A 576716-nucleotide genomic window follows, 5' to 3' on the forward strand; every position below is an offset into this window, starting at 1 on the left:
AACTTTTTATACGCGGATTTTGTAAATCATGTTGGCAACATTGTTCGTTGTTCGTAGACCCGTGTATACTAGCCACGAACATTTCTACATAATAAGTATGGAAAGTATTCGCACCGTCTTCTACACTGAACAGACAATAAACATTTCACATTATGTAACCCTTCAGGCTTTCCCGGCGAAATCTTGACATGTGGAATAATCGGGTCTACTGCCGGATCTTTGTGTCGCTCTGGCACAATATTTCGGCCACGTGACTCGTTGCCTTCTTCAGGTGCTACCTGAGACAGTCTCAGGTAGCACCTGAAGAAGGCAACGAGTTACGTGGCCGAAATATTGTGCCAGAGCGACACAAACATCCGGCAGTAGACCCGATTATTCCACATGTCATTTCACATTATGTTTCTGCATAATAAGTATGGAAAGTATTCGCACTGTCTGCTACGCTCAACAGACAGCAAACATTTCGCATTATGTATTCGCATCAAGAACTACGCGATGGCGAGTAAAGAGGAAGAATTAATTATATGTGTGCAGCATTAATAATACTCGACGAAATAAGCATACGATGAAAACGACTTAGTCGACGTCGGTGGACACGAACGTATTACAGAAGATGTGGCGGGAATGACATGCTATGTGAGTTGAATTTGGAAGACAGTTCTAGTTTTCTTAACTTAACTAGGTTGTCGTCGTCCGATTTTGAAATTCTAATTAATATTATAGGGCCAGCTGTTTCAAAGAAAAATACTTATTTCAGAAAAGTAAGTCCCGTGAGGCAAAAATCACTATTAGTCTTCGTTTTTTTGGTAACAGGAGATTGCTGTCAAAGCATTGCATATTTATTCCACATTTCAAAGCCAGGACTAATCGCATAATTCCTGCAGTCCGTGAAGCTTTCGTTGAAGGATTATGTAAACGTAATTCACTTAGGTTAACAGCAATGAAAACAGCTCATTAAAGTTATTTCAAACTATAATTTCCAATAAAGAAAACTTCTTCAGCCTCAGTATTACACACACTTCTAGTGAGTGTGAAAGGGGAGTCTACAGTTGATGATCCCCTTGCCATATCCAAGTTTATTACTGACTGACACCTACTACCTACTATTTGTCCACAATCACTTGATAATTTTGTGGTGATGCCAGAAACGGAGGCCGGCCGGCGTGGCCGTGCGGTTCTAGGCGTTTCAGTCTGGAAGCACGTGACCGCTACGGTCGCAGGTTCGAATCTTGCCTCGGGCATGGATGTGTGTGATGTCCTTAGGTTAGTTAGGTTTAATTAGTTCTAAGTGACTGATGACCTCAGAAGTTAAGTCGCATAGTGCTCAGAGCCATTTGAACCATTTTTGAACCAGAAACGGAGAAAATCAGCGCTATCCTTTGCTCATCATAAGACTAAACCTGATGTGAACACTACACCAAGTATTCTTCCACGTTTGCTGGAACCCCTTGGGATTTCGTTGCACGTGAAGCGGTAGTCAAGTTGTCCCGAATAACGCACACATCGACTGAGCGATAACACGGGACAACAGCTTTACCGGCGCATGTAACTTGGACAGCACAGGCCAGCCAGCTGCGAGTTCACGATATACTTAAATACTGAAGCCACTGAAAGTATTATAGTCAGCCGCCTCGTAATCTTTTCACTCCTTCCAGACCCAAATCCGAGAAATGAATTTCAGTAGTGGAACTGTCATCTGCTACACTAATAGCAAGTAGATCAATAACAGAATCCAAAAAACCATCCAAGTGCCGTATTTTCTCCTCTTCTTTTATGACGAGCCGTTCTGTATCCCGCCTGCGTTCGGCAGAGACTCGTGAGAAAAGCATCATGCACTGGTTCCAGTACATCTGACAGCTTGAACGCCTTGTTATTTCTCGCGACAGATCCCGTAACTTGGCTCCAGATCAGTTGTCTTCTGCTGGGTTCATTTGAAGTCGTACGATAATTTTGGGTGCCATACGTTATTAGAAACAAGCAAGATAATTAGATATGTGGTAATTAGCACATATTTGATGAATTTTACATTTAAAATTTACATTTTAATACCTACTCCGAATTTTTCTTTTGTTTCCTTCACTGCTTGTTCAATATACAGATTAAATAACATCGGGGAGAGACTACAACCCTGTCTCACTCCCTTTCCAACCACTGCTTCCCTTTCATGTCCCCCGACTCTTAGAACTGCCATCTGGTTCCTGTGCAAATTGTAAATAGCCTTTCGCTCCCTGTATTTTACCCCTGCCACCTTCAGAACTTGAAAGAGAGTATTCCAGTCAACATTGTCAAAAGCTTTCTCTAAGTCTACAAATGCTAGAAACGTAGATTTGCCCTTCCTTAAACTAGCTTCTAAGATAAGTCGTAGGGTCAGTATTGCCTCACGTTTTCCAACATTTCTACGGAATCCAAACTGATCTTCCCCGAGGTCGGCTTCTACTAGTTTTTCCATTCGTCTATAAAGAATTCGCGTTATTTGTATGGAGTGTAGCCATGTACGGAAGTGAAACATGGACGATAAATAGTTTGGACAAGAAGAGAATAGAAGCTTTCGAAATGTGGTGCTACAGAAGAATGCTGAAGATTAGATGGGTAGATCACATAACTAATGAGGAAGTATTGAATAGGATTGGGGAGAAGAGAAGTTTGTGGCACAACTTGACCAGAAGAAGGGATCGGTTGGTAGGACATGTTCTGAGGCATCAAGGGATCACCAATTTAGCATTGGAGGGCAGCGTGGAGGGTAAAAATCGTAGAGGGAGACCAAGAGATGAATACACTAAGCAGATTCAGAAGGATGTAGGTTGCGGTAGGTACTGGGAGATGAAGAAGCTTGCACAGGTTAGAGTAGCATGGAGAGCTGCATCAAACCAGTCTCAGGACTGAAGACAACAACAACAACAACATTTAAAAGATTTGGGTATTCCGAACTGAACGAGAAAAAAAAAGAAGGCCGAGGCGAGATTTGGACCATCGATCCATGAATAGTACCGGTATCGAATTATCATTCATACGACGCTACTGATTCAGCTATAAATCCAGTTTTCGAAGGCCATTAACTTAAAAATATATTTACTTAGAAAACTTCAAAGCTGGTTCTTTCAGTAAACCTGTGAAAAACATGAAGAACAACCTGATTCTCGCCACTTTTTAATGGTGTTACACGCGTGTGTTCCACTATGTACAGGAAGCTGCGCGACAGAGCACATCACTACAGGGACTGATACTACACGATTTATGAAAGCTATATAGCTAAAGTATCATTAAGAAAAACGTTGATGGCTGTTAATACATAAGAATACCTTAAAGTTTCAATAACAGTAACATAATAATAAGACACGTAACACATAAGCAGGACCTACTTCCAAGAGCGTAACAATACTAGTGTACGTGTGCGACAGTTGCTGACCAATCATAGCGTTAGTGTTTTTCTTTATTTTGCCCAAAGACCTCGTAAATAATAAATTTTGCCTTCAACAGTGTAACACCATTTAGCTAAGGACAGGTGCAATAACCATGATACAACTCTATCTTCTACACAGCACTTTGGTAAACACAGACACTTTAGAAAATACACTCACTTGTAATCGATTCTATAGGAAAAATGATCACTACGCTGTTTTTAAACATCGTTTGTGAAATTTTCATATCACTCCTTAAAATGAATCTTGCGACACATCGAAGCACCGCACGTTCTTTGTTTATTAGTGGGCTATAATATTTAAAGAGAATAGTGTCCCGAGATGTTTCAGCTCAGAGAGGAATTTTTCTCTGTGTTGATCATGTTTTCGGCTAGCAAAGATAAAATGATTAACGTCTCCCAAATCTGAGTCGTTGCAACCACATGTGTCCGAAGATGAAGACGGAATAAATAAGCAGGAGAGCTTCCGTGATTGAATCTCATTCCTGTAATTGTAGATATCGCTCTTTTGTGTGCGACATATTGTGGAACCAAGGTAATCTTGGTAAGCAGGGTTGTCCATTTATAATCTTTGCTTTAGGGGCAGAAGCTTGCTCTTCCTCTTCCCACTGCGATCTGGTTTCCATTTTTATGTGTTGCAAAAGGCCCGAGTAAGGTAACTAAATATTTAAGAAGGTTACAGAGATTGCAGCTTTCTTGGCCTGCTGGTCCACAGATTCATTGTATGAAATACCTGTATTCTTATGATGAACAGAGTACAGTTAAAGTATGTGCATCTATTTCCAAGCGATGCCAACATTAAGCTGCCCCTAGACACGAAGTATTGCATTACAGTAGCCAAATTTTTATGAGGAATGGTACCAGCAAGTTGCCAACCTTCCCCTCGCGCTCCTCACCATCACCATCACCAGTCATGAGGCAGGGGCAAGGCATGCCTGTCGCCGTTCCAGACAGCAACCGTGTGAATGGTCAACATATCGTGAGCGAACAGTTCATTCATTTCAGCCTCAATGGACGTGTCGTCATTTTTTTTTTTTTTTTTTTTTTTGTGGCAGTTCTCGTGACCTTCTGACGACAAATTTTTCCAAAGTCAGATAACGAATCCTGCTGCGGTATTGTGAAATGAGAGACTTAAATTATTTATTAGCGTCATTGTTACTGTTGCTAAAAAAAAAGCAATTTTACTTGGGAGTCATGTTTCTCTTAAATATTTGTATAACATTCGAACATTCCAGAGGCACTCTTCAGCTTCATAGAGTGCGGCTATTTTGGAAATTTTGCTCCTTGCTCACTCCATTTCGCACAGAAACACAGACGCTATGACAACACGCAACACCGTGGCCAGAGCAAAAACAAACACAAGTGTTGCGTAGCGTCATTTGGTAATAGCCCACGAACAATGTTTCTTTGATCTTGACCAACACAGCCGTTGGAACACTGGTTTTGTGTTGCCAATACGTTGCGAACATCGGTAGCCCAGTACTAACTAGAGACCCAGCTCTCTAGTGATAGCCACGTACAATACTGCAGAATGTTACGAACTCAACGTAAACGCGACTTATGAACTATTTTTATATAAAAGTATTTCACATAAGGTGATTAAATTACATTGCATAAATTAAAAAGTTTTATAAACTTTTTATAGTAGCAACTGCACTTTGGTTTAGGGTGATGTATAATAACGAACAGGATTTGTTTGTTCCTCATAAACTATTAACATCTATTTTGCATGTTAATTACAGTTGACAGTTCCTACATCATGCAAATGGTTTACAGGAAGATAATGAAATAAAATACGTAAGTTAGAAACAAAAGGACAAGGGCTATAATTTATTGTTGAGAATGTCTCTTTCCAGGAACTGTGTGTTTTAATTTGCATTTGTGTGAGAAAACTCATTGTTTATCCCATTAAAGTTAATTTAACCAGCTGTGTCGTATTGCATCGACAATATTGCTAAATTTTAAAACATACTTTCACCCATACTTTGCTTTCAGCAATTTTTTTGTCAATTTAAATTTGCTGAAACTGCGTTGACAATATGCTTCAGTCACTTGAAATGTCTTAAAAATCCGTATATATAATGGGATCTGTTTTCCATTTTTTCTGTTAAATACTCTTCAGCCGGCAGAAATGGGAAATCTTCGTCCAAAGTGCATATTTGCTTGAACACTCGTTCGCCGATTATTGACATTCTATATATACTATTGTATCAAATTAGCAGCAGGCATCGCGCATTCAGGACCACGGTACGGGACTATCGCCACACCTTCACCTGCCCATGTTAGGCAATAAATTCTGCCTGACTCATGTAGTACTATCACCGTCAGAGGGTGGTACGGGACTACAAGCCCCACCGCCACACCTCCAAAGTGAATTGCAGTGACGCAGTCACTGCACAGTGGAAATTTACTGGCTCACCAACACAGTTAGACCGCAATAGACCGGTGATGCTGTATAGTAACATATCACCCCGGACTACAAGTCCATTAAAAAAAAAAAAAAAAAAAAAAATAGCAGCAGGAACTCCACTGTTGAACATATGTGTAAGCGTCAGGAATTTGAATCACTGTTAACAACAGTATTGTCAAATCAGCTTGAGAGCTAACTCGGGCTTCTTTTTGACACCATTTGGATGGAAAACGAGTGATTTAGCTAGCGTCAGGAAGTATGGCTATTTTTACAATCATCTGGCGATTTTCCTGGCTTTCTTTTTCTTGACTATAGGAAAGTAATAAAATCGATGTTGATTAAAGGGATATTATTTGCAGTGCTCTAAGATTTTTAAAAAAAAAAAAAAGCGTTAAAAATCCCATGAAAATGTATTCCCGGTATTAGATTGAATTAAAAACTACCCAAACTGAAACTGATGTGCGTTCCGGGCTCGTCAGAATACACAGACGCAAGAAGAAAAATATAACTACGAAGTATAAACAGCTGAGAGCGTTATTTTTTATACTGGAAACGACTTTGCAGCGTAGTTGACATCAGCAAAGTATCCCAACTTCATAATAATGAAGGAAGGTTTTCTAAGCAAGCCAGACAGAAGTCGTATGAAATTAGGATTATATTAATACCTTCAGCTGCTGACAGGCGTTGATATATATCAACGGGGACAGGTGAAAATGTGTACCCCGACCAAGACTCGAACCCGGGATCTCCTGCTTACGTAGCAGACGCTCTATCCATCTGAGCCACTGAGGGCACAGACATGTCCGAAAGAACAGACACCATATCCATATAAGTATATAGTGCAGGCAACACCATCCATGACCTCCTTCTTCTGTGTGGATACACTCATATTCCCCTAACTCTTACGGGACTTAGTAAGGATGTCTTCCACGAGTAATGAGTGTGTCGGGGTGGGACACTACGAATGTAGTGTGTGGACATACAAGGTGAGAATGTGGGTCTCACGGGAGGCGTGCGCGAGATACTCCCTGCAGTCGCACTATCCTCTGTGCCCTCGGTGGCTCAGATGGAGAGAGTGTCTGCCATGTAAGCTGAAGATCCCGGGTGCGAGTCCTGGTCAGGGCACACATTTTCATCTGTCCCCGTTGATATATATATCAACGCCCGTCAGCAGCTGAAGATATTAATGTAGTCCTCATTTCGTTCTAGACGACTGCAGGTCATTGATGGTGTCTGTCTGAAAGAACAGACACCATATCAGTATAAGTATATAGAAGTCATATGTGTCACAGTTGCAATAACAGTGAGTGTCAGCGATGGAGCTGTGGAGAGGAACAGCGAACTTCTATTTAGTGTAATAGTTTGCTAAGATGTCAATCTCACTACACAGCACATGATTTGGATGATGCAATACTAAATGTAGATTTCAATGATACAAATTAATGTATAAATTAACATTATGCTTTCTGTATTATCAAGGATATGTAATACAAATAATGTCATACTTTCGCTGTTAATTGTTTATATTACTTTAATGTCCAGCAGATTTCAAATTAAGAAAATAAGTATAAAGTAGTCTTGTTTCTATCTACTTTTGAGGAGGGCTGTAGTCAGTTTAGATGTGAAATTTTATGTTTTTTGATATATGAGAATAGCCACTGACTTCATTATTTAGAAACTGTTACACACTATAATTATTGTAAAAATAAAACTGCACAATAATACATAGTCTTTTATTTCAGCTTTTTTCTGGATTAGCTTATTTCGGGTGATTTGGCCAGTTAACAATAGACATTTGTTGAGTTGTAGTTGTTTCTATACGATACTCATTGGAGGAAATGATCACACCAAAAATAATGAGTCTCCGATAAAATTATAAAGCTTTTCCTACTCAACTTTCGTTGAGCCAGAGGTGCAACATTTTATGTATGGTACCATACTTTGTTCACTGTACGAGCAGCGCAATTACTAAATATACCATATGGAAAAAATCATAAATTGTGGAACGAGGATCAGTGGCCAGTAATAATGAGCGTATGGCATTGGTGGCCGGGAGACCCCTCGTGGGGCGGTTCAGCGGCCGTTCCACAAGTTCTTTAACGCCACTACAGCGACTTGCAAGTGAATGAGGATGAAATGATGATGAAAGACACACAACACCCAGTCATCTCGAGGCAGAGAAAATCCCTGACCCCGCCGGGAATCGAACCCGGGACCCCATGTGTGGGAAGCGAGAGCGCTACTGCAAGACCACGAGCCACAGACAGTGGCAAATAGGTGTCCTTCGTAAGATGCTGCTACCTTACAAGATTGTGCCTCCCCGTCTGGCTATTCAGATATCTAGATTTCAGTGTTTGGCCGGATAGAAAACTCACTTTTAAGCCCTTTCTTTCCTTTTCTTCCTCCATTTGAGGCACAGACTGGTGAAAAATCCAAGCTAGCAATCAAAGATTAGTCCAATGAAAGAACATACAAATTTAAATTAAATACAAATGTTAATATCAAAATGTTTCACAAAATAATGATCGTTTAAGAAGCCTTAAATACTCGAACAAGAATACTGAGATAATCTCATAGTGGGTCACTAAACAAGTATTACAGCAAATAGCAAACACCCTTTTAACCATTGTTTTATATTTTACAGCGGGTGGCCAAAAAGTTTCAGTTTAATGGCCACACAGTTCAGAATCAGTACACCAATTAGGCAAAACTGCCAGGAGCATTGACACACTCATCCAACCAATGCACCAGGTGGAGATACCCATATGGTAAAACACTGTGTCCTGCTGCAGGAAGTAGTACACTGCACATCCTCAGCTGACAGGAATTGTTGACCCTTCAGTATCTTTTTCAAGGGAACAAAGGCATGATAATTGAATGTGGAGATATCACTGATACAGGGAGGGTGCTTGAATGTCTCCTACTGGGTTGGTGTAACCTCTGCATTACGACAATTGTGATATGGCAATGTGTGTTATCATGAAGCAGCAACACTCCTTGGCACATCATTCCACAATGGTAGTTTTGATCACACATGCTCCCCACATAGCCTATATTCATTTTACAATGAATGTCAACCAGTGTTTGTCCTTCAGCAGCCGAGAACAGAATAACTGCATGTTGGTCCTATTTCGATGCATTTGGTAATAATGTCACCATAGTCCACATTTACCATATGCACGTCAGAAAGACTTGATTGTCACACTAATCCCTTGCCTATATGTCAGTGCATATATACCCGCATTGGAGCCCTGCCACATTTCATATGCACTGCAGCAACGTCCCCAAACAGAAACTTTTTAATTGGCCCTTAAAGTTGTATACATTCCATTTTGCCTCATGGCAAGGCAACATGTATTTCAAATGAAATAAACTAAAACTCTGGAGCCAACCTACAATATCAGAATGGGGGGGCCTCTTACAAGGTATCTGATAAGATGCATCCCTCCCTGCCGCCCCCCTCCCCTTCCCCTCTCCCCCCCAATCCCTTGTACATGGAGAATGCCTCGGTGAATTTGAGTGGTCTTGTGAGAGAACAGGTTTGATGAACTCAGAGTTACGTACATGGCAGATGGTGACCACTCCCAGTCCTCTGTGACTAAAGCCACTTCATTGACCACTATGAGACATGATGGTGGACTGCTGAGAGTCATGGAGAATAGTGTCAAAGGGCTTAACTGTTCTGTACTTGAAGATCATGCAAACATAATGTTGGGTAATTATTGTCTTCATTGTGGTGGAAACGAAGAAAAACATTTCTGACAAACTGTCAGCCTTCTGCTTCACAAAGGATAAAAGAAACATCCAGGGTCAGAAAAGCCAATCGATATGCTGAATAACACTAGGCTCATGGACCAGACAGAGAGAATCACGCAAGTAAAAAACCTGTTAAATGACAAACCTACAGCTACATGCCAATCTTAATTACCATACATGGGTAGTCAGATTTTGATGCAACATGAATCATGATACCAAATGCTACAAGAATGGAAAGTTAATGTTGTAGCTAAATACAGGAAAATTATGAACAAAGTAAACAGTGTTTAGTGAGACTCCTACCTTTATGTGCATATTTAATGCATCAAAGTTACCAGAATTCACTGCAACATATTTCATACCAATACCAATTCCCAGTGAGACACTTCTTGTGCCAAGATTTTGGGTGCACAGAAATTGGGTGAAAGGAGGAAGCAACATGTGGCAAATGTAGTTGAGCTGCCCATGAAGCAAACACTCAATGCATAGCTGCATCTAGTTATGGGTCTTTTATTGAGTGAATGGTTGTATGTGATTGCTAAATGTGGAGCAGTCACATCACTGGACCACAAGCCCTGCCTTACTAAGTGATCTTAGTTGCTTATCTCCACCAAGAACATCTGTTTCTAAGTTGAAACTTCCTGGCAGATTAAAACTGTGTGCCGGACCAAGACTTGAACTCGGGACCTTTGCCTTCCGCGGGCGAGTGCTCTACCAACTGAGCTACCCAAGCACGACTCACGTCCCGTCCTCACAGCTTTACTTCTGCCAGTTCCTCTTCTCCTGCCGGACCGAGACTTGAACTCAGGACCTTTGCCTTCCGCGGGCAAGTGCTCTACCAACTGAGCTACCCAAGCACGACTCACGCCCCATCCTCACAGCTTTACTTCTGCCAGTTCCTCTTCTCCTGCCGGACTGAGACTTGAACTCGGGACCTCTGCCTTCCGCGGGCAAGTGCTCTACCAACTGAGCTACCCAAGCACGACTCACGCCCCATCCTCACAGCTTTACTTCCGCCAGTACCTCGTCTCCTATGAGGAAGGGGCTGTGAGGATGGGGCGTGAGTCGTGCTTGGGTAGCTCAGTTGGTAGAGCACTTGCCCGCAGAAGGCAAAGGTCCCGAGTTCAAGTCTCGGTCCGGTATACAGTTTTAATCTGCCACAAAGTTTCATATCAGCGCACACTCCGCTGCAGTGTAAGGCCACCCAGCTGCCTTCTTTCAAGACCACATGCAACATACACACATCACAAAAATTTATTGTAGCAGCATATGCATTGTAGCATGCAGGCATTGAAGCTATATTGTCATCCAAAACTGCAGATGACAGTAAACATCCAACAGCCTACACTATTAAATAAAACATAACTGCATTATTCTCTAATATAATAAGGGGCCACACCAAACATTTTTGCAACAAAAGAGTTTCACATATACCTGTGTAATATTAAGTTCACTTAGCCATAGATCACAAGCAGATTACAGCAGTCTTCAAACCTTGTACAGTGTTTAAGAAAGAATAAGACATTTAATGAAATCTCAGGTTACCAGCTGAGCCATGGTGTCATGTGGTCATCATGTTTCTACGAGTTTCCTACTTGTTGTTTTCAGGAGAAACATTGTGACAACATGACAATGCAACTTGCCTGCTGATCTGAGAAGATTTAATCAATGAAATTCACCAAGAAAGTCTGCCCTCCCACTTAGAATAACACAGTGTCTACAGTGCTTAGAATTATTCGAAGTGCTTATAACAAACAAATTCATTATAAGTGAATTACCAAACAAGCAAATGACGTTCCACTGTCTTTCTTACCAATGGTATCTGACGTGGATCTAACATTCTCTAGGTAGTAAATAAGAGCACAAAATATCTTTCAAGCACAGAGTTAGCACAGCTTTAATACAGACGGCAGATCTCGGTTCACATCAACCAGATTCAAAACATTTTGCCAAAAAAATGGCATTACACTTCAGACCTTACTACTTTTGCGCCATCAAAACAATACCAAAGTTGAGGGGCTAGTAAGAACTTCTAAGATTCAAGTGTCAAAAACAGTGCAAGAATCAGAATCAGTTGAAAATTGTTTACCTGCTTTTTTTTTCCCTTGCAGAACCAAGCCAACTGCTCTTGTTGTGAGAGCTTTTTCGCAGATGACAGCACCAAACTTTGTTGCCTTTCAGTCTCTCTAGGACCACTATCAAAAATTAAACTAGCCTTTTGATTTCAGAAATACAGACAACACCGAAGCTGAACTGTACACAGGTAGAATCTCCTTCCTCTCCAAGGGACACCGCCTTGTCAAAATATGTATCATGTGGGTGGAGAGGCTTGCATGTTCACAAAAAGCTGAGGGCTATGCCAGCTTGTAGCACAGCTACTGTCAGGTCTTGCATACTGGACAAGCCTCAGCAGATTATCCAGATGAAGATTATGCCACAATGCCCCATCTCTCCCGTATCCACTCCAATAGTCCTTCCTCAATTCACCACATACCCATTCCAAGCCGTGATGCCACCATCCCAAGGGTTGTGTGGCATATGGGAAGATGTATCATTAATGGAGCCTCAGGTATACTGGGTGACCTCCATGAGTAGTTAGCCTTGCACCACCACATGAGGTTCCATGGTGTTGACTGAATGGATCCCCAATCCTCATGGGACCAAAATGAAGAACACAGAAAACAAAACAAAAACTGAGAGATCTGACGATATCTCAACATCCAAGCATCAGGGCTGGAAGTGATGGATACTGTTTCTGTAGTTGGATTTGCAACAGACCAGTACAAGAAGTGGAAACTGTTACTGAGAAGTTGGTACAGGTCAAGATCAAAGCCTTGTCTGTTGCTCAGAGCAGAAAATTCCTCAAAGAAAAAAAGAAAAGGAAGGTAAAGAGTGACTTCCTAAACCTAACTGTACAGAACTAAAAGGTTTGAACCTAAGACCTCCAAAAGACTGTCTCAGAGTGAAAGAGGCTATCAGACGCCATCTATCCCAAAGACAGGGAACAAGAGAACAAGGGAGGAGTCTAATGCTCTCACTTCTCAGGATAAATGGATCCAGAAAACACCAACGCTGGAAACAGGGAAACAGATCTATAGCACTGCAGTCTCAGTTTTCAAGATGGTGGGTATTCAACAGGGACATCCACTGGCAACATCACTTCACAGCAGATGGAGCTTGTTCAGATGGCTATCTTTGAGAAGACGGGGGGTGGGGGGGGAGGGGAAAACAAGTCCAGGATGCACATTAGGAGGGTCTATCTGGACAAAGGCACTCTTATCTTTGTCTGTGAGAGGATGGGAACAGTAGAGTTGCTTATGGAGATGGTGCCCAAGATATCTTTGTGGGAGGAGGTGAAGCTGCTGGTCAAACAGTGGCTGACCTCTTCAAGACTGCAAAGGTATCAATTCGGGTACCAAAAGTGCTTAAGGATACTCCTCCAAAGATATCTTTGAGAAAATAAGGGTGCAGAACCAGATGGTCTTGGCAGAGGATCAGAGGGTAATCATCCAAAAGGTTGAAATCTTCTATCAGAATAAAACTGTGGGCCAGTCCAAGACTCGAACTCAGTACCTTTACTTTCTTGTGGGCAATTGGTCTACTGACTGAGCTACCAAACATGGTTCATGACCCATTCTCACAGCTTTACTCTGTCAGTACCTCATCTCCTACCTTCCAAACTTCACAGAAGTTCTCCAGCAAAAGGCAAAGGTCCTGAGTTGGAGTCTCAGTCCAGAGCACAATTTTAATCTTCCAGGAAGTTTCATGTCAGTGCACACTACACTGCAGAGGGAAAAGTTCATTCTGGAACCAAAAGGTTGTATTGGATGGCCAAATAGTTGTGGTAGACGTTGGAGAAAAATCCCTGACAGCAATGGAAGAACAGGACTTGAAATTGTACTTAAGGTTCTCACAGGTTGCCATCAGGATAATCAAAGACAGTGAAAGAATGAACAACTGCTCGTTGGTTGTGATGCCAATGCCCACAGCCTGGTGTGGGGAAGCAGCGATACCAACAGCAGACGTGAACACCTACTCAAAATTCTACTATAAAATAATTTGGAAATCTTGAATAGCAGTAGGAGTCTACCTAAGGAATAGAAGAAGTAATTGACAAAACTTTCAAGTCCACTCTAATGGGTAGTTGTGTCAAACAATGGCACAAGGCAATGGAGCCATCCTTAGCTGACCACATGTGTATTAAGTTTCAGGGTGATATTGGTGCTAAACAGATCATTACTTACAGTAATCCTAAGAAAATAGAATGGAAATCATATACGAATGCCCTAAACTCATGCTTATCTGAAATCAGAACTTTGATAAGGAACCCAGGAGATTTTGAGGAAATGGTATAAGCAGTGATATCTGCCATTACGACCTCATGTTTAGTAAATTGCCCAATCAACAAGAAGTGCACGAACAGAAATGTTACTTGGTGGAACAACAATCTGGAAATGGAAAGGAAGCAGGTAAGAAGACTATTCAATGTTGCAAGGAAGAAAGGAGAATGGCAATATATGGGGAGGCCCATATGAAATACAACCTTGCGATCAAGCAAGTGAAGCTGTCTCCCTGGAAGGTATTCTGTGAAGAAGTGGAAGGTACAGCTACTTGTACTAGACTTCATAAAATCCTCACTAGAATAGCAACTAATCAAGAGGTACTTTAAGGAAGGAGTGACAGCGAATGAGATGCTGGATGTGCTCCTCAAGATTCACTTCCCATTGGTGCACTCTGGCATATAACGCAGGCCAGGAGTCAGTCCCTGACATGCACTGGTTTATAGGTAATGAAAGGAAAAACTGGAAATCAGCCAGAGCATGAAGGAAAAAAAAAAAAAAAAAGGGACAGTGGACAGTGCAAATGTGGCAACCATTTAAGACCCCAGGCCCCGGCAGTATCTTCCCAGCTCTGCTGGAACAAGCAGGAGAGAATTTAATTAGATTCTTATGGGGTGTTACGAAAAGGTACGGCCAAACTTTCAGGAAACATTCCTCACACACAAATAAAGAAAAGATGTTATGTGGACCTGTGTCCGGAAACACTTAATTTCCATGTTAGAGCTCATTTTAGTTTCGTCAGTATGTACTGTACTTCCTCGATTCACCGCCAGTTGGCCCAATTGAAGGAAGGTAATGTTGACTTCAGTGCTTGTGTTGACATGCGACTCATTGCTCTACAGTACTAGCATCAAGCACATCAGTACATAGCATCAACAGGTTAGTGTTCATCACAAACCTGGTTTTGCAGTCACTGCAATGTTTACAAATGCAGAGTTGGCAGATACCCATTTGATGTATGGATTAGCACGGGGCAATAGCCATGGCGCGGTACGTTTGTATCGAGACAGATTTCCAGATCGAAGGTGTCCCAACAGGAAGACATTCGAAGCAATTGATTGGCGTCTTAGGGAGCACGGAACATTTCAGCCTATGACTCACGACTGGGGAAGACCTAGAACGACGAGGACACCTGCAATGGACGAGGCAATTCTTCGTGCAGTTGACGATAACCCTAATGTCAGCATCAGAGAAGTTGCTGCTGTACAAGGTAACGTTGACCACGTCACTGTATGGAGAATGCTACGGGAGAACCAGTTGTTTCCGTACCATGTACAGCGTGTGCAGGCACTATCAGCAGCTGATTGGCCTCCACGGGTACACTTCTGCGAATGGTTCATCCAACAATGTGTCAATCCTCATTTCAGTGCAAATGTTCTCTTTATGGATGAGGCTTCATTCCAACATGATCAAATTGTAAATTTTCACAATCAACATGTGTGGGCTGACGAGAATCTGCACTCAATTATGCAATCACGTCGTCAACACAGATTTTCTGTGAACGTTTGGGCAGGCATTGTTGGTGATGTCTTGATTGGGCCCCATGTTCTTCCACCTACACTCAATGGAGCACATGATCATGATTTCATACGGGATACTCGACCTGTGCTGCTAGAACATGTGCCTTTATAAGTACGACACGACATATGGTTCGTGCACGATGGAGCTCCTGCACATTTCAGTCGAAGTGTTCATACGCTTCTCAACAGATTCGGTGACCAATGGATTGGTAGAGGCAGACCAATTCTATGGCCTCCACGCTCTCCTGACCTCAACCCACTTGACTTCCATTTATGGGGGCATTTGAAAGCTCTTGTCTACGCAACCCCGGTACCAAATGTAGAGACTCTTCGTGCTCATATTGTGGATGGCTGTGATACAATACGTCATTCTCCAGGGCTGCATCAGGGATTCCATGCGACGGAGGGTGGATGCATGTATCCTCGCTAACGGAGGACATTTTGAACATTTCCTCTAACAAAGTGTTTGAAGTCACGCTGGTACGTTCTGTTGCTGTGTGTTTCCATTCCATGATTAATGTGATTTGAAGAGAAGTAATAAAATGAGCTCTAACATGGAAAGTAAGCATTTCCGGACACATGTCAACATAACATATTTTCTTTCTTTGTGTGTGAGGAATGTTTCATGAAAGTTTGGCCGTATCTTTTTGTAACACCCTGTAATGTTTAGGGGCAGTTTAGCAGCAGGAATCATTCCCAATGTTTGGAGGACAGTGAGGGTTCTTTTCATTACCAAGCCAGGAAGAACTGATTATACCAAGGCTATGAATATGAGGCTGATCAGTCTGTCCTCCTTTCTTCTACAGACATAATAAAAACTGGTTAATGTGCACATTAGCATGAGGAAGTTAACTGAGGTTCCTCTACATATAAACCAACATGAATATGACCAGGCAAATCATATGAAACAGCACTGTGCCAACTTGTTGGGATGGTGGACAAGGCTTTACACTATCAGCAAACAGCTCTCTGCATTTTCCTGGGTATCAAGGAGGCTTTTAGCAGTACGAGCTTTGAGTCCTTATTTAGAGAGTCAGAAGAACATGGCATTGAGACCACCATATGCAGGTGAATTAAGACCATACTAAGTAGAAGAAAAGTAGAAGCAAGAAAATTAATGAGAAAATGGTAACAAACACTATTAGGAGGTACCCACACGGAAGGGTTTACTCCCCACTACTGTGAACCAAGTGGTGAATAAAGTCATTGAAGAGTTAAATGCTAGATGTTACTTTTGTCAAGAATATGCAGACAATTTAATCATAATAATACTTGGCAAATATGCTAGAACTGTTAGAACAATGGACAACAGCACTGGAGCAGAAAACAGGATCTAAAGGACAATCCCCAAGAAAATAGTTGTACTATTTATAAGGAAGAAAACACACACACACACACACACATGGAATCTCAAGCTCATCAATGAAACTCTACCAATAGAGAGGGTATTGAAGTATCTAGGGATACCTCTGAACGCAAAATTATTATGGACCTCTCCTATAAAGAATATATGATCCAAGGCAAAAAGTCCTCTACTGAGCACTAGAAGGCCTGTAGTAAAAACTGAGGTCTAAATCCCAGGAGTACGTACTGGATATATACCATTGTAATAAGGCCTACAATAATTCTTGGGACTACATTATGGTGGAATAAAATAGAACATAAGATAGTTGCTAATGATTTTGGCAAAGTGCAGAGATTGGCCTGGTTAGCCATAACAGGTGGAATTAGCAGCATACCCACTGCTGGGATAGAGACCATGCTGGACATGCAACCATTACATCTTTGAGTAAGGAGGCAGCAGCAGGAGCATACAGGTTAAAAACTGAAAATAACAGTATTCCTTTAGGATATCCAGAATCTCACACCAATATAGTGAGGGTGATAAATGTAGAGCTTATTGGGAAAATGCCAGATGATCATTCAATAACATCTGGCTGCTTCAACACAGCCTTTCAGTTTAACAACTGGAAGAAGGGAGCAGTGGCAGATTGAACTGCAACACTGTTGAGGACACACAGTTTGGTTTACTGTTGGATCAAAAGCAGATGGAGGTGCTGGGTCAGAGCATATGGGTACAGCTTAGACTACAGAGAGTAGTCTCTCTAGAGAAGCTGGCCACAGAATTCCATGCAGAAATATCTGCTATCAGAATGCATGCAAAGAAGAATTTACGTAGGCTCTACAAGGATTGTAACATCTACTTTTATTTTGACAGCCCAGGAGCTTTGAAATCTCTATCAGCCCCTGCTACAAGATCAAATATCTTTGCAGAATGCTATGAAGCCTTGGAAGACAAGAGGGAAACCTGCTGTGGGTCCCTGGTCACTCAGGAACTAGTGTCAATAAACAGGCTGATAATACTGGTCAGGACGGGTGCAACAACTCTATTAATAGGAGCAGAACCTGTTCTAACCAGTATGTAGCTGGATCAGGAGTTGGTATGTAAAGTATTGAACTACGATACAAATAGAAAGGCATGGCCAGCTAATAATGCCAAAGCCATGTTTCGGGAGAAATTCTGTGATACTGAACCTGACCAGAAAACATATTAAACTCATGGTAGGACCCATGATAGCCAAGGTAACTTTAAGGAACACCTAAATTCAATGGATATACATGAAGAAGTCCCTAAGCGTAGACTATGTGGTAAGGCGAATGAAACTGCTACACATCTAATCTTACAGTGTGAAGCTCTGGAGGCCAAAAGAGACAGAATATTCAGCAAATCGATAAAGCCTGAAGAAACTGAATCTGATAAGAAACTAGTAAATGGTCCCCTAATACATCTTAAGGGTACTGGGTTGATTTTGCTACAATCACAAGGAGTGAAACCACACAATTAATTCAGTTTCAGTGCAGGTAACAGTGGGCTAAGACCACTGTTATTTCAGTCTCCCTGCATTAATCAAATCAGAGTCTCCTTGAGTTGGCTTAACACACACAGCATTCACCAATGAGGGCTGGCTGAACCAGCATCTGAACCATCTGCACCCTCAGTGGTCACCTCCCCCCTCCCCTGTCTGTCAGCAGCAACATACAAGAAAAGGGCACAGCCACATTGCCTACTTTGACTGTCCAGCTGCCTTCTGCTGGAAACTGAAAGGAAAGAAGGAAGCTCAGGGTTTAATATACCACTGATGATGAAGTCATTACAGAGCAAATACAAGCTCTGAGAGGAAAGGTAACTGGCAGTACTCTTTTTAATGGAACTTGTAAAGCACGCATTTCCCTTATGTGAGTTAAGGAAAATCTAAATCTGTATGGCTGAATGGGAATTAAACAATCACCCTCCAAATGCAAGAAGAGGTTCTTGCCACTGTATCACCTTCCTTAGTGTGCAGCAAACTGACCTCCCCTACATGATCCCACTAATGAAGACAACACACTTGCAACTCACTCTCATGTCAACTTTAGGTACAGTGGTTGGCAAAATTCAGTTAATTGCTAGGATACTGAGCAAATGCAGTCAGTCTACAAAGAAGATAGCTTACAAAACATCAATTAACCCACCACAGAATTTTGACCAAGTTTTTGGGACCCATACTACATAATACTAACAAGGGGTATTGGATGTATACACAGAATGGCAGCACGAGTGGTCCCAGGTATGTATGACTCATACAAGAACATTATGAAAATGATGAAAAACTGGAACTGGAAGTTGCATGAGGACAACGAAGTCTGCTTACCAATTTCCAGGCACAGTATTAAGTGAGGAACCTAGGAATATATTATATCCGCTTACATATTGCTCATGTAGGGACCTCAAAGGCAAGATTACAGCATGAATGGAGACATTTACACAGTCTATCTTCCCACACTCCATGCACAAATGGAATAGAAAGAAACCCAAAGATGTAGTACAATCGTAAGTACTCACTGCCATACACTTCACAGCAGTTTGCAGAGTTTGGGTGTAGACTGACCAAAATCTTAGAAAAAGTCATCCATATGTACCTGTCCACAATTGTTATGCAATATAGTTAGGATCTTGGAAGAGTTCCAATATGGAGAAAGCAGTTAACACAGAATATATTTGATTCATCAAATGATTTGCTCACTGCAGGTATTTTCTGTTACTTGTCAGAGGCATTTGACTGTGTGAATCACAATGCCATTTCATGTAAATTAGAATATCACAGCCCAACAGCTCAAGTCACGTCTAACAGAAGACAAAGGGTGTGAATATGAAAGCTCCATAAAATAAATTATCAGTCATCACCAAAGTTTCAGTCACTTGCCAGCAATAACAGCAAGCACAGCTGAATGAGATTTTCACCCTGCAGTGGAGTGTGTGCTGATATGAAACTTCCTGGCAGATTAAAACCATGTGCCGGATCGAGACTTGAACTAGGGACCTTTGCCTTTCATGGGCAAGTGCTCTACTGCAGAGGCCAAAATCCTATGCCATTCTCGCCTTTATCAGGGCTTCTACCATTCTCTAATGGGTATGTCACTGATGATATTAAAATATAATCTACCATGAAGAGATAAATCCCCAGATATATGAAGATGTTCTAAGTGTCAAATCCGACATTTGTCAGGAGAACTAAAAAACATCTCTGTTGGTATGTAACAGATTTGTATCAAAAAACTGAGATACCACAGAATTATGCTGCTTACCACATAAAATAATGAGATGAATTAGAAACTGAACACTTTATTAACCTAATGACATCATATACAAATACTCCAGTGCTTCCTGTGAAATCAAATCTAATACATAGCAGTCAGTATGATTGTTTTATTTATCAGCTAGTATGACTGTTGGGTATAGTAGATTTTTAAACAATCTTCTGAATGTAGAGAAACACCACACTTATTACACTGCCTTGTTGTGCTATCTGTCAGACAGGGGGAAGCAAATTATTATTTGTGGGGACTTCAATGTAGATTCTCTGAAAGAGGGTAATAGGAAAAATGACCTTGAAGTATTACTCGGTTCTTTCAATTTGACACCCGTTATTGATTTTCCTACTCGGGTGGTAAAGGATAGCAGCTCACTGATAGATAACTTCTTTGTAGACCAAGATAAGTTTAACCAGATAAATGCTCAGCCTGTTGAGAATGGTCTTTCTGATCATGGTGCACAGCTGGTTACAATATATGACATAGCTCCATTCAGCAATACTAAACAGTCCTCCAAAGTAGTACGTTCAGTCAACGATTTAACAATTGCAAATTTCAGGGAAAGCCTACAGCAGTTAGACTGGGATGAGGTGTACCGTGAACCTGATGCCAATTTAAAATATAATTTATTTCATGACATTTTTGTAAATGCATTTGAAAACTGCTTCCCCAAGAAAATAGTTAAATATACTCGTAAGAAACCTTGTAACAAACCATGGCTTACTAAGGGTATAAAAATATCTTGTAACCGGAAAAGGGAAATGTATCTGACAGCAAGAAAGAGTAGTGACCCAGAAACTATCAAAAATTATAAAAACTACTGTGTTATATTAAGAAAAGTTATTAAAAAATCCAGGAGTATGTGTATCATGTCTGAAATCAGCAACTCTGATAATAAAATTAAAACAATTTGGAATATTATTAAAAGAGAAACAGGTCAACCAAGAGCAGAGGAAGACAGCATTACCATCAAATTGAATGAAAGCTTTACGAACAAAAAGTCAGAAGTTGAAAATATTTTTAATAATCATTTTCTAAATGTTGTGGATATAGTAGGATCCAGGTGTTCATTAGAAGATGCTAGGCTGTTAATGGAAGAGGCCATACCTATGCAATTTGATACAATTGAAATCTCACCCACTTCTCCCTCTGAAATTAAGAAAATAATAAACTTGCTTAAAAGCAAAAACTCACATGGAATTGATGGCATTTCCAGCAAAATACTAAAAGCTTGTTCTCAACAGATAAGTAAGATTCTCAGCCACCTGTGTAATAGCTCTCTGGAACAGGGCATTTTCCCTGATAGACTGAAATATGCTATTGTTATACCTTTGCATAAAAAGGGGGATAGATCTGATGTCAACAATTACCGCCCAATCTCCCTTCTAACAGCTTTATCCAAAATTTTTGAGAAAGTAATGTATTCAAGAGTAGCTTCACATATCTGTAAAAATGAAGTACTAACAAAATGTCAGTTTGGTTTCCAGAAAGGTTTTTCAACAGAAAATGCCAAATATGCTTTCACCAGTCAAATTTTGAATGATCTGAATAACCGAAAACCACCCATTGGGATTTTTTGTGATCTCTCAAAGGCTTTTGATTGTGTAAATCATGAAATTCTGCTAGACAAGCTCAAGTATTGTGGCATGAGTGGGACAGTGCACAAATGGTTTAATTCGTACCTAACTGGAAGAGTGCAGAAAGTTGAAATAAGTGGTTCTCGTAACATGCAAAGATCAGCACATTCCTCAAACTGGGGAACTATCAAGAATGGGGTTCCACAAGGGTCAGTCTTGGGTCCTTTGTTGTTCTTATTATATATTAATGACTTGCCATTCTATATTCATGAAGAGGCAAAGTTAGTTCTCTTTGCTGATGATACAAGTATAGTAATCACACCTGAGAAACAAGAATTATCTGATGAAATTGTCAATACTGTCTTTCAGAAAATTACTAAGTGGTTCCTTGTAAACGGACTCTCACTGAATTTTGATAAGACACAGTACATACAGTTCCGTACAGTGAATGGTATGACGTCATTAATAAATATAGACCTTAATCAGAAGCATATAGCTAAGGTAGAATATTCCAAATTTTTAGGTATGTCCATTGATGAGAGATTAAATTGGAAGAAACACATTGATGATCTGCTGAAACGTTTGAGTTCAGCTACTTATGCAATAAGGGTCATTGCAAATTTTGGTGATAAACATCTTAGTAAATTAGCTTACTACGCCTATTTTCACTCATTGCTTTCATATGGCATCATATTTTGGGGTAATTCATCACTGAGGAATAAAGTATTTATTGCACAAAAGCGTGTAATCAGAATAATAGCTGGAGTCCACCCAAGATCATCCTGCAGACATTTATTTAAGGATCTAGGGATATTCACAGTAGCTTCTCAGTATATATACTCTCTTATGAAATTTGTTATCAACAACCAAACCCAATTCAAAAGTAATAGCAGTGTGCATAACTACAATACTAGGAGAAAGGACGATCTTCACTATTCAAGATTAAATCTAACTTTGGCACAGAAAGGGGTGAATTATACTGGCACTAAAGTCTTTGGTCACTTACCAAATAGTATCAAAAGTCTGACAGATAACCAACAAGTATTTAAGAAGAAATTAAAAGAATTTCTGAATGACAACTCCTTCTACTCCATAGAGGAATTTTTTGATATAAATTAAGAAAAAAATTATAAAAAAAAAATAATAAAAAATAAAAAAAAAAATAAATAAAAATAAAAAAAACACACAAAAAAATAAAGTTGTTATATTAACTTAAGTATGTTGTTAAATTAACCTAATTATGTCATGTATTGGAAAATTCGACTCGTTCCACATCATTACGAAATATCGTATTCATGATCCATGGAACTAGTATTAATCTAATCTAACCTAATCTAATCTACGCACATCCACTTATGTTCTTTCTCTGTGACTACAGATTGTCATATGATGTGATTGGGTTAAGAACATTGTAAGTGCCATACTAGCAAATTGACTGGTTGTAAGTGTCAGTAAGAAATTCTTGCACAGAAAGGTACAGCAACCAGCCACAAACAAATTGACAGGTTCATATTCAGATGGCAGTTCACATTTAAGATGAACCTGTCAGTTTGAAACCAGTAACAGTGCTATTTGTGCAAAATAAATAGCACTATTAACAATGACTGGTTGCTGTTTTCTTGTTTGCACAAATTATCTTATATTTTGTACAGAGCTACAGCCTCAAAAAAATCTCAGCTTTTGATAATGTAGCAGGAAGAACATTTTTGTTCAAAGAATCATAATACCGAAGCACCACATTTTATTTGTGATAACACAAACAGAGATATATAGCATTAAGTTTTTAACTGGCAGAACTGTAGTCAACAGAAACTACTACTCGCATCTTCTAAATTTTAGAACTCCAAAGGGAACTGCAGCTTGCCCATCTATTAACGTATGGTTGAAAAGCTGTCTCCATCGTGTGACACCTGGATCAAGTCTAGGGACATGCATCACAGTGCTAAGACCACAATAGCACTGAAAACGCATTTTGCAGAAAAAATTGCACTTATGAAGTTTTCGATTATCACTCTTCATGTGTAGCCTAATCCGTGAAAATGACTGGGTCATTCAGATAAACTAAGTAACAATCAGATATAATTCAGTTGCCTCTGCAAGTAAGCACCATGCAAGAAACAACAGTTCTCTAGACATAAAAGATTTAATTTCTAAGAATGAGCTCTCTGCAACTCTAAAACATGATATGGTTTTTTGCATGGGAGAACAGAAACCCTGAGACATATGTTAAACTGTAAAAGAGCTTTGTTCAAGCTTTTGCAAAAACCATGATGAGTTTTTCACAAAGGATATAATGAAAATTCCCCTGCAGTGTGTCAAAGATTTTACAAAAGCTCTTTCATACAAGATCTCAACAGTGTAATATGGGCTAAGATATGAAGTCCAATCTTCTTGTAGTTTCCAGAAATGCATCATGTATTTCCAGTTCACATAAAAGGCATTTACGAAGAAACTTGCTACATTTAGATAGGGAAATTTAAATCTGGTACTGATTATACATTAGATACAAAGTAATGGTCTGTCATTACATGAGCTAATTGTTAAAGAGTGCTGTTAACCCTTTGAGTACCACTGGTTTCTGCCAGAAACCACCATTTTACTGATTTCATTTTAGAGTACCAGTGCCTTCAGCATGAAACCACTGATGCTTTGCAAGTCAGAGAGATCTACTGTATACTGAGGTACTACTTTGAATAAAGTACATTGTAAGAGCACTTACAGCATTCAAAGTACCAGTCAGTGTGAAGACTGTGCTACGTGCATGATTGTAGGAGACTACGCCATGTGTCTTTTCTTTCTTTCTTTTCTGTTTGCTTTTTTTAAAAAAATACTGCTACATTATGAGTAGTTTCGAAATGGAACCACTGGGGCAGTATGTAGTTATGATACAAAATTGATTAAATTTCAGGCCCATTTTTGCTTGTTATTGACTGCAATTCGTTTTAGGTATTATGGGTTCATGGAAGTTTCAAGATGTGGAATTGTGCCCAGAAAAAATATGAATCTACTTTCAAATATACTACTTGAAATGATGTGTGGTTGAAAATGTTATGTCTGATGTACCAGTGGTTCCAAAATGAAACCACCATCTTAAAACAACTGACTGTTTACTTCTTGTCAATTTCTTCTTGCATTTGTTGCTTATTACAACAATAAAGATTAATTTTGTGGAAAATGTTAAGATTATATTCCAACTTGAGCCCACCGCCTTAAAACAGTTGGATGTTTACTTTTGCCAATTTCTTCTTGCATTCATTGCCTACTGTGCTGATAAAGGTTAATTTCGTGGAAATTTTTAAACTTGTATATTTTTTTGGTATTGTTGGGACTCATACGTTAAACTTATCAGTACAGCTCATCTTAAGCTTATACACTGAACCAACTGTTTGTGTTGCTCTCATGTTTTTATATTCAGCTCTTTGTACTGCTTGGCCTCCATACTCTCGCCTTATTTTTGGGAGTTGACCAATCTCTGTGCAGTACTACAATCAAACAAGTCACCAAGTTCAAGCATCTGCCTGCAACAGAACAACAACAGCCGCAACAAGTAATGTAGTCAGTTTCACGGGAAAAAGAGACGGATGACTGTGCAAAATCAGTTATCAAGAAAGAACTCAATTTTGCATCAACACCAACTCAGCTTCAGATTTAATCAGTTGTACAGAACAAGTTATCTGTGCACTCCCCAGCAAAGGTGTGGAAGGAATACAGTGGGCAATGTGCCATGTACTCATGAGTCACTCCACCAAAGACAAATATCACGAAAGCAGAACTACAGAAAGATCCTGAAATAGTCATTATACCTGCAGCCACGGGAAATGCCATTGTACCACTTCTGCTATCAGAATACAATCACAAAATGTATAATTTACTCGATGACCCAGCAGACAGAAAATTAAAAGGAGACCTGACCAAGATGGTAAAAAGGAAGACCGTCAAGACTCAGTGCCAGTCCCTGCCTAAGGGAAGGGAAGTATCAAAAAGCTTTGATCATGTGCTGCTGTTATCACTATTGGCTCTACGGCTTACCAAACTACACAGACAAGACATTCCTCTAAGGTCTGTTGTAAGCACCACAGGCACACTTATGTAACAGCTGGCCAAACATCTGATGGCAGTATTAAGTCCCTATGTCAGTAAATGTCAGCATCAAATCAGAAACTCAGTAAATTTCATTCGGTAGCTGCAATAACAATGCCTTCAAACCAGGAGATTATATTGAACTTTGATGTGGTCTCATTTTTCACCAAGGTGCTGCTTTGCGATTCCCTCAAGCTGACCATGTAGCTTCAGTCCCACAATGCCTAACCTCTTCAAATTTCCTCTTACACATACATTCTTGCCCACAAGGAGTGATTATTATGAACAAACAGAGGACATTGGCACAAGGTGTCTTATTTCATCAGTAGTGGCAAGCTTATTCATGGAAGATTTGGAAGAAAAACTTTTGAAAAATATATGTTGGTGACACACTTGGTGTACAGCTACAGGGGCGTGAAAGGCTTGAGTAGTTCCCCCAAAATCTGAAAACTACACCCCAGCATCAGAGTCATTGTGGGGTTGGAAAAGAAAGGTAGCTCCTCTTTTTTATGTCCTGGCACTACGGGGAAAGTGTCTACAGCAAAGCCACCCACACTGACTTGTGCCAGCTGGCATCATCCCTAGCATTGTGAGGGTGTGCTCCAGATACTGGTCCACAAGGTCCATGCAGTGTATGATCAAGAAAGCCTATCAACAGAGCTCAAGCAGATCCACGAAGAATGGATATGGCAAGACACAAATCTGATGTGCCTTTAGGCAGAAGTTACCAACCCAGCAAACAGAAAATAATAAGGAAAAAAGGACAGAATTTAGCTCAGCATAACACTGAAAGCATTTCACATCATCATCCAAAAATGCAAGCACTATTAGGTTCTGTGAAAAAGACATGAGACTCCATAGCCCAGGTGTCTATCATATTCAATGTAAATGCAGTACTGTGTGAGAAGTCAAAAAAAGGTTTCTCACAAAATATGCGGCTGCACAACACTGCAAGCAACAGGGGATTTCATGAAATAAGAACAAGCAAACATGCTAAGATAAACCTCTTCTTTTAGAGGATTATGTCTTAAAGGAATCTGTTGAGATGTGAGTGGCTGATTGTCTGATAAATAGAGAGAGTGGCTTCAATCTAAGTAAGGTTGGGACACAGACTCAGTACAATGAAATCACGTCAGCCCTGAGTGACTTCTGCACCTGACACAGGTGGCAGAGGCACTGAGGGAGCAGACTTTGCTACCAGCATTTGGCAATTGCAGCCCCCTACCACTCAAAGTTACACTGGCTGGAAGCAGAATATGTGGTAGGAGCTGATAAAGAGTATAAAGGAGGTGCAATGTAGCAAAGATGCTCATTCTACTGTCAAAATAATACTATTTCATCAACAATTGCACTCGGCTGGATACTGAAGAGCAAGACAAATAGTTGATCGTTCAAATCCTTATTCAGAAGTCCTGATTACATTACACATGAATTCACGGAATTGCTTCAGGCACATGTCTAGACGATTTGTTCAGGTCCTAGCTGCATTTTTAGTGACACTTCAGTCAGTGGGACACTAGATTACAATTTTCCATCTTCAGTTATTAGAGAGAAGAGCTCTTATTGTCTTAAGATATTAATAAATTTCTGTTGACTTCTTCTTGGTTTTTTGCTTTACATGTTTAATGCAGACATATTATCACTTTTTAAATCAAATATTTCTTGTATGAGAAACTACATAGCACTTGGATATGTTGTTATGAACCTGCGAAAATATCTACCTGCGGAACTTTTTGTAGCTGTCAATTTAATCCCTCTACCATTAACTATGCCGCTATACGAAACAATACATATACCAGAAAATGAATTCACTGTTTGCAAAGAGAAACAAAGGACAAACAGGGCAAGGGAGACAGTGAATTTTAGGTTATTATATATGTCTTAGCTCTACATGCAAAATACTACCGACTGCCTCTGGGAAAAGATAAACAGAATAACAACAGATCATATAAAAAAATGTTTTTATTTTGAATTTATCCCTCATGACACATAAATGGCATTTTTTATTTTGTTTCTTTCTTTCTTTTTTTTCTCCAAGAGACCATCCATGTGCCAGTCTTAAGGATATGACATTTCTGCAGTCAAGATTCACTGCACAAAATTAATTTGTACATTCTTTGGTGACATGGTACACAATGAACACAGGATTTAAGTATTACAAACATTAGAAACACAATAATTATTTTGCAAATAACGCTCAAAAAATAAAAATAAAAAAATAAATTACATTTCTGAGTGACACACAACCATATACAGTGCTTTTAGTAACATGATAATGAAAAAATATGCAGTTTTCCAATCAAATGAGGGGAACGTCAAATTACAAATACTGAATTTTCCAACTCTCAGTTGTTGTCAGTTTCAGTTTTTAATTTCTTCTCTAGCATAGTTTATTTTAAATATAATCGTCTATGCGCAAGAAGGCAGGGTTTCTTTTGCATTTAAAAGTGAGATTAAGAGGAAATAAACCAAGTGTGCAACAAACACTCACTTGAAATTAAAATAAAACAATTCCTCATTATTATAAACTTCAAGATGGTAAACAAACAAAAATTCTGCAGATATTCACATTAAATTCAAAGAAACTTAGAGAATCTGTTTTTATAGTGCAAGGGAAACAAATTACATGCTTTTCATATCCATGATACAGTTTGATAAATTTTAATGTTTTGACTTCAATGTGTAAATGGAGTAGCATCTCTCTATTGCTAGTGGAAATGTAGTGAATGTACCACCAGCGCCAAAACCTGTATTCTTGCCGAATGATTTAGTTGTTAGCTGGAGGGTTCCAAGATTCAGCTGGACGTGGAAACCAAATAGCGTTTAAAGATGTAAATGGATCAAAACCAAGGCCTCTCTGAAACATAAAATTTTATTATGACTCAAACAGCATGTTTAATAAATGGCTCATTCACACGTACATTTGAATATAGGCAATACATGTGACATCAGAAGCAAGACAGCTCACACTTGATATTTCATGCTGCATAATGCAGATATATTGATTTAGGCAATGTGAAATAGGCATGTGCCCTTTTAGCACTGCCTAAATTGCCCTAGAACTAGAGCTGACCTCTTCCACAGATGAAGCAGTGTGCATGTATTACAAACATGGTCTCATATCAGAACTGCTGAAATTAGACTTATGCCCACTTAACCTCTAACATACTGAGTTCAAAATCATCATGTCCGGTACATCTATAATCACACATTAATGACACTTGTAGCTAAGAGTACTTAAATTTCAATACATTGAGAGCAAGACCTCTACTGTGAAAAAAAAAACTGACACTCTCACTCTCTCATAAATATTATAAATGAAGGGATGCTGTATCTGGTGTCAGAAGAAACAGTACCACAACATGTATTTGGCTTGATGTACTGACAATCCAATCCATTGGCAGTCATATGTATGCAGACGATTTTAATTCATTTGTAAATTATGCATGATGGCATCATAAGTACCGGTGTTTGTAATCTGAAATAGAATGGGCATGAAAAGATACAGCTGCAGATAGGCCATCAGTGCCAACTTTATGCCGAGGATTATTTAATTTTAAGGATAAGTGATCCAATTTAGTGTTATTTCAAAAGTAATTATAGTTAAAAGATATTTATTGAGCTGGAACTGGTCATATTGCACAGTATACTTGCTCCAATCTCAAGTAACTATTATCTGCATTAATGATACGGCACAGAACTACGTATTTTCTAAGAGTGATTAAATGACAACTGGGAAGACAGTGGAGAGCAACCACCCAAGAGAGATTCTTTACAACTCACGGTGCCGCAGTTAGCTGGTTTGGATGAAAAGAAAACAATAATTTACAGTTTAAGTAAGCCAATCTAGACTTAGTAAACAAAATATAATTTATAAAGGAAGAGTATCAGCAAATTAATGCACTTGTAACAGCTCAGCCACAAACGAATATTGATAAATTAAACAATGTCTGGTTGTACATGGATGACCAGTTTGTGTTGTTAAGTGAAAGATGAAATGAAACTTCAAACAAATCAACTGAAACAGAGGTTATATCTGATGTATAACGTCACACGTAGTAACCATCAATGTTTTTAAGTGTGGAAAAACGGTAGGGAGAATTTAGATTTAGGTCTATATACATACTCTGCAAGCCATGATATGGTATAAAAGGTACCTTGTACCACTACTAGTAATTTCCTGTCCTATTCCATTCACAAATGGATCATGGGAAAAATGACTGTCTATATGCCTCCAACCGAGCTCTAAATTCTCTTGTCTTCGTGGTCTCTTACATGAAATGTACATTGGCGGCAGGAAAATTGTTCTGCAGTCAGCTGCATCTGCCTATCCTCTAAATTTTACCATAACACTTGCATGCAGATCAAATCTACTCAAAACAAATTCAGCAGCACACGTCTGAATTTCTTTGATGTCTTCCTTTAATATGACCTGATACGGCAGTACTTCACAAGTACTCTGCTACCTGAGTAAATGCTTCCTTTGTGTAGTGCACTTCTTACCTATCAAGAGGAATCCTACAATTCTCCACCACATAACCCAGGTCCAGAATTCTGCAATCAAGTCCATCCCAGAAATGATGGAGCCTCTGGTTGAGACCCTCTACTCGGCTGTAAACAAAAGGTCTCCCAATCAATTTCTGGGCATGATACTGCAAATTGTGAGATCTGATCGTAACCTACGAGAGAGGCTAACATCCTTCACCATTTCCACCAGTAGCCCGTATGAAATGAGAATGGACGCGGAATCCAAGCAACAGACATCATTGGTGCCAAAATGAGCCACAAGCTGCAGATGACTGCACCCTGAACCCTTGATAGCCACAGGCAGAGCCTTCTCCACATCTCAGATGAGACCCCATGGCAGACATACCGGGCACACATTGAATTTTTTTTCCTGTCAATAGCCACAGGCAGAGCTTCCTCTGCCTCTCAGATGAGGCCACATGGCAGGCATACCGGGCACACATTTAGTTTTTTTCCTGGCTCTTACCCTATCTTCCTAAAGGGTTCCATATCACAGCTAATATTTATTGGAGTTTCCCATAACTAGAAAACCCCTCCCCCCATGTTTCTGCTCAGACCCTGGTGAAGAGGATTTATTGGGGAGGATTGTCTTAGTGAGGCTATCTCAAGAGGAGGATCAGATTTTAGTAAAGTACAGGTAAGATGATTTTAGTTTTATGGGAATTAGGCTATGGTCTGAGCAAGGGTTCTGGAGAAATCCTCCGAAGAAGGCTTCTTTAGCTGACTTTTGAACTCAAACAAACTCAACAAGCCAAATTTTTCATACAAAACCAATTTACATTGGGTTGTGATGCCATTTGAATGCTGCCATAGATCACAGAGTTGCGCCAGAATGCATTATGAACCTTGTACTGCAGAAGATTTGGTGACACTTGCTTTATTTAGTACCCAAGCCTATAACTTATCTTATTTGCAGCTATCTTATTTTCTCTTAAAGTTGTTCTTAGGTTTTGAATTTTTCAGGCCCCTCTATACATCGTAGTGTAGTAATGACTGGGTCTTGATAAAAGTAAAGTATCAGAGAACTGAATTCAGTGGTTCTCTGGTTACAAACTCTGATGATATCTCTAACATTGGGAGATAAAATGATCGGCACTGAAACCTTTACCTGGCCATGGCTAAACACCCATGAAACTATAACATACAAATGATATAAATACTGCCCATGAAAGCCTGAAAGGTATATACAGCCCTAAATAAATGATGGTGAATCATAAAGAGAATAATATGTTAGTTACATAAAGTGGCAATAGTTTCTAGGAAATAACTGGAGTTTTCTCTCCCCCTTCCCCTTTATTCTGGTAATTTGGAACAGTTCCGAAGATGCTGGGGCTTTAACTGTGACTTCGGTTATGACAACAGCCTTTGACAAAGAGAGTTAGATAGAAGCAGCAAAGTATTTTTAAACAAGGTAGCAAGCAGACATAACTGGAAGCATTTATATAAGTACTGGTGAAGAGCTATTATGTGTAACTTAATGAGGTCATTCTTGGACAATAGATGATAACACACAGGGGGAAAAAACTACAAAGAACGAAACTTGTCTAGCTTGAAGGGGAAAACCAGATGGCACTATGGTTGGCTCACTAGATGGTACTGCCATAGGTCAAATGGGTATCAACTATCGTCAAACAAGGAAAATAAAAAATTTCAACATAATTTTTTGATTTTACAAAGCTTAATATAACTAACAATTTTCTTAAATTATTGGGGGAGCTCCACCGAACAAAACGAATTTTTGAGGGGGCTTGGGCCCCCTCAGACCCCATGATGGAGTCGGCGCCTGTGATAACACGTTATCCTCAAAACTATTTACCTGTTAGAAGTGAAACAAGGTAATTTCATACTATATAACTGGTATAAATAAACGAATAAATCTTTCTTTTTACAATGTTTCTGTATTATAAATCAAGAAATATCTTATATAATTTTGTCATGAATATAATAGAGGGAAACATTCCACGTGGGAAAAATATATCTAAAAACAAAGATGATGTGACTTACCAAACGAAAGTGCTGGCAGGTCGATAGACACACAAACAAACACAAACATACACACAAAACTCAAGCATTCCCAACAAACGATTGCTTCAACAGGAAAGAGGGAAGGAGAGGGAAAGACAAAAGGATGTGGGTTTTAAGGGAGAGGGTAAGGAGTCATTCCAATCCCGGGAGCGGAAAGACTTACCTTAGGGGGAAAAAAGTGTATACCTGTCCTTTTTTCCCCCTAAGGTAAGTCTTTCCACTCCTGGAATTGGAATAACTCCTTACCCTCTCCCTTAAAACCCACATCCTTTCGTCTTTCCCTCTCCTTCCCTCTTTCCTGATGAAGCAACCGTTTGTTAGGAAAGTTTGAATTTTGTGTGTATGTTTGTGCGTCTATCGACCTGCCAGCACTTTCGTTTGGTAAGTCACATCATCTTTGTTTTTAGATATATAATTTTGTCATTAATATATGTGTAGCATCTAAGAGAAAAGGTTAGTTTGTGTAGACGTCCCATTAGATATGATCAATGTTATTGAGACTAAAATGCACGAAGAACAAGGCAAGGACATAACACTAGTGAGTGCATCCCAACACGTTAAACCCAAAATACGTTAAAGTTTCGTGTTGTGAACAGTTTTATTTAATAACCTGAATGACATTTAAATCTCTCTGTCTTACCAGACAAGTACTGTTTTACGTTCTTCGCTGCAATGGAAGTGATTATCATCACTGTTAAGTGTTAATGAGTGTATGTTTAATAAACCAATATGTTTGTAATAAACCATTGTATTTGAACAGAGAAAAACTTGTGTTATTCCTAAATAATCTAAAAGTTTCTGGGTGCAGGTATGATACTGTGTAATTTAAAGTGATTGAAGAAATAAAAGTTGTAAGTTTTGTACATAAACAAAAAGTAAATTTTGAGATTAGTGTATTGTGACTTTCGTACGTCAGAGTAACTTTTGGAGTCAGTTAGTGAATTTCGACTCTAGATTCAACAATAGTGATAAGCACTGGTTTACTGAAAGGGCAATCAAACTGGAGTACATGGAAATACAAAGGAAATGTCTGTCTACTTGGTATGCTTGGAGTGTTTGGCATTGTTGAAGGTAGGTTAGTTAAACCTTTACAACCTGCAGAAGGTGCTACTGCTCAAGTAAAAGAGGCATATAAGAACACATTAAATAATTATCTTAAGGCTGACAGCAATGCTTTAATTGTATCAGCCATGTCTATGACAGAGGAAACATTGCAGAAAATAATGTGTCTTAATACATCCTGAGAAGTATGGGTAGAATTGCTTAAATTATTTGACAATATTTCTGAAAATAAAAGTTTATGAACTCTGTTTACAATTCTTTGAATTTGTGAAACATTCTAATAAAAACATAACAACTAATGTATCAAATGTGAAAAATGTATGGAATGATTTGAAGTAAGAAGTGGCCAAAGATGTTGAAAATCATCCAGAATTACCCAATTTATATAATTTTAGGTCCACTACAAGATGAGTATTTTCATTAAAATAAAGCTGAATTCTTATGTCAAAAACTGATAGGACTGTTGATAACTTGACAATTCAACTTTGTGGACATGAGAAAGCTTTGCAGAGTAAAGGAGGAGGTTCCACATCTCAAGAGGCACTTTTAAGTAACTCACCAAAACAACGCTTTAAATACCCTCAGAGGAAAATGAAAATTGTCTATCATTACTGTAAGAAGGCGTATCATGTGATCAAGAAATTTTGTAAGTGGATTGCGCATGTTCGAGCAAAAAAGCCTCAGAAAAGTGATGTGTTGGAAGCTGTTAAAACAACAAATATGAACATGATTCTGTTTGCTGAAACGTCTGTTGTTATGTCATCTGAGTGTGATACTGGTAGCTGGTTTGTAGATAATGGTGCAACACAAGTCATATCACATAGTAACATCAGTGGATGGTTATACTGTTGGGGCTGCTGGCAAGGGGACCACAGATATGGTAGCAGCAGTAAATGGAAAATGGCACAAAATTCCTTTGAGTGATGTGTGATATGTAACAAAAATTAAAAAGAATCTATTTTCTGTCTTAGCGGCACAAGATAAAAATCCAAAAAGTACATTTTTATACAAAACAGAAATTTTCAAATTGGTGAAGTCAAAAAACTAGTTGGCAAATGTGACCATTATGGAGGACTAGTTACCTTAATGATGTGAAGCATTAAACCTCCTACTCCTGCTGAAGTAAATGAAATCGGATGAGAAAACTTACTACAATTGTATAATAAAATAAACATGTTGATCTCCAACATCTTGGGATTGGATTATGACCCCTGTGAAGGCAATATTTACAGTAGAGCACATTGGCTTCCATTTGGCAGCCAGAAGAGAGCTTCTGAACTGGGAGAGTTGACTCATATAGATGTCTCCAGTCCTTTTCAAAACTGTCAAGTCTGGGTGTTGCTACTTTGTTTCAGCCAAAGATGATTTCAGTAAATTTTGAGCTGTTTACTTTATCAAGGAAGAAATCAGAAGTTCCTAATACACTAGGACAATTTATAACTTAAGCAAAGACTGCTGGACATACAATTAAAAAAATCTTACGCAATAATGGAGGAGAGATCAACAATAAGCAGACAAGGGACATTCTACAGGAGGAGGGAATAATCCAACATTCCACTATGCTATACACTCCATAGCAAAATGAAAGAAAAAACCAAATTCTTCTTGAAACAGCCAGGGCTATGATGCATGCTCATGGAAACATTCCTACATCATTTTGGGCTAAAATGATAATTTTTGCAGCATACATCCTGAATTGAACGGGGCCTTCCAGTATTCTAGGGCTGTCTCCATACAAAATATGGTATCAAAAGAAGCCTGGAATGAGCATCTACATATATTACGGTCTAAATGTTATGTTCACATTCCAAAACAATTTAAGGTGAAAATATATCAAAACAGTAAAAGGGCTAATTGACTATAGGCATGATGATGGTTATCAGATTTGGCATGAAGAAAATCACAAGCTAATGAGATCAGGGGAAGTTACTTTTGAAAAGTAAATTATGCAAAATGGAAGTCCAGTAATTCCTGTGGATCTTGATCTCCTTCATCAGAAGTCACAAGACCCATCAGACAAAACTGAGAGCAAAGTGAAATCTAGTTTTCCAAGAGAAAATGAGTTCTACAGTTGCGATAATTTACAGGATGAAACTGAAGAGAAATTAGAACAATCTCAAGATGAAATAATTAGTTTGCAACTGTGTGAACATTTAATGCTGAAATGTCCAAAAAGATTATAAGACTATGTAATGCAGTTAATGACCTATGAGGAACCAAAAATCTCATTATGACGCCATTAATTCGAGTCAACGACATGATTGGAAAGCAGCAATAGATCAAGAAATGGTGCCACATCAAGAAAATGGAACTTGGACTTTGAAAGATTTACCTCCTTGCAAAAGGGCAATTCCACTTAAGCAGTTCTACAAACTGAAGACATATGCTGATGGATTGGATGACAGATTCAAAAGCAAGATTGGTCATCAAAGGTTTTCTCAAAACAGAGGGACTGATTATGAACAAACTTTCAGCCCTAGGGTGAAGATGTTGTCTATACAAACATTACTCAGTGTTGCAGCCCAACAGAATATGAACACTGCAGAAATAGATGTGACTGGTGCTTCCTCTGTGGTGACGTGAAGGAAACAGCCGGAAGATTATAATAATGGTTCTAGAAAAGTATGTTGATTAATAGAAAGCTTATACATCCAGAAACAGGCATAGCTTATACATCCAGAAACAGGCATCCTGTTGTTGGAATGGGAGATCCACTAATTACATCATGGAATTAGGATTTAAGAGAAGTGAAGTTCATACCTCCCATTTTATGAGACATAAAAGTTCTTACATGACTTTTTTCATATGCTGTATTGATGACGGACTGTTGTGGCAACAATGGTAGTGAATTTAAAAAATTTATTGAAGCCCTTGCAAGAGAATTCAAAATAAAATCAAACCTGGCATCTTATTTCTTTGGATCGGAAATTGAGAGAAAAGAAGATGGATCCATTCAAATCAGTAAGATGTGCTACAGCAAGAAGGTTTTGGAGCACTTTGGCATGAGTGATTGTAGAGTTGTTACAACTCCAATTATCAAGGACGATGCCATGGAAGAGAACCTTATCAACACTCAATATCCATGTAGGCGAGCAGTTGGATCCTTGATGTACTTGATGTGTGGGAAAAGACCAGACATAGCATATGCTGTAGGAGTAGTACATAGAAGTCAGGAAACTCTGACAGTGTGTGATGTAATAAAGGTAAAAAGAATCTTTTGCTATTAAATAATGCTTTGGTAAAAGATACATTTGACTATGTGATAAATTAAAAAAGCAGTGAAGACAAAAGCATTCTTGACTGTTATAGTGATGCCAATCATGGAGATGATTTAGAGAATGGATGATACACTTCAGGTGTTCTTTGCTTGTAATCTGGTGCACCTGTCAGCTGGACAAGTAAGCAACAAACTTCAGTTGCAGTCTCTACTGCAGAAGCTGAAGTTACAGCGGCGAGTGAAGCAGCATGAGGAATTGTTTGTATGAAGAGACTTTTAACTGAACTTTGACAACTAAAGGATTTGAAACCTTGCCTACGAGTGGACAGAATAGCAAATTTCACTTTTTTTCAAGAGCAAAAGCAGAAAATCAGCTTGTGGATTTATCAAGAAAATCATTATTTGCTGTTCGACAATGACAGTTGTGCAATAATGTGTGTGTGTGTGTGTGTTCTTCGCTGCAATGGAAATGATTTTTATCGTTGTTAAGTGTTAAAGTATAGATGTTCAATAACCCACTGTTTTTCAACAAATAAACACTTGTTATTCCTAAATAATCAAACAAATTACACCAAATAACTGCCATCTGGATTTGAATTGACACCTCCATAGCTATCATTCAGTTCCCAACAGCCAAATCTTTATTAAATTTTTCTTTACATTCCACAAGGTTCCTAAGTTAGGTGATATTTACTTGTCTGATGCTTGGTGTCATATTCAATTTCAACCACTTGCCTGGTGAGCAGTAGTGTAATGTAAGAAGCCTACAGTTTAGACTTTCTAATGAAAGACAATTCACCACAGTTTATCAATATTAAAGACTGGTAAAATGAGTTTTGCTGAATACAAATTTATTATAGGTTGGACAAAAAAATTGAGGCTGGACAAAAAAACTGAGGCTGTATCCTGTGAGTGTTTGTGATGGAAGCAAGGGACAGTATGCAGCCGCTGGATGAATCAGTCAACATGCTTAGGTAACAGATAATTTGACTATGTGATAAATTACAAGACAGGAATCATCATTTATGCAAATGTTGTTCACGTGGAATAAAAGTTTTTAATTTTATTCTACACTACTGAATTGTTTCAGCATTTGTCAACAAATTCATTCAAAAACTGTCATACACACACACACACACACACACACACACACACACACACACACACAAACTGGCTGCAGCATCATAACATTAAAACAGCAAAGGCCATACATGATTTATTTGTATAGTTTCCACGTGTTTTGCCTGAGTTCTATTGACAACCTAATGCTTGAGGGACCTGCCCCTCCTTTCCAATTTTCCCTAATCATATGTATCTACCAGCAATATGTGGTATTTCATCTCACAAAGGTAGTACTCACCATCCACTCTTGTCTTCCTCTGTAGAATACAATGAATGAATAGATGACTGAATGAGCAAATTTATGAGAGAACAAAGTGGATGAATATTATGCGCAAGTTATCAAGCAACAAATCCCAGATATATTCAATGTGTGATATCTTAAGAAAATTCGTAGATGAGACATGAAGTGATACATCTCATCTGCCTATTAGAATAGATTTCTGAGACAGTGTTGATCGAAGGATATCTCTTCGAGAACTAAAAATTTTTGGTTGTAGCAGCTGTGTGTAATAGTTTTTGGAAGCTGAGATATGGCTGTTGTTGTTGTTGTCTTCAGTCCTGAGACTGGTTTGATGCAGCTCTCCATGCTACTCTATCCTGTGCAAGCTTCTTCATCTCCCAGTACTTACTGCAACCTACATCCTTCTGAATCTGCTTAGTGTATTCATCTCTTGGTCTCCCTCTACAATTTTTACCCACCACGCTGCCCTCCAATGCTAAATTTGTGATCCCTTGAAGCCTCAGAACATGTCCTACCAACCGGTCCCTTCTTCTTGTCAAGTTGTGCCACAAACTCCTCTTCTCCCCAATTCTATTCAATACCTCCTCATTAGTTACGTGATCTACCCATCTAATCTTCAGCATTCTTCTGTAGCACCACATTTCGAAAGCTTCTATTTTCTTCTTGTCTAAATTATTTAACGTCCATGTTTCACTTCCATACATGGCTACACACCATACAAATACTTTCAGAAACGACTTCCCGACACTTAAATCTATACTCGATGTTAACAAATTTCTCTTCATCTGAAACGCTTTCCTTGCCATTGCCAGTCTACATTTTTATATCCTCTCTACTTCGACCATCATCAGTTATTTTGCTCCCCAAATAGCAAAACTCCTTTACTGCTTTAAGTGTCTCATTTCCTAATCTAATTCCCTCAGCATCACCAGACTTAATTCGACTACATTCCATTATCCTCGTTTTGCTTTTGTTGATGTTCATCTTATATCCTCCTTTCAAGACACTGTCCATTCTGTTCAACTGCTCTTCCAAGTCCTTTGCTGTCTCTGACAGAATTACAATGTCATCGGCGAACCTCAAAGTTTTTATTTCTTCTCCATGGATTTTAATACCTACTCCGAATTTTTCTTTTGTTTCCTTTACTGCTTGCTCAATATACAGATTGAATAACATCGGGGACAGGCTACAACCCTGTCTCACTCCCTTCCCAATGCTTCCCCTTCATGCCCCTCGACTCTTATAACTGCCATCTGGTTTCTGTACAAATTGTAAATAGCCTTTCACTCCCTGTATTTTACCCCTGCCACCTTTAGAATTTGAAAGAGAGTATTCCAGTCAACATTGTCAAAAGCTTTCTCTACGTCTACAAATGCTAGAAATGTAGGTTTGCCTTTCCTTAATCTTCCTTCTAAGATAAGTCGTAGTGTCAGTACTGCCTCACGTGTTCCAACATTTCTACGGAATCCAAACTGATCTTCGCCGAGGTCGGCTTCTACCAGTTTTTCCATTCGTCTGTAAAGAATTCGCGTTAGTATTTTGCAGCTGTGACTTATGAAACTGATAGTTCGGTAATTTTCACATCTGTCAACACCTGCTTTCTTTGGGATTGGAATTATTATATTTTTCTTGAAGTCTGAGGGTATTTGGCCTGTCTCATACATCTTGCTCACCAGATGGTAGAGTTTTGTCAGGACTGGCTCTCCCAAGGCCGTCAGTAGTTCCAATGGAATGTTGTCTACTCCCGGGGTCTTGTTTCGACTCAGGTCTTTCAGTGCTCTGTCAAACTCTTCACGCAGTATCATATCTCCCATTTCATCTTCATATACATCCTCTTCCATTTCCACAATATTGTCCTCAAGTACATCGCCCTTGTATAGACCCTCTATATACTCCTCCCACCTTTCTGCTTTCCCTTCTTTGCTTAGAACTGGGTTTCCATCTGAGCTCTTGATATTCATACAAGTGGCTCTCTTTTCTCCAAAGGTCTCTTTAATTTTCCTGTAGGCAGTACTTATCTTACCCCTAGTGAGATAAGCCTCTACATCCTTAATTTGTCCTCTATCCATCCCTGCTTAGCCATTTTGCACTTCCTGTCGATCTCATTTTTGAGACGTTTGTATTCCTTTTTGCCTGCTTCATTTACTGCGTTTTTATATTTTCTCCTTTCATCAATTAAATTCAATATTTCTTCTGTTACCCAAGGATTTCTACTAGCCCTCGTCTGTTTACCTACTTGATCCTCTGCTGCCTTCACTACTTCATCCTTCAGAGCTACCCCTTCTTCTTCTACTGTATTTCTTTCCCCCATTCCTGTCAATTGTTCCCTTATGCTCTCCCTGAAACTCTGCACAACCTCTGGTTTAGTCAGTTTATCCAGGTCCCATCTCCTTAAATTCCCACCTTTTTGCAGTTGCTTCAGTTTTAATCTACAGTTCATAACCAATAGATTGTGGTCAGAGTCCACATCTGCCCCTGGAAATGTCTTAAAATTTAAAACCTGGTTCCTAAATCTCTGTCTTACCATTATATAATCTATCTGATACCTTCTAGTATCTCCAGGATTCTTCCATGTATACAACCTTCTTTTATGATTCTTGAACCAAGTGTTAGCTATGATTAAATTATGTTGTTGTTGTTGTGGTCTTCAGTCCTGAGACTGGTTTGATGCAGCTCTCCATGCTACTCTATCCTGTGCAAGCTTCTTCATCTCCCAGTACCTACTGCAACCTACATCCTTCTGAATCTGCTTAGTGTATTCATCTCTTGGTCTCCCCCTACGATTTTTACCCTCCACGCTGCCCTCCAGTACTAAATTGGTGATCCCTTGATGCCTCAGAACATGTCCTACCAACCGATCCCTTCTTCTGGTCAAGTTGTGCCACAAACTTCCACAAACTTCTCTTCTCCCCAATCCTATTCAATACTTCCTCATTAGTTACGTGATCTACCCATCTAATCTTCAGCATTCTTCTGTAGCACCACATTTCGAGAGCTTCTATTCTCTTCTTGTCCAAACTATTTACTGTCCATGTTTCACTTCCATACATGGCTACACTCCATACAAATACTTTCAGAAATGACTTCCTGACACTTAAATCTATACTCGATGTTAACAAATTTCTCTTCTTCAGAAACGCTTTCCTTGCCATTGCCAGTCTACATTTAATATCCTCTCTACTTCAACCATCATCCGTTATTTTGCTCCCCAAATAGCAAAACTCCTTTACTACGTTAAGTGTCTCATTTTCTAATCTAATTCCCTCAGCATCACCCGACTTAATTCGACTACATTCCATTATCCTCGTTTTGCTTTTGTTGATGTTCATCTTATATCCTCCTTTCAAGACACCATCCATTCCGTTCAACTGCTCTTCCAAGTCCTTTGCTGTCTCTGACAGAATTACAATGTCATCGGCGAACCTCAAAGTTTTTATTTCTTCTCCATGGATTTTAATACCTACTCCAAATTTTTCTTTTGTTTCCTTTACTGCTTGCTCAATATACAGATTGAATAACATCGGGGAGAGGCTACAACCCTGTCTTACTCCCTTCCCAACCACTGTTTCCCTTTCATGTCCCTCGAATCTTATAACTGCCATCTGGTTTCTGTACAAATTGTATATAGCCTTTCGCTCCCTGTATTTTACCCCTGCCACCTTTAGAATTTGAAAGAGAGTATTCCAGTCAACATTGTCAAAAGCTTTCTCTAAGTCTACAAATGCTAGAAACGTAGGTTTGCCTTTCCTTAATCTTTCTTCTAAGATTAGTCGTAAGGTCAGTATTGCCTCACGTGTTCCAGTATTTCTACGGAATCCAAACTGATGTTCCCCGAGGTCGGCTTCTACTAGTTTTTCCATTCGTCTGTAAAGAATTCGTGTTAGTACTTTGCAGCTGTGGCTTATTAAACTGATTGTCCGGTAATTTTCACATCTGTCAACACCTGCTTTCTTTGGGATTGGAATTATTATATTCTTCCTGAAGTCTGAGGGTATTTCGCCTGTTTCATACATCTTGCTCACCAGATGGTAGAGTTTTGTCAGGACTGGCTCTCCCAAGGCCGTCAGTAGTTCCAATGGAATGTTGTCTACTCCGGGGGCCTTGTTTCGACTCAGGTCTTTCAGTGCTCTGTCAAACTCTTCACGCAGTATCGTATCTCCCATTTCATCTTCATCTACATCCTCTTCCATTTCCATAATATTGTCCTCAAGTGCATCGCCCTTGTATAGACCCTCTATATACTCCTTCCACCTTTCTGCTTTCCCTTCTTTGCTTAGAACTGGGTTTCCATCTGAGCTCTTGATGTTCATACAAGTGGTTCTCTTATCTCCAAAGGTCTCTTTAATTTTCCTGTAGGCAGTATCTATCTTACCCCTAGTGAGATAAGCCTCTACATCCTTACATTTGTCCTCTAGCCATTAAGTTATGCTCTGAGCAAAATTCTACCCGATGGCTTCCTCTTTCATTTCTCTCCCCCAATCCATATTCACCCACTATGTTTCCTTCTCTACCTTTTCCTACTCTCGAATTCCAGTCACCCATGACTATTAAATTTTCGTCTCCTTTCACTACCCGAATAATTTCTTTTATCTCATCATACATTTCATCAATTTCTTCATCATCTGCAGAGCTAGTTGGCATATAAACTTGTACTACTGTAGTAGGCGTGGGCTTCGTGTCTATCTTGGCCACAATAATGCGTTCACTATGCTGTTTGTAGTAGCTTACCCGCACTCCTATTTTTTTTTTTTTTCATTATTAAACCTACTCCTGCATTACCCCTATTTGATTTTGTATTTATAACCCTGTATTCACCTGACCAAAAGTCTTGTTCCTCCTGCCACCGAACTTCACTAATTCCCACCATATCTAACTTCAACTTATCCATTTCCCTTTTTAAATTTTCTAACCTACCTGCCCGATTAAGGGATCTGACATTCCACTCTCCGATCCGTAGAACACCAGTTTTCTTTCTCCTGATAACGACGTCCTCTTGAGTAGTCCCTGCCCGGAGATCCAAATGGGGGACTATTTTACCTCCGGAATATTTTACCCAAGAGGATGCCATCATCATTTAACCATACAGTAATGCTTGCATGCCCTCGGGAAAAATTACGGCTGTAGTTTCCCCTTACTTTCAGCCGTTCACAGTACCAGCACAGCAAGGCCGTTTTGGTTAGTGTTGCAAGGCCAGATCAGTCAATCATCCAGACTGTTGCCCCTGCAACTACTGAAAAGGCTGCTGCCCCTCTTCAGGAACCACACGTTTGTCTGGCCTCTCAACAGATACCCCTCCGTTGTGGTTGCACCTACGGTACGGCCATCTGTATCGCTGAGGCACGCAAGCCTCCCCACCAACGGCAAGGTCCATGGTTTGTGGGGGTAGGGAGATATGGCTAATGTTCATTATAACATCATAGAAAACCACAGTGGATACCTATCTGGTACAATGCTGATCAATGTACAGGTAGGAATAATTCTCAAGCTTCAATAATTCAAATGTGCTCACTCTTCACCGCATCTCCGAAATGATATGACATACTGGAAAGGATGCTGACAGTCAGTTGAGCACTAGTAATGTTGATTCATCCCTTGGTTACCATTGTAGTTGAAGAATCGTCTCTAATTTGCTGCCGAGGTTTAACTGCATATGCTATACGTACACACACACACACACACACACACACACACACACACAGGTATGTTCATATGTTAAACAGGCATGAGAGTATGAGAATGTAACAAATCTTACATCAAGATCACCGGAAGATGGTGGCTCATCCTCAATAGCGCCGTCTGTGCTGCCCTGTGCATGTACAGGTGCTACTGGAGGGAGGATGGGTGCTGGAGTAGTCAGTGGTGGAGCAACTGGGCCAGGGCCAGTTGACCATGCTGATGATGACCATACAGAGCCAATACAAAGTGAGTTACTTGGTCCCCACGGTGAATATGACTGATCTGTTTTGTTCTTTGCTGTCACAGAAACATCAGAAAACAGAGAATCATTGTGGCTTTCCAATGGCTGTGGTGGTGTATAAAGTGGCTTCCATAATGCATCCATCATCGGCCAAGAGTCTGCTGCAACAACAAAAAAATACAATAATGAAAGTAGAGTAGTAGTATGTGATATCAGCCAACACAAACATTCACATGTGCCCATCCCCAGCAATATCACCCTTTTAGTGCAGGGGAATGATTAAGTTTTAAAACATATTTCTTGCAAACACAAGCAAAGGGGGACTTACCCATGCCAGCAGCGGTTTCATGGTTTCCTAAAGCTTATTAGTCTATAGAGATGGTAGAAATGTCATCAGATTTGTCAGCCTACTGTGCAGATGTGAACAAATAATAAGTAGAGATTTTATTAACTGTTCAGATGTGCATGTTTTCACACTTGTATCATTGACCACCACATCAATGTGCTAAACTTCTTACTGGCTTCTTCACTATAGTTTTAAATTATGCCAAAAACATGGATGGCTGCTACACTTTACACGCCTTTCTTGCTTAATAATATGGTAGACAAGTTATCACTTTCATTTCCCAGATATTCATCATATCTAATCCTGACTCCAGACACTGGCTTTCACCACAGTTAGCAGCTGATGACGGCAATATACATGATGTGCTAGGTTTTCAGATGGCCTTCCCACAATTTGTGCAACTTACTTAGTCCTTATAAGGCATAACAATGTGTCTGAATATTGGCATCAGAACATTTAAAGAGTACAGTATGTTGGGATACACTTTTAAACAGCTACACTCTGCCATGATGTATCTGTAGGGGAACAATGATTTTGTTGAAGGTGAACACATGAGTGATTGTCTTCTGCAGTTAACCATTACCTTTTTACAATATATTTTATATGTCAGTCACTCTATTACCTGCTTATTCTTCATTTAATTCACCAGTGCTGTAAGTTTGTTGCCGTATTTACCTGATTATAAGATGATTCCCTTTTTAAAGAGGTGCTGTGAGAAAATTTTATTTTTAACATATTCTAACCAATCAAAATTACAAACTGTTTCACTGCTATAAAGGATATGTCTAAAAAAACCTATTCTAAACTTATGCCTTTTATTGATTGTCTATATTTTGACATTACAGGGAGAAATAAACAAAAAGAAATGGTTTGCATTAATTTTTGTCTTCACTTCCTTCTTTGTGTACTATCTAAACCAGTTTTCTGTGTTACTACAATTTTTAATCATCATATTCATCACCACCAATGGTGTCATTATCTGGGATGATTGTTTCCCCTAACCAATGAGAGGTGAGAAATGGGGCAGTGTATTCCTGTATACAAGCAGCAATGAAAATTATAAAGTTGGTTGTCACAATGGTTACGGTGGGACCTCACAGAAATTATTGCAAGTGAAATGAGCAGAAATGAAATTTATAATCTCGGCTGTCTCAAATATTTTACTGTTTCTTCCAAATATGTTGCGATGTCCAACATCGTGGTTACAATGGGACAGGAGAATGTAGCTGTTTATTCTGAATACACAGAGGATTTCGTGTCTGTGCGTAGAACCAGCAGCTGACACACCCCCTTCCATTCCTGTCATATTTCCTGGTGACCATTGGCAACATTGCTGAATGAAACACATTAGTATCTCACTGGTCCCTATCAAGACTTCTACAGCTTTCTGCAGGAATGTATACTACTGTACAGTATTTGTCCAACTTTAAAGTCAATTCAGTTCCTACTACAAACGAGAAGGCAGGTTACAGAAAAAAGATTTAGTTGTGATCTTTTTTTCATCATCTGTATGAAAATAGTTACTTTTTTTTTTTTACTAATGTACGATACTAGCAAAACTGGCAATACTTCGCAACTGGTAAATATTGATGTGAATTTGATATATATCCTTATCTCCTTCTGCCCGTCTCCTCCTCCTCCCCCCTCTCTCTATCTCCCTTCCTCTCCTGCCTCTCTCTGTCCAATCTTTGATTGGGAATTGAAGTTGCTTAAAATTAATGCGAAAATCAGTTCGGATCACTGGTATACAGGGCATGAGAGATCTCTCCTGCTGCTGGATCTGTGAGTGTGAGGATATTGCCTTCAATAGAAGTATTTCGCATAGTTTCAATCAGCAAACAGGTGATATTACAAAGTTATAGACAATTCAAATAGTAAGCCAATAAGCTATACATAAATATTTCTGTTTTCTGTTAAACCAACTGTTAGGAAGAAAACAAACCAGCACAGAGCTAAAGTAGAAACGATATATTTGGGAGAAACAATTTGTGTAATGTTTTAAATACCCTGTTATTGGAGGTAAAACTGACTATGAGAAAGAAAACAAAACCACACATTTTCAGAGCAAACCATGGCACAGCATTTTCTTTCTCGCAGTCAGTTTTAACAGAAAATCTGTACACAATTGTTTACAACAATATTTTGCCTATATCCTTCTGAATATTTATCACAGTACGGTACCGTGTATGACACTTATATAGTAATAAATTAAATATATGAAAAATAGTATGTAGGCCATAGTATGTCTATCTTAATATTTATTAGGGTATCATATAAAAATTTGAAGTAAATTGGTCAAGAGCTTTTCTTTTTGCTAATGAGAGAGAGAGAGAGAGAGAGAGAGAGAGAGAGAGAGAGAGAGAGAGAGAGAGAGTGGGGGGGGGAGAGGGAGAGGGAGGGAGAGAGAGAGAGAGGGGGGGGGGGGAGAGAGAGAGAGAGAGAGAGAGAGAGAGAGAGAGAGACTGAAAAGATATGTATCCCATGTCCACTGAACATTTATTATAAAATTGTATAAAAATTTTAAGTAAGTAAGTACTTTCGAGATTCTTGCTAACAATTTTTCTTTTTTACAGAGTATACAGATATTTGTACACCACATATATTTAAAAACAATGTGTAGCCCATGTCCATCCAATATTTGTGAAAGTATCATGTCCAAATCTGAAGTAAATTGGTCAAGAACTATTCGAGAATTTTAGTAACAACATTAAACCACCATTTGTTTTAACATAGTAGTATAGGTATCTTGGTAAAATCAATGTTACATTTTCATTAATAGAGCTAATTAACAAGTATTATTACTTCTGTGACAACTTTCTTCAATCAATTCAGAAGAATAATTAACAATAATTCATTGTTAAAAAATTCCAAATTCTTCAAAACATATCTTCATGTGACCTCAACCATCAAAGCTTCATCTATAAATGTAAGACTACCCCTATACTAACCTGTTACCCAACATAAAAAAGTTGATCTCAACAGTAGTAATTTAATCGGTCAGAGTAAGACCACCCTGTATATTTCAAATGACAAATATGGGGAAAAAAAACCTTGTCTTATAATCGGGTAAATATGGTACTTCTTCATTAAATTAGAAAGAGGCTGAATGGTTGACCAGTACTTACTTTCAAGAGGCAAAATTCCAAATACCCCCATTTTGTCCCCTCAGAACTCCCATGTTCTTTCCTTAACAAGGAAGAAGAATTGTTTATAGATCTTTTTCTATTATATCCCTGCAAATTACAATGCATTTTCTAAAATTTAAGGTGTTGTGCAGTTCCATCACAACTATATAGTCTATTTGCTGTTTTTCTTTCTGTAGCAGTGTAATTAGGTACGTTGTGGTAATTTCTACAAGTAAAATTCTATTTCGTAGGTGTTTCACGAATTCCAGGTTTCTTGCTGCCCTTGCACCATTCTTTCTAAATAAAAAAGTGCAAGCTTTTTTAATGTACACCTCCTTTCTTTAATATGAAAAACACATTCTGACAATCATTCTGTGCTCTGTCACTACTATCTCACTTTATTTTAACTAGTGTGTACCCAGGAGAGCTGAACTTGTGACTTTTCTTGTTGGATTAAGTGTTAGCCCACTTGAATTGCTGGTAATATTTTTACTTGATATTGTAGGACGTATAACTGTCCCAAAAGCAACTAGGGAAATACATTTCAACTCAGGAAGAATCAGGCATACCTAGGGTGTGGCATGTTCACTACAGGTTTTCCCCTTCCAGTTGTTTTACATTAATAGCCATCAACCACATCAGCACAGGTCATCAGACATTGCCATTTCTCCCTTTTTAAAAACAATAAATCAATAAATACATAAATTTCTATCATCCTCATAATTTAGGCAGTTCAGACAAGACCACCATTCCTGTGACATACAACATTGTATAAGTGTTCTGTTGCTGGAGTTTGCAAAAATAGTGGACTGGAGGCACACACAAATTCTCAACTCAGGATCCCCTGTTTTGCCAAACCCAAACTCTACCATCAATGGCTGAGCGCTCCCTGTGGTGCTTGCCATGTGCAGCCTAAATAATGCTACAGATGCTGCGACCATTGCCACTCCATTCATTTAGCTCTTTGGCACACTGATCACCTTGAGGTTGGGGCTATTCCCTGACCGCCCTCCCCCTTTTCAAAGAGATGCCTGTATGATGCAGTCAATACAAAATCTGCAGTACATGAAACATGCAATGTTTTACCACTCTGAAACTTGCGAAAGGTATGTTAAATAACACGGCAGTCCTGGCAAACTCCACGCTTTGTTACAATGAATTCACCAAATCCAGTGGCATTTGCCATCGTCAGCAAACTTGATGGACTGGTACATCTAAGGCACATATTACAACGTGCTCAAATTCCATGCTGTTTCTTTTCCCACAAATTTTACATGAGCTGATCTTAACTTAAGAGTGGTGGGTAGTTGATGATATGCTTATCATTTTAAATAAGGAAAGCTAATGATGATATGGTAGGTAAAGACTAATCTTAGCTTCATAATTATGTCTAATACAAACATCCCAATGACAATTTCTTCTTCTCTGCACAATATGACTAAATCAGTGGGTTTCTAGCTGATTTAAAATTTTGCATTTATGTCTTATATACTTCAATTACACAATGGTGACATACTTCATTATGATCTGTAATGTAACACTACAGACTGGTTTAGGGTAAGACCTTTCTTTATATTACAAGTTAGTTAACTCTGCCACTGTAACAACCCAGCCTGAAAGGTGAAGATAGCAAATCATATTTCTTTTCAGTTATTTCTAAGCAATCACATTACATAAATTTTTTGTTGTGGCATAAAGGTTACTTCATTTAAAATATTGTCTTGCAACACTTCTATACTAACCACTCATAACAGGTGATTTTGGAGAAGCTTCCTCTGAGATGCCATCCTCAAACACTGCTGCTACAGTATTGTCTTGTTCCCATGAGCTGTCTGTATAAGGCAACCCACCAAGACTGTCATCACTCTGAAAGTATTGAAGACCACACAGTCAGCCTGATTCTGAGTGTCACAATGACAATTCACACAGAAAATTTCTGATTTCATTAGGAAAATTAAAGTAATGGTATCTGCTCAAGAGAAACAAAGTGTTATTAACCAATTATAAAATAAACAACTGAATGAAGCAATTCATTCAGGAAATAGATGAACTGCAGTGTGCCCAGGGCATGTTTAGTCTGCATATAATTTTTCATATTAGCCTATAAATGGTAAAGATTGCAACAGATGGAAGTTTCCACTATGTCTCATTTATATCGATCACATTTGCATTATAATACACTTTGGTTTCATTGTGTACTGTGTTGGCAAAAGAAAAAAAAAATCCTTTGGCTTTCTTACCTGCTGTGCTTGGTCAGTAAAAGAGTCTAAGAATGGGACTGATTTTTCCTGATTAGGGTGCTGTGACACTGCCTGGAATTCCTTATTACCATCCCATGTGCAAGAGCGTGGTTTTGAGCCAACTGGTCCTGAAAAAATTACACAGGGAATAGATCTTCTTAGCCATCCAGTTCAAATTAAAGGAAAAATATAGAACATAATTGGTACATAAAATTTTTTAAAACTAATGCATTCAGTTTTGCTTGAAGCTTCATTTGTTTGTTTTAAAGGGAAAATTAAAAGACAAATTTTACAGAGAATTAGAGAAAAACAGTCCTGTAACTGTTAGTGGTATGTGGTGATTTCTGATTTTGTTAAACTAATGCAATGTAAAGATAACAATGGAATATATTTGTTACCTTTGGTTAAATTCTCATCAATGGGCTGCAATCTACTAGAACCTTCCCTATCAATATACTTTTCCAATCAGTTTAAGCTACAACTGAAATTATTTTTATGATTTTATGTGATTTGTTAAATTTCAAACTCTCGCTCTATACTATAGCAGTATTTTCATGAACTGTCAACCATATAGCGTACAAATTGATATTAAAATTTTTGCTCTGGTACCACCAAAATTTAAAAAGCTACACGAAATCAACAAAAAAACATAAATACCATATGAGTGGGTTATGTTTGGAAGTACCAAGATGGAAACGTTGACAAATAGTTGTAAAATGCTCAGCATTAGACTGATAATGTGGATTAAACATAGTAGTCAAATTTCATTGGGCTTTGTTTAAAATGACAAAGATTTAACATAAGGAGCCTTTACATAAGAAAAAGACCTCTTTTAAGCTCTTGTACTGTTATTTTCTGTTGCTGCAGGTTGTGAAGTTAAAATTTTGAGAACCACATACTTCTTACCCCAGAAATGACTATCTGGCTATCACAAGTATAACTGAATTACCAAGTTTTATATGATGCCATATCACATCTCTCTGTTGATGGCGAGGCTGCTCGAAGGGCGAAGACCAACAGCCATGCTAAAATACGAAATATTGAAATTAAGGTTAGGTGTTGTACCCAGCTGACTATATGATCTGAACAACTGTACTATGAAAGTGAATAAATTTGTTCACCATCTATAATTTATCTTCATGTAACAAAACATTGATTTACGATATGAACTGCTCATGGAAAATTATTTAAAATTTGCTTTGTAGAATGTACAACTGAAGCTTCAATCAAAAACTGAATATGCTTAAATAGTATTATCTGTACTGTTTGTTACATTTCAGCATGAAAACAATGTCTTAAATAAGTTACTTCCTTTCCTACTAATTAAAATAGTTTATTTTGTAGAGAATGTGTGTCTTTTTATTCTTGATGTATGTAACATGTCATTATGACATTCATAGAGAATAAGAAAATTCTGTTACTACATTAGGAATTTTATGTTGTGAGACTTGATGCGTTTTCTTCAATCTGTCAGAGACAACTTTGGACAAAAGAGGATGCAACCAAAAAAAGAACTTTGGAGACATCAAGAATTCATTTCCAACTCCTGCTCATCACCCCATAAAGCAAATAATAAGAAACAAAATGCAGCAGATGCGTGGGCGTCCACATGTAGCTGATGCAAGGGCACCCATATAATGGTTTGTGGAGGGCATTAGACCTGGGGGTATGGAGTACTTTAGTATTTTTAATATTCTGAAAGACAAAAAATGTCTTGTAAGAAGCCATAAAAAAGTTCCTGTCCTGACCCTCCTAAAAAAACCTGCATATTACTGACTTTTAAATCACTTTCTTACCACACTACATGTTTTCCTTTTGCTGAGAGTTGGGGGGGGGGGGGGGGGGGGGGCAGTGGGGACACCCCCTTGCCCCAGGTGTGGGTCCCCTGAACAGAAGTGCTTCGATGTCCAGAATGTGTACAGCACCAAGGAAAGAAACTGACTACATAAGAAACACTATCAGAGGGAACAATGGGACAAAAATGTAATGGCTGGCAGCAACAGATGTAAGTAACCTAGCAAAACATTTGTTAATAAAATGACATCCAAGTGATATATATATAAAATTGATACATGAAAATTAAAAATAAACCAACAGAAGAAACTAAACACAATCACGGAGACAGACCATGCAAGAACAGAAAGATTATATTTTGCATTAATATCTCTTTATATAAAATGATCAAAATTTTAAGAAAGTTAATCAATGTAATAATGCTCATTCCACTTCCTTCTTCGTTATTAGACTCACCTAAACTGGAACCGCTGCCAGAACTGCTGCTTGTGATGCCTCCTGCTTCTGGATTAACTTGAGCCTCACAAACTGGTGGTGAGCCTTTTCTGTCTTCAGGTGATGCTGTGGGTGAACTAACAGCTGCTTCATTCTGCTTCCTCGGTGCTACGATGCTTGAGTACAGAGGACTCTCATTGCGTGCCACAACATCACTAAATGTGGCTTTGCTTTCTCCCCAACAGGCAGCTGGTGCAGGGACAGGTACAGGTGAAGGTACTGGTAAGGGCTGAACTTGTGGCTGCTGTCTCTGCTGGGGCTGTGATTGTGGTTGTGGTTGTGGTTGTGGCTGCGGCTGTGGCTGCGGCTGCGATTGCAGCTGTGGCTGTGGCTGTGTCTGTGGTGGTGATGGTGGCTGTATTGGAGGTGATTTCTGGCTTACATTAGGTTGCGTCACAGCTGCTGGTGGAGACAGAGGACAACATACTGTTGTTGTGCTTGATGATGGCACAGTGTTGGTTGGAGACAGCGTAGTTGGTGACACAACTGTGCATGACAAAAAAGAAAGACACAAATAAAAATTACCGAGTATCACTGACACATCACAATTAAAATAATAAATAATTTTTCACCCTCCCTCCCCACTTAAAGATTTGTCATGAAACACAAATCAATATTCACAAATATCACATGAATAAATTTAAAAAAAGGACAATTGACAGAGAAGCTAACAATGAATAGCTTCCAGAAAGCAAGCTATCTCCATCTTTGGATCTTTCATTATTACACATTAAATAAATAAGGCACCCATAAATCAGTTAAGCCAGTAGAACAGCTGTGTCTTTTCCTTTGCACAGTGCTCTGCTGACTCAGCCACGAAAAAATTACATTTGTCACTTCCAATTCCACATATTTCTCATTAGTGTTCCACTCCATTCTAGTTCAATATGGATTTGTTCAAGCAGAGTCCAAAAGAATCACATGCATGCACACTGCAAAAATAGCATTCGAGCTGTGACACTGATTACTACCGTTTGTTCCAGATTAACATAAGATGTTTGACAAGGATTTCTCAAAACTCATGAACAGTTGGCACTTGTTTGAAATACTCTAAGGTTTCAAACTGCTCCAAACAACAAGTCTCATTCATCCACATGGCTCCCCACTAGTCCCACACTTTCTTTAGCACCATGTCACCTGACATTATAAAGTTGCCATTGACAAGAGAAAGAGAGAGAGAGAGAGAGAGAGAGAGAGAGCAAATTGAGGAATAAATTACTGAAAAAATATCTTAAAACAATAATGTACACAGTCATCATGTTGCCATTCTTTACTGAGAAGGTACACCGGAACTAATTCATTCCACATTACAGTAAGATTTTGCAATTATGTCCCAAGTAACACGCAACGAATGAATAAGCTAACTAACTAGTTAGCTACGTAAAACTAGAATAATTTAAACATCGCTAGTAAAAAAATTGCATGGACAAAATTGACTTTACTTTATGTCACATCAATTTCCCATACATGAGGAGTGACAAGTTGTCATTTATAAGTGCATTTTTGCAGTCACTGAAGGAGAGAATCAAGCCACAATCTGAATGCAGTATACTTTGCATACTACAATGCAAAGAGGAAACAAATATTTCACCCATATTTCACAAATTTGCAACATTATGTTATCTGACTGACTCTAGATATTTTTGCACAACAAGCCTGATTGTTTCGGCTTACATTGCCATTTTCAAGTGCTCATCTAGCTGGAGTATTCAAACATATGGCATCCTGGGGCCAACTGTGAGCTTTCTGTTGTGAAATATTGTTATGTCTCACATGAGAGAGGGTTAAATAAAGTAAGTAAACCCCCTAAAAGTATCACATAAGCATTTTTACACTGTAGTTAATGCAGTTCTTATTGAATAATAACGGTCACACGACTGTTAGCATCCATAATGAAACTGTTCCTTATTAATTGTTCTGCTACTTCTGCACACAAACAATCAATGATGCTCAGTCAAGTGAAGTACTCCTCACAATATACGAGGGCAGTTCAATAAGTAATGCAACACATTTTTTTTCTGAAACAGGGGTTGTTTTATTCAGCATTGAAATACACCAGGTTATTCCCCAATCTTTTAGCTACACAACACTATTTTTCAACGTAATCTCCATTCAATGCTACGGCCTTACGCCACCTTGAAATGAGGGCCTGTATGCCTGCACGGTACCATTCCACTGGTCGATGTCGGAGCCAACGTCGTACTGCATCAATAACTTCTTCATCATCCGCATAGTGCCTCCCACGGATTGCGTCCTTCATTGGGCCAAACATATGGAAATCCGACGGTGCGAGATCAGGGCTGTAGGGTGCATGAGGAAGAACAGTCCACTGAAGTTTTGTGAGCTCCTCTCGGGTGCGAAGACTTGTGTGAGGTCTTGCGTTGTCATGAAGAAGGAGAAGTTCGTTCAGATTTTTGTGCCTACGAACACACTGAAGTTGTTTCTTCAATTTCTGAAGAGTAGCACAATACACTTCAGAGTTGATCGTTTGACCATGGGGAAGGACATCGAACAGAATAACCCCTTCAGCGTCCCAGAAGACTGTAACCATGACTTTACCGGCTGAGGGTATGGCTTTAAACTTTTTCTTGGTAGGGGAGTGGATGTGGCGCCACTCCATTGATTGCCGTTTTGTTTCAGGTTCGAAGTGATGAACCAATGTTTCATCGCCTGTAACAATCTTTGACAAGAAATTGTCACCCTCAGCCACATGACGAGCAAGCAATTCCGCACAGATGGTTCTCCTTTGCTCTTTATGGTGTTCGGTTAGACAACGAGGGACCCAGCGGGAACAAACCTTTGAATATCCCAACTGGTGAACAATTGTGACAGCACTACCAACAGAGATGTCAAGTTGAGCACTGAGTTGTTTGATGGTGATCCGTCGATCATCTCGAACGAGTGTGTTCGCACGCTCCGTCATTGCAGGAGTCACAGCTGTGCACGGCCGGCCCGCACGCAGGAGATCAGACAGTCTTGCTTGACCTTGCGGCGATGATGACACACGCTTTGCCCAACGACTCACCGTGCTTTTGTCCACTGCCAGATCACCGTAGACATTCTGCAAGCGCCTATGAATATCTGAGATGCCCTGGTTTTCCGCCAAAAGAAACTCGATCACTGCCCATTGTTTGCAACGCACATCCGTTACAGACGCCATTTTAACAGCTCCGTACAGCGCTGCCACCTGTCGGAAGTCAATGAAACTATACGAGACGAAGCGGGAATATTTGAAAATATTCCACAAGAAATTTCTGGTTTTTTCAACCAAAATTGGCCGAGAAAAAAAATGTGTTGCATTACTTATTGAACTGCCCTCGTACAACATAGACTGAGCCTTCATGCACCACAAAAATACCAAACTGTTTCAAGCCATGCATGCACAGATGAACCAGTTTACAAACTGTCAGTGCTGCTTGAACAAACCCCATGTTAACTGCTTGTTCCAGAAATGCAAAAAGGTGTTATGTTTCATTGTGTGTTTTTAATAAAATGTATCCATCAAGTTAGAGTGCCTGCATGTCTGCCTCCTTCAAACACACACAACACTCCGAGCGTCTTTTGTTTTCATTATCACTAGTGAACATTTATGTGAATTTAAGCTAGCTCAAAATTCAGTTCTGGCTAATATGATTCTATCAAGTGTGCAACCCCATACTCTATGGACTTTTCTGGGATAGGTCAATAGCTGTCAGTCTTGTCCTTTATGGTATGGTCTGTTATGTAATGCACCATAACCAGAAGTACTTTACTATTTACCAAAGGTTACTAGGATATTAAATCGTGTACTTTTAACCTCATGAGGGGTAAATGTTGAAGTTCCAACACTTCTCATTTCTTATGTATATTTTTTCTTCTTCCTGAATGTAAATACCTTGGGAGTAAAGGAGATCCTTACCAAACAGCAGAAACGTTGAGCCGTCAACAGGCACACACAAATGAGATAGAAAACTTGCTAGTTTTCACAATCCCCCCCCATGCACACACACACACACACACACACACACACACACACACACACACACACACCTATCCTCCTACACTATGCCGGCTGAACACCCAATGTCGGGACTGCATTTCGGCATGTGGGCTAGGGTGGGTTGGGGGATTGTGTCAGGTGGGAGGCTGGAAGAGGGGTCCTGCAAGCTGCTTGGAGGGAGGCAGCAGGTTTGCTGTCTAGGAGTGTGAGAGGTACGGGTGGCAGGTGCTTGGGCTAGGTATGTGATACATGGGTACTGGTGTCGATGTGGTACAGACACGATGAAGGTGCCACGGATTAGGGACAGGTGAGAGGACAGAACAAGGGAAACTGTTGGGTTGGGATGTGGGGGCACTAAATGAACAAAGGTTGAAGCCCTGCACTAGCCTCACACCTTGTACCCCTCCTTTCTCCTGTCATCCCCTTCCAACACACATTAACTTTGTCATGCACCGCATGCCTATGGCACCTGGTTCCAAGCACCTGCCTGTGCACCTGCCAACCCTCCTTCCTGCATCCCTAGCCAGCAAATCTGCTGCCTCAATCCACAGCACTTACACCCCCCACCCCCCAAGCTCCTGTTTCTCTATTTTGTGTCTGCCTATCAATGCCCCAAGGCTTCTGTTATTTGTTGGCAGGTCTTCTTTACTCCTGAAGTATTTACATTCTGCCAGAACTCGCCTACCATATTTTTCTCCGTTAACAAATAATTCTTATAAAAGACAATTAAATTTCAATTCAAACAAATGTAGGGTTACAATAATTTATGAATACATATGTAAGCTGTAAAAAAAACTGCAACAAACTACATGCATTTAAATAGACACAAGTCACAAAAATGTTGAGCATTTCTTGTATGGTAAAAAGCAAATGTTTATCTACATATTACAAATTCAGCTAACTTGCAAAACATGCAAACCTATCAAACTGTTACCAAAGTTTATTACCTACACCTATTCCTACACTCTGTGAGCCATTACGCAATGTATGTCACACCGTATGTAGTGTACCAAAGTTATCTTCCCATCCCCTTATTCCATTTGTGGATAAGGGTACTAATAATATTTATGGACAGTATGCAGCAGAAAACATTGTCAGAACCAGTCCACGTAAGCTCAAATTTACCTCATTTTAGGCTCATGACCATTATGTCAGATGTACAGCATGTGTTGTACATGTATTACGTCTGGTTTTTTTTTTTCCCCATATATGGGAAGAGTTGGAGTAAAGGATGTCAACCTGCCAGTAGATCCTGCTCAGTGGCCTCTGGTCCTGCAGACTGTGTAGACCACACCTAAAGTGGAAGGGTGTTTATTGGTTGCTCAAAAAAGTAGCTTAAGGAAATCATGTGAATGCCAAGGAAGTTGTCACATTTTTCACTGACAAAGTTTATTGTAATTGTAAAACTGACTGTGGGGGATCGAATTATGATTCATGGCATTTTTAAGTAACTAAACTACGTCACCTAACATCAACCTCTCTCTATAAAAATATGCCAAAGTGCAGAAACATATGAGCTTTGATGGCCAGTTAAGTGCCAGTCTGAAAGCAAAGGAATTAAAATTTAAGGAAATCCTTTGTGCACTCAATTGCTGCTGATGATTTATAATTGCAGAAAGTGCGCTGAAGTTTTGCCAAATGTTTTAATCAAACAGAAGGAAAATCATTTGACAATTTGTGTTACAGTGTAGGGATTGTTTTGAATAATCAAAATATTTTGGATAGTGTGATAATTAGTGATGATGAGACTGATAGAGGAAATAGAGAAGATCCAAAGAAAACTGCATATTTCATTACAGATTCTTTTAGTAAACACAACAGTGTCACAGAAATGATCAACCAACTCCAGTGGCAGACACTGCAAGAGAGGCATTCTGTATAATGGGGTGGTTTATTGTTAAAGTTCGGAGACCGTAGGTTCCTAGAAGAGTCAACAAATATATTGCTTCCTCCTGTGAGTATCTCGCGAAAAGACCACGAAGATGAAATCAGAGAGATCTGAGCCCACAGAGAGGCTTCCCGGAAATCATTCTTCTCATGTGACTTATTTGCGACTGAAACAGGATTGGGATTGGGGGGAGGGAGTGACAGTGATACACAAAGTGCCCTCCACCAAATACCACAAGGTGGATTGCACAGTAAAGAGTAGATGTAAAAGTTTATACTTCCACATAAAATCCAGAACCAAAAAGCAGAGTGGATCATTTGATGCATAAGGTGTGGTCCACGAGGAGTTGTATAACTGGACAAACAATAAACAGTTATTTTCACGGAAAGGTTCAAATTCAGGATTAGTATATACAGACAATATACAGACAATTCCATAATGGTGAGGTAAACTCTTAACCGAACACAAAGTGGAGATGTCACTGTAATAAGTAATACTAAAACAAAAAAAATACTTAAAAAGAATAAGTGCAATAAATCTGAGCAAAAATGTATCAAGGGCAACAAAAATAATTCTAAAACTTTTCTCAAGCCTTGATCTTGTGGAGCAAACTAGTTGCTCCATTCAAACACCTTTACGGTGAGCTGGGTAGAGAAGCGAAAGTGTAATAGCCACTTTGTATTTTCAGTATTATCACTTAAAACACAGGGCAAACCTTCACTCAAATTATGATTTGTCCTCTGATTAGTAAACTGGTATGTTATTCTTCCAAAAGTTGGATATAAATGTTTGTACATCACAGGCACTGTACAACTGGGGTCCCTCTCACTGCAGAAGGAAACTGTGTGTAAAAAGGTGGTGCTGTATCTAGAGACAAATTAACATGATTTCATTTCATCTCAGTGCCAGGCAACGGATGTTACTAATGACAACTTCTCCCCTCTCATTTTATCCATGCACTTCTCATCTTTACTTTAGGACTGACAGCGGCAATGAAAGTGTTAGGGTCTACAGCTGCATCAAATCCCCAAAGTTGCCAAATCTTTACCCCATACAACAGTTCCTGCTTGCATCCAGCTTGGTGCCTTGTGTTACTGCTGAATCCTGTGACTTTTTGTGTGTTCGTTTATACAGTTGTATAGTTATTCTTTTATTCATTGTTTCTGTTATTCATTATGTGGTACTGAATGATGTCAGTTGAAAGTTCGTCAAAAGTTATAAATGGAAAAGTTTAACGACACTCTCTTGTCAAGGAAATTTCCATACGAATGCAGTCAAGATAAATGGTGTGTGCGTTATGTGCCTGCTTTGAGAATGAAAAACGTAATGAAGGCCTGCTGCTCTCCATTACCAAAGGGATCAACAGAACTGCTGAAGCTTTGAATATAAACTGATTTGATGATTGGGAAGGAAATGTTCGACAAAGAAAAGGAACCTGAAGAACCATCAAAACTTAACACCCCTGCAGAAAAACATTGTCTGGATAAACGAATTACCAATATCAATTCATTTGCAGAGGATGCAATTTGTTGTCATGTTTGTAATTATTATTGCAGGAAGGAAAATCCAGCACTCAAGAAGTTATTGGTCACACTTAAAGAAGCAGGACTTTTTGTAGGCACCTGCATCTTGTCCACAGTTAGCACCCTTGGCTTTCACTATGGACTTTTCTGTGACTGTGACCTGTTGATGGAGAGGGAGGATGTATCTGCATGGCAATTCCAATCTTTTAAGGGACATATGTAGCACAAACATTGACAAAGTGATGTGACTTGATGAAATGTGAGTCAATTCTGGTCACGTTGTCAAGCAGGGCTGGACAGACGACACAGCAACAAACAGTCTCCTGCTTTCTGAATCAAAGAAAGCAGGAAATTATCATGAAGACATAAACCATGTTACATTTGCAAAGTGGTTCAAAGATTCACTAGAACCAAATCTTGGAAAACTGTCAACAATTGTTCTAGACAATGCTCCTTACCATTCAGTTGTTGTTTAAAGGCACCTACCATGACAAACTGAAAGGAGGAAATGATCGATTTGTTTCACATCATAACATTGATGCAAGTGATGACCTCAAAAAGATGGAAATTAAGGAAAAAATATTTCTCCATAAGATATTGTTCCCCCTATATGAAATCGACGAACTGTCAAAAGAACATGGACATACGGTTGTTAGGCTACAACCACTGTCACTTCAATAAAATAGAGTTAATATGGGCCCAAGTTAAAGGTTATGTTGCCAGGAATAATAATAAATTTACCCTATCTGCAGTTGAAGCATCCACAAAAGAAGCTGTCATGAATGTCACCATTGAAGACTGGAAGGAAATGTCAAAATTACGCAGAGCATCATGAAAAGAGCGTGGCAGAATGAAAATCTTTTGGAAAATTCAATGAGAGGAAATGTAAATTTTGTTAAATGACAACAATGACATTGCCAGTGGCAGAGACACCTCAAGAATCCATCATAGCGACTAGAGAGACATCAGTGGAGTTTTTCCATTATCCCCTTAGAAATGGAGCATAAGCAGCTCCAGCTACATGTTTGGTGTGTGCAGTTTACATCTATAAGTACTTACACAAGAAAATTACATCAAGTAAGTTTAGAAATTTTAATAAAAAGGCCTTAATCAACTAAGTCCAAAGGAAGCTCATATCAGGAATTCAGCAAATATTACAATATTACAATATCACTGCTGTAATAAAGAGGCCCTGTTATTTTTTATGCACTTGTTCTTTCTAAACAATAGAGACCGGCCTATTTAACATACATTTTCCAACCATGATAAACACACTTAATGTTACTTTTTGCTGTGTTAGAATTATGCAGGTGCACCAGAAAAACTAATAACAGTTTCATTACAAACCCATATCAATCTGTTTATTGTGTTAAAACTGTATGGGCACCCGATTAGTAACTGACACGTAAGCGGATCATTGTGCATCATATTTAATTCTAATTAGCCTATCTCACATTAGAGATCTTCGGCAGAGTTCTGGGTCCAAATATACAAAAATATGATGAATTCTTAACATTTCATTAGCATAATTTATTCACCTAACTTCTTTACGGTACGTAGCCGTCTGCCTTTTCCTACAGTGTTGGTATTCCTATCTGGAGCTGCCTCATAAAGTTGAAGTAGATGTGTCCTGTCGGCTCCTCAAGACCTACAAGTGATGCATTTCAGGATGTTTAAAGTCTTGAGGCATCATAATTTTAATTATGTAAGGTGTGGCAGCCACGTGAGCCTCTCATCAAAAGTGAGGTCCAGATATTTCACTTGTTTTCCTACAAGTGAGCATAGTAAACCCCAGTTTTAAAGAAGGCAAATGAAAAAGAGAGAGCAGGAGTGATTACAATCAACAAAAACAGTTTTCTCCTAAATGAATTTAAACCTGTGGTGTTAGAGCATTTCTCCAACCGCTTGCTTGATCGTCAAATGCAATTGCTGTTGCAAGGCTGGGGAACACACAAAAGATGGAGAAGACATCCACAAACAAGGAAGACAGTATAGAATGCTGGACTGTGGACAAAATACTGCTGATTGCAATGGTGAATGCCATGACACTAACAACATTCCCTTGAAGGGCACCATTCTCATGCTTAAAGGTCATTCCATGTCAGTTCAACCAGGGGCTCCAGCTCATAGTCTCAGATATGACTGAAATTCAGTACACTAATTCTACCATGTGTGAAACACTCGTGTACAAAGTATTAGTTTCCCCTGCCAATTAGTTCCAGAATTATGACTTGTGAAAGAAGGTGGCGTGACCCAGAAATTACAACCCACGTCTAGCAGTCTATCTTCAGATTCAACTTCAGGTCTTAATAACTTTGGAACTATTCTGCACAGTCCAGTGAATTTTTTACAACCCAGTAACATCCATTTAAAGAACACACTCCATGAATCGAAACACCAACAACATATTTCTGAAGAAAATAAAAATTCCAAAATGTGATTAAAGAAATGTAATACGTTAAAAGGTACTTATTGTAGGTGCCCTCTATGCCAAATATAATTCTCTCAAAAAGGGTATAAATTTTTTTGTGGTAAGCTTAATGTGGCCTAAACACACACAGAACTCATCATGCCCACATCAGTCACAAAAACTGAGTTACATGGACACAAAAATTTGGAAAATTACCTGAAAAACATGGATTTTCCAAGTGTGGTAGCACAAAAGGGACAAGTGGTATCCAAGCCAAATTTCACACACTGCATAAGTAGACCATAATGATATATATCTCAAAATTTCAGCATGTTATTGCAAGACATTTGTGTACAATGGAAGTCGACAGATGCATTTGGTGATGTGGCCATTGTTTCACTACACAATTTTGTAAAAACATGTCATAAATTGTTCTGCCTCTTCTTATCCCCTCCCACAACTGTTTAATCACTAAGCAACAACATATAGACAGATTAACACAACCTATCATTAATGTTTACTGCACCTTAACTGTTAAAAACCAATCGATTGTGCTTCGAACAGAAGTTCTCCCACACTTTAGCTACTGTACTCTGTACATTGAGTGGCAAATTGTACTGTCTTCCTGACACTGTGGTAGGAACTGGAACTGTCAATCCAACACCTGTCTGCCAAACGTGGCCAATGAAATGATCTTGCTGGTCCTGCTGGTGCCATGAAGTTCACAAATACACCACCTTCTGCTTCACAGCACTCTGCAACACATCCTAAGTACCATTTGTCATCAAAAACAGCACTAACATAGCAACCTGGTTGTCAGAGTCCCCTGGAGAGAAGTGATGTTGGCTCCTTGTGCCTGCAACTGTTTTAACGTGTTCTAGTCTGCTTTTTAGTAAATCTTCAACTGATTTCACCTCATATTTTGAACCATAGAATGATTGTATGCCAGAGGTATTTTTCTGTACCCAGGTAAATAATCAAAGAGGTGTTAGAATGTGACCTTCTGTAGGGTGCTACAGGCTACCTCGTGATGCCATGCGCTTAACGGTAGCACCAATACCATCACATACATTTTTACCATGACTTGTTGCGAAAAAATTCCATTCTGCGTGAATCTGAAAATCATTGTAATGCATGCATAAAGTTTTGAGATTTTTACAGTTTTTGTACTGACTAACTGCCCCATCACTAAAGTATTTCGCAAAATGTATGCGAGGCAGCTTGTTTCTCACATATGCCATGACAGTGCGAATGTGGGCATGAACTGCAATGGCATCATGAATTAAACAGTCACTAAAAGCGCATAGGTTCATGACAGACGCATTACCTGACTCACCTCTGTAGTAAATTGCAAAGGGCTGGAGAGTTGAAACTTCCTGGCAGATTAAAACTGTGTGCCCAACTGAGACTCGAACTCGGGACCTTTGGAAGGTAGGAGACAAAATACTGGCAGAAGTAAAGCTGTGAGGACCGGGCGTGAGTCGTGGTTCGATAGCTCAGATGGTAGAGCACTTGCCCGCGAAAGGCAAAAGTCCCGAGTTCGAGTCTCGGTCAGGCACACAGTTTTAATCTGCCAGGAAGTTTCATATCAGCGCACACTCCACTGCTGAGTGAAAATCTCATTCTGGCTGGAGAGTTGCTTGACTGTTGTCCCAATGATATCCTTGGATGGCATCTTGAACTATAAATGCATAATTTTCAGAAAAGTCTAGTTTTACTATAATTTCATCTTGTTTCAAATTATCCTTACAAAACTGGAGATAAGCCGATTGTGTTGTTGCTGTGAAGCTGTGCGTGGTCAATTTGTCCATTTTTTGACAACACATTTTAACAAAATCTTCCACTGTACTTTGCTTTGTTTCAAGACTTGTGTGATCCATATGTGTCCATTGTTTATAAAAAAAACAAGTTCATTGTCATCCATAAGGAGTTCACCATACAATTTGTTATTCATGTGTTCTGCAAGATTTGCCTTACCAGGACACTTTTCACACCTGTGTATCATGCACTGGTAGGAACTGATGTCACACACTAGCAGCTTCATTGCACCTTTTTAATCCAGACCAGAATCGTTTATAGCAGCAAACATCAGCTTAGCATTTTGATGGGTCTCACATACGCAAACATTGTGTGTGCCCCTCGCACTTACAGGCACAACCCATTTTGGCCAAAGATTGAAAAAAAATGTTAAACCTACTTTGGTATTGGGATACTTTTCCTTGAATTCTACATATGGTTCTGATATGTTGCATAGCAACAGTATTTTTTGCATCTGTACATGTACATTTCCCGTTTTCACCGTTACATAGTCTTTTTTTCCAGGCACTATTTGGCTATAGTTATTATTTTCATAAAACTCCGACACTAGCACCTTTATTTCTGAACTCAATTACTTACCCTGAGCCTGCTGAAGTTGTGGAAGCACTCCTTGGGTTGCTTTGCTTTTATTTTCCTAGCTTGCTTTAACATATATGTAGAAACACTGAATTCCTTTGCAGTGTAATCAATAGACCAGCTGGAAGGTGAAAGGGTAAGAATAGCTACTTTTTTCTGGCGTGTGGATATGGCATATTTTTCTTTCAAATCATGCACAATTTTGTCCAAATCAGAGCATTTCTGGCATGATTTCTGTTCCTTTGGAGCAGATAGTTCTTCCTCTTCCATCATTAGCGTGTCAGCTATTTTGTGTTTTAATTCCATTTGAGCTTCTTGTAGTTTTCTTCTACCATAGCTGGGCCTGTCTCTTTTTCCCAACTTTGTGTGTTTTCATGGAAGACAAACCAAGAGCAGTCACTGAAGTATTTAATTGCTCATCCACTGAGGTTGTAGGTGGCTGATACGCTTCGTCACTGTCATGTAAATTATCAGAATATTCTTCATTTTTAGCAGTGTAACACACCTGCAACATAACTTATGTCCTGGTTTCATGTTAAGTCCCATGCACTGACACTTTCAATATTCATGTTATATCAATTTCTATGAGGCTACACCTCACTGTCTTCTTATGAATCCAAAATGGATCAAAACAACTTCTTTGTAGGAAAGAATACTTATCCAGAAACACTTTCATATGATGATAACAAACACTAAAGTTTCCTGGAACTGTACTTCTTGTGCCCACAGGGTGTATCCCGGATTTCCATAGCAACAAATCTCAGTCCGATTCATCCAGATAATACAGTACAAGGCGAAGGCCACATTTTGTTCCATATGTTGATTTATGACATTCAGATGCTTGTGCTCTACCAATACTGCAACTTGTTTGAACAAAAGCACCACTAGCACACTCTTCTGCCTCCAAACTGACTTTCCACAACAGTACTGACCAGTCTGAACTAGAATCTTAAAAACGTAAGTAACCTGTAATTGTTGTTTGTTTCATTTGTCGTTCCTGCCTAACAATGACTCATTCTGTCCCTGAAAACTACCACTGTTTAACTTTCTGTTGACTAATGGTTCCCAACAATTGCTGCAGCTTTATCTGAAACAAGCCGTCTGCATCATCACTATTACTTGCTAAATCGTGTTAAAAGAAACGTAATCAAATACATCTCTGTCAACTTTTATTGTACGCAAATGCCTTGCAATAACAAGTTGAAATTTTGCCACATATTATATTATGGTCTATTTATGCAGTGTTTGAAATGTGGCTTGGATATCACTTGTCTCATTTGTGTTACCACACTTAGAAAATCCATGTTTTTCATGTAATTTTTCAAATTTTTGTGTCCATGTAACTCAGTTTTTGTGACTGATATGGGCAAGATGAGTTCTGTGTGTGTTTAGGCCACATTAAGCTTACTACAAAAATAATTTATACAATTTTTGAGTGAATTGTATTTGGCATAGGGGGCACCTACAATATGTAACTTTTAATGTATTACAGTTTTTAAATCACATTTTGGAATTTTTTATTTTCCCTCAGAAATATGTTGTTGGTTTTTTGATTCATAAAGTGTGTTCTCTAAGTGGATGTTACTGGGTTGTAAAAATTTCACTGGACTGTGCAGAATAGTTCCAAAGTTATTAAGACCTGAAGTTGGGTCTGAAGATAGATTGCCAGATGCAGGTTGCAATTTCCGAGTCACGCCACCTTCTTTCACAAGCAAAAATTCTGGAACTAATTGGCAGGGGAACTTAAAATTTTGTACATGAGTGTTCCACACTTGGTAGCATTGGTGTGCTAAATTTCAGCCAAATCTGAGACTGTCAGCTGGAACATTTTCTCAAATTGGTTGAATTGTCATGGAATGACCCTTAAAATGGTCAGGCAGGACATTCCCAACCTTGTACCAAAAATACCTGTCTGAGAGGAAGAACCATGTGGAAGTGAGTAGATGTCCACAAAACCCTCACCAATAGAGCTGCAACAAAATATTGTGCTACCAGACAGTATTGTAGGTGTCTTTCACATCAAAAAAGACACCAAAGACGTGTTGCTTATGGAGGGAAGCTTGTAGAACAGCTGCTTCAAGCAGGGTCAGGTTATCGAGTGTGAAACGATACCTCCTGTACCCACACGGGGAGCCACTTACTAGGGACCTGGTTTAGAGAAGCCATAGGTTGTGACCAGACACTGCATCACAAGCTACTATAACCGCAGAGAGTAAATGATTGAATTCCTCAAAGTTGATGGAACAGAAATCAAAACCATTTCTCTCCTGTCTCTGCTAATAATGGCAGAGAACTGTATTCTGGCTAGAATCAGCCATGGTGGTCATGTAAGATTCAGCCATTGTATGAGAAGTGTCTCTCAGCAATGTTAGGAGACATCCCTACTACCATAAAGCTGCTATTGGTAGTCGTTTGTTCCACACTGAGACCCTCCCAATGGCTTGCCATACTTTACTTGGGAGTGTAGACCTACTGATAGAGTTCAGGAACTGTGATTCTTGAGTTCAGGAACTCTTGCTAAGGTCTCTGCTTACTCTCTCCAATTATTCTCCTCGCCTTTGGTCTCGCCATTTGAAAGATCGGAAGGTTCTCATCAGTAGGGCTACGATTGAAACTTTGCATAGCTGCCCTCCTGTCCCTTATTGCAGCATGACCCTCATCACTCCTCCAAGGAGCAGGCTACCTCCTACTGTTCCATTTTACTCTAGGATGGTTACACCAGCAGTGTGGTGACTGTAGCTGTAATGTGGTCCACCAAGTTCTGGATGTCTTCACACTGACCAAAAACAGAAATTGGCTTCTTCTGGCAGATGGCTCCAGATAAAGTAGTGGTTGATACCACGAAGTTTGTCATCCACTCCCCATTGAGCAGTGTCTGGAAGGGCAGGCAAGCAGAAGGAGAGGTCTATGGCCATAGATGACGCAGTATCAGTGCTAAAATGTGTAGCTTGACCCATGTTCATCCATATGATGTCTGTAGTTCATGTCAGATTCTCAAGTGTATTACCTCTGGAGCAAGTGGTGTTACATCACCATATAATACTGTGCACACTAAAAATACCCTAAAAGGAGAAAGGGCTAGTTCATCAAGATGATCTGTGAGGGGTCTCACTGTAAACATGCTCATTGGGTGGCAGGTACACACAGCACACTGTGACAGTAACGTGGGCCACAATCTGAACAGCAGTATTCCTCTGGAGTATAGGAGCGATTTTAGTAGCACAGTTTTGATTTACTCCTATCCTAATACCAGGTTGTGAGGCACTTGCAGAGCAAGGGGAAGTGGAAGGGCTGCCTAGGTCCAGTGGTGAGGCATCTAACTCCATGATGTCCTCCTCACCAGTCGTATGTGCCAGAATGACATCTGATGGCACCCGGAATGGCTTTTGACCCAAATGTCGTGACCCTTTCCCAGCTCCCTTTCCCTTCAAGGATGACGAAGAAAGGGGATGTTGAGAGGGCACTCTGCTTTTGTGGCGCCTTCTCTCAATGCTCTTTGTGAAAATGTTCCTAGCCTCTACGGCTGTCTGGATTGCTGTCTTTACTCATTTTGCTTTGGCATTTTCAGGTGCGAGTACAGGTGCTGATGGTAGATAAGGGTGTGCTGGACATTGTATACATTGAAGTGTTCACCTTGGAAACAGATTTCTGCACCAAGGAAGCAAAGAAGTGGCAAAGACAGGGGACTTTGCCACCTTATATTCTTTTTTGGCTTATGAATAGGGGATCCAATGGGTCACTTTTATCTCCTGAATTTTGTGTTCCTCAGCAAAAACAGGGCAGTCTCAGCTCCAGATTGTCTGGCTCCTGGAGCAGTTTATGCATATTGTTGGAATCGGGCAGTCAGTCCCAGATTCATGGGCTGTCTGTCCACACTTCCCACAGGTCATTTCACCTCCGCAACTCAGGCTGTATGGCCAAACCCCTGGCATTTGAAGCACCACATACGGTTAGCTACAAATGCCTAACACTATGTTGCAGGAATCCGGCCATGAAGTTTTCAGGCAACATGTTCAGGTCACAATGAAGGTGTTGGTCTTCTTAATCTCTCCGTAACTCCTTCAAGTCCTTTGCTTCACATCTAATATCCCCTGTGAGTCTATTCTTGTTTGAGTTCTCAGATGTCTATCATGGCACATGGCCAGTCGCTTACTTGAGTTGAAGAAGTTAAGAAACTCAACAATTATGGCATATTCACCAAATTTCTCTGACTTCCTAAGAAGTTCCATCTGTTTTGCCCTGTAAGCCTCAACCAATAAGGAACTATTACATATATGTTTAATGGACTTAAGGCACCAGCAAACCCTTCTAATCCTTTATGAATACAGAAGGGGGACACTTCCTCCTCTCCCTCCTCTTAATCATTACCAAACCATTCTGCTTTACAGCTGCTAGAGAACCATTACTAAATATAATTTGATTATCAGGAGGACTAGCCTCCCTTATTCATTTGGATGTGGGAGTGAGTACTTCCAGACGGTACACTTATCTCATTGGGAGTGGACGTACTCATTGTACTCACTATGGTGTTCCCAAGAGCAGCCAGGGACATGCAGGTCCACCCAGACAGAGCCTCACTTGCCTGTGTAAGCCTTATACAACTGAGATGTGGCAAGTTCCTCAGAGGTTGCCAGCTAATGACTGTTCTTCCTGTACCACACTTTCCACAACCTGGCTCTCTTTAAAACACCAAAGTTCTATGGCAAGTATCTGGTATTTGTAGCAGCATTGGATTAGGAATGAATGATTTCACCTTAAGAAGAATGTATCCTGCCATTATGTGATCTGGCGGTACTGTCCTACTGAATGTAAGGGTAAATGTTCCTATTTTATTAGCTCACCATTTAGCATCTTCATTTTTTGTTGAACATTCCCCTTCCTATGCCCATTCCCTTCAGTATTATGGAAAGGTGTCAGCATGTACAACTATTTTTCAGTAAAATATTAAGCTATGAGTTTTGGTCTTTGGAGTCTTGTTGTTTTAATGTGAAGTGATGGTAAAATAGTCAATATTAAACTGAGTGAAAACCCAAATCTGAAATAGATGTGTATCATCTTTTACCCTGTATGACAACAGGCTTCATACCCTGGAGGTATATTTGCCGGTCACATCTGCATATGGAATGAAATTACGTAAATAAAAGTACTAATAATCAACATAACCAACCGAACAAAGTAGAAAGTAAAACAAAGTACTTACAAAACTGGTACTTCATGTGCCATGACTTCCAAGGTGCAAGTGCACATAAAAATATGTCACTCCTCAATAAAACTATGGATGAAACGGCAGACGAGAATCCAATCTGAACTGTATATGATCAGTAAAACATCTCATAAACTCTGTCAAAAGACAAGCCCAGACAGCACATGACAATCCTCGTCTGATAGGATGAAATGTTCATCAAATTCCACAGGGAAAACACTGAATTAAAAGACACACAATCCTTGGAAGTATTTTAGTATGATGATGACTCCCAAGGTCTGTGTCTCTTTTAATTCTTTGTTTCCTTAGTGGATTCTGATGATAGTTTAATCCTATCAGATGAGGATTGTAATGCTGTCCAGGCTCACCTTTTGACAGAGTTTTGGAGATGTTTTCCTGATCATGCATGGTTCAGATCAGATGCCCATCTGCTGTTTCATCCATTGTTTTACCAAGAAGCGACCTGTTTTTATGCACACTTGCAACTTGGAGCCGGCCGGAGTGGCCGTGTGGTTCTGGGCGCTACAGTCTGGAACCGAGCGACCGCTATGGTCGTAGGTTCAAATCCTGCCTCGGGCATGGATGTGTGTGATGTCCTTAGGTTAGTTAGGTTTAATTAGTTCTAAGTTCTAGGCAGCTGATGACCTCAGAAGTTAAGTCGCATAGTGCTCAGAGCCATTTGCAACTTGGAAGTCATGGTACATGAAGTATTGGTTTTGTGAGTCTACTTTGTTCAGTGGATTATGCTGGCTATAAGTGCTTTAACTTATGTAATCTCATTCCCTGTGCAGATATGACCAGGGTATGAAACTGGTCATCATACAGGAAAAAACACAATAAACAGCTATTGCAGATTTGGACTTCCATTCAATTTGATATAGACTATTTTACTATCTCTGATTTTAGATTGTTTGACTGTCCTTCACATTATGTACAAGTTCTTTAGCTGTGATTGTCTGACATATAAGGTTATTTGTAGTCTTTTTATTTGCTAATGGGTGGTTTCAAAGTATCACCAATCCTCTTTAGATAATAGATGGGTGTAGAAGCAATATTTCCTGTTCACTACAAAAAAACACATGTTTTTTCTGTTACTGTTACATGCACATTACTTTAAAGCAGGTTTCTCAGAAGACAGTTTACTCTAACCCCCTTCATCCTTCTTTGACTGCGTGTTGTTACCTACCAGTAGTACATCCACCTTGGAAGATGAAAAAGAAAACTTTTTTATTCCATTGTCACCTCAATGCAAGTAAAGAAATGAAAGCCTATACATAAAGAGCCCCATTTTGCCTGCACAACCCAACACAATTTATTTCTCTCTCTCTGTTTTTTTTCCATTATCACAATATTAGAGAACTGACAGCACTGATTAGTCCACAGCTCAATAAACATGAGGATGCCAAACTCTCACCCAGTCAAGACAAATGGAATTTCCCAAAAGCATGCTATTTAGGATGCTCCAGGAGGTAAGTGCGGCTTTACCGAAATATCATGGATGTGATGTACTTCACACTCCATGGCACTTGGAATTTTGTGAGATAAGCTCTTCATTGTGCACAATATGTGACTTGTTGCCTCTCCCATTAGAATTTGGAAAACATTTATATGACAAATATGTGCTGGTTAAACAAACATAAGATGAACTGCACAACTCTTCTCTGAAGCTTCTCCAGTCCTTCCATTTACCCAAACTGATAAATGAACATTAACAAGAGTTTTTCCACAGGATTCATCCAGTAAACATCATTCTGACATTTATTTTTCCCATGGCTAAATTAAGTTAGTCATTTCCCACTTAATGGCACTGAACGGATTTTCCTTGATATTTGTGGTTAGTAAGATTACAATACTGTACAGAAACCACAAAATGTCAAAGTTGGGAACTGTTTTAATACAAAACACAGTGAACTGCTTTATCAACACAAATATAAGTGCACTTCTGTCTGATTTTTAAAGTATTACATTCAATGGGAAACAGAGTAAACGATCATAAGGTTGTGCGAGTGACAGTGTCCCCTCATCTTTCTTTGCAAATGAGCCTGTGCTGGTCTCTTCTATATTTGTTTTTGTTAGGGGCAGATTAGTCATCATTTTTAAAATTAAGTGTTGAAACCAAATGTTTCATTAATCTGTATATCATAATCCACTACAGATATCTGACATCTTTCTTATGTGAGGGACTGTAATTACCAAAGGGCCCTCACAAGTTGAGGTTCATTTCACTAATTGAACACCAACTGTGATAAAATATTATTTCAGATCATCTTCTCTATTAACGTGCATTATGTTATACTTAATAATGAAAGGGCCACCTGCAAGTATTTGCACCACATATTACCCATCAACAAGTTTCTCTTCAATTACTAACAATTTCTAATTATGTCCTCTCCCAGTAGGCAACTGCATTATCTGTAAATAACTTTAAGAGTGCCTTTAGTAGCAACTGGAGCTAACTTTCCTTTTAGTGTTAGCTCTCAGTTATCAGTGACATGCTGAGTTATATTTGGTAAAAAGTCTTCCATTCAATCACATATCTGTTTGGATATTCCATAAGCATTTATTCTGTTTAGCATGAAATGGTGTAGAATTATACTGAAGGCTGTTCAGAGGTCTAGAAAGAACAGATCAATCTGGGCTCCACATGCCTGTGAAATCTGTATTGTTTAATACAAGGAAATAATTCAGTACCAAAAAGTCCTCAAAAGTGAGCTGCAAATATGTTCCACAATTATAAAGTAACTTACATTCTATGTTGATCTCTAGTTTTATTGCCAACAGTTCTTATCATGCATCACACTGTTGCAACATTGCTTACCTATTAACTTTTGACAGCTATGACACCATTATCAGAGACTGAATTTTAAAATGGTTTGGTAATACAACACATCATTAAATTAAACAATCTAATAGTCAGGCTCTAATAATAATAATAGCATTCTTATAAAATTCTAATATAATATTGTTGTTTTACCATGTGTGAAACATACCTTTTGAATGTGCAGTTTTCTCAGCAGCTGCTCGTCTCTTAAGAACGTTTTTCTCCTTTCGTTCACGGTTAGAGGTTTTAGACGATTTTGGTTTGTATATTGTCTCCAGACTTGTGAGCTTTGAAAGGTCTTCATTTATACTTTTCTGTGGAAGCTCATTCACAGTTTTTGAAATTACTTTGAAGTTATTTTTCCATCGAGACGTAAGATCTTTCTTCTTATGATTCTCTCGTTCATAATCATCATCGTCACAGTCTCCTTCATAATTATCTTTATAATAACTTGCTTTACTTTTCTCTTTTTTAGGTGAAGTCTTTTGAGGTTTTTCAGAAAGTATGGAGCTACTCCTCTCCTGCAAAATGAAAGTTGGCATAGGACGTAACATCTCTTAACATAAAATATCCACTCAAAAACATCAAATTTACATTTATTATACATATTTAGACAACTGAAAATCCAGAATGGAATAACGACAATATTATGAAAAGGCTGGATTGCTAAGGACCATATAGAGGAGTCATGAGTTGTAGTTACACACACAAAAAAATTGCTCAACATGTGAGCTTTTGGCCAAAAGGTCTTCCTTTAAAACAGGGGAAAAATAAAATAAAAACTACCCACACACGCATTCATGCAAGTACTACTCATGTGAACACTGTCTTAGCCACTGAGGCCATACTGTGAGCAACTGTGCATAATGGGAGAAGCAATCTGGGTGGTAGGTAAAGAGGAGCCTCCTTCTTACCCCCACCACCCAGATTGCTTCTCCCATCACGCACAGTTGCTCACAGTATGGCCTCAGTGGCTAAGACAGTGGTCATGTGTGTGTGTGTCTCGTGCTTACATGAATGTGAGTGTGTTTCTTTGTCTGCTTTAGAAGAAGGCCTTTTGGCTGAAAATTCACATTTATCAGTCTTTATGAGTAATTTATTATTTACAAATTACATATTGTATCAGTTAAAAAGAAAGAAAATTAAATGGAATGCAATAATTTACGAGTAACTGCTACAGAGGATTCTGAAAATAGTAGTCAAGAGTGGGTCGTTGTTGTTCCTAGGAATAATGTCTTATTGAAGTACTGCTCAGACTGGCTCTTTAGTGTGGTATACAGTTGAGAGCTCCAGCTATTGAGCTTTTTTAGGTAACAGCTCACTTAACCACTTCAAATACGTACTCGGTTAATAAATTGAAAATAGAATGAGATTTTCACTCTGCAGCGGAGTGTGCGCTGATATGAAACTTCCTGGCAGATTAAAACTGTGTGCCCGACCAAGACTCGAACTCGGGACCTTTGCCTTTCGCGAGCAAGTGCTCTACCATCTGAGGTACCGAAGCACAACTCACGCCCGGTCCTCACAGCTCTACTTCTGCCAGTATCTTGTCTCCTACCTTCCAAACTTTACAGAAGCTCTCCTGGTAGAGCACTTGCCTGTGAAAGGCAAAGGTCCCGAGTTCGAGTCTCGGTCGGACACACAGTTTTAATCTGCCAGGAAGTTTCAAATTGAAAATAACTTCACAATACAGAAACAAGGTCAGTGAAGTTATTTTGCCCACTCACTTAAGAGTCCTGGGCAGCAATGCTGGGGAGGTACAGTCTGTCTGTAAACTGAAAAGTGAGCAGCACTTGTGGAGGGGGAAGTTGCCTTTCCTAGAACAACACTACAGCTGCTGTACAGGGTCACTAAGAATCAATTTCCCACTCTGGCACAGTAGAACAGTGTGCAGAGATTTACATAGATTGTGTCCATAGTACTATCAGTAACTCATATCTGTATTCCATGTAGTGTTAACACACTATTGGAAAATCAACATCCACCAGGCATGTCTGCACACTGCGTCGGCAGTGATTTGCGAGGCACCCTTCGGGAGGGTTGGTGTAGTTTTGTGAAACACACTGTAGTTGCTTCTTGTGACGTTATGGTGCACACAGAGTGGGGAATCACCTGCATGCACTTCGGATCACAGACCTATGATGGACGGAAGTGCACGACCACAATCTGGTGACCTACCTTTCCCCTCATACTTGTGCCCTGTTACACCTCCAGCACACAGTCTATCTCTTAATACTGCTCTACTCCACCTAGATATGGAACACATTTTTATTATCTGTTCTTAACCCAATTTATTTAATAATAACCATTAATTTCAAACCATTAAAACACTGGTTTTAATAATCTGTGATTTTTCCATTCCCTACAATGCAACAATACAGAAAAACTGATTATGACCTTTCTGTAGGAAATTCAATGTAGTTTAGTTTTGTACAGGGATGCATTTCTGCTAGGAGCTGTGATTTTCGAGTTATTCACAAAAAACATAAAAAAAGTGCTCTTTAAACGTCCCCACCCATACACCCCGTTGGTCAGAATTTCAGAGTACATTGTTCAATGCACTCCCTCCTACCACTGTACAAAAATTGCAACTACACAAATTTATCCCCTAATTTCCCTTTGTTGACTGGACTAAAATGTGTGATCAGCCACATGAGTATTATCTGCATCTTGCATTAACATGAGTTCCATCACTTTTATCTGGTTCTTGAAGGTTTAGATTTCCAACATCATGCAGAATTTTGTGGGTTCGCTCTGTAACATCAGAAGGATAGTATGACATTTTCAAAACGTGTGCTCTTTTCTACTGAAGCAACATTTACTAGTGCCAGTAAAGTAATTGACATAACATGCACTAGAGGACGGCACAAATTCCCCACTGACTCCAAATACAGCAACAACAGCTGTGGACTATAAATGTATGGTGCGTCCTAATACAATATTTCATTGTGCATTTCAGGGGTGTTATATGGAAATACGTATTCATGATTTTTATAGACACTGTAAACATTATTCTAAATGAGATACCACTACACAGTGTATGTGGTTCAATCACGATTGCTCTAAACCTCTATCTTATCATGTTACAACACCACACCGAATGAAAAATTCCCTGGGCAGTGAAAAGCACTGAACGCCACAGTAAAATGGTCAATCTGTTCCCTCAATTGAATTCCTATTGGTTTCTTTCTGAGGGGAACACTATTGAAGATGTTTTACACCATCAAGACCCAACAAAGCCTGAAAATATGTACCAACAAATCACCACAGCATGCACCACTATCTCATCTTTCATCTATCTTTCAGAGGCCGAATGTGTGTGCAGTGAAGCTGACGGGAAAAAGTTTGAGCACATGCTCATGTGAAGCATAAAACTATGCACCTCCTAATGGGGGTGGTTTGTCGTTGCTTTCCTCCGTCCGTAATGGGGATGAATGATGATGATGAAGATGACAACACCACCCCCAGTCATCTCGGGGCAGGTGAAAATACCTGACCTCACCGGGAATCGAAGCCGGGACCCCGTGCTCGGCAAGCGAGAACGCTACTGCGAGACCACAAGTGGTGGACAGTATCTGGATAGTCAACATCAAATATTCAGCTCTGAGGACAAAGATGTGACGCAAAAATGGATAAAAATCACATACATTACACAATATACACCACACCACTATCTGCAGACCCACTGTGGTTCAGTACCCATGCTAGAAAGTTTCTACAAAAGCAAAGACAGCTTCATCACAGCCTGAAGTGGAGACACAAGTTAACTGAGAAACCAGAACTGAACAAGCCAAAATGAGTGTAAGAAGAGAGATGTAATAAGTGTTTAATGAATTTAAAAGTAAAATTTTGCCAACTCATCTGCCTAAAACACCTAAGTAATATTGGTCATATATAGTTAGCATAAGGATCAAAGATCAAAACTGAGCATTTAGTTGCTCAGTATGCATACTGGCAGCAAAGAAGTACAAACACTGAATTCAGTCTTACAAAATTGTTTCAACATAGAGGACTATAATATAGTCAATTTCTTCAATCCTTATATAAATATCAAATTGCCAGATAATGGGGTTATGGAACAGAACAGCAATTACAATTGCTGAAAAGATGAAAGGCATGCCAAGTATGCAGTTCCAGAGGGTACTGTTGAATTAATGTGTATGTTTGTTTTGCAAATAAAACCGCCTTTTCCTGCTGCCACTTAATTTATTTATCCCAGATGCGTTTTGCCTTTTTCTTGTTCTAAGGCATCATCAATGGGATCTATAATGATACAGTTTTGTTATTTTTAGATTATTAAACAGTTCATATCATAATTTTTTATGTAAAAAAGTAATTACTTACAATTTGCTGATCTGCATTTCCTCTCATCTTGTCTGGAGGTCGCACTACCACTGACATATAAGCACAAACTTGCGTTCTGACCTTCTTCATACTGTTCACCATGTTCCTCCTCCTTTTTTGTGGTGTACTTTTGTTCTTTTGCCACTCAATGTAACTATTTTGTCGGACACTGCTTTTAACAATGTAAATATTGCAACTCCATAATGTGTTTCCTTCTCTTTGGCGTGTTTACCTACTTGTTGCCAACCTAATGAAGTATATATGTTCAAGACTAACTTCTATTTACGATGTTTATACCGTGTGTGTGTGTGTGTGTGTGTGTGGTGAGAGAGAGAGAGAGAGAGAGAGAGAGAGAGAGAGAGAGAGAGAGAGAGAGGAGAGAGAGAGAGAGCTGAAGAAGGTCTTTTTTTTGGGGGGGGGGGGGGGGGTGAATTGTATGGTGCTGAATATGAATGTACAAGTTGTTAGCGAGTAGTTGAAAGCTTTGGTGGCAGCTGATTTGACTTTTCATTTCAGTATTCTCTGGAGGGGTTCATGGATAAGTGAGTGTAAAGATGTTGGATGGTATTATTATTATATTGGATGGTATTATTATATTAATCCTCTTTGGGAGCATTATTCTATTATCTTATCTATTAGCGTAAATAATGAATTGCTTGGCATGTGTACTTGACCATTCAAAAGGGTTTTCCTTTCTGCTTTGGTTTTCTGTATGTGGTAATTTTCTTGCAGTTGTTAGGAGATGTTTTTAATTTGTTGATTCTAATTATTTTCATGTCATCTTCTCTAGTGGTTGGTTTGTGGTCTTGCTCTCTTTGGTGTTTTGCAAAAGTGGAGTGGTTTGTCCCATATTTCCAGGCTCTCATGTGTTCTTTGTATCTGACATCAAATGTTCTACCTGTTTGTCCTATGTATCTGCCTTCACAAGTGTTACACTGTAGTTGATATATACCTGCTTTCTGACATATGTCTCTGTTTTTTGTCAGTTTTGGGGTGTATTTTTGTATAGAATTGTCTGTTGTGTATGCTATGTTTATTCCCTGGCTTTTGAACATGTTGGTGATTTTAGGGGTGAGTTTGTGCTTGTATGTCATTGTGTACCATCTTGTGTTTTCTTTCATCTTTTTCTCATTATCCTGTGTAGTTGTTATGGGACTGCATGTTTGTTTTAGGTTCTGTTGTGTTATTGTCTGTGGTTTGGTGCTTTCTGCTTTTATTTTACTTTTAATTTTTTTGTTTAGCTTTGTTACTATGTTGTTATTGCAACCATTACTTTATGCTATCTGCATTATTATGTTCACTTCTGTTTAGTAGCATTCTTTGAAGAGTGGCACTGTGTTGAGTCTATGGAGCATGTGTCGTAGTGCTGCTTGCTTTCATGACTGTGGGTGGTTCGAGGATTGGGGAATGATAATGTCTGTTGCTATGGGTTTACAGTAAATTTCAAACATATGCTTATTGTTTTATTTTTTGATTGTTATTGTTTTATTTTTTGATAGTTATATCCAGAAAGTTAATTTGGTTGTTCTGTTCTCTTTCAATGGCGAATTTTATATTTTTATTTATTTTGTTGATGTCAGTAAGTAGTTTTTCAATTTTTGTTTGTGGTTTATCTATTAAGCAAAGGATGTCATTCATATACCTGAACAAATATAATATGTTGTATTCTTTTCGTACTTTTTTTTGTGAAAATGATCTGTTCAATGTGGTTTAAAAAAATATTTGCTAAGGTTCCTGAATCTGGGAACCCCACTGGTAATCCATCTTCTTGTAAATAAAATTCATTATTGAATTGGAAGTAATGTTGTTCTTTTATGTGCTTTATTAATGTGTGTATTTCCTTAATCTGTTCACCTATGAGTTGACTATAAGTTTTCAGGTTCTTATCTATGATTTCTACTATTTCCAGTACTGATATGTTGGAATACATGATTTCTATATCAAATGAGAGGAGTGTTGCTGTGTCTGCAATTTTTATATATTTTATTTTTTGTATTAGCTGTGTAGTGTCTTTAATGGTTCTTTTTTCTTGTACTTCGAAATTTTCAGACAGTAATTTTAACACAATTATATTTTCACTCTGCAACAGAGTGTGTGCTGATATGAAACTTCCTGACTGATTAAAACTGTGTGCCAAACCGAGACTCAAACTCGGGACCTTTGCCTTTCGCAGGCAAGTGCTCTATGAGTGAGCTACCCAAGCACGACTCACGACCTGTCCTCACAGCTTCAATTCTGCCAGAACCTCATTTGGAAGGTAGGAGACGAGGTACTGGCAGAATAGAAGCTGTGGACGGGTCGTGTGTTGTGCTTGGGTAGCTCAGTGGTAGAGCAATTGCCCAGGAAAGGCAAAGGTCCCGAGCTCGAGTCTCGGTCCGGAGCACAGTTTTAATCTGACAGTGATTTTAATGTTGATCCTGCAAGCTTGTAAGTGGGGGATTTTCTGAAATCCAGTATTGGTCCCACAGGAAGATTCCGTTTGTGGATTTTTGGTTGTCTTTGGAGGACAGGTGCAGTGGGATTGATCTGTGTCAACTGTCTTTTCTCTGTGTTCTCCAGTACGATGTCAATATTTTTCAGAGTGTTTTTTACTTTTGTCTGGAATCTGTTTGTTGGGTCTGATTTTAATTTGGTAATGTTATTTTGTAAGATGAATTCTTGTGTATTTTGAATGTATTTTTCTTTGTCTATCGGTACTACTGTGTTCCCCTTGTCTGCTTTTGAAATGATAACATTTTCATTTTGAAGTTTTATTCTAAGTTTTCTGAGTGTTGCAGATTCTGAGTTTTTGTTGTTTTTGTGTTGTGTTTTTATACTGGTTATTATATTCTGTTTTTCTTTTTTTTTTTTTATTACTAGTTCTCTAGTTAGTCCAATGTTGATCCTGCGGTTTTCATGCTTATCTTCCCTTGTCAAAACACTTTCTGTGTCTATATTTAGATTTTCTAAGTAATCTTCATCTATTTTTCAATTGACATTGTAACTTAATCCTTTCTCCAACAGCTGTCTTTCTTTACTGTTTAACTGTGTGTCAGTAAGATTCACTAATCTTAGCTAGTATTTGTGTTTGTGTTTCTCTTGGCTGTGTGTAAAGGTATTGTGTCGTGACTGGAGTTTTTTGTGTTGATTGATCTTTCTTCTGTGAACTGTTTCCATTCTTTGTATAGCATTTTTTGTGTGCTTTTCAACCTTGTTGACCAACAACGTCGAAAAGCACACACTAATGGTGCACATATTGAAGTGTTTAAATATGCAAAGAAAAACATTTGGAATTACCATACTTGTACAAACATAATGACAATAAGTATCTCAATTATTTCTCAAGTAATTAAATTTTATATTATTATATGCTTAACTCAGATAACCTGTATTGCGATTTTTTGAAGGACTGCCTTCAATGAAATCAACAGAGATTCCATAAACAGAGATTTCACGGAACAGATAATACTCTGTTAGTCCGTGAAATCCAGAGTGCTGAAGACAGAGGAGCCTATGTTTATGCCATGTTCCTTGACTTAGAGAAGGCATCTGATAAAGTTCCATGTAGATGTTTAGTGAGCAAAATCTGAGTCTGCCAAGTATCAGAAAATACTGGATTCAGGACTTCCTAGTAGATAGAACTCAACATGTCACTCTTAACAAAACCGTATGAACAGTTGTAAATGTAATTTTCAGAGTATGCCAAAGAAGTGTGATAAAACCATCACTGTTTACAATATATACACAAATGATACAGTGGATAGCATTGGAACCTTCATGAGGCTGTTTGCAGATTATGAGGTTGTTGATATGAAGACCAGAAGACTGTAATGAATTGCAGGAAGACCTGGAAAGGATAAATAACTGGTGCACAGACTGGCAATTAACCCTATACATCAATAAATATATTGTGCACAAATAGATAAATACATCCATTATTCTTTGATTATACTGTTGGCTATACATTTCTGGAATAAATAACAACTGTAAGATACTTGGAACTAACTGTCCAGAGTGATCTAAAGTGGAATGACCAAATGAAACTAACTGTTGGAAAAGAAGATGTCAAGTTGAGATTTACTGGAAGAATCTTAAGGAAATATAATTCATCTGAGAAATATGGAACCTATGAAACACTCGTGTGGCCAATTGTTGAGTATTGTTCATCATTCTAGAGTCCTTACCAAGTTGCATTTATAGAAAAGAGAGAGAGAAAATTCAACAAAAAGCAGCACATTTTATCATGGGATCATTTAGTAAGCATAAAATAATTTTAGACAGATCAGTAAATTCCTGCGGCAGACTACAAGAGAGGCATCATGTATAGTGGAGACATTTACTATTGAAATTCTGAGAACTTGTGACTGATGAAGAGTTAGGCAACATATTATTTCCTCCATATATGTCTCACACAATGAGCACAATAAGAAAATCAGAGTAATCAGAGCTCACACATAAGTTGTTTGACAGTCATTCATCCCATGCATCATTTGGAAATGGGCCACAGAAGGATGAGAAATAACAGTGGCACCAGATGTACCCTCCACTTGCAAAGTATAGATGCCTTACTGATGACAGGAGATAAAATAAAAATGGAGCAAATGAAGCAGGTATGGACATCTAAAAATTAAATTAACAGAAAGTACAAAGAGGCAAAGCAGGAATGACTAGAGGAAACACTGTGCTCTCCTGACTGTAGGCAAGTATGATTGTTGTGGGACTGGGTGACAGAGAAGTGTAAACTACAGAAAACAGGGAGAAGTTAACAGAAATGGCTGCTTCACAACCTCTGCCATTTGGAAATTCCCTCAACTGCCCCTTCCTTCAGTCCCTGATTGCTTGTCTGAATGATGTCAATGAGGGATCTCCTTTAAACATATCCTTCTTTTCCAAACATTGTCTCTTTAAATCTATTAGTTCATTTTGCCCACTGCTCTCCTGTTTCCATCTGTTTACATATTCCTGCAGTCTTCCTGCTACTTTTTCCCTCCACTGTAGCTGACCAATGGGAACCTTTCCCATCTCCATCCCATCCCATCCCATTCCTATCTCTCTCTCTCTCTCTCTCTCTCTGTCCCACACACACACATACACACACACACACACACACACACACACATAGACCACATACACTCCTCCCCAGGCCATGCATGTGAACTGAATGGTTTGTGTGTGTGTGGGGGGGCGGATGCAAGTGCACCCCTCATTGGTCCATAATTTCATGATGAATATTCAAAGGCCTAACAAAATATTTTTGCCTGCAGTTGAAATTTCATTAGCTTACTCAAATATGAAAGTTGTCCAATGGAATGTCCAAACAGTTTTATTTGATAAAAAGTTTATGAAACTTTAATGTTGTATACAAGCTTCATTCTTCTGCTGGAGAGAAACTGGACCATGGTCTTACTAACCCTTTCCACTCTTATAATGCAGACACAGGGTATCTCCATGCCCTTCTATTTAAATCACCACCACCTGTGCAATGAACACACCACAGAGAATTGCACTAGACTCTTTGTGGAAACACTGAGGCCACTGATCAACTATTATGCTAATTAGGCTATACATTACAACAAAGTGTTCTTTTACTCAAATTCATTTACATAACGCATAAGACTACAAAACTCTTCATGGTAGACTGATTCCACCATCATTTCACTCCAACAGTATACAAATGAATCACTGTCAACATCAAAATCGCTGACATTAGCATCAAAGTTCCTCTCATTTTCACTTAGACATTCCTCTACGAGCTGTAGAATCTCTTCGTTACAAAGGACTGTGCATGAAAAACTTGCCATTTTCCACCTGCTAATTTGAACGTAATGATTACATCCTCTCTCTCAATACAACTGCTACAATTCAACACCGGGTTAACATGAGTTTCCTTAGATGGCAGTGCAATGCAGCACTGATGCCTAGTACAGTCATATTCAAGAGTGGAGAATCAGAGATACAAAAAATTGTGTCAAATAAGGGCTCGACATCAGAGTGGAGAACACAATATGCAATGTTGAGTGCCACTCGGCACTGGAGTGAAACGGGTTAATAAAGTATTCTACCAGTTGCCATATGTCTTATGGGAAAACAATGGAAAGTTCAAAACTCATTTACAAGGCACAGATTTGAACTCTGTTTCTGTGTAAAAGTTTATTTGACCAGGGTAATAGCTTTCATGCACCATTGTTATACAATGCTCCTTTCTGCAACAACAGCCACATTTTAATCTAATTTTTAATTCTTTTGTCAGTGTGGAACCATTATCCTGCAACAAACTTAATATGAATGAGTAGAAGCTGCAGGATACAAGCTCCTGACTGTGTATACAATACTGTAGTCTTGCATCCCAGAAATATGTAAGAACTCTTTGGTGCTTTAACATTTCCATTTGTTTGTGTCATATGACTCACTAAATCTACTGCAATATTTGGGCATTTGCAGCAGCACTGATTGCAGTGCCCAGTACCTAATCCCAATTTGAAGCTGTGATGCTCTTGAGCAAAACTGTCACTCCATCTGTATGATGAACTCAAGAATGAAGCATGTCAGTTTCTCTTTCCATTTATACATTAAAATTTTTGGGGACCCTGTGCATTCACAGCTTTCCACATCAGAGAAAGCCAACTGTTCCCGTGCAAATTATGTTCATTGAGTCTATTTCCAGCACATTCCTATTGCAACTTTTTAACATTATGTCAAGTTTAATGTACCCATACAGTAACAAAACGACCTTCCAATATTGACTGATCTCACTTTTAGCCCATAACTAACATTTCATTACATAATTGGTATAGTCATGGTACATACAGTTATTTATTACATGAGGAAAGATATTTCCAACTGTGTGTTCAAGTAAGTAAAATGGTACAGTCAAAGAGTCTTAAACTACTGGAAGGAACTCATGTAGACAATAAAAGGTTTGTGTTACAAGGGAGTATTTTCCATTTAAACTTGACTACACAATACAGCCTGTTGCCATCTGAACTGTCAAGAATGTGAAAGATTTATTCCTCTCTAAATGTTCTTTGCTCATGAATGAAATCCTAAATAACAGAACTACGTCACACTGATTAAGGAAGGAAATCTTATTGATGCTTTATACAATGTCATTGTTTTATATGGTAGTTTATAACTATGCTATATATATATATCAGCTCGTAAAATGTATAATCTATTACTCACCTTCTCAGTTTCCTCATTGTTTGAGCTCTCTGTTGTGGTGGACGATGTTTCCTCTTCATAGCACTTTACTGGTTCTACAGGGATCTTGCTGCCCTTTTTCAACAATCGAGTAGATTTTTTATTCTCCTTTACAACTTCAAGAGTTCTCTTTGTCTTCTGAATCATTTCTGGCTCCTGTATAGTGCTGTTATTAGGAACTTTAGGTTCTGCAAGATTTAATCGTGATTTTCCACTTTGAGTGGGAGGAGTATTTTGTCTAATATACATATTACTCCAACCTTTCTTCACTGAAACACTTTCTTGCACTGTTTCAGATAATGATGATGCTTCACTGTTATTACTGTTTTTCTTAGACAGTTTTTTCCTGTGTCTAACAGAAAGAAGTGGTGTGGATGAGGTAGAATATCCTGCATCTACATCATCATACTTTATGACTGTCGGGTGGTCTTTAGGAAGCCCATCGGTTGAATTCTGCTTTCCTTCAAATGTATTCCACATATATGATTTTGAACTACTACTGTTGTGAGACTGTTGTGGACTGTGTAGGTCTGTATTTTGTTTCTCATGAGACGGCACCAATGGTGGATTATTAGCATTCCATTCAGTATCTAATTTACTATGTGATTTCTCAGTACATTTTTGTGCACTAGTGCTAGCCATATCAACTGGGCTTGAAGTAGGTATCCTTGCATCCAATGAACTTTTATGAGCTTTTTCTTGTTTTATGTTAACAACAGTACACTTTAGTATACGATCCGATTCTAAGTATGCTGCTGTCAGTACACAGAGCAAAAGAAATACCATGAAACTGACTGCAGTATAATAAACTAATGGTTCCCATGTTGGCCTTCCAAGAACACTTGAGCAAGTAGCAAGAAAGTATGGAGGTATTGTTGCTATAAGTGAATAATTGACTGAAATGCCAAGACTTGTGTCTATGCCTAGTATTCTATGCACTCGCGCAAGTGTGAAGTCTGGTGTAAAGGCTATATCAATTTTGCGTGTTCCATTGGGCTGCAGATGGAAGGCAGCACAATTTAGAATTCGAAATCCGTATCCTTCACATGGAAGCCCATTAATTCTAAAGCCACTGATGTATATGGGAAGTTCACCAGTATTTCTTGCCGTGAATGATCTTTTTACAGTTAAATTTGGTGCTGGAAATCTGCGGTTCTTTTCTCCTGAAATAAGAAACCCATCCAAAATGCATAATATGTTAGGAATATAAATATGTTCAATATGTTAAACACTAGTCTATCAAAATGAATTTAATATATCTGTACATAATCAAAAACTTCCTTGTACTACATATCACTGCCAGTTGCACTCACTTTCACAATCTCTGAGATGTTTTTTTGACAGTTCAAACATAAGGGGCTCATCTGAACCTGGTTTCCTATTACCAAATTTGAACTGTGCTTGTGTCGCTCTACCAGATATCCGAAGCACCTCTAAAATTGTCAGATTATTCCTGCAAAGAAACATTTGTAGGAAAGTTAAGGTTACCTCTCTCACATTATTGTTTATCTGATTTTATACACATGTGACTACATTAAAAATTTTAGTTAAAACTCACAACTACAGAATTTAAGAGAACACATTAGTATATGTATATTAATATTACATTAACAAAATAGTGTTTTCACATAATAAAACAATGGAAAATCCATGACTGAATAATAGCAAACTGAAAACAATAGCTTGCTACTCTCCGTAAAGAGAAGCTATTGAGTTGTAGACAGGCACAACAAAAAACTGCTATACATTTGAGCTTTTGGTTAAAAGGCTTTCTTTTAAAGTAGGACACACACACACACACACACACACACACACGTCCACCATCTCTTGCCACTGAGGCTGGGCTGTGTGCAGCCAACTGCACTAATGGGAGATGCAGTCTGTGGGTGGTGTGGATACGGAAGAGAGTGCATCGGGGAAGGGAAGGGATAGCAGGCTAGGGCTGGAGAGGGGTGTAGTTCTCCTTGTGGGAGCATGCAGGGACACAGTGGGGACAGGACTGGGTTGTAGATGCAATCAGCAGGTCTGAGAGGGGGTGGGGGAGTGAAAAAGGAGAGAAATAGGAGAGGGGAAAAAGACTAGTGGATGTATTGGTGGAACAGAAAACTGTGCAGTGCTACGACAGAGACTAGCAAAGGTTGAGGATGGGTAGGGGGAAGGGCAGGGATTATGTGAACATAGGTATATGCAGGGAGAGTTCCCACCTGCACAATTCAATATTTGCTAGTCCCTGTTCTTCAGTCACCTATGGCCTTCCCTTCTCCCACTCCGGCACTATACAGCCTTTATTCCACTGATGCACCCACTAGCTTTTTCTCCCTCCTCTACTTCTCTCCTTTTTCACTAACCCCCCCCCCCCCCTCAACCTCTTCAAACCTCCTGAATACACCAAGCACCTCTACCTTGCCCCCACCATGTCCCTGCATGCTTCCACAAACAGCACTACACTTTCCCCTGCGCCCAACCTGCCATCCCAGCCTCCTCATTACCCCCACCACCCATGGATCACTTCTCCCATCAGGTACAGCTACCGTATGCAGTCCAGTGTCAGCAGCCAGAGAGTGGTCGCACTACTCGCATGTTTGTTCTTGTGTGTGTGTGTGTGTGTGTGTGTGTGTGTGTGTGTGTGTGTGTGTGTGTGTGTTTTTTTTCTACTTTAGGAGGTAGCCTTTTGGCTAAAAGCTCAAATGTGTAGCAGCCTTCCTGCTGGGTCTGCCTGCGACTGAGTGTCGTCATCTTTCACATAATAAGTTAATCAACAGCAGAAGCTTCCATTGCAAGTATTACGATATTACTAATATATACATAGCTTCAAGTACTCAGTCAAGCAAGCAGTATGGAAAGCTTTGCCTAAATAGTGTTGTATTTGTTCAAAGTACTATGGCTGATAACAGAAAGTGTAGATTCCCTTCAACAACAGTTGCAAGTTTTACACCTTTTAACAGTAAAAGATGTGAGAAACAGGAATACTTCCAACGCAACTAAAGTAGCAGACAACAAAGGGAAGCATCTGATAAACAAAACTTGAAAGTGTACTATCACCACCACCACCACCACCACCGCCGCCACCACCACCACCACCACCACCACCGTCACCACCACCACCACCACCATCTAGCTCATGTAACTAACATCTTAAAAAAGTACAAAATGGTCTAGGAAGGAAATGCCAACTAAAGTTGCGATCTCTGAATTTTTTAAGATAGTCTTGAGTGCCACCAACCAAAATGAAATTCAGGCCATTCTTGAAACATTCTAAAATCTTTGATACAATAAACTACAATCCACAGTACAGAAATGTATTGCTAATGTGCCTAATGGCCTAAAACTAATTAAATTGTTCTATTTTCAGCACACAGTGAGCAGTAAAAAATGTCATCAAAATAAAGAATGCTTCTTAGCAAATGAGCCTTGTCATTTGTTGTAATTTTTAAGACTGATTTGTTCCACACATAATGACATATTGACGTAAGGCCCCCTACTATCATATTCACAGTTGGCCGAGAGTATGTGTGTGTTTCATGAATGACTGTTTCAGTTCATGATGGAAAGGCCTTCGTTTGTTCTGGGTTGCCTACAAAAACTAAACAGCCATTGTGCAAAAAGAGTTTTGTGACAGTCAGAGATCGATCAGTCTGTCAAGCCTGGGGTACCCAATACCTACTCCATGCACCATCTAGGAAACTGGTCCAGTAAAATTACCTGTCAAAGGGTTGACACCTGGAGGAGATATAGAGAGATTTGGGGGAGTGGGGAGTGAGGGGGGGGGGGGGAGGTACGAGATGGACAGTCGGAAATGGAGGGGGGGGGGGAGGAGGAGATGGCCAAACAAGGCAGAAAGAGGAGGAAAAATGTAAAATGACAGGGGGAGGAGATGAACAGGGAGAGGAGGGGAGAAGGACATTAGGATGTGTATACCATTCCAAAACAGATTTAGCAATTGCGAAGCATTGCCAGATTTGCTAGTATAATGGAAACAAAATATTATTATTGTCTCACAATGTGCGTCTCAAAAAAATAAATTAAAAATACTCACATAATAATTCAATTGTATATTAAATTAAATCAATCTAACAGAATGGGAGATGGATACAAACTAAAATCCTGGAATATAATAGAAAAATTACCAAACCTCACAGGAGACATTTAAAAAATAAGATTACACATCCACAGACTTATCCACAACCTTTTAACATTCATGAAGCAACTGAAAACTATACCACAGATTAAATATGTCAAAAAAGATCTAAAAAGAGCCCACACGAACTCCTCAGAAGTTTTGGCTAGTTGGAGAGCAAAACTGCAAAGAAAAAAGGAATACAGAAGACTGAAGAAAGAAACAGAATACACAGTGAAAATATGAGAGCTGAAGGAAACTATCAAAAATTGAGTCATAAAGATTTGTGTGATTAAGTGACATCCAATTAACATATAACAAATTCTGGCATGAGTATAATAATAATAATAATAATAATAATTTATAAAATTACCGCTCTTAACACAATCCTCAAATTCAGAATTAGCAATGTGATGGTAGTTTCTATGGTCAAATAACTAGTGTTAAGCAGTCTCACATGGCCTTTTAAGTAGCAACCTCCTGCTTAATGTTCTTTTGACAAAACCACACATTTACTCTCCACTCCTCCTACTCATGATAATAACACAGTAAATCATCAGTTGTTCTGAGAATTACATGTGAAGCTGTCTATCTTTACCAATTCTGCTAGCCTCTGGAGAGAACTGAAGTAGTCACAGATTCCAGATCATAAACAGCATTAATGCCAATGTGGACAATGATTTGCAGCTGATGACATACAAAGCTCTCAATCAGTCACAGGGTGCCCCTTTTCTTTTGGAGAACACGTACCCTTGGGAGGTGCACTGCTCATAAACTGGATACTTCCCTGCCCCCCCCCCCCCCCCTCCCAAATGCAATTTCCGAAAGAAGAGTCATCAAGCATCTAATACAATTAATAACTTCTCCTTTCCACTCTGTGAATGCCTCAATATTAACTAAGGAGAGGCCATTGTTCCAGCAGTGAACCTGTAGTGACACGCAGCATATCACAGCGACATCAGGTGGGCATCTGATTCGTTTGACAACCTGTCAACATGGTTCATGCCATGGCCACCAGGAGTGCTATGATCGGTTTCTCCTTGCTACAGTGCCAAGTTCTGTCATTATTAATATCTGTATTTTAATTTCACTTGGTTACCAAACAAACACGATGGTATGTGCTTGTATGTTAATTAGTTAGGCAACAGCTTCTCTCTGAGTTGTTCTACTGTTCTACATATGAATGTACTTGAAAGTTATGAATAAAACAGTGTCACATGATACTGTATTATGTTTCACATCTGTCCTCGTCATATTAGAAATCAGTGGACCTACTGATTTCATATGTCAAGCAACGGACTGTGACAGTGGTGACCCTGACGTGATACAGCAAGAGGAAATAAAGTCAGCAATACAGAAGTATCATGCCGAAATTTCAAGAAACAGAAAAATGTGAGATGGAAGGTGCACCAGCTTATCCAGATTTGCAGTGTGGCTACTTCCGTTTTTGTCACACAATCCAGTGTTACAGTTTTCACAGGCAGAGGAAAGTTTTCTGGCACTGGAGTGACTACGGACTCTGCCAAATTCACACTGATGCTCAGCCAATTAGATCATCATTAAGCAGCAGAGGTGCAAGACATAATAACCTCACCTCCAGATAGAGAAGCATATACAAAGCTCAAGGCCAAGTTAATTTGTAGCTTTGCAAGAAGAACGAATGTGACAGGTACTGACACAGGAAGACACTGGAGACAGAAAACCATCCCAGTACCTCTGCCATTTATGAAGCAAAGTCGGAGTGTGAATGGTGCCAGATATATTGTTACACATATTATGGAGAAGTCTCCTTGCAGCACAGCTAAAGACATTATAGCTTCCCAAACAGATATGTTGCTTGACATCATAGTGGACCTGGCAGACAGGATTCAGGACACAATTGTCCTGACCTGCACTTCACTTGAAACAGCAGGCCACAGTACATAAATAGGGGTGTGTGCACACTGTAATATTTCTGGATTTGCAACCATCATATTCATGTATAAGAAGCTCTTCATAGAGCAGTTGAGAAAGCAGCACTTGCAAGATGACGTAATAATGATGACAGATGGTTTGTTAGGTACTGGTATTGTGAGAAAGGCCACCTAATTTGTGGTCCTTCTCTGCAATTGGTTGCTGTATTCAGAAGTTGCACGCCAAAATGACAATCTTCTACTGTTAATATTAGACAAACTAAACAGTAAAATTTACTTGCATTTCATATTTAAAGCATCTCTCAATAGCGTGCTATCATTCCATTATTCCACAAGTATTAATAACCAGCAGAATAATAAACAACTGCTAAATGAAAAGGCAGGCAAAGCGCTTTGGTGATCTTCGGATAGCGCCTAACTGGGACAACGGGCAAAGCGGTTCAGCTGTAAGATCACAGCTGGTTGGGAAGTGACAGAGGACAGACATGTTGTCTACTGCAGTCGGTGTTAGTGAAGACTTTATTAGCAAGGTATGGTTATTTCAAAGTATAGTTGAGGACAGTGTGATACTAATTACGGAAATATGCAGTTCATTAATTTGTTGAAGAACAGAAATCATTTGTGACTCTAAAGTGGAATGTAATTGTGCAGTTTTTCATGTTCTGCCAATAAAAAGCGAGTGGGATTCTGTATAAACAAACTGATTGGAAATTTAATTATTTTTAAAATAACAGTTTCTCACTAAGAGTTTCTTACAGCCTCAAGATAAGGGATTCACGACTTATGTGCTGTTTTCTAAGCAGGAGACAACAACTACAGAAGACTGCCGATTGGTGAACATTTACTGGAACTTATTCATTCCACTCATGGCAGTGAAAGCAAACAGGCACCTGGCATGTACTGCAATCTTAGTACAAATGAGATCAGTGACATGTCATCTATGGTAACACAGAGGAGTTATGAAAGAGAGAAACATTTTTGAGGGAAGGGGTTTTTAATACGTACATATACATCTCCCCCTCTCTCTCTTTTTCAACTTGCTGTTAAGATTAGAAAAGCCTCACAAACAACGTTGACACACTAAGTAAACAGATCAGTGAACTACTCTCTGAATGGGGATGTTTCTGTAAATGATCAAGAAGCCATTCCTCCATGAACTTCTCAGCAGCAGATGACACAATCCAACTACACAATTGCTGGTATCACTAAAAGTTCGAAGACCAAGTGCAGAAGTGCACTTCGCCGTGTTCTTTACTGAATCGAAATGACTGTGTGAAGTAGGCATACCCGATTGTCAGTCACTGTATCTGTGCCTCTTCATAACATACTGCAACATGGGATAAAAAATTTTTAGTGGACAATGATTTTGATCTATGTATTTTGCCCTGAACCCTGTTACACAAGTATCGGCCATGGAGCTGGTTACATATTTCTGCAGGAAACAGTTCACCCATCACAACTTATGGAATGCGACACATTCACAACATATTGAACGGAACACATGGAATTACTTTCTTTGACTAACAACTCATCCACCTTAACTTAGGGAACACAATGCATGGGACTATGACATGAGCTCTGTGGAATTTTACTGTGGCAGATGTAACAGAACCAGTTGTCGGGGCCGACATTTTAGCACACTATTGCCTACTGCCAGACAGGGTCAATGCACACCTCGACAGCATCACTTGCCTTTCTGCCGACAGGTTTCAACACAGCACAGTGGTACACAACAACAACCTGATCTGGTCAACAGGCAGCAGATAACGTTGAGCTATTGGGGTTGCTCCCAGATATCGTGTGTCCTCCAGGCACCACAAAATAGGTACATCACAGCACCATACATTATATTAATACTATTGCAGGCCTACCAATTTCACGTAGACCTAGACGACTTGCTACAGGCTGCTATGCTGTTGCAAAGGCCAAATTTAACTCCATGTTCAAAAAAGGCAGCATCCATCCATCCAGCAGCCCATGATAATCGCCTATACGTTTGGTCCCGAAGAAGAGTGGTGCCTCTATCTATGCGGGGATTTTTGTGCCCTTAACGCTAGGACAAAACCAAATCATTATCTGTACCATCTGCACTACAGGGCACAACAGTGTTTAGGATGTTAGATTGTGCAAAATCCTGTGCTCAAATTACTGTAGCTGAGAAAGATATACCGAAAATGGTTATCATCAATCCATTTGGCCTCTTTGAAAGCTAATTCACAACATTTGAATTCAGAACTGCTGCCCAGACATGGTACGTTGCTGCAAGGGTTGTTGTTTTGCTTTGCACATCTTGATGATGTCCTCGCTTTTTTCGGTAACAGCGGAGGAATATGAACAGCATTTACTTGAGGTTTTTTGATGCCTAGACAAATACAGTGTCATGTTAAACACTGCAAAGTTTGTTTTGGGTAGACAAAGATCAGCTTTGTCGGCCACTTAATATCACCAGAAAAAGCTGAAGCCACATCAAGTATGCCACGACCAGAGACAACTCAAGAACTGAGAAATGTTTAGCAATTCTCAATTTTTATTGGTCCCATCTACCTCATTCAGCAGTACTTCAGGTGCCTCTTATCAAGGCCTCATCTGGTCCTAAAGTAAATGGAAGAACATCAATACAGTAGACAGACACAATGAATGCCACTTTTAAATCAGCTAAACAAACATAGCAAAAACAGCACTTCTTGCTCATCTGGCATCAGAAGCACCTCTTGCACTTGTAGTGGACAACAGCCACACTGCAATCAGCACTGCAATACAACAATATACAAACAATGCCTGGCAGCCTCTCATGTTCTACTCTCATAAACTCTCCAACACAACAAAAATGGAGCACATATGACTGTGAATTATTCGCAGTTCACAAGTCCATAAATATTTTCTTAGACAGCTGCAGCCAAGGGAATTTGCAATTTATACAGGCCACAAACCCCTCATCTACACCTTTTTGCAAGATAATGACAAGTGTTCACCACTACAAGACGATAAATTGGAGTTCATTGCACAATCAGCACTGACGTGCAACATATATCACGAATTGATGACATAGTGGTGGACTGCCTTTCCCATATGAACAGTATCATGGAGGCAGTTGACTTCACGCAGCTAACCAAGACACACGAATCTGACCAGTTACAGCGATTTTTAACAGACACTGCATCTGGTCTTCCTTTCAACTCAGTCTTACCAACTTTCTGGGTGCAAATGACAACTACACTGTTAGTTTTCAAATGGTAGAACTCATCTGTTCATACCTTCCCTGTTCCATAAATGTGCTTTTGAAAGCTTATGCAACTTATGTCACCCCAGTGTCAGAGCAACAATTAAACTAATAACTAGCCATTTCATAAGGCTCAGAACACAAAAGATTGTTGAACCTCGGCTTGTGTGCGCTCACAATACAGTGAAGCAAGATTTCTCACCATATCCATGCCCCAGTGCGAGATGTTCAAGACTCAACAGCACAATTTGCACATGTTCATTAGCCCCCTTTAGACAGACAACAAAATCTTTCTACAGTGACTGGTCATTTTACTGGATGGCTAGAGGTCATCCCAGTGGACAACATTTCACCGAAGATGCTGACTACTGCCTCTATGTCACAATAGGTATCAAGCTTTGGTTGCCCAGCTGAGCAAATTTTGCAGAGTGTTTGAATGCTAGCACTGGTCCTTAAAATCACACTAATGTGGCTTGAGTCAAAATGGACATCAGTGTTACCATTAATCTTACTCGGCCTACATAACATTTGCAAGTCTGACCTGGACTCTTTCCTGGCTGAGTCAGAATGTGGAAAAGTTCTACAGCTACCTGGTGAATTCATTGACCCACGTGCTTTCATGATGGATGAATGAATCACATTTCATTACTCACTTAAGAGAATGATTATCACAAATCCGGCCATGTCAAGCATCGCATCGTGGAACTGCACAAAACTTTTTGCATCACAAGTTGCAATCTTGTATGCATGTAATATTGCACAGAGATGGGGTGAAACCTGCACTGACACCTCTGTATATTGGTCTGCATCATATCCTTCACAGAAGCGAAAGAACATTAGACATTCTCATCAATGGCCACGCATAACACTGTCTCAATTGATAGAATGAGCCAGCTTTCATTTTGCAAGAAACATCACAACCAAATTTCCAACACAACGAGTTGCAGCATATGCCTAAAATTCAACAACCTCCATTGGAATCATTGTCGGCTCAACCACCACTCCACATGTATTCCGGTTGGCATGAACACTTTCTCGTGTGATTTCTGGGTGATGCTTCTGGCACAAATTGAGGACGATGCTCCAATTTCCCCACGGAGACTGGTGTGAAGACATGCAGCAAACCACAGTGACATCAGGTGGATAGCTGATTTGCTCTATGAGCTGTGAACAGGGTTCACACACTGGCTGCCAGGAGCACTGTGACTGGTTTCTCCTTGCAGAGTTCTGTGACTACTAATGTCTGTGGGTTTTTTTTTTGCACACTTGGTTACCAAACAAACTTTCCAGTATGTGCTTGTATGTTAATTAGTTATGCAACAGCTTCTCTCTGAATTGTTCTACAGATGAAAATGCAAGTTTGTTCTAAATAAAACACTGTCTGAAGACACTGCATTATGTTTCACATGTATCTTCAGTGTATTAGAACTCACCATACCGATTAAGTCAAGAAACAGACTGAGACAAAACCATCACTGGTAGTTACTATCAAATGTCAATTCCTTAGAACTATTGCTTCCTCACATATAATTTGTCTCGCAAAACAGCTCTGAACTGGGTACAATCTGCCAACCTACCTGCTAGATGATCATTAAGGATTAGTGGTCATACACAGCCAATCACCAATTTCCAACACAGTTACCAACTGTTTGCAGTCAATAATTCGTCTACCAAGTCTCCAGAATGATCATGATCCCTAGTTACTTCTACAAGCTCTATTTTAAGATAGCTTTCTAAAATGAGAAGCAAGCAAGCAACCTTGCACATTGAATCAAACAAACTGCTAGAAATAAATCACAAAATGGTAATAATATGAAGTTCAACTGAGACACTACTCTTGATGTCTGGTTTGTATAAAGCATTCAAGATTTGCAACAAGCAATATTAACACTAGAAAACCACCTCACAGTAAATAACAAAACTGAATAACACAGAGGTCCAGCTACCCAGGCAGGAGGAGAATCCAGCAGTGGACATGCATCAGTTTATGTTAGTGCACTTTTTTAGTTTTATTCAGTGATGTCACTCACAAACTCCTGTCCCCCAGAGCTTCTGTCATGAAGTGAATATTATCTGTATTTTTATCTGATTGTCTAGTATTTATTTACAATTAAAGCTTTATTTCCAGCAGTAGCTACCAACTGAGTTGAGTTTCTAAATAAAGTAACTGCTCATGCATATGATTTTAGTAGTGCAATTTATTGCTTTTTTAAGAGCCTGTGAATCTTATGGTCTTAGGTCACTGTGGGAACTCTGCAGAGTAGATTTTGGTGTTGGTTTATTCTTCTCTTGTATATTTCTCGTATATAGTTATATTCTTCTCTCAGTAGCAACTGGGTTCATCTGCTGCAGGGGTCTATTTGTTCTTTCTCAATTAGTCCTGATTTCTTTATTTATATTTTGAGATTGTATACATAGCATGATATGGATAGGGACTGTGATAGTTGTGTGCAGACATGAGGAGAGCTCACCACTGAGCATAAATAGATGAAAGCTGCATTGGCGATGGGCAACAGACTTCAGGCTTCCATTCAGAGCTGCAGTGATGTTGGGGCACCAGTGGTAAGGTATGTGACATCTTTGGTGTCATTGGAAACCGCTGTTAACCCTGTTGTTGCTGTGTCTCCTGATATGCAACAAATGACCAGTCTGCCTATATTCAAGAGTGTGTGGCAGACAGTGGTGGGTTCATGTTCTGTGGGCAGAATATGAAAGTGGAAATAGGCCACATAGCTGGCTCCTTAGGCCCTAGCAACAGGTACAAGATTCTACCCACTTCTGAGCCAACATGGGATGCTTCTCCTGTTGGTACAGAAGCCAATGTTCCTGCTAAGTCTGGACAAGTGCGAAATGCGGGTATGCCAGTCACTGAGAGCTCCAATGCTAAGCAAGTTATGGAACTCCTCTGGGAACTAGTAGGCAGATTGGGAAAGGATACAAGGTTACACTTGATATGTTTGCCGGGTGGATGGCAGCTTCATCTGTGACTTGGGGGAGACTGGTGGTGGGGCTACCAAGCACACTGGGTGTAACCTTCTGCAAATAGTGGCACATGTCAGCAGGAATGATGCCTGTTGGATGGGTTCTGATTTTTTTAAGGGCGCTCAACTACTGAGGTCATTAGCGCCCAGTCACAATTGTTAGAGAACATAGAATCTAGTAAAACTCAGGGGGGGGGGGGGGGGGGGGGCACCAGAAAGTTCTTACGAAGAGGCAGATAAAATAAGTGAAAGAGTTAGATGTCTTTGGACAATCCAGTCAAAGTAATGAAACGAAGAACACGAGCAGCTGCTCGAGCGTCATCTGCGAAAATATCCTGTAAAGTAGATGGCAGAGACAGGACAACACGAAATTGACTAAAACGGGGACACTACAATAAAACATGGCGCACTGTTAATGCATGACCACAAGGGCACTGTGGGGCTGGGTCACCGGAGAGCAGGTAGCGGTGGCTAAACCGGCAATGCCCAATCCGCAACCTGGTCAGAAGGACCTCCTCTCGCCGAGATGGTTGGGAGGAGGTTGTCCAAGCAGTTGGGAACAGTTTGACTGCCCGGAGCTTGTTTCCTTGAAGTGAGGACCAAGTATCCCACCACAAAGACACAAGCCCCTTACAAACAACCCCACTAACGTCAGATGACGGGACACAATGGGAGGCTGGCCGAGGCAGGAGGACTGCAGCCTTGGCTGCAGCATCAGCAGCCTCATTCCCAGGTACTCCTACATGGCCGGGAACCCACAGAAAGCTGACAGGAGAGCCACCCTCAGTGAAAGAATGGAGGGACTGCTGGATCCGTTGCACCAAAGGATGGACCGGATATGGAGCTCCAAGGGTCTGAAGAGCACTAAGTGAATACGATGAATGGCGGTGGCGGCGGGCATACTGAACGGCCTAATGGAGAGCAAAAAGCTCGGCCGTAAAGCTGGAACATTGGTCGAGGAGCTGGTATTTAAAGGTGCTGGACAAAGAACATGGGCTTGGAGGTGGCGAACGTCCCCCCATCGGTCTGAGAACAGACTAAATAGCGGGGGAAGTACTTCGCCCCAAGCCGGCGGGCCTGTCCTTCCTCCCAGGGAGTGGCCAAGGGGGAAAGGGCAGGAGAACCAGAACCAGAGACAGTACCTTTCTTTTTAAAAGACTCGGCCGCAGAGTGACCTGATACATGTTGACGTTTCATGTACGAAACGTCCGCCCCGATACCACCCACTCCGACCAGGGCCTCTCCCCACGGGCGCCACCCAGCCTCAGCAAGGGCCACCTGGCAGGATGACCGTTGCCGGGAGTCCCGATGCCCCAAGGAGACAGGCAACTACTCCTTGGCTGACGTGGGGAGGGTGCAGCTCAGGTATCGGCAGTATGATCCCTGTGTTGTCAGGGGGCTACAACCTAGAGGGTACATGACGATCCCACCACAACGGGCTGGCTACCGTGCTGGATTTCGGGTGCCATGGAAAGTCCATCATGATCGTAGGTGCCGATGGGAACGCACTATGGGCGTAACTTGTGCAACCCATCAGGCGTTTAGGCCCAATTTGAGGAATAATGGGAGTGGTTACAACGCCGTTACAATGCTGAGTGCCAAGGTCTTAGTGCACTGAGGACCAATGATACACCACGTAAGGCGTCCTTCCCCAAAAGGCTCGTACTTCTGTAGAATTTTGAAAAAAGGAGGTCAAACCCCAAGGGGGACCATCACATGGAAGACCGAAATGGTTGAAACTCCTTTTAGTCGCCTCATACGACAGGCAGGAATACCTCGGGCCTATTCTTACCCCCGAACCCGCAGAGGGGGGGGGGGGGGAGGGGGGGGGGGGGTTCTGAGGCCACTATTGGTTACTTTCAGCAAATGGCTGATACCGTGAAGGCAGCTAGCACCACAAATGGCGTGCAAGCTAAGCTCACTATTTGTAGCATTGTTTCCAGAATCAATCGCAGTCCTCTGGTTTGGAGCAGAGTGAAAGATCTAACCAGAGGCTCAGACAGTTTGGCAACAGTATTGGGCATGAATTTCTCATTCTTTGCTACCAGATGGAGAATTGTAAGGTTTCCCTAATAGGCCAGGCTTGTACTACACACAGGAAGCAGCTACCAGGGTAGCAGATTACTTATGGCATGCACACGGGTTTTTTAATGTTAGAGGATTATCCCGTTGGGATCAGAGATGAACTGCCCACTGGAATCGAAGATAAATCAGCTGCATTACTATTAGAGAATGCTTGTCCTTATGGAACAGAAATAGAAAGGTTAAAATGATATTAGTAAACTGCAACAGCATCCATTAGGTCCCAGAATTAGAGTCACTTGTTAAAGGCAATAATGCCACTATAGTGTTAGGAATAGCAAGTTCGTAGAAACTGGAAATAAATAGCAATGTAATTCTAAATTCAGAATGGACTATTTATTGTAAGTATAAGTTAGAAACAAGAAGTAAATACCAATGAAATCTTAAATTCTGAATGGAATATTTATTGTAAGGATAGGTTAGACAGCGAAAGTGGTGGTATATTTATAGCAGTAAAGCATTTGATACTTGGTTACAGTATTATGGATTCCAAATGGGAATTAATCTGGGTGAAATGTGGCATTAAAGGTGGGTACAAAATGGTAATCGGGTGCTTTTAAAGAATGCCTGTGTCGGGAGCTGTAGTGGTAGAATGATTCAGAGAGAAATTGCAGAATTTTGTGAAAAAGTTTCCTGAGCTTGCTATTATAATAGGGGGTGACTTGAACTTGCCTGGTACAGATTTATAAGGTGCCAGAGACACAGAGATTTATAACTGGTGCCAGAGACAGGTATTCATGTTACATTATTCTGAATGTATTGTCCACAAATTACTTTGACCAGACAGCTAGCCACCCTTGTGAAGGTAATATCTTAGACCCCCTTGCAACAAAGAGACCCGAACTTTTCAAATCAGTTAATATAAAAGAAGGTATTAGTGATCATAAGGCAGTGATAGCATCCATGACTGCAGGTATTAAAAAGAATGTTTAAAAAGGCAAGAGATATTTTTGTTTAGCAAGAGAGTCAGAATAGAAAGTGGTGAGTATCTGAGTAGTCAACATCAAATATTCAGTGCTGAAGACGAAAATGGGGAGCACAAATGGAAAAAATTCAAAAGCATCATTCAATGTACTTTAGATGAGAATGTTCCAGGCAAGGTCTTTAGGGGTGGAAAGATCCACCATGGTTTATTAGCACTATTAGAAAGTTGCTCCGTAGACAAAGAGAATTTCATTACAGATTTAAGAGAAGTCAAAACCTATCTGACAAACAATAGCTGAACAAAATGAAAATAAGTGTAAGGAGAGCAATGAGAGAAGCATTCAATGACTTTAAAAGTAAAATTTTGCAACTGATCTGACAAAAAAACCATAACAGGTTTTGGCCTTATATAAAATCAGTGAACAGTTTGAAAACATCTATTCAGCCACTCAGTCTATTCAGTGACATTACTTGCATCGAAATGGAAGACGAAAGAGAGAAAGCCAATACAATGAATTCAGTCTTCCAAAATTACTTCACCCTGGAAAATCACAATATAGTCCCTCCTTTCAATCTTTTTATGAATGTCAAAATGCAGATATTGAGATAAGTGATTGTATAATAGAAAAGCAACTACAACTGCTCAGTAGTGGAAAGATGCCAGGATCATATGAGATCCTGTAAGATTGTACATCTACATCTATACTCCGCGAGCCACCTTACGGTGTGTGGCGGAGGGTACTTATTGTACCACTATCTGATCCCCCCTTCCCTGTTCCATTCACGAATTGTGCGTGGGAAGAACGACTGCTTGTAAGTCTCCGTATTTGCTCTAATTTCTCGGATCTTTTCGTTGTGATCATTACGCGAGATATATGTGGGCGGTAGTAATATGTTGCCCATCTCTTCCCGGAATGTGCTCTCTCGTAATTTCGATAATAAATCTCTCCGTATTGCGTAACGCCTTTCTTGAAGTGTCCGCCACTGGAGCTTGTTCAGCATCTCCGTAACGCTCTCGCGCTGACTAAATGTCCCCATGACGAATCGCGCTGCTTTTCGCTGGATCATGTCTATCTCTTCTATTAATCCAACCTGGTAAGGGTCCCATACTGATGAGCAATACTCAAGAATCGGACGAACAAGCGTTTTGTAAGCTACTTCTTTCGTCGATGAGTCACATTTTCTTAGAATTCTTCCTATGAATCTCAACCTGGCGCCTGCTTTTCCCACTATTTGTTTTATGTGATCATTCCACTTCAGATCGCTCCGGATAGTAACTCCTAAGTATTTTACGGTCGTTACCGCTTCCAATGATTTACCACCTATGGCATAATCGTACTGGAATGGATTTCTGCCCCTATGTATGCGCATTATATTACATTTATCTACGTTTAGGGAAAGCTGCCAGCTGTCGCACCATGCATTAATCCTCTGCAGGTCTTCCTGGAGTACGTACGAGTCTTCTGATGTTGCTACTTTCTTGTAGACAACCGTGTCATCTGCAAATAGCCTCACGGAGCTACCGATGTTGTCAACTAAGTCATTTATGTATATTGTAAACAATAAAGGTCCTATCACGCTTCCTTGCGGTACTCCCGAAATTACCTCTACATCTGCAGATTTTGAACCGTTAAGAATGACATGTTGTGTTCTTTCTTCTAGGAAATCCTGAATCCAATCACAAACCTGGTCCGATATTCCGTAAGCTCGTATTTTTTTCATTAAACGTAAGTGCGGAACCGTATCAAATGCCTTCCTGAAGTCCAGGAATACGGCATCAATCTGCTCGCCAGTGTCTACGGCACTGTGAATTTCTTGGGCAAATAGGGCGAGCTGAGTTTCACATGATCTCTGTTTGCGGAATCCATGTTGGTTATGATGAAGGAGATTTGTATTATCTAAGAACGTCATAATACGAGAACACAAAACATGTTCCATTATTCTACAACAGATTGACGTAAGCGAAATAGGCCTATAATTATTCGCATCTGATTTATGACCCTTCTTGAAAATGGGAACGACCTGCGCTTTCTTCCAGTCGCTAGGTACTTTACGTTCTTCCAGCGATCTACGATAAATTGCTGATAGAAAGGGGGCAAGTTCTTTAGCATAATCACTGTAGAATCTTAAGGGTATCTCGTCTGGTCCGGATGCTTTTCCGCTACTAAGTGATAGCAGTTGTTTTTCAATTCCGATATCGTTTATTTCAATATTTTCCATTTTGGCGTCCGTGCGACGGCTGTACAGAGATTGTGTGAAAAAATTTGCTCCCCTTCTAACAGAAGTTTATCATAGGTCACAGGAGCAATGAAAGGTATCTACAGACTGGAAAAAAGTGCAGGTCATTCCAGTTTTCAAGGAAGGTTTGTAGGACAGATGCACATAATTACAGGCTTGTATCACTGGTGTCAGTCTGTTGTAGAGCAACGGAACATGTTTTGTTCTCATGAATTGCAGCAATTTTGGAGAGAAAAAATCTCCACAAAAATCAATGTGGGCTCCGTAAACGGAGAACTTGTGAAACTCTGCTCACCCTGTTCCAACAAGAGATCCACAGTGCTGTAGACATAGGCACTCCGGTTAATTCCATGTCCCTTCACTTCAGGAAGGCATTTGACATTGTCCCATACTTGCATGTAGTGAAACAAATAAAGAGTACCGAATATCAGACCAAATTTGCAAGTGGATTCAAGGTATCTTTGCAGCTTGAATTTGACACATCACTCTTAAACAGAACAAAATCGACATATGTAATGGTAACTTCAGGATTAACTCAAGGAAGTGTGATAGGGCTGTTACTTCTTACAGTATACATAAATGAGTTAATTGGAAATGTCAAAAGCTCCATAAGGCTGTTCGTGTGTGATATAGCTGTCTATAAGAAGCTAGCAATGCCAGAAGACAATTTGCAAAAGGACCTGCTGAGGATTGATGAACAGTGCAGGGACTGAAAGTTGACCCTGAATGTAAACAAATATTGTGCACACATAGGAAAAGAAATCCACTACTACATGACAGCAGCGTTGATGAAAGATTGCCGGAAACAGTACCCACCACAAAAACCTAGGAGTAACCATCCAGAATGACCTTAATGACCACAAAAAACAAATGTTAGGAAAACCAGTTGCCAGACTGAGATTCACAGGACGGATCTTAAGGAAATGTAACTCGTTCAAGAAAGAAGTGGCTTACGAAACACTTGTTCGAACAATTTTTGAATATTACTGATCACTCTAGGATGCTTATCAAATCCAACCCAACAAAGGATGGTGTGCTTCATCATGGGATCGTTTAGTCGGCACAAGAGCATTATAGAGATACTCAACACACTCCAGTGGCAGTCATTACAATAGAGGAGTTACACATCACAGAAACTGAATTTCGAGAGATTAAGTTCTAGGAAGAGTCTGAAACATATTATTTCCTCCCACATTTGTCCTGCAAAGTGACCACAATGAGAAAATTTGAGGAGTTAGAGCTAATACAGAGGCTTGCCAACAATCATTCTCCCTAGGCATCATTCACGAATGTAACTGTGACTGGGGGATCAGTTAGTGGTACCAGAAGTATCCTCCACAAAACACTCATTACTGTTACCCAGCAGTGTTAATGAAAATTAAACAGGACACAATACTTAACAATGGTACCTAAGAGAATTTTAAATAAATAAAAATTCTGATGAAAGATAACCAACTGACATAGTGGCAGTTGATAAATCTTCCCACATACAAACAAGTGTTCTCTCCCTCAGCTAATTAGCGTAGATTGTGGTGAAGAAGAATCTGAATGGTGCTCAGAGCACTGCAACTAAAACTAGATATTCCCTCTACTATTTTAGCATTACAAACCACTAACAATCAGTTCAATCAGTACTGAACCTTTTTCCACATTCTTTTGTACAAAGTTAGAGTTGTTTGAAATAAAAAGATCCTGATTGCTCAATTACAACAAATTCATGAAATAATCCACAATAATGGCTTAAATATCCTCTCTACAGAAGTAAAAACAAGAACAAGGTGGAAGAACAGAGCTAACACTTCACACTATTAACATAAGCAGAGCTTTCATTGCAAAGATTGTACGTACCATGGACAAATTTGGTGAAAACGCAATAGTCCTCCCACAAGCAAAATTAAAGTTTAGGAAGACTTGAGGTTCTGGAGACCTGGAATATACAGCATTGGATGTGCAAGTGGCCACTACTACACTGACCACAAAAAGCAAGCACTACATAGAGCAACACACTAGACAGTCCCTTCAGTCACATAAATAAGTTTGTGATGGGTTAGCAGAGCATCATCAGATGAGATGTTTGAGTTGAAATAAACTGATGTGATGTGTCATGCCAATGCATTCCAGCACACTAGGATCGAAAATCCGTAGAAACAGGAGTAGCCAATATTGTACTTAATGAGAAAAATTCAACCACCTGTGTTCCACAGAGGACACTAATGCAACACATAACTCATCTGTGATTCCCAAGTGACAGAGGATCCAATGTCTACTGACCACCACACCTAAGACTCTATGACTCCTACTCCTTTCAGTCATATGGCCAACACCAGTCTGCCCCACTATCTTACGAGACTTACATTTTTCAGAATGTTTAGAATGATTGCTAGCCTCTCAGAAATATAGAGGGGCAATTCAGTATCTATTAACTGCTGTCATAATATAACGACCAGAAAATTTGTGATTATATTTAGAAGCAGAACCATGATGTTACTTGTATAACACAAGACTGGCAAAAACCAACTACATATTACATATATAGTTCCTTGTAAGGTAACATTTATTACTGTTGCAGGTGTGCTAGTAAGGAGAAGAAATGCGGACTCATCAAGCAGCAAATCAGAAAATTTTATCACCTGAATTTATTTAAGAATAGAAAGGTATATCACAGTAAATTAAGCAACAATTTCCAGAAAATAAAGATTATACAGACACAGGGCAAAGGGGGTAAATATTTAACAAAGGTATTTATAGAAACAGCAAATGACATCACACATTTGAAGGAAGTAAAAGAAAAGAAAATCTAATGAAACACAGCAACTATCTAAGGCAATCAAGAAAACAATAATAGCAACATTATATAATTGATACATATGCTAACTTAAACAAAATTATTTAGAAATATCATCAAAAGGGTGTTAAAAGGTATAAAAACATTAACAGTGCTGTGTCAACTCCTGTCCCTCTAGATTTCACAACACGTGGTAATGAAAATGCCAACTAGCTGCCTGCAGAATCATGCTGCCAGGGCTGGATGGATTACCTCACGCCGGGATCTAAGGCCTGATGACCAACTATGCTGTGTCCTTGGTCTACCTGAGAGAAAATAACGCAGTGTCGTAACGAACCTGGGCCAGGTGACTATACATACTCCTTATTCAGACCTAACAGTCCCTTATGTTGTCTGTGCCTGATACTGACACTGAGATGTGCTCCACACCATCTGATGGCCCAATGTCAGTCACCCAGTGACATCTACATCCAGCTGCTACCTGCACTAACTTCTGGTCTCTGGGCAGTTCCTAGACTTGATACTGCTGGGGTTAGAACTAGCACCATCCAGCTGGGGTCCCCTGGAGATGCCTCTGAGCATCTCCAGCAGGAATTGGTTTAGAGCCTATACACCAGCACACCTCATTCCTGACCAACTACCATGCTGCCACCTGTCTGGTGTACACGTTCTCTGCTGCCACAGACTCGCATCTGTAGGTGCTGATGTTGCAGCCTTCAATGGGATGTCGAGTTCAGGGCCCTGTCCCATCTTGCCTTTATATTGCTGCCCAGCATTGCAGGTCATGTCCACCAGAGCCTGTCACTGCTGGCCCACACATCTGGTGTCCAGCAGCCCGTGCCACATTATAATCTTTTGCAGCTCCACTGGGATTGGTTACAGCACAAGGCTGCCACACCATTGTGCCTTGCCAAGGAGCTGCACTGCTCTTGTCATAGCACCCCAATACACCCCATCCTCTGACCCCTTGGCTGAGGACCACAGGGTTTCTGCCTGACGACGTCTTAAGAGTTATCACCAATGGTCATTGTACAAGTGTCTCAATGAATAAATATTTTTATTGCTATGGAAATATCTTTGTTTTCGTATTGGCTGAGGAACTTATAGCACCCACTCTCTGTCCTGCACGGCGTTATGAACTGACCATCCTGGCATTACATAGTGATCACCACTGCGACGCTATTACAATGATGTCGGAAGTAGCCACCGACATCGAGCAACACTGTGGGTTAGTATGCAGCACTGTTATTGCAGCGCTGTATGGTGAGTGACTACAAACTGTTTTGGCTGTTTTCCACTTGATGGTTAAAAATGCTGGTATACATCCAGTTTGATGTGCACAGTGTAATTTGCTAGGTCACAGTGTCCTTTGCATTCAGTTCTCGCCAGTGATCTATTTTAAATGCAAAAGGTGCACACGGCTCATGCTTAGGCATCAGGATTAAATACTGTTGGTGAAGTTGTAACTATGATGTGAATGAGAAGTCCTTTCCTGTGTTATTTTTCCTAATTTATTTTTTCCTATTGCTAGACACACAGCCTTTACAATGAGTCAACCAGGGGAGCAAGGGGTCAGTACAGAGGTGGTTCAGTCTTTGCTAGAACCTATGGTTCAAATAAGGGCATACAGAGGTAGATGCATTAAATGATAAAAGAGCCTTGTCCAGTTTGTAAGCACCCATCCTAAATACTAAAGCCACTAACAAACTTTCTCTCTTTTTGGTTAAAGAAAGAAAGTGTGTTAGCATTAGTGGGCAGCCTTTTGACAGCCACAATGCTGGATTGTTGATAAACGAGGATTCTTGATAAAAGATACATTTGTTATGTATGGCTAAGGTATGTTTAATACGAGATGCGAAAAGGTATGTAATGTACCATGAAGAGTTAAGAAATGCTTAGATGTTTGAATTATTGAGGAAAGGCTTATCGCAGTGATACAGGAGATAAAAAAACTTTAGATATTATTGAAACAGTTAAATAGTTTGTCGCAACAACAGGGCAAACTGATTGAATGTCTCATGGATGGAGCAAGGAAACTCAATAGGTATAATTTGATGGAGAATGGTGGCACAAATAAGGTCCTCCTACAAGGAGGAGAGCAAAGGGTCTTACAAGCATTTTTGCAGTGGTTGCCACTGGATGTGTCAAGCAAAGTGCGGGCAGAATTTCCACGAGATTTAGCTGGAGCCATAGTAATGGCAACAGCTTTAGAAGAGACAGACACAGTAACCCTGTCTGTGATTAAAAGGGTATTTTTTCCGCAGACATCAAGAGTTACCATTGCAGGTGATCAGGCCACTTGCGATGAGACTGTCATCAGTTGCAGTGCAGAAAATGTGGAAAAGCACACATCAGAAACAGAACTGCAGGCAGAACAGGGTGCAGTATAGGAATGTATGCAATGGAAATAACACATCATTAAATAGCAATGGTGGCACCAGGGCCTCTGAGTGGCACTCTCAGTAAATTTTAACACAACTGAAACATATGCATGTACAGAATTTTGCTTAACTGGGTTAGTGGGTGGAAGGAAACACAAGTTTTTAGTGAACACAAGAATGCTAATGTCTTTGGCAAGTTTATACCTTATGGGAAAGAGGCAGTTTTACCCACCACAGTAAAAGTTATGTGGACTGTGTGGTAATGACAGGCATTCACCAAGATTGATGATATATAGTGGTATTATGGTATGTTGGTACAGGTGTAAGAAGAGGCAAAGGATACCAGAAACCTACTCAGTTGACCAACCAGAAACGGGAAGTGGTATATAATACCACAGTGTTGCGAGAGTTAACAGTGAATTGGACTAGCTACATAAGAATGACAATAAGTTTGATGAAATTGTGATCTAAGCCTAGTGCAGTCCTGGTAAACCTACTGGAGACTCAACTGGCCACAGATAGGCTGTCGAGCACTCTTGCTGATAGCATAAGGGACGCTTACACAGAGTAGCTGAGATACAGGACAGCTAACACCTACCTGCTGAAATCAAGTCAACTCCTGGCCAGTCTACAGCAGGCACAAGAAGAACTGCCAGCTAGGCTAGAATCTGCTGCGCCTCCAGAAGGAGAAGCCTTATCACTATACCACCGTCTCGCATCAGTGGAGGTCAACACTGACTATGCCCACCCCCAGTTCACAGAGCCGTACCATGTTAATAGGTTGCGGTATGTCTTTCAAATGCCATCTTTGCCTCTAGCGGATGACATACCATTTTGACGCAAGTGTGTGGCAGTGTGAGGCGCGAGGCAGACAGTGGCAGGAGGCAGAGCAGGAAGGGCTCTTCAGGCACGGCATGTTGAGATTTGGGCTACATGATTTCTCTATGGCGCTACTGGACTTCAATATTCTGATTGGGGTCGCGTGTCTGAAAATAAATTGTCATTCTGCCAGCTCTGGAGGACATGAGGCAGCCGAAGTTATTCCTACTGTGGAAGTCCATGGTTGCAGCACCTTGGTTAAGAGGGAAGTATGCTGTCTTAAGAGCTATGGTGAGGTATATTACTTCTATTGAGTGAATTTGGGAACAGTGTGAGGTTTGCAAAATATTATTTTCTAGCATCTATCTCATTGTGTCGCCATCTGCTTATGAGCCTTAACCACCTTTAAGGCTACTAGAACTATACAAAGCAAACAATTGAAAATCCAGGATTGAATGTAACAATATTATGAAAAGGGAAGTTGCCACTCACCATATAGCGCAGACACTGAGTCGCAGGTAGGCACAACAAAAAGACTGTCACAAATGAAGCTTATGGCCACTAAGGCCTTTTTTAAAATAATAATAATAATAATAATAATAATAATAATAATAATAATAATAATAAAAACCACCACACATACACACACACACACACAAACACATCTCACACACGACTGCAGCCTCAGGCAACTGAACCCACACGGCGAGCAGCAGCATCAGTGCTTGATGGAAGTGGCAACTAGGTGGGCATAAGGAGAAGGCTGGGGTGGGGAGGGGGAGGGATAGTAGAGTAGGGGTGGTGGACAGTGAAGTGCTGCTGGGGTGAGTGGAGCAACGAGGTGGAGCAATGGTAGGGCAGCTATGGGCAGTCAAGAGGTTAGATGGGTGGCAGAGGAGAGGTATGGAGAGGGGGGGGGGGGTGTAGAGGAAAAGGAGAGAAGTAAAAAGACTTGGGGTGTGATGGTGGAATGAGGACTGTGTAGTGCTGGAATGGGAACAGGGAAGGAGCTGGATGGGTGACGACAATGACTAACAAAGGTTGAATCCAAGAGGGTTATGGGAACATAGGATGTATTGCAGGGAAAGTTCCCACCTGCGTAATTCAGAAAAGCTTGTGTTGGTGGGGAGGATCCATATGGCACAGGCTGTGAAGCAGTCACTGAAATGAAGAATGTCACGTTTGGCAGTGTGCTCAGCATCAGGGTGGTCCACTTGTTACTTGACCACAGTTTGTCAGTGGCCATTCATGCGGAAAGACAGCTTGTTGGCTGTCATGCTCACATAGAAAGCAGCACAGTGGTTGCAGTTTAGCTTGTAGATTACATGACTGGTTTCACAGTTAGCCCTGCTTTTTATGGGTTAGTTGATGTTTGTGACAGTACTGGAGAAGGTGGTGGCGGGAGGATGTATGGGACAGGTCTTGCATCTAGGTCTATTACAGGGATATGAGCCATGAGGTAAGGGGTTGGGAGCAGGGGTTGTGTAGGGTTGGACGAATATATTGTGTAGGTGCATTGGATGGCGGAATATCACTGTGGGAGGGGTGGGAAGGATGGTGACCAGGACATTTCTCATTTCAGGGCAAAACGAGAGGTAGTTGAAACCTTGGTGGAGAACTCTGAAAATACTGCCTCAATCTTCCTGCTTGCTTAAGCCACAGTCAAGGGTATGCTGAGTGTGAGTTCAAGAGGTCTGCACATGTCTTTACCAACTGCTTATTACACCAGTGCAAATTTGTGATTTTCTGTAATTAAGACATACTGTGTTTTTATCTTGTTGCATATGATAGCTTTGTGATCTTTGGTTTAAGTTTCCAGCCTTGCCTCTCAATCCTTCTTAAAAAACCTTAATCCTACTCCCAACATCACCACTGCTGAAGCCCAGGCTATCCGTGATCTGGAGGCTGACCGGTCCATCGTCATTCTTCCGGTGGACAAGGGTTCCACAACCGTGGTACTTGATCGTCGGGAGTATGTGGCTGAGGGACTGCGTCAGCTTTCAGACAACATCACATACAAAGTTTGCCAAGGTAATCCCATTCCTGATGTCCAGGCAGAGCTTCAAGGAATCCTCAGAACCTTAGGCCCCCTACAAAACCTTTCACCTGACTCCATCAACCTCCTGACCCCACCGACACCCCGCACCCCTACCTTCTACCTTCTTCCTAAAATTCACAAACCCAATCATCCCGGCCGCCCCATTGTAGCTGGTTACCAAGCCCCCACAGAACGTATCTCTGCCTACGTAGATCAACACCTTCAACCCATTACATGCAGTCTCCCATCCTTCATCAAAGACACCAACCACTTTCTCGAACGCCTGGAATCCTTACCCAATCCGTTACCCCCAGAAACCATCCTTGTAACCATTGATGCCACTTCCTTATACACAAATATCCCGCACGTCCAGGGCCTCACTGCGATGGAGCACTTCCTTTCACGCCGATCACCTGCCACCCTACCTAAAACCTCTTTCCTTATTACCTTAGCCAGCTTCATCCTGACCCACAACTTCTTCACTTTTGAAGACCAGACATACCAACAATTAAAGGGAACAGCCATGGGTACCAGGATGGCCCCCTCGTACGCCAACCTATTCATGGGTCGCCTAGAGGAAGCCTTCTTGGTTACCCAGGCCTGCCAACCCAAAGTTTGGTACAGATTTATTGATGACATCTTCATGATCTGGACTCACAGTGAAGAAGAACTCCAGAATTTCCTCTCCAACCTCAACTCCTTTGGTTCCATCAGATTCACCTGGTCCTACTCCAAATCCCATGCCACTTTCCTTGATGTTGACCTTCACCTGTCCAATGGCCAGCTTCACACGTCCGTCCACATCAAACCCACCAACAAGCAACAGTACCTCCATTACGACAGCTGCCACCCATTCCACATCAAACGGTCCCTTCCCTGCAGCCTAGGTCTTCGCGGCAAACGAATCTGCTCCAGTCCGGAATCCCTGAAGCATTACACCAACAACCTGACAACAGCTTTCGCATCCCGCAACTACCCTCCCGACCTGGTACAGAAGCAAATAACCAGAGCCACTTCCTCATCCTCTCAAACCCAGAACCTCCCACAGAAGAACCACAAAAGTGCCCCACTTGTGACAGGATACTTTCCGGGACTGGATCAGATTCTGAATGTGGCTCTCCAGCAGGGATACGACTTCCTCAAATCCTGCCCTGAAATGAGATCCATCCTTCATGAAATCCTCCCCACTCCACCAAGAGTGTCTTTCCGCCGTCCACCTAACCTTCGTAACCTCTTAGTACATCCCTATGAAATCCCCAAACCACCTTCCCTACCCTCTGGCTCCTACCCTTGTAACCACCCCCGGTGTAAAACCTGTCCCATGCACCCTCCCACCACCACCTACTCCAGTCCTGTAAACCGGAAGGTGTACACAATCAAAGGCAGAGCCACGTGTAAAAGCACCCACGTGATCTACCAACTGACCTGCCTACACTGTGATGCATTCTATGTGGGAATGACCAGCAACAAACTGTCCATTCGCATGAATGGACACAGGCAGACAGTGTTTGTTGGTAATGAGGATCACCCTGTGGCTAAACATGCCTTGGTGCACGACCAGCACATCTTGGCGCAGTGTTACACCATCCGGGTTATCTGGATACTTCCTACTAACACCAACCTATCCGAACTCCGGAGATGGGAACTTGCTCTTCAATATATCCTCTCTTCCCGTTATCCACCAGGCCTCAATCTCCGCTAATTTCAAGTTGCCGCCACTCATACCTCACATGTCATTCAACAACATCTTTGCCTCTGCACTTCTGCCTCGACTGACATCTCTGCCCAAACTCTTTGTCTTTAAATATGTCTGCTTGTGTCTGTATATGTGTGGATGGATATGTGTGTGTGTGCGCGAGTGTATACCCGTCCTTTTTTCCCCATAAGGTAAGTCTTTCCGCTCCCGGGACTGGAATGACTCCTTACCCTCTCCCTTAAAACCCACATCCTTTCGTCTTTCCCTCTCCTTCCCTCTTTCCTGATGAGGCAACAGTTTGTTGCGAAAGCTTGAATTTTGTGTGTATGTTTGTGTTCGTTTGTGTGTCTGTCGACCTGCCAGCACTTTCATTTGGTAAGTCACATCATCTTTGTTTTTAGGTATATTTTTCCTTCATGGATTGTTTCCTTCTATTATAACCATATCATTAATTTGAACCCAACAATTACATTTGTTATTGTCGCCTTTGCATTTCGAAATCTTTCCTGTCGTCTTATTTCTCTTTTTTCTCTTTATTTTCTCTTTCTGTTTTTACCAGTAGTTTCACTTTGTATTCACCTTCCCCTTTTACTGTAATCTACTATACAATTTTATCCCGCCTATATATGCTCAACAATACGTAACCCACTTCCCAACCATAACCAAATAATTTTATTTTCCGCTTTCAACACTACCGCTGCTATAAAATCCACCCTTTCTAGTTCAATAACAGCTGCTTTCACGTATTTAACAACCATTTCGGCTAGTTCTAATAACTTTAACTTTATTTCCACTTCCGTTTTTCGCACATCACTGATCATTTTAGCCGCTCCCCACAGGTTTTAACGTCATTATTTCTACAATTGTTAGCCCCATTTTCGTAATCTTTCACCACAACACCACTCCTTTAATACGTTTTTTCGAAATTTTCTCAAAATTTTCCCAAATTTCTCCGTCCTTTAACGTGATTTAGCGGCAACACAACCACACCTTTTTGCACATCGCTGTCTACCAACCCAAGTTCACCACAGGATCAACTTAACCAACACTTTTTCGCCTTTTTTCATACCAGATCTCCAACTGCTTTCTAGTTCACCTTCATCTCTCCCCATATATTTCTATCTTTCTTTTTCATTTCAACCTCATGTTAAACTTTCCACCTTCTAATACCATGTCACCCTCACAACACCCCCACAACGAAACCATTAAGTTTTATTTACATTCCCTCCGCAAACATGCCTTCACCCTAGCCAGATTACGCTCACATATTTTATTTTCTCAGGCTTGTCTGACATTTGGCATAACCCCCAAAGGCCTCACACTTAAAGTTCCCATCTCTGGCTGCAACCCTTCTTTCCATCAGTCCCTATACCAGTTCCAAACTGAACAATCCATTGCCCTCACCCACCTAATCCTTCACCTACACATCAACTCAGCCAATGAACACACCCGTCAACTCCTATCCTTAATAAAAGTCCTCAATCTTTCCTCTCCCACATCCACACCGGCTATTCAGAGCATCCTCCTACAGGCCAACCGCCAATTAGAACAGCATGCCACCCTTCACCTCAAAAAACTATCCAATCTCCTGGTTTCCCACCTCCGGAAAGGCAACTCACTCACCCTTCACAACCTTTCCAGCAAACCTCAACCACCTCTCATTGCACACAAACCCAGTCTCTCCCATCTACTCAATCTCCCACTTCCAGCTCCACTCCCTCCAAAACCTCAAAATTCCGATCAACACAATCTGGCACCACAACACCTTAATTCATTAGTTAACCTTTCCTCCAAACCTCTCTCCCAATCCGAAACCTCTGTCCTATCCAAAGGCCTCACATTCAGCCCCACTCCCAGATTCAACCAAACAGCCCTCGTCAAAGATTTACTATCCTACACTCGTACTCTCTGCTGGAAGTATCACTTTGCCACGAAGAAAAATGATCCTAATCCTACCCCTAATGATCCAACTCCCCAAGACACTATCCAAATTGAACCCTGCCTGGAACAGTTCCGTCCCCCGTCACAGCGGGACCCACCTTCTCTTCCTCAAAATCACCCTCTCCAAACCTTCCAGGAATTTCTGACTTCCAGCCTTGCCTCTCAATCCTTCTTAAAAAACCTTAATCCTACTCCCAACATCACCACTGCTGAAACCCAGGCTATCCGTGATCTGAAGGCTGACCGGTCCATCGTCATTCTTCCGGCGGACAAGGGTTCCACAACCGTGGTACTTGATCGTCGGGAGTATGTGGCTGAGGGACTGCGTCAGCTTTCAGACAACACCACATACAAAGTTTGCCAAGGTAATCCCATTCCTGATGTCCAGGCAGAGCTTCAAGGAATCCTCAGAACCTTAGGCCCCCTACAAAACCTTTCACCTGACTCCATCAACCTCCTGACCCCACCGACACCCCGCACCCCTACCTTCTACCTTCTTCCTAAAATTCACAAACCCAATCATCCCGGCCGCCCCATTGTAGCTGGTTACCAAGCCCCCACAGAACGTATCTCTGCCTACGTAGATCAACACCTTCAACCCATTACATGCAGTCTCCCATCCTTCATCAAAGACACCAACCACTTTCTCGAACGCCTGGAATCCTTACCCAATCCGTTACCCCCAGAAACCATCCTTGTAACCATTGATGCCACTTCCTTATACACAAATATCCCGCACGTCCAGGGCCTCGCTGCGATGGAGCACTTCCTTTCACGCCGATCACCTGCCACCCTACCTAAAACCTCTTTCCTTATTACCTTAGCCAGCTTCATCCTGACCCACAACTTCTTCACTTTTGAAGACCAGACATACCAACAATTAAAGGGAACAGCCATGGGTACCAGGATGGCCCCCTCGTACGCCAACCTATTCATGGGTCGCCTAGAGGAAGCCTTCTTGGTTACCCAGGCCTGCCAACCCAAAGTTTGGTACAGATTTATTGATGACATCTTCATGATCTGGACTCACAGTGAAGAAGAACTCCAGAATTTCCTCTCCAACCTCAACTCCTTTGGTTCCATCAGATTCACCTGGTCCTACTCCAAATCCCATGCCACTTTCCTTGATGTTGACCTTCACCTGTCCAATGGCCAGCTTCACACATCCGTCCACATCAAACCCACCAACAAGCAACAGTACCTCCATTACGACAGCTGCCACCCATTCCACATCAAACGGTCCCTTCCCTACAGCCTAGGTCTTCGTGGCAAACGAATCTGCTCCAGTCCGGAATCCCTGAAGCATTACACCAACAACCTGACAACAGCTTTCGCATCCCGCAACTACCCTCCCGACCTGGTACAGAAGCAAATAACCAGAGCCACTTCCTCATCCTCTCAAACCCAGAACCTCCCACAGAAGAACCACAAAAGTGCCCCACTTGTGACAGGATACTTTCCGGGACTGGATCAGATTCTGAATGTGGCTCTCCAGCAGGGATACGACTTCCTCAAATCCTGCCCTGAAATGAGATCCATCCTTCATGAAATCCTCCCCACTCCACCAAGAGTGTCTTTCCGCCGTCCACCTAACCTTCGTAACCTCTTAGTACATCCCCATGAAATCCCCAAACCACCTTCCCTACCCTCTGGCTCCTACCCTTGTAACCGCCCCCTGTGTAAAACCTGTCCCATGCACCCTCCCACCACCACCTACTCCAGTCCTGTAACCCGGAAGGTGTACACAATCAAAGGCAGAGCCACGTGTGAAAGCACCCACGTGATCTACCAACTGACCTGCCTACACTGTGATGCATTCTATGTGGGAATGACCAGCAACAAACTGTCCATTTGCATGAATGGACACAGGCAGACAGTGTTTGTTGGTAATGAGGATCACCCTGTGGCTAAACATGCCTTGGTGCACGACCAGCACATCTTGGCGCAGTGTTACACCGTCCGGGTTATCTGGATACTTCCTACTAACACCAACCTATCCGAACTCCGGAGATGGGAACTTGCTCTTCAATATATCATCTCTTCCCGTTATCCACCAGGCCTCAATCTCCGCTAATTTCAAGTTGCCGCCACTCATACCTCACATGTCATTCAACAACATCTTTGCCTCTGCACTTCTGCCTCGACTGACATCTCTGCCCAAACTCTTTGTCTTTAAATATGTCTGCTTGTGTCTGTATATGTGTGGATGGATATGTGTGTGTGCGCGCGTGTGTATACCCGTCCTTTTTTCCCCATAAGGTAAGTCTTTCCGCTCCCGGGACTGGAATGACTCCTTACCCTCTCCCTTAAAACCCACATCCTTTCGTCTTTCCCTCTCCTTCCCTCTTTCCTGATGAGGCAACAGTTTGTTGCGAAAGCTTGAATTTTGTGTGTATGTTTGTGTTCGTTTGTGTGTCTGTCGACCTGCCAGCACTTTCATTTGGTAAGTCGCATCATCTTTGTTTTTTATATTTATATATATATATATATATATATATATATATATATATAAAGAAAGATGATGAGACTTACCAAACAAAAGCACTGGCAGGTCGATAGACACACAAACAAACACAAACATACGCACAAAATCTAGCTTTCGCAACCAACGGTTGCCTCGTCAGGAAAGAGGGAAGGAGAAGGAAAGACAAAAGGATATGGGTTTTAAGGGAGAGGGTAAGGAGTCATTCCAATCCCGGGAGCGGAAAGACTTACCTTAGGGGGAAAAAAGGGACAGGTATACACTCGCACACACACACATATCCATCCATACATACAAGACACAAGCAGACATTTGTAAAGGCAAAGACAAATGTCTGCTTGTGTCTTGTATGTATGGATGGATATGTGTGTGTGTGCGAGTGTATACCTGTCCCTTTTTTCCCCCTAAGGTAAGTCTTTCCGCTCCCGGGATTGGAATGACTCCTTACCCTCTCCCTTAAAACCCATATCCTTTTGTCTTTCCTTCTCCTTCCCTCTTTCCTGACGAGGCAACCGTTGGTTGCGAAAGCTAGATTTTGTGCGTATGTTTGTGTTTGTTTGTGTGTCTATCGACCTGCCAGCGCTTTTGTTTGGTAAGTCTCATCATCTTTCTTTTTAAATATATTTTTCCCACGTGGAATGTTTCCCTCTATTATATATATATATATATATATATATATATATATATTTAAAAAGAAAGATGATGAGACTTACCCAACAAAAGCGCTGGCAGGTCGATAGACACACAAATAAACACAAGCATACACACAAAACTCTGGTTTTGCAACCAACGGTTGCCTCATCTTTCCTGATGAGGCAACCGTTGGTTGCGAAAGCTAGAGTTTTGTGTGTATGCTTGTGTTTATTTGTGTGTCTATCGACCTGCCAGCGCTTTTGTTGGGTAAGTCTCATCATCTTTCTTTTTAAATATATTTTTCCCACGTGGAATGTTTCCCTCTATTATATTCATATATATATATATATATATATATATATATATATATAATATTTTAACTGAATTGTGGTTGTTAGGTAAGTCTTCTAATCTTCTTGTTGAGATTTTGGAGTGTGTTCGGTAATAAGACCCTGATTGTTTTTTTTGCAAATTAATATTGGAGGGCTTTGTTCCCGCCCCTTTATTGATATGTGCAATTGTGGTTACACTTGTAGCCATATTGTGTTGAGTTCCATGACTGAGGGGTTATAGATCATTTATGATTTGATTATTTCTTGCCAGGTAATACTAGCCAATTTTCTTGCGAGGTAATACTAGCAGTTACTAGTGCTGTGCGCAGAATTGTCTTGATTATCCGGGGGGTGTCCATATCTGATTTAGCCGAATAACTGCTTGGGTGCAGCTGGTTGGATTCTGATATTGCGGGTTGCACTGCCTCTTGACCTACAGCACTTGCATGGCCAAAATTGCTTGTCGCAACATTGCACTTGTCTTGTTTTTGTTTTTTGTTTTTTTTTAATTAATTATGTATTTTTTGAAACATGTGAGAGTACTTTTAGGGAACTGAATGTAAATTTTAAGGTCATTGTTCCCGTAAGTTTTAATTCATTTGGTCAGTAGTGTTGTGGAACATTCTGGGATACCAGGCAATTGTATTTCAGTAAACAGGCTGTCAGAAAATATGACAAGATGAGTTGCCAAATTGTTTCTGACACAAATTCTTATTGTTGTAGCTGTCGTTCTGAAGCATACATACTGTACTAAATTTTTGCTTTGTTCTTCTGTCACATAAGCATGTACTAAATTTTTTTCTGTTTGCTAATGATTACATTGTATCTCATTATAAGAATTAATATTTAATTATAAGTGATTAATTCTCAAGGAATTACAACGAATTTCTTTGCCTCTGTGATAGTTAAGTGGAAAGCTCATTTGATGTCTATGAACACATATCTTTTCATAATCATATAACTTATTTTGGGTTTCCTATGTTTTTAATAGTACAATGTGGGTCAGTGTGACAGGGTATTAAAGTCTTCTTTAAATGCAAAGTAAACACTGCAACACATGTTCAGGGACATGAACATTTATGAAACTTCCTGACAGACTAAAACCGTGTGCCAGACCAAGACTTGAACTCCGGACCTTTGCCTTTCACGGGCAAATGCTGGTAGAGCACTTGCCCACGAAAGGCAAAGGTCCCAAGTTCGAGTCTTGGTCCGGCACACAGTTTTAATCTGTTAGGAAATTTCATATCAGTGCACACTCCACTGTAGAGTGAATATCTCATTCTGGAAACATCCCCTCAGCTGTGGCTAAGCCATGTCTCCGCAATATCCTTTCTTCCTGGAGTGCTAGTTCTGCAAGGTTCACAGAAGAGCTTCTGTGAAGTATGGAAGGTAGGAGATGAGGTACTGGCACAACTGAAGCTGTGAGGGCGGGTCGTGAGTCGTGCTTGGGTAGCTGTGAGTCGTGCTTGGGTAGCTGAGATGGTAGAGCACTTTCCTGCAAAAGGCAGAGTTCAAGTCTCAGTCCGGCACACAGTTTTAATCTGTCAGGAAGTTTCACATCAGCGCACACTCTGCTGCAGAGTGAAAATCTCATTCTACAAACATGTATGAAATTTGATCACCTTTGAGACTTGCTCTTATTATTCTGAATGTGTTTTCAATTAATTGCTGAAAGCTTACATGTAAAATTTTCTTAATTGGTTTTATTGATCTTTTAAGAATACTGTCATTGAATAAATGTTTTGGTCATGAATGAAGCTTAGCCCATACTAGGGCTTAGTCGCCCCCCTCCTAGACAACAACATGCAGCAGTATGTACCACTCACATCAATGGGGGGTCAACATGGCCCACGCCTGCCTTCGCATGCTAGTAGCTTACCAACACAGATACCAATAAATGTACCAGTAGTGGATACCAACACCAATTATGAATGTCATTTAGTTCACCCATATCCTATAACATGGTGCATTTGGGAAAGTTTTTGCAAGTTAAGACAAGGGGAGGTTTGTCAGTTATCCATATGGAAAGAACCGTGCATTAATGTCAACATATGATTTGCAGTGGTGTCGGACAAAGCATATTACCATATGCCCAACCAGTGTGATCCAATCTGACACAGGGACATGTGACATGAAGTTATTTCTACAAGAGATAGTTGTGGAGGGACGCCCATGGGACATCCAAACCACACAACCTAATTTTCAAAGGTTACAACACCACTGAGTCTACTCTGTATATGATACACTTATAGTTACCACAAATTGTTACGAGCAAGGACAGTCAAAGCAAATACATTTAGAGCTGTGAGATAACACTCTGATATTTAACAGTATGGAATGCAATATCTCGGGGTTACCTTTTCAGTTTCCTGAAACAATAACAGTGACTAAAGCCCCGAATCTAAAATACCCACAATTGTATCTACCTGCGAAACCTTTCAAAGTACTATCCATTGGGAACATCATCTCCCTGAACAATGCTTAGAATCTCAGATTACTCAGCTCTCTGGACAAGCTTACAACTGCACAGAAGGGGTGGATTAGCACAAAATAGATGTTTCAACACATTCAGCAGTACTGCATTAGAAACCATCACCAAGTCATGGTGGTGATAATCTTGTCTTTAGGTACTACTGTAATACTGGTCCTTGCTTGTACAGCCTTTGTGTATCTGAAGTGGATAACTGCCTGCCATCCACAACTCCCAGCTCACCACCTACTGACTGAGTAGGTCACCCATAGAATTTAAGTAGACATGAGTACACAAGTCTCTGTGCACGGTAAGCTGATTTGGAATAAGAAGTTTACGTACCTAAGTTTACAATGCGAATTTATGTAATGCAGATGGTTTTATCAGAGACTGTTTGAAATAGTTTTATTTTCTGTGTAAAAATAAAAAAAAAAGTAAGCAGTTTTCAGTAATTTTTGGTTCCCGGTGATGAACATTATTTGGCAAAGCTTAATTTGCAAAGATAAAGTGCATTAGACTGCATTTTGCAAAATAAAAAGTGATGAACCTGCGACATATCGGTACACTTGATGTTCCGGTGTCACGGCAACTGTATGGACTGTATAAAATACATGTCATATAATGTGACATAGTACTTAGCTGTGGGACCTAACAAAGAAATGCATATGTTTGTCTGCTAGCTAGGTTCAAAAATTCATACATTGTGGACACATTTAATGTGGCAGTTTTAGGGAGCAGGTGTTTTGAACTGTGGTTGTGTGAAATACCAGTAGAGGTCAGGCCTGAACTTCCTCATTTTATGACACTGCCAATTTCAGCAGGTAACTGCACAGCAACTGTTACCAAATGCTTTGTGTTGTGTGTTGGTCATTGTTTTCTTTTCTTATTTTGAAATGAGTGAAGACACAAATTCCAGTCTGTTATGAAGTTCGATTACGGCCTTCACAATACCAGAATTGAACAGCGATCCCTGACACCATATGTCAGTTCTGCTTTCACAGAACTGTAGAACATGGGTGTAGGCTGCTGCTCTGCAATGGGGAGGTAGGTCTTGTTTCCTGCACCACTTCTCTCTCCTCTTGTGGTCATAAAGCTAGTTCGTTTATGGTAGCAGCCAACTGCCTGTTTATAGTGTCTGCACTCTGCACTATAGCAACCGAAAAACAAAACCTTTAAAAACATGTATCACCTGGCTGAAATTCTTTCCCTAACTTGCAAATAAGAGTTACTTTCAGTCCTTTGTATACTAAATGCCTTGTTAGTTCTATCGAAAGTGCTGGTACATGTTGATTGCACAGTTATTTTTGCCCGCAAGTGGTTGAAATTAATATTCAACAGATTTTGTAATTATCAAACTGGGTGGGAAAAATAATAAAGTCAAGAAACATCTTAAATCAGAGAAGCACTCTGTTCACCAGAGGGAAAATGCTGCTGCTTGTCAACAGACACAATCATTTGTTGAAAGAAATAGAGTCGAAACAATGAAACAAGCAAAGCTATTTTGGAAAATAACTTTAGAAGTTTTTGCAAAAGCAAAAATTCCAGTCAAAAAGCTCCCCAAATCACCAAAACATTATTTCAAAGCATTATGGAATTATCTTCAGGCACATAGTGTGTCAATATTTTAAAAATTTACACACACACACACACACAATTTCACCAATAATAGATTCAAATTTCACAAAATACATATGAATTTTGAAAAAAATAATTACTGTATTTTTAGGTCACTAGCAACAGCTGTTGAGAAACAAGGTGTTGGAGCAAATTATTTTCGTATGAAGAAGATTATACACTGCTCTGCAAAACTTAAGGATGACATATATATAGTAACATAACATATTAACTAATCAGTGGAAACGAATGAAAGTGCAGGAGCATGTTGCCAGAGATTTCCCAGTGGTACACAGAAAGACACACACCACATGGTGTGAGGTCAATGTGACTGTAGCACCATATGGGACTTATCCCACTACATGAGGCTGCTGAAGGAATGGGAAAAAGACATTATGCATCAATCAACCAGCAGTTATGATGCATTTGTGGTAGTGGTCTTCATTACAAAATGGCTCAGAGACAACATAGATGACTTCACACGGTGCAAATTATTGGTAAACTGGAAAAAGGATGAGCTGCAATGAGTGTAGCCCACGAACCCAAGAGTTTGGTGTTGCTCAAAACACTGTTCCATGTGCATGAGGAGCATTACAAACCACAGGCACTGCTACCCAGAGGAGAGGAGGTGGTTGAAGATGATCAACTACAGCAGTAGATGACCATTACATTGTGCAATAGGCAAGAAAGGACCTATGTTAAACAGCAGGAATAATTGAAGCAACATTTAACAGGACTGCAAGACACACACACACACACTCCACAGTGGCACGGTGACTACTTGGGAATGGTCTCTTTGCCTGATGACCTGTACATTGTGTTCCGTTTACATTGGTACGTCAGCGGCACTGCTCGTGATAGTGGCAAAAGCATAGAGAATGGACCCAGATGAGAGGAGATTCAGTTTGAGTAGTGACTTTGCATGTATCCTTATATGGCGAGAGATAGGAACACACAATGTACAAAGGAACACTGTCAAACATGAGCGGTTTGGTGGGCCAAGTGTTATGGTGTGAGGAGGCATAATGTTGCATGGACATATTGACCTTCAAATCTTTGAATGCATTACACTCACCTGTCAATGTTATTGTGACACTGTACTCCTTAACAATGTGCATCTTCCCATGGGGGCATTCAGCCCTCATTCCATGTTTTCGTACGACAGTGGGCGATTGCACTGAACAGTGTGTGTAGGAGCTCTTGGAACACAAGGCTATTCAGCGAACAGACTGGCCTGCCTGTCCCCTCCCAGACATAAATCCCATTGAGCACGTGTGGGCTGTATTGGAGAGACATTCAAATGCACCAACGACCATCTAGCAGTTGTCAATCACGCTGGTGGATGAGTGGAATGCCTTGTCGCAATAACTCCTTATCAACATTACGGCCAGCACGAGAATACATCACAGACCATGCAGTGCTGTCTACGACAATCATATTCTCTATTAAGAACCATGTCCTGCCTTTTGAAATGTCCAGAGGACCATCACAAATCATGGTGACTTCAATGTAATTATAGTCTCTGAATAAAAGTGTCATATCTGTTCATCTCATTGGTATACCTTTCAGTTACATTATGTACTGTGGTGTAGCAGTTCTTTGTATGTATGGTCCAAGTTTCATTGGAACTATGGCACTTCACAGTGACAGATCATGCAAAAGTTATTTTCTTCTCCTTCGGTTTCCATTAGGCTTCATAAGAATAGCAGAAACTAAAAGGGGAGTCAGACAAGGAGATTCCATTTCGCCAAAACTATCCTTGGCAGATATAAATGAATTTTTCATGCTCTTAAACTGCAAAAACAAAGAATTCTTTATTAATAAAAAATATCTAAACCATCTATATTTTACTAGTGACATGGAAGATTCTACAAAATTAGAAAATTCCAAAATGACACCTAATGGAAGATAGTATACATCATCAGATAAAATGCAGAGCCTGATTATGCAAATAAGTGAGAGGCCACAATGATGATCTATGGAGCATGCAAATAAATAACTGAAAGGCTTTAATGTGTGGAGAATTTGGACAAAACCTTTACATAGCACCGTATGTAAAATGGCTGCTGCTATATATGATGACGACAATGATGATGATGATCATAACCATGTATACAATGACAATGTGCTCTCTTCACAAAATAATAATAGACGTACAAAATTTCTGATTGATGACCATTCTATCTAATTTGAAAGTAAATAAATTCTCTCTCTCTCTCTCTCTCTCTCTCTCTCTCTCTCTCTCTATCTATCTGTCTATCTATCTATCTACCTTCCTCTCTCTGTCTCTAATGATTGCATTTGAGTGCAACATGTGCACTGGCAAACAAAGGGTATCTCCTTGTCAGCTGTTAAAAAATTTAAAAATAATATCTATTTCATTATTGCACTCATGATGTCTTGATTTTCTTATACAAGAAACAACATACACTTGAAATGTTCTGTTTCCAATAAAATTATAGTACCCATCATGGAGAGACTGTTTAACTTCCTACACACCATGTACTCCTCTTTGCCCAAACAACAGACACTATGGGGTTAAAAGTTTACAAGAAACTTAAACAGATGAATAAATTCAACATGAAGCATGGCTCACTGAATAGTTTACTTTTTTTCTTTTCTGGCAGAAACATTTTATTATCCAGTTGAATAATTCATAGATACCAATTTCACTCTTTGAAAAGGGGAATTTTTGAGACTGAAAACTGTAGTGAGTGTTTATAGATGTATCACAGGGTAATGTATATAAAATACTCTTATAAAAATGTTTCATTGTAAATGCTGATGTGTCTGATTTATAACAAACCAAACAATTTGAAAATTGGACATAATCCAGTAAAAAAAATCACATCTCCCTTAGAAACCACCATTAAGCTTTGTAATCTTGATGATCTAATGTTCATCCTGTCATAAATGGTCCATTCTTTTCGCAAATTTATCTCATTTAACTTTGCGGCCAGATGTCGTCCCTGTCGTCACAGTCATTAATTAAACTAAGGAACCAAAGTAGTGTGTGGCATCTGTCTGTGAATACTGTAAACTTTATCCTGTGTGTTATAATATTTTAAGTGTATGTGTTTCATGTTTTCTGTTGTAGAGATTGAAGACCAGCCCTGCATTTGCCTAAACAAGTGTGTAAAATTGACTAAAAACAATAACACTCAGGCTGACTGGTGCACCAAACCAACACTCATTACTTCACAGTTTAATGAGTTGACTCGATACTGCTGTCAGGAATTTGAAGATTATATGTTTACCATCAGCTGTACAAACTTGTTATTTATTTTCTACCAGTTTCAGTCACAGTGACCATCTAACGTAAAGCTTGTTTTCTTCGCATGAAGACAGTTGCTGTGACCAAAACCAGTAGAAAATGAATAATACATTTGTATAGCTGATGGCAAACAAGCAGGTCTTCAAACTCTTTAAACACACCATCTGGATATGGCCTTTACCCAGGTTTAGATCACCTCCCTGTGTTGTTGCTAGCATGGTATATGTTAAGCGATGCAAGCACGTTAGCATTAGGTTTTACAATGAGTACATTAATGTGGACTATCATATATTACACATACCTTACAAACAGAACAGCAGAATTTATGGCACTTTTTGTAGGAGCAAATCCAATTTTTGTACTAATTCTTTCTCCCGGCTGTAATAAAAATGGAAGACTATCTGGATGCACGTTAATACCAAACAATTTTTCTATATGTGCTATGTTCTCAGCATTATTTTCTAAAACAAATTGCTTCAAAGTTCTCTCTCCACTCTCTGCAGTGCGAGGATAAAACCTGAAACAAAGATCGACAAAGAAAATATCGCATCACAAATAACTGTGTGTAAAACGTTTACATGATAAAGATTGGTTGCAAATTCTTTATTTCCTTGTTCTTTTGATTTATTCCATAGTGCCCTACAACACATTAGTTCAGGTAAGCAATGCATTTTCAACATCTGAAATGATAATACAGTATAGCCGAATGTCTTCACATAAATAAACAAGCTTTAAGAAATCAAATTCCATTTATAGACAACATAAACCTGCATAAATGAAAAGCTTATTGTCAGTCTTCTGAAATGAAACAGGTATTCTACTCTTTTTTTCCTCCTTTCTTTTAAAATTTAAGTTCAGGCCTCTGTATTTTCTTATAACTGTTATTAGTTGATGAATAATACTTCTGTTTGTGTGGTTTAAAACAGATAAAAAGGTTTTGTGACAAAAACAAGAACCAATGAAGTGTTCAGGTGATGTGTTGCCTGAAAAAAATTGTTCTCCAAATGTCGGGCCTTTGTGTCCCGGAGACGGTGATAGTGTGTATGTGACTTTTTCTTGTATCAATGTGTGTGCGTTTTCTACTTCTGAAAAATGATTTTGTCCAAAAGCTGAAATATTTCCAACTAATTTTTCACTGTGCCTATCTGCGACTCAATGCCTCCTCTATGTTGTTAGCAGCAATCTATCCTTTCCATGTTCTTCATAATAGACATATCCAACTTTGCAACACAGTGTGGAGACATGAAGCACCCCTAGATACAATGAGCAATAAACTTTAACTGGGTCCACTTAGTCATATAGGCTATTCACATTCGCATCACATGTGTGGACTTTGTTCTAAAAGTTGTGCTCAGTTTAATTAAAATACAGATACAAAGGTCACTTGAAAGGTTGTAACAGTTATCAGTAAGGACAGGAAAAGTCTGTAAAAACAATAACACAAAGGTGATTTTTACAAGATATCAGGAAATTTGTAATTTTTCCCTTTAGAAATGTTATAAATCTGATTATGGCAGTTTACTAATACACAAAAGAAATTACAGATCATGGCTGTGTGTGGGCATTTTTGGACCAGCACAAATTTTCAACTATCCCCACTGATTTCAATCACACCCACTCAGCCAGGGTCTGTAATTTCTTTGTGTCTCAATTCACAATGGCTGCTGGATCAAAAACGAAGGCCAATGATCTCTTTAGTGCAGATGCACTATAGATCTTCTTCTGTATTAGAAAACATACATATATACATTCACACAAACGCAATTCACACACACACGTGTGTGTAGATAAATAAAAATGTGATTTTATAACAACAATGGCAATTCCTGAAAGGAACAATACGTAAAATAAGGGAAAGGCAATCATTCACCTACAGTAGACTGACCTCTGTGGAGCACAGAAACACATTTTGTAACAGAAAATAAAATTCACACTAGCTTATAGGCTCTTGCTCTTGGAAGATGTGATGCTGTAAGTGATATATGAAAAGAAATGGATGGATGGATTGATGGTGTTAAAGAGATCAAACTACAAGGTCATCGGTCCCTTAATCCTTTGCCTGTCAAGCTGGGAATAGTCCCAGGCAGTCCAATGAGATAGGAACCACACAGACATGGGTGTGGGGGGGGGGGGGGGGGGGGGGGTGTAGATTCTCTACAAGAAGCACGAAGGGAAGACTGTTATATGGTGTGGAGTCCTTCATGGTTCGTAGTTTATTTGGAGAAACCAGGGCACACCAATCCGCATTCCAAGCATGCAACAATTGTCAGCTTAGAGTCAATGAAAGGTCTGGTTCCAATATTCCCATCTCCAAAGTCGGTACCCTGGTAGCCAACTTGGCCAGTCGGTCAGCATGTTCATTCCCAGGGGTCCATACAAAGACCAGTAAGTTCATTCCCAGGGGTCCATACAAAGACAACTAACCTTCCAGTGTGATGGAGGTCATACAGGAGACCGTTGATAGTCACAACCAATAGGTGTCAAGGGTAGCACTAGTTGACAGTTTGAAGACTACTTGAAGATTACTCAAGGAATCACCGCTTATTAAGAACGACTTGCTAGTGCAAGAATGTACGTAGTGGAGGGCTCGAGCAGTGGCCACCAATTCTGCAGTGAATACACTGCATCCATCTGGCAAGGAGCATAGCTCCCTGCATCTTGCAGGTGTGTAGGCAAAACTGGTTCATTCATTGATCAGAGAGCCATCTGTGTATACCACATTGGTGTCCAGAAATACGTAAAGGACATTGAGAAACAGGCACCGAAAAATCATACGTCTACTTAGTCTTTCGGCCTAAAGAAGTAGTCAAAGCAGATCCGAGGATGGGGTAAACACACTGGCAGTGCATGCAATTTCTCCCTGACAAGAGTTGACAGTGGGGAAAGATGGAGAGTTCAGAGTACAGAGACTGTATGCGAACTGCAGTTGTGACTCTAGACTTCCCTCCTCTGGATCGCCCTACCAGGAAAAATGTCATGCTAGTTTGGACACTCAGGGGAGCAGTGAATGTGTATTGCATAACTGAAGAGCAGTTTCGATGCCTGATCTGCAGGGGAGAGACACCAGTGTCCGCGAGTAGACTGTTCAAAGGACTGATCCAAAAGGCAATTAGATAATTGGATCCCACAATGCTGTATCAGATCCAGCATCTACAATGCTGAAAGCATTGCTGAGCCATATGCCAGGCTCTCATAATCAAGACATGACAGGATTAGTGTACAGTAGTCTGCACCTTGCTGGTGTTACCGAGACAGCAAATAATATTAAGATGTAACCAGCATGTTCGCTTTAGTTGGCAAAGATGGGGAAGCCATATCACCCAGATATCAAAGACCAATACCAAAAAACGATAATACTACACCTCATTGAGCATTTGGTCATCGAGGTAAGAGTTCTGGTTTGGGATGCACTGTATTATGGCGACAGAAGTACATGGACACATCTTAGTGGCGGAAAACTGGACGCCATGGGTGAGAACCCAGATTGGGCCTTTGATATAGAATCCTGCAGTCGGTGTTCAGTAGCACCCACAGTGGAGGAGCAACAGTAGATGCAAAAGTTGTTAGCATAAAGGGAGAGGGGCACTGTAGACCCACAGCTGACATTGATAGCCACTACAAAAAGGGGCACATTCAATATATATCCCTGTGGGATACCATTTTCATTTATATGGGAATATTATTGAAAGCACCAACCTCAAGGTGGAAAGTACAGCAAGATAAGTAGTTCTGAACAAAAATAGGGAGTTGGCCCCAGAGACCCCACTTATGGAGGGTAAAGAGGATGTAGTGAAGCAATATGGTGTCATAAGACCTATGCAAGTCGAATAAGACAGAGATAAGATGTTGACGTCAGGCAAAAGCTGACCAAATAGCAGACTCCAGGCAGACCAAACTGTCAACAGTAGAACAGCTTCACTTAAAACCACCATATGACAGAGCCAAAAGACCCTGAGACTCAAAGTACTGACACAGCCATCAGCTCACCATATGTTCCAGCACCATTAGTGAAGTTTAAGAGCGACAGCTGTCCACCTCAAGGCTGGGATTACCTGGTTTCAGTACTGGGACAAACACACTTTCTCAAAATTGAAAAGGGAACACATCCTTGCTCCAGATATGACTGAAAATGACAAGAACATTACTGTGGCAATCCATTGATACATGTTTGAGCATTTGGCTGTGGATAGGGTGTGTCCTTTGAGCCATGTCAGGAAAAAAGGCTAGGGCACTGAGGAATTTCCATACACTGAACAGAGCATTATAAGGTTCCAGGTGATGTAGAATAAACAGTAAAGGAAATTACTCTACCAGCTGTCTGAGGCTACAAAATGCTGCCTCATAATTCTCAGACACAGAGGCTCAAGCATAATGAAAAGCAAAATTTCTGGCAACAGCATCTGAATCAGTGTATACATCACCATCCACAGAGATACCAGGTACACCTGAGGAGTACTGGGGACCACAGAGATGTCAAATCTTCACCAAAACCTGAGGAGGAGGGGTGTGTATTCCAAATGTAGTAAAATACCACTGTCAACGTTCTTGTTTCTGTCATTTTATGAGGTGGTAGATTTGGGCATGGAGCCATTTAAATGCATTGAAGTTGTCCATTGACAGATGTCACTTATGGTGTTGGAAAGCCCGCCGCAATCTCTAATACCTGCAGCAATTTCGGGGGGTCCACCAAGGAAATGTCTTCCGACAGGGGGACACCAAGGAAGAGGAGATCACTGGTCTACATCTACATCTACATCTATGTGCATTTTCTGCAAGTCGTCATACGGAGTGTGGTGACGGGTACCCAATTCCATTACTAGCCATTTTCCTTTCCTGTTCTACTTGCAGATAGAGCAAGAAAAAAAATGAGCCTTAATTTCTTGTATCTTATCTTTGCGGTCATTAAGCGAAAAGTACATCGGTGGCAGCAGGATCATATGGTTCAAATGCCACTTCTATAAACTTTCTCAACATTGTTCTTCAAAAAGAACATTGTCTTCCCTCCAGGGATTCCCATTTGAGTTTCTGAAGCTTCTTGCATGTTATTTGAACCTACCAGTGACAAATCTAAAAGCCCACCTCTCAATTGCTTCATTGTCTTCCTTTAATCTGACATGGTGCAGATTCTAAATACTCAAGCAGTAACCAAGAATAGTTCACACTCGTGTCCTATGTAAGGTCTCCTTTACAGATAAACCACACTTTTCTAAAATTCTCCCAATAAACCAATGTCAACCATTCCCTCTCTACCACAATCCTCACATGCTCATTCCATTTCATATGCTTGGCAATGTTACACCCAGATATTTAAACAACGTCACTGTGTCAAGCAATACACTACTAATGCTGGAGCCAAACATTACAGGTTTGTTTTTCCGACTCATCCACATTAACTTACATTTTCCCACATTTAGAGCTAGCTGCCACTCATCACACCATTTAGAAAGTTTGTCCAAGTTACCTTGTATCTTCCTACAGTCCATCAACTTCAACACTTGACCATACACAACAGCATCATCAGCAAACAATCGAAGACTGCTGCCCGCCCTGTCTGCCAAATCATTTGTGTGTATAGAGAACAACAGTGGTCCTATCACACTTCTCTGGGGCACTGCTGATTATACCCTTGTCTCTGATGAACACTCGCCATTGAGGACACATACTGGGTTCTGCTACTTAAGAAGTCCTCGAGCTACTCACAAATCTGGGAACATATTCTGTACGCTCGTACATTCGCTAATTTTTGTAAATGGTAACATACTTTGAAAAATGTATATATTTATGGGATTCCTTTAACTTACAAATTTAAGATGAAAATAAAAAATTTAATGTATTTTTTCCACTTAACAATTTTTTTTTCTTATTTGGAAAGTCACAGTATGCCACCTTTTCTGTCATGTTACCAGGTACTACTGATGTAATTATAAAAAGCATTGTCTCTGCCCCAGCCATTTGTATTATGTAAATATTTATTACTAAAAATGTAAAAAACTGCATTTTTCTGAGTTTTTACGAATTATTTACTTGAAAATTACCATCTGAAACCTTTTGAGAATTACACAAATTATTGTTTGGTTAATAAATTAGTAGTCAGCGCAAACACAGTGGGCTATATTTCTCTGTATAAAGTGTCAAAATTTTTTCAACATTCTGCATATTTCGCATCACTGAATTTCTTGTGTAAAATATGCATGTAGGCAACACTGTTTCCACTGCTCTTCTGTTTATAACAAATGCGTGAGAACATGCACATAAACCATTCTGCATCGAATTTTGTGTTTGGTTTGAACTTTTTGTTAGGTTCAATGTCAGTGAGAAAATACAGGGCTATTACAAATGATTGAAGCGATTTCATAAATTCACTGTAGCTCCATTCATTGACATATGGTCACAACACACTACAGATACGTAGAAAAACTCATAAAGTTTTGTTCGGCTGAAGCCGCACTTCAAGTTTCTGCCGCCAGAGCGCTCGAGAGCGCAGTGAGACAAAATGGCGACAGGAGCCGAGAAAGCATATGTCGTGCTTGAAATGCACTCACATCAGTCAGTCATAACAGTGCAACGACACTTCAGGACGAAGTTCAACAAAGATCCACCAACTACTAACTCCATTCGGTGATGGGATGCGCAGTTTAAAGCTTCTGGATGCCTCTGTAAGGGGAAATCAACGGGTCGGCCTGCAGTGAGCGAAGAAACGGTTGAACGCGTGCAGGCAAGTTTCACGCGTAGCCCGCGGAAGTCGACGAATAAAGCAAGCAGGGAGCTAAACGTACCACAGCCGACAGTTTGGAAAATCTTAAGGGAAAGGCTAAAGCAGAAGCCTTACCATTTACAATTGCTACAAGCCCTGCCACCCGATGACAAAGTCAAACGCTTTGAATTTTCGGCGCGGTTGCAACAGCTCATGGAAGAGGATGCGTTCAGTGCAAAACTTGTTTTCAGTGATGAAGCAACATTTTTTCTTAATGGTGAAGTGAACAGACACAATGCGCGAATCTGGGCGGTAGAGAATCCTCACGCATTCGTGCAGCAAATTCGCAATTCACCAAAAGTTAACGTGTTTTGTGCAATCTCTCGATTTAAAGTTTACGGCCCCTTTTTCTTCTGTGAAAAAAAAAACGTTACAGGACACGTGTATCTGGAAATTCTGGAAAATTGGCTCATGCCACAACTGGAGACCGACAGCGCCGACTTCATCTTTCAACAGGATGGTGCTCCACCACACTTCCATCATGATGTTCGGCATTTCTTAAACAGGAGATTGGAAAACCGATCGATCGGTCGTGGTGGAGATCATGACCAGCAATTCAAGTCATGGCCTCCACGCTCTCCCGACTTAACCCCATGCGATTTCGTTCTGTGGGGTTATGTGAAAGATTCAGTGTTTAAACCTCCTCTACCAAGAAACGTGCCAGAACTGCGAGCTCGCATCAACGATGCTTTCGAACTCATTGATGGGGACATGCTGCGCCGAGTGTGGGAGGAACTTGATTATCGGCTTGATGTCTGCCGAATCACTAAAGGGGCACATATCGAACATTTGTGAATGCCTAAAAAAAGAGTTTTTGTATGTGTGTGCAAAGCATTGTGAAAATATCTCAAATAATAAAGTTATTGTAGAGCTGTGAAATCGCTTCAATCATTTGTAATAACCCTGTACAGTAGTGAAAGAGTGAGATGTATGGACTATGAAAAAAGACACAAGAAAGTGGTGTTTAAGAAAAGTGAAAAACACTCCTCAGTTTTTTGAAATCTGTCAGACGAATTCCAGAAATAGCTTGGTCTTCAAGTAACGGTACTATACAGGAAGGAATTTAATGACAACCCACCTGAATCATCATCATCACCCAAATGTGAAACTGAAGAAGACTGTGCAGATGCTTATATTGGGTGTGAAGTAGTTGGTGCATTGAATGTTAGCATTTCTGCTGTAGCCCCTACTATCTTCCCCCTTAAATGTCCAGGAAAGGTAAGATGCACAAGAAGAAAACAGTATGTAAATAGAAAAGTGGAATAAATTGAAACAAGTTTTACATGAGCAATATGTTCAAAACATTGTTAAGTGTATAATGTGCAGAACCTGAAGATATGTGCATGAAATGTGATGTGTGGTTGCAAAACCTAAATACTGCTGTCAGCAGCCATCTACACTGAGAATGTACAGTTACTCACACTGATACCAGGTAGCCACTCTAAGCAGCAGATACAGAAATACATACCCACTTCCTCACCTTATTCAATTTCAAAAGCTCATAAAATAAAGAATGAGAAACATATTTGGACATGCCCAGAATCTTACTGTTGGCATCCGTTGCAAGATGATAGACTTACTGTTGGTCTGGAATATTACTTAAGTGATGACAAAGATTGCAGCAGGCAAAGTCCTAACCAAGTTGATGTTATCTCTGTTACTGAAAATCATGATAAAGTTGAAAAGGTAAAAAGATGTATGACAACAACAATAAGAGAAGCATATCCCCTAATGAAAAAAAAGAATCTGAATTTAACAACTGGTCTCACAAAATTCTGCTCCTTACAATCAAAATGGGTTCAATATCAGCCAGTGAAGGAAATATGCACATGTATTTTCTGCACTAATTTGAAACTTGTTTGTTTCACCATAAGCAATGTCTCGGGAAAGAAGTACACAGAGATGGACCAGATGCTTCTGTGTATATGTCAAGAATCGCAAGATAAATGTGGGTTGCAGGAGTGCGCAATGTGTCCTGCTGCTGAAGTGATGCTGTTGAAGCATTACACCTTTAGGATACTAACAATGATGTAACCTATGCATTGTGGGAGGGAGGAATGTCAGTGAAGAAGACATTAGAGCAAGAGAAGTTTGTTACAGAGGCTAGGCATTGGCTCATGAAAGGAATAGCTCTCCATCATATCCGGAGGAATCAGAGAAAGGCCATAGCAGAAGTAAAATCAGTCATATCCCAGAATACTGACACATTAGTTCTTCATTTCGACTCTGCTGAGAACTGGTCTGTGCTTTGCAGAATGAAATTCAAAGTTACCACTGGCACAAATCACAGGTATCAATATTCACATGTGTTGCTCACTTCCTTGGAACATCACATCACACTGTTTTCCTATTGTCAGTGATGATCTCATTCATGAGAGTGCACATGCATACTATGCTGTCAGCATGATAATGGATGACATAACATCTAGAGGCCATGCATTTCCTAAACATGTGTATGTGACTGATGGTGCAGCATCTCATTTTAAAAACCACTTTCAGTTTTATGAGCTTGGTCAACACTAGTACAGGAATTAAGACAAAAAATGGATATTTTCAGCAACAGGCCATGGAAAAGTGCATGTTATGGGGTAGGAGGTCTCTGTAAACATCTTGCAACAATATTTAATCTCCAGTATGAAGCTGTTGATACTACAAGAGATGGAACTGGATTTGTACACACCATATCAATATTAGTAACAATCATGAAACCCTTAATTCTAAATGAAAATGCATCATGGGAATTTCGTTTTTAAACGAGAGAAGAGTGGTCGGCTATGAAGCCTGTGGTAAGTATTCAATCAAGTCACTACTGTGTTGCATCCTGGAGTGGCACATACATTGCAAGAACGGTTTTCCATGAAATTCAGCCTGTTGCTGTGTGTGAAATGCAGAGACTACAGTAAACATTGGAACACTTTGTCGAGAGCTACTTCATTTCTTGTGTGTACGACAAAAAGTGGTGCATGAGACAGATAATAAGTCTCTCTCATGACCTCCAAGATATAATCATTTCCTTTATGACACCTCATGGTCCTGCTAATGCTTTCATACCACCATCATCAAAAGATCAGTGTGCAGTTCCCATTTCCCAGGTGCTGCTATTGTTGGGTTATCCTTGACCATGTGCAAATTCAGCTTGGCTGTACAAGTTCAATGAGAAGCAGATGAAGAAAAAAAAAAAAGAACTCTTTTCAGCAGTGCAATGTTGACTGTTACATCGTAAGCAGTTTTAATTCATAGAAAGTTATGAAGCAGTAAAATTATGACAGAAGACAATAATAATTTGTGGATAATATCATAAAAAGAAAAACAGGTATAAATATTCTATATCTCATTTTTGTTGTAAAATGCTTTTGAGCAAAATTATGAATTGTTTTCACACTCACTTATAATGCTGTAAAGTAATTATTTTGATTCAGAAATATTATTTTTGCATGACATTTAGTCAAAATCAGTGATCAATTTAAATATTTAAGTGTCCATGATTTGCTGACCTTGAGAGTAGAGCTAGGTCTCCCTAATAAATTTCTCACATTTTGTACAGAAGAGTATTGTACACTCTGACTGTACATTACCTAAATAAAACGACCAACTAACACACCACGAAATGTTTAGAACATTTAGGATGAGGTTTTGGAGAAAATGATTTCTAAATAACCAAAAAAATTCAGATTCTTTCATCTGTATGTACATATATTTTGACAGTTTAAAAATTTCATGTATTAATGTCATCGCTGACAGTTATCAGTCCTTCCACTTCTTCATTTCTCAATACAGTTAACATCTTGTGACAATTCATATCCTCAAAACACAATTTTGAAATTCACAAAAGGTTGCAAATTTTCATAGTTTATTTTTAAAAAACCACACTCAAAAGTGTGTATGTATTAATCATATCTCATAGTATTGGGAACAAAGTATTTATTGAAAATAAATTCAGATATCTATTAATGCTGGTTTCTTTTTTACAATTTTTCAATTTTCCCTTTTGTTACAACATTTTCACAAATACTCTCATTCATAGATAGGTCTGTAGCTTTTTAACAAATCATCAGGAAACAAAAATATTGCAATTCTGGAGAGACATCACATGGAACTTCAAGATATAATGGTTCAAATGGCTCTGAGCACTATGGGACTTAACATCGTAGGTCATCAGTCCCCTAGAACTTAGAACTACTTAAACCTAACTAACCTAAGGACATCACACAACACCCAGCCATCACGAGGCAGAGAAAATCCATGACCCCACCGGGAATCGAACCCGGGAACCTGGGCGTGGGAAGCGAGAACGCTACCGCACGACCACGAGATGCGGGCTTTCACGATATATTTTTTCAGCGAACATTGAAATAGTGATGTGACACATTCACTCTTGACCTGTATGATTCGAGATGAAATCCATCTCATGGCAGTTTTTGGAAAATGTGTCTGCATCCCCTGCAATGAATCCATAGTTGTCCCAGTCTATACTCGGTAAGGTTTAAGTTGCCTCTAACTAATATTGCATGATCTGGGTATCTGCTTGCTAGCAATGGAAAAGGAGGGATGCCTTCCATTCTTGAATGTTTTGGTTCGGCACAGAGAGGATGGCACATTGGGACATGAAGTGTATAGGAAGCCGACGCACACCGATCTGTATTTACTTGCAAATAGCTGCCACCATCCTGCCCAGACAACGAGTGTTCTCCGAACTTTGACTCACAGAGCGCATATTATTTCTGACGAAAGCAGTCTGCAAGATGAACTTTCCCACTTACAAAGAGTGTTTGAAGACAATGGGTACTCTCCACAACAAATACAGAGGGCACTGAAAATGAAACCGAAAGAGGTCACAAAGAAAGCAGAAGAAGATGAAGAAACCTTTAAATCGATGGCCTTCCTGCCATATGTGGGTAGCCTCTCATCAAAAATAGGACGCATTCTCGGCAGACACAAAGTCAAAGTGATTTTCATCCTCCACCTAAGACAGCTGCACTCGTGGGCTCCGTCAAAGATGATTTGCTGCTCCGAAAATCTGGAGTTTACAAAATTCCATGTGAACGTGGCCTTTCTTACATCGGACAAACAACTCGTACTGTCCAAGAAATATGTACAGAACACCAGAGGTACACACGACTTTTACAACCTAACAAGTCGGCAGTGGCAGAGCACTGTATTGATAATGGACACAGTATGTTGCATGACAACGTCGAAATTTTGGCAACTACATCATCCTTTTGGGACTCGATAGTAAAGGAGGCAATTGAAATTCGCTTGACGACGAACTTAATTAATAGAGATAGTGGTTTCAATCTTGATAAATCCTGGAATCCGGCACTTGCTGTAATAAACTCGCAAAGACGTCGTCACAGTGCAGCTCACAATGATATATCGATATGCCAACAAAGATCAACTGCAGGGTCATAGATATAACTCGCGCATTATGCACATCTCTGCCGCCGACCAACGTCTCTGGCGCACTTGCATCTCTGGCCGCACGCGCAGTCGCGCGGTACAACAGTATAAAGGGACGAAGCAAGCACTGGAGCGGCAGTCTTGCGGCTCACTCTGAAGATGGCTGAACATTATACAGCCGAAATATTAGAAGAAGAAGAAGGAGATTTCTTGTGGCTGCACACCCGAAACTTAATGGAACATTACCAGAATTGTAAAAAAATCCCGGATTTTTCCCGGTTTTCTCCCGGATGAATAAAGTTTCCCATGGCTCCTTCAGCCACCAGCTGGCATCCTGCTGCAGGTTAGCAGAGACTTGGGAAGGGACTATCCTGAGGGCGTTGTTTTTCTGGCTGGGGTTTGGGGACTGATGTCTCCAGTAGATAGGCAGTTAACGAAAGGGGATATGGGGGAAGCAGTAGGACGAGAACCTCCCATTCACCAGGCGACTGAGTGTAGTCGAGCGTCCCTAAGGGGTAAAAGATATGGAGGACAATGGAATAGTCACTAAAGAGGATGATGCCATCGTATCAGTAGCACATATCATCATCATTCGTAGGTGCTCGTGCTTCTCCTTCACCTCTTGATACGTGAGGTGGTCCAGGATTTCCTTCTCTCATTTCAAAATGGTGCAGTCTGGGGATCAAGAGGAAGGGTGCTCACCACAGTTGACACACATGTGGGGATGGGCACAAGGTGAGTTCATATCCAACTGACGGCCACAAGGTCTACAAATGTGGCTGGCTTTGCAACATGAAAGACATTGAGCAGAGCCCATGACTGGGTGGAGGAGGCCATTTTAAGCATAAAAGAGCCACTTTTCATTTTTGAAAATACTACCACTCCCCCAAACCTGTTCTCGAGGTGTTCAAAGAAGACCAATGGCTTTCTAGTAAAAAAGGAATCTCTGTCCATCCTAGATCAAACAAAGCATTGGGGGAATTTTTCTCATCTTGTCTCACAGTAGTATGTTCCTCCAAGGCATAGCCAGTGAAGGAACATTTTGGGGTTATACCTCCTCACATTTTAATGTGCCTTAGCTGCAGAAGAGACTACAGGAGCCATGCGGTCACCAGTGGAACAAAGTTTAATTTGCTTCATGTGCAAATAGTCGAGCACGGTACCAACGCTACAAACAGGGGCTCTCCCATGGGCACCACCCTGGCACAGCAATGGCTACCTGTCCAGTAAACCATAACCTGCAGTCCTGTGTCCTAGCCATGATGGGCACATAATCCTTAGCCTGGGTGAGGAGTTTCCAGCATGTGCACCAACAGTGCGATCCCCTTGTGGCCAGGAGGCTACCTCCGTGAAGGTACTTGAAGCCCCCCACCCCCTTCCAACAACAAATGGTTACTGTGCTTGGATGGTGCTGAGTACTGTTGCATGAAAGAAGGGTGCAGAGAGAGAGAGAGAGAGAGAGAGAGAGAGAGAGAGAGAGAGAGAGAAAGGCACAAAGATAGAATATATGCCAAACTGGGCGACCTTCTCTGCACAATCTACACTTCTGTAAAATTTGGAAAAGAAGTCACCAGTCAAACCCAACAAGGGGACCATATGATTAATAATGAAACGCTGCAGAAGGCCAGAAGTTAAGAAAATGAGTGTCCAGAACACAAACCAGATCCAAGCACAATCAGCACCAAGAAAACTGTCCAATAGAAAAGTAGAGAAGTAGAAAAAAATTAGTAGAAAGACAGATTTGCATTAATGAAAGGGAAGTAGCACTGCATGGGCAGGGTCCCCGTGGTAGCCAGGCACAAACTCACAATAGAAATGTAAGCTGTCTGGGACAAGAAAAAAAATACAGACTGAAGCAATCAAACATAGTTAAGGAGAGCTAGCAGGAAAAAATTCATTTAAGTAAATATATACGTGGTAAATGAAGAATTGTGAAAAGGAAGAAGAATAAATAAGAAGGGAAATTTGGCTAAATTAGAAGACAAGAAGACAAAACAGATCTGACCAAAAAGTAGTAAGTAAACATAAAGGAAGCTAACAAGACCACAATGTTGAATGTGAAGGCATTGCTTGAATTTGTAAGCCATGCATTCTATTTCTCAGGAGCTGTACAAGAAATTGCTGAAATGTCGAAGGTAAATTTTCAGCATCAATGTTTGTTGTATCAAAACTGTGGGTATGGTCTGCAGTGAAGAGATCATGTGTGTAAACAACAAATGTTATCAGCGAGGATAATATTATGTGACTACGGAATGATGGGGTAGGAGGTGTTGAATTTGCATACAGCTCTATGTTAGGGAATAAGCAGTTTCATAACTACAATGTAGAGCATGATTCAGCAAATAATAAACATGTAAAAGTCACTTCCTGAGAATGAAAGTCTATACTAGAATATTAATGGGTGTGATTGTGACTAGAGACAAAATTAAATAAACTATTTACAGGGTGTTACAAAAAGGTACGGCCAAACTTTCAGGAAACATTCCTCACACACAAATAAAGAAAAGATGTTATGTCGACATGTGTCCGGAAACGCTTAATTTCCATGTTAGTGCTCATTTTAATTTCGTCAGTATGTACTGTACTTCCTCGATTCACCGCCAGTTGGCCCAACTGAAGGAAGGTAATGTTGAGTTCGGTGCTTGTGCTGACATGCAACTCATTGTTCTACAGTACTAGCATCAAGCACATCAGTACGTAGCATCAACAGGTTAGTGTTCATCACGAACGTGGTTTTGCAGTCAGTTCAATGTTTACAAATGCAGAGTTGGCAGATGCCCATTTGATGTATGGATTAGCACGAGGCAATAGCCGTTTCGCGGTACGTTTGTATCGAGACAGATTTCCAGAACGAAGATGTCCCGACAGGAAGACGTTCGAAGCACGGAGCACGGAACATTCCAGCCTATGACTCGTGACTGGGAAAGACCTAGAACAACGAGGACACCTGGAATGGATGAGGCAATTCTTCGTGCAGTTGACAATAACCCTAAAGTCAGCGTCACAGAAGTTGCTGCTGTACAAGGTAACATTGACCACGTCACTGTCTGGAGAGTGCTATGGGAGAACCAGTTGTTTCCGTACCATGTACAGCGTGTGCAGGCACTATCAGCAACTGATTGGCCTCCACGGGTACACTTCTGCGAATGGTTCATCCAACAATGTGTCAATCCTCATTTCAGTGCAAATGTTCTCTTTATGGATGAGGCTTCATTCCAACATGAACAAATTATAAATTTTCACAATCAACAAGTGTGGGCTAACGAGAATCCGCACGCAATTGTGCAATCACGTCATCAATACAGATTTTCTGTGAACGTTTGGGCAGGCATTGTTGGTGATGTCTTGGTGGGGCCCCATGTTCTTCCACCTACGCTCAATGGAGCACATTATCATGATTTCATACGGGATACTCTACCTGTGCTGCTAGAACATGTGCCTTTACAAGTACGACACAACATGTGGTTCATGCACGATGGAGCTCCAGCACATTTCAGTCGAAGTGTTCGTACGCTTCTCAACAACAGATTCGGTGACCGATGGATTGGTAGAAACGGACCAATTCCATCGCCTCCAAGCTCTCCTGACCTCAACCCTCTTGACTTTCATTTATGGGGGCATTTGAAAGCTCTTGTCTACGTAACCCCGGTACCAAATGTGGAGACTCTTCGTGCTCGTATAGTGGACGGCTGTGATACAATACGCCATTCTCCAGGGCTGCATCAGCGCATCAGGGATTCCATGCGACGGAAGGTGGATGCATGTATCCTCGCTAACAGGACATTTTGAACATTTCCTGTAACAAAGTGTTTGAAGTCACGCTGGTATGTTCTGTTGCTGTGTGTTTCCATTCCATGATTAATGTGATTTGAAGAGAAGTAATAAAATGAGCTCCAACATGGAAAGTAAGCGTTTCCGGACACATGTCCACATAACATATTTTCTTTCTTTGTGTGTGAGGAATGTTTCCTGAAAGTCTGGCCATAGCGTTTTGTAACACCCTGTATAATTACCTTCAGTCTGATGCCATATCATAGACTGATTCTCCCATTAATTGACAATTAACATAGGATGAGTATTGTGAATGATTAGACACAAAGGATAATTTAAAGATGATAGTGTTAACAAATTAATAATGTTAACCATTCTGAAAACTTAAGAAATATGCTAAAAGCTTCGGTTACCTACCTGCCACAGTCAAAAAGTAGAATGATATTAAAATAATTGGATATTCTGATAGCAGCAGCACAACAGTGCAGAAAACAAATTTATGAAAATCAAGAAAATATCAATAACTATAAGGATACATAACATCAAAATTTAGTAGTGTATAAGCAGCAGAAATTGTTAATAGTAATATTTATCAATATAGAACAAATTATAATGCACTTTAGAAAAACATATACGAGTACATAAAAAAGTATTTAAAAAATATGCTAAATACCTTGGTGACAAACTATCAAGCATTCGGTTTGCTTGAGGATATGTCCCCTCCATTGCTAATTGAACAAGGATTGGCTGAGAAGATGGATTATGTAGAGTTAAGTCCTTGAACACAGTGTCACCAACTTGGGTTAAAGGAAATTCAACATTAAATTTTTTAGACTGTGCAGATGACACAATTCTGGGCCACACTAGATGTACAGAGGCATGGAAAATATGACCCCGCACTTCAGTTGTATCCAATCGAAATGTAAGATTCTTCCACACGTTTGTTTCCTTGGTTAGAGACAAGAACTGACCATATCTATAATTGAGCTGTGATAAGTCAGAATCCTGACAATGAAATGGAAGCGTCAGAGAGTGCAGCCACTGTTTACCCTCTGTAAAAGACCAGAAAAAATACAAAAACAATTTAAAGACGTGGCAAAAACTAATAAGAATTATTCTTGCCAATCAAAGGATTTCATAATACACACCACACAAAACATTCATTATTCTGCCACAGGTTAATGGTAAGTTGTGAGTAAACTGACCAGCGTTTTTACACCAAGGTGAAATTGTTGCACAGAACTTGCAATGTAACATACAAGTTTTGTGACTGTAATAACTTAGAAAATAATTATACCTGTACAGATTATTAATTACTTAATGGTGAAATGAATTAATAGAATATATAGTAAAACAGATGTGTCTGTCATGTATCACTTAGTTAAATCTTTGCTACATATTTTTCAGCACGTGTAACAAAGGAGTAAGTATTAATGGTGGAACTTAGCACATACAAACATGCAAAAAATATCCAAATATTTGGTTCAACATTGAAAAGCATATCAACAGGTAGAGTGCAATAATGAACAAGATAGTATATTTAGAATCTTGGCAGAATAGCAGGAGTTGTCCAGTAGAAACTTTTTCTGTTTTTTTTTTTTTTTTTTTTTTTTTTTTTTTTTTTTTTTTTTTTTTTTTTTTTTTTCAAATTCAGCTCTGCTATCTGTCAGACATTTTATATCACTGGGTAAGTGATGGCAGTACTGTGCATCATTTTTTGTGCTAAAGACAATGGAGCAATGAATACCATTTTTTCTTCTGGTATTGTAATTATTTGTTCTTTATGAACCACGGTGGATTATTTCCAACAAACCATGAAGCAGTACTCAAAACACCTAACTACTTGAACAATTGTCTACAAGACGACTGGGGTGAGCCCTACATATTTACCTTACAGCATACTGTTGAACAACAAATATTTTCTTTCTTAAAGATGAATTATCCCAGGACATTATTCCATGAGAGATTTTTGAATGAAAATATGTAAAATATGTCAACTTAGTGGTTTGTGTCTCCCAAAGATTTGCAATGATTCTAAGTGCAAATGTAACTGGACTAAGATATTTCAGCAGTTCCAAAGAGTGTCTTCTCCAGTTTAAAATCTAATCAGTATGGACAACTGAAAATTTAGAAGTTTCCGCCCTAGTTTTTGTTACAAGAATAGAAATAATCAGTTGTCAACTGCACAATTATTATTTCCTCAGTGTGTGTTACATTTACCATTTGGGTTGTACCTCCAGATTTGTAGAACTGAATATGTTGTCTCTTTTTGAAACTGACACAATCCATTCACAGAAAACCACACATCAGTATGTAGTGACTCATATCCTGGTGAAATGTAGTGGCTTGCAGTATTGTGCATGTGAGTATTTACGTCGCAACTGTCAAACATTTTTTCCCCAGCCACCACACGTCATTTTATTTCTTTAGTAATGTGCTTATTCTTTTTTTTTTTTTCCTTCAGCGACGTATTCCAGGGGAGTTAATTGGTTACAGACTAAATACAATATAGATTCACTTTTGTATTGCAGGGAAGATTCCACATGTTATAAAACTTCTATGAGCTGCTACATCTTAAAGAGTTCCCATTTCTGTGCAATGTAATAAATTATGTTCCTTTCTTGTTCGAGACTTTATATTCATATGACAGTCAGGCTAGAGGTTGAAACAATAAATTTAAAGACTGGACAGTGAAAAGCAGCCAGCCTGATGAATTGGTGACCCCAACATGATCTAGCATGCCCTACAGCACAGGAAGAACTCAAGCTACTAGGCTAACCAAGCATTTTGCCACATCTGATATATCAGAAACAACAGTATCATCAGTATTCGGACCTGCCATGCATTTATCGGACTTCTGGTCACACAACCCCGTACTGTGATTTGTGCAAGTGGAGGCCCATTTTCTTTCTGCCGGAATCACAACAGATTCCATGAAGTATGCAATATTGGTGAATCATCTAGACTATCAATATGCAGGAGATAGAATTAATTCGTAAAGTCTCAGCATCGAACTAATTCGTAAAGTCTTAGCATCTCAACGAATAACATATCAGGTAAGTTTGAACTCAGAAGGATATCAATGACCAGAGGCCATCACAGTATCTATGACACTTGAGGGGCAAGATCTACACCAGCACCGTACCTGACAACTTGCTACGAGCATTAGGAGTAGCTACCTACCACCGCAAGTAATGGCGATTACGGCATCACAAATTGAGATTTACCTAGGTGCAGTGGACAACTTAGTTGACAAGGTAATGGATGTAATGACACAAGCCCCATTAAGTGCAGTGATAACACTGTGAGGCAGCATATCGACAACAATGGTAACACACATAGACTATGACAATCTTGTAGCCAAGAGTGATGCACTCACCAAACACATCAGTGAACTGTTGTTGTTGCTGTTGTTGTGGTCTTCAGTCCAGAGACTGGTTTGATGCAGCTCTCCAAGCTTCTCTATCCTGTGCAAACTGCTTCATCTCCGAGTAACTACTGCAACCTAAATCCTTCTGAATTTGTTTAGTGTATTCATCTCTTGGTCTCCCTCTACGAATTTCACCCTCCACCACTAAATTGGTGATCCCTTGATGCCGCAGAATGTGTCCTACTAACCAATCCCTTCTTCTAGTCAAGTTGTGCCACAAATTCCTCCTCTCATGAGTTCTATTCAGTACCTCCTCATTAGTCACACAATCTACCCATCTAATCTTCATTCCTCTGCAGCACCACATTTTGAAAGCTTCTATTCTCTTCTTGTCTAAACTATTAATCATCCATGTTTCACATCCAAACATCGCTACACTCCATACAAATACTTTTAGAAAAGACTTCTTGACACTTAAGTCTATACTCAATGTTAACAAATTTCTCTTCTTCAGAAACGCTTTTCTTGCCATTGCTAGTCAACATTTTATATCCTCTCTACTTCGACAATCATCAGTTACTTTGCTCCCCAAATAGCAGAACTCATCTACTACTTTAAGTGTGTCATTTCCTAAACTAATTCCCTCAGCATCACCTGATTTAATTAGACTACATTCCATTATCCTCGTTTTGCTTTTGTTGATGTAAATCTTATATCCTCCTTTCAAGGCACTGTCCATTTCGTTCAACTGCTCTTCCAGGTTCTTTGCTGTCTCTGACAGAATTACAATGTCATGTCCGCCGCTCGTGGTCTCGCGGTAGCGTTCTCGCTTCCCGAGCCCGGGGTCCTGGGTTCGATTCCCGGCGGGGTCAGGGATTTTCACCTGCCTCGAGATGACTGGGTGTTTGTGTTGTCCTCATCATTTCATCATCATCCAAGAAAGTGGCGAAATTGGACTGAGCAAAGGTTGGGAAATTATACGGGCGCTGATAACCACGCAGTTGAGCGCCCCACAAACCAAACATCATCATCATCATCATACAATGTCATTGACAAACCTCAAAGTTTATATTTCTTCGCCATGGATTTTAATTCCTACTCCAAATTTTTCTTTTGTTTCCTTTACTGCTTCGTTAATATACATATTGAATAACATTGGGAATAGGCTACAGCCCTGTCTCACTCCCTTCCCAACCACTGCTTCCCTTTCACGTCCCTCGATTCTTATAACTGCATTCTGGTTCTTGTACAAACTGTAAATAGCCTTTCGCTCCCTGTATTTTACCCCTGACACCTTCAGAATTTGAAAGAGAGTATTCCAGTCAACATTGTCAAAAGCTTTCTCTAAGTCTACAAATGCTAGAAAAGTAGGTTTGCCTTTCCTTAACCTATCTTCTAAGGTAAGTCATAGGGTCAGTATTGCCTCATGTGTTCCAACATTTCTACGGAATCCAAACTGATCTTCCCCAAGGTTGGCTTCTACCAGTTTTTCCATTCGTCTGTAAAGAATTCGTGTAAGTATTTTGCACCCGTGACTTATTAAACTGATAGTTCGGTAATTTTCACTCTTGTCAACACCTGCTTTCTTTGGGATTGGAATTATTATATTCTTCTTGAAGTCTGAGGGTATTTCACCTGTCTCATACAACTTGCTCATCAGATGGTAGAGTTTTGTCATAGCTGGCTCTCTCAAGGCTATCAGTAGTTCTAATGGAATATTGTCTACTCCCGGGGCCTTCTTTCAACTTAGGTCCATCAGTGCTCTGTCAAATTCTTCACGCAGTATCACATCTCCCATTTCATCTTCACTTACATCCTCTTCCATTTCCATAACATTTCCCAGGAGTACATCACCCTTGTACACACCTACTAAATACTCCTTCCACCTTTCTGCTTTCTCTTCTTTACTAAGAACTGGTTTTCCATCTGAGCTCTTGATATTCATACAAGTGGTTCTCTTTTTCTCCAAAGGTCTCTTTAAATTTCCTGTAGGCAGTATCTATCTTACCCCTAGTGATATATGCTTCTACATCCTTACATTTGTCCTCTAACCATCCCTGCTTAGCCATTTTGCACATCCTGTCGATCTCATTTTTGTGACGTTTGTATTCCTTCTTGCCTGCTTCATTTACTGCATTTTTATGTTTTCTCCTTTCATCAATTAAATTCAATATCTCTTCCATTACCCAAGGATTTCTACTAGCTCTCGTCTTTCTACCTATTTGATCCTCTGCTACCTTCACTATTTCATCTCTCAAAGCTACCAATTCTTCTTCTACCGTATTTCTTTCCACTGTTCCTGTCAATCGTTCCCTAATGCTCTCTCTGAAACTCTCTACACCTACTGGTTCTTTCAGTTTATCCAGGTCTCATCTTGTTAAATTCCCACCTCTTTGCAATTTCTTCAGTTTTACTCTAGAGTGCATAACCAATAGATTGTGGTCAGAGTCCACATCTGCCCCTGGAAATGTCTTACAATTTAAAATCTGGTTCCTAAATCTCTGTCTTACAATTATATAATCTATCTGAAACCTTCCAGTGTCTCCAGGCCTCTTCCATGTACACAGCCTTCTTTCGTGTTTCTTAAACCAAGTGTTAGCTATGATCAAGTTATGCTCTTTGCAAAATTCAACCAAGCGGCTTCCTCTTTCATTCCTTATCCCCATTCCACATTCATCTACTACTTTTCCTTCTCTTCCTTTTCCTACTATCAAATTCCAGTCTCCTATAACTATTAAATTTTCGTCTTCCTTCACTATCTGAGTAATTCTTTTATCTTGTCATACGTTTATTCAATCTCTTCATCATCTGTGGAGCTAGTTGGCATATAAACTTGTACTACTGTGGTAGGTGTGGGCTTCATGTCTATCTTGGCTACAATAATGGATTCACTATGCTGTTTGTAGTAGCTGACCCATGCTCCTATTTTTTTATTCATTATTAAACCTACTCCTGTATTACCCCTATTTGATTTTGTATTTATAACCCTGTTATCTTGGTGTAATTATAGCAGTGACAGCAACCGACATTGCGAGGGATCAAGAAACCGCTCTTCCACAACCTCGTCAATTTCTAGAACAGGTCAATACCCCATCTGTTGGTATCACTGCAGAATCAGGGATCATGCGTGCAGGTGTATCATGCCTTGCCAGCGGCAATCAGACATGAGTGTATCATTCAATATCTGAGCATAATCACAGCGGTTATTTATATGTGATTGGAAGTCAGGTCAGAAATATATGGTAAATACTAGATTAGACTTATTTACATTTCTCCAAACCCTATTACATGGCAGCCAACCATCAATCTTGTTCTGCCTTACTGCAGCAAACAACTCCTCTATACAGACATACAGTATGTAGTGAATTGAATTAGACCTGGGACTGCGTCATGTCTTTGCATGGGATTTCACAATCATAGATATGACTTAGCCTATCATGGCAGCCCATTTCTTAGCACACTATCACCTGCTTCCTAAGGTGGTGAATGCAAAACTCATTGACAATGTCGCAGGCCTGACAGCTTCGGATTCCATCGTAGTGAGGCAGTGTGTGTGGCCAAGATCATGCAAACGGCCAGTGGTGAGAATGAAGACCTACTGCAACGATTTCCAGCCTTGACGTGACCACTTGGAGCACCGAAAGAGGTACGTCACAACACAGTACACCTTATTAAAACTACTGATGAACTACCGTCTCATGTAGACCTAGATGTCTAGCTCCCAACCGCAGAGCGGCTGTGAAGGCAGATTTTAGCACAATGCTTAAGGAAGGAATTATTCATATATCCTGCAGCCCACAGTCATCTACCTAGCACCTTGTGCCAAAGACGGGAGGCACAATGTGTCCATGTGGGGAATACTGTGCACTCAACTTTCGATCAGTGCCAGACTGTTACCCAGTGCCTTTATTATGAGATTATAATTACACATTATGTGGTGCAACCATACTCTGTGTTCTTCATTGTGCAAATGCGTTTACTCTGATCCCAGTGGTGGACACAGATGTACTGAAGACAGCTACCCCCCCCCCCCCCTCCATTTGGGTTACTTGCAAGCCTCTTCATGAAATTTGGCCTATTGAATGCTGCACAATCATGGCAATGATTCATCAATTCTGTACTGCAAAATCTTCCTTTCTGTTTCAAGCATGTGAATGATATTCTTGCCTTTTCACCCACAGCAGAACAGCACTTAATCACAGTTTTCAAGCATTTAAATAATTATGGTGGAGTGCTGAACACTTCTAAGTGCGTATATGGCCAGTCACAAGTCAACTCTCTACAGCACCAGATTTCCTCTAAGGCCTCACTACCATTACCATGAAAATTGGAAGATATTTTACAAACTGCTCTACCGAATACTGCTACAGAAATGCGCCACTTTGTTAGCATGTTCAACTTTTACTGTTGACATCTGCCATGTTTGACCAAGCTACAAATACCGCTGACCGCAGTACACGCTAATCCGAAAAAGTCAAGGGTAACTCACTGATTCAGTGTACAGAAACCATGAGCTCTGCCTTCAGAGCAGCAGAATAAAGCACAGTGGCTGCAGTACTTCTCGTTCACCCTGAATCAGATGCAACCCTTGCACTAGATTGTTCACACAAGCCAAATAGCAATCGATGTGATGCTGCATGAGTTCCACGATGGCACATGGCAGTCACTAGTTTCTTAAACTTCACAAGCTGTCTCCTTCACAGCAAAAGTGGAATGTATATGATAGAGAACTTCTCACTATCTACAAAGCTATGAAGTACTTTCACCCGCAACTGGAAGCCAGAGAGTTTACTATTTGTACAGATCACAAACCACTCACTCACACACTCCAGCAACACAACAACAACTGCTCACCTTGCTAGCATAACCAGCAACACAACAACAACTCCTCACCTTGCTAGCATAACCAACTGGTATTTCTCATGCAGTTTTCATCTATGTAGATACTCTGCAAGCCACTGCATGGTGTATGGTGGAGAGTAACCTGTAACACTAATAGTCACTTCCTTTCCTTTTCCACTCCCAAATACAGCAAGAGAACGACTGTCTACACGCCTCCGCATGAGCCCTGATTTCTTGGATCTGATCTTTGTGGTCATTATGCGCAATGTATGTTGGCAGCAGTTGAATCATTTGGCAGTCAGGTTCAAATGCCACTTCTCTAAATTCTGTCACTAGAGTTCCTTGAAAAGAAAGTCGCCTTCTCTCCAGGGATTCCCATTTGAGTTCCCAAAGCATATCCATAATATGTATAAATTTAGAAGGAGAAATGGATGAGACACCCATGCAATGAATTTTACGTGAGTTGTTTTTTTTTATTTTTCTCTTTCACTGTTGTCTGTGTGTTTTCTACTACATTTAAGAAAGGATTATTAAATATACTCGTGACTGATCACCTACCCTCCTTCCATTTAATTCAACAGTGATGTTACCCAGTTCTGTGCTCCACTGTCCTGTCTCTCATTTCACTACATTCCGTACAGACCTAAGTCTATTGCAAGAATTACTGATTTCTGACACAATGTGTATGTTCCTTGATTTTTTTAATTACACTCCTGGAAATGGAAAAAAGATCACATTGACACCGGTGTGTCAGACCCACCATACTTGCTCCGGACACTGCGAGAGGGCTGTACAAGCAATGATCACACGCACGGCACAGCGGACACACCAGGAACCGCGGTGTTGGCCGTCGAATGGCGCTAGCTGCGCAGCATTTGTGCACCGCCGCCGTCAGTGTCAGCCAGTTTGCCGTGGCATACGGAGCGCCATCGCAGTCTTTAACACTGGTAGCATGCCGCGACAGCGAGGACGTGAACCGTATGTGCAGTTGATGGACTTTGAGCGAGGGCGTATAGTGGGCATGCGGGAGGCAGGGTGGACGTACCACCGAATTGCTCAACACGTGGGGCGTGAGGTCTCCACAGTACATCGATGTTGTCGCCAGTGGTCGGCGGAAGGTGCACGTGCCCGTCGACCTGGGACCGGACCGCAGCGACGCACGGATGCACGCCAAGACCATAGGATCCTACGCAGTGCCGTAGGGGACCGCACCGCCACTTCCCAGCAAATTAGGGACACTGTTGCTCCTGGGGTATCAGCGAGGACCATTCGCAACCGTCTCCATGAAGCTGGGCTACGGTCCCGCACACCGTTAGGCCGTCTTCCGCTCACGCCCCAACATCGTGCAGCCCGCCTCCAGTGGTGTCGCGACAGGCGTGAATGGAGGGACGAATGGAGACGTGTCGTCTTCAGCGATGAGAGTCGCTTCTGCCTTGGTGCCAATGATGGTCGTATGCGTGTTTGGCGCCATGCAGGTGAGCGCCACAATCAGGACTGCATACGACCGAGGCACACAGGGCCAACACCCGGCATCATGGTGTGGGGAGCGATCTCCTACACTGGCCGTACACCACTGGTGATCGTCGAGGGGACACTGAATAGTGCACGGTACATCCAAACCGTCATCGAACCCATCGTTCTACCATTCCTAGACCGGCAAGGGAACTTGCTGTTCCAACAGGACGATGCACGTCCGCATGTATCCCGTGCCACCCAACGTGCTCTAGAAGGTGTAACTCAACTACCCTGGCCAGCAAGATCTCCGGAGCTGTCCCCCATTGAGCATGTTTGGGACTGGATGAAGCGTCGTCTCACGCGGTCTGCACGTCCAGCACGAATGCTGGTCCAACTGAGGCGCCAGGTGGAAATGGCATGGCAAGCCGTTCCACAGGACTACATCCAGCATCTCTACGATCGTCTCCATGGGAGAATAGCAGCCTGCATTGCTGCGAAAGGTGGATATACACTGTACTAGTGCCGACGTTGTGCATGCTCTGTTGCCTGTGTCTATGTGCCTGTGTCTATGTGCCTGTGGTTCTGTCAGTGTGATCATGTGATGTATCTGACCCCAGGAATGTGTCAATAAAGTTTCCCCTTCCTGGGACAATGAATTCACGGTGCTCTTATTTCAATTTCCAGGAGTGTACTTTTCTTGACAATTTTAAGGAGCTTCTGTAGTGAGTAACTATTGCAAGGTATTTATTTGTTCTTGCCAACATATACTTTTCCTTTAACATGATACTTCAATCCTTCTAGCAATCCATGATTTAATGTCCTTTCTGATCAGCTTATTGAAAAGCTATTTTCAAAAAATGATACTAATTTATCAAGGAATAGGTTAAATTTTATGTCAGCATTTGGCGCATTATAAATTTCATCTTAGGTCATCTCTTGTAAACTATCCTAAAATTTGTTTTCCTGGAGCTGTTAATTATCTAACTTCTTACCGTTGAAGAGAATCTATACTGTAAGGCACTGTCTTATTTAACCTATGGTGTGGGATTCTGTATTTTGAAGAAAAATGTCTGTAGAGCATATTTTCTGCATGACACTACTTCAAAGTCTGTCTTCCAAAGTTGTAAAAGAACAAAGTAGGTTCACAAAAATAAACAATTAATAGCAGCTTCAGTCAGATGAAAAAAGCAAACTCAAGAAACCGGTAAAAGTTCTTTTTGGTTCATACTTGTATTTTACGTATTTCTTGTGAGCTACAAAGAGTGTGGTGGCCCAAACAACAGAGCTAAATAAGCATCAAAACTTTACTTTGCTTGTTACCCCTGAAAGAATGGTTTGCTGCTGTGGAAGAAGACATACATATAACTGACACTACAGTAAACATTATGACAAGCAATAATATTTTTAGTACAAAAGCATCTGAAATCCACAGCAAAAATTGATTTTTCTGAAATGTAAATATCGGGAAACTTAATTATTAGGAATCAATAACACAAGTTAACATATTTTGAGACTTGCAATAAAGACAACACTTTTTGTTTGTGTCAGTAGTTCAATTTACCAAAATATTTCAAGCAACTATTTCAAAGCAAAACATAGGAAAAATAAAAATAGCATTAATTTGTTAGGTATCCAGTTTTGATGGATACTATTTTAAAATTCCAGAAGGAAAGACTTTCCACATATTATAATTACAGATTTTTATTTTAATTTCCACTAACTAATTAACTAACTCACTCACCCACTCACTCACTCACTCACTCACCCACTCTACAACAGATAGTCACAAGCTCTATGCTGATAAATCGGTACTTAGACATTTCACAATTCACTCCCAGTTATCAATTATACAAATATTTAATTCTCAAACTCCTCCACTTCTTTTCTTGTGGCAGGCCTTAGCACACTTTCAAACTTTAGTATGAGAATAAAAATAAAAACATGACTAAATTAACCAACATACAGGAATAGAAAATGTGAGTTGTACAGCACCAGAACATTTGTGCTACCACAGTAGCTGCCCAAGTAGATGACAAATACCTGCAAATGTTTTACAGTAATTTCACTGTGTAGGCACTACAATTAATAGCCTTATATTGATCTCTCATCAAAAACACACAGTTTCTAAGTCATTTTCTTCACTGGGACACACTAGTGATAGTACAAAAACATTTTATTTTAAAGCTTAAATTTAAAAAAATACAAGAAAAGATATATCTGATGTAATACAAACCTGAACTATTGTATGGTATGCCTGTGTAGCATTTTGAAACTCCGCACTTGAGACCAGGTTCAAAGCACAGATCACCTACTGAATTTACAAGCAGTTCTGTGATATAAATAGGGGCTCCGCCAGTTTCTGGCGGTATGTATGTAACTCTTGGATCAGGTGGCACACTTGTAATTCCTGTCACCATCATTGTATGGCTGAAGAGAGATCTCACATGCAACTGCTGTACACACAGCTTGCCCTGAAGGAAAAAAAAATACATACATTTATATTGTTGTAAACAATGCATTGAGACACTTCTAACAGGATATGGATATCTTTTCAAAATGTACCTTTTTATTATTTATTTCTAGTTACAGATACTTTAACAACTGTTACTACGGCTTTCAGAGTGGAGTCAAGAAGACAACAATTAACAGACAATATCATTATTAGTGCCAATCAACACACTGTGTTATCTGAAAAGGGAACAACAGGGAGTAACCCACAACCTCAAAGTTAGTTTAGAGTCTAAAACTACAGTTCCGCTTTCCATTGCTAAAACAGGACATGCACTCAAACATCATGGTGTATGAGAAATCACAAGGAAGGAATAGAGAGAAAAGGAAAAGGTGGAACAGGAAGCCAGTAAACAAACGAATGAAAAAAGGGTAAAGGGAACAACTTTAAGAAAATAAAAGATTCAGAAACTGAAATACAGAGGACACGGTGGAATTAAATAATGAAGCTGAAAAAGGAATAAGTTAAGGTGATAAATTATGCACAAAGAGAATGAGAAAAAATACGTTATAAAGGAAGAACTATGATGGAGTTGGCCCAAGAATGCCCTAGCAGTGGAATGTCAGGTCAGTAGCTGGTTGTTATCATCATGTAGACACAACATTTCAGAGGTCCACCTGGCTGCTATCTTCAGGTGAGAACATTGTTTGCCAATTTCATAGGAAGTGATTCATACCACAGTCATGGCCTGATTATACACTGTGGATGACTTGAGACTGCATCCACCCAAAATCATCACTGCTGCCTCCCCCAACACAAGGATATTCCTTCTGCTCAGTCCTCAGGAAAACAGAACACCTCTTGCTCCACAGAGCAAATGAATTTACTGATGGAAAGGCTCCTCAATACGGGAGCAAAATTTAAGCCTTTCTCCAAAACTGATAATGTGGCGTCATTTAATTCTTTATACATGAGGTTAATCACAGTTCATCGATGAGTGCTGTTATCTGATGTCATGGGTCAAGAATAAAGATGTTGAAATTCTGGAGACTTTCTAGTGATAACAATCCTTTGTGCCCAGTGCCTAAGAGGAGCACAGCCCCATTTTGAACAAACTGACGGAATGGTTCTGGGAAGTTGACTGTCACTCCCACCATTAAAACTTTTCTGGAAGATTTTGGAGACAGGAGAAGGTTCATGTTTTTAAAACCTACCTATTTTTGGAGGTATCTCGAGAATAAGTTTATTGTATGGCCACACGGAATAGACACTGTGAACCATGTCCTAGATCATTTTAATTGCCTTCGTCACAGTATCAATTTCACAATGCACACTGAAAGGAATGGAAAGCTCCAATTTCTGCACATACTGGTCTATAGAAAGGACGACGAGATTCTGAAAGACAGTGTTTACAGGAAACCAGTCTGTATAGAGCGGTATCTATGTGCGAGTTGTCATCCACTGAACCAATGCACAGGAGTCCTGCAGACATTGGCAAAGAAGGCTTATGCCATCTCAGATGCAGAAAGCTTGACACAAGAGCTATGTCATCTTAAATTTGTGTTCAAACAAAATGGCAGCACAGACAAACATATCCATTGAGCCTTTGAGGTTGGACCTTCACTGGAACCAATAAAAGATGCATGTATGCATGTAGATTGATTTCTTTCCTGCCATACACCGGAGGCTTATCTTCAAAGATAGCAAGGATTTTAAAATGGTATAATATTAAAAATGTATTTCATACCATCCAAGATTAGAACATTCCTTAACTCAGTAAAAGATAATATAGGACTGAGGAAGTCCGCCATTTACAGAATAAAGTTGTCATTATGGAAAATGTATATTGGTCAAACAATTTGCACCATTCATGACAGATGTGTTGAGCACATATACAACAACCTGAGAAATCTGCGGTGGTGAAGCTTTGTCTAAGCAAGGCATACAAAATGATACATTATGATACACAGATAGATACCCTTGTGTCTACCTACTGTAACTGTCTCTTAAAAGAACCAATCGAAATTAGACTTGCAGACAAAATTGTAAATAGAGGCAAGGACTTCCTTTTGCGTAAAATGTGGACTCCCAGTTTTATCTGCCATTAAAAAAGAATGATCTTTAACTTGGCCAGTAGAACGTATTGACAGAGGTATTCGACAGTAATTCATTGTTTCTGTCAACTTTGACCACTGAACAATGCCTGCACTACTGGTCTTCCATGGAGTATAAAACAGCCACTGTTCACAAAAGAATTGATTTTGACAAGATTAGCTAATTGCTGAAGAAGGTGACCAGGCGGACCACTGGAATATTGTGTCTAGATGATTTTATTATCCGGCTGCAGACACAACAATAATACCATTAGTTAATAAGCTGGGAAAGACTATGTAGTCACATCAAGAAAACTGATGTTTTAAAACAAGAAATAACAGAATTTGGAGAAGACAGTAACATGACACTGGGAGAGACTGAACATGCAGGGGGTTGAAGGAATAACACTACGTAGAAAAGGTTTTGACTGTGATGCTCTACTGCAATGAGACAAACAGATGAAGTGGTAAAACAATATCCTGTCTTATGTTCTACAGGATTAATTTATTCAAGCTGACTAGTTTTCAACTTACAAGGAAGTTACAATGTTTGTCACAACAATGGAAAAAGATGTTTACTCCTCAAGACTGACAGTGTGTGGTAATGCAATCCAAAAGGTAAAAAGTTGAACAATAAAAATATATAAAGGGAGCAAACCAGGAAAAACAAACATTAAACTCAAAAAACAGAGTCTATATAACAGTTCACATTCAATAAACAAGCTCAATAAAATAAAATAAAATTAGTCAAAAAACAGAAAATCCAGGACAGAATAATGACAATATTATGTAAAGTATAGATTGCTACAAACCAATAGCGGAGATCCTGAGTCGGAGACAGGCACAACAAAAAGACTGCTAAACAAGTAAGCTTTCGGCCGAAAGCCTTCTTCTGAATCACACAACATACATACACATATTCACATGGATGCAACTAACACACACACGACCACTGTCTCTGACAGCTGATTCCAGTCAGAAACAGTGTGTGTGTGTGTGGGGGGGGGGGGGGGGGGGTTGCAAGAATGTGTGTTTATGTTGTCTAATACAGAAGCCTTTTGGCCGAAAGCTTACTTGTTTAGCAGTCTTTCCGTTGTGCCTGTCTGCGACTCAACATATCCACTATATAGTGAGATAGTGAGTAGCAATCTATCTTTTTCATAATATTGCAAACCAAGTATAAGAAAGAATTAACAATTGTGACAACAGAAATAGTAATAGGCAATCAATAAAATAACAAGAAATGAGTAAACACAGGAAAATGGAAGAATAGGAATTACTTGTCCAGTTTGTGATATGTTTTACACTGGTCAATCAGGCAGTGACATAGCAACTATGCCTACTGACTACGAACACAGCTGGAGGTTGCAGAATTGTGACTCCACTTTTGCTGAACATGTACTGAGTGAGGGTCACAAATACCAGCCACACAGCTCCGTATCTTTCACTTAGCAAACAAAGGCCAAAAATTCAACCTCTTGGAAGCCCTGGAAACCCACGAACATCTAATCCATAGTCCTGATTTAGTCTTAATTGACTAAACATAGCTTAGCACTTCTCCTCTTCTAAAGTGCACATAATCCTCTCAGTTTTCCATTATTTTTCCTGTAGTTATTTATCAGCTACCTGTTGATGGTTGGAGACACAACATCATTGTTGCAATCTACTGAAACCAGTTCATTGATGTTGGTAACTGATGGAATTGTGTATCCGATTGGAGTTAACCACCTCAGTGTTACTTAAGGCATGGTGATGGTGTACGGAATCACCAAAACTGGTAGCCTCATATATGGAAGCACGGCTGTAGGTGGTCCATTTTATTACATAAGTGAATGGCTGAAGTCCCTCAAACCTTCAATCAGTAGGATGGATATACAAAATCTTGATAGTTTTGTTAAGGTCTGATGGTGATCTTGTAAGGCAAAAACCGGTTAACTTGAATAAATTTATCCTGCCGAACATAAGCAATAAAGTGCTTTTCATTTATTATTATTTTGTTCTACGAAGAAGAAATGGAAGAATCATAATATCCAGGCTCATGATGATAATTAGCTCAACCATCAAAATATTATGCACAAAAATGGAACAAACACCACAAGAGGATTGGGATGTGGAGTGGGGGGAGTCCTCTCCAAGTAATCATTCAGCCTGTATCAGTTCTTAAGTTTTTGTCATATCAATGAAGAGAGCTAATCAATTGACACGACATCTGGATGCTTTTGTAGATAGCTATACATTCTGCAATAATAAAGTTCTGTACAACAAGCAGATTTGCAGAAGAGGGTTTTGTGTGTGTGGCAAAGAGAAAGGGGGAGGGGGGCATACGTGCACTCACTTGAACAGCTATTAGCACTGTTGCTAATTAGATTTAAGTGTCAAAAGTCAAAACTCTCGAAAATTATTCTGTTAAAATTCCTACCCACCCCTTACCCATCTGTATTCACATTCAATCACACCAGATAAAAAGAATATAAATGTTTTGCCATTATCTGGTTAAAATTTGCCATTAAGTTGTCAATAGATTTACACAGTATAAGTCAAAGCAAGAATCAAAACTGATTACTGTCTCATCACTTTCATCTGGGTGAACATGCCACCATGATAACGCTTTAATGTCTCTTACCTAATAATGTAGGGAAAAAATTCCAAACTTGACAAAATCTTACAATTCACATTACATTAATCTCTTCATCTGTTTAAAAAATGCTGGCACACCAGCAGGGAAATTAATCTAAAACTAAAGAACAGCCAAGTACATATATCTGGTTATTACCCGCCAAGCTATTCTGATACTCATTTAAAATTTCATCATCATCATCATCGTCATCATCATGATGAAGTTTTACCATTTGTCCCATGGATTTTGCTGCACAACTTAGTTCAGCCAACCATTTAGAGCATGTTCATTCCTTTCTTGGTTTCAGTATACTTAGTAACCAATATCTTCATTCTTGACAAATGAAATTCCCACTACAACTAGATTACATGCATTGCTGGTGGTGGCATTAAGATTTAAAACATATAAAACTAAATATTATGAGTACTTACACACTAATAAATAATATCTCTTACTGACACCTGGTCCACTTTTAATATCTAACCTGGTCCACTCTCTAATATTTACACTCATACAGAAGCACGACAAACATCCTATAGTTCTTGCATAAAACAATTTGTTAAAATATTAGCGAATACCACGAGGGGCTAATACCCAAAATAATGAGCTAGTCACCCTATAAATACAGTATATTAAAATCTTCTACCTAAAAACTTAGATAGTATGTCATATGTTAACACAAAATGCTAAATCCTGTATAACATTTGTCTTGTTATCACCTAAAATAAGAGGTAGATTGGTCAACAATATGGATGCTGTTCTCCTGTCAAAAATACAAAACATATTCTATTAAAATTTGATGGCAAGATATTTTTATAATATAAGCACAACATACTGGTGGATCCTTTTGCACTGGTGGACTCTTTTGCCAAAGAATGAATTCATATGTCATAGTATGATTCCTCACCCAATGTTCATTAAAATTCTTCATTTCACTTCAGTGGCTGGTTGGAGGAATAGCATGGTCAAATCACTGACTTCACTGAATGCAGCTTGTTCCTCTAATTGATGCATGTTCTTGTACGGCAACAGTAAGGTGACTAAGTAATGTCTCCTATACAGGCATAGATGGCCAATTCATCTGCAGTTTGATTTCTCTTAATTCCCAGTGCCTTTGTATCCAGCATAATTAGCCTTCTTCCCCTGCCCTTTAAGCAAAGAAATGAGCTCTTTGCTGTCTCAAATTTTTTATCTATACATGCAATTGATAGCCTGAAGGACACACATAGAAGTTAAGGAATCTAAGATTTCCTTCCTCCAAAAGAAGTAGGATAAGTCTCCAATTGGCTGGGCTTTGTAGAGAGAGAGAGAGAGAGAGAGAGAGAGAGAGAGAGAGCAAAGAAGCAAGGATAATTTCTCTCACCTGGTGTTTAAGGTTCTGTGAAATGCAGTACTGGATCTGATCATTGCCAGGTGAAGTCTTCCTGGTCTCGGACGAGGCAGAATCCATAAGCCAAATGGAAAAGAGCAATTTTAAAACTCTTATTTTTGACCAGAATTTTCCAATGACTTTCTCAGTTTTGATTTTCTATAGCACTGATTGAATCAAAATAGTCTGTCATTGTCTGAGCAAAGTCTATAGGTGTAGTTGAGAGGCACTCCCCCTCTGGTAACTTTGTACAGTAAGTTTGAGTGAGTTGAAAATTACTGTCAGAGACAGTATCACTATCCACAGCTCCAAACAATTGTTACACAAAGTAACATTACATGGAATGTTCACTGTAAACTTTTTGAGTAGCTGCTGTGAGAGGGACAGGAATAAAGTAATCCACATCACTGACATATGGCTACTCTACTTTTGCACTGTCATGGGTGAGGTCATCTCTCCTGCAGCTACTGTATCACCTGAGCACAGGACTTCCAGTTTATCTACAATGTCTCTTGTAGACAGAAACATTAGAATCTTTTGTGTTCTAGCTGTTGAAACTCCTCCACAGCTGTCCTGATACCACTTGAATTTCAGAGTAATATTTGTGCCATTTATCAGCAAAGTTCTGTCATTCTCTTTCCCTTCTACAAGAAAATGACTCCATGTCAGGTGACAGAGAGTTGAAAGGACTTGATGCTACACTTTAAAAGACCTCAACTGAATTACAAAATCCTCACCTGGCATAGCAATGGCTTTTGGCCTGTTGTTTCGACTCCTCCTCCTTAATATTTCATTATTGCTTCAATGCTGTTCTCCCCTTGTTATTTAATAGGGAGGATTTAACCCAGATGCTTTTTTCTTTGGTTGTCTCCTTTCCATACACATTAGTACTTCAGAATTCTGAAACTTGGCTGGGGTCATTCCAAAAATAATGGCTTTTCTTTTGTGTTGATTTTCAGTGTGCAAGTCAGATTAGTTTAGTGTAGTACTAATGTTTTAATCTTCCTCTTATGGCCTGTTGATTTCATTGTCCTGAACAAATAGCAGCTGCAGGAGAGCTTTCCAGATTGGCGTCCAATATCGAGATGCATTGTGAGCTGTACATGAAAATAAACCGATGGGGGAAAAAAAATCACAACACCAAAAAATAATTAATGTAGAGTAATTAAATTTCAGGAATATATTTGTCTAGGTAAAATAATTAAGTAATCAACATTGCAAGATGACAGGTTAATGTAAGCAAGAAATATGCCAATGCAAATGTGAAATGCTGGTACATTAATAACCGGTGTAACTGCCAGAATGTTGACTGCAAACATACAAACATGCATGCATTGTGTTGTACTGGTGCCATACGTCAGTTTGTGGGGTAGAGTTTCACACCTGTTGACTTGCCCAGTCAATACAGGGACATATAATGCTGTTTGTAGACGACACTGAAGTTGTCATTTGATGATGTCCCATATATGCTCATCAAGCAGGCCAAGGCAACAACAGTGGTATATGCATGAGTGTTATCCTGTTGGACAACACTCCCTGGAATGCTGTTCATGAATGGAAGCATAACAGGTGAAATCACAAGACTGATAAACAAATTTGTAGTCAGGGTATGTGGGATAACCACAAGAGTGCTCCTGCTGTCATATGAAACCACACCCCATACAACAACTCCAGGTGTAGGTCCATTGTGTCTAGCATGTAGACAGGTTGGTTGCAGGTCCTCAACTTGCCTAGTTCTACCCAATTCATAGTCATCACTGGTACTGAGGCAGAACCAACATTCCTCAGAATGACATGAGACCTCAACCCAGCCCTCCAATGAGCTCTTGATTGACACCAATGAAGTTGCAAATCGCCCTGAGCTGTCCCTGGAGTAACCAATTCGTAATAGTTAGTTGTGTCACTGTGGCGCCAACTGCTGCTCAAATTCTTGCTGCACATGCAGTATGATGCACCAGAGCCATACACTGAACATGACGGTCTTCCCTCTCGGGGATGCATAGTGGCCATCTGAAGCCCTGTCTCCTTGCATCTGTGCATTGTCATGACCACCGCTGCCAGCAATTGTGATAAGTGGCTACACTCCTGCCAAGTCTTTCTGCAAATCACATAAGGAACATCCAGCTTCTCATAGCATTATTACACGATAAAATTATTGAGGTGTTGATAATGGTGTCTTTGTTGCCCAACATCAACTCACCAGTCCAATCTCAAAGGAAACTAACACTCATACCATTACAGCACATATTTAAAGCAAACCTGATTTGCATCTTTGCAGTGGTGCTACTAGCACCATTCTTATGCAACTGGCATGAAATCTGAATACAGACCATCTTTCAGATGTAAAAACACACCTACCAACTTTCATTTATGTCCCAAAACTCCTTGGTGTTACGTTTTTTTTTTTGTGTGTGTGTGCGTGATTGTATTTAACCACCAGACTACTATTTGGGCATATGGCTCACCATCAGTTTCATATATTAAGTACTTCTATATCAAATTATGTGTGTGTCGAACATGAAATCTTTATCATGTTAAAATTGATTTGGATCTCCGTGGTACACTCGTTACTGAGTGTTCATGTTACAACTGATACACTTCTTGGTTGGCCTGGGCACTACTATCACCGGATGAAAAGAAGTTTTCATCGTAAAGGTTTCCTACTTGACACACACACACACACACACACACACACACACACACACACAAATCAGTTGATACACACGATATATGCCACTGATACATGTCCGAATACTAGTCTGGCCATATGGAACTCATTGCTAAGTTCGGGTGACGGTGCTACCACAGCTAGTTCGGGTTTTTATGGGTGGTATTTAAACTCTTGTTCACAGTTAGCAAATGTACATAATGAATGTTGGTGACTACGTGGAGAATTCACAGTATTAATCTGAAATATGGCTCTCTTTAAATGTGTTATTGCACTTTCTGTGTATGTTGTTGTTTCCAGGAAAAGAAATGGGAAACATATGCATGCCTTCGAGTATAATATGTGCTTAGTCAGTCAGATTTTTCTCCTCTACCAGGAAAACGAGGACTTCACTGATTCTAGTGGACGTGGAACTGAATACTTTACACAGAAGGCATAATCAGAGCAATTAGTTTCTTCAACTTGAGCTACCTTATAATTGTTGCCTTACCTTTAAATCCCAACATAGTGTGCCCAAATTTCTGGCATTTGAAGCACCTAATGGGGTTTCGAATGTACCATAAGCAAAAGCCCAGCTTTTAAGAAATTCACACATTTAAAGGATATTTCAGTAGGTGCTGGTGAATGTACCATATAAACAACAAACATGAAATGCAGTTTTAATGATCCCTACATTAGTGACTAGTTTAATTTAAAGGAATAAATATTAAATGTTTAGAAACAGGAACCTATTTTGGCACTAACATGTCCATGAATATCTTAAGTATCAGGCAGCTCATGGGAAAAAACAAACAGTAATTAAAAATCAATCCTTTCAGTAGGTAGATCCTAAATTGTTTGACCTCCACCTCTTGAATGGCTACATCAGTAGCTCCATCCATATTAAACATACCAATCACCAGCAATACCTCCATTTCAACACCTGCCCCCCCCCCCCCCCCATTACATATCAAAAAGTCACTTTCATACAGACGAGCCACCCACAGTTGTTACCTCTACAGTGATCAGCAGTCCTTCGCCTAACACATCAAGAGTCTCACTGAGACCATCACAGACTGAAATTACCCACCCAATCTTGTATAGAAATAGATGTCCCATGTCTTGTCTCTAGTCGCCTGCCATCTCCCATCATCTGGCCACAAAGCACCACTCCCCTCATGTCTCAGTACCACCCAAAACTGGAGCAAATGAATCACATTCTCCGACAGAGTTTTGATTACCTCTTGTCATGCCCTGAAATGAGGAATATGCTATCCATTACCCTTCCCGAAGCGCTATTCTGCCACTCACCGAACCTTATGCAATATCCTCGTTCATCCCTACCCCACTCCTCCCCCCCCCCCCCCCAACCCCTTGCCTCATGGCTCATATACCTGCAATTGACCTAGATGCAAGATCTGTCCCATACATCTTCGCACCACCATCACCACTACACTACTACCATCATTGCTACCACCACCTGTTCCAGTCTGGTTCCATGTATCTCCTACCCCAACAAAAGCAGAATTACCTGCGAAAGCAGTCAAATGATCTACAAACTAAACTGTAAACACTGTGCTGCTTTCTATGTGGCCATGACAACCAACAACCTGCCTGTCTGCCTGAATGGACACCAACAAACCATGGCCAAGAGTCAGCTGGACCACCCAGTTGCAGAACATGCTATCCAACACAATGTACTTCACTTTAATGACTACTTCACAGTCTGCACCATCTGGATTCTGTCTACCAACACCAGCTTTTCTGAACTGTGCAGGTGGGAACACTCTATGCAATATATCCTATGTTTCCTAAACATCCCTTGCCTCAAGCTTCACTGGTACCTGTCCTCCACTTATTTCCCTCCTTCCCACCTCCCACTCTTTCATTTCACCAATGCACCCATTAGTCCTTTTTCCCCTTCTCTATTTCTCTCTTTTTCCACTCCCCTTCCTTCCCCCTTCCCCTCCCCAAATCTCCCGACTGCACATAGCAGCTCCCTCTGGTCCCCAAGTCCCTGCACACTCCCACAAGCACTGTGTGTGTGTGTGTGTGTGTGTGTGTGTGTGTGTGTGTTTTCTACTTCAGAAAAAGAGCTTCTGGCCGAAACCTAAAATGTATAGCAGTTTTTTCATTGTGTCTGTCTCCTGTATACGGTGAGTAGCTCTCTATCCTTTTCGCAATATTTTTTTTATTCCATATGATTGTATGTAAGCTGTATGATTCAAATGTGAATAACAAGCTACACTATGTGGTCACAAGTATTCAGACATCCCCAATAACATAGGTTTTTCATATCAGGTGCATTGTGGTGGCACCTATTGCCAGGTACTCCATATCAGCGACCAATGGTCATTAGACATTGTGGGAGAGTAGAATGGAGTGCTTTGCGGAACTCACTGACTTTCAATGTGGTCAGCTGATTGGGTGTCACTTGTGTCGTACGTCTGTATGCGAGATTTCCATAATCCTAAACATCCCCAGGTCCACTGTTTCTGATGTGATAGTGAACTGGAAATGTGAAGGGATATGTACAGCGCAAAAGCATACAGACCGACCTCATCTGTTGACTGACAGACTGCCGACCGTTGAAGAGGGTCATATTGTGTAATAGACAGACATCTGTCCAGACCATCACACAGGAATTCCAAACTGCATCTGGATCCACTGCAAGTACTATGACAGATAGGCGGGAGGGTAGGAAACTCGGATTTCATGGTCGAGCGGATGCTCATAAGCCACACGTCATGCCGGTAAATGCCAAACAATGCCTCGCTTTGTGTAAGGATTGTAAACATGGTACACTATGTGGCGATCCGATGACAGGGTGTTTGTATGGCGAATGCCTGGTGAATGTCATCTGCCAGTGTGTGTAGGGCCAATGGTAAAATCTGGAGGCGGTGGTGTTATGGTGTGGTCATGTTTTTCATGTAGGGGGCTTGCACGCCTTGTTGTTTTGTATGGCACTCTCATAGCACAGGCTTGATGTTTTAAGCACCTTCTTGCTTCCCACTGCTGAAGAACAATTCAGGGATGGTGATTGCATCTTTCAACACCATTGAGCACCTGTTCATAATACATGGCCTGTGGCGGAGTAGTTACAAGACAATAACGGGGTGTATACATGGACGAGGAAAAAAAATTCCCGGATTTTTCCCGGAATTCCCGGTTAAAAGTACACTTCTTCCTGGGTGAAAATACACTTTTTCCGTGTTAAGTGAGAGTATACTTTTCCTTGGAACTGTAAAACTTATGAGTCTTTTGAATGGTTATGGTTTTATACACTGGCCTAGAATTTCCCGGCACTTTAGAAAACGAAACTTGGGGAACAAAACACATTTTGGGAAGATGTCTGATGTGCAGCAACATGTACACTGCATATTTTCGTATTACGAAAGAATAAATTCAAATTCCACCAAACACTGCATGTTACTTTCCAAGGATTTTTGTAAGCCAGTTGTAGCTCATGTCAAGTGATCTCACCAGCCGATGACAGCGAATATTCAGAGGATAGGACGCGTGATGTAGTTAGCCAACAGCAACATCACTGTTAAGTAATGCGAACACACACACAGGAAAAGTTAATGGTTTCAATTAATATACATAGTGTTGCTACACGAAAAGAAAAGCTTTCACATATAATTTTGTCCCTTTTTGCACGTGTTACACTTTAAGAAACATCACACAAATGTGCCAGTAAAATGTTTAAGAATGACATAAATGTCAGATCTCCTGGGCTCAAAATTATTCAAAATCATCCTACTCAAAGAGTTGATTTTTAAATGAGAGTCAAAAGCTCTGTGATTTAAGAAAGCTTTTACATATAATATTGGTCTCTAAGATTAATAGAGAGAGAAGCTAAGCTTTCACACATAATGTTGATCTATTTTGCATGTGTTACACATTAAGATACATCACAGTCTTCCTAAAGCCTTTTACACATTTTTTTTTTGTATATGGTGCATTTCCTTTGCAACTTAAGATTTTTTTTTTTTTTTTGCTGGAGTTTTATTCTACAGTAGTGAGATACGGTAATTTTCTTTGTTAGAGTATTGGTCCTTACCAGTCAAAGTTACAAAAATTTAACTGAAAACTAAAACAATGAAAAGCTCCCAGAATTCTAAAAAATTCCTGGGTTTTTCCAGCTTTCCTTCCGGATGAAAAAATTCCCGGGTTTTTCCCGGATCTCCTGGTTGTCCTGGGTCATATACACCCTGAATAACATCCCTGTAATGGACCGGCCTGCACAGAGTTCTGACGTGAATCCTATAGAACACCTTTGGGATACTTTGGAACGCCGACTTCATGCCAGGCCTCACCAACCGACACTGATACCTCTCCTCAGTGCAGCACTTCATGAAGAATGGATTGCCATTCCCCAAGAAACCTTCCAGCACCTGATTGAAAGGAAGGATGCCTGCAAGAGTGGAAGCTGTCATCAAGGCTAAGGGTGGGCCGACACGATGTTCAATTCCGGCATTACCGATGGAGGGCGCCACGAACTTGTAAGTCATTTTTAGACAGGTGTGTGGATACTTTTGATCACATAGTGTATATACACTGTGGAAGGTGAGGGTGGTGGTGGTGGTGGTGGCAGCAAGGGAGATTCACCTGCAAATTTCCTGTACTTGTGCAAGTATTTGATACTCTAAGAAGCTATTTATTCTCAGTTCAGTCAGTTCTCCCAGCATCAACTCCTGGCAGGATATTATGCTGCGAGGAAGGTGGAATAATGAAAGACTGTATTTAAAGACTTTTCCTTCAATTTGCTTGTATAACGTCCACCTTGCATGTTAGCTGAATAAAATAAATTTTGAATAATGTCTTCTTCATTTGGATACTTTCCTTAAATTATGATACCAACCGTGTAATTTATGTTAAGTTTGTGCTAAGCTATACTTTAGATTCCAGCACATGGTGAGCTTTTGACTGACTTGATTACATGGCTTAAAACACAGTGCACTAGCCTGCGAGACAGGGAGGTGAGCCAGTACCGACTCGAATCTATGGAACAGACTAACAACTGCTGAAATGGGACTGAGCTGAAATGGTGCATCCCAGCTGGTGGCCTACTACTGGTTGACATCAACCAACTCCAGGGTGTCTTCTGAGTGTCCTCAGTTCACAGTCCACACTGGGATGTCACTTCCACAGTGAGCAGCTGGCCGGTCACTACATTTGCAATGGCATGGTCAGCCTACACTGAACTTTGCTGCCCCTGTGTGCCAGACATCTGTAGGCTTGACACAGTTCTGTACCCACCAAGGTGCTGACTTCACTTCTTACACAGCCATCTATCTGCTGATATCTTTGCATTGGTGGCTGTCTCCTGCTGTGCTAAGCAAGCACCACCACCCAGGGTCAACACATGGCACAGGGGAGCTGACTACATCGGCTGTGCGAATTCTGCTAAATAAGGCATGTTATTTTCACCACCTTTATAATTCCAAGATAGCTCAGGAACTGATACTTCATACATGCTGCACTGCCTCCCAGTGTGCCCCCTTATACAGTACACAGTTATGAACTGCTGCGATGAACACCTGCTCAGAAAAGGAGGATGATCTCCGAAGGAAACCTTTAAACTTGGATTTTGTGGAGTTTATTTTTTGGATTTTATTTTATTTTAAATTCTACTGGAAGCCTATTGAATATGCAACCCGCCAAATAGTGCACAAATCTATGTACAGTGTTTAAGGAGGTGTTATCCAAGTGCATACTGTTTTTCCATGTATTGTTCACCGGATGAAAGTTACAGTTTCTTCTGAATGAGACAATATAATCAACAACAAATCTCATAATGGAATATACAAGTATGTACAGGATGGTCATTCCTGCAGAGTAATTGAGATATCCCCCATTTTATGGAAAAAAAAAATATTTGGGTCCTCAGAGATTCATTAACCCTGTGGTGCATGATTTTCACTGCTGTGAATGTCTCTTGACAGTCATTTCTCTGGTTTTTCAATTAGTTATGAGGCTGCCAATGTATGGAGGACACAACAACAGTAGGGAATGCCCACTGCAGTGGACTGTGTGAATTTGCAGCCTCGGGACTGAATGGAAACGCCAGACAAGTGACTATTGAGAACTGTCCGCTGTAGTGGAAGCTGTGTGTCACAAGTTTAAAATAGGGATTTTACTGCATAATCTTACTTCAGTGCTGTATGCTCACTCCTAAAGCTCTAGAGATGTCAGATCTCGGAGCACTTTCTAATACCTTTAGTGTAGTTAAGTATGTGATGCAGTTCCTCTACAACTGAGTACTTCTTTTTATTTCTGGCGATTCTTAACTTGCAGTGACATTTCTGCTTTTACTAGCACTGTTCAATCACACCATTATTTTAAGAACTTAGCTAAACCTTGAAGTTCTTTTGGGTGTAGAGAGTCATAGCTTGTCAAATGTACCTTGTTCATATGAGGTGTGATTGGAAAGTTTTAAGAATGGATCCACTACTGTTTACTGGTTTGGCAGGCAGGTACACAGAGGGTGGGGACTGAGTCATTGCCTTATCCTTGAACGCCCTCTGACAGGAAACTGTGTTTCCTTTACTGAGTTGATTGTGGCAGCTGATTGAGTGTGGGTCTGTTAGGACTTGTTGCCAGATTCTGTCTGCGTGAAAAAGAACACAGAAACAGAGCAACGAGTTCATGTGAAATTTTGTTTTAAAACCGGGAAACCAGTTTCTGAGACTTATGAGCTTTTAAAAACAGCTTTTGGAGATATTTGTATAAGCCAGTCAAATGTTTTTGTCTGGTTCAACAGATTTAAAAATGGCTGCGAATCATTTGAAGATGAACCACAGTCCGACTGTCCTTCCACCTCAAAAACGAATGAAAGTGTTGTGAAACTTCACGACTTAGTGTGCTCTGATTGTAGACTTACAATCAGGGAGATGGCTAATGAACTTAATTTAAGTTTCTATGCAGTTTAGTCAATTTTAACTGAAGATCTGAACATGCATTGAGTGTCTGCAAAATTCATTCCAAAAGTGTTGTCAAGTGACCAGAGACAATACCGACTTGAAGTGTGCCAAGAACTTATTAATCGGACAAAAAATGACCCAGTTTTGTTAAATAGGGTAATTATAGGTGAAGAATCATGGGTATATGGATATGATCCTGAAACCAAAGTGCAGTCTTTGCAGTGGAAGACTCCAGGTTCACCACAACCGAAAAACGCACAGCAAAGTCGGTCAAAGGTGACGACAATGTTCATAATTCTTTTTGATTCTACTGGTAGTGCGCATCATGAATTTACTCCTGGAGGGCATACAGTTAACCAGGATACTACAAATTTGTCCTCAAGTATTTGTGTGAAAAGATGCAGAAGAAAAGGTCTGCCTTGTGGAAAGACAGAAGTTGGGTGCTGCACCATGACAATGCTCCGGCTCGTTGTGCCTTCTCCATCGTTGAATTTCTGACCAGATTCAAAATTCCTGTGCTTCCACAACCAACATATTCCCCTGATACGGCCCCTATGGACTTCTAACTGTTTCCTAAACTGAAATTTTCACTGAAAGGGAAGCGATTTGACTCGATTGAAGACATCCACACAAATACGGAGAGTGTGCTTAACACACTCCAGGAAAAAAAATTTCCAGGAATGTTTCCAAAAGTGGAAACACCATTGGAGATGGTGTGTTCAGTAACAAGGGGACTACTTTGAAGGAGATGTATCACAGTAGTACGTTAAGTACCACCATTGTACAACTACAAGCCCATTCTTAAAAATTTCCAATCATACCTCATATGTAATGAATAAAAATGCATTCTTACATGGTGGGTACATTATGTTTTAATAAGAGCTGATCAAATGAATGTCAACAACTGAAGATCAATTTTGATATAGTTCACAAAATGAACCCAGTTCACAAATTCGATACGTTGTGCGTCTGATCTACTGAACAACTTTCAGTGGTGATTTAAATTAGTGTGTGACATGATTGGCAACAGCACTAAACCAGCTATTGACAGGATAACATGCTTCAACCACAGATATTAATGGCACATTGTAGATACACAGTATTTATTATTGGAAGTTTTATGTTGAAAAGATGGAGGAAAATAAGTGGTGGAAACTTCAAGACATAGGCGGAACATAAAAAAAATTGTGAGATATCCTTAAAGCTAGGAAGGTATCACTGAATCAGAAAATTCAGGCAATCCGCATGTTTATTTACATATAAAAGCCAACTTCCAAATTTTCCTTTGTGTAGAACTGCTTGTGCCAGATTGATGTGCCAATTCAAAATTCTACAGTCTAATATTTTATTGTTCATGTCACTCCTGCATAATCTTTCACTGAACATGTCAATACCCACATGTATCATGATATATTGAGAAAGTTCAGACATTTGTGAGTGCAGCAATAAATTCATGCTATTACTGTCAATTTTAGGCTTAGACTTAACTTGTGCTCTTCTAAAAATTGTCTACAATGGTAGACCCATCCACATTCAAAAACAATTGTTCTCTAATTTCATCGTATAATTGCATTAGAAACTGGTTTACTTCTGAGAATTTTCAGACACTTACAAAAGTATATTTTTGAAAATTTTCATAAGTTATGAGTATTGTAGGAAATTTATTTTGTAGAAAATCAGCGTTTGTGATTTACAGTTACTGTCAAACAATAGTTCATCCTGAATTTCAGTGTATATCAACATGAATAAACATACATTTTTGAGAATTTTCAGTATTTAACATAGCAAATAAACACTAGTTTTGAGGGTGTCAGTGACAGTAACCTCAAGAAGGCTCAGGAAACATAATTTTTATCAATTTTTCCCCTTTTCTTCTGCCTTAACAGAAATCACATAATGTGTATTAACTGCTTCATTTCTTAAAGGGAATTGGTAAAATTCTGATTAAATGATATTCATAAGGCTTAGTTTAAAGTTATTTGTTCAGTCCTGTAAAGCACCGCACAAGCCTTAGTGAATACCAAAAGTTAACACTTTTCTCGAACATGGGGTGAGTTCATAAGCAGCTGTCAATTGCTCTGACAACTGTCAAATGATTGGCAGTTGCTGTTAATCAGCATGTCAGGACAGAATCTGAGTGTCATGTGCCAGAGGTGCCAAAGTACCTCAAGTACTATCATCTTCAATGGATCCTGTTTCTTCTGCAGGAAGTACAACCTAACCTAACCTAACCTAACCTAACCGGATCTGTCATTATCCATCTACTTGAGTTGGGTAGTTTGGGGGAGGAGACCAGACAGTGAGGTTATCGGTCTTGTCGGAAAAGGGAAGGATGGGGAAAGAAGTTGGCTGTGCCCTTTCAAAGGAACCATCCCGGCAGTTGCCTGGAACAATTTAGGGAAATCACGGAAAACCTAAATCAGGATGGCTGGATGTGGGATTGAACCGTCATCCCCCTGAATGCTAGTCCAGTGTGCTAATCACTGCGCCACCACATTCGGTCCACATCTGCTTGACTATGAGTGGCATGTCAATAGTGGTTCTACGTTTCCTGTACAGGGTAGATAGATACCAGAGAGAATTGAGGGTGTTATACCGATCCTGCTAACCAATAAATCTGAGGTGCTGCCTTTCACCAAAACTGAGCCACTGGGACTCGTTTCACTTGTTGGGAAACCTGCTTAACTCTGTGGCTAGAGTAGTCAAATGCAAAAGTACAGGATCTATTAATCATCGGCAGTTCCAAGAGACAGCATACAACGGTATCCCATACGAAAATGGCAGCACTTGACAGGTATGAACACCATGTGTACTTCAGTGTGTATGCCTGGGGGGCCTCATTCTAGCAACCAATGGGGGTACAGGGTTCAGTCAACTGCAAATTGTGGTGCACATTGGAACAAACAATGCCTGTCATCTGGGCTCCAAGGTTAAACTGGATCATTCCAGCAACTAGCAGAGAAGATTGAGAAGACCAGCTTTGCATACAGAGTTTCAACAAAGCTTACAATTTGCAGCACTATCCCCAGAACTGATCAGAGCCCCCTGGTTCAGAGTCAAGTGGAAGGACGGAACCAGAGACTTCAAAGGGTCTCTGACAAGTTAGGCTCAGACTTCCTGGACTTGCACCATAGGTCTGAGAACTGTAGGATCTAGCTACATGGGTCAGGTGTGCACTACACATCAGAGGCTGCTAACCAGATAGCTGACTGCAAATTTCATACAAGGGCTTCTTAGATTAGGCGTCTCTTCAGCCAGTCCTCATAACTGTATGACGCCCAGAAGTATTAGTATAAGATCCACAGGAATGGCTCCCACAGGTGAGAGGATTAAAATCCTAGTACTTAACTGCCAAAGCATTCACAATAAAGCACTAGAGTTTGAGCACTACTTTTCACATAATACTAGCTACAGAAAGCTAGTTAAAACCTGAAGTTGACAGCAGTGAAATTTTTGGGGACTATTTAAGTGTATATAGAAAAGGGATACTACTAGGAAATGGAAGTGGTGTATTTACAGGGTGTATACGCGGACAAGGAAAAAAAAATCCCGGATATCCTGGTTAAAAATGCACGTTCTCCCGGGTGAAAACATACTTTTTCCCTGTGACAGTATATTTTCTATTGGAACTGTATAACTTATCAGTCCTTTGAATGGTTATGGTTTCATACACAGGTGTATAATTTCCCGGTGCTTTAGAAAGCGAAACACAGGGAAAAAAACACATTTTGGCAAGATCTTTGATGAGCAGCAACATGTACGCTGCATATTCTCGTATTACGGAAGTATACATTCGAATTCCACCAAACACCACATGTTACTTTCCGAAGCATTGAAATCGAGATTGCGATGTACTTTTGTAAGCCAGGCATAGCTCATGTCACATGATCCCACCAGCTGATGACAGCGGGTATTCAGAGCTGAGGACATGTGATGTAGTCAGCCAATAGCAACATCACTGTTAAGAAGCGCGAACACACAAACAGAAAAAGGTAATGGTTTAAATTAATATACATAGTGTTGCTACACAAAAAGCAAAGCTTTCACATATAATATTGGTCTCTATGGTTAATAAGCTGCAAGAGAAGCTATGCTTTCACATATAATGTTGGTCTTTTATGCACGTATTACAATGTAAGATATATCACACAAATGTGCCAGTACAATTTTTAATAACAACATAAATGTCTGATCTTCTGGGCTCAAAATTCATCTAAATGGCTCGTCATCAAAGAGTTGACTCTTAAATGAGAGTCAAATGCTCTGTGATTTAAGAAATTCATCGTACATTCTCGCACATAGTTCAACTTGCATAAAAGGAAATTTACTTTGATAGCAACGGTTTTCAAACCACCAATAGGAATATTTTCCTGCAACCTATTAGAAATAGGTTCGTTTCTGCAGTTGCCAGAGAGAGCCAGATGACAGGCATCACTGCACTTGCACAGCTACGATGTCATAGTGAGCCCCTATTTTCATACGTGTAAAACATTAAAAGACCTTACATTATGTCATAAAAGAAACAAGACATCAGAGGATACTCAAAGACCAATGGAATTTCGTGACCCATACTAAAACGTGCACATTTAAACTGCATATTTAAAGTGCACATTCGTATGTCCAGATTCCCAATGAAGTAGGCCACGACCTGATATTAAGCTTTTCAATGTAGTTTTCGGGATGTAAATTTTCTTGGAGTACCAGAACTATGTTATTTCTTGTTTGGTTCTTTATTATGGCATAATGCCATACGTGCTAGAAGTTGAAAATGTGCACTTAAAATGCAGCGAACAGTGTGTGGAATTAAACACTTCATTTCAAATATATTGTCTGCCTTAGTGGAAAAGATTAATAAAAGAAAATTTCTTTAGCAAACCAACAAAAATAACTTCATTGTTCTGCAAGGCAATTAATGCTTTACTGTCAGAAAGCTGGAAATAAAATAAAATCTGCAACTAACAACACATTTTAGCCTTCCATAATTATGTGAATGTATTTTAATTCACTGGATAGCGCCCGCCCATAGAAATCTGTTTTGTTTTGATTTGACGTGAGAGCAGTAAACAAAGAGGAAACAGCAAAATCACTCAATGTAAACACAGGTCATGTGGAGACTACCCACTTCCCCACTATAACTCAGACTGCTCTGCGCATCAGCCCCGGATCTATGATATTTCTGAACTGGGGCAATTCCCCACCACTCTCTCGAGTGTTTGAGATAGGACATCAAAAATTAGAAAAAAATTGAATTTTCAAAAATATATTCATATTGTAGCGCACATCTTTCTGAAGAGTTTAATGTATAAAACATATGTGTTTGAGGAAATTTAAGACATGTTATTTTGTCGCAAACATGCCGAATTTCAGAGCCACACCTCTTCACACAGCATTCTCCTATGGCAAGTCACTGTATTTTGCTCTCTGGAATTGAACGTGTATATTTTGTATTGGATGCCATCACATCATATTCAGGACAGTGGAAATTAAAATGTCCTATGGTGCCTCTTATACTTAAAGTCTGCCGGTTTGACATCCTTAAAAAAAATCAGTTGTACTCGGATCACAATGAAGTGGGAAATCTACATTCTGTGAATTTTAATCTCAGATTATTTTTGCCATGAAGTAGGGTCAGCTCTGATTACCAAAAGAGTATTACTAAATTTGACCTTTAGCAGTGTGATAGGGACTTTTAAAGTAAAAGACACTAAAAAACTGAGGATAACTCGGGGGGAAAGGGAGAGATGGTTAGTGGAAATTACAAGGAGAGATACAAAAACAAACTAGCGGAACACATAATTATGACTCTAATGAAAAGAAATGCAGGTCGGCAGGGCATCTAGCCAGGTGAATGGTTGGTAAAAGACTGAGGACATCCTGTGCTTGACTGCAGAAGGTCAAGATGATGATCTAATGGAAAAGATACACATACATATACGGAATAGAGATAATTTATGATTATCGAGAATAGTGATAAAAATAATTTATTGCCAAATATTAAAATCATACACGTACTTTCATTCTTATTGTTCGCACCTCATTCTGACATGCACAACTCAAATTTTTGTAGAAAAAAAAAAAAAAAAGAGTTTATTGGCTTTGCAGTAATAATTAATCTCGAAGTGTATCACTGACACGTCAGTCATGAATTTCATATGGCTGATCTATAGTTAATTGCAACTGGCTCAAAAATAATTGCAGTTCAATAGAAACAACTTGATAATGTAACTGATGTTTAATTTTTACCGGAAAGCAATCATCAAAGATTACTGGCTCTGGTACGACTTCCAGTTTTCCATGAGCAACTCTCATTTTGGCTGATAACACCACTTTCTCAAACTGCGTCTCGACAAAAACTTCAGCCTCGAGAATGCCTTCCATTTCTGGTGCAACAACCACTACACGAAAGACAGCAAAGAATCCAGGTTTTAGTATCTGCTGTAAATGGAAACAAACAAAGCAATTAAGAAGCCTGATTTCTGACTACATAATACAACATTTCTTACAAGAAAAAAAATTGACTCAGCTCAAAGCACTTGTCTGGACAAGCACAATAAGAAGCTAAATAATATATGGCATTTGGACTACAAACAACAAAATTTATGATAAGAGTTAGCCAAATGTGAGATATGCTATATACATTAAACCATCCATCACCTTTATTACAATCTGAGTTTATCTTGACAGTCACTTGTGTCAATTACCAATAATGTTATTCAAAAACTAATTTATCAAGAAATGTGGAGAACTTTTCTGCTTCTCTTCTGTTTAGAAAAGGAGGAAAACTGCTGGCAATTTGAGCTCTGATACTATAACAGTGCCTGTGAATATATATTCCACACATGCTAAAAGACAGATTTTTTTAAATTTATTTATTTTCTTTTATTTTAGTGTCCAATGCTTATCACACTAGGTCAATAACATTTAAGTCACCTGAGTGAGCTATTATGACCCCCCCCCCCCCCCCCCCGTCTCTCTCTCTCTCTCTCTCTCTCTCTCTCTCTCTCTCTCCTCTTTTCAACCAAACACTTTCATAGCCCTCCCACTACATTTCTTTGTATTTCTGTCTTTACTGAATGGGAATGACCTTCTGCAACTGAAACTACATGTTCCTCTGAATGAGCATCTGTTGCAGTCTACATGCTGCAGGACACAGCAGCTTATCTTAAATTACACACTGCGATCAGTCAGAATATTGTGACCACCACAAAAAAGATGATGCACATTTCATCGAGGACAAAATACAGTGTGACATTTACATGAGGTGACAATATTATGACAGGGAAAGTTGCCACTCACCATACAGGGAAGACACACACACAAACACACAAACACACACACACACACACACACACACACATACAAGTCTCACACATGACTGCAGTCTCGAGCCCCTGAAACCACACTGTGTGTGTGTGTGTGTGTGTGTGTGTGTGTGTGTGTGCATGAGCGCGTGCGCATGCGCGCTTGTGTATGTCTATTGCTGATGAAGGCCTTAATGGCCAAATGCTGTAATTTAGTGTGTCTTTTTGTTGTGCCTATCTGCGACTCAGCATCTCTGTTGTATGGTTTGTGGCAACTTTCCTTCTCATAATATTGTTACATTCCATCCTGGGTTTTTCATCATATGATGTGACTTGCATACATCAAAATCACCCAGGAAACTGTTTGACTGACATGATTTCAGCAGTAGCTGTGACAGCGCAGAGTTACAAGTGCACAACTGAAATGGCTAGGCTTCACAGATGTTAACCTCCTATTGTTATTACTATCCTAAAAAATCGGATGAGTAATTGAGCAAGAATGTTCCCCAGTCCAATACTTGAATTTTAGGAGAAATGTAGCTAGGTAGTGATGAAACTCTTATGCCATGGAAGGAAGTCCATCTGTTTCTGTCAAGCATCTGTGGTTGTTACAAGGGCACCATGAAATATGTTGACAATGTCATACTTATTGCTGAAAGCTTCTTGTCTTTTAAGTACAATGTTTCTGTTATAGCAAATGGTATTTTCTAGCAGCACAACTGTCAACTTCACATGACCAGAATAGGATAGTGAAAAGAATAATGATTGTTTCTACTTGATGTCGAGACATCGAAATTTACCAAACAAAAAACTAGCAAGTATGTCTAAGATGCCATTACGCACCATCTAATAGCTCATAAATTACCACATCATAATCATCGAAATGACAGTTTGGCATCACCCAAAAAGTCTACTCCATGTTTTTCATTCCAATAGATGACAGTACCAATTCTAAGTTCCAGAAGGCATGTCATCAGACAGAGGACAATGCCATGTCCAATTGTAAGAAACAGCATTTCCTTGTCCACCGGCATGCACTGAACTAGCGTGAGTGACAGTCTCGGTGTAGTATCCTGCATCTGTGATTTTAAGAAGTTTGGCTTCGCAAATCCATGTCTAAAAGACAACCAGACCAATTTTTTTCTTTATTGTTTTAATTTTTTGTGGCTTGTAGTTTTGAGATGAAGCTTAGCACTGCCTGCAGCACCACAATCACGTAGTTTTGATTACAGCAACGCAACCAGCCATACTTGCATTTTCCTGTCACATAGTGAACAATGAATTAGTGTCAGTGACATTTTCTATTATTCTAGTAGCTTACCTTTTTGACTTTAAGCCGTCTGGTACGACAAATTCGTCGCTGAAAGACAACAGGGCTCGTTTTTATTTATTGCTTTCATTCGAATTTTCATATTATGATTAATAGTGTGTGTGCTTGCTGTGTGCAGATGCAGGAGGACTCGAGGACAGCTGAAGACACATTAAGCCACAATCGGTCTCCTGCTGACTGCTGGCTTGAAGTGTAGCAGTTCCAAAGAAACTGATGTGTCACATAGGACACATTAAGTATCGCTTGTTTTGTCCAGAAGCCCTGCTGTCGAGGTGTTTTCCAGCATACCTATTGCAGAACTACACTCCCCTTAGGCTGAGTGGCAGGTTGTAACTTGGGCTTGTTGCTGGAGATGGAGGGACAACATGGAGACTGGCAGCCTGGCTTCACCTCTCCACGCTACAGGAAGACAAGTGGCTGTTCATTAAGAAGTATCCAAGGAAGTATGTACATGAGTGAGGGGAGGGTTTTGCTGATTATTGGAAGTGCATTATGAAAGTACCTTAGGGAAATAGTGTTGCAAAGAAGGGTAATGTGCACTCAGTATGCCTGCCAGGAGGCCTCATCCAAGACTTGGAGGACACCATGCCTGTGGCTATTAAGGATACAGAGTGCAGTCCTCTGCAAGTTGTGGCTTATATTGGTGCCAATTATGCCTATTGTTTGGATTCTGAGGCCATCCTCAGTTCCTCCTGGCAATTTGTGAAGACTGCTGGCCTTGCTTATGGCATGTAGTACCAACCTATAACGGACTGCGGTGATTTTGTTTGGCTAAATGTGAAGGATCTCAATTAGAACTCTGTTATTTCTATGATTGTCTTGGATGCAGATTTCTGGACTTGTGTTATGAGGTGGAGAATTTTAGGACTCCCCTTTCATAGTCAAGTATGCACTACATAGAGGAAGTAGCTACGCGAGTAGAAGAGTACATGTCGAGTACATACAGTTTTTTTTAAGGCTATGTGATAGTTTGAGGTCTTCTGATGACTGCTCGCCAGTCAATAATTGGAGAGCAAAATAAGACCATATATAAAAAGTAGATATACTCTGGATGTCAAGATTACAAATGTAAATTCCTAAGCAAGACCGTGAATTTGCCATTCTCCAGGAAAACTGCTTCCGGTCAAATCACTCAAAATGGAGAGCTGGATGAAACAAAAAGTAGAACAGAAAGCTCAGAAATATTTAAAGGGGGCCATGGAACATTTACTGATAAGGTGGGTTGGCCATCATAGGAGAGGGTGTGTTCACTGCAAATGACTAATATACACTCCTGGAAATGGAAAAAAGAACACATTGACACCAGTGTGTCAGACCCACCATACTTGCTCCGGACACTGCGAGAGGGCTGTACAAGCAATGATCACACGCACGGCACAGCGGACACACCAGGAACCGCGGTGTTGGCCGTCGAATGGCGCTAGCTACGCAGCATTTGTGCACCGCCGCCGTCAGTGTCAGCCAGTTTGCCGTGGCATACGGAGCTCCATCGCAGTCTTTAACACTGGTAGCATGCCGCGACAGCGTGGACATGAACCGTATGTGCAGTTGACGGACTTTGAGCGAGGGCGTATAGTGGGCATGCGGGAGGCAGGGTGGATGTACCGCCGAATTGCTCAACACGTGGGGCGTGAGGTCTCCACAGTACATCGATGTTGTCTCCTGTGGTCGGCGGAAGGTGCACGTGCCCGTCGACCTGGGACCGGACCGCAGCGACGCACGGATGCACGCCAAGACCGTAGGATCCTACGCAGTGCCGTAGTGGACCGCACCGCCACTTCCCAGCAAATTAGGGACACTGTTGCTCCTGGGGTATCGGCGAGGACCATTCGCAACCGTCTCCATGAAGCTGGGCTACGGTCCCGCACACCGTTAGGCCGTCTTCCGCTCACGCCCCAACATCGTGCAGCCCGCCTCCAGTGGTGTCGCGACAGGCGTGAATGGAGGGACGAATGGAGACGTGTCGTCTTCAGCGATGAGAGTCGCTTCTGCCTTGGTGCTAATGATGGTCGTATGCGTGTTTGGCGCCGTGCAGGTGAGCGCCACAATCAGGACTGCATACGACCGAGGCACACAGGGCCAACACCCGGCATCATGGTTTGGGGAGCGATCTCCTACACTGGCCGTACACCACTGGTGATCGTCGAGGGGACACTGAATAGTGCACGGTACATCCAAACCGTCATCGAACCCATCGTTCTACCATTCCTAGACCGGCAAGGGAACTTGCTGTTCCAACAGGACGATGCACGTCCGCATGTATCCCGTGCCACCCAACATGCTCTAGAAGGTGTAAGTCAACTACCCTGGCCAGCAAGATCTCCGGATCTGTCCCCCATTGAGCATGTTTGGGACTGGATGAAGCGTCGTCTCACACGGTCTGCACGTCCAGCACGAACGCTGGTCCAACTGAGGCGCCAGGTGGAAATGGCATGGCAAGCCGTTCCACAGGACTACATCCAGCATCTCTACTATCGTCTCCATGGGAGAATAGCAGCCTGCTTTGCTGCGAAAGGTGGATATACACTGTACTAGTGCCGACATTGTGCATGCTCTGTTGCCTGTGTCTATGTGCCTGTGGTTCTGTCAGTGTGATCATGTGATGTATCTGACCCCAGGAATGTGTCAATAAAGTTTCCCCTTCCTGGGACAATGAATTCACGGTGTTCTTATTTCAATTTCCAGGAGTGTATTATGTCTATCAAGGTCAAAATTTAATCTGACTGCAAAATTCTCTGGGTGCAAGTAACTAGCCTGTCTCAACTCAAAGTCATTGTTGAATGTTTTCACTTGCCACCCAATTCCACTGTAACAGTTGTAGAGTCATTCAAAGAAATTCTACATCAGCAGCATGAAAGTACCATTATCATACAATATTAGTTGAAAGCGACTTTAGCCTACCGAGTGTAGACTTGTATGTTCATGGATTCACTGCAAGTGAATGCATAAACATCCCAGTCTACACTCAGTAGTTTAAAGTCACTTTCTATATGATTAGGGTACTGTCTATACCATTGCAGGTGGTATAGACAGGTAGCAGGTCGGAATGCTTTCTCCAAAGACTGCCTTCAGCAACAAGTGGACAATCCACACACACTGGAAATATTTTAGACCTCAGCTACAAACTGACCTGACCTTGTGACCTTGTCAGCAGTGTCAGTACAGAGACAAGGCTTTGCAATATCTATATCATCATAGCCATGATGTTTACTTAAGTTAATAAACCCGCCAAGAAGGCTACAACATTTTTTATGCTGGAAAGAGCAAATTAGCAGTTGTTAACTTTCGACTTAAACGGTGAATCAACATCATATAATTCCAGAATGATGGACAAATATGAATTATATGCAAAGATTAAACTGAGCTGAAAATACATTTTGGAGAAATATACACTGAATAGTTGATTATGGATGGAAAAAGTCCACCATGGTTTAATAACAATTCATAAAATAGGCAAAAGTTGGTAGAAATTCAAGCATCTATAGAACGATCAATATGTGAAATGTACATCTTCCACCATCTTATGTTTGGGAAAGATCAGGCTGAGAATAATCCAGTCAGGTTTGGCAACAGAAGACAGCAAAAGGGAAGCTGAATTTTTAAATTTTCCACTTAAAAAATCACTCAAGAGGGAGGATCATACAGGCATGTGATTGTTTGCCCGTATGGAGGGCATAGATATGTGCTCCCATGCCATTGAAAAGCAAGTGTAAAAGTTGAAAACAAACAAGTCACCGCGACAGAACAGACTCCCAATTCAGTTTTCTACCGAGAGTACTCTACGGCACTTGGCCCTTACTTGGCTCTCCAATTATTGTGAATGTCTCAGCCAGTGCAAAGTTCCAAGTGAATGGAAAAAAATACAGGTACTCCTAGTAAGTTAGAGGACAAAAGTATGGACTTTTAAAATTATAGACTAGTATACTGTATTTACTCGAATCTAAGCTGCACTTTTTTTCTGGTTTTTGTAATCCAAAAAACTGCCTGCGGCTTAGAATAAAGTGCAAAGTAAGTGGAAGTTCTGAAAAATGTTGGTAGGTGCCACCACAATTAACTTCTGCCATCGAATATATGTAGCGCTACACAGGCATGCTTTGCAGGCACAAAGATAAATACTGGCACCAAAACCTCTGCGTCAGTAAATAAATTAAAAAGGTGGAAGGCTAGCTTTTTTCTCTGCCCGAGTTTCGGCCACTGCATTTTCATACATTATCCAACGAAGGAAATACAAATTTCATATTGTTCATCTTAGAATGTAGCAGCATTTCAATGCACTACGAAAATCCGAATGGCAAGACTGTTTGGGATGTTTGTCAATATGGGAAACTCTACGTTCTGAATTTTTTCCTACCTGTGAGAGGAGAAGGTTGTTAATAGGAACTTTTATTAATTGTGAATCACATGCAGTACTCTCTTCACCATAAGAATAATACAAATATAAACATTTTGTCATGTATTCTTTCGTGTTTTCAGCTAACTCATTTAAATCCTGTCTGCCTAATAAACTACGAAACTAGAGTGAGACATCAGCAAATGCGGAAGAATACACATATCATGTCATGTTTATATTTGTATTATTCTTATGCCTAATAGTGATACAGTCAGAAATGAAGCACGGCAATTGACTAGATTTTTAAATCTAAGATGACTCCAATTTCAGTGCAGAATGTAATGTACTAAAAGAGGCGTCTGCAAAGATTTTCAAACGGAGAAAAATTTTCGTTAACTCTCATTCAGAACATCTTCTATCATACGCAGTCTATTATTTGGTTCTTGTTGATCATTATCAAAGAAAGCAGCAGTGTAAGCAGCAACAAATAGCAGTTTCTTGTAATTTTTGCACTAATGAGACGATTCCTCTCTCTCTCTCTCTCTCTCTCTTTTTTTGTAATTGTAAGCGGCGGTACCGTGCACAAAAGCAAGCCATGCGGCGAGCGATGACAGGCCGTAAACACTCATTATCTGAAAGCGACAAACAATGCATCGCACAATACAGTAATGCATTTTCAGCTTAGAGTGACATAAACACCTATAGCAAAGAGAACAGCACTTATCAGATCAAAGAAAAATAAGCAATCAATTCAAACCAGACGAAGCACGTGAAAAAGGAAGGGTACCCGTATAAATACGGATGGAGCGCTTGATGCATAGCAATGGCTACCTAGCAAAGCTTAACTGCTAAGCTTACGACTCGAACCAAACTACTGTAGCTGTATCGTTATTCATTCGACCTAAATTATGTTTCGTATTATAATGGACCAACTTTGTTTTGATTTGGAGGTGCAGCCTAAAACTTTTCTCTCACCTTGAATTTCGAGTCTCAAGTTACAGGTGCGGCTTAGATTCAGGAAAATTTTTTTTTCCTTGATTTAGAGTCTCATTTTTCAGGTGCGGCTTAGACTCGAGTAAATACGATACTTAAAGTCAGTTTGCTGCAGAGTTACTGAGCATATTTAAAGCTCAAATATAATAAATTTGCTTGAGACAGAAAAGCTTCTGTCTACAAACAACATGGATTTAAAAAGCACTGCTCTTTCGAAACTCAACTTTCCCTTAATTTGCATAATATTCTGCAAACCATTGATGAATAACTAAAGGCAGATTCCATATCTCTCGATTTCCGGAAAGCATTTGATGCAGTGCCACACAACAGCCTATTAATGAAGGTCAAAGCATGCAAAAGAGGTTCTCAGTTATGTGAATAACTCAGAACATTGTAGTACACTAGACCGAACAGCGAGTCTTTATCGGAACTGAAGGTATCATCGTGAGTGCCCAGGGAAGTGTCAATGAGCACTCTTGTTCAGTACATACAAAAATTATCTGTCAGATAAAGTAAGCAGCAATCTGTAGCGTAAAGGAAAGTGTCAGCATTGAGTCAGTGTAGGAAGATACAGGATGATTTGAACAAAACACCTATTCCTATTGCTACTCTATTCCATTTTATTCCTCTTGCTCAAAATGTGAAAGAAATCTTAAGTTAATGTAGATGAGTACAACACAATACTGCAATGTTCGAACACAATATTAGTTGGATGCTGATGACACAGTCATTTCAATTAAACATCTAGGCATAATGTTGCAAAGCAATATGATATGAAATAAGCAATGAAGGCTGGTTGTAGGGAAGGCAAAAGTATGACTTCAGGGCAAGATTCTAGGAAAATTAGCTCATCTATAAAGTAGAGCATGAACAGAACACTTGTGTGACCCACTCGTACTGCTCAAGTGTTTAGGATCCCCACCGTGTTGGATTAAAGGAACTCATTGAAGCAATTCACAGATGTGCTGCTGGATTTGCTACTTTATGTTCAAGTCTTGTGGAAAAGCTTTGTGAACTCAAACTGGAATCCCTGGAAGGAAGATGATGTAATTTTTCTGAAACACTGTTGAGAGAGTTTATAGTACTGGTATTTGAGACATACTGCAGAATGGTTCTACTGCCACCAATGTACATCCCACGTAAGGAGCACAAGGACAAAATAAGAGAAATTACAGTCAGTATGGAAGCAGCAGGCAGTTAATTTTCCTTTGCTCCAGATGCAATTGGTACTCCTAAGTACAAAGTACCAACCAATAAGCACTATATGATGCCTTGTGGAGTAGTGATTTAATCTGCTGTCAAGTTTCCTGGATGTTGTTGGACAAAAGAGCAAGGTCATCAGAGAAACACGGACAGTTTAAATTTATTTTGTCTCTGAGTCTTCCGAAACTTATGTTTTTTGGGTTAACCTTTTACTATGTTCTAATTATACACTACGTGATCAAAAGTATATGGACACCCCCAAAATCATATGTTTTTCATATTAGGTGCATTGTGCTGCCATCTACTGCCAGGTACACCATATCAGCAACCTCAGTAATCATCAGAAATCGTGAGAAAGCAGAATGGGGTGCTCCAAGGAACTCACGGACTTTAAACGTGGTCAAGTGATTGGGTGTCACTTGTGTAATACATCTGCAAGTGAGCTTTCCACATTCCTAAACATCCCTAGGTCCACTGTTTCCAATCTGATAGTGAAGTGGAAACATGAAGGGACACATACAGCACAAAAGCGTACAGGCTGACCTCGTCTGTTGACTGACAGAGACTGCCGACAGTTGAAAAGGGTCGTAATGTGTAATAGGCAGACATCTATCCAGACCATCACATAGGAATTCCAACTGCATCAGGATCTACTGCTAGTACTATGACAGTTAGGCAAGAGGTGAGAAAACTTGGATTTCATGGTGGAGCAGCTGCTCGTAAGCCACACATCATGCCGGTAAACGCCAAACGACACCTAGCTTGGTGTAAGGAGTGTAAACATTGGACGATTGAAGTGGAGAAACACTGCGTGGAGTGATGACACAATGTGGCGATCCGATGGCATGGTGTGGGTATGGCGAATGCTCCGTGAACATCACCTGCTGGCGTGTTTAGTGCCAACATTAAAATTCGGAGGCGGTGGTGTTATGGTGTGGTCGTGTTTTTCATGGAGGGGCTTGCACCCCTTGTTGTTTTGCATGGCACTATCACAGCACAGGCCTAACCTGATGTTTTTAGCAACTTCTTGCTTCCCACTTTTGAAGAGAAATTCTGGGATGGTGTCTGCATCTTTCAACATCGTCGAGCACCTGTTCATAATGCACAGCATGTAGCGGTCTGGTTACATGACAATAATATCCGTGTACTGGACTGGCTGCACAGAGTCCTGATCTGAATGGCCTGCACAGAGTCCTGATCTGAATCCTATAAAACCTTTGGGATACTTTGGACTGCCGACTTTGTGCCAAGCCTCAACGACCAACATCGATACCTCTCCTCAGTGCAGAACTCCATGAAGAATGGGCTGCCATTCTCCAAGAAACCTTCCAGCACCTGATTGAACATATGCCTGCAAGAGTGGAAGCTGTCATCAAGGGTAAGGGTAGGCCAACACCATTCTGAATTCCAGCATTACCGATGGAGGGCACCACAAACTTGTAAGTCATTTCCAGCCAGGAGTCCCGATACTTTTGTTGGGAGAGCCAGGCCTAACAAAACTCTACCATCTAGTGAGCAAGATGTATGAGACAGGCGAAATACCCTCAGACTTCAAGAAGAATATAGTAATTCTAATCCCAAAGAAAGCAGGTGTTGACAGATGTGAAAATTACTGAACTATCAGTTTAATAAGCCACGACTGCAAAATACTAACACGAATTCTTTACAGACGAATGGAAAAACTAGTAGAAGCCGACCTTGGGGAAGATCAGTTTGAATTCCGTAGAAATGCTGGAACCCGTGAGGCAGTACTGACCCTACAACTTATCTTAGAAAATAGATTAAGGAAAGGCGAACCTACGTTTCTAGCATTTGTAGACTTAAGAGAAAGCTTTTGACAATGTTGACTGGAATACTCTCTTTCAAATTCTGAAGGTGGCAGGGGTCAAATACAGGGAGCGAGAGCCTATTTACAATTTGTACAGAAACCAGATGACAGTTATGAGAGTCGAGGGGTATGAAAGGAAAGCAATGGTCCGCAAGGGAGTGAGACAGAGTTGTAGCCTATCCCCGATGTTATTCAACCTGTATATTGAGCAAGCAGTAAAGGAAACAAAAGAAAAATTCAGAGTAGGAAATAAAATCCATGGAGAAGAAATAAAAACTGTGAGGTTCGCCGATGACATTGTAATTCTGTCAGAGACAGCAAAGGACCTGGAAGAGCAGCTGAATGGAATGGACAGTGTCTTGAAAGTAGGATATAAGATGAACACCAACAGAAGCAAAATGAGGATAATGGAATGTAGTCGAATTAAATCGGGTGATGCTGCGGAATTCGATTAGGAAATGAGAAGCTTAAAGTGGTAAATGAGTTTTGTTATTTGGGGAGCAAAGGAACTGATGATGGTCAAAGTAGAGAGGATATAAAATGTAGACTGCCGATGGCAAGGAAAGCGTTTCTGAAGAAGAGAAATTTGTTAACATCGAATATAGATTTAAGTGCCAGGAAGTCATTTCTGAAATTATCTGTATGGAGTGTAGCCACGTATGGAAGTGAAACGTGGACGATAAATAGTTTAGACAAGAAGAGAATAAAAAAGCTTTCAAAATGTGGAGCTACAGAAGAATGCTGAAAATTAGATGGGTAAATTACATAACTAATGAAGAGGTACTGAATAGAATTGGAGAGAAGAGAGATTTGTGGCACAACTTGACTAGAAGAAGGGATCGGTTGGTAGGGCATATTCTGAGGCGTCAAGGGATCACCAAGTTAGTATTGGAGGGCAGTGTGGAGGGTAAAAATAGGGAGACCAAGAGATGAATACACTAAACAGATTCAGAAGAATGTAGGTTGCAGTAGGTACGGGGAGATGAAAAAGCTTGCACAGGGTAGAGTAGCATGGAGAGCTGCATCAAACCAGTCTTTGGACTGAAGACCACAACAACAACAACAACAACAACAATGTATATTCAAACACACAGTTAAACAGTAGTGGTAGCACGCCATCTTCTTATACTACACTTGTTTTTGTGGAGAATGGCTCCGAAAATTCTTTCCTGTACTTGACTTTAGATTTTGCATTAGTTAAGGTGAATTCTGTTAACTTGATCAGCTGTGTGTAAAATTCAAAATTTCATAAAATTTCCAATACCGATAGTCTATGGATACAGTCATGTGACTTCTTAAAACCTGCAAAGGTTGTCGCAAAAGGCTTGTTTTGTTTCCTGCAATATGTCATTCCTAATATTACTAAAGTTTGTTGTCTGGTCTGATAGACCTATGTTTAGCGAAAGATTCTGTAACAAGATGAGAAACAATACGTGTCAGCAGTTAATCAGAAGTGATGTCTGAGTCTCACATCAGTGGCAATAATTATTTACAATTACAATTTGTGTTGATTTTGAATTATTTTACAATTTACTGGGCAACACAATGAAGCAATACAGATCATTTATATACATTTAAGAATGTACACGCAATGATAAGCGATCAATGCCAGAACAATCCCCTATTATGTCTCAATATATTACTCTAATTATTGAAGTATAATGATTTAATATTTTAATGCCCATAAGGATGCTCATACCAATAATCTTAATTTCAATTCATTTCACAAACCATTGCATCACAATCTAAGTGCCAAAGCACAATTACGTCTATTTTCCTGTTTCTCTTTTCTTAGTCTAGCCTCCTACACAGAACGAATAATAATTAAAGACATAAAAATAATGACTCAAAATAAAATACTAGAATGCTCTCAACATTCTCATCCTAACATGGAGATAGCATGACTGTGAGCAAATGATGATAATCTCCAACAAATACAATTCTTTGGTAGGCACATTCTCGAGTCTGAGATACACATGTTTAGTTGTTCCTTTCTAATAATCATATAAGCAATCAAGTGCTAGTTTTTCTATGAGAAATGGATGAAACTGAATTACAATCTGTTCTGACGTACAATGTCTAATAAGAACTGGAAAGGATTCTTCTAATTATTCCTGAAGGGTAAAAGGTGAACATCCATTAAAATGAATATTCTTCAAGAGTGTTTAAAATGACGACATTTTTGTGATGTGTTAACACTGACTAGACAGGTAGGTAATTGGTACAACTCTTCTTGAATCTGTCTCCCCCCCCCCCCCCCCAAAAAAATCAATCTAATCTGGTAAAGGGTCACTGACAAATGAACAGTAATTAATAACTGGTCAAACATAAGTTTTGTAAGTGGTCTCTTCCTTGGTGAACGGCAATTTCTTATGTTCAGAGAATATCCATGCCAATTATGACACACTGACTTCTACAAGATGTGACATGGTTGGCTTTATACACTCAATGACTGAAGAAGTAAAGGATTTATATCTGTAATTCCAATCTGTGACTATAAAATAGTGTCCTTAGAATACTGATTTCAATAAATAATGACCATCCTCAGATCTGAATACACACAGGAGGAATAATATTACAGTGTAACCTAAGAAGCTTAATGTGAACATTCCAACTCTTTTATTTTGTTTACAAGTTATTCTACCTGTCAGTATTTAGACTGAGGATCAGCTGTATTGACTGAAACCAATAGTCAGAGGACAATATTTTGTGATCATAGATTTGGAAAACCCATGCCGATTCCTACAAACAGTCACATTAAAGCAAAAAATACATCCAAATATATATAGCAAACTGACATTGTGAGATAGGTCCACAGTTCTGCACATTCGTCCTGCAATCCCCCTTACAGAGTGGAATGGCATATACCTCTTTCCTATTATGTGGAATACTCCACTGCTCCAGCAAACTACAATAATATTATTGCTAGAAGAGGCACCAGCTCTTCCTCATATTGAATAAAGTATCTAATGGGCATTGAAAAAGATACAGTGGCCTTTCCTCTACTGAGAATCTTCAGATGATTTTCAGTTCTGCACTCCCAAATTTATATTTGCTGGATCTGGCTCCCACCAGTATATAAAAACATGAAGAAATGGCTGGATGAAAATTCATGTCATATTTTGAGAATGAATCTGATGTGAATGTTTATTTTATTAATCTTGTGCTGAAGGTATTATAAAAAAATTTCTGGGCTAACTGCATTGACTATGTTGGAGAGACGGCCATTCTCACTTAAACCTTGTGATCTATTTTTCTCAAGATGAGATACCTAAAATACTTACGCTTTTGCTCATATTTTTAAAGCTGTGCTTTCTCAACACACTGGATTGATTGCCTTCTTCCACACCAAGTAATTCCACAGCTCCTCCTGTAAGATTGGTACCCCACATTTTCAGATTTACTGCCACAGGATTGTTATTCAGTAAAGCAAAATGTGCCTCTCTCTGGCTCGAACTACCCACTGTTCCAAAATGAAGCTCAGTCTCATTCTGCCCAGTGATGATTACCTGAAAATTGAACACAAATTTTCATTAACTCTATAAAGAGTATGGTTAGGACATATAACAGGAACATGACAGATGTACATAATGACAAATGTACATTTCTGTATAAGATACAAGTGCAAAGATAGGAAAGGTTGTGATACTGTAAACAGACGAATCAATGCCCTTATGTTTCTATTCTGACCTACTCTGGGCATTTCAATGAATTGTCCTTCCCCTCAAAAACTCTAAACTCATCTTCTATTCTTCCTTTTAGCCACTTATTTTGATTGTTGTAACCAGTAGCTCTAAAAAGCTGAGATACAGGAGTCACCCAGAAAAAAGGCAGCTTGCAACAACGGCAGAAACACTGGTTTCCATCAAACTACAGTGCATTTAAAATTCATTGTGACTTTTGATATTTGGCTCACCAGAGGAGACATGACACTGTTGCCAAGGTAACACCAATGGTGAGCCAGATTTCCCTACCAAGCAACCGGCAGTTCGGTTGGTAAAGCACCCCTGCTGCCATGCCATGGATAAACTAACAATACCACGTAGTGTTGTGCATCAGAGGCTCATACATTCCTTAGCTCTCATTGTAAAGTGATATTTTCTGGCGTTGAACTGTACTAAAGTCGTCATGTATTGACAGCAAGTGTTTAGTGTTGGCTCTGCATTAATAATAATGGTGCAGTATGTTTCATTTCACGAGATTCGCAATAAAAGTGGTCATCCAAGAACATGTTCACCAGCTGTAAAGATAATCCTCTGTTGCAAAATATTCCTTCCAACTCGACAATAGTAATGGACAATGCACAATACTACTCTCTTGTGATGGATAAAGCTCCATCAGCGCAGCGGAGGAAAGTAGCTATTCTTCTACAAGTACAAAGAAATGTTTGATTGGATAAAACTGAAACTACCTTGCGTAAAGCAAAGTTAATGGAACTTGTAACACATTACAAGCTAAAAATTCCATGCTACCAGGTCGTCTAAATGGCTAACGCTAAAGAGCACAGTTTTGCTTAGTTTTAACATGTTTGAATACCACACAGCGGGCCCAGGTTCGTTTCTGGGCCAGGTCAGAGATTTTCTCCACTCGTGGACTGGCTGCTGTGTTGTCCTCATCATCACCGTGTAGGCAAGTCACCAAAAGTGACGTCACCTGAAATAAAACTTTCAATCCGTAGGCTGAACTTCCTCGGGCTGGGCCTCCTGGCCATCAATACCGCATTATCATTTCATTTAATATCACAATTTAATCAGGCTTCCTCCACATCATGCTCGTTTAAATCTGACTGAGAATATATGGCCTAGGTGAAAAGTAAAGTGGCAAAAAAGAACACGAAATTTACTCTCAGTGAGGTTGAAATGCTGACAAAAAACAAGTCATTGCAAATGTTGCATCATAAGACTGCACTCAAGTTGTCAGCCACACCGAGAATGTAGTTGTGGAGACATGCATTCATGAAAAACTGTGCGAGTTTTGAGTAATATGTTACTTCTCTTGTTGCTGTGTTAACATCTGCTTCTTTTGCCTAAACACAGAAGAGTTTACAGGTATACATCTCACTAACATTCTAATGAAGCTGACATTTTGGCAGAATCATAAAACAATGTATTATTAAACTAGTAACTGAGGGCAAGACGTATCAATAGTTATGAGAAAATCCAGTCACGGTGTAAAAATAAATGAGCAGTTTCTTCACTTATATTATTGCAAAACCCACTGCAACTCTCGTTTCACAGGCTATTGATGGTCCTTAAAAATTACAATGTCTCACATAAAAAAATCTGTAGTTGCATGAATGTCGCGGAAGATATGGAAGTTTTGCATATTGATCATATGGCAAAATACCCTTCTCTTTGCGTGTTATCATTTGCCGAAATCTTGTTTCAATATCTCAGACATTTATGATAAATGAGGGATTTATGTATATTTCATTCTCGGTTTTTCAATGGTGAGTGATGAGTGTGTTCATGATGGAGCCCTTTACATACACTCCATTTTCTCAACATTGGAGACAGATAGTGATATCCTTCAAGGTTTAAAGAATAATTTAATATGTTATCTACATTTCATATGCAGCAACATATGACCTAACACACACAAATATAAATTCATATTGGTCCATATTTTTCACTGTAAACTTTAAGAATTTTCGCAATAGCTAATACAGATAGACCACAAAAACTATGACCATTAGCGAAATGATAGGTAATTCATCATGAAGCTGATGAATGAAACAATAAGATGTGCAAGATTCAGAGTTTATTGCCATAATGTTACTTTAAAACGGTTTTTGCGAAAGACACGCTTTCGCGGCTGACAGGTTATAAGCTGAGCAGGACTGGCGTCGTCATCACCCGCTGACGCATCCAGCACATGCTGGCAATGGTGCTCTCCTTCACTCACTCCGTACTGAACTGTCAAAAGTCATGACTAATTTTAAATGCACTATAATGTATTGAGTCACTGACCCTTCTCCCCCCCCCCCACCCCCCACCCCCCCCCTCCGTTGCAATATACATGCATAAACAAATCTACAGTCAACTACTCTACTATTAGTGTGTTTCACAATTCTTGCAATCAGTCATAAGCAGATAACTTGTAGGACTGAGCAGACAGGACACCACTGAATCAAAATTTAACCAGACAATCTCATTGAACTATGTTCTCATTCAACAACTCCTTTCACTCAAAAACTCCTCCAGATATATCTCCGTTTATCCCAGTGGAGATTTTTCCCCCTTCTATTTCAGATAAATCTATTCAGCTTTCAGAATTCTTTGTTTTGCAGAGGTTCATTTAACTTCTATATCAGACTGAAACTGGACAATTATGAATCTGGTTCACAAACAAAAGAATTATTCATACATTATTGTTAAGAGTCACATTTTCTAAATGTTATTAGTCTCCTTATTTGAATCATGATACTTGTAAAAAGGTTCTAGTTTTTAGAACCTCCATGTGATAGGATTCTGTCGGTTTTTTTCTGTTATGTTAGCAATCCTCTACAATGTAAATTATTTTATTCTAATTTGTTCTATTAATTTCTAGATACCAGCACCGCATAATCATTACTATAACTTGTACTTATCGAGGCATTACACACACACACACACACACACACACACACACACACACACACACACAACATATACAAAACTTTGCAATACAACAGAAATATTACGTTTTAGTGGTTTCCTGGACACATACCACAAAATACAGTATTTAGGATTTCCACAGGCTACAGCAGCATAAAATAAACAACAACCAAATTAAGAAATCAACTAGTGCTATGTACAGCATGGAGATATAAGAACATATACACACAATGGATAACACACAGCTTCTTCATACAGGTTTAGGTATTTAAATCGCCCGAGAAAATATACACTGCAACACCAAGAAGATGTGGCAAGATTTTGACAAGATAGAAGAGACTTAATGCTCAATCCATAATGGGAAAAGGAATGTAGACAGATTTACTGAACAACAAGTGCTTGACTAAGAGCCTACATTTCGCAAAAAGATTGTTTTTCACCATACAATGCATCAATTTATATTTCCTGTGTTGCAGTTAAAAACCTTCATACATTCAATATTACGCATACTCCACACTTACTGGGTTAACTTCTTGAAGGCCCTTTTTGTTCCAAAATCTGATAGCTGATAGGTACCTCACTATAAAATATTACTTTAACAAAGAGCACACATATAAAGACACAGCACAAAAGTCATAATTTCACAAAGGAATTTACTAAGTCTAGTTGGCTTTGAGAAGGTTTTATGTGTACATAGAATATTCTTGCAGGAATTTTGGTCCTAGTCAATACATCAGAGAGTTTTTCCACAACTTAAGTACAAAAACTCATGTCATTTGGATCTAAATAACGGTGTAAAAAGATCTTGCCAAAAGCTGATAGTATTTTGAGAATTTTGTTTTCAAAAACAAAAGTGTGGCCTACAGGGCTTGGTGGAATTATGATTTATGCACAAAAAGTCACTGGAAGGGCAGAGCTGTGATTTAACCAAACAGTGTGCATTAATGTTTGACGGCAGCCCTACAAAAGCTTGTATTTCTAAGAGTGTGCGGGAGAAGTACAAAATGTATCCAACTGAAACTTATATGAACAAAAGAACACATAAATTACTAGGAACTTCTGACCACTAACAAGTCCAAGGCTTTTCAAGGGCATCATCAAGGAGACAAGGATTAGTGATCATAATGTTTTTACAACAACAATGATCATCATAAGTAAAAGATTCATCACAAAAGTTAGAAACATAGTTGTGTTTGATAGAATAGATAGGCATCACTAAGATCCTACTTGAAAGACTAACAAAGGATATATATTTTTTAAATACTATTAATGCATAAAAGGTCTGATTAAACTTCAAATACAAAACAAATCATGCTCTATAAAAATACACAAAGTTAGGTAATAAAAAAAAACATCAAAAATCCTCTTTGGTTTAATGGTATCATTTGAAAAATATTGCAGAAACAATTGTACCAATATGTTCCCGTCACACACTTACTAACAATATAAAAATAAACACTCCTGGGAGACTGAGACAACATAAAGTCGACATGGACCCTGAGGAAATTCATTTTACATTTTATACTCAATATGCTTGGTTATTATCAAATTTTTAGTTGGTGTTAACTGAAAACTTTCCATATAGTGACTGACTGATTGGTTGACTGGTTAAGAGACTAAACAGTAAATCTGTTGATTCAGCGGTAGTTCACCTGGAGTTAGTATGTCTGTGAGGAAGGTGTTCTGATGATGAAAGTACACAGAAGCAGTATGACTGAGGTAATGCTGATGCCGGAGCTGATAAATAATTTACAGAGAACTATATGGTATTATATAGGTGTCAGAGCAGGTTCCTCTATGGAGAAAGAAATCCCACCCTGCATCCAACCCCTACTAGCCTTTTGAAGGCCAAAGACAGTTACAGAGCCAAGAATGGCTTCTAGTCAACAGATTCAGAACAGTAAAAGTGAGAAGGCTAAAAATGTAATGGATATCAGTTGGACTATCAATAATAAAAACAAGGTGAGAGAAATAGGTATGGTACCTGGTGGGCATCCTTGGGGCTCTGTATGTGAGAGGAAGCATCCCTCTCACAGCTGTCCCAGCCCTGATCTACTACTACAGTTGAGGCATTAAAGAGCACCCACTATTAAACAGATTGCTACCTCTAAAGTGGAAAATAGTGTCTAGCAGAAAAGGACATCAATGGAATCCAAAAGCAATTAAAACAGAGTAAAAGAGAGATGAAACATTGAGCAGGTAAGGTTGGGGGTCCCCCAGAATCAGCCTGCACCAGGAAACACCCCAACCCCAACTTCCCTGCCCCAAAGATAGCTTAAAACCTTATCATAAAAAAACACTTTCATGGAGAAAACAGAAAACCAGTTCAACCATATGCAAGTCATTCACCAATATTAGAGACAAAGAATTTGGATCAGATAGTTTAGCATGATGGGCCAGAGGTATGCATTCCACCAGGATATGAGCTACTGTTTGTAAGACTCCGCAACCGCAATGTGGAGGTGGCTCATTACACAAAATAAAACTAGGGATTAGCCTGGAATGACCAAAGTAGAGTTGACATAGGATGGTAGATTCCTTCCAGGAGGAACAAAAGGAAGAGTGCCATGCAGCAGCAGTCTTCTAGATAGTGCAGAGTTTATTAGTGTGTGCTGTAGTTAACCAAATGTCATTCCATTTGTGAGTGAGCAGAGGTATTATTTGCATTCGCAAATCCACACCTGGGATCATATGACTCAGTTCAGATGATCATGTTTAGCAGAGACCCCAGGGTAACAAGAGTAACATCGGTCAACGGCTTGAGACTTCTCACTGAATTACTTCATATTGAAATGTGGTCAAGGGACGTTCGTTTAATGAAATGCAGGGTTCTGTCAACAGCTGTCAGCTCTGTCATAAAAACACTGTGTTCTCAGCAATGAATGATGTTTCTGACCTGTAGGAGACACAAAAGCATGTCCTATCTTATGCATGGCTTTAGAGCCATTAGTGTAAAAGATGGTAGCAGCATGAAACTTCTGAAGAACTGAACATAACAGATGCCAAAAAATCATGAGAGCAATTGAAGCTTGAGGACTGTGAATAGATCAGTCCCAGTTCGAGGCCTGGATACCTATTAAAGGGGGGTGCATGAGAAAACATAGGGTGTACATTCTAGGGAGGAGAGAAAGAGGTGCTGGCAGAGAACAGAGAGGTGCATGCCAACTGGTAATTCCAACTGAGGGCAGGTGTCAGGGAGTCAATGCCCCTCATATGCAAAAGAATGGGGTACGCTGGACAATCATGGAATTTTCGAACGGCAATTGCATAGGAGACCACGGGTTGGTACTGTTGGAGCTGAAGAGGGAAGATCCCCACTTAGGCAGAGAGACTGTCTATGGGACAAGTCTGCAAGGTACCAGTGGCTGGTAACACTCCATCACAATGAGCTGGGTCTAACAATTTTAACCGTCTATTGCACAAGAACAGTAAAACTAAGAATTTTCAAATAACAACTTTGAATTTATACTTCATAGTGCCCATGAATGAAAAATAGATGATGATAAACTTTCTAGTATATATATTTTGGAAAATATCACTCTGTATGTTCAAATATACACTGCGCAAATACGGATGTAATGAGTATGTTTATATTAGTTCGTATAAGGTACTACACTTTTGGAGAACACAGTTCAAAATTTATGGTACATCCACAAATTAAGACTTTAAATTAAATTTTATTTAAAAAACAAAAATAAAAAACATTATAAAAGTTGGGTATACATCAGTTAGCAAAATGTCACTACTATGCAGTTACATATTTCCAGAATTTATACAGTGTGAAAATTGTAGAAACAATTTCTATCTGGTACAAAACACAAATAGGTGTTACATTTAGTACACATTACTTTTGTTATTTTTTGACATTTATTATATTTACAACTGGCAGATTTTTCACAGTAGTTAGGCCAGTGATCGATTCTGTCCTTCCTGATGTCAGCATTTGCTGTATTTGGCTGCCTTCTCTTTTTGGTGCCACTGCCTGGTGAGCTATCCAGCGACTGTCTCTTGGATGGTTTTCCTGACCAGCATAAGGATTCAGCAATATCAAGCTTGAAATCAAACAAAGCCATCTGGGTTTTCTCTTCAATACTATTTTCATGACAGGCTCTCTTATAAAGTAGCCAAGCAACAACACAACTCATGTCCAATAAATGGAAGAACAGTCTCATGTAATATTTCTTTGACCTGATTTTCGTTCTGTACAGAGCTAATAAGGAGTCAATAGTGTCAACACCTCCCATAAACTTGTTGTACTCCTTCACAATCTTTGGGCATTTTATTTGGATATGTTGCTTTGTTTTTTTGTCATATCTTGCAACCTGGCTTTCTGGGTGAGTACCTGAAAAGGTGCCCAGAAGGCTGACACACCTGTTGTCCTGCCATTTCACAAGAATCAGGTCATATCCAGAAACAGATGCAGTGGATTCAACAGATGTGCCTCTTCCCTGCTTTTTCATTTCAGCATCAGATGGCATCTTATTGTTTCTCACTCTATTTAACTGTACTGTTCCCAGACTGTGAATACCACATTTTACCAGCTCAACTTGAAGCTCTGGACTGCAGAACCAGTTATCATAGAACAGTTTATGATTTTTGTACTTTGGTATTCTTTCAGCCAATCTGAGCACTACATTTCCACTGGCGTTTACATTAGGAAGATGACTGGGTTGATTGACAGGTCCAGAATAAACTTCGAAATCATAAATAATACCACTGGCACCTGCTATGCAATATATTTTGTAGCCCCACTTTTTTGGTTTCTTGGGATTATACTGTTTCAAGCTACTGTGACCTTTGAATGGCACAATTTGTTCGTTCACTGCAAGGTGTTCTTCAATTGGTATTTTTGATAAATTTTTTCGCAGCATGTCACTTACCATTCTAACCTTGAACAGTCTGTCAGGTGCAGAATGCTGCTGAGTATTGTCAGCAAAATGTAAATATCTCTTTATTTGTTCCCATCTGCGTAGCGTCATTACATCAGACACTTGTTTCACACCACATTTCTTGTTCCAGTATCTTCTGTTTCCAGGTATAGCAATCAGTGACATGTAGAATGCAATACCAATAAATTGTTCAATTTCAGTAGAGGTAACACTGAAGGTGTTGGCCACATCACACTGCTTCGAATACAGATTTGTTTGTTGACATATGTAGTCAATGATACTTGAGTCAAAAATCTTTTTGAAGTACATTAGTGGTGAAAATACTTCTGTAGATGGTGGAATTTCTCCAGTCCAAACAGGAGAAGGAAATACAGATTTTACCGTGTTCCTCTTCCAAAGAAGGTTCAATTTCGGCACATTACAACGAGATGGAGATTGTGCCTGAGGAAGATTATCACCAACTTCAGGTTCAACTACCTGCTCTGCTTTCTGGAGGAATGTAGCTTCTCCCTTGTCTTTTTCCGTAAAATAAACGGGTATTCATGTTTCCTTCACGAATTGTCCACTTTTACCTTTACTGCACACTGTTCATTCAGATACACACACACAAAAGTTTGAATAAAAAGCAAAGAAACAATTATTTCGAAAGAAACAATACGTTTATAGCTTTTGTAGATTCTTCCAATAGAAACACGACGAAAGAAAAGCTCAAAAGACACGTCACGCATGAATAAATAAATACAAACAATCGCACGCCGGGAGACCCACAGCCTTCTAGACATACCAACAGTTCTGCAAACTTTTACTCAACTGCCGTAAGCAGATGCTGCCATCTGACGTGATACACGAAAAACACAGATGTACATCTGAGTATACAGTGCACGTCAGTGGCACAGCTACATTACATGAGCCAGTACAGAGTTCTGAAAATATGTATATTTAAATATAGACAGTGCAATAGAGGGTTAAAAGCTGAAGGTGCTGCCAAGCCATAGACCTGGTACTCGCGATCCAGTTGGGATGAAGCTAGGACCCAATAAATACAGAGAAGAGTAGCAAGATCTGCACGCCAAGAAGCATGGGCAATGAAGCAGAGAGCACTAAGCATCTGCATGATGAATTTGGGGCAGCCGAGTATGCTTTATATAAAAATGAGGCAAAAAGATGGGGGGGGGGGGTCTGTGTGGATCAGGATGGGTCATGATACGAACAAATTTGCATGACCTGCATTTCTGCAGGAGAAAACTGGAAGCCACACGAAGGTGTTCATTTGGAGGCCCTTCAAATGGTGCCTCGGAGCTCGCATTCAGCCCAGGCTACTGAGTGGGAGCGTGCCAAATGCAAAAGTCATCAACATAAAGTGCAGGGATGGTCAGCAGCCTGAGATATGTCGTTAGCCCATTGACAGAATTTGGGAAAGAGTATTTTAGTACAGAAAACTGAAGGATGCCATTCCCTTGGACATATGGAGAGCTGATTGAAGTGCTGACTAACCCAGAACAACTGGTGGGTTAAAAACTGACAAATTAAAGTTGGTACGGAGCCTCAAAAGCACTAGACATGAAGGGTAAGTAAAATGTAATGACATCACACAATGACATATGCATTAAATAGACCAAAAGAAACAAAAGACTGTGATGAGGTTTTGGCATTTAGAAACAGCCTGTCGTATTGTTGTTCCCAGCCTAACAAGATGGTCAGTTGTGGATCGTCCCTCTCAGAAACCACATTGATAGGTGGCTGAAAGGCCTCAAGATCTGAGCACCCTGCAAACCTTGCAGGCAACTATACTTCTGAGCAGTTTGCAGAGCATGTTGGTGAGGCCAGTCGGTCGATAGCTGTTGAAAGATTTTGAGTTTTTGCCTTGATTATGGATTGGGTTGAAGATACTATCTCGCCACTGCAAAGAAAGATACCTTTGAGCCAAGTGTGTTTACAGTCCCTGAGTAGATGCAGCCTTTAAGTAATACTCAGGTATTGGATACACTAATTATGAAATAAATCAGTGTCTGGAGCTGTATTGCGAGAGGAGACAAGAACCTGGTGCAGTTCCTAGTCAGTGAAAGGTTCATTATATAATTCGGCTTGGTGGGGAGAGAAACATACGAGGATGCCTTCAAATTGTCGTTCCTGCATTAGGAAGGTAGCCGGGAAAGAAGAGGATGTAGATGCTGTTGCAAAATGTATTGCAAAGTATTCGGTAAGAATTGACGCATCAGTACAAAGGCCTCCCTGAAGGTCAAGGCATGGGGCCCAGAAGAATACAGGGCTGAACCCACACCTGGGAGGCATGCATTCCAAGGACAAAACATAGTGATCTCAGCATTCCTCCTTACTGTGCTTTATTCGATAGCAAGCATCAGGGTGTAGCTGAGTAAAAGTGGGGATGGCGGCCTGTGAGGCATCTCTCTTCAGATGTTGCAGGGCTCTGTGACAATGCGGTAGTGATGTTCTTGGTTGACACAGCACTGGTCAGCAATGGAGGGAACCTATAAAAACCAGAATAGCAGTTGCTTTGGCATGAGTGAACATGTCAGAGATGCCTTGCACAACCTCCTTGATGCAATCTGACACAGAGGGTTGAAGGTAACAGTAGAGGCATATAACTGCAATTTGGCTCCTTAAAGCACTCAACATGGAAGTTGGTCCACCTGGCAGTGGCAAGGAGGTGACAGGATCACTGGAAAGTGGTCGCTGTTACAAATATCATCATTTGGTGATCAATGTAACAGAGCCATCAATCAGATAGCCCCACTGCAGAGTGAAAATTCCATTCTGAAAACATCCTGTAGGCTGTGTCTAAGCCATGTCTCCACAATACCCTTTCTTTGCTAGTTTTGCAAGTTTTGCAGGAGAACTTCTGTGAAGTCTGGGAGTTAGGAGATGAGGTGCTGACAGAAGTAGAGATGTGAGGACAGGTCATGAATTTCACTTGGGTAGCTCAGTCGGTAGAGCACTTGCCTGCAAAGGCAAAGGTCACAAGTTCAAGTCTCGGTCTGGCACACATTTTTAATCTGCCAGGAACTTTTCAGTGCCATCATTATTGCAATTCGTTGGATAATGTATGAAAATGCAGTGGTCGAAACTCAGGGCAGAGAAAAAAATCATCTTCCACCCCCCCCTTTTTTTTTAAATGACGCAGAGGTTTTGGTACCCGTATTTATCTTTGTGCCTGCAAAGCATGCCTATGTAGCACTACATATATTCGACGGCAGAACTTAGTTGCGGCGGCACCTACCAACTTTTTCAGAACTTCCGCTTACTTTGCACTCTATTCTAAGCCACAGGCGGTTTTTTGGATTACAAAAACAGGAAAAAAAGTGCGGCTTAAATTCGAGTAAATACAGTGTGCATTTATACTTGGGGACCATTTCAACCCCTATATGCAGTTTGTTTTTCCTTGACATGATGGCACATACCAACATAACAATGCAATGTGTCACACAGCTCGTAGTGTACATGCATGGTTTGAAGAGCACCATGATAAGCTTAACATGCTCCCCTGGTCATCAAATTCCTCGAATTTAAACCCAATAGGGAATCTGTTGGCCACCTTAGTCAGACAGTTCATGCCACAGATCCTCAACTGAGAAACCTAGTGCATATGGCCACAGTTCTGGAGTCAGCATGACTTTACATCCCTGCTAGTATGTTCCTGAACCTCACTGACTTTCTTCCTATATGTCTCTCAGCAGTCCACACTGTAAAAGGTGCTTATTCAGGCTCTTGATAGGTGGTCACATTAATGTGACTGGTCAATGTATATATTATTGCAACAATGCAACTACTGCAACAAATAAAATTTCTAGTGGCAAAATGGGCTACAAATTCTAATACACTAAATAGCATATGAAAATCAGAAGGGGCTCAGCTCAAGAACATAATACAGCAGGGACACGGAACCAGGTTCAATCGTCTCCAATCACTGTCTCATTAATGATAAACTACAAGATGGACTGCTCCCCCTAACTAAATGTCAGTTACTACAAATGACAGCAAAATTTTATTATCCTCTTAGCACATTTTCACCGATATCCATAACAGGAAAATTCCTTTATCAAGAGATATGATGTAAAGGCACACACAGGGCTTCCAGACATGGCACCCCGATGGGAATTTTGGTCATCACAATTCACTCATCTGCAATCATCCAGATTACCTGAATGGATAGAAATGCACAGTCAAGAACCTCCAGTTTCAAAAGTTCACATATTTTGTGATGCCTCAGAACAGGCATATGGAGCAGTACCGTCCAGTAGTACATCTGAGACTAAAAATAACATTTGTCTGTCTGGTTGTCAGTATAAACAGAGTTTCTGTCAGTTTCTCCTACCAAAAAGGTAATGCTTGAATTACTAGCTGCCTAAACGCATCCACAACTTCTGAAATATTTCTTCCAGTCTTCTGGATTTAAGACTGCAAATGTATCAACGTGGAGAGATTCCACAGTGGCACTTGGCTGGGTACGAAGTAACCCAGATTGCTGGCATACATTTATTGCTAAAAGAGCAACTGAAGACCACGAAATTTTAATGCATTTGCAGTGGCAGCATTGCCCCACCATAAACAACCCGGCAGACCTGCTATCACGTGAACATACATAGAGAGATTACAGTCTTCCATGCTTCAGTGGCATACACCTTCATGGCTCACTCAACCATCTGAGACTTGGCCTCAACAACACACGTCCTGTAACCCTCTGGCAGAGACACGAAAGATTACAAAAAAACCTTGGCTATTAATACCTGGCTGTGTCCCACTGATCTTATTGGAAACTATTGCACATAATGGAATGGATTCTCTAGTTCAACCATAAATGTTTCAAATCCAGAAAAGATAAAGGGCAAATTCTCTGCCCATGAACCAGAATCAGCAAAACACAGTTGGATATGGGTGGCCCAGTAGGGTAACTTGCAGGTGGAATACCATGTGCTTAGAAACAAGACCAAGTTTCCAACAAAATCAAAGGTAAAACGTTATAACCTGTTCCTTCAGGATGGACTCCTACGACTTGGAAGACGACTTCACTTTGCAGACTTGAGTGTACAGGAAAAGCATCCACTACTCTTAAAAGGTTCTCATCCATTTACAAGGCTGCTTATCCAACAGATGCACATATGATTGCACCAACTAATGACCACTATAATGTTAGCTGAATTATTGAAGGACTTTTGGATTTTAACATTAAGATACCCGGAAGTGTCTGTGGGTGTGATATAGAACCACCTCTACCATCTGACCACATTAAATTCACTAAGTCATTTGTGGTAACAGGCTTAGATTTCGCAGGACCACTTTTTGTTTAACTAGGCAACTTGCTGCAAAAGCTATTCACATGTGGTATAACAAGAGCAAAGAGAATTTCACCTTGGAACTCGTATCTGATATGATAATGGGTAAACTTTCGATGGCCTTCACAAGATTTAATGCAAGAATATGACTACCAAATACTATTTCATTGGATGATGCAAAAACATTTCCAGCAGCAAACACAGAACTGAAAAATGTCATTAATTTCTTCAAGGATGTAAGGATCAGCCAGGACTTCACTCACTAAGGTGTCTTGTGGAAGGTGTTGGGAACATATGACAGGAACAACAAAACACTGCCTTAGGAAGATTCTAGGAAAATCGCTAGCAGGTGCAGAAACACCTAGGACTGTAAATTTTTTTGTTTCTGGCGGAGGGGGGATCCCCAACCTAATGCTCAATAAAATAAAATGCGGTCTTTAGTAGGCTGTACTGTAGATGATCTTTACTTAAATCACTTGATAAGCTAATTTTGATAACTTGTCATTTTCAAGCACCTGTAAAACCAACATGCAAGAGTATCACATTCCATCTTTTTGGTTTGCAGCTCCTTGTATTGGCCGTGTTTGCAGTTAAAATTATGGATGTGAGGTCCGCCAGATATGCAAAACACCGTTTTTCTCAGTACTCAAACATGTTTCGGCACCACTGCGCCATCATCAGTGGGTTTTCGTTTTTATTTATTCTGCAATGTGAGCATTTTTGTTAAATGATTGTAAAATTATGTGCATTTTTAGTTCAAACAACAGATCGTTACTTTTTGGAAATACCTTTACATTTGGTGTGCATGAATTTTCTGGATCACTTTCGTGTTAATTATTACAGGTAGCTTGTCATCTGCAACCAAATAATGTTGATGAGAAAGTTTTTTGCTGGGAGTTAACCTATCTTCTAAAATGTAATTTCGTTTTTCGCGATGTTTTCGCACCTATTTTCGTATTTACTTAAGTTTTTGTGTAGCCAGCACTTCCATTCTCCGTATCATGCTGAGACGATGTGATGCACACGTAACTATAACAAGTATTTTCCACAAATAATGTACTAAAACACTTTTCACTACACCGGAACACAGTGTGATTGTGGTCTGTTATATGTCCCAGCCCAGTCAGTGTTCATTTGTTCACCAGAAAGTTCGGCGCCAAATTTGAATTTTGTTTGCATTGTGTGTGTGTGTGTGTGTGTGTGTGTGTGTGTGTGTGTGTGTGGCGCGCGCGTGTGCATGCGGCTGTGTGTGTGTGAGTTTTTGTGTGCTTCTTAGCTGTGTGTGTTGTCTTTTATATGGTATTCCTTTTGTGTGTAAATGTTGTGCCTTTGAAGATTCTAGTGTATCTATTTTACGTGTGTGTGTGTGTGTGTGTGTGTGTGTGTGTGTGTGTATGTAAATGTTGCGCCTTTGAAGATTCTAGTGTATCTCTTTTTCGCGTGTATGTGTGTGTGTGTGTGTGTGTGTGTGTGTGTGCGCGCGCGCGTGTGTGCATGCGTGCATGTAGACCTTATCTGTTTGCGCTGTTTTTATTTGTAAAGTTCGTTTAATGTGTTAAATAGAGTGCCCTTGCAGTGTGTAGTGTATTTGTTTAAGACCTGTTTTCCTTCTGCTATTGCCTTCTGTATATGGAAGTTTTCCTCAATGGTCAGTTTGCTGTATAGTCTGTGGCTGGGTTTTAGTATTGTTAAGTCTACTTCTATTGTGGTTGGGTGGTGATTGTTGGTCAGCAAATGTGCTATGGGAGCCGTTGCCTTTTAAAGCTCTGAGATGTTCCGAATATCTTGTTTTGAAGTTTCTGCATGTTTGTCCTATGCATACTGACTGGCAGGTGTTGCATATGAGTTCATATAGTCCTGGTCTGTTAAATTTTTCCATGGGTGTTTCTTGTGTTCTGATCTTTTTCTGTGTTGTGTTCTCTGTCCTGTATCCTATTTGGAGTCCCTGTTTCTTTAATATGTTGCCGATTCTGTGAACAACCTTGTTATTGTAGGTGAGTATGTGCGATTTCGTTTTGTGTGTGTGTTGTTGCTCTGTTGTGTCTTCTGTGTGGCCATTGTTTGTGTTTTGTGTTGTTCTGTGCTGGGTGAGGTAACCAACAACAACAAGCACCACCATTCACAACCTGTCAAACCACCCATTAACACATAAGCATGCAAACTTCAGATTCATGCTCCACAGATTAAACAGAACACCCATGAACAAACAGAACTACACACAAGAACTAAACACAATAAAACAAATAGCAGTAGAAAATGGTTATACTACCCATCTGGTAGACAAGTTGAATCAATAAATATGCAATCAGTACAAAAATGAACACAAACACACACGCACACAAACACACACGCACACACACACACACATCCTCACCCAGCACAGAACAACACAAAACACAAACAATGACCACACACAAGACACAACAGGGCAACAACACACACACAAAACGAAATCGCACATACTCAGCTATGATAACAAGATTGTCACAGAATAGGCAACATATTAAAGAAACAGGGACTACAAATAGGATACAGGACAGAGAACACAACACAGAAAAAGATCAGAACACAAGAAACACCTATGGAAAAATTTAACAGACCAGGAATATATCAACTCATATGCAACACCTGCCAGTCAGTATACATAGGACAAACATGCAGAAACTTCAAAACAAGATATTTTGAACATCTCAGAGCTTTAAAAGGCAACAGCTCCCATAGCACATCTGCTGACCAACAATCACCACCCAAACACAATAGAAATAGACTTAACAATACTAAAACCCAGCCACACTTAACAATACTAAAACCCAGCCACAGACTATACAGCAAACTGACCATTGAGGAAAACTTCCATATAATGAAGGCAATAGCAAAAGGAAAACAGGTCTTAAACAAATACACTACACTCTGCAGGGGCACACTATTTAACACATTAAAGGAACTTTACAAATAAAAACAGCACAAACAGATAAGGTCTACACACACACACACACACACACACACACACAAAATGCAAACAAAATTCAAATTTGGCGCCAAACTTTCTGGTGAACAAATGAACACTGACTGGGCTGGGACATATAACAAACCACAATCACACTGTGTTCTGGTGTAGTGAAAAGTGTTTTACCACGTTATTTGTGGAAAATACTTGTTATAGTTACGTATGCATCACATCTCAGCATGATGTGGAGAATGGAAGTGCTCGCTACACGAAAACTTGAGTAAATACGAAAAAGGTGCGAAAACATCGCGAAAAACTAAATTACATTCTAGAAGATAGGTTAACTCCCAGCAAAAAACTTTCTCATCAACATGGTTTGGTTGCGGATGACAAGCTACCTGTAGTAATTAACACAAAAGTGATCCAGAATATTCATGCACACCAAATGTAAAGGTATTTACAAAAAGAAACGATCTGTTGTTTGAACTAAAAATGCACATAATTTTATAATCATTTAACAAAAATGTTCACATTGCAGAATAAATAAAAATGAAAACCCACTGATGATGGCACAGTTTGTGTACTGAGAAAAATGGTGTTTTGCATAACTGGTGGACCCCACATTAAAAAAAAGTATCATATTATATGCTTACATCTTCATATGTGTAATATTACATATTACATTTCACTTGATGTACATCTTGGATTAGTTTCTACTTGAGGTTTCTTAACTTTATTACTTGATTCTGCACATTCTCTCAAATGTGAACAGTGACTATGTTTTTGAATAAGTTAAGATCATACACATATTTTTGAGAGGATCGTTTTGGCAACCTCGTGTGTACACAGAAATGAGTGTCATTGATACTCACAATCTTCTGCATTTTTGTTATCTACTATCACTTCCTACCCATGTTAGTGAAATACAAGGCAAACATACAGACTTATGTTTATGCACATAAATTGTCCCCTGTCAGGGGATCTGCTGGTTCACCAGTATAATATTTTGAAATAATATTATGAAGATTGTATGCTGAAGCACCAAAGAAACTGGTATAGGCATGCATATTCAAATAGAGAGATACCTAAACTGGCAGAATACGGTGCTGCAGTTGGCAACGCCTATATAAAACAGCAAGTGTCTTGTGCAGTTGTTAGATTTGTTACTGCTGCTACAATGGCGGGTTATCAAGATTTAATGGAGTTTGAATGTGATGTTCCAGTCAGCGCACAATCAATGAGAGACAGCATCTCCGAGGTAGCGATGAAGTGAAGATTTTCCCGTTAGACCATCTCAAGAGTGTACTGTTAATATCAGGAATTCCGTAAAACATCAAATTGCCAACATCGCTGCAGCCAGAAAAAGATCCTGCAAGAATGGGACCAGCAACTACTGAAGAGAATCATTCAGCATAACAGAAGTGCTACCCTTCTGCAGATTTCAATGCTGAGCCATCAACAAGTGTCCACATGGGATTGACGAAACTTCATCAATATGGGCCTTCAAGCCGAAGGCCCACTCATGTACCCTCAATAACTGCATGACACAAAGTTTTACACCACACCTGGGCCCATCAACACCGACATTGGACTGTTGATGACTGGAAACATGTTGCCTGGTCAGACAAGTCTCATTTCAAATTGTATCGAGTGGATGGAGGTGTACAGGTACGGAGATAACCGTGGACCCTGCATGTCAGCAGGGGACTGTTTAAGCTGGAGAAAGCTTTGTAATGGTGTGGGGGCATGTGCAGTTGGAGTGATATGGAATCCCTGATACGTCTAGATACAACTCTGACAGGTGACATGCATGTAAGCATTCTGTCTTATCACCTGCACCCATTCATGTCCATTGTGCATTCTGATGGACTTGGGCAATTCCAGCAGGACAATGCGGCACCTCATGCACCCAGAATTTCTACAAAGTGGCTCCAGGAACACACTTCTGACTTTAAACACTTCGGCTGGCCACCAAACTCCCCAGATAAGAACTTCATTGAGCATATCTGGGATGCAAAATGCTGTTCAGAAGAGATCTCCATCCCCTCTTACTCTTACAGATTTATGGACAGCCCTGCAGGATTCATGATGTCAGTTCCCTAATTCAGACATTAGTCAAGCCCATGCTATTCATGTTGCGACACTTCTGCTTGCTCACGGAGGCCCTACCCAACATTAGGCAGGTGTACCCAGTTTATTTGGCGCTTCAGTGTATTTCTGTGGATTACTCTTCTGCACATAATGCCAAAAGGTTGGCTCGTGTGTATCTATACACAGCCGTCAGACATTAATGACCTACAATATAAGGCATTCATTAAGTCTGGCATGCCAGCAATTAATGGAGTGTTCATTTTCCATTATTTTGTGAAATTTGTACTCATTTCATATATTATTGATTACTGTATAAAATGTTTTATTATGTCTGTTTGTATGCCACTAAGTAGGCTTTCATCACTGATTGGTATACAACACATCTAGCACGCCAACAATATATGTGATGCGCCTCTGGAGACTGTAACATGTAATACATAATACAACATGTAAGTAGGAAGTTTGTATGGTAAGGTTAATGTGAGTTGGTAAGGTTAATGTGAGTTGTGTAATGTTTTACTTATACATGGCGATGTATGGAGATGTATGCAGATGATGTGATACTCTTCCATGTTGGTTTTATAGGTGCCCGAAAATGATAGGTCATCAAAGTTAGCTAATCACACGATTTAAATAAAGATTGTCTACATTACACGCTACTAGGGACCATGTTTTCTTTTATTTATTTACTTAGGGGATTATTAGTAGAAATAGAAGCCGCCATCAATTCATGACCAATTGCACATGGGGGATCAGAAGTACTGACACCAAGACATTTCTTAAAGGGAGAGTAGTTAACTACAATATCCACCGGTCCTGAACCAAGTATGCAGAAGGATCTGTGAAGAGAGGGAAGCTACCAAGAAAAACTGCAAAATCGATTTTGTAAAAAGATGGAAGAAAGAATATTTCTTAGAAGTAAAAAACTAACAAGAAACTGGTTAATTGCTGAGTGGGAGACATTGTGGGAGAGCGCCTATATCATGGAAGTAAGATGAGTGAGAGATAGAGTGGTGTGGACCTTCAGTCTTCGGATCCCAGATAGAGCAAGTATTACTCGGCCAGTGCAACTGGTCATTCTGTTGGAGATCAACCAGGGTGGAAAGGACCAGGGTGGGGAGGCTGTTCAGGATTAAATAAATATTATTTAGTAAATATTATTAAGTAAAATATAAATCTATATTAATCTTTATAGTATTTGTGTCTCTGATCGGTAACACAACAGAGCTGTAAAACAGTATATGCTATCCTGTCAGTTCATACACAATATGTATGTGAAAACCCCATTCCAGGAATCCAGCAGGATCTCCAGTCTTACCTTAAATCACTAAAATCCCTAGGTCCATCCCAGAACCTCTCTGCTGAGTTTATCTCCCTCCTCACCCTCTCCATTCCTATCTTCTATGTGCTTCCTAATGTACATAAACCCAACCATCCAGGACACCCCATTGTGGTTGGCTACAGTACACCCAACACCTTCAACCTATTATTCACATACTACTCTTCTATATAAATTATGATTATGATTATGATGATGATATGAGGATGATGATGCTACTCTTCTATATAAATTATGATTATGATATATCTAAAAACAAAGATGATGTAACTTACCAAACGAAAGCGTTGGTATGCTGATAGACACACAAACAAACACAAACACACACACACACACACACACACACACACACACACACACACAAAATTCAAGCTTTCACAACCCGTGGTTGCTTCAGCAGGAAAGAGGGAAGGAGAGGGAAAGACGAAAGGTTGTGGGTTTTAAGGGAGAGGCTAAGGAGTCATTCCAATCCCGGGAGCAGAAAGACTTACCTTAGGGGGAAAAAAGGACAGGTATACAATCACGCACACACACACATATCCATCCGCACATATACCTCAGACACAAGCAGTCATATGTAAAGGCAAAGAGTTTCAAACTCTTTGCCTTTACATATGTCTGCTCGTGTCTGTATATGTGCGGATGGATATGTGTGTGTGTGTGTGTGTGCATGATTGTATACCTGTCCTTTTTTCCCCCCTAAGGTAAGTCTTTCCGCTCCCAGGATTGGAATGACTCCTTACCCTCTCCCTTAAAACCCACATCCTTTCGTCTTTCCCTCTCCTTCCCTCTTTCCTGATGAAGCAACCACGGGTTGCGAAAGCTTGAATTTTGTGTGTGTGTGTGTGTGTGTGTGTGTGTGTGTTTGTTTGTGTGTTTATCAACATACCAATACTTTCGTTTGGTAAGTTACATCATCTCTGTTTTTAGATATATTTTTCCCATGTGGAATGTTTTCCTCTATTATATTCATATCATTAATTATGATTATGATGATGATATGATGATGATGATGAAGACATGACGACGACGGCGGGTTCAAAAGGGACGAAATTATTTGATTATTTGTCCCTCAATTTGCAGCAAAATAAAATAAATGGATATTAAACAAGAAAAGGGAATTGTCAACTTCAGTGTCTGTGACCACATGTCATTTTGGTTGAAAAAGTGTATGACAAGTAGCTTTAGCAAGGCGATTAAAAAGGAGGCAAAACCCAGCTAAAACATGTAGCCAGTCACTAAAGGATACACCAGAAACTAAAATGTGGCAGGAAAATGCAGACTATATGGACTAGGAAGTTAAGTAACTCTTGCGTAAAAGGAAATTTACTTTGAAAGTAACACTTTTCAAACCACCATTCCCAATATTTTCCCGCAACCTGTTAGAAATAGGTTCGTTTCAGCAGTTGCCAGAGAGCACCAGATAAAAAGCGTCTTACATAATGTCATAAAAGAAATGAGACACTAGAGGATACTCCAAGAGCATGGGAACTTCATGAATCATACTAAAATGCATAATTCGGATAAAAGTGCACATTTGTATGTCCAAATTCAGATGTAAATTTTCTTGGAGTACCAGTACTGTATTATCACATGTTTGGTTCTTTATTATGGCATAATGCCATACGTTCGAGAAGATGAAAACATGCACCTGAAATGCAGCGAACAGGTGATACTAGCCAATAGTGTGGAATTAAACACTTCGTTTCGAATAAATTGGCTGGTTCAGTGAAAAAGATTAATAAATGCCAAATTTCTTTAGCAAATCGACAAAAATAACTTCATTGTTCTGCAAAGCGATTAATGGCTGTCAGAATGGGGTAATAAAATAAAATTTGTTACTAATAACATATTTTAGCCCTCCATAATTATGTAAATGTATTGTAATTCACTCGATAGCTCCCAGTCACATTTGGTCTTAAATAAAAAAAGAAAAAAAGAAAAAACTCACAAAAAATACTGGATGGAACTATTTGTAACCGGGCGAACAGGAACTCATCCGAAAATCTGCACTCTTCATTGCCTGTTAGCTAATAACTTGATGTTTCGTGTGACATAAAATTAAATATAGGATACATAAAACCAGTAAAGACAGCAGACAAGCAAGACAGTACACATTTCTTCAATCCTTAAGTCCTTGCATTGCTATTCTCACTAGCCTTAATACAGCTTTACATGGCGTGCTTTCCTTTTGGGAAAGAATCTATTAGCTCATCAAAGTTCGTCAAACGTTTTGCTACATGAAAAACCAAATGTCATTGGCTAATACTGAAAAAGCTATTAATATGAATAGTACACAAGACTGGTGTGGTTTCTCGATCTGATTACATGTAGTTTGTCACTGTCTGCTAGATAACATGAAATAGGTCTGCCTAATATTGCAGCAATTGTAACACACTCCGGATAACGACACTGTTTTGGCACAAATGGTCATTTTTATAACACGACAGAATATATTCATGAAGTACCAATATCAAATGCCTATTACGCCTACTGCAAGAAACAAGTTTCATGTTAGGAAATAGTTTCACATTTCATTCATACGCTCTAGCTTCTGAAGCATGACATCGAAAAGTAGTAGTACGAAATTTTTATATAAGTTTGGAATTGTCATATTCTTCCATAATTTGTGGGATGTCCCCGTTTCTCCTCATTCCTCGTTCTAACAATCTTGTCATAATTAATTCTGTAACTATTCCTGCCAGGGTTAAAACTTATTCTCCAGTTAACCCTGCCACAATCACTTTTTTAGTTATCCTGCGTTTATGCCTGGTTAGGCGTTATTACTTGTTCGTACAACACGTTTTCCGTGCTACTCCCAGAATACAACTTTAGCGGCTGCTAGCTGGAGACTGTACAACTGGTCCTTAGCAGTGTAGCGTTCTGGCAAAAACTTTTCTGCCAAAATTTCATTTTCTTGGATACATCGAGAAGATATGTAATCTTTCATACCTGTTATTCAACAGGGATGCGTTTCAAAATCATATGAATAATCGATAGACCCACGTGCGCCGGATGCTAGGCGCTTTTCGAAACAAGGACCGCCCCTCCCAGAAATTGCTGACCGCTGCAGATACACTGCCCCCTATATCCAAGCCTCTTGCACTTGTGTGAATCTTGACAGCCTAGGTGCGCCAGTAAAATTTTTTCCAGGTAGCATCTGGCTGCTTGCTGCTATTGCTTATACAGCTAACTGCCACACTTCTGTAGCCAGAAGCGGGAGAAGGTACTACTCATACGCGACTCAATTGCGTATGTGCATGAGATTGCTCACAACTGCTCAAACGAATCTACTGGAAGCAGTTGTGATGACACTCTCATCGGAGGCAATTTGCTGTTATGAAGCATTACATAGTATTCCTAAAGCCGATGACACATTTTGCTGTTGGCAGATGCTTGTGTGAGCACTGTGTTTTGTTACTGTATATGGCGCATTTCCTTGGCAACTTAGTTTTATTTTCATTTTCTTTTTCTCTTTCATGTTTTATTGCTGCAGTATTATTCTGCAGTAGCGAGATACATTAATATCCTTTGTTAGACTATTGGTTCTTACCGGTCAACTTACAAAATTTTAACTGAAAATTAAAACAAATAAAAAATTCCCAGAATTCTAAAAAAATCCCGGGTTTTTCCCGGATGAAAAAATTACCGGGTCTCCCGGTTGTCCAGGGTCGTATACACCCTGCTCTGATGTGATCGGATGTATTTTTGTGCAATCACTGTAATTTCGGCTTCGTTAATGTGAAAAATCAAAAGATTGTATGATCCACTACAATGTGAGAAAATATATTTATGCAAAAACAAAAACTCTGCAACAACAATCTTCAAATTTATTTAGTTCAATCCAACCGCGAGGAACTAAAATGTGAGATTTTCAGCTTCAAGAATCAGACCCCTAGACAAGAACTGGAGCCATCTCAACATGTCAAGCTAAGTAAATGTGAAAGTTCACTGTAATCTTCACTCCTCTCAAATCTTCATAAAAGACTTTAATGTGGACAATAGATGCAAGTAGGAAAAATGCGGGAGATTACAGTGTGAATGCACAGCCCTCAGTCTACAAAAGTGTGTGATGAAAGTTTTTGTTGGAAAAAATTGATATCCATGATTCAGGGCCCAGTTACGCACTTTCTGCATTACCCACTGAAGTTGATGTTCTGCAGTGCACAATGATGCAGAGCTTTATTACAGACACAGGTTATCCGCATATAGTGACGGTGTGGCCATGGGGGTCCACTGCAGTCATAATACCATTGATGGCAATGGTGAAGAGGGATACCCTTAAGATATATCTCTGAGGGAACCCAATTTCCAGTATGTATTGGTTGCTGAAGGCTGAACCTACCTATCGGGAGACAAAATACTTAGACAGAGAGGAAATTTGGATAAAAATGAGTAACCAATTCTGAAATTAATTGTTGTGTTACTTGACCCATGCTAGAGGTGGTTTCACTGTCCCCCACACAGGGTTGCGGACACTGAAGTTCCTCAGGAGGAATGGTGGTGGCAGTTGCTCCACTACTCTGTTAGTTTGCGATATGATATAAATCTGTCTGGAGGTATGCAGATATTATTTACTATTATCCTAATTGACAGGTGGATACAAACGGCCACAGATTCCAATGTGGTGGTGAGTAGCACCTGCTCACTGAAAGTGTCAAATTGTTTGGGCATACAAATCGTCCAGATGCCCTCTCAGTGTTAAAATGATTGTCACATTTGATTTGATGTTTTTAATAATAGGGAGTTGGGTTTCTCAGAACTGTGACTCCTGGAGTGCCATGGTGACTACAGAGTAACTAGACATTAAATGGTGAAGTTTGGCCCAATGGCGATAGTAGCCTTTACAAATCCATTGAAGGAATGTCAGATGGTGATAAAGGGAAGCAGCAAATCGGAAACGGGAGTGCGCATTACTTTGCTGCTCAGTCATGTTCCATCTGAATGTCTCATTCCTCATCAGTAGTCATAGGTTCAACATCTGGTGACACAGGAGCCAGATTTTTCTTTCTTGTTCCTGTGAGGTTTCAGATTCTGTGAGGATTTTCATGTCTTGATTTATGGAACAGAAGAGGATGATTCTTTTCTACAACCTGCAGCCACTAGTTTGTGATGAGACTGCTGGTCTGATTTGTTCTAGGAGGGGTATAGCTTAGCAAGTGTCCTCTTCCCTGATAATGCTGGAGGAAGACAACGCAATGGGGTGGTTTTGGGGTCCCAGATAACTTAAGCTCCCTCCTCCTACTGAAAAATAGGCACTGACATGTGGCGAGGGCCAGGAGTTGCTATTTGAGACCTTGTCATTGTGCTAGGTGTAAATTTTAACACAATATTTGGAAAGTCTGATGTCATATTGACTGGGTGGAGTTTTTCAGACTTTTTCTTAACATGTTGATAAGAAACTCATTTTTTCTTCTCCCTCTTGAAAATTGAACATCATGTTTGCCCTTCTGCATGGCCCACAAGTAGCCTCTGCAGCAACTTCTCTGAACTTATCTTCAATATTTTCAATGAAAAACACTGGCTATGTAATTGGAAAAGATTTTCCATCAGTTCTGGAGCATACCAATAACAGGGTGAACTGTCCACCTCCATGTCTCCTTGCCAGATTCTCATCCCACAGCATGACCAAAGACGGAAATGCCATGGGGTTGTTTTTAAGTCTCTGCATTAAAATCCTGCTTTCAGTATGATGAGACTGTCATGCTGGCACATTACCGGTGTGGGTGAGTTTGATCAGTTTAGTTGCCCTGATGCGATGTGACTTGAATCAGAGACTCTCCCTATGGTCGCCACCTTGCATGGCACAGGCTACCTGGTACACTAGCTGTTGTCCAGAATCCTAGTGCCTCAGATAGGACAGGCAACTACCTCTCGGCATATGTGGGGAGGTTATGGTACAGGCATCAACAGTGTGACCCCTCTGTTGTTAAGGAACTACCACTGTGAAGGTACATTACAATTATCTAACAATGGATTTGCTACTGCACTGGATTTTGGATGTGAACATAACCCATTGTAATAGTGGGTGCAGGATATCACACTCATGGTGGGGAGAATGTGCACCAAATAAGGTGCCCTTCCCTAAATGGCCCACATTTCTGTAAAATTTAGAAAAATGGAGGTCAAACCCTAAAAGGGGACGATAAGTAATAAAACCGAAAAGATTGAGGAAAAATTTGAGAGATGGTCTAAGACTGACAGATGTCTTGATGATAGCCAAGTCATCAAGATACCCCTCCATTGTGGTTGCACCTACAGTAGGGCTATCTGTATCGCTGAGGTGAATTTACAGCCTTTAGATTTGACTGATCTATAGTTTAACTGAAGTTTAACAGTTTCCTGACTGCACTCATGTGGATGAGCTCTCACTTTCAATTATTTAGGGTCAACTGTCAATTTTTGCACCATACATACATCTTTTCTAAATCATTCTGCAATTTGTTTTGATCTTCTGATGCCTTTACTAGACGATAAATGACAGCAACATCTGCTAACAACCTAAGACAGCTGCTCAGATTGTCTCCTATGTCATTTATATAGATAAGGAACAGCAGAGGGCCTATAAACTGCCTTGGGGAAAGCCAGAAATCACTTCCACTTTACCTGATGACTTTCCGTCAATTACTATGAATTGTAACCCCTATGACAGGAAATCACGAATGCAGTCATATAATTGACATGATATTCCATAAGCACGCAATTTGATTACCAATCACTTGTGAGATACAGTGTCACAAGCTTTCTGGAAATCTAGAAACATTGAATCAATTTGAAATTCTTTGCCGGCCGGTGTGGCCGTGCGGTTCTAGGCGCTTCAGTGTGGAACTGCGTGACTGCTCCGGTCGCAGGTTCGAATCCTGCCTCGGGCACGTATGTGTGTGATGTCCTTAGGTTAGTTAGGTTTAAGTAGTTCTAAGTTCTAGGGGACTGATAACCACAGAGGTTAAGTCCCATAGTGCTCAGAGCCATTTGAACCATTTTTGAAATTCTCGTCAACAGCACTCAACACTTTGTGTGAGTAAAGAGCTAGTTGTAATTCACAAGAACAATGTTTTCTAAATCCGTGTTGATTGTGTACCAATAGACCATTCTCTTTGAGGTAATTCATGAAGTTCAAACCCAATACGTGTTCCAAAATCCTGGCACATATTGACATTAATTATATGGGCCTGTAATTTAGTGGATTACTCCTGCTGCCTTTCTTGAATATTGGTCGATCCATGCAACTTTCCAGTCTTTGGGTATGGATCTTTCATCGAGCAAGTGACTGTATATGACTGTTAAGTATGGAGCTATTGTATCAGCATACTCCAAAAGGAACCTAATTGATATGCAGTCTGGATCGGAGGATTTGCTTTTATTGTGTGATTAACTTGCTTCACTACTCCGAGGATATCTACTTCTCAGTTACTCAAGTTGGCAGGTGTTTTTGATTTGAATTCTGGAATACTTACTTCATCTTCTTTGGTAAAGGAATTTCGAAAGACTGTGTTTAGTATCTCTACTTTAGCAGCAGTCATCAATAGTATTTTCATTGCTATCGCACAGAGAGTGCATTGACTGTGTCTTGCTGCTGGCATACTGTACACATGATCAGAATCTCTTTGGATTTTCTGGCAGGTTTCAAGACAAAGTCTCATCATGGGAACTATTATAAGCATCTCACATTGAAGTTTGGGCTAAATTTTGAGCTTTTTAAAAAGATTGCCAATCTTGGAGATTTTGTATTCATTTGAATTTGGCATGCTATTTTTGTTGTTGCTGCAACAATGTTCTGATCTGTTTTGTGTACCAAGGGAGATCAGCTCTGTCATTTATCTGGTACAAATCTCTCAACTGCTGTTAATACTATTTCTTTGTATTCAAGCCACATCTTGTTTACACATACTGGGATATTGTTAACTTGGATGGAGTGGCGGTCGTCTCTCAGGAAGGCGCAAGTGAATTTTTATATGTTTTTTTTTAATAGCTATATTTTTGTTTCTTTTGGGAGGAATTGGAAGTTATGGTATTCAGTCTTGCTACCTCTACCCATTTTGGTGCATGTTATTAGCTCAGTATTATTTGTTCCTAAGAGGTTAAGTGCATTTTCACAGCCATTTACTATTCGAGTGGGCTCGTAAACTAACTGCTCCAAACAATTTAGAATTCATTTAGCACAACTTCAGAGGATGTTTTACGCATACCTCCAGATTTATTACCTCCAGATTTAAACATGTACTTTCATCAACATATTGAGGGTAAATTGATGTAACCACCAACTACAATTTTGTGAGTTGGGTATGTGTTTGAAATTAGACTTAAGTTTTCTTTGAACCTTTCAGAAATTGTATCATGTGAGTTGGGAGGTCGGTAAAGGATCCAATTATTGTTTTATTCTGGTTGCCAAGAATGATCTCTACCCATTCTAACACACAGGAACTATCTACTTCAATTTCGTTACAAGATTAACTACTCCTAACAACAACAAACACGCCACCGCCAACTGTGTTTACCCTATCCTTTCGGAACACCATTACATCCTTTGAAAAAATTTTGGCTGAATTTATCTCCGGCTTCAGCCAGCTTTCAGTGCCAGTAAAAAATCTGAGATCAGTGCTTTCTATTAGCACTTGGAGCTCTGGTACTTTCCCAACACAGCTAGCTAAGACGATTTACAACTATTATATTGATGGTTCCTAAACCTACATTCTTCATGTGTTCAACCTGCACCCTCTCACAGTGAAGCTCTTCTTGTGTCTCACACAGACCCTCTAGCCTAAAAAATTAGGAATCCCTTCTAATCACTCTTAATCTCAAACCCCTCGAACAGTTCAGATTTACTGAGTACATCTTCATTATCTTGGGGGAGGGTGAAGACACCTTATCCACCATCAAAACCTCAACACCTCGTTACCCATTTGCTTCACCTATTCCTCCTAAGACCAAAAAGCCACCTTCCTCAATGTTGACCTCCACCTCAAAAAAGGCTACAACTGTACTTCCATTCACATCAAACCTACCAACCACTGACAATTCCACTTCAACAGCTATCACCACTCCGCAAAAAACAGAGGTCCTTTTCATATAGCCTAGCCAACTGTGGTCATCACATCTGTAGTGATGACCATCCCCTCTCAAAATATGCCAAAGAACTCACTGAGGCATTCAAAGAGTGAAATTACTCTCCTAAACTTGTCTCATGATGCAGTAACACTAAGGACTGGAGCAAATGAATCACATTCTCCACCGAGGTTTCAACTACCTCTCATTGTGGCCTCAAATGAGTAATACAGTATGTTCCCCACTATCCTCCCCACCCTTCCCACAGTGGAATTCCACCATCCACCCAACCTAAGCAATATCCCTGTACTTCCCTCTCCCACCCTTACTCCTAATCCCCTGTCTCATGGCTCATATCACTGCAACAGACATAGATGCAAGATCTGTCCCATACATCCGCTCACTACTGCCTACTCCAATTCTGTCACATGCGAATTTAACCCTATCAAAGGCATGGCCACTTGTGAAAGCAGCCATGATGTCAACCAAATGTTCGGCATTCTACCTAGGCATGACAACTAATAAGCAGTCTGTCTGCATGAAAGGCCACTGCCAAACTGGCCAAGAGAGAGCTCCCTGCAAAACTGGCCAAGAGAGAGCTAGATCAACAAGTTGCAGAGCATGCCATCCAACACAATGTTCTGGATTTCATTGGCAGACTCATGGCCTATGGAATCTAAATTTTTCCACAAACACCCTTTTTTTCCAAATTGTGCAGCTGGAAACTTACCCTGCAATTTATTCCCCATTCCTGTAACCCCCTGGCCTCCACCTTTGCTAGTCCTTATCCTCCACATGCTTATCCACTTCTGATCCCAGTCCCACCTTTCGCATGCCTTCTAATCTGCTAGCCCATCAGTACTCCTGCGTACATAGTGAAACCCCTAGCTTACATTTTCGTATGGTCCAGACTTAGGAAAACTGCAAAACTGAGGGAAAAGGAGGAATTGCGAAAAACATTAAAACCCAAAAATACAAGCAAAGACCTACATAATTGGCATATATAATTAAAAATCATAATCCTCACCAGTACTCAGTATAAAACCTATATAAATGAAGGCAATGAAATGTATAGTAAAATGTTTGTACAATAACCTGTGGTAATGAATTTCATCAGTACTTAAAAAATCACAGATGCAGGTGTTTGAGACATTTTTGTGTCAGCCAAAAAAAAAAGCAAAAATTGATAAACATAGTGAATTAAACCAAAAACTGAAGTACGGTGAAAGGCATCAAAATCTAACATGTGGGGGTGCATGTATTTTCCTTCTGTAGCCAATGGCAATTTACTTGGGTTAAGTAGACTTCAAGCCGTGTATACACTAAGCTTGAAACACATTTTTGAAGCATGTTTTTCAGCTAACTATTTGGCGTGGAATCCATTTGGAAACATCTTCTGAAACACAGGAACATCTATTCATAGCAGTGTCCGTACAGATCAAAGGAAACAATGTTTCTGGTCAGCTACCACATGTGACCACTGAACGGCCTGAGTGTATGTTTATATGTCGCATTGTGTCATCTATTGTATAGAGTTGATAGTGTTTTGTTTTCTCTCTGTATTAGGTTTTTCCTGGGGGAGGGGGAGGGGGGGAGTAGGGGTGGGGGAAATGCAGTGGATGAGGCAGCAGACTGCCAGCCAAGTTGTTATAGTTGTACCAGGCTGATGGCTGTTTGTGGAATACATGAAGCAAGCAGTATAAGAACAGCAATAAAGCAGGAAGCTCTCCAGAAAACTGCTGCTACATTTAGCAGAATACTGATAAAGACTGCGTAGCAAAGAAAATAAGGTCATTTGTCGTAGCTTGCTTCAAAATGCGAAATAAATACTCAAGGCTCTGGAACGAATCTCCTGTTGACAAAAAACTAAGACTAACAACATGTCGTTGTAATAGCTTTCCCGAAATTTCTATTTTTTTTTTTTTTTTTAAGTAACGGCAACACCATATTTGCCAGAAATTCAAAATCGTTAGATGATATCCAAGTGAAATTAGGGAAATCAGAGCTGTCTTCCATATTCAGTTCCGATTTGTGGCAAGTTTTTCCCACCAGTTGTTCTATGGTATGCTTTCACTCGTCAAAGACGATGACTGTACGCAAACCAACAATTCGATTACAAACAACAACTTATCCAATTTTGTCAACCATTAACAACTACTATACATACTCTCTACAGAAATAATATCATAGTTTTAAAACCAGTTACCAAATTCTTTGATAAACGCAACCTTACCTTGTAAAACTATGATACACAGAGATGTTTATGACCTTCTGGAGACAAGTCATGATAAATAAATAAATAAATAAATAAAGAATGAACAACAATGACACTGTCTTTCATTTTGCTTGCATGAACCTTTGAGTATTAATACTGCAGCAGCACACATTACAGTTTCCTCATCACCAGACATGACATGGCAGACAATACAAAAACAACACAACAAATAACATAGCACATGATGAGAGTACACTGAGATATGTTTGCTACCAGTGTGGACAGAAACATAGACAAAAGACGAAATGAGAAACAGATACAAAATACTGTAGAAATAATGTTGCCAACAGAAAAATATTTCCAGTGGTAGTGTGGATGCCACTTCACACTACTAATGCAGTTGTGACGTCACTAGTGGTCTTTCGACTATTGTCTTTTGCGAGTGCTTGTGAATGATCCCTGTATGAACTGTGTGCACTTCAATTATTCATTTCCTTTGCAGTAATATTATCGCGGAGATGCTGAGTTGCAGATATGCACAACAAAAAGATTTTCACACTTAGAGCTTTCGGCCAATGGCCTTTGTCAACAATAGACACACATATGCACACACTCATGCAAACGTAACTCTCTCTCACACACACTGTTACATTCCATCCTAATTTTCCATTGTTTGATTTTCTTTGTAGTGTGTGATGTGTGAGCACAGTATGCTATTTCAAAGCAACGGTGCATTGAAAGTACCATATCACAAATATGTCATACTTATCATTAAACATCAGTTAATAAAGCACCAACAATGTAAGGGTTCAAGAGGTCTTATGATAATTAATGCACAATACAAAATTCAGATGAGTAAGCTGTAGCATAATGTTATTGTCATGTTTTGTTATCACGTTCGTTATGATCATAATACAATATGTTCTGCAGTGTTCATTGTTGATAAACATTTCTGTCTGCTTAGAGAACGAAGGATGAAATAAATATTTGCCTGTTTATTTCCGAATGTGTGGTGATTTCTGAGTGTGTGGTTATGCAGAAACCTAGAGGGCAGATTACATTCATGTGAGTGAAATGAGAAGCAATAAAATTTGTATTGTTCCTTTTCAAAAATACTTTGCTGTTTATTTCTGAATATGTGGAGATTTCCGAGTGTGTTGTTAGGTAGGAACCTAAGAGAACAGCTTAAATTGTTCAGGGTGTATACGTGGACAAGGAAAAAAAATTCCCGGGATTTTCCCGGATCTCCCAGTTAAAAATATACTTTCTCCTGGGTGAAAACACTTTTTTTTCCCTCAGAACTGTAAAATTTGTCAGTCATTTGAATGATTATGGTTTTATACAGCGGCTTATAATTTCCCGGCACTTTATAACACACGGGAAAAAAATATGTTTTGGAATGTTCTTTGATGTACGCTGCAAAAGTATTACGAAAGTATAAATTTGCATTCCACCGAACACCGTATGTTACTTTCCGAAGCACTGAAATCGAGATTGTGATGCGTTTTTATAAGCCAGTCTTAGCTCATGTCACGTGATCTCGCTAGCCGATAACAGCGGATATTCAGAGCATCGGACACATGATGATGTCAGTCAACACCAACATCACTGTTAAGTAGCGCAAACACACGAACAGGAAAAGTTAATGGTTTAAATTAATATACGTAGTGTTGCTACAAGGAAAAAAAGCTTTCATATGTAATATTTGTCTCTAATCCTTAGGATGGATAGGATGAGTGACTGCTGTGTACGGATGCAGGAGGAGCTGGCCACTGTTCGCGAACAGCTGAGGGTGTTGATGGCCGCGGTCAGCCGTCTTCAGGCTGCTGCCTCAGAGTGTAGTGGCAGTGGGGAGTCTGGTCCGTCGCATGGTACACCCCAGGTGTTACATGCTTCCCCCACTGTCCCTGCTGTCGAGACATCTTCGCGGGTACCGGGCGCGGTTGGGCCACCCTCTCCCCAAGGGGAGTGGCGGGTTCAGTGGCGTTCGCAGCGCATGAGGCGGAGGGTCAATGGGGACGCTGGCCGTGTGGCATCGCCCGCTCTGTCTGTGAGTGGACATGTCACTGCTCCTTCAGCAAGGTCCGAGCAGGCACACGGGGGAAAGGGTTTATTAGTTATTGGGAGCTCCAACGTTAGGCGGGTGATGGAGCCCCTTAGGGAAATAGCGGAAAGGTTGGAGAAGAAGGCCAGTGTTCACTCTGTCTGCTTGCCGGGAGGTCTCATCCGAGATGTGGAGGAGGCCCTGCCGGCGGCGATAGAGAGCACTGGGTGCACCCGACTGCAAATTGTTGCTCATGTCGGCACCAATGACTCCTGCCGTCTGGGTTCAGAGGTCATCCTCAGTTCGTACAGGCGGTTGGCGGAGAAGGCGGAAAGCCTCGCTCGTGGGGTGGAATCAGAGCTAACTATTTGTAGTATCGTTCCCAGAACCAATCGCGGTCCTCTGGTTTGGAGTCGAGTGGAAGGCTTAAACCAGAGGCTCAGACGATTCTGCGAACATATGGGGTGCAAATTTCTCGACCTCCGCTATCAGGTGGAGAAATGTAGGGTCCCCCTGAATAGGTCAGGCGTGCACTACACGCCGGAAGCGGCTACAAGGGTAGCGGAGTACGTGTGGAGTGCACATGGGGGTTTTTTAGGTTAGAGAATTCCCTCCCTAGGCCCGACAAGATGACTCCTGAGACGCGGCAAGGTAGGAGTAGGCAAAATGCAACAGGGAATAACAATATTAATGTGCTAATAGTAAACTGCAGGAGCGTCTATAGAAAGGTCCCAGAACTGCTCTCATTAATAAACGGTCACAATGCCCATATAGTACTAGGGACAGAAAGTTGGCTGAAACCAAACGTAAACAGTAATGAAATCCTAAACTCAGATTGGAATGTATACCGCAGAGACAGGCTAGACAGTGAAGGGGGAGGCGTGTTTATAGCAATAAGATGTGCAATAATATAGACGGAAATTGACGGAGATCCGAAATTTGAAATGATTTGGGTGAAGATCACAGTTAAAGCAGGCTCAGACATGGTAATTGGATGTCTCTATAGGCCTCCTGGCTCAGCAGCTGTTGTGGCTGAGCACCTGAAGGATAATTTGGAAAATATTTCGAGTAGATTTCCCCACCATGTTATAGTTCTGGGTGGAGATATTAATTTGCTGCATATAGACTGGGAGACTCAAACGTTCATAATGGGTGGCAGGGACAAAGAACCCAGTGAAATGTTTTTTTAATTGCTTTATCTGAAAACTACCTCGAGCAGTTAAACAGAGAACTGACTCATGGTGATAACATATTAGACCTTCTGGTGACAAACAGACCCGAACTATTTGAAACAGTTAACGCAGGACAGGGAATCGGCGATCATAAAGCGGTTATGGCATTGATGATTTCAGCCATAAATAGAAATATTAAAAAAGGTAGGAAGATTTTTCTGTTTAGCAAAAGTGACAAAAAGCAGATTACCGAGTACCTGACGGCTCAACACAAAAGTTTTGTCTCAAGTACAGATAGTGTTGAGGATCAGTGGACAAAGTTCAAAACCATCGTACAATATGCGTTAGATGAGTATGTGCCAAGCAAGATTGTAAGAGATGGAAAAGAGCCACCGTGGTACAACAACCGAGTTAGAAAACTGCTGCGGAAGCAAAGGGAACTTCACAGCAAACATAAACATAGCCAAAGCCTTGCAGACAAACAAAAATTACGCGAAGCCAAATGTAGTGTGAAGAGGGCTATGCGAGAGGCGTTCAATGAATTCGAAAGTAAAGTTCTATGTACTGACTTGGCAGAAAATCCTAAGAAATTTTGGTCTTATGTCAAAGTGGTAGGTGGATCAAAACAAAATGTCCAGACACTCTGTGACCAAAACGGTACTGAAACGGAGGATGACAGACTAAAGGCCAAAATACTAAATGTCTTTTTCCAAAGCTGTTTCACAGAGGAAGACTGCACTGTAGTTTCTTCTCTAGATTGTCGCGCAGATGACAAAATGGTAGATATCGAAATAGACGACAGAGGGATAGAGAAACAATTAAAATCGCTCAAAAGAGGAAAGGCCGCTGGACCTGATGGGATACCAGTTCGATTTTACACAGAGTACGCGAAGGAACTTGCCCCCCTTCTTGCAGCGGTGTACCATAGGTCTCTAGAAGAGCATAGCATTCCAAAGGATTGGAAAATGGCACAGGTCATCCCCATTTTCAAGAAGGGACATCGAACAGATGTGCAGAACTATAGACCTATATCTCTAACGTCGATCAGTTGTAGAATTTTGGAACACGTATTATGTTCGAGTATAATTACTTTTCTGGAGACTAGAAATCTACTCTGTAGGAATCAGCATGGGTTTCGAAAAAGGCGGTCGTGTGAAACGCGCTATTCGTCCACGAGGCTCACAGGGCCATAGACACGGGTTCCCAGGTAGATGCCGTGTTTCTTGACTTCCGCAAGGCGTTTGATACAGTTCCCCACAGTCGTTTAATGGACAAAGTAGCATATGGACTATCTGATCAATTGTGTGATTGGATTGAAGAGTTCCTAAAAAACAGAACGCAGCATTTCATTCTCAATGGAGAGAAGTCTTCCGAAGTAAGAGTGATTTCAGGTATGCTGCAGGGGAGTGTCATAGGACCGTTGCTATTCACAATATACATAAATGACCTTGTGGATGACATCGGAAGTTCACTGAGGCTTTTTGCAGATGATGCTGTGGTGTTTCGAGAGGTTGTAACAATGGAAAATTGTACTGAAATGCAGGAGGATCTGCAGCGAATTGACGCATGGTGCAGGGAATGGCAATTGAATCTCAATGTAGACAAGTGTAATGTGCTGCGAATACATAGTAAGATAGATCCCTTATCATTTAGCTACAAAATAGCAGGTCAGCAACTGAAAGCAGTTAATTCCATAAATTATCTGGGAGTTCGCATTAGGAGTGATTTAAAATGGAATGATCATATAAAAGTTGATCGTCAGTAAAGCAGATGGCAGACTGAGATTCATTGGAAGAATCCTAAGGAAATGCAATCCGAAAACAAAGGAAGTAGGTTACAGTATGCTTGTTCGCCCACTGCTTGAATACTGCTCAGCAGTGTGGGATCCGTACCAGATAGGGTTGATAGAAGAGATAGAGAAGATCCAACGGAGAGCAGCGCGCTTCGTTACAGGATCACTTAGTAATCGCGAAAGCGTTACGGAGATGATAAACTCCAGTGGAAGACTCTGCAGGAGAGACACTCAGTAGCTCGGTACGGGCTTTTGTTAAAGTTTCGAGAGCATACCTTCACCGAAGAGTCAAGCAGTATATTGCTCTCTCCTATGTATATCTCGCGAAGAGACCATGAGGATAAAATCAGAGAGATTAGAGCCCACACAGAAGCATACCGACAATCCTTCTTTCAGCGAACAATATGAGACTGGAATAGAAGGGAGAACCGATAGAGGTACTCAGGGTACCCTCCGCCACACACCGTCAGGTGGCTTGCGGAGTATGGATGTAGATGTAGATGTAAGATTAATAAGCTACAATAGAAGCTAAGCTTTCACATACAATGTTGATATTTTTTGCGCGTTTTACACTTTAATATACGTCACACAAATGTGCCAGTAAAATTTTTAATACCAACATAAATCTCTGATCTTCTGGGCTTGAAATTCTTCTGAATGGCTTGTCATCAAAGAGTTGACTTTTAAATGAGAGTCAAATGCTCTGTGATTTAAGAAATTCATTGTACATTCTCACACATAGTTCATCTTGCATAAAAGGGAATTTACTTAGAAAATAATGCTTTTCAAACCACAATTCGCAATATTTTCTCGCGATCTGATTTCTGAGAAATAGATTTGTTCCAGCAGCTGCCAGAGAAAGCGAGTCACCGAGCTTGCGCAGCTACAATTTCGTAGAAAGCTCATATGTTCCTATGTGTAAAACATTAAAAGATCTAAAATTATTTCATAAAAGAAGCAAGAGATCAGAGGATACTCCACGAGCGTCGTGAACCATACTGAAATGAATAATTCGCCTTAAAGTGCACATTTGTATATCCAGACTCCCAACGAAGTAGACCTCGACCTGATATTAAGTTTTCAGTGTAGTTTTCAGGATGTAAATTTTCTTGGAGTACCAGAACTGTATTATCTCATGTTTGGTTCTTTATTATGGCATAATGCCATACATGCTAGAACATGAAAATGTGCACTTGAAATGCAGCGAATAGTTGAAATTAGCCAACAGTGCGGAACTAAACACTGTGTTTCAAATAAATTGGCTGCCTCAGCGGAAAAGATAAATCAAAGTCGAATTTCTTTAGCAAAGCGACAAAAAATTACTTCATTGTTCTGCAAGATGATTAATGCTTGACTGTCAGAAAGGTGGAAATAAAATAAAACCTGAAACTAATAACATATTTTAGCCCTCCATAATTGTGTGAATGTATGTGTATTCACTTGATAGCTCCCACCTCAGAAATCACTTGTTTTTCATTTGACGTGAGAGCAGTAAACAAAGAGGAAACAGCAAAATCACTAAATGGAGGCACAGATTACGTGGAGACTACCTCCTACCCCCCCCCCCCCCCCCCTTCCCCGCACCATAACTCAGACTGCTCTGCGCAGCAACCCCGGATCTATGATATAGGATGACAAAAATTTTAAAAAAAGTATTTTCAAAAATATGTTCATTTATTAGCGCACATCTCTCTGAAGAGTCTGGTTTATAAAACATATAACTTCGAGGAAATGTAAGAAGTGTTACTCGGTCTTAAGTGTGCTAAAGTGCAGTACCACGCCTCTTCACACAGCATACTTCTACCGCATGTCACTGTATTTCGCACTGTGGAATTCAAATGTGTATATTTTGTAGTGGATGCCATCAAACTATATTCAGAATAGCGGAAATTAAAACGTCCTGTGGCACCTCTCCTGCTTTCAGTCGCCCCGTTTGGCATCCTGCCCCTCTTTTTTTTTAAAAAAACCCTCACAATTAATACTGGATGGGATTATTTGTAACCGGAAGAACAATAATCCTTCAGAAAATTTGGACTCTCTATTGCCTATTAGCTTATAACTTACTGTTTTTTGTGACATAAAATTAAATATAGGATACATATGTACAAGAGACAAGCAAAACAGTACACATTTATTCAGTCCTTAGCTCCTAGCATTTTTTCTGTCTAATCTTGCAACAGCTTTACATGGCGTGCTTTCCTTTATGCATAAGAATCTATTACCCCATCAAAATTTGTCAAACGTTTTGCTACATGAAAAATCGAAATATTGTTGTCTGATACTGAGAAAGCCATTAAAACAAATAGTACCCAAGATGAACATCAACAAAAGCAAAACGAGGATACTGGAATGTAGTCGAATCAAGTCGGGTGATGCTGAGGGAATTAGATTAGGAAATGAGACACTTACAGTAGTAAAGGAGTTTTGCTATTTGGGGAGCAAAATAACTCACGATGGTCAAAGTAGAGAGGATATAAAATGTAGACTGGCAATGGCAAGGAAAGCGTTTCTGAAGAAGAGAAATTTGTTAACATCGAGTATAGATTTAAGTGTCAGGAAGTCGTTTCTGAAAGTATTTGTATGGAGTGTAGCCATGTATGGAAGTGAAACATGGACGATAAATAGTTTGGACAAGAAGAGAATAGAAGCTTTCGAAATGTGGTGCTACAGAAGAATGCTGAAGATTAGATGGGTAGATCACATAACTAATGAGGAGGTATTGAATAGAATTGGGGAGAAGAGGAGTTTGTGGCACAACTTGACTAGAAGAAGGGATCGGTTGGTAGGACATGTTCTGAGACATCGAGGGATCACCAATTTAGTATTGGAGGGCAGTGTGGAGGGTAAAAATCGTAGAGGGAGACCAAGAGGTGAATACACTATACAGATTCAGAAGGATGTAGGCTACAGTACATATTGGGAGATGAAGAAGCTTGCACAGGATAGTGTAGCATGGAGAGCTGCATCAAACCAGTCTCAGGACTGAAAACCACCACCACAACAACAACAACAACAACAACAACCCAAGACTGGTGTGGTTTCTCAATCTGATTATGTCTATTTTGTCACTGTCTACTAGATTTAAAAAAAAAAAAGGCCTTTCTGATATTGCAGCAATTGTAGCACACACCAAATAAGTGAGACTATTTTGGTAATAATGGTAACTTTTATAATACGACAGAATATAATTCGTGAGGTACCAATATGAAATGCCTATTTAGCCTACTACAAGCAAAAAGGTTTATGTTAGGAAATAGTTTCACATTTCATTCATATGCTCCAGTTTCTCAAGCATGAGATCGAAAAGTAGTACTAGGAAATTTTTGTATAAATTTGGAATCGTAATATTTTTCCATAATTTGTGTGATGTCCCCATTTCTTCTCCTTCCTCATTCTAACAAACAATCTTCTCATCACTAATTCTGTAACTATTCCTACCACTGACAAAACTCGTTCTCCGGTTAACTCTACTAACCCTGACAGAATCACCGATTTAATTATCCAGCGCGATTATTCTCCGGTTAGGCATTGTTATGTGTTCGTACTACGCGTTTCCCACGCTACTCTCAGAGTAACCTTAGGCGGCTGTTACCGGGGTCTGTACAACTGGCCGTTACTAGTGTAGCGGTCTGGCCAAAAATTTTCTATCAGAATTTAATTTTCTTGGATGCAAGTAATCTTTCATACCTGTTATTCCTGTTAGTCGTTTATTTCCATTCTGGTAGTCTGAATCCTGGATTTCGCTGGTAATTATAACAACGCTAATCATTCGCAAACCCAGTCAATCACATAAACAAACGGCGATTGACATTCACCCGTTCAGCTTTATTCCACACTGCTCGTATATCCCTGTCCCCTCCTGTCAGCAAGAAAGGTTATTTCTAGATGGATTCCTCTGGCAGACACTTCATGTACACTATGCACGCATTCAAATATCAACTTCTAATTCATTCAGAAATCAACTTGGAATGTGTTCAAAAACCAATAGGGATGCATTTCAAAATCATCTAAACTATCGATAAACCAATGTGCGCTAGATGCTAGGCGGTTTGTGAAACAAGGTTTTTCTCCTCAAGAATATGAAATTGCCCCCCACCCCCAAGAAATTTCCGCCCAGTTCAGATACCCCAGTTTGCTACATACACAGCCGCCAACAGCAGCATTTCTGTAGCCAGAAGCGGGAGAAGGTACTACTCATACGCGAATTAACTGCGCATGCGCATAAGCCCGCTCATAACTGCTTAAATGAATCTAATGTAAACAATTGTGACGTCACGCTCATAGGAGGTAATTTGTTGTTAAGGAGCATTCCAGTCTTCCTAATGCCTTTCACACATTTTGCTGTTGGCAGACGCTTGTATGAGCTTTGTGTGTATTTAAGTGGCGCACTTCCTTTGCAATTTAAGTTTTATTCTCACATTCATGTTTTGTTGCTGCAGTATTACTGTGCAGTAGCGGGATACAGAAATAGACATTGTTAGAGTATTGGGTCTTACCAGTCAAAATTACAAAAAATTAACTGAAAACTAAAACAATGAAAACTTCCCGGAATTCTAAAAAATTCCCAGGTTTTTCCTGGTTTTGTCCCGGATGAAAACATTCCCGGGTCTTTCCCAGATCTCCCGGTTGTCCCGGGTCGTATACACCCTGTTGTTGCAAATTAAATGATGAGCAATGACATTCATATTCTTCCATGTCCTTCACATGTTGCACAATCACTAACATAATCCCCAAAGAGTTCTTGCTACAACTGAGATTCTCCTATCATTAACAGGTCCATAAAAATCAACTTGAGGTTATAGCTATCGACAAATCGATAGCCTCATTCCTAATAGCCTTCACAGCTCCATCACATCATGATTACATCAGTTCCTGCAAAAAGTATGTAGAACACACTCAACCGATCATCATTGTGCAATGAAGCTACACACTGCAAGTTGTGTTGGCAACGCCGATTGTCGATTATGTCAGCAGTTCCACTCTCATGTCTCCCCTCTCCACAATAGGCTGAAATATTCTCTTAACTCCACCATCACCCACATTGTGAACCGTCTGTCTTTTGTGTCACGTATAACTCCTTCAGTCACATCAAATGTCAATAGGAAGAAAACAGGACGAAGTCAAACGAGATGGCGAGTAAGAACACAGAATCGAGTAAATCTTACTAAGAAGAAAAATAAAAAGAGAATTTTTAGCACTGATCTTATCGTTTTTTCACAGGGGCTATGAATTTATGATGTAGAATCGTGAAAAATGTAAAATCGGAGAACATAAAAATCGAAGTTCCACTGCAGTCATTTCCCCTTTCTCTACTTCCCCCCTCGATCCACACAACTTCCCTATGGAGCATCCAGGAACTCACTATCCTGTCACCAATATGCCCATGGCCATTCCCACAGGCAACACTAACATTTTCCTCCTAACCCTACCCTGCTACCCCTCCTTAGCCCCCCACCTCCTCTGCACCCCCCACTACTTACCACAGCAAAGTTCACTGCTCACCTCAGTCGCAGTAGCAGTCGGGTCATAGTGCCCGGGGATGACAGAGGTCATGTATGAGAGCTGCGTTTGTGTGAATGTGCGTGAATTTTGTTGTCTGTGTTTGATGATGGACTTAGTCCAATATTTGAGTGATATGCAGCATCTTCTTCATTGTGCCTGTCTGCCATTCCACAACTCCTTGACATGGTGAGTAACTACACAAGGGGTGAACAATAATTGTTTACATTGTATTACAGTGCTGTAGAGGAAGTCAAGACGAACAATTTGATACAGGATGCCTGAGGTCTATCAGGTCGAGAACAAAAATTTGGACTACAAGAATTACTTCCCGTATTTTACCATTTTTGGTCTTTACTGACTAGGCTATTATGCCACCAGCTTAGTTGGTTGTTCTGTTAAACATTATTAATTTTAACTTTTCCATGAGTATATTGGAAACATTATGCAAAAACTAATTATGCTTACAATTTGCTCTCAATTCAACCCCCGCAAACACAGCATATTTTTGTAGTACGAAGACCAGACAAACAAAAAGATTTCAAAGTTAATTTTCAGCCATTAAAATTCACAAAATTGTGATGTAAAATTTATACAAATGTGATTTTTATAATTTGTAAGTTCACAACTAAGCTGGCACATAATGGATTAATAATAATAATAAATAATAATAATAATAATAATAATAATAATATAACCAGACTATAAAGATAAAAAAAGGTCAAATATGATAAACAATTCATGTAGCCATAAATTTTTGTACAATGATATGAGGAAGTGCCATGAACAACATACTAAAAATCCTAACCAGTGGGGATTGAGTGTAGGAGTGGGGGTGCGTTTGAAAGTCACATTTGTACATTTCTCTTGAATAACCCGAAAACAATGGCCTTTAATGAATACTTATCCAAGTATAAAATGAAAAACTATGTTAAAGTTCCAACAAAAGAGGTCTCTTTTTTCTATGCACTAATACTTTGTACACAGGGAATGGGAAAATACTGAAAATCTTGTGTACTGTGCAAGCACTGAAGGTTAGGTGGTTTTTGTGGGGCAATTTGTGATAGTTTCTCAACTTCACGATCACAAATCACCTGTATCAAATTGTTCATCTCATCTTCCTCTACACCACTGTGGTAAGTTGTAAACGATTATCATTTGCACTATGTACATTCTTTTCATACTGTTGAAAATGTGGATAATTTATTCTTAGATAATTTTGGTTCCAATGTGTATAAGAAAAGACCAATTTCCTGGAAAATCGAACAGTGAGGTACTTGGGACTGTGATCTGCGCTGTACGAGAAATGAAGCAAGCGACTTGGAGGTACTGTTTGGTGGTAGTTAGTAGCAAACAATGGAGATATCTGACCTTTAGCACACAACTGAAATAACCAGAAAATTAATAGACACTAGAAAATTAAACCAATGTTTTACACATATATTCACAACAAACATATGAAACATAAGAAATGCATGAGTTATTACCTTTTCTAGCTTCCCATTATAATAAAGTAATGGCACTGTTACTACTGAAACATTTGTGTGTAAATATAAATAAGTTTCCAGCTTCAAATCTGGTGGTACAATGTGTTGCTTCAAGGACAACTGAAAAAGCACAGTTGTCTTATCTGGAATTATCACAGTTGGTGTGAAATTCTGTACCTGTAAAGAGCAAAATTACATCACTATTTCAGTGTTCCTATCCTTGGAGATAAAAATATTAAAAGCAAAGCAGAAAAATGAAACTAAAAGATGAAAAAAGAATATGAAATACTCAATACCAGTGAGTTACATGTCTCTGCCTGTAAGATCATGAACAATCTGTACGAACAGCAAGTGAAGTCCACTATCCCTAATTTTACAATAACTGTTAGAGGAACCGTTTTAAGTTGCATAGGAAATTTTATTTACTTAATGATGACCTGTTTCAGACAGCTCATCGTTTATTAAATCATCCTCAAGAATAAAATGCACTGGTTGTTATGATACAAAGCAATGAAAGCTTAACAAAATTCCAAACCTGATCAAAGGCAGAGAACAGACCACTTACATAAGTTGTGCATTACAACCCGATGTGCACGTAAGATACGGGCCACAAAACATATAAACATGGCAGTATACAATGTAGTGTCCACACGTGAACACTGGTACATGTCAAAACATACACTGAAGCTAAAACATACCTGGAATGACTACTAAGCTAAGCCAGTGGCCATGAGTGGTGGTGTATGTCGAAGGATTGGGGCTTTTATTCTAATATAAATTCAGTTTACAAAAATCACTGATAAAATACAATCTTAACAATTTGTGAACAGTCTACATTAATAAAATGATATAAAATATAAAAATGAATGTACATCTGGTATTATGATGCCACATGTGGTGTACTGAAACTGCCACAGAGGAAAACAAAGAAAGGACTCATGGCAAATCAACTACAATACAAACAAACTCAAACAAAATATGGCCTTACATTGGGCCTCAATTTTTCACTCCGTTTCATTTCTATTCTTTCTTTAATTGGCTAAAATCTATCCCAATTGTAAGCTTTGATTTGTCCCTTCTATCAATCATCTCTTGTGAACTTATTTTTAGATTTTAAAACAAATTTAGAGCTATTAGATCTTTGCCCTAGTGTTGCTATTACTTCATCACACACACAAAAGCATGCGTGTATGCTAACACAAGTGCGTGCACGAGCACACGCACAAGTGTGCGAGCGCACGAGCGTAAGCACAGGCAAATCCATTTTCATAAAGTAAGTAAATAGATAAATGCAGCCTTCTGGAAAAAATTTTAACTATACTTCTTCCTTTATATTCCCTCCCCTTCATTCAAACTCTCCAATAATTATTTTTGGTCTGCACATCTAACTTAGCTTTTAATCTCCTCACCATATTTTTCCGCTTTCAATCTCCTCGCCATATTTTTCCCATTTTGTAAACTTCTAAGATACACATAACTTCAAGAAACTACTGAAGAAAATAAAAAATGTTTCCTTTGGTGTAGGATTTGAATGAGAAGAAGAATAAGATGAACACCAATGCACAAAGCTTTTATCACTATCTTAAACCTCTGTCAGTTGCAAATCAACAATGGTGCATTAGAGAGAGAGAGAGAGAGAGAGAGAGAGAGAGTAAAAATAAGGAATTATGTTTAAAAAAAAATTAAAGAAAATAACACTTACTGTTAATCAAATATCTCAAGCATACTATGATAGCACAATTTTGCTTACCATAAAGTAAGCTCTTGCTTCCTTATGAAGGGTAACATTAATTAAAGCTATAGGTATCTTGAATGTGTTTTTTACAGTAAAATTTCGAGCACTGCTGTTTCCACCTATGCCAGAGCAGTATTGTGTAACAGATGAATTGAAGTCCAAACCCCCTTCAAGAACTTGTGACATGTAGGGTATTATGAGCTGATGTTGATTCTGTTTACTTCTAATAATTATTTTTCCATTGTAATCTTTGCCTTCAAATGCAGCTTTCCCTGTAAATGCAACAGACCACATGTAACTTCAATGACAATAATACAGAATATGGAAGAGGGGAGGGGGAAAAAAAGGAAGAGAGAGAGAGAGAGAGAGAGAGAGAGAGAGAGATATTCAAAAACTTCAGACATCCAAACAGGAAACAGACACACACACACACACACACACACACACACACACACACACACACACAGGAGGTGTTACAGCTGTAAAAGTTTAAATTTTATCTCTCACATGTGGAATTGGATGTATTACTATTACTTTAGTATCAACCTGTTGAGTTGCAGGCAGCCACAACGAAAAGACTGTTACACATTATAGTATTCCACCAAAGCCTTCTTCAGCAAAGAAAACACACACACACACACACTCACACAAGCAAGCACACATCTTGCACACGACTGCCATCACCGAGATTCCAAACAGAATTTCAGTCTGAAGTTTCATTTGTTTGATTTTACACAAGTGTTAATTAGAAACAAAATTCCAATAAAGTATTACGCACGAAGGAAACAAATGTTAGAAAACACTTGTGGAAAAGATACATATTATACAAAAAACTAAATTTTATTATGTTTAGACAGAAGTTAATTTATTTTCTTGCATATTAATTACAATGTTTAATCAATAACTCAGTACAGCCAATCAAAATAAGAAAGTGTATTTTCCACTAAAAAGGCTATAGTGTTGGAAGAAATTGGGTAAGCCTGTAAAATTGTAATTCTCCTCCTCCCTCCTCAAAGTATTTCATATGAAAAGCCAACTCACAAAGCAAATTCTGCCTCAAAATGGGAAATCACCTGATAAATGCTATTTCATTGTGAGTTGCATCCATATGAACTATTTTATCAGAAATAGTTTGAAATAGCTGTATTTTTGGAATACAAAATGGAGAATGTAACTAATTTTCAGTTATTGGTATCGCACACCATCTGGTGAAGCCCAATTTTGAAGCAATGTTTTGTAAGTATGTGTTTGCAAAGCAACGGGCACGAATGCAATGAAGTATCACCACGCTCAATGCTCTAGTGCAACGTCAATTGTTGATGGTTGAACAGTCCCTCCCTATAAGATACACGTCGCATACTATAATGTAAGACTCACCTGTGGACACAGCATCTTAGAACAAAGAAACGTACATGTTTGTCTGTTAGCTAAGGGTCAAAAGTTGGTATAATGCAGACATTTGAAAATGATTGTTTTAGGTGGAGTGTGTTATGAACTGTGCTAGCATCAAATACTGATAGAGGCGAGGGGTCTTAACTACCTTGTTTACAACCTCAAGAAGCAATTGTGCAGTAGCTATTATCAAATGCTTTGTGTGGCTCATTGTTTTCTTATTTTGAAGTTAATAAAGATACTAATTCTACTCCATTATGATGTTCAATTAAAAGCAAGAAAGCATTGGTGATCCTCATGGCCATATGTCACCTCTGCTTTCACATAAATACAGAACACAGGTGTAGGCTGACTGCCGTGCAAGAGGGATGCAGATCTTGTTTCCCCACACTGCTCCTCTCTCCTCTTGTGGTCTTAATTCTAGTTTGTTTACAGTTGCTGCTGACTTTAGTGTTCACGTTCTGTAGTATAGTGTCCAAAAAAAAAAAAAACAAGTCAAAGTATTTCGCCCATGTCAACAGTTTTACCCTAATGTGCAAATAGAGTTATTTTTGGTTCTACTTTCACAAGAAGTACTTTGTCGGTTCCATCAGTAGTGTTGTCAAGTATGAGATGCATGGATGTTAATGCTAACAAAAGGTGAAAATCATTATTCTGCATATTTTGTAATTATAGAATTGGTAGGGAAAAGAGAGATAATGTCTTGAATATTTCTCAGATATTCAGTCAGGTAGCGTCTTCCAACGAGTGTGATATTTTGGCAAGCCAACTTCTTGTCATCTTCAGGCACTCCCACAGACTGATTGATCTCTGATGGATGCCGACTTTATATCGTCTTCACCCCCTCTCCCACAGCCTCTGTCTGGCTGTCTCTGAGCGCAGTCTGGGTGCAGACTCCAGGAATGCCTGAAGATGGCAAGAAGTCGGCTTGCTGAAATATCACGCCTATTGAATGACGCCACCTGGCTGGATACCTGAGAAATATTCAACATTTCCATAAGTCGGTCAAAACCTAAAATCACACAAAAATAATGTCAATAAACACCTTAAATCAGATAAGCACTCTGTTGAGAGTGCTTAACAGAAACAATCATTTGTTGGAAGCTTAAATACACCAAGAAGAAAAAATGAGCAAAAACCATTTCGGAAAGAGCAAACGTTCCTGTAAAAAAAGGTCCCCCATCACCACTTCCTTTTAAAGCCAGTGTTAGAATGCTAAGGCTCATTTTCAGATTCCTAGTAATGACAGACAATAAGTTGTCCTCAAATAGACTAAGATTACTGACGATTTTGCTACAGTGTTCACAGGTGGCACAGTAGTGTGAAAGGTGTCAGTAAATTCAGCTCAGTGCAGAATCCAAGCATTTCCTACATTTATTTAGTTACCTAACTCAATTTCTGGATTTTCCTTTGTGTACAAATGTGACCACATGGTCACATAAATTCAATTAGAAATTCTAGATCTAAACGTTTACATTCAAAGAAAAGTAAGGTGTTCAGTTTATTTTCTCCATGATCTTTCACAGATTGTACAAAACCTTGGGTGTCATCAAATGTTTAGGATGGCCACACAAAATTTAATTCTTACTATAACATTAGTTGTAAACTGCCTTTGTCTTTTCTACTCTATGACACTGGCCCATTACTTAGCTTGCATTTATTGTAAATCTCTTGCCCAGGTATATCAGAAGGGTAGAAGAACAGACCAACAAAATTACAGGCCAAAGTCCTTAACACTGGTTTGCTGCAGAATTCTTGAACATATTCTCAGTTTAAATAAAAAACATGTCCTTGAGATCGAGAAGCTTGTGTCCATGAATCAGCATGGTTTCAGAAAGCATCCTTCATGAGAAATTCAGCTTGCCCTTTCTCACATGACATACTGCAAAATATGGGTGGAGGGCAACAGGCAGATTCCAAATTTCTAAATTTATGAAAAGTATCTGACAAAGTGCTCCACTGCAGACTGTCAACAGAGGTATAAGCATACAGAATAAGTTCCCAAATAAGTGAGTGGCTTAAAGATTTCTTAAGTAATAGAACCAAGTGTGCTGTTCTCGACAGCAAGTATTCATCAGAGACAAGGGTATTATTAGGAGAGCCTCTGGGAAGTGCGACAAGATGGCTATATATCTAAATGTCTGACAGACAGGATGAGTAGCAATCTGCTCTGATTTGCTGATGATGCTGTGGTGTATGAGAAGGTGTCAAAGGTCTCTTGTGGACTGGATGGTAAAAACTCTGGGTACCAAGACATAAATCAATGTGTGTCGGCTTGCAGCACACTGAGTGGTCGAGGCATCCGTCCAACTTTCAATGCACTAGTACATCTCAAAATGGCAGCCTTCCATCTTTCACTGTCTCAACAGTGAACTGGATGTTTGGGTGCTTGTTGTTCATATGTTTCTCAAAATGCCCAGGAGCTTCTATCCCGTGTAGCCTGACCATAAATGTATGGTCAAGATAACGATGAAATGGAGATAGATGAAGGGGAGTCAATTTAATTCATGGTCCTCAAAATGTTCCATAGAAAGTTAGCCATTGCTGGAAACAACAGAGAACCCATAGCCATTTCGTTCATCATACAAGAAGTAGGTGGTCACCATAAAATGTCGAAACAACTTTATCATTTCAGGAGGCAAATGCTCTGCCAACAGTTTAAGTATGTCCCCCACAGGAACCTTTGTAAATAGTGAAACTACATCTAGGCTGCCTACAATATTGTTTGGGCCAACTCGAATTCATTTAATTTTCTCAATAAACATCTGAGTCTTTGATTTGGTGTTCACAGTGGCCAACTATTGGAGTCATCAGCTTAGTTAAATACACTGGTGTCCAAAATTAAAGCAACGAACCGCTATTGCCCTGTCTTGTGTCTAATTCGCCATATAATCATACAAACAATCAACTGATGTCCGTACAATTGTCTTCTGTACACAAAATGGCGTTCCGGTCAACAGACAACCGCGTCAATGATGATGTCAGGGCACCTATACAACAGTGTAGTATTTGCTAGGTAGTCCCACATCCATAATCTCTGTGTATACAGTCACAGATGTTGCAGTATGGTACAAAGAAGACACCTGCCAGACAGACTGCAGTGGAGGGCCATAACAAGAATGGAAGGAGGACAGTCGCAAACTGATGAGGCCCAATGGGGTAATATGAATCATTCAGTTGTTTCTTGGATTTTGCAACAATTTATAGAGATCAAAACAGTACCCAAAAGACCAGGGCAGTGCCGACCACGTGTGATAACAGAAAGAGAGGACTATTATTTGGCTATAATGGCATGATGGTACCACCTTAGTACTGCACAGCAATTGGCATTTGACCTTGCACCAGCCACTGGATGTGTTGTACCGAGACAAATGTTGTCCAGAAGGCTTCAGCACAGTGGCCTTTATTGTTGCAGACCTGCTGTTTGTGTACCTCTGATGCATCTTCACAGAAGGGAACTTCTAGAGTGGAGTTGACAACATGCCACCTGGACAGTCGAATTGTGGGCCAATGCCCTTTTCACAGATGAGTCCTGATTTGGTCTGGAGTGTGGTTCTCGATGCAAGCGCTTCTGGAGGGAATGTGGAACATGATTTTGGGACCCAAACATTATGGAAAGTGAGCAATATCGAGGAGAATCACTAATGTTGTGGGCAGGGATTATGTTGATCACAAGAACACCTCTTCGTGAAATTGCATGGGTGAATCAGCAAGGTTGAACTGCTGTCAGGTATCGCGATGAGATCTAGTTGGCCCAAACAACATTTCAGTCAGCCTGGATGTAGTCTTTGTTGGCAGAGCATTTTCCTCCTGAAACAATAAAGTTGTTCCGACATGCTATGACCACCACCTGCTACTTGTACAGTGGTAAATTTTGTGAACTGACAGACTGAATGGCTATGGGTTCTCCGCTGTCTCCAGAAATGGCCAACTTTTTTATGGAACACTGAAACTGTGCATTAAATTGGCTCCCCTTTATCCATCCCCATTTTATCATCATGTTGACGATACACGTTTATGGTCTGGCCACATGGGACAGAAACTCTTGAGCGCTTCCAGGAACGTATGAATAGCATCCACCCAAACATCCAGTTCACAGTCAAGACATCGAAAGAGGGAAAGCTGCTCTTTTTAGATGTTCTAGTACAACGAAAGTCAGATGGACACCTCGGCCACTCAGTATACCACAAGCTGATGCACAGTGATTTATATCTCGGCGCCCAGAATTTTCAACATCCAGACAAGAAAACAGAAACTTTAAATACATTGGTACACAGAGCAAAAACCGTTCCTGATGAGGACCACTTCTATTCCAAAATTAATCTTTAAAATGGTTCTCAGAGCATCGTTTCTCCATGTCATCTTCATTTGCTTCTTATTTCCTTTCTGTAATATTGCCATCACACTCACTTTCCTTTTTTGTTTCATACTGGCTTAATATCTGAGTTCTTGATGCTGATACAGCGACTTCTCTTTTCTCTAAAGCTCTCTTTAATTTTCCGGTCGGTAGTATCTGTCTCTCCACTAGTCATGCATGCTTCTATGGTCTCGCATTTTTCCTCTAGCCATAGCTGCTTAGACTTTACCATACTCTGTCGGCCTCACTGTGTACATGCCTGAATGTTTTTTTGCCTGCATCATTTGCTGCATTTGTATATTGTCTCCCTCCATCAATTAAATTCAATATCTCAATGCTATTAGATGGATAGATTGCTACTCACCACAGACTGTCAGGTGTTATTAGTTATCACACATGCATACCTCCCAAATATGGCCACTGTCATCTCCTTATGTTAAGGTCCGAATGTGACAGTACATACATTGGGCAGCGATCTCTGCTAGGGTCTGTAGTTGGGGTACAGGAGAGGTGTGAGTAGAGTGTGGGAGGATAGCAGGGTAGGTGTGGGAGCGGAAGCTAGTGCTGCCTGTGGTAGTGCACAGGGACGTAGTGAAAACAGGATAGAGGGTAGTAGGCTGTTAGATGCAGCATCAAGAGGCAGTGCTTAGGGCTGGGGAGGGTGAAATTGGACCAGGGGGAGGGGGGCAAAGGGGAAAGGGCAGTAGAAGGCGCACTGCCAAATTACACTACTGGCCATTAAAATTGCTACACCAAGAAGAAATGCACATGATACACGGGTATTCATTGGACAAACATATTATACTAGAATTGGCATGTGATTACATTTTCGAAAAATTCGGGTGCATAGATCCTGAGAAATGCGTACACAGAACAACCACCTCTGGCCGTAATAACAGCCTTGATACCCCTGGGCATTGAGTCAAACAGAGCCTGGATGGCCTGTACAGGTACAGCTGCCCATGCAGCTTCAACATGATACCACAGTTAATCATGAGTAGGGACTGGCGTACTGTGGCGAGCCAGTTGCTCAGCCACCACTGACCAGACGTTTTCTATTGGTGAGAGGTCTGGAGAATGTGCTGGCCAGGGCAGCAGTCGAACATTTTCTGTATCCAGAAAGGCTCATACAGGACCAGCAACATGCGGTCGCGCATTATCCTGCTGAAATGTAGGGTTTCGCAGGGATCGAATGAAGGGTAGAGCCATGGGTCGAAACACATCTGAAATGTAACGTCCACTGTTCAAAGTGCCGTCAATGTAAACAAGAGATGACCGAGACGTGTAACCAATGGCACCCCATACCATCATGTCAGGTGATACGCCAATGTGGCAATGACGAATACACGCTTCCAATGTGTGTTCACCGCAATGTCGCCAAACACGGATGCGACCATCATGATGCTGTAAGCAGAACCTGGACTCATCCGGAAAAATGATGTTTTGCCATTAGTGCACCCAGGTTCGTCGTTGAGTACACCATCGCAGGCGCTCCTGTCTGTGATGCAGTGTCAAGGGTAACTGCAGCCATGGTGTCCGAGCTGATAGTCCATGCTACTGCAAACATCGTCCAACTGTTCGTGCAGTAGGTTGTTGTCTTGCAAACATCCGCATCTGTTGACTCAGGGATCGAGACATGGCTGCTCGATCTGTTACAGCCATGTGGATAAGATGCCTGTCATCTCGGCTGCTAGTGGTACAAGGCCGTTGGGATCCAGCACGGCGTTCCGTATTACCCTCCTGAACCCACCGATTCCATATTCTGCTAACAGTCATAGGATCTCAACCAATGCGAGCAGCAATGTCGCAATACGATAAATCGCAATCGCGATGGGCCACAATCCGACCTTTATCAAAGTCGGAAACATGATGGTAAGCATTTCTCCTCCTTCCATGAGGCATCACAAGAACGTTTCACCAGGCAACGCCGGTCAACTGCTGTTTGTGTATGAGAAATCGGCTGCAAACTTTCCTCATGTCAGCTGGTTGTAGGTGTCGCCACCAGCGCCAACCTTGTGTGAATGCTCTGAAAAGCAAATCATTTGCATGTCACAGCATCTTCTTCCTGTCGGTTAAATTTCGCATCTGTAGCACATCATCTTCGTGGTGTAGCAATTTTAATGGCCAGTAGTGTATAAGCCGGGCATACGTAGGACTAGAGTGGAAATAGGGAAAGGACTAAGCAGATGAAAGACTGGGACTAGCAAATGTTGAGCCCAGGGGGCTTACAGGAATGAAGGAAATATTGACATACCAGCAGGTGAGCTCCCATCTGTGCAGTTCAGAAAAACTGGTGTTGGTGGGAAGAATCCAGATGACCTCAGCTATGAAGCAGTCATTGAAGTGAAGCACATCGTATGTGATGGTAGCTCACCAATTCGGTGGGCCAGCTATCTTGTGGCCATAGTTCATCAGTGGCCAATCATGCATACAGGCAGCCTGTTAGTTGTCATAACCACATACAATACAGCACAGTGGTTGCAGTAGTTTGTTAGACCACATGACTGCTACCACAAGTAGCCCTGCCTCTGATAGGGCAGGAGATGCATGTAATAGGACTGGAGTAGATTTGATTAGGTGTGCTTTTCACTATAAGAGGTCCATAGTGAGGAGATCTTCCATGAAGTCAGAAAACAAAATTACATAATAAACATTTTAAAAGGAAAACAGATGTGCTAATGCATCTTCCACAGATCCCTATTGCAGTGGTCATAACCAATGTGGGATAAGTCAAAAAATCTTAAACATATTTCCACTTATAAAGTAATAACTAAGTTGTCACAAAACATGTAAATGTTCAATACACTGACGTCCATATAATAATCATTAGGTTGTTGTAGCCATGCATCATGAAATAGAAAAACAATTTTACAAAGCTTATTTACAGTCATCACATTGCTGCACAACATTCTCAGACTTCTTGCCACATCAGTTCAAGTTAAAACCTTCAGCTTTTGACAATTAGCACCACCATCTTCGTTGGGAGCAACTGACTGTCAAAAATGCTGCTGTGATGACCGAATATAGCCCAAAGATGGCTTCTGATTGGTTAGTAGTTACATCATGCTATCACAGATGTTATCAACGCCTGCACTGGTGGTGCCACCACTCCTGCTGTAGCATAAACATTGCGACGAATATCTCTGGTTCTTCTCTGCAGCAAGAGCTTGATTCCATGCATTGATAAGATTATATCTGCCATCACGGTTGAAGGTTTTCTCACCAATTGTTATTTCTACAGCCTCTTTAATTATAGAGTACCAGTATGTATAAGCCTGGGACAAAACTTTTGCAGCTTCAAACAGTATTTTATGTTTGTTTTTGAGGATGTGCTCTGCAACTGCAGTTTTCTGTAGTTCTCGATTTTTAATGTGCCATTGATGTTCTGCATAATGGTCAAAAACAGTGTGGATGGACTGACCTACGTAATTGCTTCCGCGCTCACATGGGATACTGTAAATCCCAGGAATCCTAAGGCCAAGACTGTCCTTAACAGGGCATAGTATCTGCTGTATCTTCTTAAGAGGTTGGAAAATACATCTGATACTTTGTCTTCTCAAGACTCTCCCTATTTTGCCGGAGGTAGCGTCAGAAAAGGGAAGAAATGCAGTCAGTGGCTCATCATGTGAACATCGAACATTTTTACTTTTCCTGCTCTTGGAGAACACTGACTTGATATCAGGTGACCACGGTTGTTCTTTCAGAACACATACACTGAAAGATCTAAATCGAAACAAGGCCCCCTGGAGTAGGTAACATTCCCTCAGAATTATTGAGATACGTAGGAGAGCCAGTCATGGCAAAATTATTCTACCTGGTGTGCAAGATAAATGAGACAGACAAAATATCCTCAGATTTGAAGAAATAGATAGCAATTGCAATTCCAAAAAAGCCAGGTGCTGACAGGTGAGAACATCACCAAACCATCAATTTAGATTGCGTAACTAACGAAGAGTTACTGCACGGAATTGGGGGAAAAAAAGAAAAATTTATGCCACAAAAGACTAAAAGGAGGGATTCTGAAGCATCAAGGAACTGTCAATTTGATAACAGAGAGAGCGTGTTGGGTAAAAATTGTACAGGGAGATCAAGGTTCAAATGCAGTACACAGGTCCCAATGGATGTAGGTTGCAGTAGTTACACAGAGGTGAAAAGACTTGCACAGGATACACTAGCGTGGAGAGCTGCATCAAACTAGTCTTCAGCCTGAAGACAAGAACAATAACAACTAGAACAACAACAGCAACAACATATGAAATGTGTTCAGCTGCCAAAAGAGAAATGTGTGACACCTTCAATGACTAGGGTAGCAGAATCTTATTAATTGTTATCAAAAGGTCTCTCACAAAACCTGAAGAAGTTCTGGTGGTATGTACACGCTATCTGAGGTATAGCAATATACATCCCTATTTGAGAAACAGACAGAAGCTTTCCAGCCATCTGCAAAGACTCATGGCCCTAGAAAATGTTTTCATATGCTGAGAGAAGCTTATGACTGAATTGGTCAGCTCGTCTATTTAAGCTAGGCACAATGTCATATATTACACATACACTATGATTTATTGAAGAAATTTCTGGTAATTCAATTGTCATTAAATTGTCATGACACTTTGTACAGCCTTTCTTAATGACAATAGTTAACAACAGTATAATTTCAGTTATCTAAAGCAGCTTTCAGATATGCAAAATTACCTAAAATGTGGATTTTATGACTTTCCATGACAAATAACTTCCTGGCATGCTAATGTGCTCTTGTGAAAGTCAGTGTACAACTTTTAGCTCGACCATTAAATATTTAAATAAACAGCATTTTGATTAAAAAGCTAAGATCTACGTAATAGTTTCAGTTTCAGACAGCTAATATTTACTGGATGACATTATTTTCACTTATTGTGTTGTCCTAGTGAATGAGGGAGTGAAAACAGCATGTATGTGAAGTATGAATTGCTGAAATTGTTAATAACTACGTATGAATGAGAATAGGAATCAGACTGTGCAATCTTGACGTGAGTCGCATACACGCAGGACTATGGCAATTGTAAAGTACCCAGTTTTCAGCAATTTAGAAATATAATATTTACTTCAGTCCTTCGGATGAGTAAAGAATGGTTTAATTTGCTTTCTGGAATGCATCAGTTTGTATTCTGGTGTAAACTAATTTCAGAACTGGGACTGGTAAAAAGAGAGAGAGTACCAGGTTACGCGAATTTTAATATGAAGCTGACTGGCTACTGTGTTATTTGGCTACTCAGAGAAGAGATCTTCTATGCATGAAACTTGTCGAGTATGTAACATCATGTACACCAAAGCCCTAACTACTTCTTCTTCTTCTTCTTTTTTGTGCAACAATAGCTTTGTAAGAATTTCATTAACATGAAGCTAATGATAATCAATTGTGATGACATGTACAGGAATTTCAAGTTTATTAATGAGATCTGATGCTTCCTTTCAAAGGGTGTAAATTCCAAGTGGTGTACTGCACTGTCATGACCACAAACTTTCAGAATCCTAAGCATGATGAACTGCATGGCTGCACGGTATTTAAGCAAACATTCAAAGTTTTTTTTTAACTGATAAGAAGTGCGATTCTTTCAGTAACAGATTGTGAGTTAAAATCTTAAGCCGACTACTAGATAGAAAGAGTGTGCTGTAAGCGTGATAAGATTAAAGCAAATAGTGCTTACTGGCAGATTAAAACTGTGTGCCCGACCGAGACTCGAACTCGGGACCTTTGCCTTTCGCGGGCAAGTGCTCTACCATTTGAGCTACCGAAGCATGACTCACGCCCGGTACTAAGGAGAGCTTCTGTAAAGTTTGGAAGGTAGGAGATGAGATACTGGCAGAAGTAAAGCTGTGAGTACCGGGCGTGAGTCATGCTTCGGTAGCTCAGATGGTAGAGCACTTGCCCGCGAAAGGCAAAGGTCCCGAGTTCGAGTCTCGGTCGGGCACACAGTTTTAATTTGCCAGGAAGTTTCATATCAGCGCACACTCCGCTGCAGAGTGAAAATCTCATTCTGGAAATAGTGCTTAATTTCGTACTTTCATTTCTCGAACTGTGTGCTATGATGGATTTGATAGCAAAATTTGTGTACTTACTCAGAGTGATAATATACAATAGATATTTTATGTAAGGATTTGTCTTCATTTAGTCGTTTCAGTCATACCTAATGAGATTAACTTACTTTGCTTCTAAAAGTCAGTTAACTAAATCTATGCACACTGTAGACGTATATGTACAGTGCAGCTATTTACCGTATTTACTCGAATCTAAGCCGCACTCGGATCTAAGCCGCACTCGGATCTAAGCCGCACCTGAAAAATGAAACTCGAAATCAAGGAAAAAAAAATTTCCTGAATCTAAGCCGCACCTGAAATTTGAGACTCGAAATTCAAGGGGAGAGAAAAGTTTTAGGCCGCCAAATCGAAACAAAGTTGGTCCATTGTAATATGAGACACAATTTAGGTCGAATGAATGATGATACAGGTAGAGTAGTTTGGTTCGAGTCATAAGCTTAGCAATTGAGCTTTACCAGGTAGCCATTGCCATGCGTCAGGCGCTCCTTCCGTATTTATACAGGTACCCTTCCTTTTTCACGTGCTTCGTCTGGTTTGAATTGATTGCTTATTTTTCTTTGATCTCTCCCCATGCAATTATCACAACTCCTGTCCCTTAAAAAAGGCCTTGAAGTTTCGACGATTCCTGTCCGCCAAGGATGTGCAATAGTCAATTACAGACGTCTTCATGCAGTAGGACATGGTGTATTACCAAATGGGTACTTTCACCCTGGTGCATCAGTGAGATGAGTGCCTCAATGCTGATTCTGGATTGTACGGCCTTTGAACAAAAACTTTTTGATCACCCCTTATAGTTTTCATTGCCAGTACTGAACAGAACTGACCTCTTGCCACAATTCAATGTTAGTCACCCGAAACTCCTGAAAAAATCCAGTTATATGTGATACTGTCCAAATATTAATCATCTTTATGGTCATGCATTCTTTAAGCTCAAGCAATTACACAGAATAGTTACCGTGCTACCAAGGGAAATGTTTGAAATCTCTGTCCATGTATATGATGCTGTTAATCAAGTGATGAAACAATGGACTGGTTTTATATTCATGAGCAGCAAGTTTCTGAGCCCTATTTGGCCCATCATGATTTAGCTTCTCTCTGGTTTACCCACGTCACTGCAGATGAGTGCTGGGACAGTTTCTACATGATCATTGGGTCCATTGTTCTTCATTATTGCACAAATGTCCACGTGTTTTGCCTGTACTGGCTTTAGTGATTAACGCACATTAAACAGTAAAATGCCATTCTTATGTTATACAGTATTCTCTCCTTGCAATGATTGCAATAACACTGATCATAATATTGCTAAATGCAGCAGGTAGATAATCTGAAAACCATTTTTCTGAAAGCAAACTGTGGTCCACCTTGCACTGTTTGAAACTCAAGAATGCAATCAATTGCTGAAGAACATTCTTACCATATATTACTATAGGGGCCCCACCACCACATTAGCTGGTTTTGAAAAGGTGTAAGCACATACTTACTTAAAAATCAAAAATTAAATAACAATCAGGATGGTTAGTGTGGGTTTTAAGCATGAGGTGTGTGTGTGTGTGTGTGTGTGTGTGTGTGTGTGTGTGTGGTTTGGGGAAAGGGGAGGGGGATGGTGGTTAAAGCAAGAAATATGCAAAATAAGCAAAAAGATTTACTCTTTAGTAGTCAGTACTCTCCTTTACTGAATGTATGATACAGCCACCCATTAGGGAGTGATCACAAGAGGCAAGTGGACAAGCATAATATAAATATCTGTGGGGCTCTGTATTCTCATGAACCTGCACCACCGGAGTCTAGATCACAATAAGTTGTGAGGCAACAGGTAAAATAACTCTCTTCTTATGAAACGTAGAGAATAGAATCTGTCCGGGAATTACTAACACTGGAATTTCAAAACAAAATATGATTAACCAGTGCAAGTCAGTTTTGGGACAATGGTGGGCAGTAAAGTTGAATTTGACAGATTTTGAAAGTCTTGCAATAGATAACGGAACTTGTGTGTGTGTGTGTGTGTGTGTGTGTGTGTGTGTGTGTGTGTGTGCACCCACTCATGCATACATGTAACAAATAATAATTTTTACTTATGGTATTGAAGAATTTCACTTATGGCATTGAACAGCCACAATATATACTAATAAATTAAAGATATAATGTAACTGGATAGATCAAAGAATCTAGTCACCAAGTAGCAGCAGGAGACACTGGCTCAGAAAGCTCGCAAATTTCCTTAAGCTTTATATGTTTGTGTTCTCCTGCCGCCACTTTGCGAGTAGATTTTTCATCTATCCAGTTACATTTTATTTTCAAAAATTAACAAATTAAAGAACTTCTCCCATGGTTATTTTTTAAATTTATTTCCCCCACTCTCACCCACACCCCAGGATTAAAGAACTTCCAAGTCTTATATATGCATCCTGCCTCCGAGAAATACAGTGACTGTCTTGTCATATTTTAATTGTGTATTTCAGTTTCAGGCTCACTCACCTGAGTTATTACTAAGTCACCATCAAATGGTTTAAACGGCTCTGAGCACTATGGGACTTAACATCTGAGGTCATCAGTCCCCTAGAACTTAGAACTACGAAAACCTAACCAACCTAAGGACGTCACACACATCCATGCCCGAGGCAGGTTTCAAACCTGCGACCGTAGCAGTCGCGCGGTTCCCGACTGAAGTGCCTAGAACCGCTTGGCCACAGTGGCCGGCAAGTCACCATCAGATGGTTTGAATACATTAAACAATAAATCATCAACTTTGACAAGTTACTACACAGCATGTTTAAATCGTCTGATGACGACTTGACAACAAGTGTAAAACTGGCTATGATGCTACTTACATGACCAAAGGCTGAAATATATAATAATAGTAATAATAATTAATAATAATAATAATAATAATAATAACAAAAAGAATGCAAAGAGAAATTTGCTTAATGTCTTCCATTTTTGGGGACAATTCACCAATAATAATAATAATAATAATAATAATAATAATAATAATAATTGAGAGGAAAAAAAAGAAAAAACACAAATTTGTAATTAGAAATCTTCATTTTTCATTTTTACAGGTCTACTGTTTACCCACCACAATTAGTTCTAGCATTTTACTGTTAACTTTGTTGCCCCATTTAATTCATCCTTTAACAAAACACTGGATTAAGCTTATAAGTACATTTCATAAGGGGGAAAAATTTATTTTTACTCTTTACTGTGATTTCCTCTTATTTTTAATTGCATACTCTTTACTTAAGCTTCTTTTCTTGCTTTATGAAATCACTTTTCTCCTTAAAACTATTCAACTGGTTCTGCTATTTTGGAATACAGGGTCTGACAAATTTTCCTATATTTACATTCAAATCATTCATTTCTCCATTCTAATTACCTATATTACTGATCTTCCTTTGCAACAAGGAGATAATGTTTATATGATCTTACAAAATACAACAAGCAATTTAATCTTATCCTTCATGTTTCTCATGAAAAAGTGGAATTTAATCTGTATACAGGGTTACTGAAACAGTGTACCCAGTTTAAATGATGTGTATTTCATGAATTATACATTGTACATGAACAATCTACATATCAATGAGAGGAGGAAATCCCTCAATTCTTTTTAATACAGATCAATTTGTTTCCCCTTTACCAATCAGCAAACATCTAAGTGGTAGCCAAACTCGTCCCACATGTGAAAAAGCATATCTTGTGTTATGGAGTTCACCACAGCAATGACACGGTTCCGCATGTTGGCCTGAGTTGTCGTAGAGATGGGATGTAAACAGCCCTGTAACAGAACCCTGCAAGAAAAGCTCTCAGGACATGAGATCAAGAGATCTCAGTGGCAAAAGGTGTAGACAGCAGTCATGATCTGCCATGGGACCTACCCATTGGCATAGAAGGGCTTGAAAAGTTGTCTGACATCTTGGTGCCAGTGGGACATAGCTCCATCCTTTTGGAAAATGAAGTCTTGTGAATGAAGCTGAGGCAAAAACCATTGTTCCAACATATTCAGGCATATTATTCCACTTACAGCACTTTCCACAAAAAAGAATAAGCCATAAATGTTTGCCTGTGATAAGGCACAGATCACGTTTGGCTTTGCCGAGTTTCTCTTTATGCTGCAATGTTGTTCAGGGATTTTGCAGACCCCACATGCAGACATTGTATTATTCACCTTTCCACTTCATTACTAAAAATTAAGCACGATAGAGATGCATCATTCTCCATCATTTCCAGCATATCACCACAAAATGTAATAAGCTGCCCTATGTCATTCTCAAGGAGAGCCCACACAAGCTGTAAGCAGTAGGACTTGTACAGCAAAAACCTTCTCAAAAGTCGCCATATAGTTGGCTGAGGTATTACTGGTTCCATATTAACTCTACTGTTTAATTTACGTTGACTATGAACAAAACTAGCTTATACTCATCTGATGTCTTCCTCTGATACACATGGTTGGCCTGGACTTTTTCCTTTGCAAACACATCTAGTTTGTTGAAATTGCTTAATTCAATGGCTTATGCTTTTCCCAGTTGGTGGTTCAATGCCAAACGGAGACGGAAGGCCAGTTGCACTGTAACTGCCGACTCACTTCTTGCAGACTCAAGAATGCAAAAAATCTACTACATCATCGCCATCTTGCTCACAAGTGCCTATTAGTGTAAATACCCTAGCAGTTGCTTACACAACTGCTACCTCCCTAGTAGCTGTTTATGAAACTAGTGGTTAATAAAACAAAACTCTGGACCTTCCTCTTTCCTTCAGTATGTAAACTGTTCATTTCTCATTTATATTGTCATGAAACGCACATGAAGTAAACTTGCTACATCTTTTTGAATAACTCTGTATACTTTCTTCTGAATTTGTTTCGTGCTGCAATTGGAGATACCTTACACTGAAGTATACACACCTTTGCTGGGGAGTTTGTCTCCAAAATTAAACAGCAACTAAATCAATATTTAAACGAAATCATTTCATACTTACAATCAAATGTTAGTACTGCAACTTTGGTTGGCATTTTAGTATCAGGTAAAACCTTTATTGGTTGAAATTCTATTTTTACTGCTTTAGAAGGCATTGTTGTAGCTATACTCTGAAAGTAGAAAAAATTGTTTACCACACTAGCATTGCTCTAAAATTAAAATAAGAATGATGAAAAATAATAAGGGCTCAAAACACTGAATGAATAAACTATGCCTGTAAGTACACTGACCTACATTACTACAATTACATAAAAACATCTTGTACTTACTTGCAATCGTATCAGCTTCTTTCCAGAATTGAAAAGATATAAAGGTATTCTCTTTGGTTTGTCTTTGCTTCCCCCAATGCCAAAATCAATAACATCATCAGGGGAATAAAGTCCTGCTTGTGGCATGACTTCTACATCTAGAGGCACCACTAACACATCCTCAGTTTGATTCACTTTTATCCTTAAGAAGTTAATGACATTTATTATAATAAAGTATGAGAAAGCGTAAATTTAAGACTGTTAGGTTATTCAAATGTTACTACTTGACTATAACGGGAGGACTCTTCTACATACCAAGACAAAAATTTTCGATACAGAATTTTGGAAGCTATGATAAATTACTAATTCTCTACAATTCCTTTGAATGCAATAAGTAAATGAAAACACAGTAAAAAAATGTGGACAGATATATCCAAAATTAAGTCTTGATGAAATGAAACAAACCTAACATATGCTGTATGATTTTTTTCTGCTCTTGCTACAAATCGAATTCTTATGACAGCTTTTGTGTGGTATGGCGGAATCTCCCATAAATGTTTTGGCCCCTCAAGTTCTCCAGATGGGAGTTCCAAATGGAAATCTCCACCACTGCTGTACACCTCTGTTATCTAGGAAAAAGCAAAAAACGTTAATAAGTTTCCAAACTTTGAGTCAATAAAAAAGTTAATGATGTAGGCTGTTTAAACTGCAAATAATTTATGGTACATACATGAACACCATGCAGGCCAATATTTGGCTGGAGAAAAGGGAATGTTAAGAATGTACAAGTGGGGTGTAAAATAAAGCAAAGAAGTATACATCCTTAAAAATAATGGTACAAGAAATACAACTTTAGTTAATGATACACAACTGTAATGCAGACATTTTAATTATAGCTGAGAATTCATGAATCTAGAAGATTGTTACATAAGTACCCACAAGCTCGATGCCAGAGCAAAGCCGTCTAACTGCCACGATACATATAACCACTCTACTAGTTGCAACAGCTATTCTCATCAGTCAGGTTTAAAGCTAGTTCTTTACTAGGCAGGGTGGGGAAAGGGAAACCTTCCAGCATCACTCTCCCCATTTACCTTGTGCAACCATTCTCAATAGTCTCTTTCTGTTTCTAACATAGCTCAGCAGACACCATTCAAGACACAATCACTAGGTCTGTTGAACTGACTGGCACATATTCAATTTAACTGAAGCGACACAAAATTTATTCACCAATTGGCCTCAGGAGAACACACACATAAAAAATGGTTTTACATACTTCAATCCTTCTGCCGGAAGAAGCAGTCAATCGCTCCGAAAGCTGGCATACACAAAACCTTTTTTTTGTGTGTGTTCTCCTGCTGTGGCTTGGTAAGTAGAATTTTTATCTATCCACTCACATTATACTGCCAAAAATTGACTTTCTTCATTGTTATATTAGCACATATTCATACTTTCATGTCTCCCCTGGTGACAATGTTGTAATGCTTAGAGGCGTGTATAGCTTCATAAAGCCAATAGAGCTTCCACTGATATTGTGAACTAATTCAGTTGTGTGACTAAATATAATCACGTTACAGTTCAAAGGAGAGGACACTCTTTATCACTTAATGTGAAAAGGCACATGACCAATAAAATTTCTTAGCAAATTTGCTACTGATATCATTAAATTTTTCATGAAGCTTAACGCCTTTCAATCAGATACAGCCTAGAACACAACCAGATCTTCATACCATTCTCAAAGACAGCATTATATGCTTTGCATCACATCTAGCATCAATTATGCTGATTAACTAAACCATTAAGCTTTACCTCTGTTGGCATGCCATTCAGCAGGAAACAAGCATGGAATAATACGTGTAGGTCCATGCGGCCTGCATCATGCCAGTAGCATGAGCTGACAGAACACCTACATAGTCCAGATCTACACATAAGTGCCAGAATGCCAATTTTTTGTATAAATATTGTGAATACCACTAAAAACCAGTCACAAAATGCACCTAAGGACAGCTTATTACTTGCCAGCCGAAACATCATAGCAATATATCAACATCATTGAGATTCAATTCCAAAACTTCACTGAACATCCAATATGGTGGAAAAATTTCATAGAATTTATGGACAACGGGAAGTATTCATCAAACTAGTAAATATGGCAGTGATAAAGATTATATTGTGCAACTAATCATCTCATTACTGTCAAAGACTTAACACCAGAAATGATACCAAGTTTTTCACAAATATTAAGTTTATTTAAAACAAGAAATGAAGCTAAAAACTGTAGGATTACAGGAGACCACTCACCATAAAGCAGAAGCATTGAGTTGTCAATAGGCACACACAGATGAAAGAAAACTTGTTAGCTTTAGGAGTTATCCTTTGACAAGCTACAGTAAAATAACACACACACACACACACACACACACACACACACACACACACACACACAACTATGCTCTCCTACATGGTGCCAGCTAGACCAACAGTGTCAATGCTATTTTTTGGCTGGTGGGTTGGTTATGGTGGGGGCAGTATCGAGTGTGGAGGATAGAGGGGGATTTGGAAGGGAGGTGGGAGGCAGGGACTGACTAGGAGTGCGTGGCTAGTGGCTCAGAGAGATGATGATGATGATGATTATTATTATTATTATTGGTGGGCACTCAACTGCGCGGTCATCAGTGCCTGTACAAAGTCCTAACTTTTAGACAGTCCAATTTTTAACTCAATCCAATCTAGCAACTGTCATGAATGATGATGATGATGATGATGATGATGATGATGATGATGATGATGATGATGAAATGATGAGGACAACACAAACACCCAGTCCCTGGGCAGAGAAAATCCCCAACCCAGCTGGGAATCAAAGTCAGGACCCCATGATCCAGAGGCAGCAACACTAGCCACTAGACCACGAGCTGCAGGTAGCTCAGAGGGAAGTGGACAGTTTGCCAGTTAGGAATGCAGGGAGGGAGGGGTGGCAGGCATGTAGGCTGGCATGATTGTAGCAGCTAATGGCAAGCGGCACTTACTAAAGGGGACATGAGGATGATAAGTGGGAGGTGGTGACTGGATGAAGGAAGGAGAAACTGTTGGGTGGAGAAAAGCACTCATCAGCCAGTTCAGAGAAGCTGGTGGTGGAGGTTAGAGTCCAGATGGCTCAGATTGTCAAGCAGCCATTGAAATTGAACATGTTGTGATCAGCTGCATGTTATGCCATCAGGTGGTCAACTTTGTTCCTGACAACAGTTAGGTGGTGGCCATTCATCCTGTGGACAGCTGGTTTGTAGTCGTACCAATGTAAAGGATTGCGCAGTTTGTGCAGCAGAGTTGATATACGACATAGCTGCTTTCACAGGTGGCCCGGCCTCTGATAGGGTAGGATAAGCCTGTGACAGGACTGGAGTAAGAGATGCTGGGTGGGTGGATTGGGCAGGTCTTGCACCTTTGCCTGCCACAAGGATATGATTACTGTGTTATGAGGTTAGGAGTGGGAGTAGCATAGGGATGGACTAAAATGTTGTGTAGGTTGGTGGGCAATGGAACACCACTTTAGGAGGAGTGGGCAGAATATTGGGTAGGATGTCCCTCATTTCAGAGAAGAATGAGAGATAATCAAAGCCCTGGCGAAGGATGCAGTTCGGCTGTTCGAGTCCAGTGTAATACTGGATGATGAGGGGGATGCACCTTTGCAGCTGAATCTTGGGGGTAGTGGGAGGATTAGGTGTGTGTGTGTGTGTGTGTGTGTGTGTGTGTGTGTGTGTGTGTGTGAGAGAGAGAGAGAGAGAGAGAGAGAGAATATGGCACAGGGAAACTGTTTGTGGACTAGGTCTGTGTGCACTGCCTGTCTGTAGAGGGCTTTGTGAGGCCTTCAGCATACTGAGCAATGGGGTTCTCATTACTGCAGATATGGCATCCACAGGTGTCTGGGTTGTATGGGAGGGATCTTTTTGGTGTGAAATGGATGGCAGCTGCCAAAATGCAGGTACTCTTGGTGGTTAGTAAGTCTGATGCCATGTGGGTGTCTGTGGCTGTGCTGCAGATCTGTCTGTACACCTTCCTTTCAAAGGAGAAGTAGCTATGCATTAAGATGAAGTTGGTTAGGTGAATGAAGAATGAGGTAATGGGTTTGGAGTCTGTAGTACTTAGGAAAGGTAGTGTTCAACTGCTGTAAGTCCATGGGCATGAGGGATGTTGGTGTATAGAGAAATGGCATCAACAGTGAGCAGTAGGGAACCAGGAGGTAAAGGGGTGGTGATGATGGAGAGTCGACGAAGGAAGCGACTGGTATCTTTGATGTGGGAGTCTAGATTACAAGCAACTGGTTCAAGGTATTGGTGAAGGATGGCTGAAATCCTTTCAGTGGGGCCACAATAACCAGGATGTCCAGGATTGTTGGGCTTGTGGATTTTGGTGAGAATGTAGAAAGTGGGTGTGCGGACTGTTGTTGGGGTGAGGTTTAAGATGGACTCAGATAAGAGGTTCTGGGAATGGCCTATGGATTTCAGTAGGGACTGGAGGTCAAGTTGGACTTCCAGCATGGAATCACTCTGGCTGAAATTGTAGGTGGAGGAGTCAAACAGTTGGTGGAGGCCTTCCGTCATACATTCACTGTGACTCATAACAACGGTGGTTAACCCTTAGGGTGCAGGAAGGATGACCAGGTCTGATCTTTTTGCAGGTTGTATATGGCTACCTTTTCTTCTATTGATATGTTTGTGTTCTAAAGGGCCTGGGGAAGGATGATTAGTCAAAGTTGGAGGTAAGAAATTCCTGGAAGCTGACTACGCAGTGGTTTGGTGGAAAGAGGGGGGGGGGGGGGGGGGGGGGAGGGGGTGTTACAGTTGGATGGTGGTATGAACTGGGAGAAGCAAGGAGAAGGGTTTTCACTGTAGAGATCAGAAGGAGAGTAGATCTTTGACAGGCCCAACATGGTTAAATTTCAAAGTAGGACTGAAGGTTAGGTTTTTGGGTGGGAATGAAGCTTCTGGGCAGCTGAGGTTTTTGAAGGAGAGGTTAACAACAGTGTTTTGGGTTTGCGTGGGTTCTGGGTTTTGTGAAATGTTGGGAGGGAATTCTTTGAGAGAAGACTGTGAGAAGGATGAGTGTTGTTGCCAGTAGAAAGCTGTCGACCCAATGGCACAACATGTAGCTGAACAGAACATGCCCAATTTCAATGCCTGCTTGACAATCCAGGCCACCTGGACACTCCCCTCCACCATCTGCTTCACTGAACTTCGCAGATTGGTGTTATACTTACAACAGCTTCTCCCCCCCTCGTAATCATTCTAACCTCAATCTCAGGCAACCCACTGTCTACACACACTCCACAATAACCATTTCCCCTTACTCCATTCTGTCACCCATTCCCAATTCATGTCCCCATGTTGCCTTCAGCGTATGCCACTACAATCGTGTCAGCCTGTATACCTATCATCCTACCCTACCTTATTTCTAGCCAGCAAACCGGCCATGTCCCTCTGAGCTGCTAGCTCCCTGCCCCCAGTACATTTCTCTGCCTCTAACCTCCCTTCCCCTTTAGCCACCCAACCTGACACTACCTCCACTACAACCAGTCCACCACTCGAAAAATAGCAAAGGCACTGTTGGTCTAACCGGCACAGTGTAGGGGCACACCACACTTCACCTAACCTGAAACTATCCCCCCCCCCCTCCTCATCCTCCTCCTCCTCCTCCTCCTCACAACCAGTCCATATGCAAAAAAAAAAAAAAAGGCCACTGTTGCTCTAGCTGGGACCCCGTAGGGGCAGACATCCTCCCTGCCCCACCTGACACTACCTTGACCATAGCCAGTCCACCAGTCAAAAAAAAAATAGCAATGACACTGTTGGTCTAGCTGGCAACCTGTAATGGCACAGCCGTGTGTATGCATGTGTGTAGGTGTATTGTGTTTGTGTATTTTATTTTACACTAGCTCATCAAAGCATAACTCCGAAAGCTAGCAAATTTCCTTTCTTTTGTGTGCACCTATTGACAACTCAATGCTTCGGCTTTTTGTTGACTGGTCTCCTTTAATCCTAAAGTGTTTCCATTCTACAAGACCTTCCCTACAACAAGATTGAAAATTATCCATCAATGATATATATGTGTGACTACAACACAATATAATGTAATTGGTGAATTACTGAATTTGGGTATTATATAAGCACCGAGCAAAAGTGATCTCTCTGGACTATTTACTAAATATGCATTCTTGTGCTTTGTCAGGAAATGACTGAACAAGGTGGGAGACAAATGATTCAATTAATTGTGGTTGCTTCCACAGTAGGGCCTATCTGAATCTATACAAGTCTGCATTTGTTTCTTTCACTGCATGTTGTTTGACTGGAGGCTGCATGTTATATAGACTGTTTTGGCCTTCTGGTGGAGTGCAAGAACACGTCAACAGTAAGCTGCTCATCCACTGCCATTAAGCTGATTAATTTTGATGAAACTCTTCGCTGCCTATGACACAGTTCAAAGTCAACAGTCACACCCTAATATGCTCTAACAAATAGTTATTTATTCCTACAATATGTCTTACTAATTAGGGTTGGAACTTTAAAAGAGGCAACTATTTATTTACAGCTCGTACAAAATAGATACGTGTTTCGAAGTTTTACTGACCTCCAAAGTAGTCACCACCATTGTGTATAACCTGTTGCCAGTGATGTGGAAGTTGTAGGGTACTCCTAGCAGTGCCAGTTGTGTTGACAGTTTGAGCAGCGCGGTCTATTGCCTGATGAATTTATAGCAGTTCTGAAGCAAATTCTGTTAAGTGTTTCCTTCAGTTTAGAAATCGAGTTGAACCCACGAGGGCTTAAGTCAGGGGAGTGCAGTAGGTGGTATAGCACTTAGCATCCCCATCAGTCAAACAAATCAGTACCATCACTTAACATTTCCGGGCTGAGATGCCGTGGTCCATACATAAGACTCTCCCCTGACGTTTCGCCTTCGACTGCGGAAGGCATCCTCCGAGGACAATCAGCCCGGAAATGTTAAGTGATGACAACAACTGCCGTGAAAGCCTTCATTCCAAAATCAGTAACAGCTTGCACTGTACGTGCTTGAGCATTGTTCTGCAAAATGATGGTCAGGTCCTGCAGAAAGTGTCATCACTTCTGTCTCTAAGCTGGTTGTAGGTTGTGTTCAAAAAATGAACAACATACAGACAGAAGTGATGACACTTTCTGCAGAACCTGACCATCATTTTGCAGGACAATTCTCAAGCACGTACATTGCAAGCTATTACTGATTTGTTTGACTGATGAGGCTGCTAAGTGCTATATCACATACTGCACTCCTCTGACTGAGGCCCTCCTGAGTTCAACTCGATTTCTAAAGTGAAGGAAACACTTCACGGCATTCGCTTCAAAACTGCTACAAATTCATCAGGCAGTAAACCGTGCCACTCAAACTGTCAGCACAACTGGCACTGCAAAGAGTATCCTACGACTTTCACATCGCTGGCAACAGGTTATACACAATGCTGGTGACTACTCTGAAGGTCAACAAAACTTTGAAACACATATCTATTTTGTACGAGCTGTAAATAAATAGTTGCCACTATTAAAGTTCCAACCCCCTCATATTTTCAGTACAGGTAGTATATCCGGCTGATGCTGCAGTAAATAAAGACATCATGACAAGATTCATCACCACACCTTCAGGCTCTAAAACTACAGAGTGTCCACTAATTATCTTTACAGCTTAAGACTTTAATATTGCATATTAACTAATGGTTTTCAACATATGATAAGATGACTCTAAGTTTTTTTGTTTTTACCTTCCAGGTGGCACAATTTTACGCAAAATTGAACTTGAAAACCTGATAAAATGTGGATGCTATAGGAGAAAGCTCAGTGTTTTACCTGGTTCATAAGGACGATGTCCAATAGCCAAGTGCAATGAAATTTTCGAACATGGTATGGAAGGCAAAACTTTCGAACATGATATGGAATGCATCCACTGTCCCAAACAACTATTTGGGCTTTGTCTACATCATTTATGGAGACAGGTAGTGTTCTCCATAAAAAGGGGGCATGTTGCCATTCCATAAACCAATGTGACAAGGCACAGCAGGTGTTTGCAAGGAGTCCAACAAAATTGGTGAATACAGTGGCCAGAGAGTTGTAAATTAGATGGTCAACAGTGCATAATGTCTTGCATAAAATGTTACGGCTATTTCTTACAAGGTGCAGCTGCTTCAGGCATTAAAATCTACAGACAAACCTCAGCACGTACAGTTTACAGTAGATATTCTAGGCAAGACTGATGCAAACAATGACTTTTTGGAAAAGATTTGTTTCTCTGATGAGATAACATTTCATGTACCCAGCAAACTGAACTTGTATATCGAGTTCACAGCATTCTCATGTTACATGTGAAATGGAAAGAGAGAGAGAGTTCCAATGCCAATGTTTGATGCTGACTGATGCACAATTGAACCATTGGTCCATTCTTTCTCATCGAGACTTCCATCACCTGTAGTGTTTACCTTGACGTGTTACAAGAGTTTACTGAGCCACAACTGGAACATCTGCAATCTGATGTCATATTCCAAGAGAATGGGGCACCACCCCACTGGTCCCTAAATGCCCGTCAATTTCTAGATGAAAGGTTTCTAGATAGTATAATTTGATGGCCGCCACAATATCCTGACCTCAACACCACTAGATTTCTTACAGTGGGGTTTTGAAAAGGATCTGGTGTACCACAGTGAAATTAGAGACCTACAGGAATTGAAGGCATACATCCGTAGTGAATGAACGTATCACTGTGGAGATCTTGAATTGTACGTAGGGAGAAATGGAATTCCGACTAGACATTATCAATGCCACTACGGGTGCACACGTTGATGTGTATGAATGATGCTGAAAACTATTTGTTAATAACTAGTATAGTTTTAAAGGTATTAAAGTCTTAATTTGTAGTAAAGATATTTATGGACACACTATATTTTGTTTTAAAATACTATGATTCTAAGTCTTGTTGTACATGGTATTTTCAGCAATCTATTACCATAGCCAATAGTTTAGTTAAATATCTACAATGCCTGAGAAGGAAGAGTCTACATCACTTACACTTACACTTTCAGCTTGGGAAGATCATACAATCTAGGTGTCCTAGTAACTAGTAGCATAAAGTTATTGAGCACATTGTCATTGGGCCCAAATAGTTCCAAATTACAAACTTGCCTTTTTCTTAAAAGTAAACGAACACAATTATACAGTTACACTTTTACAGTGCTGCACCCCAGTTGGGTTGGGAAACTGTCTTGAAAAGATTTGCTGTGTGGAATATGGAAGTAGTACAGAAATGCCATTGTGGGGGTGTGTGTTGAGGGCTAAGAGACAAGGGACAGAAATGAAGAGGATGGTAATACAGCACAGCTGCATGAAATACATAGAAATAAGAGGCAACAGAAATTCAAGAGTATGGGATAAGGTGATGAAGTGAAAGAGGTGTGGGGAAAATGGGGTACAGTAAAGCAGAGGGGGGGGGGGGGGAGAAGGGGGGTTGCATAGAATAGTGTTAATACTGCTGAGGAAATGGTGTGAAAGATAGGTCTACATACCAAAAGTAATGGGCAGAGAGAGAGAAGCCAAGTTGGCTGTGGATGAAAGGATGTGTTGTATTGCCTGCCTAAGAAATTTGGAGGAGCTCGTGTTAGGAGGAAGGATACTGACTGCACAGGTTCTAAATCAGACATAGAAATCAAAAATGTAGAGTTCAATACCATGATCTGCCACATAATGGTGAAACCTACCCTTGGGAACAATTGGCAGCAGTCATTCATATGTACGGGCACTCATTAAAAAGCCATGCAGTGGTTGCAACAGAGTTGAAACATGGCAGCCGTTTTCACATGAGTCCTGCCACTAATGAGACCAGATATCCTGATGTCAAGACTGGAACAGGAGGTGCTACATGGATGCATGGAGCAGGTCTTGCACTGGAATCTTTCATGCAGATGTGACATTTTTTGATCATGAGTTGGAATAGGAATGACAGGGAAACAGACCAGGATATTTTGTAGGGTGGGAGGATGGTGTAGTACTACTTTGTGAGAGGTGGGATGCATTTTAGGAAGGATATTCCTCATTTCAGGACATCATGAACGGTAGATGGAGTCTTGCTGGGGAAAGTGATTCAACTGTTGTAATGTGGATGATATCAGATAATGAGGAGTGTGCTCATACAGACAGGTTTTGGGGGCTGAATCAAGTATTACATGATACTGTATAAATAATCTGACTGTGTATAAGGGTTTTTTTGTGGTGGCAAACTAAATATACTTTTTGGTGTGGATGGCACTACTGAAGTGGTAGTGTTACTGGTGGTTGCCAGGTATAATAGAGACAGTAGTTTTGTGAGGAGTCCTCAGTTACTTTGAGGGTAACACCTAATAAAATGGCACTCTGACCCAAAGCAGTTCAGGTAAAACCCATAGGAGGGTTTTGAGACTGGTCGGTTGGTTGATTTGGGGGATGGGAGCAAACAGCGAGGTCATCGATCGCATTGGATTAGAGAAGGACAGGGAAGGAAGTCGGCCGTGCCCTTTCAGAGAAATCATCCCGGCATTTGCTGAAGTGGTTTAGGGAAATCCCGGAAAACCTAAATCTGGATGCAGATTTGAACCGCCGTCCTACCGAATGTAAATCCACTGTGCTAACCACTGTTCCAACTCGCTCAGTGGTTTTGAAGTTGTCAAGGAATAGTGGGTAAAGTGTACCACACAAATTTTGTTTTCTAGCAAGGATATAGTTTCCTATATGCACAATGTATGCTATGTTTTAAGTATGCAGGACACTGAATTAGGCAGTGCTGAATGAAAGAAAGTAAGGTCATGCATATGGGATATGACAGTGGGTAGGAATTTGGCATCAAGAACCACAAGAAGGGAATACAGCTGCAACTGGGAAGAAAGCACACACCAAAGTTGGGCCACACAGTAAAAGGAAAATGCAAATATACATATATGTTCATAGGCTCTGAAGAAAAACGTCGAGTTCACAGGCTGGGTTCTATGCTAAAGTTCATGTTATAGGGATGGTAACAAAATACTAATCCCAAAATAGTAAGGTGTGTTGGAAACAGGGTCAGACCGGCAAACATTGCAGCATGTAGTGAACAGGAAAAGTGGTTGGGGAAGGGGGCTGAGGAGAGGGGACAGAATATAGGGCAATGCCCTCTTTGTAACATAGCCTACTATTTAGCTACTGGAGAAGAACCAAAATTTACATTTGATTGGCTAGAACAGCTGTTGTAACTAGTAACATTGCTGCTATAAAGAAGTTAGTTAGGTGCATTACAACAGTTAGGATTTTTTACTCTCAACTTTGCTTCTAGGCCTAACATCTGAAAGTCAAATTATGTGGTGAATTAATACAGCCCAAACATCTTGAGAATTTTATGTGAACAAGTCATTATGGAAAAAATTTCAAGTATATTCATTGTTAATCAACAAATACCTATTGTGAGCCAATTTTTTGTACAATAAGCATACAGTAAATCAAAAATTGTCTTAAATCTGCAAGGAATACAATATGAAACTTTTATATATATGACATACGCTGAGGCGACAAAAGTCATGGGATACCTCCTAATATCATATCAGGCCAACCTTTGGCCCAGCATGGTTCAGCAACTCGACATAGCATGGACTCAACAAGTCCTTGGAGGTACCCCACATAAATCCTTGGGTAACAAGATATTGAATTTAACTGATAAAAGGAGAAAATATAAAAATGCAGTAAATTAAGCACACAAAAAGGAATACAAACGTCTCAAAAATGAGACTGACAGGAAGTGCAAAATGGCTAAGCAGGGATGGCTACAAGAGAAATGTTATGATGTAGAGGCATATATCACTAGGGGGTAAGATAAATACTGCCTACAGGAAAATTAAAGAGACCTTTGGAAAAAAGAGAACCACGTGTATGAACATCAAGAGCTCAGGTGGAAAACCAGTACTAAGCAAAGAAGGGAAAGTAGATAGGTGGAAGGAGTATATAGAGGGTCTATACAAGGGTGATGTACTTGAGAGCAATGTTATGGAGTTGGAAGAGGACATAGATGAAGATGCAATGGGAGATATGATACTGCATGAAGAGTTTGGAAGATCACTGAAAGACCTAAGTCGAAACAAGGGCCCAGGAGTAGACAACATTCCGTTAGAACTACTGACAGCCTGGGAGAGGCAGCCATGACAGAACTCTACCATCTGGTGAGCAAGATGTATGAGAGAGGCGAAATACTCTCAGACTTCAAGAAGAATATAATGATTCCAATCCCAAAGAAAGCAGTTGCTGACAGGTGTGAAAATTACCAAACTATCAGTTTGATGAGTCACAGCTGCAAAATACTAACACGAATTCTTTACAGACGGAAAACTGGTAGAAGCCGACCTCGGGGAAAATCAGTTTGGATGGAAATGTTGGAACATGCGAGGCAATACTGACCCTATGACTCATCTTAGAGAATAGATTAAAGGAAAGGCAAGCCTACGTTTCTAGCATTTGTAGACTTGGAGAAAGCTCTTTCATATTCTGAAGGTGGCAGGGGTAAAATACAGGGAGCGAAAGGCTATTTACAATTTGTACAGAATCCAGATGGCAGTTATAAGAGTCAAGGGGCATGAAAGGAAATCAGTGGTCCGCAAGGGAGTGAGACAGGGTTGTAGCCTATCCCCGATGTTATTCAGTCTGTATATTGAGCAAGCAGTAAAGATCACAAAAGAAAAATTTGGAGTAGGAATTAAAATCCATGGAGAAGAAATAAAAACTTTAAGGTTTGCCAATGACATTGTAATTCTGTCAGAGACAGCAATTGGAAGAGCAGTTGAACAGAATGGACAGTGTCTTGAAAGGAGGATATAAGATGAACATCAACAAAAGCAAATCAAGGATAATGGAATGTAGTCAAATTAAATCAGGTGATGCTGAGAGAATTAGGTTAGGAAATGAGACACTTAAAGTAGTAGATGAGTTTTGCTATTTGGGAAGTAAAATGACTGATAATGGTTGAAGTAAAGAGGATATAAAATGTAGATTGGCAATGGCAAGGAAAGCGTTTCTGAAGAAGAAGAAGAAGAAGAAGAGTAGTTTATTAACATCTTGTATGGATTTCTTAAGTGTCAGGAAGTCTTTTCTGAAAGTATTTGTGCATAGCGTAGCAATGTATGGAAGTGAAACATGGACAATAAATAGTTTAGACAAGAAGAGAATAGAAGCTTTTGAAATGTGGTGCTACAGAAGAATGCTGAAGATTAGGTGGGTTGATCACGTAGCTAATGAGGAGGTACTGAATATAATTGCGGAGAAGAGAGATTTGTGGCATAACTTGACTAGAAGAAGGGGTCAGTTGGTAGGACATGTTCTGTGGCATCAAGAGATCACCAATTTAGTATTGAAGGGCAACGTGGAGGGTAAAAATCGTAGAGGGAGACCAAGAGATGAATACACTAAGCAGATTCAGAAGGATGTAGGTTGCAGCAGGTATTTGGAGATGAAGAAGCTTGCACAGGATAGAGTAGAATGGAGAGCTGCATCAAACCAGTCTCTGAACTGAAGGCCACACCACCAACAACAAGCCAATGTATTCGTGTATGTCTAACAGTACAGCTTATGATCTTAACAAATCAATGCCACTCTGGTACTTTCAGCGTAGCTGATTTAATAGTCGAGCTTCACCCAGTAAAGATCACAGAAAATCTGTATCTAATGTAACCAACCAAAAATAGGAATTGGTTTTGATTGTTCAGCTGAAATCATTATCTTAAATAAATTAATTAGAACTGCACTCTCTAAGTCTGAAGGTATTAGCTCATGGGGAATGGGAGGGGGGCAGTGGGGGAGGGGGGGGGCAGTTTGTTAGTATAAACACACAGACTCCTGCACTCTCGTTGCTGACAACAATGCATTACCTATGGTTAACTGGAAATTTTTTCTCCATGCAACATCTTCAGTTCTGCTCTGACCTTATTATCTGTTAATTTTTCTCCATCTATTATATATCAGCACAGTATCACTCAGATAAAAGTAATTAAGTATGTATATCAATCACTGTGTCTACTTCCTCATGTCATGTTCTATAATACACTACATTTTGGCATTAGGCATAATATATTGTATGACAATATATTGTATGACATTATTTCTCTTTTATACACCATAGTTAGGTACAGGAAAATTTGAATCATACACACACACACACACACACACACACACACACACACACACACACACAACTCTTCTGCAATATTTACATATTTTTATGCATTTTTATCCTCCATCATGGATCCTTGCTCCTTCCACGTGCACCAATACAGAAAAGTTTCCTTATACTTAGCCACAACGCAGACTCATATACTGTTCCTGCATTGCCCTTTGCTCATGGAACACCCCCTCCCTCCCTCCCTCCCCCCCCCCCCCAAAAAAAAAATACCCATACCACCAAATTATCCAACCTTGCAGCCCCTCCTTCCACAATGACCGCCATCTGTTCAGATTCCACCAGTCCTTAACCCTCACCAACATAGTCCTACAAATTCATGCCAACCATGCCCAAACCTTCATACAGCACTCCCTCTCCACCTGTAAAATTCTTCTACAGTGCAATCCCAAATTCTGGGATCCCATCTCACACTTAGAAACTCTTGCCCTCCAGGAACTAGAGCAGCATGCCCAATGGCACCTCAAAAAACTCTCCAACCTGTTCACTTCCCACTTCCACCTTGGACTACCACTATCTACCACCTGTACAACAGCCTCCAACACTCACAGCTGACAAACACTGCCTCGCAAACCTACTAAATTTGCCCCGCTCTCACCACAGTAACGAATTCAGAATCTAAACAGATCTGAAACACAGTTATGAACCTTTCCTCCAAAAGCCTTGACCCCACAGAAGTATCAGTCCTTTTCAAAGGCCTTACCTTTAACCCAACTCCCAAATTCAATCATGCAGGACTTGTTAAGGATCTTCTCTCTTTCTCCCAGTCCCTAAAGTGCAAATACATTTTTGCCATTGTGCCTACCAATCAGACATTCCTGTTGTAGGAACATCTGCAACTGAGTATTATATAAGAGGTTGAAAATACCGCTACAGTTGTAAGGTTCTTGCATTTGGAACACAACTGGTTTCGGGCTCTTAGGCACCCATCTTCAAGTGTTGTAACTTGGTGCTGTGAGCCTGAGTGCCACATGGTGGACAAGTACAAGACGTGGAGTGTTACCAGCTAGTGCAGAGCACATATCCAGCAGGATCTCAGTCTCTCCTCAAATCCTCAGGCCCATTCCAGAAACTCTAGCCAGAGCCTATTTCTCTGCTCATGCCATCCACTCCCCACACTCCTACCTTCTACATGCTTCCTTCAGCACATAAACCCAACCACACAGGATGCCCCATTGTGGCCACTTACTGTTCTCCCTCTGAGAGAATCTCTGCTCTCATAGACCAACACCTTCAGCCTATCACCCAAGACCTAACCTCCTATATAGAAGATACCAACCATTTCTTCCACCAACAGTTCCTGTGCCCTGCTCATCACTACTGATGCCACCTCCCTTTGCACTAACATCCCTAATGCCCTTGTCCTAGCCACTACTGAACGTTTCCCAAAGCCCTAGGGACTCAAAAACTACAGCCTCCTTCCTGGTCACCATAACTAACTACATACTCAGCCACCATTACTTCTCCCTTGAAGGCATCACCTACAAACAAATTCAGGATACAGCAATGGGTACCCGCATGTCACCATCCTATACCAACCTATTCAAAGGCAAACTAGAGGAGTCCTTCCTAACCACCCACAATCCCAAACCCCTCACCTGGTTCAGATTCATTGATGACATCTTTGTAGTCTGGATTGCGAGTGAGGACATCCTACCCATACTTCTCCAGAATCTCAACACCTTTTCCCCTGATGGCTTCACCCGGTCCTCCTCAACCTAACAAACCGCCTTCCTTGATGCTGATCTCCAACTCAAAGATGGCTACATAAATACCTCTGTCCATATCAGACCTACTAACCACCAGCAACACCTCCACTTCAACAGCTGCCACCCATTCCATATCAAGAAGCCCTTCCATACAGCCTAGCCAACCATCGTCATTGCATCTGTAGTGATGAGCAGTCCCTTTCAAAATATACCAAGGGTCTTACTGAGGTCTTCACAGGTCATAATTACCCTCTTAACCTTGTGCAGAAACAAATACCCCTTCCCATATCTCTCCAGTTACCCACCACCTACCACCGTCTGGCCAGAGAGGAGCATTCCCCTCATGACTCAGTACCACCCTGGGCTGGAGCAACTGAAACACATCCTCTGCCAGGGTTTCGACTACCTCTCGTTGTGCTCTGAAATGAGGACCACACCTCCCACTGTGGTATTCTGCCACACATTCTACATAGTATCCTCGACCACCCCTACACAACCCCTGCTCCTAACCTCTTGACTCATGACTCATAACCCTGTAATAGAACTATGCAAGACCTGTCCCATACATCCTCCCACTACCATCTACTCCAACTCCAGTCCAGACACAAGCATCACCTATCCCATCACAGGTAGGGCTACCTATGAAACCAGTCATGTGAGCTACGAGCTAAGCTGCAACCACTGTGCTTTGTTCTACATGGGCATGACAACCAACAAGCTGTCTGTCCACATGAATGGCCACCAACAAACTGAGGCCAAGAAACAGTTAGAACACCCAGTTGCTGAGCACAATGTCCAACACAATGTTCCTCCTTTTAATAACTGCTTCACAGCCTATGGCTTCGGCATCCTTCCCACCAACATTAGCTTTTTTGAGCTGCACAGGTGGGAACTCTCTCTGCAATATATCCTACGTTCCTGTAACCCTACTGGCCTCAATCTTCATTAGTCTTTGTCCTTCATCCACCTATCCCCTTCCCTGTTCTGACTCCACAGCCTCCTATTTTACAAGCACACCCACAGTCTTTTCACTTCCCTACTTTTCCGCTGCCCTACCACCAACCCCTCTGCCATCTAAACTCCCAACAGTACCCAGCTGCCATACACTCTCTCCACCTTATCCTTGTGTGCTCCCATGAACAGCACTTTACCATCCCTCACCCATTCCCTGCTCTCCCTCCCACACTCCACCCCAACCTCCTCCTTACTCCCACCACCCAGATTGCTTCTCCAATCATTTGCAGTTGTTCACAGTATGGTCCCAACAAAGGTAATGTTTGTGTGTGTGAGCTGTGTTTGCAACTCTGTGTGTGTGTGTGTGTGTGTGTGTGTGTGTGTGTGTGTTGCAACTCTGTGTGTGTGTGTGTGTGTGTGTGTGTGTGTGTGTGTGTTTGCAACTCTGTGTGTGTGTGTGTGTGTGTGTGTGTGTGTGTGTGTGTGTGTGTGTGTGTGTGTTTTGTCTATTTCGGAAGAAGGCCTTCTGGCCGAAATCTTACATGTTTAGTAGTCTTTTTGTTGTGCCTGTCTGCAACTCAACATCTCCACTATATGATGAGTAGCAATCTATCCTTTTCAGAATACTGTCATAACATGAAGTCTGCAATTTTTAAACACCATGATGCAGATTTGGTGGTCTATACGAAATGTTTCAAAAATTGGTATTTTTCCCTGTTCTCGTGTAAAAATGTTATAAATCTGAAGGTGGCAGTTTACTAATCCTGGGAATTGTTAGTTACTGAATGCTGAAATTGGATTTTGACTCTTTTTTTCTCAACACTGAGAAATGGTATAATCTTAAAATGATACTTGATTTCCTACATGGTCATTGGTATGACATTTCTTAACATTTTTGCATAACTACCATACAAAAAATGATGAGTTTTTGAGAGCTCTCTAATGTAGGCCATAAATTAAAATACATTTTCTGTGGTACGAAAGCATACATATGAAATATACCAACTTTACATTGTGTCTGACCAACTTTCACCTTAACATAGGCCCTGGTCTATGCAACTGATCAAATTGTAACCACCAACATCATTCATAAAAGAGTAAAAACAGTATTGAATAAATATTGAAAGAAACATTTTCAGTATTACTGGTAGAAAAATGTTTGTGTGATATCACACGTCCTGTACTCTGCCTGGCTCACAGAAGCTAACAGAATGGGCACCATGCTAATTTAAATGTTTCTGAAGCTTAAGTGCAAAATTGGTGATTTTTGTATTTATACTTGATTCCTAAAAAAGCATACAGTTTAACTGATATAGCACATTAATGAACACTCTAAACCACATCATTTTTGGTACTATTTGTTGCGACGAATTACTGGGAAATCTGACATCACTGGATAAAACCATTACCTGTATTTCAAGTTAAAAGTGAAGATTGCTTCAATAGTATGGAAAATTAGATTTTTTTTACTAAACTGACAAGATTTTGAGAAATATGATGGGCCAAATACTTCTGGCAGTGTTGAAGAAAACACTGAAACACAAGGGATTGCACCTTCAAAATTAGACTAATACCTATTATGCATGTCTTAAGTCTGTGTTCACAGCTCAAGGTTCACATTTCAACCATTGGGTGATACTGATCTCCAATAATGACACAAGGTCAATGAATATGTTGTGTGTGTGCCTACAATGGTATGTCTTAATTGTGTACAATATTCTGAAAGGATGTAAATCCCTTCATAATTTAACCCTTTCGTGGGCAAAATTATTGAGCAGTTTTTTTTTAATGAATGGAGAGCAGATAGTAGTTAAGAGATAGGTATAATTATCATACAGAATTTCACATTTGCTCCACCTGTGAAAGTGAGGTCACACAACAAGGTGGGAAGTATTCTTCCCACTGCCCTTCCTTGGCGTTAAATGACAAAAACAACTTTTTCAATATATGTCATATTTATTTGATAAATTTACTTCTCTTGTTACAATGATTGTTCACAATTACTTGCCATGAAATGTTCTGAAACATGGGTCTATGCAAAGTGGTATTTGACAATGTGAACAAACACAGCGAGTGCTCTTTTCCGCAGCTTTGGTACTACAGTGACAGCACATCCAGTAGGTTTCTACTAAAATGGGTTGATGTTCCCCTACAGCCACATGACAAAAATCTTCTGGTACTTTACCCCTTTTTGCCAGAAAGACAGGTTTTTGTCCACGCCTTTTTTGTGATGAGAAGTCGGTGAAGTCTGGCTAGATGGATCCTGTATGTGAGCTGATCATGCTGTCCACTTTCTCTTTTACTTATTTTCCACAGGATAAAACTGTTCACTGCAGCAACACCACCAGGAAATAAAAATATTCTGTGCCACCATTTTACAGAACTTCTGCTAATAGCATACCTTTCTCATTATTGATCAAACTTATCGACACCACCCATTATTTTGTTGTATTCTGCCACAACTTCAGGACAAGAAATCTCTGTACTAGTACCATCCTTGTTTTTCCTTTTCACTGTGGCTGTTTCTCATGGGTCATGAATTGAGGACAGGAAAGTGACTCGACAGTTATCCATCCATTTTACTGCAGAAATGGCTCCTTTTGTTTCAAATTGGAATTCTCCCCATTCCAATTTCACGTTTTGCTTCATAAATTTGGGTAAATCAAAAGTATTTACCTTATACTATAGCTTTGAGGAAAAAAAATCACAAAATGCCGTGTTAACAGCACTGAAAGGCTCCTCTACAGAGCAACACTCAGCTATACAATGCCTCTGCGCAAAGGTACAGCAAAAATGGTGGGAACTTCCAATTTTGAAGTAGTAACCTATACTGTTCACTAGGTGGTAGTACCATACAGAGGTGGGAACTGTGAATCCCACGGGACTAGGAGCGAGTTCATTGTAGTGGGAAGCATGTTTTCCATGGCTCACAAAAGGGTTAATGGAGAAGGAACATTCCATGCAGCAGTATATATGTATATTGTCAAATGGCTGGTGTTGTAGTGAAGCTAGCTTGTCTCCCATGTTCAAATTTCGACTTCCAGCAATTGTTTTTACACTATAGTGAAGTGCTGTTGGATCGGCAGCATAATGTTTCAGAAGAGAACTTTTAAGTTATGACAATAATGCCTGTTGAAAAACTTACAACAGTATATGCTTGCAAAGTTATTTGCAGGAGGAGGAGGAGGATATTAGTATTTAACGTCCCGTCGACAACGAGGTCATTAGAGACGGAGCACAAGCTCGGGTGAGGGAAGGATGGGGAAGGAAATCGGCCGTGCCCTTTCAAAGGAACCATCCCGGCATTTGCCTGAAGCGATTTAGGGAAATCACGTAAAACCTAAATCAGGATGGCCGGAGACGGGATTGAACCGTCGTCCTCCTGAATGCGAGTCCAGTGTGCTAACCACTGCGCCACCTCGCTCGGTAAAGTTATTTGCACATTTAATGGTTTCAATACAAATGATTTCATATTCCAATCCTGTAAATATAGTTTTTTACCATCAGTTTCAATTAGCACTATTATCCTGCATTTACACTAGTATTGACTGGCCATGAGAAGCATGTGTCTGATGAGTCAAAGGTGCCATTTTGAAATAAGCTGACACTTTAAGTGGACAACATCTCTTTTGGTACTTGGATGACAATGTTATTTTTTTCAAAGACGCTGCAGGATCATCACAACAGTTTTGAAGTCATCATCAGACGTAGAAGCAGCTTCAGGTGTGCCCCAGGGAAGTGTGTGAGGGCCCTCGCTGTTCATGTTGTACATTTGATCTTGTAGACAATACTGATAGTAACTGCAGACTTTTTGCAGATGATGCAGTTATTTATAATGAAGTACTGTCTGAAAGAAGCTGTAAATTTTCCAGTCAGTTCTTGATAACAATTAAAAGAAGTACAAAGACTGTCAACTTGCTTTAAATGTTCAGAAATGTAAAAACTGTGCAACTCACAAAAAAAAAAGAAAAAACACTTAGTATCCTATGACTATAATATCAATGAGTCACTGTGGGAAACAGCCAACTCATACAAATACCTGGGTTTAACACTTTGAAGGGATATGAAATTGTATGATCAACTGCCCAGTCATGGGTAAAGCAGGTGGTAGACTTCTGTTTATTGGTAGAATACTGGAGAAGTGCAATCAGTCTACAAAGGAAATTGCTTACAAATCACTATATGACCACTTCTAGAATATTGCTCACATGTATCGGACCCGTACCAAATAGGATTGACAGATGATACTGAATGCATACAGAGAAGAACAGCACAAATGGTCACAGATTTGTTTGGCCCAAGAGAGACTGTCACAAATGTTGAAAGAACTGAACTGGCAAACTCTTGAAGATAGGCAGAAACTATCCCGAGAGATCATCAAATGGGGTACTCTTTGCTTCAAAAGCATTTCTTCTACAAGGACCCTTACAGTTTCTGGAACTCTGGCTGTTTTCACAGCTTTGGTGACAGCATAATGGATGAAGTAGTGAGTGCAGACTATTATATGTCAGTTCTCATTTGTCAACTTTGGGAACCTCATTCCAATCCTGTGAAATGGCACTGTTGCCGGTGGAACTGATATCAAATACTTTAGAGGTAATTGCAGCACATTCTTCTGTTGCTGGTATTCCTTAAAGTGCCTCACATGTTGCCTGGTGGATCGGTCGAGACCTGGTCAGTGATACTCATGTCTGGTTCTCTCTCACAGTCTCCACACATTCCAGGTAACCAGTGTTGGAGAATTGTGGAAATACATCACTATATATGGCCTTAGTTGAGCTGGGATGATGAGCAACTCATTTACGCCCCATTGCATCATAGTTTCTCTTATACAATGTTATATTTAGTAATTGCATTTCCCCTTTGGGTGGTTCCTTCTCATTCAAGGCTTCTACAGTTTTCAGCAGTGCTAGTCAGGATACTGAAGATCTACTTGATGATCATGAAGTTTCAACAGGAGGGGCTACCTTTGACGCTCATCATAGTGAAACAGCAGTGACAACACAACCTGAATGCAAGGATCCTTCAGTGCAGTCATACAGAAGACCAATGAAAAGATCTAGATCTAGAATGTTGTAGTCACTCACCTATAAGTTCAAATCCAATAACCAGCAAATATTTTTTCTTTAGTATTTATAATTTCCAGTAGGGGCTCAAAATTTATTATTTTTTAATGTTACATATTCTGGTATATTCTATGTTTGTGTAAACAGCAACCTGTTCATTCAAGAGACTATACTGTCCTGTCTGTATATCGGTGTTTGTAATAAATGTGTTTTCAGTACTAAGTGTTGAACTCCATCGATGACCCTGCTTTTGGATCTGGACTTGAGAGCTAAAGGTTTTAATATTCCAATAATTTGGTACTCATTTCCTGGGTTTTCTCGCTATTCTCGAAGTCTAGTACTCTTACACCTATTAAAGGCTTCTTTCCATTCCATTATCACAGCTGGTGAAATATATTTTTCACCTGTAATAAAAAATTAGCTGAATACATTTCATACCAGCTGCCTGAAGGGCAGGCGCGCGCGCGCGCGCGCGCGCACACACACACACACACACACACACACACACACACACACACCTATTAGCCTATTCTTCCACCAAACTTGTTAAAAGGAGGAGAGGATCCATTAACCTCCTCATTACATTTCCTTTATGCAAAACCATCTGTTACAATTCCATAGCGAGCCAATACATCAAACCTCTGGCAGCTCCCACATTTCTCAAGGTCAAAAAATAAACTGCAGCTGCTATGTTGGCACTTCACAACAAATGTACATACCATTTTCTATTTGATCTTATAAACAATTATAAACCAATGAATAGTTAGGTGCTACAAGATAGTCCCTTCCTTCATAGCAAATCGCGGGAGGAAGGAAGAAAGATTACATTTTAACAACCTGCTGATGGTGAGTTCACTACACAAAGAGCACATACTAGGATGTGAAGAAAATAGTCTGTGTCCTTTTAAATGGTATCATCTCGAGTTTTGCCTTAATCTAATTCTGAACATCTGGACAGAGATTTGAGTCGCACTCACCCCGAATGTGTGTCCAGTGTCCTGGCCAGCATTCAGTGAATCAGGGATTTCCAAACAGATACAGCAGCTATCTGACAAACATTTACAAGGAAGCAGATGCATCAACAAGCAGGGTGGACTTTCCAGACTGTCTCTTTGATTTTTTTTCATACTTGTAGGACTTGAAGATCAGTGCATGTACATCATTTCCTATTGCAGTACAATGCAATTTTCAAAAACACTCAAAAAAGTTGATGCAGAACTTTAATGAGCTCTTTTAAGTATAAGAAATTTCAATTCAATTGACATAACTGCTTGTTGTTCTGCACATAGTGTGCACATAGCCAACCAAGACACAGTCAAGACTGAAGGAAAGATGAGATTAGATAACCTGAGAGCTCAAAGGCAGACTACAAGATGGAAATTATTGCTTAAACAACAAACAATGGAAAATCCAGGATGGAATGTAACAATATTATGAGACAGAAAGCTGCCACTCACCATATAGCGAAGACACTGAGTCGCAGATCGGCACAACGAAAAGATTTTCACACTTAAAGCTTTCGGCCAAAGGCCTTTGTCAACAACAAACACGCAAAAACACACACACACACACACACACACACACACACACACCACACACACACACACACACACCACACAACTGCAGTCTCAGGCAACTGAAACCACACTGCAAGCAGCAGCAGTGCATCATAGTGGGAGTGGCGACTGGGTGGGAGGCTGGGGCTGGGAAGGGGAGGGATAATATGGTGGGGATGGCGAACAGTGAAGTGCTGCAGGTTGGACGGTGAGCAGAGGAGAGGTTGGGGAGGGGGGGTAGCAGAAAAAAGAGAGAACCACTCCCTGCACTCTTACCTTCTACGAAGGTCAGCTACACACCTCTGTCCACATTAAACCTACCAACAAACATCAGTACTTTTATTTTGACAGTTGCCATCCTTTCTATGTCAAATGTTCCCTCTCATAAAGCCTTGGCATTTGAGGCAAACGACTTTGTTCAGACACTTTACAGCAATACAGCACCATTCTCACCTCAGCTTTCACTGCACGTAATAATCCCACCAGCCTAGTTCAATAGCTGATTTCCATGGCTGGCACAACTAATCCTGGTACTGATGATCCATCCAAAAAACAACTTCGGAGCACACCACTGGTGACTCAATATTAACCTGGTCTGGAATGTATTAATCAGCTACTTCGAAGGCGCCGTGACTTCCTAAAATCATGCCCTGAAATGAGATCCATTCTGTCTTAAATTTTGCCCACCACACCTAGAATAGCTTTTCGTCACCCTCCCAATCTCTGAAATATTCTTGTCAGGCCCTATTCTCCTTCTGCGCCCATCTCTCTACGACATGGCTCCTGCTCCTGTGACTGTCCCTGCTGCAAGACTTGCCCTATACAACCTTCTATCAACACCTATAGCAGCCTTGTAAATGGCTGCATGTAGAGCATGCTCTACAATGTGACATTCGTGATCTCAGTGCCTGTTTCAGCACACGTGCCATGTGGATTCTTCCCCCATACACCAGTTTCTCAGAAATCTGCAGGTGGGAACTAGGGTTGCAGCATGTCCTTGGTTCTAGTCACCCACGTGGCCTTAATTTGCATTAATATCTCCTATCTAAGCATTTCTTCACAGTAATTACTCTTTCCTTCACTCCATTTTAGTTTTCTACATCTTTCATTGTCTTTCCCGTCTATTTTTCACTGCCCCCCTCCCACCTCTGTTACGTACAATGCACTTAGCTTTTCACTGTTATTAACTCATGCATGATGTTTAAGCAGTAATCTCTGTCTTGCATATTACCCCATCTTCCACCTTTAAGCTCTCAGTTTTTCAAATCTCGTCCGATGCAGTCCCCAACAATCAGTCTTTCCTTCTCATCATGTGCGGTAAGTCTCCTCTGACCCATGGTTCTGGGTGACTTTCCCAAAATCTACCCCTTTTGTAGACCTCTCCAGTCCTTTTCCTTCATCCCTCTTCCTTTCCCTTCAACCCTTCTTTCTGAAGAAAGAGCCACTGGCTCTGAATGCTTGCCTAATTACAACCTTCATTTATGTGTGTGTTCTGTCACCACTTGGTGAGTAGATTTTTTATGCATCCAATTAAATTTTTAAAATAATAGGCAACTCTACAGATAAACTGGCCTCTACCCTCATGTCTGAATATAAAACAAAGTCTGTTAACAAATAAAATACTGAAAACTCTGTGGCACCGCCATCCATGTTAGAGGGTGCTCTCCCAACAGCAGATGCCTCGAGTCATTGGACTGTATCCTATCCATAGAGGTATGAGGACTCCTTACTTGTCTCATGAGCAGGAAAAAGTATATCATGGCTAAAGAGTTGACTTTACCAGCCACAGCTTACTGATAAGCACTTACGCCCATGGTTCTTCCTACCAACACATGACTCTGTAATTCAACAGAGATGTGAAAGCATGTAGAAGGAGATATTTTGTACATATTTTCTTGGAACTTTACTAGTTAATTAATTTCTCTGAATTTCCAAGTGCTCCAGTAATTATTAGAATACCAAAATCTTCTCCGGTCACTGACCATGGAAAAGAGCAACATGCATTCTGGATTTGTTTATCTGCTGTGTTCATGCTTGTGACGGACACTCTAAAAGTCAGAGCAGATGAGGAATTCAACAGCAGGAATACATCTTATCTTCTCCGGTGCTCTCAAGATCACATCTATTTATATTCATATGGTAAACTTGCAGAAACACTCAGGAAACAATCAGGAAAAAGCCCGAAAGTGGTCAAGGAAGTCAACATGCTTCAATCCATATACAAACACTATCATATAATTCTTCACATTTCACAACATTTTGAGTAAGAAACTTATCCATGAGTCCTGATTCTCCAACAAATTTACAATACTTTTGTGTCTCTTTAGCAATCAGGATGGCAGTCAGTTCCAGCCATGGGTTAGAATTGGTATTTGTCCCAAATTAAGCACCACATAAGTACCACATAACCTCACACATCAGACATGATTTATGAACATTTTCATGTTTTAAAAAGTACAAATTTAAAAAAATTGTTCTCTTAGTAGTTGTATCCCTCTAGTAAGTTTTAAAATCTTTCCACAGGCATCATAGTTATTTTCAAGCACTTCACTGAATATGACTTGCACCTCGGTGTGCATAATGTTTGATAACCTCCACTTCGTGTTCTCCATTGTGATGCTCTCACAACCAACTTCTAACTAGCTGATGCCTTATACGACCTGTGGTGGTGACCAGTTCAACTTTCTCCTTCAGTAAGGTTATTAAAATATGTCATGCATACCTGCTACACATCATACATCATAAATACCCACAAAACTTATTTAAATGCAATGAATCTTCATCACAGTGTTTACAGAAATTACTGTTGTGATGGTAGGCACTCACGCCTATAGAAAGCCGCAGTCCTCTGAAATACGCCCTTAGTAGTTCAAACTCTTCACTAGTAGCTGCCTTCATCCATAAAAAGAATTAGTTGTTCATTTCACTACATTCAGCATGTAGGATGACTAACCAGAAGAAACACTACAACTTAGCTTTCTTGAAGAAAGTAATCCTAATGATGCAGAGCTCAACTTACACTGGAAGACTGAAATGAATAAAACATGGTGAAACTTATCATACAGATGAGCTCAAAAGTGCAATGGGACAAAATAAATTTTCAAGTTGACTTAAGACAACACATACTACAACAAAACTTCCACAGCAACATGGAAGTACATTGAAAATTGACGTACAGTTGCTTGAAACACCAGACAGCATAGCAGATGAACGAAGAATACCATAACAGAACTTGGAATTTTGAGAAAACAACACCTTTGCTACTGATTATTTTGACAAATGACACAACAAAATGAAGTTAAGTCTGCTATTGATTTGCAATACGACTATTTAAGTAATCTTGCGAGCTTTTAATGGGGTGAAATGAATGTAAATGCTATAGAATCAGAGAACAGTATGTTTTGCTGCAAGCTACAAATTATATCTTGGCATCACAGTCAAGTCACTTCCTCTAATACTTGCACAAAATGCAGTGCGACAGCGAGTCAGTTGAGCAGTTCAGAAAGCAGCTATGTCTGTTTACAGATGCGCAAATATTGACAAAAATACAACATTTCAATGGTTTTCACATTTAAAACATTAGTTACAATACAAAAATGATGTACAGAACCAGTCTAAAACCTATCTATTCAAAAGAATTTCCCAAATATTTCTTTAAAACTCAGTACCACTACTTTTTAACATACATATATTGCACAAAAGTCAACACAGTTAGCTTTCAAGAATGGTCAGTTGTTGAATTTATTATGTTATGTGGCATGCAGAATTAGCACAATAATATTGGGCACTGTTTAAAGCTAACCATGTAAGATATTCTGGAGTTACCTGTAGTGGTGTACTGTGTGGATTATGCATATAAATAAGGGGTGAGTAAGTAGCATTTGCAGGAATTTTTACACCCACTAATGGCCTTAGCCTGTATGGACTGCTTATGCTAGCCCCCTTCACCTAAAATGAAATAAAAGCATGTTATCACAGCAGGATTTAATACACATTCCTAAATGTGATTTTCATATAGCTAAGTTTTTCACCTGGTACTTAAAGCTGCCTTCTGATGTGTGAATAAATAAATTGCTTTCAATTTCTCCTTCTTCGCGTCCTAAGAATACAACATTAAAGCTTGTGTTTCCCATTGGTGGGATAACCTGAAAACATAGATCAAAGCACATTGTGGGAAGCTTTTCTACAAGGCTGTAAGTACTATTAGATGTTTCATTTTTGTATAATCATTTAGAGAAAGGGGCATTAAGTAATCAATAACCATATGCAAATATTATTTTCTACCAATATACCATGAGTAAGCAAGGTATACATAACAATGCATAATCAGGTTAAAATTGTGACTGAGTCTGGAGCAACACTAAAGAAATTAAGGTTAATGTACCACACATTTTGCTTTTGAGAATAAAAAGAGGAAAGTGTAAGAAAGTGACAGTGGAAACTTATTTGTTTCAAGACATAACAAGGTCAACAAATTTTGAAAAACATACAAATGTACAAAAAGCTAGCATGATTTATGAACACAATTTGAAAGATTATTTTACATAAGTTCAGAAGCAGTGAATATTACAACAGGGTATAAAATAACTGACCTGAATAATCTATTAGTTTTTCCCAGTTTTTGGATAAATTATGAACTTCCAAAAAAATTTCCATTGTTTAGTAAAAAATCTTTCCCCTCTTATTTTTCTACGTAAGTGCAATTTTTGTTATTTGTAGAAAAAGAATTAGTACAAAAATAACTGGTGCATTTTTTAAGAAATTATAATGCTTAGCAAGCTACAAGTAAAGGTTACTGACAATCTGCATTTTGAAGTTAATTTAATGAGAATCAATACATATTTAATTTCAGGGTGCAGTTGCTTCCTCCCATATAATTTTGTTCTGCAACTAACAATATGTTATTTATCTTCTGATCTATGGGAAACAAAACTTCGTAAGAATAATGGCTTTTGCTCACTGAATGATCTAAACATAAAAATAAACAATATTGCAAGAATTATTCTATATGTTAAGAGATCTTTTCTTTTTTCCTCTGTAGCAACTAGCTGAGTTAACCATTCATAACTTCTTACTGGTCACTACTAACCACTATTTCCTCAACTCACTCGTAACATTCATCCTCACACACACATATGGAAATGCACGTTCCCACAAGCTCTTCTCATCAGACACCTTGCTTGGAATGTCAGTTTACCCATTTACTTGAATTGCCCTGCATCTTTGTGTCCAACAATAAGATCTTTCGTTTCTTGTTGGAGTGAAAAGATAAGATCTTCCAGGTAATTTGCACCTCTTTCTTTGCAGTGTACACTTAAAGTGCAATCTGAAGGGCACTTATAGAGCAAGATGAACTCTCTCTATCACCAGAGCTGCAGTGGCAGACAGAACTTTAAATGGAGCAATTATGATATTGGGGTTTACTTATGCCTAGAGCTACAAGTAAAATCAATTTTATATAAACAGATAAGCACAACCCGCATTAGTCATTTGTCAATTTCATACACTCTTGAAAAGGAGAAATTAAGCTGTTAACATAATTTCCCACCATGATTAGATTAGATTAGATTTGTTTTTCGTTCCATAGATCCATGCTGAGGAGATCCTCGTGGATGTGGAACATGTCAACTTTTTTTTTTTTCCACTGTTGGTTCCACATCGTTTTTAGCTGTAGCTGACGGTAGTAGATAAACTACAGACAATACACATGCCATTAGATACACACTCTTCATAAACAGAGTCCCACTACTTTTTACCCAACCCTCATATATCTTTTAACTGATTCTTACCTGTGTTCATTGCAATACAGGTAATTTTGTAAAGAGTCTTCACTATCTCTACTAGGTGATAAGGAAATCCACATTCTGACACAATATTCCACAGGTTATCATGGCTTACACAGACAAAAGCCTTCTCAAGGTTGATAAAGGAGATATGGGTGTCTATCTTCAACTCTCTTATATTTTTCTATAATGTTCTTAATTATAAATACATTGTCTGTGTGTGTGATCAATATGATCTACATCCATTTTGTTCCTCAGAAATAACAGCTTCTGAGGTATTCTTCACATGGTTATTGATTATGTTTGAATACTGTTTGTAGCAAGTGTTTAGAACCCTGATGCCACAATAGGTTTTACAGTCACTGTGCTTTCCTTTCTTGAAAAGAGACATTACTTCTACCTTATACCAAGGGTCTGGGATCTTGCTGTTCCTCCAACATTCATTTATAAATTGTAAAAACTTTTTACTTAGTGATAAGCCTCCGTGTTTAGTTAATTCTGCGTTTATTCCATCTGTTCCAGTAGCTTTCCTATTCTTCATGCATTTCAAAGCCTCTTGTAGTTCCTCCATAGTAACTGGATCTAATATTTCCTTGTACATACTTTCTCCAGTGTCATCTTTGGCATTCTGTGTATACCATAGGTCTGTATAATGATTTATCCATTGTTCATAGGGTATAATGTTCAGTGAGGCAGTATCGTTTTCTTCCTTACTAGGGCTTTTCTGGATTTGTATGCACATTGTTATCTATCATGTGTGGTAGTGATCAATAATGCTTGTGAATGACTCCTATGCCTCTTGGCATGATTTGCACACTATTTGTTTTGCAGTGTTCCTTGTTATTTTGCATGTTTCCCATCTCTCTGATGTTTTTGTCTGTAGAAACTTCAAACAAGCTATCTGTTTTTCTTCAATGGATTCTCTAATTTCTGAGACTTTTCCCCCATCTGTTTTCTTCCTTTTAGCACGTGCTTTTGAAGTTGCTTCAATGATGTAGGTCTCAATATTATTCCAGTCTATATCAATGTCTTTATTGACTGATAGTGAAGCAAGCTTTTCTTGACATCTCTGCTTAAAATGTACCAATTAAATCAATGAATCACTCCTTATGTTTCTGGAGGAGGACGCAACTCTATTTTTGGCTTGAGACCAAGGAACAATCAAAATATAGTATTTCCTCCTTTTGTAACTAGTGACTTCTGAATTAACTCCTGCACATCCCAAATGGATGAATCCCCAGTTCTGAAAGAATGTACAATTTTCATCCCCAGTGATTATGAGCCTTTCATAACCATAATACATTCATTCACTGGTTTGTTTTCTTATAAGTTATATCTTGTCAAATCAACCATTTCACTTGACTATTTGCAATTCTTTTGATCTCCCAATAACTTCTGAATTATGTTCTGGTATTGTTCTTAAAGCACACTTTACTTGTGCATCATCTTGGTTCTCACCTAACATCCTGCCTTTAAATTTATTTATGAGAGAAGTGTCTGAGGATATGTCCCCAACTCACAAACCATTTGATTTCAACTGCCAAATAAAAATGCCTCCTCTACCCTTTACCACGCATTAAGATCTGCAGCTATATACATCCATGTTGCTTCTGTATGATTTATTACCTCTTTCTCCATTGTGACACCATGCCAGTTTTTTCTTATCTCTTGAAATCAAGTAAAAACTTGCTTGGTCCATCCAACATCCAATCTCTTGGGTGCATGCCCCACACTCATACCATTTCATTTTCATTGTAGGCCTAATCACGTCTTCTGTTTCATTATGTTTCCTCATCAATTTGTTCATTTCCCTGTCACTCCATTCCTTGTCTGAATTCACATTTGAAGTCCATGTCTTACTCACACAAAAGTAGTGATTCACTGTGTGATAATCTTTCTGTTTAAGGCACACTGGAAGCTCAGTTTTGAGAGTGTGTGTGTGTGTGTGTGTGTGTGTGTGTGTGTGTGTGTGTGTGTGTGTGTGTGTGTGTGTTTGAAGTTTACGGGCACTAAACAGCATGGTCATCAGCGCCCAAACGCATAAAAACAGGAACACATGCAGTGAAGGGACTAAGACAAACAGCGAACAAGGAGAACGGCTAAAAGACACAGACCTGACGCAGTTCCAAATCCTCACATACAGAGGCAAAACAAGAGGAGAAGGGACACACTAAAAAGGAAAGGAAACACAAGGAAAAGAGAACAGAAACCAAAGGGAGACAAGGAGGTAATCGTGACTGGCTGACCTCTTACCTAAAACCTGGGTGAGCCAGTCACCCAGCAGCACAATAAAACCCCCTACCTAAAATCCGAGGCAACAAATTGGACAGGACACAAAACCGTAAGACCTTAACTACAGTCGTTGCATCATCTTGTAAAATAGAGGGCAAATCCAGTGGCAAAGAAACCACCGCCCTCTGGTCAGAGAATAAAAGACAGTCAAGTAAAATGTGGCGGACAGTAATCTGGACGTTCACCATGGCCGCGTGGTAGCCTTGACCAGACGCAGCTTATTTTCACCGACTGCCAGCCACTCCTCTTCCCACTGACGCATAACGCGAAAACGCAGGAGGGAGGTAACAGCATGGAGGGGGACGGCACATTCAACAACGTGAGGGAGGGAAGATGCATCTTTGGCAGCCACATCCGCCAGTTCGTTTCCCCTAATACCCACGTGCCCCGGCACCCAGCAGAAGGAAACCTCCTTCCCTTGCCGTTGCAGGTGGAGGAGGACATCATGGATGTTCTGGACAACCGTATCCGCTGGGTACAAGTGTTGCATGGTCTGAAGGGCACTCAGGGAGTCAGAACAGATGAGGAACTTAAGACTGGGAACACACCTCATCTGCTCCAATGCCCGCAAGATCGCAAACAATTCGGCATCAAAGATGGTAAACGCCGCAGGAAGCCGTAACTTGACGACTCGATCAGGGAAAACAACAGCACAACCAACAGAGTCCCCCTGTTTAGAGCCACCTGTAAATACTGGTACATGGTCGGGATGCTGGTTTAAAATATCATAAAATAAGGAGGTAAAAACAAACGCAGGAGTGCAGCTCCTCCGGTACTCCGACAAGTCTAAAAGGACACTGGGCCTCTGGAGCAACCAGGGAGGCAGGCGAGTAAAACCTTGTCGTTGGGGGGCCACACGCTCCACACCAAGGGACTCAAGCAAATGCTTGGCACAAATCCCAAATGGTCTCGTTGCCCTGGGACGACTGGAAAAGAGACATTCCATAGGCGGTCGGGCAACGGTAGGGTATGCAGGGGAGGTAGGACAGGCAAGGAATTGACACACCCGTCGCACCATGAGGAGTTTCCGCCGGATGGCGAGCGGCGGTTCCCCTGCCTCAGCACACAGGCTGGGGACAGGACTGGTACGGAAGGCACCAGTGGCCAGCCTGATACCCTCATGGTGTACTGCATCAAGAATCTTCAGATACGAAGGCCTCGCTGACCCATACACGGTGCAACCATAGTCAAGACGTGATCGGACGAAAGCCCTATAAAACTGCAGCAGACGCGCCCGATCTGCTCCCCAGGACTGATGGCTCAGACACTTCAAAATATTCAGTGCCTTCAGGGTCCGCACCTTGAGGTCTTTAAGGTGAGGCAACCACGACAACTTGGAATCAAAAGTGAGGCCCAGGAACCGCACAGTGTCGCTAAAAGGAAGAACGGTGTCCCTCAGACGCAATTCAGGGGAGGTAAAAAGACGTCGAGAACGATTAAAATGAACACACACACATTTGTCTGCAGAAAAGGTAAAACCTGTCTTCGCAGTCCATGCCTCTAATCGCTGTATCGTAAGCTGCAACTGCCGACTAGCAGTGACAAGACTGGAGGAAGAACAGAAAACAGCAAAATCGTCCACAAACAAGGAGCATTGGGCAGGACTCCAGATAGTGGACGTGATACTGTTAATGGCGATGGCAAAGACGGTGACACTTAAAACGCTTCCCTGAGGAACACCATTCTCCTGCACATACAAATCAGATAGCACATTACCAATCCTATTACGAAAGAGGCGGTGGGAAAGAAAGGACCGAATGAAGATGGGGAGACGGCCACGAAAGCCCCACGCATGGAGTGGATTGAGGATATGGCGGCGCCAAGTAGTGTCATACGCCTTATGAATGTCAAAGAAGACACCAAGACAATGCTGGTTACATAGGAAGGCCTGCTGGATGGCCGCCTCAAGCAGGGTCAAGTTGTCAATAGTTGAACGACATCTCCGAAAGCCACACTGAGAGTGGCTAAGGAGTCGCCTGGTCTCGAGCAGCCAAACCAGGCAACGGTTGACCATGCGTTCCAACGTCTTCCCGACACAGCTCGTCAAAGCAATACTTCGATAACTGCTGGGATGCATTCAGTCCTTCCCCGGTTTGAGGAGAGGAATCAAAATCGCCTCCCTCCACGAGTCAGGGTATGTGCCGGATAACCATATCATATTAAAACAATTCAGGAGAACTTCCTTGGATGGCAGCAACAAGTGCTGCAGCATGCTGTACCGGATTTGATCATGACCAGGCGCAGTATCATGAGCCACAGACAGCACCGAATCCAGTTCCCACATTGTGAAGGGGCAGTTGTAGGGTTCAGAATTTGGAGACCGGAAGTCCAAGTGACCCCTCCCGATGGCAGTTCGGTAGCGGCAGAAATCTGGATCACAGTTAATAGTGGCGGTAGATTCCGCAAAATGCATGGCCAGTGTCTGGGCAATGTCTCTCGGCGCCGTGAGGAGACATCCCTGATGCAGCAATGCCGTTGACAGGTAGTTGGCTGCGTTTCCCGGAAATCCTCCTGATGGCTTCCCATACATTTGTAGAATTAGTGGAACGGGAGATGGAGTTCAAGAACAATTGCCATGACGGTCGTTTGCTCTCTTTAATCACTCGCTGCGCTTTGGCCCTTGCCACCCGAAAGGCCGCAAGATTGTCAGCTGAGGGACGGCACTTGAAGCAGCGCAGAGCTGCACGGCGGGCTCGGATGGCGGAGTGGCACTCAGTGGTCCACCAAGGGACAGGACGCCTCTTGGGATGACCAGATGACCGTGGAATGGACAATTCAGCAGCATGGAAGATCACGGCTGTAACATGGTCTACCCATTCGTGGACGCTGGCATGGCGTTCCAGAACAGCCAGTTGGCTGAAAAGTGTCCAGTCAGCTCTGCAGAGGTGCCACTGAGGTGGCACTGATAATGCCACAGCCTCATCCAGGAGGCGAATCCAAAGGGGGAAGTGGTCACTAGAATGGAGGTCAGCAACAACCTCCCACAGAACAGAATCCGCGAGTGCTGGAGAGCAAAAGGAAAGGTCAATAGCCGATGACGACCCGGAAGCAGTACAGAAATGAGTGGGAGCACCAGAGTTGAGGATGCACAGTTCTTCAGACATCATGAGGCTTTCCAGAATGCGACCCCTGGGGCAAGTAGTCGGAGAGCCCCATAAGACATTATGAGCATTGAAGTCCCCCAAAAGAAGAAATGGGCGGGGGAGTTGGCTAATAAGGTCTGTGAGAGCCTCAGAGTCTATCACATCCTGAGGTGGTAAGTAAACTGAACAGACTGTGAGCCTCCGACCCACAAGAAGGTCAACTGCAACTGCTTGCAAGTCTGTAACGAGAGGGAGCTCAGATGAGGGGTGCATGTCACGGACAAAAACCGCAACACCACCCTTTGCCCTTTGCCCCGTCAGATCATCTTTTCGATATACGGTATAGCCCCGTAAAGAAGGAGCATCAGTGGCCCGAAAATGTGTCTCTTGGAGACATAAGCACAAAGGGCACTCTCGTACAAGGAGTTGTAATTCGGCCACATGCGTCCTGAACCCATTCAGGTTCCACTGTAATATGGGAGCCAGTGATTAGGGTGGCTGAACTTTCACCCTTCCTCTGTGCTTCGGAGGAGAGCCCGTACTCGTCGGAGATTTATTCCTGGGGCGAGAAGATCGCCCCCGGTCGACATCAATGTCCATCAGCTCCGATGACGACCCACGGGAGATGTCAGACAGTACGATGGCCTCGTCATCGGACCGACCTTGACTAGTCTCCTCAGGTGGCAAAACCTTCACCTTCGGCGTCTTTGTCTTGGAGGGCTTAGAATGCAGAGCCTTGTCAACAGGTGGAGCTTTACTCGCCTGGGCAGAAGGCGCCATAGGGGGAGAGGCAGGAAGTACCCCAATGTCAGCAACCACAGCCTTGTCCGACGTTGCAGGGAGAGCCGCAGGTTGCAAAACAACCGCAGCAGCACAAGTGCACTGGCAAACGCAGGTATTAGTGCTAACACTAGCAACCTCCGTTTGCGTAGCAACAGTGGTCATTTGTACCAGTTTCTTCAGAGCGGAAGCGAAAGATGTTGTAAACACAGGAGGTTGCATGGCCTTAAAGAGCTTCTTGGCCTCACCATAGGGGATGCGCTTAGATGTTTTAATCTCCTGTATCTTCCGTTCTTCGAGATAGATGGGGCAGACCCGGCTCCAGACAGGGTGACTCCCAGAGCAATTCACGCACTTCACAGGCGATGAACAATCGGCTCCTTCATGGGCAGGCTGACCACATTTACCACAAGTGGCTATCCCATTGCACCCCAACGTAGTATGCCCAAAGCGCTGACATTTAAAACAGCGCATTGGGTTGGGGAAATATGGCCTTACTGGCAAACGTAAGAACCCCGCTTTGACATGCTCTGGGAGACTCGGGCAACTGAACGTGAGAATAAACGAGTCGGATTTGACTAGGTCCCCATCAACTCGTTTCATAATATGCTGCACGTCAACAATACCGTCATCAGCCCATTCAGATTTTAACTCATCTGTGGGGATATCCACCAAGTCCCTAAATGTCACAACACCCTTACTATAGTTCAGAGTGGAGTGGAGCTCGGTCTCGATAGCGTACTCTCCGAGACAGGTTGCTTTCCAAAGAGAAGCGACTTGATGGGAACTAGAAGTCTCAACTAACAGAGTCGCACTGTGCAGTCGCTTCACAGATTTAAGTGTTCCTGCAATTCCCTCAAGACCCTTGTGGATGTAAAAGGGAGAAATCCTCTCAAAGCTACCCTCCTTCCGTTTAATAATCAAAAACACATTCTGATTATCAGCATGTGCTCTGTTACGACAGTCTGATAAATCTCGATCAACACCAGGCGCTGGAGGACTCGCAGCACGAAGTCGCTTCTTCGATGGGGTGTGTTTTCCTACCAGTGGCCCACCCAAGCCACTGGTAGGGGGAAATGTAGAGGTCAAAGGGTCCATTGCGGTCCCACGAGCAGCTAGGGAACTAAAGGTCCGCTCAGACAGAGCCCAGCGTGCCTGAGTAAGCCTTATACAACTGGGGTGCGGCAGGTGCCCCAGAGGTTGCCCGCTTGCAACTGTTCCACCCCAACAGCCATGCATCTCATAGGCGCGGAGCACACCGGAAGATTGAGGGGTTTTTATAGAGGTTGTCCTTCCTCGCAATCCAGGCGGTCAAGCCAAGATTACCATTCCCCGCAGCACACAACATTCCACCGCCGCGCCATACGGTGGTCGCTGAAGCATGTCCGGGGGTTACGGTGACAGGAGACTGGCAGCGCTGACCAGTCCCCAGCTCAGGACCCTGGGGTCGCCAAGCCCGTACTCAGCAAATGAATGCTGAGCCCCTGGGGGGCAGTTTTGAGAGCTAGCATTCCCCGTCTAGCTCTCTCCTGTCCACTTTTATTGTCTATGACACTTTTAAATACAAGATTTCACCGACCAGTTCTATAACGTAATTGTTAATTTGTACACTGCATCAAGTTCTTGCATGAGTTGTTGAAGTTTAACTGCACTCCAGGCAATGAGAAGAGCATATTCAGCAAAACAAAGATAATTCAAATGTGTCCCACTAACACATTATTTATTTTTCTCAGTTCGGAGATCTGAGAATCCATCTCGGTTTGGTGACAATTTTCATGACATTTAATCTCTTCCATGATTTCTCCTCCAATTATAAATTTCTCACTATCCTGATAAACTCTAATGGTAGCTGTGGTAGCTGTAGCATTGATACACATATTTCTCTGATTATTAACACAGCTTGAATCACTGCCTTGCACCTCAAGGGCTGCTGGTGCAAATCTGGTTGAAATTCACTCAACAGATATCTCAAAATCTATGAATCCAAGTCAAAATGGTAAATCATATTCACTGTTCCATTCTAGTAAGATGCAGATTAAAAATAGATTGTAAGCTAGAAAGAAAGAAACTCATCAGACAGGAAATCAGGTGCATACGTTATAAGAATTTATTTAACAATGAAGTCTGAGCACAATGGCTAGAGACAGCCATTTTGTGTGTGTGTGTGTGTGTGTGTGTGTGTGTGTGTGTGTGTGTGAGGTTTGCCTTCTTGTGTAAATGTGTGTGTGTTTTCCTTTCTTTTCTGAAAAAGGCTTTGGCTGAAAGCTCAGTGTGTAATAGTGTTTTCATTACATCCTTCGCAATTCAAAGTGCCATCTTTATGGTGAGTTGCAATCTATACTTTGCACAATAATATTATGAAAAGTATAGTATAAAATTGTTAATATTATTAACAATTATGGAAGGGGTAGATTCCTATCCACCAGAAATATGGCATTTGAGCTGCAGACAGGCACAGGGAAAAAACTGTTACACATTAAGCTTTCAGCCAAAGCCTTCATCAGAAAAGATAGAACAAACACACATTCACACAAGCAAACACACTCCACAGACATACGACTGCTATCTTTCGCTGCTCAGGTCAGACCTAGTGCGTCAAATGAGAGCAACGATCTCTAGTGGAGTGGGGTGAGGAGAGGGATAGTAGGGTACAGGTGGGGGGAAGAGGAAACAGTGCTACCTGGCAAAGTAAGCAGAGGACAGAGGTGGAGACAATGCTACCTGCTGCAGCATCGAGAGGAGCAGAGATGGGGAAAGATTAGTGTGTGCAGAGAGCAGTAAACAATGAGGGTGAGGGGACATTAGTTGGGAAACTGTTGGGTGGAGTGTGTGGGTACAGTTGGTTACTGTAGGTTGAGGCTGGGATGATTTCAGAAGTGGAGAGTGCATTGTAAAAACAACTCATGCCTGCACGTTTCAGAAAAGCTGGTGGAGGGGGACACGATCCAGGTGGCCCATGTTATGAAGCAACCACTGAAATCAAGCATGGTACATTCAGCTGCACAGCTGTGTAACAGGATGGTCCACTTTGGCCCTGGGCCACAGTTTGGCACTGGCCATTCATCCCAGTGGATAGTTCGTTGGTAGTCATGCCAACATAAAAGGCTGAGCAATGATTGCAACAGAGCTGGTGCACAACATGGCTGCTTTCACAGATGACCCTGCCTCTGATGGGACAGGACAAGCCTGTGAAAGGACTAGAACAGGAAGTGCTGGATGGGTGGATTGGGCAGGTCTTGTATGTGGGTCTTCCACAGGAATATGATCCCTGTACCGAGGGGGCGGGGTTAGGAGTGGCAGAGGATAGAACAAAATGTTGTGGAGGTTGGGTGGGCATCAGAACACCACTTTGGGAGGGGTGGGAAGGATCTTGTGTAGGACGTCCCTCATATCAGGGCATGATGACAGATAATCAAACTCCTGATGAAGGATGCACTTCAGCTGTTCCGGTCAGGGGTGGTATTGAGTGATGAGGAGGGTGCTCCTTTGCAGCTGATTCTTGGGGGTGGTGGAGGTATGTGGGGACATAACACGGGAAATCCATTTGGTGACTATGTCTGGGGAATAGTGCCTCTCTGTGAAGGCCTTTGTAAGACCTTCAGCATACTGAGCAAGGGAGCTGCCTTCACTGTGGATATGCCATCCCTGGATGACTAGGCTGTAGGAGGTGGATTTTTTTGGTATGGAAGGGATGGCGACTGTCAAAATGCAAATACTGTTGGTGGTTGGCTGGTTGGTTTAAAAGAGGGGGGAGGGACCAAACTGTAAGGTCATCAGTCCCTCGTTCCGATTAAATTAATTACACAACGGTGAGAGTAAAATAATCGAGACATACAAAATACGGCTGGAAGAAAGGAGAAAACCACAAGAATGATATAGGGGCAACAGATACTAAAATGGACAAAATAGGCCAAGAAAACCACAGAGAGACACAAGAAACATGTAAAAGAGTTCAAAACAAGAGGACAGATTACCATGGATGGCTGACCATGAGAATAAAAAGGAGAAGCCAGCCACTCTGCAACACATTAAAACCTCCACCTTAAAAGCACTAGGGTGGAGGGCACAGAGGGACAAAGGACACGCGCTAAAACTTAGATCAAATGATAAAACCCACCCTCACGAATAAAACATAAAAGTAAAGCTGCTGTTGAGGCATTGTCACACAACACCAAAGGTAGAGTGCTGGGAACGTTTAAAGTCTGCCACAGAGCGGCTAAAAGTGGGCAGTCCAGCAAGAGGTGGATGACCATCATGTGTGAGCCACAGCAACACCAAGGTGGGTCCTCGCGACAGAGGAGGTAACCATGCGTTAGCCACGTATGGCCAATGTGGAGCCAGCACAGGACAACTGATTCCCAGCGAGAGGACCGCATGGAAGTCTTCCACATATTTGTAGTCTCCTTAATTACTCACAGTTTGTTGTGCATACTGTTACGTGATTCCATCTCTCCCAAAGCCGAAAAATCCTGTGGCATACGACAAACACAGGTCAGTTTCGGAGATTTTCACTAGCCTGTTTGGCCAGCCTGTTGGCAAGTTCATTGCCTGGGATTCCGACGTGTCCTGGGGTCCACACAAACACCACTGAATGATGGGACCGTTCCAGGGCATAGATGGACTCCTGCATGGATGCTACCAAAGGATGGAAAGGGTAGCATTGGTCGATAGCTTGTAGGCTGCTCAAGGAGTCAGTACATAGGAGAAATGACTCACCAGGGCATGAGCGGACATGATCAAGAGCACGAGATATGGCCGCCAGCTTTACAGTGAAAACACTGCAGCCATCTGGCAAGGAATGCTGTTCAATATGTCCTCCATGGACATACGCGAAGCCGACATGAGCATCAGCCATCGAGCCGTCGGTATAAACCACTTCATGGCCCTGGTACATGTTGAGAATCGAGTGGAAGTGATAGCGGAGAGACTCAGGGTTAACGGAGTTCATAAAGCCATGTGAAAGATCCAGAAGAATCTGCAGCCTAGGTGTACACCATGGAGGTGTACGTGAATGGACCTCGAGGAGAGGTGGTAATGGGAAGGGCTCCAGTTCAGACAGAAGGGACCGGATACGAACTGCAATCCTAAGCCCTGACCTGGGCCGCCAATGCAGGAGATGAACCGCCGTGGTTGGGAAAAGGAGATGGTAATTCAGATATGCAGAACTACGATTGTGTGCAACGTAACTGGGGAGCAGTTGTGCATGCCTAACCTTCAATGGAGGGACTCCGGCCTCCACCAGGACACCAATCACCAGACTTGTTCTAAAAGCTCCAGTTGCTAGGCGAATGCCACAGTGGTGCACTGGGTCGAGTAAACACAACGCTGAGGGCGTCGCCAAACCGTAAACCAGACTCCCATAGTCAAGGCGGGATTGAACAAGGGCTCTGTAGAGCTGCAGCAGAATAGAGCTATCTGCACCCCAGTTGGTGTTGCTCAGGCAGCGGAGGGCATTGAGGTGCTGCCAGCACTCCCGCTTAAGCTGACGAAGGTGAGGCAGGGTCAATCAGGCATCCAAAACCAGTCCTAAGAATCAATATGTCTCCACACAGTGAGTGGACCATCTTTAAGGTAAAGTTCTGAATCTGGATGAATGGTACGCCGCCGACAGAAATGCATGACACACGACTTCGCGGCTGATAACTGGAAGCCGTGTGCTAGAGCCCACGATTGCACCTTGTGAATGGCTCCCTGTAGGCTCTGCTCAGCAACACCAGTACGGAAGGAGCAGTACGAAATACAGAAGTCATCCGCATACAGAGAAGGTGAGACCGACAGCCCTATAGCTGTTGGTAGACTGTTAATAGCCACTAAAAATAGAGAGATACTCAATACAGAGCACTGTGGAAGCCATTCTTCTGAATATGAGGGGAGCTATGGGAGGCACCGACTTGGACACGGAAAGTAAGGAGCGACAGGAAGTTTTGGATAAAAATCGAGAGCGGGCCCAGAGACCCCATTCATACAATGTAGCAAGGATATGATGTCGCCAGGTCGTTTTGTATGCTTTACGTAAGTCAAAAATGACGGCAACAAGATGTTGGCATCTGGAAAAGGCTGTTTGGATGGCAGACTCAAGGGACACAAGATTGTCAATGGTAGAGTGACCCTGGCGGAAGCCACCCTGACATGGAGCCAGTAGGCCACATGACTCCAGGATCCAATCCAACTGTCGACACACCATAGTTCCAGCAGCTTAAAAAGAAAAGTTGGTGAAGCTGATGGGCCGGTAGCTACCCACATCAAGTGGGTTTTGACCTGGTTCGAGCACCAGAATGATGGCGCTCTCCTGCCATTGCAATGGGAAGACGCTATCGCACCAAACCTGGTTGAAGATGACGAGGATATGTCGCTCGTACTCAGACGAGAGAGATTTAATCATCCGACTGTGGATCCGATTCGGTCCACGAGCTGTGTCAGGACAATGTGCAAGGGTGCTGAAGAGCCCCCACTCTGTAAATGGGGTGTTATAGGGTACCCTGTGGCGTGTAGTGAACAAGAGGATTTTCCCTTCCATCTGCCGTCTGAGGGGTCGAAAGGCTGTGGGGTAGTTCAATGCAGAGACTCGAGCATAGTGCTCCGCAAAGTGCTTGGCAATCGCGTTTGCATCAGTAGATAACACACCATTGACGTTAATGCCAGGGACATCTGCTGGGATCTGGTATCCAAAAAGACATCTGATCTTCGTCTAGACTTGGAATGGTTGACAAGTACATCTCCCAACACTCCTGTTTCAGTCATTTTATAAGCTGATGAACAAGGGCACAGAGCCACTTAAAGGCTACTGGGTGCTCTAGGGAAGGGTGCCACTTATGTCGCTGTAGAGCTCTTTAATTGCCTCAGTGACTAACAGCAACCACCAAGGGATTCTTTCACCGGGGGCACCCTAAAGAACAAGGGATCGCTTTTTCCACCACAGAAACAATCGTTGTAGTGACCTGCTCATCAACAACATCAATGACACCATGTGGGGGAGATTCAGCGGTGACAGCAGAGGTGAAGACTTCAAATTCTGCCTTGTTTAAAGCCCATCTGGGTAGGCGTCCGTGGCCAAGAGGCCAGGGGTGTGACAGGAAGATGGGGTCACTATCACACAGGTCGTCATGTGCTCTCCAGTGGATATAGATGGGAGAAGGCAGGGCTATAAACTGAGAGATTAATGGCCAAACATGTGCCATGTGCCACACTGAAATGTGTGGGGGCACCTCTATTTAAGAGGCAGAGGTCGAGTTGTGATAGTAAATTTTCGACCTCCCTACCTTGGCCAGTAATCAGGGTGCCACTCCACAAGGGGTTATGCGGGTTAAAATCTCCCAAAAGGAGGAAACGTTTAAGGAGTTGATCGATCAGTGCAGCCAATCGAACAGTGCAGCCAATATGTTCAGGGGTACTGCAGCAGCCGGCCGCTGTGGTCTAGTGGTTCTAGGCGCGCAGTCCGGAACCGCGGGACTGGTACGGTCGCAGGTTTGAATCCTGCCTCGGGCATGGATGTGTGTGATGCCCTTAGGTTAGTTAGGTTTAAGTAGTTCTAAGTTCTAGGGGACTGATGACCACAGAAGTTAAGTCCCATAGTGCTCAGAGCCATTTGAACCATTTTTTTGGTACTGCAACATCTGGAGGAAGATATACACCGCAGACAGTTATTACCTGCGTCGTCCTTATCCTGACAACCACAGCTTCAAGAGGGGCTTGAAGAGGCAAAGGTTCACTACATACTGAGTTCAGGACATAGACTCAAAGTCCACCTGACACTCTATTATAGTCGATACGGTTCCTGTAATATCCCTTATAGTCACGGAGGGCAGGGGCCGCATTGCCGGGAACCAGGTTTCCTGGAGGGCAATGCAGAAAGCAGCTGTAAAGCTTAACAGTTGCCATAGCTCAGCCAGGTGGTGGAAAAAACTGCTGCAATTCCACTGGAGGATTACGTGATCGTGAGACTGGGGAGGCATAAAACACTCAATGAGGCAGTCTATGCCTCAGGGTCACCTGCTGCCACCAGATCGATCCTGTGCAATCGACATCCATTGTGTCTGAGGGCCCAGCGGGGTCTAGGTCCTCAGTGGACGCCATAATCTCCACCTCATCCTCAGACACAGAGCTTGTAGGTACTGGTGGTGTAGGTGGCATTGCAGTGCCTTCGTTCTTGGAGGTTTTTTTACTTTTTAGGTTCCTCTCACCGCTCCTTAGGTTTGTCTGGCTGGGAGGGTTTCACTGATTCAGTCTCAGGGACTGAGGAGGGTCGTGAAGCCCTAAGACCAGCTACCTGTAGTTGTTTCATCCACTGGCGGATGTCAGCTTTGCCACTCATAGGAACCTGGGAAGGGAGTGACCCAAGGAATCCCTTCCTGGTGAGAGGAGTCGAAGAAGACTTACGCTTCTTCAGCTGAGAAGTGGGGACTGACGTCCCCGATGGTTGGGTGGGGTGGGGGTTGGAGGGGGGGGGGGGGGGGGGGCTGTTGCTCCTGAAGTAGGTTGTGCAGGAGCAACAGGAAGGAGGGAAATGCCCCCCACCATCAAGGGGGCAGGTGGAGTCTGACGGCTCTAAGAGCCAACTGTACACAGCAGAACGGAAGATGGTAGAACTGTTGTAGCGGTGGCGTAGGTTGACGTCATATCCACAGAATGTATCCTCTCATATTTTCTCTTAGCCTCAGTGCAAGTCAGTCAGTCCAAGGTCTCGTATTCCATTATTTTTGCTTCTTTCTGGAGAATCCTGCAATCTGGCGAGCAAGGTAACAGGTGCTCTCCGCAGTTGACACAAATGGGAGGTGGGGCACAAGGAGTATTGGGATATGAAGGACCTCCACAATCCCAACAGGAGATGCTGGAACTACAGAGGGAATACATATGGGCGAACTTCCAGCACTTAATGCACTGAATCAAGGGAGGGATATATGGCTTTACGTCACAGTGGTAGACCATCAGCTTGACATTCTCGGGTAATGAAGGCACCGGTGTAAAAACCTGATTATTCCTCAGACCCCAATGGATGCACCAGAGGAAATGGACTCCTTGCCGCTCTAAATTGGCATGCAGCTCATCGTCAGACTGCAAAAGAAGGTCCCTGTGATATATGATACCCTGGACCATGTTTAAGCTCTTATGGGACATGATGGAAAGAGAAACATCCCCCAGCTTGTCACGGGCGAGTAGTGCCCGTGACTGAGCAGAGGATGCTGTTTTGAACAAGACTAACGCTGACCACATTTTGGATCAGCCCTCCACCTCCCCAAACTTTTCCTCTAAATGCTTCACAAAAACCTGAGGTTTTACTGACAAGAAAGATTCCCTACGAAGCCTTTCACGATGGTGTCCTTGAATAAAATGTTCTCAGTTTACTTGCTGCGTCAAATTTGGATAAAATCCCGAGCTTTCGATGACTACCTCTGTCATCTTCGTCAGGGGTAAAACTGACTGTCATGGACCAGCGAGGCTTCTGCTTTTATAAGCAGTGGATGGCTTCCCATTGGCTGAATGACGTCACAGTGAAAACGGCGCGTACGGAGGTGGCGGCCTCTCTGTCCATAGATTTTGTTTGCGCGCTTTATCTAGCGTTGCTTGCAGCGTCATCCATCACAACAGGCAGATAACTGCGAGGAATGTAAGAAGTCAAGCTCTGTGCCCTTTCTTTATCAACTGCACACTTCCATGCATTGGTGAGTGCATATCCAGAGTCTCTGTTGAAATTATTTTCATATAGTCTAATTTCAACTGCTTCCCTGATGATAGATTCCCAATAGTCTGAAGCGTGAGCAAGTATCCTTGTTTCATTGAATAAAATCTTATGTTTATTTAACAAACTGTGCTCAGCCACTGCTGATTTTTCTAGATACCTGCATTTCAGGTGACACTGATGTTCCACACAGCGATCAGCAACAGTTCTTATAGATTGGCCCACATAATTTTTGCCACACTCGCAAGAACTGCTGTAAATTCCCAGTACTCTCAGGCCGAGATTATCTTTCACGGGTCGCAACATTTCCTTAATCTTCCTGGGTGTCTGGAAGACTGGTCTGATTCCCTGCTGGCTCAGGACTCTAACAATCTTGCTGGTCGTTGCACCACACAATGGTAGCCGCGCGATGTGTTGGTCCTCTTGATCTGTTCGAAGAGCGTCCTTCCAGGTTTCTTCGCCAGGGTAGATCTGATATCACAATCAGAATATCCATTTTTTCTGAATACCGTCATCAGATGGTTAATCTCCGATCCAAAATTATCCTTGTCCAAAATAGTCCTTGCTCTGTGTACCAAGGTATTCAGCATAGCTCTCTTCTGAGCTGGGTGATGAAAACTGTGCGTTTGGATATAAATCTGTATGCATCGGTTTTCTGTACACAGAATGTCCGAGATGTCCATCTCATTTTCGCTCCCACCAGCACATCTAAGAAGGGTAACTCCCCATCCTTCTCCACCTCCACTGTAAATCTTATGTTCTGGTGTATACTAGTCAAATAATCAATGAACTGCTGCAGTGCCTCATTACCATATGGCCAGATTAAAAATGTATCCTCAACATACCTGAAGAAGCAGGTTGGACGTAAGGGAGCACTGTTCAACGCTCGTCCTTCGAAATCCTCCATGAAAAAGTTAGCTAGGGCTTGTGACAGTGGCGAACCCATGACTGTTCCGTCAGTCATTTTGTATTATTTTCCACCATACAAAAAATAGGTGGTCATCAAAGTGTGTCGAAATAACTTAAGTATTTCAGGAGAGAAATGAGCAGCCAACAGTTTTAATATATCTTCCTCCGGTACCTTTGTAAACAAAGAGACCGCATCTAGGCTGATAATGATGTCATTAGGACCTATCCTCATCTGCTTTATGATGTCAACAAACATTTTTGAGTTATTAATATGATGGCTACAGTGGCCGACTACAGGTGCTAATAATTTGGTTAAGTATTTTGCCAACCGATATGTAGGAGACCCAATAACACTAACAATAGGTCTCAACGGGACCCCATCCTTACGGACCTTGGGTAGACCTTACAACCTAGGTGACCCTGGTCATAGGTTCTTGACTAGTTCTTATGGGAGGCCAGAGTTCTTCAGTAGCTCCCCTGTCTTCCTGCTAAGTGCTGCTGTGGGATCCCGTTTATGAATCCGGTACATGGTATCTTCAAATAATAGGGCCACTTTCTTATGATAGTCGGTAGATTTGAGGATAACTGTGGCATACCCTTTGTCGGATAGTAGCACAACTAACTCTTCATCATTCCCAACGATTTCAATGCCAGTTTCTCCACTCTGCTTACATTGGTCTTAGGAGGTTTGGCTGTTGCTAAAATCCATCTAGTGGCAAGCCTTACCTCATCTGCTGCCTCTTCAAGAAGGTGATGAACCACCTGTTCTACTCCACTGATAATCTCAGCCACTGGTAGCTTTTGTAAGCTGGAGAAAAGTTCAGTCCCTTACTGAGAACCGAGATGATGGCGTCATCAATTTCCTTGTCAGAGAAGTTGATAACAGTGCGATGTACATCGCTGAACCCAGAAATTCCTTTTCCACGGTTAAGGCGCATAAATTTATCAGCCTGTTTTGCTGTAGTCTTGCTTAAATTAGCTCGCTGATGTGCAGCCAAGGTCATGTCTATCCATTCCCAGTTCCAAGGTAACAAAACTGCAGACAAAAACAGATGGCATCTATGCAAGGAGCAAGCGTTGGCACCCAGTTTATACCTCGTATGATGTATCCTCTCCCTGACGATCGCATGACTGATACATATCGGTCAGAAAAATACTTAAACAAATTATTAGCACCTATAGTCAGACACTGTAGCCATCATATTAATAACTCAAAAATGTTTGATGACACCATAAAGCAGATTAGGATAGGTCCGAATGACATCGTGATCAGCCTAGATGTGGTCTCTTTGTTTACAAAGGTACCAGTGGAAGATACATTCTGTTGGCTGCTCATTTCTCTCCTGAAATACTTAAGTTATTTTGGCACATTTTGACGACCAACTATTTTTTGCATTGTGGAAAATATTATGAAATGACTGACGGAACAGCCATGGGTTCGCCACTGTCATAAGCTATAGCTAACTTTTTCATGGAGGATTTCGAAGAACGAGTGTTGAACAGTGCTCCCTTACGTCCATCATGCTTCTTCAGGTATGTTGAGGATACATTTTTAATCTGGCCACATGGCAGTGAGTCACTGCAGCAGTTTGTTGATCATTTTAATGGTATACACCAGAACATAAGATTTACAGTGGAGGTGGATAAGGATGGGAAGTTACCCTTTCTTAGATGTGCAGATGGAGCGAAAATCAGATGGACGTCTCGGACATTGTGTGTGCAGAAAATCGACACATACAGATTTATATCTAAATGTACGTGGTTTTCACCACTCAGCTCAGAAAAAGAGAGCTTTGCTGAATACCTCGGTACACAGAGCAAGGACTATTTTGGACAAGGATCATCTCGGCTCCAAAGTTAACCATCTGACGACGGCATTCAGAAAAAATGGATATTCTGATCGTGATATCAGAAGGACGCTGCTCGAACAGATCCAGAGGACCAACACATCGCACAGCTACCATTCTGCAGTGAAACGACAAGCAAGATCGGTAGATTCCTGAGCCAGCAGGGAATCAGACCAGTCTTCCAGACACCTAGGAAGATTAAGGAAATGTTGCGACCCGTAAAAGATAATCTCGGCCTGAGAGTACTGGGAATTTACAGCATTCCTTGAGAGTGCAGCAAAAATTATGTGGGCCAGTCTATAAGAACTGTTGCTGATCACTGTGTGGAACATCAGCGTCACCTGAAATACAGGTATCTAGAAAAATCAGCAGTGGCTGAGCACAGTTTGTTAAATAAACATAAGATTTTATTCGATGAAACAAGAATACTTGCTCACACTTCAGACTATCGGGACTCTGTCATCGGGGAAGCAGTTGAAATTAGACTATTTAATAACTTCAACAGAGACTCTGGATATGCACTCAGCAATGCATGGAATTATGCAGTTCAGTTGATAAAGAAAGAGTGCAGAGGGAGACTTCTTACATCCATCACAGTTCTCTGGCTGTTGTGATGTATGGCGCTGCAAGCAACGCTGGATAAAGCGCGCAAACAAAATCTATGGGCATAGAGGCCGCCACCTCCGTACGCGCCGTTTTCACCGTGACGTCATTCAGCCAATGAGAAGCCGTCCACTGCTTGTAAAAGCAGAAGCCTCACTGGTCCACAACAGTCAGTTTTACCCCTAACGAAGACGATGGAGGTAGCCATCAAAAGCTCGGGATTTTATCCAAATTTGAGGCGCCAATTAAACCAATAACTTTTTATGCAAGAAAGATTGCCCATCAACTCTCGTACATACGAGGTACTGGGGTGAATAAGCTTTGCTGCCATCCTCTGCCTGGCGTTCTTCCCATGGTGTGGCCAGGGGTTTTGGGGGGGAAGGGGGGGGGGGGCGATTTGGGGTTGTATTTCTTAGCACTGAAGTTAAACTTTGATTGCTTAGAGACTGCTGGTGCTGGTCTTTGACCACCAGCAAGAGATGACATACTACGCTTCATGGTGTGTCATCCACCCTGATGCCACCCACACCGACCAGGCACCCTCCCTACGGGCACCACCCAGCCGCAGCAAAGGCCACCTGACAGGATGGCCATTGCTGGAAGTCATGATGCCCCAGGGTGACGGGCATCTACTCCTCGGCATATGTGGGGGAGTTAACTGCGCAGCCATCAACAGAGCAATGCCTGGGTGATCAGGGGGCTATAACCAATAGGGTATATGGCGCCCCCACTACAACGGACTAACTACAGCATTGGATATCAGGCGCAAATGAGCTAAGAAGTGCATTATCGGTGACAGTGCAGAAAAGGATATTGCACGGAGGAGGGAGGAAAATGCACCAAGGAGGGTGACCTCCCCCAACAGCTGGAGAATGAGCAAAAGTGCAGATCCATGCAACAAAGGATGTGAGAGGTCTAGTGCACAATGGACACTATGCACCATGTAAGGCGCCCTTCCCCAATTGGCTCGCTCTTAGGGAAAATTTTGAAAAATTGAGGTCAAACCCTACAGGGGACCATCACGTAAAGACCGAAATGTGTGAGACTCCTTTTAGTCGCCTCTTACGACAGGCAGGAATACCTCGGGCCTATTCTAACCCCTGGACCTGCAGGAGGATGTTGGTGGTTGGTGGGTTTAATGTTGAAAGAGGTATGGATGGAACCCTCAGAGAGGAGGTGGTCAGTGTGCAGGAAGGTGGTACACTGGATTGAGAAGGACCAAGTGAAGTGGATCAAAGAGAGGGTTTTGAGATAATTTAAAGGATTGAGAACACGGTGTCCTGACCCTGAGTCCAGATCATGAAAATATTGTTCAGTAATAAAGAGATCTGCCTGACTAAATAAAGCAACAAGTTCATCACACGAGAAAGTGAAGGTAATACAGAGAGAGACAAAAGTTATAATCATTTAACAAAGGTACCTAGGCAAAAGATGATGGTGTAGCTGCAAAGAAGCCAAATGAAAAGAAAATCTCAAACGGATGAGGCAACTAATTAAGAATACACAATATTTTTAAAAATGACGATATAATACTATACAATACGCTGAATTAAACATATGCAGAACTACCTTCAAGAGGATGTGAAAAAATATAGCGAAAAATGGATTAGAGAAACAAGTGAAACTGGTAAGAGTATGAGGAAGACAAAATATGAACCTGTAATGGGTTGGTACACATTTCAACAGTACAAATGGCACAGAACATAAAAATATTATGAAAAAGAAAGTTGCTACTCACCATATAGCAGAGATACTGAGTCGCTGGTAGGCACAACAAAAATATTTTCACACTTAAAGCTTTCAGCCAAAGGCCTTTGTCAACAATACACACACACACACACACACACACACACACACACACACACACTCATGCAAACACAACTCACACATGACTGCAGTCTCAGGGAACTGAAACCACACTGTGATCATCAGCACCAGTGCATGATGGGAGTGGCGACTGGGTGGGGGGAAGGAGGATGCTGGGGTGGGGAGGGGAAGGGACAGTATGGTGGGGATGCCGGACAGTGAAGTGCTGCAGGGTGGGCGGCAGGCAGGGGAGAGGGTGGGGGAAGTAGTGGAAAAGGAGAGAAATAGAGAGTACCACTCCCCGCACTCCAATCTTCTACATGCTTCCTAAAGTCCATAAACTTAACCACCCAAGATGCCCCATTGTGGCCAGTTACTGTGCCCCCACTGAGAGAATCTCAGCTCTCGTAGACCAACACCTTCAACTTATTACCTGGAACCTACTCTCCTATATAAAAGATACCAACCACTCCCTCGATCGACGCTCCACAGTTCCTGTCCCTTTACCACACGGTGCCCTGCTCGTCACTATTGGTGCCACCTGCCTGTACATTAACATTCCTAATGCCCATGGCCTTACCACTATTGAACACTACCTTTTCCAATGCCCGATGGATTCCAAACAACCTCCTTCCTAGTTGCCATGACCAACTATATACTCACCCACAATTACTTCTCCTTTGAAGTCATTACCTACAAACAAATCTGGGGTATGGCTATGGGCACCCGCATGGCACAATCCTACACCAACCTATTCATGGGCCACCTAAAGAAATCCTTCCTAAACACGCAGAACCCTAAACCCCTCACCTGGTTCAGACTCACTGATGACACTTTTGCTATCTGGATCAAAGGTGAGAACACCCTAACCACATTCCTCCAGAACATCAACAACTTCTCACCCATTTGCTTCACCTGGTCATACTCAACCCAACAAGCCACCTTCCTATATGTTGACCTCCACCTCAAAGATGCCTACATCAGTATCTCCATCCAAATCAAACCTACTAACCACCAGCAATACGTCCACATCGACAGCTGCCACCCATTCCACCCAAGAAGTCCCTCCAGTACAGCTTAGCCACCTGTGGTCGTCGCATCTGCAGTGATGAGCAGCCCCTCTTGAAATATACCATGAGTCTCACTGAAGCCTTCACTGACTATAATTATCCTCCCAACCTTGTACAAACACAAATCTCCTGTGCCTTATATTTCCAGTCTCCCACCGACTCCCAAAGCCCCACTGTCCAGCCACAGAGGAGCATTTCACTCATACCTCTGTACCACCCAGGACTGGAGCAACTGAATTACATTCTCCACCAGGGTTCTGATTACCTCTCGTCGTGCCCTGAAATGAGAAATGTCCTGCCCACTATCCTTTCCACCCTCCCATAGTGGTATTCTGCCGTCCACCAAACCTACACAATATACTCGTCCATCATGACACAAACCTGCTCCCAATTCCTTACTTCATGGCTCATACCCCTGTAATAGACCTAGATGCAAGACCTTTCCCATACATCCTCCCACCACCACCTATTCCAGTCCAGTCACTAATATCTCCTGTCTCATCAAAGGCAGGGCTACCTGTGAAACCAGTCATGTGCTCTACAAGCTAAGCTGCAACCACTGTGCTGCACTCTATGTAGACATGACAAGCAACAAGATGTCTGTCCACATGAATGGCCACCGACAAACTAAGGCCAAGAAACAACTGGACCACTCTGTTGCTGAACATGCTGCCAAACATGATATCCTTCATTACAATGACTGCTTCACTGCCTGTGCCGTATGGATCCTTCCCACCAACACCAGCTTTTCTGAATTGCACAGGTGGGAACTCTCCCTGCAATACGTCCTACGTTTCCGTAACCCTCCTGGCCTCAATCTTCGTTAGTTGCTGTCCTCACCCATCCAGCCCCTTACCTGCTCCCATTCCACCACCACACACAGTCTTTTTATTTATTTATTTTATTTCTCTCTATTCCTCTCCTTTTCTGCTACTTCCCTTCTCCCTCCCCTCCCCTCCTCTGCCCGCCACCCAACCTGCAGTACTTCACTGTCCGCCATCCCCACCATACTATCCCTACCCCTCCCCACCCCAGCCTCCCCCTTTCCCCCACCAAGTCGCCACTCCCATCATGTTCTGGTGCTGCTGTTCGCAGTGTGGTTTCAGTTGCCTGAGACTGCAGTCATGTTTGTGAGTTGCATTTGCACAAGTATGTGTGTCTATTGTTGACAAAGGGCATTGGCCGAAAGCTTTAAGTGTGAAAATATTTTTGTTGTGCCTATCTGCAACTCAGCATCTCCACTATATGCAAGTAGCAAACTTTCATTCTCATAATATTGTTACATTCCATCCTGGATTTTCAACAGTAAATAAAAAGATTGAGAAAATATTACAAATAATCCAAGATTTCTTTAAAATACTGTGTAGTTAAAGATATGAATCAGAAACACACTTAATAATGAAAATCATACAATCTGGAAAATGCCGGATAGGAAGCCACTTGAGAAATGAAAAAACAAGTGTCATCTGGAGATGATGACATTACAACAGCTGCGGCGCAAAATGGACCTGTAAAATTATTTTCAGATTGTCTGAGCACTAAAGCAATACCCCAAAAGTGAAATAACACTTTATTTATCTACTTCACAAGAAAGGGGACAGGCAATACACAAAGAAGTTTAAATTTATCAACATCCTCTCTGTAATATACAACATGGCCACTAAAATTGCCAGCAACCACACAGAGAAAAACACTGGATTTTAATCAGGCAATGAAAGATGCTGGCTTTAAAATAGGATACAAAACAAATGTACACCATCTGCAAGTTGACACTATACAAATGAGTCACACAGTTAACAAAAAAATGTATGAGTGTATTTTCCTATATTAGTTCCTAACTTACACTTTTATGCTTCAGTAAGTTTAAGCTAAACACAGACAAGTAAAAACTGCAGCTACTGTGATGTGAGATAGTTGGGAAACATCTGCTTCTGGCTTAAAAATATGACATGATTGTGAAACTGAAGCAGAGTTGATCAGCTATTGCATAGGAAACACACATCAAATCTTTAGCGCAGATGAATGTTTTCTTCCATATTTTTAAATCCTGCTCTTCGTGCTTTTATTTTAGCAGATCAGAAAGTTGTACGTCACCCTACTTAATATACACTCCTGGAAATTGAAATAAGAACACCGTGAATTCATTGTCCCAGGAAGGGGAAACTTTATTGACACATTCCTGGGGTCAGATACATCACATGATCACACTGACAGAACCACAGGCACATAGACACAGGCACATAGACACAGGCAACAGAGCATGCACAATGTCGGTACTAGTACAGTGTATATCCACCTTTCGCAGCAATGCAGGCTGCTATTCTCCCATGGAGACGATCGTAGAGATGCTGGATGTAGTCCTGTGGAATGGCTTGCCATGCCATTTCCACCTGGCGCCTCAGTTGGACCTGCGTTCGTGCTGGACATGCAGACCGCGTGAGACGACGCTTCATCCAGTCCCAAACATGCTCAATGGGGGACAGATCCGGAGATCTTGCTGGCCAGGGTAGTTGACTTACACCTTCTAGAGCATGTTGGGTGGCACGGGATACATGCGGACATGCATTGTCCTGTTGGAACAGCAAGTTCCCTTGCCGGTCTAGGAATGGTAGAACGATGGGTTCGATGACGGTTTGGATGTACCGTGCACTATTCAGTGTCCCCTCGACGATCACCAGTGGTGTACGGCCAGTGTAGGAGATCGCTCCCCACACCATGATGACGGGTGTTGGCCCTGCGTGCCTTGGTCGTATGCAGTCCTGATTGTGGCGCTCACCTGCACGGCACCAAACACGCATACGACCATCATTGGCACCAAGGCAGAAGCGACTCTCATCGCTGAAGACGACACGTCTCCATTCGTCCCTCCATTCACGCCTGTCGCGACACCACTGGAGCCGGGCTGCACGATGTTGGGGCGTGAGCGGAAGACGGCCTAACGGTGTGCGGGACCGTAGCCCAGCTTCATGGAGACGGTTGCGAATGGTCCTCGCCGATACCCCAGGAGCAACAGTGTCCCTAATTTGCTGGGAAGGGGCGGTGCGGTCCCCTACGGCACTGCGTAGGATCCTACGGTCTTGGCGTGCATCCGTGCGTCGCTGCGGTCCGGTCCCAGGTCGACGGGCACGTGCACCTTCCGCCGACCACTGGCGACAACATCGATGTACTGTGGAGACCTCACGCCCCACGTGTTGAGCAATTCGGCGGTACGTCCACCCGGCCTCCCGCATGCCCACTATATGCCCTCGCTCAAAGTCCGTCAACTGCACATACGGTTCACGTCCACACTGTCGCGGCATGCTACCAGTGTTAAAGACTGCGATGGAGCTCCGTATGCCACGGCAAACTGGCTGACACTGACGGCGGCGGTGCACAAATGCTGCGCAGCTAGCGCCATTCGACGGCCAACACCGCGGTTCCTGGTGTGTCCGCTGTGCCGTGCGTGTGATCATTGCTTGTACAGCCCTCTCGCAGTGTCCGGAGCAAGTATGGTGGGTCTGACACACCGGTGTCAATGTGTTCTTTTTTCCATTTCCAGGAGTGTATAATGACTTACAAATTTTCAGTATTCCTTAAGATTAAAGATTCTAAAATTCTTACCTTGTCCTCAAAAAATGAACTATGAAAATGGACAGTATTTCCAGATATTGAAGACATGTGTATTGTTTTATTGTTATTTACATTAAAAAGAGTGACTTTTTCATGATGTGGAATTCCAAGATACCTGCATCAGAAATAGAAAAAAAAAGTCTGTTAACATGGATAATTTTTTTAATGCGCACTGTGTTGAATAAAATCAATATTTAAGTATGGAAAAATTTTTTAAACAACAGTGTTTTGAATAAAATTATTGCTTGAAGTAAAATTCACATTTCATACTTTACTAACACATTACACTGAAAATTACCTTAACACAACAATGACAAACACACATTTCAGTACATCTCCTTTGAAGAGTACAAGGATTGATATACCCATTCATCTCAATATAACTTGCTTCCACAAAAGAAATCACAATTAAAAATAACAACCCTAGTTTTCAAGCCTCTGTGATATCACTTTCCTCACTCATATACACCAACAGTTTTTTCCACTGCTTTCTCATAAAGAGTGTAATACATCTCTAAGAAAACTGGCACACTGGATAAAGTAATTAACCTCTTCGGCTTTTTATGAAATTTGTTCTATCACTATAAATCTGAGAGAGTGATAAGAAAAGCAGATGTCATAATTAAGTTTTTTTTCTTTCTTTCTCTTTTTTTTAGAAAAAATATTCATAATTCATTTCAAACACTTGCAATGAAACAAATTCCTCACTTTTTGCAATAACAGAAAGTAACAGAACTCTTTCCAGCAAAGATATCATCCATGGCAACAAAAAAGGGTACAGTAATACACTGTGAGGTATGATAAGCCCTCTGTTCTTCTAGGAGTGTAGTACTCATAATGAACAATGGTGCCTCAGTGTGTTCATGCAAAATAGTACGAACAGCAAGTGGATAACTGTGAAGGTTCATTTCCCTCTTGATATGACAGGCATAGTCTCCCTCCTTCAATTTTTTTAGTACTGCAACATTATTATTACTTAATGATGAAAGAGGTCGATGTAAGGAAGTCTCTGCAAGGCTACAGATACACTTCCCTGAGCTGAGGACAGTACACAGATGAGGACAGTCTTCTTCAAGCACCATAGACATAATCCCACATCAGTGATTTCCCATCAGCTCTCAAGAAAAAGCGGTTTTCTTTTTCAAATGAGAACTCTCTATGACTACTGCTAACTGAAACAATGCACCCAAGATCTGGGCTGTAGTGCATGTGTAGAAATTTGCAACCATATGATGGAAGATGATGTGATGTGTCAGAGCTTCAAATTGCAATAATTCCCTGGTACTCTTTGTAAAAGCCCTGCACACCTATGACCAAATCTATTCAATATTTGTAATCCATTAAATGCATCATTTCCCTTAAATGATACAGAAAAATGGCAAAAAAATAATACTTTTTAAACTTTCATACTAATCTACATTTATTGTTTTCCACAAACCTCTGTTTAAAATCCAAATGTGGTGGTTCAAACTTCAAGTGCAACTGAGAACTATAAATAGAGCGTTCATCTAAAGTGGGAACCCTGAAATTAAAAGAACAAATATGTTACATATATACACATTAACAACATATATTGTATAATTAAATAAATAAGAAGCAAAGTGAAAGTCATTTATCTTCAAAAATTCTTATTTGTGTAACAGAACGCTGCTGCCCTGATGTCCAACAATTAACAATAAATATAATGAATGAATCAAATAAAAAAAATTAAATAAATGGTGTATCACCAGCAATAATATTTCACTGTACATTAATACAGTTTGATTGTGTATGCCTAAAAGCATGCTAAGGCTGCACTAACACATAAACAACACATCAAGAAAAATACAGCACAAATTAGTAATAAGTCATAAAAACAAATGATGAGTTCCTGTATTTTGGTCACTTGGAGACAATGAATGGCTGGAGTCCAATAAAAATAAGGAAGAGAGTTATTTTAGTGAATTAAATAGTTCAAAAAACTGCATTTAGTAACTCCACTTTAGTGATACTCACAGGTATCATTACCATTGTTACCATACAATGAAGTTATTGATTGCGTCTTGCCCTGGCGTACTTTACATACAACCTGAATCTCTTAGGAAATTCCATGATGGAATATCAAACTTATTAGGAAAAGGATACACTGGTACACACTGTTAAGATGACCCACTGAGTTGTAGACAGGCACAAAAAAAAAAGACTGTTACACATTATAGTCCTTGGCCAAAGCCTTCTTCAGCAAAGAAAACACACACATTCACGTTGAGAGGTGGGGTGTGGGAGAAAAAACGGGGAGCAGAAAAGGAGAGGAGCAGGGAAAAGTAAAGAATGGACATGAAAAAGTATAGTACTTGGAAGGAGATTATTACTTTATTTCTAATAATATTATTCACCATATTTTTTGATCACACCTTGTATTTCTATGTTCATGTAGTCTTGCAGACAACAAAGAAGCACATGAGAAGTGTCAGGATTTAGCTGCTCCAAACTCCCCACTCACAGCAGTTTCTAATCACTCGACAATTGTTGGTAGGTTGGTTGATTGGCAGTTAAGGAACTAACCAGTGAGTGTATCAGTCCCTCAGTTAAGAGGCTTCACCTGTAGTTAGTGATGTCAGCAAGAAATTTGATCAAATTATGAAAGTATATAGAAGTTGTGAGGGTGCCTTGAAAGCAATACTGATGCAAGATCTATGAAATAAGTTAAAGAGAAGTAGAAGTATATGGTTCAGGCCAGTATGTCTGTCGGAGCAGATGAGGGGTCTCTCAGGGCGCATCTGTGGTGAGAGAAACCCCATCTGCATAGACTCTACCCCCTTCCCCTACCGCAACCAACCCAAATTAAGCTCGAAGGCAGTTACGGAGCACAGAATATTTCCTAGCTGAGGGAATCATAATAGTAGAAGTGAGATGGCCAAAAATGTAATGATTATCTGCTGCACCCAAGTAAAAGAATAATGTGAGAGAAATAATCATGCCAGTAGGTGGGTGGGGTCAAGCGAGTGTCCTTATGGGCTCTGCACATGACGGGGGCTGTCCCGCCCTCAATTTGTTACAAAGTAATGAAGAGGGAAACAGCAGCCACTATTCATCATAGTACTACTGCTAGAAGGGAAAATAGGGTATGTCAGCTAAATGGGGCTAATCACACCTGAAAGCAATTAAAACAGAGTAAAAGAGGGATGACTAAGGCAGGAAGACATTGAAGTAATTCAGAGACATGCTGCTAGATTTGCTACCAGTAGATTCTGTCAGCATGCAAATATTATGGGGATGCTTCATGAACTCAAATGGGAGTCCCTGGAATCATGAAGCACTATCACGGAAATTTAGAGAACCTGCATTTGACGCCATCAGCAGTACAATTCTACCAAAGCCAATATCTATTTACAAGTGGAACAGGAAAGGAAATCACTAGCAGAGCTCTGTGGTATCCTCCGCTATGCACCATATGGTGGCGGTGGTGGTGATTAGTGTTTAACGTCCCGTCGACAGCGGGGTCATTAGAGACGGAGCGCAAGCTCGGGTTACGGAAGGATGTGGAAGGAAATCGGCCGTGCCCTTTCAAAGGAACCATCTCGACATTTGCCTGAAACGATTTAGGGAAATCACGGAAAACCTAAATCAGGATGGCCAGAGACGGGATTGAACCATCGTCCTCCCGAATGTGAGTCCAGTGTGCTAACCACTGCGCCACCTCGCTCGGTCCATATGGTGGCTTGCAGAGTCTGTATGCAGAACTCGCTGTAAATCAGATCAGGCAACAGAGGTGTTCTTTCCCAGAACTCGCTATATCAGAAAACATCTACTTTGTACACGTATAAATTCTTTTATATTATCTGCCACTATTATTATTATTTTATTATTATTACTGGAAGCAGCAGAAATCATTTTATTACTATTTGTCATATTAAAATTATTGTTATTTCTGAGATACCCAAGATGTAAAAAAAAAAAGGTACTGTGTGTGTGTGTGTGAAACCTTAGTCCAATGTAAGAGATGTCCTGATGGTCTTTATCTGATCAGGTTAAATAATTAAATATTTCACTATGTAGTAATGATATTAATGTTCGCCTTACAACATAAACAGATAAGCATTTCTATGACCACCTGTAAAACACTGAAAGATCAGTGCTGTTTCAGTTCAGTCTGTACTACTCTTTTTATCATACCAAGTTCAGCACTGCAATATTAAATTATTACTACAAATTTTTCAATTAAATAGAATCTGGGAAATACATGTAACCAGCAACCCCACCCCCCAACTTTGCATGGGTAGCACTAAGTAAGTGTCTATGGCCGATCGACTTGCTGGTGTAGTAGCGAATTTGTTTATGGGCCACTTCATACTGCTGTGCTTAAAGTTCTGAGAACAAGTTTATGTAATCTTCTTAGCAGGCATGAATGTTCTCTATTCCATATGTAATTGATGTTTGGAGTGACATCTAATGGCAACATTGAGGGCACACCATCATTTAATTAATTTGTTTACAACCAATATAAATAACATATGTGATTCAGTGGATATGTCTTTCAATTTGTAGCATGTCATGTACTGCAGGAAGGCTGAGTGGATCATATCCAAAAGGCTCGATTAAAAGAAAATGAAACAGAAAGAAACATGCCTGATCTAGATGTGTAGCTCATTACAGCACTCATCTGGTAAACCTTAGCAGGCCTACAGACTGATTCATTGTTCAGAGTCATTGCTGCAATTCTTTGCTGCAGACTCTTTTCAGCACACTGATTCATGCTGCTGTGCTAAGATTCGTGTCTGCATCTAGGTTTGATTAAAGGGAAGTACAACATGATGCTCAAGTCATCTGTTTCACTGCTGAAAAAACTTACTTTATGCAAACAAATCAAAGGTAAACAGACAGATACACACATCTAGGTGCATCTCTTACATCTTTGTAACACTTATGCCCTATCTGAGGCAGTTCAACCAGTTTTCAGTTGGAAACTTGTGCTGAGCTGAACTGGAGGGGCATGTATAATGGATCAGTTAAGAAAGTAACATATATTTAAAGATGCTTAATTTGAAAACATAAAGACACAACGTAATTTTCATTTCCATATTTGTTAATTTCAGTTAAGTGTCCACATTGAGACACTTCAAAGTATGCGCCAACATTCTGTAAATGTAACAAGTAATGCCACCTGTATAGGGAACCATTTGCATAAAAATTATCATTTTTAGCTTTGGGTGCAGCTGTGTGCATTTGTGATGACTGAGGAAAAGCATGTGGAAAAATACCTTCAATTATTAACATAGCACTGCAACAGAAGGAATGATGGAGAATATGAAAATTGTTTATCCGCCACTCAAAACACGATATCTACAGCAACAATACAGCTAAGTCCTATGTGATTGAAAACTGCAGTTCCTCGATAACTTTTTTTGTTGATGTTCTGCAATCCAAGAATAAACAAAGCGCAAACAACTTGCATCTTTTATGACTGTTCTTTACAACCCATTATCACAAAGTATTTTGATTGCTAATTGAAGTTTGGAACTAAAGTATTAAGTTTCTTGAGAAATGGTCTTTTCTGGATTCAAAGTAAATTAATAGTTTATTCTGCATAAATATCGGTGTTGTTCATAATTAGTAGTATAGTTTGCATGTGTGACTGATTATCATATTTATTGTGATGCGCAGTTCAGTACTTCATTAACTGCTGCAGTATATCATACCAATACGCCAACTTTCCAATTATCGTAATTGTTTGTTTTCTTTCTAATTTCAAGTTATCTGTTCATGCACACAAAAGTGAAATATTACTATGATGTATACCTAAAAATTTACTATATGGTCATTCCATGTCAGTTCAACTAGGGGCTCCAGTTCATAGTCTCAGATTTGACTGAAATTCAGTACACTAATTCTACCATGTGTTGAACACTTGTGTACAAAGTATTAGTTTCCCCTGCCAATTAGTTCCAGAATTATGACTTGTGAAAGAAGGTGGCATGACCCGGAAACAGCAACCCGCATCTGGCAATCTATCTTCAGACCCAATTTCAGGTCTCAATAACTTTGGAACTATTCTGCACAGTCCAGTGAAATTTTTACAGCCCAGTAACATCCATTTAGAGAACACACTCTATGAATCAAAACACCAACAACCTATTTCTGAGGGAAAATAAAAAATTCCAAAATGTGATTAAAAAATGTAATACATTAAAAGGTACATATTGTAGGTGCCCTCTATGCCAAATATAATTCACTCAAATAGGGTATAAATTTTTCTGTGGTAAGTTTAATGTGGCCTAAACACACATAGAACTCATCACGCCCGTATCAGTCACAAAAACTGAGTTACATGCACATGAAAATACAAAAATTTGAAAAATTACCTGAAAAATATGGATTTTCGAAGTGTGGTAGCACAAAAGGGACAAGTGATATCCAAGCCAAATTTCACACACTGCATAAGTAGACCATAATGATATATATCTCAAAATTTCAGCATGTTATTGCAAGACATTTGTGTACAATGGAAGTTGAAAGATGTATTTGGTGATGTGGCCATTGTTCCACAACACAATTTTGTAAAAACATATCGTAAACTGTTCTGCCTCTTCTTATCCCCTCCCACAACTATTTAATCACTAAGCAACAACATATAGACAGATTAACACAACCTATCATTAATGTTTACTGCACCTTAACTGCTAAAAACCAGTCGATTGTGCTTCGAACAGAAGTTCTCCCACACTTTAGCTACTGTACTCTGTATATTGAGTGGCAAATTGTACTGTCATCCTGTGGTAGGAACTGGAACTGTCATAAGAATATGTTCAAAAGGAATCCAACACCTGTCTGCCAAACGTGGCCAATGAAATGATCTTGCTGGTCCTGCTGGTGCCATGAAGTTCACAAACACATCACCTTCTGCTTTACAGCACTCTGCAACACATCCTAAGTACCATTTGTCATCATAAACAGCAATACCATAGCAACCTGGTTGTATGTTGCTGCTTTTGCTTCTGAATCCTGAGTCAGACACACTGTGAAGACACATGTTGTGCATGAACCTATAGTTACAACCGGACAGTCTGCTCAATCTGCAGATTGTCTGAGTCCACTGGAGAGAAGTGATGATGGCTCCTTGTGCCTGCAACAGTTTTAACATGTTCTAGTCTGCTTTTTAGCAACTCTTTGACTGATTTCACCTCATCTTTCGAAATATAGAATGATCGTATGCTAGAGATAATTTTCTGTACCCAGGTAAATAATTGAAGAGGTGTGAATCTGAAAATCATGGTAATGCATGCATAAATTTTTGAGATTTTTACAGTTTTTGTACTGACTAGCTGCCCCATCACTGAAGTATTTCGCAAAATGTATGTGAGGCAGCTTGTTTTTCACATATGCCATGACAGTGCGAATGTGGGCATGAACTGCAATGGCATCATGAATTAAACAGTCACTAAAAACGCACAGGTTCATGACAGACACATCACCTGATTCACCTCTATAGTAAATTGCAAATGGCTGGAGAGTTGCTTGACTGTTGTCCCAATGATATCCTTGGATGGCATCTTGAACTATAAATGCATAATTCTCAGAAAAGTCTAGTATTACTATAATTTCATCTTGTTTCAAATTATCCTTACAAAACTGGAAATAAGCCCATTGTGCTGTTGCTGTGAAGATGTGTGGTCAGTTTGTCCATTTTTTTAAAAACACATTTCAACAAAATCTTCCACTGTGCTTTGCTTTGTTTCAAGACATGAGCAGTCCATGTATGTTCGTTGTTTATAAGAAACAAGTTCATCGTCATCCATAAGGAGTTCATCATACAGTTTGTTATTCATGTGTTCTGCAAGATTTGCCTTACCAGGACACTTTTCACACCTGTGTATCATGCACTGGTAGGAACTGATGTCACACACTATCAGCTTCATTGCACCTTTGTAATCCAGTTGGTAGAGTGCTTGCCCGCGAAAAGCAAAGGTCCCGAGTTCAAGTCTCTGTCCGGCACACAGCTTTAATCTGCCAGGAAGTTTCATATCAGTGCACACTCTGCTGCAGAGTGAAAACCTCATTCTGGAAACATCCCCCAGGCTGTGGCTAAGCCATGTCTCCACAATATCCTTTCTTTCAGGAGTGCTAGTTATGCAAGGTTCGTAGGAGAGCTTCTGTAAAGTTTGGAAGGTAGGAGGCGAGGTACTGACAGAAGTAAAGCTGTGAGGATGGGGCGTGAGTCGTGCTTGGGTAACTCAGTTGGTAGAGCACTTGCCCGTGAAACGCAAAGGTCCCGAGTTCGAGTCTCGGTCCGGCACACAGTTTTAATCTGCCAGGAAGTTTCATATCAGCACACACTCCGCTGCAGAGTGAAAATCTCATTCTGGAAACATCCCTCAAGCTGTGGCTAAGCCTTGAGCCATGTCTCCGCAATATCCTTTCTTTCAGGAGTGCTAGTTCTGCAAGGTTCGCAGGAGAGCTTCTGTAAAGTTTGGAATGTAGGAGGCGAGGTACTGGCAGAATTAAAGCTGTGAGGACGGGGCGTGAGTCGTGCTTGGGTAGCTCAGTTGGCAGAGCATTTGCCCGCGAAAGGCAAAGGTCCCGAGTTCGAGTCTCGGTCCGGCACACAGTTTTAATTTGGCAGGAAGTTTCACTCCTTGGGTTGCTTTTATTTTCCTAGCTTGCTTTACCATATATGTAGAAACATTGAATTCCTTTGCAGTGCAGTCAATAGACCAGCTGGAAGGTGCAAGGGTAAGAATAGCTACTTTTTTCTGGTGTGTGGATATGCAGAGCATTTCTGTTCCTTTGGAGCAGATAGTTCTTCCTCTTCCATCATTAGTGTGTCAGCTATTTTGTGTTTTAATTCCATTTGTGCTTCTTGTAGTTTTCTTCTACCGTAGCTGGGCCTGTCTCTTTTCCCAACTTTGTGTGTCTTCATGGGAGACAAACCAAGAGCAGTCATTGAAGTATTTAATTGCTCATCCGCTGTCGTTGTAGGTGGCTGATACTCTTCGTCACTGTCATGTAAATTATCAGAATATTCTTCATTTTTTAGCAGTGTAACCCACCTGGAACATAACTTTTGTCCTGGTATCATGTTATGTCCCATGCACCGATTCACTTTCAATACTGATTTTGTATAAATTTCTCTGAGGCTACACTTCACTGTCTTCTAATGAATCTGAAATGGATCAAAACAACTACTTTGTAAGAAAGAATACTTATCCAGAAACACTTTCATATGATGATAACAAACACTAAAGTTTCCTGGAACTGTACTTCTTGTGCCCACAGGGTGTATCCCGGATCTCCATAGCAACAAATCTTGGTCCGATTCATCCAGATAATACAGTACAAAGCGAATGCCACATTTTGTTCCATATGTTGATTTATGACATTCAGATGCTTGTGCTCTACCAATACTGCAACTTGTTTGAACAAAAGCACCACCAGTACACTCCTCTGCCTCCATACTGACTTTCCACAACAGTACTGAACAGTCTAAACTAGAATCTTAAAAACATGAGTAACCTGTAATTGTTGCTTGTTTCCTTTGTTGTTCCTGCCTAACAATGACTTATTCTGTTCCTGAAAACTACCATTGTTTAACTTTCTGTTGCCTAATGGTTCCCAACAATTTGCCTGGTTTAAGGCTTGGGATGATGACACTATAATGTCACTGCAAGGGGAAAAGACCTCCTAGTCAAATATGGTTCCAATCTTTATGCAGAGTAACCTCATAGAGTAGCAAAATGGTCTTCAGTGAAGTGTGTTTCTTGGGGAACAACACAGATCACAGAACAAAAGGAAATAACTTGTTGTAGTTCTGGCAGGTGACAGTAATATCCATCGCAGTTCCATTGGATCATCATGTTGTGGATGTCCTCATTAGGTGTGAAATAGCCAGCAGCACAGGTCACGCCCCATGTTCACAGCCTGTCACTGGTGGATATGGAACATCAACAAACACCAGTTCAGCGTCATATGCCATGGAGATATCTGACACCTCCACGGTTACCGGAGAAGTCTTCACCCGAGATTTCTTCTTTTTCTCTCTCACAGCTTTCAGCAGTTAAGAACCATGTGAGGACTTATCTGCTGTGGGAGTAGGAACGGAAGAAGAGTGGGCAGCCCTGGTGAGAACCACATACCGTGACTCCTTCAACCATTGGCTCGTGATGGGTTGCTGCTCTGTATAATTCTGAGAAGAGGATTTGCACCATAAGAAGGTCCTGTCATTGGTAGATACCAGAGACAGTATATGCTTCTGCAGCCAGGTGTGGGAAGGGGTTCCCGAAGATGGTGCCGCAGAAACCACAAAAGGGAGGGACTATTGTATGCAAGTTTAATCAAACAATGGAAAATCCAGGATGGAATTTAACAATACCAGAGAAGGAAAGTTGCTACTCACCATATAGTGGAGATGCTGAGTTGCGATAGGCACAATAAAAAGAAACTACACTCTCTCAGCTCTCTGAGACTGCAGACGTGTGTGCAAGTTGCGTTTGCTTGAGTGTGTGTGCGCGCGCGTGTATGTGTGTCTACTGCTGACAAAGGCCTTAATGGCCAAAAGCTATGAGTGTGTGAATCTTTTTATTGTGCCTATCGCGACTCGGTATCTCCGCTATATAGTGAGTAGCAACTTTCCTTCTCTGGTATTGTTACATGGTCAAGTTTATTTATGTGACTACCTGAAAGTCGACATCGAGAGAGTACATACACCGGGTACTGCCTTCAACCTAGCAACAGTACTCCCAAATGTCAATATCATTTAGACTGGGTACAAGCAATTGTATTTTTCCTCAGCTTCAAAATATGAAAGGTAATCTATGACCTTCATTTTCTGGATTTTGTTTTTCTTGATAAGAGTAGCACACTTCAGGAACCAAGGAGTGGTTGTCCCTGCAACCAACAGAAACAGGTGGTAGCGTACATGATGAATATTTGTAAAGTGGCCAGCCATAAATCAGGTTGTGTGTTCACTAAAGACAACAAGTGCCCAAAGTCCTGGCATTTAAAGCACTGCATTGAGGATATGAAATACAGTTTCACACTACAGTGGTAAACTCTCCCTCAAAAGCAAGGAGGAATGCACCAGTGTCAACTTTGTTGTCTGGTGTGCCTCTATGTACATGATGTAGGAAGCTGATCCCTCATCTCTCAAAGTATTCGCTTAGTTCTTGGCCCATCTTCAGTGTTATGTCCAAGTGGAAAATTAATTCCTGTACCATGCTTAGGTTCCTATAGGATGGGGTGTTATGTTAGCAGGTGCATTACCAAGTTGATTACAAGAGAGTAACACCTGGGACTCAGTAGGATTTGCTGCCTTAAATAAGCTCGAACGACCTCATAATTTACTAATGGAGGAGAGTTCACCATATACATTTTCAATATTCTCCATGAAGAACATTGGCTAATTAGTGAGAAAAGACCATTTCATTACATTAACTATCGACTATGGTGCTGCCTACTTCAAACAAGATCTCTTCTCACAGGCACTGCCCAACCAGATCACACGGCATCTACCATGATGGCCAGTGCTCAAGGTCCCAGTGCCCCCGAATAGACAAGACAGCTACTCCTTGGCATGCACAAGGAGCTGACAGCTCTGGCATCAATTGTGTGATCCCTCTGTGGTCAGTGGGTCTACTACCATATGTGTACCTGACACACCGTACACGGACTGGTTGCAACACTGAGTTGTGATTGTTACTACCAATCACTTCCTTAGAACAAACTGGTTGTTGAGAGGAAAAAGGTGGAAATATTGCATTAATTACATGTGTAACTATACAGCCATCAAGAGGAAATGATGTTTTGAGAGAGGTATTTCTGCCAAAGTTTACAGAATACAGAACTGTAGATTACATCCATCGATTTACTATTAACACATTATTCATGACAATCAAAAGCATCTGTAAATTCTCAAAAATATACCTTTAATCAAGTAGATACAGGGTGTTTCAAAAATGACCGGTCTATTTGAAACGGCAATAAAAACTAAACAAGCAACGATAGAAATACACCGTTTGTTGCAATATGCTTGGGACAACAGTACATTTTCAGGCAGACAAACTTTCGAAATTACAGTAGTTACAATTTTCAACAACAGATGGCGCTGCGGTCTGGGAAACTCTGTAGTACGATATTTTCCACATATCCACCAGGCGTAGCAATAATATGGCGTAGTCTCTGAATGAAATTACCCGAAACCTTTGACAACGTGTCTGGCGGAATGGCTTCACATGCAGATGAGATGTACTGCTTCAGTTGTTCAATTGTTTCTGGATTCTGGCGGTACACCTGGTCTTTCAAGTGTCCCCACAGAAAGAAGTCACAGGGGTTCATGTCTGGCGAATAGGGAGGCCAATCCACGTCGCCTCCTGTATGTTTCGGATAGCCCAAAGCAATCACATAATCATCGAAATATTCATTCAGGAAATTAAAGACGTCGGCCGTGCGATGTGGCCGGGCACCATCTTGCATAAACCACGAGGTGTTCGCAGTGTCGTCTAAGGCAGTTTGTACCGCCACAAATTCAAGAAGAATGTCCAGATAGCGTGATGCAGTAATCGTTTCGGATCTGAAAAATGGGCCAATGATTCCTTTGGAAGAAATGGCGGCCCAGACCAGTACTTTTTGAGGATGCAGGGACGATGGGACTGCAACATGGGGCTTTTCGGTTTCCCATATGCGCCAGTTCTGTTTATTGACGAAGCCGTCCAGGTAAAAATAAGCTTCGTCAGTAAACCAAATGCTGCCCACATGCATATCGCCGTCATCAATCCTGTGCACTATATCGTTAGCGAATGTCTCTCGTGCAGCAATGGTAGCGGCGCTGAGGGGTTGCCGAGTTTGAATTTTGTATGCATAGAGGTGTAAACACTGGCGCATTAGACGATACGTGGACGTTGGCGTCATTTGGACTGCAGCTGCAACACGGCGAACGGAAACCCGAGGCCGCTGTTGGATCACCTGCTGCAATAGCTGCACGTTGCCCTCTGTGGTTGCCGTACGCAGTCACCCTAGCTTTCCAGCACGTTCATCCGTCACGTTCCCAATCCGTTGAAATTTTTCAAACAGATCCTTTATTGTATCGCTTTTCGGTCCTTTGGTTGCATTAAACCTCCGTTGAAAACTTCGTCTTGTTGCAACAACACTGTGTTCTAGGCGGTGGAATTCCAACACCAGGAAAATCCTCCGTTCTAAGGAATAAACCATGTTGTCTACAGCACACTTGCACGTTGTGAACAGCACACGCTTACAGCAGAAAGACGACGTACAGAATGGCGCACCCACAGACTGCGTTGTCTTCTATATCTTTCACATCACTTGCAGCGCCATCTGTTGTTGAAAATTGTAACTACTGTAATTTCGAAAGTTTGTCTGCCTGAAAATGTACTGTTGTCCCAAGCATATTGCAACAAACGGTGTATTTCTATCGCTGCTCGTTTAGTTTTTATTGCCGTTTCAAATATACCGGTCATTTTTGAAACACCCTGTATACACTAATACAGTCTGCTGCTGATAATATATTACAAAATTATACACCAGTAGAAAACAGTTTCTATGAGTGCCTACTGAAGTGTTCCTCACCTTCCCATTGAAACACTTGACAGCTCCTGAAACAAAATGAAAAAATAAATCACAACACAGCAACCACAACACAAAATATCATCTAAGTGCCATTAATAAACCTAACAAAGATAATTTTACCAAATGATTTGACAAAACTCTTCATTCTGGAAGGGAAAAAAGGTGTAACTAAGGAGTGAACTGTGCGAGGTACATTTTAACTATATGCAGTTCCAAATGTTAACAACAAAATTATCCTAACAATTTTTGTAATATCATTACCTCCTGTATTGGAGTAAGGCTTTTTAATCCAATACAAAAAAGCCAAATGGGTTAAATCTGAGCTCCAAGAATAAGCTGTTACAAGAGGACCTGGTTTAATATGAGGAACTTTTAGTGACCAGTAGTTTAGAACTGGGTTTGAAACACAATATATTTCCACTGACTCATGGAGCTCATGACTGTCAACATAGCAGCCTATTTGCCACCATGTTTGAACTCTGACAATAGCAGATTGCAGATACTGGCTTTCCAAAGCCTTTTTTTTTTTTTTTTTTTTTTTTTTTTTTTTTTTTTTTTTTGAAAGTTGCAACCAAAGTTAATTACACGTCAAATACAAAATGAGTGGGGAGTGTAGCAGTATATTCTGAAACGAGAGTGTAAAAATTAATAAATCCAGTGTAGTGTCATATTTGTAAAAGTTATTTTACACATTACACTGGGCTGACCATTACTGTGGAATGAGGAGACAAAGACAAGGATGCCTCTGCTATGGTAATGCATACCACTGGGAAGGCCAAAGAATTTCCAACCAAAACAGATAAGTGAATAACGCACCAAAATTTTATTTGTATTCAAGACACAGAAGAAGAACGTTTGGAATTACTATTACATGGTGATGTTTCACAAAGGTGAGTTACTGCATGTTGGAAAAAACAGTTGTGTTGGTTTTGTAAGCAGCAAGGTCACTTTTCCCATTGACAATATTCTGAAAGCCGCAAATCAAGACAATCAAGTATGATGCAGTTTATCTTGGCTTCCAAAAAGCATTTCACTCATTTCAATCTGTACCAAATGAACATTTATTAACAAAGCATTGACTGTAAGGAGTATCAAACAAAATTTATGACTTGATTGAGGAGTTCTCGTTAAGGAAGATGCACCATGTTATCTTTCTTGGAGAGTCATCATTAGATGTAAAAGTAATTTCAGGCATGGCCCAGGAGAGAGTGTTGGATCCCTAATTGTTAACGTCACTGACAGACAAAATTAATAATAACCCCAGGCTTCTCACAAATGATGTAGTTATCTATAATGAAGCAATGACTAAAAAATGAGCACAAACATTCAGTCAGATACTGATAAGATTCCAAAACACTGAAAATATTTACAACTAGAATTACCAAATAAGCAGCAACCAGTTGCAAGATCATGTTTTCTTTATTTACTTTTGCACATCAATTTTTGTTTATGTTTATGTTTGACATCTGTTTAAGACAGTGTTATTACTCAGGGAACATACACATTGAAAGCACCGATGATGGCTATTAATCAGTTGAAATCAATTTGCAAAAGTAAATATAGAAAACATGATCTTGTGACTGGTTGCTGCTTATTTGGTAATTTTATGGTTTACGGTCGCTGCACAACTTGGGAACCATATGGAGCCCCCCATTCAGAAATTTACAACTTGTTTTAAATGTTCAAAAATATAAAATTATGCTCTTTATAAAATGCTAAAACACAGTATTACATAAGTATGATATTAATCAGCATCTACATATATCACTGAGCCACAAATGTAATCAGAGGGAGCTACTGCAGACAACCTTTATCAGAGTGACCACTAGTGGCTTGTCATTGCTGCTTTATATTGATTATCTGGACAGCCTATATTCTGACTGGGGGTCAGGATCAATGGGAAGGGATATCAAAACATAGTGTGTCAGAATTCCAAGCCATTTTGAAATAATAAATATAATGCAGCAACAGCAAGAAGTCATTCTGACAAAGACTATCTGTAATAGCTGTCAAAACATTGGTAGTTTTATCATATCTGATGCAGTCATATATCCAGAAGAATGTTACTGAAGAGTACTCTGGCCATGAAAGCATAACACTCTTATGTAATAGGTCAGTTCACACAAATACCTAAGTATAACTATTTGTACAGATATAAAATAGATTGATCAGATACTTTCAGACACACATACAGCAGGTGGCAGAATTTGTTTCATTGACAACATCCTAGAAAAATACAATCAGTCAACAAAGGAGATTGCTTACAAAATATTCATGCAACCCATCCTAGAATAAGGCTCTAGTGTGTGGGAACCCATACCAAATAAGATGAACATGGAATATAGAATGTATACCAAGGGGGCACCACTAATGGTCACAGGTTTGTTTCACTCTTAGGAGAGCATCACAGAAATGCTTGAAAACATGAATTGGCAAATGCTTGAAGACAGATGCAAATTTTACCACAAAATGCTACTTACAAAATTCCAACAAAAAAATCTAGGAATATTCTACAGCCCCCTAAGTATCATTCCCGTAAGGATCATGTAGAGAAGACTAGATTACACAGAGGCATTTAAACAGTCATTCTTCCCACACTCCATGAATGAATAGAACAGGACGAAACCTTAAGATGTAGTACAATGGGAGTACCCTTTCCCACGCACTTCCCAATGGTCCACAGAGTATGGATGTAGATGCTGAATAAAGCCAGAAACATTGCCTTTGAATCTGAGACCTGTAGAAACTCATTGGAAATTATTTGTTTACTAGTTTAATGCTACATACATGTTTTAAGAGATTGTAAACATATTGTGATTGCCCTATTCATTTCAACTGAAGCTCAGCAAGTAAAAGTAAATCTAGTCTGAAAATTTTACAGAAGGAAGGAAGACTAGATTTTAACTGCCATCGACATCAAGGTCATTAAGGATGGAGCACAAGTTCGGAACTTTCTAGGATGGGGAAGGAAATTGACCATGCCCTTTCAAAGGGACCATTCCAGCCTTTGCCTGGAGCAATTAGAGAAATCACAGAAAATCTAAGGCCGGATGTGGATCTGAACTGTCGTCGTCCTGAATGCAAGTCCAGTCAGTGGTCATTTTACAGACCTTCCATCAGAAGAATCTTTATCAACTTATTATTTCAAAACTCTAGAAGATAGTGTGTGTCATATTTACTGGTTCATCATGGTTCAAATTACCACAGCTAATTAAGCAGGACACACTCACTTGTACAGTAATGGATTTTTCTTGCAGAGTTATGAACATAACAAAACCCTGCTACTCGACATCACAGTACATAACAATGTAGAATTTGATCATATAATGTAGGGTTTCATGATCAATGTTTTCCGCCTTGGAGGCAGAATTCTTTGGGAATTCAGCCAAGGTAAGGCATATTTTCGAACCTGGTGTCTCCTAATGAGGGAGGCATCTTCAAATGCAGTGGAGGTTCTCCAATGAAAAGTGATTTAAAAATGAGTCAAGGTACACTCTACTTATTCTGCTGGCCAAAGTTGTTGAAATGTTTATTCATAACTGCACAATAAGTCAAGTCATGATGATACATGACCACTGCTGAAAATGGTGAAGTCGCACTGAAGTGTGCTGCAGAGTTTGCATGGCAGAAAATATGGTGCCATTTGTTTTATTTAGCACTAACCCTAATAACTTGTCTAATGTCAGCCTTTTTCTGTTTTGTTAAAAGTTCTTTTTGTGTTTCTGAATTTCACTGGCTTTTCTATACATCCTAACACACTAATGATTGAATGTTGACTCTCCAATACTAAAGTTTTATCAAATTTGGTCAAATTTTACCTGATCACTGGCCTCTCCAGTTCTGAATAGAAAGAAGTCTGAAGAATTTAATTTACCACTGCTTTCAAGCTGCATGAGACGCAGAGCCCCCTGGTAAACCTCCACTTATAATACACTTCGCCTCAGCTGCAGCGCAAACTGTACCTACTGGAATGCCTGCAATCCCTTAGCAGAGTATGACTCCTCTGGGACATGGAGAGATGTCTTTGCATTAAACCACATAACAACACAGCTATAATGCTAAATTGGATGAGAGTCATCAATGCTTACCATGTGTCACCCAGTCTTGCTGCGCAGAAAATTCATTTCTAGTAAAACTGATTTTCATCACATTTATCTGATTTTATGTGCACCAACAGACTAAAGGAAGGAAGGAACGAAAGAAATAAGATAACGTTATTAGTATCCACCTGTGCAGATGCAAAACGTTCCCCTCAGCTGACATAATATCGCTCAGGATGGATCCTGATTTTGCTATCTCACCTATGGTGAGGGCAATGCTACAGATGTGTTGAACAAGGAGGATTACATTCAAAAGATGTAGTGTTTACTATTTTATCCAGTGTATCGCAGGCTCAGTGCTGAAACGACAAAAAGGCTTGAGAAGACTAACAACCTCTGAAAAAAAAAAAGGATGCTTGTCACAAGAGACTATCAAGATGTTTAACTCTTACTTTGCTCCCCCCCCCCCCCTTCACCCCTTCTGAAAATCCACAAGGAAGGGGTTCTTTGGAGGCCTTCTGTCAGTAACACTGATGCTCCAACATACTGTGTAGCAAGATACCTTCAACGGCTTCCACAAGAAAATTAAACTCACAAAGGAAATTCAAAATGAGAACGGTGACCTAAATTTCCTTGATCTGAAATTACGCATACAGAATGGCAGTGTCACTTTCAATATTCATCATAAGACAACATACTCTGATAATATTATTCCATCAGATTCATCCCACCCTCATGCTCATAAAGTTGCACTTTTTCATTCAGCAATAAATCATGCTTTAACAACACCACTTTGCCCATACAAATTTCAGAAAGGAATTAATTTGATTAAGACTATTGCTAGCAGTAATGATTACAAACAAGACGTATTCGACCAAATACTTGGCAACAAAAAGGCACATAAAATATTTTCAACACTAGGTGACAAACTGAAGAGTAATGAAGAGGGAAATGGTAAGTTTATTTCGATATCATTTCTAGGTAATGTATCATAGAGGATTAGCCGTCTTCTAACTAGAAAATATGGATATAAAGTTACTTTCACTATGAACCAATACTCTGAAGAAAAATTTAGTACATGCATTAAAAACTGAACAATATCCTTTCACTAATTCAGGCATCTATAAAATCATTTGCAAAGGTTGCTCTAGCTATTATATAGGGCAGACAGGTAAGGAGCATCTGTCAGGTAATAAAATGGGAAATGTGCATAATTCTCCTTTTGCTGAACACTTACATATTTCGGATCATTCTCGAAGGGAGTTAGAAGAAACCATATTTTTACGTAAGGAAATAAAAGGCTGGAAATTAGATTTATTAGAAGAAGTTGAAATTTGAAATTTATAACCAACTTGCTAAGGGTTATGGTAACATTCTGAACAATCAGTTGCAACTAGCGAGTAAGCACTTCCTTAATGAATTTAAACTGCTGCTCATGGTCATATAATACATATATATGAAATCTGCCAATGTCAGTGAACATGCCGTTTTCTTCAAAACACATTCTTTTACTGTTTAGCTCCTGACATTTCATGTCACTGGGTTTCATTTCTCGTGGCCTTATTAACATATGTTCACACAGTTTATACACCAAAAAATGGTATTAGTATAGTTTAATACAAGATATTCTTTTTATGTTGTGATGTAACTTCTTCTGTTGTAATGTAACTTTATCCATTCATTATGTCCTTCGCCTTTTTGGTAACAGAAGTAAGCTTTGTTATCTGTTATTTTGCGCACACTGAAGCTATGCACAGTATTACTGTGCTACATAAATGTCTTTGTGTTTAATGTCAACCTTTAAAATTGGTCTTCTATAAGAAATTGTCATATTGCTTTAATGTAAAATTATGCTACTTAACACCAGCAAGATGCAGTGCTTAAGCGCACGTATATAGCACTCACTGCTTTCCCATTTTTCTTATCGCTTAAGCTTCCATAGTGTTAAGCAGAAGTTTTTTCGTAAGTGAAGTTGTTTTCGCTTATATTTGCTCTTCTTTCCCCATTACATTAGTAACAGTGATCTTAGGACTCTACCTTCTCCACCTTATGTATGATATTACTGCAAATGTATTACTAATTTTATACGGAATGTACACCTGTAAATTTTTTTATATTTTTAATAGCCTTGTAGAGGAATTTTCATACTTACTTTTTTATAAAATGCTGTTGTTCAAGACAATCACAGCGCAGTTTACATGCATGTATTTAGTGCTCTCTGTAGCCCAATTTTTCCTGGTCGCCTGAGTCTGTATATTTGTAGCAGTTGCCCTTAATCTCTGACATAAGGTACAAGTAATTTACGCAAATATTTTATCTTGTGACACTTACTGCATCATGTGATGTAACACACACACACACACACACACACACACACACACACACACATAAAATATTTAAAAAATTATTTTGCAACTGGTGCACATGCTTTGAAAGCCAATACTCCTGAAGAAGATATTTTTACAAATATCGAAACCATGCTCCAGGAATAATAAACTTTTATTTGCAACTGATTGGCTGATTTTTCAATCTATTAACTCAGATTTGCATCTTCAGGCTGTTAGTTGTCACTATCCAGTAACTATAGTTTGGTTCATAGGCCCATATTACCTCAGAGCCTGAAAGTTTGTCATATGAATTCATCCATCTCAAAGATTTCTTTTGCCAGAATGGTTACAGTTAAATATAAATCAGATGCTTGTTGCACTATCGACCAATCATGATTTGGATGAATGACAAAAATAACAATATGACACCGAAGTCTATGGTCTTTTTGCCTTACGCAAGCAGTGTTTCAAACTTGATCAGATGTATTCTGCAGAGACACATTGTGAAACATGTTTTTTGACCAACATCTAAGATTAAGGCTTTTTAGGGTCTGTAAAGGATGATCTCGATTTCTGAAATTTGGGTTTCTACCACACTGCTTGCAGTTGTGGCAAGTCATACATTGGTCAGTCCATCATGACCATAGAAGACCAGTGTATTGAGCACACACTTACAATAGCTGAGCAAATCTTCTGTTGCAGAACATTGACACAAATCATCCTATGGAATATAACAACAAAGAGGTCTTAACATGCAGTTCCAGCTGTTGGGATATTGTTACTAAGCAAGCAATTGAGATAAATTTGGCAAGTGACCTTATATTGTGACAGTCTTTTTTGTTGTGCCTACCTGCGACTCAGCATCTCCATTATATTGTGAGTAGCAACTTTCTGTCTCATAATATTGTTACATTCCAAGTGACCTTACAAACAGAGATGGTAATTTTTGCTTAAATTTCTGCTTGGAATCCTCTCTCTCTCTCTCTCTCTCTCTCTCTCTCGTCAAAGAGAGAGACAGAATTAATGTTACCTCACCCATTGGTAATTAATATTCACTACTGATAACTTGTCAAATTAGTCCTTTGTTTTTTGGTGACACTATGACACTACTGTGTGTGTGTGGGGGGGGGGGGGGGGCGCACGCACACTGGAGTGGAGTTCATTATACTCCACATGAACATCAGCAAAGACAGCATGACGAGCGACCATAGAACCATCAATATACACACTTCTGAACTCAAAAACAGGGCCAGAATGGAAAAGAATTGATGGTGGAGGGCCTCAAGATGAGCCAATTCTTTTGGAACAAGGAAATTGTGGATGGAGGATGCACAACGGAGGTGTACGTGAGCAGGCCTGGAGAAGAGGTGGTGGAGGGGAAAGTTGGAGCTCAGAAAAAAGGGACCGGATGTGGATAGTGTTCATAGTCCAAGACCTGGGCGACCACTGAAGGAGATATATCTGCATATCTGGAAAGAGGACACAGTAGTTCTGGTGCTCTGGGGAGCAGCAGATGCATAACACATAGGCAGTCAACTGTTGTGTGATCACAGGGCTAATCCAGATGGTAATCCTGCAGTCTGCATTCAGCAACATCCATCACGGACGAATTAAAATAAATGCAAAAATCATCAGCATACAAAGAGGGGGACATTATAGGCTCTGGAGCCACCACCAGACCATAGATAGCTACTAAGAAGAGAGGGACGCTCGAAACAGAATCCTGTAGGACCACCATTCCACCATTCTCCTGCAGACGGGAGGTATTATGGATAGTGCCAACCTGTACCTGAAAACTGCAACATGATAAAAAGTTCTCAATAAATATTAGGAGTGGGGCATGGAGGTCCCATTCGTGTAAGGTGGCAAGGATGCGGTAGTGCCATGTGGTATGATAAGCTTTATGCAGATTGAGGATGACTGTAACAAGGTGTTGATGCTGGACAAATGCTGTTCAGGTGACAGACTCTAGGTGGACTACATTATCTGCAGTAGAGCGGTATCAGCGAAAACCATCCTGGTTCGAAGAAGGAAAGTCATGGGATGCAAGTATCCAATACTACCTTCAACTCACTATATGTTAATGTAACTTGCAGAGTACATTGTTTAAACTGATTGGACGACAGCTGTCCATTCAAAGACGTGGTTGACCCAGTTTCAAACTAGAACAACACTTTCTCACCATTGGAAAGGAATTACCCCTCACGCCAGAGACGGTTAAAAAGGGGAAGTATAAGATACTGCCTGCCACCAAAAAGTTTTGAAGCATTTGGTTGTGTACTGATCCAGTCCAAGTCTTGTGTCAGGAGAGAGAGCATGGGTGCTGACAAATTCCTACTCACTAAAGGGAACATTACCAGGTGTAGAAGTATTAAACTGGAATTCGGTTGCAATAATTACACGTTTGTTTTTTGAAACTGATAAACAATATTTTATTCAAAATAATCTTCATTGCTATTTACAGAGTTCTCCCACCTCTCTGGCAAGCTATAAATGCCATGCCAAAAAAACAGTTCTTCTTTTGAAGCGAACCAGTCAGTGAGCCATTTTCATACATTTTGATGTGAATTTAAGCGTTGTACACTGAGAATGTGTCCCAGTGATGCAAATAGATGATAATAAGACGGAGCCAAATCTGGAGAATAAGCCACATGCCTTGGTATTTCCCAACTGAACACCTCGATCGTTTCCCTGACCCATTTTGCTGTGTGTGATGGGGTGTTACCATGGAGCAATACGACTTTGTGTTGCCTTTTTCCATATTCCAGTCATTTTTCATGTAATGCTCAATTTAAATCAATCATTTGCTGTTGGTAGCAATCAGTGTTAATGGTTTCAACAGGTTTTAGCAGCTCAAAATAGATGACACCCGTCTGACCCCACCAAACGTAGAGCAGTGTCTTCTTTTCAAAGTGATTTGGTCTTGCAGTGGATGTCAATGGTTTGCCTGGATTCATCCATAGTTTATGATGCTTAGGATTCTAAAAACAGATCCATTTTTCATCACCTGTCACTGTTCACTGGAGAAACATCTTTCTTTTGTATCTGGCAAGCAGCATTTCACAAGTGGCCTTTCGATCTGCTTGCTGTCTTTCATTCAATTCATGCAGAATCCATTTTCCCCACTTTCTGCACCTTTCCCATAGCGTACAACTGAAGAGAAACAGCTTTCTGCATCACATTCAATTATTCCGTGAGTTCCTGTTGAGTCTGAGTATCATCTTCATCCAATAAGACATGCAATTTGTTGTCCTACAACTTTTTCGGTAGTTTCCCACAGTCATCATTTCTCATGTCAAAATCACCAATTTTGAATTTTTTGAACCACTCAAAACACTGTGTTTTCCCAAGAGCAAGTTCACTGACAGCTTCGACAAGCATTCGATACAATTCTGCAGCAGTTTTCCTCAAATGATAACAGAAAACCAAGGCTGTCCACAAATCATAGTTTGTAGGCACAAAAATGGGTTAGAAACAGATACTGACGTATGTAACTTGGGTTACTGAGTGTTGACATTCGTTGTCAGCCGTTACAAAAAGCAGATGGCACAGTTGACACTGTCTCACGGGTCCTACACTAACGGCTAGTACCATCTATAGGGAAATTCTGATTTCATACTTTTACACCTGGTATGAGGCTCCAGGCAGCAGGGAATTAAAGATAAAGGGAGTCGTTCCAGACAGTGTTTGCGAGGACAGAATGCAGGCAAATAGTGGACCAATTCTGAGGCCCGGGCAAACTGCTTGGTGATAAGAGTCCGAACTGAGGATAACACCATTAAGGGAAATTCCTAAGACACCTGTAGGAGGATGGCGTCCAAAAATGCGTTTGATCTTTGCCCACACCTGCGAAGAGGGAGTAAGCGGCCCTATGGCAGCAACATACCATTCCCAAGAAATCTGTTTCTGGCATTTAAGAAGATAACAGGTCCATGCACAAAGCCGTTTAAAAGCCAGGCAATGGTCGAGATACAGATGCCATTTGTAGCATTGAAGAACACAACAGTGGCCTTTAATAGCCACAGCAATCTCAGGGGTCAACCAAGAGAGTCTTCTGTCAGGAAGAACCTGAGGAGGAAGGAATCATCAAAGCAGCTGTCAAAAGAATGGTGTTGGTCAAACTTCACACAGACCCATTACTGCTGTCAGATGGTGGAGTAGTCGGGATGGCAGCTGAGGAAAAGGTATTCCAATCCACATTATTAAAGGCCCCGAAAGGGCAGCCGGGTGAGTGATGCTAAAGGAAAGCTAAGAAGATCAGAAAACAATCATTGTCACACAAATCGCCATGAACTCCTCACTAAACAGAAGAAAGGAATCCAGAGACCTGTCAGTTGCTTGAGCATTTTATACGCAGGCAGAAACCCAAGTTTCATTCCAAATAGTTGTGCACCAACATATACACTTAATAACATCAGAATGGTGTAATGCAGCAGGAGCAGCATCCATAGCATGCAGACAAAATTGGCACACAATGGTGCAAATAGCATGACTCAATAGAACTGAATAACAAACAAGTAACATGGAACGTTACTCCTTTAAATAATAAAGGGTGATAGAAAATACATATCTCATTAGAGGTCCATGTCTGTTGGACTTCAAAATGATCACATTGTACAACAAGGAGTAATTTTTTTTATTATTTATAACTTATTACAAAAAATATAATAATATAATAATAAAAAAATATAATAATATGTGTCTGTGTATATGCGGGTGGATATGTGTGTGTGTGCGCGAGTGTATACCTGTCCTTTTTTCCCCCTAAGGTAAGTCTTTCCGCTCCCGGGATTGGAATGACTCCTTACCCTCTCCCTTAAAACCCAAATCCTTTCGTCTTTCCCCCTCCTTCCCTCTTTCCTGACGAGGCAACCGTTGGTTGCGAAAGCTAGAATTTTGTGTGTTTGTTTGCGTTTGTTTGTGTGTCTATCGACCTGCCAGCGCTTTTGTTTGGTAAGTCCATCATCTTTCTTTTTAGATATATTATTACAAAAAAAGGTGCTTCAGAGTTTAATGTCCTGTTAACAGCAAATTGTTAAATGTGAGATGGTAGCTCAGTGGCAAGGAAAATGTAAAATGCAAATTGAGATTTATGGGATTGAAAATATTTAAACAGTAAAGTGGTATGCTCAAACTTTGTACAGTTGAAAATGTGTCCAAAACCAGAACTAGCTATTATTTGTAAAGGCAATCTAGAACTCTTCCCTGGTTATTTTTTGATATCAGCTATAGAAAATTATTCTGAATAGCATAAGATAATGTAAATATGGGATGGAATAACAACATGAATTAGGATAGATTGCTACTCACCACTTAAGAGCAAATTCTGAGCAGCGGACATGCACATTTAAAAGTAGACTATTCAGTAAGCTAGCATACTAAGTCCTTCATCAGACTGGAAACACACACACACACACACACACACACACACACACACACACACAAAGCACTGCCATCTCCAGCAGTCACAGACTGTGTGTGTGTGTGGGGGGGGGGGGTTAAGTAACTTCACAATGGTCCATTATTCATTCATCAGATTGGACACACACACACACACACACACACACACACACACACACACACACACACAAAGCACTGCCATCTCCAGCAGTCGCAGACTGTGTGTGTGTGTGTGTGTGTGTGTGTGTGTGTGTGTGTGTGTGTGTGTAGAGGGGGGGGGGGCAGGTTAAGTAACATCACAATGGTCCATTATTCATTTCAGGAGCAAGCTGAGAAGGCTTTAGCCCACAGTCGAGCATAATGTAAGGTAGAGAGCCTGCACGGATTTGCTGAGTCATTTACTCTGATAGACAACACCATCCAACTCTCAAAATCTTACAGCCGCTTTTCAACATCAGTGTGAGCATGGGTCCTTTCAGAGTAATGAACAACATGGGTGACTCCAGGATGTTTGCAAACCAGCTCTTGAACAACACATTCTACATAGTACTGAGACCAATCCTAGTACAAGTTCAAGGCACGTGGCTTGTCAATATGGAGACAGCCAAAAGACAGCTGAGCATCTTACATAAAAACTCATAACGTCCTTAACACCCAGAATATGTGCAGAGATTGGAGATAGCATGGAAATATTTTGCTGGTTGTTGGAACAGACAAGAGGTAATGTGGATGAGGCATTATAGAGCGCACGCCCACTTCTATATCACCGATTGTCAATACCTCACCATCACCATCCCTAGGGGATAGGACAAGAAGGCCCTTGTGACTGGCCAACTTGATCACAAGACTTAAATTTGCTTTATTTTTTATTGTGGGTGCAGGTGAAAAATGTGGTGTATTAAGAAACAGTACATGATGTGCTAACCATTGAACAATGTGTCAATGTAGCCTGTGACACTATTTGGCAACCCATGATGCAACATGTGAACAATTGCACTGCATTCCACAGCATACATTTTAAAAATATTGTATAACACAGAGAAAGGTCATACCTCATAATATGTGATGCAATACAGCAGAACTGGGGATTATTATGTGTTTAAAGGGACTACACCACTGGGTCATCAGTCCCTCCATTTCATGAGAGAGGCATGTAAGAAGATAGAAAGTGAAAAAAGTGAGGACCTGGCTGCTCCATCTACATAAACGAGTCAGAAAGTTTGAAAAAAGATGGGACAGTAGATAGGTAAAAGAAAAATAGAGATAACCTACACAGCATATTGCACAAAAGGGTCTAGAGGTGAGGGAGGAAGAAAGTAACATGCAGTCACATGGGGGGTACCTGCCGCGGAGAGAGGCTGCTGCGGTGAGACACCAGCTTCTGCCAGGAGGCTCTCAACAGGGCTCATACGGAAGGCCCCTAATTTCAACCACATGCCAGTATGGTGAACAGGGTCCAGCAAGCTCAGTACAGATGGTACTGCTGACGCATAGCCAACACATCCATGGTCGAAGCAGTGTAAAAGCAGCGCTTTGTAAAAACTCAGAAGAACCATGCAGTTCACACTCCATGAGGAGTTACTACGAAAACAGAGAGCATTCAGCTTCTTCATGTCAGCTGCCTTGAGCCGGTGGACGTGTGGCAGCCCAGTTAGCTTGTTGTCAAATAAAATACCTAAGAATTGAAAAGTTTCAACAACTTCCGGTAACTGGTCCCACAATAAATTTCTGGGTGCGGGTGCAGGGTCCAGAGTCAGCAAAAATGCATAACTCGTGATTTTGCAGGAGATAATTGAGAGCAATGATTCAAGGGCCTATTCATGTACTCTCCAGAGAGCCCCCTGAAGTGAGTGCACAGCAGTGCACACTGATGCAGAGGCAGAGGCAGAGTACAAGCGGAGATCACCCACATACAGTGACGGAGAGGCTATGGGCCCCATCGTGTTTACATAATCATTGATGGCGATAGCACAGAGTGTTACACTCAGAATTGATCCCTGAGGGACTCCAGTTTCCTGCACATACTGGCTGCTGAGAGATGAACCGACCCAGACCCAAAAAAGTTGGAGAGAAATGAAATTCTGGATAAAAACGGCTACACTGCCCCGGAAACCCCACTCGTGCAATGTACATAGATGTGATGCCACCAGGTGGTATAGTATGTCTTCTGTAGGTTAAAACAACACAGCAATCGGATGTTGACGATGCACGAAAGCATTGCACACTGCAGATTCCAGATGAATCAGATGATCTGTGGTGGACTGGAAAGCCCAAAAGCCACTTTGGAATTGTGATGTATGCCCTCTAGCTTCAAGCCACCAACAAAGATGGCAGTTGACTATTCATTTGAACAGCTTACAGAGCCCATTTGTCAGAGGGATTGGCCAGTATTTAATTAAAATATGTGGGTCCTTTCCCAATTTCAGGACAGGAATAACACCTTCCTGCCACTGAGAGGGAAATTCTCCTTCCCACAAAATACAAGTAAAAAGCTGAGGATATGTTTCATGCTGTCGGCATGAAGATATTTGAGCATTTGGTTGTGGATTTTGTCAGATCCAGGGACCATATCTCTACACGCTGCCACAGCGCTGTGAAGCTCGCATTCTCTAAATGGGACATTGTATGATAGACAGCAATGGAAGGATAGCAGGCAGTGCTAAATAAGGAGTATCCAGGTCAGGAAATGAGGATGGTAGTTGCTGCAAGTGCACACTTCAGCGAAATATGTTGCAAAGCTTTTGGCAAGTACCATGGCATCAGTGCAGATGTTATCATTGACAAGGATGCCAACAACTGCCGTCAATGGTGGATGGCCGCAAATGCAGTGGAGTTTAGTCCACACTTGGGACAATGGGGTGTGGGATCGCAAAGATGATACAAATTGCTCTCAACACTTCTGCTTCCTTTTCTTGATTAAAAACCTGAAATGTAAAAGTCTAATTGAAATTAATTTAAACACATAAATTTTAGCCATGAACAGTAATTTCTGACATAGAGGTGTATGAAAATATGTACTTGCGAAAAAGTTATGAAGAAAATAATTACAGAATCTTAATTACACTAATGTGTAGAAGTCCATTAATTGGTAGGAACATTTTATATGATATGAATCTTCTGCAATTAGTAAATATAACAAGTGTAATATTTTAAACATAGCTGCACAACAGCAACGGTTTCACGTAATAAAATTATAAACAGCTGACCAGTTGCATTGCAACTGGTCGGCTGTTTATAATTTTATTATATTAAGTGTATTATTAACGTTTAACACCTAAGCATTTATACACTATACAATTAGTATATAGACTGGAATTCAGTTATGTGTTTAATATATAAGAATCTAGGTAATCACTGAAATGTGTAATTTATTTTACGATGAGAGTTTTAATTGTTAATTAATGAAATAATAATTTTAAACAACGCCAAGGATTGTTCAGGATTGTTAAGAAAGTATAAATAGTTACAGCCATGTTGGCAAAGGGGGTCCGTCTGGTTTTGGTTTTCGAGCAGTGAGCATGTAGCTGCTCCTTTTTATTGTAAGTATTGTTTGCCTTTGTAATAATACTTTTATTTTGTTTTGAAAGTATAATAAAAATGAATAAATTTAATACAAGATTAAATAAATCAGCTCTCCAGTAGTTGTGTTACAGTGACTGTTAATGTACTCAGGCCGACGACTGCAGCAGATCATGAGTAACTATGAACAACCCCATTATTACGAGTAATTAAGACAAGTTATAATTGGTGGAGGAGCTGGGATACAGTGTAATTCTGTAAAGTAATCTTGTATTTTGTTTCAGAGTTAATCTACTTGTTGAAATAATATTCCATTTTTTCAAGAACAGAACAACGAAGACAGTGAGTTAACACTACAAAGGACGTAATGATACTTAAGTGAAAACGCTTCTTGGAGATCCAATTGTAAGTACAGGATTTATTTGAATTTTCACTTTTGGAAATTGCTTTTCATCTACATTGTCATTATGAAGGATAATAGGGAGGTTAACAACAATAGGGAAGTTGACGATAATTGGGAAGTTAATGGAAACCTGCAAAACGGTGTAGATATTACTGATAATAGTGTAATTAACCGAGACAATGAAATTGGAGAGGATGGTGATCACAGTAGTGTATGTTCACCCTTTCGTGGATTTGAACCTAATGTATCAGCCTTGGATAGGTTAGTTCAACTTAAGGAAGAACAAAAAAGATTGATGGAAGAGCAAAAAAGATCAATGGATGAACAAAAAAGATCAATTGACGAACAGAACATTTTTCTTGATTCAATCAATAAAAAAATTAGACAACCATGGAACCTAAATTCGCGAGAGAAAGGAGAGTTTAGATAGATGCTGGGAAAAAGTAGATGAGAATACCAAAAATGTGTCGACTATAGAAGGGGAAACTGTTACCTTAAAACATGAATACCAAAAATTCGAAGAGAGGTTAGATTCCGTGGAAAATTTCGAAAAAGTTGCTACTGTAGAAGTAGTAAAAAAGCTCAACAAAGATTTCGTAAAGAAATTCACAGAAACAGACCAAAATATAGAAAATTTCACTAAAATTGCAAATGAGAATTTTGCAGAGTTAAAAGAAGAAGTAGGCACATGTTAGGTGAAATTTCAAACTTCAAATCTAAATTTCAAAAAATCAAAGACTCCGTTGCTGTGAAATCTTTCTGCAGTTACAGCCCATTGTGGAATAATGTTAACATAAAAACATTTTCAGAGGAGGGCAATATACATCCAGTTGACAATTTCAAAAATAAAATGAGCGATAATTTGAAAACTAAATTTTTTTAAAAGTTTTTAGATGGGGAGGCTTTGTCATGGGCGAACCAAGCAATCAAACCCAAAATGTCGTTTAATGAGGTAGAACGAGCTTTCATGAACAAATTCTGGTCAGAAACTAAACAAACTAGAATTAAGTCAGAATTTTTGAATGGACCAAATTTCAAACCAGGTAGTGGATGCATGAAAACCTTTTGTGAACAACAGTTAAGAACTTTAGTAAATCTTGATAAAGCACTCGATGAAATGATCCAAATAGATGCACTCGATGAAATGATCCAAATAGATGCACTCGATGAAATGATCCAAATAGACGCTTTAAAATGTAGCTTGCTGAACAGGGTACAGTGGAGTCTTGTCTACGGACCTGATGATACAATTGAACAATTTCTTAGACATAATTGATAAATTTGATTTAGCATGGGAGAGAAACAACAGATGTAATGACAGACCTGAAGATAGCAGGAATAAGAATAACAGAGCTTTCAATTATCATTTTAATAGCAGATTCAGAAATGATGACAGAAGAAATGGGGAGAGGAATGAAAGGCAGAGACCTGAGAACAGGAATTTCGAACCAAGAAATAGGCAGTGGGGGCAAAATCAGGGAAACAATAGTAACAATTTTGAAAACAGAAGAAATGGTCCAGTAAACTAAGACCTGCCTCTTTCAGAGCCTGGCGAAATGGGGCAAATAGACATGGGAATTACAATCAGGCACATTGTAGTAATTTCAGATGGGGAAGGGGCAGAACAAATGGAACATACCAAAATTTTGTACCCAGAATACAACCTGAAGTGAGTAGAAGGAATTTTGATAGGGAATTTTGGGAAATTTTGTTTAGAAACAAAGATGAACAAAAAAGTAAAAAATCTGAATTTGAATTAGAAGAAAACACTTTGACAAATTTCTTTAACAGTAGTAATGCAGTAGTAGCTGATGATAGTGATGAGAACAGATCTGATGAGTAAGGTTTATTGAGAATGTTGAGTGATTGTGAAATGAGTGAAAATGCTGATACTGTTGCTGTATGTGTGGAAGCTGATGTTCATGTGCTTGGCAAATGGAAGTGGGAACAACAGAGGAATTCCAGATGATTTTTAGCATCATGATATTTGTTCTTTGATATTTGACACATCATTGGAAATTTATTTGTTATGCATCTTATTTTACACAGTCATGATCATACTGTATACTTCAGCAAATTCTACGGTGAGTACTTTAACCCAGTGAAAGTGAAATAACCAATAAGAGGAAATTTATTTTCATTTTTGTTATCACTGAATTCCTGAACTTTTTTTTAAATTCTTATATCCATAATAAATGACGAATTAAATAGTGATTTGAGGAGTTGAAATAATTGAGAATACATTCTGTGCACTTTAAAGTCAAGGCAAAATCTGGGGGGTGAACATCCTCTCAGAAACAGTTTTCAGTAGTTTGTGGTGAAATTTTACAGGTAGGGTATCTGTGGTACTTTCATAGATACACCATGTGGCATATTGTGCCTTGCCCCAGCCAGTGACCCCATATTTATTTTCTGGAATCACTCCCCTTTTACTATCCTATCTAGTTAGTAAGAGCAGTTAGAATCCTTCTACTATTCTAGAGTATACAGTGTGCAATTTGTAAGAGACAAGACTATATCTTGATCAGGCACTTAACTTAAGAGTGAGGAAGAACAAATCAACACAAATTTCAATTTTTTTACCAACCTGTAATAATTTAGTATATGGTTCTTGAATGTGAAGGAACAGGATTTATTACATGAAACTTTCAATGTAAAAGCCGGTGATGTGACTGACTGTGTGGTATGGATATTAAATATCCGACAGAAGATGTTCAAAAATATTGTGTGATTCCATCAAAGCAATGAACTCTGATGAAACATGTAGTGAAGCATAACAATTGTGTGAGAACAGTAAGAACAGATGCTATTTCAAATGATGACAACCTCAAATCATTCTAACAAAAACTTCCTCAGGAGGTTGCAAGCTCTTTTTGCAATTTGGGGGTGACGAACCCAAGGATCCGAGCTGGTGTGACTCTTTCCTTTTCAAGTCACATCCTCTCTTACTTTTCTGTACAAACTCACCCTCTTCCACTTTCTGATTCAGACAAATAGTTAGACACTGGATGCCAAAAGGAACTGGTGCACGTATTTTACACTAAGCAAGCTGCCCTTTTTTTCTGGTTATCTGGATACCAGTACACACTTTGGGCAGGTTTACTAATGTGTGGTTTAATAAAGCGACATATGTATGAATTTTGAGGAGAGTTGGTGTAATATTTACTTATCATGTCTGTTCAGTTATTCTCACTATGCTGATAAAGTATTAATCTCATTGTGCTGATGATTTTGTGAAAAGTTAAGAAAATGTTTAGAGTTGTGTGAAGTTTACTTAAGTTATCTGTGCTGTTATAGAGACAATTTATTACTTTACAACTGAGATGTGTTTACGATTAGGTTAGACTGTTTGTAGCCATATATATGTGTTCTCATTTCGACTGACCTGTTACTATACCTATTATGTGAAAGTCACTGGATAGACGTTGATTCACTACCAAGTATGAAAATACTCTATGTCAGATCTTGTCCTTAATATGTATTAGATCTAATGTGTAATTGGCAAAGGAACATTTATCAGAAAGAAATTTATTATGTTTGTATTACTTCTGTAATCAGTCTGTGGATAGTTATTGGGACAGAAGCGTTCTGATTCCCAGGATTTAAGAGACACACAGTTTTATTTTCATGTAATTTTCTACCGCTTCAATAACCAAACCATTGGAAGTCTTATTTAATTATGTCGGGTATCTGTATATGTCATGCTATCTCCTTAGTATAGATACGTGGTGTTCTTTGTCACAAAGTCTACATAAAGCTGAACTGTTCAATACTGCTGTATGTTACAGCAAGTCAATGCTTTTCAATATATACAAATGTTAGCTTACAATCTGATTCTTAATGAAAACTGTTTAAATTTCTCAAATATCCTATTGAAAATACACTGATGAGCACTAACGATTCATATGTAATGAGTAGCAAAGGAAAAACAAAAGATTGAGGATTCGAATTCATGATATAGTTCTTGCAGATATCTACTTCCAATTGAAGACTAGCTGATTCATTAATATGTAACTGATGAGGGAATATATTATTTACATATCTTTGGAGTGGCTGAACTAACCATTTTACTCCTAATATTAACCCATTCATATTTAACCACTAGTACTTCACCCTTTGCCTTAACCTATATTGGAATTTACCTTACCTGAGCCCAGTTTTAATTACTGTATGATCTGATGTTGCTAAATCATATCAAATGTGCTGATAACCAACGAGAAATCTGTCAACTAGTTGTTGACCAGTATGTATTCTGGAAGTAACCTGCTGGTACTTAATTTGCGAATGTAAATCTGATACCACAGTGGCATGTGGCCACGGTGGCTCTCAGTCTCTACAAGAAGATGCTGAAAAATTTGGGATGACGACTTTCAAGTTACGAGAACAAGGTGCTTTTGACAGTTACTGTGGGCAAATCCCTTTATCCGTCCTCGTGGTTTCCTGACCTGAAATGTTCATGTCGGTTCAGTTGTTCTAAAGTCTGAGTTTGACTTGTAACGAAATGAGGATGTTTGGTCCTACAAATGGTACAGTTGTTATGTCTATGTGCATTTCAACAGTTGAAAACTGACATAATTTTTCCATGAAAATAGATGTCTGAAAGACTAACAATTACTGTTTCTTGTAAATTGCTTGACAAACATTGTAACACTTGGATGATCTGCCCAATGAGGCAGTTGACTTTTTTTATTTCTTTGACATGAGATATGCTGTAGTTCCATGCGTTTGGGTACCTTATTTCTATTTTTTCATATTTATATAATAATTTATATTTGAGCAGCAACATATATCGGAGGAACACAGTAATTCTGTACCTCACTTTAGCAATTTTCATGTATATGTCTCAGATGTGTCACAGGTTTCAATATTTTATGTTTAAGTAATTGATTATGTTTGATCAAACCCAGATACTAGAGGGACTGCTTATGAGTCAGCTGGTAAGATCTAGCATTTGTTACTCGGTTAACCAATACAGCATTATATTTGTCATTTACTCTGTCCTGCAGAATGCTATTTGTTCACCCTTCATTGATCAATCAATACGGAGTTTTGGGGTTAGTTTTCAGGGACTGGGAAGGTGAAGCTGCGGCAAGTCCATTCTGCAGAGAATGCCGAACGCTCCTCTCCCTCCGGTGCCACAGTGAAGTACTGGAACAGTAGGGGTCCTGGGTAGGGGGGTTTCCTGTCTTTGGGGTCTGTCGTCTTTTCTTCTTCGACTCCAACACTCCGAACCTTCTATTTCATTTCTTTCTTCTCATTAGAGTACCAAGCTATCCTTCTCTCTCACCATATGCATATGTCTCCATTTCTGAGACCCTTCTAATTTACTGTGTCAGCTTTTTTTAAGCGACTAAGGTGCTGTGACTTAGGGAAACATTCCACGTGGGAAAAATATCTCTAAAAACAAATATGATGTAACTTACCAAACGAAAGCGTTGGTATGTTGATAGAGACACTAACAAACACAAACACACACAAAAAATTCAAGCTTTCGCAGCCCACAGTCCCTTCATCAGGAAAGAGGGAAGGAGAAGGAAAGACGAAAGGATGTAGGTTTTAAGGGATAGGGTAAGGAGTCAGTCCAATCCCGGGAGCAGAAAGACTTACCTTGGGGGGAAAAAGGGACAGGTATACACTCGCGCGCGCATTCACACACACACACACACACACACACACACACACACACACACACACACACACACACACATATATATTCATCTGAACACAACATACACAAGCAGACATATGTAAAGGCAAAGAGTTTGGGCAGAGATGTCAGTTGAGGCGGAAGTACAGAGGCCTCTGTACTTCCGCCTCGACAGACATCTCTGCCCAGACTCTTTGCCTTTACATATGTCTGCTTGTGTCTATATATGTGTGGATGGATGTGTGTGTGTGTGTGTGTGTGTGTGTGTGTGTGTGTGTGTGTGTGGGCGCGCACACAAGCACGCGCGCGCGCGCGAGTGTATACCTGTCCCTTTTTCCCCCTAAGGTAAGTCTTTCTGCTCCCGGGATTGGAATGACTCCTTACCCTCTCCCTTAAAACCCACATCCTTTCGTCTTTCCCTCTCCTTCCCTCTTTCCTGATGAAGTGATCTGAAGGCTGACCAATCCACCGTCATTCTTCCGGCGGACAAGGGTTCCACGACTGTGGTACTTGATCGTCGGGAGTATGTGGCTGAGGGACTGCGTCAGCTTTCAGACAACACTACTTACAAAGTTTGCCATGGTAATCCCATTCCTGATGTCCAGGCGGAGCTTCAAGGGATCCTCAGAACCTTAGGCCCCCTACAAAACCTTTCACCTGACTCCATCAACCTCCTGACCCCACCAACACCCCGCACCCCTACCTTCTACCTTCTTCCCAAAATTCACAAACCCAATCATCCCGGCCGTCCCATTGTAGCTGGTTACCAAGCCCCCACAGAACGCATCTCTGCCTACGTAGATCAACACCTTCAACCCATTACATGCAGTCTCCCATCCTTCATCAAAGACACCAACCACTTTCTCGAACGCCTGGAATCCCTACCCTGTCTGTTACCCCCGGAAACCATCCTTGTAACCATTGATGCCACTTCCTTATACACAAATATTCCGCATGTCCAGGGCATCGCTGCGATGGAGCACTTCCTTTCACGCCGATCACCTGCCGCCCTACCTAAAACCTCTTTCCTCATTACCTTAGCCAGCTTCATCCTGACCCACAACTTCTTCACTTTTGAAGGCCAGACATACCAACAATTAAAGGGAACAGCCATGGGTACCAGGATGGCCCCCTCGTACGCCAACCTATTCATGGGTCGCTTAGAGGAAGCCTTCTTGGTTACCCAGGCCTGCCAACCCAAAGTTTGGTACAGATTTATTGATGACATTTTCATGATCTGGACTCACAGTGAAGAAGAACTCCAGAATTTCCTCTCCAACCTCAACTCCTTTGGTTCCATCAGATTCACCTGGTCCTACTCTAAATCCCATGCCACTTTCCTTGACGTTGACCTCCACCTGTCCAATGGCCAGCTTCACACGTCCGTCCACATCAAACCCACCAACAAGCAACAGTACCTCCATTATGACAGCTGCCACCCATTCCACATCAAACGGTCCCTTCCCTACAGCCTAGGTCTTCGTGGCAAACGAATCTGCTCCAGTCCGGAATCCTTGAACCATTACACCAACAACCTGAAAACAGCTTTTGCATCCCGTAACTACCCTCCCGACCTGGTACAGAAGCAAATAACCAGAGCCACTTCCTCATCTCCTCAAACCCGGAACCTTCCACAGAAGAACCCCAAAAGTGCCCCACTTGTGACAGGATACTTTCCGGGACTGGATCAGATTCTGAATGTGGCTCTCCAGCAGGGATACGACTTCCTCAAATCCTGCCCTGAAATGAGATCCATCCTTCATGAAATCCTCCCCACTCCACCAAGAGTGTCTTTCCGCCGTCCACCTAACCTTCGTAACCTCTTAGTTCATCCCTATGAAATCCCCAAACCACCTTCCCTACCCTCTGGCTCCTACCCCTGTAACCGCCCCCGGTGTAAAACCTGTCCCATGCACCCTCCCACCACCACCTATTCCAGTCCTGTAACCCGGAAGGTGTACACGATCAAAGGCAGAGCCACGTGTGAAAGCACCCACGTGATTTACCAACTGACCTGCCTACACTGTGAAGCGTTCTATGTGGGAATGACCAGCAACAAACTGTCCATTCGCATGAATGGACACAGGCAGACAGTGTTTGTTGGTAATGAGGATCACCCTGTGGCTAAACATGCCTTGGTGCACGGCCAGCACATCTTGGCACAGTGTTACACCGTCCGGGTTATCTGGATACTTCCCACTAACACCAACCTGACAGAACTCCAGAGATGGGAACTTGCCCTTCAGCATATCCTCTCTTCTCGCTATCCGCCAGGCCTCAATCTCCGCTAATTTCTAATTTCAATTTGCTGCCGCTCATACCTCACCTGTCTTTCAACGCCATCTTTGCCTCTGTACTTCCACCCCGACTGACATCTCTGCCCAAACTCTTTGCCTTTACAAATGTCTGCTTGTGTCTGTGTATATGCGGATGGATATGTGTGTGTGTGCGTGAGTGTATACCTGTCCTTTTTTCCCCCTAAGGTAAGTCTTTCCGCTCCCGGGGTTGGAATGACTCCTTACCCTCTCCCTTAAAACCCATATCCTTTTGTCTTTCCCTCTCCTTCCCTCTTTCCTGACGAGGCAACCGTTGGTTGCGAAAGCTAGAATTTTGTGTGTATGTTTGTGTTTGTTTGTGTGTCTATCGACCTGCCAGCGCTTTTGTTTGGTAAGTCTCATCATCTTTCTTTTTAGATATATTTTTCCCACGTGGAATGTTTCCCTCTATTATATTCATACAATATGAGATTTAAGACAAGAAATGTTTAAATATGAACAGTTGGAATTTTGCTGAATTGAACTATTCTATTCAAAACAATCAATTGCACAATATATATGATGGTCATAAGGAGTGGAGTATGAGCCACATTTCAGGTTTTGCAACAAAAACTTCAAATGAGCAGAGATCTACAGTGTACTTCAGTTCAGTGCTCTTCATTGCATGTAGAGGAGACTGAACACTTTTGTCTAATACTTGATGTTGATGTTTTTGGGGAAGGAGACCAGACAGCGAGGTCATCGGTCTCATCGGATTAGGGAAGGACGGGGAAGGAAGTCGGCCGTGCCCTTTGAAAGGAACCATCCCGGCATTTGCCTGGAGCGATTTAGGGAAATCACGGAAAACCTAAATCAGGATGGCCGGACGCGGGATTGAACCGTCGTCCTCCCGAATGCGAGTCCAGTGTTTAACCACTGCGCCACCTCGCTCGGTGTCTAACACTTGGTGTACTTGCCAAAGATAGGAGGTGGTTAAGTGCAAACTAATATGGATTTTGAGTACTGTAGTAACCAATATTAACATTCGTTCCACAATGCATCGCCAATATTGAGAAAGGGTTATACACACTAGTGTCTCCATTGCACTCAGGAGAATCTGGAGGATCCAATGACAGACATAAATATACAGAAACAAGACCAACTGAGCTAACTTCCAATAGATAATCTTCTGATTGAAATAGATCCTCATATTCATGTTGTAATACAAGCTGCAGACAAATTCTGCGAATTAACTTGTTCTTTCTTTGTGCTATTAATTAATATTTTGTTTAACCTAGTTGAATCTTATACAAAATAATTTATGATAATTTTACATCTTTGGTTGCACATATCTTTCGCAAATTGTTTGTTAATCCAACTGACTGTAAAATGAGTACTGTTACGTAGAATGTCAGAAAAGGTTTTGTTCAACTTTCAGTTGCACAAATTCTTTTGGGGGTTGTTGAAACGTAACAGACTAATTTAAATTAATTTAAACATGTAAATTTTAGCCCTGAACAGTAATTTCTGACATAGAGGTGTATGAAAATATGTACTTATGAAAAAGTTGTGAAGAAAATAATTACATAATCTTAATTACACTAATGTGTAGAAGTCCGTTAATTGGTAGGAACATTTTATATTATATGAATCTTCTGTAATTAGAAAATATAACAAGTGTATTATTAACATTTAACACCTATGCGTTTATACACTATACAATTAGTATATAGACTAGAATTCACTCGTGTTTAATATATAAGAATCTAGGTAATCATTGAAATGTGTAATTTGTTTTACGATGAGAATTTTAATTGTTAATTAATGAAATAATAATTTTAAATAATGCCGAGGATTGTTTGGGATTGTTAAGAAAGTATAAATAGTTACAGCCATGTTGGCAAAAGGGGTCCGTCTGGTTTTGGTTTTTGAGCAGTGAGCATGTAGCTGCTCCTTTTGTATTGTAAGTATTGTTTGCCTTTGTAATAATACTTTCTTTTTGTTTTGAAAGTATAATAAAAATGAATAAACTTAATACAAGATTAAATAAATCAGCTCTCCAGTAGTTGTGTTACAGTGACTGTTAATGTACTCAGGCCAACGACTGCAGCAGATCAAGAGTAACTATGAACAACCCCATTATTACGAGTAATTAAGACAAGTTATAATAACCACACTTTCACCCAGAGTTTCCTGAATGCTATTAAATTATCCATAGAGAGATGGTGCTTGTGATGTTTAAGAGCCCTGCGGCATTCCCTTATGTGTGGCATGGCATATGTTACTTTAGTGTTTGCCTCTGCCAGTAATCTCCATGTGTCTCATGTAATCACCGTGCAACTGACCAGACTGATTTTTATTTATTGTTTATTTTTTAAGAGTAAGACTCTGTACTACCATATTTATCTTCTGTGCTGTCTAGATTTCAGCTTTTATCCCATTATCAAGCACAGCACTATAAGTTGTTGAACCATTATTATTTCATATCTGTTAATGCAGCCCAAAGCAGGTAAACAAGACTACCATATGTCTTTCTTTGTCAGTTACATCTTAAAGACATGTGCTAGTCTTGTTTACCTGTTTTGGACTGGCTTAACAGATATGACATCATAATGGTCAAACAGTTTTTAGCATTGTACTTGATAATGGGATAAAAGCTGAAATCTAGATACTTCAGAAGATAAATATAGTAACACACAGACAAAATGGCTCTGAGCACTATGGGACTTAACTTCTAAGGTCATCAGTCCCCTAGAACTTAGAACTACTTAAACCTAACTAACCTAAGGACATCACACACATCCATGCCCGAGGCAGGATTCGAACCTGCGACCGCAGCGGCCGCGCGGTTCCAGACTGTAGAGCCTTTAACCGCTTGGCCACCACGGCCGGCTAACACACAGACAAATGGCAGTTTACTTTTTGTAAGAAATATTGCATGACTGTGACTCAACACCACTAAAACTTTTTACTGACTGGATTGTGTCATGTTTACTATATGGACTTTGCCTGTACTTGCTGCTCCTGGACTCCTGCTTGAACTTGTACTGAAACAGGTTTCCTCCTTATGTGATACCTTCCTTAGTCTTTCCAGGTTATGAAACCACATTTCTTTCATGTAGATGCACAAAGTTTTATGTGAAAATCAATGTTGTGTGCTGAGTTTAAAAATGGTGTCAAGAAACCTGCAAGACCAAACATCCACATCAGTATTTTGCACCACACACCATGCTAGGACAGACTGTGATGTCTCACTCAAACCACATCAAGCAAACCTTTCGTTACAAAACATGCAAGTCATACGACAGTCACTGGAACAGCAGCAGCACCAGATGGCTTTCAGTACTGCGCTTCCTAAAATCCAATGTAGAAATCTTGACAGTTGCAAATCCAACCATCCCAGTATTTCTGCTATTTGATGAAGCTAAAAAGGAATGAGATGCGTGCCACAGCAACTGACACTTCATTTCCAGGCAAACCAAATCACTGACCCACAGTGACTGCATTTATTTTTGTTGTCAACAAATCAATAATTTATACAATTTACAGCAGAAACTAGAGCCAAGAGCAGAATCACTCATCCTCTCATCAGAGAGGTGGGACTTCACCCAGTATCAGAAAACAGAAATGCAGTCTTATGCAGCCTGGGAGGCGAACAATGAGGACTCAGACATGGAAGTAATATCAAGTGCACATGTGTCAAATCCCACAATGATGCCTTAATTGTGACTCATTTAGCATCAAACCAATATGTATGTTTACAGATATTACACAATTAGTATAAGTAGAAATGCTCCAAACTGTAAAACCTTACGAATTCCACAGATGTGACAATAAGCTTCCAACCGACTGTGGGGTTTCCAAACTTCCTCGTCTACCTCCCATTCACTGGACATGCCTCCTATTCACTGGACCAGTTATCACAACAGCATGAAAGAACTGTGTTTAATGTAAATTAAAGGGAGATCATTGCTGTCAGCTGCAACAGGACATTAAGCGGAATCAGTGGCAATGAGTGAAAATCTGTACCAGACTGGGATTTTTGCTTGCCGCTGCTGATTCTGCTTCATGTCCCGTTGCAGCTGACAGCAATGAACCCCTTTTAATTTACATATAATGTTTCACAGCTGCAGATTCTGCATGGTGTCTGTTCTTTCAGACAGACACTGAGCATTCATAGAACTATGTTCTCCCAAGAGTGTTTTGCAAAAACTCTAAATGCAGAACACCCCACTGTGAAATTACAGTTAAATTTGCTTCAAGCACAACAATATGCATTACAATTCTGCTGTGCTCACATGCAGTCTAGTGAGCACACTGCTCAGACCTGCAGTGCGATGACACAAATAAACAATACTCAGCCCCTCAGCCATGGTAAAGCTCTCTCCCCACAGTTGCTAATCAAATAGTGCTAGTTACTTTTCCTTTACATATTGACACATTAATATCCCATATAAATCACTACATATTCAGACACTAGTATACCACGATTAAAACCACCCAAAGTACAAATATAGATGTATGCTCACCATGAAATTTCATTTCTTGGGCAATTAACTGTTGCCATTATACACAAGTACATGTTGCGTAGCAACACATTCTTAATGATGGCCTATTCGAAAGTGGAAAATATTATTGGACTTGGAGCATACACAGTGTTCACATTTTCTGTTCAAGAATCTGTTCATACCCTCCAGAAATTATTTTCTGAGCTGAAACAGACTGCCTTACATAAACCATGCCCAGGAAATGCAAGAACCTTTGAGGCTCACATTAAGCTTAATGCTTTCGTGGTGTCTCTTCCTCCCATTCCACATGCTGATCTCATAGGAGGACTAGATCACCTACGCATCAAAATGTTTTGAAAACTATAGCCCACAACCAGTGAGCAATGCCACTAATAATCATCCACAAACCAGGATCAAGTTACTTCTGTGTGACAATTTGAAGCAACAATGAATGCTCAAGCAGAAGTAGAGTAATAACCATTGCCTACAGGTGACAAATTGTCCTCACAGCTTTCTGGAAGGCAATAATTTTCCAAGAAATGTTGTCTAATGCTGCTTTCAGCTCCCATTAGACCATACCTTCTGAAAAATTCTTGTCATCAAGTGAGTTAAAACCATATAGAAGACTACCTATGTGATGTGATTCAGTTTGAAATCACAAAAATGTGCATGGATAGTATAAATGTTTACACAGAATTCTAAACTTTGATATGTGTTACATACTGAAAAGGAGAATGACAACTGATGCTAACTAAATCTGTAGCTTGGTTAATCACCATAAAGCCCCGAATTAAAAAGATTAGTAGGCTAGGTCAATCCTGTCATTACAGTCAGTCATCACCAAAGGAGTAATTTCCAGGCAAATTCATTACTGGGATTTGGGAAGTTTTGTGCTACATCAACCATCTCAGCTTACTATCTTACTCGTACCAATTTACTGGAGAAACTGCCTTCTCTAGGATTTTTTTTTTTACTCCTTTTCTTCTTCATCCATTACCTGAGTTAAGAAATTTGTCTTCTTGCCCTGCAAATAAAGCTTATTTTTATTCTCACTAGCCTCTTTTGATTGAAAATTGAAATTTAGTGATGCAAAAAGTTTGCTAATTTTATTAGTGTGAACTATTCTCCTACCCATAGAATTAAATTTTTCAGAAACTAAGTGCTAAGTAACATCAGCGAATCAGGATTAAACAGCATTGTATATATAGTAACATTAAAGACCTTTTCTTCTTTTAGTCTCGTCGTATTATCTACAGCAGAAGAACAGAAATATATATGTGACGAGGTAGTCATGGCCTTTTACTATCTGGCTGTAGAACTCTGGTCGGGGAACACAGAACTTCAGTGAACCTACTGATTTCTGTCCTCTGCAGCATCTGCGATAATGTAGTTATGGAATAAAATCTCCATCCATCAGTAAGCAATCACAGATTACTTATTTCTGGTTATGAACCTCAAGTCCTTTACAGGAATTGTGTCTCCATTGGAAACAATCAGATCATTATACTATTGCACTACTTCATTGGAATGTGCCTATATAACCAGAAAAATTCCTTCCTCTACATAAGCTATGAACTTTAAAATCTCTCTTGCAGTTTTGTTCATGCGAATGATAACAGAAAATTTAATGTTCTAAACATTTGTAATGTAATCATTAGACCATTCTAGGTCTACCAAAATACAGTGATTACAAGAGCAGTAAATCTGCCTAAGATATCTTTGGAGGTTTGAAATTTGACATTATAGGAGAATGAGTCAGGTATCAGGAAATATTATTAAGTATCACAGGTGTACTGAGGGCACAGGCAGGTAGCTGCAAAAGTGACTGTGTGCCAGGAATTAAGTTCACGGTATCGAAGAGCTCTATGCAACGGGACCACTAGAATATTCGTTCAGAGTGAGAGGCAACTGTGATTGAGGTATTACGGTTTCTTAAGAAGTATCAGGGATTTACTGAAAAATGATGAGGATGAAGATCTACATCTACATCTACATGGATACTCTGCAAATCATATTTAAATGCCTAGCAGAGGGTTCATCAAACCACCTTCTCAATTCTCTATTATTCCAATCTCATATAGCACGCGGAAAGAATGAACACCTATATCTTTCCATAAGGGCTCTGATTTCCCTTATTTTATTGTGGTGATCATTCCACCCTATGTAGGTCAGTGTCAACAAAATATTTTCGCATTTGGAGGAGAAAGTTGGTGATTGGAATTTCGTGAGAAGATTCCATCGCAACTTTGAACTTTTTCGATGTACTCCGTCAGTCCTACCTGGTAAGGATCCCAGACCGTGCAGCAGTATTCTAAAAGAGGATGGACAAGCGTAGTGTAGGCTGTCTCCTTAGTAGGCCTGTTACATTTTCTAAGTGTCCTACCAATAAAACGCAGCCTTTGGTTAGCCTTCCCCACTACATTTTCTGTGTGTTCTTCCCAATTTAAGTTGTTCGTAATTGTAATACCTAGGTATTTACTTGAATTTACAGCTTTTAGATTAGACTGATTTATCGTGTAACCGAAGTTTGACGAGTTCCTTTCAGTACTCATGTGGACGACCTCACTTTTCGTTATTTAGGGTCAACTGCCACTTTTCGCACCATTCGGATATTTTTTCTAAATCGTTTTGCAGTTTGTTTTGATCTTCTGATGACTTTATTAGTCGATAAACGACAGCGTCATCTGCAAAAAACCGAAGACAGCTGCTCAGAGCGTCTCCCAAATCGTTTATATAAATAAGGAACAGCAAAGGGCCTACAGTACTACCTTGGGGAACGCCTGAAATCACTTCTGTTTTACTCGATGACTTTCCATCAATTACTACGAACTGTGACCTCTCTGACAGGAAATCGCAAATCCAGTCACATAACTGAGACGATATTCCACAAGCACATTATTTTACTACGAGCTGCTTGTGTGGCAGATTGTCAAAAGCCTTCTGGAAATCCAGGAATACGGAATCGATCTGAAATCCCTTGTCAATAGCACTCAGCACTTCATGTGAATAAAGAGCTAGTTGTGTTTCACAGGAACGATGTTTTCTAAACGCATGTTGATGTGTGTCAATAGATCGTTTCCTTCGAGGTAATTCATAATGTTCGAAAACAACATATGTTCTAAAATCCCACTGCATATCGACGTTAACAATATGGGCCTGTAACTTAGTGGATTACTCCTATTACCTTTCTTGAATATTGGTGTGACCTGTGCAACTTTCCAGTCTTTGAGCACAGATCTTTCGTCAAGCGAACGGTTGTATATGATTGTTAAGTATGGAGCTAATGCATCAGCATACTCCGAAAGGAACCTAATTGCAATACAGTCTGGACCAGAAGATTTGCTTTTATTAAGTGATTTGAGTTGCTTCACTACTCCGAGGATATTTACTTCTATGTTACTCTTGTTGGCAGATGTTCTCGATTCGAATTCTGGAATATTTACTTCGTCTTCTTTTGTGAAGTCATTTCGGAAGGCTGTGTTTAGTAAATCTGCTTTGGCAGCACTGTCTTCGATAGTATCTCCATTGTTATCACACAGAGAAGGCATTGATTGTTTCTTACCGCTAACATACTTCACATATGACCAGAATCTGTTTGGGTTTTCTGCCAGGTTTCGAGACAAAGTTTCGTTGTGGAAACTGTTATAGGCATCTCGCATTGAACTCCGCACTAAGCTTCGGAGCTTCTGTAAAGGATCACCAATCCTGGGGATTTTGCGTGTTTAAATTTCACATCTTTGTTTCATTGTTTCTGCAACAGTGTTCTATCCCGTTTTGTGTACCAAGGAGGATCAGCACCGTCGTTTGTTAGTTTATTTGGTATAAATCTCTCAATTACTGCCGATACCATTTCTTTGAATTTAAGCCATATCTGGTCTACACTTATATTATTAATTTGGAATGAGTGGAGATTGTCTCTCAGGAAGGTGTCAAGTTAATTTTTATCTGCTTTTTTGAATAGGTATATTTTTCGAGGCTTTGGGGATTACAATATTCAATCTCGCTACGACAACCCTGTGTCACTAATCCCTATATCGGTTTTGATGCTGGTTATTAACTCAGGATAATTTGTTGGTAAGAGGTCAAGTGTGTTTTCACAACCATTTACTATTCGCGTGGGCTCATGAACTAACTGCTCGAAATAATTTTCAGAGAATGCATTTAGCACAATTTCGGATGATATTTCATGCGTACCTCCGGAATTAAATATGTATTTTCGCCAAAATATCGAGGGTAAATTAAAGTCACCACCAGCTATTATCATATGAGTCAGGTACGTGTTTGAAAACGGACTCAAGTTTTCTTTGAACCTGTCAGCAACTGTATCATCTGAACTGGGAGGTCGGTAAAAGGATCCAATTATTATTTTATTATGATTGCCAACAATGACCTCTGCCCATACTAACTCACAGGAAGTATCTACTTCAATTTCGTGACAAGTTACACTACTTTTAACAGCAAACAACACAGCACCGCCAACTGTGTTTAGCCTATCTTTTCGGAACACCATTAGGTTTTTCGCAAAAATTTCGGCTGAGCTTATATCCGACTTTAGCCAGCTTTCAGCACCTATAACGATTTGAGCATCAGTGCTTTCCATTAGCGCTTGGAGCTCTGGTACTTTCCCAACACAGCTATGACAATTTACAACTGTTATACCAATGGTTCCTGTATCTACGTTCTTCCTGTGTTCAGCATGCACCCTTTGTGACTGAAGCCCATCTTGTGTTTTCCTGAGATCCTCTAACCTAACAAACCACCCAGTCCAAGCCACACAGCCCCTGCTACCCATGTAGCCGCCTCCTGTGTATAGTAGACACCTGACCTATTCAGTGGAACCCGAAACCCACCCACCCTTTGGCGCAAGTCGAGGAATCTGCAGCCTACACATTCGCAGAACCATCTGAGCCTCTGATTCAGACCCTCCACTCGGCTCTGTACCAGAGGTCCACAATTGGTCCTGTCGACTATGCTGCATATGGTCAGCTCTGCTTTCATCTTGCAAGCAAGACTGGCAGCATTTACCACTTCTGTTAGCCACTCAAAACCAGAGGTAATTTCTTCTGATCCAAAGCGACACACATCATTGGTACCGACGTGAGCAACCACCTGCAGTTGGCTGCACCCTGTGCCCTTCATGGCATCGGGGAGGACCCTTTGCACATTTGGAATGACTCCACCCAGTATGCACACGGAGTGCACATTGGTTTTCTTACCCTCCTCGTCAGCCAAGTCCCTAAGGGGGCCCATAACGCGTCTATCGTTGGAACTCCCAACTACCAATAGTCCCACCCTCTGTGATTGCCCAGATCTTGCAGGCTGAGTGGTTTCCTCTGAAACAGGACAGGTGACAGCATCTGCCTCAGCGACAGCGTCAGCCACAGATAGCACCTGGAACCTGTTTGTCAGACAAACCTGGGAGGCCTTATGTGCGGCTGCCTGGGAAGTCTTTTGCCGCCTGCTTCGCCCCGGGGCGACCTCCTCGTAACGAAGATGAAATGGAATCACTGAGTTACAGAACAACGGTGTTCTTCCCAGTAAACACATCCGAGAAAGTTTCCCTGACATGTTATGTCATAGCAATAAGGTGACAGTGTAGATTAACATAAATGAATTCATACAGGCCAAGAAGTACGTGGTTTCTAATTTTGGTTGCTGGTGAGTGTGTAGCATTGTTTGTGAATGTTAAAACAGGAACTGACTTCACAACATATAGCAGAATTTTTTATTAGTTATTAAAGGTGAGTTCTGTATGCACTAAGTGAACATGTGAATTTTAAGGGCTAGTACATGATGTATTTAACGAAAGGCTTCACATCATTATCCCAATGAAGTCAAGAATGAAGGTTGGAAGCATGCAAGTATTAAGTGGGAAGAGTAGTGAGCTTACACTAATAGCATGCCTTCCCATGACATGCAACAACACAGCTGCTAACTGAACTGAAACATGAGACTTGAAGCAAAATAGTGCAAGATAAGGACCTAGAGACTCCATGTTGTGTATCAACGAACTGCGTGTAGAGAGAAATGGGACACGGTGTGGTGAAAGTTACACAATAATCATTTACTCCGAATTCGTGCAGGAGAATGTAACATGCAAAACAATGACAAGATATACGAGGGGCATTCAATAAGTAATGCAACACTTTTTTTCTGAAAGCATGTTCATTTTTTTCCGAGTTCCAATACACTATATTATATGAACACTGTGCATGCTCCAAGGCCAATAATATTTTCCACTTTAGAATATGCCATCATTAAGAATGCATTGCTACACAACATGTACTTGTGTATGATGGCAACAGTTAATTGCCATTGGCTCTGACATTGACCAGTAGAGTGGTACCATGCAGGCATACAGGCTTTCCCAGGAAGGTGGCATAAAGCTGTCAAATTGGACGGAGATTATGTTGAAAAACAGGATTTTGTAGCCAATAATAATAAAATTGAGCAGTCCAATAAGACGTGGACGACAGTCAAGTGGGAACACAGCGACACTGAGGTGGGTCCTTGTGACAGAGGAGTTGTCCATTGGTTAGCCAAGTGTGGCCAGCAAAGGACAACGGAGTCCCTGCAAGTGACTCACATGGATAACCACCATACATTCATTGTCTCCTTGATAACACACAGTTTATTTGATGTATAACACACAGTTTATTTGATGTGCTGGGGTCCAAATGAAGGACACTAAATATCCACTGTTTTCGAGGGCTTAAAGAGACTCCTGGATAGTCATTACCACAGGATGGCAAGCGAAGCACTGGTTGAGTGCTTGTATGCAGGAGTCATTACAGATGATGAAGGACAGAGCAGATATGCTCATGAGCACAAGAGGTGGCTACCAGCTCTGCAGCCATCTGGCAAGGAGCGCTGTTCAGTATGTCCTGCATGAGCTTAAGCAAAGCCCATGTGACCATCGACCCATAGGTCTACACTATTTCTGAGACCTGGAATTCACCTAGAATAGAGAAAAAGTGCCGGTGGAGGGCCTCAGGTGGAACTGAGCCTTTTGGGCCTTGCAATATGCCCAGATGGAGCTGCGGCCGAGGCATGGACCACGGAGTGTACATGAGTGGACCCACAGGAAAGATGGCAGAGAGAAAGTGTCGAGTTCAGTAACAAGTGATCGGACATGAATTGGAATCCCCAATCTGGGCCGCTGTTGTGGGAGATGGATTGCCTTGTTAGGAAAAAGGAAATGGTAATTAGGTGGTGAGGCAAACTATGAACGTGGGCAGTATAATTCACAAGCAGTTGTCACCTGATCTGCAATGGACGACTGCCAGCTTCCAACAGGATGCTGTTCACTGGACTCATTCAGAAAGTTCCTGTCACACGTCGAACTCCACAGTGCTGGATAGAGTCCAGCAGCTGCAATGCTGAGCATGATGCTGAACCATACACAAGGCTCCTATAGTCGACAGGACTGCACAAGGGATCTGTACAGCTGCAGCAGTGTAGGACAATCAGCACCCCAGTCAGCACAGAATAATATTAAGATGCCGCCAAAACTTTTCCTTAAGCTGACAAAAATGGGGACGCCAAGTTCAGCAGACGTTGATGACCAGTCCCACAAAGCAGTAAGTCTCCATGAAATTAAGTAGTTGCTCATCAAGGTAAAGTTCTGGATGTGGGTGGACAATAAGAAGATGACAGAAGTGCATGACGCAAGTCTTGGCGCCCGAAAACTAAAAGCTGCGAGTGAGGGCCCATGACTGTGCCATTCGTATAGCTCCCTGCAGGCAATGAAGAGGAGCAGAAGGAAATACAAAAATCGTCAGCATATAAGAAGGGGGACACTCAGGACCCCACTGCTGCTGTGAGACCATTTATGGCAATTAAAAAGAGTAGGATGTTTAGTGCAGAGGACTGGGGGACCCCATTCTCTTGGATGGTTGTCGAACTGTGGGAAGCGCTGAGTCGAACTCTGAAAGTGTGGAGTGACAAAAAGTTCAATATAAAAATCGGGAGCAGGCCCCGGAGACCCAACTTGTGCAGATTGGCGAGGTTGTGGTCACCAAGTGGTATTGTAGGCTTTCATCAGATCAAAAAAGATGGCAATAAGGTGTTGATGACGGGAAAAGGCCTTTTGGATGACAGACTGCAGGTAGACCAAGTTGTCAGTGGTGGAGCAACTTTGGCGAAAACTGCCCCAGGATGAAGCCAGAAGGCCCCAAAACTCAAGGAGATAACACAACCACCGGTTCACCATATGTTGGAGCAGACTGCACAGAATGTTGGTGCAGCTGATAGGACAGTAGCTATCCACATCTAATGGGTTCTTACCATGCTTTAGCACTGGAACGATGATACTTTCTTGCCATTGTGACAGAAAATTGCCATCACTCCAAATGCAGTTGAAGACGGCAAGGAGGTGGTGCTGGTAATCCTATGACAGACGTTTAACCATTTGGGAATGGATGCGGTCTGGTTCAGGGGACGTGTCAGGACAACTGGCAAGGGCACTGAGAAATTCCCACTCACTGAACAGAGCATTATATGGCTCAAGGTGGCATGGAACCAAAGATAGGTGTTATCATTCCACCCACTTTTTTAACAGATAAAAGGCTGGGCAATAATTTTCAGATGCAGAGGTGCAAGCAAATGCTCAGCAAGATGCTCTGCGATTACATCTGGATACAGCTCCATGAGTAGAAAATCCAGATGCACCTGCAGAGTTTTGACTTCAGTATGCCTGAGCTTGGTCCAAACTTGGGAATAAGAGGTTTGTGTTCCAGTGGTACAGAGGTGTTATACCCGACACTCCTGCTTCCATCATTTTATGAGCTGATGGCCCCGGGCACAGAGATGTTTAAAGGCAATGAGGTGCTCCAGGACAGGTAGCACTTATGACACCGGAGGGCCCATCCACAGTCTCTAATGGCTGCAGCGATTTCCGGTGACCTGAGAGGAACAAGGGGTTGCCGAATTATATGCAGCAGCACTGGCAGTAGTGATGGTGTGATCACCTCATCAATGTAGCCACGTAATGGAGAGTCAACAATGGTAGCAGAGGTGAAGGCATCCCAGTCAGCCTTGGTAAGAGCCAATCTGGGTAAGCATCCATGTGAGTGACACGGGGGAGGGACAGGAAGAGTGGAAAGTCATCGTGGATAGATGAAAGAAGGCCAGGACTGCAAACCGAGAGATCAATGGCCAAGTATGTGCCATGTGCCACAATGAAATGAGTGGGGGCACCTGTATTGAAGAGGCAAAGGTCATAGTGAGTTAGGAGATCCTCGACATCTTTACCATGGCCAGTAATCTTGGTTCCATCCTACAAAGAGTTATGCATGTTAAAATCACCTAGAACTAGAAAAGGTGGGGGGAGTTGAGAAATTGGTGCAGCCAATACATGGCACGGCACTTCACCATCTGGAGGAAGGTAGATGTTACAGACAGTAATTTCCTGTGCTCTCCCCACCTTGACTGCCACCACTTCTAAAGGTGTTTGAAGGAGCACACGTTTACTACAGACAGAGTAAGGACATAGACACAGGCTCCACTAGACATTCTATCACAGTCAGTATGGTTTTTGTAGTACACTTGATGGCCATGAAGGGCAGAGGTCCCCACTGTGGGTTTCCTGACGGGCAATGCAAAAAGTAGGTGTGACACTTAAAGAGTTAACGTAACTCAGCCAGCTGGGTGAAAAAAATCGCCTCAATTCCACTAGAGGATGATGCTATCTCATCTAGGATGGCATGAAGTGACCAAGTATGCAGATTATGCCTCCAGCTCACCTGCCACCACCAGCTGAGTGCTCGCATCCAGTACCGTTATGTCTAAGGCGTCAGCGAGATTTAGGTCCTCAGGGGATGCCAGAATCTCCACCTCGTCCTTGGACATGGAACTGTTGGGAGAGGTGGGTGGTAACCACTGGAGTCTCCCATTTCCTGACAGACCTCTTCTTTGTCTGTTTGCCATCTCGCCATTCTTTAGAGCCTTGCTGGTAGGGCTTCTTTGAAGTAGTTTCAGGGACAGAGGAAGACCATGAAATCTTCAATCAGCAGCTAGTGGGTCCTTCATCCAGTGGCTGGTGTCCATTTGAACAAAGGGGGAGATTGTGGAAAGCAGAGTCCCACAGAACCCCTTCCATGCGAGAGGAGCCAGAACAGGCTGTTGCTTCTCCAGCTGGTGGGAGGGGACCAATGTCCTTGGCATTTGGGGGGGGGGGGGGGCATCCCAATTTAGAAGCTATGGGAGCCCTATGGCCCACTGGAGAAAGCTTAGAGAAGGAGCGTAAAGGCATCAATGAGGGTGATGACATCATAGGAGCAGTGTAAGACAGTAGCAATCTAACATAGTTCAACCTTCCGTTTTTCATTTTAGCCCCATGGTAAGACAGCCTGTCCAGGGCATTGTACTCTATAATTTTCCGCTCCTTTTGGAGTACCATGCAGCCCACTGAGCAGGGGGATTGGTGCTCTCCACAGGTGATGCAGGAGGGAGGAGGGACATGTGGAGTATTCGAATACAGTGGACTTCCACAGTTTCAACATGTGGTGCTGGAACTGCACTGGGAAGACATGTACACGAATTTCCAGCACTTAAAGCACTGCATAGAGGGAGGAACATATGGTTTGACATCACAGCAGTATACAATCATGTACCTTTTCAGGTAATGAATTACCCTCAAGGGCCAAGATGAAAGCACCGGTGGCAATCCTACTATATTTAGGCCCCCTATAGATGCACCGGATGATCATTCTAAATTGGCGTGTGGCTTATCACCGGACTGCAACATGAGGTTGCAATGAAAAATAATTCCCTGGATCATGTTCAGGCTATAGTGGGGAGTGATTGAAACAGGAATATCACCCACCTAGTCACAGGCAAGCAACACCTGAGACTGGGCTGGGGATTACGTCTGCATCAGGACTGACCCATTGTGCATTTTAGACAGCACTGTCACTTACCCAAACATATCCTCCAGGTATTTAATAAAAAGTAGAAGCTTAGTATCCAGAAGGAAGTTCCCATTGGTTCTGCTGCACACTAAATAACGAGGCGAATATGGCTCTCTTCTTTATGTAGCCCTACATTCCTCTTTTGGTGTAGCAAGGGAGGGTAATGATGTAAGGTCATACCCTGCAGCATGAAATCAACCTTCCTTTTCTTAGAGACTGCTGGGGCCATTCCGCCCCCAGCAAAAGATTACTTGGTCACTTCATTGCAGGTCATCCGCCCTGATGCCACCCATGCCAATCAGGGGCTCTCCCCAAAGGCCCCACCCAGCCACAGCAAAGGCCACCTGGCATGATGGCCACTGCTGGGAGTCCTGATGCCCCAAGATGACAGGCATCTACTCCTTGGCATATGTGGGAAGGTTGCAGTTCAGGCATCAGTAGTGCAATCCCTGTGTAGTCAGAGGGCTATGACCAAGAGGGTACATGACAACCCCTCCACAACAGACTGGCTATCGAGCTGGAAACTGGGTGTGTAGAAATTCAGTACTGTCAAGTGGCAAAAGAGGACTATGGGCAATGGATGGAGATCATGCACCCTCACCAAATTAGCTGAATATTGGTGAACTTGCTGCACCATGGCAAGAATGAGCACAGAAGATCTTAATGCACGAGGAACATAAGATACACCATGTAAAGTGTCCTTCCCCAAATGGCCTACACTTTGGAAAATTTGGACAGTGTAGAGGTCAAACCCCGAAAGTGGACCATAACATATTAGGCCAAAAAGTGGGAGACTCCGTTTAGTCGCCTCTTATGACAGGCAGGAATACTTTGGGCCTGTTCTAACCCCCGAACCCGCAGGAGGAAGAGGAAGAGAGAGAGAGAGAGAGAGAGAGAGAGAGAGAGAGAGAGAGAGAGACTGACTTTCTTGCTACACTGCTGGTTAGTTGTACTGATCCAAAACTGTAATTCTGTACCTCGACTACAGGAGGGATTGTGTTTGGTAGTGTGGGCACGGGAAGGCAGGCAGTGGTAGGTAGGATTGCGGAAGGGTGAATGGTAGCTGTGAGGGAGGCAACAGGTGCACAGAATAGACATATAGGAGGGAGAAGTCTCTCGACCTTGCCTGTGTGTCGCTGGATGACTCGACACCTCCAGTATTCAGTGAATTGTTACCTTTACTCTTAATTATTAACAGAAACACAATAGTCACTGTTAGAAACAAACTGAGTACCAGATATATTTATCTATACAAATACATTTCTGAAAATTTAAGCCTACTAATAGTAAATAATAACTGTATGATAGCAATTTGCCCACGGATTTGTTTGTCCCTTCCAAACAATAATCAATATACAATTCGTACTGATATATACTACAGCTTTGTAGTATCAATCATTTATCTACCATCAAAATGGAACAGCACAAAGTCTCCGGACTAAAGTCTAGATCAGGGCCAGCAGCAGCCACGGCTATTGCTCATAAGTTGGCAAAGCATCGGTTTCGCATAGCTAGTGAGATGGTTCTTTGACATAACCAATGAGGAAAGAAGAGAGGCAATGTATTTCTAGTGTAGAAATTGAAACCACTGTCTTGTTTGCTGTTTTTTCATGTATTAATGAGTTTCATGAGAAATATTTTTTGATTATGGTAGCGTGTGCTATGAATTGGTGTGATATTGGAGCATGTCTCACGGATTCATTACCAAGACTCAAAAATGTTTCAAATGTGGTGGTGAAATGAGTACGTCGTTGATCTGCACGAGCACTCTGAATAAATGGATCAATGTTTCTTGATTAAATCACGGGAGAAGGCAGGTGGATCAATGTTTCTTCATAATGAGAGTCACACATTCGATATGCACTGAGGAGCCAAAGAAACCAGTACACCTGCCTAAGACCGTGTAGGGCCCCCGCAAGCAAGCAGAAGTTCCACAACACAACGTGGCACAGACTCGACTAATGTCTGAAGTAGTGGTGGAGGGAACTGACACCATGAATCCTGAAGGACTGTCCATAAATCTGTAAGAGTACAATGGAGTGGAGATCTCTTCTGAACAGCATGTTGCAGGGTTTCCCAGATATGCACAATAATGTTCATGTCTGGGGAGTTTGGTGGCCAGCAGAAGTATTTAAACTCAAAAGAGCGTTCCTGGAGCCACCCTGCAGCAATTCTGGATGTGTGGGGTATCGCACTGTTCTGCTGGAAGTGGCCAATGCCGTAGGAATGCACAATGGACATGAATGGATGCAGGTCATCAGACAGGATACTTATGTACATGTCAGAGTCATTTCTAGATATATCAGGGTCCCATATCACTCCACCAACTGACGCCCCACACCATTACAGAGCCTCTACCAGGTTGAAAAGTCCCCTGCTAACATGCAGTGTAAATGGATTTATGAGGGTGTCTCCATACCCGTACATGTCCAACCATTTGATACAAGCTGAAACGAGACTCGTCCGACCAAGCAACATGTTTCCAGCCACCAACAGGCCAATGTTGGGTTGATCAGCCTAGGTGAGACGTAAAGCCTTGTGTCGTGCAGTCATCAAGGGTACACAAGTGGGCCTCTGACTGGCTCATAAAGCCCATATCAATGATGTTTCATTGAATGGTTTGCAGGCTGACACTTGTTGATGCCCCAGCATTGAAATCTGCAGCAATTTGCAGAGGGGTTGCACTTCTGTCACATTGAACAGTTCACTTCAGTCGTCTCTGGTCCCGTACTCGCAGGGTCTTTTTTCCGGCTGCAGCAATGTCAGAGGTTTGATGTTTTACCAGATTACTGATATTCACAGCACACACATGAAATGGTCGTACTGGAAAACCTCCACTTCATTGCTACCTTGGATATGCTGTGTACTATCGCTTGTCTGCCGACTATAACAGCACATTCAAACTCACTTAACTCTTGATAACTTGCCTTGGTAACTGATGTAGCAATTGCACCAGATACTTGTCTTCTTTAGGGATCGCCGGCTGCAGCACAATATTCTGCCTGTTGACACACCTCTGTATTTGAATATGCAACCTACACAAGTTCCTTTGGCACTTCAGTGTATTAATAGACATTGATCCACCTCCTCCCATGATTTAATTAAAAAACACTGATCCACCAACCTCCTCCAATGATTTCATTAAAAAAAATTGACCCACCTATCTTCACTCACGATTTATCTAAAAAGATTGATCCATCTGCCTCCTCCCATGATTTAATTACAACACTTATCCACTTACACAGTGTGTTTGTGCAGAATGATCGTGTAGCAACACAGAACAGAGAAATATTTCACTACCTTTTCTACTATATCATGGGGTGCAACACTGTGCTCTGTTTACACATACTAGTGCAGTTTCGACAGCTGTGTCTCAAACACAGAACAACTAAATTTACAATCCTCATTCACAGCAAATTTGCACCCTTTCTTCTGAATGTATTACTTCAGAACAAGTCATCTGCCTGTTGCTCTCTCATTGGGTGCGTTAACACAAACAGCTGGCACAACTTCTTTCATTCCCTTCATACCTCACGGCAAGTGCTGACAACACTCCTACATAAAACATGTGGCCCTATTCTAGACTCTTACCGCATCCCTGGGTGACTTGACATCTAGATCCCTAACTTCTCATAGGACCAAATTGGTGTCCTCAAATTCCAAAAAAAAACATTCCCAAATGTTCAAATGTTTGGGTGTACCACTGGAGAGCAACACAAACACATAAAAGTAAGTGAGATAGGAATTCCAGTTCTCCATATACAACTTTAATAATGACACATTATACAGGGAAGAATGGGAATACTGAAGACTGCGGTCCCACGTGTCACCTTTGACTCACGATATCAAGATGTCAGCTTTGACTTATGATATCATGAAGATGTTGGATGACTCTACTTAAAGCTTATACAATATGGTGACATGATATCACACATTACTACCATGAACACACATGAAACTAATGGGACAAATGCAGGAATCTGGGAGTTTTGGGTGGGGACAAATTACATATATGAAAATCCTAACAATGAAGAGATGCCAAACCAAACACTAATGCAAAAATCAACAAAATGAAAACCTCAGCAATCAATAAAATCATAATAATAATAACGATAATAATGAAGAAAGGCTTGAACAAATTGGGTATATGAAATTTCACTTTGACTTCTATGGCTCAAATGAAGTTCCACAATGACACAAACCCATAAATAATTCCAAAACCCAGTTCCAGAAATTTCAATTGATCTATACATCTCAAACAAAGCTCACAATACCAACAAATCACAACTAGCAGAACTAACAATTATCAAAATCTAACCAGACCAAAATAATTAAAACACATTCCACGACATCCACCACGATAAACTACTAAATATGAACTTCAACTGCCAACCCAAACTACAAAAAAACTACTCTGACAAAAATTTCGATACCCACATCTCAAAGAAATTTATGTATGTTAACTAATACACTCAACTTCTAAAAATAGAGACAAAAAAATGCAAAGTCAGCTGACAAATATATCAGGTCTGGCACATATCTCACACACACACACACACACACACACACACACACACACACACACACACACACACACACACATTTTTTTAAAAAAATAATAAAATAAACATTACTGAGACCTATTCCTCCCTAACCTTACCCCCCTACACACCACACAATACTCATCTCTCAACAATATCCATATAAAATGTAAATAATAACAATTAACTTCTTTCATAACTTTGGAAAAAAAAGAAATAAAACCCAGTTTCAACAAAACCCACATCACAAACCTAATTATCTCTCCTCCCCCCACAAGAAAGACATTCTCCCAAACCAATACCCCAGACCATAATAAACACTGCCCCCATAAATTTAACAAACAACTTTTGGTCTGTACACTTTCCCAACAAGATTGAAACTGTAGGGTAGAAGAACACCTCTTTCCTCTACCTCTAAGGGATTACACACAGCCTCCTCTCCCCCCCCCCCCCTTCCCCCTCCTATTCCCTTCTATAGTTACAGCACAAGCCCTTTTTGCTTATCCTTTAATCTCTACACTACGGTTCACTGTAAAATGTTGATAGCCCCTAGTAACTAAATCCCTGTATGAGCAGAATGAATTCGAAAAAGTACTGGAACACTGAGCAACGTACTCTACAATTAACCCAACCAAAACCCATTTTATATGCCTACCCACCATCCTAAAAACCACATCAGAATGCCCAGCCCCTGAAACTACACCACCCCCCCTCCCACTCCCACACCCAAATCACTACTGCCCCTCCCATATTTAGCCTTCACAAATGCAGACTAGTCCATTTCCACAACTATCCCCATCCTTCCTGAAGACATCCTATACTTTATAGACCCCGAATAAAAACCACAACAAAAATAGAACTAATCTAAAATAGACAGACCTACCATAACACCCACATCATAAGGAAAAAAATAAAAACGGGCAGCTGCACCAATGATATATTAGCAAAACAATATCCTGCACGGGCAGCCTACAATCCTCAAACTGGGAATCGCTCCTAATTGACCTCCAAACACTCACGCCAACACCACCACCACACATACTCGTCCGTAGAAGCAATAATCTAGGCCAATTTCATAGATTGCCCACACTGCTGGCACCTCACACATTCAGCCACGAGGCCACATAACTGGAAAAATGTCATTGTAGCTGCGAAACATTTTCGTCCATAGCAGCCAGTAACAAACAACTAATAAATTTTGTCATAAGATCCGTACCCAGTATCAAACAAAAAAATTAAGCTTCAAACCATAGACAACACGATGAACTAAAAAAAAAAAAAAAATCAACAGCCAATAACTAACAACATTAAAATATCTCACTGACAAGCCAACAAAAACAACGAACATCACTCACAAAGAATTTAGAAACATTAACATCCCATAGTACAGTGAACCACCACTTACTCCAACAAGCCCTCTGTAAACACAATCCATCTCAAAAACAATGCACCACAACAATGTCACGCAACACAACACAGTTAAGTCACACGTGAAAGCCAAAGAGTGGTATCACAAACTTCAGTTGACCTACAGAAGTAACATGACGTGCTCTGTAGTACGGAATGTACTTCTAATTATTATGAGAAAAGAAGAAACTTTTGAAAAGGCATCACCTTTCTATAATCAGAAAGCTCTCAGGAAGAAAACAGGAACTCTAAAACAAATCAGAGTAGAAGAGGCAAAAATGCTACTTGGTGCATACTAAGATTTAATGACTGCTGACATGAAGAAGCTAACAACATTGCAGAGGAAGGAATGGCATACTGAGTAAATGGTAATGTACAACAATGCCATTATTATGTGATCATTAAATTCACAAGTGCACCTCAAATACATTAAAGGGCTTCTCTTCAGAGTGTGAACCTAACACTTCTGTTAAAATTAAGCATTAACAAAATATCAACATTTCATCCTCATCTGTTGAGGACATTTTCAAAGGCAGTCTAACTTCTTTCAATGTAGATTCACACCCTAGCTCATTACTGACTGCAGCAAAAATCCATTTACGTGTGTTCCCGTACAGTGGCATGATGTCATATGCTTTGAATATCTGAGTGCAACTGGCCGTTGTCAGTTGCCATAGTCTGCTGTTGCTACCACCCCATGGTGGAGAACTGATATTCATCTTCAGCACCGCGATCCATATGTGATTAAATTTCACACCCTCCTCCTTCCTATAGAAATTGCTGGGATGTTTAATAATCTCTATGGGCTCCCTGTGTAGCCTTTCATGGTACCTGCTTGTGGCTGCCAGTACTCAAGTCCTATCAAAATGTGTGTGGTGGTCTTCCGGCTGCCAAGCAATTTCTGCAGCAGCTGTTCTATTAATCCCCCCTCTTTCACAGCACTGCAGCCATACAACACTAACTAGCTTATTGCTAAGTAACCTGTGACAGATGTGGTCAGGCTGTAACAACACTAACATTATCCTACTGTATATGTAATAAAATTTTTTTCTTCTGAATTTCAATAAATTAGTATAATCGATGTTCTGATTTCATTTCTTTTTTGTTTCATGCCATTATGTTGAAGAAGCTATAAACAATTTTCGATGTAAATTTTAATATTTATGTCAAATTTCAAGCAATGTTGTAATCGAAGGGAAGTGTACCTAATGTTGAAACTATTGTAAGATGTGAAAGTTGTATTTGTACGCCTGGTCCATACGTAGGCAATGTATTAGAATATGTGGAATGTAAAACCTTTGGTGAATACCCTGTCTGTAGGGGAGCGGTAAAAGGTGGAGGCAGGCAAGTGCGGGAAAATGCACACGGGCGCTGCACGGCATAACGGGCTCAGCAGAGTTAGTCGGAGTTGGGCATCGATCTGAGAAACACGTGCTGGATCGAGGAGGCTCTCCTGGAAAAAGTGGTTTCCTTGAGCCTCGGATGCGCTGTTTCCGACGTCTATACAGCATGACAATATTTCATAGGCACTAAATGGAAAAGCATTGCGACGCCATGAAGAAGTAAAGTGCCGATATTTCATGAGCCATTGCTGTAATTGCACGTGTGCTTTGTGCCTCGCCGTCTCGCCGCCTGCAGACCGCCTCATCGATACGAACAGGTTGAAACTTTCAGTACTGTATTCGTGTGGACCAGTGTCACCTTTGCTACATACTGTTCAATAACAACTTAAATTTTACCAGAACTGTCCTATCAATTAATTATCCTCACAACTAACCTCGACAGGGTCCTTTCCACATGTTGTGCAATCCGAGTATCCTAAGATGAAGATTTAAAGTTTATGTTAATAATAATTACCTGCAGACCTATCAATGTTAAAATGATGTTTAAAGATCTTTGTTGTTAATGAATACTGGACGAATAATATAGGTAGGACAAAGTTGGAAGATAATGTTGAAATTGGTTTAGTAATGAAGTTTATTTAAATTGAGACAAAAATAACGGTAGTTAAATGAGCAGGAAATAAGACAAAAAGAGTGGTAAATCATATTTTGAAAATCTTGAATGCTTAATGCTCTCAATAATCAAACTTTCACTACAGTGATCATAATAGTTTCAGGGTCCCCCCCCCCCTTTTTTTCTTTTCTATTCATTTGAATTCTGAAGTGTACTGAACTGATTTGACCAGCAAAGTTAAAGTCAATATAAAACCTAAATTTATCAGTGTTATACCCTTCTTAAAATTGACATTGTATGTGTGTTTCAAAAGTGCTATTTCTAGGGTAACCTATGCCCGATTTCAGTCGGATCAATAGACAAAACGCAGTTTGTAGTAATCATTATAGTGTAATGTTGTGTATTTATAGCTTGTCCAAATTAATACAGAAAGGGAAAATATTAGTTCAGTAGATTTTTATGGTTCTAAAATTTACCATATAATGCAGTATTACTACGTGTTGTTATACTTGTACGTACATCCACTTGTACCGTGTAGTTGCACTTTAGACTTGCTTGACGTATCATTGTTGTTACTGAGTGGGTGTAAGTCTGATTTTACCTCCATTCAGGTACACGCGGTCAACATATTTACTAAAATCCTTTCTTATAAGGTGAAGCCCGTCAACTTACCATAGTACAGGCTTTAAAGAGTTAACGTACGCCCGAGCGTAGGCGTTACAAGGCCACCCATGAAACTGGTATAAAATGTAAAATGTACAATGTTAGCTGCCTGTACAAACTGTTGAAAAGCATCACACCCTCTTGTGTGGAATACAGACTGTCTGACCTATATGGAAGGGCAAACTACACAAGAACTGAAAATAACATGAATCCCCCAAGCAGAGGTCTAAATGGCGTATAAAGCCGTAAAGCCACCTATATTCCCAAAATTGTTTCATTCGATCATTAACAAAACTGTATCTTGTACCAATTCTTCTACAAAGACTTATTACACCAAATCCAGCACCAGCAACCCACTCTGCAAGTGTACATGCAAATTTCCATCCCTGCAAAAGGCTGTAGCCTCCTTCAATGAAAAACAACAAAAAAGCTATGACAGCAATTATTAAAAAATCCACTAAGCCTCCAAACAAAATAAAAACCATAATATCTCCATAGTAAGACTGTCAAACACCACTAGAAAATCTTACAGACCCTCAGTTAACCACTGCAGGCTCTCCACTTAAGCAGAAAAAGATAGATGGATATATAAATTCACCCCAGCACTGACAAGGGGAAGGCCTCAGACATGGCCAACCAATTCGGCTCAAATTTGGCAGGTCGCTTGAGTACAACCTAAAACGAAGGAATCCAAGATATTTTGGGTCAACACACGCAATTTTGAGAAAATCACCCCTAAAGGTTATGACGAGCAATCGACTCAAAATTGGAGGGATCGATAGATAATTGTAAATAGGCCATTTTTCATCATCAGGTATGGGGTCCGCAAACGCAAAATTTTCCAGAAACCTATGTAAGAAACTTTTACAACTGCCTTTTCTGTACCGACATGGTACACGCTTTTCGCCGACAGGGCCCGTAGCACAACGGCCAAGGTAACTGGCTGGGAATCAGAAAACCCGGGTTCGAATCTCGTAGTAACCTAGCGGATGTTATTCTTTCCATTTATATTTTTCCATATCTCAGTTGATAGGGATAGGGGGGTTAATAAGGTAAGTAAATCAATAAGGAATGTTAATAATAAGGTAGGCAAACTAATTTCCCAAACATCATGAGTTAGTAAAGTATTAAACTTTTAAGCCGTGTCATATGAAAACAACTCCGAGTAAGAGTGCTACGAATTCCTCACGAGGGATTACAGATAGCCAACCGCGCGACGCTTGTTTACAGCGGGCACTTGACAGAATACATGTGGGAGAGTTTTGTTGTCCCTGTTGCCTCTTCGTCATATCATAGTTGTCAACCTGCAAGAGTGAAGGTGTCCAGCACGAGCCTTATAGAAGCCAATGTGAAAGAGTTGTTTTCCGTCATTAGGCTGCCACGAACCTCTCGGATAGATGTAGTGATTTTTCCATCGCTAATGCGCCGACTGAAATATGTTTTTGAATGAATACAATGTTCTTCCGTAAATAACATATGACGAGGATCAGCCGACATGCACAGTAAAAGTAATACTGCCAAACTGCATACCTGTGTGCCAGCTCTGTGACGTTTATTTCTATCGCCAGGTTAAAAACTTTATTTCCAGGCTTCAGAGTTGCAGTGTGCTTCTGGAAACCCAGCGGGGATGGCACTACCGCACGGATGCAAGAACTATTCACAGCATAATTCATAACCAACTTTCAGCACCGATTTTTCAGGCAACGATATCGCATGCATGGTGTGCATCAAAATTAATTCCTGAAAAAGACATATTTTTAAATGTAAACCAAGTTCCTTTTCCGCCGACTCTTCGGAAGGAACAGTGTAGCTGTTGAAAGATTGCATTCATTATGTGTTCTTGGTGCCACAAGTATATTTGTATCTAATGTTTATATGACAAGTACCATCCATCTAGTTGTTCAAAGAAAAGTGGGGACATGTAACAGTGACTGGAAGAGCCATTGTAAAGTGACCTGGAGTAACATTTTAGTTGTTTACTATCCCAAGAGGTTGGAGAAATTTATTTGCCTACCTTATTATCATCATTCCTTATTGATACTTACCTTATTAACCCTCCTATCCCTACCAATTGAGATACGGAAAAATAAAAATGGAAAGAAGAACATCCACTATGTTTCTTCGAGATTCTATCCCGAGTTCTTCGATTCCCAGCCAGTTACCTTGGCCGTTTCGTTATCGGTGCTGTCAGTGAACAGCGTGTACCATGTGGGTACAGAAGCGGCAGTTGCAAAAATTTCTTACCTCGATTTCTGGAAAAATATGCTTTTTCGGACCCCATACCTGATGATGAAAAATGCTCTATTTACAATTATCTATCGATCTCGCCAATTTTGTGTCGATTGCTCGTCATAACCTTTAGGGGTGATTTTCTCAAAAACACGCGTGTATTGACCCAAAATATCTTAGATTCCTTTGTTTTAGGTTGTACGCAAGCGACCTGCCAAATCTGAGCCGAATCGGTTGGCCATGTCTGAGGCCTTCCCCTTGTGAGATAGATCAACCTGATCTCAGAAAATGCCTGCCGCACTGAAACTCTTAAAGGATGTAATGGTCTCTCAGGCAAGATCTAACAACTGCTTACAAATTATCCTGTGATTTTCATTGCAGTACATGAGAGACAATTTTCAGAATATCAATATATCTTCCACATTGTAAAAACTATGTAATGCCAACAGAGAATTAAAAGGAGTCAACATGATGATACATAAAGATGTTTTCAGAGAAAAGGAGCCAACGTACTAATACATAAAGAAGTTTTCAGTGAAAAAGTTCAGTCCAACACTACCCTGAAAGCTGTTGAACATCCATGTGTCAATTTCACACAAAATTAATTCTCTGAAAAATATATCTTCCACCAAATACTGACATCACCTCCCATGATATGACCAATTTAGTGAGCAATTAACCATGTCTTCCAATAGAAGTCCACAATAGGGCCAGTGCCATATGTAACGTGTTTCGTGCAGCAATAATCAGTGCTCACAGTGAGATATTATAAAAATGAAAGGTGTGTCCGCTCCTAGTTCTACACAGCCAGAGGAAGCAGCAAGAAGATAATGTGTTATATAAAAAGATATGAAGGAGTATTGTCATACTTCTTTCCTTCACTAACTCTCAACTAAATCATTATCTTCCAAATTACCTCAGGCTATACTGCAGATCAGTCTGTCAACACAACCTTCATTAAAACAATCTCAAGTTTTGAGTGGAAATATTAAAACAATGAAGAGAACAGCTTCAATTTTGGTGGCAGAAATACACTGCCAATTTTCTCACCTTTCACTGGTTACACAAAACTACTATCACAATAGCTAGGCAAAACAGATGCACCAACAATCTACGAGCAGTAGAGAAATACTGCTGTGACTGGTGCTGGCCACAATCTAGACTTTAGCCCCAGCTTCCTTACAACCTATATGCAGTCCAGTCTTACAGAGGACAACAAATTAAGTCACTGATCAGTGACATTTCTATATGGGGAGAATCACTTAAAACTTGCACAGCAAACACTGCAGAAATGGAAAGTGCTACTCATATGTGGTTTTCATAGAATGGAGTGGTAGTCAGGGGCTCATATTGTTATCCAATAAACAGATAGCAATAATACTTAGAAAGCATATTTCTTGTGCAAATAATGGAACAATGCCTGTTAACGTCAACAAACTAAAAGTAGGTAAATTAGAATGTCTGTGGTGTTTGTTGCTAGAATCTAGTGCAAGTCATTTACAAGATATAATATTTTGAAAAATTTTCACGCTGAAACTTGTTTATGGCATGCAACCTGCATAGTGGCTAGGTGTGAGGTTGTTATACTTGTTTACAGTGTGCTTGTGTGTTCCTTGAGTGTACTGTGACTTGGTCATCAGTTACTGTGTGACAGTCCAACTATCAGGTCATAAGTGGACAATGGGATTTGCCAATGTAGAAAAAGCCGAGATGCTCATGATGCATGGAGAGAGTAGGAACACTTCAATTCATTCTTGTACAGTGTATGCAGCAAGATATCCCAACAGATATCAACCACCCCAGCAATTATTTATCAACCTATTCAACCAGTTATGTGAAAGTGGTAGTGTAACACCTAGCCAATGTAACAGTAGAAAACAAGTGATGGCAGAAGAAAGGGAAATTAATGTTCTTGCTGCTGCTATAATTGATCTGCACATTAGCTCTCATGCAATCACATGAGGAAGTGGCATGAGACAGGTAAGTATCCTACGCATTTGCCATCAATGTAGGTTCCATCTCAATTGCATCTCTTCATCAAGAGCTACACGGAAACAATTATGAGAATCATGTTACCTTCTATACATGAGCATTAAGACAGAATATTCCAGATGTATCATGTATCTTGTTTATTGATGAAGCCACATTTAACTGTCAGGCCAGGTAAAACCACCGAATCATACTCTATTGGTCTGCTGACAATCCTGTGCCTTGGTGATCCTGTTCCCCATATTTGACAGCTGTAGAGTTTTTCTGTGGGGAAAGCTGAGAGTCGTTGTCTCTAAGGACATACCAACTAATTGGAAGCGTGTAATCCAACTGCCAGTGCTCAGCCTGAATACAACCTGTGATGGTCAGTTGTTTCATTACTGGTCAGAATCCACGTAACTAGTTTATGCAGTTCGGTTGTCCTTTAGTGTGTGTCACCACAGGTGTTTTACAAGTGTCAGTGTGAAAACTTTTCAAAATACAATATCCCGTAAACAACTCACACTAGAATCCTGCAACAAACACCACTTACACTGTAATTTATCCTCCCTTTAGTTTGTTAATGTCAACAGGCATTGTTCATTAAAAAAAGTGTATGCTTGCACAAAAAATACACTTTCTAAGTGTTATTACAGTCTCTGTATTGGCTAACAATATGAGTCCTTGTCTAGCAATTCATACCGTGAAAACTGCACATCAATAGCTCTTTCCATCTCCACAATATTTGGGATGCAAGTTTAAACTTATTCACCAGGTATACTTCAACACTGAAAACACGTTAAAGTATCGCTTATGAAATGAAAGTACTCCACATACATTTTGCAGTGTGTAGCCAAGCCTTCATCTCTTTATGTCAATGAAACATGCACAAAGCATGTTTGTGACTTAATCACTTTCCAATTGTAGGGTGGTTACTAAAAAAACCTGAGAACTCCAGGTGCGGAGAAGAAGATGATGTCACGAGAAGCTCCTGAAAATTAATGGTAAGTAGGGGGGGGTGTGGCTAGAGCATCTCACAATAACAACTTTTCTTTTCTTTAGACTGCAGTTTAACCACAGTTTTTAAATATCAACAATTTATGTAGGCTAATATTCAAATAATTAACACACCTTGAAATAGTAAGTAGTTTAAAATTTGTGATTTATAAAACTCAATAAAATTAAACTTCAATATTAAATTAAAAACACAGAATTCAATGAGATTTTACAAAATTCCTAAAATTCCCTGATTTTCCAGTGAAAATGTAATTCACTGAGAATTTCCAGAAAATCACCACGCTGTAATTGTCTTCTCCTTCAAATTTTCAACTAATGGAGAATTTACCATGCTAGTTATTCAGAAGATTGTGAACTGGCCAACATTCTGCTTGAAAATAAGGATTTTGACCAATCATGACAGCTCAAGAGACATCACTAAAAACATAGTTCATGAAGCAAAGAAGAAACAGTCCACCTTTTCTCAGATTGACCAATCACAACTCATAACTTTTTGGTTCATGCAACAGTCAAAGAACATGTGCTATTCAACTCTACAAGTGAGAACCTTCCATGAACACTATGCTAAGAGTTCAAAAAGGCCTCTAGGGAGCTTTGTGTCACCACCAAAGATACACACCCCATCCTAATAGCTGTGGATCAAACTGCAAAATATCAGCAGTCACCTGCATCTACCAACAATATCTATAATTTTGTATAAATGAATTACATTACAACATTTTTGTACCTTAATCAAATGATTAGTACAAAGTTGTTATGAGATAAGGATTTCACAATTCACAAGAATTTGTAGTTAAGACAAAAGAGCATAAAAATTAGTCACAAATTCTTTTATCTAAATTGTTTAAAGTTCTGGAATTCACTTCCCTTATAACACTCAAAATATAAAGCACTAACTTGTATATAGTTATAAACCTAGCTGCAATAAAGCCCCACACAGCTTTAGGAAAGGTGCATTACATGAACACTTAGCCACGATATAGACCTACAGAAATGGTGAATAGACTAAAGCTATCGAGGCAAACAGTCCATGATAAATTATTAAGAAAAACATGCCATTGTACTTTTTCATCCTTTCAATGGGGTGGGGGTGGAGGGAGAAAAAGACTCCACAACAAGCAACGATATATCTTTAGTCATACATGCTTTTATATCGTTATCTAGGCAACACACTAAACTAAAGGTTGGAGGCCAGAAATAACTCAGCCACATAAATACAGACAGAACAGTCCAAGAACTAATGCAAAAGATGTATGAAAAATTACCAAAAATCAGCTTTCTCCAAGATGTGCAATATTTAGATATGCACTTTCTCTTGGCCAAAGTCTAGATAAAGGTCAGCTGCAGTCACGATGGTGCTTAGTTACTGCTCATAGATTGGCAACACTTGGACTTTTTTTTACCACTTCTCATATAAGGGGGTATCCATTCTAATCAACTGTAAGTGACAGATGCCCATATTGAACAATGAGAAAACTATTCACATAGCCTCAGTACACGAATAAACTGCCCACATAACCTACATACTGTAACAAGTGTGAATGTGAGATGATTAAAATAAATTACAGTGTCATCTTCCTTCGGCTGTGAATCTCAGCATGCAGAGGGCTCAAACTTTCCTCAGTGTTCACAACAATAATATCCAAGATTTAAAACCCGCAGCCTTACATTCCAAAAGCAATTAATGTAATTCCTAATAAAAGGACATACCTACAATTTGCATTTATACTGCTGATTCTATGTTTTAGAAACTAGCACCAACATATAGAGAAACAATTCCACATAAAAATAATCTTTGTTATTGTGTTCATCATATTTCGCACAGATTCAACAGAAAAAGTGACGTTCCATCCACTGAGACAGACATTTTGGAAGTAGTGGAACACACAACAGCGTTTTATATTGTTTTGTATTGAAGTAGGCCTATACACACGATATTCTTACTTAAAGCAACTTGTATGGTAAACTGTCCGTACTGCTGAATTGCCCGACGGCGTTTCTGGGCTTTCTCCTGCGAAGTGCGACAATCTGGTACCGCAAACCACTTCACCAAACTTCATATGCATACATGACAACCTGTTCGCGCTTACGAGTTACACGGTAGGTCTATCACTTAAAGCAATCAACCGTTACTACAAGAAGAAGGAAAACACACTGTTTCACATACACTTTCGTCGGTGTACGAAAATGAACACAAATCTAACACCAAGACGTAGTTTCATACCTTGTGCATTGTTACGGGTATCCCATCTGTCAGATAGCGCATGTCGTTATTTCCTTGGACGAATGCTGAAAATGGATGCACCTGTATTACAGACTGAACAAATTTTAACTTTTAATGTATCACAACTAAATTCTGGTCTAACATGTTTTTTGACTAAACACTTATTCAACATGACAACATATAAATATAAATAAATGGATGTGTCAGTATACATAATTTCTCACCATGGCTGCTCCCTTGGGCTGACGTTTTGTAATTTGGAGTCATTTCAAATAAAGTCACAAAAAATAAGAAACAACAAACTACCTTATCACCCATCTTCACTTCCATATTTTGCTACTATACCAGTATCTCACACAGCAGCCATAACATTCGATCCTTCATATGTCGATATATTTTACAAGTGTGCAAGTCGATTGTCGATAGTAGCGATGTGAGACGTCTGCAAAGTGTAGTAAACACAAGATAGGCGAGGATTGCCTTTACTGCAACAAAACATTTAAGCATCGTGTTTTATCGTTTTAAATTGGAGCGCATTAAGCTATATTCGTTAAATTCGGATTTTTTTATCGACGAGAGTGCTATCTTTATCGTTTTAAAGTACATATACCCTGTTATTCGGCGTGAAATTAACTGAAGATCAGTTTGACAGTTGAGCGCTTTGAGCGAAGTGCTCGGGCATTCCAAAAAACATATGTTTTCGTTCCCCAGGCTGCCGGTGCAGTGACAGATTTACGTTTATATCGTGGGACGAGTTTAATAACTGCCTCTCACGATTATTTAACTGATGATCAAATTAATAAAGCTATCAGCAATAACCAAAGCAAACTATATCTTTATACCCTAGACTTCCTCTCTTTTCGTGATTTTTACAAGAGGAAAAATTTATATGAGCATTATACAAGCACTCAGTGTCAGGATGACATTAGTGAATCTTGAGCAAAACAAGAATTTTTGAGCAACCAGCAGAATATCAATTCGATATCATACATCACTGTATCTTTTTTGTACCTGCTAGACTCTTGCAGCAGTATAGGCAGACTTGGAATTACATTTCATGGGAGGGTCACTGAACGCCGTGTAAGAGTGGCAGAATAGTGTTATGCTGACCTGTTACATACTGATGCGAACCACGTCATTGTACTTTGCATCTGCAACTTCAGCAACTCTTTGTTAGTGAACCAACCCATATTTTAACATACAAATGGAACTGCCAGAAAAATATACCTGAAACAGAAGTGAGCAATACTGGATGGAAGCTTGTGGGCAAAGAGTAAAGCGAATATTGTTCTTGGCAACTGCAACTGGCAGAACTTTCTTTACCATATTAATAATAATTAATATTAGTGCTTTGTTCTTTTATATAGTTTGGCATTACGTATGTAGTCCACAAACCACTGTGAAGTGAATAGTAAATCGTAGCCTACTTACCATGGTACTACATGTTGGGGTATCTTCCTGCTCCAGTCACACATTGAGTGTGGAAAGAATGACTGCACAAATGCCTCTGTCCATGTTGTAATTAGTCTAATCTCATTATATTATATGGTGGTACACTTAAATAAAATACACTTTCCGAGCTGCTTTCCACATCCCAAAGTCTCCTCTCTCTGAGTGCCTTGGAACTGCGATTAATGTGATGTACTGCCAGATTTGATTATGTATACATTTGCAGATCGTGATTTTTAAGGAAAACATCTTATTTGGTGTATGAACAGCTTATGATGGATGTAGCTAGAATGCAAGCTAGTTGTGTGTTTTATATTTATTCAGTTACACAACACAGTTCAACAGTAATTTAATAAGACAATTCAGTAGTGTAGTGGTTATACAGGGATTCTTATAATTTCTAATATTAAGGATGTTTTGCTTTTTTGTGTGCAATAAGCATTCATTCGTTTAGATATTTTCTTTCTTCATCTGAGATCACTCTTCCTGTAGCACTTTTATTGATCTTTGTTTGTAGCCTAGTTTGAATCTCTTGCAGTTTTCTGGTTTTCTCTGATTTGTTTTTTAACTCATTTTCTGTAATTGTAAATTGGCTCCATTTCATATAGTGTAGTTTGTTACATAAGTTCACAGCTTGTAGAAAATAAACTAATGCTAAATCACATTAAGACTCAGTTTTTACAGTTTCTAACACATAATTCAACAAAACCTGAGGTTTTAATTTCACAGAATGGACGTATGATTAGTGAAACTGAACAGTTCTAATTTCTAGGTGTTCAGATAGACATTAAACAGTTGTGAAAGCCCATGTTCAGGATCTTGTTCAAAGAATTAATGCTGCCATTTTTACTATTTGAATAGTATCTGCCATAAGTGATCATTCAACACGAAAATTATTCTACTTTGCTTATTTTCATTCACTTATATCATATGGTATTATATTTTGGGGTAACTCTTCCCATCCTAATACGATATTTTTGGCTCAGAAATGGGCAGTTCAGACAATAAGTGTCTTAAGTTCACGAACCTCTTGTTGACCCTGTTCACTAGTCTGGGTATTTTGACATTGGCCCCTCAATACATATATTCTTTACTGTCATTTCTTGTTAACAATATCAGCTTATTCCCAAGCATAAGCTGCTTTCACTCAGTTAATACTCAGCAGAAATCAAACCTGCATTTGGATTGGACTTCCTTAACTCTTGTGCAGAAAGCTGTGCAGTATACTGCTACATCCATTTTCAATAAGCTACCACAAGAATTCAAAAATCTTAGCAGCAATCCACGTACTTCCAAAGCAAAGCTGAAGAGTTTCCTCATGGGTCACTTGTTCTATTCTGTTGAGGAGTTGCTTGAAAAATTAAGCTGATTCTTATGTTGTGTTGTTGATTGCTTTTACTTAAACTTATGGTTTGACGTTTTTTGGGCTCATACACATTTTATCTGTTATTACTTTTACACTGTAATTTCATGTACTGACACATTCCATGACCTTGGAGATTTGCTCCTCAATTTCGTCCTACGGAACTTGAAGTGTAAATAAAAATCTAACTGAATTTATGTGATCCATTTAATGTTTCTATTACTACTCCACAATTTTCTATTGTTCCCTTACTAATTCTCTTTTCTGGTGTTGTCATCAAATGTCCAAATAATGAGATATGTTTCTTCTTGATCATGCTGACTACTGGTTCTATTTTCTTGTATATTGTTTCATTGAAAGTCGGTCTCCAATGCCCATTTACTTGCTATTGTTTATTTATGCATGCCCTAGTTATTATTCTTTTTATCTTTGGTGTTTTGTCAATTTCTGTTATTTTAGTCTATGGGAACAGGATACGAATAGTGGTATATGGAATAAACTGTCCCCACTAATATCTGCACATACATATATTTCGACAATTATCATACACATGCACACAGTACAAGGTTAACATGGCAGCTCGGATGAGCGACCTGAGTCCCAAACATTAAAGTTTTCTGTGGTCGATATGCCCTATCAAAGCCCTACAGCCCCTCCCCCCCCTCCCCACCCCACAGTATGGAGTACTGCATGTGAGTCTTGAGGAAAGACCATGTGGGCATTGACGCTGTTGGTGGTCATACAAGCTAGTAGACGCATGACCGGGACCTCCACCCCGACCAGGGGGGGGTGCGGAGGTGGAGTGATGGGAGGCAGGTCCACCTGGAAGTCGTTGAGCCAGCGAGGATGGACGATAAGGCGACCAGCCCGAAAGCAGGTGGGTTGAACGGCGGATGGTGGGGTATAGGTGTGGCAAGCCCGGATGCTAATCGAGCCATCCAGCAACATGAAGGCACAAATTGTCATTGGGTTACACTCACAAGGACGGTGAGTCTATACACAACACTGACGTTTAACTGGTCGTTGGGTGGCAGGGCCGCGGTGTCTGTGAGTAGAATGAGAACCCGGTCATCAAGAGTGATGATTGAAATGTCGTCCATGTGGTATGGGGAAGCATTGCAGAGCAGGGTGACTATGGGACAGGGTGTCTCCGTAGTCAATGAGGTAGCAGCGAAACCCGCACACAGGGTGGAGGGTGACATGTCTGAGAAACCCGCGAAAGGTGACAGGGAGGCTTCGGGTGAACAAAATGGTGTGATGGCCTGAGGAGAAATATTCTCGGACTCCACGGCGGGAGGTAGACTGGTGGGAGAGTCATTAGGAGAATCAGACTGAGCCAGTAGAGGGACATCGGGATCCACGAATGCTGGTTTGCTGGTTTGAGTCGGAGTAATGAAACAGTTTGCGGACTGTCTTTGATGATGATGTCGAAAGTTGTATCACCCCACCCCAGGAATTTAAAGGGGCCGAGATAAGTAGGTTGCAGAGGCTGTTGGACCAAATTGTCTCTCAGCATTACATGGGAGCAAGTGTTGAGAGCGGTTGGCACGTAAGTGTCCAGCGGGGAGTGGCTGATAGGTGGGTGCAGGCATGCATGTTTGAAGTGGGTGCACATGCAGCTTATTAAATCCGGGGAGGGGGGGGAAGTATTCAGGTACTTGAGGCTGAATGAGTTCCCTTGGTAGGACGGGGTTCTCCGCAAAAACAACTTCTGAGATAGTTCCCTGTAAGTCGGACTTGAAAGTTGAATGGAAGCCGAGCAGTACCCGTGGACCAAGGGCAGTCGTGTCACCTGAGCACCATTTTTAGAGTGCAATGCCACAGTTCCATTAACCCGTTGCTTTGTGGGTGGTATGCTGTGGTGTGAATTTTCTTTATGCCACAGATGTTACATAAAACGGTGAACAGGTAAGACTGAAACTGCCGACCCTGGTCGGTGGTGATGGTGATTGGACAACCGAACCTAGCAATCCATGAGGAGATAAAACCTTTGGCCATGGTCTTGGCAGTGATGTCAGGTAAGGGGACTGCCTCTACCCAGCGGGACGTGCGGTCAATTGTGGATAGAATGTATCTGTGGCACTCCAACGGTGGAAGAGGATCAATAAGATCAATATGTATATGATGAAATCGTGCCGGAGGGATGTCGAACTTGCCCAATGGTGAGGTGGTGTGGCAGTTGATTTTGTTGCATTGGCAGGGGATGCAGCTGCGTGCTCAGGTCTGACAGTCCCATCTTATATTTTTCCAAACGAAACACTTGGAGACGAGCCATGTAGTGGCACAGACGCCAGGGTGCATGAGGTTATGCAGAGCATTGAAGGCCTGCCGGCGCAGGGAGGATGGAAGTAATGGGCGTAAGGTACCGGTAGAAGAGTCGCACCACACCTCATCCACAACGCTGGAGAATTTAGCTTTAGTAAACACAAGGGATGTTTGAGGGTCTGAGATTCCTCATCAGAGGCTCATAGGGTGGCCAGGGTGATAAGTCAATGATGCGTGAAATAGTATTGATCCACGAAAAAAAATCTGCGGCAATGTTGTCTGTGCCTTTGACGTAGCAAACGTCAGTTGTGAATTGGGAGACTAGATCAAAGTGATGGAAATGCTGAGGGGGTGGGTACTCGGGGTGGTTGCAGTAAGCGTCTGCGAGTGGTTTGTGATGATGAACGAGCGACCCTCCATTTCAGGGCGGAAGTGTTTGACAGCCTCGTAGGCCACAAGGAGTTATTGAAAGCAGAGTATTTCTTCTGAGTTGCTAATAGTCTTTTAGAGAAGAAATGAAGAGATGAAACCGTATCTGCCTTGTGTTGTTGTAGTACTGCTCCCACTGCAATGTCACTAGCATTCGTAGTGATAAACAGCTTGGCTGAGGGGTTGGGGTGGGCAAGTGTCACTGCATAAGCTAAAGAAGTCTTTAATACATTGAAAGCCTCCAGCATAGGTGCAGACAGCGAATGGGTTTTAGTCTTGAAGTCTGTTTACCTGACAGACAGTGAGTCTGTCAGTGGGGCCTGCACAATGGTGACAGAAAGCAGTTTATGATGGTAGTAATTTATTGTGCCCAGGGAATGTCAGAGTTCTTTGTAAGTAGCCGGGGGCAGCAGTGAAGTGATGGTGTGCACGCGAGATTTGGGAGGCTGTATTCCGTAGGTGGAGATGATGTAACCCCAGAAAGTGACAGAAGACTGACGTAACTGGAATTTTTCTTTGTTGACCTCGACGCCATTGGAGTTCGAGGCCTGAAGGACCATGGATAAATGATTTTCATGTTCCTCAGCTGACTTGCTCAAAATGAGTATGTCATCCAGATGTGCGAAGCAAAACTCAAACTGTCATAAGATGGAGTCAATGAAACACTGCCAAGTTTGCGCAGATCTTCGACCAGCACAAACCATGATACAGGGTTATCTTCGTATAAAGGTAGCAGCTTCAACAGACGACCTGGGGAAGGGGATGAAGGCGGCTTCCGTGTCCCTTGGAAAACCGGCTGGTCCGTGTCAGGAAAGGCCGTACAGCAGGATGGCACAGTAGGCATGGATGTTTTACTGGCAAGAACATCTGTAGCAATGGTGGATTGCATTGTCCTTGACATGTCATGAAAACATGACACGGCTGGCACGGTCGGTTCTGTGGGAACGAGCAGTTGGGCGATATCTATAAGGGTCCGATAAACTGGACTGTAGGTTACAGGTACTGATTTGAATTTGCCCACCTCAGAAATAATGCGGAAGCCAGGCGCGGCAGACACAGGCGGAGCTGTGGCAGAGGCGAGCAGCTAAGCGGTCGGAACTGGGCCAGGTCCCCGTGCGAGTGGGGGAGGAGGGAGGGGGGGGGGGGGGTAGAAGTGGGTGGGTTGGTAACTTGTGTGACAAAAGTGTGAGTTGTGCGTGCACATTGAAAACACTTGCGGAAGATCAAAGTGGTGTGGTAAGACGCCCCTGGAAGGCGAAACGCCAAAAGATGTACTCGAACCCACGTGGTCGAAAAGTTGAGCAACAGGTCTGGGGGGTGTGCAAGGAGAATTTCGTACATGAAAATGTCCATCATTAGTCTGCTAATGAGGCAAAATCGGAACAGGTCGCAATTGATAGTGGCCGGGTGTGTTTTGCACAAATGGCGGCATTGCACATGGCATGACAGTAACTGTTGTTGCAGCCCGTTTAGAGTCAAAGTACGTGTGCAAATACAGATTGCTTCGAACATTTTATGATCGATCGGTAGGTACACAGTTCCGAAAATTATCCACTTCACACTTCACATGTTGGCGAACACAGGCCAGCGAGATGAAACCCGAGTCTATTGTTTGAGTTAATGGTGTAGCACTCGACTGTTGTAGAACAACAAAATTTGAGATTAACATGGTTGGAGATCGTGAATCACTATGGAGTAATGGAGAGCCAGCCATTGGCAAAGGATTGAAGGGGCCAGGCGGTCGTAGCTGGGCTTCCAAATCTTCGAACAAATCATTGAGTGAGGTGGCCATGGCAGCATGCGCATAACCTGTTGATTTACAACATCCGGCGCAGAAGTCATGGAAGATTTAGAAACTTCGGGGTCACCAGTATGGGAACAGGATACAAGTAGCAGTATATGGAATAAACTGTCCCCCTAATATCTGCACACACACACATATATTTCAACAATTATCATACACATGCACAAAGTCCAAGGTATAAACACAGACTGAATTAACATGGCGGCTCGGATGAGTGACCTGAGTCCCAAAGATTAAAGTTGTCTATGGTCGATATGACCTATTGACACCACAAGTTGTTTTGAAGATGGTTTCAGCTGCATAAGTTATTCCTGCTTATGCAACTGTTCCATAATGTTTTAATTTTGGATTTGTGGACATGCTGCTTTTGTTGTATGTGTTTTTGGTAATTTAATTTGCTTTATTCAGTTTTTTATTCTGTTTTGCTGTGGTGGTTTCTCATTTAGATTGTAAGTTACCATTTCATCTAAATATTTACATTAATCAACAGTTTTGTTTTCTTGTTCATCTATTGTAATTTTCTTTGCAAGTGATGGGTCAGTTAGCATAATCTCTATTTTTTCAAATGATATTCTGAGGCCAATTTTCTGTGCTATTTCTTGTAGTGATTTAACTTGTTGCCTGGTTTCTTTAATGTTGTTGGCTAGGAGAGCAAAATCACCGGCAAATCCCAAGCTGTTCAAACTTATATCATTTTTAGCACTTCCCGTTCTTATGTTCTTTGGATTATCCTTCTACCATTCTCTCATTATATACTCCAGGCCACAGTTGAACAGCAATGGTGATAGATAGTCACCTCATCTTACGCCTGTTCAGAAATTTCTCCTCTAAACTTTGCTTTTGATTTGATATTGGTTAGAGTGAGTCCTGCTAATGTAATTAGATTTGGATGTAGTCCCAGATTCCTTAACATTTTTAGTACTGAAAAGTCTATGGAGACAGTCATGTGCCTTCTTAAAACCTACAAATGTTATTGCAAGAGGTTTGTTTCATTTCATGTAGTATGTCCTAATCAATTTTAAACTAATGATCTGCTCTACACGGCTCCATGGTGCGAAACCTCTCTGGTATTCCCCAAACTCCTGTTATAGCTGTTCCTTGACTCTTCCATATAGGATCCTGGATAAAATCTTGTATGTGCAGTCTAGGAGAGAGTTTCCTCTGTAGTTGTCTGGATTGCTCTTATCCCCAATCTTGTGTAGTGGGTGGGTGATGGCCATGGTCCAATGTTTGGAGAACTGTTATTGCCATTAGGAAAGTGTCTGATTCCACCCATTTGCTTTGACCCATGACGTCATCAATGTAGCAGAAATGCTTGCTTCCATCATGCACAAAATGGTGATGATGACATCACTATGTACACATGCCAACAAATGTGAACAAAAATAAAAACAACACTTGAACTTCTCACTCCAACTATAAATATATGAATGAATGAGTGAATGAGTGAATGAATGAAATTTTATTGTCGTTTAGCTATTACAGCAATTGACAAAGTCAAGTTACATATATACAAGTTATACAGCATATATACATGGGTTAAAGATCAATGTGTGACATAGGTTTTACATAAAATACAATATTTGAAATGAAATAATGTGAAAACATTGCATCATAACTGATTCAGTTAAAGGAATTATGCTGCACTCTCCAAATTGGTACCACTATGATATTTTACAGTCGTAAAATTCCTGACGTGAGTAGTATGGATTTGCAGCTAACCAACTGAACAATTTGTCTTTAAATAAATCAAATGGAGCTTCTACCCATTCTAGTGGCAAATTATTAAACATCTTCATACCCACCACTTCGTAGCTGTTCAATGACTTGGATAATCTGTAGTAAGGTATGTCAAGATTGCTACTATTTCTGGTTCCATGAGAGTGTACATCTCTTCTACGCTGGTATTCTGATAAGTTGCTCTTTATATGCAGTAGGGCAGTGTAAATATACATGTTTATCACAGTTAATATTTTTAAGTTGGTAAACAGTGGTTTGCAGTGGGCCAGTTTATCACTGTTTGTGATAATTCGAATTACTTTCTTCTGAAGTACCAAAATGTCCTGAAGGTGTGAGCTATTGCCCCATATTAAAAGCCCATAACATATAATACTTTGAAAAAAAGCAAAGTAGGCTGATCTTACATAGGCCGCAGGTACATGGTTTATTAAATTCTTTAACAAATACACCACTCTAGACAGCCTTCCACTAATCTATTTAATATGTGGCTCCCAAGTCAGTTTAGTATCTATAACAATACCTAAGAACTTAACACTATTCTTGAAGTCTTCTGTTGGCGGATCTCTCAAACTAAGTACAGTCTTTTGAGTTTTACTCTCATTAAGCAGGAACCCATTAGCTCGGAACCAGACTGATGCCTGTGATATTGTGTCGTTTGCCACAGTTTGGAGCATATCAATGTCTGAGCTGATATTGAAAAAAGTGGTATCATCTGCATAGAGAATGGAGTGAGTATTTATGTAGGATGGTAGATCATTTGCCATTAGGATAAATAGCAGAGGTCCTAATACTGAGCCTTGTGGCACACCGCACTTAACTTCAGCTAGCTGTGGTCTCTGTTTACCAACACAAACAATTTGTCTACGGTTGCTGAGGAAAGATTCAAAAATGTTGTCAACTTCACTGTTTGTGATTCCGTAATAAACTAGTTTGTTGAGGAGTGAAATATGCTCCACAGAATCGAAGGCTTTGCTAAGATCACAAAAGGTAGCCTGAGCAAAATTTTTTCCTTCATAAGCATTAAGCACTTTTTTAATCAGGGAGTCAATGGCATGGACTGTGGATTTGCCCTTCCTAAAGCCAAATTGTACCGCAGTAATAATGTTATTACATGTCAGATAATCACACAACTGGGAGTTGATGATGGATTCCAAAACTTTAGATAAAATAGGTGTCAGGGGTATTGGGCGATAGCTAGATGGGCAATTTTTGTCTCCTTTCTTGTAAATGGGCACTAATCTAGATAATTTTAATACTTCTGGGAATATTCCTTCAATTAGACATCTATTTATACATTTAGTAAGAGGATATACTATGTAGCCAATTATCTTTTTTAACATATTACAAGAAATACCATATATATCTTCACTATCAGAGGGTCTAAAGTTATTTACAAGAGTTAAAACAACATCTGGTGTGACCTCTGTTAAAAGGAATTTATCGTTCCAGGTGTAGTCTACATTATGGTATTTAATGAGATCAGCAACAGTCTCTTGTGGCCTCACAATGCTTTCCCTAATTTGGTTAACAGGTTTTATACATTAGTTATTAAATTTGTCTGCTGAAATTACTACCTCAACTTTCTGCTTGCTTTTGGCCACTGAATTTATTATAGTTCATGCTTTTCTGCATTTATTTTTTGATGACTCAATGCTGAGTATGTTATGTTGTTTTTTTGGCCTCATTTAAAGCATACTTATATTCCTTTTGTGCTCTTGAGTACCTTTGTTTAGCCATATCAGTTTTCTGAAGTCTGTAAGAATCTCTATACAACAACAACCTTCTTTTCATATTGGCTAGTTGAGCGGTATACCATGGATTCTTATCCCTATGTCTATTACTGTTACTTTTAGGGTTAACTTTACATTTGTATTGAGGGCAGTTGGTCTCGAATATATTTAAGAAATAATGAAAAAATCTATCAAACAATGTATTGGCAGAGCCCTGAGCATTATTGTTAAACAGATATGACCAGTCATAAATACTGAGTGAGTCCATGAAATTAGACAATTTTTCTTGTGTTATTGGTCTTGTGATGACTATTTTAGGCTCTTTAAACTCCTTATACTCCATGTTAGGCCTATCTGTACCTATTTTTACCCAAACTGAGTCATGGTCCGAGAAATCGAAGACAGCTACATCTGAAGACAGTAACTCTCTATTGACATTTGTAAGTATGTTGTCGAGACAAGCGGACTGTCTTGTGGGTTTGCAGTTCGTAAAAATGAAGTTGAATTGTTGTAACAGGTTTTTAAATTCATTTACAGTGTGCACATCTTTGTTTACATCAAATGCGGCATTGATGTCACCACCAATCACAATACTATATTTCTTCCACTGAGGACTAAGAAAGAAATTTAGTAAAGTCTCAAGTTTTTATAAAAATATTAGTGGACTTCCATCTGGTGATCTATAAAGAGATACAAAACATTACACCATCCCAAAACAGATATTATCCACAAGAAAATCCCATCTTACAACATAATGCTACAGCCACAAAACCAACAGGAATTGTACACTAAAAAAATAAAAATAAAAATAAAAAAAATCATCTGGAATTCTGAAAAGTGAATCTGGATATTTCCTGTGACCAATATAGCTCGAACAAAGCCCTTGTCACCAAAAACCCAACACCCTCAACTACAAAAAACTAAATTGGACATTTCCCTTGGCCTATATAACTGAAACAAAGCCTTCAGTACCAAAAAAACCAACACTTACAACTCCAAAAAGTATAATCGAACATTTCCCCTAACCTATATAGTTCTTGATGCCTACTGGCAAACCACAAATAAAAAAACCCACAACCACAAGCTGCATGCTCATACATAACTCACAAAACACCACCAAAACCAAAACAACTCAAAAACCCACATATTCACTAGATCAATTAAAACACAACTGAAATTCATCATTGTGAAAAGGAAAGTTGCCAGTCACCATATAGCTGAGATGCTGAGTCGCAGATAGGCACCACAAAAAGACTGTCACAAATATGCTTTTGGCCAGTAAGGCCTTCATCGAAATTAGATGACAAACACACATATACACACTCACGCAAATGCAACTCACACTCACATGACTGCAGTCTCAGGCAACAGAGGCCACAATCCGAGCAGCAGCACTAGTGCATGATGGGAGTGGCAACTGGGTGGGTAAGGAGAAGGCTGTGGCTGGGAGGGGGACAGATAGTAGGGTAGTGGTGGCGGACAGTGACATGCTGTTGGGGATTGCACAGTGACAAGGTGGAAAGAGAATAGGGTAGCTGTGTGCAGTCAGGAGGTTAGACGGTGGGCAGCGGAGAGGTGGGGAGAGGGATAGTGGAGAAGGAGAGAAGTAAAAAGACTGGGTGCGATGGAGGAATGAGGGCTGTGTAGCACTGGAATGGGAACAGAAAAGGGGCTGGATGGGAGAGGACAATGATTAAGGAAGGTTGAGGCCAGGAGGGTTACAGGAATGTAGGTTATATGCAGGAAAAGTTCCCAACTGCGCAATTCAGAAAAGCTGGTGTTGGTGGGAAGCATACATATGGCACAGGCTTCATTGAAATGAAGGTTGTCATGTTTGGCAGCATGTTCAGCAATGGGGTGATCCACTTGTTTCTTGGCCACAGTTTGTCGGTGACCATTAATGTGGACAGACTGCTTGCTGGTTGTCATGCCCTCATAGAAAGCAGCACAGTTGTTACAGCTTAGCTTGTATATCACATGACTGGTTTTGCAGGTAGCCCTGCCTTTGATGGGATAGGTGATGTTTGCGACCGGACTGGAATAGGTGGTGGCGGGAGGATGTATAGGACACGTCTTGCATCTAGGCCTATTACAGGAATATGAGCCATGAGGTAAGAGGTTGGGACCAGGAGTTGTGTAGAGATGGATGAGTATATTGTGTAGGTTTGGGGGACGGCGGAATACCACTGTGAGAGAGGTGGGAAGGATAGTAGGCAGGACATTTCTCATTTCAGGGCATGACAAGAGGTGGTCAAAACCCTGGCAGAGAATGCAGTTCAATTGCTCCAGTCCTGGGTGGTACTGAGTTACAATGGGAATGCTCTTCTGTGGCCAGACAGTGGGTGGAAGATTGGTAAGATAAGGCACAGGAGATTTGTTTTTGTAGAAGGTTGGGAGGATAATAGCGGTTTGTGAAGGCTTTAGTGAGGCCCTCAGCATACTTCAAGAGGGACCGCTCGTCACTGCAGATGCAATGACCATGGGTGGCTAAGGAGTATGGAAGGGATTTCTTGGTATAGAATGGGTGGTATTTGTCAAAGTGGTAGTATTGCCAGTGGTTGGTAGCTTTGATACGGACAGAGGTACTGATGTAGCTAACTAAAATACCATATCTATAAAAAAGACAAAACATCACAATTTCTATAGAGTAAAACCAAAATAAAAATTACTACCCAAAAAGCCTCCCCCTCCCTCCCTCCTTCCCCCTCCCCCTCCCCACACGCACACACTCACACACAAACTGCACACTCCTACATAACTCACAAAACACCACCGAAATCCTAAAACCTACAATTGTTTTTTAAAACCAGACAGGTGGAAATTGATGCTTCCAATGACCCTTGTCCTGTTGTACAGTTTTTTGTTAGTGCCTTGTGTAAGGAGGTCTTGAATGTGTCACTTGAATATTTCCAAATTTCAACAAAACCCTGATGCCTTATAATTTTTTTTTACATTGAGAACTCTTTCTACTACTTGGGAAGTGGGGTGGGGGGGTGTCTAATTTGTTAGGTTTGGTTTTAATTGGGGGATTTAGATCATTTTGTAAGAGTTATTTTCAGTTCAAAAGTTTATTAAATGCTTTTGCCATGATTTCAACATTTTCTTTATTTTTGCGTATCATTCTTCCATCTTCATCTTTCAGTTTTAGCCTCAGGGGCTCATGTTGCTGTAGTTGTTTCCTAAAGATTTTTTAGTAGTTCCTGGAATATATTTTGCTATAAATATCTTCTATAGAGTTTATTATGTATTTATGAATCCTCTCTTAATTCTCGTAACGTTTTGTGTGTGAATTTTTTTTCCTTTCATTTTAGAGGTTGATGGCATTTTCTTCCGTTTTGTTTGTTCTAAACTTTAACCAAGCTTGGTATCTTTCTTCACAGAATTTGTCACGTGCTGGAGTCCATCAAGTATGTTTTATTCATGGGTCCAAGTGAGCTAAATCTTGACTTGTTTCTTGAGACTTGATACCAGTTCTTCTAAATCGTCTGTTATTTTAATGGATTGTGTTATTTGTTGGTATTTGTCATTTTTAATTTACATCTACATATTCATCTATACTCTGCAAACCACCATGAGGTCCATAGACCCCTATGATCCCTATGTGAGCAATATGTAGAGGGTTATAGTATACTTCTAGAGCAGTCATTTAAAGCCTGTTCTTGAAACTTTGTTAATAGACTTTCTCAGGATAGTTTATGTCTATCTTCAAGAGTCTTCCAGTTCAGTTTCTTCAGTATGTCTGTGCCACACTCCCATTCATTAAACAGACCTGTGACTGCTCATGTTGCCCTTCACTGCATACGTTCAATATCCCCTGCAACTGAACCAGTTGCACTATTGATTTGTAAGCAATCTCCTTTGTACACTGATCGCACTTCCCCAGTATTCTACCACTCAACTGAAGTCTACCATCTGTTTTACCCATGACAGTTCCTATGTGATCATTCTGTTTCATATCCGTACAAAGAGTTACACCCTGGTATGTGAGTTGGCCAATTCCAACAGTGACTCATTGATATTATAGGATACTATGCTTTTTTTCATTTTGTGAAGTGCAAACTATTACATTTCTGAACATTTAGAGCAAGTAGCCAAACTCTGCACCACGTTGAAATTTTATCAAGATCTGACTGAATATTCATGCAGCTTCTCTCAGATAATATTTCATTACAGATAACTGTATCATCTGCAAAAATCCTGATTTTACTATTAATATTGCCTTCTAGGTCATTAATACACAGAATGAACAGCAAGGGTCCCAATACATTTCCCTGGGGCACACCCAAAGTTACTTTCATTCATTCATTCATTCTATATTGATCCACTGACTCATTTAGTGTACAGAGAATGCTACATGATATTATAGTAGTTCTACATCTGATGACGACTCTCCATCTGAGGTAGCACATTGTGTCCTCTCTACTAAAAGGTCCTCAATCCAGTCACAAATTTCACTTGATACCCTATATGATCGTAATTTTGACAGTAAGTATAGGTGTGGCACTGAGTCTAATGCTTTTTGGAAATCAAGAAATATGTCGCTTCTACTACCTCTTTTGAAGATGGGTGTGACCTGCGCATTTTTTCAAGGGCTGAGTATGGTTTTTCATTCATGGGATCAATAGTAGATTATAGTTAGAAGCCAGGCTAACTCAGCCACAAATCCAGTATAGAATCTGAAAGGGTTTCCGTTGATCCCTGGGTCTTTGTTCGGTTTTCACAAATTAAGCTATTTCTCAACACCACTGAAACTGATTTTATTTCATTCATCTTTTCAGTGGTATAAGGATTAAGTTGAGGCAATTCTCCTAGGTATTCTTTTGTATAGGAAAATTTGAAAACATAGTTCTGCATTTCAAATTTTGCTTTGTTACTCTCAATTTCAGTTCCTGTCTCATCCACTAGGGGCTAGACACTAACTCTGGCGCTGCAATCAGCATTTACAAACGACCAGAGGTTCCAGAATGAGATTTTCACTCTGCAGCGGAGTGTGCGCTGATATGAAACTTCCTGGCAGATTAAAACTGTGGGCCCGACCGAGACTCGAACTCGGGACCTTTGCCTTTCGCGGGCAAGTGCTCTACCATCTGAGCTACCGAAGCACGACTCACGCCCGGTCTCACAGCTTTACTTCTGCCAGTATCTTGTCTCCTACCTTCCAAACTTTACAGAAGCTCTCCTGCGAACCTTGCAGAACTAGCACTCCTGAAAGAAAGGATATTGCAGAGACATGGCTTACCCACAGCCTGGGGGATGTTTCCAGAATGAGATATTCACTCTGCAGCGGAGTGTGCGCTGATATGAAACTTCCTGGCAGATTGAAACTGTGTGCCCCACCGAGACTCGAACTCGGGGCCTTTGCCTTTCACGGGCAAGTGCTCTACCATCTGAGCTACCGAAGCATGACTCACGCCCGGTCTCACAGCTTTACTTCTGCTAGTATCTCGTCTCCTACCTTCCAAACTTAAAGCTGTGAGACCGGGCGTGAGTCGTGCTTCGGTAGCTCAGATGGTAGAGCACTTGCCCGCGAAAGGCAAAGGTCCCGAGTTCGAGTCTCAGTCGGGCACACAGTTTTAATCAGCCAGGAAGTTTCACATCAGCATACACTCCGCTGCAGAGTGAAAATCCCATTCTGGAAACATCCCCCAGGCTGTGGCTAAGCCATGTCTCCGCAATATCCTTTCTTTCAGGAGTGCTAGTTCTGCAGGGTTCGCAGGAGAGCTTCTGTAAAGTTGGGAAGGTAGGAGACGAGATACTGGCAGAAGTAAAGCTGTGAGACCGGGTGTGAGTCGTGCTTCGGTAGCTCAAATAGTAGAGCACTTGCCCGCGAAAGGCAAAGGTCCCGAGTTCGAGTCTCGGTCGGGCCCACAGTCTTAATCTGCCAGGAAGTTTCATATCAGCGCACACTCCGCTGCAGAGTGAAAATCTCATTCTGGAAACATCCCCCAGGCTGTGGCTAAGCCATGTCACCGCAATATCCTTTCTTTCAGGAGTGCTAGTTCTGCAAGGTTCGCAGGAGAGCTTCTGTAAAGTTTGGAAGATAGGAGACAAGATACTGGCAGAAGTAAAGCTGTGAGACTGGGCGTGAGTCATGCTTCGGTAGCTCAGATGGTAGAGCAATTGCCCGTGATAGGCAAAGGTCCCGAGTTCGAGTCTCGGTCGGGCACACAGTTTTAATTTGCCAGGAAGTTTCATATCAGCACACACTCCGCTGCAGAGTGAAAATCTCATTCTGGAAACATCCCCCAGGTTGTGGCTAAGCCATGTCTCCGCAATATCCTTTCTTTCAGGAGTGCTAGTTCTGCAAGGTTCGCAGAAGAGCTTCTGTAAAGTTTGGAAGGTAGGAGACAAGATACTGGCAGAAGTAAAGCTGTGAGACCGGGCGTGAGTCGTGCTTCGGTAGCTCAGATGGTAGAGCACTTGCCCGCGAAAGGCAAAGGTCCCGAGTTCGAGTCTCGGTCGGGCACACAGTTTTAATCTGCCAGGAAGTTTCGGACCAGAAGTTCTTTGGATTCTGTGAAAGATCACTTGACAATATTCTACTACCATAGTCATTAAGGCACCATGCGTTGCTCTCTTGACAGCCAAACATGTTTCATTCAGCATCTCTCTATCTATATCCCTACGCATTATTTTACACCTATTATGCAGTACTCTCTGTTTCTTTAGAAGTTTCTTTACAGTGACTTTATACCATGGAGGTTCCCTCCCCTTATGAACTCTTGTACTGGGTACACATCTATCCAGTGCATGGTCTACTATTCTTTTAAACTTGAGCCGAGTTCCTCTACATGCTCCTGTGCTGAAGATTTCAAGTTCCTCACTGAGATATGACACTGCTGACTTTTTATCTAGTTTACTGAACATATTACAATCAGCTGATGCAGGTCATACCTCCTTCTTGTTTTATTAGTTTTTTTTCATTTTTTTTCTTTAATTGAGTGAATTTGATTTTAAATGTTACTAAGTAGTGGTCTGAGCCTGTGTGTTCTCCTCTCAACACTTTAATGCTGTAGATTTCCTTGTGAAAAATTTTGTCTATACTGATGTAGTCTGCTGCCACTCCGCCTCCACCAGAGAGTGTGTTTCCATGTTTTAAGTTTATTTGGCTTTTCTTGAAGAATATTGACTTACAAATAAAGTTGTGTTTTCTGAAGAGCTCTGCAAGTCTTTGACCTTTCATGTTTGTAAAGTTATGTGGACCCCATCTTCCAATTATATCTTTATATTTCCTTTCTTTTCTCAGATGTGTGTTAAAGTCTCCCAATAAGATTTTTACATTCCATTTATTTATTCTGTTCACCCTTTATCTGCAAGGTTCCCCAAATTTATCTACCTCATCTTTTGTTTTTGTTAGATTTTTTTCATTTGTAGGAGCATGAGCATTTATAATTTGTGGGTTTCATTAATTTTTTTTAAAAGTAAGAATTCAGTTCTCGATGATGTTGCTTGGAAATCAGTTATTGAATCTATTATTTTTATATTCACAATAAATCCGTTCCAAACTGGGGACATTGCTTCATAACTTCCTGTTCTGGTTTTCCATTATAAATTCTATATCCTTGTGATTTGAACAGGTCCTCTATCGTGTTTCTCATTTCTTGGAGCACCACTATTATAATTGTAGCAGTTCTATATACTCAACACAATAATACATTATTCTGAATATGTCGTTGATTAACATATGATAATATTACATATAAATGGGGTTTGCGAAAAGATTTTCTTAAATGGAAACCTAAGCTTCACTGTGGGAAGAGTCATAACTATACTGAGCAGCACATTGACTAATTTTAAGCTAGAGTATTGCAGATCCTTTTCATAGGGTACTTTTCTGTAGTCGTTGATGTACAATTTTTCTTTCTTTCTGGTACTTTACTGGTGGAAACAAGGATATACGTTGGGATGCAGTCTTTCAACAAACAACATACACTAGCTTTTAGAACATAAACATTTTATTGTGGTCAGCACACAAGTTTTTGGAAACAAAACATAACGTGATTTCTTAAATTTAGCTTCAGACATGATTATAATTACATCAAAACGTCACTCGCATATAATCCATATGTGCATGAGAGTACATTTAGATAATAGAGGGAAACATTCCATGTGGGAAAAATATATCTAAAAACAAAGATAATGTGACTTACCAAACGAAAGTGCTGGCAGCTCGATAGACACACAAACAAACACAAACATACACACAAAATTCAAGCTTTTGCAATCAACGGTTGCTTCGTCAGAAAAGAGGGAAGGAGAGGGAAACATGGAAGGATGTGGGTTTTAAGGGAGAGGGTAAGGAGTCATTCCAATCCCGGGAGCAGAAAGACTTACCTTAGGGGGAGAAAAGGACAGGTATACACTTGCACACACACACATATCCATCCACACATACACAGACACAAGCAGACATTTGTAAAGGCAAAGAGTTTGGGCAGAGATGTCAGTCAAGGCGGAAGTACAGAGGCAAAGATGTTGTCGAAAGACAGGTGAGGTATGAATGGCAGCAAATTGAAATTAGAAATTAGCAGAGATTGTGGCCCGGCGGATAATGAGAAGAGAGGATATGCTGAAGGGCAAGTTCCCATCTCCAGAGTTCTGACAGGTTGGTGTTAGTGGGAAGTATCCAGACAACCCAGACGGTGTAACACTGTGCCAAGATGTGCTGGCCGTGCACCAAGGCATGTTTAGCCACAGGGTGATCCTCATTACCAACAAACACTGTCTGCCCGTGTCCATTCATGCGAATGGACAGTTTGTTGCTGGTCATTCCCACATAGAAAGCTTCACAGTGTAGGCAGGTCAGTTGGTAAATCACGTGGGTGCTTTCACACGTGGCTCTGCCTTTGATCGTGTACACATTCCAAGTTACAGGACTGGAGTAGGTGGTGGTGGGAGGGTGCATGGGACAGGTTTTACACCGGGGGCAGTTACAAGGGTAGGAGCCAGAGGGTAGGGAAGGTGGTTTGGAGATTTCATAGGGATGAACAAAGAGGTTACGAAGGTTAGGTGGACGGCGGAAAGACACTCTTGGTGGAGTGGGGAGGATTTCGTGAAGAATGGATCTCATTTCAGGGCAGGATTTGAGGAAGTCGTATCCCTGCTGGAGAGCCACATTCAGAGTCTGTTACCAGTCTGTTACCCCCGGAAACCATCCTTGTAACCATTGATGCCACTTCCTTATTCACAAATATTCAGCACGTCCAGGGCCTCGCTGTGATGGAGCACTTCCTTTCACGCCGATCACCTGCTGCCCTACCTAAAACCTCTTCCCTTTTTACCTTAGCCAGCTTCATCCTGACCCACAACTTCTTCACTTTCGAAGGCCAGACATACCAACAATTAAAGGGAACAGCCATGGGTACCAGGATGGCCCCCTCGTATGCCAACCTATTCATGGGTCGCTTAGAGGAAGCCTTCTTGGTTACCCAGGCCTGCCAACCCAAAGTTTGGTACAGATTTATTGATGGCATCTTCATGATCTGGACTCACAGTGAAGAAGAACTCCAGAATTTCCTTTCCAACTCCTTTGGTTCCATCAGATTCACCTGGTCCTACTCCAAATCCTATGGCACTTTCCTTGACGTTGACCTCCACCTGTCCAATGGCCAGCTTCACACGTCCGTCCACATCAAACCCACCAACAAGCAACAGTACCTCCATAATGACAGCTGCCACCCATTCCACATCAAACGGTCCCTTCTCTACAGCCTAGGCTTTCATGGCAAACTAATCTGCTCCAGTCCGGAATCCCTGAACCATTACGCCAACAACCTGAAAACAGCTTTCGCATCCCGCAACTACCCTCCCGACATGGTACAGAAGCAAATAACCAGAGCCACTTCATCATCTCCTCAAACCCAGAACCTCCCACAGGAGAACCCCAAAAGTGCCCCACTTGTGACAGGATACTTTCCGAGACTGGATCAGACTCTGAATGTGGCTCTCCAGCAGGGATACGACTCCCTCAAATCCTGCCCTGAAATGAGATCCATCCTTCATGAAATCCTCCCCACTCCACCAAGAGTGTCTTTCCGCCGTCCACCTAGCCTTCATAACCTCTTAGTTAATCCCTATGAAATCCCCAAACCACCTGCCCTACCCTCTGGCTCCTACCCTTGTAACCGCCCCCGGTGTAAAACCTGTCCCATGCACCCTCCCACCACCACCTACTCCAGTCCTGTAACCCGGAAGGTGTACACGATCAAAGGCAGAGCCACATGTGAAAGCACCCACATGATTTACCAACTGACCTGCCTACACTGTGAAGCTTTCTATGTGGGAATGACCAGCAACAAACTGTCCATTTGCATGAATGGACACGGGCAGACAGTGTTTGTTGGTAATGAGGATCACCCTGTGGCTAAACATGCCTTGGTGCACGGCCAGCACATCTTGGCACAGTGTTACACCGTCTGGCTTATCTGGATACTTCCCACTAACACCAACCTGTCAGAACTCCAGAGATGGGAACTTGCCCTTCAGCATATCCTCTCTTCTCGTTATCCACCAGGCCTCAATCTCCGCTAATTTCTAATTTCAATTTGCCGCCGTTCATACCTCACCTGTCTTTCAACAACATCTTTGTCTCTGTACTTCCACCTCGACTGACATCTCTGCCCAAACTCTTTGCCTTTACAAATGTCTGCTTGTGTCTGTGTATGTGCGGATGGATATGTGTGTGTGTGTGAGTGTATACCTGTCCTTTTCTCCCCCTAAGGTAAGTCTTTCCGCTCCCGGGATTGGAATGACTCCTTACCCTCTCCCTTAAAACCCACATCCTTTCGTCTTTCCCTCTCCTTCCCTCTTTCCTGATGAAACAACCGTTGGTTGCGAAAGCTTGAATTTTGTGTGTATGTTTGTGTTTGTTTGTGTGTCTATCGAGCTGCCAGCACTTTCGTTTGGTAAGTCACATCATCTTTGTTTTGAGTACATTTATAGATAGATATAGCAAACTGAGATAGATACTTTGCAGCAATTGCGAACTGCAGATACAGTATCCTTGCCAGGATATCTTTCACCCACATCTTGTAGAACTCTTTGTGTCTGCTAGGGTGATGTAGTAAGTTCTCCATGATATTTCATCAGACAGACTCATTGTCATCTTCAGGTGGTTCCAGACAACTGCATCTTTGCTCTTGTTGGTGTGTTGGCCATTACCCCCTCTGTATCTCTGCTCCTCCCTTTATCTGTGCAGCCGCTACAGTGGGTGGTGGCAGTTGTAACTGCCCTGTTAAATTGTTAAAAACTTAGTCGACGTCGACTGGTGTTGTAATTTAGAAATGAGAGAGTGAATGTCATGTAATACATATTTTCCGGGAAGCACCGTTGTGACAGAGGCAAATGTTAATTGTTGAAACTAAGCCACAGAATAGTTAAAGTAACCTTATTAAGAAATACACTCAACTGACTACACAAAATAAGAGGGCACATACATTCATCAGCGAGTGGTTCAAAATAAGAATTAACACTGTAAGGGAAACGGGTCATAAGTATAGTTACGGCAGTACACACTCAAATGTATGTGAATGTACAATCAGAATAGAGGTATGTACGGTCTAATTATTGTCATTCCCTGTTGCCTGGGAAAAAAGAATTGTGGTTAAAATGCATTTATTCATCTGAGAAAGAAAATTATCAGACTTTGTAATTAAATGAAAAGAAAGATTGCAGGTTCTGAATGTCGCGGCAAATATGACCTAAATATTGAAATTGACATTGGCGGCCATGAAGGGAAAGATATGAACACATTCACATACCTTTATTGTTGAGCTGTGCCGTCATGAAGATCATAGCCTCCATCTAAATTCTCCATACAAAATTAAAATACCAATAATCTACCAGGGTTACAGGAGCTGGGATCCATGGTATCATAAATGAGAAAATCGTATTGTTTCAGAAGTTGCTTTTATTATTTAGCACAATTTCACTTGAAATTACACAGCACTTTGTTTATACATCTAACCACTAGGACATGAGAACAATGAAAGGTAACAATTACTAAAAGTAACAAACGAAGGGGTAAATGTTATTTTTTCTGTCAGTGTTAAATACTTTTCAAATGAATCTTTGGTATGGCAGTCAAATAATTATCTATACATTCATCAATAAGAAAAAAATATTAAGTTTCTTTACAGATTGATGTATTTTATGCCCCCCCCTCCACTGAGAACTGTATCTGTGTCATCGTAACTGCAGTCTGCTTCACATCTGCTGTGCAGCAAGCTACCTTAATTTAAGTATTAACTGTATTTTTCTTACTTGTCACTTCTTCTTCCGTGTGTTTTTGCTTTTAGGAAGCTTTAATTGTCGAGTGTTAGTAACAGTGTTCCATAGATTTCGTTTTTGTTTTGAATACAGTCAGAGAGAGTCCCTTTAGTCAGCCATAGTGCCAGTAGTGCTAATGTTTGTTTTGAATACAGTCCAGAGACAGGTAGTGCTATTTTAATTGTTTTCTACAAGAAGTGTGTAGCAACCACAGTTTAGTCAAAAATCAGCCGCCTTTAGTGAATTAGCAGTCTAGTTAAAAGCTGATTAACTCTCTACAGTAAACTGATCTCTTAGGATGGATAGGATGTGTGACTGCTGTGTACGGACGCAGGAGGAGCTGGCCACTGTTCGCGAGCAGCTGAACATGTTGATGGCCGCGGTCAGCTGTCTTCAGACTGCTGCCTCAGAGTGTAGTGGCAGTGGGGAGTCTGGTGCGTCACATGGTACACCCCAGGTGTTACATGCTTCACCCACTGTCCCTGCTGTTGAGACATCTTCGCGGGTACTGGGCGTGGTTGGGCCACCCTCTCCCCAAGGGGAGTGGCGGGTTCAGTGGTGTTCGCGGCGCATGCAGTGGAGGGTCAATGTGGAGGCTGGCCGTGTGGCATCGCCCGCTCTGCCTGTGAGTGGACATGTGGCTGTTCCTTCAGCAAGGTCCGAGCAGGCACACGGGGGGAGGGGTTTATTAGTTATTGGGAGCTCCAACGTTAGGCGGGTGATGGAGCCCCGTAGGGAAATAGCGGAAAGGTTAGGAAGAAGGCCAGTATTCACTCTGTCTGCTTGCCAGGCGGTCTCATCCGAGATGTGGAGGAGGCCCTGCCGGCGGCGACCCGACGCAAATTGTTGCTCATGTCAGCACCAATGACTCCTGCCGTCTGGGTTCAGAGGTCATCCTCAGTTCGTACAGGCAGTTGGCGGAATTGGTGAAGGCAGAAAGCCTTGCTCACGGGGTGGAATCAGAGCTAACTATTTGTAGTATTGTTCCCAGAACTCATCGCGGTCCTCTGGTTTGGAGCCGAGTGGAAGGCTTAAACCAGAGGCTCAGATGATTCTGCGGAGATCTGGGTTGCAAATTTCTCGACCTCCGCTATAGGGTGGAGAAATGTAGGGTCCCCCTGAATAGGTCAGGCGTGCACTACACGCTGGAAGTGGCTACAAGGGTAACGGAGTACATGTGGAGTACACATGTGGGTTTTTTAGGTTAGAGAATTCCCTCCATAGGCCCGACAAGGCGCCTCCTGAGATGTGGCAAGGTAGGAATAAGCAAAATGCAACAGGGAATAACAATATTAATGTGCTAATAGAAAACTGCAGGAGCGCCTATAGAAAGGTCCCAGAACTGCTATCATTAATAAACGGTCACAACGCCCATATAGTACTAGGGACAGAAAGTTGGCTGAAACCAGACGTAAACAGTAATGAAATCCTAAACTCAGATTGGAATGTATACTGCAGGGACAGGCTGGACAGTGAAGGGGGAGGCGTGTTTATAGTGATAAGAAGTGCAACAGTATTGAAGGAAATTGACGAAGATCCGAAATGTGAAATAATTTGGGTGAAGGTCACGGTTAAAGCAGGCTCAGACATGGTAATTGGATGTCTCTGTAGGCCCCCTGGCTCAGCAGCTGTCATTGCTGAGCACCTGAAGGATAATTTGGAAAATATTTCGAGTAGATTTCTCCACCATGCTATAATTCTGGGTGGAGATTTTACTTTGCCGGATATAGACGGTTGTTGTTGTTGTGGTCTTCAGTCCTGAGACTGGTTTGATGCAGCTCTCCATGCTACTCTATCCTGTGCAAGCTTCTTCATCTCCCAGTACCTACTGCAACCTACATCCTTCTGAATCTGCTTAGTGTATTCATCTCTTGGTCTCCCCCTATGATTTTTACCCTCCACGCTGCCCTCCAACACTAAATTGGTGATCCCTTGATGTCTCAGAACATGTCCTACCAACCGATCCCTTCTTCTAGTCAAGTTGTGCCACAAACTCCTCTTCTCCCCAATTCTATTCAATACCTCCTCATTAGTTATGTGATCTACCCATCTAATCTTCAGCATTCTTCTGTAGCACCACATTTCGAAAGCTTCTATTCTCTTCTTGTCCAAACTATTTATCGTCCATGTTTCACTTCCATACATGGCTACACTCCATACAAATACTTTCAGAAACGACTTCCTGACACTTAAATCTATACTCGATGTTAACAAATTTCTCTTCTTCAGAAACGCTTTCCTTGCCATTGCCAGTCTACATTTTATATCCTCTCTACTTCATCCATCATCACTTATTTTGCTCCCCAAATAGCAAAACTCCTTTACTACTTTAAGTGTCTCATTTCCTAATCTAATACCCTCAGCATCACCCAACTTAATTCGACTACATTCCATTATCCTCGTTTTGCTTTTGTTGATGTTATCTTATATCCTCCCTTCAAGACACCATCCATTCCGTTCAACTGCTCTTCCAAGTCCTTTGCTGTCTCTGACAGAATTACAATGTCATCGGTGAACCTCAAAGTTTTTATTTCTTCTCCATGGATTTTAATACCTACTCCAAATTTTTCTTTTGTTTCCTTTACTGCTTGCTCAATATAGAGATTGAATAACATCGGGGAGAGGCTACAACCCTGTCTTACTCCCTTCCCAACCACTGATTCCCTTTCATGTCCCTCAACTCTTATAACTGCCATCTGGTTTCTGTACAAGTTGTAAATAGCCTTTCGCTCCCTGTATTTTACCCCTACCACCTTTAGAATTTGAAAGAGAGTATTCCAGTCAACATTATCAAAAGCTTTCTCTAAGTCTACAAATGCTAGAAATGTAGGTTTGCCTTTCCTTAATCTTTCTTCTAAGATAAGTCGTAAGGTCAGTATTGCCTCACGTGTTCCAGTATTTCTACGGAATCCAAACTGATCTTCCCCGAGGTCGGCTTCTACTAGTTTTTCCATTCGTCTGTAAAGAATTCGTGTTAGTACTTTGCAGCTGTGGCTTATAGACTGGGAGACTCAAAAGTTTATAACGGGTGGCAGGGACAAAGAATCCAGTGAAAATTTTTTAAGTGCTTTATCTGAAAACTACCTTGAGCAGTTAAACAGAGAACCGACTCGTGGCGATAACATATTAGACCTTCTGGTGACAAACAGACCCGAACTATTTGAAACAGTTAACACAGAACAGGGGATCAGTGACCATAAAGCGGTTACTGCATCGATTATTTCAGTCATAAATAGAAATATTAAAAAAATGTAGGAAGATTTTTCTGTTTAGCAAAAGTGCCAAAAAGCAGATTACAGAGTATCTGATGGCTCAACACATAAGTTTTGTCTCAAGTACAGATAGTGTTGAGGATCAGTGGACAAAGTTCAAAATCATCGTACAATATGCGTTAGATGAGTTTGTGCCAAGCAAGATCATAAGAGATGGAAAAGAGCCACCGTGGTACAACAACCGAGTTAGAAAACTTCTGCGGAAGCAAAGGGAACTTCACAGCAAACATAAACATAACCAAAGCCTTGCAGACAAACAAAAATTACGCGAAGCCAAATGTAGTGTGAGGAGGGCTATGCAAGAGGCGTTTAATGATTTCGAAAGTAAAGTTCTATGCACTGACTTGGCAGAAAATCCTAAGAAATTTTGGTCTTATGTCAAAGCGGTAGGTGGGTCAAAACATAATGTCCAGACACTCTGTGACCAAAATGGTACTGAAACAGAGGATGACAGATTAAAGGCCGAAATACTAAATGTCTTTTTCCAAAGCTGTTTCACAGAGGAATACTGCACTGTAGTTCCTTCTCTAGATTGTCGGTCAGATGACAAAATGGTAGATATTGAAATAGACGACAGAGGGATAGAGAAACAATTAAAATCGCTCAAAAGAGGAAAGGCCGCTGGACCTGATGGGATACCAGTTCGATTTTACACAGAGTACGCGAAGGAACTTGCCCCCCTTCTTGCAGCAGTGTACCGTAGGTCTCTAGAAGAGCAAAGCATTCCAAAGGATTGGAAAAGGGCACAGGTCATCCCCGTTTTCAAGAAGGGACGTCGAACAGATGTGCAGAACTATAGACCTATATCTCTAACGTCGATCAGTTGTAGAATTTTGGAACATGTATTATGTTAAAGTATAATGACTTTTCTGGAAAGTAGAAATCTACTCTGTAAGAATCAGCATGGGTTTCGAAAAAGGCGGTCGTGTGAAACGCGCTATTCGTCCACGAGGCTCACAGGGCCATAGACACGGGTTCTCAGGTAGATGCCGTGTTTCTTGACTTCCGCAAGGCATTCGATACAGTTCCCCACAGTCGTTTAATGAACAAAGTAAGAGCATATGGACTATCAGACCAATTGTGTGATTGGATTGAAGAGTTCCTAGATAACAGAACGCAGCATGTCATTCTCAATGGAGAGAAGTCTTCCGAAGTAAGAGTGATCTCAGGTGTGCCGCAGGGGAGTGTCATAGGACCATCGCTATTCACAATATACATAAATGACCTTGTGGATGACATCGGAAGTTCACTGAGGCTTTTTGCAGATGATGCTGTGGTGTATCGAGAGGTTGTAACAATGGAAAATTGTACTGAAATGCAGGAGGATCTGCAGCGAATTGACGCATGGTGCAGGGAATGGCAATTGAATCTCAATGTAGACGAGTGTAATGTGCTGTGAATACATAGAAAGATTGATCCCTTATCATTTAGCTACAAAACAGCAGGTCAGCAACTGGAAGCAGTTAATTCCATAAATTATCTGGGGGTACGCATTAGGAGTGATTTAAAATGGAATGATAATATAAAGTTGATCGTCGGTAAAGCAGATGCCAGACTGAGATTCATTGGAAGACTCCTAAGGAAATGCAATCCAAAAACAAAGGAAGTAGGTTATAGTACGCTTGTTCGCCCACTGCTTGAATACTGCTCAGCAGTGTGGGATCCGTACCAGATAGGGTTGATAGAAGAGATAGAGAAGACCCAATGGAGAGCAGCGCGCTTCATTACAGGATCATTTAGAAATCACGAAAGCATTATGGAGATGATAGATAAACTCCAGTGGAAGACTCTGCAGGAGAGATGCTCAGTAGCTCGGTACGGGCTTTTGTTAAAGTTTCGAGAACATACCTTCACCGAAGAGTCAAGTGTTATATTGCTCCCTCCTACGTATATCTCGCGAAGAGACCATGATGATAAAATCAGAGAGATTAGAGCCCACACAGAAGCATACCGATAATCCTTCTTTCCACAAACAATACGAGACTGGAATAGAAGGGAGAACCGATGGAGGTACTCGGGGTACCCTCCGCCACACACCGTCAGTTGGCTTGCGGAGTATGGATGTAGATGTAGATGTAGCATAAACTGAAGTGGGATGACTGCTATCAGCTGTAGTGGGGTGTGGGACATTAAGTGGAATCAGCAGCAAAGAGAGAAAATTTTCACCAGACCAGGAATCAAACCCAGGAGCTCCTGCTTACTAGGCATGTGCAGTAACTACTGAGCCAACTGGGACACAATGTTATCACAACTGCATGGACTATCTCGGTATGCCTCATGGCTGATCCACTATCCCACCGAGCGCCACCTATCTGCAGTCCCTGCCCATTATATTCCTGTTCACTACTTAGAGATTCCAACAGGAGGTCAGGTGTATTGGTGCATTTGCACTGAATAAAGTGGATCAGTTGCCCAGCCAGGCATGTCACAGCTGATTCCTCTTAATGTTCCGCTGCAGCTCATAGCAGTCATCCCCCTTCAATTTACATATTGTGCTTCACAACTGTGGGATCTGCATCGTGTCTGTTCTTTCAAAGGAACAGACACCATGCATTCAAATAATGTATCTCTGGTATTTACGCTATCACTGTCAAGTGGAGAACTCACCATACAGGGATGCCTTTTCTTTTCTAGCCTACTGCAGTACTCCATGCTTGACTTGACAGCAGGCCCATATATCTTTGTTAACTAGACCATATTGGACCCTGATCTCAATTGCTTCTTTAATCATGCAATCCCAAAGAAGGAGAACTGCCTAAGTATCTTGTTTTTGCTGTAATATATATTATGGCCTGTTTTTATACCACACTCGGCATGGTTGATTTGGTGGCCCGGTGTAATTCAGTGTGGTGTTTATGAACACAGCATTGTTCTTCTGCCATGTGTATATTTTCTCCGTATATGCTTTACCACACTGACAGGGGATTAGGTAGACCCCTGGTTTATGAAAGTGTAGATATCCTTTACTGAACCTAGGATTGTCAAGGTTTTAGAAGGTGGGCAAAATATACATTAGTGTTATTTCGCTTGAAGATACTACTGACTTTTCTGGAAATATTGCCAAAAATGGGATGCTTCCTAGTGATTTATTCTCCTCTGATTGTTCCTGCTCTTGCCTAGTGCAATCTATTTACAAGTATGCCGTATTTTTTTGCTTCTTTACTCATTTGTTCAGAATTTCATCTCCAGGTGCTTTAGTTCAGTTGGAAGGTGGTCTTGGTCAAAGATGAAACATTTACTGTGAACAAATATGCATAAAATGCCTTCACTCTAAGACTTGTGGTGATTATGGGACACATGTAGCTATAAGCCACTGCATGTAGGTTTTCTGTAAACACTGTGTCCCAGTTTGCCATCTGGTTTATGTTTCACTAGCACAGCAAAAAATGGGAGGGTACCATTCTGTTCCACTGCTGTGGTAATGGTTGACATATACAGGATGCTGACAAGAGTGGAGCAGCAGTCATTGGGGACCACCTGAAGATGGTAACAAGTCTGTTTGCAAAAATATCATGGAGAACTTATGACATTATCTGAAAAGACACCCAGCAATTCTACAGGTTAGAAATACACTGCGAAAACATCAGATCACATTTCACCCATACCCAACAAAACACTATCAAGTGGTTATTGGAGGATAATTTTTGTGTGATGAATCTAGTGTAGGAGCCCATCAGATGCAGCTTCCTATGTGAATGTAGATAGTCGAGTGGCGGTGTGGTGGTGGAGTCATGTGGAACACTGGGATGCTAATGAGACATCATTCAATTAACAATCATTTATTTCTGAGAGTTTTACACTCACTCTGTCTTCTACACAGTGCGGCCTGGTGGCTGCCATGCTCAGTCCACATTGTACGGAGGCAGAGTGTAATGCGTCAGCGCCTGGTGAGAAAGTTGCGAGTGCAGGTCCCTGGCAATTTCTGAGATCAGTGCAGCAGCCCTGTTGTAGGAGAGTACAGCAGCTGACCCATTGAAGCAGCCCAGTGTGGCTGTGGGTGTCTGTCAGAGCCTCAGCGCTCTCACTGAGTTAAACTGCACTCAGGCTCAACCTCAGTACTTGTAGTACCCGAGAGTGGTGGCACAGGCAACCTGCTCCCAAGTTGAACATCTTGCAGATGGGCAGATTGGTACTTCACCCATGGAAGATTGACCTGGCCTTCATCTTCAGGATGTCATAGGTGTGACCAGCAGTAATGCAGCTTGCAGAGTTGCAGTCCCATCCATATCCAAATGGCTGTGGACTTATAGCTTGTGACTAATGGGGCGTCCTCCAGTAGCATTACTTTCCCTCAACGTTAGTTGTCAATACCAATTTTTTTATATATAATTTTATATCCCAAGCTAAAATTTATGAAAAGGAATTACTTTATAAAATATTTTAGTTTCAATGTTATAATCAATAAGAGCTAGTTCTGGATGAACAGTTAAAATTATTTTTTTAGAAACATTTGAAATTCTGAATTATTTGGACACTTAAAATTTCTATTATTAATTATGCAATCCTGTACTGTTTACTATGTTTATTTATGGATTCATTTATGAAATAATAATTGAAATTAATAATGTTATGAAAACTAGTAGGAATTCATTTGTTAAGAAAAATTGTAAACCCTTTGGGAAATTGTTATTTCCACAGAGTGTAAGTCATAAGCTTGCCTCTGATGTGATCAGATGCATTTTCATATAGTAGGCGCAAACAATGTAATTTTGGCTTTGTTAATGTGAAAAATCAAAACATTGTATAATGTACTAAAATGTAAGAAAATCAATGGAAAATATATTTACATAAAAGATTCTGCAACAACATCTTCTGATTTATTTAGTTCAAACCAACCATGAGGACCTTATGTTAGAATTTTAGCTTCAAGAATCAGACCCCTAGACAAGAAGAACTGGAGCCATCTCAGCATGACACGCTAAGTAAACTGGGAAGTTTATTGTAATCTTCTACATCTACATCTACATTTATATTCCGCAAGCCACCCAACAGTGCGTGGCGGAGGGCACTTTACGTGCCACTGTCATTACCTCCCTTTTCTGTTCCAGTCGCGTATGGTTTACGGGAAGAACGACTGTCTGAAAGCCTTAGTGCGCACTCGAATCTCTCTAATTTTACATCCGTGATCTCCTCGGGAGGTATAAGTAGGGGGAAGCAATATATTCGATACCTCATCCAGAAACGAACCCTCTCGAAACCTGGCGAGCAAGCTACACTGCGATGCAGAGCGCCTCTCTTGCAGAGACGGCCAGTTGAGTTTGCTAAACATCTCCGTAACGCTATCACAGTTACCAAATAACCCTGTGACGAAACGCGCCACTCTTCTTTGGATCTTCTCTATCTCCTCCGTCAAACTGATCTGGTACAGATCCCACACTGATGAGCATTACTCAAGTATAGGTCGAACGAGTGTTTTGTAAGCCACCTCCTTTGTTGATGGACTACATTTTCTAAGGACTCTCCCAATGAATCTCAACCTAGTACCCGCCTTACCAACAATTAATTTTATATGATTGTTCCACTTCAAATCGTTCCGCACGCATACTCCCAGATATTTTACAGAAGTAACTGCTACCAGTCCTTGTTCTGCTATCATATAATCATACAATAAAGGATCCTTCTTTCTATGTATTCGCAATACATTACATTTGTCTATGTTAAGGGTCAGTTGCCACTCCCTGCACCAAGTGCCTATCCACTGCAGATCTTCCTGCATTTAGCTACAATTTTCTAATGCTGCAGCTTCTCTGTATACTACAGCATCATCCACAAAAAGCCACATGGAACTTCCGACACTATCTACTAGGTCATTTATATATATTGTGAAAAGCAATGGTCCCATAACACTCCCCTGTGGCACGCCAGAGGTTACTTTAACATCTGTAGATGTCTCTCCATTGATAACAACATGCTGTGTTCTGTTTGCTAAAAACTCTTCAATCCAGCCACACAGCTGCTCTGATATTCCGTAGGCTCTTACTTTCTTTATCAGGCGACGTTGCGGAACTGTATCGAACGCCTTCCAGAAGTAAAGGAAAATAGCATCTACCTGGGAGCCTGTATCTAATATTTTCTGGGTCTCATGAACAAATAAAGCAAGTTGGGTCTCACACGATCGCTGTTTCCGGAATCCTTGTTGATTCCTACATAGTAGATTCTGAGTTTCCAAAAACGACATGATACTCGAGCAAAAAACATGTTCTAAAATTCTACAACAGATCGACGTCAGAGATAAAGGTCTATAGTTTTGTGCATCTGCTCGACGACCCTTCTTGGAGACTGGGACTACCAGTGCTCTTTTCCAATCATTTGGAACCCTCCGTTCCTCTAGAGACTTGCGGTACACGGCTGTTAGAAGGGAGGCAAGTTCTTTCGCATACTCTGTGTAGAATCCAATTGGTATCCCATCAGGTCCAGTGGACTTTCCACTGTTGAGTGATTCCAGTTGCTTTTCTATTCCTTGGACACTTATTTTTGATGTCAGCCATTTTTTAGTTTGTGTGAGGATTTAGAGAAGGAACTGCAGTGCGGTCTTCCTCTGTGAAACAGCTTTGGAAAAAGGTGTTTAGTATTTCAGCTTTACGCGTGTCATCCTCTGTTTCAATGCCATCATCATCCCAGAGTGTCTGGATATGCTGTTTCGAGCCACTTACTGATTTAACGTAAGACCAGAACTTCCTAGGATTTTCTGTCAAGTCGGTACATAGAATTTTACTTTCAAATTCACTGAACGCTTCACGTGTAGCCCTCCTTATGCTAACTTTGACGTTGTTTAGCTTCTGTTTGTCTGAGAGGTTTTGGCTGCATTTACACTTGTAGTGAAGCTCTCTTTGCTTTCGCAGTAGTTTCCTAACTTTGTTGTTGAACCATGGTGGATTTTTCCATCCCTCACAGTTTTACTCAGCACGTACCTGTCTAAAACGAATTTTACGATTGCCTTGAACTTTTTCCATAAACACTCAACATTGTCAGTATCAGAACAGAAATTTTCGTTTTGATCTGTTAGGTAGCCTGAAATCTGCCTTCTATTACTCTTGCTAAACAGATAAACCTTCCTCCCTTTTTTTTACATTCCTATTAACTTCCATATTCAGGGATGCTGCAACGGCCTTATGATCACTGATTCCCTGTTCTGCACTTACAGAGTCGAAAAGTTCGGGTCTGTTTGTTATCAGTAGGTCCAAGATGTTATCTCCACGAGTCGGTTATCTGTTTAACTGCTCGAGGTAATTTTTGGATAGTGCACTCAGTATAAGGTCACTCAATGCTCTGTCCCTACCACCCATCCTAAAGATCTGAGTGTCCCAGTCTATATCTGGTAAATTGAAATCTCCACCTAAGACTATAACAAGCTGAGAAAATTTATGTGAAATGTATTCTAAATTTTCTCTCAGTTGTTCTGCCACTAATGCTGTGGAGTCGGGAGGTCGGTAAAAGGAGCGAACTATTAACCTAGCTCAGTCGTTGAGTGTAACCTCTACCCATAATAATTCACAGGAACTATCCACTTCTACCTCACTACAGGATAAACTACTACTAACAGCGACAAACATGCCACCACCGGTTGCATGCAATCTATCCTTTCTAAACACCATCTGTGCCTTTGTAAAAATTTCGGCAGAATTTATCTCTGGCTTCAGCCAGCTTTCTGTACCTATAACGATTTCAGCTTCGGTGCTTTCTATCAGCGCTTGAAGTTCTGGTACTTTACCAATGCAGCTTCAACAGTTTACAATTATAATACCGATTGCTGCTTGGTCCCCGCATGTCCTGACTTTGCCCCGCAGCCTTTGAGGCTGTTGCCCTTTCTGTACTTGCCCGAGGCCATCTAACCTAAAAAACTGCCCAGTCCACGCCACACAACCCCTGTTACCCATGTAGCCACTTGCTGCATGTAATGGACTCCTGACCTATCCAGCGGAAGCCGAAACCCCACCACCCTACGGTGCAAGTCGAGGAATCTGCAGCCCACACGGTCACAGAACCGTCTCAGCCTCTGATTCAGACCCTCCACTCGGCTCTGTACCAAAGGTCTGCAGTCAGTCCTATCGACAATGCTGCAGATGGTGAGCTCTGCTTTCATCCCGCTAGCGAGACTGGCAGTCTTCACCAAATCAGATAGCTGCCGGAAGCCAGAGAGGATTTCCTCCGATCCATAGCGACACACATCATTGGTGCCGACATGAGAGACCACCTGCAGATGGATGCACCCTGTACCCTTCATGGCATCCAGAAGGACCCTTTCCACATCTGGAATAACTCCCCCTGGTATGCTCATGGAGTGCACATTGGTTTTCTTCCCCTCTCTTGCTGTCATATCCCTAAGGGGCCCCATTACGCGCCTGACGTTGGAGCTCCCAACTACCAGTAAGCCCACCCTCTGCGACAGCCTGGATCTTGCAGACTGAGGGGCAACCTCTGGAACAGGACAAGCAGCCATGTCTGGCCGAAGATCAGTATCAGCCTGAGACAGAGCCTGAAACCGGTTCGTCAGACAAACTGGAGAGCCCTTCCGTTCAGCCCTCTGGAATGTCTTTTGCCCCCTGCCATACCTCGAGACAACCTCCCACTCTACCACAGGTGAGAGGTCAGCCTCAATGTGGGCAGTATCCCGGACAGCCACAGTCGTAGTCCGATCGGGGGATGCATGGGACGAGCTGGCCGTCCCCAACAAACCCCCATCTGGACCCCCACAGTGATGCCCATTGGCAACAGCCTCAAGCTGTGTGAGCGAAGCCAACACTGCCTGAAGCTAGGAGCGAAGGGATGCCAACTCAGCCTGCATCTGAACACAGCAGTTGCAGTCTATCCATGCTAAAAACTGTTGTGCAAAGAACGTCTGAACTAATCTACAGAGAGCACAAACAAATTGACACAAAATTTAAACGATAATTAAAATACAAAATTACCTAGTAAATGCAGTAATGCTGCTACTTGCGCACTGCTGAGACACTGCTCGGTGGCGGAAGGAGACTACACGATTTTACACTGTTCAGGTACTAAAATGCGATGCTACAACTCTCAAATACTATAATACGCCTGAAATTTATGAATTAAACAATGCAAGTACCAAAAACACGCAAAGAAATTAAGAATTAAACTATGTAACAAATGAGCGAGCTAGGAGTATTCGACTTTCTGCTGGCAGCTGCTTATCCAATGGTGGCAGCTTTGCTTATTAATTACTTGGACTCTGCATTGTTTAATGTGGACAATAGATGGAAGAAGGAAGTAGGGAAGATATTACAAGTGTGGGTGTCATCTGTGGTTAATTGACTTATAATGAAGTTTTGTCTGTTGCTGAAACTGTTTATTTCATTGATTTTTGAAATTTATGTACGAATAAATTTTCGATCACATGGAGCTCAACAAACGATCTTTATACCAACAGTGACGATGCGCTACCAATAATGATGGACTGGATCTAATGAAAGTGAGGAGGACTTTACAACTACAACAAGGGACATCAAAAAGAAAAGATACATATGAACTATTTGCAAAGTTAGTTAGTTTGTGGACTTGTGTGCTTGTTAACAAAATGAATATGGACAAAAACAAAAATGTGATAGAAATGGAAGCTGCAAGATCCAGGCAGGACATGTTTGAGCTTAGTGAAATCATAGACATAAAGAAACAGTAAGGACAGATATTTTGCAGTTAATTTTGGCAAAACTAGAGGAAATGAAGACAGATAACAATAGCAAAGTTAGTGCAGTTAACGATCAGTTAACTGAAGTAAGAACAGATAATGATAGCAAATTTAGTGTGAATAATGATTTGCAGACTTCACTATGAGGACAATTAAATAACTTGAAAACTGAAAACAATAGTAAAAAGGACAGAGTACAAGATCAGATAGCTCAACTTAGTAATCAAGTTTTAGAGTTAAAAAATGGTTTGTCAGAGGGATTAAAAAGTTTGAATGAAAAAGTTGATGTTATAGAAAATAAATTTATTGTTTTATAAAATGTGTTTGTACCTGAGTCAGCAAAACAATTAAAGAACATTGATGATGTCGGAGTTGAACAGAAGGCCATAGCGGAAAAACTGTGTGAATTGGGAGCTACCACCCAACAAAATGTCCCTAATTTAAACCAAAAAATTTTAAATCTAAAAAACAATATCCAAACTAATGTAGCTGTTTTAGATCAAAAAATTTCAGTGGTTTAGGAAAGTTGTATTAACAAAAATCTGTGTGCAAAAAATGATATTGTGCCTTCGAATACTCCCACCAGAAGTTTTCCATCAGGTAATTTACATCCACTGGATTTTCTACACCACTGCAGAGATAGCATTGTGACAGGCATGAATGACAATCAAAAGATTAAATATGTTAAAAGATTTCTTGAAGGTGAAGCTCTGTCATGGATAAATTTAAATTTTAATCAGTGGGGAACATATCAGATTTTTGAGAAAAGTTTTTTTTTTAATTTTGGGCTGCAACAGAGCAGGAGTGAATCAAAAGTGAATTTTTGAATGGTGCTAATCATAGGAATAGGGACAGCACTTTGAAAGAGTTTTCTAAGAATCAGCTTAAAAAATTAGCAGATCTTGACAAACCATTTGACAAAATGACTTTGATTGATGCACTTAAAAACACATTACCAGAAAGATTGCAGTGGGATTTTGTACATGGACTTAACAATTGTCATGAACAGTTTTTTATGGTGTGTTGACAGGGTGGAGAGGGTAGTAGAAAGAAGTATTTACTATAATAATAGGAATGATAGAAATCATAATGTCAGTAATCAGAGAAACAGAGATAATAGTAACTTCCATCAGGATGAAAGTGACAATAGAAAGATAAATTCTGAACAGCAGGGAAGTAATAAAGGGAATACCCAAGGGCATTTTAATAGAGGAAACAATCACAAGAGTAACTACTTGGGAAACAGTAGTTTGCCTCAGTGAAGGTCCACAGTTTTGCAGTGAGGAAACATGACAAGCACAGGACCCCTAAGTTACTCTTGCAATTAGACGGTAACAACAGTGTTAATGATATGACATGAGTATCTGAAATTCAACAGAAGGAATATCAGATTTCTCATGTATGTTTTGTCCATAAGTTTTGGAATACTATGTTTAATTATAGTGATGTAAGTGCTAACCACAAACCAGAATGTGAGAATAGTGAGAAGTTTGGTGTAGTATGTACTAATTATTTCTTCTCTTGGGTGTAAAACAGTGTTGTTGATGGATGTAAGGCAGGTGATGACTGTATTGGGTCTGAACTAGGTGGTATGTTTGATGTAGCTGTGAATGAGAGCTGGGAAGTAACTGAGGTTGGTGAGTCTGAGACTGGTGGCTTATTGCAATTGGATGTAGGTGAGGTAAGCAACTTTGATGGAGATGACACTTGTATTGTCAGTGATGTTGTTGCTGTTGAAGTAATATTGGAGGAATATGATGGTGATGAGTTTCATGCTGAACTCAGCACGGAGCGTTGCAGTTTCATCGAGCTGCACCGTCCGTATTGCGGGTGACAATACGCACGCAACCACCATCTAATGGCACTTTCCTCCTTCTATATTAATTTGGAATGTTAATTTACATTTTTGATTCCCCTTTAAGGCTAGGAAATGTGTCAGTCTGGCGCCCGACATGGTGCCAGACATCATTATTGTTGTGTTAAGTTCCTCATATGGAATGGTCTAATCTAGTGTAATTTTTAAGTCTCTTTCAGTATTGCAGTGAATGAATTGTAAGTGTCTGTTAGTGTTACGTAAAAAAGAATAATAAAATATTACAGAAAAATGTTACCATAATAACCTAATATAAATGAACATAATACAAAAATGAAACTTTTTTTCTACAAACATAGTAAATACAACAAGTGTAAGTTTATTAACTATCATAAAGTAGAATTCAGATGTATAGAAGTATCTGATACATAACATATTAATTACAAGAATATTGGTGACACCAGTTTATTGGTCTTATTAACCAATATAATTAAGACTGAATGATCTCTATGAGTGTGAGTAACAGGCTGTTAATTAAGAATGAAGTTATGCCAGAAACACTGCTTCAAATCGGCAACTTAAGAGGCAAGTACAATTTTACTCCAACATAGGTTTAGATTATTTTGATACAGATCATAACTACAATGATCCCAAAACCAAAATCTTAATATATTACAGAAGATGTAAGAAAAATATCTACTATACAAGTCATAATCTATACATATATGAGGACATGGTATACAAATTTTCAGATATGTGGGACATTCTGTCCAAAGACAAATGGTACAAAGTCAAAACTACAACAATAAACTGTAGAAATAAGTGCAGAGGCAATGTAAAGTACTAGAATTACAAAATGTGAGTTTATATCTATAAAGTGACAGCTTCAAAATCATCAATAAAGAAGAAAAAAATTCAGAGCCTAAGTGTATGACGAGTGAGCTGACTCAAAAAACTCACAATGATGAGCATTGACCAGAAGAATATACTCAACCACAAGTAGGAGTACAGCACAAAATCAATCAGCCACATAAACCAGAGTATGTGAGGATATGTCCACTCATGAAAAGAGAAAATAACAAAAAAATATTAGGGCCTATGCTTACGATGTGGGGACCAACCGATGAATCTAAACCACACCAGGTACACACCAGCATAAATATTTCGATGCAATGAAATGAATAAAGTTCATAATCGTACATCAATAAGTTCAATCATACATAAAGAATAGTTAGAGAAGCATCTAGCCTCAATCAATAGTTGCACACTCTCTTTGAGTACACACACACAGTTGCGATAACTAGAAAACAGAGTTAAGCATGAGTTTGCACACAACTCAAGTTTCAATGAGATACAATAATGCAGTATTCAGGATAAATACAGGTAATCAGAGTCATTAATAGTTTGGAATGATGACGTAATTGAGTAGCACGAGGAGCAAAATCAGTGTGTGAAATCACAAATGTGTACATCTTGTTATACAGTCTATACACAATTTATGATCACAAATGTAAATATCTTCCAAACTATTTGCTAATTGTTCATACAAACTAAGCTATATTCACAGAAACCTAGGAGATTCATTTACAATTGATAAAAAAATACATACTGAGTGTTGAGATAAGAACATTCATTGAAATGTATGACTACTATCTTAACAGTGCCTAATTTTATCAGATTCTGATAATTATTTAAAACATCATTCATAGAACATATTCCTCAACTTTTTAGGTTTTAACATTTCTATGTTGAACATAACAAATTGTCAGTCATAGAACATCACCCTTCCACAGCTTTATACCCAAGTCAAACAAGATTTAAAGTTACGTAATGTATTGGGAAGTTAATCCCTCTACTTGAAAAAAAAACTACATTTATGAGGAATAATACTGTCCATAGCAGTGACTTCTTTTCTAAACAAATAGTTACTTAAAATTTAAATAAATACAAGAATTTTGCATTAGGATAATTTCTTGGCTAACAATTTACAAATTTCAGTCACAAGACTGCTGTAGTTGACAGATGCTTGAGTACATTACCCAGCACCTATGATCTCTTGGAAGTCGACTGGAGCAACAAGCATGCAGCCATACAGGAGTGTGGAAGTGGATCCACATATATCTTTCAGTTTCCTCCCTTGATTTCTCATCACACGCTCCAATGGATAGGTAACTTCCTGTCTTGCTTTCACATTGAATCCTGAAACATTGTTTTATGTACTAAGTATGCTAATGGCATATGTTTTGCCTATCTATGTTGAAAAAATAAGTATTCAGGGTTTATGTCAGAACCGATTAAAAAGTGATCATACATGTGGTACATTAATAAACAGAGCTATATGCAATGAAAAAAAATGAACTTGCAAGGTAATATACACATATATACTAAAGATAGCTCAAAGTAACGTTCACTTGGCAATTAGCAGGTTAAAAAAAATTATGTACACAAGCAAAACAAATTGGACTGCACTGACACAGCATCCAACAAATGCCTACAAAATGATGTACTGACATGAGAGTTCTGTGTTTAACATACACATGTGTTTGGTTTGCACTTATGAAATTTCGAGATACTATTCCTAATATTTACAGTACACATTAATAAAATGAGTCTTCACTCAGTTTACCACAACACCCATGACTTTATACAAAGGAGTTCCTGACAATTACATTAAATCACTTTTTCTACAGAGTATACAAGAATAATAACAATATTTAACGCTAATAGCATTCTAAAATCAGAAATCTATCACTAGATATTTATGGCATTGTCACATTTCAAATTTGTAGAAGGATCTACCCATTTTGTTACACGGCTTATATGTATCAAAATCAAAAGCACAAATCTATTACATAACAGAATTATATAGTTTGTATGAACCTGCAAATACAGAGTAGCATAGACTTAAACTCAGTCAGCAGACAAGACAGAATTTTAGAAATCACATTGCCTTACATTCTACATTCCTGACAAAGGAGGAAGAAAAAATATAGATACTTATAGATCATGTGTATAAGCTTTCAGTTCAGTGATATTTTGTAATCCAAACAACTTCTTAGATTTAGGATACACAAGTCTGTGTGCATTAGGATGCGGTTATAAATACCAAAGAATTTCTTTATCTCAGATGTCAACACTTTAGATTTCTCTTTGGCTTACACCAACACAAGATTTCCTACCTCAAACTTAGAAAATCTACCTTTATCATCATGTTTCTGATTTCTCATATCCCCTGCTTTTTCATTGTCTCCCTGACACACTCATCTCTCTCTTGCAGTGACAGATTGTAAGAACTACTACTTCTCTTAGTTACTCCCCACATTTCAATTTTCTGAATTTCTTTCTCCACATCTCTCCTGTTTGAAAATGGTATACATTTGGCTTGAGAAAGAAAGGTTGATGATCTCTGAGGTAAAGCATTCACAGATAGCCTTTCACTTTCCCTGGTCTTTCAGTGAACACATTTCTAAACTCCAATAACAAATTCCTAAGTTGTTACTTTTGTTGGTCATTAAGAGTTTTAGCTTCCCTCACTTTAGAATCTACTACACTTTCAAAATCCTAATCATGAGTCTCATCAAAATTTATATCATCATAAAACATCTGGTACTCACCTGGTTCACAATATTTTACAAATATTTACAACTTTTCCCTCAGTTTAAAGTACAGAAATTAGTTTTCACATAAGTATTACTTTTAGATTACAAAATAAACCATTCTTTAGCACTCCATCCAAAACAACCCTCAACTTTCACTGTCCAATCCATACCGATAATTATATTTTCTTGTAGACTAGGGATCGCTGAGCATCCATATACAAAGGTCTTGTCTTCTGTATCAAAAATTAAAAGTACCTGAGATTTTACCAATTTGCTTTGCTTGCCTGTAGCTCCTCTAATCTTTACATCTACAATGGGTATTTCCACTAAATTCTTACTCTACTTGATCTTGTCTCTAAATTTTTCAGACATCCCACAAACTGGGCTAACTGTATCAATTAAACAGTGGCCTTCCCACTGATCAATCTTAATACTAATGTAAGGACACTCAGAATCTGAATTATCCTCTCTATTGTCAGACAATTCACTCAAAACATCATTTTCAATCTCATCAAATGCTCCATTCACACTGTTTTCGCAAGGTTTTATGAACTTTACAGGCATCATAACATTACTTTGATTACTCATGTTGTCATGCAAAAATTGAACACAATGAATAGATTCCATGACACAACTAACATCAGTTGTTACAGAAGAAACACAAAACAAATTACTGTCAAAATTACACTTCATTCCACCAATTGGAATATAAATTCTGACTAACTACAACTTACTTATACCAGAATGGACCTGTATCTAAGTTATCATCAAACTGGTCCCAAACAAACTCTGATACTTCATTATTCTTTATCTCCACAAATACCTGAAACTCATCACCATCATATTCCTCCAATATTACTTCAACAACAACAACATCACTGACAATACAATACAACATCACTGACAATACAATACAATACTCCATCAAAGTTGCTTACCTCACCTACATCCAATTGAAATAAGCCACCAGTCTCAGACTCACCAATCTCAGTTACTTCCCAGCTCTCATTCACAGCTACATCAAACATACCACCTAGTTCAGACCCAATACAGTTTTGAAAAAAATTTATCTACATCTCCACATGGTGACCTGTACACAATCATTACTATCATTTTCCTTTGCTCACCATACAACTCAATAGCGGCTGCTTCAAAATGCTTTTCTACACTTAACTTTTCAATATCACAGCTCCTTTTGAATTTTATCCCTGTTTTTGTATAAATAGAGACGCCACCACTTCTGGCATTTTCCCTTCAGTAAGAGCTAGCTAGTCTAAAAGGGTGTATAATGATCTTGTTTAATTCATATTCCTTACAGCAATGCTTCGAAAGACACAAGCACTCACTGTTAAACTCATCTAAAGCAACTACTAGTTCAAGGTATTTATTTCTTAGAGACTGAATATTTAGATTCATAACTTGGAGAAGAATTTGATGAGAGCCTAGATTTAGTTACACTTACAGTTTGTTTTATCAAACTGGTTGTAGAGAAGTTGGTTGTCTGCACATTTGTTGAAAGTTCTATACTGCAACTTTTCCTGTTCTGGGGTAGAAAAAATCCTGGTTCATTCTTGAAGGTCGTTTTGGTCTTAAGATCATTTTTCCATTCTTCGGTGTATCGGTTGTTACTATAGGCTTCACTGATCTTGTTTTTCCGTTATTCTTGCAACTACTTGGAATAGTGGAGTATTTGAACATCTTCTGGCCAGTAATTGTTTAAGAAAGCACGTTCAAATATTCATAACTGTGACAATGTTCTGCCACTTCAGTGGTCCACAAAAGAACATTACCTTGAATGTAACCAACAAAAAATCTTATTTTTTGAGCCTCTGTCCAGTTATGTGGAAGTATGTTGCGAACCACACTGATAAAAACTACCAGGTTCATCCACTTTCCATATCTCGAATATGTGGGAAACTGCCTATGTCTATGCATTCCTTCATCAGCAAAGATGGATGTTAAAATGCAACATTACCTGACATCGGTGTGTTATTACAAGTGTGTGGAGCACTGTGTGGCAATTGAGCATGTGTTGTATTTACTGCTTTAGGTAAATTACGAATTTCACAATCTCCACTTGCACTCGCTATTGGGCTTGTCGCAAGATGTGGATAACTATTACACGCATTCATCTTGGGTGCATATAGTTGATATTAGCAACCTGACCTGCCCCATTTGATGATCCGGTTACCCTTTTCTTAATGGCCTCTTCTACCATGTCTACATATACTTTGCATTCAGATACCACCTTGTGCACTAATGTACTACTTTGATCTAAATTTTCTGCTTCTGTTTGTTTGCTTATATCATCTAAATTTTTTCCTGTCTGAGCTCTTTCTCTTTTGCCACATTCAGACTCTAATTCCAAGCTGTTACTCTTACCTTATAGTATTACACATTTGGTTTTGATTTGCTCTTATACTATTATTCATGTCCATGATTTTCCTTAATTCACTTTCTATGTGTTCTTGATTGTCACTAACTGAACCTACCTTTTTGTTCAAAACAACAATACTTTCTTTAACACCAGAAATAACCACCCATTTTAACTGTTTTTTCATTTCTTTTAAATTTTCAGATATCTCGGTGTGTAGATTCTCTGCCAGATCATTGAATATTTGTGTGAGATTGTTTTGGAAATCTTTTAACATCTGTTTTTGTTTTGTTTCGAAATCTGAAAAATCTTCTGACAAATTGTTACATTTTGTGTTCAAGTTACTAATCTGTTGTGTAAACGTATTGAATTTCATGTTCATTTCGTGGAATTTAGGTTCACAGTTGTAGTAATTGCTGTAACAGTGCATTGGTGGTACTATTATCATTGCTGCACTTTCCATGTTCATTTTTGGATTACCGATAATCAGTGTCCTATACTGTTAAAATACATTGCTGTTTCACATTCCTCTGTTTCGTTCAGCAGCGATATATCACTTCGGGAGATGCTTGAAACAGTCTCATCGATAGTCATCATGGTATCATCATAGTTTGTCTGTGTATCTGTGCTGTCCAGCTGTCATTTGCTACATCTGTGATACCTATCTCTTATTTATGTCAGCTTTCTTCTAGCTGTGTGATTGGCACTATGTTTTCATTTATCTGTTTGTGCAAATCACCGCCATCTTGGCCGATTGCATCTTCTGTACTATGATCAACAATGGGTAACTTTTGGTCAGCCATTTTGATCTTGCTAGCAATTACCAAAAAATGAATAAAAATCAGAAGAAAATTTTTTATGTAAATAAATCTTGCACGTGAAACCTGTACTTTCCTATAAAATCATGATTCGATAAATTCCTGTCAATCTCTTGAAAAGTATTATGACACAAATGATTGAAATTTTTGTAGTAATTAACACTATACTAATGAGTCAAAATTTGGTATGATCTTGAATCCTTTCAGTTAATAAATTTTCTACTAGGGAAACAGTGAGGGAAAAGGAAAGAAAGCTAACTATGACAAGAGAGGAGCTACTAAGCTTAATCATGCAAGTTATTGAGCCAATTTCCTTTTTATTTATTTATTTATTTAGCCATCCGTGGACATTTTAAAATGTATGGATGTTGTCAGTTTATGTACATTCATACAGTTTGTTGTAACATGTAGTTAAACATTGTGATATATAAGTTATTTACAATCATTTTTGCTCCTAATCAAAACATTACAAATAGTTACATATTGTGAAACAAAAGTTATTTACAATAATTTTGTACTAAGGAATTCACTTAAAGTGTAAAAGCAGTGTTCCTGAAAAAACAATTTAAGATTTTTCCTAAAGTGGTACACGTTATCTGTTTCTTTTATTTTCTGTGGCAGTTTATTATACAGTTTTACACCTCACACAAGAAACTATTTTGAGTCTTACGTTTGTTGTTCCTGTCTAGGTGCAGACAGTGACTTGTTCTTGTGCTATAGTTATTGAAACTGCTATTTTTGCTATGATTTTCTATATTTTTCTTGATGTATGCTATGGTTTGGAATAAAAATTCACAAGGAACAGTTAGAATTTCTAACATTTTGAAAAGTTCTCTGCAGTGGGCCCACTTACAATTTTTTTTATAATTCTTACTGCTCCCTTTTGCATTTTAAATACTGTTTGTAAATTCTGAGCACTGTTTCCCCAGAAAATATTACCATACCTGATTACTGAATGAACATAACTAAAGAATACAGTTCTCAAACATTCATTACTGCATGCAGATACAAGGGCTCTAAGTGCATAACATGTTGTGGATATCTTTTTCGAGAGTTTCATAGCATGTTCATTCCACTTCATTTGACTGTCAATGTGCAACCCTAAGAATTTTGTTGTAGGTACATCATGTATGGAGATATTACCTAGTTTTAAATTTAAGGGACTCTATTTTCTGTTCATTCTAAAGCATATTGTATTTGTTTTCTTTATGTTGAGACTTACTTTGTTTTCTGAGACTATTTGTGAACATCCCTCAGCAATTCAGTAGAATTTTCCAGTATTTGTGCTCATGTCTTACTGGTGATTACTATGTTGCTATCATCAGCAAACAATATCTTCTCTCCATGGTTGATATGTTGTGGGAAATCATTTATATACACAATACTGGGCCCAGTAGACTTCCTTGAGGGACCCCAATATTAATATACTGTGGATCAGATATTTGTTTCTCAGTGTACTTTGATCCACTTGAGACATGTGTGATCTCTACTGACTGTACTCTGTTTTCTAGATATGAACAAAACCATTTGAGAACCACTCCCCTTACACCTAGGGCCTTTAACTTATGTGACAGCTTCTGGTGGTCAACTATATCAAATGTCTTAGACAGGTCTAGGAAAAGGCCAGTTACATAGATAGCTGTTCTCATCTAGTGCTTCTAAAATGGTTTTTGTAAATTGTGCTATTACACATTCTGTACATCTACCAGGCCTGAAACCATGCTGGTCATTGCAGAGGAGGTTGAATTTACTTAGATAGCTCAAAAGCTTGTTTTCATTATCATTTCTATCACTTTGGAAAAGCATGACAATAGGGCTATTGGTCTGTAGTTCTCAACGTTTTCTACATCACCTTTCTTGTGAACTGGTAAAATTTTGGCATGCTTCAGATAGTCAGGGAAGCAACCAGTTTTGAATGATTCATTTATCCTTTTAGTGGAGCTATGATAGTACTTTTATTATTGGCTAAATTTATGAGCTTATCATTGGCTGATTTTTTTTTTTTTTTTGCAGTGTTGAGTACCTTCCTGTAGATCCTTTTGTCATTTTGTAGTAGTGCAAAAAATCTGGATCACTATTGTCCTATCTAATGGAGTTTAGGTATTTACAAGTTTGAGCACATTTTCTAATTCCTTTAGTAATCCATTTATTGTTGATGGGTGTTCCAATAGGAATTAATGCTTTGGGGTATGTTTCTTCAAATTTTAATTTAAAGTTAGACGTAAAATTGGAGAATTTGTTATTCACTTTAGTTTCTATATATACTCCTTCTCAACTTTCATGTGTTAACTTTAAGGAAAACTCTTGAAAAGCTGATGGAGAGTATACTCTTTTATATACATGCAGCTTTGATTGTTTTTTTTTTTACACAAGTTTTTACTTTTATAATCTGATATAGATGGTCTGACAGTTCCACATTTTTAGCAAGTACATCACAGTTTTCTCTGCCTACATCTGTAGCTACATGGTCAGTGATAGATGATGAATGTGTGGTTATTCTTGTTGCACAGTTGACTAGTGATGACATGCCAAAACTACATAGCATATTTATAAATGTGTTACTGGTGTCATCTGTTTTAGCTGTATTTATGTTAAAGTCAGAGTCAACGCTGGTTCTAGGTTTTGTATAAGTTTTGGAAAGAATATCTCTAAATTACCATTGGGAGAACATTATACATATAATAGTTAGTTTCATGGGCATATTTATATATTTATAGCAGCTATCTCTATTGCTGACACTTCAAAGTCTTTGTCTACACTTTGCATGATAATATCATTTCTGACTTTAAATTCAATACAGCTCTTAACATAAGTGATCCTCCACCTTCCATTGTGTTTCTGCAATAAGAACATTCTTGGACATATGAGGGTAAATTAATATATAAGATTTCACTTTCTTTACACCAAGTCTCCATAATACAGATAACAGTGCTGTCTAAGATTTGTAACTCGACTTCCAGCTGTTGCACTTTGTTTTTTACACACTGAATATTTTGGTGGAGTACTGTTAGACATTTAATGTTACTTATCTTGGTGGCTTCTTTTTCATCATATCTGCAAATAAAAATCCTTCAGATGGCAAAGAGATATCCTTTTCCATCTACTTGCTGTCCCGTGGATGGTTGTTTCCATGTCTGCTGCTACTCCTGCTATTGCTGGGATTTCTGCTGTTGATGGTCATGTTGTTGTTGGCATTTATGCTCTGATTATTGTTTGTACTGCTGTGTTTTGTGTAACTGCTGTTGGTTGTGTTAGTTCTGCTGCTTTTTATTGTTGCTGGTATCATTTGTGATGAGATGGCTTCTTCGTTTTGAGTTGATACAATAATATGCATGACGTTATTTGTGTACATCATCTCAGCCATCTCATTTATTCTAGAACCTATGATCTTTTTTACCATGAATATTTAAATGCATACCATGCCTGGTGAAGTGTTTCCTTTCCAAGAATTTCACATCTAGGAATTTGTGTTTCTGTATGCTTTGCATATTTTGCAAAATTGCCTGTTGGCCTTGATAATTTCCTGGTTGACACATGGCGTTTCTATTAGGTCATATCTGTGTGATATTCCAGTCACAATTACACTTTCATTTTTCACTGTATCTAGGGATTTCCATAAGTCATGGGTGGCACTTTTTCTCTCATTGCAATAGACATCGTTTGTACCACCAATTGTAACCAAAACCTGAGTTTCTTGTGTAGTGTTATCACACTATATGTTCCTTATATCTTCATGCCTAGGGCCCCCAGATTTTACATAGCTGGTGGCTCTAAGATTGTGTTTGTTTTGCAAGTTTTTTGTGTGATTGCGACCATGACTGTATGAATAAACAACTAACTTGGATTTCCTAAGATACATATTCCTGCCATTACTGCCTCTTAGGCCAATGCTATTGCTATATTTTCATATATCAGCAGTGTCTGTTAGATGGCAATCAGTATTTATTATTAAAGTCTTCCTTGTTTGATTTTCCACTGTCTAGAATAGCGAAATTGTTCTGCAGTTTTTTAGGCCTAGGCCCGCTGTAAACACTTTCTGATTCACAGTTTTTGTTTTCAATGGGATTCCTCTATACTTGCTTTAAATTCTCCAGGAATTCTACTATTTTCTAGCTGCATTTGTATCATAATAAAGCTCATGCAACACATTTACAGTTGACCACAATTGCATGAGATTCTACAGTGTTTAATTTCATAAAACAACTTGAGTGGTACCATTTATGTATTAGTGAGCACTATAATATCACATGAACAACACTTTACTGATGATAACAACTCAAAATGTATGGAGCAATTTATCACAGTCTGTATATTTATTTATTTAGTTTTGGTCCCGTGACATCTTGTACAGATATAGGACAGGTCAATAAGTGATACAGAAAGTAAAAATTACACACACACAAGATCAATATAATGCTGTGGATTACAAATATCTACATTAATACGACATTAAATGTACAACTAGTACACTTTACTAAACAAATAATTGCAATTTTTTTTTTTTTTTTTTTTTTTTTTTTTTTTTTTTTTTTTTTAAAAAAAAAGCTGTCTTGCTTTACCAACTTGATGTTGTTAGGAAGGTGGTTATACAATTGTGTGCCTCTATGAATGACACTCTTCTAGTAGGCTGATGTTCTGGCATATGAGACATGAATGTTATTGCCTTTTCTTGTTGTGTTATTGTTTACAGAGCTGTTCAGCTGATAAGCATTGGAGTTTCTTAAATAGTCTCTTACAAAGACTATTGTTTCAAATATATATTGGCATGGAAGGTTCAGTATCTTTAGAGTAGGAAGAAGAGAGCAACATGAACCTTGCCTCTTTACGTTGCAGATGATTCTGATAGCTCATTTCTGGGTTTTGAAAACAGATTGACTACAGGGTGCATTTCCCCAAAATATTATTCCATATCGGACTGCTGACTGGAAATGTGCATGATATGCCTGTATTACTTTTTCTCTATTAGAGCCTGTATTACTATTTCTCTATTACAGCACGTAACTGATTGATTACAGCTTGGTTGTAAGAGCTTTAATGTGTGTGTGCCACTTGAGATCACTCTGCAGATATATTCCTAGGAACTTAACATCATCAACTAATTTTACAATTTTGTCGTTTATTTTCAATGTGTGTTCATTTTGTTGTTTATAGTGGGATATATGAAAGTTCATGGCCACTGTTTTCCCAGTGTTAATTATAAGTTTACTTTTTTCAAACCAATGTGTTAGCTCCAGCAGTGATGCATCTGCAGTTAATTGAAGCTCTTTTTCGTCTGACCCTGTAATCAAAATACTGGTATCATCTGCAAATAAAGTTTTCTGTTTGGCATGGACAGTGTCATTCAGGTCATCAATATACAAAAGAAAGAGGATAGGACCTAATGTTGATCCTTGCGGCACACCATATTTGATGGTAGTTCTTTCTGATGTGTATGTTGTTCTTCTTAAAATGTTTTCAGTTATTGTGTCTCATTTGAGAACAACTTTTTGCTGCTGGCTAGTAAGATATGATCTAATCCATTCATTTGGAATACCTCTAATTCCCTTTCTTTCCAACTTATGTAGTAGGATGCCATGATCTAAAATTTCAAATGCTTTGGATAGGTCCAAGAATATTCCAGTAGCCATTTTTTTCCATCTACAGCTTTTAGAATGGAGTGCAAATATTCATAGACTGCTTGTGATTGTGGATCTAGATTGCCTGAAGCCATGCTGATGATTTGACAGCAATGAGTTTTTTTTAACAAACTCTTGCCACTAAGCTGTGTGGCAGGTCTGTAATTGTTAACATTGTCTGTGGCTCCCTTTTTGTGCTACGGGGCTATTTTTGCAATCTTTAGAAGATTTGGAAAGGTACATGTGGAAAAGGAGTGATTAACAATATGCTTCAGAGGTTCTACAATAAGATATCTTGTTTGGTTTATAATACAATCTGGAATCTCATCAAAACCACATGAAAGTTTCTTTAATGAGCTCATTGCCAGTATGAGTTCTCTCTGTGTGACCTGCTTGAGAAACATAGACCCCATGGGAGGTTTATAGTTCTCAATGTAGTGTATATTAGTATTCTGAAAGTTGCTTTGGATAAGATCATTTGCAGCTTTGCCAAAGTACTCATTGAGGATATTAGCTACAGAGGTAGCATCAGATACTTGTTTGTTTTCCAGCTTTAAGGTAATATTTTTCTTTTCCTTTGGTTCTACAATATTTAACATCATTCCATATTTACACAGGAATTCTTCTATGTCAGCATGAGGGGATCTATATATAGTTATGTGGTGGATTCAGGGTGGTTTTCACCAGAGAATACACCAACATGTTGAGAACTATATTTTATTGCACATTATGGCAGAACAACACATGCGGAACTAAACTTTAACATGGCAGGAAGCAAAGAAGCCAGAGATGAAATACAAGTGTGGAGTACTGTTGAGAGACCAGAGGAGGGGTAACTATGGCATCAGGTGGAGTTGTGTGAGGTAGATGAATGATAGTAAGCTCGACGGAGTCCTCCGGTAGTGGTGTTGGAAGTTGTCAAGCTGCGAGGGTTGGCCAGTTGGTGGAAATCATGGAAGCAAGCCGGTCGTCATACAGGCCGTGTGTGTCAGGAGGAGGCGGGCCTGTACAGAGCAATCATGACGATGTTGACCGAAGGTGTTGTGAATGCTCGGAGCGTTTCAAGGTCGATGTCAGGTGGCAGAGGGAAACACTTAATTAAGTAGCATGGTATCACAGAATTATCACTGGGAGCACTGGGAGATGAGAAACAAACAATAAATACCAAATCGTCCCTGAGTACTATAGAAATTTCGTGGATGATGTCAGAGGGCACAGGGACTGTCAACTCGAGTGAGGGGGTATTCACCAGGGGAGCGGGGGGGAGAAAAACCTCAACACAGTGAGGCAACCGAGAGCGGGGACGTGATTGACACAGGAGCGGTGAGCAATTCGTGGTCGTGAGTTGTCAGCTCGATCGAGAGAGTGTGGTTGGTGGGGAGCTCGGCAATGAGCTCGATGAGGAGTTCTGAGATGCACATGATGGTGAGTGATCGCTCGAGGGAGGGAGCAAAGATGGAGCATCATGTGGGAGTAGGCGGAGTGGAGCGCTCATGTCAGGTGATGGCGTAGATTGGGGCTCGACATGAGGTAGTTTGAGTCTGTTCAGCAACAGAGTGACTGGGGAATTTTTTATCAGGATGTCAAATGTGTTCATGGATCGTTGAAGCACACAATAAGAGCCAGAGTATGGGGGTTGGCAGGGGAGGTGCTCGTATGGAGTCATCCCGGAGCATGACAAAATTACAGTCGGAAAGGGAAGTGGGTACATAGTCCGTTGGAGGTGTGTGAGCAAATGGGTGGGTGGGGGGGGGAGGGGGAATCAGCAGGTTGGAGAAGTGGGATTTCACACGTTCAATGAATGAGGGTAGGGGTGAAAGTGAGTGACAGGCAGGAGGACAGATGAGTTCTCCTGGGAGGACCAGGGTTTGTCCATATATGTACTCTGTAACTGTCCCTTTGATGTCTTCCTCGTAGGATGCACAAACACCGAGCAGTACAAGCAGCAGGGCCTCCATCCACAAGGAGTCGTGGCAGCGGAGGGCCGCCTTGTGGGTGCAGTGCCAGCGCTTGATGAGGCCATTGCTTTGCAGATGGTAAGCAGTTGTGTGTATACATCGGATTCTTCAGATATGGCAAATGCCATTGAACAGGGCCAACTCGAACTGAGGGCCCTGGTCAGTGGTAATGACCACGGAACAACCGAAATGCTATACCCATGACTCAATGAAAGAACGAGTGACAGTTTCTGCAGTAATGTTGGGAAGAGGGGCTGCTTTGATCCAATGAGTAGTACGATCAATGGTGGAAAGTATGTAGTGGAAACCATTGGAGGTGGGAAGAGGGCCCACAATGTCGATGTGCACGTTCTGCAATCACCCAGGCAGAATAGGGAAGGTACGGAGATGGGGAGGGGTGTGTTTGTGTACCTTGTTGCGTTGACATGTAAGGCATTTGCGTGCTCACTGTTGCAAGTCTTTATTGACGTTTCACCAAACAAAGCACTCCGTGACTAGGTGGGCTGAAGCTCGAATGCCAGGGTGAGCCAAGTGGTGAAGAACCTTGAAAACAGCTCGACGGAGCATGGTGCGGATAATGGGGCGGAGTGTGCCTGTGCTGTCATCGCACCAGACTTCGCAGGAAATACCGGGAAAGGTGGTAAGGACAGGGTGTAGAGAAGAAGCTGGGTCGGAGATTAATTTCTGTGTATCTTCATCAGAGGACTGGAGTTCAGGGAGAGCAGAAAGATCCAAAAGGGAAGATACAGCATCGACTGGGGAAAGAAAATCAGCAACAATATTGTTGGCACCCTTTATGTGCCTGACACTGGTGGTGAATTGTGAAATGAATTCGAAATAACAGAAGGGACGTGGAGGAGGGTCGGCCGAGGGGTTCATTATAGCAGCTGCCAAGGGTCTGTGGTCAGTGAGAACATAGAATGAGTGCCCCTCGACATCTGTTCGAAAATGTTTGATTGCCTCTTACACAGCCAGCAGTTCGCGATCGAATGCGGAATATTTGCATTGGGCGTTGTTGAGCTTTTGGGTACAATGAAAAAGCTACTGTGCTTCTTTGTGGGGATTTTAACATAAATCTTATGTGCAATAATATGGTTAAAGATAAATTTCTGAATATTTTACAGAGTTTTAACATGTCACCCCATGTAATAGGTCCTACCCGAATAACACACACATCACAGACCCTCAAAGATAATATATTCTCAAACATAGATTCCAATGAAGTGGAGGTAAATAACACTGACCTTGGTTTATCTGATCACAATGCTCTTGTGCTTACTGTTCTCCCAATGCATGTGAAAAAATCATCTTGCCACACTTATAGAAGAATTTTTTCTAAAGAAAACTGCACACATTTTGTTCGTTAACTGTCTAACCAATGAAAGCTGGACAGATGTGAGATCAGAATCAAGTGCAAATAACGCATATAATAACTTTTCTTCTATATTCATGTCACAATTTGAAATGAGTTTCCCTAAGAAGTTAGTGAGGTCCAAGTCTTCAGAACAAATAGCACTCAAACCTTTGATAACTACAGGCATTAGGATTACCAGTGTAACCATGGAAAGACTGCACCAAGAAATTAAAACTTGCTCAGATCCACAGGCTGTAGAATATGTAAAAACATACAGAAAAATATACCGAAAGGCAATAGCAAAGGCAAAGTTGCAATATAATGACAGTTTAATCAGTAGCTCAGACAACAAACTACAAACAATGTGGGACATTGTGAGGAATGAAACTACTACCTTGGGAGAAGAGGAAGAAATAATACTCAAAAGCAGTGAAAATTGCAATATAGAAAAGAAGGAAATGGCAAACCATATTAATAACTATTTTTTAAATATACCACATTCACTAAACTTAAACTTCACAAAACAAAAAATAATACATGCTCCAAGGGTTGCCAGATTCCTTCAACAAATGAACAGGAAGTAATTAGAGTGATTAGAAGCTTAAAACCAAAAATAGCAGCAGGTGTTGATGAAGTACCAGTTTCAATCGTAATAAGAACTGCAGTGCAGACTGCAAAACCTTTAACACATATTGCAAATTTATCCTTTAGTGAAGGTGTGTTTCCCCAGCAACTGAAGATCTAAAAAGTGAGGCCACTATTTAAAAATTTAGAAAACTACCACCCCATATCACTTCTTCCTGCTTCCTGCAAAATATTAGAGAAACTGATGAAATTGAGAGTCACAAGTTACCTAGACAATAATGGACTTTGGAATAGTAATCAACATGGTTTTCATGCAAAATGAAGCATAGAAACTGCAGTCATAGACTACACCCCAGAAAGAATTAAAAATTTGGAGAAAAACAGAAGTGTAGTAGGAATAAATTTAGATCTATCTAAAGTTTTCAATATGGTCTGCCATGAAATCCTCCTTGATAAGCTGTAAGCAATAGGTATTAGAGGAAGAGTTAAAATGTGGTTTGAGACATATCTCAAAAACGGATCTCAGATTGTAGAGCTCACCACTGTAAATTCAAATAAAAAATACGGTTAGTTTCAGAAGCAAAAGAAGTTCCTTTAGGAGTACCCCAGGGCAGCATCTTAGGGCCACTACTCTTTCTCACATATGTCAATGATTTACAGTTACAATATGATACACCCAAAATTGTACTATATGCAGATGACATAAGTCTGATACTGAGCGACTTTAAAAACTCATTACAGTCAACTACTGACAAAATCCTAAAAAGTATTGAGACTTGGTTCGGTGCAAATAAACTTACACTCAATGCAAAGAAAACAAATTACATACAGTTTGGTAAAATGATTGAGGATGGAAACATTAATCTAGAACTGGATGACAGACTAATAGAGAGAGTGCATTTTGCAAAAGTGTTAGGAATGTATATAGATGAAGCTATGAATTAGAAACACCATGTAAAATTGCTTTGCACTGAGAGTTATTGCAAATGTTTGCACTCTAGAAGGCATCAGAATGGCATACTTTGGATACTTTCATTCTGTTGCCTCATTTGGAATAGTGTTCTGGGCCACCTCAAAATCTAATCTGAAAGACATTTTTATTTTACAAAAACAGGCTGTTCGAATAATTACCCACAGTCCGACACAAGCTCACTGCAGACCTATTTTCAAAAAGTTAGGAATACTTACTCTGCCATCAGTCTATATACTTAAATGTGTACTCTTAACCAAAGCTAATCTAAGCAATCTCCACACAAATGCAGACTGTCACAACTATAATACAAGGAACAAGAATGATCTCCACATAGAACAATTAAGAAGAACACGAACTCAGAAGCATGTAAGCCACACGGGCATTAAGCTCTATAATGCACTGCCTCAGTACATTAAAGATTTAAAGGACAATACAAATTTTAAATGGGAACTAAGAAAATTTTTAATTGATAAATGTTGCTACTCAATAAATGAATATCTTGAAGACCAAGAAAATGACTTAACAAACTAACCTCCAAAATTTTCTACCTTTGTTTGTTTCAGTTTATAAATGATCTACCATCATGTACAAGCCTGCCATGTAAATTTACATTATTTGCTGATGATACCACAATTTTTATGAGCAGTAGAACAGACAACACTCTTGAGGAACTCATTAATCACATACTCTCAGATATGGTTAATTGGTTCAAGGTGAATGGTCTCTCATTAAATTCCAGTAAGACCAGCTTTATTCAATTCTGCACAAAAACAGAAAAAGAGAGAGAGATAAGTGTGACATGTGGTAATCAACCAATAGTTAGAATGGAAACAACAAAATTTCTTGGAGTGCACATTGACAAGAAAATGAACTGGTCTTCACATATTATTGATCTCTGTAAGAGGCTTAGCTCTGCCACCTATGCTTTACGGGTTGTCACTACATGTGTTGAACCTAACACTGCAAAAGTGGCATATTATGGCTATTTTCATTGTCTCATTGAGTACGGAATTATTTTTTGGGGCAACCAGCCATTAGCAAGGAAAGTGTTCATTGCACAGAAGCGAGCTTTAAGAATTATATGTGGATTGCGCCCAAGAGACTCTTATAGAAATAGTTTTCGTAATCTTAAAATATACACAACTACATGCCAATATATTTTTTCTCTCATGTGTTTTGTTTGTAAAAATATAGATATATTTCAACCAAACAGTAATTATCATGAGCATAACACACGGAGGAAGAATGACATACACAGTGAACTCAGAAATTTGAGCTTGGCACAAAAGGGTGTCCACTACACTGGAGCAAAACTCTTCAATGCTCTTCCTCCCGAAATAAAGACAAAGATTCATAACAATAGTGAGTTTAAGAAAGCTCTAAAAATATTCTTGCTAGAAAAAGCTTTTTACAGCCTAGATGAATTTTTAACAAAATAAATTGTAATATTTTAATACTATATAATACAAGTTGACATAATGCCACTATGAATTTTATTTAACCTGAGCTCTGTAACTGTGTGTGCTCCATATCTGTTTTCTGTAGTGTTTTAATGATTCTAAGAAAATATGTATTTTCTTTTTCTGTATTGCTGCCCAAAGAATTTACTGTATAAATTTTTATATAATTATGTACTCAAATTTCTGTATATGCAATAAGATTATCAGATTGTATTTGTAAAAAACTGACTCGTTCCATGTCCTTGTGTATCCAACACAGTTGGACCTATGGAACATGAAATAAATCAAATCAAATCAAGTTTTTATTATATTTTACCATCTATAGTACTAGTTATGTATTGTTACTGAGAAACAAATTACCATAAATCATTTATGTGGAAAGAAATTGTAAGTTTTCTGTCCTTTTATATATATAATTTCATTTTGTAAGTTCTATATTTTAATTTATGTGTATGAGAAATCCAATTGTAGACAATTTCATTTTGTATATTCTATATTGTTAATTTCTATGTATGATAAGTCCAATATCATTTGTACGATGACACGGATACTAAATAAATAAAAAAAAAAAATAAGAGAGATTAAAACGTGAAGTCTTTAATCTGGCTCCATTTAATAGCAAGCATGGAAGATTGCGAGTTTATTTCAAAAGGTATTTAAAGAAGACCAGATATTGGACCAATCCATATAACAGGTGGATGTATTGAAGATATTAAAGAGCTGACTTCCGCCACACGTAAGGGAAAAATTTGTAACCACACCAGAACACAACACTAAGTACTTTTGTCAGTTTTGGATTCCATTGACCTGATTTATGAAGAACCACCATGGCAACATAAAGCAGCAGATAACGAAACACTTCAACCCATCTTTTGAAACCAACCTGCAGATTATGATGTTACTACACAACAAGCATGGCAACCATATCCAACACAATACATACAAATAGGGAATGGATATGGCAATGGAAATGGGAAAAACAAAGGATTTAAGGGAGGTTATTAGGACGACAGGAACAATTACAATGGACGAGCGAACTACAGTCCTCCAGTACGAGGCTATCTGCCACCAGTAAGTGGTAACAGCCAGCTGATGCAGTGGAAAGTAGTCATCAACAATCAAATGCCGTATGCTGTGCTGCAGCCAACCTTTGGACAACATTATAGCGTGAATTATGATTTCACAACTACCAACACGAATTCATGTGAAAATGGGTCACGTGCAAGCAATGACATGATGATGATGATGATGATGATGTTTGGTTTGTGGGGCGCTCAACTGCGTGGTTATCAGCGCCCGTACAATTTCCCAACCTTTGCTCAGTCCAATTTCGCCACTTTCCTGGATGATGATGAAATGATGAGGACAACACAAACACCCAGTCATCTCGAGGCAGGTGAAAATCCCTGACCCCACCGGGAATCGAACCCGGGACCCCGGGCTCGGGAAGCGAGAGCAATGACATGAATTGGCATAACACATCACATATTGTACAGCTCACTGAAATTACTTCAGTCACCGAGATCAATGCTCTTGCATCGGCAGAAAACTCCAACCAGTCACAGTGAGGCCCCACACTGCTGACCAGGTAGGGAGTGGGGGCAATACACTTACAAGCACGTTTTGTGAGATACAACGAACAAGGTGACATGAAAGATTATTAATACCGACATGTGGAGGAAGTTCAGGAAAACTTGTATGAAGAGCAGGTACAGGCAGTTATAAAGACAATGATATTTGACATGGAAGTACACTTAGTTCTAGTTCATGTGCAATGACTAACTTACTGTCAAGTGAATTTTTCCAAGAGTTAAAGAAAAGAGGTAAAATTCCCACGTTCCCAGTGTACAATTGTAAAATACAGAAGGCCACTGGAAATCTCAGACAAGAAAGCCGATCAGAAGAAGGTGTCTGATGTGATAGTTTAGTTTGTATTTCCTGCTGTATTATTGGAAACACTCACTATAATGAACAAGTGTCAGAATCAGATGTAAACTATGAAATGATAGAGCAAAAGGTAAGTGAGTCCAGCACCTTAAATGAACAGGAGTAATAGGAACTTACTTCTTCTTCTTCTATTGACACTATATCTCGGAATGGGACTTCACCTCCTCAATAATTTTCTGCCATTCCTCTCTGGACTTCACCATGGACCTCCAGTTATGGCAACTGACTCTAGCAGTGGCCTCTCCAACCTCATCGCTCCATCTCAACCGAGGTCATCCTCTTGCTCTTCTTCCTCCAGGTTCACTGCAGCAGGCTTTCCTTGCGGGATCTGTCTCATCGAGTCGCATAACATGTCCAGCCCATCTCAGTTGACACAGCTTTATGAACTTTACCACATCATCCTCCTTATGGCAGTCATAAAGTTTGCCATTTCTTTGGCTTCTCCAGGTCCCATTTTCATTTACAAGTCCAAAAATCCCCCTCAATATACTTCTTTCATGTGATCTCAGTTTGTCTTCACCCTCTTTCATAATTGTCCATGTAAGTAAGTACTGGGTGTATCAGTGTTTTGTAAAGTAAGCACTTTGTCCCTCATGATATAAGCTTGGATTTCAAATGTCACAATATTCCAAAGTAGCATCAGTTAGAAGCACTTGTGCAAGCCATAATTTCAGTAAAGGTGGTGCTATTTACTTCCATCTTTGAACCCAGATAGGTGAAACATTCCACTCGCTCAAATGTCATTCCATCAAGGGTTATTGTGGGCTGTAAGTGTTGGTTGGCGCCATTAGTCATATACTTTGTCTTTCCTTCATTTAATTCTCAGGCCCATCTTCTCTGCACTCAATTTTAGAGCTGAAAATGCACTTTATTAGATCTCTAAGTGTTCTGCTCATTAAATCGAAGTCATTTGCATATCCCATCAATTGTACAGACTTATAGTAGATAGTTCCTCTTGTCTGAATACTCAATTCACATACTACTTTTTCAAGTGCCAAGTTGAAAAGTAGGCAGGAAAGCCAATCTCCTTGCCTTAGCCCAGTTTGAGTGGGAAACTGAGGTGACAGCCTTGACTAAACGTGCACAGTACAATGGGGATACTTTAGGGTGACCTCTATTAAATGCACCAATTTTATAGGCACTTGAAATTCCCACATTGCCTCATAAAGTTTGGCCCAGTTTATTGTGTCACATGCAGATTTAAAGTCAATGAAAAGATGGTGCACACCGACATTGAATTCATTGGTCTTTTCTACTATTTGTTGAAGCGTAAATACCTGGTTTACAGTTGACTTTCCTGGTCTGAACGTGCATTGATAGCTTCCAATGATATCTTCTGCTATAGGTGAAAGTCTACTAAACAGGATATTTGATAGTACTTTATACATAATATTTAAAAGTGTTATGCCTCTGTAGTTGCTGCATTCAAATACATCTCCTTCCTTATGCACCAGACACACTATCCCTACATTCCATACTTGTGGTAACTCTTCCTTTTCCCAGACAAGGCACACAATTATGTAAGTCCTATGATTTAGCTCAACTCCTCCAGCTTTCAATAGTTCAGATGTTATATTGTCAGTCCTTGGTGCTTTATGGTTCTTCAATCAGTCAATTGCTTTGTTCACTTTCCCTTGAAGAGATCGGTTATATAAGTATGCACATGTATTCGGAAAACAACCCAGAGTTATCAAGGATTATCAGTACAAGATGGATGTTTACCCACATGAAACTTTTTGTGTATCATCATATCCCATTCCTTGAATGAAAAGAGAGGCAGTACAAGAAGAAATCAATCAAATGATTAAATGGGGGATCATTCAACCTTCGTTTTCACCTTTGTGCCTGTAAGTAAACCAGATGGATCGGTAAGATTGGTTCTGGATGCTCAAGGTATTAATAAGGTCCTAGTACCAGTTCAAATCAGGCCGACAACCTGGATGAACAACTGTTGAAGTTCTATTATATCTGATATTTTACCTTATTGGACCTTAGTCCTCCTACTGGCAAACCAAACTCCTCCCAGAAAGTAGAAAGTACACAGCTTTTGTATGTGCTGGTAGAAGCTTTGAATTCTGCGTCCTGCCATTTGGCCTGAATATAAGTGCAGGTGTATTCATCACAGCATTAGATGAAGTATTAGGACCAGAGCTACTTATCAAGGTTATGGCCTATATTGACAACTCATTAATCACTGCATCCACTTGGTCAGAACACATTCATCTGATTGAGAAAGTTTTACACCTTTTTTCAGAATACAGGGTGACAGCCAATTTAAAAAAGTCTGACTTTGGCATAAAGAAGGTAAAATTTCATGGTCACATTATCTTCGAACAAGGTATCCTCCCTGATCCTAAGAAACTCAGTGCCATATGCAATTGTCCTGCATCTAGGAATAAGGAACAACTTAAAGCTTATTTAGGATTAGCATCATTCTTCTGTAAGTTCATACCCAAACAACTGATGAACAGTGACGCCCTGCTTAATTTATTATGAAAAGCAAATCATGGCTGCGGAATTACAAGTGCCAAGAGGACTTCAATAATATTAAAGAGGCATTAGTGAATGCAAATATACTTAGTCACCCCCAATATGGAGAAGGACTTCTGTCTGTGCACAGACGCCTCCTCGCAGGATCTGGGGGCATGTCTGTTCCAGATGAGAGAGGAAGGTGGTAAGATATTGCCAAAAGTAATTAGTATTGCTAGCTGTGCATAAACTGAGGCAGAAAGATCATACTCTGTATCAGAATTATAAAGTTTGCCAGTAGTCTGGGCAGTCAAAGAATTTGAGTACTTTTTATGGGGTAAGTGTACAAAAGTATATTGTGATCACCAATTCCTTTCATTTTTGTTGACATGAAGATTATTGCATGGGAGATTGGCAAGGTGGTGTCTATATCTGCAAGAATATATAATTTCGAATTTATTTCTATCAAGGGCAGTCAGAACATCATTACCAATACTCTATCAATCAGGTCTAGTGAATTTAGTGAATTTTTGGAGCAGAAATTTTCTTATGCAAAGTAAAATACCACAATCTGACTACAGTAAGTTTTGTAAACAAATGAAAATCATGGAACAATAGGACCTAAGATGGAGCAAGGTCAAGCAAAACTAACACAGGAAGGCAACAAACAGGTAAAAATGTGGTACAGGGAATATAAAGTTGTTTTATTCCATCACAAACATCCTGACTCAGAACAATGGTGCATTTGTCTTCCTTAGAATTACATTAAGGAATTCATAGTGTACACCCGTGAAGTGTGGAGACACTTTGGGTTAATAAATGTACTGAGAAGATAGGTATACATTGCTACTTTTCAAATTTGAGATGATGAATGCTTCAAATACTACAATAATGTATAGAGTGTCAGAAGGCAAAACATTGTAACTCTTCTAAACATATTGAGGTTTGCCCAATTTTAACAAATAAACCTCCAGATTTAGTGTCCCTGGCTGTGGATGGCCCCTATCCAAGAAGCAAGGATGGAGTAAGATACATAGTAGCACTATATGATGTTTTTAAAAAGCTTATTAAGATGTACACTGTACATAGTGCAATAGCGACCTCCATCAGGAAAAGGATCGAAGAAGATTACTTGAGGAGAATAGGGAAGCCACGAGTGATAATCACTGATAATGCCTTATATTTTATAGGACAGAAATAAAATCAATTTATGATATCACAGGGTATAAAACACATCGTAGTACCAGATTCCGTCCCGAGGCATCGCCTGTGGAAGGGGTATTCAAGGAATTTAATTAGTCCATAAGAACACACACACTGCACACACACACACACACACACAAAATGGGTAGAATATGTCAGACCTCTCAAGCAGGTCATTAACAATCTTAAATTCTTCCAATGGTTTCACATCAAATGAGTTAATGTTTTACACCAGACAAAAGGACAAATGAGAGTCACCCCTACTAAAAATACCAGTGGTGGAAATGACATTAGAGGAGAAAATTAAACAAGCAGCAATCACACTGGAAAACAGGGCTGAATATAGGAAGAAAATGTATGATCAGAAACTAATTGTGTGAATCTTTTTGTTGTGCCTATCACGACTCAGCATCTCCGCTATATGGAGAGTAGAAACATAACATTGTGCTATCGGACAATTTATGGCACCTCCCTCTTACAAGTCAATGGTTCATTCTATTACATTTTTGGTGGTTGCTGATGCTGTTGCTGAGAACTTGTTCATGATGGATGCATTTCAGGTATTTGGATTTTCTATCACTGACACAGTTCACCTTGTCTCCAATCAGGTACCGTATTCTCAATTGGAAACACTATGTGAGGAGTTTTCAGATTTGTTTTCAGAAGGTATAGGGTGTACTATGAATTTTTCTGCTCAAACTTCTTTGAAATCCATGGATTAGCCTCATTTTTGTCATCTCTATGGGTAGTGCAATCTTCTAAGGCTAGTAAATGGTCATCTCTGCTGGTTGTAGTTTGAAAGCTGTAGAGGAAACTTCCCCTCAGTGGTGACTTCATTACTAATATCAATGTCCAGTTGATTGTGGATACATATTGACTCCCGTGCCAGGAGGAACTGTTGGCAAAAATACCAGGTGGACAGTACTTTTCTAAAATTGATTTGTCTGAAACATATCTGCAGGTTTCTGTGGAATTAGTCTCAGTGAGTTCTGGTTTTGAATATTCCTTTTGGAGTCTATCAATATTAGCATCATTTTCCAACAACTTTTAGAGCAATTGGTTGTACCTTTCCTGGGTTGCATTACTTATCTGGATAATATTGTTATTAAGGGGTCACCTATAGCCAATCACTTGAAAAATTTCCGCAATTTGTTTTCTGTCTTACCATCTGCAGGCCTATGGTGCAGGTTTTTTTGAACCTTCTATTGTTTACTTGGGGTTCATGGCCTTGCTGGATGGGGCTCACCCTCTGCCAAACCACATCTCTGCTGTTACGTCTATGTCTCACCCCTCATCCACAACGGAGCTTTAAGCCTTCCTATGGAAGATAGCCTGCTACCATAAATTTCTGCAGGGGCAGTCACAGGGGCCCATGCACTGTGTGCCTTGTTATCCAAGAATGTACCTTTTTGCTGGAACCTGGGTTTCAAATGTTCTTTTCAGATGTGAAATCCAAACCATTCTCAGCCCCTTGTTTAGCTAAGTTCTCTCCAGACCAGTACATAGTTTTGGCAACTGATGCCTCACAGTACGGCCTCAGCATGGTCCTACTGCACTAGTATGCCAACGGCTCTGAACAAACTGGTACTTTTGCCTCTAAATCACTCACTCCAGCCAAGCGGGTGGAAAAAGAGGCTCTTGCCATAGTTTACACTCTCCAGAAATTTCAAGTTTTTTGCATGGCTCCAAGTTTCACCTTGTTACTGAGAATAAACCCTTCATTTCCTTGTTTGACTCTCACACTTCCTTTCCTGACAAGGCAGCACACTGCCTACAATGCTGGGCACTGTTCTTGTCTCACTGCAATTACGAAATCCATTTTTTACTTACATCCAAATGTGCCAGTGTGAATGCCTTGTCCTGCCTTCCTATGGGTCCTGGTCCCAACATGAAGGACTCCTTTGCTACCATCTTGATAATGTTATGCAGGCCACCGTCAAGGGTTTCCTAATTATGAGCTCACACATAGCAGCTGCTATTGCCAAGTTCTCCATCAGGTGGTTTGGTTTGTTCAGCAGGTCAGGTTTTGGAGTACCCTGTGCAACTACTTTTCCTCAGGGGTATCACCTCCCTGTTTTTGATGGTATTTTTTTGTCCATGGAAGACCTCTCTTCTGGAGTAGTCATTCCCACTATAATAGAGTGCAAGGTTCTATGTCTTCTCCACCACAGCCATTGGAGAATTTCATGCACTAAACTGTTAGCTAGGAGAAATGTTTTTTGTCCAGGGACTAATGGCAAAATTGCCGGTTTTGTCATGGCTTGTGAGCAGTGAGCACAACAACATGTAGCTCCCAGGGCATCTCGGTCCCCCTGCCCTGCTCCACACTAGCCATGGGATCACATTCATGTAGACTTTGTGGGTCCCTTCTGGAATTCATGTTGACTCTTGGCTGTGGATGCATTTTGCCAGCTTTTTAATTTGGTTAATAATTATATGAAACACTGATAATCCCATTTTTGTTGCCCCTGGAATCTTTTACTTTGGTAAGTGGCAACTGGGATTGTGCACCATGATCCATGAACCAGGTTAGCCATTTAATAACACAGTTACTGTAATAAAAGTGTTTTAGTTCAAATATGAAAGCTTCATCATGTGGATAGGTTGGCCAAGAACCTCATTTTTGCCTGCTTTGCACTTATTCCATCACTGTTGACATGCAGATGAAATCACTAGTGTGTTATGCATACAGTCACTCATTTCTGTCCGGTGGCAAAATATTGAGGCACAGCGTGTAAAGGAAAAATATTTATATTAAGGGGTGTGGTACAACACTTTTGTGCAAAGTTGATAACTGAACATCTTCCAGGAGCCTCTTTTGGCATCTTGGAATTCTTACTCTCATGTAGCAATACATTTACTCCTAATGGTAGTTGTGATTAACAATAGGAGTGAATCTAGAATGCATCATGAAACTTACACGATACTGGTACTTTAATACAATCGTACAAAATGCAACTTTTTCAGGTTCCTGTGTTTAACAATTGACAATGTAAGAAAGGATAATTAATCAAAACCCTCAGCTGCCAACAGGTGTTGTTTATATACCTCAATGGGGATAGCTGAAATGTGTGTTCCGACCGGGACTCGAACCCGAGATCTCCTGCTTACATGGCAGATACTTTATCCACCGATGGCACAGAGGATAGCGCAACTGCAGGGATTTATCCCTTGCACACTTCCCATGAGACCCACATTCTCAACTGTCCACAACCTACATTCGTAATGTCCTAAAAGATATTTGTCCATTCACTCATTACTCGTGCCAAATAAGGTGACGATTCCCATAAGAGTTCGGGCAAAGTGTGCGCATTCGCACACAAGAAGGTCAATGGCCAGGTAGCCTTTAACTATATGAAGATAGTAACTGTTCTGAAAGAACAGATACCAATGATGACCATGTAACCTCCCCCACACTTATCGACCTTAATGACAGTGAAAAATTAAACCGCGTGCACCTAATGGAAATTTATTTATTTATTTATTGTATTTTTTTTTTTTTGCATGGAGACACCAACAGGTGTCTTTTGCAAACGTCATAGCATTTTTTTACAAGTTTAGTGCAGTCATATATACATATGTGATTACATATACATGATACAAATGTACCATTGTACTTAATAAGGCACAATATTGGGTGTTACATCGTACCTATTACAAATATTCAGATTTATATATATATATATATATATATATATATATATATATATATATATATATAGTTATGATAGAAGGAAACATTCCACGTAGGAAAAATATACCTAAAAACAAAGATGATGTGACTTACCAAATGAAAGTGCTGGCAGGTCGACAGACACACAAACGAACACAAACATACACACAAAATTCAAGCTTTCGCAACAAACTGTTGCCTCATCAGGAAAGAGGGAAGGAGGGGGAAAGACGAAAGACTTACCTTAGGGGGAAAAAAGGACGGGTATACACTCACACACACACACACACACACACACACACACACACACACATACACACACACATCCATCCACACATATACAGACACAAGCAGACATATTCTTTGCTTTACAAATGTCTGCTTGTGTCTGTGTATATGCGGATGGATATGTGTGCATGTGCGAGTGTATACCTGTCCTTTTTTCCCCCTAAGGTAAGTCTTTCCGCTCCCGGGATTGGAATGATTCCTTACCCTCTCCCTTAAAACCCAAATCCTTTTGTCTTTCTCTCTCCTTCCCTCTTTCCTGATGAGGCGACCGTTGGTTGCGAAAGCTTGAATTTTGTGTGTATGTTTGTGTTTGTTTGTGTGTCTATCGACCTGCCAGCGCTTTTGTTTGGTAAGTCTCATCATCTTTCTTTTTAGATATATTTTCCCACGTGGAATGTTTCCCTCTCTCTCTCTCTCTCTCTCTCTCTCTCTCTCTCTATATATATATATATATATATATATATATATATATATATATATATATATATATATATATATAAAGAAAGATGTGAGACTTACCAAACAAAAGCGCTGGCAGGTCGATAGACACACAAACAAACACAAACACACACACACAAAATTCAAGCTTTCGCTACAAACTGTTGCCTCATCAGGAAAGAGGGAAGGAGAGGGAAAGACGAAAGGATGTGGGTTTTAAGGGAGAGGGTAAGGAGTCATTCCAGTCCCGGGAGCGGAAAGACTTACCTTAGGGGGAAAAAAGGACGGGTATACACTCGCACACACACACATATCCATCCACACATATACAGACACAAGCAGACATATTTAAAGACAAAGAGTTTGGGCAGAGATGTGCTGGTCGCGCAGTGTTACACCGTCCGGGTTATCTGGATACTTCCTACTAACACCAACCTATCCGAACTCCGGAGATGGGAACTTGCTCTTCAATATATCCTCTCTTCCCGTTATCCACCAGGCCTCAATCTCCGCTAATTTCAAATTTCCGCCACTCATACCTCACCTGTCATTCATCAACATCTTTGCCTCTGCACTTCTGCCTCGACTGACATCTCTGCCCAAACTCTTTGTCTTTAAATATGTATGCTTGTGTCTGTATATGTGTGGATGGATATGTGTGTGTGTGCGAGTGTATACCCGTCCTTTTTTCCCCCTAAGGTAAGTCTTTCCACTCCCGGGACTGGAATGACTCCTTACCCTCTCCCTTAAAACCCACATCCTTTCGTCTTTCCCTCTCCTTCCCTCTTTCCTGATGAGGCAACAGTTTGTTGCGAAAGCTTGAATTTTGTGTGTGTGTGTTTGTGTTTGTTTGTGTGTCTATCGACCTGCCAGCGCTTTTGTTTGGTAAGTCTCACATCTTTCTTTTTAAATATATTTTTCCCACGTGGAATGTTTCCCTCTATTATATTCATATATATATATATATATATATATATATATATATATATATATATATATATTAATGTTCACTTAAAGAGTATAAACACTTGCCAATCAAGAAATATTTCAGTTTCACTTTGAATGAGTTCCCTTTGTGGCACCTTATAGAGCTCGGTAATCTGTTGCACCATATTTGACCACTAATGCATGGACTATGGTCTGTTGTTTTTAATTTTGTTCTTTGTCTGTAGTAGCAGTCTTTATTTCTTGTATTATAGGCATGCATATCAGAGCACTTTGTTGCTTTGTTCAAAGATTTCCCTGCATTAATCTCTATACCCTAATCCATGGATAATTCTGATTGCTCTTTTCTGTAGGGTTAATATTCTGTTCAGATGTATGTCGGCAGCACAACCCCAAATCTCTATCCCATAATTAATCTGTGCAAAAATGGTTCCACAATAAATTGTTTTTAATGTTTGATGTGGAACTACTTTTGATAACTGGCTGATTAGATGTAATGAACTGCTGATTTTATTGCATAAAAATTTGATATGGTTTACCCAACTTAGATTTTCATCTATTTTTTATTTATTTATTTTATTTATTTACGTCCTGAATCTTTGTGGTACATATACCATACCTTAGATGTTGGACAAAATATTACATTAATATACTGTTACATTGGTGCATACATTACATTTATAAATTGTTACATTTTTATATTGCTATATTGTTACATTACATTTTTATATTGTTACAACCAACTTATTTTTCAAGGTACTGTGTAACTGAGTAAAAACAGTTTTCCAAGAGATATGATGCTACAGATTTTTTAAAGCTATGGATTTTGTTTATGGCCTTTAGGTTACTTGGCAACTTATTAAACAAATGTGAACCTGAGTGATATACACCTTTCTTGCACAGTGTGGTATAACAATGATGTCTGTGTATGTCACTGTTTGCCCTTGTATGGTGTTCGTGTACAGATTTATTTTGAATAAATACATTTCCATTTTTTAGCATGCTCTTTTTTAGGAACATTACAACTTCTAGTATATAGATACATGGCAGGGGTAGAATCCCCAGTTCTTTAAAGAATGGTTTGCATGATTTCCGGCTGTTGGCATTTTTCATTACCCTCACAATCTTTTTTTGTTTCCGGAATGTGGTTATGCAATGAGGAGAATTTCCCCAGAATATGATGCCATATCTTAATAGGGAGTGTATGCAAGCGTAATACACTGCTCTAACTGTTTCAGGACTTGTGTTGTTCCATATAATCCTCATTGCATAAGTCATTTTGGATAGTTTAGAATTTAATGAATTGATGTGGGAATTCCATTTAAGATTGTCTTGTAAGTAGATGCCAAGAAATTTTGCTTCAGTGACACTGTTAATTCTTTGGTTTTCTATTGACATGTTTGGTTTTAAAGGGTTTTTATTTTGTTGTGTATGGAAGTGTAAGACGACTGTTTTTTGAGGGTTTATCAGTAATTTATTCCTCATAAACCACTCTGAGACATTATCACTTGTGACTTTAGCATTTAAACTTAGAGCCATTTCATTTTCACCTTCAATTAATATGCTTGTGTCATCTGCAAATAGCACTGGTTCGGAGTGTTGAACGTGTAGGGGGAAGTCGTTTATGAAAATTAGGAAGAGAAAGGGGCCTAAAATTGAGCCTTGTGGTACACTGTGGGTTAATGTGGAAGGTTTCGATTGGTAAGCTTGGAGTTCGTTTTTTCCCATGTGTTTTACCTCTGTTATCTGAGAGCGATTTTCTAGGTAGGATTTCAGCCACTCGTGTGGCAGGCCTCTTACACCATACCACTCTAACTTTCTTAGGAGAATTTCATGGTCTATTAGATCAAATGCTTTTGTTAAATCCAGGAAAATCCCCGAAACATTTTTGTGATTATCCACTGAATTTAAAATACGATTTATGAGGCTAAAAGTGGCTGTTTCAGTACTGCACTGAGGCCTGAAGCCATGCTGACATCCTGAAATCATATTTTTTTTGTTAAAGAAATCAGTTAGTTGTAGCAGAACTAGTTTTTCAATGATTTTTGAAAAACCTGAAAGTAGTGACACAGGCCTATAGTTGACCATCTGCTGCCGATCGCCCTTTTTGTAAAGGGGTACAACTTTTGCAGTTTTTAACTGTTGTGGGAAAATACCACTTGATAGCGAAGAATTGCATATATCTAGCAGTGGTGCGAGTATCTGTTCAGCTGATACTTTTATAATATAGTCTGGCATATCGTCGACTCCGGCTGAATATTTATTTTTTAATGACTTTATACTGTTTAACAGTTCTTCCCTACTTATTGGACGGAGGAACATGGATGTATTTGTTACACTATTTCCAGAAATTTCCTGTAATATTTTGTTTGATGTTTTTCCCATTTGTTCCTTCGCTAACTCACGAGCAATATTGGTGTAGTAAGAATTGAAGTGGTTAGCAATTAATTTTGGATCAGTGATCTTGCTGCCCGCCTGTGACAATACAATATTTTTGTGTGTTTCCACCTTTCCAGTAAGTCTCTGTACCGTATTCCACATTGTCTTAGCTTTGTTTGATGATTCCATAATAAGTTTGTCATTTTCTCTTAATTTTGCTTCCCTTATTACACGATTCAGAGTTAACTTGTATTTTTTGAAGTGGTGAGCAAATTCAGGGCTGCTATCTGTTTTTGATAGTGCAAAAAGTTCCCTTTTTCTTCTACATGATACTTTGATCCCTGATGTAATCCAAGTTTTGGGTTTGCTGGGGCCTTTACAAATTATTTTCTTTTTTGGAAATGCAATTTCGAAACAATGTCTGTAAATTTCCATGAAATTATCCAGCTTTTCATCTGTGTTGTAACTGTTGTAGATTTTATTCCACGAGTGGGTACTTAGCATATGTTTGAAGTGCTCAATATTTTGCGTGCTGAATTTTCTCTTGTAGATAACACTTCCATTCCTAGACAAATCAACACTTCCGCATACGGCAAGTAGCTGTGCATTGTGGTCACTGTAGCCGGTATTAAAGTTTTCTGAGGTGTGCATGTCAGTGTTTACAAAGATTGGATCTAGGTGAATACCTAGAAATCTGCAGCCTTGGGAAAAGCAATCGTCACCGAAGTTAATTTGTCAGTAAAGAGGGAGGAAAGGGTTATATCTAAATGAACGGAAAAATACAAATGAAATTGGTGGAAATTAATTTTGGAAAGGGGTAAAGTTAATAAAGAAAGTAAATGTGCCGTCGTTACGTTAACAATTAATTGGCATTAATTAGATATTTGAGATTTGGGGAAAATTACAGTCGCCAGTCCCATGGACAACTACTATAATAACTGAAAATGATAGATTAATGCACTAAAAGCATGGCAACTGAAGGTTGACACATGTTGTGTGAAAACTGAATGTTTGTCAGAAGTAATAAATTTCGCTACATTCTGACTTAATTTAGCAAAAGAATTAATAAAACCGGAAAATTGAAAGTTAATTTAGTGACTGAAATTAATAGTGAACTTTGTTTCTGAAGCACTACGAAATTCAATAAAATAAGGTTAGTCTTGGGCTACCTCAACAATCATTTCAAAAGCTACTTGAATCTACGCAATTTAGAAATAAGAGATTAAACTTTGAACTTGAATTAAATGATTGTGAACAATTAACAATAGTAAAATTTAGTACATACCAAGCTGAGCTGCAGTCACAGGTAAGCTAAAATATGGTAACAAAATTCGCACTCTTAATTTGTGCTTGTGTAATCTAAATATTGTAGCCAGCTATGACTACTTTAACTGAACTTTGAAATTAAAGCAGTGAAATGGAATGATATTACTTTAATGCTGGCGTTTGAATTTCAACGACACTTGGTTCATTCGGAAAAGGAAGGGACCCTGCTTGGTAATGCAATTGGGACAATGAGCAACAAAGGTTCATGCTACGTTGCTGTAATTTTGAAACAGTTTGAAAAGCTGAGGTCTGCCATACAGTTCTAAAACTTTACATGCTTCCAGTCTTCCTTGTTGGTTGATTAAAGGTTTGAAGTCATCGATCGAGGAGGTGGCGACAGTCACTCATTGTCGGCCGTCGCTGTTGCTGAAGCTGGATGTTGGCGCGCCTCCTTCTCAACACGGTCACCAGGCGAAACGGGCTCTTGATGTGCGCCAGCTAATGCTTCCCGTCCGCGACTCCGTGTCAGAAACTATCATAGCAAGTCAAGTGCAATTACATGCTGCCAAACCCCGATAGCGCGGCAACTCGCGGGAGCGTCACACAACACACCTGCTCCACCGCCCTACTCCAGCCAGACTCCCTCTGCCTGCGTTCCATCCGGCAGAGTTAACACTACCAAAGATCCTAAACACTTTTGTTCTCCACACAACCTATCGATGTAATCGCTCGATAGCATAGTTTTCCCTAGGCAAGACCCAGCGTAAAAATACAAATAATATTTACAAAACAAACCAATTATACATCGACATAAATGTGTAAATATATATATATGTCTGCTTGTGTCTGTATATGTGTGGATGGATATGTGTGTGTGTGCGAGTTTACACCCGTCCTTTTTTCCCCCTAAGGTAAGTCTTTCTGCTCCCGGGACTGGAATGACTCCTTACCCTCTCCCTTAAAACCCACATCCTTTCGTCTTTCCCTCTCCTTCCCTCTTTCCTGATGAGGCAACAGTTTGTTGCGAAAGCTTGAATTTTGTGTGTATGTTTGTGTTCGTTTGTGTGTCTGTCGATCTGCCTGCACCTTCATTTGGTAAGTCACATCATCTTTGTTTTTAGGTATATTTTTCCTACGTGGAATGTTTCCTTCTATTATAACCATATATATATATATAGTAAAACAATTACAATATATAAAGACACGATATCTTCAGGTAACAAAATAAGGAAAAAAATTTATAGTACAATAGATGGAAATAGGAGGATATGCATTTCCGGCGTTACAAAGTGTGCGCTTTCGCACAGAAGAAGGTCAGTGGCCAGGTAGCCTTTAACTATATGAAGATATTAACTGTTCTGAAAGAACAGATACCAATGATGACCATACAAGTATATCGACCACACCTTTTGGCAGCTGAGGGTTTTGATCAATTATCATTTCTTTCTAGAGAAGCTGCATGGTCATCATTGGTACCTGTTCCTTTGGAACAGTTACTATCTTCATGTAGTTAAAGGCTACCCGGCCATTTATCTTCTTCTGTGCGAATGTGCACACTTTGCCCAAACTCTTATAGTTGCCACGAGTAATGAGTGAATGGGTAAATATCCCTTAGGGACATTACAAATGTAGGTTGTGGACAGTTGAGAATGTGGGTCTCATGGGAAGTGTGCAAGGGATATGTCCCTGTAGTCACGCTATCCTCTGTGCCGTCGTCGGCTCAGATGGATAGAGTGTCTGCCATGTAAGCAGGAGATCCCAGGTTCGAGTCCTGGTCGGAGCACACATTTTCAGCTGTCCCTATTGAGGTATATCAAAAACATCTGTTGGCACCTGAGGGTTTTGATTAATTAACATTTCTTTCTAGAGAAGCTGCATGGTCATCATTGGTATCTGTTCTTTTGGAAAAGTTACTATCTTCATATAACTGACAATGTCTCATTTTAAATAATTTGTTTACTTTTCATTTCCACTTCCACAAATATGTTCTGATATTTTATCAATATGTTACTTATATCATATTTGCTTACCTATTTGCATTGACAATATTGATTTTTGTGCATATTGAAACTATCACATTGTGTACTATTTATTTTCCTCCTTTAATATTTTTCATTGTTAGTACTATTTTTGATACAGTTATCCGAGTCTGTTAGTGAGCATAACCTTGATAAAAGTTTGAGAGACGAAGTTATATTCATGGAATCTGTAAATGTTATCCAAGATCTTTCTTGTACTTTTACATAACAACTTTCTTGAGCATTGTAGCTTCAGATCTTGTAGGAAAATTGCAATCTTTGTAGCATAAAATATCCTGAAATTAAAACTGTAGTAACCAAATAATACATGGACCTTACCCAAGTGACACAGAAATGGCTTTATCCATAAACCACTAAACAATAATGGAAATAAGCCTCTCGTGACTCCACACATAACACAGAAGATACAATTTAAACAATACACAGAACAATCGGTGTGAGTGACACAAACTAAAAGAAAATAGTGAGAGCAAGTCATTGCTGTTCCCTGCATATGTAGATGCAGGTCATTGGTAGATGGAACAGCAGAGACCATACTGTGTTCATGCTTCATGCATCCTACAGGTGGCCTCTAGTGGCCAGCCTGCACTGATATTGTTGGCAGATAATTTAAGTACACATGTGCGGCAACACTATACTTGGCACATTCACACTCACATGCACTAGCAGCAGGATACAACACTCCTCCCTCATGTGAAGAGGGCACCCAGGCAATGGAGATGCTGGTGGACTGACAAGACACATATCCATCACATCTGGAGTGGCAGAAGCCGTTGCTGACAGTGGGGGCAGGACGATGTGCTGGGCAGACAACAGAGCATAGAGTCAGAACGTGTGGAGATGCAGGCACGCCCGATGGTGAGGCCCCACACAGCATGCATCGAAAACACCAGAGAGGAAGGTGCCATTGCCGTCTCTGTATTGTCATCAGCAGGCACGTCCCACTGCGGAGGAGATGGGGTAGGACCCCACTGGCGACAATGGCTGATGCAATAATGGCAAGGGGCCCGGTTGTGGTGGCCTGACTGGAACAGCAGGCTTCAGCAGTGGACCTGAGTCCAGAGATGGACCAGTGCCCAGCACTGGGAAGCTGTAAACACAGGACATGACATATGGAAAAGGCAGCCAACAGGACAAGGGTGCCTCTGTAGCAGGCAATGATGCGCTCAAGGTGGTGGACGGCATGGCCAGCTGCAGTGGCTGGGGCCTCATCTGCAAACTGATAGCTTCTGGTGGTGAAGGGGGCACAACTGATCAAAGTGCTGCACCACCAGCCTGTTCGTCATATGGATGTCACAAAGATGGGATCCCCAATGACAGACAACAGAGGATGGTATCCACTTGTGCCAGTGACCAGACCCTCGTGCCCACACTGGCATTCCCAGTGCAAAGTGGCTGGACAAACCTGGCTGCAGCAGGTGTGATACAGGTTGCAGAAGGTGGAAGAGCATGCATGGTTACCACCCATGAAGCAACTCAGCTGGACTCCATTCCAACATGGGCGTGAAGCGATAGGTGCTCAGAAAATGAAGAAGGGCATTGTACAGCAAAGAATCCACAAGGAACTTTTTCATCTGGGACTTGAACATATGCAAAAGTCAGTCTGCCTCACCATTTGATTGATTGTAGAATGGTGGAATTGTAACATGATGGATGCCATGACAGAACAAAATATTTGAAAGGTGTGAGAAACAAAATGGGGCCCATTATTGGAAATTAAGGTGCAAGACAACCCCTCAGTAGAAAAATCTCTCAAAAGCATATGAATCATGACCTCAGCTGACATTGATGCATTCTGGGGATCATACATCTAATCATTAAGAAGAACAGTCTTATGTTACAGATTACATTCAGGAAGACAATATTACAGTTAAAAATGATGTATATGTCTTGAAGCAGCATAACGTACGACATACATACTACCCAAACTGCATTCTCCCAGTATTTTAGAATGAGAGCATGTAGTGATTTCCAACAAATTTTACACATAATTTCAATCCTTTACAAAACGTTTTCTCAGTTTATCCCCTCACAAAATGATGAAATGAAAAAAGTTCATTGCTTACTACATTTTTCACTGTTCTTGCACTAAAACTCAGTATCAGGCTTGACACTTTAATTTATTACTTCTTTATCACTAAAGCTATCTGCAGCACACTGCAGATGGTAGCCACATACACCAATGAATGTACCTGCAAAATTATATTATTACACAACAAATAATTCAGGAGATATGATGGTGTGGGAATGTGGGAGAAGCTAGTGATGTGTGCTTCATTTACTCCATGCAAGTTCAGCAGATGTTACATGTAAGTTTTTGCTCTTTGACTGTCAGTTCAGTTAGTTTTCTTTTCTGAGTGGGAAAAATAAAGTATTTTGTGCAAAGCTGTATGGAGGTTTAATTTGTTGCCTACATAATTGGTAACCCCGAAAAAAAACAAGGAAAGCTCTCGAAACTTAATATTTTGTGGCAGTTTGACCAAAGATGGAAAAAGCTAACAAAATTCTGCAATCAATGAAAGATGAGATATGATGGCTAAAGCAAGAGATTGAACATTTGGAGCTTACAGTGCCGAGGAAGGGTAGCAAAACGGAATCCATGAATTTGCAAACTCTAGTAGTAGCAGACATACTATGAGCATACTCACATGCCAAAGATTTTTCACGCACAAACAAGCCATTATCAACTGTGCCACAGATTGAGTCAGAGTGCCACTACAACCGGTTAAAGTTTTCTTTTATGTACAAGAGGCAGCTGTATATAAAAGAGCACGGACTGTCATTATCTGTAATTCTTTGAAGTATGACCTACATGATATGTTATTTTTGGTAATCCCAGAGATGCTCCTGATGGCTTTCTTCAGCCAAATAAAAATTTTCCTGGACCATGTGGAATTACCCCATAGAAGAATACAATAGCTAACATGGCAATGAAAGAATGCATAATAGGAATTAATCAGCAGGCTTTCAGAAACACAGGTGCGTAATTTTTTCAGTAGATAGATAACTTGCGAAAGCTTTCAAGATATGTTGTCTATGTGACTCTGCCCGGTTAATTTCATATCTAAGTATATGCCAAGAAGTTTGGCAGAAGTTTACTCAATATCAGCATTGGATAAGCTGAAGGATATATTTACAAGCAGATTCAGAAGGATGTAGGCTGCAGTAGGTACTGGGAGATGAAGAAACTTGCACAGGATAGAGTAGCATGGGGAGCTGCATCAAACCAGTCTCAGGACTGAAGACCACAACAACAACAATAGCTAACTCATTGGCTTCAAACCACGTATTGCATAATCTGAGAAAATCTTTACTTTGCTCCTTCAGTTTATTTATGTCCTTTCCTGAATTGATGAGAGTTGTATCATCTGCATAAAGCACAGATTTGCATGGCATATTGCTAGGCAGGTCATTTATAAATAGTAATGGCCCAAGCACTGATCCTTGGGGTACACCTCTAGTGACATTCAGTAACTGTGACTTTTGACGATTGTAGCTTACAGTTTGCTTTCTGTTAGTGAGATATGATTTAATGAGGGAGAGTTCCAGATCCCTAATGCCATAACACCATGGTTTTCCAGCAGTATTGTGTGGTTTACAGAATCAAATGCTTTGCTTAAGTCCACTAGTGTGGCTTCAGCAGATAATTTGGATTCAAAAGAAGATTGCACAATAGAAACAACATTTTCAACAGCATTAATTGTTGATAACTGGGCCCTAAAACCATATTGAGACTTAGTCAGTACATTGTTTTTTGACAAATGCATGTTAATTTGCTTTTGTATACAATATTCGATTATTTTTGAAAAATAGGTATCAGAGAAATTGGACGATAACTATTAGTGCAGTTTTTATCACCCTTTTTGTGTAATGGAATTACTACTGTCTTCTTTAGACATTCTGGAAAAATACCACTGTCAAATATCCAGTTTATGAGCGTGCAGAGAGGGAATGATATCAAGTCGATTATTTTTTTAATCACAAAATTTGAGAGGCCATAAATATCTTCGAGTCACTTAACTTTGCTACTGATTTAATTACATCACTTATTTCCACATGTCCCCAATTACAGGTTGGCAAAGTATCAGCAAAGTTTTGTAAAAACTGGTTTATATAAGTAGATTGTGAATTTGATTTTGAACTCTTCTTATGAGGAGATGAGGGATTAGGGTTTGCTGCATTGATAAAAAAGTAGTTAAATTCATCTGGAGTGACATTAACATCAGTTGTAACTTTTACACTATGACTACCTGTACCTAATTCTGATTTAATGACCCTCCACGCAGCATTACACTTATTATTGGAGTTTTTAATGAAGATATCATTTGCTCTACATTTTGCTAATCTGATTTGTGATCTATAGTGTCTCTTGAGGCTAACATTCGTTGCTTTGCCAACAATACCATTTTTTACCTTATCATAGCATATCACAACCATTAATCTTAGCTTCTGTAAATATGGTGTGAATCACCTATGTGGAGTAGTTCTACCATGCTTTCTTGCCATAGTTTTGTTTCGTTTGGTAACCATTGGACAGGAGGTATTGAAAATGTCAGATAGAGTACTAACAAACCTGCTACAAACCTCCTCAACATTGTTGGAAGTATATATTATATTATTCCAGTTTAGTACCTTCAGCTTATCACTGAAGCTATTTGTGCTTTTATCATTTAATAACCTGACATACCGGGTTTGCTCACAATCCTCCATTGTTTCATTAATTATTAGTTTTACCCATATACCTTTGTGATCTGTCAGATGGTTGACATTAAGGAGTCCCAATTCAAAATCATTTTTATGTATATTTGTGATAAAATTGTCGAGACAAGAAAGTTGTCTTGTGGGACTATAATTTGCACAGAAGAGGTTATGGGATCTTAGCATGTTAAGCAAATTAGTATTTTTGTGTGTTTTTTCCTTACATCAAAATTTAAATCTCCTAAAATTACTGTCTTGTGTTTGGTATATTTTTCTGTAGAGTGAATAAGTTTATGTAAACACTCTACAAATTGATCGGCATCACTATCAGGAGAATGGTATATTGAAATAACTGTGAGTTTTAATGTTGGTAGTAGCATGACAGCCACTTCAAGAATGCCTTTAACACATATGTCCTTAACATCAAGCACAATACATCTTAACCCTAGGTTGTCACTTATATATATTGAGGAACCCCCATAACCTTCATTGGGTCTGCAGTAACTTGCAATTAAATTAAAACATGGTGGTACATACAGTTTTATCTCTTATTCTCTTAACCAGTGTTCATTAATACATAATACTATCCTATTGTTTCCATTCAATACAACACCAAGTTCACCAGCTTTATATTTCAGAGATCTAATATTTATGTGCATGAATAATATTGATTTTTCACAGCAAGAGGGAAGATGCGTGGTGTCTTGGGCCCAACTGGATGCACACATGGTGGTTTGCCTTTCATTGGTCCTCATGTTTGGTGTGGTGATGGTGTTATGCTTCGGTAATGGCTGGACTTCCTTGTGGCAGGCCATAAAAAATCGTTACTTCTCTCTGGTATTTTTTTGGTTCTGTTTGAGGCTCGGGTGACAGACTTTTTTATTCCACTTCCTGCATAATTTATCTGGCATGGGGGATTTGATATAGGCCTACTTGATAACACATTAGTGTGTGATGGCTGAATTGATGCACTAGATAACACTTCACTATGGGATGGAGATGATACAATACTTACTGAGGTTTCTGTCTTCTTATCTGCTAATGGAGATGACATTTTTGTTGTCTGTTTCTCAAGGTTCTTGTTTGTCTCACATATTACATAGTTTATGGAGGCAAGCTGAGGGGAGGCACTTGATAACACTTTGGTGTAGGATAGAGGTGGTGATACAATACTCACTGTGGTTTCCTTCCTCTTTTCTACCAGTGACTGCAGTGGAACTGCTACAGTTGTTGTTGACACCATTTCTGCTTCTGTTTCTTGTGCTGCTGCTGTTATTGATCTTGTTGCTTGAGCTGGTTCAGATGTTGCTGGTTTTGCTGGTGCTGCAGTTGTTACTGAATTTCATCGTGATGCTGTAGCAATCTGTGGTTCCACAGCTGCTTTAGTTGTTGTCTCCAAGACAGATTCACTTCCTTCATGGTTGCTTTCAGTAATGTATTGGTAGCTCATTACAATGGCTGGTACTGACTCATAGATACTCTGTTTTTCATATGTTTCTAACATTTCATAAATTGCTTTGCACAGAGATGACTTGCCTCTTCTATTCATGTGCATGCCATGTTTTGTAAAGCTGCATCTATCCAGGAAGTCGACTGATAGAAATCTTATGTTTGGGTACACTTTACACATTGTTTGTATCTGTTTATTTGCTTCCTTAATTTCGGCATTCACACATGAAGCAGATATGAGGTCATGCCTATGTGGTATACCAATAACAGTTACTTTTTGGTTTTCTATCGAACTGAGGGCACTTTTGAGACTGACAATAGTGTTAGCTAACTCGTTACAATACACGTCATTTGCTCCTCCAATTAATACAACATGATGATTTTTGCTGTCTTGTTTGTCCAGTAAAACGTCCCTAATAATTTCCCACATTGGTGCTCCTGGTTTCACATGACTGCATACTTTCAGATCGTAATGGTTTCGTAGTACTTCCGCCAGTCCGTGTCTGTGGCTATCTGAGTAGATATTTAACTCAGTGAGATTTCCTGAAGATTTCTTATTTATTCTTGGAGACAAATATTTCACTTGGGCTTGTTTTACAACTGGTAAAATGGTATGCCCACACAAGATATCCGGCTGCAAATATGATACCATTAGTTATCTTGGACATGTTATGACAAAATAGTGGAATAATGATGTGTGACAAGGTACTGATAAGATTTTGCACTCAAGTAAGTGACTGGATGTATCATATGTTGAAAGAGAGCTACATCAGTGAGAAAAGACAGAGATGGAAGAGGTATTGTCTAATGATTTTTGCTTGCAAGTTTCAAGTGTCAGCACTCACATAGAGACAAGTGTAACAAGGTATCAAGGCTCAGTTATCTCACAGATGAAACAATCAGCAGTATTTATAGCAAGTTGGCAACTACTAGCAGTTCCAGACTGTTGCACAAGTTAGTAAATTGTACTCTTCTTACAGGAAATAGCAAAAATTTATAATGGGTAAAGTTGAGTCCTGAGAGTATTAAATTCGTGACTATAAATGAAAGTAGTGAGGTTTATAAAGATATTCATTTAACATGCTTATAGAAAGAATAGAGAGACTAGGGGCTAGACATAAGGCAGAAATCATACCAATTTCATCCTTCAATGGAAAACCTGAAAAGAATTTAATCATATTTTTGTGAAACATCCATTTCCTGAGTCCCCTATGTTCAAATATGTTGAAGCATGTACTAGAGATATGGGGTAACTAGGAAGGCAATTGTGACCAGCTGTCCAAGCAAACTGATGTGTTGTGCATCACACTGGGTAGCTCACTACGTGCCAAACCAGAAACAGGTGTTCACAATAGGAACTTTTAAAAAGGGGTCTAGTCTTGTAACTACATATGGACCCCTTTGGTGTGCACCAGAACTAATTAAATCAGATGAAAACAGCTGGTAGAACACAGCAATGAAAGGCAGTAATCCTGAAATGTTAATGAAAGATGAAGGTAATGTGAAACGGAAAACAATATAAGACAAATAAAGAACACAATCACATTTGTAGCTGTTAAGTGTGAGAGACCCATCCAGGTACAAATTGAACTGAGTGAGTGCCTACTGTCTGCAATGTCTTAGGTAGAATTATCAACAGCAATGTGTTCAATAAGAATTATTGCAGACAGGCATGGTAGTAAAGTCAATATATTACACAATTGTCTGGTGGTGTCTTAAAAAAGTCGAAAGACTCCAAATTTCATGCAGTGACATGGCAATGACAAGTAATATTTCATTGTTAAGTTTACTAGATGTCATGGGGTGTTTAAGTGTATATCTTTTCAGTGTACAATATATTATGAAGATTGAGGGTGTTTCTATGAGGTTAGGCACAAGAACTGATTGCCAAACACTTCCTGATAGTATTGTTAACAACATTAAGTCCTTGGTGAAAGCAAACTGAAATGGTATTTTAGCTTTCCATTTTGCATCAGCTTCTGGGGGAAAAAGGATAACACTACAAATAAATTGTAAATTAGATCTGGCACTGTCCTAAGGACATGCTGGTGACAGGACGGGTGCACAAAATTACAGGTCTAAGTGTTGTTGAGTAGAGGACAAGTATATTCAATAAAACTGGTGACAGTAACAGCAAAAAAGCTTCTACTATTTACATGTGACACATCAGTTGGAAACTGTTTTCATAATATGATTCTGTATCACCAATACTGTGCTGGATTCAGAGAATGTGTGATATTCTGTGAATTTTATTAAAATAAAGCAACAGACCACTGAGGATGAGCCTTTACTGATGACAACAAAATTAGATTAGTGTCAAGTAGATAAATACCACCATTTCTATCACTTGTAGGCTTCATTATGCCTTGATACACATATGATATATATTTTACACATATTTGAATGTATGCAGATGAGGCAACAAGGAAAGGGCGACAAGGAGTAGATAGAATTACCCATACAGGGAAACCTCTGCAGTGTGTTCGGAAGTGAACTTTGTGTTTTCACTGTTTGTGATTGGGGCCACTACAATCTATTTGAGGTATTGCAGTGCTCAAAGCACACATGAGATGTGTGTTTTTGTATGACAGCAAGATGAAAGGTGACAGAATGAATCATAGCACAAAAATACATAGGAAGTAAGTACTATGAGTAGCATGGAGTCTTTGTCATTACTAATCACACTGCACTAGGTGTATGATCCTGGAGGACACAGGAAATCAGTCAACAACATCATAATGGCTGTGGTAACTGGGGTAATGGTATTCCTGTTGTTGCTTGCACACTGAACAATTGATTACTGGCATACTGATTTGCACCCCAAGAAAATACTACTGGCTCCTTGCTTGACTAATCACTTAGAAAAAGGTTCACACTCCACGGCAAATCTTCGTAGAATAAATAAAATGAACTCTGTGGCAAGGAGGGAACAATATCTCAGTATTAATGACTGTAAAAGAGCAATAGAGTCGGTGCTGTTGGAGTGATGTAACAAGTCTGCTCATTGACAGAAGGAGAAAAATACACACATCAAAAAAAGTTTTGCATCACCACAGTTCCCAGAACTCCTGAAGATAGACATTGACTGTGGATATTGCATCAAAGACACAGTCCCTTTGACTGTTCAGAGATGTCACTAAACCCACCCAAAGATGTAGACAACCATGCATGAGCAGCACCTATTAGATGGAGCGGGTCCGACAGCCAATCAGTCCCAGTCATTCCACCAGGAAGGAGGTACACAGCTCGTCTTGTCTGTAGTTCAGCCATGCCTAGATGCTCAATACCATGGTTTGATCATGTCCACATTGTTACTTTGAGCCAGGAAGAGCTGTCAACAAGGGAAGTGTCCTTATGTCTCGGAGTGAACCAAAGCGATGTTGTTCAGACATGGAGGAGATACAGATAGACAGCAACTGTCAATGACGTGCCTTGCTCAGGCCGCCCAAGGGCTACTACTGCAGTGGATGACCACTACCTATGGATTATGGCTCGGGGGAACCCTGACAGCAATGCCACCATGTTGAATAATGCTTCTCAAACAGCCACAGGATGTTGTGTTACAACTCAAACTGTGTGCAGTAGGCTGCATGAAGCGCAACTTCACTCCTGATGTCCATCTTTGCAACCATGACACAATGCAGCAAAATACAGATGGACTCAACAACATACTGAATGGACCGCTCAGGATCGGCATCACGTTCTCTTCACCGATAAGTGTTGCATGTGCCTTCAACCAGTCAATTGTCGCAGACGTGTTTGGAAGCAACTCGGTCAGACTGAATGCTTTAGACACACTGTCCAGCAAGTGCAGCAAAGTGGAGTTTCCCTGCTGTTTTGGGGTGGCATTATGTGGGGCTGATGTACGCCACTGGTGGTCATGGAAGATGCCATAATGGCTATACGATACGTGAATGCCATCCTCTGACCGATAATGCAACGATATCGGCAGCATATTGGTGAGGCATTTGTCTTCATGGATGACAATTCATGCCCCCATTGTGCACATCTTGTGAATGACTTCCTTCAGGATAATGAAATCACTCACCTAGAGAGGCCAGCATGTTCTCCGGACATGAACCCTATCGAACATGCCTGGAATAGATTGAAAAGGGCAATTTATGGATGACTTGACCCACCAACCACTCTGAGGGATCTATGATGAATCGCCACTGAGGAGTGAAACAATCTGGACCAACAGTGCCTTGATGAACTTGTGGATATTATGCCACAACTAATACAGGCATGTATCAATGCAAGAGGATACGCTTCTGGGTATTAGAGATACTAGGTATTACAGATACAGCAGTCTGGACCACCACCTCTGAAGGTCTCACTGTTTGGTGGTACAACATGTAATGTGTGGTTTATATGAGCAATAAAAAGGGCTGAAATGATGTTTATGTTGATCTCTATTCCAGTTTTCTGTGCAGGGTCCAGAACTCTCGGAACCGAGGTGATGCAAAACTTTTTTTGATGTGTGTAGAATAGATTTAATGGCATGACAATAGAGTAAGGAATAAAAGGGGCTTGTTTTTAAAAAAAAGTAACTGTAATGACATAATCACACAATGTAGCCTTTCACAGCCGGTATTGTCCTTACTTAAAACTTCTGGGCTGATAGGCCATGGTCGATGTATAAAACTCTCCCCTGACATTTCATCTCTGACTGCGGGAGACATCCTCTGAAGTAAAGCACCACTTTACCTCAGAGGATGTCTCCCACAGTCAGAGACAAAATGTCATGGGATAGTTTTAAACATTGATCATGGCCTATCAGCCCAGAAGTTTTAAGTGTAATGACGTGCTACTACAGATGCCCACCAGAGTCTCACGCTCACCAGCAGTAGGGTTTGACTGTACATTGTGCCTTCACAGCTGTGTAAGAAACCATGTCATTAAAAGGTTGTCCCTATTACTCCTTGTTTACCATGGGTAATAATCAGTGTCATTACACAAAGTAGTTAGCAGGTAACTATGTTAGATAAGACTGAAGTAATTTCCATTGTTTAGAATTGGCGGTACATAGATGATCTAACAGTGAACAGTATGCCAAGTGCTTCTTCATATCTCTACCTGCAGTTGTGGGTCAGTGTTAAAATTATATCACTTTAATATCAACCATTTGTACTACTGGTAACTACTGCCAGATCCTGCAGGCAGAGTAACAAGTGCAGCAGAATGAGCAGTTAGCTCACTAATACACAAATATAATATTTAACAACTTTGTCCTTCTTTACTACAACATAACCAAATTTCATTAATCCTCACCCACTCCTATGACAATGAAAGTTCTGCTGTCATTTGATAGTATTTTGAAGAAATGCTCACTTCCTAACAATTCATAAGACTTTGCATAATTCAGTGTTGCTTCTCACAAACTCATTACTAAAGAACTAAATTCAACATCTTCCATATCACCAGTGTTTTGTGATCAGGTGAAGTTATCTGCAATACTAGGTGTATAATATAACCTTTGGTAAGTGCTCTCTTATGTAGAATTCCAGTCCTTAAATAACTGTTTTCATACTCATTGCATTTTGACCTCCCTGTAAGGTGCTGTATTCTCGTCGTGTTGGATCACTGATCTCGATATGCAGCAGCATCTTCTGATGGTGAACTTACATGTGTTGCTCAGGACTTTGTGTACAGCACACACACACACACACACACACACACACACACACACACATATAAGGGAAACATTCCACGTGGGAAAAATATATCTAAAAACAAAGATGATGAGACTTACCAAACAAAAGTGCTGGCAGGTCGATAGACACACAAACAAACACAAACATATACACAAAATTCAAGCTTTCGCAACAAACCGTTGCTTCATCAGGAAAGAGGGAAGGAGAGGGAAAGACGAAAGGATGTGGGTTTTAGGGAGAGGGTAAGGAGTCATTCCAACCCCGGGAGCGGAAAGACTTACCTTAGGTGGAAAAAAGGACAGGTATACACTCGCACACATACACATATCCACCTGCACATACACAGACACAAGCAGACATTTGTAAAGGCAAAGAGTTTGGGCAGAGATGTCAGTCGAGGTGGAAGTAAAGAGGCAAAGATGTTGTTCAAAGACAGGTGAGGTATGAGTGGCAGCAACTTGAAATTAGCGGAGGTTGAGGCCTGGCGGATAACGAGAAGAGAGGATATACTGAAGGGCAAGTTCCCATCTCCGGAGTTCTGACAGGTTGGTGTTAGTGGGAAGTATCCAGATAACCCGGACGGTGTAACACTGTGCCAAGATGTGCTGGCTGTGCACCAAGGCATGTTTAGTCACAGGGTGATACTCATTACCAACAAACACTGTCTGCCTGTGTCCATTCATGCGAATGGACAGTTTGTTGCTGGTCATTCCCACATAGATCGCTTCACAGTGTAGGCAGGTCAGTTGGTAAATCACATGGGTGCTTTCACACGTGGCTCTGCCTTTGATCGTGTACACCTTCCGGGTTACAGGACTGGAGTAGGTGGTGGTGGGAGGGTGCATGGGACAGGTTTTACACCGGGGGCGGTTACAAGGGTAGGAGCCAGAGGGTAGGGAAGGTGGTTTGGGGATTTCATAGGGATGAACTAAGAGGTTACGAAGGTTAGGTGGACGGCGGAAAGACCTTCTTGGTGGAGTGGGGAGGATTTCATGAAGGATGGATCTCATTTCAGGGCAGGATTTGAGGAAGTCGTATCCCTGCTGGAGAGCCACATTCAGAGTCTGATCCAGTCCTGGAAAGTATCCTGTCACAAGTGGGGTTTGAAGGGATGACGAAGTGGCTCTGGTTATTTGCTTCTGTACCAGGTCGGGAGGGTAGTTGTGGGATGCGAAAGCTGTTTTCAGGTTGTTGGTGTAATGGTTCAGGGATTCCGGACTGGAGCAGATTCGTTTGCCACGAGGACCTAGGCTGTAGGGAAGGGACCGTTTGATGTGGAATGGGTGGCAGCTGTCATAATGGAGGTACTGTTGCTTGTTGGTGGGTTTGATGTGGACAGACATGTGAAACTGGCCATTGGACAGATGGAGGTCAACGTCAAGGAAAGTGGCATGGGATTTAGAGTAGGACCAGGTGAATCTGATGGAACCAAAGGAGTTGAGGTTGAAGAGGAAATTCTGGAGTTCTTCTTCACTGTGAGTCCAGATCATGAAGATGTCATCAATAAATCTGTACCAAACTATGTGAGCTTTCAACCAACAATCTGCAACTCAGCATCTCACCTATACCGTGAATAGCAACTACACTTGTCATAATATTATCACATTCTATGGTAAGAGCACCGCTGTTAAACATGAATAAAACACACAAGCGTCAACTGCAACCGAGAATGGTAAGCTACGCCTTCTGATATTCCTTATACACAAATATTCCGCACGTCCAGGGCCTCGCTGTGATGGAGCACTTCCTTTCACGCTGACCACCTGCCACCCTACCTAAAACCTCTTTCCTCATTACCTTAGCCAGCTTCATCCTGACCCACAACTTCTTCACTTTTGAAGGCCAGACCTACCAACAATTAAAGGGAACAGCCATGGGTCCAGGATGGCCCCCTCGTATACCAACCTATTCATGGGTCGCTTAGAGGAAGCCTTCTTGGTTACCCAGGCCTGCAAACCCCAAGTTTGGCAAATCAACTCTTGCCTTTAAATATGTCTGCTTGTGTCTGTATATGTGTGGATGGATATGTGGGTGTGTGCGACTGTATACCTGTCCTTTTTTCCCCCTAAGGTAAGTCTTTCCGCTCCCGGGATTGGAATGACTCCTTACCCTCTCCCTTAAAACCCACATCCTTTCATCTTTCCCTCTCCTTCCCTCTCTCTCTCTCTCTCTCTCTCTCTCTCTCTCTCTCTCTCTCTCTCTCTTTTTTTTTTTTTTTGAGAGGCATCATAGCCTCACACTGATGCAGTTGGGAATAGCATGCATGTGATCCAGTGATGCCAAGCGTTTGCCTATGTGGCTGTAATGTGTATGGCCATGCAGGGATTTCAAGCCTTGTTTGATTCCTATGAATACTTACGACATCATCCTGCACTGGGCACTACAGAAAAGGCACAAAGCAATGACATATCTTGTTTATCGAATGTCCAGATTTATAGTTTGAGCTGAACAATTCACTCTTGCTCTGGCAATGTCAGAATAAAATGAGTGTTGATGAAGAGTTTTAGTAGGGTACCTTTCACAGTGAGAGACATGTGCTATTCTCACTAGCAACCTGTGCAACTGCACTGCTTCCTGTCCACTCCTAAACAAAGAGCATAACAGCATGTTACCCTTCCTGGATGGGTGGGTGTGGAGGGGAGGGGGGGGGGGAGGGTGAGGAGGGGGAGGGGAAGGAGGGTTTGTGCTAGGAGGGGAGGGGGGGCTGTGGTTGGAGCAGGACCAAGGCAGCTGGAGCCTGGCCATCTGACCTCTCAAAATTATGAACTTCTTCTGGCAAATTAAGAGGAGAATAGTAATCAACATCTGTGAATGGGTGTATCAACAAGCAATATGGTGGCAATTTATAAAAAAATGTAAGTGCTTGAACTGAACCAACAGTGTCTTCAGAGCGGCACACAGTACAAAGTCATTGCACAGCGCTCACTTTATCACAGTGCTGGAATGCACAGTGAGTGCTCACCAGCAGTGTGCCTGCACCTCGCAGCCTGTTGCTTACATCCTATGGGTGCTAACAATTAGTTAAAGTGGTAGGATAGCTGTAGCTACACAAATGTAAAATGATGCAAATTAAAATATGTTTACTGGGAACCACATGCAGTCATATTAACATACAGAAATGGGGTTTGTAGATTATTGATGGCATGTTAGTGTTTGGAAGCACAGGCCACAAGGAAACCTAATAGTGACAGCAACCTGTTTAGTTTGTTGCTGGATAGAACTGTAGATCCCATGCTTGAACAACAAAGTAAACCAAGGGCCATCACCATCAAGCAAAAGGCTACCTTTGTACATGAACAATAGTTTTACTTTGATCAATTTCATCCTCCCTTTTTCTAAAATTTTGCCAGAGAACATGCACCTCTTTTGCAAAACATGCACTATAATAAATAAATAAATAAACTGAATGTGTCTCCTCCTGGCCAAACTGGCTTCTATCATTTGCAGCCAGATTAAAGTTGTCAGGAATCATCCATCAAACCCTCACACCCAATTGTGGAAAAAAGATAACAAAATTGATTGTTAGTAAATGTCTGCTGTTAATGGTAACTGAAAGTGTCATGACAATATTGCCTACTTGGATGTCTCATATCCAATGTATTAGTGTCCATAGTGAGTTAGTCAAATTCACATTGATCATTTATTTTTTAGAGGTATTTCAGTCACAGTCCCAAGTGCTTGATTTGGAAATGGCAAATAAGAAAAACACAATATTTAATTTCAGTGTGGAAAATCTTTGGTTTTCATGTCAGTACAGCAGATGAATATATTCAGTTGCAAGTAGTGTAGTGAGCTCATAATGGATTGCAATTTTGAACAAAATGCAGATATGCAAAAGAATTTTAATCAGAATAATTTCAAGTCGCACTGACACTTCGGAGCATTTGTCAAGTGTTGGCCTCTCTTCATGTGCATCAGAAAAAGCACAAAAATGTATATCATAGCAGTTGGTTTTGCTAATATATGGACCTCTGCTGAATGCCTGCAACAAATTGCAGAAAACACACTGAAAACATGAAACTGTAGACCACTTAGTGACCTAACAGAAGTTAACTATCTTTCTCACTGCAAGACTAAGTGGTCTGCCCATATTCATTGTTTGGTTGAACTTAAATTGCACATCAAAGTTTTGAATAGTCAAAACTTTTACATACTGAATACAAAACATGCATATTTGAAAATGTCATTAAGATACTGATCTGCTGAAGAAACAAACAGAGTGATTTAAACAATGGCAAGTTGTTCGTGCCAAATGGGTGATGACAAAAATCTATAATAGATCATGGTTTCCTTCTGGAGGAATTATTTTTAAGTACAATCCACAATTTTAGCTAATCTCACATTGTGTCACCTCAACATTGAGTAAATATTGATGGAAACAAACAATAACTGTGTCAACAATATGCACAAAAGTTTCTTTGCGGTGCAGGACATACTTGTTTGGCAGTGGTTTGAGTAAGCTTTAGCTCGCTATCTCCAGATAGGGTACTGTGATTGGCTAGACTGTCGATGGTCATGCCTTGACAGAATGGCTGCCTGGATGAGTCATGTGGAGCATGGGGAAGTGTCAAAACACACCTGACAGATGCCTATTTAACATAATCATGCTGCTTTACTCACAACTTGCATCATTCTCTCAAAATATGTGATTTATTGTTTATGCTGCCATTCTACAGAAGAGGAACAGCAGGTTTGTCTTTGTGTTACATGAAATGTGTCCCAAATTGTGTAGTTTGTTCCACCAGATTGGTTCTGTAAAACACTACTCAATTTACGGAGAAAAGAAATTACCTTTCGTTGTGCACTTTGCTCCTTTGCATACAAAACAGATATCATCTACAGACAAAATTGTTATCAAACAGTAGCAACTGCTGCTTTTCCAGAGTACTTAGGGCTAATTTACAAGTAAAATATTGTAGTACAGGTCTTTCCTTGTTTGCAAAACATTAACACAATTTCCCGATACTGTTGTTTTACTAGTTGTTATTTTCCACTTAGGGTTTATTGTGAAACTCTTAAACCACTTCAAACAATTACCTTTTACATGTTGTTGATGTGTGACAATAGGCAGTTTCTCTGTGTTACTGTATGTATTTCTGCGTTAAATACAACAACGATTTACTGGTGGTTGTAAGTTTAGTTCTTGACTAGTACATGAATAAGTTTGCTTAATGGTCAAGAGGAAGAGTGACTTGGGTAGGTCCTACCAGCAAAACTTCCTTAAGCAATGCTATATTATTAAATGCAGATGTCTTACCCAGTTAACTTCCTTAAGCAACACTAAAAGTGTGTTAAATAACATTTGCTATTGCGCTGTATTGTGAGTGACATGCACGGAATCTTAAGTTTCTGTCTTCAAAACAGTGACATATCTAAGTAAGCACTTCACTTGTCCATTGCAGGTGAGAAAATAATACACTATTGGCCATTAAAATTGCTACACCAAGAAGAAATGCACATGATAAACGGGTATTCATTGGACAAATATATTATACTAGAACTGACATGTGATTACATTTTCATGCAATTTGGGTGCATAGATCCTGAGAAATCAGTACCCAGAACAACCACCTCTGGCCGTAATAATGGCCTTGATACGCCTGGGCATTGAGTCAAACACAGCTTGGATGGCGTGTAAAGGTACAGCTGCCCATGCTGCTTCAACACGATACCACATTTCATCAAGAGTAGTAACTGGCGTATTGTGACGAGCCAGTTGCTCCGCCACCATTGACCAGACGTTTTCAATTGGTGAGAGATCTGGAGAATGTACTGGCCAGGGCAGCAGTTGAACATTTTCTGTATCCAGAAAGGCCCATACATGACCTGCAACATGCACTTGTGCATTATCCTGCTGAAATGTAGGGTTTCGCAGGGATTGAATGAAGGGTAGAGCCACAGGTTGTAACACATCTGAAATGTAATGTCCACTGTTCAAAGTGCCGTCAATGCGAACAAGAGGTGACCGAGACGTGTAACCAAGTACACCCCATACCATCACGCCTGGTGATACGCCAGTGTGGTGATGATGAATACACGCTTCCAATGTGCGGTCACCGCGATGTCACCAAACATGGATGCGACCATCATGATGCTGTAAACAGAACCTGGATTCATCTGAGTAAATGAAGTTTTGCCATTCGTGCACCCAGGTTCGTCGTTGAGTACACCATCGCAGGCACTCCTGTCTGTGATGCAGCGTCAATGGTAACCGCAGCCATGGTCTCTGAGCTGATAGTCCACGCTGCTGCAAACGTCGTCGAACTGTTCGTGCAGATGGTTGTTGTCTTGCAAACGTCCCTATCTGTTGGCTCAGGTATAGAGACGTGGCTGCATGATCCATTACAGCCATGCGGATAAGATGCCTGTCATCTCGACTGCTAGTGATATGAGGCCGTTGGGATCCAGCACGGCGTTCCCTATTACCCTCCTGAACCCATCGATTCCATATTCTGCTAACAGTCATTGGATCTCAACCAACGTGAGCAGCAATGTCGCGATACGATAAATAAACCGCAATCGCAATAGGCTACAATCCGACCTTTATTAAAGTCGGAAATGTGATGGTACGCATTTCTCCTCTTTACACGAGGCATCACAACAACATTTCACCAGGCAACTGCTATTTGTGTATGAGAAATCGGTTGGAAAATTTCCTCATGTCAGCACGTTGTAGGTGTCGCCACCGGTGCCAACCTTGTGTGAATGCTCTGAAAAGCTAATCATTTGCATATAACAGCATCTTCTTCCTCTTGGTTAAATTTCGTGTCTGTAGCATGTATCTTCATGGTGTAGCAATTTTAATGGCCAGTAGTGTAGCTTTTGATAGCAACCTTGTCAGTAAAGCTTTAGTGAGAAAGCTTCTGATAATCAGTTAACAGACATCTCTCTTGTATGTGTCAAGCTGTAGTGATACCTTTCTTTAAAAAAGGTGAGAAAGACAATGTTACAAAATATCACCCAATCTCCCTTTTAACTGTCTTTTCAAAAATTCTTGAAAAACTGATGCACAGATTGATTGTCAATCATCTCAGCTTCCACAATATCCTAAACAAAAGTCAGTTTGGTTTTCGTGCAGGTCTTTGTACAGAACAAGCAATATTCTCTTTCACCAATCAAGTTCTGGAAGCCATGAACAAAAAGATGTCTCCAGTAGGTATTTTTTGTGACCTCTCTAAAGCCTTTGATTGTGTAAACCATATAATTCTTTTGAAAAAAAAAAAGTAGAATATTATGGTTTTGGTGGTACCGTTGGTTCGTGGCTCCAGTCATACCTAAAGGACCGAACACAGACTGTAGTGCTGAATGGCACATCCAGAGAACCTGCCTCATCTGAGTGGGGCACAGTAAGTTGTGGTGTGCCACAAGGCTCTGTTTTGGGTCCACTGCTGTCTCTCATCTTCATTAATAATCTCCCACTTTGTTCTGATACAAAGAGTAAATTTACTCTTTTTGCAGATGACACTACAATTCTAATTGATGATTTTACAGACAACAGTCTTGAACAAACTACAGATGAAGTTTTCAATGATATAGTGAATTGGTTTTCTTCAAATGGTCTCTCACTCAATACTGATAAAACCCTTTATATGAGATTCCATACTCCACAAAGAAATCTGGAAGAAATTAACATTAAGTGTAGAGATCAAGCAATACAAAAAGTTATGTTACAAAATTCCTGGGTGCTTATATAGACAGCAAATGTAATTGGTCGACACACATTCTTCATCTTTACAAAACATTTAGCTCAGCAATATTTGCACTATGGGTTATTGATTCAGTGGCTGATGTAGATACCATTAAGGCTTCTTACTTCAGCTATTTTCATTCATTAATGTCATATGCTATTATATTCTGGGGGAACCAACCTCTCGTAAAGAAAATTTTCACTGCACAAAAAAAAGTCAACAGAATAATGAGTGGTGTCCATCACAGACACTCTTGTAGATGCTTGTTTCGAAAGATGGGGATCCTTACCACCGCCTCACAGTATATCTTTTCTTTGTTGACCTTTGTCTGTAACAACCCTTCTATCTACAAAGATAACAGCCAATTTCATGACTATAACACAAGGACCAAAAACAGTCTGCACATTGAATTGAAAAGTATCACTATGGTTCAAAAAGGAGCTTACTACTCTAGTATTAAGCTGTTCAATGCTCTCCCACCACACATCAAATGCCTTAACAATAGATTGCCAACATTCAAACAAACTCTCATGGAGTACCTCATAGAGAAATCTTTTTATACAATTGATGAATATGTGAAAGAAAATTTATATAATCACTAAACTTGCAAGTGTTGTATAAATATTGTAATTAATTTTGTGTTGAAGAGGCATATGGATATTGTTTATTGGTATTTCTGTATTTCCCTTGGAATAGTGAACTTATTTTGATTCCTGTATATATTACTCATCCTTTACAGGTGAAACAAAAACTTTCTGTTAATTGAATGTGCTGTTGTTTAGTTGGTATCTTATTTACATTGTATCTTTTTGTCGCATTTATGTAAGATATATTTCAGGTGTGTACAATCAGACACATTCCATATCATATATATATTATTTATCCTTAATATGTGAAAAACAATTTTCTGTTTATTGATTGTGCTGTTGTCTATTGATTTTATTTACATTGTATCTTTATTGTATGTATTTACACAAGTTATGCTTGAACTATGAACAATTTGACACGTTCCATATCCTTGCGATTCACTCGCTTCCAGGATCTACTGAACATGAAATAAATAAAATAAAATAATAAAATAAATCAATGTTCAAAAGAGTCTCAGCTAAGAAAATGTGTGTTAATAAAACTGTTTCATTCTTAATAGGTACTTCGGAGACTCTCTCTTACTTTAACTCCTCTAACTATATACATAATTTTAACATTGTCCATGAACTGGCATGATAAAACTGCTACCTCAAAGCTGTGATCCTTAACCATTATCTGGATATTATGAGATAAAAATTAAACCTTGTTTGCACAGTGTCAATGTGTCAGAGATCTTTACTGATTAACATATTAAAACTCATGTTGATGTTGAGTGGCAGCACTTTCACACACTCCTCACTAGAACAGTACTAGAATAAGGCAATGGAAATGGTTCCTCATTAGAACCTTTGTCCGTTGTATAGATAATTACTTCTGATAAATACTTCAAACATTTACATCTTCACTTTCCACTGCTCATACTACTCTGCTCTGAATACTGTAACTTATAATAAAGCATTGCATCTTTATAGTTTAGAAAGCAGTACATGCAGCTTCCTACATGGCAAAATCACAAAAGAGAGCAACAAGCTAGCTTCAGCAGCAAACTGATTCTAATGACCTAGCACACTTCCTTTATAGTAAAATGCAAAACACAACATAACTTGCTGAAGTCTAAAATTATAGTTTATACATTATCAAATAAACACATTACATCTCAAGATGAAATCACTTCTATACAGAACAAAAATTACATAAAATTCATTTAATGAACAATATCTCATTCCCTCGATCTCTGGAAATAAGGGTGCATGTTTCTCAAAGCATAATGAGGATGTACTGGGAGCAACTTATACTTTTTTTCCTAACTTTCTTAGTGATAGCATCTCTAGTCTGTGGTCAGCTACTCTGAAATGGGCTAGATGGTACCACTGGAGGTTGCAGAGCTTGAGTGTGATATGGCTTTAACTGGTCAAAGTGTACTACCACAGTGCACTCAGACAACTGAATCTCTGCATTAACAGAAGGAGTCACTCAGACGATGGGGTAAAGGCCTTCACACTGAGGCATGAATTTCTTAGTCTTCCCTTTCTTAACCATGGGGCTATGGAGCAAAATTAAAGACCTAACACTCTAAACGTGCTTAGTGCTTTTATTTTATTTTTTTCAAAATTAATTTAGTTCACTCTAAAGGAGTTACATCCATGACTAGAAATGCTTCATTTTATGACAAAGGTAAGAAGTTGTAACAGTGACCAACAGATGGTGTTGGTGTTAGCTCCAAGGCCTTCTTCAGTCCAAACATGCTCAACAATCAGCACTGAATTATACTACACCAGCTTTACAAGCGCACTTAACAGCTGTGATATTGTTCTTGTGTTGTGTTGTGGGCATGTTTCTGCTATGGAAAAACAAAAGGATGTTAGTAATGTCTCAAAGCATTGCTTATCTGTGAAAGTTCGACAGCGTAAAGCACAAGTTAAAGGGGCAGCATATACTACACAAGTGCCAGGAAAACAATTCCAGCAAAATATGTAGAAAAATGGGTATATATTTCATTTATACACTGTATGGTTCCATTCTTGTTGGGACTAGTTTTGACTCTAACACAACAGGGAAACAGTGTACAACATATGCACTTAAGTATTTATTTTAGTGAAACATGTGGAATGAAAATGTACCTAATGCAATAAGAAACTGTTTTTCAATATATTGAACCTAAAGTAAGCAACCTTTCCCAGTTCAGTTGAATTCCAAACGTAGCCTATCACATAAGTCCTTGTCAAATGAATTAAGAACAAATTTAGTTCAGGAGTTTTGTAAGCAAAGGCACATTTCTAATGTGTTTAATGAAACTACTGCCAGTCTCTAGGCAGCACAGTGATAAATAATTCAAACCTGAGAGCAGCCGTCCTCAATCAAGTGTAGTGTATATGGTTCCTGATGGTAAAGGTGGTCATTCCAGAGTCTGCCATAAAACATTCATCGGTATATTTTGTGTTTTGAAAAGGAGGATTGTGACATTAACCAATAAACTGAAGATGGATCAAGTGTCATACCAAGATAAAGAGGTGGTGCATACAACCGCAGATATACTGAGGACAATATTCTACTGATAGAGCAACGTATACTGTCAGTTCCAAGAGAGGTGGCTCATTATAGTAGAACAAAGTCTTCTAAAGAATACCTAAGCTGTGATCTTAATATTAGTCACTTATACAAAGCATTTAAAGTCAGTTTTCCAGAGACCAAAGTTAATGAACTGCAGCACAGAAGGATATTTCTTAAATTATTTCCAAGTCTATCATTTGGAAGAACTAAGTCAGATACTTGTAAAACATGTGACTTGTTGCACCTTGAGGGGAAAGGACATGCACCAAAAACAGAAAAAATCGGGAAGCACTAGAACTGCACCATAGGAGGGCAGAAAGCACAATGAGTAGAACAGCATACATCAAAAGGACAGCCAGTGCCATTGAACAGTGGGAAAGTGTAAACATCCTAAAGAAAGGAAAAACTGTTGATTATTTCATTCATACATAATTTTCAGCATTGCTACACATTCCACGATTGTCTGCTGAAAAAAAAAAAGATTTGCTTGCTATGGTACCCTTTTACCACATCGCCATCAGCAGTTTTTTACTGAATTGTGTAATGATACTGCAAACTGAAGATTTTTGTTGTTATTGCTTACGTCTCTTAATTTAGGTATGTTTTGTCAACCATTACAGCTTGATACCGTCGAATGACCACATGTTCCCCATGTTGAGCTTACCTACAATCACACCCTCGCCGCCGGGCCCTTCAACCTCTCCCCCTTCACCTGCCTCGCCCTGTTGAGGTTTCTCACGCCCCCTATCTTGAATGTGCCCTCGCTCGAGGTGTTTGTGCCAGTTCCCCAGGACATAATCCACGACATCTCTATAATATTATGCGATGATACACTGTTCATCGTGTGTTTCCCTTCACCTGGTGCTCATGACACAACCTCTCCTGTTCCGTGCCACCTGGTGAAATGTGTTCCCCTCTTGCCCGACATCGACCTGGACACGCTTCGTGTGTTCGCCACGCCCTCCGGAAACATCATCGTCGTCACTCCGTTCCCCCCCGCAAACTGCCGGCCCACCTGTCGCTGCATGATCAGCACGCCCAGTATGACGCCTGGCACGCTTCAACGACTTCCAGGTTTGGTGGTCGAACCTTCCTTCACGACATCTACCGACACAGCTCTCCGACGACGCTGTCGAGCTGACCATGGTTCAGCTCCCGTGGACCACCCCTGCCAATGCCAGTCACTCCCCCACCCCCTCTCAAGAGTACTCCATACTGTGGGGGGGGGGGGGGGGGGGGCGCCTATGTGGCGCCGATGAGGTCGACACCAGAATCAATCTGAGTATCGTCTTTGAACTAAGCTAAACATTATCTTTGTGCAGTGCCACCATGTTAGTTCTGTGTAAGCCTTGCTTGTGTAAAGAGGTGAATAAATGAACTACTGTCAAATGGGAGTGTTGTTTGGTGAAACCGACCCAAGCTTCCTCCTCAATCTAAATACACAAGATATATAGTGGGTTTCAAACCTCTCAGCAACAAGTCAGTGAATCTTTAGAAAGTGGCAGGCACACTCCTTAGACGAAAAAGAATGCATAGAAGTTCATAAAACCCAAGGAAACCATAAATGCAGTTCTTGGTTGGACTTGTGATGCAATCATAATTTGGTGAAAACCAGATCACATGTCAAGGGTGGTAGAATACCTAAAATTCCCTACCCTGTTGAATGTTTTGTTGATACACTTAAAGGATAAGTATCAGGTGTTGACACCTTACTTATTCTGACATATCAATGCACAGATGACAGGTTTGTTTCCCCATTTTACATTCTTATGTACCATGATGACGTGATGACTATGGGGGATAAGTATCAGGTGTTGACACCTTACTTATTCTGACATATCAATGCACAGATGACAGGTTTGTTTCCCCATTGATTAACTTCTTATGTACCATGATGACTGGTGATGACTATGGGCTTGCAGAAAGTTGAATTATCCCTGCAGCCGACTATTGTTGAACAGTGTCCTCTGTATGATTTCTGAGCAATTGACCTAATGTCCCCAGATGGAATTTCACTTGCTGGCAAATCATCAAAAAAACCAAGCATATTCCTCTAATACTAGGCACAACATTTTTCGCTCTGACTTAGGCAAATGTGCTAACTTCTTGTACAATTGATTTCTCAAAAAGTCTGCAATTGTGAAAACTTTCCTTCCTGACAGCTGCTTCTTTCTCTTATTCTTTAATTTGCTTTCACAAGCAAAATCTTCCCCTACAACCTCCTGACCACTAGCAAGAATTGTTCCCTGTGGAATTTCAATATCTCCTTGACCAAAATTATCAATAGACACTGGAATACAAAACTTCTTTCCCACTACCTCTGATTTACTCACACTTCAATTTACATGAATCTGAAACCTGTCAAGAATGTCATTCTGACTGAGCAGATCAACCAGCAAGTCTGAGCTTTGAGGTGTTTGGGTCTTGACTTGATTCAGAGAACCCTTCCTCTACCACTGCTGACTGAAGCAGGGGTGTTAGTTTGCAGCACCCAAATACATGGTTCTGTTGGAGCTTAAGGAAAAGGCCTCACTCCACAAGATACTCTCATCTCAGGGGCACATGCACCATCAAAACTGGGTGTTGCTTCACTGAATAGGATGGTTCACATCTTGTGATTTACCACTGCCTGGTATCAACGGAGGAAATCATTCCCTAGAATATCAATCCCTTCCTTGTTTGCTCACAATTTCCATGTCAAAATCATATTTTTTACTGTCCATCTTCAGAGTTATGAAACAGGTCCCTGCTGGTAGTATTATTTCTTTTCTTAATCCACTAATATTATAGCATGACAGCTGACATATGCACTTGTCACTATGAGTAACGAATATTGCACTAATTTGAACCCCTGTACCTTGTAAATTTGTTAACAGCGAGTATAGATTTAAGTGTCAGGAAGTCGTTTCTGAAAGTATTTGTATGGAGTGTAGCCATGTATGGAAGTGAAACATGGACGATAAATAGTTTGGACAAGAAGAGAATAGAAGCTTTCGAAATGTGGTGCTACAGAAGAATGCTGAAGATTAGATGGGTAGATCACATAACTAATGAGGAGGTATTGAATAGAATTGGGGAGAAGAGGAGTTTGTGGCACAACTTGACAAGAAGAAGGGACCAGTTGGTAGGACATGTTCTGAGGCATCAAGGGATCACTAATTTAGCATTGGAGGGCAGCGTGGAGGGTAAAATTCATAGAGGGAGACCAAGAGATGAATACACTAAGCAGATTCAGAAGGATGTAGGTTGCAGTAAGTACTGGGAGATGAAGAAGCTTGCACAGGATAGAGTAGCATGGAGAGCTGCATCAAACCAGTCTCAGGACTGAAGACAACAACAACAACAACAACAACCTACTAACATTGTGACAGTCTTTCCCTGATCCTGCCTTCTAAAATAATATTAGCAACCTCATCTACATTTCTGTATTGGACAGAATTCATTACTTGTGTTGGGGGCAGAAGGTGGGTGACAGGGCCTACTATCTGGCCATTTCTTCACTGTTGTCTTGCATTTCACCCATTATAAAGTGGAGAATTCTGCTCCCGAAAAAGTTGTCTTCAATTCTGTGGGCACCCATTACTGGAATGTTCTTCCATATGGTATTTGTGACAGCACTCAGCAGTGGGGTCTGGCTTCTCATGGTGCTTGCAGTCTGTGTCTTTTACAAAAACATGTCATTGCTCATCACTATGTGACAGAGTTGAAATGAATCATCCAGCCACCTTGTGCAACAAAGCTATCCTAACTGCCTCATGCAGTGAAGCAGGTGATGCCACTTTGCCTTCATTGCCTATCTGTGGATTTATCCCACATATGAACACCAGGCGATCCACTTTGCCTTCCCTGTCTATCTGTGGGTTTATCTCACATGTGAACACCAGGCGATCCACTTTGCCTTAACTGCCTATCTATGGGTTTATCCCAAACAGGTCAGTGGCTTGGGCTTCAGTCTCTTCAATTAGGACCTCATTATGGGTATCATCCCATCTTGGCAGATATGTGCAGCATGACACAGCTCATATTCAGTCAACAAAAGCTTCCTCCTCATTTGCTTTTGCTGTTCACAGTAGTGCTCTGTTAATCCACAGCCAGGGCTTCAAAGATTGTTGCAGATTCTACATATGTGTGTGCATTTTGCTATATTCAATAGGAAGCTATCTGGCCAGAAGCAAGTGCATCCTACATTTCACACCTTTTTTATAAAGGTGGTAACATTTCCACTCAGCTTATTCAAAAAAGTAGAAATGAAAGCCACTGCAGAGAAACTATTTGCAAGATATGGCACACAAGTCACATTACTGACTGGAGAGACTCTTGAGGTGCTTGCAGTAGTTTGACTTGTGGTTTGCTTAGTTTTAAATAGGAGTGATAACTCAGCAACCTGTTCCTGTACCACTATGTCTTGTGAAGTTAAGGCACTGATTTGTGCATGTAGAGCAGTGACAGGGTCCACATTAACGTGTACAGCAATGGCTAATTAGCACTAGGCTTGGTTATAGAATATGGGATAAGTGATTTCTTAAACAATACCAAAACTGTTACAAAAGAAAGAAGGAATCACAGTAACATGAAAAATAAAAACCTGTTCAAAATGAAATCCAATGATGGCAGCTCAAAGAAAAGTGGGAACAGAAGAGAGTAAGTATGCATGCCCACCAAGACCTACCGGGTGACCAAAAAGTCAGTGTAAATTTGAAAACTTAATAAACCGTGGAATAATGTAGATAGAGAGGTAAAAATTGATACACATGCTTGGAATTACATGGGGTTTTATTAGAACCAAAAGAAATAATAATAATAAAATAAAACAAAATAAAAATAAAGCTGGACAGCAAAACGTCAGTGACTGCGCATGACAATCGTGAATAAAAGGAGCTGTAATGAGAGAGAGAATCAGATGGGTCAGCAGTCGCAGCATGTTGACGTTACCTGAAAAGGTGCTTTTAGTGAAGCTGTATTATCAGAATGGGGAATGTGCTAGTTCAGCGTTACGATCCTATCGCCATAGGAAGGGGATTCAAACGGGTAAAGGTCCACTGACAAATGCAGCTGTGGTGAGAATGATTTCGAAGTTCGAAGCCACGGATTGTTTAGACGATAAACCCCGTAGTGGCTCACCGAGCACAAGGAATAATGCTGCTGAGACAGTTCAGGAAGAAATGAAGACTGTAGCGGGTTCGTCTATGCATGGGGAAGTCAGCGCTCATGCAGTCGCATGTCGCACCGGCATTCCATACACTACTGTTTGGTTGGCACTTAAGCATACCCTCCGATGCTATTCGTACAAAATCCATTGGCATCATGAACTGTTACCTGACGATTTAGTGAAGCACAGGGCATTTGTGGTGCAGGTGTTTCAAAAGATGGTGGAAGACGACGATTGGTTGAGTAACGTGTTGTGGACCGATGAAGCTCATTTCACGTTCCGAGGGTCTGTCAACACCCACAACTGCAGAATTTGGGCTACCGAAAATCCTAGAATTGTTGTGGAAACTCCATTGCATGATGAGAAAGTCACGGTATGGGTTGGATTTACCACGTCTACCGTTATCGGGCAGTTTTTCTTCGAGGAAATGTGCGATTCTGGTTTTGTAACTGCTACTGTGACGGGTGAGAGGTACGCCGATATGTTACAGATTCACATCATCCCCAACCTGGCTGATAAACACTTGCTGGAACGTACGATGTTTATGCAGGATGGAGCTCCACCCCATACTGCTAGACGCATGGAAGATCACTTGCGCGTGTTGTTTGGTGATGATTGTGTGCTCAGCCGCCAATTTCGTCAAGCTTGGCCTCCCAGGTCCCCAGGCCTCAGTCCATGCGATTATTGGCTTCGGGGTTACCTGAAGTCGCAAGTGTATCATGATCGACCGACATCTCTAGGGATGCTGAAAGACAACATCTGACATCAATGCCTCACCATAACTCCAAACATGCTTTACAGTGCTGTTCACATCATTATTCCTCGACTACAGCTATTGTTGAGGAATGATGATGGACATATTGAGCATTTCCTGTAAAGAACATCATCTTTGCTTTGTCTTACGTTGTTATGCTAACTATTGCTATTCTGATCAGATGAAGCGCCATCTGTCGGACATTTTTTGAACTTTTGTACTATTTCGTTCTAATAAAACCCCATGTCATTCCAAGTATGTGTGTTTTTGATCACTCGGTACTTTAAACTTTCCTGATGAGATGGAGATGTGGGCACTGGTGAGGTCAGAAGCACAGCACAAAGTTTCAATGTCGATGAAGGCACGTTGACAGCAAAGGTGTTGGCCTGAACCCTTGAATAGAGGCTAGAACACGGTACCAGCATTGGGGAGTGAACTCTTAGGCCCACCCACACCCACGGCAAGGTAGTGACTGCTTGAGCCTAGACAATGTGCCAGCATGACAAAGGGGGCACTTTAAGTCAGAGAATTGCAGTATTGTCACCCACACGCTTCCACACAGCTTTGTATATGTGGGCAAATTGATGTGCCAAGAAAGTTAAGGATACATGCAACTCATTATGGAGTAAGTTAAATAGCCATTTCTCTCTCTTTAAAATTTTTATGCTGTAACTAACTGCAAACGGCTTCCATATGCTGGACCAAAAGGTATGTTTGATGCCATACATCTGAAACCTGTCTACAGTGTTTGCTGAAGAGATGAGGAATGCAGGAAGTGGACAGCCATGTGAGCAGAGGAATCTTGGTTAAATAAGAACAAAAATGTAAAAAAAAAAAAAGACTGAAGGTTTATTCCAGTAAATCTAGCCTAATGGGTATAGGTGTAGAACTGTGGTTAGTGGGAGGTCACTGATAGCCAGACTGAGGGGGCACAAGGAGGAGCAGGAAGGTATGTGTGGTCGGGTTGAGAATTCGCTAGCAAGAGAGCTTCTCATAGGTGCTGCTGCATTCTCACTAGTCCACCTTGCATTCTTCACATGATCATTCACAGCCCTCTGACTGGCTGCTGGAGGGCACTTTTCAAACGTGGTCTAGTCAGCGATGCTTCAGTGACGCATTACCTCATCAGCAATACTCACTATGAGAGAGCTATTTACGTGGACTGAGCACTGGTAGGCAGCAATATCCAGTGACACCCAGTGTCACAGCAGCCCAAGCCCCACTACAGCCTGACAGTGAGACACAGTTCTGTTGCATCAGAATGAAAAATTTAAAAAAAATAACAAATTCTGATTAAAATAACAAACTTTCCTGCTCAGTCTGGGAATTTGCCAGGCACACTACTCTGTTACCAGATCTGCCACTGATCACCACCTATATTGTTTTACAGTGTACACAAGCCTCTTACACATTATATACAGAAATGTGGACATCCAACATCTTGTTGCATACTTACAGCTTCACAGTCGTTCAACGTCTTTCCATAGATAGCCATGACAGTAGCAGGCAGACAGCTGACTAGCTTTGCCATTTCTAGGATGCTCGTTCACAGGTGCCAGGCCATAACAATCTGATCTTTGTCCAAGTCATTTATGTCAATGGATATCCCCATTTGCAGCCCTTATTGTCTCTATGATGATCCCCCATTTGTCTCTGCACCACTTATGTACTTCTCTTATCATGTCACATGGCAACAGGCAGCATTTAATCTCATGACAGGCCTTGGTCATAATGTCTGGCACATCAGAATTACCAAGGTGTAATTGTTCAAACAAAGTGCTACCTTATGTAGTGCACCATCTATCACTGAATATGAGTTAACAGGTAATGCTAATTTTAATTTAATTTTTGTAAATAAAACTGCCTAAATCCCTAAATGATTTATTTATTATGTTATTTCACAACATGTTCTATCAACTGTCATAATCAGAACCTGTGATTAAGGACAAAAGTAGTATAAAAGGTGAGGAGCAGTATTTCTATATTACCAGTAAAGAACTGTAAAATCTCATCTGTCAAACTTGGAACTGCTGAACTTTATTGTAAATGTGCCGTAAAAGCTATACTGTGTTCTATGTAGCAGTGTTGATGCACTACCAGTCAAGAACTGTTAAGTCTCATCCCTCAAACTTGGAACTTCATTGTCAATGTGCCATAAAACCTATGCTGTGGCCAAGCAACAATTGCTGAGTGCACTCAGAAACTGACACAAAACACAAGTGCTCATCAAAAGGTGGTAATAGTGGGGAAGTGTCGGTTTCAGTTCTTTGGTTATGCAGGTACAAAATAACAGAGTTCAAACTGCAAATACTATAAGTCAAATTACAGATATTAGTTTAACACATATATTACCATAATAGTGAAGCTAAAATTTCAGAAGACAGCAAGATATTTACATTGAGAGTCTACCTAAGTATACCAACAAGTATTCATCATACTTACTTTATGTGCCTTCATAAATAAAATTTGATCAGCAATGTGTTTAATGTGGGGTGATAAAACAATTTGAATGACAAATCAGTATTTTTTGGAGAGGCAGTTTAATCATGAAATGAGGCCTGTAACTTGTGTGCTGCCCACCAAAGGAGTTCTCAACAGCAATGCAGTTGGTGGCCCAACAAACACTAGGGCATGCTACACCCAACAGGCAGCACATACCTTGGAAGGTTAAAATAATAACAGTAATAACAATAACAATAATAATAATAATAATAATAATAATAATAATAATAAGATATTTAAGACTGCTTAAGTACTGTCTTTGTGTGTAAAAATTAGAGCGTTCTATGTAATGCTTCATTTTCCTGTGTAGCCAATTTTGATATTCTGTGCAACACTTTCAGGTTTTCACTTTCCTGGCTCAAACTGTGTTTATCCATTTTAAGTGGTACGTGAGTGTACTACTATTCCCATCACAGGAATAGTCTCTATATTTTCTTCTAGTTTGCCCTAAATAAAATTCATCACAATAATTTTACTTTATTTCGTATACTCCTCAGCCGCCATACTTGGCACATTCTTTCTCAACTTTAACACATAACCTAATTCCCATGCAGCCCCAGTTTGAAAACCTTGCTTCATTTCAGACTATATACTGATGTAGTGCTGAATAAATTTTAACTGCTCTGAATATTTACTGCCTTTGTCACTTAGCTCTTGAAGCTGGATGCTAAACAAGCCCTTCTACATTGACATATTACTGTGAAGTGTACGACAACGGCTTCTTGCCACTGTACAACATATTTGGGTTTCTTCCTATACTATTCACATATGGAGTGCAAGAAGAATGACACTTTAAATACCTCTTTGCAGGCTCAAATTAGACTAGTCTTGCCTTTGTAGTTCGTAGAGGGGCAATATATAGTGGGCAATACTGTATTTTTATTTAATAATGGATTTTGAAACTGCTAAGTACACTTTTGTGGAGTGAACTCTACCTTTCTCCGTCTGCCAGTTCAGGTTTTCAACATTTCTGTGAGTCAAACAAGACTGAGATCAATCATTCTGCCTTTCATTGTACATGTACAGTATCATCCGTTAGGCCTACACTGAACGGCATGAAAAATGTGACACGTAATAAATGAAATGTCATTATCTATTCAACCAAATGTAGCACTGTACCCCATATTTTGGATGGGTTATGTTATTGGTACACAATAAGCGTTGCTTTGCAAGCAAACTCTCCAGGGTCGATTGTTTATTGCACTAACCTCAATTGTTTTTTCCCCTGCAACCTGAAAAACACATCACTGGATGTGAGGTAATAATGTTTTTCCACTCTTGTAGCATTTATTGTAGAACTTTGTATTGTTCCACTTTTAATCAAATGTGAACATGGGAGCTTTCTGTAGTCATGGTAGACAGCTTTCTGTAGTTAACATGGCATTAAGCCCTTAAGATGCTGCAAAAGCTGCTTCTTTGGTGGAAGATTGTCGCAGCCAGCATTATATTGCAGAAATGTTGACAACTATATCTTCCACAATTTCCACAACCATAACAACATACAGGGCAACTGGAGGCTATGCATCAGGATCAGACCCCTGAAGAGCATCGTTGGCAAGAGATGACCACTATTTACAACTCCAAGTTCTTCACAATCATCATACCACCACCACTGAAGCATGGAATTGGCTCCGTCAAGTTTGAGGGGTTAATGTTATGGAGAGAACAGTTTGAAGAAGACTGGAAGAAGCCAATATTCAATCCAGAAGACCTGCTAGAGGCCCACAACTCACCAGAGATCATCACACAGCTCAGCTATATTTTGCAATGGAATACCACAGCTGGCGAGTACAACAATGGGAGCAAGTGTTGTTCATCATTAATGAGTCATGATTTGGTCTACAATCACCTGATGGAAGACACAGGATATTCCCTTGCACATTCTCATCCACAATGCCTTTTTCTGATGGTGTGGGAAGGAATCAGTATGACCCAACACCCAGATTCCTTCTCCCATCATGCACAGCTGCTCGCAGGCTGGCCTCAGCAGCCAGAAACTGTGGTCATGTGAGTGTGTGTGTGTGTGCGTGTGTGTTTTGGAACTTCCTGGCAGATTAAAACTGTGTGCCAGACCAAGACTCGAACTCGGGACCTTTGGCTTTCGTGGGCAAGTTCTGTACCATCTGAACTACTCAAGCACGGCTCATGACCCACCCTCACAGCTTCAATTCTGTCAGTACCTCGTCTCCTACCTTCCAAATTTCACAGAAGCTATTCTGCAAATGGACGGGTCATGAGTCATGCTTGGGTAGCTCAGATGGTAGAGCACTTACCCGCGAAAGGCAAAGGTCCCGAGTTCAAGTCTCGGTCTGGCACACAGTTTAATTTGCCAGGAAGTTTCACATAAGCGCATTGCAGAGTGAAAATCTCATTCTGTGCGTGTGTTGTCTGTTTCTGATGAAGGCCTTGTCAGCCTAAAGCTTACTTTCTGACAGTCTTTTTGGTCTGCCTATTTGCAACTCAGCATCTTCACTGTATGGTGAGCAGCAATTACCCTTTTCATAATATTATAATACTGTTTTATAAATTAGTATGTTTACTGCACTTTTAAAGTACCAGAATAACTGTTGCTTAAATAAAAAAAATTCTCTTCGTCCATAGCACTGACAGTTGTTTTGAGATATTGTGTATTATATGTTTGGTCAAATCGATAAATGACAATAGATTTTTCCATAAAATTTTGGGCATGCAGCCAAATAAATTCAGCTCCTTCTTCTAGTATTTTGGTTGAATACCGTCCATCCATCTTCAGAGTGAGCTGAGGTGTCTAATGCTCCAGCACTTGCTCCATCCTTCCACACCCGAGGATCAAATCACTGCATGTGGGGCCAAAGACACACAATGCGCCAGAGATGTTGATAGGCGGCAAAGAGGTGTAACATATGAATGGAAATTAAATCTATGGCTGCGCAGTCATTCCACATAGTGATATCAATGTGTCATGGACAGCTGCACCGTCACAATATCTTTGTGATTTAATTACAGAAATTGCCGGATTCCATGATTTGTCCAAGCTGAAGCCGCTATCTCTATTAATGAAATTCGCCGCCAACTGAATTTCAATTGCTTCTTTCACTACTGAGTCCCAGAAAGATGAACTTGAGGCTAAAATTTCGACATTATCATACACCATAGAGTGCCCAGTGTCAATACAGTGTTCCGCCACTGCAGATTTATTATGTTGTAAGAGATGCGTGTACCCCCTGTGTTCTGTGCATCTCTCCTGAACCGTATGTATCGTCTGTCCAATGTATGAACTGCCGCACTCACAGCAGATCTTATAAACCCCAGGCTTCCAAAGCACCAAATCATCTTTAACGGAACCCAGAAGTGCCGCAATCTTTGGCGGAGGGCGAAAAATCACTTTCACTTTGTATTTACTGAGAATCCATCTTATTTTTGATTAAAGGCTTCTCACGTATGGCAGGAAAGCCATGGATTTAAAACTTTCTGTGTCTTCTTCCAGTTTTCTTGGGCCCAAAGTTGGTTTCATTTGTAGTAGAATAGAATAGAATATTTTTATTAGCCTTTCAGTATTTTTCATACAATTGGCTTCGTCAAAGTTTACAGAGGGTTTTAGCTTCAGTACGATATTCATATAGTTACAGAAAGGGGAGAAAAGGAACTAAAGACCTTTTCTTCAGCATTATGTAAAACAATGTTTCATACAGTAATTAAATACACACATAAGAAAAGAATCACAGTAAATAACTAGCTTATATAATATCAAAACATTTTCTTCATAACTTAGGTAAAACATATATTTTGATGATTAGTTTCTAAGAATTCTTCAGTTGTATAGAATTCGTTGTTTTTTAGCCAGGTTTGCAAAGTATTCTTATATTTATTTAGTGGTGCTGTACGAGCTGAGCATGGTAACTTATTGAAAAATTTTATGCTTAAATACTTATAGTTATTATGGACTACAGCAAGTCTTGTGGAAGGCAAGTCCAGCAGGTGACTGTTTCTTGAACTGTGTGCATGCACATCACATCTCATGTTCAATTTTTTCAGATTTTCTCTGGCATATATTAGACAGTTATATATGTACATTCTTGGCACTGTCATCACGCCAAGAGATTTAAAATAATTTCTGCAGGACTCTCTGGGTGCTAACCCCTCTATGCACCTGATTGCTTTCTTCTGCCATCTGAAAATACATTCAGCCCCTGGGGAGTTACCCCAAAGCAATATTCCATATTGCAGTTGGGAATGAAAAAAAGCATAGTAGGAGTGGAGTAGCAATTGCTTGCTCACACTGTTTCTTAATTTATACAATAAGAAAAGTACTCGTGCTAGTTTACTACATAGATAACTGGTGTGTCCTTCCCATGAGAGCTTTTGGTCTATGATTAGCCCAAATAATTTCACTGTTTTGTTTTCATTTTTAGTTACTTTGTGATTAAATATTATTTCTTCTGTTTATGTTTGATTTATGCACAGCTGGTTAGCCTGACACCAGTAATTAGCCATTTGCATCATTTCTCTATTTGGGTCAACAGAAACATCCGATCTCACGCGTCGGCTTTGACCCGTGACGTAAGGGTGTTTTGGTGTGTGACGTCATTACGGCGCGGAGTTTGGTTTGTGAGTGTGGCGTGTTTGTAGATGTCATGTTGTTGTTTGTTGTGCCCTCTGGTGGTATGTTCATGGTTTTCGTTTGTTTGGTGTGTTGGGCTCAGTTTGCTGATGGTCAGTGGTGAGTGCTGCGTGCGTCTTTTTGAAGCGGAATTTGTATTAGTGAGTTAACGGTTTTGTGTGATGGTTAATGTAATGATGATTGCTGTACGTCGGCTGAGTTTGTTATTAAGTGTATTCGGTTGTGGTTTTTGTTCAGGAATGAATATGAAAGACCGGATTAATAGTTCCCGGTTGAGGGCTATTTTCGTCTTTATGATACGTATGCGACGTTTTTATATCCGCCATATTTGGTATTCGTACTGGGAGATGTTTTTGAGTTACATAGGTCAAGGGTAGTGGTCGATCCTAAGTTATGGGATTGGTAGCTGCTGTTGAGCTATATAGTTGGAGGGAAGTGTTCAATCTCAATGTTTGGTGGAGTATGTTGATTTTTGTAATGGGAGATGGGATCGGGAGTTGCTGTTGAGCTATATAGGTCAAGGGAAGTGTTCGATCCCAATTTATGGGGTCGGGAGCTGCTGTAGATATATGTAGGTGAAGGGAAGTGTTTGTTCGCAATGTTTTGCGATGTATTTTGATTTTTGTATTGGAAGATGGGATCGGGAGATGCTGTTGAGCTACATAGGTCAAGGGAAGTGTTCGATCCTAATTTATGGGATCGGGAGCTACTGTAGATCTATATAGGTCAAGGGAAGTGTCCGATTCTGGATAAGAATGTGTTTTGTGGTATTTGGTGAGTTTTGTGATGTCGAATTTTTTTGTCGTCTTGCGTGGTTTTGTATGGCGGTGGGTGGCTTAATTTGTGTATATTTAGTTTCTCCCCACCCAAAAACCCCCAATTTCCCACGCTTGTCTCGTTAGAGTCATTAGGCTTTTTGTGAAACTTGTGTGTGTGTTGTTTTTCTATGTATTTTCGTCTTTATGATACGTATGTGACGTTTTTATATCCGCCATATTGGAATTGTCGTTTATGGTCGTTTCCGCCATATTTGTGACGTCATGGGTCAAAGCCGACGGGTAGGATCGGACGCTTCTGTATTTCCCTCTATTTTTGTCCAGTACACTCTGTAAGTTCTCTCCTGTACTTATTAATGTCATATCGTCAGCATATAGTATGTTCTTACACGGTATGTAATTCGAGAAGTCATTAACATAGACAATGAACAGAAAAGGTCCAAGAACGGAGCCTTGGGATATTCCTCTTTCTATAGGGAGTATTTCTGACCTCTGCCTATTTGCATATACAAGTTGTAACCTATTGCTTGGATAAGATCTGAATAGTCGGAGTGTGTCATCTTCAATGCCATAGTATTTTAACTTTTTGATGAGTATGTCATGTGACACCAAGTCAAAAGCTTTACTTAGGTCAATAAGTGTTCCAGTCATTGATACCCTTTTTTCATACCCTTCATAAACATTGCTTACCAAAGCTTCTACTGCTTTTACAGTCGATAGGTGTGACCTGAAGCCAAACTGTTGTTCATTTAAAATTTTGTTGGTTTCAAAATACCTGTATATCTGCTTATGCACACAATTTTCTACTAACTTGGAAATGATTGGTACTATTGAAATGGGTCTGTAGTTATTTGGGAGGTTTCTTTCACCTTTTTTATACACAGGCAATGTAACTGTGAGCTTAAGACAGTCGGGGAATATTCCTTCATCAAGTACTCTGTTTGATAGTGAGAGAAGTGGCATTTCAATTTCTTTTGCAATACATTTAATGATAAGATTACTGAGTCCATAATAATCTTCTGTTTTGGAATTACTTAATTTGTTTATTGACTTATGAATATCATTTATTGTGATTCGGGACCAAGTGAACTTCTCACTTCTTGTCTGTTTTGCACAAGTGAGCAATGCTTCTGCATCAGAGGCAGAATTGATGGGTGGGGTGGTGACGCTATTTACAAAATTTTCATTGGGGAATATTGCAATCGATAGGGATACTCCTTTCTTTATTGGTATTATTTATTTCCCTTTTGATGACAGTCCAGGCAGCTTTAAATTTATTTTTAGAATTTAAAATATAGTCATCATTTGCACAGCACTTAGGATTTTTTATTTCTAATCTGTAAAGGTTTCTAATTTTAGTGTAATTTTCCTTGTCCCTATCATTGTTATGAGATTTGTCTTTCATAATCATCAGTAGTATTCTGAGTTTGTTAAGTTGTGGGGTGTACCACTTGTTAGTATTTTGTTGCTTATGAGTAATATTACTCTGGTACCTTTTGGTTACCAAGTGGCATGTCATTTCTACTATATGCTTGATCTCTGTCAGGAAAATGGAAAAACATTTATTAATCGTTTTCTTGTTATCCATTACATGAGTCCAATCCATTTCTTTTAACTGGTTTATCATTTTGTTTACATTGTATTCACCTAGAATTCTATATGTCACTTCTCTCTCTGTAGAACTGAAGGCCAACTTTTCTATTTGAAGCCATAGCCCTGCATGATCTGATATTCCTAATTCTATTACATCACATTGTATGGACTCTCTTTGTACATTGCTAATTATGTTATCAAGGCATGTGTTCAGTCTAGTGGGTTTTTCATTGAGATAGTAATAGTTTAATGACTTCAGAGTGTTAATCATATGAATTACATTTTTTTCTCTTTGCCCTTATATCTATGTTAATATCACCTACTATTACAATTCTATGCTGTTTATATTTTGACAACAACAATATTAAAGTATTAATTTTTTCTATAAATACTATTTCATCAGAGCCTGGGATTCGATAGATTGAGACAATTATAGTTTTTTGTTCGTGCGTTACCACACCGGCTACTTCTATTGCAGCTTCAAGGCATATTCTACTAAGGTCTATAACTGAGTAATGCAATTCAAGGTCACTTTTGACGTATATTGAGACCCCACCCCATGTGTAATACTTTTTCTGCAGTAGCTAGTAACTAACGAATATCCAAGAGGAACACACAAGTCTATTTCAGTGTCTTTCTTCCAGTGTTAATTGATGCACAGAACACTGCAGTTGATTTTATCGGGCCAGTATTGTAATTCATTGATTTTACACCTAAGAGATTGTACATTTATATGAAGGAGGAAACTGTCACTGCTACATAATGGTATTCTACTTTCACAGAACCTTCTGTATTCATTTATTTTCGCTACATGATCTAGGGTTTCACAATTATCTGAATGAATTAGACTGCTGCAGTTTCCACTTAATGTGCTTTCTAACTTTCCTTCGTCTGTAATTTGGTTTTCTCTAAAAAAGGAGGTGTACAGTCATGCTCTGTGGGACTGTCTTTTAAGACAAGGCTGCTGCGTGCTCGTATTTCATTTACAACTTTGTTTATCTCCTGACACACAAATATTTTTCCACGGTAATTTAGATGCTCACCATGTTCAGTGTGCAAATTTCTTTCAAGTCATCTAATATCCACTACATTACATTTAGCATAAATGGAACATGGGTGTTTGATTTTAATATGTTTTTTACGAATCTCTTTGTTAACACATGAATTATAGATCAAGTCATGTCTATGAGGTATCGTCACAACAATAGTGTTTTCCACCTTACTTACGTCTAAAAAATTTTTCAAACCTGTTATACACTTTTTGGCTTCATTATGTGCTACATCATTTGCACCTGTCACACAAACAACAAAGTCACTGTCCCTTGTTGTATTCTTGTGTTCTGAGATGCCTTCAACAATATTTTTTTGTCCTCGCACCAGGTTTTACGATGCCAGTTGCACGAAGATCCGTATTCACATCCTGTAGAATATTTGCTAGCTTTCTTCCGTGGCTGTCCGCTAGAAAAAGCACATTGTGTTTCTTTGTTCGCGGTTTCTGGTTGTTGGCGATGTTTTTGCAGCTCCTTACAATGTTTTTATCTACACGTTGGGTGGCTTGTTCACTTTCAATGTTTATGGGGTTGCTGCTGCTTTCTGATAACACACTGAACTTGTTTGTGCACACGATTGGTTGGTTGGTTTGGGGAAGGAGACCAGACAGCGTGGTCATCGGTCTCATCGGATTAGGGAAGGATTGGGAAGGAAGTCGGCCGTGCCCTTTCAGAGGAACCATCCCGGCATTTGCCTGGAGTGATTTAGGGAAATCACGGAAAACCTAAATCAGGATGGCCGGACGCGGGATTGAACCGTCGTCCTCCCGAATGCGAGTCCAGTGTCTAACCACTTGTGCACACGAGATTAGGTTTATTCCATGTATTTCGTTGTGAGCAAGGCACTTTTTTAGTCACTTTGTTTGGCATTACACGAGAAATAGTTTTTGAATTGTTTACACACTTTAGGCGACTATTGTCACTTTGAAGGGCATTTGAGTTGACTCCTGAGAAGAGTTTTTGAAGCACACTACACAGGGGTCACAGGTACTTTCCACCTTCAAGATGGCGGCTAGTGACAAGAGTAAATCGTGTCTTCAGTGCAATAAATTAATAAAAACCACGGAAATATTCGTGATCTGTGGATTATGGTGTAGAAAACAGTTTCACAGTGATTGTGTTGGTCTAAGCAACAGTGAAATACGTCTCGTGAGAAATTCGAAAGAGCGAATTAAGTTTTGTTGTGAAGCATGCGAGTCTGCCTTACATGTTCAGCTGACGAAAGAGGTAGGAACTACAACGGATTGGGAAGCTGTACCATATTTAAGGGAAAGCGCGTCAAGTGCAGAAGTGAGTAATATTAACGAGACAAAAAGCTACAGCCACGTTGTAAAAAATAGTGTTTTGTAATAACGGTAAAGGAGAAATCGAAAAGTTAAATGAACGATTAAAAAGTCTACAGCTAGTTGCTGATATACTGAGACGAGATATCACTAAACTTTTGAACGAAAACCGTGAGTTAAAAACATTGGTTGCGATATGTACGCAGTTTTGACCGTTACTTCCACTGGCATTTGAGTTCGGCCTATTTACGCAATTTTGACCGTTATTTTCACTGGAATGCGTGTTTAAGTTGTTTATGCTCTTTTGGCGTTTACTGCTCGCAACCATTGTTTTTAACTCACGGTTTTGGTTCACAAGTTTAGTGATATCTCGTCTCAGTATTTCAGCAACTAGCTGTAGACTTTTTAATCGTTCATTTAACTTTTCGATTTCTCCTTTACCGTTATTACAAAACACTGTTTTTTACAACGTGGCTGTAGCTTTTTGTCTCGTTAATATTACTCACTTCTGCACTTGACGCGCTTTCCCTTAATTATGTTACAGCTTCCCAATCCGTTGTAGTTCCTACCTCTTTCTTCCGCTGAACATGTAAGGCAGACTCGCATGCTTCACAACAAAACTTAATTCGCTCTTTCGAATTTCTCACGAGACGTATTTCACTGTTGCTTAGACCAACACAATCACTGTGAAACTGTTTTCTACACCATAATCCACAGATCACGAATATTTCCGTGGTTTTTATTAATTTATTGCACTTAAGACACGATTTACTCTTGTCACTAGCCGCCATCTTGAAGGTGGAAAGTATCTGTGTCTGTGTAGTGTGCTTCAAAAACTCTTCTCAGGAGTAGAAGCTCGTCCTTCAGACTGCTCTTGTCAGCAATGACTTGTGCTCTGTTCACTAGAGTTCTGAGTACACTCATCATCTGCAAAAGATGCATGACAAAAGACTTGGTTGTAACTTTTTATGAATTATTGCACTATTTGTTTAGCTATGTTATCTGTTAACACACTAACTGCCACATGCATAATATGGTTGTCTCACAGCCAAGTCGGGTCACAGTGCCAGCTGTGAGACTCTGCTGTGGCCACCAGCAGCCACATGGTGTAAGGCTCTCACAGTCAATGTGTTAAACAAGTAAAAAAACTGTGAGTAACTTCTAGAAAAAATGTGTACATATAGTATTGTTCCTGCTTTGTCTTCACCAAAAAGTATATAGAAAAGTCCTGGGAAGAAGTATGTGACACTTATTATATTGCATAAAAGAACAGTACACCAAAGTCATTAAACATGAAATTCTTCTTAAGGCTATTACAGTAAGAGTCTTTTTTCTCCAAAAAAACTCTTACTGTAATAGCTTTAAGAAGGATCTCAATATAATAATGCCAGTTTTTCTTCAGTCAGCAATTTAAGGCACAGTGTTTCCTGAGCTAACCTCTTCATCTCAGAGTAGCACTTGCAACCTACGTCCTCAATTATTTGCTTGACGTATTCCAGTCTCTGTCTTCCTCTACAGTTTTTGCCCTCTACAGCTCCCTCTAGTACCATGGAAGTCATTCCCTCATGTCTTAGCAGATGTCGTATCATCCTGTCCTTTCTCCTTATCAGTGTTTTCCACATATTCCTTTCCTCTCCGATTCTGCGTAGAACCTCCTGATTCCTTACCTTATCAGTCCACCTAATTTTCAACATTCGTCTATAGCACCACATCTCAAATGCTTCGATTCTCTTCTGTTCCGGTTTTCCCACAGTCCATGTTTCACTACCATACAATGCTGTACTCCAGACGTACATCCTCAGAAATTTCTTCCTCAAATTAAGGCCGGTATTTGATATTAGTAGACTTCTCTTGGCCAGAAATGCCTTTTTTGCCATAGCGAGTCTGCTTTTGATGTCCTCCTTGCTCCGTCCGTCATTGGTTATTTTACTGCCTAGGTAGCAGAATTCCTTAACTTCATTGACTTCGTGACCATCAATCCTGATGTTAAGTTTCTCGCTGTTCTCATTTCTACTGCTTCTCATTACCTTCGTCTTTCTCTGATTTACTCTCAAACCATACTGTGTACTCATTAGACTGTTCATTCCGTTCAGCAGATCATTTAATTCTTCTTCACTTTCACTCAGGATAGCAATGTCATCAGCAAATCGTATCATTGATATCCTTTCACCTTGTATTTTAATTCCACTCCTGAACCTTTCTTTTATTTCCGTCATTGCTTCCTCGATGTACAGATTGAAGAGTAGGGGCGAAAGGCTACAGCCTTCTCTTACACCCTTCTTAATACGAGCACTTCGTTCTTGATAGTCCACTCTTATTATTCCCTCTTGGTTGTTGTACATATTGTATATGACCCGTCTCTCCCTATAGCTTACCCCTACTTTTTTCAGAATCTTGAACAGCTTGCACCATTTTATATTGTCGAACACTTTTTACAGGTCGACAAATCCTATGAAAGTGTCTTGATTTTTCTTTAGCCTTGCTTCCATTATTAGCCGTAACGTCAGAATTGCCTCTCTCGTCCCTTTCCTTTTCCTAAAGCCAAACTGATCGTCACCTAGCGCATTCTCAATTTTCTTTTCCATTCTTCTGTATATTATTCTTGTAAGCAGCTTCGATACATGAGCTGTTAAGCTGTCAGCTCTTGCCGTCTTCGGAATTCTGTGGATGATGCTTTTCCGAAAGTCAGATGGTATATCGCCAGACTCATATATTCTACACACCAACGTGAATAGTGGTTTTGTTGCCACTTCCCCCAATGATTTTAGAAATTCTGATGGAATGTTATGTATCCCTTCTGCCTTATTTGACCGTAAGTCCTCCAAAGCTCTTTTAAATTCCGATTCTAATACTGGATCCCCTACCTCTTCTAAATCGACTCCTGTTTCTTCTTCTATCACATCAGACAAATCTTCACCCTCATAGAGGCTTTCAATGTATTCTTTCCACCTATCTGCTCTCTCCTCTGCATTTAACAGTGGAATTCCCGTTGCACCGCACTCTTAATGTTACCACCGTTGCTTTTAATGTCACCAAAGGTTGTTTTGACTTTCCTGTATGCTGAGTCTGTCCTTCCGACAATCATATCTTTTTGGATGTCTTCACATTTTTCCTGCAGCCATTTCGTCTTAGCTTCCCTGCACTTCCTATTTATTTCATTCCTCAGCGACTTGTATTTCTGTATTCCTGATTTTCCCGGAATATGTTTGTACTTCCTCCTTTCATCAATCAACTGAAGTATTTCTTCTGTTACCCATGGTTTCTTCGCAGCTACCTTCTTTGTACCTACGTTTTCCTTCCCAACTTCTGTGATGGCCCTTTCTAGAGATGTCCATTCCTCTTCAACTGTACTGCCTACTGCGCTATTCCTTATTTGCTGTATCTATAGCGTTAGAGAACTTCAAACGTATCTCGTCATTCCTTAGTACTTCCGTATCCCACTTCTTTGTGTATTGATTCTTCCTGACTAATGTCTTGAACTTCAGCTTACTCTTCATCACTACTATATTGTGATCTGAGTTTATATTTGCTCCTGGGTACGCCTTACAATCTAGTATCTGATTCTGGAATCTCTGTCTGACCATGATGTAATCTAATTGAAATCTTCCCGTATCTCCCGGCCTTTTCCAAGTATACCTCCTCGTCTTGTGATTCTTGAACAGGGTATTCGCTATTACTAGCTGAAACTTGTTACAGAACTCAATTAGTCGTTCTCCTCTTTCATTCCTTGTCCCAAGCCCATATTCTCCTGTAACCTTTTCTTCTACTCCTTCCCCTACAACTGCATTCCAGTCGCCCATGACTATTAGATTTTCGTCCCCCTTACATACTGCATTACCCTTTCAGTATCCTCATACACTTTCTCTGTCTGTTCATCTTCAGCTTGCGACGTCGGCATGTATACCTGAAATATCGTTGTCGGTGTTGGTCTGCTGTAGATTCTGATTAGAACAACCCGGTCACTGAACTGTTCACAGTAACACACCCTCTACCCTACCCTACCTGTTATACCATTTTTTGCTGCTGTTGATATTACCCGATACTCATCTGACCAGAAATCCTTGTTTTCCTTCCACTTCACTTCACTGACCCCTACTATATCAAGATTGAGCCTTTGCATTTCCCTTTTCAGATTTTCTAGTTTCCCTACCATGTTCAAGCTTCTGACATTCCACGCCCCGACTTGTAGAACATTATCCTTTCGTTGATTATTCAATCTTTTTCTCATGGTAACCTCCCCCTTGGCAGTCCCCTCCCAGAGATCTGAATGGGGGACTATTCCGGAATCTTTTGCCAATGGAGAGATCATCATGACACTTCTTTAATTACAGGCCACATGTCCTGTGGATACACGTTACGTGTCTTTAATGCAGTGGTTTCCATTGCCTTCTGCATCCTCATGTCGTTGATCATTGCTGATTCTTCCGCCTTTAGGGGCAATTTCCCACCCCTAGGACAAGAGAGTTCCCTGAACCTCTATCCGCTCCTCCGCCCTCTTTGACAAGGCTGTTGGCAGAATGAGGCTGACTTCTTATGTTGGAAGTCTTCGGCCGCCAATGCTGATTATTTATCAAAATTTAAGCAGTGGCGGGGATCGAACCCAGGATCGAAGACATTTTGATTATGAATCAAAGACGCTACCCCTAGACCACGGGTACGATTCTTTTGCATTAGAAAACAAATACTAGAGAATCAAAATCTTTCCCCACAAATAAATTATAATTCAATATTTTAAAACACTCAAGGAAGAAACTATGCAAGTTTTTGTTAAGTGTAGTTACAATACTAACAAAGCAATTTTGGATCTTAATTATTCACTTCAAGTTTTTCAAAACAATAATGACGTATAAGTGATCAACTGTTTTACATCACGCGTTTTCCTGGGAGGATGTAGTCCTATATATTTCCTTGCTAGCTAGAAGGTAGTAGGAATTGACTCTCTACCTCATTTTGTAATGAAACATTAAAAAAAATATGCATTCAGTTAATGGTCAATTGACATGCGGCTTCTGTGTTCCCATTTAAGTAAACATCATGTTTGAAGTTGATATTATGGCCGTCATAATGTTGCATTTAGCTCCATTTTCTGTTGTGCAAAGTAAAAGAAAACCATGACTATAAAAGCCTTACTGGCATTTATTAATATACTGTATATATTCAAAATTGTTCAGACACTCCTATGTAATGCAGAATTGAACCACTAAATGTAAAGAGAGAGGGAAAGTATTGTGTCGGCAGCAGAGAAGCAGTAACAGCAGAATGGGTTGGTCAGAAGAGCTCACAGACTTCGAACGTGGGATAGTCATTGGATGTCCTGAGTAACAAATCTGGGATATTTCAAACCTTCTAAGCATGCCCGAGTCAACTTGGTGATATGATTTTGAAGTGAAAACACAAAGAAACAACCAAACTAATCAAGACCGGGCAGACTTCACATACTGATGGACAGGGATTGTTAATAACTATGGAGCATGACTGTACTTTTAAAAAAAGCACATGAAAACAGCAAAAGACATAATTCACCAGTTGCAAAGTGCAACCTGTGGTCCAGCTAGCACAATGACTGTGCATAGAGTAAAAAGAAATGGTTGATCAGCTACTCACAAGCCACACGTTTTTGTAGTCAATGATAAACAATGCTTGAAGTGCTGTAAAGAGCAACACTACTGGACAGTGGATGACTGGAAGCAAGTGATGAATCACATTATACCCTGAGGCAGTCTGATGGAAGGGCTTAGGTTTTGTGAATGCCTGGAGAATATTACATGCCATATGTGAAGTGTGGAGGAGGTGATAGTATAGTGGTGCTTATCGTGGTTAGGTGATCCCTACATGGCACTTAAGAAAATATTAAATGCAGAATATGAACACATTTTTTATTGTGTACAGTAGAGGAACAGTTTGGAGACATTGACTGATTTTATCTACGTGACAACCCAACAGGCTTTATTAGACACATCAAATGTTGTACATTCACAAGCACACATTCTAGCATGGGACAGTACCTTTAGTAGCTGTTGTGCTGTACACACTGTAGCATGGGGCAGTACTTTTAGTGGCTGCTCTACTGTGCTCATCTAATACTGTTGTAAAGAAGTGTGTGTGTGGCACACATCTGTGGACAATGACATCCTGAGGTAGACTACTCTGCCTAGACTCCAGTGTTGGACACTGTGTCCAACACCCCTAACTTCTCTGGTTTCGGCTCTTGAAGAAGAATGACCGCCATTTCTTTACAGACATTCAGATGCCTCACAGAAATTTTCTCAGGCAGAGTTGAAGTGTCATAAAGGCAATGGATGGATGCACCCCATATTAATGTCCACTAATATGAGTCTCCTCCCCCCCATGAACAATGGACCTTGCCGTTGGTGGGGAGGCTTGCGTGTCTCAGCGATACAGATAGCCGTACCGTAGGTACAACCACAACGGAGGGGTATCTGTTGAGAGGCCAGACAAACGTGTGGTTCCTGAAGAGAGGCAGCAGCCTTTTCAGTAGTTGCAAGGGCAACAGTCTGGATGATTGACTGATCTGGCCTTGTAACAATAACCAAAACGGCCTTGCTGTGCTGGTACTGCGAACGGCTGAAAGCAAGGGGAAACTATGGCCGTAATTTTTCCCGAGGGCATGCAGCTTTACTGTATGATTAAATGATGATGGCATCCTCTTGGGTAAAATATTCCGGAGGTAAAATAGTCCCCCATTCGGATCTCCGGGCGGGTACTACTCAAGAGGATGTCGTTATCAGGAGAAAGAAAACTGGCATTCTACAGATCGGAGCATGGAATGTCAGATCCCTTAATCGGGCAGGTAGGTTAGAAAATTTAAAAAGGGAAATGGATAGGTTAAAGTTAGATATAGTGGGAAATAGTGAAGTTCGGTGGCAGGAGGAACAAGAATTCTGGTCAGGTGACTACAGGGTTATAAACTCAAAATCAAATAGGGGTAATGCAGGAGTAGGTTTAATAATGAATAGGAAAATAGGAATGCGGGTAAGCTACTACAAACAGCATAGTGAACGCATTATTGTGGCCAAGATAGATACAAAGCCCACACCTACTACAGTAGTACAAGTTTATATGCCAACTAGCTCTGCAGATGATGAAGAAATGTATGATGAAATAAAAGAAATTATTCAGATAGTGAAGGGAGACGAAAATTTAATAGTCATGGGTGACTGGAATTCGAGTGTAGGTAAAGGGAGAGAAGGAAACGCAGTAGGTGAATATGGATTGGGGCTGAGAAATGAAAGAGGAAGTCGCCTGGTAGAATTTTGCAGAGAGCACAACTTAATCATAGCTAACACTTGGTTTAAGAATCATGAAAGAAGGTTGTATACATGGAAGAACCCTGAAGATACTAAAAGGTATCAGATAGATTATATAATGGTAAGACAGAGATTTAGGAACCAGGTTTTGAATTGTAGGACATTTCCAGGGGCAGATGTGGACTCTGACCACAATCTATTGGTTATGAGCTGTAGATTAAAACTGAAGAAACTGCAAAAAGGTGGGAATTTAAGGAGATGGGACCTGGATAAACTGAAAGAACCAGAGGTTGTACAGAGTTTCAGGGAGAGCATAAGGGAACAATTGACAGGAATGGGGTGAAGAAATACAGTAGAAGAAGAATGGGTAGCTTTGAGGGATGAAGTAGTGAAGGCAGCAGAGGATCAAGTAGGTAAAAAGACAAGGGCTAGTAGAAATCCTTGGGTAACAGAAGAAATATTGAATTTAATTGATGAAAGGAGAAAATATAAAAATGCAGTAAATGAAGCAGGCAAAAAGGAATACAAACGTCTCAAAAATGAGATCGACAGGAAGTGCAAAATGGCTAAGCAGGGATGGCTAGAGGACAAATGTAAGGATGTAGAGGCTTATCTCACTAGGGGTAAGATAGATACTGCCTACAGGAAAATTAAAGAGACCTTTGCAGATAAGAGAACCACTTGTATGAACATCAAGAGCTCAGATGGAAACCCAGTTCTGAGCAAAGAAGGGAAAGCAGAGAGGTGGAAGGAGTATATAGAGGGTCTATACAAGGGCGATGTACTTCAGCAACAATATTATGGAAATGGAAGAGGATGTAGATGAGGATGAAATGGGAAATACGATACTGCGTGAAGAGTTTGACAGAGCACTGAAAGACCTGAGTCGAAACAAGGCCCCGGGAGTAGACAACATTCCATTGGAACTACTGACGGCCTTGGGAGAGCCAGTCCTGACAAAACTCTACCATCTGGTGAGCAAAATGTACGAGACAGATGAAATACCCTCAGACTTCAATAAGAATATAATAATTCCAATCCCAAAGAAAGCAGGTGTTGACAGATGTGAAAATTACCGAACAATCAGTTTAATAAGCCACAGCTGCAAAATACTAACACGAATTCTTTACAGACAAATGGAAAAACTAGTAGAAGCCGACCTCGGGGAAGATCAGTTTGGATTCCGTAGAAATACTGGAACACGTGAGGCAATACTGACCTTACGACTTATCTTAGAAGAAAGATTAACGAAAGGCAAACCTACATTTCTAGTATTTGTGGACTTAGAGAAAGCTTTTGACAATGTTGACTGGAATACTCTCTTTAAAATTCTAAAGGTGGCAGGGGTAAAATACAGGGAGCGAAAGGCTATTTACAATTTGTACAGAAACCAGATGGCAGTTATAAGAGTTGAGGGACATGAAAGGGAAGCAGTGGTTGGGAAGGGAGTAAGACAGGGTTGTAGCCTCTCCCCGATGTTATTCAATCTGTATATTGAGCAAGCAGTAAAGGAAACAAAAGAAAAATTCGGAGTAGGTATTAAAATCCGTGGAGAAGAAATAAAAACTTTGAGGTTCGCCGATGACATTGTAATTCTGTCAGAGACAGCAAAGGACTTGGAAGAGCAGTTGAATGGAATGGACAGTGTCTTGAAAGGAGGATATAAGATGAACATCAACAAAAGCAAAACAAGGGTAATGGAATGTAGTCGAACTAAGTCGGGTGATGGTGAGGGAATTAGATTAAGAAATGAGACACTTGAAGTAGTAAAGGAGTTTTGCTATTTGGGGAGCAAAATAACTGATGATGGTCGAAGTAGAGATGATATTAAATGTAGACTGGCAATGGCAAGGAAAGCGTTTCTGAAGAAGAGAAATTTGTTAATATCGAGTATAGATTTAAGTGTCAGGAAGTCATTTCTGAAAGTACTTGTATGGAGTGTAGCCATGTATGGAAGTGAAACATGGACGATAAATAGTTTGGACAAGAAGAGAACAGAAGCTTTCGAAATGTGGTGCTACAGAAGAATGCTGAAGATTAGATGGGTAGATCACATAACTAATGAGGAAATATTGAATAGGATTGGGGAGAAGAGAAGTTTGTGGCACAACTTGACCAGAAGAAGGGATCGGGTGGTAGGACATGTTCTGAGGCATCAAGGGATCACCAATTTAGTATTGGAGGGCAGTGTGGAGGGTAAAAATCGTAGAGGGAGACCAAGAGATGAATACACTAAGCAGATTCAGAAGGATGTAGGTTGCAGTAGGTACTTGGAGATGAAGAAGCTTGCACAGGATAGAGTAGCATGGAGAGCTGCATCAAACCAGTCTCAGGACTGAAGACCACAACAACAACAACAATATGAGCCTGGATACTTTTGATCACATTGTGTACATTACATTGCATTTATTTGTTTCTAACATTAAAGAATTCATGAAAATTTTAACAAATGACATGTCTAAAACTTTTTAGTTTAGATTGATGGCAATATAATGCTAAGCCACACTTGCGATATCTTCAAAACTGGATAAATACTCTAGTGCATAATCAGGATCTGTATCACTGTCATGAATAAATGAATCATTGTCATCATTAACATCTTCACCAACCATCCACCTATGTATTTGATTACAAGACTTCAACATCATGGCCATATTGATACTTTGGCACAGCACTGTCTTTGCCCAAAGACAAAAACATAAATTAGGCAAAACAATTTCTATACCCAACAAATTCTTTTTAGCAGTTCAAATAGAACTACTTGTTGCCAGGATGTAGTACAGTCGAAACCAAAACAATTAGCATGATCTGGCTAATTTTCACTACATTGGCAGTTAGCACTTTTTTCTGGAGACCACTTCGATTCACACCTGAATTACAGTTCTTCCCCTTGTCATCATACCTTGCACCATGTGAATGTCTCAAGCTGCTGTATATCCACTCTCTATGGGGCAAAACTATTAGTGGCTGCTCTACTGTGCTCATCTAATATGAGCAAATATCAAGCTGCAGCATTTATTTAGAAAATGATTGGTTGGTTGATTGGAGGCTAAGGGACTAAACAGCAAAGTCATCAGCCCCTTGAGTCAGGACAGCAAGGTCATCAGCCCCTTGAGTCAGGGGTAGTCATCTGGAATTAGTGATACCTGTGAAGTATGTGTTCTTATGATGAAAGTAAGACTGGGGTGCTGAGAAAGAATTTACAGAGAAATGTATGGATTATGCTGGAATGTAGGTACGACAGATGAAGGGTCTCCCAGGGCTCATCTAATGGTGAGAAAAGAACCGCCCTGCATTCAATTCCTGCCAGCCTGATGAAGGGCAAAGACAGCTACAGAACGAAGTAAAGCCTGCAAGTTGACAGATTCAGAACAGTAAAAGTGAAACGCTAAAAATGTAATGGACATTAGTTTATCATACATAATAAAAGCAAGAGCAGAGAAATAGGTAAGGCAGTAGGTGGGCATCCCTTATCCCACTACACAATTGACTCATTCCTTGATAAATGTTTCTTACCTTTTAAACTACTACAGTATTTTCTTCCACCATTCCAGGCATTTTCTATCATAGAAACACCTGGTACACACAACATTTACATAATATTTTATGTGAAGCCTATACGGGAAATATTTTACAGCAATCTACATGCCCCCACCTTTTTCAGTTTCTCCTGTTATGTCGAGGTGACCCTCATGCTAAATACATCTGTGTGGTGGATCTCTCTTCAGTTTACGATACAGTAGTTTGGGGCCCACATTTCACTACAGAGCTTATAATACAGTACGACCCTACTTTTACATACCACTACTTTTTTATGTTTTTTAGTGTTCTCTTCAAATCTATGTGCTTAATCCTAATTCACAGCCACTTTTGCATTAACATATTTATAAAATTCCCACCACTTACATTTAATGAAGTATTGTGCTTGGGGGACAAGGGCGCATGCAGAAGCCCATTGGATGGCACCTTGGAGCTGGCATTCAGAGGCTACTGAGTGGAAGCTGTACCAAATGTGAAAGTCGTCGACATACAGCACAGTGGTGACAAGGGAGCTGATAGCGATAAGGCAGTGTGTGACACTCAGGGCAGAGCTCTGTGGGACACCATTCTTTGGGCCTGTGGAGAGCTCAGTGAAGTACCAACTAGAACCCAGAACAAATGGTGGGATAAAAACTGACAAAAAAAAAAAAAAGTTGGCAGGAGCCTCAAAAGTCCCAGCCATGGAAGGTAATTAAAACGTGATTGCACCTAGTGGTGTCATATGCCATATGAGGCCAAGAAAGACCGCAATGAGAGGTTGGCCTTCAGAAAAAGCATTTCAGATTGCTGTTTTCAACCAGAACAGAGTGGTTGGTTGTAAATCGTCCCTCCTGGAAACCACACTTGATAGCAGGACACAAGGCCCTGGAACTCGAGAACCTGGCAACTATCCTTTCAGGCAGTTTGCATAGCAGACTGGTGGGGCTATTTGATTGGTGGTTGTCGGAAAGACACTGTGTCTGGCTTAAGGATAGTACAATGATACTATTTTGCCTTAGTGAACGGGAGACACCTTTAAGCCAAATACAACTGAAAAGCATGAGCAAATGTAACCTTTGATTAATGTTCCGGTGTTGCAGCAACTAATTATAAATTGCATCAGTGCCTGGGGCTACATCGCGGGATGGGGCAAGTGCCTGAAGCAGTCCCCAGTCAGTGAAAGGTTCATTATATGGTTCAGCTGGACATGAGAGTGAAACATACAGAACATCTTCAACTTCTTATTTCAGCAGTAGAAAGGTAACAAGATAAGAAGAAGACACCAATGCAGTTGAAAAGTGGGTCGTAAAATGTTCACTAAGAACTGATATATCAGTGTAAAGACTGCCCTGAAATACAAAACCTGGAACAATTGGTCATCTTTAGCAGCCCAGAAGACTACGGAACTCAGGCCACAACTGGGATAGGGAGGTAGACATTCCCAGGGAGGAAATGCAGCATTCCTTCTCACTGTGTTAAATTAGATAGAGAACTTTAGTATGAAGTCACTTAAAAGTGATAAGGTTGGTCTGCGAAGATTGTCGCTTGAAATGTTGCAGGACTCTTCTCGGTGATCCTGAACAGCTATTGCAATGTCTTTGCTCCACCATGGTACTGGTCAGTAGTGGAAGAGACTTGTACAAAGGGGAATGGAAATTTTGGCAGCATGATTGATCCCATCAGAAACATTTTCCACAATCTTGTTGATGCAATCTGACAGAGGGGGACAAAGGTAAAAGCAGAGGCATAAAACTGCCAGCTGGCTCTTTGAAGCACCCAATGTAGTAATCAGCACATCACGTGAAGGCAAAAGAGATTATTAGCTGACAAGGTGCCATGGGCAGCACTGAAGTGGGTAGGAGTACCATCATTGAGGTGACACAGATCACCGACAATAAGAAGACAGTCAGTCTGAAAGCCCTTATCATATGAAGTGGTACTCTCACAAAAGGGTGGTGAACACTGAAATCCCCAAGTAGGAGAAAAGGCATGGGGGGAGGGGGGAGGGGGGGGGGGAGTTGATTGATTAAGGTCATCAACTCAATGTAACATTAAGTAAAGCAAAGTGGTAATCTCACCATGGTGGCAGCACCATTGCGTTTACATCTGAGAAAGAGGGAGGGGAAAGTAGAGCAGTGCTGGTGTACACTCCAGTATTCTTGCAAGTGGAGTGGTGTAATGCTGCCCATCCATCACCACATTGCACAACTGACACAAATGGGTTATGTGAATCTGCCATTCCAATTTATTCACCTCTGTGAAGTGAGATTATCAGTGCATTCATAGACTGATTTTTTGTAGAGAGAGAGAGGGAAGGAGGAAGGGGGGGGAGGGAGGGGGCGTGGAGGGCTGTTTGAGAATCAATGTTTAAACATCTTAATTAGTCTGCCAGATCATGTGCATCAGGGAAATTAAAGGCAAAGTGATCACATGGTGAATAGTATTGTAATCAAACATTTTGGACACTTGCAACGGCTAGAAATATTTCAAAACATTAAAACATTGCGAGTAATCAAAAATAGTATCTCGGGTGATGCTCTAGTGTCTAGAACATTTCATTTTGTATAAATGTCCACGGCAGGAGAATGGTATAGGGGTATGAATGTATCTGTGAGAACCAGGTTGTAAAATCAAACCCCTTCAGAGGCTTTGAAATTTTTATTCCAAATCTTTATCAGACTAACTTTGTTCATTTACTTTACTATTTGTCCACCACCTTATAGACGGTTACAAAGAGTCGATCCCAGCCTCCCTCACCTGAAATCCATGTGAGTTAGCAAATATTTTGTCACCAGCAAATGATTATCGACGAGCATTCACCAGTATGACAAACTGGGTGTAATTTACAAATTAGTATGCAATGAAGGCTAATAGGAGTGTCGTAATTTGTTTTGCTTTGTTAATTTAGAAAATATATCAGCATTTATGTATCCTGTTTCATCAAAGAAAGAAGAGACTTCATAGTCATTCTTCACTTCATATAACACCCTAGTAGATGTCTCATAACTGTCTCCTACATATTTGCGAACGTTCGGCAGGCGTTGCTCGCAGGTGCTCCATCATCAGGAGATGACAGATGCTTGTCTTGCCATTATTTTTTTTCAGTTCTGAGAGTGAGATGTGTGGCATATTCCGACTACAGATTTGATTTTTTTCAGTATTCATTATTCATGTTCTATGGGATTAAGTCTGGATGGTGTGATAGGAGTCAGATTGGAACAAATCCATTTTCTTGAAAAAAATGTTGTCTATACAGTAAAGTGGTTAAAGCTGGCACTTCTTAACTAATGCCCAAAGTTCGGCTTTCTATATCTGCATCTATACTCTGCAAACCACCGTGAGGTCCATGGCAGAGAGTACATCCCATTACACCAGTTATTAGGGTTTCTTCCTGTTCAACTCATGTATGGAGTGTGGGAAGGAAGATAGTTTTAATGCCTCTGTGTGTGCAGTAATTATTCTTTATCTTATCCTCACAATCCCTATGTGAGCAATAGGTAGGGGGTTGTGGTATGCTCCCAGAGTAGTCATTTAAAGCCAGTTCCTGAAACTTTGTTAAAAGACTTTTTCCCCATAGTTTATGTGTGTCTTCAAGAGTCTGCCAGTTCAGTTCCTTCAGCATCTCTGTGACCCTCTCCCACGGATCAAAAAACCTGTGACTGTTTGTGCTGCCCTTCTCTGTACCGGTTCAATATCTGCTATTAGTCATCTGGTACAGGTCCCAAACACTTGGGCAGTATTCTAGGATGGGTTGCATGAGCAATTTTTAAGCAATTTCTTTTGTAGACTAACTGCACTTGCCCAATATTCTACCAATAGATCAATAAATCTACCACCTTCTTTACCCATGACTGAACCTATGTGACCATTCCATTAGTGTCACACGCAGGTATTTGTATGAGTTGGTTTTCCAGAGACCTGGCTCATAACATATGTTGTTACTGGCCAGCCAGGATTGAATTTACCTTTTTAAAGAACTAGCAGATGATGGTTTATTTCACCTGTTTATTGTGATACTTCTTGGAGGTAAGCCTGGTATAAGATGGAATTGTATGTGCAAAGGACATTCCCAAAGTAAGTTTCATCATTTTCACATGGAAACTTTATTGTCAAAAACAATTACACCACAGCATCACAATTTATACATCTTGTGCTATTTTTCGACATCAGTTTGGCTTCCATTTGGAACCATGTGCTCAACAACTGCAATATTAGTATTATTAATAAGAAAAATGACAGCCTTGGTCATATGAGGTTTGAAATCATTTATTACAGCAAATCAATTTCAGCCATTGTATGACCAACTTCAGGAAGTATAATACATAAAATCAGCGGTGAAGACCATATTACATAACACAGGCAAGCGTAAGTCACACTGATTTCGTAACAATGACATATAGTACATACCAAATATTAAAGTCTTGAAGACGCATAATAAAAGCACATACTACCACTTCAACATAGCGTCAATGCAGAACAACGTAGCAGCTAACAAAAAAATTTTGAACTGAGCTTGCAGCTTACAGTCACATGCAGCAAAGCTTGATACAGGACATGGGCATCAGAGAGCCCTTCTTATTCAAATAACCCATTACACAGGATATATTTTATTTTAAAAAAGGGGGACCAAGATTTTACACAAATGAACAGCAAAAACCAATTACAAACACAACATCCATAACCAAAGAAATCAAGAATATAATTTATATAAACATACAACAATAAGATAAATTATGTCCTTTGACATACCATTCTAAAAACCATCAACAGGCATTAACAAAGTGTACATGACCTTAGTTCAGTTAATAATTGAAGAAATCCAACAAATAATGTCAGTTTGTACACCACTTAATATTCATTTTTGCTTCCCCTGCAAATGACAAATTCTAAACCAAACCAAATGAGTGGAGTCCGAGACTGTGGTAGACTTCATAGACAAATACCACAACTTCCATAATTATGTGTACCAAACCCACCAGTGGGATGAATAATCACATAGAGACAGACATCCACCAGGCCATCATAGGATGAAAAACATCTGGAACTGTGCTCTCATAAAGTGACACGATTACTCACAATAAGCACACATTAAAATCTATGTAAAAGCTTCTCCCCTTTTTCCATACAATGTCCTGTATAATGGGTTATTTGAATAAAGAAGGCACTGTGATGCTTATACTGTGTACCGAGCTTTGCTGCATGCGATTGTAAGCTGGAAGCTCAGTTCAAAATTTTTTCACCTATGTTTTTCTATATTGGTGCCATGTTGAAGTTGTAATATGTGCTTTTATGACAAAGTGTTCAAGACTTAAATATTTGGTATGTGCTATGTATCATAATTGTGATGTACTCCATGAGGCTTATCTTTGTTATGCGATATGGTCTTCACATCTGATTTGAGTCTTCTTTCTTAGCACTGAAGACGGTCACACACAGATGGAAATCAATTTGCTGTAATAAATGATTTCAAGCCTCTTACAACTGGGGCTGCCATTTTTCTTGTTTACAAAATTTTTCAACATAATCACCACTGACATTTGATGTAGTGTGCAATCAGTTCAAAGAAACTGCTCTAGTAAAACTCAGCGCCCTGCAACACAACGAATTATTGCACACACTCTAGCAATGTTGTTTTCATTCAAGCATGTGGAGAGATGCCAACTTAGACCTTCATTCTCCAATCCCTTCGTTCTCTGAAAATGCAACACCAGTGACCAACTGTTCGGTTAGACATGACCTCTTCACCATATACGGTCTGTGGGCATTTGCAGATGACAGACACACTAGTCCCACTTGCCCATTCATACTGGATAACAGCAACCTCTTCCATTGATAACCACATTGTTTGTACACACTTGTTTGCCATCACAACAGGTACTCTAATAACCTTGGGCATGCCGGTCTGCTGCTGCTACACTCCCTTCTTCGACTGTGTGCATGCACCATTCCACCTCCAGTGATACCCCTTCTGTCGCTGAACCAGTAATGGGTCTGGATCCACACAGCATTTGTTTGTTTAACCTGGTTTACTATCATCACCCTCCAAAACAATGAAAAAAATTGCTTTTGGAACATCCCTCATACTTTTTAAAATTTGTACTGTCCATTTCTGAGTGATAGTCTGATGTTTTGGTTTTTGAGACATATATGAAAAGTGCACCCAGAATTGAATCCATATCACTGCCTGCATGCACATTTACACACTGTCATCTTTCCAACATTTATTCACAATGTAATGTTTGTGAATCCACGTTTCATCTTAGTAAACCAGTGGCCATTTTAATTCTGACACCTCAGTTTGTGTAAAAACCTACGGTAAGTAAATGGCCTGCCTGGAAGTGTGAAAACATTACAAATGGTGGTAGCTAATATCATTTGCAGTAACACCACTATTGGTTCCAATGTGGTACACAGGGGAATATATTGACTGACCCTATCAGTGCAAACCATGTACAGACCACTCCAGATACCCTCTCAGGGCCAGCATGATGTACCATAACCATCGAGTGTTGGGAATTGTCATCAGCAAAGCGGATTTCTAGAAGAGTAACACAAGTTGCCAAAGAGGAGGGAATAAGGGTTGTAGATCCAGCAGGTGACAGTGATATCCACTGCAGTTTCACTGAATGATTACATAGGTGATGTCAAGGTTTTTATTTGGAAGAGAAAAATAATATCAGTCGATATGTGTAGTGTTGCAGTCACACGTTCTACATAATGTTGTTTACAAGCAATGAAAATCTTTTAAGTATTCTTCAACATTAAAAGTCTTGACAACTTGTGTTAATGGCATTACACTAATCAAACAAATATGTTCAATTAAAATCAAACCAATTTTTTAAAATAAGAATCTCACTGATTTTTGAAGCCCAGCTGTATCTGAAATATTGATATTCTACATCCAATATACTGTCAACATTGATTTTACCACTTAAGAAAATTCTGCTATCTCTACATGCAAAGAAAGGGTAAGCAAATGAAATTGCGACGAAAACCCCTCATGATGAACTCGTAGATAAACAAACCAATTGATTACATTTACATACAATTCATATGTCCTTGTGTTCCACTGATAGACTTACCCCACTGCATATTTGGATTCATAGCTCTTGACTCAATCCTTGATAAAGGTTTCTTACCTTTTAAACTGCTACATTGTCCTCTTCCATCATCCCAGGAATTTTCCATCACACAAACACCTGGTACATGCAACATTTACATATTTTATGTGAAGCTTATACAGGACATTTACAGCAATCCACATGTACCCAATATTTTCAATTTCTCCTGTTATGTCAAGGTGACACTCAAAGCTAGATACAACTGTGTGGTGGATCTCTCTCCAGTTAACAACCAAGTGTTTCAGGGCCCAAATTTCACTACAGGGCTTATAATACAATCCTGCTTTCACATAGCAGGAAATAACATTTTACAACTTTTCAGTTTTTTTAGTGCTCTCTTTAAATCTCTGTGCTTAATCCACTACCACTTTCACATTATTGTAATTATAAATTTCCCATTCTTTACATTTCATGAAAATGTGGCTGGGATGGGGAGAACAAGGAAAGATGTGTTAGAAGTGGCAAAAATGAAGTTTGCCTTAAAGTAGCATTTACAAAATTATGCAGTCAACTTTTGAGTCCTGGGCTGCTCCATGTCCCTAGTGCTGTCTTCAACACTGCAACCTAACAATATTGGGTTTAGTATTTTTCATTCCAATTAAGTTGCATTCCTATACGTTAGCAAATGAATGTTGAGCTAAGCTTTAGAAACAATGAACGAAAACTGCAACAATAGGCAAGAACTATTGTACTGCATCTTCTGGACAACAAACTGCGAACAGTCACTAATTAGGCCACCTCTTGTGTAAAATGTATGAACTGCATGGGATTTGCTGGGAAATTGTAAAAATGCAATAATTGATTTCAGAGAGATGTGAAGCACGCAAAATTTTTTTTCAATATGTAGAAATTACAAACTTGGCTGTTCATTTGAGAACTAACAGCACCCCTTAAATTTCTAGTGCAACAACAATATTTACAATCATGACTATCACTCAATTTTGGTTTTTCTCAATTTGGAGTGTATTAGATTGGTACCAGACAGTGCCACTAAAATTTAACTGTACATCACATCCTACAATATTACATCTCTTAATGCCACTACATATCTTCATACACGTATCTGCATCTATTGACAGCAATTCTCTGGTTCGAACACCTTGTGTTGTCAGCCAACAGCAGTTGCTAATTATCATATAGTTTGCATTTCTCTGAAAAGTGATTTTTCGTGTATGATAAAGTCAATTTCATGATTTGAAGCAATACAGATATTTTGTCTACAGTGTAGATACGACCTTTTCTGTTTCATGTCTGCACAACAGAAGTTTTATTAAATGTGACAATACAAATTTATTTCTGCTGGAGATTCTGACCTTTCAAATAAATGATAATCCAACAGACAACTGAACTAACTATAATTCTTTTTCCTAGAAAAGCAGAAACTACCACGTTTCGAAACCAACTTACGTAAAACCACAACTTCCACAAATAAATGCTAATACAAATACAGTGAAACCTCTAACGTTTTCCAAGTAACCACAAATTCTAAACACTGTATAGAGGAAAACACTATAAAGAGGAAGGCTTCCAAATAATAATTATAGGGCATTACTGAAGATCGGGATACCATTAATCAGCTTTGACAAATGGTACCATAGATTACATTTTAAATTCTCACAACACTAATATATTCATTGCAAATGATCAATGTATCAAATGATTAGTTTTTTATAATTAAAACACTTTCTCCACATTCCGCTTTGTATACAACACCATGACTGTCAAAATTTATCAATCCATCCATTGGACACCTTAAAATTTTCCATTCCTAACTGCAGTGATATTTGAAGCACCTGGTCCTTCAAAACAGTTCCGTTTATAGGAATGTTTGCAGCATGTGGTTGCTGAGACCAAGTTAATAAAACTTCCTCCATTTCGTCGTAAGTCGATGGTTTCAAACGCATAAGTTTCGAATTTCCACAATTCCCAAACCGATCTGTTTTTCGTAAGTGTTGAGTGTTGCAGGGCCAGTTCAAGTTGCTTCACTAGCTCCACGTGACTCACCAGGAGATGCCTCCACTTTTTACCAACAGAAACCTCTTCCAGAGAACTGTTCTTCCACTTTTCACTCATGTCCACTGATGAAAGCTTAAAAAACATATCTAAGACACGATCTGTTTGCTGCTCTCTCACAACACGCTGTGAATACAAAGCATCGACTGAAATGGCGCCAAAATGATCGCAAGCAGAATGTGCGTCAAATGTCACGTGACCAGGCTCTGCCGCTGACACGAAACACGCTGAGCACGGACTTTCCGAGCCAGTGCAAACTTATTTCTCGTTTGATCTGCCAGATACATTTTACAAAGAACAGATAAGATTAATATTAATCACAAACATTTGGAGCTTACAATGTGGAAACAAATTATATCAGTTATTACATTACAATTATGTCAGGGAAACTACATTATTACATTAACTGGAACAAAAATCACAAATTGAAGACAATTAATTACACAGTAACATTAAGATTATGGAGCCATTTCCTGGCATTGTCTGTTAACTTGTGGAGCGACATCAGAGAGCTGTCTCTGAAACCATGAATGTTACAAACCAGAAGATGGTCCATTGTTTGTACCTCGCCAGTCACAACACGGATCGTCTGTATATCCCATTTGGTTGGTTGCTGTCTGCATCATCCAACTCCCGTGTGAAACCTGTTTAGAGCCGACCAGTGTTTCCTGTTGAGATTGAAGCCTTCAACCCTTTTGGTTGGGTCGTGGATTAGGTGCTGGTTTTCCACGACGCCTCTTCTCAGACCCTGCCATGCATTCTTCCATTCAGCATCGAGACCCTCTGTGCCCAATGTTCTGCCCCAGACGATAGGTTTCCTGGACTTGAATCTCGTGGGTCCTTCCATGTCAGTATGTATGGGTAGCCTTGGGTTTGTTTCAATTTTTTCTACTATGTCCTGGGTTGCTTTCTCTCTATGTATGAGAGCAGGAGCGATATTTGCAAGCACCGGAAGCCACTCAACGGGGGTTGGCCTGAGTGTGCCGGTGACAGTTCTCAGAGTGGCATTTAGTCGTACATCCACTTTTTGGCATGCGGGCTTCTGCTCCAGACTGGGGCACAGTATTCTGCAGTGCTATACACCAGTGCCAGTGCAGCAGTTCGTAGAGTGGCAGCATCACAACCACAAGTGCAAACTGACTCCACAGAACGGAAAACGATTTGTCTACATCCAGTCAATTAAACGTTATAAAGAGGTAAATAATTGACCACGGTTCCAAAAATATGAGCATTACATGGAGAAAATTGTAATATAGAGATAACTAAGTAAAGAGGAAAATTTAACATTGATTATATGGGCTTTTAGTCAAGACCGAAAAAAACGGACGTAACACAGGAAAACATATGGAGGAACGTTATAAAGAGGCTTCACTGTAATAAAGTGGCTTACTAATGTTTGATAAAATAGACTTAAGAACAATTTCCCATCATTTTGTGCAGCTCTCACTTTTACATGTGTGTACAAACCAACAGCAAGGACATTTGTACTACTCTGGCATAAGCATTTTATGATGAACTACATTTTTAAATAGTAAAATTAATACACTGAGGTATACATGTTATTTTTCCAAATGGTTGAAAAATAAGAGAAACATCCATGAAGATAATGTTCAAAAGACGAAAGCTTTCTACAGCAAAATGCATTTTATTACAAAATGAGTTACAAAATCAGATCAGAAACAATGATAGATCTTTGATATTCATGTTTGATAAAGCACTAAAAGCAGCCTTAAGAATGTAACCTACATTCTGTTCTTACAAGGAACCATGCAGTGATAATGTGCAATAAATGATAGCAGTACTGTATACTATTTAATAACAACTGAAAGGTCATTTTTTCCTTTCCACAACAGTAAACGCAGCTCAAAACAGAAGACTGGAGCTAAACAATTTTAAAATACAATATGTAGTATACAAACTAGCAGTCGTGTACTTTCCTGAGTTACTATTATTACAATAATTTCAACAAGTTTTTATTAAAAGGGTTTCCAATCACAATGCAAAATAAGTTACCAGCCTTCAAAGGCACATATGGAATTTTTCATAGTATACTACTCATGCGAAACATTTCCACCATAGAAAACTCTGCAACTACAGCAGAAAACTACCATGCATTTTTTAAAATTAAATAATTCTGCAGGTGCAACAAACGTTCAGTGTACACCACAATTAAAATGGAGACAATTAAAAACCACATACATAATTCACACCATTGGTACCGTAGTTTGAATCCCCAATCAGCAAGTAATTCAGAGCAAGAAAGCCTCAGTAATATTTTGTGAATATTGTAAAATAGGAGCTTCTAAATTATCTGCACCAATTCACACCAATTAGATGTACAGACCACTTTCTACAAAGTCACTAATTACGTGTCAGATAACACAAAATTTTGAAAAAAAAAAGTTTTCTCAGCACCAAAACTGACAAAAATAAAATACTATGGTATCTAAAATTGGAGACCATGAAACTGCAGAAAGTGTGTTTTAATGTTGTATCACCAAACTAATGTTACAATAGCATAAGCATGATAATTTCTTACGTTTGCAGTCCATTTCACATTGCATAGGTATAAAGATACAGTTAATATGTGCCACTTAATTCAACTAAGTTTCACACACACACACACACACACACACACACACACACACACACACACAAATGAACATGATATCCTAAACCACATTCTGTGCAGTAGAAGGGTGTGGCAAGGGTTGCGACCAAGTCTTCAGTGTTTAAACACACTTTTGTTTTTCAAAAAATATATTACACAACAGTTGTGATTAACTCTTGAAAACAGCATTCAGTGAAGGTCTGATCCACAGAATTTTTGAGATGCTGTTTCACAAACACAGTCAATGTACACATATACATCACCAGAAGCTGCAGATACACAACATCTGCATTAATTTCTTGCAGTAATTCATGACAAACAGAAGCAACACAATTCCTGTTACACTTTGTCATTACCAACAATAAGTTGTGCAGTTCATTTCTTAATACCACACAAAAAATTAGAGCAGTCTCATTTGGCACTAACACATGTAACAAAATGTTTTTATAAAAATGCTTGCTTTATTGACAACCATTGTGGTTCAAGCACTCAACATGGGTGTACAGTGAAAATAGTTCTTATGATAAGAAAACTAACCAACAGACAATTTTAAACGAACATTATAAAACATGTATCAATGTAACAAACATGATTTGCCAATTTTTAAGAATTTAGCATTATACTATTTTTAATTTTTCATACAAAAAAGAGAAGCAGATTCAAGAGTGTGAGCGGCTGCAAACACCAAACTGCTACTGTTGTTTACAGTCACCTGGTGTTGGATTATTACCAGAACGAACAGAAATACGATTGCCAGGCTTGTATGTAGGATCATCATCGTCATCTTCCTCTTCTTCACCTTCTTCACCCTCCTCCTCCTCTTCAAAATCTTCATCTTCTAATGCTTCACCTACAAAAATTAATCCAATAAACATTTTTTATTTCTAAAAACCAATTCAAAATTTCACACAATTTGCAGCAAGTTACTTAAGCCTCTTCACAGCATGTACACAGACAGGCACTGACATCTTACATTATATTTCCTTGCAACAACTGAAATTAACAAGGTAATTTTGGCATTAAGACTTCAACTGAACTGTACATTTGAAAATGTGGTGCTGAATAAGTGCTACTGTACAGTTACCAAATTACGTGATTGCATTACAGAATTGTCAAGTTATGTTCAGGACAGCATACATTAGACACAATCAGCTAATTCAGGAAAATTAGTTAAAACAAGAAAAATACTTCAGCTTCAACACACTGCAGTATCATGAATAGTCTTAAAATGGAAAGGCTATTGGCAAACTTCCGTGTACATTTCAAAACAGTAAGCCAACAATTCCAGAAAAACTAGTATCATGCTTCAAATACTAATTGGATATCCAATGAATTTGTGTGTGTGTGTGTGTGTGTGTGTGTGTGTGTGTGTGTGTGTAAACCAGATATGTTATCAAACAAGAAAACAGCTCTTACAGTGAAATTTGGAAACCCAGCTGAGAATCACAAGAACTGTCACATAGGAAGAAATCTAGCTACTTGTCAAATACTTTGTACATACATTTAAATATACCTAGAGCAAAGCTCCTGTTCCAAGCAAAAATGCTATTATATAATAAAATAATAAAATTTTAGAAAGTATTCTGGAGCATAGCAATCAATATAAACAAGGTTGCCACAAATTTACCCAAGCACAATTCCCTGATACTTCCCTGGTTTCCAGACAAGTTTTAGCATTTTTCCCTGACAAATTGAGATTTCAAGGTAAATTAAGATGCAAGCTGACAATGTCTTTGCAGCTACAGTACAAGAAAATAGTGCAAACTAGGAAATATCTAAAAAAGAACTTGCAAGCAGATTGCGTTTCCTGATGTGAGAAAAAAATAAGTACTAACATCATTTGTAATGAACTGTTTTTAGAAGGAGAAAGCAAGCCAAATGGTATGTGGTCTCATTAAGGCCACTGATATTTTATTTCAATAAAATGAAACTTTTGGTGAGAAAAATGAACATTTCCTTGTCACAAGACAGATTTAAAATACCTCAATTGATTTCAGAAACAACCCCAGATAAAAGCAGGCCTCTTGAAAGAAGTGTATAAGGTGTGGAAGAATTGTGTAAACCAACACTGTAGGTGACTATCAATAAAATGTTGGTTCTGCTATGTTCATTATTAGCAATTATTACCCACTGTGTGATATCTATTATTTTACAGGTACTGTGCAATTTTCCCCCACAGGAAGTACATGGGTACATAATGTACAAACCGCAACAATTTTCTTCTTATCATCCATAGATTCTAACATATAGCCTACTTTTGAAGTGCCAAAATTTACTAAAACAAAACTTCTACAAAACACCACACTGTACGAAGTACTTGCAGTGAGACATTTGCAATTGCTGACACACATCACCCATTGTCTCTGGCCTGCTGAGGAACACCACAGTCCTAGGTATATGGATAAACCATGATGATCCACTGCATTACACCAAACACAAACAGATCTGGCCTGCAGGCAGATTGGCGAGACTAGATCTGATGGCAAGGGCCTGCACATTAGTGGGAAATGAATGTGCTTCAGATTGGCAGGCCCAATCCTTTACAAATACCCACAGAAATGGCCTCCAGTTTTGGTCCATTGTGGAAATCCACTCCGTTGGCCAGCTGTTCACCAGCCACCAACAGCTTTTTGACAAAATGAGACCATGGTGATCAAACCATGAAACAGGTAACTTGTTCAAATACTCCAGAATCAATAATGATGATAGGTAGCAACTTACCAAAAAAAAATGATTGCCAAGCCACACAGGCATGTAGGAAAGAATCACACTTTCACAACTAAATTCTCAGCCATAGCTTTAGTCAGAAAATGAGCACACACACACACACATTCACAGACAACTCAAGCACACGACCGCCATTTCCAGCCACTGCACCTACAGTCAGAATCAGGTCCAAACAAATCACTCCTCAATGCCTCCCTGCCTTTCTTCGGCAGCTGCAAGGCTAATGGCAAGTAGTGGTGGCAGCACTGACTGCAAGCAGAGGTGAGTAGTAGGAAGGGGAGAAGCAGTAGTGTTGAGAGAGCAGGGAAGCAGCGTACATATTCAGCTGCACCCAGCCAGGGACGACATGATCTGAGTAAAACCATTTCATCTACTGAGTCAAAAAATGAGATTTTTCAAATTTTTTCAAGTTTCCCTGATATTACCCTCAATTTCCCCGACATGTTTGAAATTCCCCGATTTATAGAACATGTCGCAACCCTGATTAAATGTTAAAAATCAATTAAAACAGTTTATTGCTTTTTCAGATTTTTGTTGGCAACCAGTTTTGGCCTTTTCCCCAGACCATCTTCGAGATTACACTGCCATTATGTCTGCTGGTTGCAGTAGATGGAGTACTGCTATGGATCTCTCACTGTCGTCACCAGCAGTAGCCATAATGGCCACGTAAGCCTCAAGATGGTCCAAGGAAAGGCCCAAAATCTGTTTCTAACAAATCTGAAAATGCGATGGAGACTTTATTGGTTTTTAATAATAGAATAATACCTAGAGCTTTGTTGCTATAATCTTTCACACTCAATTTGGTGCGTTTTCAGGTTAAATCCTGCCTATTTATCAGTGTCCTAACTAAATATTCAGTCAGAACATTTGGCGAACTATGGATCCCAAACCCATATCAACAAATCTGGAAGCATATCAAAGTTCTAAGCAAATGCAAGAACTTTTGTCTCCTAAGTACTTCAGTAGCAAGCTTTTAATAGTTGACATGGTGTGTCTTTCAATGTTACAAGACTACATCAGAAGCAGGAACTGACAAGGATCACAGTTGTTTGCTAAAATTCTTCAAATTCCAGTATTAAGAATGATGCTATCATTTTCTTTGAGGTTGTGATTCCTACCATCTTGTTAGAGGTCACATGACAGCAGTACAATCATAATTTGTCCTCGTTTCCCCAGTGATCCAATTTTTATTATGTATCCACCTACATGATATTCGAGCATTAACTGGCCCCACAGGAAAAAGAACAATGTGACCACCTAGGAGTGAGTCCGATATTAAATATCTATGCTCCTTTACCAATCAGTCCATTGCAATCATTCATCTTAACATTAACGTCATTGCAATTGTTTTCAGTATAGTTAGATACAGTAAATCCTGTTTAAGAGCTTTCAAAAATTTGTGATAGCTGTAATGGATTGCATACTCCAAAATCAACTTCAAATATATTTAAAATAATTTGTGACCATACCAAATAGTCACAAAAGCCCTTTATGAGAGGTCTACCTTATGATGTGGCTAGTTTGCAACAGATACAGACAGTTTAGCAAGTCCACCTGAGTGTAAAAATTAATTACAGAAGAGGTCAGCTGCAGATAGCTAATTTTTAACAGCAATCAACATCCTGTTGGTATATGTAAGTAACCTCTTCAAACTTCCACAAATTGTACAGTACCCACTCACATTTCTGCTGTGGCAGTTTCTCAGATGATTGCATATACAAGCCTACCTGTCCACAGAACAGACACCTCTTAACATCACTAACCATTCTCCTTTGTTTTCTTTGAAGAACACTCACAAAATATGTATTCCAAACAACATCTAAGTTAAATGTGAATATTACAATGATATACACTAAAAAATGATCTCAGCTGTAACTGATATGGCACAGTCAGACTAATTGCATGTAAAACATGGTAAGCTAGGTAATTAATTCATAATGAACTGAGAAATAGTAGTTCCCTAATTTCAGATTCTCACTAATGGCAACTGTCGGGATGTGTACATATAAACAGCAGTAAGTGCCACAAAGGGCTGCCACCATTACAAACAAATGGTGTTTTTCCAGGAAAATGCCTTTTATGGAAGATTTATACACATCTGAGGATCATGTGGTTAAGTACAACAAAGATCCTGAACACACAGGTGCTACTCAGCTACGTGTGAATATTTAATCATGAATTAGCATGAATTTACAAGACAACTGCGGAAGTGTTAAGGACCATCCTCAACATACTTTTACATGCAATATGCTTGGTATAATTTATTTTATACACAGCTGGATCACAGATTAGTTTTTAGTTTGTTTAATTATAGTAAAAATTGTTAATGCAAGACAAACAAAAACTAAAACATACCTTTTAAATTTCACAGGTTTCAAAGAACATTTAATTTTGCATGGAAAGTAAACAGTGGTCAGTCAATTATAGTGCAAGTTTAGTCAGTTTGCACGTAACTAATAAACTTTAAAAATTAAGTTTTGGACAGAATTTGCCCATTTACAAATGTCATTACTGTACATGACTTTTGAATAAAAAGACCACATTGCATGATCTAGAAACATTTAAGAAATACTGAACAATTTCTTGAAATAACCAACTTATTCCTTACCATTGTTTACAGGTGGTGTCTTCAAATTTCTGCTGAAATCTTGTGAACAGTTATTGCAATCTGCAGTTTAAATAATCTAATTGTTTTCAACACCATTCATGTTTTTCTATTTCGGGACTTAATTATTTCAAAAGAAGCGTTTCAGCACAACTTTTCATTTATAAGATTAACAGAAAATACCTATGATTATGCATATTCTCACCTGTATAATACAGGACAGCTCTCGGAACAATTCTCTCTCTGATGTAATGACCAATTTCGAAGTCTGTAGTCAGCAAAGCACGAGTTTCTTCATCAATTTCAGCATCTTGGTCATCGGGAACTGAAAAATAATTTCAGAACTTTATATTTTAGATATGCCAGAAATCTAATTTCTACACAAATTTAATACATATTATATGGGAAAAACCAAGAACAACTAGAGTTTTTTACCAGATAACTTCCAACTGACACTCAATTCCCACCAATTTATTTTCCAAAATTATGAAATTTTGGAGTGAACTTTTTCAAACCAACTCCTACTTTCTTGGCAGAAAGTGGCATCAGTGTGGATCACTGGCTTACTGGTGCACTAAAAGAAGTCTGGCTGTAGTACAAATCATGGGGAAAAGTTAAAAAATCAAGCCCAATTTCACTCTTCTTGCTACTGCAAGTTCCCTGTCTGGTATCAAAAAATGGAAAATCTAACCAAACTGGTTAAAATTACAATTATAAATATCTTTTAGTTTCCAAGGTCAAAGGAATGTTCCCTTAGAGCTGGTTTTTCAGACTTCTCTTCATAATACCCACAACCACATCTACAAGGCTTTCTCAATCTTATTTTAACTTTCAGTCCTTTTCCTCAAATATTTCTGTATCTTTCTTGCAGGCCAGTATATTGAAGCAATAACCTTTTTAACACATTTATTAGTAACAGCCAAATGTGTCAATAGACCAATTTTGTTGATGGTTGTACATCCACACTGCTCCTATAGCCTAGTCCTAATGTGTGAATGTAAGGGCAGTTCGAAGAATACACTATTAGAGATTGTCATCTACTGTATTTAGTAAAAGATTTTTCCCAAACTACTCATTTGGAAAATACAAAGTCATCTTACATTCACATATTAAACTATGGCTGCTGAGAACCTTTTTACATCATGCAAAAAGATTACTACAGTGGCTGTCTTACATTTACAAGTGAAGCTCTGGCAGTTTAGGTGATGTGCATTGACACCATAGAGATTGTGTTCATTTTCCAGTGTGCAAAAACATTGTCAATTCTTTTTTCATTCATTGTTTAACTGCACGTATTTACACAATTTCTTCTGCAATTTGAATGTCTGCATAGAAATGTTATCAAAAGCAGCATTGCTCACTGGAGTAACTCCTGTTGTAAATTGTGAGAGGGTGTTTAAACCATACGAAACAAGTGATTTCAAGTTGCAAAATCTATTTGTCCTAAAAAGTCATATCTCCTTAACATTAAGGCATTTCATTATGTCTAGCATCTAAAAACTTTAATAATGATTGTAACCTTCATAAATAAATCAGATGGAGCCTTGTATGTGCTAATTAAGTTCCATCCAATTTATTCCAACAATATGACCTTGAAAATGCTTATTGATGCAAAATCTGAAGACATCAATGTATTTACCATATATTTTTATTACTTACAATAATTCAATTCTGGTCTCAATTTCACTTCTCAGATTGGTTCATGGTCCTTTAACAATTATAAATTCTCACAAAGTTCTCACTCAACATGGGAAAGCTAAATGAAACAAAATCCCTGACCTCACTTAATACGTAGTCAGACTAGTCACAGCCGTACAACCATATCATCACACACCCATTTGATTCACTGAACCACAAGAAAATTCCAGATCAGTGATCAATCATTGCAACCTGCCCACACTCATGACCTCTGAAAAGATTGCAAATCCTGGCAATGGATTGCTGTGGACCATCACTTCTGTGTGGTTCCCTTAGAAACAAAAAAATATGCAGAAGGGAATGGTGAGTGCGTAGCAAATTTTGTCATGCTGTCAACCATGGAAAATGTAAACTACTTACCTTCACTTTTTATTAACATCGAACATATGTAAATTGTGGACTGCCTGAATCTACCTGTAGTTGGAATTAAACCAATTTAAAATTGAAAAAATAACAGCCAACATTTCTGCGTGAGACAGATGGGTGCCAGTGGAGTACTTAATGTGTTTAATGCAGCAAGGGTGTCAACCTTCACTATGAAACGATTGTAATGAAATAGGGTGTGTGAACTGCTGGTTTCACACAACCACTGAAAGAGCAGCAAGCAGTTGACATGCTGGAAACAAAGAGACTAAGGAATACTATCACATTCTCATGTTGTTGGGTTGGGTTGTTTTGGGGGAGGAGACCAGACAGGGGGTCGTTGGTCTCATCGGATTAGGAAAGGATGGGGAAGGAAGTCTGCCACGCCCTTTCGAAGGAACCATCCCGGCATTTGCCTGGAGCGATTGAGGGAAATCAGGATAGCCAGACACGGGATTGAACCGTTGTCCTCCCGAATGCGAGTCCAGCATTCTCATGTCAATGAGAAATCTGCTAAGCATCCAAACAACAGATGTGTTCTCAAATCCTACCTAAGCCACAACCTTGGTAATCTTGACATATTCAGAAGAAACAACCAAATATTTACTACAACTGTAGTGTCCACAGTTACAAATCTAGTCCAGGAAACAATTGACAAGGGGAGGAGGGGTGGAGCACTGAAACAGGTTCAGTGACAGAATTAATAAGGGTATGTTATTAAACAATGAAAGGGTCATCACAGAAAGAGCAAGCTATGTGCGAGAGAAATACAGAGGGCTTGCGGTGGGGAATATGCTGTCTTGTAAGAAGGCAGTTAAGAGCATTGGACATAATGAGGCCTTTTAAGGAAAAGCTTCCTATCCTCTCCTTGTAGAGAAGAGGAACAACACACACGAGTAGCCAATAAGGCAATGGGGAGCTAATCAACACTACTACATGTAGGTCTGGCGGGGTAAAAGAATATGCAAGAAAACTAGGACTGAGTGTCGTAGACCCATACTCGGTCAGGAAAGAGGAGGTATGAGGTAAAGGAGTTAGATGTGAGGAGCATCTGCAAGCTTGAGTCAATGGATAGAAGTTAGCTGCGGCTCACTGAACAATGAAAGTCACTGGCTTCGTAAGGACTGTTACTAGTGTGGAAGCAACTCGACTAGGGACGTCATTTCTGTAATTTAGATTCAGCATGAACTTAGGGAAGTTAACTACCTTTCGAGGCTGCAACAATATTGCGCAACTACGGTTGTTAAGTGTCGTACATGTCTTGTGTGATATTTGGCTGTGCAATGTTTGTAAACACACCTGACAGGCACTGTTTACGTATAATGTCTCAGTTTTGTTCTTCACGATTTTTATATTTTCTACCTTTCATGCATATAATTAGGCTGTGCACAGTTATGAGATAAATCTGATCTGATCCGTTCTCTGGATGTTGTGAGATTTTGCATTGCTAGCTCAGAATGATTGATCGAACTGTGTATTTTTCACCATATCCTGTGACTGATCAATAAAGCTGTCATTTGAGTAAGCTTTTTCTGTAGTCTGGTTCCATTGTATCCAGTACACACAGGTTCTAAATCAAACAATAGCCTGCACAGCTTTTACCTAGAAAGTGGAGACTGACACGATTTACCTATGTAATATCATTGGATTAATGAGTGCTTATGAAAGATTTGCACAAAATGATTGTTAACTATAATCTCACCATGTCATGACTGGCTCTAAGGCTACCACCTTTCTGCTCACACAATCCAGCTTTGTGGATTGCTCATATGGAGGCTAGTTTTTTTTCTACTTCTAAATGCTACCAAGTCTGCACCAGCAGTAAGCCAATTGGACCCCCATACACTGCAGAAGCGCAAGAAGTACACACAGATTCTAATGGTCCACCACCTGTCTCTACAGCTTGTACCGACAGCTAACCATATTTACCCAAATGCAAGCTGACCGTTTCTTCTATTTTCATGGTCCAAAAATGCACCTGCAGTTTAGATTCAGGGCCAAAGCCTTAGGAAGTTCTGAAAGACACCACTAAAAGCCAACATTTTGCCACAGAAGCAGTTTAGTTATTTCTGAGTATTGAACGTTACATATTTATTATCATGGCAGAAATTCAACTTTAACATTGCTCACCTTTGAATTGATGCAGTTTTTCAAATATTCATAGCAATAAATAATTGAGTACACTATACCAAAATGGACATTTTAAGAAACTTTTAGAAGTTGGCAAGCATGGTAATTATAGTTTTAATTTCAACAACTCCAACTCCATCAGAAGCTCTCAACATATCTGTATACATCAAGCCATTTCTCAATGCAGGCAATATTTGAGACATAAATCCTTGCTATTAACGTATGCAGTGCAGGGAGACACCTGCAGCGTCACCACTCACAGCCCACCTGTGTATAGTTCCCAATTACAGATTCCTATATTCTAGGCAACTTGATCCTAACTTGTTCGTTTAACAACTGTAACAGACGCACACAATGCAGGAGAAAGATTTTCCGCAGTGGTGATAACTTACAGTTCACACTTTGTACTGATAATTTCAATTTGAAAGGATTCTGTGCAAACTATGTCGTTTAGAATGTTAAAGTAATCACAGAAAGTGCCCTAACACAGACTATGCATAGTGTCCGAGAATGAGGATTACTCTCTACTTCATATCCTTTAAATCAACTGTAGTATTGTCAAGCCAAAATTTAACTTCCTTAGATGAAAAACGTATTTCATTAAAAGGAAACATATTTTGAGTGACATTCATGTCACATGGAAAGACTGACTTAGACTGACACATACTGTTGTCCAGTCAGTCAGTGGCCCCAGCTGCCTTAATTACGCCCTGAATATTTTGATAAATATTGCGAATTTTCACTGCCGTCAGTGTTTGTAATACAGTAATTTTAAGTGTCCAGACTAAATTTAATTCCATGTGATTTGCTACAAATAAGTACTACTCCCCATAAATCTCTGCAAGCTGAGGCCTCTTGATAAAGGTAAGTTCCAAGAATTAACGTTTTTCCCGCCGTTTATGACATTTTTATACTGTTCCCGTCAATTTTGTATGTCCACAATGTCAATTTGCACCCAATTTTTCATAAACATATTTATAATTTTCCGGAATTTACACATTACGAAAGTGTTTGTGGAAAAAAAAATAATGCTAGCATGATGTTGGGCATCCAGTAGTGCTTATAAATATTACGTGGTAAGTTTCTTTACACCAGAGTGCTATACTCAGCAGATTTGAACCGGTAAACGTGTACCCCCTGGAACAATTCATGCCGTATCTCCCACCACTGCAAAGCTCTATTTGGGGTTGTGGTTAATGGAAATAACTAGGTTTGTTCAAATAAAGATAATCTGACCAATCACAACCTTTTCCAAACTGTCTCTACTGCACAAAAGCCTTTTTGTAATTGTGGTCATTATCATGACACTTTTGTTGAACCATTTAGCGTGTTTCAGCATTTAGCCACTTGTATTAGTTGACACCACCACTCAACTCTAGCGTTGCTCAAATGTTTTTACTTTTTAGTATAAATACAGTGCCAGTTACATAAATTTTTTTAAGCTTGTGTGTGTGTGTGTGTGTGTGTGTGTGTGTGTGTGTGTGTGTGTGTGTGTGTGCGCGCGCGTGTGTGTGTGTGTGTGTGTGTGTGTGTGTGTGTGTGTGTTCTATATAACTGAGGAGAAACAGTACCTAATAACCTCAAAAATATGACTACAGGAGACGCTGAACATAATTAACAATATTTGCACTTGACAACGAGAAAAAATTCTCGAAACACGGTGTGCTAAGCATGAAAAAAAAAATACATAACGAGCGCAGTATTTCATTATTTAAATAACGAATGACAGCTGCAGGCTTTCAAAAACATCGATGGCATATGAAACTGAGTCAAAATTTCCTACTTTCCACACAACAGTTCAAGCTAAATCAGCAGTTTTTATTAGGTAGTAACTCCTTGACAAGTCTTTTGATGCCCGTTATGTACAGGTATCACACAAAGTACGAAAATGCAAGGGGGTATCCGATGCATAACTTTTAAGCTTGAAACATTTCTCACATTTTACAACATGTGAAATTTAAAATTTCCTGGTGAACTAAATATTCAAAAAGATTTCGGGCTTGCAGCTGGTCGTCATTAGCTTCCATCCATGATATTTCGACTGGACAACTGCCAGCCATCCTCAGATAAGCCATCGAAGACTGACAAAGATGCCCTCCGTTCTGTAATATATAGTGTGTAGTGAATATTCCGCGCATGCGTCAAAATCATATTGACAGATGAACTACACCACCGGCCAGCAGCACCCTCGCTGGTGGAACTGCAGAACTCAGCTGTCTTCGGCGTTGTCAATTGCCACAGCTTTCTGAGTACTCTGACATCTTCGTCTGGAGCAGATCTTAGAGATGATGGGTTCCACGCATTATCTAGCTGGTAGCCATTATCACCGTTGATAAGATTGCCTGTCATGCAAATTTCCACTGATTCTTTAATGACAGAGTTCCAAAAGGATGTTGCTGTGGCCAAAATTGTCGTCTTGTTATACTCCATTGTGTGTCAAGTGGAAATGCAATGCTCAGCAATTGCAGACTTGCTAGGTTGCAAAAGGCAAGTACAGCGTTCATGTTCAGTGCAACGTTCTTCTACTGTTCGTAATGTTTGTCATATATATATGACATGCCACACTGACAAGGTATTTTATAAATTCCCGCCTTCCGGAAGCTGGAAGCTAACGACTGGCTGCAAGGCAGAAATCTTTTTGAATATTTTACAACATGTTTTGAAGCCCCTTGAATAGTGTAAAAGTGGGGTTTTACTGTACTTAATCCATTATCAGATGAGCCATCTTTGATTTGATTTTAAGTGTGGCTTGAAAAGGTTCATTTCTCTCTTTCTGAACCCTTTCTGGGGTTCAGCTTGCATTTGGATAAATATGGTATTCTCCTTATCCTCCAACCCTATCCATCTGCTTCAGGAATTCAGGCCAAAGTAAGTCTCCCTCTCACTTAGGCCAACCAGCTGAATTCCCTTTAGCACCAAACCTATTGCTCGATGCTTTGCAAAGCCCACACTCAGGACAACGTATTCATTTCATTTCCAGATGCTTCCCTCAGTAATTTTAGCTGGGCTGTAAGGTCCCACCCTAACCACCACCATCTTTGAAACCTTGGCATCCTGAAGAAACAGGAAATTTGAAGCAAGATTAATTTTTAACTTCATTTATAATGAAGATGTTTGCTTATATTTGTCCTATTATCAAAATTTTAACAATAAAATCTATAGGTTTATAATAGGTATCTTATATTTTATATCAATGAAACTGATTGGCCAGTACATGTTAAAAATAGACTAGTTCTAGAGCAGCCTCTTAAGAAAAAGGCGGTTGTCCTAACTGGATAAATATGATACATCAAAATTCTGTAATTTTACTCCTATGGACAAACTATTCACAGATTTCAGTAAGCTGTTGAGTTGCTTCTCATTACAATGTAGTACTATTATCCAGCATAAGTGACTGTAGAAGTGTTTAATATCTCAGGAGATTTAACTAAAAAATCTATTTGTTGCAGCAGTTAATGTACATTCGGAAAACTGTCTAGACAAGACACTATCCCATCATCACTGATATGTGACAAGATGGCCTGATGTCATGCTGTCACGTGGCATTTACGATCATTCAGAGGGCATTGAACAACGCAAGCATCACACACTCAAATAGCATATTTACATACCAGAGGTCACATAATGAGCCCCATTCAAAGTTCAGCGTATACCGCCCCCCCCCCTCCTCCACAGTAATACAACCACTATAGAATTACATCCAGTGGACGCAGTACACCCTCACTAATGATCTGTACTTCAGTTTTGACTACAATTAACACCACTGTAGAATCTGAGTTCACCAAACAACTATTCCCTCCAGTTTTTTCAATCAGCAATTACTGTTCATTTAAGGCATGATCGAGAAAAAAAAAACACTGGAATTTCAAGAACCAACCCAGTGTGTAAAATTTGACTACTGGATTTTTGTGCTTTTGATTAAATCAATTTAAATTCCTATGATTAATTTATTAGAAACACTAACCCATGGTAACAACTAATTTATCAGTGCCTTTTCCCTTGCCCTACCAGCACTGCATCCATTGAGATAAATCTTGTTTGGACATGCTTCCAAAAAGTAGTAAATCTTACTTTAACAATTACAGTGCCACATAATGTGAAGTTTTATTTTTCTGGAAACCAATGTTATTTAAGCTGTGTTTCTTATATTGCAAGAAAAGCTAAATATTAATAAAATTCTTTTGACAGTAAATAGTTGCCTTCAATAAATAAGATGTATCTCCAATTTGTGGAAGGTCAACTAAGCAACATTTTGTATGTTCATTAAATTTTCATTTTTATAGTTCGGTTTTTGGGAATTCTGAAAACTTTTTACACCAAGTTAAATTAAAACACTCCTGATTTAAGGTGTCTAGACTTGAAATTGTGTGTCTTCCAGGATCCAGTGGAGGAGCATGTGCACTAGATAACTGTGTTCTTGTGGCAAAGCCAATTTCAGAGCACTCCCACCAGTCTCCTTCCAACACTTCAGCTCAAAACAGCTGGCAATTTCTTTGACACAGTTGGGGATTAAAGTGTGATCCAACATGCAAATGACCTTTCCAAGTGGTTGATAAATCGGGTTAACCACACAACACAGTAGCAAAGGCAATTCATTGAGACTGTGCACACTGCAACTTCATAGGCCACACAATTATGTGATATTTCAGTGCCCACAAAGGCAGCTATCAGACAAAGTAGTATCAATCTTCAGCAATTTCTGTGAAGGTTCACAAACTGTTTACCCTTTCTCATACAACTTCCACCTTTCAACAGAAGGACCACTCAACTCCCCCAAATTTCTACTTTAATATTCACTTAATAGCAAAAACTGCCTTTATGGTGTTACTGCATTTAACCCTTTATTTGGCAGTGTTGCTCTCAAGCAACATGAAATTTACATTGGCCTTATGGAACAACAAACACTACACAGTGCCTTTTACTGGCATTGTTGCCTCCAGGCAACGTTTCTTTACACACTGCGAATGCCAGTTGTAATAGTTCTAGGTTTTCCACACGAGATGGCAGTTTATGCAGTGGTGTTACAGAGATCTCGTGTGAGCAACAGGGGTGCCTTATTTTGGTTCTGAAAGAGTGGATTTCAATAAATTGGCAGTAATTTTAGCAGATTTTCTTCAAGAAATGCCCAGAGGTGAGTTTACAGCAGAAATATTTTAATCTAATATTGTTTTGAAATACATAAATAGTATAAAACTTATTTTGCCTGTGAGCAACATTGCCCATAGTTGGGGCATGTGCCACTAGAATATTGCATATGCTTATGGCAGATATTCAAAACAAAATCCTGACACCTGTAAGCTCATTTTGTAGTGTCCAACCACTCAACAGTAAAATGATGGGACAGCAATGAAAAAGGAAGAATTGATGTGCCCCGTCCCAGTATTGTACGTCAGTACAAGAAGCATATGGGAGGAGTTGATCTTGCTGGTATGCTGATAGAGCTCTATAGAGTACCAATGAAAACTAGATGTTTGTACATGAGATTGTTTGGATTTATGCTAGATCTGAGTGTTGTAAATGCCTGACTGATATTTCGAAGAGAACCTCTGGACAAGAAGACCTCACTGAAGTCATTCAGGGCAGATATTGCCAATGGTTTGATGTTTTCAGGGAAAAAGAAAGTAGGAAGGCCCTCAATAGACATAACACCACCACAAAACAAGAGGAGGAAGCCAACAGCTCCGACTGTTACAAGATGTCCGATTTGATGATATGGAGCATTGGCCCGTATATGGTCCCAAAGGTCGTTATTGCCCATCTGGATTTTCTACAGTCTTGTGTTCAAAATCCAATCTAGTATTGTGCTTCATTCCAAAGAGGAACTATTTCCAAATGTTCCACTGCAAGAAGAACTAGAAGGGAAAATGAATTGCCCTCACCCACCTAATCCTTCACCTACACATCAACTCAGCCAATAAACACACCCGTCAACTCCTATCCTTAATAAAAGTCCTCAATCTTTCCTCTCCCACATCCACACCGGCTATTCAGAGCATCCTCCTACAGGCCAACCGCAGATTAGAACAGCATGCCACCCTTCACCTCAAAAAACTATCCAATCTCCTGGTTTCCCAGCTCCGGAAAGGCAACTCACTCACCCTTCACAACCTTTCCAGCAAACCTCAACCACCTCTCATTGCACACAAACCCAGTCTCTCCCATCTACTCAATCTCCCACTTCCAGCTCCACTCCCTCCAAAACCTCAAAATTCTGATCAACACAATCTGGCACCACAACACCCTAATTCAGTAGTTAACCTTTCCTCCAAACCTCTCTCCCAATCCGAAACCTCTGTCCTATCCAAAGGCCTCACCTTCAGCCCCACTCCCAGATTCAACCAAACAGCCCTCGTCAAAGATTTACTGTCCTACACTCGTATTCTCTGCTGGAAGTATCACTTTGCCACGAAGAAAAATGATCCTAATCCTACCCCTAATGATCCAACTCCCCAAGACACTATCCAAATTGAACCCTGCCTGGAACAGTTCCGTCCTCCGTCACAGCGGGACCCACCTCCTCTTCCTCAAAATCACCCTCTCCAAACCTTCCAGGAATTTCTGACTTCCAGCCTTGCCTCTCAATCCTTCTTAAAAAACCTTAATCCTACTCCCAACATCACCACTGCTGAAGCCCAGGCTATCCGTGATCTGAAGGCTGACCGGTCCATCGTCATTCTTCCGGCAGACAAGGGTTCCACGACTGTGGTACTTAATCGTCGGGAGTATGTGGCTGAGGGACTGCGTCAGCTTTCAGACAACACCACATACAAAGTTTGCCAAGGTAATCCCATTCCTGATGTCCAGGCAGAGCTTCAAGGAATCCTCAGAACCTTAGGCCCCCTACAAAACCTTTCACCTGACTCCATCAACCTCCTGACCCCACTAACACCCCGCACCCCTACCTTCTTCCTAAAATTCACAAACCCAATCATCCCGGCCGCCCCATTGTAGCTGGTTACCAAGCCCCCACAGAACGTATCTCTGCCTACGTAGATCAACACCTTCAACCCATTACATGCAGTCTCCCATCCTTCATCAAAGACACCAACCACTTTCTCGAACGCCTGGAATCCTTACCCAATCCGTTACCCCCAGAAACCTTCCTTGTAACCATTGATGCCACTTCCTTATACACAAATATCCCGCACGTCCAGGGCCTCGCTGCGATGGAAAGTAATGAATTTTCAGTTCTAGCTATTTCACAAAAGATGGCAAAACCCAATTTGGAAAGTGTGCATACAAACATCTGCAAATAAAGATGCACAAACACACAAAGCGAAGAATGTATCAAGTTTTTTTACACTTATGTGCATAAAAGCAGTAATATAATTTCACGTCCTGAAGGTGTCTGCCAGTCTGTATTCTAATTTAAACACAAGGAGCATTAACAGATTTATTACATCTTGACCTGTTCAGTCTTACTGTCACAGCAATTAACTCAGCCCACTTATAACTAAGTTCCATGTCCCATATTTAATAAAAAACAGGTAAGCCACAATTCAGGGAAGAATACTACAACACAGCGAGCTATTTCCTTTTTGAGATTTTCACTCTTCATTTTAAACTAAAACATGATTTCGGAGTGGAAACTTGTGAGGATGATTGTTAAATCACTGACTGCCATCACTACTGAAAATTTCAGATAGTTTAATTAGTTACTTACCTGCTGGAGGTGAAAAGAAGTTGAAAAATGAATCATTCTGAATGGTCTTTGTAACTGTTCTCACAGCACCTCGAGACTTATGTTTCTGCTTCTTCTTAATTGTCTTCACTGTAACATTCTTCCCCTTTTTCCAGTCAATAACACACCCCTAAAAATATTTATACTGATGAAAAATTTTGGCTTAAACACAACATACTACTGTACACATTCACAGAAATTTCTCCCCAGCATACAAATTTATAAGCCAGATTAAAAAAGATTGTAGTATTAGTTCAATGGTCGGCATCAAAAGCTAGCTGGCAACATAAATGGCTTCCACACCAATTCCAAACCATCTCATCTCTGGACACAAATAAGACAATGTCATTTTTTATAATTTATGAAATGTTCATTTATCACTTACATGCAGAAAACTGAAATACCACATAACTAATCACAGAGGATTGATAACTAACTACTGTCATTCTGTGTACTGGCTATATGGCTATACTTATTGCGTTTAAAAAATTCGAAAATCTTACATGTTTTGTTCTACACAAATGCTGTCGTCTTAACAAGAATCTCATAAATGAGTCGCTACTATAAAGAAGGAAAAATTGTTACATACTTACTTTACATTTAAATATTTCTGGTCCCTCAAAACTAAAGGGATCACTTTCATCTGGCTTACACTTCATTTCATATTCCTTAGTTAGAACTGAATTGGAGAAGTATTCATTTTGTGAAAAATGAAATTCTAAAACAAATCCCTGAAAGGTAGAGAAAATTTGTCACAATCTGAGTCTTTCAGAAACATTAGGCTACATAAAAGTAGCATTTTTTTTTTAACTCACCATTGGACTGGACTCCAGAAATATTACTTTAATATCAATTAGATGTTTCAAAATTGGTTCATCATGCTCTTGCACCATTTCAGATAGCAACTGGACATTTTTAAAGATAGTAAGCCAAAAGTCTGGAATGCCCTTAACATCTTCATTTTTATTCACACTGTGAATGAAATATCCAATAATTATACAAAATTCAGTTAACACAAACTCACTATACAAAAACAATTTTGTACATACTCATTTTTATCTCCTTCAGAGTCACCTCCATCAATTTTAACTTTTTTCTTGAGGGCATCACTCACTTCATCAATCTTCTCATCATCAGATTCCCATTCACATTCTGCATCTGTTGGCTCATACAGGCCTGATATCACTTCTCCCCGCTGCAGAAATTAACACAGCATGATTACATTTTATAACCACTATCACACAAGAGGACAGATATCTACAAAATAAAAACAAATGTATCTTTCTGCAGATTAAACTTCAACTGTTTTAAATGAGTAAACTGTAGTTGACAGCAAATACAAATGATTATATATATATACACTGAAACTCTGTCTTTAAATGTGTCTGCTTGTGTCTGTATGTGTGTGTGTGTGTGTGTGTGTGTGTGTGTGTGTGTGTGTGTGTGTGTGTGCGTGTGCGCGCGCGTGCACGCACATAAGTGTATACCCGTCCTTTTTTCCCCCTAAGGTAAGTCTTTCCGCTCCCGGGACTAGAATGACTCCTTACCCTCTCCCTTAAAACACACACGACATTCCACGTGGGAAAAATACATCTAAAAAGAAAGATGATGAGACTTACCAAACAAAAGCACTGGCAGGTCGATAGACACACAAACAAACACAAACACACACAAAATTCTAGCTTTCGCAACCAACGGTTGCCTCGTCAGGAAAGAGGGAAGGAGAGGGAAAGAGAGGGAAAGACGAAAGTATGTGGGTTTTAAGGGAGAGGGTAAGGAGTCATTCCAATCCCGGGAGCAGAAAGACTTACCTTAGGGGGAAAAAAGGACAGGTATACACTCGCCTACACACACACATATCCATCCGCATATACACAGACAAGCAGACATTTGCCACGAAGAAAAATGATCCTAATCCTACTCCTAATGATCGAACTCCTCAAGACGCTATCCAAATTGAACCCTGCCTGGAACAGTTCCGTCCTCCGTCACAGCGGGACCCACCTCCTCTTCCTCAAAATCACCCTCTCCTAACCTTCCAGGAATTTCTGACTTCCAGCCTTGCCTCTCAATCCTTCTTAAAAAACCTTAATCCTATTTCCAACATCACCACTGCTGAAGCCCATGCTATCCGTGATCTGAAGGCTGACCAATCCATCGTCATTCTTCCGGCAGACAAGGGTTCCACGACTGTGGTACTTGATCGTCGGAAGTATGTGGCTGAGGGACTGTGTCAGCTTTCAGACAAAACTACTTACAAAGTTTGCCAAGGTAATCCCATTCCTGATGTCCAGGCGGAGCTTCAAGGAATCCTCAGAACCTTAGGCCCCCTACAAAACCTTTCACCTGACTCCATCAACCTCCTGACCCCACTAACACCCCGCACCCCTACCTTCTTCCTAAAATTCACAAACCCAATCATCCCGGCCATCCCATTGTAGCTGGTTACCAAGCCCCCACAGAACGCATCTCTGCTTATGTAGATCAACACCTTCAACCCATTACATGCAGTCTCCCATCCTTCATCAAAGACTCCAACCACTTTCTCGAACGCCTGGAATCCCTACCCAATCTGTTACCCCCGGAAACCATCCTTGTAACCATTGATGCCACTTCCTTATACACAAATATTCCACACATCCAGGGCCTCGCTGCGATGGAGCACTTCCTTTCACGCCGATCACCTGCCACCCTACCTAAAACCTCTTTCCTCATTACCTTAGCCAGCTTCATCCTGACCCACAACTTTTTCACTTTCGAAGGCCAGACAAACCAACAATTTAAGGGAACAGCCATAGGTACCAGGATGGCCCCCCTCGTATACCAACCTATTCATGGGTCGCTTAGAGGAAGCCTTCTTGGTTACCCAGGCCTGCAAACCCCAAGTTTGGCAAATCAACTCTTGCCTTTAAATATGTCTGCTTGTGTCTGTATATGTGTGGATGGATATGTGTGTGTGTGTGTGTGTGTGTGTGTGTGTGTGTGTGTGTGTGTGTGTGTGCGCGCGCGAGCGCGCGCGAGCGCGAGCGCGCGCGAGTGTGTACCCGTCCTTTTTTCCCCCCCCTAAGGTAAGTCTTTCCGCTCCCGGGACTGGAATGACTCCTTACCCTCTCCCTTAAAACCCACAGCCTTTGGTCTTTCCCTCTTTCCTGATGAGGCAACAGTTTGTTGCGAAAGCTTGAATTTTGTGTGTATGTTTGTGTGTCTGTCGACCTGCCAGCACTTTCATCTTTGTTTTTAGGTGTGTGTGTGTGTGTGTGTGTGTGTGTGTGTGTGTGTGTGTGTATATATATTTTGGTGCAATGGGTAGTCAAATGTTTTCTTTCTAAACATGTTCAAGGAAGCCAAATAATTACATTAGGAAAGTCAACACAGTGTCCCTCACCATGAGGGAGGGAACAGCAGGTTAGCATAGGTGAAGAGAGGTTGACAAGATCTGGAAACTTCAAATTAGTTTTAGCTCCATGTGATCTACAACTAAACATTAAATTCATAAGATTTTTCATTCTTAGGTTCTCTTATTAGTCAGTTTTTAAATTTGAGACATTCTTGGTACTGTCACTACACTGTATATCAAATGATCAAGTAATTTAAAAAAATTACAGATGTATTAGTGTCTAAGAAACCAGAAAAAGTATTTGGCACCACTGAAACATTTTACATTCATATGGTGCAGCATTTCAGAGGTTTTCCCTCAAAGTGGTTTTTACAACATTTGATGAATGTCATTTGAGTAGAATGTGCACCTGGTTTTTACCACTGTCATGCCTTAGGAATTTGTCTATCTTTGCATACATTGTCCTTTCAGTCAAGCTTCTCCCCTCCATGCATTAACAATTTTGTTGTAATTTAGGTAATAAGATTTAAGGCATGCAATTTACATTTTCAGACACTTACTTTTTCATACAATGGTGAATATAGCTTATGGTATTTGCATTCTAATAGATGTACTTCTTCATAAAATTTTGCTTCTATGTGGGTAGATTCAAGCTGAAGTTTTTTTAATGCTTTTATTCTTCGTTTCACAGAAGCTGGTAGAGCCTGCAAATTAAAGAAATACATGTGAATACAGTAAACAGAACCAACCCTACACACACACACACACACACACACACACACACACACACACACACACACACACACACACACAGTGTGGAAAAGATTATGTTCAACACACCTGTCACATAAAAAGAACATGTCTTTACATCTATGTATATACTAAATAAGCAACCATATAGTGCATTGTCGATAACACTTCATACCAAAATTATAATGGTGTACACATATTAAGGTTGTGTGCTGAGGCAACACAGTTTATTTAGCTATTGCAGTGTTCATTATGGGTGGCCTACAACTAACACGGAAAGTATACAACATAAGAGTTTACTGAGCACACAGATTTGACTAATCAAGTCAGTGGAATTAGATACATGACAGTTTAAGTGGTTTTAACAGTAGCTTTGTAGGCCTAACTCAACCATCCACATACAGCAAATTTTGTGAATGTCTATGGCAATGCCTTTGTGTTGTCACAACTATATGAACTTTCACCTGTATCTATTAGTGTCGCACAGCTGAAAGCTGACAAAAAACACTGTTGGGTTCCTTCTTAAGCTAACAACAACAACAACTGCTGGAGATGGAGGAGATAGAGAAGATCCAAAGAAGAGCGGCGCGTTTCGTCACAGGGTTATTTGGTAACCGTGATAGTGTTACGGAGATGTTTAACAAACTCAAGCGGCAGACTCTGCAAGAAAGGCGCTCTGCATCGCGGTGTAGCTTGCTCGCCAGGTTTCGAGAGGGTGCGTTTCTGGATGAGGTATCGAATATATTGCTTCCCCCTACTTATACCTCCCGAGGAGATCACGAATGTAAAATTAGAGAGATTAGAGCGCGCACAGAGGCTTTCAGACAGTTGTTCTTCCCGCGAACCATACGCGACTGGAACAGGAAAGGGAGGTAATGACAGCGGCACGTAAAGTGCCCTCCGCCACACACCGTTGGGTGGCTTGCGGAGTATAAATGTAGATGTAGATAGACTTTTCTGGTAGAGTACACTCATGATGCTATCAAGCACACCCATTCCTTTATTGAATACACTGACTTTACTCTCACAGCACTATCCTATTTCATTCAAATATTATGAAGGTGAATGGAGGAATGACCAGATGTCTATGCTCCGTCTTATTCTCACGATCTGTATGAGAGTGGTGTTAGAGCATCTGCAGAATTACACAAAGAATGGTTACATAAAATTACCTAATAGGGTGTCACAAGAAGTTTACTTCCTTCCAAAAGTTCCCAAAGTTAAATTTTTTTTAAATCCTCTTACATGGGCTATTGCACATTCCCAGAAACCTTCCATTCACTTTTAATATCAATTTTAAGTGTATATTCCATTTCATGTTTTAAAGCATTTTAAGATTACAGCAAAACCCTTCAATATACTATTAGCCATATCAAACAATGACTGGAAAAATATAGCAGTGCACCAAATCACAGTCAATTTATGCAGTTACAAAAAATGGTATCTAGTCAAATTGTCGAAACTGTCCAAGTTTCACAACTCTCAATGTCCTACTGTCAAACATTTAGATTCAAATTTAAGATGATATACTGCAATTAAAATTACTCTAATAGTGTCCATCTGGAGGTAGCAGCTCTTACGATAATCGTTATAAATATTTTAGCAGCATGAAACCACTAATATTAGGAACATAATCCTAAAGCACCTACACACAGACAGTGCAGAATTCAACATGCTGCTGAACACACTCAAATTATGCAATTTGTGCGAACAGTACATTGGCCACAACATGGTATAAGCGATCAGAATGCACTCCAGAGGCAGTAATGGGGTGGTTTCTAGGTGGTAAATCACACTTTACTAAATGGGCACCCATGGAATTCCAACATTAGATCTATTAAAATGCACACTTCCTCCACTGTCCATATGCTAGTCATGTTGTTCTATATGTAATATACAAAAAACTTCAATATCCATGTACGTGTTTGAAGACAAAAAGGAAAGTACCATGCCCAATAAGGACACAGACTTAACAGTTCGATTACAAACAGTGCAATACAAATTTGCAGTAGTTCTTGACATAAGATGAACATTATTTCATCATTCCCACATTTTAGTAAAACCCCAAGGTCATTCTTAATTTATCATTGTACCTACCCAGTAGCAGAATCTTTACAACATGTGAATTACTAAACTTTAAAGAAAGTAGCAAAATATCCTTATACAAGCAGCGCAAGCTCTCCTGTAGATCAAACAAACTCACTCCTCAAGAAAAAGTGAACTTATATTTACATAATATTATGCTATATATTCATAAAGTATCAGAACCTACTAAAAATGTGAATGTCCGGGAAAGAAAGTAGACCTGGTGTGACTAACCACTACCATCTCATGCACGTCGTTGAGAATTGTTAACACTACTCACTACACTAAACCAATAACAAATCATTGATGCCCAATCCTAGCATGTTGCTAGTTGCTAAAAGCTTTAATGTAGTTGTGTTACAGACAAATTTCATAACAAACTGCACCAAGAATAATGTGTTTTCAGTGGCTCCTCAGTGTGCAGTTACCTTCAAATGGCGTATCTCATAATACACAAGTTACAATAACTCTTTTGACATGAATATAATGTTTCTCATTTTACCAGTTAACAATGGGTTTTCAAGTGATTCTCAATTTGCTGGCACTCAGAAATGGCATATATATATATGTATAGGCTTCAACTGAATGCCAATGTGGCACCTCACAGCTCTTTGCTGGGAGGAGATGGGTGTGTATGTGACGTAGATGGCATTGTGCCATCTCACTGGTCAACACTCAGAATATCCAACATGTTAGATACTGCTCCACACATTCAGAAGGACTCCCAAATGTGCTATTCCACGCCATGTTGTCAAACTCGGCACACTCAACAATGATGCACAGTCCATGTGCTGATGGCTTATGCTAAAGCATTTTGAAAAGATGTAGGGACCATGCAGACACTTTTAGATTGGACAACTGACATACCGGCAGTTGCAAACATGTGGGCTAGTCATCTGAAATGCATCATGAAAGTTGATACAAGTGAATAAAAAAGGGAAGAAACTACCTGCCTGATAAACTTCAAATAGTAACCCACCTGGTCCAGTTTGAAAACTTACTTCATATACAAACTGCTGAGGATGGTAATGCTTTCCATGGTTTTTGTAATTATTTTTAATGTTGGTGTTATTACAACAAATGTAAATAGTTCTGTGCACATGACCACTGGTATGTTGTCTCTCCACGTCCTTTAACATCCTTGGAATGTTATGGAACAGCTGACAGCTCAGTGCAGTCTGTCAGCCATACACATGTTAAACCAAAAGTGCACAGAGAGAGCTGATGTGACCAATGTTTACTGCTTTATGTAAGGAACACTGATGGACGGGCAGTAACATGGATAAGGAAAGCAGAGAGTTTGATGTTACCATTTTTTTAAAATAAAATGCCTATGTCCAAATAATTTCATTCTAAATATTGACCTTGTGTGCTTTTGAAGCGCATTTTTATGAGGATTAACTTAAGACAGCCAGATGCCGAGAGCTTGACACCCAAAATGTCTAGCTGAGGATTATGCTCCTAATATTAGTGGTTGTAAGCCAGAATATTTAGAACTTTTAAAATTAGTTTGTGAGAGATTGCACTGGTAGGGAGCAATGTTTCCTGCAAGCAGCTAGCCATGCTTCACACTTACAAAACAGGCAACAGTGAGCACACGGCATTTGAGAAAGAAGTACATTGGATGGTGGCTGGTCTCTTACCACTTACACTGAATTATCTTTCAAAACAATTTTTATCTGAATATAGTTTATTGTCCCAATATTCACATGCCTTTCTTAGGCAGCCACACTGACATGACTATCACTTCAAGCTGTGAAACTAAGTTGTTCCAAGTATGTACAAGAATGAACTTAGGTAAAATGAGATACTACATTTGTTAAGGTGCTAACTTTGTATTGGCAATGGATCCTCATGCTGTCAGCCTATCCTATTTTGGGTCTTCCTAAATTTCAGGTAAATGCCAGGATCGTTCCAATAATACAGCAACAGCTGAACACTCATTATGAAACACTAATATGATCCTGAGAAGTGATTCATGGATAAATAAATTTCTACAAGTGATGTCAGTTATTTGTTGAGAGCACACCAAGATCAACGGGGAATAAAGACACTGCAGCTTTATAATATGGCTCATAATCCCACTGAGCCAAGTAAGTATTTAAACCACGTATTTTTAATTATTACAAGATTTTAACACTATTCAGTTAACTTTATTGCATTTTAATCTGTGACAATTTTATTATCAAACTGAATGTAGCATGTATAATCCATAATTATGCCTTTCAACACTGTTCATGTTATTAACTGTAATTGGCATGTCACCCTAGCACTTAATTTCAGAACAAAAGCTCATCATACTGTTTGCTGCCTGCCACAAAGCACAATTTCAAGTGTAGTTTTCAAGAATGGAAGTGTAATCCACTACTGGGCCCTGGGGGCAATTCACTTAGCTGTCACAGGCCACAGCAGGTGAAACTACCCATGGTAGTTTCTTTGGTAATAAATTTTACAATATTCTGTATCCACATAGCATTGTCAATGAGGAACAGCAGCATTCTTTATTGGTTGTGACGAGCACTCATTAACACAATACATGCACAGACCTATTCTATAAATTTCATACTGCCTCAAAGTAAACATTCACACCTAGCTGGTGTGAGCAAGCAGCAAGTTATATGGCAAAAAGGCAATTTCCAAGAACTGGTGCACACTGAAGTTAGACATTTCAGTATATACTGAACAGCAGACGCTACATGTTTAGAAGAGACATGACAAAAGATGAACACATTGAAAACATATTACTTTGTGCCAAATATCACGACACATTGAGAACCAGTCACCACATGGGTGTAGCAGTTTTACCTAATTAATACAAGTGGAATGGGAAAGCTGAAACTTACATTTCCTACACAAGTATGTGGTTATTCAGGAGTACAGGTTGAATTACTGTGATGCACATGCAGTAAGTATAAATGTTTGACAAAAACATTTGTTATGTTCAATAACCTATTGCTGTCTACCAATAACTTCCCCAATCAATTTCCACTGGTGAAGCGGAACTGTTGCATCCATGTACTGATTTGTTATCTTACGTATATTGCGCTGTTTGACAACAGATCTATGCATATTGCACCTTCATCTACAACAAATAAAACCGAACTTTTACTTGGACAGCTTTCAAATCCTGGATCTCAGTAACAACTATTGAGAGTTAAGACGGCACACACCTCTACTTTAAAAAAAACACTCCCTTCACTTTGTGTCAAGCTGGAGTTCCAAGAGTAATTTTACTGCCTACTTTTAGCAAGAAGTTACATCTCAATTATCTTACAATCACAAGTGAGCAACTGAGTGACGAATCTAAGTCCACGACCTTGATTAGGTAGTCTCATCCAATTTTAAATAAAACTTTCACATGCAAGAAGTAATAGGTATGTGTATACCTTAAGTAATACATATTACAAAATTTGTTCCTATTAATCCTTTCATATATTAAATTGATAAAAGTCACATAATTCCAAACACTTCACTTCATTGAATTGCTCCAACGTGGAATCAACTCCTTCCAAATATGAGAATCCAATACATTTGTCACACAGCGGGAGTTCCACTGTCAAAGTTATGAAACAATACCCATATTATCTGCCTCAAAGCTCAGTAGAGCCCAGCATTCTACATATTGCTCACAGTGGATCTGCAGCTTCAACGAGCATCAATTCCTTAAATTGGCAAAAATTAGAGTAATTTCGTGTATGGTAAGGCAGTTATACAGAAGGATCGTGTTTCAAAGCAGCCAATATTTAAACATTATCTCGTGGTAAATTCAACCATTACATGATTTAGTATTCTACAGGTAACACTAGAAACAAGAGAATCCAAAAGTAAATAGGAAAGTTTTATATCCACATTAATCCAGTCCTCAATACAGTGTGAGTGTGTGTAGCTAATTGTTTTCACTATATTAAGAAGACAAATCATTGTCAGCTCTTATCTCTAGATGGACAGATGAATGAATAAACTGCATAGGTAATTTTTCATCAATTTATCGACTGGCTTCTAAATGTCTGTACATACACCAGGTTCTGATATCTGATTTATGACAGACATTTTTAAAAGTATAATGGAAATATTAAAAATGTGAATTACAGCCAATTTCCTCATGTTTCTAGTTTTAGATGGACTCAACCCTTACTCTGCTAAATTGCAATTACCAACCTACATTCATACTCAACTGCTGAATTATGAAAAGAAAACCCCTGTTTCAAAATTGCAGTCACTACAAAACCACAAAATTTATACGTTACAAAATTCTAAATTCATCTCCCTTTTTAAACATGAAGTGAATGTTTGACGACATTTCTTCCAAAACTGAAATGACCGAACAAACCACAAGAGGGTTAACGTGTCGCATTCACGGCTAATGTTAACCACAATGAACACAAACAACCCCCCCCCCCCTCATGCTACAGAACAGTCATTACAACCCTTACCTTACACCCAATTTCTCATCAACTCTCAACCTAACTTACTTTCTAACTTAGTACATCTCAAGGCGTACCGCGTAGGTGTCACTACAAGTAATATTTCAGAGGGAGGAAAATATCCCATAAAACAACTAGGCCTATATGCCAGGTATATTTTGGGATTCACTTATAAAAGTACTAAAAGAGATGAGTTCAACTAACAAATTCAGCACAGTTCACTGTAATGTGATCTCTCTTCCCTTTTCACTGAAACTGACTTCTACTTAGCATTTTAGATGATTAGACTAGAGACTCCACCATTGCATTACTAATTAGTTTCAGCAGCACATAAAGGAATTCGACATAGAAACAATTTGACATTCTTCACAGAAAATCGTTTATGGCCAGGTATCCCCAAAATTTAGGAAGAAAACCTTAAGAAGACATTTCGAATCTAACGCAAACACAGTTATGGCAGTGCTTTTAAAAATGTTAGACAATTACTCACAAAAACTGGGCTACACTATCACAAAAGAGTGTGTGGAGAGCATAACATGATTGTATAAGCAAACGTGTCATTTGCAAATATTAAATAATATTTGTACGCAAAAGTATTTTAAGAGTTCACAACAAAAGCAAACCCCCACACAGCTGCTACACTAAGTGTAGCAGCATGTGCAAGTGCCCACCTCCATCATCTCTCTGTGCAGAGTTCCTTGTAGCGCTGCCAAGACTTCGGGTCTCTGTAACATTTCTTCAGTTATCGCAACTTTTGTTGGTTCTTCTTCCTCCTCCATTTCTTCAAGATCCTCAGCCGCATCGCCAATTCTTTCGGGATCTGCCATGGCTTTACAGAAAATTCGAAAATTTATATTCACCTAAATAAAAATGCAAAAATGTTGTCTAATGAATTAAAAGTAATGAAATAATAAAGAAACTGGCAATTATAACCATGAAAAACGATTTGAATTATATATTTGTTCATGAATCACATAATGAAAACATTAAGATAAAAAATTACTCTTATTCCCGCTTCACACTACTTGCTGATAATTCAGCGAGCCTGCTAGGCTAGCGACAAGCAATAATAAATTAATGGCTACAAATAAGAAGTTACAAGTTCTGAAGACACTATAAAGCTTGACGGCATATTACCGCGCACATGGGCAACCATTTGCATTTTTTAGAGTTTCTAATAATATTGAAACTTCCATGAAAATAAAACTCCATCTTTCCTATTAAATATGGACAAGAAAAGTCTAACTGACCTCACCAAGCTAACAGGCAAAGAATAAATAACAGCCTCAAAATTAACTACTCTCCTTTGTCTATCTCACCTTTTTACCGCTCACACTTTACAGAAAGATGGTAGGGCACTTCTCTCCAAAGATGACAAACAACCAGTGCCGCCAACCACATATGTATGAAATTTAAACCGAAATTATCAAAGATGCAAGCGTAATTCATTGCAAACCTATGAAAGCTCAATTCTAAGTATAGTATCCCTATCTCACGGAATCATTGAAAAATTGCTTTCTGGGTTTTCACATCAGCGTCTGTCTTTAACTTCGTATCAATATTTTCTAATACGAAATCTCAAATATTCAAAAGACAGTGACTAGAGCAACTGAGGATCTACGAAACGAATCAAGGCCAGTACACATTGGTCGTCAGTTCATGTCAAATTACGTAAAAAGATTCCAAAGTTTACTTTAAACGGTGGCTACCACGTAGGCCGTCACCATACCGTCAAGTCACATCACATCACGTTAAGGTTTTTGGGGATGAAAGTTTTGACGGTGTTGGCGTCTGCTGAAGTCGGAAGTTCACCTACTTTGCTGCGCACTCTCGTGTTATAGAAGTGAATGTCATGGTCTTGTGTTTTGTGCCTTCATCTTTATCTTGATTATTGTGCTTTCTTTTCGTGGCAACTTGAAATTGTATCATAACGACATGCATACATTTTCTGTTGAGTGTTCTTGCACAAGCGATGTCAGATATCTGAAAGCAAAAAGCTATTTTAGGTTTCAGAGACCATAAAACTTCAGAACTGACGCACCAACTGTAAACAAAAAGAACAGAAGTTGATGAAGCAGTTTTCATTAACATTTTAAGTGAAAAAGTCAGCTCTAATGACGGAGAAAAACATAGTTGTTTAAGACTTTATTAGCTATGTAAGAAAAAAGCATAATGATAGGGTAAACGGGACCTATTTGCTCCCTTATGAAATTTAATATTGTTTGATGTAATAAGTTTGCTTGCGTGGCCATCATCCGCAGCAAGCACAGAAATATCTGTTTTGTAAATAAAAACTACAATTTCTTGCTGCAATGTATTTTTTTCTTCTAGACGCGTTTCGCCTTTTATTTTAAGGCATCATTATTGGAATCTAGAATGATACACTCTTGTTTTGATATGTGATATTTGTGGATTACAAAACAGTTCACGTCTCGTTTTTTACGCAAATAAGTGAATATTTACCGTTCTTCGCGCTTTCGGTTGGCTTCTGTGTTTCCTCGCATCTGGTCACACAAAGAAGACACGAAAATAATTACAATCAACAACAAAGAAACACGTCGAAACCTTTCGAGAAAGTTAGTACATACAGAAAACAAAGCAGGAAAACCCTGTTGAGTGATTAAGTAAACATGACAATCAGAATAATAGCTGGAGTCCACCCAAGATCATCCTGCAGACATTTATTTAAGGATCTAGGGATATTCACAGTAGCTTCTCAGTATATATACTCTCTTATGAAATTTGTTATTAACAACCAAACCCAATTCAAAAGTAATAGCAGTGTGCATAACTACAATACTAGGAGAAAGGATGATCTTCACTATTCAAGATTAAATCTAACTTTGGCACAGAAAGGGGTGAATTATACTGGCACTAAAGTCTTTGGTCACTTACCAAATAGTATCAAAAGTCTGACAGATAACCAACAAGTATTTAAGAAGAAATTAAAAGAATTTCTGAATGACAACTCCTTCTACTCCATAGAGGAATTTTTAGATATAAATTTAAAAAAAATATTTAAAAAAAGTTTAAAAAATAAATAAAAAACACAAAAAATGAAAAAGTTGTTATATTAACTTAAGTATGTTGTTAAATTAACTTAATTATGTCATGTATTGGAAAATTTGACTCGTTCCACATCATTACGAAATAACGTATTCATGATCCATGGAACTAGTATTAATCTAATCTAATCTAATCTAATCTAATCAACTCATTGTTTACACTAACAGCTGAAGTGACAAAGTAACACTCTAACAGAGAATTGTTATCATAATAATAATAACACCACCCAACGCCTTTCTATTCACTTATCCACGAACCCCTCCACAAACTATTTTAACCAAAACTCAAATCAGCCAAACACCAAAACTTTTATCCACTCTTTGACAGCTATTACATTGATATTCAACTTCCTACAAATGACCCTGAATAACCACTGACGCAGACACATACACACAGACAAGGGGGGACACAAACACACAGATATAACAGAAACAGACAGACGTTAGTTTTCAGAGCATACTTCGCTAGGTCGGCAGCATGAACGTAAACAAAACCAAACAGGATGGGATATAAAGCGAACGCACAGCAATTTTCGGTAAAATATCTACAACTAGTGACAGAAAACTAATAGTGCTCCACAGCGATAAAAACAAGGAATTCGAAAATTGCAAAGAAAAAAGTACATAACATGAAAACGTGCTTATATTTCGTAAGTGCAGTTATACTGCGACCTCCAGAATGTGTCCAGATGAGAGGAAGTGCAGATGTCAACCAAAAACGTGAAGAACGGCAAGTACTCATTTATTTACGTAAAAAAAGAGACATGCATTGTTTTATAATCTACAAATATCGCATATCAAAACCAACTGTATCAATCTAGATTCCACAGCAGGTGCCTTAAAGTAGAAGGCGAAATTTGTCTAGAAGAAATGAAGTACATTGTAGCAAAACAAGGCGGTTTTTCTCTACAGAAAGAATATTGTTTGATGTGTTTTTATGTATATATTTTCGCCAGCAAATGAGTGTCGATGTTTTAAAATCTCGTTTCGCTTCTCAAAACTTTACTACACAAAATCATTCAAGAACATGCGTTATGAAGTTTGCTTTGACGTTTTATAAACGTTATCATCCGACTTTTTGTTTAAACTATTCTAACTCATAACCTCGCTTTCACTGTTTGGTATTGGCAGGGGCAGTTCTGGAGAAAGACAAACCGTACCATCGCCCAGAGCAACAGATTTCTTGGGGGTGGCGAAATCTTACTTTATAATATGACTCCAAAAGGATCTATTAAACAAGACAATGGAAGTTCTGCATAATTTGAGAAGTGTTAGAATAAGATGGAAACAGGAATCATTCCTAAATCTAATGTCTTACTCGAAATTATGCGCAGTATTCTGAAACAGATGACAAATGAAGCACTGGAGATTGTCAACTTGGGTGCATCTTTCAAAATAGCAAATCGTTCTAGTGACAGTCTTGCTAACTCAGTTTCTACCATGCTCCTACTAAGGACTTGAAATTTACCTTTGTGAGCTTGTAAGCCCCTACAGAAGCAAAAACCTTTCTAATAAAGAAATTAAGATAAATGTCAACATATGATAGTGTAACAGTGTTATGGCGACCTGGGGTAGTGTGGCAGCTATGGTGTAGATGTGGTGCAATGGTGGGTTGTGGAGGCAGTGGTGTTGGCCAGTGGTGGCTAGGAAAACTCCGCTGCAAGATACAATATGTTTTATTTGTCTTGGTTTACAATGCCAGAGTGCTGCAACACCCCTGGATTCACTCCCTGCAGGCACTAGTCTACCAGTACTGCCAATATTGGTTGAAAGACGATCAGTGGGATGGCCATTTGACATCCGTATCATGCTTTCCTGACGTTGTTCACCTCATTCAACAGCACGTGCCTGAGTTAGAAGCCACATAGGATAGGGCGGCTGATGCACAATGACCAGTTTTGGTCAGAAGCGGTGGGTGAGCTCAATCGTTTGCCCAGAAGGGGAGGCCTACATTGCTTGCCCACTTGGCAGACTGCGATGACAGAACTGAGGCACACCCACTGCAATCTTTCTCAAACGATTTTACGTATACTGTTCGTTAAAAAAGTTCATTTTCAGTTTGCTTATAGCTTGATAAGTCAGTTTCATGATGAAGGGTGCACTGTTTCGTTAATGTTCATAGCTATTGTGACGTTTTCATCTAAGTAAGACACTGCATGAAATTCCAAAAAGGTCCCAATGAAAAATAGGAATGTTGCATTTGATGCATATTCCATAACATTTTGCTATATGTGAAATTTAGCTAACATACTTAATTTTCCTTTAGACTTGCGTGGAGGTGTCTGTCACCAATCTCGAGAAAAGTAATCTTATGTAGCTTAGTCATTTGAATTGCAATATAGCCAAAATGAAAATCCATTTCATTCCAAATATCACATAAAAGGTTTGAGATGTCAATACAAGATTTTGGCAAATGATAGTGTGCAAAGAGGAGGGTATTTTTCCATATGGTTATTATGCAAAACTTCATTATCTACTGTGTTATTTCACTAACTACAGACTTCTTTGTTGAAATAATGTAATTTTTAATTGTGATAGATAGCTGGTCAAATGGGAAATACTATAGGTTTTGGAACAACATATGTGAAGAATATTACACATTTATTTTTTTTACCAAGGATATCCTGTGCCCGTGTTCCTGGGTTCGATTCCTGGCGGGGTCAGGGATTTTCTCTGCCTCATGATGACTGGGTGTTGTGTGATGTCCTTAGGTTAGTTAGGTTTAAGTAGTTCTAAGTTCTATGGGACTGATGACCATAGATGTTAAGTCACATAGTGCTCAGAGCCATTTGAACCATTTGTACCAAGGACATACTTTTTATGAGGTACTGACCTTACTTGTTCTCAGCTTCTCACTTTTTCATAATTCTCTTGCAACTCCAACTGAACAACATGTTAGTGAGATGACATCAAGTAAACTCCATTGTCTTTTGGCAAAAGGAGCACTTTTTAACTTGGCAACAAGAGAAACGCAGATTTTACTCAAAATTCGCCCCTTGTGACACTTCTCTGAGAGTTACAAACTATTAACAAGTCAGGCGAAATAAATCGATGCTTTTGTTGCATTTTCGGTGGAATTCTTTTTAGATGCAATCCAAAGCAGAGGTGACAGTAGATCTTCTTGGATGGTAACCATATAAGTGTGGGTGTGAAGAGGCTCCACTTAATATTTACAAAAAATATGAGCAGTTTAGAATGGCACTTCCCCTACAGCACTTGGCATTTCCCCTAAAGTGCGCCAACCATCTGCCAACAACCCCCACCACTAGTTTCCCACCATGCTTGCGCTGCTGATTGAGCATCTACTGGACACATTATTCTGCATACACTCTACACTATGTGGGCCTGACTGAGTGGTGTCAGTGATGCATACATCTGCTGAATGCTTATAGGTTATCATGGCTACTGGGTTAGAAGCTCGCCCTGTTGTGGAGGGATGGAGAAAATAGTGCTCTGCCCATGAACCACTGCCCTCCAAGGCAGAAATTCGGCTCTACTGTGGCGCCTACGGGATGGCTCTTCAATGTGTCGTCTAAGTATGCAGGCAGAGTCGTGAGCTGGTCTGTTGGAGCTGACTGCCCAGACCAGCGTCATTGCTGGCTGCCCCATAGTGTATTGGAGATTGACAAGAACCTGATGTCATGGAGAGTGCATCCAGACTGCACATAACTGTGCTAGAAACAGAGGATATCTATAGCAATTAGTTGGTCTTTGTTGTGCCGTTACACTGCTTCCAGGCATGTACTGATCAACACTTTCATGTCCGAATGATGTGGAAATATACCACAGGCCAGGATGTCATTGCATGGCCTTTCTGCAATGTCACTAAATAGCACAGCTCAACCTGGTCACTTTGCAATGTACAAACAGGATCACTTGTGAAATTACATATCGGCGCCTCTGTGCCTGCCTGTTTGCCTCATACATAACTGCAATGGAGCTTCTTTAAGCACCACACTACTTTGTAAGAGATACTCTGGTTTCCAGTGGTAGTACCTGCAGCGCTCCAACTCCACTCCTGGTGAAGAGGTGCAGCAGTACTAAGATAAGGACTCCCCTCGTCTTTTGCTTCGACACACTGCAACCAGGGAACAGGAAACTCCCATCAGTTATTTTCCCTCCTTCACAAGTTCTGCAGTTACATAGTCATACGAAAGAAAACTCAACTCCAAACTACCTAATTTACACGCAAATGAAAAGGAAGGTATAATCCTACACATACAACTTCTACGTCCTATCCTCATCTTCTACTAATGTGGTTGGCTGGTTGATTCATGGGGAGGGGACCAAACAGCGAGGTCATCGGTCCCATTGGAATAGGGAAGGATGGGGAAGGAACTCATCAATGCCCTATCAAAGGAACCATCCCAGCATTTGCCTGAAGTGATTTAGGGAAAGGGCAGATGTAGTTTGAACCATCGTCCTGCCGAATCTCAGTCCTGTGTTCTAACAATTGCGCCACCTTGCTCAGTCTTTTACTGATATGTTAAACCCCTACTCCTCTAAATAAAATGTATACTCTAATCCTAATGTAAACTATTCCTCCTATGTCCTTTGCCTTAATCTATATGGAATCTCCTGTACAGGCTGTGCAAGGTTTCCATGCTTCCTCTTCTTCCTACTACCCATATTCCTATCCTCAACGGACAATGCCACTTGTGTCTACGCATGTGGAACACCTTGAAATAGCTTCAGACACCCCACATGCACAACAGTTGTGGTCAGTAATTGAAGTGTGATGTTTACCAGTGATGATGTTGTCTCACCTACCTGATATTGCCCTTGATATGAGTTACAGATTTCTTGTTCTTGCCCTTTGGAAAGTATGGGTTTGACTACGTTATCCACTGACCGATTATACACTGCAGTAATGAACTCTTGCTACCTGAAACGCTTCGTAATTTTCTTCAATTGTTTAGCAAAATCCTTAAGGAACTGTCAATCCTTGCCAGTTCTTGGCCTTATTTTGTCAAATGGCGATGACGTGCATCTACCATAAACTACCTTATATGTTACTGAATAGACTTTTTAATTACATCCGCTCATAATGAAGGATAAATACGCGTCCCAATCATTATGGTGTATGCCCACATAATGAATCAACATACTTCTGACTGTGCAACATACCCTCTACGTTGTACCATTAGTGTGAGGGTGCAATGGATTCGTCCATTAACTCCTTAAACATTAGCAGATTATACAGCTGCTTTAACAAATTAGACATAAAGTCTGTCCCTTCAACAGTAATCATAGTTTGTGTCACTCCAAATTTGAGGATCCAGCTGTTGACTAATGCTCGTGCTACCAATGCTGCCTGTTGGTTAGTGAATGCAGTTATTTCAACATCTGGAATATTGTGAAATGACGCAAGAACATCCAGATCAGTCATTTTAAAAGGCTCTGTTGTTTCTGGTAACCTCTGAAAAATTATTAACTTATGGCACATATCTGCTCGCTGTGTGCATTGTACACAATCCCTTAATATTGATCCAAATCTTCTTTCCCAGACCTCTGACAGCAGTGCTCTGCTACTTGGCAAGTTCTACAACCTGCATGTCCTGACAGCATGTTGTCACACACTTCTTTCCACACTTGTCTTTCAGCACCATTGGGACTACTACCCAAGGACCCAAAATGACACAACATCCTGCCCCATACAGTGAATTGTGGCTGCAACTCATACTGGTTACATTCCTCATCTGCCTGTTGCACTGCTTGCCATTGTGCACGGTTGTGACCCACTGCTACGTTTCAGCTTTAACTATCAACATTTTTGTGTCTCTTACAGGCTTGTGTATAGCTTCATACGCGAATTCACTCAATCTCAATACCCATCTGGCCAGCCAGCTAGAAAGGTCCTTAACCTCCTGCAACCATTTAACGATTGCACTGACCATTATTACTTCAAACCTCTTTCCATATAAGGAACATCTGATAAACATGATTCCATATATAACACTAAGTATCTCTTTTTCTTTTGTAAACTAGTTTTTCTCTCCTCTGTTTATCTGCCTAGAGGCACGTCGCAGGGCGGGTTTGAAATTGCGTTGCGTTGTGTAACTGTTTGACCACTGTCTTTCATCGTACTGTGCACTACAAAAAGTTCCACCTACCTCAGTACGGCGTCTGGTCACCAGCCCGATTCTCTGCATACGTAGATACTGTTCAGACTATGTTAAAAGCAGCGTTGAAGAAAAACATCGTCAATACTTACGTTTGCAAAGTCCGCCTAAACTCTGGTAGCATGCTATCCTGTAATATCTTATAACGATGTTCTGGTGGAGGGCGATTGCTTCAGTCTTTTAGAAAAAACGTCAAAATTCCGCAACAAGTTCTTTTTCCTTTATGTTCAAAATTAAAGAATTAGCCATCAGCTCGTATTTATTTAAACGATTAATATCAACGTCCTCAGCTCACAGTTCATACAACCCAGTATGGCGCAAGGCAGCCAGAAATGTACTTAAGTCGGACCCGAATCATTACGTGATCTACAGTCGATGCTCTGCTGTTTTCAGTGGATTTCTAATAAAGAAACTGCTGGCCAACTATTCCATTGATGAATATGAAACATGCCACGCGGAATTCTACAAAGGCCAAAAGTTCACACGCGTTTGTCTTTCCAACTAAACACTCCACAAAGCTCAAATTTCCACAAGTCTGTCCGTAAATGCAACTGCTTTCACGGCAATACCATCTGGACGCGAAACACAGTAACTTCTTCATTTTACTCATACTGTAGACGGACAAGTCCAACATGACCTGTATGTCCGATAGCTAGCTAACGACTGCCTCACTGCCGTTCCTTCCAGGGCCTATAACTACTTGCAATCTGCGGGAAATTTCTATCTCTGATTGGTTGTTCAAAATGATCAGCCAATCAAAACAATCCTTCGAGTTCTTTCTCATGCTAAAAACTGTCCTACGCCAATCAACATTCACAGATGCATTTACATCACTTCATCATGCAAATATTAATAAAATGTTTAACAAAACCAAACGAAAATGACTATTCTGGCTGCCTTCTTACAAAAGCAAGGACCCTTGGACATACGTCATCAGCACAGTGGGGAAATTACATTTTTCCCATGACACAGTTACGTAATGCTGTACATCATATAATATTGAATCTTTATGTATGTCCCACAACTGGCCGGGGTGGCCAAGAGGTTCTAGGTGCTACAGTCTAGAACTGCGCGACTGCTGCGGTCGCAGGTTCGAATCCTGCCTCGGGCATGGATGTGTGTGGTGTCCTTAGGTTAGGTAGGTTAAGTAGTTCTAAGTTCTAGGGGACTGCTGACCTCAGAAGTTGAGTCCCATAGTGCACAGAGCCATTTGAACCATATGTCCCACATACACACTCTCGCTCACACTAATTTACTGACACAACATCATATTAACTAAATAATAATCTTTTCTGAATTTTATATTACGAAAAATGAAAATTAGTTTATGTTTGTTAATTATGAAAATCTAAATAAATTGTTCTGCCATTTTGTGAACTTCAGTAATGATTCCAAATGATACTAAAGGCAAACTGTTATTAATCCTAACTGAATTTAATCTTATAAGTGTCGGTTTGGGGTGGTTTAGGTAATTTTCTCTAACTCTGAAACTATGACAGATAGAAAGCGGAAATTTTTACACAGTCTTCTTTTTAATAACAAAGGGTAGTTAGTATATTGACTTTTAACTAAATTGAATAATATTTAATATAGTTTATTTAAATTCTCAGGGTCTTGAATATTCTGTCACTCGAATTGACACAGATACCGCATCCCACGGCTAGGCTAGCGATAGGTGTGAATGAGTCACGCTAAGATACAAGCGGCTGTTTCTATCACTGCCAACGGCTCCAAAGCTATGAGGCATACTGCAAAGTAGTGCAATAAATGCTACTACATATTGACTCGCGATATTACAGGCATATGCTATCAGATGATCCTCTCTGTTTACCACTTGACTGAGAATACACCCAGTATCATAACTGAAAGTGTCGGTTGACAGGATAAACTTTTTCTCTCTGTCCAGAAAAATTAGTACTGGACTTGATGTCAATGCTCTCTTTAATTCTTCGAATGCATCTCAGCATTCCTTTGTCCAGTTGAACCATATGCCATTTTTAACACTCATGTAAGTAATCCTACTATATCTGCAAACCCTTTTATGAATTTCCTATGTTAATTCCCTAATTACTATAAAGATTGTAACTCCTTGGCATTACTAGAAATTGGAAATTCACATCCTGCCTGTATCAATCTTGGAACCATCTCAATCCCTTCACTGATGATAAGATGCCTTAAATAGTAACTTACTGTAACACCAACTTACATTTTTCCATATTTAACGTTAAATTCACTGCTTGTAATCTAAAAAGCTCTCACTGGCATTCAAGTGATCTGCCATATTCCTCGCAAAATTGATTACATCGTCCAGGTACACCACGCACTGGCGAGATTTCAGTTCCCTCAGCGCACCATCCAGCAAACGCTGATACGTTGCCAGAGGATTTTTTAACCCAAACATCATTCTGGAATACTGAAAATGGCACCAGGGAAGTCAGAATACAGCTTTTGGATGGTCCTCCCCTTCTATGTCTATATGAAAGTACTCACTCCTCAGATCTAAGGTAGAGCACTGCTTACATTGCCCCAATCTATCAATAGCTTCAGTGATGTTATGGATGAGATATGTATTGGTTATGGTTTGCTCTTAAGATGTTTATAGTCACAACAGAATCTGTATCTTTCAGCCCCATCCAGTGTCATTTTTGATCCAACAAGAAATGCTGCATTCCATTTTTCTGTTACCCCTTCCTCTAGCTGCTTCTCAATGAATTGCTGTAATACTGGTTGCATATAACACACACTTATTCAATAAGGTCTGCGACATACTGGCGACTCAGTTCCTGTAGGGGTATGATGCTGCTTTATAGGTGTAGCTGGTAAAGGCCCTCTAGGAAAAAACAAATCTTAAAAATTCAAACAATAATTTCTCCATTTCCAATCTGTCTGCACATTTAAAATGCTCTAACTTCTTATCCAATGCAGTTTTATTTGCCTTTCGTATATGTTACCCTAGTGCACACTTAGTTCCTATTTACATCAACCAGGACTTCTAGATTAACTACCAACATTCCACTGATGAACTGTATTCCATCAGTGGCAAAATTATTTAAATTCACAGGCACTTCTGCCAATTCCTCCTGTAAGCATAGTAAGTTTCTCGTTATTAAGCAACTTGAGGCATTTAATACATCATTTTATGCCAGTACAATGCACTAACAAGTACAAAAAGTACAATGCACTAACAGCTTTTCTGGTCATACATATACCCAGAACAACTTGCCAGTAGCTTGCATAAATTCCCAATATTATTGAATGATTGTCCTTGTGACTTATTGATGATAGTAGAAAATGCAGGAATAATTGGCAATTGTTTTCTTTGAAACTGGAAAGATAAAACTATAACTTAATATGTCATATGTACACACAGACTCAAATTTGCTTATTTCGTTTGATTCCAGTGGAAACTTGGCAGTCAGTAGCATTAATATATAAACATTTGACATGCATAACGATTCCATTAACAAATCTATCTTTCACATTTATATTTCTAACGAAAATAGCAATGCAGTTAATTTTTAATTGTACTTTGTGTTGTGGTAAACCACTTACAGACAGAGAATTCAAAAATGCTACTGGATAGTAATTACTAATTTCTTATTCATTATAACAGATTATTTTATCATAGCTGGACTAAATTTCTTGCTTTACCTGGCATATCACTGAGTACATCGTTATTTATTATGGCATAGCTGAATTTAACATGGATGCTGATAAAAAGTTCGCTGCATTATTGTCGTATCATTAATGATATTATTCGGATCACCAACTAATGGCTGTGGTATTTCAGTAATAACTGTGGAAATTTCCATGCTTAATCTTTACCAATTTGTCTGAAACATTCCACAAACTGTGCTTCATGTGGAAAAGCTGTCATATTTTGAGTTACAGTAACATAATGATATTTATGAAATTCATTCCACCTTGTAATGCAATTCCCAAGTAAAGCTGCACATGGTCGAAGTGGAACTGGTAACATTTGTTGACAATCATGTTACAAAACAAGAACTTTACCTCCAGAAGTTTTATATTTATAACATTCATCTGCACACAAATCTCTAAGTATTCTATCTATGACTTTCAATAATTGGAAACTTCATCAGTAAGTATCAATGAATATCAGTTAATGAATTGACTAAAGTTACTGCTCAATGTTTTATTGGGCACTGAATCTTTCAGAATTGGGATCAGCAATTTAAATGCACTGTGCAAGGTTCTAACTCCAATTAAAAGAGCTGACTCTGTACCACTAAAGGCTGTTGCAATGCAAGGAAGATTCAGTGAATTTAATTTATGAATAATTGCGATTCATGTGAATGTTTTACTACAACTTGCACGAGCAGCTGAGGAAAACACATTTAAGCTAATGTCATGGTACTGAACTTCACATGTAACACAGTCATTTATAGTACACTGTTCACATATAGCTCTCTTCTAAAGTTCACCAATTTATAAGTCTTCATCGGTTATATCCAAAAATCTGCTTCAGGAAATTCTGGCATTAACGCTGGAATAGGTAATCCAAGTAATTTGCAAGTCAAATTATGACCATTCAAAATATCATCAATTTCTAGAAACGACCTGTTGTAAACAATTTCTTCTTTGTAATCCCTTAAGAAATATTCACAAAGTAAAGTTCTAAATTTAAAATACAATGCCAAAGCATCTGCTGGTACATTCAATACACGAATTCCCCCAAATAAATGACACATTTGCTTTTGTGAATTCTATACCTTTGTTTCATTTAAAATTACTCCATTCATTGTCACACCATGAGCATGACATGCTTCAGTAAATGTATCGTAAAATCTTCAAATGATTTAGGATCACAAATGTGAAATAATAGCAAACATAAATAAAAAAGTTCTACAGCCCATGGAGACATTACATTCGTGCATATAAGAATTTAATCACCACTAAATACTCTCTTCTTCCATTTTCCCAGCATTTACTCTAACATAGTGTAGTATCCTCGTCGCCACTGTATAATCTCATTCATCACTATAGTATTCCATCCTCATCGCCACTAAAGAGTCTTGTGCCACAAGGAAGCAAGGGGGAGGATGTTGTTATGGGTAGCCAGTATCCTCTTTCTACAGCACAAATGCACATGTGGATTAATATGGTTCTTTATTTACATCAACAAACTTCTAGTTAACTTGAATAGAGTCCGTGTTTTGTGGTACATGCTTATTTGTAATAGTCCTCTTGCAGACAGTATCGGTAAACTTGTTATCACAAACGTAAGTCTCACTGCTAGTCCCACTATAGGCACTAATCTGGTCGCTGTGTACTGTCATAGCCTGTTACATGAACTGATACTGTTCTGCAAATATTCTGACAGACGCCGACTGGAAGTATGAGTCAGTGAGGCCCTCCGGTAAGCGGCGGCGGCCTAAATGCATGCTGCTGAGTGGGTGCTGGCGGCATGTTGCTTCTAAGTGTGTCTCCGGCCTCTCTTGTGATAGGCGCGCTTGATCCAGCGCCTACTAATCGAGCTTTGCTTCATATTTGCCAACTGGTGTGCTGGCAATAGCTTATGCCAGCATACATAATGCAAGAAATTTCAGTATAACAGTAAACATTTGCTTATGGATCGATTTCATCTAATGCAAAGAATGATAATAATTTGTTTTTTTCACATTTCCAACTGCATCCTATTCTTGTCCTAGTCTGAAGTAAATATTTTGCCTATATGGTTGGTTGGTTCCTTGGTTTAAAAGAGGGGGGAAGGGACCAAGCCTATGTGGTAAACGAATATAGAGCCTAACGATAGTGTGCAACTGAAAATGCACTGTAGATTCAGAAATAGACCATAGAAGTTCAGCCGATTTGACATAATGGCCAATAAAATAATTGCTCACATGATCAACCTGAACTTCTTCATTCCCACATGTTCTTTCATTGCCTAATACTCTATCTGTACTATCATAGCATTTAATTATGTATTTATGAAGGTGTTTAACACTTTTAATGCTAGTACAAACTTCAACATTCACATGGCAATGAAATTTAGGAATAAATATGTATTTTATGGTGCAACATAACGATTTTCAACTGATTGTCCTCGAACTTTAACACTAACACCATTATCATGCTGTCTGTACAGCGGATATCCATTAACTGAATGTTGTGTGATTCCACAGAAATATTTATCGAAGTTTTCTGAGCGTTTGCCATCTCTCATACACACAGAATTTTAATTAAGTGCACCACATGTCCATGCATCATATGTTTTACAACATATTCATATATTTTACGATGTGTTTGAATACTTGGAATTTCTGCTCATGTGACTTTATTAGTATTACAAATGTCTACAATTTTATCGATTTCACATAAAATAATTAAAATGTGTGCATGTGGGAACACTCTTTTTTAAAATTCAGTTGTGTTAATGATTGCCTGAACTTTACCAAAGTGTGTTTCATTACTGCTGCATAAATTAATTCTTTTAATTTAGCCTTGAATACTTGTACAATAATTTGTGAACGGAAATTAGCGCATTTATGTGGACCAATGTTGTTAATAATCTCTGCACAATTAGGGTTGTTAGTCATAGTGACAAATAATGAAGGAGTCACAAAATTTTGAACAATGGGCATTGCATCCAAATAAATTTGATACTTATTTCTTGGAGAATCATTAAATGAAGAAAGCTGGTATAGCTCCTTTGAAAGGGCATTGCACAGTTCCTTCCTCATCCTTTCCTAACCTGATGGGACTGATGACCTTGCTGTTTTGTTCCCTCCCTCAAATCAGCCAACCAGACAAATGAAGAAAGCAAAATAACTATTCTTCCAATATTTATGGTGTCATTTGTGTTAAGTTGTAAGTGATCACAAAAGTTATTATAAATTCCTGATCTTAGAGCAGACTGTCCTTGCCTTATGAAAAGAAGCTTTGCACCTTCGATACATACATACCAATGACAATCTACTGTAAAAATAATGAAGTAAAAGGCTAAAATAATCACTAATTCAAAGGCAATAGCTTGCATATTGCAAAAAATTAACTTTACTTCTATGCTGTCTCCCAGTGGACATATCCAGTGTATTATGGAAGTAATTAGTATGCCACCCATTATCTCCATTAGAAAATAATAATGGATATGCTGGTGCAGCCAGTGAGAAATCCGAATCCAATATGTTTTTGACTGTAGCAGTGTTTCTCTTTCAAGTGATGGGTCACCATAAACTGTGGTAAAAGTAGTGGGCACATCAGTTTGAATCACATCATAGTAAATTTTTATTAAACGTAATATACACATGAATTTCTCTATTTTAATTTTCTGCTCTTGCACAGGAACCTTTCGTTACAGTGAAAGAATGCACGCAAGGATTAGAGTATTGAATTCAACAGCAATTTCATGCATTATATTTTTATCAATATTGCATGAGTGATCAGATTGTTCATTCAGCTATTACAGATATCAGTGTCGATATCATAAAAATATAATTTCCCATGACATAGTAAATGAGGATACACAGAAGTCATTGGCTCTACCTATGGTAAAAAAATGTTGTGCAACTTATCATGATACACACCATATAAAAGTATGTCTGAAAATTTGGTTTCAGAACTGATCATAGCAAATGCTGTATTGTAGTTATGAATATTTTTAAAATAATACTTTGAATTCTCTTGAATTGTTGGAACATTTGAAGCCTGTCATTGATAAAGTGCATTGAGAAATAAATTTAGTGTTAACGCTGGCAAATTAACATTTCCTTTATGAAAACACAGTGTGACTGCCATTGTATCACATGAAATAACCTTTGATGCAAAATGTTTTCAATAAAAAATCTGCACTGTAAATGTATAAAACTGCAACTGTAACTGTCAAAATATGTGGAATTACCGTCAGTCCACATGTAATTGTAATGTTGAATAAAACAGTTGCCTTATCATTAGAAATGTTCATGTTCCTATTATTTTCTCTACACAAAAAATTGTGCCTCTTTCATTCCAACTCGTTAGCATTTCCTTCTAGGCATAGCCTAAAACAAACATAGTTTCTGTATAATAAAGGAAGTTGGAAGCTGTAGTTATTCAAAATGAAGAAATTAAAAATTAGGAAAATACTTCAAATATTCTGGTAACAGTGGCAAGTTACATATACAGAAAAGTAATTGAAATAACGAAGTCAATATACAACATTATCTACAGTTTCCATTGCTATAGTATTTTGATATCTACTGCTGACAACACCATTCACCTCATGGTTGCCGCACTGCATCTGCTTGGTAAGTGTGTGTTACTGAAAATGAGCCACATAAACATGAATGTCCCTAGAATGCAATTTCAAAGAACATTGCTACTTTGTTGGGTCACTTCTACGATAGCACCTTATTGGTACCTAAGGCAGAACTTGGTAGCACTTCAGTTTTAGATTCTCACATACCAGAGATTTTTATTTGTGATAGACGAGGTATCATCAGAGCTATGAATATGAAAGCACCTACTTTCTTTTACCACTCTTAACAGCTAGGTACACAAATGATTCTTTTCTCTGTGACTATTTTAGGCAAAGTACCTTTTGAATTATATAAGTTTCATTGAACTCCTTGTGTAATTAACATTAAGAAGCCTTTCTTCAATTTACATACTCACATACTAGTATTATAATTTGCGCCTAGTAATCGTTTAAGTGTTCATCACTGGCAGCTAGCTGTTACCACTACAGTGTAATAGCATGTGATCTGCATTTTATGGATTAACACACAGGTTTAAGTGCCAGAAACATGGCAACAGTAGTGTTTGCAGCAGCATTACTGACACCTGCTGTTTGAGCAGGAGGTAAGAATGAAACTGTGGCTTGTAGTGATATCACTGTTATTGACAGTGTGGGTGTTTGATCACCAACTGCTGAATGTACAGAAGACAACAAGTGTACTTGGATTCATTGCTCTGTTTCATGTCATCAGAGGTGAGTACACAGGCACTATGCATTTTAAGATGTTTATCAGATGTCTGATTGTATACATCATGTAGCACCTTCACTCACATGAGCATTCCACATAACACTTTACCAGTTCAAACTTAATTGAAAGAGCTCCATGTTAATCATTTGAATTAAAAAAAAACACAGTGTTTCCCTTTTTATTTCTTTCCAAATTCTTTGTTTAAGATTTGCATCCTTAATTCTTGTACCAAGCTCAATGTTGTGATACTTACAAGTAAAACAAAATAAATACGAACTTCAGTACTGAGGACAGCATTGTTTTATCGCCACATGTGATGAATCATCACATGCATAAGCAAGAGTTAGATATGACAAGCAAACCAAAATAACAAATCCAGCATGATTTGAAAGACAATGACAATTCAAGGCTGGGATAAAACACCCACTGAATAATTCAGAGCTTGTATTACATTGAGTTCTATGTCATTACGCCACTCATATACTATGAAACTGAAAACTTATTGCACAAGTTCTAATAAAAATTAATTGCTTATTTTACACTAATTGAAAGACTACAAGACATACTTCTTCTTTCATAACACCATGTTAAAATATTACTTTCAAGTTTATGTTTGACTTAAGACTAATACAACTGGTATCTTGTTCTCTTTACATTAGAGACTGTATGGACAAGTAGGATCTTGTAAATTTTAGTTCCACAGTCCAATCGGTGTTTATATGTTACATTACCTATACTATAAATAAGCTTCATATTTTACATCTGATGTTAGAATTATTATTTACTAGCACTTAAATAAAACTTGAGTAAATCATCTGTTCACTTGAAATGAACAGTCTATTTCGTGGTAAGATGTTCATAGTTCTAAACACATCAAGTAAACTGGGAGGCTCTCCAAGCAGTTATGAATTATTTAATTCTGCTTAACTAAGTTCCTAATGTACCAGTATGTTCATAGCTATATGCAATAAAAAGAACATTATGAACATTTAATGCTTGTCACTTTGCAATGAGCAATGTTCGACATACCCATACAGCAGACAAAACTTATAGAACTAAATACATATAGGTAATAAGACATAAAAATTAAATAACAGTGTAAAAGATAAGTATTTACAAGTAAGACATCATGTACTATGTATATAACATTTCCTGTATATATTTATTTATATCTCTCTGATGGTGTAATTCTTTAATCTCATTGGATTCCAGATACACATTGAGATGGGATTCCTCTTGCGGTATTGTCATAATGTATATGGACCACTGCATAACAACTATCATTTCTTGTTCTTTTTTGCCTAAGTGAGGGCTTGGAGTGTGTTCTCAATCGAGGTTCTGAATTAGCCCTAGTTTTTTGTCATAAGTTGAGTTCCTTAATCACACAGAGGATGTGAGAGAAATGAGGAACTTGTTTATTCTTTCTTCTTTTGCATTTCACTTCCTTGGTATTTGTGGGAGAAGGTTTGCCCAGTCACTGTCCTCTTTGGCTTCGAGTATCAACTCAGTAAGTGTGCAGCATGTGGATGCATGGAGCAAATATTTAACTATATGCTGAAATGGGATCACGACCCCAACCTATTGAGTCTGTTGGTGGGGAATGTATGCCCATAAAAAAACCTAGCTTTGCGATTGGATTCAGCATAAAATTTCAAGAGCAAAATATGCATGATATGTTGCCCTTGTAGGAAAGTTTCCCCTGCCTTGGAGGTAAAATTTGGGGTGTTATCAGAACGTATGTCCTTTGGTTTCCCAAATCTAGGAAAGTAATCTTCCCTAATCCTTTTGATTACAGAGGTTGCTGTAGCAGATTCAGTAACATACAGTCTGAGATATTCAGAGAACAAATCATGTACGGCCACAAGCTATTTGACACCTCCATGAGCCTGGGGTAAAAGTTCTGCAACGTCTGGAGGTCAAACTCGGCTGTATTTTGTGAGGTACATTCATTGGTTTGATATTCTGACAAACAATGCAGGTGCATAGTAATTGGTGCACCCAACCATGCAAATTTGGATCATACAGTGCAGTGGGATCTTTCTCTTACATTTTGCTACTGTGAAATGCAACCATGTCAGTTGTAAGTACCATATAAGGTGGTCCTGGCATAAAGTAGGAATCTCACTACTATCAAATTCAGGTTTCAACCAGCTTCCTGTACATAGTATTATGAGAGCTCACTACTTTTAATGAGCGCTTCAAACTCTGGCACTTTGTTGCCATTGCTTCAGCAGTTTACTATTAGGATTTAAATACTTTCACCTGTGAGACGCATTTCTTTCGATCTTAACCGATAATTTCAGGTTTTCTACAGCTATCGTTATCTGGACTGGATGGAGAGTCTAAAAAACCCTTGTGTGCACCCCACACACAGTTAGATACCTGAGTATCTGATGTGTAGGTCGCACCTGACCCATTTAGGAGGACCCTTCAGTTCTCAAGCCTATGGCGCAGGTCTAGGAAGTCGCAGCCTAGTTCGCCACAGAACGTTCCAAGTCTTAGGTTAAGTCTTTCCACTCAACTAGAACCAAAAGTCCATGATCAATCCTGTTGTGTTGTGCTCACGTTTTCTCCAGTAAACCTTGGATAATTAATGAGTATCAGTATCATATGGAGGTGGTTCCCCATTAAACATATTGCCATGCATCGTATTCCGCCCTTTGGGCTAGAAGGGAGACTATAAAGGGTGAGTCAGAACTTATTGCGATTGGATATCGTAAAGACGTCCTGTCACATTACCGTAGTAGGCGTACTGAAGCCTGCAGGGGACATGCTCCTCAGTAGCCTGTTGTTAGCCAAACTGAAGCCTGTAGGGGGCATGTGCCTCATCTTTGATACAAGATCGATCAAGAAAATTATAGTTCCAGTAAGGAACCAGACGTGGCATACAAGAGGAGCAAATTAAAAAATTCTATGGAGCACAATATCTCTCTACAAAGCATCTTCAATTTCCTATTGGCCGGTGAGCTAACAGAGAACTCATGCAAGTACACTACCTTTATTTTTGGTAGGAGACCAATTCAAAGTTATTGCCCTTTGGGGTGAATGTGAGCTCTAGGATCTTCACAATGGCCCTAAACGCTTTCCTTGGCCCACAATTGTTAGACAGGGTCGCAGTACACACATATTTCCTGCTAATCGCACTGCAAATTAGCAAGAACATATTAAGCTGCTAGAACAAGTGCTAAGGAAATTCTAGGATTGTGAAGTCTCACTGGCAAATTTGACAAATCGAAACTAGCGAACGATATGGTTCAGTTTCTGGGACGCATCATCTCGCTGACAGGAATTGTATCAGATCCCAAAAAAAATCAAAGCAATTGATAATTTTCATCCTCCTTTCACAAAAAAAAACAGCTGAAGGGTTTTATATGACTTGCCTCCTGTTTTAGGAGTTTCGTTCCTAACCTAATATTGAACAGTACTAAACTGCTAACTCTGTTGTGTAGGAATATTACTTGATTCTGCTCAGAAAAGTGTGAGGAAGACGTTAACAAAATAAAACGAGCTTTATTCTCTTCAGAAATTTTGCACCACCCTGACATGCGAAATGATTTCTGCACTGCCTCTAACACACATCTTGCTCTGGATTGGGAGTCTGTCTGTTTCAGGTAACAGACAGACATGGAGAAGCTCAAGTAAAAATCATTAGTTAAGCTAATGAGGTTCTCACACAATTGAAAGATGGTACTCTGTGTGGTTTCGTCTTTTAAAAACATCAATTTTTACCTGCATGACAGGCATATCCCAGCACTTGCCTGGTGGTCACTCTTTTTGTAAGAGTATGACTATGAGATCACTAACATCCAAGGCAAAGATAATGTGATCACAAAGGCTGTGTATGGGCTTCTGCAAGGATTACCTGAGCACTCGGATTTGGTTGAGCAGATTCCTGATTTTAAATTATTGTTAATGAAAGATCCTTTACATCGACATTATTAAATGGAGATATGCAGGTATATGGGAATTTTGCAAGATGCAGATCCGAGATAGTTCAAACTTAAACAACATATAGCACAAGCCATCAACACAAAATGACACAATATTACAAGATACATGACAATATTCTCTTCCAACTACAAAAAGCCGATTCAGAAATTGATAATAGTGAGGTTTTTGGGGAAAATTTAAGTGTATATCGAAAGGATAGGCAAATGGGAAATGTTTGTCACAGTAGACAAGTAAATCAAATCCATCGATATACAAACTGAAGTTGCATGTGAGATAGTTGGGCAAGACAAAGTACCAGGGATGGGCATAATATGAGCATTGGATCCTTATATTGCCTACCAGACTCATCTCTTGATGCATCGATAAACTTTACAGAAAACCTCAGTTCACTTGTATCTAAGTTCCCCAATCATACTTATATCATTGGTGGAGACTAATCATCCAACAATTAATTGAGAAAATTACAGTTCTTTTAGATGTGGGAATGATTAGATATCCTGTGAAATGTTACAATACACCTTCTCTGAAAACTAACTAGAACAGATAATTAGGAATTCCCAGTTATGACGGAAATGTACTGGATCTGATGGCAACAAATAGACCTGACCTCTTTGTGGATGCCCACATTTTTACTGGTATCAATGAGCATGACACAGTTGCGGCAACATTGATTACCAATATACAAAGAACAGCTAAGCAAGCAGAAATATATGTATGTTCACTAAATTAAATGAAAAATCAGTAATGTCATATCTTCATGAGGAATTTGAAACTTTCAGGACAGGGCAGGAGCATGTAGAGAAACTCTGGCTCAAGTTTAAAGGTTCCCCAAGGTAGTGATATAGGCCCTTTGCTGTTCCTTGTCTAAATAAAAGATTTGGGAGACAATCTGAGCAGCCGTCTTTGGTTGTTTGTAGATGACGCTGTCGTTTATCGACAAATAAAGTCATCAGAAGATCAAAACAAACTGCAAAACGGTTTAGAAAAATATCTGAATGGTGCGAAAAGTGGCAGTTGACCCTAAATAACGAAAAGTGTGAGGTCATCCACGTGAGTACTAAAAGAAACCTTCTAAACGTCGGTTGCACGACAAATCAGTCTAATCTAAAAGCCGTAAATTAAGCTAAATATCTAGGTATTACAATTATGAACAACTTAAATTGGAAAGAACACATAGAAAATGTTGTGGGGAAGGCTAACCAAAGGCTGCGTTTTATTGGCAGGACACTAAGAAAATGTAACAGACCTACTAAGGAGACACTACGGTTGTCCGTCCTCTTTTAGAATACTGCTGCCAGGTAGGATTGACGGAGTACATCGAAAACGTCCAAAAAAAGGCAGCACGTTTGGTATTATCGCGAAATATGGGAGAGAGTGTCACAGAAATGCTATGGGATGTGGGCTGGAAACCATTAAAAGAAAGGCGTTTTTAGTTGCGATGGAATCTTCTCACTGAGTTTACAATCACCAACTTTCTCCTCCCAATGCGAAAATATTTTGTTGACACTGACCTACATAGGGCGGTAAGATCACCTCGATAAAATAAGGGAATTCAGAGCTTGTACAGAAAGATATAGGTGTTCATTCTTTCCACGCAGTACACGAGATTGTAATAATAGAGAATTGGGAAGGTGGTTCGATAAACCCTCTGCCAGGCACTTAAATGTGATTTGCTGAGTATCCATGTAGATGTAGATGTATGATGCATTGGATAGATTGTATGCTAGTAGAACAGTTCATAGTGGAGGGGAACGTCCGTGGGATAGAGTCACTGAAAAGACACTTCTAAAGAAACAGATATTACTGCATAATAGGCGTAAAACAAGGCGTAGGGCTATAGATGGAGATGCACTGAATGAGAGTGTTGTGCTGTCGAGAGGGCACTGCATGATGTCTCCAATGACTGCAGTAGATGGCATCAAAGTTAGTGACCAGTTCCTAGCTAATGAGACAGGAAATGAAATTGAGAGTAGTAAAGCAATAACTGAAATGCTTAACTTCATTTTGAAATGTCCCTTTATAAAGGAAAATTACCCTAATTTAATCCTTGTACCACTGAAGAGATGAATGAAATAATTATTAATGTCAGTTGTGTTGAGAGCTGAAATCGTTAAAACTGAATAAAGCTCTGGGCCTGCTGGTATCCTTGTCAAATTCCATACTAAATTTTGCGGCTGAGTTAGTCTCTCTTCTAACTGTAATCTGTCGCAGATCCCTAGAACAAAACACCGTTCTCAGTTCTTGGAAAAAGACACGGATCACGCCCATCTACACGAAGGGTAGTAGAAGAGAGCCAAGCACTACCATCCAGCATCCTCTACATCGATTTGTTGTAGAATCTTAGAACATATTCTGAGCTCAAACATAATGAACTATCTGGAACAGAATGACCTCCTCAATGCCAACCAGCATGGATTTCGAAAACATCGATAATGTGAAACCCAATCACACTTTTCTGTGAAAGCTTTGGATCAAAGTAGTCAGGTAGATGGAGTATTTCTTGTATCCAAAAAGCAGTTGATCAGTGTCCCACCTATGCTTATTGTCAAAACCACGATCATTTGGGGCATCAAGGGAAATTTGTGACTGGATTGAGAACTTTTTGGTAAGGAGGACATAGAATGGATGGAGAATCATCAATAGATGTAGAAGTAACTTCAGGAGTGCCCCAGGGAAGTGCGTTGCGACTCTTGCTGTTCATGTTGTATATTAATGACCCTGCAGACAATATTAACAGAAACCTTAGACTTTCTACAGATGATGTTGTTATATATAATGAAGTACTGTCTGAAAGAAGCTGTCATATCTTGATTAGATATCTAAGTTGTGCAAAGATCGACAGCTTGCTTTAAATGTTCAGAAATATAAAATTGTGCACTTCATTAAAGGAAAAAAAACTTAGTGTCCTATGACTTGTTGTTCATTAGACACATACCCAGGTGTAACACTTTGTTGTTGTTGTTGTGGTTTTCAGTCCTGAGACTGGTTTGATGCAGCTCTCCATGCTACCCTATCCTGTGCAAGCTTCTTCATCTCCCAGTACTTACTGCAACCCACATCTTTCTGAATCTGCATAGTGTATTCATCTCTTGGTCTTCCTCTACGATTTTTACCCTCCACATTGCCCTCCAATGCCAAATTAGTGATCCCTTGATGCCTCGGAACATATCCTACCAACCGGTCCCTTCTTCTTGTCAAGTTGTGCCACAAACTTCTCTTATCCCCAATTCTATTCAATACTTCATCATTAGTTATGTGATCTACCCATCTAATCTTCAGCATTCTTCTGTAGCACCACATTTCGAAAGCTTCTATTCTCTTATTGTCCAAACTATTTATCGTCCATGTTTCACTTCCATACATGGCTACACTCCATACAAATACTTTCAGAAACGACTTCCTGACACTTAAATCTATACTCGATGTTAACAAATTTCTCTTCTTCAGAAACACTTTCCTTGCCATTGCCAATCTACATTTTATATCTTCTCTACTTCGACCATCATCAGTTATTTTGCTCCCCAAATAGCAAACCTCATTTACTACTTTAAGTATCTCATTTCCTAATCTAATTCCCTCAGCATCACCCGACTTAATTCGACCACATTCCATTATCCTAGTTTTGCTTTTGTTGATGTTCATCTTATTCCCTCCTTTCAAGACACTTTCCATTCCGTTCAACTACTCTTCCAAGTCCTTTGCTGTCTCTGATAGAATTACAATGTCATCAGCGAGCCTCAAAGTTTTTATTTCTTCTCCATGGATTTTAATACCTACTCCTAATTTTTCTTTTGTTTCCTTTACTGCTTGTCCAATATACATATTGAATAACATCAGGGAGAGGCTACAACCCTGTCTCACTCCCTTCCCAACCACTGATTCCCTTTCATGCCCCTCGACTCTTATATCTGCCATCTGGTTTCTGTACAAATTGTTAATAGCCTTTCGCTCCCTGTATTTTATCCCTGCCACCTTTAGAATTTGAAAGAGAGTATTCCAGTCAACATTGTCAAAAGCTTTCTCTAAGTCTACAAATGCTAGAAACGTAGGTTTGCCTTTCCTTAATCTTTCTTCTAAGATAAGTCGTAAGGTCAGTATTGCCTCACGTGTTCCAACATTTCTACGGAATCCAAACTGATCTTCCCCTAGTTGGCTTCTACCAGTTTTTCCATTTGTCTGTAAAGAATTCGCGTTAGTATTTTGCAGCTGTGACTTATTAATCGCCGGCCGCAGTGGCCGTGCGGTTCTGGCGCTGCAGTCCGGAACCGCGGGACTGCTATGGTCGCAGGTTCGAATCCTGCCTTGGGCATGGATGTGTGTGATGTCCTTAGGTTAGTTAGGTTTAAGTAGTTCTAAGTTCTAGGGGACTGATGACCATAGATGTTAAGTCCCATAGTGCTCAGAGCCATTTGAGCCATTTGAACTTATTAATCTGATAGTTCGGTAATTTTCACATCTGTCAACACCTGCTTTCTTTGGGATTGAAATTATTATATTCTTCTTGAAGTCTGAGGGTATTTCGCCTGTCTCATACATCTTGCTCACCAGATGGTAGAGTTTTGTCAGGACTGGCTCTCCCAAGGCCGTCAGTAGTTCTAATGGAATGTTGTCTACTCCCGGGACCTTGTTTCGACTCAGATCTTTCAGTGCTCTGTCAAACTCTTCACGCAGTATCGTATCTCCCATTTCATCTTCATCTGCATCCTCTTCCATTTACATAATATTGTCCTCAAATACATCGCCCTTGTATAGACCCTCTATATACTCCTTCCACCTTTCTACTTTTTCTTCTTTGCTTAGAACTGGGTTTCCATCTGAGCTCTTGATATTCATTTTACAAGTGGTTCTCTTGTCTCCAAAGGTCTCTTTAATTTTCCTGTAGTGAGATTAGCCTCTACATCCTTACATTTGTCCTCTAGCCATCCCTGCTTAGCCATTGTGCACTTCCTGTCGATCTCATTTTTGAGACGTCTGTATTCCTTTTTGCCTGCTTCATTTACTGCATTTTTATATTGTCTCCTTTCATCAATTAAGTTCAATATTTCTTCTGTTACCCAAGGAGTTCTACTAGCCCTCGTCTTTTTACCTACTTGATCCTCTGTTGCCTTCACTACTTCATCCCTCAGAGCTACCCATTCTTCTTCTACTGTACTTCTTTCTCCCATTCCTGTCAATTGTGCCCCTATGCTCTCCCTGAAACTCTGTACAACCTGTAGTTCTTTCAGTTTATCCAGGTCCCATCTCCTTAAATTCCCACCTTTTTGCAGTTTCTTCGGTTTTAATCTACAGTTCATAACCAATAGATTGTGGTCAGAGTCCACATCTGCCCCTGGAAATGTCTTACTATTTAAAACCTGGTTCCTAAATCTCTGTCTTACCATTATATAATCTATCTGATACCTTCTAGTATCTCCAGGATTCTTCCATGTATTCAACGTTCTTTCATGATTCTTGAACCAAGTGTTAGCTATGATTAAGTTATGCTCTGTGCAAAACTTTACCAGACGGCTTCCTCTTTCATTTCTTAGCCCCAACTATGTTTCCTTCTCTCCCTTTTCCTACTCTCGAATTCCAGTCACCCATGACTATTAAATTTTCGTCTCCCTTCACTACCCGAATAACTTCTTTTATGTCATCATACATTTCTTCAATTTCTTCATCATCTGCAGAGCTAGTTGGCATATAAACTTGTACTATTGTAGTAGGCGTGGGCTTCGTGTCTATCTTGGCCACAATAATGCGTTCACTATGCTGTTTGTAGTAGCTTACCCGCACTCCTATTTTTTTATTCATTATTAAACCTACTCCTGCATTACCCCTATTTGACTTTGTGTTTATAACCCTGTAGTCACCTGACCAGAAGTCTTGTTCCTCCTGCCACTGAACTTCACTATTTCCCACTATATCTAACTTTAACCTATCCATTTCCCTTTTTAAATTTTCTAACCTACCTGCCCGATTAAGGGATCTGACGTTCCACACTCCGATCCGTAGAACGCCAGTTTTCTTTTTCCTGATAACGAAGTCCTCTTGAGTAGTCCCCGCCCGGAGATCCGAATGGGGGACTATTTTACCTCCGGAATATTTTACCGAAGAGGACGCCATCATCATTTATCCATACAGTAAAGCTGCATGTCCTCGGGAAAAATTACGGCTGTAGTTTCCCCTCGCTTTCAGCCGTTCGCAGTACCAGCACAGCAAGGCCGTTTTGGTTAATGTTGCAAGGCCAGGTCAGTCAATCATCCAGACTGTTGCCCCTGCAACTACTGAAAAAGCTGCTGCCCTCTTCAGGAACCACACGTTTGTCTGGCCTCTCAACAGATACCCCTCCGTTGTGGTTGCACCTATGGTACGGCCATCTGTATTGCTGAGGCACGCAAGAATCCCCACCAACGGCAAGGTCCATGGTTCATGGGGAAGGGATATGAAATGGAATGCTGACATAATCTCAGTTGTGCGCACAGCTGGTGGTAGGCTTCGGTTTGTTGGTAGAATACTGGCGAAGTGTAATCAGTCTACAAACGAGGTTCTTACAAATCACTCGTGCGACTGGTTCTAGAATATTTCTCAAGTGGATAGGGACCGTACCAGATAGGACTAACGGGGAATATTAAACGATACAGAGAAGGGCAGCTCGAATGGTAACAGGTCTGTTCAATCTGTGGGAGAGTGTTACAGTAATAATGAAGGAACTGAACGAGAAGACTCTCGAAGATAGACATAAACTATCCCGGGAAAGGCTCCTAACAAAGTTTCCATAACTGGCTTTAAGTGATGACTCTAGGTCTATGTTACAATTCCCTATGTATAGCTCACATAGGGATCGCGAGGATAAGATTAGGATAATTATTGGACGCACAGAGACATTCAAACAATCACTTTTCCCACACTCCGTACGTGAATGGAATGAGAAAAAACCCTAATAATTGGTATAGTGAGATGCACCCTTTGCCATACAATTCAGGGTTGTTTGCAGAGTATAGATGTAGATGTAAATGTAAAAATACGTTCGCTGACTCTAGTTTCTATTCCTCTGACAAAAATTCAAATTCCGCAGCTTTCTTGTAGATGTGAGCAGGATCACTCATCGCATATTCATGATTTGACAAAACAGTTGTGGTACTAGTACGGACATGGTGATTATGTGCTCACATCACCGAAGATCGTATGATTTTCACTCGAGCCCCCTAACAGAATCTACCGTGATGTGCCTTGGTATTAATAAAATTTAAAACAACCTCTCTGCCTTTGACTTCCAAATGGCAGTGGCCCCTCGGAAGGTCGATTTTCGCACTCCTTCTCGCAGTAACTACGCGTCCAGTAAGCAATTGACACATAACCCTTTTACCCCGAGCAGCGTTCAACTAATGGCTCAGTTCGAAAATTTTTCATTAATCTATGCTTGCCTATCCAACCTCTGGCTTCTGGCAGCAATAGCACCAGATACTAAGTCATTATGCACTGGTAGATTGCCGGCCGTGGTGGCCGAGCGGTTCTAGGAGCTACAGTCTAGAGCCGCGAGACCGCTACGGTCGCAGGTTCGAATCCTGCCTCGGGCATGGATGTGTGTGATGTCCTTAGGTTAAGTTCTAGGGGACTGATGACCACAGAAGTTAAGTCCCATAGTGCTCAGAGCCATTTGACCATTTGACTGATAGCTTGGGCACTTTCATAGTTTCTGTAATCCTTTTAAAGAAATTAACAGCAATAATATTCATGCTATCACCTGTGTCAATTATACTTGTGTTCTGAATTTCTCCAGCAATGGCTTTCTTCTGCAGGTTTTCTAAACATCTGAGTTCATGCCTAATATCTATGTCGTCGTTGTACCCCTCTATATAAAGCTGCCCAGTGGAAATGGTGGTTCCTTTTGCATCCTGCCACTGTCATCAAGGAGCGCGATGAAGTCGCATCTAGTTTGGCGCTTCGTTGTTGAGGGACCTGTCGTCACCACAAAAATTCGGACACATGAGTCACTGGTGAAGGCTAATTCGGTAGAGATCCCGTACTGGTAGGGTTGCCATCCGTCCCGATATATCGGGACCATCACCGTTATAGACCTTCTGGTCCAGACATCCCGACAAGGCCTAATTTTTTCCCCATTTTGCAAAATGCTGTTACGAGCTTTGCTCAAGTATTGAAGTAACGCCATCTTTTAGCGCAACTTGTAACTGCAGCTTCACTTAGTTTTATTTATGTCAACAATTTTATGTTGACCATATCGTCTCAAAGATGGCGTTGCTTGTTGTGTATCCTGCATCGACGATGCAGGCACCTTCTAGACTGGAACTCTTTAAACAACAGCACGCGGAAGAATCGGGCAGTTCCCGTTTAAATAGCCGTCCGATAAATGATTCTCTCTAAACGTAATGCAAACAACGATGCAAGTTAGTGATGTTTGAAGAGTTTACTAATGGTATGTGAGGCATGAAGTGTATAGTGCCATGTACTTCGATGATTAAAGTATTATTGTCAACTGTTTACTGCTTAATAAAACGCCTAAAGATGGAAAGACAAAGTGCCGCTTTTCGGACGATAACACAAAAGAGTGGTCTGTGTCAAAGGACATGCGGATCAGGAAGCGTTGTGTGAGATTTGTAGCTGTTTCAGCTCACGGAGGTAAGACAGATGTGAAGCATCACATTTCTACAAAGAATCATACAAATACATTCGTGGTAACATGATATCAAAGGTTATTTCTGCATTCATGGTTAAGGAAGATACCCAGGAAGAGTTGTTCATTCTGCTGCAGAACTAACAACAGCTTATAAAGTTGCCAAGCGTCATCATTCGTTCGGTTCTCTTGAGTGTACCGTAAAACTGAATGCCGCGAGGTATCCTGACTCCAAAGTCACCGCAAAGCAATTTGCAGCCAGGACCAAAGCTACAGCGATTGTTAATAATATTCTCACACCACATTCCGTGTCCGAATGCATAAAACAATTGCAATAAGTTTCATTTTACGTCTTAGGCAGCGGCACATCAAACCAGAAGCCTGAAAAGATGTGTCCTTTCGTTGTTTGTTACCTTACTGAAACAGACGGAATCCAACAGCAGCTGTTGAAGTTTCATTCGCTGAATAACGAAACATCGGAGACAATAGTAAAGTTTTGTCTAGACACTTTAAGACCACTGCAAATTCCATTAGATACATTAATGGCTTTTTGTGGAGACAATACCAATAGCAAATTCGAATGGTTTTATCGACGCAGTCAGCAGAACGTGTTTTATCAAATTAAAGAAGAACTAGGAAAAATGTTGAAGGAACTGGACGTCTTTCCCATATTCTCCACAATATTATATTAAGCCCTGCTGGAGTCTTTAACTGTCGACACTGAAATAATCGTCATGTAAATATTTAATTGTTTTACTGTGTACACGGTAAGGCAGAGTAAGCTGAAAGAGTTCTGCTTATACGTTGATGTTAATTGCCAGAGTCTTCAGTCTCGTTCAAAAATAAGATGCGGTCGATAATGTGCGCAGTTGAGATAATTCCCAAACTTTGGATTCCATTAAAACAAGTTTTTGACGCTGAAGGCAGGCCACCTAAAATAACTTCAGATTTTTTTCAGTAGTCCGATCAGTGAAGTATAGTTCATGTTTCTACAGTCAAATTTGGCTCTGTATGAAAAAATATATAAAAAGTGTGGACAGGAATAAAGTTCCAATATTTAAATAAGAAGTATATTAATCTACACTCAAAGGTGTTTGAATGAAAGGAAGACTGCCAGTTTTATTGACATGCAAACCAAGATGAATTTGAACAAATTAAAGAATGAGAACCCTAAGCAAGAAATTATTAATTTGATTTCGAAATCTGAGGAAGAGACAAGGGCTTTCTATACCACAGCATTTGATTACTTAGAGAAATGGGCTATTTCTTTCAAAAAAGTATTTGATTGGATGACGCTATCTGAAACCCCAGATTGGGTGATGACTGAAAACGCTATTATATACCTCAGTAAAAATGGTGTGAATATTTCAGGCGACAATTGTTTTTAAGAATATATGTATCTGAGCAGCTTTTTAGAAACTGTGCTTCATTCTGAAGGACGAAGTTTAAACACTCCATGGAAAAAAAGTGGACTTACATAAAAAAGGAAACCGAAAATCTTGAACGCAAATGCTGTGGTGTCACTGCCAGACGCCACACTTGCTAGGTGGTAGCTTTAAATCGGTCGCGGTCCATTAGTACATGTCGGACCCGCGTGTCGCCACTGTCAGTGATCGCAGACCGAGCGCCACCACACGGCAGGTCTTGAGAGACTTACTAGCACTCGCCCAGTTGTACGGACGACTTTGCTAGCGACTACACTGACGAAGCCTTTCTCTCCTTTGCCGAGAGATAGTTAGAATAGCCTTCAGCTAAGTCCATGGCTACGACCTAGCAAGGCGCCATTAACCATTTCTAGAGAGAGTCTCACTTGTATCATCAAGAATGCTGTATACAAATGATGGATTAAAGTTAAGTATTACAGAAGCTACGTACTTTTCTTTATAGCATTCATTACGTATCCTGTTTCAGACCTCAGCAAGCCTGCTTGAATTTAACGCGTGCATTTCGGCTACTTCCGAGTGGCGTGGCTGTCTTCTTACGCCACAACAAATGCCTACTACTAAAATTATGCGAATATTTGTTTTCTATTCCCACTCACAAGGCCACTGTGGAAATAGTACTTTCGCCGGTGTCGGTCCAGTGGACTGATGAAAGAAATCGCCTGCTGCCAGGGACTGTGGAATCAATCTTCCAGTGCCCGTTTAACTACAACCTGACTTGCATGGAGTTTTATAATCACGTAAAAGGGAAAAAAGACTTGCTGAAACAAATGAAATCTTCCATAAAATGTGGTGTACCAACTACTTCGGCCGCAACAAGTTCCATGTAATTGCGTTCGAAATAAAAAGTAATTATATTAAATAATTTTTTTACTTCACGATTTCAGAGTCTCACGATGGGGTCCCAGTTAGATATGGCAACCCTACGTATTGGTCGTGCGCCTTTTGGAAAGATTAGGGTTTTGAACCGGTGGTCAATTCCATGAAGGTTCTGTATTGGTCGCCTGCCTGTTACCACTGTTAGAATTTCGAGGCAGTGGCGGATTCGTGGTGTTTGGGTGCCACTAGTTTCTGACATTTGAATGCCATTGGTTATTTTGGGGTCCATGGGGATTTGTGTTATACCGTGAATTATACCTGCTGTTGGTAGTCCACGGCTGCCTGTAAAAATGCGCCGATTTCTGCGTGTTCACGTTATCGCTTTGATTTGATAGTCCGTTGCCACAACATCTGTTGCTATGCCTACGATTGTTGGTGTGCGCTTTGGCATTTAGAGGTTGTGTGCCACCGTTGGCGTTAGCACATTTAAAATCTTCCTGAATCGAGTCAGTCGAATCCAGGACCAACATGAAATACTCCTGTTTATGGTCTGATATCGTAATCAATTTCTCGCGAATGTTGATTGGCAATTCAGCTTTTAAAATCCGTAACACATATTAATAGGTGACAGCATCGTCCAAGTACTGAGTTTTACTGATGCATCGCTCAAGTATTTCCTCAAACTATCCTGCTTTGGATTGTAGACTTATGGGTCAAAACGTTCTTTCCAAAGATGGTCCTTTACGGATCCTGACCAATACTTGGCCAGGCAGGCCTTCTCAAATTCATCATATGTTGAAACTTCCTGGCAGATTAAAACTGTGTGCCGGACCGAGACTCGAACTCGAGTTCGAGTCTCGGTCCAGCAGACAGTTTTAATCTGCCAGGAAGTTTCATATCAGCGCACACTCCGCTGTAGAGTGAAATTCTCATTCTGGAATCATCATATATGGTCCAGTTCTCAGCAGCAAACAGCGTTTCCTTGCACTGAATGAATGCCACGACAAAATGAATTTTCTGCCTTTCGTTATAAAATCTGGGCAGGACACTTGTAAAAGTTTATATAAAGACGACTGGTTGTGAGGACTTCTTTTTGTGTAAAAACACTTGAAACTGGCGGTGCTTCAGTAAGCTTTCTTCTAATAGTATCGCTGTCAAAGTGCGTGCTGTTCCAACCGATTCAGTAAAATAGTGTTTGGACTAGCTTGTGCTGCCTTATCACGATAAGTTCGGTTGCAAGGGTCAGTCGCCTTATACAGGTCGTGAGTGCAGTTTGCAGTGGGCCCCCACCGTGCGGCGGTGCCTTTATTGCTGTGACCTCTGGGTGCAGGTTACTGACTTAAGCAGACACCCAGTTATGCCACTCAGGAATGTCGTCATTTAGTACACGCTTTGTATCTTCCAACTCACTCCGTGTTGCTTCATCTATAGTATCTGATTTGGGTGATTCTCCAGTGCTATCTTGCTGCATAGCATCTTTCCATTTAGTATTTAATTTTTTATTAAATAGTTTATCCTTTTCCATTAATCATTTTGTAAACTTGTGACAAATTCCTTGGTCTTGAGTGTCTAGGTGCTCTTGTAACACTTCTTTGGTTCAAGGACCATGGAGGTAAACTTGAAGCCGGTATCCGTCATGTTACGTAGATTCACAGCATTTATACTACCGTGCTCCACTGCGGTGATAAGTCCCTGTGACGTCACTCCGAGGTACCCGTGCACAGTTTCAACCGTTGGGAATATCTACTGACTTTCGTGGTCGTATCCTAAGTAGCAACTGGTGCTTTGTTTGTGTGGAGACGTAGTGGTTCCATCAAAAATGCTAGCTTGCGTCGTTTATGGGTATACTAGTCGATCCGATGGTAATCTAAAGTTCTGTTTACTTTTATTGTAGCTGTTTTATTTCTGTCACTTGATGTTAGATTTCCTGTCAGTCCCTGTGCTGTTCTGTTTCGTTGACATTTCAATAATCATTCACTTCGTTGATATGCACAAGACATTCCTCGCTTCATTCCTCTTTGCAAACATGAACATTAAAAATGTTGTGCATACGAACTGAAAGCTGGAAATGTGACAAAGAAGAAGTGGTACCAGTAAGCAAACAGCTTCATTTGCAATTGATGCTAATACAGTAGAAGCGGAATGAAATGGAATACGAAAGCATCCTTTTCACATCACATCCTCCTCTTTTTGGTTATTCGAAAGATATCAAAGAGAAACAAGTTACATTAAAGAGGTCTATTGTGTCGTATTACTAGAGGAAATGCGCACTCAAGAACAGAAAAAGTTCGAAATTGCATTCCAGACATTATGTTATTCACATAAGCACTATATTTTTAAGATTTAAAACGGCAGTTGCGTACACACGAGACAAATAACGAACAAGAAACAATCGTAAATAGTAGTCTACTAATGCTTTGGACTATTTAAAATGGCCGAAGGCCCCGCCCACCCTGGTTACAAGTCGGCCGGAGTGGCCGTGCGGTTCTAGGCGCTACAGTCTGGAACCGAACGACCGCTACGGTCGCAGGTACGAATCCTGCCTCGGGCATGGATGTGTGTGATGTCCTTAGGTTAGTTAGGTTTAATTAGTTCTAAGTTCTAGGCGACTGATGACCTCAGAAGTTAAGTCGCATAGTACTCAGAGCCATTTGAACCTGGTTACAAAAGAATTCTTCTGTGCCAAGTTCCTTCTTTTTTTACCTCCCTGATCATAGCCTGAGGTGTAGCCAACATCACTGGCTAAATTGTTGACTACTACGGTCAACCCCTCGTAGGTTTTCTTCAAATCAGAGATTTCAGTTGAAATGTCTGATAAACCGTTATCTATTTGCTTTCCTAATTCTTTATCCCCGCTTAGTACGTGTATTACTTACTAGATCAGAAGTTTGCGGGGCCAGTTCTTCAAATGTCGTATTTATTTGCAAGGTAAACTGTTTGTCACATCGTCCATTTGTGCGTGCTGAAAGTTCTTCAACTTACTCTGTAAGTGTGGCATTTACTTGAGCAGAAATTTATATGCCTATTTCTTAACCACATGATTAGTCAGAGATGTTATCTTTATAAGCCAATTTGTAAACGAATCTACGCTTCCACTAGTTTCTCGAATTTCCTCAATAGGTAACGATTGTGCCTTTAATTAAGATTCAGAAATAGTAGGATTCATTTCCTCTGTTGCCAGATCGGGATTTGCTGCCTCAACCGGCATCAGATTAAGTATTCATCTCATTTATGGGATCAATTGGTACTGCTTTTGCACTTTAGGTCATACCATAGAATGATCAATGTTATTGAAAACTAAAAAATGGCTCAAATGGCTCTGAGCACTATGGGACTTAACATCTGTGGTCATCAGTCCCCTAGAACTTAGAACTACTTAAACCTAACTAACCTAAGGACATCACACACATCCATGCCCGAGGCAGGATTCGAACCTGCGACCGGAGCGGTCACGCGGTTCCAGACTGAAGCGCCCAGACCGCACGGCCACACCGGCCGGCCCATTGAAAACTAATTCGTCTTATGATATGGATAATAAATGCTACAACTACAAGCAGCAATAATTATTTCAAAGTGCTGTTAAGTAAGATGGATGTTGCATTTTAAGACAGAAGAAAGGCATTTTGATGTCGTGGACAGTATAATCTTGTTGGTGTGTTGGGCGAGCCGTGACTAGGTCAGGTATGCAGTGAAAGTGTAGCTACCCTTAGCGAAGCTACAGTTTCTCAGGCGAACGAGGTGAGCACACCGAAAGTAGCAAATGACAATGTGCTACTGCAGTTTTTACAGAGGATGGATAGAGATAATAAGGAAAGATTGGAAGTGATGGATACAGATAATAAGAAAAGGTTGGAAGCGATGGATAAAGATAATAAGGAGAGAGATAGGGAGACTAAGGAAAGATTGGAAACGAATAAGGAAAGATTGGAAGCGAATAAGGAAAGATTGGAAGCGATGGATAAAGATAGTAAGGAAAGATTGGAGGCAATGGATAAGGGGAATAAACAGGCAATAAGGAAGCTACACACAGTAATCAATGAGCGTCTGTCCGCAGTTAATAATCGGTTAGATGAGGGAGAAAAGAATCTGGGTGTGTTGAAGCAAGTGTGTGACACCGTGAAAGAAAAAGCCAATAATTTGGAGGTACAAATAATTGCAATAGAGAGTGATATTACAGAACGTAGGGACGTGTTGCCGGATGAGCGAATCAAGACTTACTTGCAGATAAACAAGGGGCATTAGACAGCGTGGAAGCTCAAGTCACAAGGCAGGAAGTGGCGCTAAATAAACACAGGGATGAAGTTGCGGAGGTTGTGGTCAGAATGAATACGATTAGCGCAGATGTAGAAAAGATCAGTATAAGAGGCGGAACATGCTCTGACAGTATGCAGAGAGAGGTTTATGCTGACCAGGAGGAGATACAGTCACTATTACAGTTTAAAGAGGCACAATTAGAAATAAATAGGAAACATAGGGAAGAACTAGCACAGTTGCAATTAGCGAGCAGTAGCGAAGGTGAAACACCACCAGGTAGATTGCAGAGGGAGAGTGAGACAAAGAAAAGAAAATAGGCAGAAAGAGGAAGACGAACTCAGAGAGTTAGAAGAACGGTTGTGTCGGATAAAACAGGTGGCAAACCCAACTGGTTATAGTCCAAGGCCGGAAAACATAAATGCGGAAGAAGAATGTAGGACGCACTTCGTGTCGGCACAAACATACACTTGTTTTCCGGATCCAGATAGCTACCAACATCCATGCCTGTGGCTGTCTCAATTTCAACATTCATTACCTTCATCGTGGGGACCGCTCCTCAAAATGAAGTTTGTTGTAAACATTTGAGGGACGAGGCTAGAGCGAAAATGCAGGAAGTTATTAAAGACTGTAGTAGCTACAAGAAATTTTGTGACAAGTTTTTAAATGAATTCTGGTCGAAAAGTAAGCAGGACCAGGTTAAGCAAAGCATATTGATGATGCCAAATTGTAATGAAGGGGGTGTAAGAGATCCAGTGGCGTGCTATCAGGAAATGCTTAGACAAAATAGGTATTTGGATGTGCCATACGAACCTGGGGAGCTCATTAGGATCTGTATAACGAAGTTGCCAGTGAAATTGCGCAGAGATATAGCGATAGCAGGCAGAGGCTTAGACGATTCTGCGTCATTTCAGCACTTGTTACAGGAACTAGGTAATGAGAGCAACATTGTGAACGGAGACACGACTCATAGGTCAGACAGAGTCGAGGATAGGAACGGCAGAAACCATCAGAATGACAGGAGAGCATGGAATCCTGGCATCTCATTCTTGTCATAATGGATTGATGGATAGGAGAAACTAATCCAACATATCAGCCCTTAGCATCTTGCCTTAAAACACATGCCGCTGGCACTGAAAATTGTCTATGTAGCAGACATACTCTAATGATATGTAGGAATGCAAATACCATACTCCTGATCATAGAATAAAACACCAGTAAGGGGACTGTTAGGCTGGTCTCTCAGAGCAAAAAGACAGTAAGGCTTACAAAAATTTGCAAATTTTGATTTGGAAAACTAAAGTAAAAGGACTGTTTCCTCAAAAACCAGTTGCTAAAAATGTTATGTAATAATGCCAATGAGTCCAGTTTAATTAGTGCGATTTGAATATTGCAGGTACTAACACTTAATGTAAAAAGTCAAAATTGTGAGCTGTATGCCATATGGTACGTTTACACTGCTGTTACAGGCAACATCAGCAATGTGATAGAAGTTTTTAGATTAGCTGCAATCTGATATATAGTACGTCAATGTCGTGGTGACAGTTATAATGTAGTGCTGCGTATGATTGTTCGGAATCTGGTGTTAGGGAAAGAGGCCACTGGCACCAAAGTTTCTAACACTTGTGCTGTCCCTTTCTCCCAGCTTGTATATTCTGTGCACGCATTTAATTTTCATGTAAGCACAGATTCCTAACTAGCAAATTCTTTACTGTGTATAGTGGACCATTCAGAGTGAGGCGGATTGTCCATGAAAATGCTGTACTGATTGAGACGATCAAGGGAATATAATCTCGTGGGCTTCATCACATTTCTAACATCAAATTATGGAAAAGTTAAGGATAGATCAAAAGTAGGCAAGTTATGGTAGATATTCAGTGTATTTATTTGTGGTGTGTAACGTTGTGTAGGATCAAATCGAACATAAGAATTTTCAGGCGGGATGTCAGGAAGTATGACGGAATAGACTGGTTGAATGAGTCATGAACAGGAGTCGACAGAGTGGTGTATGTACGTATTTTTTGTCATATGAATAAGGATCAAGCAGAAACGACGTGATGATTAATGAGTGGATAAAGATGGCAGATAGAGAGAGAAGAGACGTGATAAATAGAAGTGGATAGGTGATATTTAAGGAGAGAAGCGACGTGAAGTAGTGTGATTAATAAAGAGAGATTCGACGTGATGAAACAGTGGTAAATGAAGGTGAGTAGAATTAATAATGTGATGTCTTAGATGTATGTTACAGAGAGGCCTGTGTATGCTGCAATCGAGATTGATGCGAATGGCGAAGGAAGACCAGGAAATGATGGAATAACGGACGGACGGAGAGCCGAAATACGAATGACGAGATGAGGACAACTGCACAACGTGAAAGGACATAAAGGGAGTATGAGATCCAGTTGGTGAACGTTGTGGAATACTGACATAAGATGTAATATAAGTGTAAATCTAATTCTTACCATAACATTTGCAATATGACAAAAAATAATTTTTGTTGTTGTTGTTGAAGCCTGGTACCAGTACAACTAATCAAAACGGTACCAAGAATGTGTACAGTTATTTTGCAGGATGAATAATTTGTGTATTTTTTGTTCTTAGATGAAATGTCGCAATTCTAAGTTGATATTTAGCAGGATGAATAATCGGTAAAGTGAATGCAGAGGTAAGGCGATGGAGAGAAGTGCCGGAGTGAAAGGACGTAATCGGAGACTGGAATGCTATCTCCGAAACAACTCCATGTGTTATGTGGTTGTATGTGGTTGAGTATAA

At 40.2% G+C, this 576716-nt stretch overlaps 2 protein-coding genes across 7 annotated transcripts; both read right to left on the minus strand.

Moving 5' to 3' along the window:
- Window positions 1–27677: 27677 nt before the first annotated feature.
- On the minus strand, window positions 27678–373286 carry LOC126095349 (transmembrane protein 131). 5 transcript variants are annotated; one of them, XM_049910154.1, is made up of 25 exons: window positions 373152–373286; window positions 372928–372992; window positions 317914–317939; window positions 305798–305881; window positions 304351–304474; window positions 276933–277046; window positions 276727–276849; window positions 249850–250013; window positions 249406–249586; window positions 249138–249246; window positions 232358–232614; window positions 230608–230784; window positions 187485–187709; window positions 173459–173647; window positions 151348–151585; window positions 140121–140499; window positions 123827–124042; window positions 84899–85038; window positions 83568–84748; window positions 72232–72583; window positions 51806–52330; window positions 49556–49683; window positions 49058–49181; window positions 43680–44005; window positions 27678–28590 (listed from the first exon to the last, which is right to left on the minus strand). In XM_049910154.1, exons 1-25 carry the CDS (start codon window positions 373255–373257, stop codon window positions 28501–28503), a joined length of 5643 nt encoding a protein of 1880 aa, XP_049766111.1. In that variant the 5' UTR covers window positions 373258–373286; the 3' UTR covers window positions 27678–28500. The 5 variants fall into 5 exon arrangements, 4 of the variants coding, with proteins under 4 accessions (XP_049766111.1, XP_049766112.1, XP_049766110.1 ...); XM_049910155.1 differs by having other exon boundaries at window positions 43680–44002; window positions 173459–173650; XM_049910153.1 differs by having other exon boundaries at window positions 173459–173650.
- Window positions 373287–507970: 134684 nt separating this feature from the next.
- Window positions 507971–538151, minus strand: LOC126095352 (nucleosome assembly protein 1-like 1). 2 transcript variants are annotated; one of them, XM_049910160.1, is made up of 9 exons: window positions 538076–538151; window positions 537428–537585; window positions 530058–530201; window positions 527210–527355; window positions 526976–527132; window positions 526754–526891; window positions 526143–526290; window positions 514494–514613; window positions 507971–509806 (listed from the first exon to the last, which is right to left on the minus strand). In XM_049910160.1, exons 2-9 carry the CDS (start codon window positions 537581–537583, stop codon window positions 509649–509651), a joined length of 1167 nt encoding a protein of 388 aa, XP_049766117.1. In that variant the 5' UTR covers window positions 537584–537585; window positions 538076–538151; the 3' UTR covers window positions 507971–509648. The 2 variants fall into 2 exon arrangements, with proteins under 2 accessions (XP_049766117.1, XP_049766116.1); XM_049910159.1 differs by having other exon boundaries at window positions 538007–538092.
- Window positions 538152–576716: the final 38565 nt, after the last annotated feature.

This window comes from Schistocerca cancellata, chromosome 8 (genome assembly GCF_023864275.1).
Source record: "Schistocerca cancellata isolate TAMUIC-IGC-003103 chromosome 8, iqSchCanc2.1, whole genome shotgun sequence".
Taxonomy (NCBI): domain Eukaryota; kingdom Metazoa; phylum Arthropoda; class Insecta; order Orthoptera; family Acrididae; genus Schistocerca; species Schistocerca cancellata.

Coding starts and splice junctions, on each gene's coding strand:
- LOC126095352 (XM_049910160.1), bottom strand. CDS start 537,583: ATGGCAGATCCCGAAAGAATTGGCGATGCGGCTGAGGATCTTGAAGAA. Junction 527,133..527,209: donor TCTGAAGGAGATAAAAATGA/GTATGTACAAAA, acceptor TTTCATTCACAG/TGTGAATAAAAATGAAGATG. Junction 509,807..514,493: donor AGCTGTCCTGTATTATACAG/GTGAGAATATGC, acceptor TAATTTTTGTAG/GTGAAGCATTAGAAGATGAA.
- LOC126095349 (XM_049910153.1), bottom strand. CDS start 373,257: ATGGAAGTGAAGATGGGTGATAAGGTAGTTTGTTGTTTCTTATTTTTT. Junction 151,586..173,458: donor TCTTTGATGATTGCTTTCCG/GTAAAAATTAAA, acceptor TTTTTCCTTCAG/GGCAAGCTGTGTGTACAGCA. Junction 140,500..151,347: donor CATACCATACAATAGTTCAG/GTTTGTATTACA, acceptor GGTCTTTTACAG/AGGGTAAACAGTGGCTGCAC.